The sequence below is a fragment of the Gopherus flavomarginatus genome, chromosome 1, assembly GCF_025201925.1.
Source record: "Gopherus flavomarginatus isolate rGopFla2 chromosome 1, rGopFla2.mat.asm, whole genome shotgun sequence".
Taxonomy (NCBI): domain Eukaryota; kingdom Metazoa; phylum Chordata; order Testudines; family Testudinidae; genus Gopherus; species Gopherus flavomarginatus.
The window spans coordinates 293,022,091-293,598,806 of record NC_066617.1 but is presented as its reverse complement, the minus strand read 5'-3'; the positions used below and the strand labels follow the sequence as shown (position 1 = coordinate 293,598,806).

At 42.0% G+C, this 576,716-nt stretch overlaps 5 protein-coding genes across 12 annotated transcripts in view; 3 read left to right on the top strand and 2 right to left on the bottom strand.

Annotated features, from left to right (window-relative positions):
* Positions 1-241,927: 241,927 nt before the first annotated feature.
* Positions 241,928-256,055, bottom strand: MZT1 (mitotic spindle organizing protein 1). Its single transcript, XM_050952261.1, has 3 exons — positions 255,938-256,055; positions 244,840-244,985; positions 241,928-243,653 (listed from the first exon to the last, which is right to left on the bottom strand). The coding sequence occupies exons 1-3, from the start codon at positions 255,984-255,986 to the stop codon at positions 243,630-243,632; spliced, it is 219 nt and encodes a 72-aa protein (XP_050808218.1). The 5' UTR covers positions 255,987-256,055; the 3' UTR covers positions 241,928-243,629.
* A 281-nt stretch (positions 256,056-256,336) lies between these two features.
* Positions 256,337-305,106, top strand: BORA (BORA aurora kinase A activator). Of its 5 annotated transcripts, none has more exons than XM_050948811.1 (13): positions 256,338-256,476; positions 261,507-261,677; positions 263,441-263,547; positions 273,401-273,446; positions 278,356-278,440; positions 279,411-279,476; positions 280,206-280,262; positions 283,996-284,219; positions 290,069-290,222; positions 291,304-291,911; positions 292,718-292,849; positions 298,918-299,095; positions 303,242-305,106. In XM_050948811.1, the coding sequence occupies exons 2-13, from the start codon at positions 261,522-261,524 to the stop codon at positions 303,298-303,300; spliced, it is 1,872 nt and encodes a 623-aa protein (XP_050804768.1). In that variant the 5' UTR covers positions 256,338-256,476; positions 261,507-261,521; the 3' UTR covers positions 303,301-305,106. The 5 variants fall into 5 exon arrangements, with proteins under 5 accessions (XP_050804795.1, XP_050804768.1, XP_050804777.1 ...); XM_050948820.1 differs by having other exon boundaries at positions 256,338-256,649; XM_050948838.1 differs by lacking the exon at positions 298,918-299,095 and having other exon boundaries at positions 256,337-256,476.
* Positions 305,107-315,465: 10,359 nt separating this feature from the next.
* On the bottom strand, positions 315,466-345,597 carry DIS3 (DIS3 homolog, exosome endoribonuclease and 3'-5' exoribonuclease). 3 transcript variants are annotated; one of them, XM_050947985.1, is made up of 21 exons: positions 345,257-345,597; positions 344,331-344,488; positions 341,237-341,430; positions 341,054-341,127; positions 339,811-339,978; positions 334,682-334,846; positions 331,912-332,025; positions 331,679-331,816; positions 330,688-330,834; positions 329,158-329,274; positions 326,861-326,962; positions 325,844-325,908; positions 325,663-325,747; positions 324,864-324,991; positions 323,817-323,903; positions 322,435-322,591; positions 320,134-320,348; positions 318,541-318,709; positions 317,790-317,948; positions 317,118-317,240; positions 315,466-315,800 (listed from the first exon to the last, which is right to left on the bottom strand). In XM_050947985.1, the coding sequence occupies exons 1-21, from the start codon at positions 345,482-345,484 to the stop codon at positions 315,714-315,716; spliced, it is 2,880 nt and encodes a 959-aa protein (XP_050803942.1). In that variant the 5' UTR covers positions 345,485-345,597; the 3' UTR covers positions 315,466-315,713. The 3 variants fall into 3 exon arrangements, with proteins under 3 accessions (XP_050803942.1, XP_050803952.1, XP_050803961.1); XM_050947995.1 differs by lacking the exon at positions 345,257-345,597 and having other exon boundaries at positions 341,237-341,449; positions 344,331-344,442; XM_050948004.1 differs by lacking the exons at positions 341,237-341,430; positions 345,257-345,597 and having other exon boundaries at positions 344,331-344,442.
* Positions 345,598-345,726: 129 nt separating this feature from the next.
* PIBF1 (progesterone immunomodulatory binding factor 1) lies at positions 345,727-539,934 on the top strand. Of its 2 annotated transcripts, XM_050948385.1 has the most exons (18): positions 345,727-345,849; positions 347,920-348,222; positions 350,042-350,142; positions 353,986-354,184; positions 359,479-359,598; positions 363,207-363,340; positions 365,964-366,072; positions 374,867-375,048; positions 386,994-387,119; positions 396,576-396,674; positions 443,085-443,250; positions 456,011-456,161; positions 471,970-472,060; positions 483,207-483,309; positions 494,478-494,608; positions 512,943-513,027; positions 533,889-534,068; positions 539,579-539,934. In XM_050948385.1, the coding sequence occupies exons 2-18, from the start codon at positions 347,971-347,973 to the stop codon at positions 539,633-539,635; spliced, it is 2,286 nt and encodes a 761-aa protein (XP_050804342.1). In that variant the 5' UTR covers positions 345,727-345,849; positions 347,920-347,970; the 3' UTR covers positions 539,636-539,934. The 2 variants fall into 2 exon arrangements, with proteins under 2 accessions (XP_050804342.1, XP_050804343.1); XM_050948386.1 differs by lacking the exon at positions 345,727-345,849 and having other exon boundaries at positions 347,983-348,094.
* Positions 539,935-565,946: 26,012 nt separating this feature from the next.
* KLF5 (KLF transcription factor 5) overlaps positions 565,947-576,716 on the top strand; it is a 22,893-nt gene continuing 12,123 nt past the window's right edge. The window contains exons 1-3 of the mRNA XM_050949846.1: positions 565,947-566,358; positions 568,535-569,405; positions 570,573-570,632. Coding sequence (XP_050805803.1) covers positions 566,173-566,358; positions 568,535-569,405; positions 570,573-570,632 — 1,117 coding nt within the window. The 5' untranslated portion in view covers positions 565,947-566,172. The remainder of the gene's footprint in view (positions 566,359-568,534; positions 569,406-570,572; positions 570,633-576,716) is intronic.

The window sequence follows — 576,716 nt, the reverse complement described above, 5'->3', positions numbered from 1 at the left end:
TGTACTCCCAAAGGCTTTGCAAAAGGTTTCTGGGGAGGGCAGCCTTATTCTGTCCTCCATGGTAGGACACTTTACCATGCCGGCCAATAGCACATAGTCTGGAATCTGTTAGACCCCCAAGTTGGGCCCCAGGGCCAGACAACAGGTGCTCCGGCCTCCACCCCCCAACGGAATTTTCCCCCAGCCCCCAGAACTGCCACTGATCACATAGCTGCTCAGAAAGCAGAACTTGTAACAGGAAACAGCACCTTGCGGTCGGCCGACCTGAGGAGGGGAAGTTCCCCCACGACAGTCGCTTCCTGGGTAGAGATGCTGGGGCCCGATTGCCTCCCTTGTATGGGCATGAGCCACTCACGACCCCGCAATTGGCTTATCATAAATTATGACGAAAAATTCGTTATATATTGTCGGCCCCCTCCCGGGGACGGGCGGAGAGAACACGAATCCCCGTCGAACCGTATCCAGGCCTGATCACCCTGCAGTCTCTCCCAGGCTCACGCGTTTCCTGAAGCCTGACTGCTTGCCGGCCGTAATGAAACTTTCGTGGTTTGTATGTGTAAGTAGAATTAGCTGTTAAGTATAACTGTGCTGTTAGATAAGAGGCAAAGACTGGTTCCAGCCGCCCCAAGGCTCCTGCTAGGGGAAACCCGTTGACCAGGAAGCCTTAAAAGCAAGGGGGGCCAGTCAAGCCTCACGACCTGTGTTTAGTGAGATTAGCTGCTGCATTTATGGTTACTAATAGTACCAATATCACTTTTACTAACCCCTGGGACGACCTGCATAATTATTGGGACTTAGAAAAATACCAGGGCCAGCTTCTATTTGTAATTGTAGTGTTTGTGTTATTTGTTCTAGTATTATATTGTAAGCCCAAGCTGTAACTAATTGTGTTATCCCTTATCCTTATCTGTGTCTCACTTAATAAATCCTCAATCTTTAACACTACGACTGATTGCTTGCGTTATCCCCGTCACTACCCTTGGGCACTTGTCACCCCCCCCAGGGCATCCAGTGATCGAACCTCCTCCCTACCCCAACGCTCATTACCCGGTAGATAACGGGCACCTGGTGGCCATATCGGTGGAGCGAGGGGTGAGAGCAATCTGTAATCAACAGAATCATTGCATAATACAGTGTACGGTCCCGGTGTTTGCTAGCATTCAAACAACATCCGTTCTTTATCTGTGTTATCTTCAGTAAACTGATATCATTCATGCTCACCTGGTTGAAATAGGGTGATTTTATTAAGGGGACATTCAGAGGTGCCCATTCCTGCTGGGCTGTTTGCCTGTGGCTGAACAGAAATGTTCCCCACTGTTAGCCACGCAGTGAGGGGAGGGTGAAGCGATCATCCCAGAGAATTGGGTGGGGGAGGTTACTTGGGTTTGTGCTGCACATTAACCTGAAAACCGACGAAGTGGGTGTTCACCCGCGAAAGCTCATGCTCCAAAACCTCTGTTAGTCTATAAGGTGCCACAGGATTCTTTGCTGCTTTATCTGTAAACTGCAGCCCCTTCTTTTAAATTGCCAACCCATTTTAAATAAAGAGTCTACCCATTGTTCTCTAAAACGTGTCTTTTTAATTATCACTCTCTCTTTTTTTTCCCTAGACCAGCTGCAAATGTTTCAACACTCACACTATCTTCTCCTTCCCAAAGGCAAATTAGAAGGTGAAAAAAACACTTGCGATGAAATGTTCTCTGAGTGCATGCAGTCCTCCCACACTGAAAGAGCCCAGCAGAATGCTTGGAGGCAGACAATGTCAGAGTCCAGGAAAGCACAATGTGAATGCGAGGACTGGTGGCGGGCTGAAGATAATAAGTGGTGGGCTGAAGATGGTAGGTGGCGTCAGCTTGATGACAGAAGGCAAGAGGCAATGCTGAGGCTACTGGAGGAACAAACTGATATACTCCAGCATATGGCTGAGGTTCAGGAAAGGCAGCAAGAGCACAGACTGCCGCTACAGCCCCTGTGTAACCAACCGCCCTCCTTCCCAAATTCCATAGCCTCCTCGCTCAGATGCCCAAGAACGCGGTGGGGGGCCTCCAGGCACCCAACCACTCCACCCCAGAAGACTGCCCAAATCTGGAATTCAATAAGTTTTAAAGTGGAGTGTGGCCTTGTCCTTCCCTCCTCCCCTGCCCCACCCAGTACTTCCCTCCTCCCTCACCCCTCCTAGGCTATCTTGGCAGTTATCCCCCTATTTATGTGATGAATTAGTAAAGAATGCATGAATGTGAAGGAACAATGACTTTATTGCCTCTGCAAGCAGTGATCAAAGGGGGCAGGGGAAGGTGGTTAGCTTACAGGGAAGTAGAGTGAACCAAGGGGCAGAGGGGCTCATCAAGGAGAAACAAACAGAACTCTCACACCGTAGCCTGGCCAGTCATGGAACTGGTTTTCAGAGCTTCTGTGATGCACACTGTGCCCTCCTGTACTCTGCTAACTGCCCTGGTGTCTGGCTGTGCGTAATCAGAGGCCAGGCAATTTGCATCACCATCCCACCCTGCCATAAGTGTCTCTCCCTTACTCTCACAGATATTGTGGCGTGCACAGCGAGCAGTAATAACAATGGGAATATTGGTTTCGGTGAGGTCTATCCAAGTTAGTAAATTGCACCAGCGTGCTTTTAAACATCCAAATGCACATTCTACTACCATTCTGCACTTGCTCAGCCTATAGTTGAACAGCTCCTGACTACTGTCCAGGCTGCCTGTGTACGGCTTCATGAGTCATGGCATTAAGGGGTAGGCTGGGTCCCCAAGGATAACCATAGGTATTTCACCATCGTCAGCGGTTATTTTCTGGTCTGGGAAGAAAGTCCCTTGCTGCAGCTTTTGAAACAGACCAGAGTCCCTGAAGATGTGAGCATCATGTACCTTTCCCAGCCATCTCATGTTGATGTTGGTAAAATGTCCCTTGTGATCCACCAGTGCTTGCAACACCATTGAAAAGTATCCCTTGTGGTTTATGTACTCACTGCCCTGGTGCTCCGGTGCCAAGATAGGAATATGGGTTCCGACTAGCACCCCACAACAGTTAGGGAATCCCATTGCAGCAAAGCCATCCACTATGACACCCACATTTCCCAGAGACACTACCCTTGGTATCAGCAGCTCTTTGATTGTGTTGGCTACTTGGATCACAGCAGCCCCCATGTAGATTTGCCCACTCCAAATTGATGCCCGACTGACCAGTAGCTGTCTGGCGTTGCAAGCTTCCACAGTGCTATCGCCACTGGCTTGTGAACTGTGAGGGCTGCTCTCATCTTGGTATTCTTTTGCTTCAGGGCAGGGGAAAGCAAGTCACAAAGCTCCATGAAAGTGCCCTTATGCATGCAAAAGTTTCACAGCCACTGGGAATTGTCCCAGACATACACCACTATGTGGTCCCGCCAGTCTGCACTTGTTTCCCGGGCCCAGAATCGGCATTCCACATTATGAACCTGCCCCATTAACACCATGATGTCCTCATTGCTAGGACCCGTACTTAGAGAGAAGTCTGTGTCCATGTCCTCATCACTCTCATCACCGCACTGCCGCCACCTCCTCAGGTGGTTTTGCTTTTGCAGATTCTGGTTCTGCATATACTGCAGGATAATGTATGTGGTGGTTACAGTGCTCATAATTGCAGCGGTGATCTGAGCGGCTTCATGCTTGCCGTGCTATGGTGTCTGCACTGGAAAAAGGAGTAAAATGATTGTCTGCCATTGCTCTGGCAGAGGGAGGGGTGACTTGGCTTACAGGGAATTAAAATCAACAGGGGTGGGTTTGCATCAAGGAGAAATACATGCAATTATCACAGAAAATGGCCCCCTTAAGGACTGAACTCCAAACCCAGGGTTTAGCAAGCCAGTGGTCAAACCACTGAACTATCCCTGCAGGCTGGGCTGAAACACCATGAGATGAAACTTAAAAAGAGAATGACCTGGAGTCATTCCCATTTATGTCCAGGTGCCCCTGACAGACCTCACCGAGGTCTGCCAGGAGCACCCATGTCTGCCCACAGGCCCCTCACCGAGGTCAGCTAAAAGAGCACCCAGGAGACGACGACGATGGCTACCAGCCATAATGCACCCTCTGCTGCCAAAAGGCAATGAGCTGCTGCTGTGTGGCCACGTCTGACAGCACCCAGGAGACATACGGTGACAGTGAACTAAGCGGGCTCCAGGCTTGCTGTGGTATGGCATCTGCATGGGTAACCCGGGAAATAAGGCTCGAAACGATTGTCTGCCATTGCTTTCATGGAGGGAGGGCTGGAGGGGGAGGCCTGATGATATGTACCCAGAACCACTCGCGATACTGTTTTTGCCCCATCAGGCATTGGGAGCTCAACCCAGAATTCCAATGGGCGGCGGAAACTGTGGGAACTGTGAGATAGCTACCACAGTGCAATGCTCCAAAAGATGATGCTAGCCTCGGAACTGTGAACACACTCTGCTGAGTTAATGGTCTTAATGGTCTAGAAGTGGGGACACACACAATCGACTGTATAGAATAGATTTCTAAAAAATCAACTTCTATAAATTCGACCTAATTTCATAGTGTAGACATACCCTCAGAATCCAGCAATATCTCAGTTCATTGCTGAACACATCTGTTCAGGTTTTTCTCAGTTCTTCCAGTCTCTGCATTCACACTACCACCATGAATTTATCTGTTAATGCAGAACACTTGCAGGGAGAAATTTTAATACATTGCCGTAGTAAAAAAAAAAGACTTCCCAAGCCAGCATCCTAATTTTCTCAAGAGTTACTGTTACTGCAACCTTTAATTTAGAACAGAAAATTGTCACAATGGTAAATTACAGTGCTACTCAAAAACTTCACCTTACACCCCTGGCACTGTGATCATGTCAAAATTTGAAAGAAGAACTAGAGCTTGTTTCTCAGTTCGTGTGATGTCATGTTGAGCAAGAAGTAACACATGAAGTGAAGAGATTTTCAGTGCCAGTGAGCTGGCGCAGAGCTTGTCAGTCACATCTCAATTTCATCTCTTGGCAATGCTTTTTTGGCCTGTCTCTTCTCCACTTCTTGAAACAGCTAGGGCAAGGTGGTGTATTAAGTTGACACACTACTGAATATGCCATCCAGGATTGGAGTCTTTTTACATTAAATGTTTTAAAACTGCATTAGCTTCTTCTAGAAAGGCTGTTAATGTTTGTGACCCTTGAAGTTTTCTCTGAAGTTTAAAAATATTATAGTGATGTAGAAAGGAAAAGGCAATGAGGAGGGAATTTCTTCTCATTTAATTATGCTTGGGGTCCCTTCTGATCTTATGTTACTTCAGTTCTGTTTAGCTACATGTGGCTTTTCATGCTTCAGCTAAAGGTATGGAAGGGGTAGGATTACAACTAGGCAAATTTATGTAAAAAATGCAAATAATTTCCTCAATGATTGACACAAAAATTGTCATTTTCCTGTACTAGCTATGGACTGGCTGCAGAGCTTGCTTATGCACACCAGATGTGTTTATTGTAAGCTCTTTGAATGCTCTGCCAGACATAGCTAAGGTTTGTTTAAATAAGGTCTTTTATACACAGTGCCACCTAGTGGTTGAACAGTATAATACAGATTAGCGTTCCATTACATTGCCCCCTTTGAGTTCTACATTCCTACCATTGAGAGTATTTATCCTATCACACTGTCTTTGAGGTTCATTACGGATCAGTCTATTAAGTATGTCTGAATTGTACTGTTTTTCTAATTACATGACCCCAATGCATAACAACTGGGTCATCTGGTTGTCCATTAGTTGCAATGACTGGCTTTGGTCAATTTGGAATCCTTGAGTCTTCTTGTTTGTGTTCTGCATCCTCCATGTGTGCAGTTTGCTCTGTAGATTGTTCTTTTTGAGGAACAAACTGTAGATGTTGACCATTTTTGCTGAACTCTCCACTGTCGGTCTCGATCACATACGATCAGAGTGCTGAATTTTTTCTTTACAACAGCTGGAATTGTCCGTCCTTTTTCTCCATCCAATTTGACATGAACACAGTCACCAGGTTCTAGACCTGGCAGTTGTCTGAGTGACATCTGTTGTAAAAGTGTTCATAAGCTCTTTTAGCCTTTGTATCCAATTTGGCTACTCTCTTCATGTCTGGCCACTTTGGAAATACATTCTTTTCCAAAGTCAGAACAGTAGTTCTGAGCTGTCTTTCCAGCATGAGTAGTTCTGGGCAGTATCCAATAGCTGCTATTGGTGTTGATCTGCAACTAAGAAAAGCAAGGAATGGATATTTCTGCTGTAGTATTTTTTTGGCTGTCTGTACAGCTCTCTCAGCCTCTCCATTTGCTCAAGGGTAATGTGAGCTGCTAGTAATATGATCAAAATCATATTTCATTCAGAATGACTTAAATTCTGCTGTAGTGAATTGTGGTCCACTATCCATCATTAGTTGTTCTGGAATACCAAAATGACCTAAAGTCACTTCAGTTCCTTGATAATACTGAAATATGCCTTTTAAGTACATTATTTCTATATACCTGGAAAAATAGTCCACAACAACCAGATTATGATGTTCTCAATTTGTATATAAATGCATCTAGTCTCTCTGAGGCCTCAGTGGTAAAGGTGTTTGTACATTGTATGGCTCAGTATTGTCTCTTCAGTTCATTTGTATAGAATCTTCTTTCAAAAGTCAAGAATCATCAAATCCTCTGTTGAGTTTTTCCACCTTTCACTCTTCAGGCAGGCTCTATGTCATCACAAGAGATAGGTCACAGAAACAATGACTCTTGATTGTCTATAATGAGCCAACTCCATGACTGCTTTGGTTTGGCAAACAGCTGCAGAATGTCCATATTTCATGAATGTATTAAACCGTATGCCTCTGGCTATCATCAGAAGATCCTTTAATGCTCTGCCAGGTACGGCTAAGGTTCATTTAAATAAGGTATTTTATACACCATGTCCCTTAGTAGCTGAACTGTATAATATAGTTTAGCATTTCATTGCAAAAATTGTCAAATTATCTGATTAATATTGTTCAACTTATAGAACCAGTTGACTAATGTGAAAAATTGGTCATTACATAATTTAAAATAAAAAAAATCAGAATCAATTAAACTGTTTAGGGCTAGACTGTGCCTAGTCTTGGTACCTTGGAGGAAGTGAGGGGAAAGCACAAAGACAGTTACTTTCCAGGACCAGTTATCAGGGGTTGGCTGGGTACCTTGGGCTAGCAATATTGTCTAAAGGTGATACTCTGGGACTTAATTCCTACTGGTGAAGATTGAAAGGGGTCACCTTGCCTAACAGCAATATCAGGGGAAGCATCACCTAGGAATGAGAGAGGGAAAGGGAGGGGAACCCAGGCCCATCCTACTCTCCTGGGTTCCAACTCGGAGCCCTTCAAAACAAGATACCCTGACACAGGTTCAGGTCCCAATTCCCCAAATGCATTCCTTGGGTAGCTTCCTACTCTCATCCAGTCCCTCCAGTTCCTCTTCTGGCAACAGCAAGTCATTCCTTTCAGTTCCTGCAGTCAGCTGGTTTCCTGCAGTGCAGCTGTAAGGCTTGACCCTGACAGCTTGGAGTCCTGACTGCTTCCTGACAGAAGGCTGTTGCATACAACCACTCTTCTCCTCAGTCAGCCCAGAGTGAGCTGAGCTGCTCCCTTTTGAATGCTCCCTCTACTGGGAGCATGCCCAGAGGTGTGAGGGGGCATGGCCTCATGAGCAAAAAACTGCTCTTTAACCCTTGCTTTGCAAGTGCAGGGTTGATATACCTTGTCTCACCAAAGGACATGCAAGCACCCTAAAGAGAACAGGCAGACACAGGCTAGATCAGACAGGTAGTCACAGAGAGAGGCATATACAGCACCATCCAAAAGAGATGGCATATAACGTATGTGCTCTCCATGAACCAGAGAGTTCTGTGAGGACCTGTGCTTCCCATTGTCTAAACTTTCTCTCATTGCCCCTGTCAAGGTTCCTTCCCCACTCCGAACTTTAGGGTACAGATGTGGGGGACCTGCATGAGAAGCTGCAAGCTCAATTACCAGCTTAGGTCTGGTCTGGCTGCCATCATTCACAAGCACTCCCTTCTTTGGGTAGCCTTGAGAAACTTCACCAGTTTCCTGGTGAACACAGATCCAAACCCCTTGGATCTTAAAACAAGAAGAAATCAACCATCCCCCTTCCTTTCTCCCACCAACTCCTGCTGGATCCAGATCCAACCCACTTGGATCTAAAAATAAGGAAAAATCAATCAGGTATTAAGAAAAAAGGCTTTTAATTAAAGAAAAGAAAGGTAAAAGAAAACCCTCTGGGAGAGATTAGCATACCAGCTACTCTCACAGACAACAGATTCAAAACACAGAGGATGTTCCCCTGGGCAAAAACTTAGTGCACCAATGAAAATACCCAAATACCCAATTTGATTCTATCTCTAATTGCACAAGACAAGTTACAAAGAAATAAACATAAACTTATTTATTCCTTTCTAAAACTTACTACTCTGACAAGAGGCTGTTTCCTTGACCTTTTTCACTCCGGCTGAAACTGAAAACTAACAAAGGAAAAGACCCTCCTTCCTTTTCAAACATCTTGTTCCCCCATTGGTTCCTCTGGTCAGGTGTTAGCTAGGCTAGGTGAACTTCTTAACCCTTTACAGGTAAAAGAGGTATTAACTCTTAACTATCTGTTTATGACAGCCCCTTACTCAGGGTTGTGTCTCCGTGGTGTAAATGAACCTTTAATACTATTCAAGTATTTCTGCTGGGAATTTTGACAGTATCAGAAGTAGGCAAAAGTGGAGCAATGGTAGCACATATTTCTAAGTGCAGAGAACCTTCTCTGTTATCTTTTCCATCCAAATGGTGGAAGAAATTCTTTATGAACAAATTCATGCTTTGAAAGGCTAATCAGATTCCCAAGCTGAAAATCTTGAGAAAATTTTCTCCAAGATGATAGGAGATACAGGAAGGAAGCTGAATCATTGAAGTTAAATGTTGATGCACCCATACAAAACAAATAATTGCAGAGAAAAATGGAAAACTTGATACGTTTTTATAAAATACAATAATCTGGAAATCCCACAGTGCCCAAAACATGAAAGGAAGTAGCTTTCATTCCATGCAAGATACATTGAAGGTATGTTGGTAGGCTCCATTAGCAGCCTGGGAAGAACTCACTTCCATGCCAAAAATCTCTTTTGGGCCCTTCCCTCTGGACACAGTTTTAATCAAACACAAAGCTATTCCCCAGGGAAAAACAGGCTGCAGGAGTCCATGGGCCTTTCCCTTTGCACTTCCTTCTCTTACCCTCAGACAAGGGACACACTTCTTCCTTTAAAGCCCTGCTGAACCATGTGACCAGCAGCCAGCCAACCCTTCACCTTTTCCGCCTGTCCCACACAGTCACACTAATCTGAATTTCAAGGGGAATTTTTCTGCTTTTTCTAGCAATATTTTATTTATTTTTTTGCCTGGTAAACACGCTTGCAGAATTGGATGAAAGCAGCTCACTGATACGTGAGAAAACTCTCTCTGTCGGTGGTGCTGTTGAATTCCACAGATTAGTGCCAAGCCGCATGTCATGAGGTACAATACAGTTTCTTTTGTTTTCACTCTGAGAAACAGAAGGATTTTTTGATAGTATATTTAGTTTTTAGGGGCTGAGAACATATTTATGTTCCTAATGTTTCCAGGTCAGTGCAATTCATGCTTTATAAACAAAATATGGTAGAGCTTATTTCTCTATTGCTTATCTGCAAATGCCAGGTAAAAACCCAAGGGATTTCCTGCAGTACATCTCTTGTGACATGTGGCAATTGACTGTTTTATTAGAAGGAAATCAAATCAGATGTAACTTTATTCCTCATTACCTTCTACTAGGGTTGAAATGGCTCAATTTTTGGAGTCCAGTATGTACGGTAAGTTGGAGAAATTGCATTTTAAACTTCAGAGAACATAAGACAGAGAGAATCCTGAGTTAAGTATTTTAGTATTTTTGAGGCTTGTGGAAAGGTACTATACCATAATTCACTTAATTTAAAATTTGGGTCCAAACTTTCGAGCTATTCTCTTATACTTGTAAATTGAACATTGTATTTGGGTGCTGGCTGGACTTTATATAGGGGTGGAGGAATATTGTCTGGTCAAGTAAATTCCACATACAGTAGAACCTCAGAGTTAGGAACACTAGAGTTACGAACTGACGGATCAATCACACACTTAATTTGGAACTGGAACGACCAGGGATGAAAGTGAGCCAGTACAGGCCGGTACTCCGTACTGGTAAGAACCTGCTCTAGCCCATACCCAGCCCACATTAAAGCGCTGCTGCGGCACTGCTTTAATGTCCCTGCCCCTTTTACCTCCCCTGTCAGGGGCCCTGCCGGTAGAGTCCGTACCGACAGGACTGCCGACGGGCAGAGGGAGGTGAAGGGGGGATGGGCAGCGACAGCAGCTTTTTAAAGTTCCTGTGTGCCCCCCTCCAGTCAGCGGGGGTGCAGCAACATTAAAGCGCTGCAGCAGCAAAGGGCCCTGCAGTGCTTTAATGTCCCTGCCCCATTGCCCTCCCCTCCCCCACAGCCTCCGATGGGCGCAGGGGCAAAAGGAGCAGTTGCCCTGGGGCCGGTGATTTAAAAGGGCTCAGAACCCCTGGCCCTTTAAATCAGGGGTTGGCAACTTCTGGCATGCAACTCGTCAGGATAAGCACCCTGGCGGGCAGAGCCAGTTTGTTTACCTACTGCGTCGGCAGGTTCAGCCGATCGTGGATTCCACTGACTGCGGGTTCGCTGTCCCAGGCCAATGGGGGCTGCATGAAGCAGTGCAGGCCAAGGGATGTCTTTGCCGCCGTGAACTGCCAAACCCATTGGCCTGGAGCGGGGAACTGCGGCCAGTGGGAGCAGCGATCGGCCGAACCTGCTGACGCGGAAGGTAAATAAACTGGCCCAGCCCTCTAGGGTGCTTACCCTGGTGAGCTGCATGCCAGAGGTTGCCAATCCCTGGTTTAAATCAACACGGGAGCCTCAGGTGGCATGGGCCAGGCAGCCTGAAAGGGTTGTTTGGGGGATGCTGACCCCAGCCCTGCCCCTTCTGCCCGAGGTCCCGCCTAACTTACGTTCACCCCAGGAAGGACGCAATCAGGGAGCAGCACAGACACACACACATACACAAAAAGCAAATACAGTACAGTACTGTGTTAAACTTAAACTACTTTAAAAAAAGGAAAATTAAAAAAAAATTGACAAGGTAAGGAAACTATTTCTGTGCTTGTTTCATTTAAATTAGACGGTTAACAGCAACATTTTTCTTCCTCATTGTAAAGTTTCAAAGCTGTATTAAGTCAATGTTCAGTTGTAAGCTTTTGAAAGAACAACCATAACGTTTTGTTCAGAGTTACGGACAATTCACAGTTACGAACAGCCTCCATTCCCAAGGTGTTTGTAACTCTGAGGTTCTACTATATCACTTTTCCTTCCCTTTCGATAGGTCTGCAGAAGTAAAATCTGTTTTTCTTACCTTGTCTTCTCTGCTTTATTTTTAATTGAGGGCCTATATCAAGAAAGTATATGTGAAAGATCAAGTGATGTTTAACAAGTACTGGTTGATTTACTAGGCACTGGCTGATAACACTTTGGATGATGTGAAAAGAAAACACAACACACTTGAAATTAGATTAAAGGACAAAGTTCTAATTTTTATTAAAATACAAATGTCAGTTATCTGGCAGGCAATGTTCCCTGCAGTAATAAGTTATCATAGAGCCTATGTGCCCTGGACCCCAAAGATATGTAACCCCCAAACTGCAACTCCAAGTCATCCTAATACTGGGGAGGAACAGGTTCTCTCATGGTGGACATTTTACCTGTGCATGATAGAAAAGCCTCCCATAACAAACCCTGGGGGGCACATCCTGGCCCCACTGAAATCCATGAGAGTTTTGCCATTGACTTCAACAAGGCCAGAATTTCACCTGTTTTTCTCCTTCCACCCATCTGCCCTCTTTCCAAAGCAGTGTAGAGTTATGCAAAGGGAGGCCATGATGGCTAATTTCCAGTGCAAGGCACATGACAATAATTGATCAAGTAAATACTTTAACAACAAATATCCAGGCTTTGTAACCCAAGCATGCCCTTAAAAGGTACTTAACTTGAAATAGGCAAATGTCCATGCCATTTTTCACTTACTGTTACAATCAGCCCATCTGCAACCATTGTGACCCACCTCATGTGATTTGCTTTTTATGCTAGCAACAGGCAACACAAGACAATAGAAGAAATGACCACTGAACTCACAGAGTACTGTAAATTCCTTGTGATGTAGCAGTAAAAATTGAAATTAATGAATGCATGACAGACTAATGAGTACATGCAAGGCTAATTTTAACTGAAAGGAGTAACAACTTCAGCCTAGCAAATGGGTTTCCAGTGTCCATCAGACCTGGGTAATGGCAATGATTAGAACTTCAGAAAACTCCTGAAGTACTCAACCTTTATAGCTGAGGCAGATTAAGGTCTAACTATAAAATATTCTTCCTGCTTCTATAGCTAAAAGACATCCGAGAATTATGTCTGTCCACATCTGAAGTTTTCTTACCTTGGGCTGTCAAAACTAACAAACGCTACACAGATTGTCCCTTAATGTCTCTTCATTTCAAATTCACTTCACAGCAGCTACTTACTTTTGGAAAAACCTGCCTAAGTCACAGATGGGGGGGTAGAGGGAAGGGAGGAGCTGGCACTTTTGTATTTAGAATACTATTTGGTCCTTGACAACAACATTGGCTTTGGGATTTCTATGGGTTAATGGTTAATAGACTCAAATTTGGAAGCAAACTTCTTAATAGGTGAGTCCTTTAGTAATTAAAATGCTGGGTAGGTGGTTGCAACAAAAATAGCAGGCAAACATGATTTCTGCAGATTTGAAATGAGCACTCATCTGATAGTTTGCTTATAAAAAAGTCATATACTTTTAACTGTCATATAAATTAGATGGGCAGTCTGCTAGATGGTTCAAAGCCCAGGCATGACTTTGGTATCTCTCTGGGTTGCTGTGGTGGGTTTTTGCTTGTTTTTTTTTTGACCAAGGTATTCTCTCTGTCAGCATGAAAATCCTTGATTTAATATTGAATTCAGAAATGTATTTTGACAGCCATCTTTATGTGACATTCAAAACTTCTTTTACACCATCACAGGTATAGTACCACATCGACATCTTTGCTTGCTGTCTACGGAGACCATGGAGAAGTTGATTCATGCTTTTGTCATCTCTAGGTTGGACTACTGCATTTTACTGTTTATAAGCATAGCTAAAACGCCAGCTTCAGCATCTCCAATTTTATCAAAACATCAGTTGCTCCAAATCTACCCCAACTCAATACTGTTTATCAACCCATTAATTAAAGGTTCCCATTTGCTTCCAGTAAAATATCACATTTATTTTAAAGGAATGCTTTCAACTCGTAGAGCTGCTAACTATATCAGTACTGTTTATGCACATGTTTATTTAATAGACCCAATTTTCAAAGGGGCTTTCGCCTGAGTATGCATAAGCAACTGCATATGTAAGAGATAGAGCTTACATTTGCAAAACCCATTTTGACAAAAGAGGTTTGCATAAGAAAATGCCATCACCTCTCCTTGCTAGTGCTAGATATAGCACATGGATGGGCAGATGATAGTACTTTGAAAATGCATGCACAGTTTTTTGCTTGAGGGAAAACTATATATACACATACATACATGCTCAGACAGGCTGTTCAGAATTTAGCCTCAAATCTAACTCAATATTTTTAATGCATCGATCTCTGAGAGTGGCAATATAATGACAATATTCTCAGTCTTGTTTCCCTATGGGTGGTTTTGAAGGGAACAGGACTGGTGTTTTGTAAACTTTCTCATTCCTTTTCTTCTTGCCTTCTTATAGGTTCATAAACTAAGGACATAAGGGATCATTGTGATAATCTAGTCTCATCTCCTGCATAATAGGCTGTAGATTTCACCCATTGATTCCTGCATGTAGCCTAACAACTTATGGTTGAAGGAGATCATATCTTTAAGGAAGACATCCACTTTTGATATAAAGACACCAAGAGATGGAGAATTTAGTGCTCTGTTCCAAAGGTTAATTACCTTCAGTGTTTAAATTGTGTATATTTCAGCTCCCTCCTCTGCTGAAATTATCTGCAATTGTAGGTTAATCCAAATAAGATGCAATGACCTAGGGAAACACTTAGTACGTCCCTAACTGCTCTGAAATTTAACAATACAAAATTGGCAAATTTTCTGCAAGCAACAGATCAGATAAAATCATCTTGTTATTTATGCTTAAATTTATAAAGCATTGCACAGGATTTTAGCCATGCAGTTTCTGTAACTGCATGACTGCATGCCTCACAGACTGCATTGAAAGTGTATGTGTTAGGCACTAATAAATTAGTGGTGCAATTTGTACAAATGACTCAATCTTCTTTGCTTTTTAAAAATTAATGTAAAGTGTGGTTACATTATACAGCTTCCAATTCTACTTTTGAGAAGATTTATTAAAGTAAAAGATCAATTGTGGTGAACTTCTTAGTTTTGTTTTATTGCTAACCTTGTAAAATTAGAGGTGAGCCAAAACCTCAAATCTGAACCCCTCAAAATGCCAGATTTTAATCTCAGGATCTCAACCAATCATTATACCTGTGTTATCCAGCACTTTACCAGCCAGAAAGCTTTAGAAACCAGCATTTCTGATATCTATTAAAAGTACAGTTGGTGCGGGGCCGACAAGCTCCCTACCTGGCTTCATGTGGCTCCCCAGAAGCGGTGACATATCCTTACTGCTCCGTGTGCTTCCCCCGCCCCACCCTGCCCCAAGCACTGGGCTCCACAGCTCCCATTCGGGGTGGTGCCTGTGGGCGGAGGCAGTGCACAGAGTCTCCTGGCAGCGCCTCTGTCTCAGAGCAGCAGGGACATGTCACTGCTTGCAGGGAGCAGCCCAAGGTGAGCGCCACCTGGCCCCAGCACCCCAAAATCCCTCCCGCTCCCCAACCCTCTGCCCTGAGCCCCTTGCACACCAAAACTCCCTCCCAGAGCCCACGCCTCGCACTCCCTCCTGTGTCCTAACCCCCAAACCTGTGCCCCCTCCCACACCCAAACTGCCTCCCTCCATTGGTAAATATAACTCATAGCTAACTGGAATTCTTGATTTACCAGCGCCCACCATTCCTCCAACATGCTGGATAACAAAGCTTTCACTGTAGTTTTGGCCGTAGTCAGATCCAAACATGCAGTTGACATATCCTTGTTGTGGTTCAGTTATGGCCAAAATCTCTCTTCCTCTAATCCACTGTTATCTGAAATCTTGTGAAGTCAGTTTGAAAGATTTTAACATGACCAGAATGAACATAATGCAGATCTGAACACCACCTCCTCAGGCCATGCTCAATCCAAATCAAACTCCACCCAGATTTCCACTCCTAGCGCTTTCCCTGATGCTGACTAGATCAGTAAATGTACTTGCTTGCAACGTTCTACACTTCTAGTCTCCAAGTTAGTGCCTTGTCTAGCATAACATTAATCCCCCGGTGGGATTACAATTTAAAAAGCAAGTTCTAGTGCATGGGGCACCAGATGAGGAGTCAGGAGATCTATGTCCTGTTCCAAGTTCTGCCCTTTATTTGTTGAGCAAATTTAGACAAATCCCATAACTTGTTTGTGCTTCAGATTCCTGATCTGTAAAATGGAGGATAATAATTCTAAATGGCTGTACAAATATCCAGTTTTGTAAAGCACTTTGTATCCTCAAATGCAAAGTATTGTACAAATAATAATAATTAATAATTTATGGGGTTTTTATTTATTTAAGAGTTCTAAAAGCAAATAGAATGCACAACTAGAAAATAGGCAAATACATAAAAAATTGCTCCAGGTTGTTAATGCTGTAGGCCAGGAGTGCCCAACTACGGCCCCTCGGCCATACGCAGCATTTCATACACAGCCCACCAGAGCATTTCATAAGGCCTGCAGTCTGCTTCTACACAATATACTAATGGCCAGTACATTAGCATTTTGTCATCATGTTTACATTATTTTAGTTTTCACAAGCGTGTAAATAGACAATATTGTAGATAGAAACAACCTGTCTAAATACATACTAAGCAAGATGAACTGAAAATATAAACCAATACAGGTGACTTTAAATCTTATTATAATATGTAGAATCTGTTTGGCCCACACACAAGGTTGTGCTTAGGTTGATGTGGCCCTCCTGTGTAACAAGGTTGGGCACCATTGCTGTAGACCCAAGATATACTTTATAATTGTATGTAAAGGATTAAGCCTATTGACAGAAAAGTTGTTCTATAGTAATTAAATAAGTACACATATTTTTTGCATAAATAACAATGCAAACCATGTTCTACTTATGCATTTTACACCTTGTGTGAATCCACTGAGTAACCTCAATGTACTAAGTTTGTCCAACAAAGCAGCACTTGTAGAGCATTATGATATATGTGCAGGGCCAGCTTTAGGAAGTGCGGGACCCAATTCGAACACTTTCGGCAGGGCCCTGGCAGGGATGACTTAAAAAAAAATTGTAAAAAAAAGCCTTTCATTTCTTCCATGTATTATTTACTTTCCATAACTATATAAATAATAAAATTAAATATTATGTACATTGTATCATATATGCTGTTGATTGGTTATTAATGATTGTCGTTTCACATGTGTGAGTCCCCGCCACTCCCTGGGGATGTACACGTATGGGTCCCAGCTGCTTCCTGCCCCCCTCATAGAAGCAGGTGTGCAGGTTACTGCCCTGGGAACTGCAGGGCAGCAGTGGACATGGGGCTGGTTTGAGGCAGAGCAGATGCTTACTGGAGGTAGGATCTGACTGCAGGCAGGGCAAGGGGTGCGGGGCTGGCTGGAGACAGGGGTGTGTGGGGCGGGCTGGCTTCAGGCAGGACCGCAGAGGGGTGCAGCAGGGGTTGGCAGGGCTGGAGACAGAGGAGTGTAGGACTGGCTGGCTTCAGGCAGAGGGGTGCAGCAGGGGTTGGCTGGAGACAGGGCAGGGCGGGCAGTGCAGGGCTGGTGCGGGCAGGGGTGTGGGGGGGGGCTGGCTGGCTTTGGGCAGGGCTGCAGGGGGGTGTGGCAGGGGTTGGCTGGAGACAGGGCAGGGGGGTTGGCAGGGGCTGGCTGTGGGCAGGGGGTGGAGAGGTGGCTGCAGGCGGGATGGGCGGGGCTGGTGCGGGCAGGGCAGAGAGTGCAGCAGAGGCAGCTGGAGCCCCAGCCTTTTAAATAGTCCCCAAGCCCCCCACTACCCCAGGTCTCTGGGGGCTATTTAAAGGGCCTGGAGCTCCAGCCAGGGGCACAGGACTTACCGCGCTCCAGCCGGAGTTCCAGCCAGGAGAGCGGGGCTGTGGGGCTTACCGCGCTCCTGGCCAGAGCTCTAGCCGGGAGAGCGGGGCCGCGGGGCTTGCCACGCTCCGGTCAGAGCTCCAGCTGGGAGAGCGGGGCTGTGGAGCAGCCGCGCTTTCGCCGGCGCTTTGGTCAGGAGATCAGGGCCATGGAAGACCCCAGAGCAGACTGCAGCCCAAGTGAGTAAAGAAAATTTAAAAGGCGCCTAAGGCGCGGGGCCTGATTCCCGGGAATCGGGTGAATAGGCCTAAAGCCAGCCCTGTGTATGTGGTTGTGGGGTGTGTCCTGCTGGGCTGAACTGATTAGTGTGTGTCTACACATACTAATGATCTTTTCTGAAATATAATAGATGTACTGCCCATGTAATGTGGGCTTTTGAGCTGCTGTTAGTTTCTTGAGCAGAGGCCTGTGTGTGTTTGTATGAAGTTCTCAGATTCAAATCTCATTGCCTCCTCTCAGTACTGTTTTTGTACACAGGAACTTATACTATCACTTCTGTTATGCCACTGAGAAAGAAGGCTGGACCACATTAATTGATGTTAGATATGAAGTGTGGTGATCAGAGAGCTTGTAAACCATTAGGAAGATAAAATACTGAGTTAATGTTCACTTCTTTACACAACTTTCTAAAATCTCCTACTTTAAATAAAGGTTAATACTGGAAAAATCTTTCTGTGGTTAGTTCAAGGTCTTTATATATAGCGTTGGCAGAGAGGAACCTCCTGAGGAATACGGACTTTAGAACCACTGCATTCCACTTTACAGTCTTGACGTTCTAAAAAGTCCTCATGGGACATGGCTCAGACAGTATTAATGATTCCTGAAGTAACTATGTAAAAATATATATACAAGAAACTAAATAAATTATGCATACTTTACAAGGGAGGAACAATCTCTGTAATATTCCTGGGAAAGAAACCTCAAATAGCACCTTCAAAAATTTTCACTAGAGTCAGCTTTTCATTATTACATTACATTACATGCTAGCTGAGGGGCCTCTCTTTCTCTCTTTTAATAATCTAACAAAGCATTTTTCTGGCTCTCAGCATTTAATATTCAATTTGTTAAATGTCACTGAAGAAAAATAAAACGAAAAAGACATCAGTTAATAATGTAGCCTTTTTTGTTTCATCATCCCATGACTCTGTTTCGCCATGTTGACCTAATTTGCCATGACAGTAACATGGTCCTTGTTTCAGAATATTCCAAGTGTAGAAATGACTAAATCTTAGTGGGAGTCTTATACTACTGTAGCAAACAGAATCAGGTTAATAATATCTGCACTACTTGAAACAGTTAATAAGAAAAATAAGTCTTTTATATTTTAAACATTTTGAAATATAATAAGCAGGGGATGCTTTACTGAGCTACCTAATCTTTTAATTGCCAAACCTGGGGCCTAATCCTTCTACCTACTGAGTACCCTGAAATCCTCTTCACTTCAGTGAGGATTAAGGGTATTTAGCATCTTGCAGCATTAGACCTTTAATCTGTATACACATGTTTTGGTAGAGCTGTCTGACACTTATCTTATCTCAAACATTATGACTATATTGAACAGTTAACCCAGCTGACTGTCCACTCATATCTGAACACCCTAGTTAACCTAGCTTGTGTGTGAGTATTCCCACAATATACTCAATCCTGCGTTACTGTGTTCTCACTGTATTTTTTTACTCACCCATGTGAATCCCCGGTCACAGTCTGTGTTTTTTTTCTGATGAGATGATGTAGAATTCTTTCACTTGTGTGAATTGCAGGACAACTTGTCTGTCTTTCAGGAGGAATTGCAGAAAGGACATCAGCACTAGGGTGAAATTGTAATCTGACAGGGTGGGAGAGATCTGATGGGTTAGGAGATTAAAATTGGTATGGCACCTTTCACTTCTTGATCCCTTCTATGAATTCATTCAAAGTTCTTTGGCAAATTTTTGATGGCTTTTCACGAGTGAATTAATAATCTCATGGGTATCACAAAACTACCATCACAAATGGTGCATTATGGCAACCATTAGGAGGCACAGGGTAGAAGGACTGAGAAGTTGTTATGATTATACTTCCGTTGTATGTTGAAAGATAGTTTTCCCAGAACAGGATTGAGGTATATTACCAGTGCATTATGGGAAAGCTCCCATTGCTACTGTTCCGTCAATTGCAAGAGGCCTGCAGTGTCCAGTGCTATTAGGAAGTAACTCTCGCAAACACTAGAATTCAGAAAATTAAAAAGAAAAGAGTGTTTAGGCTAAATGTTTGGCTAGAACATTCAGCTGGAAGTATTCCAAAATATTTTCTGGCAGACAGAATGATAAATCCTGAAATCTTCAAAAATATTCCAAATAATATTTTCCCCATAGATTTTTTTCATTAAAGATGCCTGCCTTCCAGCTATTTAAAAACTGCAGATGTTCTGTTTTTATTCTAGAAACTTAATTATTTGAACTCCCACAATGTGATCCATTTTCTCTTCCTTTTGCTCTACAACCTACTGTAATTTGTATAATCAAATAAATACATAATGAGTTCTTTACACTTAAACGGAAGAATTGTACACATGATGTGAGTGTTCACAGTGTCATCTGATGGCAAATATGTTTACTATATACATCTAGCCATAAAAAAGTACATTTTATAAGAATATATGTTGTTTATTCCTAGAACAGATAGGCTTCATATTTCGAACTACTTTCTGGAGCAACCACTGCTATCAGCTTCTGTTGAAGATGACTAGTTGTGAGAACATCACAACAAGTTATGGTAAATTCAGATATTTAAGGCAATCTTGAACCAGAAACCTTGTGCCTAACCCCATTCTTTTTTCCATTTTTCTGACCGAGAACTAATTCTGAGACACTATTGCATCGTCCCCCTGCCTTTCAAAACCTGGTGGGACTGAGGCAGGCTGGTGGCCAATTTCCTGGGGTTTGGAATATCAAAAGCTTGAAAATACTTTCAAATCCTCCTCACTAGAGCTTCCCTGTTATTAGACTTAGCCTAGGGTTAAACATGATGAAAAGCAAACATTTATGCCCTGTCCATGCTAAAATTTACAATTATTTTAATTAAAACATGACTAAAAGTTTAAGTGCAGACATACCCAGAGAGTTACTTTGTTTGGAACTTGCTTCCTCCCTTGGTATATCAGAGCCTGGATTTGATTACCTTTTGGAAGTTAGAAAACTGAAATATTTTTCCATGCCTTTTAAAGCAGAGTGTTCATAGGGTTGGTGAGGAGCATAGCAGACAAATGGAAGACGATTAATGGAGTTTGTCTGAGGTTGAAAGTTTTTTAAAAGGTTCACCTTTTTAATGTTTATTTTTATCTGATCTTGTTTAAGTTATGATACTGTGCCTAAAATATTGGATAGTTTTTACTGAAAAATCCCAAATAAATAAATATCTCATAAAAGCTAAATATCCCCTGAACCTTAATATATGATAGTTTTAAATCCTAGATGTGGTCCAACTTGTGATTCTGTAATATTACAATTATTATAATTCATCATTATGGTTTTTACACTTTAGATTTTAAATCTCTGTAAAACCAAACATCAAACATTAATATTTACCATAAAGCCTATTCATATTACATTACATCCCCTGTTGTCCTGTCAATCAATGCCTAATGCAGTGTTAGTCTAATGATATAGCATACGGTAATGTAATCATTTTGTAAATAGAATTCTTCATGTAAGATATCACAAGGTTTCAGAGATAAGTAGACTAGAGAAATAATGCTCTACAGAGTTATATACAATGATTCTCTTCTAGACAAACAGAGTTGAAATTACATATGAAGATAAAGTCCAATAGGAGACTGAAAAGTCAGTCCTTTTGTACTAGTTAGTGTATCGTATGTCACCATTGTCAACTTTATGGCAGAAGATTAATGCTAAATATATTTTTGTTGATGATGTAACTGGTTTAAATGTTACTTTTTTATGAGTAAACTTGTCTGGACCTTACAATGCTTCTGCAGGGGTCAGCAACCTCTGGCACACGGCTCGTCAGGGTAAGCACATAAATTACTAAAGGTCAAAAAGAAAAGACCTTGTCCCACACCTTAGAATAGGGGTCGGCAACCTCTGGTAAGCACCCAGGTGGGCCGAGCCACTTTGTTTACCTGCCACTGGCCGTGGTTCACCATCCCAGGCAAATAGGGGTGGTGGGAAGCCACAGCCAGCACATCCCTCGGCCTGCGCCTCTTCCCACTGCCCCCATTGGCCTGGGACGGCAAGCCACAGCTGAACCTGCCAACGCGTGCCAGAGGTTGCCGACCCCTATTCTAAGTGTGGGACCAGTTCTTTTCTTTTTGACTTTTAGTAATTTATGAAAGTAAAGATAAAATACAGATAAAATCAGGTGTAATGAAAGCAGGTGATGCAGAAGCTTCCTTACTTAGTGCTACTGCATGTCAGAAAGGGACAAACGCGCATCAATTGTCCTTTACAGCTAACAACAGGAACATCTTTTTTAAGGGGGAATATCTTCATTAAGAAGTACCACTCACAGAAATGATGACTTCCTACCTATCCCATGGCTGTCCAGAAGGTACTGCAGAACTAGACAAAGGTCAAAGAAAGGTCACAGAGAGGTCAGCTATAAAAGAGTTAGACACCTCAGATAATATACCCAATTCACTACAGTGACACCTCTGCTTTTCTAACCTCATTTGAGAGTGGAATAAAGTAACTTGTAATACCAATTTCTATAAAAAAGAGTGTGCTATTTGCAGTATTGTCAACCCTAAAAGTTCAGAAATTGTAAATGTGGGTTTTTTTTAATGATTAAATCCTATTTTTCCATCTGTCTTCAGTGTTTTTAACTCTCTTCTGTTCATCCCCAAGGTGCTTCTCAATTACAACAGTGCCAACTCTCACAAATTTACTCCAAATAATGCAATTCCCATTGCTGCTGCGGAAGATCTTACTAGAGGACTCAGCCGAGACTGGGATCCCATTGTGCTACACTATTTATAAACATAGCACATGTGGAATCCACGGCCATCTTCCTACATTTACATTTGTTGATTGGGCATGTCATCCTGACTACCCCACATGCACTTTTTCCTGTACTCCCTAGTTTCCCCAATTGTTCTGCTCTATTTGGCACTGGTGAGGCATCAGCTGTAGTATTGTATCTAATTCCAAGCACCACACTTTAGGATAGATATGGACAAATTTGAGAGAGTCCAGAGGAGAGCAACAAAAATGATAAAAGGTTTAGAAATCCTGACCTATGAGGAAAAGTTAAAAAACTGGGCAGGTTTAGTCCTGAGAACAAAAGACAGAAAGGGGACCTGAGAATAGTCTCCAAATACGTTAAGGGCTGTTATAAATAGGACTGTGATCAACTGTTCTACACGTCCACTGAAAATAGGACAAAAAGTAATGGGCTTAATCTGCAGCAAGGAAGATTGAGGTTAGATATTAGGAAAAACTTGCTAACTATAAGTGTAATTAAGATCTGAAATAGGCTTCCAAGGGAGGTTGTGGAATCCCTATCACTGGAGGTTTTTAAGAACAGATTGGACAGACACCTGTCAGGGATGGTCTAGGTTTACATAGTGCTGCCTGAGCACAAGGGGCTGGACTTGATGACTTTTCCCTACATTTCTGTAATTCTATTAAGCTGTTTATGCCTTCCTGCTTAGCTATCCCTCCTTGATGGACGTTGATCTTGCATACCACTTCTGGTACCAAACGTAATGGGGCCTTGTTCTCAAGCATGCCCACTTGTGGCCTCTCATGGTCCTATAGATGCATTGCCCTGCTCACTTCTTTGGTCACTCAAGTGCACACCATTCTGGGTCCATTTAAGAGTCCTGGCAGTCCCTGTTCAGGAAGCCCCCAGTCCCCTTCTTGGAACTGGGGTTGTATCTTTAACAGTCACTTCAGGACAGCAGTTCCCTGCTCTGCTCCTTGGACCTGGCTTGTAACTAAGGCCAGCTGTAGGGCTTTAGAAAGCTTTTCCTTCATCTGGCCCCCTTTCCCCAATTAGGCCGCAGCCTCAGAGGCTTCAGCAGAAAGCCTTCTGCTGGGCTCTGTCCCTTCATGAGGAAGGAGGTAAAACAGGGATTGACAACCTTTGGCACACAGCTCACCAGGGCAACCCCCCTCTCCCCGGCAGGCTGGGCCAGTTTGTTTACCTGTCGCCTCTGCAGGTTCGGCCAATCGCGACTCCCACTGGCCGCGGTTCGCCGTCCCAGGCCAATGGGAACTGCGGGAAGCGGCGTGGGCTGAGGGATGTGCTGGCCACCGCTTCCGGCCAGTGGGAGCAGCTAGAGGGCTAACCTGCGGATGTGGCAGGTAAACAAACCAGCCCGGCCTGCCGGGGACTTACCTTGGCAAGCCGCATGCCAAAGGTTGCCGATCCTTGAGGTAGAGTATATACTGTTCTCTCTCTTCAATGCTTAGCCAGAGTCGGCTGTAGCAATTGTTCACCATTTGGCCTGTTCCTGCACAATTGCAAAGGCTTGATGGCCTGAGAGTCCAACATCGGAACAGACATGATGAACCCATATAATGTACTGTTCCCCTTCCTTAAAACTGTTCCAGATTTGTTGAGTGAGAAGGGAGACATGCTCTACCCACTCTGCTAAGCCCCTCGTGCCAGACCCTCAAAGAAACAATGATGGGATTTTCTTCCAAACACTGTTTATTCCCTCTTCCTCTCTACCAATATCTCTTAGGTCCTTTATATATATATATATATATATATATATATATATATATATATATATATATATATATATCAGACCTTTCAAAATCTTAAATGGGCCAAGCCACATAATAGGATTTAACCCACTCTAAGAAGCTGAATCCTCACATAGCTATTGTGTCTGCCAGCTGGTAGGCGGCAACTAGAATAGATGTAACCAATTAGAGAAGTTCACTCCCATCCATTGGCTAAGCTCACTTTACTGATAGTTGAGGCTCTAATTAGAACCTCTGTGATCCATCAGAGCCTGATCCTACATAGTTCTGAGCACCACCTAGGAAGTCTTCAACTCTCATTCATAACCTCAGCTCTCTATATCCTCAGAGAACAGAGGGTATTCAGCACCTTGCAGGATGGAGTGCTAAGGGAACAGTTCTAACCAGTTGAGCCAGAAGGAATTCTCTTTCTTGACTGGGCTATGCGTCTCTCAGATGGAAGTCACTCACTGAATATATTCACATATTGCTTTGAAAATTTACCCCTACATTTTCCAAGGGAGTGGAATTTCTACGTACAACTGAAACAAGATTTAGAAGTGAATATCAATGAAGCTGGTTCTCTTCAGATATAAAAAGAGGTTGTTTAGACTTTAGAATAATCAAAGTGTTATTCTAGTTTCATTCTTACATGACTAAAACTCATTGGCAGGCTTTTATTATGTTAATTTCTAACTTACAAAGCCATAAACTCAGTAAACTAAAGGTAACCGAAGAGACTGTTTGGTAGAGACAGAAATGAACTGTCTCTTTTGAAGTGTTCCAAAAGAAATGTGTTTGGAATATTTGAGTCTCAAGTGAGTTACAAAGGTTATTCATTCACAAGTGAGATAAATTCATACCTGTCACATCACCTGGATCCTCTGTGTGATCGCTAGGGCTTTGAATCATTTATATATTTTCCCCCACTGAAAGTTCAACATTTTCACAAATGCAAATTTAGTAACACTTTCTATGCCTGGAAGTAAATTAATTTATTTTACCCTCCTCTCTCACTTTTTCCTTCTTTACCATACTAGTATGGAAAAAAAAAGGATTTAAAAATTCAACATTACTGACAAATATTTTATCTGTAGCAAAGCAATTCAAATTACAACCCCACAGTCTAAACAGCCTATATCCTTCGCACAATGGATATTATATTAGTAAATAGAGTCTGTTTAATAATGATTATCATTTTATCATGCCACTGAAGATGCCATCACTTGGATAGACGACTATCCACATACTAAATAAATAATTTTTACTCTGCATGGTTGGATAAAAAATTCAACAAAGCAGCTTCAACTCAGCGATTTTTTAACCTTTCTCAAACGATTCAATTATTGGCACATATAGAAGTAACAGTTCTGCAGCTCCCTTTACAAACCATTGGCTCTTGACTCTAAATTTGGTGAGAAAATATTTTAGGGGTTCCTCTTGTGTCTGATCTCTAAACAGGGTTGGCTCCAGGCACCAGTGGAGGAAGCATGTCCATTCTTGGGATGACACAGTCTGAGCGGCTTTTTTTTTTTTTTTTGGCTGGGGCGGCAAAAATGGTAGAGCTGGCCCTGTCTCTAAACTGCAGTGTCATAGCTTCTTCAGGGCTTCTGCAGTGCGTATTTCTTCATACTGAATTCCTCTTCAGCATGACTCAGCGTTGAAAGCTGTATCTCTCCCACTGACCACTATGGGATTACTACTGTACAAACACTAATCATTGTTTCCATAGTGAAAAACCTGGGCTGAGACAGGCAATAACCTTGTGTATAGCTGAGATTGCACAGATCAGTGCAAAGCAATAGGAGCTAAGGAGCCAGGAAGCTTGCGGAGCTCCTGAGCTTTGAAGGGCAAAGAGAGATAAGGGCAGTCAAGGACCACGTGTAGTTCTTGAGTGCTAGAGAGCGGTGCAAGGCAGGGAGAGTCAGACACCTGTACAACTCATAAGTGTCACACTGTGGGGAGAGGCAAGGAGAGCCCAGGACTGATTCGGAGGAGTTCTACTTGCCTATCATTTCTTATCTATTCTTTTAATAGTTAAAAATATTATTTTAAAAAGCCTAACATTCCTTAGTAATCACACATAGATGATTTGTGGGTGAGTGTCAAAATACAGTCACTGCAAAGCACGGCTACTGTAAAGCAGTCCCTATTTTTCATTATTTTTTCATATTCTTCACTTACGTTTTTATGTAGGAAGAAAAGGAAGAAAAACAAATTCCATATATCATATACATCCCACTAACTAAATAGTGTAGCTGGATCCTACACTTAAGGTTCTCCATGCATTTCCATTCTAAAAGTCATTCCTCAGTTGATTATCAAACTTTCACCTTTCATGCAGAAATGTTCTGAAATAACTATATTTTGTGCTTGTTTGTTTTTAGTAATGATGCCCCAACAGTCTAATGACATTGAACATACAAGTGTAATAAAATTGGGTGGAATTTTGAAAGATAAGACAAAATTTGTGAAACCTTTTTATACTCTCTCTCTTTTTCTCTGCCTAAATAAACAATGAGGAATACATGTATGCCCAGAAGATATCATATCCTGAAGCTTGTAAGATATCTCTTTGGAGTCTAGAGAAAGCTGTAAATCCAGTCAGATAATTTCATTAATAGAACTGAATACTTTTCTCAAAATTAGGCCATGTCTACAATATGAGTACTATAGTGGCATATCTACAGCCTGCAGTTCAATAGCCAGGCCACTATACTACGGCAATAGAAGAGGAGTTTCCAGCACTATAGGAACTCCACCTCCCCAAACAAGGATATCTAAGTGGACAAAATAATTCTTTTACTGACCTAACTGCAGCCTGGGGGAGGGATAACTCAGTGGTTTGAACATTAGCCTACTAAACCTAGGATTATGAGTTCAATCCTTGAGAAGGCCATTTAGGGATCTCAGGCAAAAATCTCTCTGGGGATTGGTCCCCCTTTAAGCAGGGGGTTGGATTAGATGACCTCCTGAGGTCCCTTCTAACCCCAATATTCTACAATGCATACAAGACTCCCGTCAGCGTAGCTCTGGGCTGTGGATTTTTTATACCCCTAATCACATAGCTATTTCAACCTACATTTTAAGTGTAGGCTAGGCCTAAATATATGATTCACAGCTCCAAAACATGTGTATTACACTTGCAATTTAAATTAGAATCTCTCATTTCCAAACAATGTGGTTAAAGTTGTGTCCAGTACATCCCGTGGAGACTGGTCAGTGATATGGATGCATTCTTCAATATAAGGAAAAAAGTAAAATGTCAAAGTCCTCCAAGACAGAGAATGAAAAATTCTATATGTGTATCTGAAGTAGGACAATGCAGTTTCTTTGAATATCACTTATTTATGTGTTTACATGTATAGACTGTGATATATTAATAAATGGTATATAGAAATAGTTTTTACTATTTGTTTACAGCTGCTTCCTATCTGGTATTATAAAGATCTTTTGTCTCAGGTTTTGGTGATAACCTCAGAAAACCAGATGAGCTGTAACATTTAGTCACCATGGGTCTGATTGTACTTTCATTTACACCATTGTAAATAGGATCATTTGTAAATAGGATCATTCATCAACTTCAGTGGAATTACTCCTTATTTAGTCTGGTACAGCTCAGAGAAAAATCTAGCCCAAGGAGTTTACATAAGGATGTAATAGCATATATATATTATATAAATACAAATAAAATAGATCACAAACTAGTCAGAAAATGACAACTACTTTAATTCTTAGGGGCTTAGGATTCCAACCCTCTGGAAATTATAAAAAGAACAAAAAACAACCCCCCATTATTATCCAAGTACAAGAGGTATAAGATCATTTATCTTGATGGATGTCACCTTAGAGCACATATTATCCCTATCTCTCAAAGTGTTTTTTCCCTCTTATTTCATCTCTGACATTCATTGTAAATTTAATGATCCACATACGATTTGCTGGTGTCTCAGTCTGGTGTTTTGAATCATGAAACTAGTGCTAAATTTATGGCACTGCAGTACCACTTAGTGAATCATTAAGCAGTACAGTAATTTTAATGATTTGGATCATACTGGACCTCATCACTATATAATGAGGTTCCATTTAGTGTAAATTTTATGTAAAAATTCAATTTGCTAACCAACAACATGAAACTACAACATTTTTTCTAACTTGACATTGTATTTATTTATCATGATTTCTACAGCAACTCAGTTTTTCACACAGAAAAGAAGATAGTTCATTACAAATATGGTTTTTATGGTCTTTAAACCAAAATGCACTCGTTCTGATTGGTATTTTTGTAAAAGGTTGTATTCCTAAATTTAAACCCCAAAAGGTCTCAGGTGCAATTATTACCATATGTTGAATTAGTTTGTAATATTACTGATATATCTATCCATTCAAAGACATAATCATTCACATGACTCACATCTTCAGCCATCCAGCGAATCCATGAACACAAAAGGAAACATTGATTACTGCCCAACTCTCTAGCTCTGGGTCAGACAGTTGCCATTTCCATTACAAATCCAGTTTTTCAAATTGAAGCCTTTCCATACTGAACGTTCAGAACTTGTTTCTTTAAATTAAGTCATCAGATATGTGTTGTCAGCCCAAATACAAATTCTCCCCATCAGAATGGGGTTCATCATAAATACTGCAATGAAAATAATGGAGCTGATGTGCTTTTTGACTGAAGAATGTTATTTTACAAAGTGGATCTTTGTCAAATGTGAATTATTTAAAATAATCACAAATTGTACTTGAGTCATTTTTTATTTTTCTTCATGAAATTTTAACTAATTTAGAATAAAGAGGTAGGGACAGAATTCTACAAATGAAAGAAAACCTGTTAACAAAAAGGAAATACAGCACTTGGAAAGTCTGATATTATTCAAGTAACCTCGTCCAAATGACATGCGTCTTAGGGTATTAAAGGAATTAGTGAAAATTTGCTGAACACCTGGATTATTTCAGTCATTATGGGAAAAAACTGGGGAAATACTTATCAATCTTTTTTTGTGTGTGTTTTTGTTTGTTTGTTTGTTTTTTGTAATAGCAATTGCTCTCTTAGGACCTCAGAGTGCTCTATAAATATTAATGGAATGCACTTTCCACTATTCCATTGCCTTCAAAAAATGCAAGAAGAGTGATCCTGGCAATTACCATGCAGGAAATCAAACTTGAATCCCTAGTAAATAAACAGAATAATTAAGATCCCAGGTGGGGGCATTGCAGAGCATCCCTGCATGAGAAGAACTTCAAGAAGTAATCATGCTTCTCCAACCCCTTAGGATAATGCCGCTTGCTCTTGTTCCATGCCTGCCCTACTTGGCTGGCAGACAGAATGTGTGTGGGAGATATGCCTTTTCCCCACCAGCTTTTCAGTGGCTAACATAGAAGTGGGACTAGGAGAGTGTATTCAATGGCTCTTAGACAAGGGGAGAGAGACTAAAGTAAACAAACTCCTTATATCCTCTCCTTCCTTTTGCACCTGTGCAGTTAGAGGCATGATATAGCCTATAGAAAATAGAACCATGAGCACTCAGCAATATTTCTTTGATAGAGAAAAAATCTGGCTAGATAAATCTATTTTGAATACAAAATTACACAAGATAATAGAAGGGTGTAAGGGAACAAACGTAATATATTTGGATTTTAAGTGAAGCATTTGACATTCAGCATCCTACAACATTTTGCTCTCAAAGTTAATCCAAATTTGCTTGGAACCTGTCACAATGTTGGACTGTTAATTCTGCAGTGTAAGAACTATGTCTTTATCTGTATGTGAAGTGTCAAGCACATTTTCAATACCACATAAACAATGAATAATAAGGTGATAATAATGGATTGAAACCTGGCAGAAGGAATCCACACCTGCATACTTCCACGTCAGATTTAGTGGTAATGTAAAAATGGAAATGTACTGACATGTTCAAGCCCTGGCTAGAGGGTCTCTCACAATCCTTTATCTAGCTTCAAAATATTGCTTACTTCTGTATTTACATCTGAATTAATAAAAGGAGGGAAAGGATTTTAAAGATTCCACATGTGGGTTCCTTCAGCTTTTGAGTAACAAAGAACTTTTCACACTTTTCTCTTGGCAGCATTCTCTCATGTCCTTCCTCATATATGCACAGTCCTGAAGAAGCAGAGTATTTCTGCTAAAATTCCACTGGTCATAGATTTCACAGTCAACATTCCATTGAGATGAATGAGATGAGTACCTCCCTTACAGCTATTTTTTCTCTCAGTCTCATTAGGATAGCATTACCAGAGGTGGATTAACACTTATTCAGGCCCTGGGCACAAAGAACTTTTGGGTTCACCACACCCTTCTCACACTGGGGCTCCACCTCCTAGTCCTCCTCTCTCCTGAGACACTGCCCCCTGGTAAGAGCCACAGCAGTCACCGAGGGAGCCAGGATCATTGTGGGGAGCCCAAAGGTGCTGGAAGCTTTGAAGAAGTGAAGGGGACCAAGGCCAAAGTGGCAGAGAAATCCTCTCCCTCACCCCTGGAGACCGCTGCCTCTCACTCATTGCCTTGAACTCCCTTCCATGGCCTCGCATGCCAGGCCCACCCAGCTCCTTACATCTTGACCACAGCACTCCCCGACCACAGTGCCCACCCTGCGTTCATATTATTTCCAAACTCCACTGTCTTCACGGATTGGTGTCAGGATACTGCAATGAAAATAATGGAGCTGATGTGCTTTTTGACTGAAGAATGTTATTTTACAAAGTGGATCTTTGTCAAATGTAAATTATTTAAAATAATCACAAATTGTAATTGAGTCATTTTACATGCCAAAATTAAAACTCTCAGGCTCAGAGTGGAGTAAGAATTAAACAGCATTAAGATTTACACTCCTCCTCTGGTGCCCAAAATTCATGATGTTAGGATGCACCCAACATGGTCATAATGACAGGATTCACATTAGAGAGACAAGATGGGTGATGTAATATCTTTTATTGGATCAGCTTCTGTTGGTGAAAGAGGCAAGCTTTCAAGCTTACAGATCTGAAGAAGAGCTTTGTGTAAGCTCAAAAGTTTGTCTCTCTCACCAACAGAAGTTGCTCCAATAAAAGATATTATCTCACCCAGCTTATCTCTCTAATATCCAGGGACCAATAGGCTTACAACAATTGTATACAAAATAGGAGGGTTCATATTAACAGCCCAGCGTGACCATCACACCAGGGCACTATTTTCAGGATTCAGATTTCTAGCATAATATCATCATTACACCAGGGCACTAGCACTACCAGCACAATGAGCTACATATAGTAAGGTGTGAGTGTCAAAAATTCACAGTACAAGCACACTGGGATCCACACAGCAGGATAACAGTGTCAGAATGCATACTGACAATATAGTGGGGAATGCATTCTATCCCTGAGCGTAAGGATTCAGCTAAACACGAGGGCACCTGCAAAGAGCTGTAGTAACTGCAGGATCTATACTATTGGCCCAAAAGGAGTTGCATGTCAGGACACTAATTCACAATCCTAGTGCAATGGAATCCAGGCACCCAGCCTCTAGTACCAGAATTTGTACTCCCAGAATAGTGGGCTGGAATTACAGAAGTTAGAGGAGAAAAAGCCCTCTGTGATCATCCTGTCTCGGTCTATTTCCCTCTCAATGCACGGTTGCTTCTTACAGCATGTTTTCTCCAGTCTCCTTTTGAAAATCCCAAGCTCTGGGGTTTCCAGCCCTTCCCTTGGGAGACCGTTCCACAGCCTAAGACAGAACTTGCACTGCCAGGAAGATTTTTCTTGATAGTGTTGAGTTTCCCCCTCTTAATTTTGTCCTGTTACTCGGAGTACTGGTTTGTGCAGAGCAGAGTAACAGACCCAGGAGTCACCTTCCCAGCATTGTGAGAGCTGCAGGCCAGCCCCAGGCAAGGGGGATCCCCACCTCCAAGGTCTTGGGGGAAGGTGTCTGTTTCACCAGAAGGTGGAGGGAGAAGGATGTCATGCCCTGGGCCAGGGGCGGCTCCAGGCCCCAGCAAGCCAAGAGCTTGCTTGGGGCAGCATGCCACAGGGGGCTCTCTGCCGGTCGCCGGAAGGGCGGCAGGTGGCTCTGGTGGACCTCACATAGGCGTGCCTGCGGAGGTTCCGCTGGTCCCGCAGCTTCAGTGGAGCCGCGGGACCAGTGGACCCTCTGCAGGCACGCCTGTGGGAGGTCCACTGAAGCCGCAGGACCAGCGCACCGCGGGACCAGTGGACCCTCTGCAGGCACGCCTGCAGTAGGTCCACTGAAGTTGTGGGACCGGCAACCGGCAGAGCACCCCCCGCGGCATGCTGCCATGCTTGGGGTGGAGAAATGTCTAGAGCTGCCCCTGCCCTAGGCTCTGAAAGGAAGATGTACATGGGGCGGCTGCAGACATGCTTGGATTCTTGTAGTCAGTTAAAACTGCAACAAGGAGGTGTGCCAGGAAGGGAGAAGACCCAGGCATGTGGGGAGCGCCGGGTGTGTCCCAGAGGATTGGGGTGGGGGTTCCTGGATTGGGGACTGGATATGTCCAGGATATCCTGGTCTGTAGAGGATGTATCCTTTGGGGCAGCGAGATTTCAAGCAGTAGAGAAGGTATTCACCTAGGGTTAGGCGTTCCCAGGCTCTGTCCTTGGGGATGCCAAGCTCTGTGCAGCAGCGCTCTGTGTTGGGCAGGCACAGGATGAGATGGGGCAGAGACTGCCAGACTCCCTGGGGTCAGCTCGCTACACTCCAGCCCCTGCACTCAGCTGCTGCAATCTGCAGCCAAAAGTTGCAAAGTCCTGTCCCAGCTGCCGAGCTGCAGGCCCAGCACCTCCTGGAGCAGAGCGAGAAAGCAGGAGCCCTGGAGCAGAGCGAGCCGCCAGGCAGCCTAGGCACTGGAGGTGCCAGAGTCTGCTGAGATAGGGCTCGGGTGAGCTGTGGATTTAAATGCTGCTGAAAGGGCAGCGAGAGCCATGGTGAGGCCTCTGGAGGCAGGTGTATCCCCTCCATAAGTGTAGTTTGACTGCTGTATTTGGGGGACAGCCTATGTGTGCTGAAGCCAGTTCCCTTGGCTCACTGGCTCTCTCCTCCTGCCTGGATCAGTACCTGGGGTGCCAGTGCTGTGAGGGACAGCTTAATGGAGAAGGGAAACCGATGCTGCAGTGACCTGACCATGGGAGCTGTGGCCACTCAGGCAATTCAGATGCACAGTGCCTCTACCAATTCCGTCCCCCTTCCTCTCCCCACTGTCCTCCGCCCTTCCCCCACAACCACAGCCTTTTCCCCTTCCTGTCCTCACCCCATTCCCCTTGTTCTCTTCCCCATGCCCTGTCCCATCCCCCTTCACCACTGCCTCTTCCCCATCCCATCTTCCTTCTCCTCTCCCTCACACAGCAGGGCACAGATTATTCAACAAGTTCTAGAAACGTATTGGAGACAATTTTTTATTTCAGAAGGTGGAGAAAGCTACTAGAGGGGAGGCTGTTCTAGATTTGATTTTGACAAATATGGAAGAACTGGTTGAGAATTTGAAAGTGGAAGGCAGCTTGGGTGACAGTGATCATGAAATGGTAGAGTTCACGATTCTAATGAACGGTAGAAGGGAGAACAGGACAATAAAGACAATGGATTTCAAGAAGGCAGACTTTAGCAAACTCAGGGAGTTGGTAGGAAAAATTGTATAGACAACAAGTCTAAAGGGAAAAACAGTGGAAGACAGTTGGCAGTCTTTCAAAAAGACATATTAAGGGCAGAAGAGCAAACTATCCAAATGTGTAGGAAAGATAAGAAATATGGCAAAAGACCACTCTGGCTTAAGAGTTTTACAAAAAGTGGAAACTCGGTCAAACTACAAAGGATGAATATAAACAAATAACACAAGTAAGTAGGGACAAAATTAGAAAAGCCAAAGCATAAAATGAGATCAAACTAGCTAGGGACATAAAAGGAAACAAGAAAACATTCTACAAATACACTAGAAGCAAGAGGAAGACCAAGGACACAGTAAGCCCATTACTCAATGAGGGAAGAAAGACAATAACAGAAAATGTGGAAATGGCAGAAGTGCTTAATGACTTCTTTGTTTCGGTTTTCACCAAGAAGGTTGGTGGCAATGGGACAACTAAAATAGTGAATGCCAGTGAAAATGAGGTAGGATTAGAGTCTAAAATAGCGAAAGAACAAGTCAAAAATTACTTGGACAAGTTAGATATCTTCAAATCACCAGGGCCTGATGAAATGCATCCTAGAATACTCAAGGAGCTGACTGAGGAGATATCTGAACCACTAGTGATTACCTTTGAAAAGTAATGGAAGACAGGAGACATTCCAGAAGACTGGAAAAGGGCAAATACAATGCCAATCTATAAAAAGAGAAATAAGGACAACTAGGGGAATTATAGACCAGTCAGCTTAACTTCTGTACCTGGAAAGATAATGGAGCAAATAATTAAGCAATCAGTTTCCAAACACTTAGAAGATAATAAGGTGATAAATAACAGTCAGCATGGATTTGTCAAGAACAAATCATGACAAACCAACCTGATAGCTTTCTTTGAGAGGGTAACAAGCCTTATGGATAGGGTAGATGCAGTAGATGTGGTATATCTTGACTTTAGTAACATTTTTAATACTGTCTCGCATGACTTCTCATAAACAAACTAGGGAAATACAACCTAGATCAGGGGTCTCAAAGTCCCAGTCTGCAGGCCATCTGTGGCCCAAGAACCTCCCCAAGAACGTCCCCACTGCAGCCTGTGGAGGAGAGATGCATGCAGACACGCTTCCCGATGTCTGCTGCAGGTGCCGCCCCCCACAGCTCCCATTGGCTGGGGGAAAGGGACAGAGATACCAACACTAGTCGCTGGGCAGAGTCAGGCATGGAGGCAGCATCTATTTTTTTCACAATGAATATAAACAAATCAAAATACTGAACACAACTATCTGATGCACACCTTGCTGCAATTCTGAAGGTTTCAACTGCTCAGTGACTGAGGCCAAATATCAACAAACTGGCAGAACTGAAGTGTTGCCAGGTGTCTGGCAAACCCTAAAAACTCTCTGGCAAGCAAAGAATTGTATGAAGTTCTATGACAGTTTTATGATTTCTAGGAAATTTGAAATAAAAAATACAATACAAATGTTTTCTTTTCTGAACTCCGTCTTCAATGACATTATTGGCCCACTGGGAGGATTTGAGAATTGGCACTGGCCCTAAGGTAAATTGAATTTGAAAACCCTGACCTAGATGGAGCTACTATAAAGAGGGTGCATAACTGGTTGGAAAATCATTCCCAGAGAGTAGTTATCAGTGATTCACAGTCATGCTGTGTCATAAACACATGGTTAAGGCTTAATGCCTCTTTTACCTGTAAAGGATTAAAAAGTTCACCTAGCCTAGCTAACACCTGACCAGAGGAACCAATGAGGGAACAAGATGTTTCAAAAGGAAGGAGGGAAGTTTTTCCTTTGTTTAGAGTTTCAGTTTCAGCCAGAGTGAAAAAGATTGTTAAGTTTTAGAAAGGAATAAATAGGTTTATGTTTATTTCTTTGTAACCTGTCTTATGCAATTAGAGGTAGAATCAAATTGGGTATTTGGGTATTTTCATTGATGTACTAAGTTTTTGCCCAGGGGAACATCCTCTGTGTTTTGAATCTGTTGTCTGTGAGAGTAGCTGGTATGTTAATCTCTTCTAGAGGGTTTTCTTTTACCTTTCTTTTCTTTAATTAAAAGCCTTTTTCTTAATACCTGATTGATTTTTCCTTGTTTTTAGATCCAAGGGGATTGGATCTGGATTCAGAAGGGATCGGTGGGGGAAAGGAGGGGGGATGGTTAATTTCTTCTTGTTTTAAGATCCAAGGGGTTTGGATCTATGTTCACCAGGGAATTGGTGAAGTCTCTCAAAACTACCCAGGGAAAAAAGTAGTGCTTGGGGGATGGTGGCAGTGATACCAGATCTAAGCTGGTAATTAAGCTTAGAAGTGTCCATGCAGGTCCCCACATCTGTACCCTAAAGTTCAGAGTGGGGAAGGAACCTTGACATGCTGGAATGGCATAATGAGTGGGGTCCTGAAGGGATAGGTTCTAGGTCCGTTTCTGTTCAATATTTTCATCACTGATTTAGATAATGACATAAAGGTTACACTTTTAAAAGTTTGTGGATGATACCAAGCTGGGAGGGGTTGCAAGTGCTTTGGAAGATAGGATTAAAATTCAAAATGATCTGGACAAACAGGAGAAATGGTCTGAAGTAAATAGGATGAAATTCATTAAAGACAAATGCAAAGTACTCCACTTAGGAAGGAACAATCAGTTGCACACATACAAAATGGGAAATGACTGCCTAGGAAGGAGTACTGTGGAAAGGGATTGGGGGGTCATAGTGAACCACAAGCTAAATATGAGTCAACAGTGTAACGCTTTGCAAAAAAAGCAAACACCATTCTGGGATGTATTAGCAGGAGTAGTGAAAGCAAGACATGAGAAGTAATTCTTCCGCTCTACTCTACACTAATTAGGCCTCAACTGGAGTCTTGTGTTCAGTTCTGGGAGCCACATTTCACAAAGAATGTGGACACATTGGAGAAAGTCCAGAGAAGAGCAACAAAAATGATTAAAGGTCTAGAAAACATGACCTATGAGGGAAGATTGAAAAAATTGGGTTTGTTTACTCTAGAGAAGAGAAAACTGAGAGGAGACATATAACAGTTTTCAAGTACATAAAATGTTGGTACAAGGAGGAGAGAGAAAAATTGTTCTTCTTAACCTCTGAGGCTAGGACAAGAAGCAATGGGCTTAAATTGCAGCAAGAGAGGTTTAGGTTGGACATCAGGAAAAATTTCCTAACTGGTTAAGCAGTGGAATAAAATGCCTAGGGAGGTGGTGGAATCTCCATCATTGGGGATTTTTAAGAGGAGGTTGGACAAACACCTGTCAGGGATGGTCTAGATAATACTTAGTCCTGCCTTGAGTGTGGGGACTGGACTAGATGACCTCTCAAGGTCCCTTCCAGTTCTATGATTCTATGATTTCCCTCCTTCCACACATATCCCATTCCCCTTTTCTTATCCCTCTTTATCCTATCCCCATCCAGGTGTGTTTTCGTGCACCCCTAACTGATAAAAGTTTTACTGACAAAAGTGCTAGTGTACATGTAGCCTTAGTCTGTTCAGAAAACATGAGTAAAGCCGCTGTACTATTCTGTCAATCAGCTAGCTTTTGCTGAAGAATTGTTAAAAATCATACTACTACTTGCTGTGAACACTGATCTGGAAGATCTGAATTACCTGAAAGGATCTTTCTAATAGTACACAACTGTAGCTTTTGTTGCTGCCACTCTGATAAACAGGACAGACACTTATGAAATCAACCGAGCCCCTAAATATGAAGAAAGAATTTTGTTCATACAATGATTTGCACCTGAAAACAGCAACAAGTGAAAACGCAGTTACATCCCGTTGGTACAGTTGAATGGGAGGATGAATTGTATTTGACTACTTGGAAGCCTGTGTACTCTCTGATTTCAGACAGCTCTGTTTTGCCAACTGAATTTCCAAACAGCCAAGGACAAAAATAATAAACAGAGAAAATTGGAGCACTTGCTTTCAGTAGCTTACCCATACTATAACTAGATAAAGTTGTACTTTACTAACTTTTTAGCACAGGCTTCTCATTTGCTGTATTGAGAATGAATTCCTTTCCTTTAATTTTAACAATTCTTAAGCCTGTACAGTTTTCTAAATTATTACATAATGTAATGTGCTACATTCTAGTTATCTGAGAACTTATGCTATCTGTATATCCATCTGGTGTCATCTCCAATTAATCTCTGTTTGCTAGTCTTATGCAAGATTGTTATATACAATGGCATGACCTGAACATTTTTATTCAAAGTTTAATTGATGTGTAATAAAAATCAATACCATAAAAATAAAGGATTTTCTCTTGGGAAGAATTCCCATCACTGTGGCCTTTTACATTTGTCATAGTACTACTCCATCCAGCTGATAACAGCAGATCACACTCTACTTCCTATGCTACCTCTTTTTAAATGGTCTTGATTTTATAGGTTGGTAGCAACAAAGCCCATAAAAGCCAAGTAATGAATAGAGACATATCTGACAAGAGCTGCAAGGTAATACATGGATAGCAAAGTACATTAGGATGACTAATATCTGGAGAAAGCCTGAATTAACAAGTAGGACAATGACAACCAGGATGCTGCTTGAGAAACTGACCAAATTACAAAATAGTTGAATTGAGATTGCAGTCTCAGGAGGATGTGAATAAAGCAAAGTAATTAAAGATGTTGTTAGAAGGACATTCATTTTTGAAAGGTTTTATTAAAATTTGTTATAAGCTTGAATATAAATTGCCTGTACTTACAGATTTTGTTCTTTCCCATTAGGCAAACATTTGCATTTTATTATGTGTTCAGTCCTGTGTAGGCAAACATGGCTACTTTTGCTTGCTTTTTTCCTGTATATATCATCACCATCTGTGAGCTTAATAAGAGAGAACATTACACAGATTTATGAGACTGGGGGTGGCCTGTGCACACAAGATATGCTATGTCAAAACAATGGCGATGATAAGGAAGCTTTAGGTGCAGAGAGAACCCAACTCTTATGCAAGTCTGAAAATGGGACTTTGGGAGTTTTAGTGTTTCAAGGATAAGTTTATATACATAAATAAGTTGTTTTCAATAATGTTGCTATTTATTTACTTTAATACTGAGCCTCAGAGTATTATTTAAAGTTCAGAAATCTGAGACACAAAATGTTTTGTTCCAAACCTCTGAAATTGCGTTTGTAGTCTATTGTTGATCTTATCATTCAGATTTTAAAATATCTGATCAGGGATTTTTTCTGCTCCAATAGTTTTAATTTTGCAGGCCACTGGACCCTAATGTGAACTAATCACTTTGCCTATTTGAACAAAAAAAATTGTAAGGATGCTTTTTGTTTAAAATAATGAGTTTATGTGCATGCACAGCAATTACTGACATTTCATGAAGTTCATATTGTTGTTCAGTATTTTGTAAGGGTCTGTATCAGGTCACCAAGGGAAAAAACACTTAGAAAGCAAAAACCTAATCGGACATTAGGGTTAACAGAAGTCTGAGTTCATTTTAATAGCAGATTATTTAGTTCATTGCATTGAACTTTAAGGAGACATGAATAGATTCAGATTGCATTTGCATCAGATTCTACCAATATAAAACCTGATGTTGGGATAGTCTGCCATGGAAAGCAGTCACAACCTCTCCCTCACCAGGGACAGAATCTGTAGGAAACAATGCAGCCCAAAACGTGAGTAATATTTGACCAAGAAATGGGAACGTACAGACCCATAAATAAACAAAAACAAGGGAATTCCCACATCAACAGTTGTATGAAAAGAGAAAAAAAGATAACTAGTATGATACCTTCGCAAATAGCTAATGTTAAAAAAATTATATAATACACAGTTTGGGAAAAGAGTGTCTGTACATCTGAGTATAGTGCTTAGATTATCCACAAATACAAAGTTTGTTTTTAAAGTCATATGATATATAGAGTATATAATCAGCAATAATGCAAATTTAGGTGAATAGATTCAACAATACAGTTTAAATATTAGAATCAGAATACTCCAGTACATCACTCATGAAAAGTTATACAGAGATTTGGTTGAGGAAAGCAAAATATATCAATGAGTGGAGATTGTCCCTCAGTAATTGAGAATTAGGAAGGTTGTCCATTTAGAAAATACAATCCACCCCTCCTGGTATTGCTGATGTCGGGCAATATGTTCTATGTAGCTGTCCCTCGACCACCTGATGGCATCTGACACCATGAGTTGCTACATCAGCTGAGGATAGCGATGTCCATTTCCACATTGTCTCAGCACTCGTTCGCTATTGTGGTCCCATGCACCTAAGGCTCTGATGATCAGTGCGTGTGTCTGGACCCAGTAACCATTAGCTCTCAAGGTTTCGGCCAGAGGGGCAAATTTCTCTATCTTTTGAACTCAGGCATCATGGAAGGCCAGGGTCTTGTTCTCAAGTGGCACTGTGACGTCCACCATGATAATTTTTTTCCAGTCCTCATTGGTAATGACGATGTCTAGTCGCAGTTGACTGTCGGTTCCAGGGATAATGGAGTTTACAGCAACCTTCCCCACAGGTGGTGAGATGGCTTTGGCCAGGTGATCTTAGACGGTGTTGTGTCACTGCTGCCAAGCTCTCGAATGTGGGATGTTGGGTAGTGTCTCTTTGGCATAGCTGCACTTCCTGCATCATTTGTCCTGATTTCTGTGGCAGATGGCTCCATTCAGTGGGCACAGTTGAGCCAGGCCCTGTAGATGAACCTCCTGTCTTCAAACTGGATGAAGCTGATCCCGGGGAAGAAGTGTTTGCTGGCATCCCACTTGCATGTCACCTCGAACACCTTGCCCTGGTCCAGCTTCAGTTTCGGGTTTTCCACATATTGGCAGTGGATGTCATCCTTCAAGGTCCTCTCCAGCATGGTTTTAGCTCTCAGAGTGAGGATAGCGTAGTCTGTATTCTTCACCTGTGGCACCAGGACTCCCAGTTCTTGGCATATCTTGCACCACGTCCAGTGGCAGCCGATACATTTCTCCAGTCATCGCATAGCATTGCTGGCACAAGTCCAGATTGAAGCAAAGTCTCCCCTGCCTCTTCCAAATTCACCTTCCAGCACGATCTGCTTCTTGATGGCATCCTGCAGAGCACTCTCCGTGATGTTCCTCACTATGGCATCAGGGCAGGTCAGAAGGCATAAGGCATGCGTGACCACAACAACGTCACACAGATCACCCATTTGAAGGACTTTGGCACCACCCTGCCTGTGAAAGATGTACAGCAGTTCATTGCTGGCTCTCTAAGGAAGAAACATCCATTTCTTCACCAGCTGTCAGGTGGTGTTATCTGCCTTGTCCAGAGGTACCTTCGCCATGGCAGATCCCCTTAGGCGAATGAGATACTGGGGATCAGGAAGGTGTTCAAGGCATTGATCTTCTTCCATGGTGCCAGTAGAGAGGAGTCAATTCTGGCCACCTCTCGTAGGATCTCTGTAATGGTATCCTCTGGTGTCTTATGGATGCGAAAAACTCGTTGACGTGCCGAGATGTTAATATGCCTGCCCATCCTTGAGGAATATCATGGGTTCACCCTGGATCTGAAACAACCATTGATATGCAGGGATGCACACTTCCTGGCACTGAAGCGGAGTCCCATCCAGTTGGCAACTTGGCTTGTGACATCGAGCGTTTGTTGGAGACTCTCGGGGTTGTCTGCAATCAGGACCAGATCATCTTCGTAGGCCAGGATATTCACTCTGTTGTCACATAGATTGAAACTGCCTAGATGGCTGGAAATCACTCTAATGAGCAGCTCCATGGCTAAGTTGAAAACGATGGGGCTTCATGTTGCTACGGATAGAAATTTCAGGCGTCTCTCCTTCCACGGAGTGGATGGTGGTGGTGCAGTCTTCATACAGTTCCTGGACCAGTTGGAGAAAGTTTTCAGGGATCCTGAACTCTCACAACATGTCAAAAATGCACTACTACAGTGGCTTTTAGACTTAATTTACTAGGCCATACCCGGATTCTTTCATACATTCAAAACTCTCAGTGAAGCCAGTGGTATTTTTGTCTGAACAAAGACTTCAAGATTTGACCAAATGTTGATTAATGTATAATTTAGACTGAAAGCTCCTTGGGGCAGGAGCTGTATCTGCCCTCATGTATTGCTCAGCACTTAGCAAAGAAGGACCTGAATCTGGCTACTTGAAGTCAATGGGGGTTTTGCCATTGATTTAAATCAGAGACGGATCAGGACCTAAATGAATAATGATGGAAAAAAACTTCCAAAAGTTTGTTGTTTGGATTCAGATCATATAAGCCCCCTAAAATCTTAATGTTTGGCTAACCTATTGGAGCTTCCTGGGTCTGCAAAAATAGGCTGGAAGTTTCACATGATAATGCTGTCCTGAAGTATTACTAGTACTTTCTGTCTTCACTATCGGGGTAAGTCGACCTAAGTTACGCTACTCCAGCTACATGAATAATGTAGCTGGAGTCAACATAGCATAGATAGACTTACCCTGGTGTGTTCATCGTGCAGCATCGATGGATCTTCTTACTCTTCTCAGGGAGCTGGAATACTGGAGTCAACTGGAGAGCGCTCTGTCATTGATTTAGCAGGTCTTCACTAGACCCGCTAAATCGACACCTGCTGCATCAACTGCAGCAGTGTTGAGCTCCCTGGTAGCGAAAACAAGCCCTAACCCTGTCTAGAAATAAGTAGTTAAAAGTGTGTACAAACAAAATATACCAAAAAAAACCCCATAAAAATAACCACACTTTGTAGAACTTCAAAAGAAATCTGTTGTAGGTTCAGTGCAAGTGTTTAGTGAAGGTTCAAGGAGATTTGGTTTTATCTGATCCAGCTTACCCTTCCTTAACAAAAAGATCCATTTTCTAGTATTATTAGTTTTCTTAGAGAACCAATATAGCTGCAAACATTTCCCACTTCCCACTTCCCACTTCCCATTTCCCACTTCCCACTTCTGACAGAAAACCAGAAATGCAAGGAAATTCATACTTTTGTTTGAAAAGCACCATATGTCTCCGAATACCTACGCACAATAGAATATATGTTTAATGGCTTTCTTATTGTGGACCTGTTGTAATTAGGTATTAAAAGACCTTCAGCATTGTAGGGGAGATACCTCAGTATCGATGCAAAAATGTTTTAGGTTGTTGCACATTTCTTTGCACATTTGCTGAATATTAAGATATGCCTGTGATGGGTTGGACCCCTTGGGAAGCCAGCTGATGTGCTGACATATCACTGAGTCTACCTGTTCTGCCAGCATGGGCCCCTTTTAATATGTCTTGCTGAGCCAAGCTCTTAAAACCTCCTCTAACACACACACACACAGGCATTGCCACACAAGCTGCAGATCAGCTCTGGGAAGACTCAGCTTAAGGGACTTGCTCCAGCACTCAGATGTCCACCTTCCTTGGAGCGCAGACTCAAAAATATATTATGAAATTCACCCTCTCCTTCAATGTGGAGAGAGGTGTGCACCCTTCTTACCCCCAGCCCCAGTTAGAAATTACAGAAACTGGGTTTAATAATAAACAAAACAAATGTTAAAGCAGCAAAGAATCCTGTGGCACCTTATAGACTAACAGACCTTTTGGAGCATGAGCTTTCGTGGGAGAATACCCACTTCGTCAGATACATGTAGTGGAAATTTCCAGGAGCACGTATATATATGCAGGCAAGCTAGAGATAATGAGGTAGTTCAATCAGGGAGGATGAGGCCCTGTTCTAGCAGTTGAGATGTGAAAACCAAGGGAGGAGAAACTAGTTTTGTAATTGGCAAGCCATTCACAGTCTTTGTTTAATCCTGAGCTGATGGTGTCAAATTTGCAGATGAACTGAAGCTCAGCAGTTTCTCTTTGAAGTCTGGTCCTGAAGTTTTTTTGCTGCAGGATGGCCAACTTAAGGTCTGCTATAGTGTGGCCAGGGAGGTTGAAGTGTTCTCCTACAGGGTTTTGTATATTGCCATTCCTAATATCTGATTTGTGTCCGTTTATCCTTTTCCGTAGTGACTGTCCAGTTTGGCCAATGTACATAGCAGAGGGGCATTGCTGGCATATGATGGCATATATTACATTGGTGGACGTGCAGGTGAATGAACTGGTGATGGTGTGGCTGATCTGGTTAGGTCCTGTGATGGTGTCGCTGGTGTAGATATGTGGGCAGGGTTGGCATCGAGGTTTGTTGCATGGATTGGTTCCTGAGCTAGAGTTCCTATGGTACCGTGTGCATTTACTGGTGAGAATATGTTTCAGGTTGGCAGGTTGCCTGTGGGCGAGGACTGGCCTGCCACCCAATGCCTGTGAAAGTGTGGGATCATTGTCCAGGATGGGTTGTAGATCCCTGATGATGCATTGGAGAGGTTTTAGCTGGGGACTGTGTGTGATGGCCTGTGGAGTCCTGTTGGTTTCTTTCTTGGGTTTGTCTTGCAGTAGGAGGCTTCTGGGTACACGTCTGGCTCTGTTGATCTGTTTCCTTATTTCCTCGTGCGGGTATTGTAGTTTTGAGAATGCTTGGTGGAGATTTTGTAGGTGTTGGTCTCTGTCTGAGGGGTTAGAGCAGATGCGGTTGTACCTCAGTGCTTGACTGTAGACAATGGATCGTGTGATGTGCCCGGGATGGAAGCTGGAGGCATGAATGTAGGCATAGCGGTCGGTAGGTTTTCGGTATAGGGTGGTGGTAATGTGACCATCACTTATTTGCACCGTGGTGTCTAGGAAGTGGACCTCCCATGTAGATTGGTCCAGGCTGAGGTTGATGGTGGGGTGGAAGCTGTTGAAATCGTGGTGGAATTTTTCCAGTGTCTCCTTCCCATGGGTCCAGATGATGAAGATATCATCAATGTAGCATAGGTAGAGAAGGGGCGTGAGTGGACGAGAGCTGAGGAAGCGTTGTTCCAAGTCAGCCATAAAAATATTGGCATATTGTGGGGCCATGCGGGTGCCCATAGCGGTGCCACTGATCTGGAGGTATATATTGTCATCAAATTTGAAATAATTGTGTGTGAGGATAAAGGCACAGAGCTCAGCAGCCAGTTGTGCTCTGGCATCGTCAGGGATACTGTTCCTGACAGCTTGTATTCCATCTGTGTGTGGGATGTTCGTGTAGAGAGCCTCTACATCCATGGTGGCTAGGATGGTGTTTTCTAAATGTTATTAACTATAAAAGTCAGATTTTCAGTGGTAAAAGGGGTAACAAATAGAACAAAGCAGATTACTAAGCAAATGAAATCAAACACGCAAACTAAGATAGTTTCATTAAAGAAATTGGTTGAAAATAGTATTTCTCACCCTAGATATTATTGCAGGCAGTTTGCAAAGTTTCCGTGGTTCAGAGTTGCAATTATATTCCTTTGCAGACTGGACCCCTGTCTCAGTCTTGACTTCCCCCTTGCCTTCCCTTTTGCAGTCTTTCTTCTTGCCCAGACAGGCCATGGAGAGGAGGAGCCCTGTTTGCCTTCCTCTGCATCCTTAAATAGGATTTACATAAGCCAGGAATCCTTTGTTTCCCAAACTTGACCCCCGCCCCTTCCCTTACAGTGGAAATTTACCAGAAGTCCCAGGTAATATTTTAGTATCAGGTGACAAGACCACTTGACTCTGTAGTATCACAGCGTCCATAAGTCTGTGGCATTATGGAGGGTCCACAGGAAGGCCAAGCTTGTCATAGATCATTGTCCTCGCTGATGGGCCATCCATCTTGTCTGTCTTTTCCATTGTTGTACATGAAGTGTTAGCAGTGGGCATCACCCAAAGTAGCATAGTTGAAATACAGACACATAGTCAATATTCCTAACTTCAGATACAGAAATGATACAGGAACACAAATTGGATAATCACATTCAGTAAATCATAACCCTTCCAATGATATCTCAAATGAGCCATCTTGCATAAAGTATATCTCAGTTATGTCACATTCATATCATAAGCATATTTTCATAAGAATATAGAATGTAATGTCACAATACCTACAACTATGTTATAGCCAGGATGTTGGAAATATGACAATATCTATGTTTAGCTAGTTATGTTAGAAAACGTTAAAGCTAATCAAAGAAATACCAGAAGGTTTCTGCTCCTATCTCTCAATAACAAGCAAATATCAAGAAGGCGAACCATGTAAAACATTAGTGTTTTAGGTAGAGGCCTAATTCTACAAAGGAATGTAGGGTGTGTTATCAATGCCATAAATCTAGGTTGTTAAGTAGCCATACCAACCCCTTTTCTTTTCAAAGGAAAATCACTGCTTGTACTTTTGGAATTCAAGGAAAAATCTGTGTAGCGGGAAATGTTTTAAACTTTTGTTTATTTCTTAAATGTTGAAATGACAAACACCTTTGTGAAATGCAGACTTCCAAGTATGTTAGTTAAATGCAGTGCTCCTAATATAGCTCCTAATATCATTTCTATATCAATGGTAAAATGCTTATGTACTACCATGGAACCTAATGTACTTGCTAAACTAATTACTAATGTAAGAAGCCATTTAAGTAAAGAATATTTATATTAATGAGGAATTAAGTATTAGCAGGGCACAAGCAAACCCTCACCCAACTCAGTAAGGCAAAAAAGATAATCATTCTGAAAACTGTCATATAGAGTCAACAACTTAAAAAATATTGCATATTCATTATGAAACTACATATTCATAAGATGAAGAGGCTTCTAAAGACTACCCATGAAGGCATGGAGCGAATGACAGAGCGACAGCAACTACCTTGAATCTAAAAAAGCCAGAAACAGGTGTGTTTTCCTATAATTTTCATGAAAAAGAAAGGTTAAAGCAGACTGACGTGAGCACCCATCCACTCCCACTCACACCTTGCTAATCTGGATGGACTGCCAGCACTCCACAACTCATTCTGTCCATCTCTACCAGGAAACTACCAGATTGATAAGAAAAACAGAGAAGACTCAAGAAGAAACCAACTCAAGGAAAACCTCCCCAAAACTTCAATGTGGAACAGTGAGAGAAGTATAGGGTGATCAGACAGCAAATGTGAAAAATCGGGGATGGAGGTGGGGTAATAGGAGTCTATATAAGAAAAAGACTCAAAAATCAGGACTGTTCCCTAAAAAACTGGGACATCTTGTCACCCTAGAGAAGTAAAACAGTGCTAAGGGATTAGATTTAAATTCTTGTAATGATTTTACTGGAATCTGAAACTGTTATTACTTAACATAATTTAGTTAAATTACTCACTGTTTCTCCGTTAATCACCAGATGGTTACACCATGTATTCCTGGAGAGGAGACAGGAGCTAAGCATTGGTAAACAGAGAAATAATGGGATTTAATTGGATTTCAGATTCTTAATATTTGTAATTGGACTGTTTTGAAACAGCTCCTTAAATGGCTTCTTTTAAGTAACTAATTTACATATATTCATAGGATTTAGTTGAGATTGCTTACTTTGGCCAATTATAAACTGTTTAGGCTATTATTAATAACTAGACAGGCTTCATTTGCCCTTAAATTATTTTACTGTACATAAACAGTGTTGAAGGTCTAATAGATACTCTAAAAGAACAGGAATACTTGTGGCATCTTAGAGACTAATAAATTTATTTAAGCATAAGCTTTCGTGGGCTACAGTTCACTTCATCAGGTGCATAGAATGGAACATACAGCAAGAAGATATTTATACATACAGAGAACATGAAAAGGTGGAAGTAGCCATGCCAACTGTGAGAGGCCAATCAATTGAGATGAACTGTCATCAGCAGAAGAAAAAAAACTTTTGAAATGATAATCGATATGACCCATAGAAGGTGTGAAGATACTTAACATGGTGAAATAGATTCAATTAGTGTAATGGCCCAACCATTCCCAGTCTCTGTTCAAACCTAAGTTAATTGTATCTAATTCAAGTTCAGCAGTCTCTCTTTGGAGTCTGTTTTTGAAGTTTCTTGGTTGAAAGGCATACAAAACAGATTATAATGGAAACAACCAGTTTATCACTTACCCTCTGCCATTTGTGGTGTTTTGTTTAATGCTTCTTTTTCTTTTTTTAATAATAAAATATTCATAGTTAATAATTGTGTTTATGTTGGGTGGTCTCCCCTAAAATAGATGTCCCCTCAGATAGGCAAAAGAACTCATGGGTCGAGCATCCTGTGGGCACAAAATGAGCTGCTCAGTATCAGGGACAAAGGTCAAAGATCAATCTGGCCCCAGCCAGCTCAAAACTGCAAAGTCAGAGTCTGAAATTGAAAGCACCAGGCAAGAATCAGGGTCAGGCCAGGGTCAGCAATGGTCTTGAGCTGAAGACGATAAACCAAGGATCAAGGTCAGGAGCTCCCATCTTGCTCTTCTAAAAGCATTCAAGCTGTCTAGGAGATATGTGACAATTTCTGAATCACCACTTTCTTCATATTATTTGAGGACTTCTGCAGGCTCCTCATCCAGGCAGGGAATGTAAATCTTATAATTACAAATCTCATAGAATCAACTTGGTGGCAGCTTTGTGAATTGCTTTTGTGAACCATATGTACACTTCTTTGATAGAGATATTGTGCAGGATACAAGTGATGTAGCAGTTGGTGAATTGTGTAAAACTGGGCCAGTTTGCTTTCTGATAGTTCCAGTGAAGGGTTGTATTCATGTTCATGCTTTGAGCAGGGGGTTGGACTAGATGACTTCCTAAGGTCTCTACCAACCTTAATCTTCTATTCTTCTATGCTTAGTCCAGCTTTGGTGAGGACTGGATAATGTTGACTATGTGGGAAGTTTTTTCAATATACTGCTTATATCTTGAAGTGGATGATTGCCTGTACTGGTGTTCTACATAAGATCAGGGGAGTAATCTTATTTGCATTTGACAGAATTAAAGGTACCATGTTGTTCTGGTCATCAATGAGGTGAAGGTCATGAGCAAGGCCCAGTCCAAAAGGTCAACTCCAGTTTGATCTGACTCTCTGTATCCCCATTTGGTGTGGTGGCTATTAAAATCTGCAACATAGATAGGAAGGTGTGGGATCTTAAGAAGAATATTTAGGGTAGGCTGGAGTGGTCAGGGGGCTGCAAATCAATAAAACTCTAAAATTAAAAGGAAAGTATTAAATGGCAGCATGTTCTCCTAAGCTACAAAACAAACAAACAAGGTGGAGTGTGGGAGAGAAAAGTCATGAAACAAAGCAAAAACCAATTCTCTAAAACATATAGTACTGCCCTTTCTTGTGGCTGATGATACGGTTTAAAAGAGTGATATTAATATTTGCACCACATCCCTGACATACTACGTATGATTGAATTCTGCAAATACATAATTCAAGGGGTACAGAAATGCTACAGAATTTAGGTTGAACATTGCATATGTTTCCTATCCTTGTCTTAGAAATTGTCAATTGTATGTTGCAGAATTCCTGGGGCCATGCTTATATTCTTGACAAAGAGCAGATTATTTGGTCATGTAGAACTTCTGGAAGTCTCCATTCTTAAAAGCATGTGCGGCTATTCACTCTATCCCAGCAAGCACTGGGTGTAGAGCACAGCACAGTGAGCCTCCCAAATGAGCCACGAAGATTGATAAAACACAATCTCAAGTAACTGCTGGCACCTTTCTGTCAAGCTTACTAATGAGCGCTGTGTTACAGCTAGAGTCAACTGTCACATTATCTCTAGGCTAATAAATGGATTCTATGACAAACAATATACAAATAAAAAGCAGCTGATAGAGGATCTTTTCTTTTAACTCAGACTCTGCATATCCCTAGGATATTATCAAATTGTCAGCAAAGAAGGTCTTTAAGTTCTAGTGGGTTTTTTGTTGTTGTTTGTTTATTTTTTAGGAACGAGCAAACCTATCGGGATAAAGTAAAAAATTATACAACTCTTCTCATAAAACTCAAATCAAACTGAACTTTTGAGGTCTGAGAAAGTTGAAGTTTTTTCATAATTAATAGTCATGTCTCTGTACTTCTTGGTTCCAGCAAAGATTGTTGATGGAAATGTTAAATCTCATAAGAAAGAAGTTATTCGAGGCATTTCTCGCACAATGAGAAACAACAACATACAAAAACTTGGTTAAAGGAACATTTAGGTTGCAAAGTCAAGCACTCAGAACTTAGGAAATGGCAGAATGCTCATGCAACCATAACTTGCCCCCTTGTGGATATGCATTATGATAGTCTCTATATGATAGCATATTACTGTTTTCTAGTATGTGATCATGTAATTAAAGAACCTAATCAATCTTTTAACATAGTTTTTTGTATGTAATTTCCTATGCCTTTGTATAATTCAATATGTTGTACAAGTGACACAAAGGCAATGGCATTACCAAGCAGAGATGCTGTAATATATTCAAATGGGTTATTGAACACTTAACTGCACTTGCTAGTGACAACATCTCAAACAGCATTATCTATATGTTATGCACTAAAAACAAAATGAAATAGCCCAATATTTGAATCATAGATATATATAGCCATTGTGCACACTTCATCACTTTTACTTAATGCATAAATGGAAAGCACAGAAAAGAACACAAACTTTTGTATGAAGTACACCACATGTGGTGATGTGGACCTGGATCTTGAAAGGTATTTTGTGGGGGGTACTAATCATTGTAGCAATGGAAATATGTCTACAGGTCTTGCATCTGTTGTTGTGCCACTTTGTGTTGGTGTGTCCTGGTCTGTGGGGATCTTGCCTCTGATGATGAGCTTGGTGAGATTGGGGGGTTGTTTGAAGGCCAGGAGAAGGGTTTGGGGAAAGATTTCTTTCAGGATGTTGTCCCATTCCAGTATGAATTGTAATTATTTAATGGTATATTATGGGTTCCAGTGTAGTGGAAGATGACAAAAAGGGCTGTGTGGTCAGAGGTTTTTCCTTTCCCCTGCTTTCCCCCACTCCCACCCTATTGAAGCAGGTTCTCTTGAGGTATTTGGATTACCTATTCCATGATGCAATCTACTTCTCTGTTGGAGTGTCTTTGTTTGGTGAAGGCAGTTTTAAGCATGTTAAGGTGCATATCCCAGATTTTCTCCTCAGAGTATATTGTGTGGTGAGTGCCTGGCTATAGATAACAGATTTCTTGGTATGTTTGGAGTGGTTACTGGATCTATGAAGGTAAGTTTGGTGATCTGTAGGTTTCTTATATACAGTTGTCTGAAGGGTTCTGTTGTTGAAGCTGATCATGGTGTCCAGGAAGTTGATGCTGGTGTGAGAATATTCTAGTACAAGTTGATGGATGAGTGGTGGTTGTTGAAGTTCTTTTGGAAATCCATAAGGGAATTTAGGTAGTCTGTCCAGAGGATGAACATATCATTGATGTATCTCAGGTATATAATTGGTTTTGTAGTGAATTTGTTCAGAAATTCTTCTTTGATGCAGCCCATGAAGAGGATGGCATGTTGGGCTCTTCCCATGGTTTGGAGAAAGCATTTGTTGTTGAATATAAAATTGTTATGGGGAGGATGAAAAGGATGAGTCTGGTGATGTGTTTGGAATGGATATCTGAGTGTTGTCCAATGTCTTGTAGATATTTCAGGTATTCGTTAGCTCTTAGATCTCTGACTGAACTCATGGATCTCAGTCCAGTCCCTACTGTCCATATACGAAAAAAAAATAATCACAGTGGTTCCCTACTTAGAATCTTTGTTGGAAACCTCAGCATAGTAAATCTACTATCCTTTCAACCAAAGCAGGGGTTGGCAACCTCTGGCATGTGGCTCGCCAAGGTAAGCACTCTGGCAGGCTGGTCCAGTTTGTTTACCTGCCGCTTCAGCAGGTTTGGCCGATTAAGGCTCCCACTGGCCGTGGTTCGCCGTCCCAGGCCAATGGGGGTGGCAGGAAGACACAGCCAGAACATTCCCTTGCCCATGCCACTTCTCACAGCCCCCATTGGCCTGGGACAGTGAACCATGGCCAGTGGGAACCACAGTTGGCCGAACCTGCTGACGCAGCAGGTAAACAAACTGGCCTGTCTGCTAGGGTGCTTACCCTGGCGAGTCACATGCCAGGGGTTGCCGACCCCTGAACTAAAGGGAAGATCAGTTCAAAATAGCATAGAAGCACATTTGTGAAGCAGTGCAGAAGCAAACAAGAGACAGACTTCCACTTCTAGCTCTCGCCTGTCTGTCACAAGTAATACATTTTCTAAAACAAACAAACAAACATACAAATAAATGTGAACAACAAATTATGACCTTGTGTTTTTCAATATGAAGAGTTTGCTTTTATTACATAAACAACAACTTGAAAGCCAGAGAACTTCTGTAACTATGATACAGCAACAAATTATACAGCTAGCTATCTCTAGTTTGTTGTATGTCCTGCAGAGAGTAACATCTGTGCTAAAATTAACAACAGACTCATCTGAACTAATTGTGTAAGCAATGTTTGAAAAATTTGGGAATTTACCTACAGAACAGTACAGACAATAATGAAGTAATTCAATTCAGTCTTAAATCATTATTACTTTATTTGTCTATATATGAATGTTAATTATTACAGAATCAATTACATCATTAAATGGGAGAAACCAACAAGTTCAGTATCAAAGTTTTAGTGGCATCAAACCACTTAGTATAAAGTCTATTTACATTCCCAGAGAAAAACTTCATTAAGAAACAAGGCTGAGAATATATTGTCCTTTAAAATAACATTAATATAATTTTGTCTTTGTGGTAAACACGCTAGAAATTCAGGGAATGTACCATAAAGGCTCCATTATCAATGCTAACTCTACCTCCACGATCCTGCCCATTTTCCACCCACAGAATGTGGCGATCCTCATCAGATACTACCAAAAATGTAAGACTGCCATAATGTGCAACTGAACTGAAATTGTATGGGCTTTAGCTATAGAATGATATAACTCACATCCATACATGGGTGCTACCAGGGTTTGTGTGAGGGAGTGGGATGTCTCTACTTTGTACTGGGAAAGAGTAATGGCAGTTCTTTGTATTTGTAGGATATAAGTCCCATGGTGGAAAGGACCCCGAAAGTAGTCATTATGCAGAGCACAGCTGATTTCTGCTATTTAGCTGCACTACCTGTGTGATGTGCAAAATGCAGACGTATGGACAAAGGAACATTAGGTGCAATAGATGTATTGCAGAGGTCTCAGGTTATATCACAGAACTTGGCATTGACCTCAGAGAATAGGGGCTAGGAAGGGTGAAAGCTGGCAGTCACATGTTGCCTGAGGTGCAAGGAAACTTAAACCATCACATTATGGAGTATCCCTAAATTTAGGTTGCTTAACACTTTCCTACTTTTGAAAGGCTCCATTGTCTGCAGAAAGCCTTTGAAATTTGGAAAGGAAAAATCCCTGAGCCTTCCACTTGTCCAGTGAAATTTTATTTAGGTTTGGCTGAGTTATAAATTCTTACACATTCCCATTTCCCTTCTCTTACTTGTGTTCCCCAGGAACCTGTTGGCAGCCTGCCAAAACTAAGCACATGAGCATTCTAAAGAGTTGGGTCCATGTCACTGACAAAGCAGCAGTGGCATACTGTGCTGGGAACTGTTAGAGCAGCTGTAGTGACAGGGTGCTCCCCTTTCATCACATGCTCCAAAACCTGGGCACATAACCCCAGCATCCCATCCCCCTTCTGGGGGCACCAGATGAGCCCCAACTCTCTGAGTGGGTGGAGAGTGGTAGGGTTTATATGTATAGATTTAGCTTTGAAATTTGTTAGGGGATTCCAGCAAAGAGCCCTGAGTGTCCCAGCCTGAAACAAGGGCTGAGGGAGAGAAAGCCACAATAGAGCCCAGGGAAGCAACAGCAAGAAGTTGGACTGAAGAGAACTTGGTTGATGGTTATGATACTTCAAAAAAGAACTAGATAAATTCATGGAGGATAGGTCCACCAATGGCTATTATCCAGAATGGGCAGGGATGTTTCCCTAGCCTCTGTTTGCCAGAAGCTGGGAATAGGCAACGGGGGATGGATCATTTGATGATTACCTGTTCCGTTCATTCCCTCTGTGGCAACTGGCATTGGCCACTGTCAGAAGACAGCTTTGGTCTAATCCAGTATGGCCATTCTTATGTTCTTATATGCTGGAACCCTCTGTATGAAGTGGGTAAAGTTCCCGTACTATCCACTGGTATGGTGGCAGGAGGCCAAAAAAGGGGTGCAAGGAGCTGGGGCCAGAGACCAAATATAAGGACAATGAACTCTTATTTTGTTGGACTTTCTGTTATAGTGGAAGGGATGGGCTAAATCATGACCTGGCCAGAGAGCCAAGTTACAGGAACAGAGACCTCCACAGCACCAGAGTGACTGCCAGACAGGAGAGAAAGGCTACGCCACATCTAGCCACAATGTGGTGATCTAACCGTGAGTGAACTCCTTCATATATAAGAATAACCAAGGACAGTTCAGTCCAAAGGACAGGATTATGCTACGCATAAATAGGGTGACCAGATGTCCCGATTTTATAGGGACAGTCCCGATTTTTGAGTCTTTTTCTTATATAGGCTCCTATTACCCTCCACTCCCATCCGGATTTTTCACACTTGCTGTCTCGTCACTCTAGGCATAAATGATGCAGAATTTTATGTCAAAAGCCTATTCTTAAGGAAACATTTTATTCTAGTGTATTGGTTTCATACAGTGTTTTCCTTAAGTGTATTAATTTACATCTCCTATTATGTTTCTTAAATATTTTCTCTTATTTTCCCCCTAATAATTAACCGTGAAATAATGATGTAAAGTGGAGTTCCTTTTGAAAGTGTACTTGCCATTTAATAATGCTGAGCCTTTGATAATCATTAATGTGCATACTCAAGCATAGGGATGCTTTATTCACTATACCATGATACAGCTATTAATGATACTCAAAGGACTGGAAATTAACATTTCAGATATGTCCAGAGCAGTAAACTGGTAAACAAGCCTGCAGTTAGTGCTATGGATGATTTGAATCAACAAGGGTGAAAAGATTTGGTTACTCTGTGTATTAGTGTTAATAGGAATAGATTATAGAGGAATATTTGTGCTGTGACCTTCTGTGCACTAATTGAAATAGTATTCAGAATCAGCAGTGGAGTAATCAAGTTAAACACTGAATCATAAATCATCATGAAAAGTGCTGTCACAACTTAGCCATTAATGCCCTGTATTGCTGGGCAGCCTCACGAAAATATCTGCTATGCCGATCTTTAGGTTAATAGGAACAGAAATGGCATTTAAAGACTGTTTGGATCAAATCTGCTCTGAGGTTGAAAGTGTTACTCTGTTAATTTACTGGTAATTTGAAGTGATGTAGTTAGGGTTAGAAGCAGCACAGCTGAGCCCCTTATAGGGAGACAAAGGGCTGTGGGAGTTTCTTCTAATATTGGGTGCAGTAATGATTCACTTTTAATGTACATATGTAGTTTCCTTTGTTTCAACACTGTATAAAATATGGCATGGTAGTCAAAATTAAAATACATAAGGTTTAGCAGTGTGACATAATTATATTCCAAACAGAATTCAAGTGTTCATACATGGACAGAAACTTCAAGTTTTAATGTTATTGTGAAAACTGAGGGCACCTCAACAAAGAACTTAAATACAACAGAATACCCTTGTGTTTTTTTAATGTAAAGTTATCTTTTTTAACTGGTATTTGAGAAGAAAAAATTAAAGCTTTATGTTTGAAGGAGACAGAGACTAGTTGGAATTCCAAAGGAAATATTTTCTTATGGGTAATTTTCTGATTCAGTTTTGATCAAAATAACAAGCAGGAATGATGTATACTCTTTCTAATAAAGACCTATGTACCAACACTGGGAAAGCTTGTGCTAATTTGATCCGTTACTCATCAGATTACTCAGACAACAAGATGCATAATGTTTAGGGGAGTATCTATTTATCATGATTTGCTTCAAATATTGTTAATTAACATTAACAAATTACAGTAGGCATCTGGTAAAAAGGAACTTTATTTAAATAACCAGTGAAAACAGTCTTAAGAAATATCCTGATTCTCAGATGCTTATTTTCAAGGGGATTCCATAAGAAGTACATTGGCATTTGTCTAATTTGCATACATTCAAAGTATAATGCATTACGCTGAAACAATGTTACTTCATACATTATTTATTCATATAAAAAGTCAACAATTTTAGTTTTCATAATTTGCTCATTCAAGGAAAAGAAAGTGTGAAAAATTTGCTAGTGATTTCAAGAATACTTCCATTTAATTACTTACTTATTTTCCAGTGAATCCAACTGTACAATTAATGCCTTTAGCCTTGTTCACTTTTGCTTTAAATTTGATTTTGCATTTTCAAATGCCTATACTTTGCTCACAATTTTTAAGGATCAAATTCTATTCTCAGGTACATTGGTGTAATCTGGAATAACTACACTGAAGCTGCTAAAGTTCCCCGAGAATTGTCAGCAGCATTTAGAACCTAAAGAAATAGCTTTAGTCTTTGTACATAATTCATAACAAAAGTGAAAAAAATAGAGAAAATAATTGAAAAAAGGTTAAAGGTGATTACAAACATAGAACATACATAAACTGATTGATTAACTTCCTCAGTTTGAACTGTTTGGCCCTAGGGTTTGTAAGGACATGATTAGCTATGCAGGGCTCAGGGAGGCTTCCATGACCAGCACACTATAAGGTAGAGGAAGGTTTTCCAGATGGCCATATTTCAGAGTCATTACATGAGTTTTCATTTTCTTTGGGGAGATCCGGCGACCTCAGGCCCAGAATCCTTTCCCACATAGTTGGCAGTACCCGCCACAGATACAACATAGTACAACAAAAATGTATTTATATAAAGTTTGATTTGGCTCTTATGCACTGAAGTCAGAATTACACTAATGTAAAACTGGTATGAGGTGAAAATCAAGCCTAGTGTCTAGAGTTTCTGCCAGAAAAGCTGCAGAGGCCAGTGGAGATACGGGATCCATTGACTGAAGGAGCACATGTCATCTAAGCTGTGTTATGTGTTCTGAAAGCACGTTTCACACATGTCTAAAACCAATCTTTTACTTCAAAAGGGGTCAAAATTAAAAAGTTATCAGAAATTAGTTTATATTCTCTGTCTACTGTTTGGGCCCCAAAGGATTACCTTGAAAGTGGTTGGTTTGCCTACCACGTTAACATTTTAACTACCTTCCCCTGTGATAAGGAAAAGGCATTGTTTGTGTTTCACTATATTTTATTTAATATGGAATTTCCAAATCTTGCCTTGCTTTAAGAGTATTTAAATGAGACCTTCCAGCCAATCAACTACTGTTAACTCATAGTCACCATAAACTTCATACACTTATTCAGCACCAGAACTAACTTTTACCCCTTTGTGGACAGTAAATGCCAAAATGAAAGCTGCATGCTATTTCAAAGATAGATACTATATTTCAAACACTAAAAGAAGCTTCATTTAAAATATCCTTTTGTAAAAAGTTGTAGTGAAGTACTGTACTTGCTGTATAAAAAGAATAGCATAACTGTTGTTAGGTTCAGTATGTACAGTAGTACCATGAGAATATACAGTCAGTATATAGCTCAGAATTACCCTTCATCCTGCAGTTTGGCTCTACTGGTAGTTGATATAAAAGACCACAAGGTAAACCTCTATTTAATTTTTTTCTCCCACGCTTGGCTGCTCCTGGGATTTTCCCTAAAGGGATATTTCTGTCCCAGATCACAGTTCCTTCTGCCCAGAAAGTCATTTCCAATTCTCTTAAGTCCTGGTGGCATTAACAAACCACATTTGACACAAACAATCTTCATAGCTTACTCAGAACCTTAAGCATAGGAAAGTCCAGCCACCTTTACAAGGAATTACAATTTACTGATGTTTCTTGACTATGTTCATTTTAAGCTGTTATTGCCAAATTCAGCCCCACCATAATAAGGTATAATTTTATTGAAGGCAATGGTATGATCTCAGTGCTGTATATTTCCTAGCTGGCCAATGAAGCTGTAAATAACCAAATACATCAAAAGTAAAAATTGATGACTCTAGTTTTCTAGAGTGAATAAGTTTTATGATTTTGAACTGTCATCATAAAACCATGTTAGGAGGAAGTCATTCATAGGAACAATACACATAATGGGCCAAATCCAAGAATAATTCCATTAGCTTCCATGGAATTGTGCCCACTTAAGTGGTTGCTTAAATTTAGCAACACGGTGAAAACATGAAATTGGTTTGCCTTCCTGTCTCCCAGCAAACTGTGACTTCAACTGATGATTAAAGTTAAGCATATTGCTTCTGTGCCCAATCAAAATTAATGTATTATAAAGAATATGTAGTAGTAAAATAAACAATGCAAATGCCAAATACTTGCAACAAACCACACAAAGTTTAAGAATTATCCATTAAACATATTCAATGAATATTTTCAAGCAACAAGTAGATCTGAGAAAAATCACATGCTGGTCACAGACAATTCATGTAGAGGAGGGGAAAAAGCTAAATTTCTAGACTAAGGGGTAGATTTTCAAAGGCACAACGAGCAGTTAGATATCCAACTTCCATTGAAAGCCACTGGAAACTGGGTACCTAACTGCCCTTTGTAACTTTTAATTGTTTGTTTATAGTTATTTATATTAAAATAGTGCCCAAGATGGACGCAATTTTGGGGTGCTGTACAAACATGAGAAAAGAAGCAATCCCTGCCCTCAAAGACTTTGAAATCTACCCCTAAATTGCTATAAATCATTCACCTATCTCTAACTAGAAATCATTGTTGTATATTGATATGCACATTATATTAACATATATACACACACAAATAAAATCTATATGGAAAATAGAAAATAAACATGGATAGTTTTCTTTAACTCTGTAAACATATTAAATTGTTTTTATTTTGCCTGTGTCTTGGGGGAATAAAGGTAAATTATTAATACAAAAACATCATAATATCATCTTCCATAAGCTTCTACGCATTATTGATTACCATGTATAGCTCATATCTGCAATAGTACAATATTACATAAACCCATCTGAAACTATATAAATTCATGCTTGGCAATGATAGAGAAAAGGAAAGAGAGGACATAAACAATTTATTAGCTTCTTAAAACTCTTTTTTAAGAGTCTGCATTAAAAATCTTAGTGACCCTGTCTTGCACAGTACAATTCTCTAAAACTTCTAAGTCACTCAATGATAAGAGGCTGATCTAAATGCTTCCACTGCATTAATCAAATACCACGTCTAATTAAAAGAGCCATGCACAAAGCTTTTTCAAAATGTTGCTCAGGTATTGCAATAATTTCTGATCACCCAAGCCTGGAAGACAAATAATTAGAGCTGCCAGAGCATTCTGATGAGTGATGTCAGCATCTCCAAGTGACCTTCCCTCCACTAATTAATTTTCATCTTAAGAAAAGAGACCCTGTTGTTGCACATTATTAATTGAGTTCACTAAAAGATGCGCCTGATTAATTTTTGTTGATAATACTTGTCATTCTAGGCAGTGGCTGTAATCATTCTATTGGGTTTTATTTTTTTAAGTTGATCTAGGTCTTTTGCAATGTGACTGATACAGTATCTCTGATACAAAAAAATGTGCATAAGGTCATATTCTACAATGTAACAATTCTCATTGTCGTTGATTGTTTAGGTCAAGTGGAACGTTGATGTCTAGTTTGCTAACTTATTTTCAATTTAGTTAACTGAGTTTCATCCTCTCTGCCCCCACAGACTTCCTCCAAGTTCCTATTAAAGCCCAAAGGATACTCATATTTTTCTTCACTTCTCATCTCCTGCAAAAGCACTGTTTCTATCACCAACCTGCCAGCTAAAGAGGACTGGATGGGGCTTGCTCAAAGGCAATACTTTCTAGTCTCAGGATGCAAGAGCAATAGGAGGCAGACCCAGCCCCGAAGGCAATGTGTTGATGAGTATTTAAAGGTGTGTGGTTAGAACATATTAACTAACATGTTCTAAGGTTAGTGCAGAAAAGACAGCGTATACCTTAACATACTTGAAGCAGGTTGAATTGATGCATAGGCTCCCCTCATGGCTTTATCTTAACCAGCTAACGTGTTAAAGTCTACATTACCTTGCCTATGCTAGACTCTTAGGACACATTAGCCATACATTCTAACAACACATTTTTACATCCTACTGTAGACTTAGGGTTGACTTTAACAGCCTTTAAAAGAGAACTGGGTAAATTCATGGAGGTTAAGTCCATTAATGGCTATTAGCTACAATGGGTAAGGAATGGTGTCCCTAGACTCTGTTTGTCAGAGGGTGGAGATGGATGGCAGGAGATACATCACCTGATCATTACCTGTTAGTTCACTCCTTCTGGGGCACCTGGCATTGGCCACTGTCAGTAGACAGAATACTGGGTTAGATGGACCTTTGGTCTGACCCAGTAAGGCCGTTCTTATTTTCTTATGTTCATTCCTCTCTGCAGTGTCTTCAGCCCTCATTGCTCCCCTAGTCCAGAGAGTGAGCAATCTAGATTTACCACAAAACTCTAATTGACTGTAATAACATAAATGTTAATATTTAAATAAATTGCTAACATAGGTAAGAGGAGCAAAGAATCCTGTGGCACCTTATAGACTAACAGACATTTTGGAGCATGAGCTTTCGTGGGTGAATACCCACTTTGTCAGATGCATGTAGTGGAAATTTCCAGGAGCACGTATATATATGCAGGCAAGCTAGAGATAATGAGGTAGGTTCAATCAGGGAGGATGAGGCCCTGTTCTAGCAATTGAGGTGTGAAAACCAAGGGAGGAGAAACTGGTTTTGTAATTGGCAAGCCATTCACAGTCTTTGTTTAATCCTGAGCTGATGGTGTCAAATTTGCAGATGAACTGAAGCTCAGCAGTTTCTCTTTGAAGTCTGGTCCTGAAGTTTTTTTGCTGCAGGATGGCCACCTTAAGGTCTGCTATAGTGTGGCCAGGGAGGTTGAAGTGTTCTCCTACAGGTTTTTGTATATTGCCATTCCTAATATCTGATTTGTGTCCGTTTATCCTTTTCCATAGCGACTGTCCAGTTTGGCCGATGTACATAGCAGGGGGGCATTGCTGGTATATGATGGCATATATAGGTCCAGACTGTCATTTCGACCCTCAGGAGGAGTCCATGTGGAGTTCTTCTTCTTGTGCTGTTGGTGGGAGGGTACCCGTGTATTAGTGTGTTGTTCAGTGCTGTCCTGAAAGTATTCTTTGAGTCGGAGACTCTCATTAATAACCAAACTTCCATACAAACGGACTTCACTAAAATAAGACAGGAGATCTACATTACTCACTTCACCTTTCTACAAAGGAAAAAGGACTGTAAGCTGTCTAAACTCCTACCTGCCTCATGGGGCCACAACCGTGGTACCCCCAACCCACTCAGCAATATCGTCAATCTATCCAACTACACACTCAGCCCAGAAGAAAAGTCTGTCCCATCTCGTGGACTCTCTTTCTGCCCTGCCACCCCCACCAACATGATACAGTTCTGCGGCGATCTGGAAGCCTACTTTCATCGTCTCTGACTCAAAGAATACTTTCAGGACAACACTGAACAGCGCACTGATACACAGGTACCCTCCCACCAACAGCACAAGAAGAAGAACTCCGCATGGACTCCTCCTGAGGGTCGAAATGACAGTCTGGACCTATACATTGAATGCTTCCGCTGACGTGCACAGGCAGAAATTGGCTGATAAAGGAGGTGCTGTTGTCATCATGAAGGACTCTCACTGAAGGACTGTCTGGATATGTGGACTCTCTACTCAGACCCTATGCCATCAGCACTCCCAGCTATCTCTGTGACACCACTGATTTCCTGAGGAAACTACAATGCATTGGTCACCTTCCAGAAAACACCATCCTAGCCACCATGGCCGTAGAGGCTCTCTACACGAACATCCCACACACAGATGGATTACAAGCTGTCAGGAACAGTATCCCTGATGATGCCAGAGCACAACTGGCTGCTGAGCTCTGTGCCTTTATCCTTACACACAACTATTTCAAATTTGATGACAATATATATCTTCAGATCAGTGGCACCGCTATGGGCACCCGCATGGCCCCACAATATGCCAATATATTTATGGTCGACCTGGAACAACGCTTCCTCGGCTCTTGTCCACTCAAGCCCCTTCTCTACCTACGCTACATTGATGATATCTTCATCATCTGAACCCATGCGACTGAGACTCTGGAAAAATTCCACCACGATTTCAACAGCTTCCACCTCACCATCAACCTCAGCCTGGACCAATCTACATGGGAGGTCCACTTCCTGGACACCATGGTGCAAATAAGTGATGGTCACATCAACACCACCACATACCGAAAACCCACAGACCGCTATGCCTACCTTCATGTGTAATAACCTTAGTCCCAGATTTGGACCTTAGCGTCCAAAATATGGGGGTTAGCATGAAAACCTCCAAGCTTAGCTACCAGCTTGGACCTGGTACCTGCTGCCACCACCCAAAAAATTAGAGTGTTTTGGGGCACTCTGGTCCCCCTGAAAAACCTTCCCTGGGGACCCCAAGACCCAAATCCCTTGAGTCTCACAACAAAGGGAAATAATCCTTTTTCCCTTCCCCCCTCCAGGTGCTCCTGGAGAGATACACAGACACAAGCTCTGTGAACCCAAACAGAGTGAATCTCCCTCTCTGTTCCCAATCCTGGAAACAAAAAGTACTTTCCTATTCCCCCAGAGGGAATGCAAAGTCAGGCTAGCAATCCAACACACAGATCTCCCCTTGACTTCTTTCTCCCACCAATTCCCTGGTGAGTACAGACTCAATTTCCCTGAAGTAAAGAAAAACTCCAACAGGTCTTAAAAGAAAGCTTTATATAAAAAGAAAGAAAAATACATACAAATGTTCTCTCTGTATTAGATGATACAACACAGGGTCGATTGCTTAAAAGAATATTGAATAAACAGCCTTATTCAAAAGAAGAATACAAATCAAAGCACTCCAGCACTTATATTCATGCAAATACCAAAGAAAAGAAACCATATAACTTACTAGCTGATCTCTTTGTCCTTACACTTAGAAACAGAAGACTAGAAAAAAGAAACTACTTCTCCAAAGCTCAGAGAAAGCAGGCAGCCAGAAAACAAAGACCCAGACACTCAAATCCCTCCACCCAAAGTTGAAAAAATCCGGTTTCCTGATTGGTCCTCTGGTCAGGTGCTTCAGGTGAAAGAGACATTAACCCTTAGCTATCTGTTTATGACATCATGCCTCCAGCTTCCTTCCCGTCACATCACACGATCCATTGTCTACAGCCAAGCACTGAAGTACAATCGTATCTGCTCTAACCCCTCAGACAGAGACCAACACCTACAAAATCTCCACCAAGCATTCTCAAAACTACAATACCCGCACGAGGAAATAAGGAAACAGATCAACAGAGCCAGACGTGTACCCAGAAGCCTCCTACTGCAAGACAAACCCAAGAAAGAAACCAACAGGACTCCACTGGCCATCACATACAGTCCCCAGTTAAAACCCCTCCAACGCATCATCAGGGATCTACAATCCATCCTGGACAATGATCCCACACTTTCACAGGCCTTGGGTGGCAGGCCAGTCCTCGCCCACAGGCAACCTGCCAACCTGAAACATATTCTCACCAGTAACTGTACACCGCACCATAGGAACTCTAGCTCAGGAACCAATCCATGCAACAAACCTCGATGCCAACTCTGCCCACATATCTACACCAGCGACACCATCACAGGACCTAACCAGATCAGCCACACCATCACTGGTTCATTCACCTGAACGTCCACCAATGTAATATATGCCATCATATGCCAGCAATGCCCCTCTGCTATGTACATTGGCCAAACTGGACAGTCACTACGGAAAAGGATAAACGGACACAAATCAGATATTAGGAATGGCAATATACAAAACCCTGTAGGAGAACACTTCAACCTCCCTGGCCACACTATATCTCTAGCTTGCCTGCATATGTATACCTGCTCCTGGAAATTTCCACTACATGCATCTGACGAAGTGAGTATTCACCCACGAAAGCTCATGCTCCAAAACGTCTGTTAGTCTATAAGGTGCCACAGGATTCTTTGCTGCTTTTACAGATCCAGACTAACATGGTTACCCCTCTGATAGGTAAGAGGGATATCCAATTATTGATAGATTTGTAACATTTTCTTGGATCATAATTCTGGGATTCAGATCAGTCAGATGCAAGGCAATTCTTTACAAAAAGTACAGCATTGTGCACTTGAACACATTGCGGATCTTCACAAGTGCTTGTGAATTCCATGCCTGGAATGAAATTAGCTGAATACAACAACTAGAGTATACAATAGCTATAATTACATGTTTTTCATAAAGTCAAACTGGTCCCCATGTAACAAAAGCCCTGATCTTAAAGCGTATAGGCAACATGTCATTAAAATGTAGCAGGGTTTTTTCCCTGCTTTGGAAAGTATTTTAATCAAGTTTTAATCAACATAACAGTGATTATCAATTTATGAAATATCAATTTAGCAACAAAGATTATGGAAATTTTCCCAAGCCAGTGAACAAAGTATGATTAAAAAAGAATTCTTCACATACCGTGATGAACACATACATACATCTCTTCAGTTATGTTCCACCACTTGAAGGGACAAACATACTGAAAAAATAAGGGTACGGATATCAAGTTTAGTAGAAATGTTTTTTTATAAACTGTAATAGTTACTTTACAATAGCTTTGAAAATCTTTTTCCTTTCCCCATCCATTTAAACATGGATAGTATTTCCTCTGCCTCAGACTATGTGATTAGGGCCCACTTTGCTTGGAAACTTACTTTATCCTGTAGTCCAAGCACAAAGTTTGGCTGACAGGAACTATATATATATTAAAATTGATCAAATCTGGTGAGAAGTGTTTGGTCCACTGGTAATTGCTAGTTTCTTTTTAAAATTCACAAATACATACTTGAAAACTAACAAATATTTAGTTCACAGCGGGAATCATTATCTTTATAGGATCTTCCCCAATACAAAGTTTGCTTGGGTTTGTATTGCTCTACTCTCAACACACACAAAAATCAAGAGTCAGAAAATTATTGCTAATCAATACTCACTTCTTTTATTTAGCTTTCCCTCAATTTATTCTTTGAGTCACAAGACTCATCCAACCAAACAAAACCATAAATTAATCAAGATATTTGTCCTATCAGCTGGGAAGGAGAAAAAAGAAAGAAAGAAAGAAAGAAAGAAAGAAAGAAAGAAAGAAAGAAAGAAAGAAAGAAAGAAAGAAATTTATTTCTATTTTTAAAAACTTCAGAGGTGTTGGAAACTACCATCACTCAGGGAAGGGAAAGTACATAATAGAGAAGGACAAAACTGACAAGAAATGAATTGTTAATAGTGAAGCATCTTTAAACTATTAAAGAAAAACCTGACAGTATCCATTTTACTTTTGCAGGAGAACATAATGTACCAATATTTAAAGGTGATATATAGCATGATGAAAAAAATTAAAGAAATTTTAAATCTGTTTCAAAATTATGCTTGAAACAGATTTCCATTTCTCTCTCTCTCTCTCTCTCTCTCTCTCTCTCCCTCTGTTTTTTGGTTTGTTTTCCTTTTAAGTTTAGTGATGGACATACAGCCTTAGAGATTGAAGTCCCACAAAACAGGCACACCATGATTATAAGGGAGTGCAACCTTCCAGTCCCGGTGCTCTGCCCATGTGCCTCAAATTTGACCAGACTGACTAATTTTGGGAGTGAAAGGGTAGTTTCTCACTATTTCCATTCAATCCCTGGTTTCTTTTGCTGCGACTGCTGACAAAACTGTTAATTTTGAACAAGTTCCTATTTGCCTTCCTTGCAAAATTCCTTGATTTAAATGGGATTACTCACATACTCAGCTGAATAAGGCAAGTAGAATTTGGCTTTCTAGTGATGTTTGCTGTTATGAATGAAAACCTGCCCATTAGGAACTGACTGGAGAACATTAGCTCATTTTACATTGACTACCACAGTTAGACATCAGATGGTGACTTCTGTCTGCAACTGACCTGGACTGGATTGAATCAATGAATTATGGATGGGAGGTTTTGCAGTCTATTGAAAATCCCCTGAGCTCTCTAGTCCTTCATATTTTCCCCAAATTCTGTACAGAGCTATTTTTGCCAATGACTCTCAGTGATAAAGTTTTATTATTATTGTAGACTTCTTTCCAATTTAGGATGCTCTTGGAGTCATCTTTGTGTTTAACTTTATGTCAACTGTGTGTGCTCACACTATATATATATGTAATTGTTTTGAGGTGATATAGGTTTCCATCAGAAGGAAGATAAGACCAAATTACCAAATGCATTTTCATCAATGACTCCCTATTAGGCTCAAGAGTCACTAGGTTAAATGTCAATGATCCAATATCTATCCAGCCTCAAAGCAATCTCTTCATTCAAACAATATCTACCATTACATACTGAACAAATCAGAGCAACTGTTTTCCCATTTATGAGATTTATACAGCCATTTAGAAAAAAATTTCTTGTGGTTCTACTGATATCATCACTAGTACTACCAAAGTGTGTAGTTCAAATCAGATTTCAGCCATGCTAGGTATTGGTTTTGTGTGTCAGCATGAACTTTCAAAATACATTGATTTATATAAACAAAGACAGATATAGGTATTAAAGCCCCCTGCCTCCACAAAAAAACCCTCCTCCACAAAATTCAAGCCCCACAGAGCTTTATATTACCTTGGACATAAAACAGCTTAAAGAGTGCACAGCTATAGTAAGAAAGTCTTCTGTAATCTATTTGTTTAATTTGTTGTTTGCAAGCTACAGTAGAATCTCAGAGTTATGAACACCTTGGGAAAGGAGGTTGTCCGTAATTCTGAAATGATCGTAACTCTGAACAAAACTTTATGGTTGTTCTTTCAAAAGTTCACAACTGAACATTTACTTCATACAGCTTTGAAACTTTACTATGTAGAAGAAAAATTCTGCTTTTAACCATCTTAATTTTAATGAAACAAACACAGAAATAGTTTCCTTACCTCGTGAAACCATTTTTTTAAAACTTTCCCTTTATTTTGTATTTTAGTTCTGTATTTGCCTTTGTTTTTTGGGAGGGGTTGGGGGTTTTTTTGGAGGGGGGGGAGGTCTGTGCTGCTGACTGATTGTGTACTCCTGTTCCAAATAAGGTATGTGGTTGACTGGTCAGTTCCTAACTCTGGTGTTCATAACTTTGAGATTCTACTGTATTCTTACTGGGGTCCCAAAAGGCCAACAGAAAATTCCCACTATCCAGTAGCCAAGTGTCAAGGAGCCATCTGCTCTCATCACCTCTGCTGTTGGTGGCACGGACAAGGAAAAGGGAGTTTGCTGAGAGCGCCGACAGCCCCAACTATTGTAACAGTCACTTGAGACCCATTATAGTTGGTGCAACACAAAGCAGCTCAGGAGCAAACTACTATCCAATGAACTCAGAATCGGAAAGCCACAAAGCTGCACCAGCCATCAAATGGCCCTAAGGAGCTAGTCTTATTTTTTTTTTTTTTTTTTGCCTTCACAAAATCAGCTAGTTTCCACAGCAAATTTAATAAGAATGGAATATGATTTTCAGTGAACAAGCAACCAGAAAAATTATGGATTTTATACTTTATTCCTAATTTAGAAAATGCACCTGTATACCAGTTATAAAAATGCACCAATGTACACCAATTATAAAATAATTAAAATAATAATTCAAAAATATCTGCCATGTTTTCACTCAAAAGGACCCCAAAAAGAAAACTCTTCAGACCACAACAGAAACTGAAATCCCCATTCCCCCTCAGGAAATAAGCTGTACAGATAGGTCTTGCAGTGTACCCTGAAAGACAAACAACTCAGGAGCAATAGGGTAATAAAATTCAAATTAATGAAGTATAAGAAGATCCAGCAGCAGTACAGCTTTATTCACTGCTCCCCTGTCCCCACCAGTCAGGTTCTCTCAACATTGATCAATCTCCCTTCATCTCTCTTCACCCACCCTATAGCTTTCCTCACAATCATTCCCCTCCTGAGGTTTAGAAACACTGATTGGTCACTTTCATCCTTCCCAAACCATCCTTACCATCTTTTTAAGTCCATCGTTTTCCATCACCAGTCAGTTCCCTTCCTTCTGTTGTTCATCAGCCAGTTGCTGTGAGGCTCCTTGTACTCATCCAGTGCATCTTCCTAATAAAAAATAGAATAATATGTCCTCTTACTGCCTTCTAGCACTTGAGCTGCTTCTTTCTGCCTATCACCTGTGGTGTGGGCTGTAGTCTGGGGGAATTCTAGTCTTCTTGTGTCTTTCTTAATTTCCTCCTCAGAGATGTTTTGAGTAACCAGGAAATATGACATATTTCAAATGTCCCTAGGTCCTTACCTTTCAGGATCACATTGTGCAGTCCAAAAAAGCTCTGTTGGCCTCTATTTTGGTCCCTGGGATGTAGCTGTATTTGAATTCCCTACATTCATGAAATTCTACATTATTTCTCTCCTGAATTCATCATACACAAAATTCCTTTTGTTTTCCCTGCAAGAGAAGTTAATTTTGCTTCTCCAAACAATCAAATTCACCCATTGCTATTTAAAGCCATCTCTTTCAGAAGCACAGGAATGATATATTCCCAAACAAAATATTTTTAACCATTAAAATGTGTTTTAGCAAAGTCCAGGTAACAATATTATAAGAGTGCTACATGCTTAGGGGTGGAGTTCAAATGTTAGAAGAAAATGTCTGAAAGTGAACACTTAAGGGATTCAGCCATGTTCCTTGTTCTCTCTAATCCTTCATCTCTCACTGTAATTCAGTTGTACTGGTAGGAGAGACACAGCTAGTCTACCCAAACAGGGAACATGGCCATGTGAACACTGTGAGAGCTTTATTCAGCTTGAGCTTTAGTTTATCACTGTGACCCCCATAACAATGGAAGGTCACATAATCCCTTCCCACTCCATCCTATTACTCAGCACATTGCTTAAAAATAAACAGGAAGAAAATAAACATGAAAGACAATTTCCATGTCATTTTCATTTTCCCCTGACGTATCAAGAAGACTCAATCACATAATTAAGAAAGAACTGCAAAATAATGAGAAATTCAGAGCCAGGGAGAGGAGAAAAATATACAAGAATTAAAGTTCCCCTGCAGAGGGGTGACTGTCCTTTCAACAAAAAGCGGCTTAACTGGCTAAGCCAGATCTGCTGAGTTTTGAACCAATGTTTAGCGAGTAAGTGTTCACTATATCCACAACCGTTAAAGTTTCAGAGGACCCGCTCAGAAGACAGGAAATGGATGGTCGCCTGCACAAATGTAACTGCCCCTTTGTGTGTATTTATTATGATACAGACTTTAATTACATAATCACAAAAAATTTTCCACAGGATTCTGCCACATTTAGTGTGTAAGATGGACAGTGCTCTGTGAACAAAGCAGCTGTTCATTACCCTCATTATTCAGTATGTGGTCTCATTCCTCATTTACTGTAACAAACCCTGCACTGAATCAGGATTTTTTTTCTTTATAGGCATTTCTATGACACTCATCAATGTACTGAGTACCTCATAAGCATTAATGAATTTATCCTTACAGCACCTCTGAGGCTGCAAAGTATTATTCTCATTTTCAACCATTTGGTAGAAAGCAGCAGAGCTCTTGCCTCATTTCAGGCACCTCTTCTATGTCGAATGGAATGAGGTAGAAATCATCCAGAATCTTGCTGCCTGCCCTGTACATTTTCACTAATCAGAGAAAGACATATCATGACCTAAGTAACACAATCATTTGAAGTACCAGTAGAATATTAGAAGATGATAAGAGACCCCATTGCAAAATTCAGTATGCAAGCACAAAGTACATTTTCAAAAATCCTTATAGCCATCAGTAGGCCATCAAAAGTTAGATCTGTGACCTTGGGACTATTTCCCTGCCAAACTTCAAGTTTCTTCAACCACTGACAGGATAGGGACATTGAAATTTTATCATGGGAAAGTATTTTCTCCACTCCCTTTGTTCACGAAGATTACTGAACTATTTTGGCTTAGCCATCCCAAACAAATTTGCTCCTGACCTAAGAATAAACCTACTAAATTTCAGCCATAAAACTAAAAGACTGAAGTGATGACCAACTGAAAATTACACCTTGGAGTTGATATATTCTCGGATTCCAATAGCTGCAAAGTTTAGAGATGTGTCCAAAACAGGGAAAGTAATGGGACCTAATGTATAGGGTGCTAATAATACCAATGAATAATCACTTAGTTTATGGGAAAATGATGGACTCTGACAGGCATGTATGCTCTGCAGAAAAATATGAAACTTGTCTCTGCAACAGGCCTACTTTGTAAAGTTTGACCAGATGCACAAGCCAAGCAAGGTAACATAAAAGCTTTAGAACTGAAGCAAGTCATAGAAAGTTGCAAAGCCACGATACAATGATCTCTCCTCATCCCACACCCCACAATGCTTCAGTCATTAGCATTTCAACCCACCATTCATGCCTATATTATAAATTTTACAGGCTTTGGAGTAAATCCCCTGCATCCTGCATCAATGGTGGATAATCTGACTCACTAACCTATCTTCTGAAAAGACCCCATTTTAAAAAATCCTTTCCTAAGCCAGCCTGAGGAAGATGACCCAATGCTCACAGCTCAGAAAAGGACTTGTACTTTTGTTTCCTTTCTAGAAAGACTGCACCGAATGCAAAAACTGCAAGATTAGTACATATGCAACTTTAGCAAATTAGATGCCTTGTGCTATTCCATAATACAATGTTGACATTGACAAGTAAACTGTTAAGATTTAAACTTTTTTTCACTTCACATGATAACCCAGTGCAAGACAAGTTAGAAAATGCAGTTAAAAACTCACTTCCACAGCTACTTCAGTATTCTGAACATAACCACATCACATTGTATACAAACCAGTACCAACGAGCATCTTCTAGCTCATATAATTTTAATACTATCAATACTACCTTAATAGCAACATTTCTCATTTAAAAATAAAGAAAAAAAAACCCACTACCTTCTATATTTATTTTCTTGGTGTGAAATTCTCTATTGTTGATTGTCCTTCATGGTAGTTTTATCAGAGTGGAAATTGCCAGTTTGAAAGCATCATTTTATATATTCTTCATTCTCTCCTCGAGATGATCTTGTTAAGCTTCAAGGGTTTAACATGTTGGATCCATCTTATATTCGGATTCTAGCTACAGTACAAATGCCATTTTTCTAGCTCCCCTATTTTCAAATAGAAAATGCCTATATTTCTTTCTTATTTAAATATTGCACAAAAAATACTTCAAACTAGAGAAGTTTTTAAAAGCACAGTATATTTGTTTTCCTGCAGCTGTACTATGGACATGAATAATAGAAGACACCCATATATCATTAAAAGTTGTTGTTTCAAGTTTCATTATGTTTCAATCTAATGTTTATATTCCCATGGAAATCTTTTAAGGAAATACTGGAAATCAGATAGTAGGTATCCAATTTGAATTTTTATAAGGTAATATCCCTAAAACAGTATGAATTTTAATGTCTTCCATACATTTCTAATTGAAACCTAAATGAATGATTGCATAATTAAAATTTCTTGATGTAATGACTGTAATGCTTTCATTTATTTGCATTCTCAGCAATATTATGGGCTACTGTATTAATCTACTAATTTGATATCTGTTTTTTGAGTATCCGTGGATTGAATTAAAATCAGCATCTAGGTACCAGATTCTGATCAGAATCACACCAGCATAAATCCAGCATAACCACACTGAAGACAGTGATGTCACCCTGATTTTCACAATCCTAAACGAGGACAGAATCTGGCCATAAGTAAGCAGCCCAGTATAAGGAATTTAATACAAGACAGACATAGCAAAAATCAGGACAAGTGCGTTTCTCCTCTCCTCAATACAAGTGGACCATTAGAAAACCACTGCATGGCAGAAAGAGTCAGCTCCATGATTTTCTCTCTCTTGCAGCAATCTGATTTTAAAAAACCAGTATTGGCATCTCACTCAGATAAAGCTACTCATAGATTTAGCAAAGGCATGATACAGGCAAACAATAAGAGTAAAAGGGATATTAAATGATCCACCACACAGGGGAACAAGGAAGCCCTAAAATGAAAGGGTCACTGTGGGTTCAGCGATCCCATGTGGACCACTATCTGGATCAGATTAAATGATGGAATTTTCTTGTCCTATTGAATAAGGTATCTTTTTAAAGTATCTACTCCATGATACTATTTGTTATTCAGTAGGGTTGAGTCCCCATTTGTCCTCCCTTTATACAAAATCCTAAATCTACCCTACAGAGTCTTTTACAGTAAAACAATAATAAAGTCTCTTATCAACAGCTTGTTGTAACAGATACAATACATGGGGTACTGAGATCAAAAAAGGCATGAAAAGCATTTCTGCCAGCATTGTACAAAATATTGAACATCTGCTATATCTGGAATCCTGGGAGCTGTAATTATAATTTTTGAAATCTGAACACAAGAGTTATAAATATTAGAACTGTAGCCTATGAAAGCCATGAAATATTTAAGTTGTTTGGCAGGCTTAAGAAAAACTCATAAACTTAATTTAAGCAGCCAAACACTGTATTTTTACAGATTTTACATCTTTCATGTCACTAGTCATATAAATTAAAGCTAACCGTGGAGCAGCCAGGAGTTACAGATGGTAACTCCCGTGGGCAAAAGAAGGTCAATTTGAGATTTAAGAGTTTCAGCAACAGTTCAGCTTCCTGCTTTCTCCATATTTTAATTGTTGCATTAAACTTGTCTTGGGTATTTCCAAGGCACCCATTACTTAGTCATCTATGAAGTGCCAAAAGTGTGCTTGATGCTATAGCAATATATATGAAGATATTGGGCCAGATTCACCTGTATATATCAGTTTGTTTGTGTTGGTCCAGCAATGCAAACCCATCTTATCTGGCCTTTTAAGTTGGGTCTATGGCTCCTGGAGGAAGCTCAGAGAACTTACCCACTGTCCCTGCACCCGGGATCTCACAATCTAATATAGACACAGAACATATATTTCATCTGGATAATTATTTAAACTTGAAGCAGGACAGTTTGCAGAGATGAACGATGAAAAGCTTTGCAAAAAACTATTTTTAGGGAGGAAACCGAGTCAGAGAGAGAGTTTGGCACATGAGAAGAGGAAGGTAATTTCATGCCTAAAGGGCAGCATGAAAGACATCACTGTGATGAGAGAGGGAGAAGGGTATAATGGGGATTTTGAGGAGCGAGAGTTTTTTTGTGCAGGGTTTTGTTTTCAGGTTCTAAAACCACTCACAATGATAGAAAATGCTCTGGATCAAAGATGAGTAAAATAATTTAGGACAGCAAATACCACAGCCAAATTCACAGAAGCTACAATATGAAAGACACCCAAAGGCAGATTCTCATTTGTACAAGTGTCAATTCAACCTCTTAGGTATCCATATGCCACTATCAAAAAATTCAGCTCCACATGTGGGTCAGGGGATGGCCAAATATGCCTACTATATGCATGTAAGAAGAGTAAACTTGAATGGATAAGGGAGAGAGAGGAGAAAATATGAGAGGATGTAAAGTGATTTTAAATAGAGAGATCCAAATTCTACTCTCAATGATTCTGGTATTAATTTGGAAAATGCCACTGTCTTGATAAGAAATTCATTTGCAAATCAATGGAGTAACAACAGATAATCACCAGTGTAACAGGGTAGAATTTGGCTCAAGGGGCTCAGATATGTGCTCCTTATTCAGGAAAAACTCCCTTTGATCTACTGAACTGCTATAAACAGTTAAACGTATCCCAACACTGAACTGTCTAGTGAAACTAAATGCTATCTGTCATGAGAGTATTAGAGTAGTCATTAGTTAATTCAGTGGACCTAATTATGAACTCACTTATACGTGTTTAACACCAGTATAATTCTATCACATTCAGTGGAGCCACTCCTGAACTACATCTTTGTCTGTACTGCCAGCAGATCCTGGTTGTAGACCTGGAATATCTGGATCAAAATGGATATTGGATTCTTTTGAGACACAAAGGTTCCCATGCCAACCTCTCTCCCTGATGCCAGTATAGGACTGGAGGAAAGTTTTGGATGCTCCTCGTTCTGCTGTGATCTCTGGCTGGTTTTTTTAGCTCACTTGCACCAAGAGCCGCCCCCACCACCAATTTACACTATGCACTCTTCAGCCAAAGCTGAAAATCTGGGCCTTGGTTATATACCACAGGAGTCCAGGCACTAAATGGCAGCCAATTCATTTAAGACAGTCTGGTTATGACCAGTCTACATTTAAACAATATTTACATCAGGTTTATTAAATTAGCACCAATTAGTCTAAAACGATCTTTTCAGCTAATTTAGTCAGTCCTGCCTCCCACCACATGCACAAATAGTTAATTAATAGATACAAATAGTAATCACTGTGTTACAGAAATACAGAAAAAGCAGTTTTTACTGTTCTCTTTTTCACGACTTTCAAAGCTTGCCTTATTATCAGTCTTAGCACAACCGATGTTATTTTCCATCATAACTGTATTCCAAGATATACAACTGAGTTTCAGAGGGACCTGTCTGCTCCCCCACCTATACACACACCCCATGTGATGAAAAGCAGACATGGCATGGCAAGTGCCACCTCTACTCTACTCTTCTCCTTGCCCACATTGCTTCCTTTCCCCAAACCCTATAAAGACCATGCCTAGGTGTTTCATCAGAGTTGGGTTGGAGAAAGCAGGTCTGAGGAGACTGTCATCTGTATTGTCGTCCTTCCAAACCTGTGAAGATTGCCTGCTAAGTCAATGTATCCTCTCCATTCTGTTCAGTTTGGGGTGAAAGGGTAGCCAGGGCCAACAAGGGTCTTCTTGGCAGCATAGCTTCTACAGAGAAACCTACAGGAATTGGGAATGAGTGCAGAAGCATAGGGCCTCCATATACATTGTCCTGTGCCTCTGTGAATCTCTTCAAGATCCATACAAATCGTACATATATTTTTTTTAAATCAAACAACCTAGACATTTTGTAGAGTGTCAGGAATCAAAGCCAATATTCCATGAGGGAATGATCCAAAAGGAAAACATAAAGGGAGATCGTTTCACATGCCTGGCAGATAGCACTCATAGGAGACGATCTTACACTAAGTTACTAATGTAGATTCTTACTTAATACAGAATTCAACCTAACAACAGTTCTAGGTAACATAGTACTTTGGTGTGTATGAACTTTATGAGCCACTGCTCAGTTATGTAACAAAGCTAACTTCTTTTAAGGATGGAGCCTTTTGTTAGACAGAAACAAAAGAAAGGCTTAGTGATCTTTTATTTCATTATTTGTAAATAACTGGAGCTTGCACATCATTCAAGTTTCCTCAGTTTTAAAGCTGTAATTATATGCCATTTGTTAACTAATTTTTGCCTTTGTTTTTACACTGACAGATTTCTTCAGCCACATTTCAGGTAAAAGTACAGGTAAAAGAAAAAGTTATCTCTCCTTTGATGATTAATCACATTTTAGGTATATTTCTAATATATTTGTGAGAACAGGTGGAAAAGAACACCAAACAGAACAAAGACTCTCCCTGTTTGGCTTCAGAAAATTTTTGTCTCCAAAGTGCACGAGAAATTGGAATCCTTATTACAAAGTTTTTCAGACAACATTAGAACATATTTTATTTTAGGTGGTACAGAACTGTGCTTTTGGAAAAGAAAGTCCTCAAGTTTTGCCTCAGACAGGTTGGCTGGTAGCTATGTAGAGTGGTCACCATTAAAATATTGACATATTTTTCTTTTGCCTCATCAGTATTACTGCAATATTTCAGAAATACTATGTCAATTGTAGGTACTTGGAAGCAGTAATTGTAAAAATTAACTGCCAAAGATGCAGGGTGAAATCTCAGTCATAGTGAAATAAATGGCTAAGTGAATTGATTTCAGTAGGGCCAAGACTTCCTCCCTCTCTAAAATCTAGTAATACTACCATCTTAGTGAATCATAAAATATAAAAAAGCACCTAAGAATCCAAATACTAACTTAAATGAGTCAGAGTACATTGCTACACAGTCTCAAAATTCACTGAGCAGAACTGTCTGTCCATAACACAAGATCTACTTGGATTCAGAATTCAACATTTGATTTATTTGCTCTAAGTTTTCATTGGTGATATCCTTGCATTATTTTGAAGCACTTGAAATTGTCATAATAGTTAAAATCATATTAATTACAATTCCACAAGAAAATACAATCAAACAATCTTCTGGTTGCTACTGTCACTGAAGAAAATGTCACTAGTGGAGCTATCTTTTCAATAAACTCAATTTAAGTGACATTTTATCTAGTCTTTTATAAAATGAAAAAAGACTTTTAACAAAGTAAAATAAAAAAGCATGTTACTTTGCCTCAGTATTACCTGAACACAGATAATTAATATCCTGTGATGCCAAAGTCATAGGTCAAATCCGAGAACTTATTGCAAATGTCTAGAAAATTACCTTTCCAATGACATATGTCAAACATAATCTACTGATAATTTAGGAGTTCAACTCTAGTTATTTATGAAGAACCCCCAAGTTATCTATATTGATTTATGTAGAAAATATATTAAATGCTTTATGTTTTGGAGAAAGAAAACACTATCAACTTCTGTCTCTCCCAATTCCTCCAACTAATTCATCAGCATACAGTAGGTAAGAAATAAGAGCTCAGATTTTAGTGAAAATCACAGTACATCTCTTTCTTCAAAAAAACAGAGATATCCTTTTCATAAATGTTAAAGAACAACAATGGATACTGAATATGCACTGAAATATTTAAATTCTAGGGTGCAAATGTCATGGCCCAAACAGTTCTTGAGTCGATAAACCTGGGAGTAGGTGCAAATAGCAGTAGGTTTTCACAGTCATCCAATTTTCAGTGAGTGCAGAAGAGCGTGTTATCAGCTATCTAGTATCAGAATTCAATAAATTATCAGTCTAGCCATTCAGATTCGCAAACTAATGTTACCTTAGAGATCTGCACTGCACAGCTATGTATCTGAACAAGACTATTCCAGCAGTACCCTGTTTTGATAGCAAAATATTTTGTGGTAATCACTAGCATTTGTCGAAACATTTTTTAATTAGACCCTGTTTTATCACATGCAAAAAAAAAAAAAATTCAGTGCTAGTTCAGTCTCCTGTTTCATTCTGTCATGAATCAATTTGTAGAGACATTTAGAAGTCAATAATCCACTGCAGCTTTGATGACAGGTGATTAATTTCTACATTTTAGAGACATAATAAGATTTAGCAATAAAAAGGCCTTGAAGTAACCTACCAAAGAGCTTTAATCTCAGCCTTGGGACTGTTGCTACATATGAATACTTGTACACAAATATGGATAATTTAAGTTAGTAGGTTTTATCGCAGACTTCTTGTCTTTTTGTATTAATTTTGCTTTACAATCAGACTCTCTATAAAATCAGTTTATTCTGAATAATTTTTCTAACATGATATTAGGAGGATGAGGGGTATATTATTTTCCCACAAGGGCTCTATTCTTGTAAAAAATATTTTTACATGCTTTTCATTGCATGGCTTGAGTGGGTCTTGGTGGGCATGGGAGTGGAAAAAAGGGACGATGGCTCTTATAATTAAAACAGACTCAGACTTACACCAGTAGTCTATTCTATGCTGAATAAGGCTATTCTATGCTGGGCTGCAGTCAGGGCTCAATGCATCTCACACTGAACTCAATGAAAGTCTTTCTGTTGACTTTGGTGGAAGTAAGATCAGACCCCAACTCAGTACAGTGGGCAGATCTGAATTAAGGAAGAAATTCAAAGTGTTTTCATCCAATTTCTCAGGATTCCCAGGGTAAAAGTTTCCAGTTCCTAAGCAGGCCCTTTTGAGGTCTCCAATTCGCTGCTTCCATCGTTTTACTTCAAATGTTATTTCATGTTGACCGTGCCACATGCAGCTCCTGACCATGGTATCCAGGGGGAAGGAAAAATAATCAGAAATCCTAACCGTCTGCATTTTTCTGGTAAATTATAGTGTAACTTTTTTCCCTTCTAGAAATACTCAAGTCTGAAACTTTTTACATCCACAAGGCAAGACTGCAGCATTGAACTGTTAAGACTAACTAAATGGTACTACGGGCTGTTGCATCCAACTAAGGAAAAGAAAGGACAAAGTTTACACACAGGGCTTGTAAAATCCACTTGCTAGATAAACTAGGATGTAAGTTACCCATTACTGCGGAATTTCAGCTTTCAGTGTAAAAATAATAGTAAGATCCTACCCTTATAGTTGTGAATAAAACCTAGCAAATGTAAATTGAGGCAGTCCCTTCTTCCTGAGTTTCTAGACTAGTCTTTTGATAGAGCCCCACTGTTTCTGCAGCTGCGTGTAACTTTGCATAGAATAGTGCATGGGGGAGATGGGCAGTATAAACTGAAATTAAGAGTGAGTTTCAGTTCTCTTATTTCAAATATGCAGACAACAGTGAAACTCTCAAGAATACTACCACTATCATGGTGCTGCTGCTGGTGCTTGGGAAAGCTATGAGGGACATTGAAGCACACAAAAGAGGACAACAAACAACCCAAAAAACAAAGGCTGGGGGAGGGGAAATGTTGCAGAGATGTCTTCTTCCTCCAAAAGTCAAGAGGTTACAGCAGTAAAATGGTGAGACTCCCTTCCCTCGCAGCAACTATGAGGTTTATGGGGAAGATGAACACTTTAGTCTCATATCATTCAGATAGGCCCTGAAGGGCAAAAATGATACAGAAAATACGTGACAGGAGTTAAATGTACAAGACTTTGGAAGGAAGGAGAGGGGGCTTGATGGTGACTAGTAATGGTGGTGTAGGAACAAACAAGGACAAATGCTGGTATGTCGCCAGCCCCATGCATTCAACAGTCATGCATTAGACCCCCAAGAAATAAAGAGGTTGTCTTAAAAATTATGTGATTTTTAACATAATAAATTTTGGGTTCTTTTTATTTGCCTTCAGGTTTTTGCGCCTTTATCATTCATGTTTTCAAGTTTCTCTTTGCACCCATGAGGACTAGAAACTTAGTTTGTTTGTTTTTTTAAATAAAAACTGAAATTCTCCCATAATCACACTACTCCGGGAACTGGGCGCATAAGAAAAATCACCAAATAGCGCAAGACTTGTGATAAAAATCATGAGAGTTGACAACACTAGATAAAGGAGGTGACAATCAGGAGGATGAGTGAAGTGACATGGTGAGAAAAGGGAGGCTGTGTAAAATTGATTGGTAACAGTGAGTTACTCAAAAGGCGATGAAATGCTAACAAGCTGTTGAAAGTGAATTGCAGACCAAATGTTAATCCATGGTGTAAAGGTGAAGGAGTGAGTAAAGGTCTTGGGGCCTTTTTTAGACAGGGTCTATGAGACAGAGGCATACAGAGATATTTGCGCTACACCCATAGTTCTAATGAACTAGTCAACATGTGTATGCTCACCAATTTCACTATTTTAGAAAATATTTTTTTAAAACTCAAGTGGTGCTGTATTTAGATCAAACTAGGAGGAACAGCAGTGTATCTATGTAAAATAGTAAACTTGGATATGAGGATAAAGCCATTTTAAGAAAATTAATCACAGCGAGAGACTGGATAGTTGAGGAGTAGACTTATCCGATAGCAAATGACGGGGTGAGGTACAGCACTGGATCTGCCTGGACTATATTCATTTTCATTTCTGCAGGTGGGGGACCTCATCATTCCAGAGGTTAGGCTCTGAGTATCTAATATAATTCTGCCTAGACACAGTTGATATAATTCTAAGTTTTTCAAGAAGAGCTCAAGACGTGCTTAAATCTATTCATGGTCCTAACAAAATACACTTTAAGTTTGAACCACTTATGAATCCAATAGTTATTCCAACATATCCCATGTTCCAAGCACCACATTTTATTTTCAGTTTTCAAAATTACTTTATCTATATAAACAATGCTCTGTAGTTGTTCTGCACACCTGTCATGTAGCGCTCCAGTACCAAAGAGATTCTTTGAATTGATGTGTAAGTGCCTGTTTTATTAATTATGCCACTCAGTCAGGTGACTCATTATGACACAAACTGCCCCAACAGTCTTTTTTCTTTTAAGATCAAAGGGATGAATTCTGCCCTCACTCTGAGGTACGATTTCCATTGTGGGAGTTGTACATGTAAGTGATCATGGAATTGATCCTTAAGTATTTAATTGCCCTTTTATACTATAGATAAACAACATAGTTCAAGATCAACAGCATTTAAGCAATAGCTGATGATGTCATGTGCTGTCCAGAACTGAACAAAATATTTTAGGTGTGGTCCCTGTTACTATAGCCATTTACAGAGTGGCTATCATGTTCCTGCATATGTAGCTCCATATTACACTTACGTTTTCCCTCTACCAGGTCAAACTGTAAATACTATGTCTAGTTTGTTGTCTCATGTCACCAGGTCTCTTTGAGCATTACTTTCCAGGAGTGAAATTCTGGTTCTACTGAAGACAATGGCAAAGCTCCGATTGACTTCAACCGGATTAGAGTTTCACCCTAGATGTCTTCTTTGCAATGAGTTTTGGATTATTTCATTCTCCCAAGTAGGTCTATTGAAGATATTTTTCCAGGTTGATTCTCACTTTATTTCCTGCCCATGTTATTAAACTTTGTAAGTTCCTTTGCACTATTTCTCTGTATATACTGTTTTTTTCACCATCTCCCAATTTAATATTGTCAATGAAATTAGTGAATGTTCATACTTTCAGGAGCATCAACACTCCTAAGGAAAAATAAATGAAAGAAAAACAAGAGAGACCAGACCATGCCATACATGCATCTCATTAATCAATGAGGAACAAACTTCTAAAATATTCTACAAGCTGGGTCTCCATAAAGAGGCAACAAAATAATTTTAATTTTCTATTCAACATATTAGCAGACTGCATATTTTCTGGTTACTATAGCAGAACAATTTAGATTTAGAAGGAACTACTGTATGCTGAGAAATTGCTATATGAAGAAACTTTATATGTACATCTACTGCTGCAGACAGCCAATGACACTAAATTCTCTACAGGTCTAGTATGGAAAATCTAAAGCTAGCAAGATGTGCAAGACTAAATAAAATGCATCAGGGTCATGTATCCTATTAAAATCAGTATTTTAAAAACTGCTTGCTTAAAACATTTGCCTTGACGTCGTAGATTATCTTTAATACCAAGCCAGCTCTTATATAGTCGACCTCTATCTGATGCAACTAAACCTCAAATATATGATTGATTTTCAGGCTTCTTTATCTATGGAAAAATATGAAGCAAAATCAAATTTCAATATGTTTAAAATTTATGCTTGCAGAGACAGTCTATGGTGAGAGGCAACATCTTGTGTGGAATAGCATTATGTAAAATTGGGCAGCACTGTTACAAAGGGCTCTACATCACTAGCTAACTATAAACAGTGCTTTGTCCCCCACTTCTAGTCATAAATGTAGGGCTTGTGTTGAGTCGATAGCTATTTTAAAGAAGTTGATGTTTTCTGTACTGTGCGTAGGTGAGCTCAGTTTTATTTCTTGGCAATGTTAAAATACATGGGCAGTTCAAACAATCTTTTTGCAGCCATTCATTTTTTTGACATTAATATAATAATCGAATTTCAGTTTTTAATAATAATTTGTCAAGACTAATGATAGAACTCACTCTATTGAAGATAAAATATGTTGTTTCTCTCCCAACGAGCTTGCAGTCTATAAGACACAGAGTGAAATCCTATCTCCACTGAAATCAGTGGGAGTTCTGACATTGTCTTCAATGGAGTCAGGTTTCCACCCAGAAATAGAACACACTGGGAAGCCCAAAAGACAGAAGTAAACAGTATTTATTTATTTAGAATTATAGACACACACACACACATACACACACCAAAAAAGAACATCTCTGCCCATATGTTCTAGCCACTCTGGACATAACTTGAAATTAATACCCAAATATAACTAAAGTGAAGCTGTGCAATTCACTATAAAATGCTACTGGCAACTCAAAAAGCTCAAGTTACTTTCTCCTTCCAGCAACTCCTCACCTGCACAGGTAAAAAAAATTTTACCACCAAAGGAAGTGAATGGCAACCAATTTGAGAGTCTTAGCATAATATTTTGTTAAGTTTGCTTTTTCTCTTCTTTGATTACGTCGATACAGAGTTCTTGATGTTCACCAAAAAAATTTCAGCAATATTAGCACTAAAGTTCTGTTTTACCTGTCAGCAGATAAGAAAGAGTTTAGTAATGCCTCAGGGTGATTGATGGCAAAGTAGCAAAAAAACCCAAGTACTATAAACCCTATTTACACCATCTGAGAAGAACCTTGAAAAGAAAATACTATGGATTAGCTTTGTGTTATTTTCTATACTTGTTATAAAATTTGTCATGGGGTCTTTAATTGTCTCATTTTCCATTTTTTACTATCTTTGTCTTAACAATAAGTTTTCATATAATTCAGTGCCTCTTTGCTTCAAACTTTGTTAAAGAAGTCTGAGAATACTTTAGAGATGCTACAGTGTGATCGTCAGCCTCTTCAACCTTTCTTTATATAGTGATAAAACTTGTGAAAGAGCAGTTATAGACCTGTTTTTTTCTTATTCTTCAAATCAGCCACCGTTTCCTACCCATCACTTTTCACACCCTCTTGTGACATACCCAGGATACAATCTAGACCAGTGAGTAACTGTGTCACCCCTGCCTTCTCACCTGGGGTGTCCTTTACACTGCTTTCCTGTTTTTGCCTCCACTCCTGGACTGCTCACAAACAGCCTATAGAATGTAAATCACTCCCAGCTATGTCTGTGTGCACTTGCAAACTGCCAGTCATGCTCAGGCTTTCTCTAGGCTGAATTACAATGCTGGGTGACCCCAGCACAGTCCCAATCCCAGACTTTCTCCAGAAATAAATACCTTGTACTGCCCAGCCCTCTCCTCATATAAAGTCTGTTGTTTTACTAATAGAAAATGGTATGCACAAATCCTGTTCTCCCAAGTGGAGTTTCCCAAACACGTCAATTCAAACACACAGGTTTAGATAAAACAATAAAGCAAGCTTATTAACTACAAAGAGAGAGATTTTAAGTGAATACAAGGAATGAGGCATAAAAGTCAGATATGGTTACAAGAGAAATAAAGATAAAACTCAACTAATGCCTAACTTAACAAACAATGCTAAATTCAGAACTAAGTTTCTCTCACCACATGCACTCACTAGTCTTACTGGCCAAACTTCTAGGCCAGGACTCCTTCTTCTGTGTAATGGCTGTTTATGATGTTCCTTCTAGTGCAATCAGTTGATGGACAGAAAGTGAGAGAGGGGAAGGAGTGTGTGGCTTCGTGTGTTTGTCCTTCATTTTTATAGCGTTAATCCCCCTTCCCCCCCATAGAAAATATTTCCAGCTAAGATTCAGGAGGCAAAAAGTCTAGAGGGGAAGATATCTCCTGCTAGTTTTCCCACCTGTTGGCACTCCCTATGTGCTTGATGACTCTGTTTATTGCTTCAATGCAAATTAAGCAGATCACACTTTCCTTTGTTTGAGACAGACCAGTTTGCCATCTTCTGTTTGGGCAGGGCTGTGGTTCGGAACATGCATTAAGAACAGCATACAATGGAATCTTATAACTTTACATACAATGTTGCCACACTTTTTATCAGGACAATATTGACCAGCAAATTATGTCTTTTCAGATGCTACCTCACAAGGCATACTTTGCACAAAGAATATTACAATAGTGTGCAAGTGTTGAATACAAGGACACAGACTGTCATATCCCTTTCACAGGGCTGGCCACTCAAAGGCTAACCAATTGCATCACAGTGAAGCAGTGAAGACTGATCTTTGAGGCTCCTTTAATGGTGTCAGTGTGCTTCATATTTGTTGCTGATGCAGTGTTGCCAACTCGTGCAATTTTATCATGAGTCTCACAATTCTTGGTGGTTTTTCTTGAAGCCCCAGCTCCTAGATACATATAATTATGCGAGAATCTCGGTTTTAATTTAAAAATAAAGGTCTAGCCCTCACAGATGCAGGGAAAAACTAGAAAACATGAAGCAAGTGTGCCACAAAGATTCAGATACCAGAAGAAAAATAAAAAGAACACAAAATGTATTTTTTATAAACTCTCATGATTTTGAAATCAATATCATGATGTTTTAGGTCTTGTCTAATAATGTATATATATTTTAGTGCTCAGGGGTGGCAATGCTGCAGATAACTGAAGTGGGTGGACATAAGAATGCAAAAATTGACTTCCAGCTAAGACATGCATGATTCCTCATGCATCATAAGGGAAGCTTCCTTTCAGCTCCCTTAAGACATGCTTTCTATCGTTTGTGGTTGACTAGGACAGTGGCTCTCAACCTTTCCAGACTACTGTACCCCTTTCAGGAGTCTAATTTTTCTTGAGTACTCCACGTTTCACCTCACTCAAAAACTAGTTGCTTACAAAGTCAAGCATAAAAATACAAAAGTGTCACAGCACACCATTGCTGAAAAATTGCCAACTTTTTCATTTTTACCATATAATTATAAAACAAATCAGTTGGAATATAAATATTGTACTTACGTCTGAGCATACAGTATATAGAGAAGTGTAAACAAGTCATTGTCTGTACAAAATTTTAGTTTGTACTGACTTTGCTAGTGCTTTTTATGTAACCTATTGTAAAACTAGGCAAATATCTAGATGAGTTGATGTACCCCCTGGAAGGCCTTTGAGTACCCCCAGGGGAGCGCATACCCCTGTTTGAGAACCACTGGGCTAGGAGACGCCAGCCCAGTCTGTTGATGATGACCTGTCCATGGCTATTCACTCCTTTGTCAGCTCTCAGTTGGACTACAGTAATGCAATAGAATACCTGAGAATGAAGCCTTCAACACCTAGAAAACTTCAACTGGTACAGAACACGATAGTACATCTCCTCAGCAAGACAGGCCAAAGGAAACACATTGCACTGTCCTTTGCTCTTGGCATCAGTTTCCCATAAACTATCAAATCAAGTTCAAGATCTTGGTCCCTAAGTTCTAGGTGCTCAATGGATTGGGCCCAGGTTATCTACAAGACCATCTAAAGCTCTGCAGTGAAGTCCAGGATCAACAACTTGGCCCTTCTGACACAATGAAGCTTTCTACAATAAACCCACCTGTGTGGATACAGAGCTTTCTCGGGGGCCACTCCAAGACTAGGGAGTGAACTATCCCAGGAAACTAAGGACGAGCACAAATCTCACCATCTTCCTCTCCAAGTGTAAGGCACATTTCTTTGATCTTGCCTTCTCTAACATAAACATATAGCTATATGCGTGTATGTGCACTCCCACACACACACACCCATCCAAAACTAAACTCTCCACTGAACATACTTCTCCCTCTCCCTCCCCTCTTCACCCCCCAGGGTGAGGATGATAGAATAAACTCTTGACAGAAGTTAGCTACATTGCTTAATGCTCTACTGGAAGATGCTCTGGTACTATGGTGATGAGCCTGGTCTAAGCACCTATATAGAATAGACTAATTACTGCCAATTCAACAACAGAAGCTCAGTTCAAACCTTGGCTGGGGAAATATTGAGGATGATTATTTAGTAAATCCAGCCATTGTATAGAGATCTTCATTAACTGGTCAAAGCTAACCTCTAGCAGGCACAACAGTAGGAACTATGAGGTGAGGTGATCAACACCAGAAGTGTCCATTCTTCACTATTATTTCCTTTGACGAGCAATGCACCTTGTCCTAAATATTTGGATTTCAGATTAGAGGATCAAATTTAACTTTGACTTTATTAATATATACCCTTAAGTTACTAGTGGTTCCACACCACATTCAGAGGACACCTAAAGTAGAAAGTCCACTAAAGCAAAGATTGCAATATCACAAAGCAACCACAACTTCCACTCCACCAATGAGCTGCAGAAGGCAGTGCCAAAAATGTGGGTTGCGCTAGCAGGAAAGAGAGATGTGCTGACTCATTCACTCCTTTGCCAGGCTTCTTTCCTTTTGACATACCCCACTTTTTGGGGTTCTGATTCAGCAACTTGAGATCTCAGTGAGAATCACAGTTGTCCCTCGCGCTCCTGAGCAAGAGCACTAAAGCTAAGGTGAAGACAGGAAGGAGAGTTGCTGGCACCAGGGGTACACTTACAGCTCTACCAGCGAAATTTATTCTAGATAGAAATCTATTTTAGAACAATGATTCTAGAAAGCACCTGATTAAAACTGTGTTTACAAATGAATGACAAAGACCAATAGAGGAAGACACATGGACCAAATCACTACTCTTGCAGCATACATATGCAGGAGACTAAGGGGTCTAAAGTCCTCCTTCATTCCCATGTGCTTACTGTCTGTATAATAGGTATATGGGGGAGGGCAGCTATTGCTAAGCTGCTACTCCACCTCCTACAAAGGTGGCAATAACAAATATATATGACAATCAGACGGGGGAGGCACAAGGGAATAGTGAGACAGATGGAAACAGTGTAATAAGCAACAGTCTTGGTGGTCACAGCTCAACGACTGTCATTTTCAAGATTTTTATAAGCATCATAATTGCTTCCTGGCTAATTGCAGCTAACTGGAGAGAAAAGTCTTTGAATATGTCTATGTTATATTCATTTTGATGGAATAAATGGGCCCGAAGAGTGAAAAGTGTTAACATGACCCTGTCCAACACTAAATAGTGTTAAACAAGTTTTAGTGTTTCAGATACAGAGCCCTCAGCATGCTTCATGGTAAACACCATTAAAAAGCCTTTTCAACTTTTTATTAAAGATACAGAATAGGAAGGCAAAACAGTGAAAGTATTTGAAATGTAAAAGTCTTATGTAAGGCTTTCATTCTAACAATATCCCTTGTTCCCTTTCCCTCCCTGGAGAGAGTCTTGAGAAGGAAAAAAAGGCCATTTGACAGTCTTTTAGATAATATTAAAGACTGTAATAAACTGTTCTTTTATGGGGAAATGAGAAAAAGTTAGCTGAGATGGGCTGCAGCTGTCACTATTGCTGTTGTTGTTAAGGTCTGATCCTGTTCCTAGAAGACAAAACACGCTCAAGAAGAGAGAGAAAAGAACAGCAAAGAGAGAAATGAAGCTTCTGTCTCTGGTGTTGACTCTCACTTACAACATCACTGCTGAAGAAACCCAGGCACATCACACAGTCTTATTGGTCACTCCAAGACCAGGCACCTTGTAGCAGTATTGGGCAATTTAGGGCAGAAGTCCTCAAACTGTGGTCTGTGGACCACCAGTGGTCCGCAAGTTCCATTCAGGTGGTCTGCAGATAGTTCCCTCTAAGGTGCACTCCTGGGCAGCCTCACAAGAGAGAATGAAGGGCCATCCACCTAAGTAGTAGAGCCACACAGGCATGGCTCCACTAATTAAGTGCCTGGATCCTGGAGAAGACGCACATATAAGGTGAGGTGGTGGCCTTGGGGGAAATAGAGTGTAGGTGGGAGTGGGCAGTGGGGTGAGAAGAGGGGCTGGGGAAATTGGGATGGGCAGGGCTGTGGCAGCCAGAGAAAGTGGCGACTTTTCTCAGCCCCAGGGCTGCAGCTGCCGGGGAGAGACAGTCCTTCTTCCCAGCCTCAACTCTGTGGCTGCTGTAGCAGGGGAGAGACCTTTCTCCTTCCCAGCCCCAGCTTGGGGGCTGCCGCAGTGGGGAAGAGAGGGCACATCTGTCACATTAGAAAGATAAGACTACTGATATTAAAATATGAGTTGTGTGCTTTTATTTGTAGAACAAAAAAATGTTAATTATTATTATTTGTTTTGTATATAGTGCTTTTATCCAAAGTGCTTTACAATAGCTAGTTAATGGTACAAACAACATTTGGAAAGATCATTAAGTGGTCTGCTGAGACCCTCAGCAATTTTCAAGTGGTCCACTGGTTTAGGGCAATTCTTTTAGTTACCTCCTTCTGGTCACAGCACTTACAGCAGTGTTACAAAATATACAGTCTTGGTCAGCTAAGCCGTACTCTTATTACATAGAAGGCAAAAGGAGATGGACAGGAAAGAGAAGAAAATAGATAGGGAAGAAAAAGGACACATGTGGATGGATGGGGATGACAGCAAGAACCAAAGTCTCATATCCCAGATGGTGTTCAGCATTCAGCCAGAGCGAATGGAGGTGACGATGGTCCAGTCAGGACATATTTCAGGATCAGGACAATGAAGACCCAAAGGTATCCTGATGGATCTCAGGGTCCTAAGAGATGTGTTGGGGGGTGACAACCATGATGGTAAAGCTCATTCCTTTGTCTCCCAGCCAGTAGTTGTCAGACAGCTTCTTGCAGTTTTCCTCAAAAACTTCTTAGGACCTAAAAGGAAGTGATGGGTGGAATAGCCCATCCCTTCATTATTTTGTTCATTAGGCCTCATTTCTGACACACCAGCTGTGGTCCAGTAATATCCAGTCCCACTCTTTTTCTGTTTATCAGGCTTGATCTTGACATAGTTCATGAGTTATATCAGTAGGTCTTTTTGTTTGGACTAATTTAGTCTGTTTCCTTTTTACACCTTTTCTCATCAACATTTATTGTTTTTAGATTAGATTATTGTGACATCTTGTGAACTTTCACCCACTTTTCACAACTGAGCTCACAATTAGGATAAATGTGTAGACCCAATAATTACAACAGAAGGGAGGGGCAGCTGTCAGCCAATCATCTGGCCCCATCTCCCCCACTCACCATCTCAGTGAAGGGGGAGCAGCACATGCACTTTGGGCTTCTCTCATTCCCTGACATCTGGTCAAAGGTCCTCTTCTGATTATATCCATATGAGAATATTTGTTCTTCCTGTAACAGAAACACAGGAACCAGTGGAAGAATGCAAAGCAGTGTATGATGTATTCAAACCAATTTGCTACCTCACTATGTATTTTATGAGATGCATTGCCCCAGAGAAGTGCAGCTGTCCTTGAAGGCCTTGGATGAAGCTTCAGCCCCTGATGTAGCTGGCTTCTAGCCTATCTATGTCTTTGAAAATCAGGACTAAGGTCATAGAATATCAGGGCTGGAAGGGACCTCAGGAGGCCATCCAGTCCAACCCCCTGCTCAAAGCAGGACCAATCCCCAGACAGATTTTTGCCTCAGATCCCTAAATTGCACCCTCAAGGATTGAGCTCATTAACCCTGGGTTTAGCAGATCAACGCTCAAACCACTGAGCTATCCCTCCTCCCTCAATGAAAGAAGACGGGGAATCAGCAGACAGACTGAAGCACAGGTCTTGCGTGCTTATCAGGGCCTATCTCTGTCATAAACAGATAGCTAAGGGTTAATGTGTCTTTCACCTGAAAAAAAGTAACCTGAAGCACCTGACCAGAGGACCAATCAGGAAACCAGGCTTTTTCAGGTCTGGGTGGAGGGAAGTTTGTGTCTGAGTTCTTTGTCTTCTGTCTGTCTCTCTCTCGGCTATGGGAAGGATTTCTCTATTTCCTGCTTTCTAATCTTCTGTTTCCAAGTTGTGAGTACAAAGATAGGTTTGGTTTTTTTGTATTTACATGTATGTAGTTGCTGGAGTGTTTTGAATTGTATTCTTTTTGAATAAGGCTGTTTATTCATATTCCTTTTAAGCAATTGACCCTGTATTTGTCACCTTAATACAGAGAGACCATTTTTATGTATTTTTCTTTCTTTTTACATAAAGCTTTCTTTTTAAGACCTGTTGGAGTTTTTCTTTAGGGGGGAACTCCAGGGAATTGAGTCTGTGCTCACCAGGGAATTGGTGGGAGGAAGAAGTCAGGGGGAAATCTGTGTGTGTTAGATTTACTAGCCTGACTTTGCATTCCCTCTGGGTGAGGGGGGAAGAGAGATTAGCTCTCGGTACTTCTGTTTTCCAAGGCTGGAAACGGGGAGGGTGGAATCCCTCTGTTTAGATTCACGGAGTTTGCTTCTGTTTATCTCTCCAGGAACCCAGGGAGGGAATACCTGGAAGGGAGAAGGGAAGGGAAATGGTTTATTCCCCTTTGTTGTGAGACTCAAGGAATTTGGGTCTTGGGGTCCCCAGGGAAGGTTTTTGGGGGGACCAGAGTGCCCCAAAACACTCTAATTTTTTGGGTGGTGGCAGCTTTACCAGGTCCAAGCTGGTAACTAAGTTTGGAGGTTTTCATGCTAACCCCCATATTTTGGACGCTAAGGTCCAAATCTGGGACTAGGTTTATGACATGAGTGGCAGTGGTGGGATAGATAGAATCCAGAAGCCAGTAGGAATATTATATTTTTCTTTTCTCTGCTAGGGGCTTTTAAGCAGAGAGGAACGGTTTGGTTTTAAAAGGAACCAGAGAGAATTTTTTTTTCTCTGCTCTCTCTTGCAGTTTCTGGCTGGCATATTAAGCAAGGAACCACTAAGCTGTGACAAACAGGTCTTTTGTCAGACAATAGCACTCCCATTAGGAGGCAAATACCAGCACTATGCACATGCAAATAAAGTGTTTTTTCTGGTTTACTTTACATTGAAAAGATTAGCTAGAGGAAGAAAGGGAAAAAGGCACTGTTGCTAGGCAGACCCCAGGAGGCAACAGAGTCTGCAGTTCAGACAATAAACACCAGAGGGCACCCCAACACAAGAAAACAGGAACCATGCCTACCAAGACAAAAATGGAGGCCGAAGAACAAATCAAAGATGCTGAGCACAGGCGAGAGATGGAAAAAAACAAACAGGAACTAGAAATAAAACAAAAAGAGATGGAGATGAAAGAAAAGGAAGAAAGCATCAAACTGGCAGCCTACAAAAGAGAACAAGCAGCCAAAGAGGCAGCCCACAAAAGAAAACTAGAAGAAGAGGAGGTGGCCCACAGAAGGAAACAAGAAGAAGAAGACATGGCCCACCGCCGAGAAATGGAAAAACAACAAAAAGAAAGTGAAGAGAAGGAAAAACAGAGAAAACATGAACTGGACTTAGCGCAAGCTGGGCTGCATGCGCCAGCCAATCCTAACAACCCTTCGCCAATTATGGTTCCACATCACAGGAAATTTCCCACCTACAGGGCAGGTGATGACACTGAGGCCTTCTTGGAAAATTTTGAAAGAGCCTGTCTTGGGTACCGCATCTCTGAAGACCAGTACATGGTTGAATTGAGGCCACAGCTCAGTGGACCTTTAGCAGAGGTGGCGGCTGAAATGCCTAAGGAGAACATGAACGACTATAAACTTTTTCAAACCAAGGCCAGATACAGAATGGGGATCACCACAGATCATGCCCGTTGGCGTTTCAGAACCCAAAAGTGGAAACCAGATGTGTCATTTCCCAAACACGCCTACTACGTTGGGAAAAATTATGAGGCCTGGATATCAGGACACAATGTTAAATCCTTGGAAGAACTGCACCTCCTCGTACAAATGGAGCAGTTCTTGGATGGTGTTCCTGAGGACATAACACGGTACATACAAGATGGAAAACCCAAAAATCTCACCGAGGCGGGGGAGATTGGAGCCAGATGGATGGAAGTGGCAGAAAGCAAGAAAGCTACTGTCAAGGGGAACGAATACCCCAGGGGGCACACCGACCATAAATCCTACAACGGAGGGCAGCCAAAAACCCCACCTACAACCCAAGTAAAGCCCCAGACACACTATTCTTCCACCTCACCAGTATCCAGTAACTCACCTCGACCCAGTGACCCGTCAGATGGAAGATGCTTCAAGTGTAATGAACTGGGACATATCAAGGCCAACTGCCCAAAGACCGCCAACCGAGTGCACTTCATTACACCACCATCACACCAAAGATCCCCAGGCCCAGATGCCTCTCAAATACCCTCGGACTGAAGGGAAAATTTGAGAGTGGGCGGAAAGAAGGTTACTGCGTGGAGAGACACGGGGGCACAAGTGTCAGCTATCCACCAATCCTTCGTAGACCCCAAATTCATCAACCCAAAGGCCCAAGTGACAATTTACCCCTTCATGTCACAAGCTGTAGACTTGCCTACAGCTGAACTGCCTATCCAGTACAAAGGCTGGTCAGGGATGTGGACTTTTGCAGTCTATGACAATTATCCTATCCCCATGCTACTGGGGGAAGACTTGGCCAACCAGGTGAAGCGGGACAAGAGAGTGGGAATGGTTACACGTAGCCAAACCAGGCAAGCTTCCAGACCCATTCCTGTTCCTGAGCCGTCCACAGACACCCCATCTGTGTTACCAGAGACCCAGACAGAGGTAGTGGACCCGGATTCCATGCCAACCACTGAAACAGCCGCAGCTCCTCCAGTCCCAGGCCTGGAACTGGAACAGCAACCAGCACCAGCAAGTGCAACCACATCTTCAAACTCAATGCCAGAGGGCGCCAGCGAGCCAAAACTGGCAGAAGCAACAGACAGCCATACCCAAAAGGCTCAGCCAGAGCCTGAAATACCCTCAGGTGCACCAGCGGAGAGCGGTTCACCAGCAACGGAAACAACCCCATCACCTACATCGCTTCCAGAGGGACCAAGCCCAAGTCCCCAGTCTGGGGAAGAACTGGTGACCCCAGCCTCAAGGGAACAGTTCCAGACTGAGCAGGAAGCAGATGACAGCCTTCAGAAAGCTTGGGCAGCGGCACGGAGCACCCCACCGCCTCTCAGCTCTTCTAATCGATCCCGGTTTGTTATAGACCAAGGACTTTTATACAAGGAGATTCTTTCTGGTGGACACCGGGAAGAATGGCAGCCGCAAAAACAGTTGGTGGTTCCAACTAAGTACCAGGGGAAGCTCTTAAGCTTAGCCCATGATCATCCCAGTGGCCATGCTGGGGTGAACAGAACCAAGGACCGGTTGGGGAAGTCCTTCCACTGGGAGAGGATGGGCAAGGACGTTGCCAAGTATGTCCGGTCTTGTGAGGTATGCCAAAGAGTGGGAAAACCCCAAGACCAGGTCAAGGCCCCACTCCAGCCACTCCCCATAATTGAGGTCCCATTTCAGCGAGTAGCTGTAGATATTCTGGGTCCTTTCCCAAAAAAGACGCCCAGAGGAAAGCAGTACGTACTGACTTTCGTGGACTTTGCTACCCGATGGCCGGAAGCAGTAGCTCTAGGCAACACCAGGGCTAACACTGTGTGCCTGGCCCTAACAGACATTTTTGCCAGGGTAGGTTGGCCCTCCGACATTCTTACAGATTCAGGATCTAATTTCCTGGCAGGGACCATGCAAAAACTGTGGGAAACTCATGGGGTGAACCACTTGGTTGTCACCCCGTACCACCATCAAGCCAATGGCCTGGTGGAAAGGTTTAATGGAACTTTGGGGGCCATGATACGTAAATTCATCAACGAATACTCCAATAATTGGGACCTAGTGTTGCAGCAGTTGCTGTTTGCCTACAGGGCTGTACCACATCCCAGTTTAGGGTTTTCACCGTTTGAACTTGTGTATGGTCACGAGGTTAAGGGGCCATTACAGTTGGTGAAGCAGCAATGGGAGGGGTTTACGCCTTCTCCAGGAACTAACATTCTGGACTTTGTAAGCAACCTACAAAGCACCCGCCGACACTCCTTAGCCCTTGCTAAAGAGAACCTAAAGGATGCTCAGGAAGAGCAAAAGGCCTGGTATGACAGACATGCCAGAGAACGTTCCTTCAAGGTAGGAGACCAGGTTATGGTCTCGAAGGCGCAACAGGCCCATAAGATGGAAGCATCATGGGAAGGGCCATTCACAGTCCAAGAGTGCCTGGGAACTGTGAACTACCTCATAGCATTTCCCAATTCCTCACTAAAGCCCAGAGTGTACCATGTTAATTCTCTCAAGCCTTTCTATTCCAGAGACTTACAGGTTTGTCAGTTTACAGTCCAGGGAGATGATGCTGAGTGGCCTGACGGTGTCTACTATGAAGGGAAAAAAGATGGTGGCGTGGAAGAGGTGAACCTCTCAACCACCCTGGAATGTCTGCAGCGGCGACAAATCAAGGAGCTGTGCACTAGCTTCGCCCCATTGTTCTCAGCCACCCCAGGATGGACTGAACGGGCATACCACTCCATTGACACAGGTAATGCTCACCCAATTAGAACCCCTCCCTACCGGGTGTCTCCTCATGCCCAAGCTGCTATAGAACGGGAAATCCAACACATGCTACAGATGGGTATAATCCACTCATCTACCAGTGCATGGGCATCTCCAGTGGTTCTGGTACCCAAACCAGATGGGGAAATACGCTTTTGTGTGGACTACCGTAAGCTAAATGCGGTAACTCGTCCGGACAACTATCCAATGCCACGTACCGATGAGCTATTGGAGAAGTTGGGACGTGCCCAGTTCATCTCTACAATAGACTTAACCAAGGGGTACTGGCAAGTACCGCTAGATGAACCTGCCAAGGAGAGGTCAGCATTCGTCACCCATGCGGGGGTGTATGAATTTAATGTCCTTCCTTTCGGCCTTCGAAATGCACCCGCCACCTTCCAGAGGCTAGTAGATGGTCTACTAGCAGGACTGGGAGAATATGCAGTTGCCTACCTCGATGATGTGGCCATTTTTTCAGACTCCTGGCCCGAACACCTACTACACCTGGAAAAGGTCTTTGAGCGCATCAGGCAGGCCGGACTAACTGTTAAGGCCAAAAAGTGTCAAATAGGCCAAAACAGAGTGACTTACCTGGGGCACCAGGTGGGTCGAGGAACCATAAACCCCCTACAGGCCAAGGTGAATGCTATCCAAAAGTGGCCTGTCCCAAGGTCAAAGAAACAGGTCCAATCCTTCTTAGGCTTGGCTGGGTACTACAGGCGATTTGTACCACAGTACAGCCAAATAGCTGCCCCACTGACCGACCTGACCAAAAAGACCCAGCCAAATGCCGTTAACTGGACTGATGAGTGTCAAAAGGCCTTTACCCAACTTAAGGCAACGCTCATGTCTGACCCTGTGCTCAGGGCCCTGGACTTTGACAAGCCATTCCTAGTAACCACGGATGCATCTGAGCGTGGTATCGGAGCAGTTCTCATGCAGGAAGCAACGAATCACAACTTTCATCCTGTCGTGTTTCTCAGCAAGAAACTGTCTGAGAGGGAAAGTCACTGGTCAGTCAGTGAAAAGGAATGCTATGCCATTGTGTACGCTCTGGGAAAGCTACATCCATATGTTTGGAGACTGCGGTTCAGGCTACAAACTGACCATGCTGCGCTAAAGTGGCTTCATACTGCCCAGGGGAACAACAAAAAACTTCTTTGTTGGAGTTTAGCTCTCCAAGATTTTGATTTTGAAATTCAGCACATCTCAGGAGCTTCTAACAAAGTAGCGGATGCACTCTCCCGTGAGAGTTTCCCAGAATCCAGTAGTTAAAAAGTGTTCTTAAACTGTAGAAGTCTGTTAGTTATATACTTAGTGGTATATGTAACGGTGCATGTGTTGTATTAATCTGTTTAGTTTAAAGTTCTAGGAGGAAATCGCCGCCAGTGAGCTTCCCCACTGTCTGCAATTTGGGGGGCGTGTCATAAACAGATAGCTAAGGGTTAATGTGTCTTTCACCTGAAAAAAAGTAACCTGAAGCACCTGACCAGAGGACCAATCAGGAAACCAGGCTTTTTCAGGTCTGGGTGGAGGGAAGTTTGTGTCTGAGTTCTTTGTCTTCTGTCTGTCTCTCTCTCGGCTATGGGAAGGATTTCTCTATTTCCTGCTTTCTAATCTTCTGTTTCCAAGTTGTGAGTACAAAGATAGGTTTGGTTTTTTTGTATTTACATGTATGTAGTTGCTGGAGTGTTTTGAATTGTATTCTTTTTGAATAAGGCTGTTTATTCATATTCCTTTTAAGCAATTGACCCTGTATTTGTCACCTTAATACAGAGAGACCATTTTTATGTATTTTTCTTTCTTTTTACATAAAGCTTTCTTTTTAAGACCTGTTGGAGTTTTTCTTTAGGGGGGAACTCCAGGGAATTGAGTCTGTGCTCACCAGGGAATTGGTGGGAGGAAGAAGTCAGGGGGAAATCTGTGTGTGTTAGATTTACTAGCCTGACTTTGCATTCCCTCTGGGTGAGGGGGGAAGAGAGATTAGCTCTCGGTACTTCTGTTTTCCAAGGCTGGAAACGGGGAGGGTGGAATCCCTCTGTTTAGATTCACGGAGTTTGCTTCTGTTTATCTCTCCAGGAACCCAGGGAGGGAATACCTGGAAGGGAGAAGGGAAGGGAAATGGTTTATTCCCCTTTGTTGTGAGACTCAAGGAATTTGGGTCTTGGGGTCCCCAGGGAAGGTTTTTGGGGGGACCAGAGTGCCCCAAAACACTCTAATTTTTTGGGTGGTGGCAGCTTTACCAGGTCCAAGCTGGTAACTAAGTTTGGAGGTTTTCATGCTAACCCCCATATTTTGGACGCTAAGGTCCAAATCTGGGACTAGGTTTATGACAGTCTCACTGGAGATACAACCTCTGGTTCACTTCCGCCTTTACCTGAGATACACCTGGATACAGTACTCCAGTCTAGAGGTGATGAATACACCAGGTTGGCCAGATTTCTCTCTGAGAGGCAGGGCTGAAAGTCTTCTAGCAACATGAAAGTGAAAGAAGCCATTTCTCAACCCTCTGACTTCTTTATCATTAACTTCAATAGATATTACATGTTCAGCATCTGATCCTTCCAGTGCTGAGTGTCATTGAAGTCAATGGGAAACAAGGGTGCTCAGCACCTTGAAGGATCAGGATCTTGACAAATAATTTTACCTATATTTTAATCCACTGTTTTTCATGCATTGTTCCTGTCAAATGATTATTCACATTTTCTTTCACTGTAATAATTTGCAGCCTGAGATAGCAAAGGAACTTTGCTGTGTCATCCAAACTGGAAATAGGCAGTACTAATTCTATTACACAAGAAGGGTGATGAAAAAGTATGCTAGGAATTTTGCAGGCATTAGGCGACTTACTGTATTTTGAAAAGTTTGTGCTGCAGTACAAGCACACCTGACTGGAAGACTACAGGAAAGGCAGCTCGGTTGCAAGGGTAGGTTAGTACTGAAGAGATAATAACATAAGAACTGCCGTACCTGGTCAGACCAAAGGTCCATCTAGCCCAGTATCTGTCTACTGACAGTGGTCAATGCCAGGTGCCCCAGGGGGAGTAAACCTAACAGGCAATGATCAAGTGATCTCTATCCTGCCATCCATCTCCATCCTCTGACAAACAGAGGCTAGGGACATCATTCCTTACCCATCCTGGCTAATAGCTATTTATGGACTTAACCACCATGAATTTATCCAGTTCTCTTTTAAACGCTGTTATAGTCCTAGCCTTCACAACCTCCTCAGGTAAGGAGTTTCACAAGCTGACTGTGCGCTGCGTGAAGAAGAACTTCCTTTTATTTGTTTTAAACCTGCTGCCTATTAATTTCATTTGGTGACCCCTAGTTCTTGTATTATGGGAATAAGTAAATAACTTTTCTTTATCCACTTTCTCCACATCACTCGTGATTTTATATACTCTATCACATCCCCCCTTAGTCTCCTCTTTTCCAAGCTGAAGAGTCCTAGCCTCTTTAATCTTTCCTCAGATGGGACCCTCTCCAAACCCCTAATCATTTTAGTTGCGCTTTTCTGAACATTTTCTAGTGCCAGTATATCTTTTTTGAGGTGAGGAAACCACATCTGTACACAGTATTCGAAATGTGGGCATATCATGGATTTATATAAGGGCAATAATATATTCTCAGTCTTATTCTCTATCCCCTTTTCAATGATTCCTAACATCCTGTTTGCTTTTTTGACCACCTCTGCACACTGTGTGAACATCTTCAGAGAACTGTCCATGATGATGCCAAGATCTTTTTCCTGATTAGTTGTAGCTAAATTAGCCCCCATCATATTGTATGCATAGTTGGGGTTATTTTTTCCAATGTGCATTACTTTACATGTATCCACATTAAATTTCATTTGCCATTTTGTTGCCCAATCACTTAGTTTTGTGAAATCTTTTTGAAGTTCTTCACAGTCTGCTTTTGTCTTAACTATCTTGAGCAGTTTAGTATCATCTGCAAACTTTGTCCCCTCACTGTTTATCCCTTTCTCCAGATCATTTATGAATAAATTGAATAGGATTGGTCCTAGGACTGACCCTTGGGGAACACCACTAGTTACCCTTCTCCATTCTGAGAATTTATCATTAATTCCTACCCTTTGTTCCCTGTCTTTTAACCAGTTCTCAGTCCATGAAAGGACCTTCCCTTTTATCCCATGACAGCTTACTATTCACTTACTATTCACAATATGATACAGAGTAAAAAGATGCTAGAAGTTGGTAAATCTAACTGAGTATGGTATGGGCACAAGAATCAGTACACATGGCTCTCTTCCCACTTACACTGGTGTAAATCAGCAGTAAGTCAATGGAGTTATACTGATATAAAATCAGTATGTATGTAAAATGAGAATCAGGATAATTCTGGTCAGTGGGATTAGAAAGATATTCAGAAGACATTGCTAAGGAGTCATCTGACAACCTAAAAGTTGTAAAATAGTTTGCTAAGTGAAAATCCAAATTTGTATTTCATTGCCTGCTGGACACAGAGAAGATGCAGCATAATTATCTTGAATCAAGAAACTGTATTGAAGGAGCCTTTGAAAAGACAATTAATGGGGACAATGAGTTATTCAGGGTGCCAAGAAAAGCATGGAAGACTCTTCCGAAAGGGAAAAATAAAAGACATTGCTCTAGGGATTTTAATATTTGCACAGTGAATCTTGATGTTACAAAGAGAACTGATTTCCTTAGCACCACCTGCAGCAAAGAATATAAACTTTTCCTCCTAAATACTGACTTTCAGAAAACGTTATGCTAACTCTTGACCACTGTGCCAAGAAGAATAGTGAATTGTACTCAGCGTGTTACCAGATTAAAAGTAGTAATCCAGCAATAGTATCAAAACAATAAAGACAAGAGAAAATGTAGATAATGAAGTACACGTTTGTACCATTTATATTGTATTCTCAAGAATCAAGAGACAAGTCTTTTTTTTTCTTTTTTTTCTTTTTTCTTTTTTGTAAATAGCACTGTCAGTTTCATTAGTGATGTTCATTCAGGATTAGTTTATTAAGTCAATCATTCAGACAAACAAACCCTTCATCTTGATACCATCTCAGCTGCTAGTTTGTGATTTTGTTTCTAAAAAAATTAAGGGAAAAAATTTTTATGTGGTGTACATTTCATGTTAGTGCTGTCACACTATACAGAAAAGGGTCTGTTTGTTGTTATTTTAAAATATTTAACACTGAAGAAAATGTCTTTAAAGTGATACAATGAAGCATTGTTCCTTCAGTGCAGTTGAATATGGGCCACCTATGCCAGTTAGAAGTAAACACACAGCACTGACATTTAACTCTGATATTATAAAATGTTTCCAAAGAGTCACAGGTACATAATTACATCACATTTACAATTGTGTTTGAAGTTTTAATCTTAGTTCATGCTACTAAATCACCATGAGGGTTTATTTTTAACTTGTTATATAAAAGCTTGAAAAAAATGCTAGGAACCATCTTTGAGTATGAAACATGTCAAACTGAAAGCTGTTAATTGTATAACTTCAGTATACTGATTTTTTTTTTAAATTAGCCCTTTTGAAGTTTTATGGAATTTCAACTGACTGTAAAAAAAAAAGCAAAAAGTATCTTGTTTTAATAGTTTTATTTTTAAATCGTGTTTCGGAAGAATGACTTTGGGGTATATTTATTGTGAAAGATGGATTGCACTAGAAATAAATTTACTAGCTATGTCTAACTTACCCTATAAAGCTCTAGAAATATATAATTGCCTTTTGTGATTGCTGTGGCGGTCAGAATCTAAATAGCACTATAACCTGTTAGTGCTTCTACCTCGGGTGGCTAGACCCGCTGTGTGCAGAACCTGAACATTATCAAAGTCAAGATTTGAACTGGACACTTTGTGACCATAGGCAGTAGCTCTATCAAATGAAATAAAAGGGAGTCTTTGTTCCAAACCAAGCCACTGAAAGCCATGTTATATGTTTCAGTCATGTGATTCTTTGTGTATATTACAGTGAACATTTTCCCTTCTCTTACACAGTCATTTTTCTCCTGGAAAGATGTGTTTGTCATCTCATTTGATTAATAATGGATAGTAACAACGGTTAAACTGCATTGCAATTTTTCACAGAGTAGATATCAAGTTTTAGCACTGGTTGTTAATTGTAACTCCTTTCATTTGGATTGGCTTTCTATACCAATTTGTGTCTTTTGCTCCTACCCAAGAGAGTGAGTTTCAATTTTAATTCACACTTTGTCTTTGACACTTTGAACATTATATTCTTGGATTACAAAAAAGAAATGATACCATCTCTGGGGGTGGAAAGCAGATTGAAACATCAGTCTCTTGATTTAACTTTGTATCTTGGTGAGCCATCCTACTTGTTAAATTTGCAGGATTGCTAATAAAAGTCATAACATACCACATGGTGGTGATTTAGATTAAACAAGCATATCAATCACTGAGGAACAGGATCAGAGCTCTTTGTCCGAGCAGAATCGTTAAGTAGAATTATGGTATATAACAGATATTGTTAAGCAGCTGCCATTGAACTTGGTGGCAAAACTTATTCTACAGAGGAAGATTTCTCTGAAACAAGTTGTGTGCAAGAGCACCACCTATAGTGGAATTTCCAGATTTATTTCACAATTGGTCAGAGTATAATTTTTCACTGAAAATGAAGATCTGAGGTTCATAATAATAAAAGTAAAATCTTTGGACACAAAAAGATAATTGAAATATCCCTTATGAATCAGCAGGTACAATTTTATTTATGATAAAAGCACTTTGATGCCTTTATGCTAAGAAATGCATTTATATTTTTATATAAGGTTAAAATTGCCTGTAGCTTCCAAAATGTTTTAGCTAAAATTTCAGTTTCTCTTATGTTCATTTTTCATTTTTGTCTAATAAATAATAGTGATTCAATATTGATTTTGTTAATTGTCAGGTTCTTTTAATTATATATCCAATCTTATTAACATTCAACATGCACTGAAATTCGTCTCAGCATTTGATGTCTAGAGCATGATGTATGTGTGTGCTTTATATCTATACCAATATAATCAAATAAATCAGTTACATTTTTATATCATTTTTGAATAAATTTGTGTGCCATGTTATTGTAGCCATATTGGTCCCAGGATATCAGAGAACTAAGGCGGGTGAGGCAAGAAGTTGGTCCAATAAAAGATATTACCTCACCCATATTGTCTCTTTGAATGAACTTGTCAGTTAAGAAAGGCATTTTCAACTTAACTTGGTATAAAAAACAATGTGTAAGCAAGTCCATGATGCCAGGGAAATGGTTAATCAAAGTACCATTAATATAAGGAGTTGATATCCCGCAGAAACATAGACCTAAATAGTTGTAAATCTGATGCAGAAGTTAATTATGAGGGATAAGGGCGAAAACAGTGAGACGGAGAAGAAGAAATATCAGTGTTATAACAACGATGGCTGCCAGAAACAACTTGCAAATCATGAAACTATTCACGGACAAAAAGTTGATTCTAAATTATGGTGAAACTAGGTCTCTTAATCAATGGGAAGCAAAAGTGATTTATGTGAACCTTTAATTTTGAGTTATTGAAAGTCAACATGGCGGCAAGTAGCGGCAATGTTTTACTACAGACCATCAAGAAAGTATTTTATTTTTTCATTTTCAAAAAAGTATGAAGATTTTAAACATAAGCCAAGATCAATCATTTTACCAATCACACAAAAAGCAGCTCCTTTCCCAAGTGAAGTATGAATTAGCAGGGTAATGGATTGGCATAGTATTCTGAGTTGATGTCTTGGTAATGAATTAGCAGAGGCACCAAGATATCAACTCAGAATACCATGCACTTCTATTGTATCCTCCAGCCAAGCATTCTCAATGGTGTACCAGCCATTAATTTAGCTTCCTGTTGCAGGGCCAGGAATGGAATGACAGAATAAGAAAATTCACCAAAGGCTCTGGTTCTGAACACAAAATCACCCTCCAGGTAGGGTTTGTTGTGGGTTAATACAAACTGACATTAATTGGCTAAAGTCTCTAGCTAGAGTCTCTCTCTGAAGTTTACCATGCAGTAAAATGCGAAAATATAAACCAAAGAGTGAAAACACCACAGGACAATTTAAGTTTTCTCAATGTTCCCTTAGTTTGTGGTCAAGGCAAGCCTTTACTCTCTCTCCTCTCTGCCAATATCTCTACATTTAACTCCTAAATGTGTCTGGCAGTCATTAATTAATTTCCAGGTGGCAATGGCCAAATTTCAGGCCAACAGCTGGTTCAACAAGGCCTCCTCATAGGGACTCCTCTAAGACAGAGTGCAGCAGGGCTTTTGGCTTCCATAGCAGGGGTGCCAAAAACCTATATGCTTTGGATATGTCTACACTGCAAAGAAAAACCCACAGCACTCAGTCTCAGAGCCAGTTCAATTCACTGAGACTTGAGGGGTTTGAGCTTCAGGGCTAAAAAGAGCAGGGTAGATGGTTGGAGTCTCAGACTGGAGCCCAGGTTCCAAGACATTGCTATTTTTAGCCCAGCAGCACAAGCCCCACGAGCCCAAGTCAGTTGACATGGGCTGAGACTCAGAGTCACAGGTTTTCCTGTGCGGTATAGACATCCCTTACTCAATGTACACGTCTACCCTGATATAACACAACCAGATACAACACAAATTTGGATATAACGCAGTAAAGCAGTGCTACAGGGGGGCAGGGCTGCACACTCCGACAAATCAAAGCAAGTTCGATATAACGTGGTTTCACCTATAAGACGGTAAGATTTTTTGGCTCCCGGGGACAGCGTTATATCAGGGTAGAGGTGTACTACCAGTGTAGTGTAGTAGGTATTCCTATCATCAATTTACAGATGAGGGAACTGAGGAACAAAAGTATTAAGTGGCTTCCTAAAGGTCACACAGAAAAACTCTGGCAGAATCCAGGGTTCCTCCTTCAACCACAAGTTCTCCCTCCCTCCCTGTAATTTCCATTGGCACACTTCCTCTTCCTCTCCCAGCACATCACTCCTTCTGGCAAGTCTATTTTCTTTTTCTTTAAGTCACCTTAGCACTCATGAAGGTTGTAAAATGGAAAGCACTGCAGAATGACATCCTATATTTGCAGAACAGGCATAGTATGGGTCATGAGAGTACAGCTTTCTTCACACTGCGCTGTCAAAATGCCTTCGGCTTGTTCTGGAAGGATCTCTTAAGGATGAGTTCAGTCTTCCCATTCATTCACTCCTGCTGAAACCAGGTTTGGATTAGTACCAATGCTCACCGTGGTTTGGGATTGTGAATACCTGCTTATCTGGACTGATACTGGCCCTCAGTCAACTGTCACATGAAAACAGCTTGTAATCATTGCCAGCTTGGGCCTTATCCATTACTGTATTCTTGACAGTATCCATTACCCATCCCCAAAGATGTGAACATCCCTATTTCTTAATTATATTCTCATATTTGAATAGGGCATTAGCTACATTACTTGACAGCGACAACTGCCAAAAACATTGAAAGCAGAAGTCCTGTTGATAATTGTCATTTAGCTTCAATGCTAAGTTCTATTCTAAGGCTTGAGTTCTGTATGTTAATATTTTCATCACATAGTCTTTACATGAGGAATCAGCAACCTCTGGCACACGGCTTGCCAGGGTAAGCACCCTTCCCACCACCTTCATTGGCCTGGGACGTTGAACCACGGCCAGTGGGAGCCGCAGTCTGCTGAACCTGCCGACCTGCCGACAATGGCAGGTAAACAAACTGGCCCGGCTCGCCAGGGTACTTACCCTGGCAAGCCACGTGTCAGAGGTTGCCAACCCCTGCTTTACATCTTCATTACATCTCAGGAAGACACATATTATAATCACTTTGCAGATGTGAAAATGGAGATGGAAAAAATTAATGGCATGACTTTCAATAAAGCAGGCCTGTACATACATGAATGTAAAAACACGTGAGCAGTTGTCACAGTTATGCACCAAAACTTGGTATTTGAGCATGGAAATGACCAGTTATGCTTCTAAATAGTCATTTGAACTATAATCATGGTAACTGTGTGCACATATTGGAAACTTCCTGGCATATTAACTGCTTCCTGGCTCTATTTCCTGACTATTATGCCATGCCATCTCTAACCATGAACATAGCCATGAACACTTCTCAGGAACATAGACTTCTCTTTCACAGAAAACAGACAATCCTATATGACTAGAATGTTATCATTTGCCTTCTTTATCCATGTGTACTTTCCTTGAATGAATGCAGTACTTTTAAGGAGAAAAGAAAGACAAATAACACCCACAATGAAAGGAAACAAGCAATAAAATTAATAATAGTTAGCACCTCTTCAGAGGACTGTCATAACATTTTTCCCAGATCTGGACCTTAGCGTCCAAAATATGGGTGTTAGCATGAAAACCTCCAAGCTTAGTTACCAGCTTGGACCTGATAACGCTGCCACCAGCCAGGGATTTATACAGTGTCTAGCTCACTGTGATCTCCCCAAAACCTTCCCTGGGGGACCCCAAGACTCAGATTCCTTGAGTCTCACAACAAAGGGGAATGAACCATTTCCCTTCCCCCTCCTCCCCTCCAGGTGTTCCCTCCCTGGGTTCCTGGAGAGATATACAGAAGCAAGCTCCGTGAATCTAAACAGAGGGACTCCACCCTCCCTGTTTCCAGTCCTGGAAAACACAAGTACCAAGAGAGCTAATCTCTCTTCCCCCCCTCACCCAGAGGGTATGCAAAGTCAGGCTAGTAAATCTAACACAAAGAGATTTTCCCCCTGACTCCTTCCTCCCACCAATTCCCTGGTGAGCTGCAGACTCAATTCCATGGAGTCCCCACTAAAGAAAAACTCCAACAGGTCTTAAAAAGAAAGCTTTATATAAAAAGAAAGAAAAGGACATAAAAATGGTCTCTCTGTATTAAGGTGACAAATACAGGGTCATTTGCTTAAAAGAAAAAAATGAATAAACAGCCTTATCCAAAAAGAATACAATTTAACACATTCCAGCAACTACACACATGTAAATACAAAAGAAAACAATATAAACCTATGGTCTTACTATCTTTGTACTTACAACTTGGAAACAGAAGATTAGAAAGCCAGGAGATAGAAAAATCACTCTCATAGCTGAGAGAGCACAGACACAAGACAAAGAACAAAGAACTCACACCCAAACTTCCCTCTACCTAGATTTGAAAAAGTCTTGTTTCCTGATTGGTCCTCTGGTCAGGTGTTTCAGGTTACTCCTTTCCGAGTGAAAGAGACATTAACCCTTAGCTATCTGTTTATGACAAGGACTTCAAAAGAAACAAATCAGTCAGTTCACAACAACTCACTTTATGAAGTGGTGTTAGCCCTGCATCATGGATGGGAAACGGAGGCAGAAATGTTATGTGTAAACAAAGGCCAGAGAGAATCATAACCAGATCCAAATTTACTGATTTCTAAGCCTCTGCAGACCACACTGCCTTGAGGCATGATGTAGTAGTGAGCTTTCATGTAAGAGACGTATGACAATATTAGCAACGTTTGAGACAAGTTCCAGTTGTTCTGTGCGCTTACACTGTTAAGGACAATCTGCTACTGGGATTAGGATATTTTATTTAACAGAAAGCTGCATGCATCCAAATATGGATTACATTGTTAAAAGTTCTAAATGGAACATTATCAGGAGAAAATATCAGAAAACCTCAAGATAACCTTTTAAACTCAAACTACAGAGCTCTTTTAGATTTCCAAAAGAGTTAATAAAACTGCAACCAGGGCATTTTGTAAACATGCTGAAGACAACTCAAAATGACAAAATGAAACATCCCTAAGAAAAAACAGCAACATGGCAATGATAACAAGGAAAACTCAGCAACCTATTAATCCCCCTTAATTAATTAAAACTTTGTAAGGGACCAATCCACTGCCTAATTTATATAAAATGTATTAAACAGGACTGGCTTTTTCAAGAAAACATTCTTTAATATGAAAAATCCCTCCCTCCTTAATGCTAGGATTCTTCAACGGGGGGAGGGGTAGTCTTAATGCAAAATGAGGGTATTCTGGATCCAATTCTAGAAAGTGAGTTAAGCATGATTAACACAATAAAGGAGGGGGCATGGATCAGCGTTCAGGTCATACTTCCCCCAGCCTGAGCCAGGGAAGCTAATGATCAACTGAGGGACCAAATTTGGTGAAGAATCCTGGTCACATGCCGCCTGAGCCACATTGCGCATAGGCAAAGAAAAAGAACACAGTAAGGTGTCAGCTAAAGAATATCTTGTGTGAAGAGCATTAGAGGATTTTAAATGAAGTCAGAAAGATACAATGTGTACTAGAAAAAACAATGCAAACGTGATTTTAGGAAAGTTGGCATTGATGAGAACACAGTATGACATAGGGAATATCGATTTGAATTCGACAATATAGGTTAAATCTCCTACTCAAATTTCAGAATCATTCAGAGAAAGCTGCTGTAGCAAAAATACAACAGAAGCAATTGCAGATAATATGAAAGTTATCCTTATCCACTACCACATAGTAAATTATTCTTCTTGATTAATTAATTGCTGGTATTTGGTGCCTCTATGCTAAAAGGATGGGCATGCTAGAAATGATGATTGATTAAGAAAAGTTGCTTGTAATAAGTGATATATGTTCTAATAAAATATCCCTAGATTGGCTCTTAACATGGTAGGATTTGGCATATATATATATATATATATATATATATATATATATATATATATATATATATATATATATATATATATATATATATATATATATAAAATATATATAAAATCTTATTACAATGACAATTTATATATATTTATATATATATATATTATTTATATATATATAAATTGTCATTGCAATAAGATATCATTGTAAGTTTACTACACATTCTAGCATCTCACAGAGGTTCACTATTTCAAATATATAAACAAAAATATTTCTAAGTAAGAATCAAATGCACCTGTAGGAAACTAATATCATAGCCAATGAATTGTTTATTTATAATACTTGAAAAGTTTTAAAATAAATCCTCATAAAAAGGTAAACACTTGGCAATACATGTCCAATGAATATCTAAAGTCACAGAGATACTTACAAAGTAAGAGAACTGAAAGAAAGGCCAAAGAAAAAAGTATCTTGCTGTAAGAAGAGTGACCTATGCAAATAAAGTAATCTAATCCTTAATGCCCAATCCTATTCCCATGTGTGAATGACAAAACTTCCTTTGCATTAAGTTGGAGCAAGGCTGGGCTCAAAGTGCAAGGAACAATTCTGACTTAGCAAGAGTATGGCCTAGCCCAGGGTTTCTCAAATAGGGGTCGCTGCTTGTGCAGGGAAAGCCCCTGGCGGGCCGGGCCGGTTTGTTTACCTGCTCCATCCGCAGGTCCGGCTGATTGTGGCTCCCACTGGCTGCAGTTCGCTGCTCCAGGCCAATGGGAGCTGCTGAAAGTGGCGGCCATTAAGTCCCTCTACCTGTGCCACTTCCAACAGCTCCCATTGGCCAGGAACAGTGATCTGTGGCCAGTGGGAGCCGCGATCGACTGGACCTGTGGATGGGGAAGGTAAACACACCGGCCTGGCCCGCCAGGGGCTTTACATACACAAGCGGCGACCCCTGTTTGAGAAACCCTGGCCTAGCCTAATATACCTTTACCATCTGTAACTTATGATACCTGTGCCTGTTCCTCTATGCCTTCCTCCTGTTCCCAATGTGATCTAGGTAAAGCACACAGGATGAGATCCTTGAGGATGAACTCACTGAAATTCCTTAGAATCAAGTTTCTGGACTCTATTATTAACTTGTGTATTATGTGCATACTGCTGTCTCTGAATGGAGGCTGCCATCAACTGAACTTTCACGTAATCTTGTTGCATCTTTTACAAAATGATACTATGTCTATATATATTTTCATTAAGCAAAGGTATTAACATCCTGTTTTACATATTCAATGGAAATATTTCCGACACTAATTGTTTAATTTAAATAGCCAGCAATATTAAACTCAACATTTATGCTAAAAGTTTTTCAAGCCAAAGACAAATAATCATAATAAAAAATGTTTTTGTTTAATCTACAAAATAAGTACATTTGATTTTAATTATTTGGATAATGACCAAGCAAGTATATCAGGCACATCTCTTCCTGGAGATAATGAAAGGCACACAGGAGTGAACAATATCCCTGAAAATAGACCAACACATTCTGACTCTGAAGATGACTCCAGTAATGAAAATCAGTCTCTCGCAAATGACTCATCTTCTGAAGACTTCACTGGAGATGTTGAAAATCAGGATGATGCATGTGAAAATAAAATTATCAATATGAAGATGAGGAACAGAAGTCTATTACTGAAGAGCTGTTTGCTAATAATGAAATTGAGACACCAGCTAGTGGTACAGAAACAAATGGAAGCAGAAGAAATGTCAAAGATAACAGTGAATCAGTAACTATTTCTTTAAATGTAAAATGAAGAGATAGCCGACAAAGAGGAAATATACTAGAAAATGGAGTGCCTGACTCCTTAATGAAGTGAAAGGATAACAGGTAAATTCGCAAAAACTGAAGTAAACTTTGCTGATGAATGGAGATCACTAACACAGTATGTTAATATCAAATAGCAATTTAGTGACATTAGTGCCATAGGGCCAAATCCTAAGAAGTGTTGAGAATCTAAAGACTAAGTGGGAGTTGTGGGTGCTCAGCATCTCTCTGAATTTGGCTTTTAATCTTTAGCAAAATGAAGACTCGAATTAGCTGTATAAGGGGAAAAATAGCCTGTTCATTTTAATCTTCACATTACAGTTGATGATGCTAGCAGCAGTACTGATGAAAATGTACCTGATATAACACCTCCATGGGAAACTAATGATCATAATGAATCTACTTGTCGCTGAAGTGCAAAGATGCAGGCCTATAAATCTGAAGGAAAAAAAAACAGCTAAAGGCAAACAAATTATCAGCACAAACAAATGATTGTTTTATCATTGTTTTCATTCCTGCTACATTTATTTATGGTCTTTCCCCTCTAAATGAATAAAATTTCCACAAATTAGTTTTAAAATTTTGTTCTATTTTTATCCTTCACTATTTCCCTTCCACAGAGCTTTCCAAGTTTAGCTCTCTTTAATTGTCATTGTGTGATGGCTGATTAATCTCTGCCTTTTCTTTTCATCTAAAGATAATCAGTGGTTAACCGGTATATAATATTTGTTCCTGCTGTAGTTAATGCTCTGTCAAACCTAGTTTTAGAAATTTTAAGTTGGCTATAAATTATCACCCTGGGATGGAATTTAAAACTAGATCCATTATGCCCAATATTCAATTTAAATTAAAAATATATGAAATTTTCCCTTTTTTAGAGTTTATGAAGTTTCTGTGAAAATGCAGCATTTCCTGTAAAATGTTTGCATTAACAAAAATATTATCAAAATTATGCACAATATTTTTTCCCCACATCTTATGCTGAAAAAAATAGAATGCAGATTTCCACTGTGTGTGTTCATGTATTGAGCTAGGTGGGTTGGGACTAACCACAAGGTTGAAGTCTTGTGGTATTTCTTCATGTTCTCTGTTTGTTTGAGCCTGTTCCACAAGCTCAGGACCATAAGCAGAGGCCATTTTGACTTGTTATTTACTAGGTGTTTCCAGTAGCACCCACAATGTGCTTAGCCATTTTCCAAGCATAAAAGAAGGCAAGGTCCTTACCTAAAAGAACTCAGAAGCTAAAAGACAAACAGAGTATGGGCTAGTTCCAAAAAGACACTTAGGCTTTTAACTGCCTCTCTAGGTGCCTAAATCCATCATTTAGACACCATTGACAACCTTGAAACCACTGGTCAGCTGCCAATGAACTCTGTAGGCTTCTAAGTTTCTGCTAGAGACATGCACAAAGCCTCTGAAGTCCTGAGGCCACCCCACAGCTAAGGAGCTATTTGGAACCTTACTCAGAGCTGACCCCTGCCAGCATTCTTAAACTAGGCTTTCCTTTGCTTCTCTCCCACAGCAGGGTACAGTCTGGTATGTGTGCTCAGAGCATACCTATTAGCCCAAGCTTTACAGGTTGGGACAAAGGAAAGACAAAGAGTGCATATACATATCTGGGGTTAACTGAGGTGTGTGAGACCCAAGTTCAGACTTCTCATCTGCCCTGTGCAGAGCAGGGACTTGAACCCACTTAAGTACCCTAACAACCAGGCTATAGAGTTTTCTGAACTGTGTCTCTCAATCTCTCCTGTTGAAGCTGTTCCACTTTGTATAAATAACTAAATATTAACTAGAGTAGGAGTTAGAAAAAGCGAAGTTGACTTGGCATCCTAGCGGTTAGGGCACTCACCTCTGAAGTAGGAGAGTCAAGTTCAAGTCCCTTCTTGAATAAATATTCAATTATTTATACAAAGTGGAACAGCTCCAACAGGAGATACTGAGATATGCCTACTCCAGGTTACCCAACAGTCCAGTGGTTAGGGCACTCACATGAGAGATCAGCATTCAACTCTCTACTCCAAATCAGGCAAAGCAGCAATTTAAATTTGGGTGTCCCATATCCCAGATAGGTGGTCTAACCATGGGTATAATTGGGCTGGGGTGAAAAAACAGGTGATCTGGCTTGCACTCCAAACTCCAGGAGAAGCTTCACATATGAGAATCCTGAACAAAGATGGACCAGAAGAAGGTGCCTAACAGTCAGATGCCTAAGCCCCAGATCAATGAGAGTTAGGCACCTAAGGCCTTAAACTTCATCCCTTTTCTTTGCATTTCACTCCTGGTGCAAATAGCTCCCCTGTCAGCTTGCCAGCTTCTGAGGATGTCTTTCTTAGGTGCCTGTATAGGAAGCCCGGGCACTTGACTCTCAATTCCCCTTGTGGCAGGGTACCTAGGAGTTAGGTGTTAGGCATTGCAGTGCTTAGCATTGTAAGTCTCTTTGTGGATCTGGCTGTCAATGCAGAAGGAATGAGTGCAACACAAGAAGCAGCCAAGATCTTTATTGGCCATATGTTAATAATACAATGTTTTGCTAACACAATTATTTTTATTGCTGGTGGTTTGGTTTTGTGTGTGTGAAATATATTTTAGTTACTCTTCCACCTAAGTACACACAATTTTACCAAAATCATCTGGTTAACTGTTTCTTGGCCGTTCATCAGGAGTTGGTCATCCAGCAGCAGATCAGCTCAAGAAATGTATTACACTTCTAGAAGACTGCCTACAAGTAGGCAGAAAACAACTCAGAAAAGGAGAAAATAAAGGCATCAAGGCTAGTATCACTAAAGCAGCAGAGTCGTCATGAGGAAATGCAAAAAAGAGGACAGCTAATTAGTGAGGGACAGATTTATACTGGGCATTGAAGGCAAGGAACCAAAACTTCAACCTGATGCTGCAAAGGATGATGAACCAATGGAGAAATTCAAAGGGGGAGGTGATATGGGCAAGGAATATGATCTGGTGGGCAGCAGCCTGTCAGGACTGGATGAGCCAATGTCGGTGTGACCTTGCACTCAATATGTTTTATGGAAATATGCTCGTGAGTGTGAATATGATGTAACTGGAATATGCTTTATGCAAAAAGGTCTCTTATAAGGTATCCTAACAAAGGTTATGTATAATTCTTGTATCTGAAGCTAGAAATATGAAGTATAACTCTGAAGTCCTATTGTAATTATGCAAAGTGTGGGCCATTAATGGTGGTTTAGAATCTTGATGGCTCCCATTGACTAGGACAATTGATTGTAAATGGTTTACTTACCTGCAAGCCTTCCTGTGTATGCTTGGGCCAGCCCGTGGGTCATGAAGAATGAGGTCTCACAGGGACATGTGACCATGTCACCTGATACTGAAATCCATCTTAAATCTTGTACTTTTCCATTTAGAAGGAGGGGTGGAGACCTAGAGAGACAAAACATTCCGGCCTTGTGCCAAAGCTATAAAAAGGGGGTGGAATAGGACAAAGGGAGCCAGTCATGAGAAAGCCCCTGCTTACCACCTGAGATGTCTGCTGAAACTAACAAAGACTGTACCAGGGCACAGGATTCGGGCCAGACTAGGAAGGAGTCTAGTCTGTGAAAGAAGCTTATTGGAACATCTCTGAGGGTGAGATATTACCTGTAATCAGTTTCTTTATGTATTAGAGTTTGATTGTGTGCTTTTGCTTTATTTTGCTTGGTGACTTACTTTGTTCTGTTGCTATTACTTAAATCCTATTTTTTATATTTAATAAAATCACTTTTGTTTATTAATGAACCCAAAGTAAGTGATTAATACCTGGGGGAGCAAATTGCTGTGCATATCTCTCTATCAGTGTTATAGAGGGCAGACAATTTATGAATTTACCTTGCATAAGCTTTATACAGAGTAAAATGGATTTATTTGGGGTTTGGATCCCATTGGGAGCTGGATGCTGGAGGCAGGTAACTTGCTGAGCCATTTTCAGTTAAATCTGCAGCTTTGGGGGCATAGACCAGACCCTGGTTCTGTGTTGCAGCAGGCTAGCATGTCTGGCTCAACAAGACAGGATTCTGCAAATCCAAAACTGGCAGGGAAAACAGGCTCAGAGGTAATTTCAGAACATCAGGTGACAGCCCCAAGGGGGTCTCTGTGACTGAACCCAGCACAGTCGGCACCAAGGGGGTCAGAGAGCAGCAAGTCAAAACAATTAAGATGAAGGCTTAAGTGAGAGTTTTAGCTATAGGGAAAAAAGGACAAAGGGATCAGGAAATGTTTGGGGGTGGGGAGTGGCAGGATTGGATATGGCTTGGATGTGTGGGGCAAGGCAGAGGACTTTAAGTCACAGATCATCCCAAGACTGTGCGGTTGAGGAGAACAAAGAAAGAACAATGCGACAGGGAGTCCTGTGGCACCTTATAGACTAACAGACATTTTGGAGCATGAGCTTTCGTGGGTGAATACTCACTTCGTCAGATGCATGTAGTGGAAATTTCCAGAGGCAGGTATAAATATGCAGGCAAGAATCAATCTAGAGGTTAGTTCAATCAGGGAGGATGAGGCCCTCTTCTAGCAGTTGAGGTGTGAACACCAAGGGAGGAGAAATTGCTTTTTTAGTTGGCTAGCCATAATCCTGAGCTGATGGTGTCAAATTAGCAAATGAACCGAAGCTCAGCAGTTTCTCTTTGAAGTCTGGTCCTGAAGTATTTTTGCTGAAGGATGGCTACCTTTAAATCTGCTACTGTGTGTCCAGGGAGACTGAAGTGTTCTCCTACAGGTTTTTGTATATAGCCATTCCTAATATCTGACTTGTGTCCATTTATCCTTTTACATAGAGACTGTCTAGTTTGGCCAATGTATATAGCAGAGGGGTTTTGCTGGCACATGATGGCATATATTACATTGGTGGACACGCAGGTGAATGAACCGGTGACGTTGTGGCTGTTCTGGTTAGGTCCTGTGACGGTGTCGCTGGTGTAGACATGTGGGCAGAGTTGGCATCGAGGTTTGTTGCATGGATTAGTTCCTGAGTTAGAGTTACTATGGTGTGTCGTATGGTTGCTGGTGAGAATATGCTTAAGGTTGGTGGGTTGTCTGTGGGAAAGGACTTGCCTGCCGCCCAAGGTCTGTGAAAGCGAGGGATTGTTGTCCAAGATGGGTTGTAGATCACTGATGATGCATTGGAGAGGTTTTAGATGAGGACTGTAGGTGATGGCCAGTGGAGTTCTGTAGGTTTCTTTCTTGGGTTTCTCTTGCAGCAGGAGGCTTATGGGTACACTTCTGGCTCTGTTGATTTGTTTCCTTATTTCCTTGTGCAGGTGTCGTAGTTTTGATAATGCTTGGTGAAGATGTTGTAGGTGTTGGTCTCTGTCTGAGGGGTTGGAGCAAATGCGGTTGTACAGCAGAGCTTGGCTGTAGACAATGGTCATGTGGTGTGTCCAGGATGGAAGCTGGAGGCATGAAGGTAGGCATAGCAGTCTGTGGGTTTCTGGTATAGGGTGGTGTTAACATGATAGTCACTTATTTGTACCGTGGTGTCTAGGAAGTGGACCTCCAATGTAGATTGGTCCAGGCTAAGGTTGATGGTGGGGTGGAAGCTGTTGAAATCATTGTGGAATTCTTCCAGAGTCTCTTTCCCATGGGTCCAGATGATGAAGATGTCATCAATGTAGCATAGGTAGAGAAGGGGCATGAGTGGATGGGAGATGAGGAAGCATTGTTCCAGGTCAGATATAAAAATGTTGGCATATTGTGAGGCCATGCATGTGCCCATGGTGGTTCCACTGGTCTAGAGTTATATATTGTTACCAAATTTGAAATAATTGTGCATAAGGATAATTGTGTCACAGAGATCAGCAACCAGTTGTGCTGTGGCATCATCAGGGATACTGTTCCTGATAGCTTGTATTCCATATGTGTGTGGGATTTTTGTGTAGAGAGCCTCCACATCCATGGTGGCTAGGATGGTGTTTTCTGGAAAATCACCGACGCCTTGTAGTTTTCTCAGGAAATCAGTGGTTTCAGGGAGATAGTTGGGCATGTTGGTGGTGTAGGGTCTGAGTAGAGAGTCCACATATCCAGACAGTCCTTCCATGAGAGTGCCAATTCCAGAGACGATGGAGCCTCCAGGATTTCCAGGTTTGTGGATCTTGCGTAGTAGGTAGAATAACCCCAGTCGGGGATCTAGATGGCATTGCATTCTGCACGACTTAGGTTATGAGGCAAGCAATGTTGTTTTCTCCACAATTTCTGCCTGTGCACGTTGGCGGAAGCATTCTGTGTATAGGGTCAGGCTGTCATTTCAACCCTCAAGAGGAGTCCATGTGGAGTTCTTCTTCTTGTGCTGTTGGTGGAAGGGTATCTGTGTATCAGTGCACTCTTCAGTGTTATCTTGAAAGTATTCTTTGAGTCGGAGATGGTGAAAGTAGGCTTCCATATCACCCGCAGAACTGTATGATGTTCGTGTGGGTGGTAGGGAAAAAAGAGAGTCCCTGAGATAGGACAAACTCTTCTGATGGGTTGAGTGTGTAGCTGGAGAAATTGACGATATTGCTGGGTGAATTAGGGGAACCACTGTTATGGCCCCATGTGGCAGGTAGGATTTTAGACAGCTTACAGTCCCTTTTCCTTTGTAGAGAGGTGAAGTGTGTAATGTAGATCTCCAGTCTTATTTTAGTAAAGTCCATTTGTGTGAAGGGTTGGTTATTCATGAAAGCCTCCAGGCTGGAGAGCTCTTTTTTGATGTTTTCCTGTTTGCTGTATAGGATGCTGATCAGGTGGTTCCTCAGTTTCTTTGATAGTGTATGGCATAATCTTTCACTGTGGTCTGTGCAGTATGTAGATAGCAATGGATTTTTCACCTTCAGTCCATTTGGTATGATGTCCATCCGTTTGCATTTGAAAAGGAAAATGATATCTGTCTGTACTTGTGCAGGTTTCTTCATGAGGTTGATGGATTTCCACTGCATACGGAACAGTGTTAAGAGAGCCCCGGGGGGAAAAGTGTATGAGAAGGGTATGATCAACAATGTCAAAAGCAGCAGGGATGTCCAGAGAAATGAGCGCGGGGTAGATACTAATGCTATGAAGAGAATAAGGTGGTAGCTGGTGAGACCTGGGGATTGGTAGAGTTTTATTTCATTTATTTTAATTTAGGATGGGGATAGCAGAGCATATTTACACTGTGAGAAGAAGGAGCTAGATGAAGACATTAAAGCTGAAGTGGATGAAAGGAGGTGAGGCAGAGGCCTGAGGTATTTAGCAGTGGGAGAGAATGCAGTCATTAGATCAGCAGAAGAACAGGTGAGAAACATTAGTATTGGTTAAAAGGAAGAAGGAGAACAAGGTAGATGGGGAGGGAGATCACAGTGGATCTTGTCAGCTTACATTCTTAGACATCTGTTCGAAAGGAGGGAGGGAAAGAAGGATGAGATATGTTACCAAAGGTCTCAGTGGGACAGAGTAGACCTGTGATCCACCAAAGATATCAAGCCATTGGTGCTTTCTCCAGCCTCCAACAAGAGCACAACTACAGGTTGTTTTGGAAGTTAGTTACTGTACCATGTTATCTTGGCACTTTAATAGAACGGAAAACTGGGCAGAAGTTTAGTTTCCTGCCATCTTCTTTCTTCAAAGATAGCAGCTATCTCCTTTCTTCTGTCTGAAATTCTGAGAAAACAACATTTCATATGAAAATGGACTTAGGCATTTTTGCCCCAAAATGTCACAGAAAGCTAATGGAGACTTCTTTTCATGCAAAAATTCTATGTCCAAAATTTAAAAACCTTCTGAGTCACATATGAGCATAAAAATGAGGAAATGAGTATGTCCAGACAGCAAGAGAATTAGAGGCACATGGCACTTTTAAAACATACAAACATATAAATAAACTCATGTTTGCACAACTATTTCTGCAGGTCACAAAAAACAAGGTGATGAAGAAGAGATGTTGTCACAATTATTGGATAATCGTTGTTGAAAAAAAATTGTGAGAGCATTTTCTATAATTCCTGGGCAGAGTTAGATGAATGAAAGCACAAACTGAGTAGTTTTTGACAATACATATGTGTATAAATCAAAGCAGAAAAGCCTCCATTCACTGCTTTGAGCTGCTAAAATGCCTCTAGGTCTTTGCATTAGAAGACTAAGGTCCTTTAGAAGGATCAGAAGGCAATATCCCACAGGGAGGCAAGCTGATACCTAGTAATATGAATTTCTTTTTTAAGCTAGATTAATATAAAAACACATAACATAAATAGACCATTTTAGATCAATCAGAAGATTTGCAAAGTCAAATACACAAGATGTGTTTTACCTGAAATTATACAAACTACATTACATTATCTAAGAAACAGACTTATTTTACAAAAAGCAATTTTAAAAACTCCTCATCTAAACCCTCCAAACAATCCCAGTGTTACAACCAAGATTTTTATAAAACAAAATTTGAACTCATCTGATGATAGGTGTACCCTACCAGTAGCCATGTATAATTAATTAACACATGTTAAAGGACATGTTAGTGGACATATCCATATACTTCAAAGGACTTTATGGCTATTTCCTTATTCTTGTGAGCTTAAATAACAACAAAATGGAAACAAGTCTTAATTATATAAAATATATAATGTTATGAAGTTCTTGAAGACTTTCAAGGGGTTTTATTTTAACATATCTTTTCCAGTGTTTAAAGCAATGGGGGAATTTTTGTACAAGATTCTACAATATAGGTGCAACACTAGCATAAAATGAGAACCAGTGTGATGACAGTCATGGTTAAGGGAGCGAATATGAGTTTAGATTCTGCAACATACAGGACAGAGTGTCAAAAGTGATGCAATACTGACAGACCAGGTTTACAGGTCATTCTGAAACACAGCATAGAGCAGAAGTTACTAACTAGGTTGGCTACTCATAAGAACCTACAAATAGTTCAATAACTTCCATTTCCTACCTTAGTATCTAATGTGCCCTAATGAAATTTTTCAAAACTGGACAAAAGGGGTAATGTTGCAGAAAAAAATGGTGGTACTCTCCCCAAATCCTCCCACAACAAAAGCTCCAAACACTCATGACAATAAAATGAGGTGCTAATCACAGCATGCTGTACAGCTTTGCATGATATGATCATCTTCCTTCTTGCCTGTTTTGATCAGTATTGAAATAGTTAATTTTAACTTTGATGCCTGATAAGCTAAATGTTAACACTCTATTTAAATAGAAAGGGGCAGTTCACACCTCTTGAAGCTATTGTTTTAGGATGTCTGCAAACTCAAGTAGACATCACTACATCATTTTATTTTTGTCAGTGTGTCACACCACATGATTGTATTGCAGTTCTCAGATATTGGCATGTTTTTGGAGCAGGCTGAAGATGCTGCCTATATGCTGGTGGCATGTACCTTTGCATTCAAAAGAAGAGCTCACCTGCTAAGTGACAACAGGTGAGAAGATATGTTCATCGTCCACTTAGAGATTCTCTGTGATAAAATGGCTTGGCCTTCAACGAGTCGGATAGAGCCACAAAGGATAAAGGGTTCTCAACTCTATGGATGTGAAAAAGTTTGCTTCGGAGAGAAAGCAGATCTCCTCTAAGGGTAGCACTGAGATATATAGTGTTTTCAGTATCAGTGGGTATGTCTACACTACAGGATTATTCCGATTTTATATAAACCGGTTTTGTGAAACAGATTGTATAAAGTCGACTGCATGCGGCCAAACTAAGCACATTAATTCGGCGGTGTGCGTCCATGATCTGAGGCTAGCGTCGATTTCCGGAGCGTTGCACTGTGGGTAGCTATTCTGTAGCTATCCCATAGTTCCCGCAGTCTCCCCCACCCCTTGGAATTCTGGGTTGAGATCCCAGTGCCTGATGGGGCAAAAATCATTGTAGCGGGTGGTTCTGGGTAAATGTCGTCACTCATTCCTTCCTCCGGGAAAACAACGGCAGACAATCATTTCGCTCCCTTTTTCCCTGGATTGCCCTGGCAGACACAATAGCACAGCAACCATGGAGCCCATTCAGCCTTTTTTTTACTGTCACCGTATGTGTACTGGATACCGCTAACAGAGGCGATACTCCAGTGCTACACAGCAGCATTTGTTTGCTTTTGCATGATAGCAGAGACGGTTATCAGTTGTTCTGTACCGTCTGCTGCCATTGTAAATTGGCAGTAAGATGATGGTTGTCTGTCATTCTGTACTGTCTGCTGCTATCATGGGTGCCCCTGGCTGAGGTTGGCTGGGGGCGCAAAGGCAAAACTGAGAATGACTCCCCGAGTCAATCCCTCCTTTATGGTTTCTAAAAATAGAGTCAGTCCTGCCTAGAATTTGGGGCAAGTGTACTAGAGAACCAGTGTATCAGAGAGCACAGCTGCTCCATGTCAGATCCCGCAGAAATGATGAGCTTGTCATAACCTAGTCCCAGATTTGGACCTTAGCATCCAAAATATGGGGGTTAGCATGAAAACCTCCAAGCTTAGTTACCAGCTTGGACCTGGTAAAGCTGCCACCAACCAAAAAATTAGAGTGTTTTGGGGCACTCTGGTCCCCCAAAAAACCTTCCCTGGGGACCCCAAGACCCAAACCCCTTGAGTCTCACAACAAAGGGAAATAAACCTTTTCCCTTCCCCCCTCCAGGTGTTCCTGGGGAGATACACAGAAGCAAGCTTCCTGAATCTAAACAGAGGGATTCCACCCTCTCTATTTCCAGTCCTGGAAACAGAAGTACTTCTCTCTTCACCCAGAGGGTATACAAAGTCAGGCTAGTAAATCTAACACACACAGATTTCCCCCTGACTTCTTCCTCCCACCAATTCCCTGGTGAGTACAGACTCAATTCCCTGGAGTTCCCCCCTAAAGAAAAACTCCAACAGGTCTTAAAAAGAAAGCTTTATATAAAAAGAAAGAAAAAATACATAAAAATGGTCTCTCTGTATTAAGGTGACAAATACAGGGTCAATTGCTTAAAAGAAATATGAATAAACAGCCTTATTCAAAAAGAATACAATTCAAAGCACTCCAGCAACTACACACATGTAACTACAAAAAAACCAAATCTATCTTTTTATACTTACAACTGGGAAACAGAAGATTAGAAAGCAGGAAATAGAAAAATCCTTCCCATAGCCGAGAGGGACAGATACAAGACAAAGGACTCAGACACAAACTTCCCTCCACCCAGATTTGAAAAAGTCTTGTTTCCTGATTGGTCCTCTGGTCAGGTGTTTCAGGTTACTTCTTTCCAGGTGAAAGAGACATTAACCCTTAGCTATCTGTTTATGACAGAGCTACATGCCATTCACGGGGGTTGTGCCCCAGAAACAACCCCACCCATTGTTTCCCTCCTCCCCCAACCTTCCTGGGCTACCGTGGCAGTGTCCCCCTCATTTGTGTCCTGAAGTTATAAAGAATGCAGGAATAAGAAACAGTGACTTGTTAGTGGGATAAAATGAGGGAGAGGCAGCTTCCCAGTGCTATGACAGTCATTAAGTGGTGCAGTGGAGAGGAGCCCAGCATCCCACTGCTATGCTAGTCCAGGCAGTACAGAATATTTTCTTTACACATGAAAGGGAGGGGGCTGATGGAGCTCAGCCCCCAGTTACTATGATGAGGACGGTTACCAGCCATTCTGTACCATCTACTGGGAATGACTGGGAATCATTCCTATTTTTATCCAGGCGCCACCAGCCAGCCTCACCTGAGGCCAGCCAGGAGCACTCATGGGCTCATGACAAGGATGGCTGGCAGTCCTACTGCACCATCTGCCACTGGGGAGGGGAGAGGAGCGGATACTGCTCTTCACTGCCGCAGCATCGCGTCCACCAGCAGCATTCAGTACACATAGGGTGACATTCAAAGAAGTCAAGAAATGATTTCTTTCCCTTTTCTTTCACGTGAGGGCGGAGGGAGTAAATTGTCGAGCTATACCCTGAACCACGCCGGACAATGTGTTTGAACCTACAGGCATTGGGAGCTCAGCCAAGAAAGTAAATATTTTTTGGAGACTGCTGTGGACAGTGGTATAGCTGGAGTCCTCAGTACCCCCTTCCTCCCTCCATGAGTGTCCATTTGGTTCTTTGGCTTTCCGTTACGCTTGTCACGCAGCACTGTGTAGCCTGGAGATTTTTTTCAAACGCTTTGGCATTTCGTTTTCTGTAATGGAGCTCTGATAGAACAGATTTGTCTCCCCATACAGCGATCAGATCCAGTATCTCCCATACAGTCCATGCTGGAGCTCTTTTTGGATTTGGGACTGCATCGCCACCCGTGCTGATCAGAGCTCCACGCTGGGCAAACAGGAAATGAAATTCAAAAGTTCGTGGGGCTTTTCCTGTTTACCTGGCCACTGCATCCAAGTTCAGATTGCTGTCCAGAGCGGTCACAGTGATGCACTGTGGGATACCGCCCGGAGGCCAATACCATCGATTTGCGGCCACATTAACCCTAATCCGATATGGTAATACCGATTTTAGCACTACTCCTCTCGTCGGGGAGGAGTACAGAAACCGATTTAAAGAGCCCTTTATATCGATATAAAGGGCCTCGTAGTATGGATGGGTACAGCTTTAAATCGGTTTAATGCTGCTAAAATCGGTTTAAACGAGTAGTGTAGACCAGGCCAGGGACTGCATCAGTCTCAGTAGGTGTCTTGGTACTGAGGATATTCCTAGCTCTTTCAGGATACATTAAGCTGTCTTGGTTCAGCTGTAGACATCAATACCAAAGGTTGCATCTCTGGTACTAGGATTGGTGCCAGAGAACTTTTTCTCTGTGCCAAAGTTTGGTTGTTTTTTTGTTTGCTTGCTTGCTTGCTTGTTTTTTGTTTTGTTTGTTTTTACCACTAGCCCTCAATGCCTTATGGGGCATAGTGGTTTTGTCCCTGGAGGACTTACATAGTCTGTCATTCTGGGGATACACTGAGCTCTATCTAGTGTCTCTGCCTCTGTATTCACGGCAGTTTCAGAGCCAGTCTTCAGTACTGGTGAGGTTAGCATTGGCTTCAGTGCTGATGATTTTGTTGCCAGTGGTGTCAGTGTTGGGTCTTTTCTTCCCTGAGCTGGTTTTAGGCATCAAAAGCCTAGTAGATAGGACACTCAAAGCAGTTGGTTTGTCTGGTACCTGAGCTCTGCTACTTGTCTCCTCAAGGTCTGAAGATACCTTAATGGATTGCTTTAGCAGATGGAGCTTCAGTCATGCATTCCACAACTTGCACATGCTCACAGAGACTGACTGGCATACTGAGCAGCTCTCTGGTGTATGGGTCTCTCCTAAACACAAGAGGTATCTGCTGCATTCAGTTTTCAAGAGAATTAATGCATTACAGGAAGGGCAAGGTTTGGCATAGGCAGGTTTAAAACCCACCACATTACAGTGGTCTGACCATGGGGGTCTGACCACCAAATTTCAGTACAGACAAGTTAATTTTGTTTGCAGTCATTCCTTATAGATGAAGAGGAAGAGTTTTGAAGGTTTTAGAAGAATCAAAACATTTATTCAAAGATAAAGACGCTCACCATGATCTCTCTTGCTGCAATAAGATCACACTAAGAAAAAAACATGAAAGACTCTGGGTTTTGTACTGGTATACCTATTTTAGTTAAGAGAATGGGGTTTTTTACCTAAATAGGAAATACCTAAATATCCTTATTCCTAAAAACCCTTACTCTGGATGCATTTATATGGCTATAAAGATGCTTAATACCAGTATAGCTTCCCATAAATTTACAGAATAAGCTATACTGATGTTTATAACAGTTCTACTTTGTCCGCACTCTGAGGTTTGTAGCATTTTAACTATTCTAGCATCATTAGAGGAGTACAACTATTTTATTTAGACATGGCCTATATGCAACAGCGCAACCTGTTACAACATAATACAATAACAACTGTCATATAGTTATTAGGTTTCATGTCGATTTTCTTTTTAAAGTGAAGTTAGCATTCTTGAAGGGTAGAAGCTGGACATAAAAAAATATTATTGCCCCTTTCATCCCCTAGAATTCCACAATCTTTTCCAAATTATACACTGTACATTCTAGTGTACGCTACTGATACACAGCTGCCATCCAGTGCATTGTATGCTGGACAACAGTGGGACAAGGGGACATTTTAACCAAGGACACTGAATCAAAACTGCTACAGGGATTTGGTATTTGAGGTCTCTTCTGAGACCATCCATTGAAAGTGTACAGTACATTGCCTTTCAATGGGCGTTTTGCTCCTACATGCCTAAGTCACTTTTGAAAATAGCACTTTTGGCTAAGTCACTTAAGGGCTTTTGAAAATGTTACTCCCATCTTCACAATTATGACTATATTTATGGTGAAATGATTCCTTGGACTTTGAGGACACCCCACCCCCTACTTCTTCTTTCCTTTTCAAACAGAAATTTTCTGCTTTCCTTGTTTCAACTTATGGCCCAAAAGACCAATGGCCACCTTCAGATCCCATTTTCTATTAAAGCAAACCTGGGAATATGAAAAATAAACAACAAACATTGCTAGTTCAGTTTTATCATGGAAAGTGGATGCTGAAAGAGGATAAAAAGGGCAACTGTCCTTAGGGGATTGGGTGTAGGAAGAAGCAGTTTAAAACTGCCCACTCCTCCTTCCAGTTATTCTCTTCCTTACCCTCAGGCCCCACTTAAATGTGGCATCTTAGGCTGAGAAGCTAAAAAAGAAGCCTTAATGTAGCTCCCAGTTTAGCTTCTGTAGTCAGGGCCACTGAGCTGGGTTGAAAAGGGAAGCCGCAGTTTCCTTTTGAAGCGCTGCCTTTAGTGATCTGCCACAGCAGCATTTCAAAGAAAAGCTGTTCTTTTCCCTTCCAGTCCAGATGTAGTGTTAAGCAGATGGGCTGCTTCAAGGTGACCATAGGACTATAGCAGGGGTCGGCGACCTTTCAGAAGTGGTGTGCCGAGTCTTCATTTATTCACTCTAATTTAAGGTTTTGTGTGCCAGAAATACATTTTAATGTTTTTAGAAGGTCTCTTTCTATAAATTTATAATATATAACTAAACTATTGTTGTATGTAAAATAAATAAGGTTTTTAAAATGTTTAAGAAGCTTCATTTAAAATTAAATTAAAATGCGGAGCCCCCCCCCGGGACCAGTGGCCAGGACCTGGGCAGTGTCAGTACCACTGAAAATCAGCTCACATACCGCCTTTGGCACCTCTGGACTATAGGAACCTGAACTAGGAGCTAAATTACATTAAGTTCTTAGGGTTTTTATTTTGATTTATAAATTAAATAGAGAGCAGCTATCTCAGCATCTAGGTGCTCTTAACAATTTTTATAAACACCAGTCGTACAACACCATAATAAAACTAGCAGCTAATCCTCACCTTATCAAAAAATAAACCAGCAAACAACTACTGAGGAAAACTAGAAGTTCTCACACATTACAGCCCAGCACAAAAGCCAAAGAATAAAAAACGGACTTTGCATCAGCGACATACACAACAGACTCAGGCTAATTTGAACCAACGTGGCATTAGTAAGTCAAAATTTGCTTATGGATAATGCCATACAACCAACTCTCTTCCTTTTAAAACAAAGAGCTTTCAATGTTAGCCAACAGAAAAAAAAAAGAATTGTGTTGCTTTAAATAGGAGTTTTACTCTTCCCATTTCTAATTATTCATGTAAATTAAATTCTACAAGTGAAGAAAAATTCATAAAACTCATACTTACTCATCTTATAGGAAGATGTGGCATATGAAAAGTGCCCATAATCTAGGAAGGTGAAATGTAGAAAATATCAGGCAACTCCCACTTCAAGTTAACTGAACCAAAAAAGGGAGATTCCTGATGTGAAGGGGAATTCAAGGAGATCCTCCCTAATCACCTCTTAATAGACTCACATTTCAGACACAGGAAACAAATCAAGAATTCTGAAGACATGGCATTTTTAATCACTTACACTTACTATCAAATACAATAAAAACTTTAAAGTACAGATAATGAACATTATATGTAAATAATAAAACATTACTAAAAATAATCAAAGAGAATTCTGCAAAATATTGATGTACATACTACAGCCATCAAAAATTCATTGCACATCCCCAGTTCTTTACCTGTATCCAATGCAGAGAAAAAATATTCTCAACAATGAATATCATTAGTACATAATTATTATTTTTTATGTTTCTGTCTGGTAAGAGTTGATGATAATTAGATTTGTACTTTTGAACAGTTCTAAAAAAAGAGTTGAGATTTCCAAAAGAGAGCAGGACAGGAAGACTGGGGAAAAAAAATAGATCAAGAGAAGGAAGTTTCAATGAATGACCCTACTATTAACATATTATACCAGATGTGCACTGAGTAGGAATGAGACTGCATCTCTGGAAGCCAAAGTCCAAGATTCCTTCAGAGATTTTCTCCCACATTGAACAGAAGGAGCTGAGAAAAGGAGTAATAGAAAGCAGCCTGGAGGGCTATGGCATCATTCAAAGGCACTTGAGGAAACAGTGACACAACAAGAGGTACAAGAGAATGAGAGAAACAAAGTTAAAGCTAACTGCATAGATTTTTATCCCATTCCAGACTGAAAGAATAGGTCCTATTTGTGCACACTTCTGTCACAACCACCAGCACCAGCACCACCCAGCAACAGCAGTAACAAGGGAACAAAACACTAAGGCCTTGTCTACACACAAAAGTTCTACGGATATAATTCAAATGGCACAATACACACACCCCAGGCCTTGTTTATACTAGAAAAGGGCTTGCCACTATAGCTAAGTGTAGTATAGCTGCTGCTTATACCAGCAAAAGGCTACTTTTGATAGGCCAATCACTAGGTAAACGGATAAACAAAAGTGGCATACTGCTGTGTCGGTTTTTCTTCCACTTGGAATCCAGGAGGTGTCTTTTGGAGGGTGTTTAAATTACATGTCACAACTTTCACAGTTTCCTAAATGGTTGGTGGGTTAAAAAGCACCTCACTGAGGTCTCATATTACTTGGGCCTTGGACCTAGACACTCACAGGGCATGATGAGGGGACATGCCTCTATAGCTGACATGGTTTGCAGTTCTCCTCATCTCATTTCTCCTATATTCAGCATGGAGGGGGTCAGGACTCTGTCACCACTCAGAGTCGTGTGGGTGGTTTGAGGGTTTAGCAGGAGCAGGGATTTCACACTCACTCTGAAGTGTACAGTACATCAGGGGCCATTGGTATGAGTTGATATCCTCACTGGAACAACCTTGCCAGAGAGTGTTTTACCCCAGTTTGGCATTCACTGTTAAATAAATCTGTGGCCTCAGCATTTACTGTATTATACAATCTGTGTCTCACTTTTACCGTGTCCACATCAAAAACTGGTTGTAATTACAATCATGACTACACCATAATGAAAATTGTGTCTAGGAATTTCCTTAGATTTTTGAGATTTTTTTTTCTGACACTGAGATGCATTACTGGTTTCAAAAAATGGTAGGTATTTATTTATATTTGTGAAGTATTAATGTGGTGTAACCCCACACCAAAGTCCATATGAGGCCAGTAACCCTTACTGAAGTTTATGCAGTAGCAACATTTCTACAGAGTTCGTACAGTTACCCTACAAACCCAACAAACTTTCAACTACTACACAGAATTTTAACAAAGGTTATTACAGTTCTGCCACAGAAATGACTAAATTTCACACATTATGATTTATGGATTTTACAAATTCTCCTGAATTCTCTCAAGACCACGTTAAACATATCAAGTAACACCAAACACTTTATCCACAAATATCAAGTAACCCTGCACTTTCCCAAAACAGTGCCAGACAGTACTCTTGAGGAGGTTAACAAAATAAACCAAATTTGAAGTTTCATTTGTTTTAATTACATAAGATTTTTTTCCCAAATGTGAAAAAATACGATGTTTACATTAGTCAAAAATGAGTTTTTAATATGCAGCTACCCCCAAATCTTAAGAAGAAATCTCCTTTAATATACCACACACCATTGTTTTTCTGGTGCATTAGTTTAATTTTGGTGTAGTTACAGGAGAGATCAAAATTGGCCTTATAAGAGGAAGCTAGTTACAACCTAAACTGTGAAAAGACTAGCTTTTCTCCTTAATTAGCCCATCAAACAGGGAATGTGCTTGTCAGCCACTGAATACATATACAATTATTTAGCAATGTTTAAAGGAGCAAAAGAATAAACATGATCAAAGAGCATCCAAGAATTAGGAGAATATCATTTTAATCTCTGAAAATTGCACCACGTATCAAATGCATGACATATAGAATAAATAATACACAATTTTGATTTATAAAGTTTGGATACCATCTAGGGGTTACACTATAATGTAACCAGAATTCTAATACAAAATTATAGCCTCAAAATTTTCCATATTTTATGTTATGGAATATTAAACAGTACATGAAAATGAGTCCCCAAATCCATACCAGTCATAGGCTGATAGTCCACTTCTGTCTTTTTAAATACAAGTTAATTTGAGGCAGATTGAGAGGTTTTTTTAAAAAACTTTTTCCTCTATCATTACACTCAATAACATGAGGACTTATCTGATGCCAACACAATTTGACCCCATGACCAGTTCAGTTATTGTGATACTGGCAGCTTCTATTTTAGCATACTCCAGGGGTGACTACTGTAAAGTACATAACACATAAAATAATATCCTATATTTGCTATATTCTTTGTACTTATATTAAAGACTTGCTATTCTTTGCCACAGTCAGACAAACTGTGGAACAACTGTATTTGAGTATTAGAATATTTGGTTTCACTGGTACATTCTGGCTGCTTTGCACCAATCCACTGATGTAGAGCAACATTAAACCTGGTTTAACTGCCCTGTTAATCAGGTTTATGGTGGTTTTGTACCACTGAAGAGGCAATAATCTGGCCCTTTAATTACATGCACTTGGTCATTTCCATACTTCTTAATGCATTTGTTTTGTAAGTTGTAATATTATGAGTATATTACTTACTGTAGAAATAATAGCTTTAATTAACCAAGTTTTATCTGGGAATTTCCTTATTTTAAAGAAATGTAAGGTATACTAAGAATATAAAGTAGGCTCCTACAGGATGTACAAAATCTGCATTGACTCCTGAACATGCTACACTTCATCACATAAAATAGACTCGTTTTAGGGTCCTCAGTCCATATCTCACTCCAAGCTCTTCTCCATAGATGAAAATAAGTCTGGGATCTTGCAACATAGTGTCAGGGTCTAAAACTCTGCACAGAGATGCAGAGCTCGCATGCGGATTCACCCTGATATCAGGTTCTGGGATACGGCATACAGACACAAAGCTATTTTATTGGCTTATACTGAAAGGAAGACCACAGGGGTCCTACTAACTCCAAGCTAGGACATTAAGGGTTTGAGTATTTCTTTGTGGCACAGACAGAGAAAGAGACACATGGGATCTGCAGGGGGCCAGAGGTGACATGTAATTCATAGTGTAGGGGAGGAGGGGGATACAATTAAAGTTTCTGGAGGGGCATGTGATCACCCCGCAGACTTTTCAAACTGCAGAGTGCGCCCCCCCAGGGGGAATGCAGGAACATTTGGGAGGGCGAGCAATGATGCCAGGTAGCTCGGGGCTCAGGCAGGGAAGCCCTGCACAGCTGGACTCAAGAAGGTAGTTCCACTTCCCCCTGACTCATTGCATTGGGCCACCCACCCTCTCTGGGTTGGGGGGCACAACCAAAACATTGGGAGAGGGACACATGACCCATGTGCCCCCCCAAGCATCGCCTCTGCAGGGGGCAATCCTAGAAACAACCAAGCTTAGAAGCACACTTTGATATACAATTTTTGTTTGTTGTTATTTATGATTTAAAAAAAAAAGAAATACAGGTGTAGGGCAAGTTTGGACCCTCTCTAGTGTTCACATTCAGTATTAGGCTCAGGGTGGGTTACGGGTTTCTTTTTCACACGCTGTTTTGACAGACCCAGTTTATGTGGTACTCCTAGGTTGAACTTGCCTAAGGAACAAGCTTTGAAATGCATCTGCCCTTGTAGAAATTACAAATCCAGCCAGACTTGATTACAATTGGGGAACTCAGGGTAGCAGAGAGGAGCTGGGAAAGGACTTGGCACAATGCAATTCATAAAGTATTTTCTTTAAAATATTCTGCACAAGTCTTTATGAGCTGAAGTATTTTCATTCTATATTCCGGGGGTTGGCAACCTCTGGCACACAGCTCGCAAGGGTAAGCACCCTGGCAGGCCAGGCCAATTTGTTTACCTGCCACATCGGCAGGTTTGGCCAACTGCAGCTCCCACTGGCCGCAGTTCACTGTCCCAGGCCAATGAGAGCTGCGGGAAGCGGCGCAGGCCAAAGGATATGCTGGCCACGGCTTCCCGCCACCCCAACTGGCCTCAGATGGCTAACCATGTGCCAGAGGTTGCCGACTTCTGCACTATCTTATGCTGAATTAGTCGCAGTTCAGAAAGACTTATGCACAATCATGCATACAATTGAAAAAGTCAGTATATTAACAATTTATGCAGTCACATTGTGACTTAAAAGTTGCTTAATCCTTTGAGCTGACACAGGTCTCACTGTCTAAAAGTAAGCCTGACTTCTTGGCCCCATTCTCCCCGAATGGGCATTGATCTGAGAAGCAGTATATTGACTGAGTCTTCTGAACTTGTAAGTTCCACCACTGTCCCCAAGGATCTGAAAAATCACACAGGCTGGGTCAGCTCAAATGGATCCTCGACATTGGTTTGAGAGGGTAGGCAAGTGGCAGTGTGAGACACACATTTGTCTGTTCAAAAAAGTCAGTTGAGAAGAGTCTATAGAGTCAGAAACCTTTTTCTACCACAAACCCACTGGCACACAAAATTTGCCCTCTGAAAAAACTGTTCAGAGGAGGAGTTTTTACTGTGAAGCCACCCTAGCTATTTAAGCTGTTACACTGCATTCATCGTCCCAGTAACTGCAACTTCAATAACATTGACTCATATTTTTAAAAAAAATTAGCAATATGTTTGCTGAAAAATTACCCTATCCTGAGGGTTCTGATGCCAACTGCTTATGAAGTAAATCTTGATTTCTAATAAAAAAAATACTAATTTGTATTACAGTAGCACCCAAATACCACAGTCAGGTTTCCACTGTGCTTGGAGCTGTACAAAAAATCTGCGCAAAGCTTCCCACAAAAGCCTTCCCCGTTTGTCCTCCTGTGAGTTCTTTTTAAACACTTTCTTTGTCCCTGCTATCCTGTTTGGCAATTTTGCATTTTTCACTTCCCCATCACTGCAGACAAGTTGGAGGAATTAGCTTCCCTCAGGGTCCTTAGCACACCCATTGTTTGACCAAAGCACAGACATTAAGATTAACAACTTCCCATTGTCCCTGGTCTGGGAGAGATGTATTATAGCCCTGTTAGCAAATGGTTGATTCTACATCCACAAAGAGCATTCATAAAACAGTTTCATAATATCAACCAGAAATTATAAGCTATACGATTCCCCATAGATTCCCCAAATCTTCACAGCCCCTGCCTCAAAGAGTTCTATACATCTAAAAAGGCAAGGGAGGAGAGAAAGAAAAGCAAAGTGCTCTGGGGCACAAAAGGCACACATCTTTGTTAGTTCAGACTTCCTTGCTCCTCCTTAAGACAAGCAATATATGAAGGATGGGAGAAAGGAGAAACAATACAAAATGTATATTGTTTTTATATATTATGGTTACCTAAGTATGCATGACCTTAAAGTCTATGAGTCTATGAGTCTATATTACATACTGTAGATGCTTAGTGTTAAATAAATGCATAGCAAGTAGAACTAACAGGCCTTAGTTTTGATTCAGCTTTCAATATACAGGGCTCAGACAGACATGTCACAAATATTTCTCAAAGTTATGTTAAAAGCTTGCCAATCGGAAAAGTATTTGTGCCATTTTCTTCAAATTCTCAAGAAATACTCCAATTTAGCCTGAAAGTCAGCTTTCAAATGCTAAACATAAACAGATGTCTCTCTCTCGCTTCCCCCTCTTCCTATTTTAAAAGGGGTAAAGCAGGGCTAGAAGCTAGGATTATCATAATGCTAGCAATTCTGGTGTATTTTTTGTACCTGTCTCATGAAAATATGATGGAAGGCTGCCATGTTGAGTATGTTCCCTTGTTCAAAATGGCCATCATCTCCTATTACTGTCTATGGGGCTGATGACTGCCGTTTTCCTGCTGCCTATCTGCATAAGGAAGTGAGGTTGCCCTTAAAACCAAAAGTTGGCTGCCACCTGCCACTATGTTCAATGAGACTGAAGCCATGCATACAGGCAAAATGTTTGCCACTCCAAAGTTTGGGATGCTGGACAGGACACAGGGACTATGAGGAGCAGCAAAGACTGTGAAAAGTGGATGGAGAACGTGAGAGGCAGCAGGAGGCAGATTTAAGGGATGCAGAGGGATATGGGGGCAGAAGGGAGGCTGAGGACACAAAGGATATTGATGGGGTGGGAGTTAGAGGGATTGATGGCAGCTTCCCCCACCTGGGGGGGGTGTCGGGAGGAAGTAGAATCCCTCTGAACAGTCTGGGTAAGGCAGTATTGCCAGCCCTCACAAACTGATCACAAGTCATGGGATTTTGGAGTCTGATGGAAGCGGTGCAAGGATGGAAGTTGCTCCTCCAATCCCACTATTTTCAGGACTGGGCCTGTGGACAGAGGACACAGAAATGCCTTCACGTATGGTCCTGTAGCAGAGAGAAAGTCCTGGAGCAGTAGGAGGCAGGGGAGGGATTCATGAGGAAGGGGTGCTGCTATTATAATAGCTTCAAGAAAGCTGTTATCTTGAGTTTAAAATGTCATAACTATTTTACACTACAGAACTGTAAAGGCCAGTCACTCAATATGAATGTGATTCTGTCCCATGGGAGATGGAACAATAACCATTAGTGGCGTCCTGAGAATGCTGGTGTCTATACAATTACAAAGCACTCTAGCTCATCTATGTACCTCTCAAACACACTCATCAGACCCCCAAGTCAAAGTGCCAAAGGCCCATTATGGGATTGGGTGCCAGACTGAACTCCAAATATTTTATTTTAATACTGCAATTAAAGCCTTAGATCATCCATTACCACATACACTGAAAAAGGATTCTTTGGCAGTTGAAGTTGCAATTCATTTAATCTCTGCTGATTCTCAGTCATTTCAGAATCCAGTTCAAAACTGTATTTATTATTTTAAACCTGTGCACAAACTTCCTCCAGCCTCTTTCTGAGAATTTTTCTCTTTTTAGTCCCCTCCTTGTTCATCTAGCCTCTCTTTTTTCTTCCCCTTTCCACCACTCATCACTCTTACTGTGAACGTCTTCTTCTCTGTAGCACCTAACCTCTGGAACAGTTTTCTTGTGTTTCTCCACCTCACAATCCTTCAGTTCAATAAGCTATTTTCTATCCTCACACCTGAACAAAATTGCTGAAGGAATTAATCTCTTTTCAAATTTTGCCCATCTGCACATATTTTCAAAAAAAGGCAGATGCTTAAAATTATCCTGAAAAATACTTATGGAAATTAGTGAGCACACACTTATTTGCATACCTACTATATTAGACACAGAGACAGAGAACTTTGAAAATTCTGGTGTAGATTTCAGTGCTTCTGAAATGATCTCAGGATAAAATGCATTGTGTATGTGTTTCAAACTCCACTTGAAACACTGTGCCAGATAAAGCCTGCCATTCTAAATCTAAGCAAACAGTTGGTCACCTGCTGAGTCCAATGTGAGTCTAAAGTTTTTGTCATTTAAAAGCAGTGTCTTGACTTACATGTAAAATCACTGGCTTACACAGTGAATCGTTATAAATCTCTTGCAAGCTTTTAAATCAGTCACTCAAGCTTAGAATGCAGTGATTTGGAGAATCATCTCTCTGAGGCTTTGGGGGCCTCACTCTGCAAGGGTAATAAATGTAAACTATTTTGTTGCTTGTAGGAACATTGTTTAGTTTGCTTTTTACCTCCCACAGAGCAACCAGGTTTGACTAAGGAGGTTTACCCCAATCCGTGGGGGTAGAGAGGGTATCCATTGTGCCATATATTTTCTGAATCGTACGAGAAAGAATAACTCATGAAAGTATAGTTAATTTGTGAACTATAAAACCAGATCCAGAATAAACTGTGATTCAAAAGACTGATTTTTATTTTTATTTATTTTTTGGCTCATGCTAAGACTAAAAATTAAAAGTTTATTTCAGTGCATGGATGGATAGAAAATTACTATATTTTATTATTATGGGTCGCATAATGAACCTATAATTAAGATTGCCAAAAACTTTCCATTATAAGACCCTATTTACAGTTGTTTATAATGAGGGCTGCTGATTAATCACAGTTAACTCATGCTATTAACTCAAAAAAATTAATCGTGATTAAAAAAATTAATCACGATTAATCGCAGTTTTAATTGCAGTTGAAATTTATTAAATATTTTGGATGTTCTTCTACATTTTCAAATATATTGATTTAAATTACAACACAGAATACAAAATGTACAGTACTCACTTTATATTATTTTTATTACAAATATTTACACTGTAAAAATGATGCACAAAAGAAATTGTATTTTTCAATTCACCTCATAAAAGTACTGTAATGCGATCTCTTTATCATGAAAGTGCAACTTTAAAATGTTGATTTTTTTTTGTTACATAACTGCACTCAGAAACAAAACAATATAAAACTTTAGAGCAGTGGTTCCCAAACTTGTTCCGCTGCTTGTGCAGGGAAAGCCACTGGCAGGCCGGTGCATTTTGTGTACCTGTCATATCCACTGGTTCGGCCAATCACAGCTCCCAGTGGCCGCAGTTCGCTGCTACAGGCCAATGGGAGCTGCTGGAAGCGGCGCGGGCTGAGGAACATACTGACTGCCACTTCCAGAAGCTCCCACTGGCCTGGTGCATGGCAGTATACAAACTAGCCTGGCCTTCCAGGGGCTTTCCCTGCACAAGCGGGAACCACTGCTTTAGAACCTACAAGTCCACTCAGTCCTACTTCTTATTCAGCCAATCTCTAAAACAAACAAGTATCAGAGGGGTAGCCATGTTAGTCTGGATCTGTAAAAGCAGCTAAGAGTCCTGTGGCACCTTATAGACTAACAGACGTTTTGGAGCATGAGCTTTCGTGGGTGAATGCATCCGATGAAGTGGGTATGCACTCACAAAAGCTCATGCTCCAATACGTCTGTTAGTCTATAAGGTGCCACAGGACTCTTTGCTACTAAAACAAAGAAGTTTGTTTACATTTACGGGAGATAATGCTGCCTGCTTCTTATTTACAATGTCACCAGAAAGTGAGAATAAGTATTTGCATAGCACTTTTCTATCTGCCATGGCAAAATATTTACATGCCAGATATGCTAAACATTCGTATGCGCCTTCATGCTTCAGCCACCATGCAAGAGGACATTCTTCCATGCTGATAACGCTCATTAAAAAAATAATGTAATTAAAAATTGACTGAGCTCCTTGAGAGAGAATAGTATGTCTTCTGCTCTGGTTTACCCACATTCTGCCATGTATTTCATATTACATCAGTCTCAGATGATGACCCAAAACATGTTGTTTGTTTTAAGAACACTTTCACTGCAGATCTGAGAAAAATGCAGAGAAGGTACCAATGTGAGATTTCCAGAAAGACAGCTACAGCACTCAACCCAAGATTTAAGAATCTAAAGTGCCTTCCAAAATCTGAGAGGGATGAGGTGTGGAGCATTCTTTCAAAAGTCTTAAAAGAGCAACATTCTGATGTGGAAACTACAAAACCTGAACCACCAAAAAAGAAAATCAACCTTCTGCTGGTGGCATCTGACTCAGATGATGAATGTGAACATGTGTCAGTCTGCACTGATTTAGATCATTATCAAACAGAACCCCTCATCAGCATGGATGCATGTCCTCTGGAATGGTGATTGAAGATGAAGGAATATATGAATCTTTAGTGCATCTGGCACATAAATATCTCGCAACACTGGCTACATCAGTGCCATGAGAATGTCTGTTCTCACTTTCAGGAGACATTGTAAACAAGAAGCAGGCAGCATTATCTCCTGCAAATGTAAACAAACTTGTTTGTTTGTCTGAGCGATTGGCTGAACAAGAAGTAGCACTAAGTGGACTTGTAGGCTCTAAAATTTTACACAGTTTTATTTTTGAATGCAGCTATCTTTTGTACATAATTCTACATTTGTAAGTTCAACTTTCATGATAGATTGCACTACAATACTTGTATTAGGTGAATTGAAAAATACTATTTCTTTGGTTTTTACAGCATAAATATTTGTAATATAAAATAAATATAAAGTGAGCACTGTACATTTTGCATTCTGAGTAGTAATTGAAAGGAATATATTTGAAAATGTAGAAAACATCCAAAAATATTTAAATAAATGGCATTCTATTATTAACAGTGTGATTAATCATGATTCATTTTTTTTAATTGCTTGACAGCCCTGCTTATAACTTTGCTAAACTTAAACTGTTGTGTCTGAAATTTTCCATGTCTGTTATTTGTCTCAGGCTGAATTTTTTGCAAAGTTTCAGCTAAAGAGTTCAGCCATTTCTCAGAATAAAGTTAGGAGAACATGTTGGTTTTCCCATGCTGAAAAAATGCTTCCCACTGTTTCACTGAGAAATTCTAGTGCCTCCATGCTGTTTGAATCAGGGATTTGAACAATGGTTAGGGGAGGGCAGTGATTAAACCTTAGTGTCAGGAATATGTCTTTTGCCATACCCATGAAAAAACTGTCCAAATTTGGCCAGGTTATCTGGGAAATCTATTTGTACATGCTCAGTAAAGACTCAGAATTTGGCAGATAAATTCTCTGAAGATTCTGTCTGCACTGAGCATCCTCCAAGGCTCCTATGGGCTGACCAGGCTGTGCATGGGCTGACCTCACAGAGTGAAGGAGCATTCTTCAGACCTGGGCTGCAATTGCTACTTCCAGTGCTGTGGCACCGGAAGTTAAATTGAGGAGACTGGCTATCATGTGCTCTCAATGTTCCCCTTGCTGGTGCCAAGACAGAGTGGAGGAGAAGGAAGGAGGAAGCCACCTGAATCAGATGCAGAAGGGTGGGAGGAAAGAGATGCAGGGCAGGTGGTCGGGGCAGGAGCTCACTGCGGAGTGGGGAATAGAAGCCTAAGGGTGTTGCAGGAGTTGCAGAGAAGGACAGCAGCAGGAGCCATGGGAAGCAGAAGATTGGGGGAAGTAAGAACAAGGTCGGTGAAATGGGCAGGAGCCAGGAATGGGAAGGATAGGATTAGAGGGTATGAACACGGACTGGAGCAAAGAGAAGATAAGAGATGGGGAGGGTGGAGAAGGATAGGACCAAGGAGGAGACGTAGGCATGAGTTGGGGAGATGGATAGGAACCAGAGAGACAACAGCCAGAGAGGGAATGGGGTATGAGCTGAGGAGCGGGAGCAGAAGCAGAGCAGAAGGGACACAGGAAGTCTGAGAGGCTGGGGGAGGGGCAGAGGAAGATGGGACTCTAACCACAAGAGGACACTCCTCTAAGGAACACAGAATTGGACTGAGTCTCAACCTTCTCTTGCTGTCTAGCAAATAGCTGTGAAACCTGCTGGTAAAGTATTGTCTCCATCCCTTCTGGTGGCAGGTCCACATAGAGAATAACAGCCTTCTTGTGTTACCAGTTACTCCATTAGCTCAAGTAGAAGTGAGGAGTGTACTGTGGATCTAAAATTCCAACCCTGATGTTGACCCATGTCAAGAATCAACATAGTTCCAAGGGATAATATTTTTTAATATATTAAAAAAAGTTTAGGAAATAACATTAAAAAACAACATTAAAAGAACATTAAAGTTATAAAGCCAAGCACTCAACAGGTAGGAAATGCTCATGTAATCTTAATTCAGCCCCCTTGTGCGTATGATTATGATACAGTCTTGAATTAAATGATCAGATATTATTTTTCCATAGACCCCTGCCTCATTCAGTGCATAGGATGGACAGAGCTGTGGGAACGAGGTGTAGTGAAGGAGGTTGTTGTCTGCCTCAATTGCTGAAGAAGCTGGAAGGTGTGTGGTGACATATATATGTCCAATATATTTTTAAAATAATACTAAACTTTTGACCTTGTGAATGTCTTATAGAAATGAGTTTCACGTGTTAATTATTCATTGTGTAAAAGAGTATTTTCTTTTATCTGTTTTAAACTGTTGCCATTTGACTTCATTGAATCTGCCCTTGTTCTTGCATTATGAGGGAGTGTCAGCAGCAGTGCACAATTTATGTGCAACCCATTGACTTCAATGGGATAAGTGGGTCCTCCGTGCTTTAAAAATCAAGCTAATTATATTTAGGTGCCTACCTGTGTCTTAGTCAGAGTCTGCAGGTCAACATTTAGCCAGCTAGATATATATCCAAGCACATTCTTTTGTGCCATGAGGAATCCTGCCTGCTTGCACACTCAAGAGTAAGAGGTTCCCTATGTTTTCTCCCTCTATCCAAAGCCCCTTGCAAAATACCAGACTGTATTTAGCCTGTGGTCTTTAATACATTAATCTTAGCATATCAATAGTACAAAGTATGCCATGTGCACAAGGCACCTGACCCCAAAGCCCACTGAAGTCAGTTGAAAGAGGTCCACTTTGGATCAGGCCTAAGGTAGGCAAGATATATTTGCCCTGGGAACTCCTACATAGAATTGCCTGAGTTTTGTGCCCTAAATTTCTCAACTCTAGCACTGCATGAACTTTTTTTTATTATTATTGAGTTTTATTTTTCATTCATGTTAAACTGAAAAATTAAGAGCTCACGCAAACTAAATTCAGGTAGCTATAACATCATAGAAGCACTGTTTCAGTGGAAACATGAATCAGGTAATAAATAGCTCACTTTGATCATTGGTGTTAAAATCTCTTGAACCATACTTTGATTAGTTCTATTTAATATTTAACAACTGGTTAGTCAATTTCAATCTGTAATGAATAATGCTGGAAAAATTCTGTGCCGACTAAATACATTTATAATACCACAAAGCTGACATGTAATTGATTTTAGTTCCCATAAAAGGATTATGTTAACTTTTCGTAATCCATATATTAGTGTTTCGTGAAGTCCAGTGAATTTGTACCAGGGATGCTAAGTGTTTATTCTTTATCCATATTTTATGTAAAACTGATAGGATTATATTGTAGCCTAAATGTTGCTTTCTAGTTCTACCACTGGAAAATAGCTGAAGTAAAGAAAAACATTATAGTGCTGCAGTAGCACTGATACATTGACAGTCAACTTGGTGTTTCCTGTTTTTAACTGAGCCATATAAAACCATATTGGACTAAAACTTGGTGTACATGCCATCAGTCCACAGAGATGTTCTTTTCTGTTACTAAAAATGTGTAATAGACTTACCTCCTTTATATTTCTGTAACTTAAAATTTTAAAATCAGATTTTAACCTAGTTAACCTAGTTAAGGTCTCAATTTAATAAACAGAATTTTCCAGACTAGATACAGGTTTATGAAGTTCTGAAAACTTCAAATAGCCTTTGAACATGGCAATGCTCTCTTACCCATGGTTACATCAGATATTTTGGTTTCCTATTCCCAACATAACAACATGACTATTTGTATTAATTATATATCTAGTGTCCTATGTAATAAAGCATTTGCGGAACTCATAAAAGGCAAAATTTCATATCTCTTGGTATCTCAGGACAAAATCCTACTGTCCTTATGCATGAGAGCAGATCTGTTAATGATTGAGATCACAGGGAGCAGGAAGTCAAACAGATTTTGGTCCAAATATGGGACATGGGACTACAGTTCAGGGGTCAGAAGAACAGTCATTTGTTGAGAAGATAATTGTAACAACATGTAGTGGAAAGAAATGGGTTTCAAGATGGAATTTGACAATGTGGAAGACCATTTGGCACCTGGGAAGTAATAAGCTAATAAGTGGCATGGAAGAAGATAACAGTGCAAGGAGACAAAGGGTAAAATCCTGGTCCCATTAAAGTCAATGGCAAAATTCGCATTGACTTCAACGAGGCCAGGATGTCACCCAAAAGGTGGAGTTAGGAGAGAGGATGTAGAGAGCATCTATTAAGTGCTCACTCTTACCACAACCAAAAATAGTACATCTGAAAGTGGCATCATGGTGCTGGAATGAAGATTAGCTCATCACTTTCAATGCCCTTCATGACTTACCCGTACCCTACCTATTATCTCTCATTCAGTATTAAGAGATCGACTCCCACCTCCAATTGGCCCATAATGCCAGCCTCCCTCACCCACTTGTTAAATTTCAAACAAGCACCTTTGTACTTTCTTTCATGCTGATCCTCAAGCTTTGGAGGAGCTCCCGCATTCACAAAATTAACTCATAATCCTTCTTCAAAACGCTCCTTAAAACTCTCCTTTGGCATGATGCCTACAACTACCTGACAATGGATAGGCTCCTGGGATGCTAAGATCACAGCCTGTCATAACATTTTTTCCCAGATCTGGACCTTAGCGCCCAAAATATGGGTGTTAGCATGAAAACCTCCAAGCTTAGTTACCAGCTTGGACCTGATAACGCTGCCACCAGCCAGGGATTTATACAGTGCCTAGCTCACTGTGGTCTCCCCAAAACCTTCCCTGGGGGACCCCCAGACTCAGATGCCTTGAGTCTTACAACAAAGGGAAATAACCCCCTCCCCTTGTTTCCTGGTTACTTCCTCCCAGGCTCCCCTCCCTGGACGACCCTAGGAGATTCCCTGCTTCCAGTCCTGGAAACACAAGTACCGAGAGAGCTAATCTCTCTTCCCCCTTACCCAGAGGGTATGCAAAGTCAGGCTTAGTAAATTTAACACAAAGAGATTTTCCCCCTGACTTCTTCTTCCCACCAATTCCCTGGTGAGCTGCAGACTCAATTCCCTGGAGTCCCCACTAAAGAAAAACTCCTACAGGTCTTAAAAAGAAAGCTTTATATAAAAAGAGTGAAAAGGACATAATATATAGTCTCTGTATCAAGGTGGCAATATACAGGGTCAATTGCTTAAAGGGAAAAAATGAATAAACAGCCTTATCCAAAAAGAATACAATTCAAAACACTCCAGCAACTACGCACATGTAAGTACAAAAAAAACAATATAAACCTATTGTCTTACTATCTTTGTACTTACAACTTGGAAACAGAAGATTAGAAAGCCAGGAGACAGAAAAATCACTCTCAGAGCCAAGAGGGCACAGACACAAGACAAAGAACAAAGAACTCACACCCAAAACTTCCCTCCATCCAGATTTGAAAAAGTCTTGTTTCCTGATTGGTCCTCTGGTCAGGTGTTTCAGGTTACTCCTTTCCAGGTGAAAGAGACATTAACCCTTAGCTATCTATTTATGACACAGCCTATCATGCTGACCACCGTTGTTTCATTGTTTGCTTGTACCCCCCCACACTGGTTTCTCCATATTCATCTGTTGTCTCATCTTATATGTGGATTGTAAACTCTTTGGGGCAGGGACCATTTTGTTTTTCTGTGTTTGTACAGTGCCTACCACAATGGGCACAATGACTGGGGCTCCTTACACTACGATAATGCAAGTAATAAATAATCATTAATAATAATCACTCCTAGAAATGCTACTCCCAAAGGAGCAAATAGTCATGCTGTGAACAGACCCTTCCTGTCATTTCCTTGTGGTTATTATCAAAGTGAACAAACCAGGTTGACCAGTATTTTTTGAAAATATCTTTGCTGTCTATATTATAATTGTAACTTTATTATTTATTTGTGGCAGTGTTAAGTTGCTTTCTGAGCATATAAGAAGAACGGTCCTCCAAGGAGCTCACAGTCTAAGAAATCAATACAATATATAATCTATATCCCATTCATTACTCAAACATGCACAAAATCAGGTTCTAAATATGTACATCACTTTACAGTTTAAAGCTTAGGACCGATGTGAAAATTCTGCATCCTGTTTTATGAATTTCAGATTAATTTTACTGCCATAATAGTGTTAAACACCTCCCACCAGAGTGAAAAAATTCAGTGAAAATTACAAACTTTTTGGCAAGTCAGTCCTATGAATAAATGGAATCAAATTCTCTTTTCTTTTACAGCAGAGCACCTACAGTAAAGTCACTGGAATTCTACTGCTGTTAATAGGCTGACCAGACAGCAAGTGTCAAAAATCGGGACAGGGGGTGGAGAGTAATAGGTGCCTACATGAGAAAAAGACCCCAAAATCGGGATTGTCCCTATAAAATCAGGACATCAGGTCACCCTAGCTGTTAATGAGAGGAGAATTTAACCCATGATGTTTTTGCTCTTTATGTTACTGGGCTGTTTCCACACAGTTCTCTTCCTGATGAAGTTTAAGACAACGAGTTCCCAAGGAAGAATGCTAAAAGGTACTTACAATAATCTAAAAACTTGGCCACAAGTCAGCATATTTAGCTTATTTTGTGTTTCTTAATATTCTTCTACTCTTTCCTTTTACATTCACTAGCATATGTATCTAAGACATAGGGATAATGTACATGATCCATGAAAGAATTGCCGTCTAATACACTTATCAATGAAAGCTGGAGTCATCACTGCCAGTAAAGGAAAGAAGATCCTTTTGGGTTAAAATTGGCTAGAAAACAAAGAAGAGTGGCTCTGCCTCCTACCCATAATGAGTGAGTAGCCCTTTACTCATTTGGGCCACACACAGTTTGTGTTAGAGAGAAATGACACAATTGTCATTGTCATGATGCAAACACTGTGACATGCAAAATGTATGTTCTCCACCTCTTTTCTGGACATTCATTTGCCCTTGGATTTTGTCAAGGCATTAGAAACAGTTGATAAACAATGACATTCATTTTGGAACCAAGACCCAGTAGCAACTGTTAATACAGCTAACAATAGTCGAGCTGATAACTATTAGACTGAAGGTTATATTTTCAAAATTAACATGCAGTGTGTCAGTTACATACAAATTCAGTGTGTATACAACATACAAATTCCCATGTAAAAGCTATTCCAGTTTCTGCTGTGAGCATAAGAGACATTGCACTATATCTTTCTTTATACATATGCAATTACATGTCACTTAATCCCATATATCTACTAATATTATCAACCCATCAAGTACAGACTATATTGTATGAACAACTCTTTGTGCTATACTGATGACTGAGCAGGAACCATCCAAATGCTATGATTAAACTACCAGTCTGAGCAGACTACATTTTGTTACTGTGCAAGATGGTAGTCAGAAGTGCTAGCTGGTTAAATAGCTAAGTCTTTCTCCAGCGAGTTTGAACAAATGACCTGAACTGACAGTAAAACCCTAGGTGGGATATTTAAATCATAAGTGAGTGGTCAGTAAAGTGCCTGCAGAGGTAAAAGGACAGATATCATATTTGGTATGCTAATGGAACCTATTTACTGGAGGAAGTGGTAAAAACATCAATCAAATCAGAAGAGGCTATTAAAGATTGTTAACGCCCTTTCAGATGAGCAATGATTTCCATTGGGATGTGAATAAATATTCATGACAAGGACCAGTGACAGAAATTTCACCAAAATTACACTATGGCAAGGATTCCAGACAAGACAAATCCTGACAAGATGTGGCTGGCTTTCAGATTGAACTGAGGGGGTTGAATCTTTGCAGAACTCTACAAAAGTTCAGAAAGACTTTTTCTCTCTCTCCCTCTGAAATTCACCATAAATGTTCTATTTCAATGACTACAAGTAAAATAATTGATGTTTTAAAAAAGCTTTCCATCTCATTTAAATGTAATTAAAGGCCTTTACCCACCAATACTTGTATCATTGTTTTCTTCACAAAAACATTTTCTCCAAATCACATTGGAAGAAATCTTGCAAGAACTAAGAACCTGTATCCAGATATTATAGCTTCATAGACGTTAAGGTCAGAAAGGACCATCATGATCATCTAGTTTGACCTCCTGCACATTGCAGGCCACAGAACCTCACTCACGCCAATAATAGACCCATAAACTCTGGCTGAGTTACTGAAGTCCTCAAATCATGATTTAAAGACTGCAAGTTACAGAGAATCTATCATTTAGTCTAGTTTAAAGCTGCAAGTGACCTGTGCCCCATGCTGCAGAGGAAGGTGAAAACCTTCCAGGGTCTCTTCCAGAGGCAATGTGTAGGAGGAGCATGCTGGGTCAAATGCCTCCCCCGCCTCCACCCTGATTGGCCTGTCAGGGGGAAGGGAGAGGGGCTTTGTCCTTCCAGTGTGCCTGTCCCAGGCATATTCAGCCCCTGTTTCTGGCAGCTGGGCCTGGGTGGGGACAAGAAGGGGTGAGACCAGCCACTTCTCATGCCAGCCACTCTAGGTCACTGCTCCATGCAGTGCAGCAGCTGCCTGAGAGAGCCTGAATGGGGAGGCGGTTAAAGTGTCCTCTCCAGTCCTATCCCAGGAGTGATTAAGTCACATGAGAATTTGGCTCGAGATTTTTTTGAGCCAGAGTTGCTGCCTATTGGGATCTAAATAATGGATTTATAACAACTAGCATGGAGTATGGGGCAGTGCGCAGTTGCATTTCCCCAGAGCTGGTCAGCAACTAAATTGTAACTGATTTCTCTCTTACTATGGTGGGAAAGTAATCTGCATCACTCCTTTACCTGGTGCAGACTGCTTCCCCCCCTGGGCTGTTGCTTTGGGGGCAGAGTCAAAGCCCTATCTATCCCTGCCCATCTGTGTGGGAGGGGGAATGCTGCAGCATATCTTTCCCTTTTTTTTTTTAGGAAAAAAAACCCAAAGCAGATTAATAAATATAACAGCTCACAATATATTAGCATGTTAGTTATGTAACCTAAAATTAAGTAACCTACTTATAAATATAACACCCTTCCATGCCAAGTTGTAGCCTGGAGCCAATTATTATGGCTATGTTATAAACCTCTAAAATATTGACACAGTCTTAATATACTTTCTTAAATATTGCCATCTTAATCATTTTTTGTTTATGTCTGTATAATATGGGATGGTTTTCACTGTGTGCAACACTTGCCTTGTGTGGGCAGATGCCCATCCCCCATCCAAAGCCGCCAAAGGCAGCCTGATTTCCGTGTTTGGGGCTGCAAAAACACTAGATCTGCCCCTATTTGATTGAAGAGGCAGGGGATAGATAACTCCTAGCATCCTGAGAGAAAAGGTGAAAAGATAGGCAGGTTCATGCCTGCGCAGGGAGGAGGGTAAAGAGGAAGAGAGAGCAGCAAAGAGTTCTGTGGCACCTTATAGACTAACAGACGTATTGGAGCATGAGCTTTCGTGGGTGAATAGTATAGTCTAGTCTAGCATAGTATAGTCTATAAGGTGCCACAGGACTCTTTGCTGCTTTTACAGATCCAGACTAACATGGCTACCCCTCTGATACTTGAGGGGAAGAGAGATTGATTCTGCCATCTTTTCTTGCTGCCCATTGGCTAGGCTGTGCAAGGGGAAGGGAGAGCTGATTGTCTCTTGCCTCCCATACACACACACCCCTTTCTGAATATGAAGCCTTTAGGACACACAGCAGCTATTTTGCTGCAGATGCTGCCCCATAGTGGAGGTATAGTCTGAACTGCATTTCCAAGATGCTGTGGGTCTGACCACATCACTAGTTTTGGGAGTCAGGAAAAGACTTTTCCCTTGGGATGTGATTGACATGATGTGAAGTTACTGATATAATCTGGGACCATATAGAACATGGTTGCAACCAAGGTCCTGTAGTGGCACCAAATCTTATGTAAAGGGGGTCATATAAGGTGTCTAAGTCCAGGTTATGGGTTGCTGGTTATGATTATGTTGTCTACATGTATGTATCATTTTTCAGTTGAAGTTATGAATATTGGCTCTATCCTGCCTGTATTTCAAACTCGTGCTATGCTTCTGGGAAACCTCCTAGACAAGTTGGTGTTAGCTCTGCCTAGCCTGCTTGATGGCCCACTAAGGACCATCAGCTACACAATTGACCCATTGAGAGAAGGCAGATACACCTTGTAGCTCAGCAAAGTATGCAGGGACTTGCCCATGTGACTCCAGACTCCATTTTGCTGTAATTTTCCACAGTAAGAAGAAAGAAGTGTTCTTACACCTGGAAAAGCCTGGAAAAGGCTGATGCCTCATCTCCATCAGGTCTTCAATCCTGCTTCTTACCTCTGGAGGGACTTTGCTACAAACTGAAGCTCTGCACAAAGGCCTGATGACCCACCCAGCTGTGGATGCACTCCAGAGACTTGATTTGAACCTGCAGTTTACTCCATCACTGCTACAAGCCTGAACCAAGGACTTTGCCATTACTGTATGTAATTGATTCCATTTAACCAATTCTAGCTCTCATCTCTATCTTTTTCCCTTTATGAATAAACCTTTAGATTTTAGATTCTAAAGGATTGGCAACAGCATGATTTGTGGGTAAGATCTGATTTGTATATTGACCTGGGTCTGGGGCTTGATTCTTTGGGATCGAGGGAACCATTTTCTCTTATTGGGGTGTTGGTTTTCATAACCATTCATCCCCAGGACGAGTGGCACTGGTGATGATACTGGGAAACTGAAGTGTCTAAGGAAGTTGCTTGTGTCACTTGTGGCTAGCCAGGGAAGTGAAATCAAAGTCTTTTTTGTCTGGCTGGTTTAGTTTGCCTTAGAGGTGGAAAAGCCCCACCCTTGGGCTGTAACTGCCCTGTTTTAAGCAACTGGTCCTGAATTGGCACTCTCAGTTGGGTCCCGCCAGAACCGCATCATCACACATGGTGAACCTGGAAAAAGAAGGAGAGGACCCTTAGTCTGCAGACTTTGTACCCTCTTTCCCCTCTGCAGAGTGAGGAGAAGATATGCAGATGTGGGCTGAATCCTAAATCCTAGTATGGAGAGTGCCAGCCCTGAATACTGGTGATCTGGCATAGAAACATCCAACATGGCACTGAACCCAAGCAATTCCTGGTATTTAGGTGGGCTGGAAGTGTTACCCCTCCAGTTCCCAGTGAAGTTAAAAGTTAACAAAGTTGCCACCTCCCACTTTAAAAAACATCACTATGTGAGTTTCATTCTCTTGCCTGTTCTGATCAATGTGCCTAACTAACCACTTGCACATGCACATAGATCTATATACTCAATTATGGCAACTGTGTGCACAACTGTATGCCTAATTTATGTGCAGATCTAGCCCTATGCTTGCAAATAAAACACCTCATAACCTAGCAGTGAAAATACATGCTGTGTGTATATTTTTCAAAGGTGTGAAAAGAAGCATTTGCACAGACTGACGTAATGAACTCTGCCCCTACAAATCCCACCGTTCTTTCCAAATCAGCCCTCGATACATTGTTCACTGGAAACATTATATTCTGAGGCACATTTTGAAGCAGGAAATGGCAAATTACTGCATATATCATGTTCTATGTTATTACATTACTATAGTTCATTTTATCATAATGGATAGACAGATGGCCACATCAGTCAAGCAAAATCATATTTTCCCTTTTGTGTCCACTTCTTGGTTCTCAGAGTAAGTTGTGTTAGACATGTGCAATGGCTAAATCATTACTTAAAGGAAGGCACCTAGTATTCTTATAGCTGTACATTGTCATTATTGATGTTCACTCTCAGACAAGCGGATGTAGTTATTTGACATTAGCCAAATATCAATACCATGTTACTTAACAGAGTGTCTAACTATGGTGCTGAATCTGACCAATATAGAATGTTTCATTCATTTCATTGAGCAATGTATTAGGAACTCCCTACAAAATAAAGTAGTATTTTATGAGATTACCAGCTATCCTCATTTTCTAAGCACTAGGTTTTCTTCATCTTATGACTATTAATATATGGGCTTGCAGGAATTAGAACTGGTGCCCCTTCACATACATAAATGTCATGTCTACTCATTATGGTTGCTAATTATCTCTGTTCCTTCCACCATAACAACCTACATTAAGGGTCGGCAACCACTGGCACACAGCTCACCAGGGTAAGCACCCTGGCAGGCCGGGCCAGTTTGTTTATCTGCCGCGTTGGCAGGTTCAGCTGATCGCGGCTCCCACGGGCCTCAGTTCGCCATCACAGGCCAATGGGTGTGGCAGGAAGCAGTGCGGATAAGGGATGTGCTGGCCGCTGCTTCCCACCACCCCCATTGGCCTGGGATGGCGAACTGCGGCCAGTGGGAGCTGCGATCGGCCGAACCTGCTGATGCAGAGATAAACAAACTGGCCCGGTCTGCTAGGGTAACTGCATGCCAGAGGTTGCTGACCCCTGCCCTACATCAAGACTACAGCTGACTCACTGGTCAAAGTCACTCACATTTACCCTTTGAAAACCACTCAGAAGTTCTTAGGTTAGTTTCTCGTATTGTGTCCCTTAATGTGCAGACAGTCTTTGGCGATCTCAAAGCCTGTGCCTGCAGGCCATTTCTCTTCCTTTAGGGGACCAGGAAATATCAGAGTTAGTCTCAGCTTACAATTTTGAATAGATTTTTCAGATTTTTTCCTCGCAAATATATATCCTTAAAAAGGTAAAGCTATATAAACCAATTGCTAGGGTTGAAGGTTTGTCCCTATTTTTGCTTAAAATCATGGATTATTCATGAACTCCATTGAAGCCAACCAGGGCTAGCCTCTGAGGTCCAGGAAAACCACAGACATATCTCTCAATGTTTTTTGGGAGGCCTTCATATAAAAATCACAGCTATGGGAGATAGTGGCACCTAGGCTGATGATGACAGCAAGGCCCTTGCAAGCTAACTGTATCTTACTGGATTCTTCTGCTTACCAGCCAATGAGACCTCGGGCCTCACAGGCTTATAGCTCAATAGCATGAGAAGCGGTACAGTCTAGTGGTTTAAACATGGAATTGAAAGCAAGAGACTTCTGTATTCTAACTCTGGTGCAGAGACTGAATCCTTCTATGGTCTCTCTAAAATCATTTAAATTCTCTGCCTTTATCTTACCATCTGTAAAATGAGACTAATTCTTACAGAGATGTTTAAAAGATTTAATGAGGGCAAGGTGTGACTAGGCATGGGCAGGATGTCTCTGCTCTTTGGTAAAGATTCTGTGCTTCATTTCAAAAGATTAATAAGACGAGAGAAGAAATCCTACTTTCCTACTACTTACAATTATGACATTATGCTTATATATTGCACCTGCTTTTAAATATTTCTATTTCCAGGAACCCAGGGAAAATAAAGAATCAGTTTTTTTGAAAGAAAAATGTAATAAGGCTGATGTCAGCATTATATAAAGCATTATGAGATATTTCTTAAATTAAAAATTAAATGCCTCATCTATTGGCAAAGATATCTGCCAGAGAAACCCAGCCAGAGAAAAGTAGAACAAAAAATTTGGCAATACACAACAAAATGTTCATATGCAAAATTGGAGAGACATAGATTAAAATAATATGTGGGGGCAGGCTCACTCTCACTGGCACAGTGCATGTCAGGGAGGAATGCCCATATACTAATATTAACTCTCAGTGAGAAATTATTAGATAACATATACTTTAGTAGGGTTGCATTCTCATCGCTGAGAGCAAAACTTGTCATATATAAAATAGATTGGATTAGATAGATATTTACAAAACATTTCTTGTGGGATTGTTTCAATATATGAGAATGATTTCAGAGATTTGTCCTTTTTTTAATATCTTTATTGGAAAAAATGTAATAGCAAAGTTTTGGAAGAGAAATATTCCTCGAAAGAAAGAAGAATGGATTAATAAAGCCTGGCAAATTACAGACATTGACAAATTAACGTTCTTCTAAGAGATCGACATCAAGATTATGTTGCAACTTGAACTCCAGTCCATGTTCCCCATAAAAGAGTAAAAACTGCTAAACCAATATTGTTTTTGATCATTTAAAATAAATGAATGAACATTATTCAGAGTACCAGGGAGTCGTTAGCATGTTTGTCTTTTAGTGTGTGTATGTGTGTTATATATATATATGTGTGTGTGTATAAAAATTGAAAACATTCACTACTTCAATAACAATAAACACGCTGATACACAAGTGTTATGATAATGATAGTGCAGCGGACAAGTACTGGCTTGTTTAGTGAGTCTTGCAGCCTTGTCCATGCTAGATAATTGTAGAAAAAGATCTCACAGCACGCAAGTTCACCTTCATTAATGTTAGTATCAGTGTAAGCCCTAATGTAGTTACAAATGCTTCTGATGTTTCTATCACTGCATCAGTTACGTTTAAGTAACATAATTGTAAGAACATCAGAAGCTTTCAGATCCTCATCTGCACTGTTTCACACTGGTACTAACTCCTTTGTCGCTGAACTAGTGGCATCAGTAATGGGAGATTTTGTCTAAAATTCCCTAGTGTAGACACAGTGACAGTTAACTGTGCAGTTTTTTGTTCTTTCATTATTTCACTTTGTCTAAACAGTCCACCCTGTTTACAGACATTGACCATGACAAAATCACTTCAACCAATGGAACACTTCAACCAATGTCAACTCAACATCCACATTCATCTCTAGAAATGAATATAAAATAAATCCAACAATTGCTCCAGGGTCCTTATACTAACTTTTATATATATACATAAACAGACCTCTCAGAGTAGAGTTATTGTGTTATCATTTGAAATACACCTGAGGGTCGCCCCATCTCAAAACTGCCAACCAAGATTTAGTATTGGTCTGTCACAGTGGAGGTATAATTTACCCAGCAGATGAGAGCTGGGGGATGTTCTACTGTGATAAAAAGTTATTTAATGGTTGCCAAGATAATACAACTGGTTGTCAAGAAAATAGCATAACGGGAATTTTATTTAAACTGGAAGAAACGGAACTGTATTCCACCTACCTACAATAACACAAAATAGATTAAGAATATATATAATAAAAAGTATAACGGTTTGAATATATATACACACACACAAATATACATACACTACAACTTACTACTAAGTGTACATAACTAAGTATAAGCCTCTAAATAAAGAAATATATCTATATCTACCTTCATATTCACGGGGTATTATCTTATATGTTATTATTATGATTTTTTTTAGTTCAAGGTCCCTGTGAGGGGAGCAAAGTCCCTGTGGACTCCTTAATGCCCCTCCTCTGGTCCCATAGTCCATCATTTAGAATCTCTTCTACCCCAGTTGGCAATCCTTAGGGGTGGCTGGAATGAGGGCCAGTCTCTCAGGCAGCCCTGGATGTTCGGTTTATTGGCTGAGTCTCTCAAAGTCTATTGCACCTTCATGGCAGTTTACCTCCCACCTTTCTTCCTGGGGCATATGGCTTTGCTGAGAGCCAGGACAACTCTGGGAGTGGTGTGTCCTGTAGTTGTCTCCTCCTCAGCTGGACTATCTCCGTTACCCTCAGTCTGTGGGTGGAGCAGCATTCTTTCTGTTCTCCGTTCCTTCCTATGGTAAGTTTCCCCTTTTGAGCTCCTCTTCTTCCTCCATGCTGAACAAGCATTGCAAGTGTGTGTCATAAACAGATAGCTAAGGGTTAATGTCTCTTTCACCTGAAGCACCTGACCAGAGGACCAGTCAGAAAACCGGATTTTTTCAACTCTGGGTGGAGGGAAGTTTGTGTCTGAGTCTTTTTGTCTTCTGCCTGCTTTCTCTGAGCTTTGGAGAAGTAGTTTCTGTTTTCTAATCTTCTGTTTCTAAGTGTAAGGACAAAGAGATCAGATAGTAAGTTATATGGTTTCTTTTCTTTGGTATTTGCATGAATATAAGTGCTGGAGTGCTTTGATTTGTATTCTTTTTGAATAAGGCTGTTTATTCAATATTCTTTTAAGCAATCGACCCTGTATTGTCACCTTAATACAGAGAGACCATTTGTATGTATTTTTCCTTTCTTTTTTATATAAAGCTTTCTTTTAAGACCTGTTGAAGTTTTCTTTACTGGGAAATTTCAGGGAAATTGAGTCTGTACTCACCAGGGAATTGGTGGGAGGAAGAATTCAGGGGGAGATCTGTGTGTTGGATTTGCTAGCCTGATTTTGCATTCCCTCTGGGGGAATAGGAAAGTGCTTTTGGTTTCCAGGACTGGGAACAGAGAGGGGGAGTCACTCTGTGTAGTTTCACAGAGCTAGTGTCTGTGTATCTCTCCAGGAGCACCTGGAGGGGGGAAGGGAAAAAGGATTATTTCCCTTTGTTGTGAGACTCAAGGGATTTGGGTCTTGGGGTCCCCAGGGAAGGCTTTCAGGGGGACCAGAGTGCCCCAAAACACTCTAATTTTTTGGGTGGTGGCAGCAAGTACCAGGTCCAAGCTGGTAGCTAAGCTTGGAGGTTTTCATGCTAACCCCCATATTTTGGACACTAAGGTCCAAATCTGGGACTAAGGTTATGACAGTGTGCCTTGTTAGCACAGCTCAGGCCCAGAAGATCTCATTAGCCTCCTCCTACCTAGTGTGAGGGCGTGTCCCTTTACAGTCCTCCTTCCCCCAAATATCTCATTGGGTACTGTCTAACGCCCACATCAGTCTTTGAGCCACAAGCACCTCTCATGACTCCCTGAAGAGATGGACTCTACTCCAGTGATGCTTGTTTGCCGAGGTGCACATTAGACCTGATCCACTAGATCCAAAGGACCTCTGGTACTCCTGTTCTGGATCTCTGAGATAACACGAATCAATGAGAGGAAACAGCCAGAACCAATGATCAGGAACATATCATAAAAGCTATATCCCAGCCTTGTGTGAAGAAGAGAGAAATGTAGCCTTTGGGGGGTGCCAGAATGATAGCAGCTGGTGATAAGGAAAGTGATGGTGATGAGGAAGATAAGGGCTAACATTTCAGGTTGTTCTGCAAGGGATGGTGTGAATATATTGATGTTCATGTATAGGTTCTGTATTATCTCTATCTACCTTACTGAGTTTGAGTGTTTGTGACTTTGCTAATTTTATTAATAAATTATTGTAAATATAGAAAAGCTCTTCTAGTGTGAGTGTTGCAACTGTGCACCTCGGGGCTCCCAACTATACAGCAATTTTAATAACACTTGACCTGATCTTGGGACAAGAACCTGTCAATCCTCAAAGTGAAAACTGGGAATTCCTAAGCAATCAATATAATTATTAATACATAGTCTATAGATCAGGATACAAAAGAAATAAAAAGGGGGGGAAAGGAAAGAAGCAGGATGATATGATAATGAAATACTTTCTATTCCATCAGTAACTAGAGATCATGTTAACCAACAACTATTAGAGTTAAACATTTTTTAAATCTGAAGGATCAGATAACTTTTATCCAAGAGTATTATAAGAATTGGCTAAGAAGCTGTCTGAACCATTAATGTTGATTTTGAATAAATTAAGAAATTCATAGATTCCAAGTCTAGAAGGGACAATCATGATCATCTAGTCTAGTATGTATAACACTGGCCGTAGAAAGCCCCCAAAATAATTCCAAGAGCATATTTTTTAGAAAAAAAAATTCCAATCTTGATTTAAAAAATGTCAGTGGTGCAGAATCCACCACAACCCTTGGTAAGTTGTTTCGATGGCTAATTACCCACACGGCAAAAAATGTATGTCTCAGTTCCTGTCTGAATTTACCTAGCTTCAACTTCCAGCCATTGGATCATGTTATTCCTTTCTCTGTTAGACTGAAGAGCCAGTTATTAAATATTTGTTCCCCGTGTAGATACTTATAGGCTGTAATCAAGTCACCCTTTAACATTTTCTTTGTTAAGATAAATAGATGGAGCTCTTTGAGTCTATAACTATAAGGCGTGTTTTCTAATCCTTTAACCATTCTCGTGGCTCTTCCCTGAAGCCTCTCCAATTTATCACTATCCTTCTTGAACTGTGGGCACCAGAACTGCACACTGGATTCCCACAGAAGTCTCATCAGTGCCAAATACAGAGGCAAAATAACCTCTCTGTTCCTACTTGAAATTCTCTTGTTTATCATCCCAGGATCACAATGGCTTTTTGACCACGCTGTTACACTGGGAACTCATATTCAGCTGAGTTTTTTTCAAAGTCACTGCTTCCCGAGATAGAGTCCCCCTTCCTTTAAGTATGGTGTACATTGTCTATTCCTAGATGTATACATTACAGTTTCCCATTTACAATTACATTTTGAGACCTATCCATTAGCTAGTTTTTAATCCAGTTAAACTGCATTATGTTAATTTTATATTGTTCTCGTTTTTTAATCAAAATGTTGTCCAATACCAAGTCAAATGCTTTAGATAAGTCTATGTATATGACATCAATACTATTATCTTTATCAATCAAATTGTGATTTCATCAAAAAAATATATCTAATTAGTTTGGCAGGATCTCTTTTCCCATAAACCCATGTTCATTCACATTAATTACATTACCTTCCTTTAATACTTTGTTAATTGAGTCTTCTATCAACTGTTCCATTATTTTGCCAGGGATTGAAGTCATGCAATCACTACGAAGAAACTGGAGAACACCCAATGTTGTGCCAATATTTAAAAAAAGTAAAAGGGATAACCTGGGAAGCTATAAGCCAGCTAACATGACTTCAGTCCAAGGTAAAATTACAGACAGGCTAACATAAGACATAATCAGTAAAGAATTAAAGGAAGGATGGTAGCAGGATTGATGCCAATCAACATAAGTGTATACAAAAATACATCTTGTCAAACAAAACTTGATTATATTTTTGATAAGATCACAAGTTTGGCTGATAAAGGTAATTGTGTTGACATAATATGCTTAGACTTCTATAAGATTTTTGACTTAATCCTACATGACATTCTGATAAAATAATGAGCACTATACACATCAGTGTAGCCCATATTAAATGGATTAAAAACTGGTTAACTGATAGATCTCAAAAATTAATTGTAAATGGGGGATTGTCACCTAATGGGAATGTTTCTAGTGGAGTCCAACAGCGTTCTGTGCTCTGCCCAATGCTATCCAATATCATTATCAATGGTCTGGAAGAAAATATAAAATCATTGCTGGCAAAATTTGTAGGTGACACAAAAATTGATGGAGTAGTAAATAATGATGGGGTCAGATCTATTATACAAACCAATCTGGATAACTTCATAAAATGGGCTCCTTTGAATATGTATTTTAATCCAACCCAATAAGGTCATACTTCTAGGAACAAAGAAAGTAGGTCACACTTATAAGATGGGGAACTTTATCCTGGAAAGCAGTGACCCTGAAAAGATTTAAGGGTCATGGCAGATTCCAGTTAGATTACGAGTTCTCAATGTGCTGGTATAGTTCAGAGGGTGAAAGTGATCCTAAGACGTATTTGCTGGGGAATATAAAGTAGGAGTAGAGAGGCCTTACTACCTCTGCATACACTACTGGAATACTAAGTCCATCTCGGGTGATCACACTTCAAAAAGGATATTGACTAATTGGAAAGGGTTCAGAAAAGAGTAGCAAGAATGATTCAAGGTCTGGAAAAAATGCCTTATAGTGAGAGACTAAAAAAAACTCAGTCTATTTAGTTCATCCAAGGGAAGGTTAAAAGATGACTTGACCATGGTCGACAAATACCTATGAGGAAGAAATTTCTGATATGAGGTGATTTTTTATCAATATTTAATGTTTGGAAGCTGATGCCTGTCAAATTCAGACTAGAAATTTTTCACAGGGAGAGTAATTAACCACTGAGACAACATGCTTAGAGACATGGCAAATTCTTTCTCACTTGAACTCTACAAATCAAGACTGGAAATCTTTCTAAAAGATATATTATAGTTCAAACAGAAGTTATGAGCTTGATACAGAGAAATTATTGATGGCCTGTATTATGCAAGAGGTCAAACTAGATTATTACAATGGTTCTTCTGAGTTTAGCCCTAAAAACTATCAATATCTCACTTCCAATGAGCCTCTGACTACTTACCTACCAGAGGACTTATCTTAATTAGGAATTTGCCTCCGATTCCAGCAATTAATGGTTAGCCCAAACATAGACTAACAAATCTGCAATTTCCACTGATGATGTTTATACCTGCTTGAAACTAGGTAAACTCCACCAGTGAAAGTCACAGCTTTCCTTTACTTCCCTTAGGGTTTAGAGTGGTACAGCTACATTGGTAGCCAACACCAATTACTGGAATTGGGGCAAATTCCCAATAAACCATTAGTATTTTTGCTGTGGTTAGTAGTGAATTATAAATATATATAATATAGGCTCCTTGTACTGAGGCAGAGTGGTCTCCCTTTGAGCCTGAGAGGGAGGGACCACTACACTCTCCCTAGTGGGTGGAGCAAAGCCAGCCCACCCCTCATGCTGGAATCAGAGAGGAGGGACAGGAAGTATAAGAGGTGGACCCTTCAGCTCAGTTGGGTTGGAGCCAGTGCAGGAGGCAGACATCTCTAGCCCATTGCTGGACTCCAGACCAGACCCTGAGTCATGCAGTGTCCTGCCCTTGGAGGAGACCAAGAGTGGGGAAGAGTTGCTAAGACTGCCATCCTCCACTTATCCTGAGGAGACTGAGGACTTACAGACTATGGAGCAGGGATCGGCAACCTTTGGCACATGGCCCGCCAGGGTAAGCACTCTGATGGGTCGGGCTAGTTTGTTTACTTGCTGCATCCTCAGCTTCGGCCGATCACAGCTCGCACTGGCTGCGGTTCTCTGCTGCAGGCCATTGGGTGCTGCGGGAAGCTGTAGCCAGCACATCCCTTGGCATGTGCCGCTTCCCACCTCCCCCATTGGCCTGGAGCGGCAAACCGCGGTCAGTGGGAGCCGCAATCGGCCGAACCTGCAGATGCGGCAGGTAAACAAACCGGCCTTGCCTGCCAGGGTGCTTACCCTGGTGGGCCACGTGCCAAAGGTTGCCGATCCCTGCTATGGAGCAACACCAATTGACTGTGGTAGGAAGTAGTCCAGGGAAACCAGACAATAGTAAGGTTGTGCTGTCACAGCACGAACCCGTCTGTTTGAGCAGGATCCCCACTCACCCAGTGGCGGGATCCCCTGCTCCCGTTAGGCCCTGGGCTGGGACCTAGTAGAGAACGGTGGGCTGGGTCCCACTAGTCCTCTGCTGCCAACCCCAACTCTGAGATGGTGGTTTAGTTCCCTAGGCTGGAAGGCCTATGCCTTGTTTATGGCTTGCCTCAACCAGAAGGCTGCAGGCCTGTTGATGGTATTTGCTGTCTGCCCTAGCCAGGAGACTAGACTAAAGACTGTTAATTGCCTACTGCTCTGGACCACTTAGAGGGCTGGAGCCCAGACTGGGTTTACTATCTGCCTTAGCAAGGAGGCTAGGCCAAAGACTGCTTGATTGCTCCCTGCTCCGCCTTGCCCAAGGATCAGAGCTCCAGACTGTGTTTCTTGTGTGCTCCAGCACAAAGGCTGAAGCTACAGATGGCTTGTGGCTCTGTCCCACCTGAGGGTTAGAGCCCTCAGATTGTGTTAATTGCTGTCTCCCCTGCCAGGAGGTTTGTTGCTGTGTCCTGATCAGAAGGCCAGAACCTTAGCCTGGTAAAAGCAGCAAAGAATCCTGTGGCACCTTATAGACTAACAGACGTTTTGGAGCATGAGCTTTCGTGGGTGATGCATCTGAGGAAGTGGGTATTCACCCACGAAAGCTCATGCTCCAAAACATCTGTTAGTCTATAAGGTGCCACAGGATTCTTTGCTGCTTTTACAGATCCAGACTAACACGGCTACCCCTCTGATACTTAGCCTGGTAAGTGAATGTTTACTGTGTGACATAGTGATAGGGTGACCAGATGTCCCAATTTTATAGGGACAGGCCCAATATTTGGGGCTTTGTCTTATACAGGCACCTATTACCCCCCACCCTATCCCAATTTTTCACACTTGCTCTCTGATCACCCTACATAGTGATGCAGAGTGGCCTCCCTCTGAGCCTGAAGGGGAGAGATGACCACAGAACCACTGCCCACCTTTATAAATATAAACTCCACTCTAAGGTCTTGTCTACATTGTGAATTTGCCCTAATTCCAGAAACTGATGTTAGCTACCAGTGTAGTTGCATCAGTAGTACACTTTACTTTTAGTGTGCAGTAAGAGAGTCCAAATGGGGAATTAGTGCAGAGTAGCCACTGGACAGTAAATTCACACACTTGCTGTGTACTAACATTCCCATGTAGACAAGCCCTAAAATTCACTTCCCAGACAGGCCAGCAAAACAAAACAAACATGCAGTTTGTTGGTCAAGCCTACAAGAAATGATAAGCCAAAAATCGGTTACGACAATTTTCAAAAAGTCAGCAAAAGGAATATTTGTATGTCGTATAGGTCAGATCCTCCACTTCAAATCAGCTGAGTGTCTGGCTTTACAACTAAAATTCTTCCTGATTTTTTAAAATCTTTTCCCAGAGAAGTTCTACTGTGAGATGAGATATAGCATGTGAACTTTCAGAGAGAATAGCTTCCCCAAAGGGAAGCTAATGGGTGGATGAAGAAAATTGATCTAAGAGTGGGAAGCTAACTTGAATTTTAGTTATTGAGTAACTACTGCAGCTTTGTAATATATAGTTGAGAGTGGAGGCAAATGCAACCAAAATTTTAAAAGAATTCCATGAATTCATGCAATTTAAACATTAATTTGCTTTTGCCATGTTCACATCCTTTTTCTATGTTCATGGAAAGCAAATGAGTAATCTGGTTTCACTCATGTAAGTACTGTACTTGAGGAAAGTGAATTTTCAGGTTGCATGCTTGAGGATTCACACCAGAAGTGATACATAATTGATGGTATGGAACATTACTTGACCCAGCAGGGGCGCAGTGTTTCCAAAACTCCCTAAGAACACTGGTACAGAGGTAAGTAAATAAGCCATACAAGGATTTAAACATATCCTTCATAAGTAGGACCAAGCACACATATGCACAGTGAAGCTGCATCAATAACTGGTCAGAAAACTATGAGGAGTCCTTGTGGAACCTTGGAGATGCCAACTCTGCCCACATATCTATACCAGTGACACCATCACAGGACCTAACCAGATCAGCCACACCATCACCAGTTCATTCATCTGCACGTCCACCAATGTAATATACGCCATCATATGCCAGCAATGCCCCTCTGCTATGTACATCGGCCAAACTGGACAGTCGCTACGGAAAAGGATAAACGGACACAAATCAGACATTAGGAATGGCAATATACAAAAACCTGTAGGAGAACACTTCAACTTCCCTGGCCACACTATAGCAGACCTTAAAGTGGCCATCCTGCAGCAAAAAAACTTCAGGACCAAACTTCAAAGAGAAACTGCTGAGCTTCAGTTCATCTGCAAATTTGACACTATCAGCTCAGGATTAAACAAAGACTATGAATGGCTTGCCAAATACAAAACCAGTTTCTCCTCCCTTGGTTTTCACACCTCAATTGCTAGAACAGGGCTTCATCCTCCCTGATTGAACTACCTCATTATCTCTAGCTTGCCTGCATATATATACCTGCCCCTGGAAATTTCCACTACATGCATCTGACGAAGTGGGTATTCACCCACGAAAACTCATGCTCCAAAATGTCTGTTAGTCTATAAGGTGCTACAGGATTCTTTGCTGCTTTTACAGATCCAGACTAACACGGCTACCCCTCTGATACTTGTTTTTGCTGATATGGACTAACACGACTATCACTCTGAAACTGGTCAGAAAACTGTAGACCAATAAATGCAATTCATTTGGTTTATTTTATACAGGATGAAATGCTGCTTAAAACAGCAAGGGATGCATGTTCCCCAAAACTTTCACCACAGCCTTGCCACAAGGGCAATTAAAACACCTAACAGCACCCTTAGCAGCTACGATCATGCATGCACAGACAATGACTTTGCACAAATGCGATGAGAGAACATAATATTTAAATTTCTGCACCCAGCCAATACATTTTATAGTGGTCTATTTTTTCTAAGAATGGTACCTTTAGCAAGATTTATGTGGCCCAGAAAGGAAAAGGCTTAACATTTTCTAAAAGTCTTTAATGCTGCTTATCTCCTGAGAGATTCAAAGCCACAGTGGCTTCCTAAAACCCTTTGCCTGATTCTAGGATTTATCCGTTTAAGAAAGGCAAACACAATGCCATAAGATTTATGTGGCCAATCAATGTAAACGAGTATCAACTGAATTCAGATTATCAAGTAGCAAATTCTCACAGAAAACTTTTTGCAATCAATCCATAGAGTTAAATAAAAATCAGCATATTCAAATTAGAACATTTGAAGAAATCACAATCTAATTCTCAATGTCCTGCTAACAGAAAAGGAGATTAAATTCATAAAGCAGATTATTTGCTGCAAATTGTTTGCTTAATCCTAGTTGAGATTTTCTCTAATTAATTTACATGAGACTAGCTAGATAGGGAATTAAATTTATGCAAACACTATTCCTAACTCCTGTTTGTTTTTATAAGGAATAAAATAGGTCTTCTCTTGTCCAGCTCTGGTCATTTCTTTAGCAAAGTGTAGCTGGATTGAGGGAAGTTCTTGCCACCATAGCTCTGAGGCAGAAAGGAAAGGGGAAAATGTAAGGTACTGCTCTTTGATCTTCATGTACATCAGTTGCATGCAATAAATTCCTTACTATTTGAGCCCAGACAGAATCTCAAATGCACATATACTCTGGCTATTAGAAAGCATAAACCAAACAGTGATAAACAGTGACTATTTGTTGTTTAGATTTATTTTGTGAGTAATATAACTATGAAAAAAACAGCACTGAAGGATGTATCACTTTTAATCTCGGCGCTTTAGCTACTGCCAACATCAGTGTCAGATTGCAATAATTCAAAGATCTCTCTATTAGTTTCTCTAAACCTTTAAAGTAAATGAAGCTGTTACAATGGCAGATGTTAGACACATTCTCTAATTCTCCTCTGGTCTAGAACCTAAAAGCATTTCAAGGAGGAATTGAAAATACACTGAATTTTAATTAATTTATTTTAGTCTTTTTATCAACTAGTGTTTGATACAATATTCAGCTATTTTTTTCGGTGAATGCAATAAAGAAATGTTCCATTCCCTTTCACAGTTCAAAAGTATTAGAAGCAGCATATTAAGGATCTGTAAGGTACTACTTAACATTACCAACTTTGGAAACTAATATTCTGATTACTTGAGTCTAACATTTTTTAAAATACATCATATGCTTAGAAAGGGTTAACAAGCTGAATGCCTTAGTAATAGTGTTTCCTAAACTAAGAACAATAGAAAAATCATTAGCGTATTAACTGAAACAATACCACAGTTTTCTCTCTATTATTTAACCTTTTGTCCCCATTACACATATCTCAGTGTAGTTCTTATCTTTGACCTTGAGGGACTGCAGCTTTATCAGTGCTTCCTTTTAGATCACAGATGACCTTCAGCTGATATCATTGAGCCCTGACCTGCCTCAGTGATCTGCTCACTCAGAATACATATGCTGAACAGTGCTCGTGTGTGCAGTAGGGGTAAGTGAATTATTTACAAAAATTTGAGTTGACACCTTTTATCAAATGTGGAAAGATGAAGACAAAACAGCTGCTATTGCTGTCCTAAGCAATCTGCTGGTGATTGAATAAAAGTGTCAAGAAAATGGCTGCTTGATGGCCTTTTGTTCTCTCTCATCCAGCTTGATGTTAGTTTGAGCTGTCAGTTAGGAATCACGGCAGTGTGATTTATCAATAGGCTGAGTGACCTTCTATTTCAACTTGTGATAGAATGAGAAGACAGCACCCTCTATTGAAGGCATGCTGCATTTCCACATACAAAGCCATTATTCCTCAGAACTGGTTATCACTTTCTCAGGAACATGAATCTAAACTAACAATCACCTATTTTGCCTTTATTTTTATCAAGTCTAAAATGCCTGGCTGTGAAAGTTTGAAAAAGCTACAAACTGCAATACAGATTTGCAGACCTTCTAGCAAATGTGAAAATAAATACATTAATCACTAGTATTCAGTCAAAATAAACTTGCTGTAATTAGGCAATAGAATGTGGAAATGGACAGGGTGCTACACAAAACCAATGTATGGCTTCAGTTTGAAATGCTGTGGTTTTATCAAACTAGATAATCGAGGCATTATTGCATTTTATTTTATAGTTTCCATCTAAATAACAGTATGTTTTCTTCAAATACTCTCACATAGTAATGTACTATCTTCCATGCAGTCACATGTACACTCTTTTATTGAACATCAGGGTCCAAATAATGATATACTGTATATACTCATTCATAAGCCAAATATTTTTGGTAAAAAAGTGACACATCAAAGAGTGGGGGTCAGCATATAAATGGGTTTACACCAAAAATTTGATGATTTTAAACTCTTTGGAATCATTGAATTGAATATCTAATACATTGTCGTTTTGTTTACCTGGAGCATCTGCAGGCATGAAGCCCCTCAGCTCCCTGTGGCCACAGTTCACTGTTCCCATCCAATGAGAGCTGCAGGAAACAGCTCCCAGGTAAACAAAATGTCCCGACCCGCCAGCAGCTTACCCTCATAGGCTGGGAGCCAAAGTTTTCCAACCCCTGAAATATAGGGTCAGCTTATGAAAGGGTCATACAGTTTTTGCTATTTTTACTTATCCATCTTGGGGGGTCAGCTTATAAACAAACTGGCTAATAAACGAGTATATACGGTAAGTATTTCGGAATGGTAAGGTAGTGATAGAGGATAGAGTGATGTTCTTATTTTCTTGATCACATGGGATTCTTCCCCACCAAATATCAAGTAGGTGTTTAAGTCAAGAAGGTTCTAATTTCCTGGGGGACAGAGATATTACATGGACAGTTGATCCAAGCCAAAATTATGGACTTTACCCGCCATATCAGACTATGATGCTTATTTTTCCACATACAATCCCTGTTCCTTCCTCCCCTCAGTCAGCAACTGAGGATGGCTTCCTCTGAAGCAGCACTGCTTCATCCCAGGGCAGCCCATATGGGCACCTGAGAGTAGTCAGACTGAATTCCCTTTTCTCCTGTCATATTTGCCATGCTCCCAGCCTCCGCTAACCCAAGCACGAAAAGAACCAAGGCTCCCAACAGCCGTATGCAGTAAATCTCATTATTAGTAGCCCTCACAAATATTTCCATTATGAGCAGCTTTCTGGATCATTACCTATTTCATGAGCTTGCCTTCCTGGATTTGTGTTAAATTTTGATTTTGCTCAGTTTTCCTTTCATTTGTTATAAGATTTGTTTTTCTCTCTTGCAACTTGGGAGATGGAACTTTCTGTGAGGGAATTAGAGGGCTGTGAATCCTTCTTCTCATAATAAGAGTGAATGGGATCTCTCTTGCCATTCTCAGCCTGGGATGGTGATAGCTGATGCAATTAACTCTCAACTTTTGCTATGACTAAAGTAATGAATGACTTCTCTCTTCTGTCTCTTTTTGTTTTTCTTTTACAGGCTAGTTAGCCACTTTTCTCTAAGGTTAGGCTACATCTTGCACACTAAGTCCAGGCTCTGTCATAACCTTAGTCCCATATTTGGACCTTAGCGTCCAAAATATGGGGGTTAGCATGAAAACCTCCAAGCTTAGTTACCTGCTTGGACCTGGTACCTGCTGCCACCACCCAAAAAATTAGAGTGTTTTGGGGCACTCTGGTCCCCCTGAAAAACCTTCCCTGGGGACCCCAAGACCCAAATCCCTTGAGTCTCACAACAAAGGGAAATAATCCTTTTTCCCTTCCCCCCTCCAGGTGCTCCTGGAGAGATACACAGACACAAGCTCTGTGAATCCAAACAGAGTGAATCTCCCTCTCTGTTCCCAATCCTGGAAACAAAAAGTACTTTCCTATTCCCCCAGAGGGAATGCAAAATCAGGCTAGCAATCCAACACACAGATCTCCCCGATTCCTTCCTCCCACCAATTCCCTGGTGAGTACAGACTCAATTTCCCTGAAGTAAAGAAAAACTTCAACAGGTCTTAAAAGAAAGCTTTATATAAAAAGAAAGAAAAATACATACAAATGTTCTCTCTGTATTTAGATGATACAACACAGGGTCAATTGCTTAAAAGAATATTGAATAAACAGCCTTATTCAAAAAGAATACAAATCAAAGCACTCCAGCACTTATATTCATGCAAATACCAAAGAAAAGAAACCATATAACTTACTATCTGATCTCTTTGTCCTTACACTTAGAAACAGAAGATTAGAAAGTAGAACTACTTCTCCAAAACTCAGAGAAAGCAGGCAGACTCACAAAAGACTTAGACACTCAATTCCCTCCACCCAAAGTTGAAAAAATCCGGTTTCCTGATTGGTCCTCTGGTCAGGTGCTTCAGGTGAAAGAGACATTAACCCTTAGCTATCTGTTTATGACACGCCCCCCAAATTGCAGACAGTGGGGAAGCTCACTGGCGGCGATTTCCTTCTAGAACTTTAAAATAAACAGATTACTACAACACATGCACCTTTACATATACTACTAAGTATATAACTAACAGACTTCTACATTTTAAGAACACTTTTTAACTACTGAATTCTGGGAAACTCTCACGGGAGAGTGCATCAGCTACTTTGTTAGAAGCTCCTGTGATGTGTTGAATTTCAAAATCAAAATCTTGGAGAGCTAAACTCCAACGAAGAAGTTTCTTGTTGTTCCCCTTGGCAGTATGAAGCCACTTTAGTGCAGCATGGTCAGTTTATAGTTGGAACCGCCGTCCCCAAACATATGGGCGTAGCTTTTCCAGGGCGTACACAATGGCATAGCATTCCTTTTCACTGACTGACCAGTGACTTTCCCTCTCAGACAGTTTCTTGCTGAGAAACACGACAGGATGGAAGTTGTGATCTGTTGCTTCCTGCATGAGCACTGCTCCTATACCACGCTCAGATGCATCTGTGGTTACTAGGAATGGCTTGTCAAAGTCCGGGGCCCTGAGCACAGGGTCAGACATGAGCATCGCCTTAAGCTGGGTAAAGGCCTTTTGACACTCATCAGTCCACTTAACGGCATTTGGCTGGGTCTTTTTGGTCAGGTCAGTCAATGGGGCAGCGATTTGGCTGTAGTGTGGTACAAATCGCCTGTAGTATCCGGCAAGCCTAAGAAGGATTGGACCTGCTTCTTTGACTTTGGGACAGGCCACTTTTGGATAGCATCCACCTTGGCCTGTAGGGGGTTTATGGTTCCTCGACCCACCTGGTGCCCCAGGTAAGTCACTCTGTTTTGGCCTATTTGACACTTTTTGGCCTTAACAGTTAGTCCTGCCTGCCTGATGCGCTCAAAGACCTTTTCCAGGTGTAGTAGGTGTTCGGGCCAGGAGTCTGAAAAAATGGCCACATCATCGAGGTAGGCAACTGCAAATTCTCCCAGTCCAGCTAATAGACCATCTACCAGCCTCTGGAAGGTGGCGGGTGCATTTCGAAGGCCGAAAGGAAGGACATTGAATTCATACACCCCCGCATGGGTGACGAATGCTGACCTCTCCTTGGCAGGTTCATCTAGTGGTACTTGCCAGTACCCTTTGGTTAAGTCTATTGTAGAGATGAACTGGGCACGTCCCAACTTTTCCAATAGCTCATCGGTACGTGGCATTGGATAGTTGTCCGGACGAGTTACCGCATTTAGCTTACGGTAGTCCACGCAAAAGCGTATTTCCCCATCTGGTTTGGGTACCAGAACCACTGGAGATGCCCATGCACTGGTAGATGGGCGGATTATACCCATTTGTAGCATGTTCTGGATCTCCCGTTCTATAGCAGCTTGGGCATGAGGAGACACTCGGTAGGGTGGGGTTCTGATTGGGTGAGCATTACCTGTATCAATGGAGTGGTATGCCCGTTCAGTTCGTCCTGGGGTGGCTGAGAACAATGGGGCGAAGCTAGTGCACAGCTCCTTGATTTGTTGCCGCTGCAGACGTTCCAGGGTGGTTGAGAGGTTGACCTTTTCCACGCCACCGTCTTTTTTCCCCTCGTAGTAGACACCGTCAGGCCACTCAGCATCATCTCCCTGGACTGTAAACTGACAAACCTGTAAGTCTCTGGAATAGAAAGGCTTGAGAGAATTAACATGGTACACTTTAGGCTTTAGTGAGGAATTGGGAAATGCTATGAGGTAGTTTACAGCTCCCAGGCGCTCTTGGACCGTGAATGGCCCTTCCCATGATGCTTCCATCTTATGGGCCTGTTGCGCCTTCAAGACCATAACCTGGTCTCCTACTTTGAAGGAACGTTCTCTGGCATGTCTGTCATACCAGGCCTTTTGCTCTTCTTGAGCATCCTTTAGGTTCTCTCTAGCAAGGGCTAAAGAGTGTTGGAGGGTGCTTTGTAGGTTGCTTACAAAGTCCAGAATGTTAGTTCCTGGAGAAGGCGTAAACCCCTCCCATTGCTGCTTCACCAACTGTAATGGCCCCTTAACCTCGTGACCATACACAAGTTCAAATGGTGAAAACCCTAAACTGGGATGTGGTACAGCCCTGTAGGCAAACAGCAACTGCTGCAACACTAGGTCCCAATTATTGGAGAATTCGTTGATGAATTTTCGTATCATGGCCCCCAAAGTTCCATTGAACCTTTCCACCAGGCCATTGGTTTGATGGTGATACGGGGTGGCAACCAAGTGATTCACCCCATGAGTTTCCCACAGTTTTTCCATGGTCCCTGCCAGGAAATTAGACCCTGAATCTGTAAGGATGTCAGAGGGCCAACCTACCCTGGCAAAGATGTCTGTTAGGGCCAGGCACACAGTGTTAGCCCTGGTGTTGCCTAGAGCTACTGCTTCTGGCCATCGGGTAGCAAAGTCCACTAAAGTCAGTACGTACTGCTTTCCTCTGGGCGTCTTTTTTGAGAAAGGGCCCAGAATATCCACAGCTACTCGCTGAAATGGGACCTCAATTATGGGGAGTGGCTGGAGAGGGGCCTTGACCTGGTCTTGAGGCTTTCCCACTCTTTGGCATACCTCACAAGACCAGACATACTTGGCAACGTCCTTGCCCATCCCCTCCCAGTGGAAGGACTTCCCCAACCGGTCCTTGGTTCTGTTCACCCCAGCATGGCCACTGGGATGATCATGGGCTAAGCTTAAGAGCTTCCCCCGGTACTTAGTTGGAACCACCAACTGTTTTTGCGGCTGCCATTCTTCCCGGTGTCCACCAGAAAGAATTTCCTTGTATAAAAGTCCTTGGTCTATAACAAACCGGGATCGATTAGAAGAGCTGAGAGGCGGTGGGGTGCTCCGTGCCGCCGCCTAAGCTTTCTGAAGGCTGTCATCCGCTTCCTGCTCAGTCTGGAACTGTTCCCTTGAGGCTGGGGTCACCAGTTCTTCCTCAGACTGTGGACTTGGGCTTGGTCCCTCTGGAAGCGATGTAGGTGATGGGGTTGTTTCCGTTGCTGGTGAACCGCTCTCCGCTGGTGCACCTGAGGGTATTTCAGGCTCTGGCTGAGCCTTTTGGGTATGGCTGTCTGTTGCTTCTGCCAGTTGTGGCTCGCTGGCGCCCTCTGGCTTTGAGTTTGAAGATGTGGTTGCACTTGCTGGTGCTGGTTGCTGTTCCAGTTCCGGGCCTGGGACTGGAGATGCTGTGGCTGTTTCAGTGGTAGGCATAGAATCCGGGTCCACTACCTCTGTCTGGGTCTCTGGTAACACAGACGGGGCGTCTGTGGACGGCTCAGGAACAGGAATGGGTCTGGAAGCTTGCCTGGTTTGGCTACGTGTAACCATTCCCACTCTCTTGGCCCGCCTCACCTGGTTGGCCAAGTCTTCCCCCAGTAGCATGGGGATAGGATAATTGTCATAGACTGCAAAAGTCCACATTCCTGACCAGCCTTTGTACTGGACAGGCAGTTGAGCTGTAGGCAAGTCTACAGCTTGTGACATGAAGGGGTAAATTGTAACTTTGGCCTTCGGGTTGATGAATTTGGGGTCAACGAAGGATTGGTGGATAGCTGACACTTGTGCCCCCGTGTCTCTCCACGCAGTAACCTTCTTTCCGCCCACTCTCAAATTTTCCCTTCGCTCCAAGGGTATTTGAGAGGCATCCGGGCCTGGGGATCTTTGGTGTGATGGTGGTGTAATGAATTGCACTCGCATGGTGTTCTTGGGACAGTTGGCCTTGATATGTCCCAGTTCATTACACTTAAAGCATCTTCCATCTGATGGGTCACTGGGCCGAGGTGAGTTACTGGAGACTGGTGAGGTTGAAGGGTAGGGTATCTGTGGCTTTACTTGGGTGGTATGTGGAGTCTTTGGCTGTCCTCGGTTGTAGGGTTTATGGTCTGTGTGCCCCCTGGGGTAATCGTTCCCCTTGACAGTAGCTTTCTTGCTTTCTGCCACTTCCATCCGTTTGGCTCCAATCTCCCCCGCCTCAGCGATATCTTTGGGATTTCCATCTTGTATGTACCGTGTGATGTCTTCAGGAACACCATCCAAGAACTGCTCCATTTGTATGAGGAGGTTTAGTTCTTCCAAGGTTTGAATGTTGTTTCCTGTTATCCAGGCCTCATAGTTTTTTGCAATGTAGTAGGCGTGTTTGGGAAATGACACCTCGGGTTTCCACTTTTGGGTTCTGAAGCGCCGACGGGCATGATCTGGGGTTATCCCCATTCGGTATCTGGCCTTGGTTTGAAAAAGTTTATAGTCATTCATTTGCAGCTTAGGCATTTCAGCTGCCACCTCTGCTAAAGGTCCACTGAGCTGTGACCTCAATTCTACCATGTACTGGTCTTCGGGGATGTTGTACCCAAGACAGGCTCTTTCAAAATTTTCCAAGAAGGCCTCGGTGTCATCACCTGCCTTGTAGGTGGGAAATTTCCTGTGCTGTGGAGCAATAATTGGCGCCGGGTTGTTAGGGTTGGCTGGCACATGCAGCCCAGCTTTTGCCAACTCCAGTTCATGTTTTCTCTGTTTTTCCTTCTCTTCATTCTCTTTTTGTTGTTTTTCCATTTCTCGGCGGTGGGCCAACTCTTCTTCTGCTTGTTTCCTTCGGTAGGCCACCTCTTCTTCTTCTAGTTTTCTTTTGTGTGCTGCCTCTTGGGCTGCCAGTTCTCTTTGGAAGGCTGCCAGTTTGATGCTTTCTTCCTTTTCTTTCATCTCCATCTCTTTTTGTTTTATTTCCAGTTCCTGTTTGTGTTTTTCCATCTCTCGCCTGTGTTCAGCTTCTTTGATTTGTTCTTCGGCCTCAATTTTTGCCTTAGAAGTCATGGTTCCTGTTTTCTTGTGTTGGGGTGCCCTCCGGTGTTTATCTTCTGAACTGCAGGTTCTCTGTTGCCTCCTGGAGTCTGCCTAGCAACAGTGCCTTTTTTCCCTTTCTCTCTCTAGCTAATGTTCAATGAAGGGAAACCAGAAAAACCACTTTATTTGCATGCATATAAGTGCTGGTACTTGCCTCCTAATGGGAGGGCTATTGCATGACAAAAGACCCTCAACAGTCTCTTAATGGCTTCTCGCTTAACATGCAAGCCACAAACTGCCAGAGAGAGCAGAAAAAAAAATTCTCTCTGGTTCCCTTTTAAAACCAACTGTTTCTCTCTGCTAAAAAGCCCTTAGCAGAGAAAAGAAAAATATAATATTTCTACTGGCTTCTGAATTCTGTCTATATCCCACCACTGCTACACCATGTCATAACCTTAGTCCCAGATTTGGACCTTAGCGTCCAAAATATGGGGGTTAGCATGAAAACCTCCAAGCTTAGTTACCTGCTTGGACCTGGTACCTGCTGCCACCACCCAAAAAATTAGAGTGTTTTGGGGCACTCTGGTCCCCCTGAAAAACCTTCCCTGGGGACCCCAAGACCCAAATCCCTTGAGTCTCACAACAAAGGGAAATAATCCTTTTTCCCTTCCCCCCTCCTTGTGCTCCTGGAGAGATACACAGACACAAGCTCTGTGAATCCAAACAGAGTGAATCTCCCTCTCTGTTCCCAATCCTGGAAACAAAAAGTACTTTCCTATTCCCCCAGAGGGAATGCAAAATCAGGCTAGCAATCCAACACACAGATCTCCCCGATTCCTTCCTCCCACCAATTCCCTGGTGAGTACAGACTCAATTTCCCTGAAGTAAAGAAAAACTTCAACAGGTCTTAAAAGAAAGCTTTATATAAAAAGAAAGAAAAATACATACAAATGTTCTCTCTGTATTTAGATGATACAACACAGGGTCAATTGCTTAAAAGAATATTGAATAAACAGCCTTATTCAAAAAGAATACAAATCAAAGCACTCCAGCACTTATATTCATGCAAATACCAAAGAAAAGAAACCATATAACTTACTATCTGATCTCTTTGTCCTTACACTTAGAAACAGAAGATTAGAAAGTAGAACTACTTCTCCAAAGCTCAGAGAAAGCAGGCAGACTCACAAAAGACTTAGACACTCAATTCCCTCCACCCAAAGTTGAAAAAATCCGGTTTCCTGATTGGTCCTCTGGTCAGGTGCTTCAGGTGAAAGAGACATTAACCCTTAGCTATCTGTTTATGACAGGCTCTGACTCAGGTTTGAGTCCAAGGCCCCCTTCTGTCCACACACAAATCAGTCTGATTCGGGTCAGCAAGCACTCAGGACCTGAGTCCTAGGACCCTGCCAGAAGGGACATTCAGCACCCTAGTCCCACTGTGACTCAGGTCTAAGCCCTGTCATTTTGCAGTGTGGATGCAGGTCAAGCCGCAGTGCAGAAAGTCTGCATAGTGTAATATGGCTATATTAGCACATCTGTGAAACTCGAGTGCAGCAGTTGTAAATCCAGGTTTACGCTGCGGCGTGGATGCTCAGGCAAGGCCTTGGAAACACCAAGTCCACAAGCCTGGGTCCCACAGACCTGGGTTTACAATGCAGTGTATACATACCTTAAGAGTTAGATTTTTTTTAAAATCTTGGACAAGGAGTCTAGGGACTGGAATAATTTCTTCTGTAAAAATGCAATTTAAAAAGTGCACTTCTATCATTAGTTATTTTCTGATACAAACTTTTGCTATAAGTAACAAAGTCCCAGCAACTGTAAGAAATTAGAGAGAACAATTATTTTCATTCTTTTTTCAGTGCGTTTACTTTGTGTAATAACAGCGCCTATTGTACAGTCATCTCATTGTTTTCTCCATTAGGGTCAGCGAGTTAGTCCGTTTCATAGCTGCTGACTTTGGCCCAGTTCCATGTGTGACATCTCTCACCAGTGAAAATAAGACACACAGAGAACAGCTGTGGGCAGAGGTATCCATCAGAAGCATAAGCGAGTGCATGGGTAAGTATAGGCAGTATAATAATAGGAAATAATTTCTTCACAAAGGTTCACAGGTTTTTAGGACTCTCTGTCCTAATCTGACTGCTAGACGCAGCAGTTTGTGATGTAATTGGGAGTAGAATGAGGAGATGTTGTACTCTGTCATTATTTCATTGCTTGGTTTTTCTAGTTTTCAAGATCTGACACTTTATCCTTTTTTTCTTTCATAATAAAAAAAATGACATAAGGCCTCGTTTCTCCTTTCTCACTGAGGTAAATCAGTAGCTCCACTGAAGTCAGTCATGCTGGTATCAAATTGACATAAGTGAAATCAGAATCAGGCCCTACATTTACACAAAAAGTAAAAAAATCGTGGCTGAAGTAATCTTTTGCACATAACCTTGCTACTGGAGCAGCACTTCGATAGCTCGTGCGAAGATTATAGAATTGCAAGCTGTGCATAGGACCTCAAGCAAACATCTTTGCGTCAGAAGAGCCTTTAATAGGAGGACAAATATAGGCATTTAATTTACTAAATGTTTGCACGTACTTTGTCCTGATGCAATGATTAATGCATCAAAATCTGAAGTGCGTTCTCTTTGACAATTTATTTTCCTGTTCACCAAAAGTCTGCTATATTATCAATTGATTTTCCGTAGCATTTACACGTTCCACCAAAATGTCTTACAGACTTGTATTGTGAGAGTTATTATTTGGTATGTTCTTCCAAGAAAAACATGATATGATAATATATATTTTTCCTGAGTCTTAGTGATCGTTTCTTTAATTTTCTAGTTGTTTCAAATGCTCTTTTTATTTCCTTAGCTCTTAACAAAATGCTGCAGCTGAAAGTATGCATGGTGAGAGTTCTATTTGCAAAGGTTGGCTAGGTTTATACATGTCTGTTTCTTGCTTGGGGTTATTTTGCTGAAGGAGGAAGTTCTCATTTTAAGAATAGTAATAGTAATAGTCAAGCATAAGTATATAAATAGTAAAATAATAATTAACATTTTGCACATGCACAGAGTCTTTCATTCAAGGATCTGAAATCATTTTACAGATATTAATTAATGAAGCACAATACCTCTATAAGGCAAGTATTATTATATGTGGGACTGGTAGCACCATGTACTATTAAAGTTGCCAAACACTTCCCATTATAAGATCCTGTTTTTAGTTTATTATAACTTTGCCAAACTTTAACCATTTGAAGTGAAAATTTTCCATATCCGGTATCTGCCTTGGGCTGAATTCTTTGGGGAAATTTCAGCCAAAACAGTTCAGCTGTTTCCAAGAATGAGGCTAGGAAAAATACACTGTTTTGCCTATGTTAAAAAAAAAAAGTGTTGCTCTGTTCTCAGAAAAGATCTAGTGGCCCCATACTTTAGAGCAAGGATTTGAAATTTGGCAGGTGGAGAGGGGCTGTTTGCATCAATGTTGTGCCTTTTGCCATCCCCAGGAAAATCTACCCAAATTTGGCCACATTATAAGTCTTTAAAAAATTGCAGTTTGTACATTCTCAGTAGAGACCTCGATTTTAGCAGCTAAATTCACCTAAAATTCTGTCCAAACTGGGCATGCTCCAGCCAAGAGATGAGCAAGACTATCCTGAAACTACAGTCCTGGCAATCTGGGCTGTGTTGGGTCTGGCCAGTCTCTAGGTCAGACTGACCTTTGGTGTATTTGCATAATTTTTTTTGGCATCCTATCATCTTTCGTCTTCTGCAGTGTCCCCATCAACATAATCTTTTTGATTGAAGCCCATCCTGTATTATGATTTCACATTCTACTCTTCTTTTAACTTCATTTGTCTTTTAATCATTCCTTTTTACCCATACCATCTTTCAAATGTAACCCTTCTGCCAGGGGGAATCGGCAGAACAAGGCTGGGTTCAATATTTAGGGGTTCCTTTTTACAATATAACACAGAACCGACTTGAGCCAACCCCCCCCCCCCCCCAGTAATCTGGGAAAACAACACATCACACCTGGGTGCCTCTAAGAGGCAATATTTCCCCTCTTGCAAGCACTGAGTTTGTGTTAAAAACACAAGCATGATTCAAAAACATGACCATGAGCAAAACACCCACCCCAGAGTACACTAGGCAATGTCCTTTTTCTCAGTCTCTCCCCTTGTGGTGTGAAAGTCTGAAAAACAAATGTCCCTTTAACACACCACTCCCTTCTTCCTCCACTGCACCCCACTCACACTTCTTGTCCTTGGTTAGCGATAACCCAACGTTCAGATGTTCCCTCTATGGGCATCAAGAAATTCCTCAGCTGCTGCTTCTGCGCTGCTCACTGCCGCTTTGGCCTCTCCACCATCGCCAGTCTCCCAGCAGTTGCCAGCTGCTCTGCTGTCACCAGCTGCTCTGCCATTGGCCACTCTGCTGCTGCCACTCTGCCATTGGCCACTCTGCCATCACTCACTCAATTGCCAGCTGCTCCACTGCTAGCTGCTCTGCTCTCAGTCACTCCACCACTGGCCTCTCAACTGCAAACTCTAGGATGTCTTGAGGTCCCACCACTTAACACAGCTCTCAGTGATTTCAGCTGTTAGTGGGGGAGCCTCACTGCTAGTGCAGGCTGGGCAATCTCTCACTAGAGGCACTGTCCCGTAAGCAGGTCTAACACTTAGCACTTATCAGTGATTTAAGCTCCCCTGACCCACAGCAAAATAGTCCTGATTGAGTCTATTTCAGCTCTGTCCTTTAACAGGGGAGAAGAGGAGAGTCCAATGGTGTCTAAGACCTTTAGGCAGAGCCCACACTGCCAAGTACAAACACCTGTTCCCACTCTTTCCCCTCCACTGACCTTTGGCACCCCTACCTCCTGCTTAGTGAGTGCAGTTCAGTTGAGGGTGACTATCCTCAATCAGGGCATTCCAAGCACAGTTCTGCTTCCCTTTACTCACACGATAAGGATAACAACATTTTATTACCCCTGCACCTAATAACAAAGTGACTGGCAATCTGACACCAGCCAAAAGCGATCATTTGGACAAAGCAGCCCCATCATGCTGAAGTGGGCATATCTATGCAAACAAGTTTAGCTCCTGGAGTCTTGTCCCCCAGATCAATGCTAGATGTCAGGGGAGAGTTCACTGAGACCCTGCTTACACAAAGAATTCTCCCCTCTACTGCCTCCTGCCTTCTCATGTCAGTTCCATTTAATGCAGCTGAATCCAGACCATCGAGTAATACTGTTAATACAGTCATTTGATACATTTTCTCTTTGGCCTCAAACATAACATCTTACATAAAGTTCACAGGCAACCTTAATGCTGGCATTTCCTAACCTTTGAGTGCTTGACTTAATGTTCTTTTAACATAGATTTTTATGTGTGTTTTAGCAATGGGTAAACTGAGAGACTGAGATGTTAAGACAGCAAGGCCAAGACAGGGTTGAAACAGAATGCAAGAGCTCTGTTCTTACCCAGACCATATTGCCCCTGCTGCATTCTATCTAATTATACTAATACTCTGAACAAAAACATGCTGCCAGCATTCCTTTGAGTTAAAGGGTTAAAAAGTGAGTCCTTCCCAAACTACTATATTTTTTATTTCATACGGTTTTCAGTCTCTTCATGTGCCAGTATACTTGTCCATCTTAAATCTCATATACGTATGCTCCATGACTTCTTCATAAAAGGTCTGCTGGAATGTTGAATAATATGTAAATTTTATGTTGTAATGAATTGAGTCCTAAGATCTTTAAAGGTCAGACACCTGCTATAATACATCATCTTCTTTAATATCAACTACAAAATAACTGTAATAAATTTTGCCACCACTGGATCCTCACACACTGTTACCCACAAGGAAGCACCAAAGGAAATGTGTCATTTGTCAAAACATACAGGAAAATTGGCATGTATACAAGTAATTTTAAAAGTATTGCAAAGATTAGGCAGAATTGTGTCACTGAATATTACAAAGTTAAGTTCTGAAAGAAGCAAAGCCTTAACAATACACATTTTCAGAGAGAAAAAACCCATCTAGGCCCCATTGCCCTATACGTTGCACATACTTCCCAAAAATTCCATAATGTCCTATCCTCCTTCAAATCCTTCCTTAATGTTCACATCTACTGTGATGCCTGTGAAACAATACTAGCTAATAATAGCTAGACATGTGGCAAACTGACACTACTGTTACTGATGAAGATTAAACAAAACAAAAAACCATGCCCAAAAACTTGTTCATTTAGGTCCCGATTCTGCAAAGCACTTAAGCATATTTTTAAATCCCAAAAGTTGAATTTCTGTGCTGAAATGGGACCTAAGATTGTAAGTAGGTAAGTCTACACTGCATACTCCTTTCAGAGGCATGTAGAGTACATACACTACACACACATGGATATAAGTAGCATTGTAGATAGCCAGGCATTGCTTAGGCAAGTAAAGACACGCCTGAATCCTGGGGGTATGCACTTATGTATATATACTAAAGAGTTCCCTACTTGCCCAAGCAGTGTCTCCCCCAGCTACACTGCTATTTTTAGCAGTGTATTGTCCCACTGCTGGAGTTTTTCCTCACTGAAGAGAAAAACTCCAACAGCAGGGAAAGGCTCCAACAATGGGGAGCTGCTGGAGCCTTTCCCTGCTGCATCTTCCCTGACAGGGCCTTTCACTGCCGCATGTAACTACACACCGCAGTGTGGATACAGCCTGCTTTTCACTGTGGCATGTCACTACAAAGACCTTGCAATGTGGACATAGCCTGTATGTTTTTAAACTGCCAATTATAATAGGATCCAAGCTAGCTGAGGTCTCAAGGTAGTCCCCTAATGCAAATTATAACTGATAGTAATATTAGTGTGCCTGGGACAAAAAAATGAGCAAAGATTAACGACATATATCAAAATTAGTGAGCTACTATGATTGCCACTCCTATGCGATCCCAAGGGCACACTGCTATACTGTTCCGCTTCTGCCCTTTGTCACACAGCATGCCACAAGGAGGTATGACCTTGATAAAAGAAGGTGTGGCCAGCTGGCAAAGTTTTAAGTTCCTATGGTTTGTCCTTTCCCCGCAAATTGTATACATATAGAAGAAGGTCAGGTACAAGTAATGCATTCATTAAAGCAGCCTCTGACTACTTTACCCTCTACACAGATTTGTGCCTGTCAATGTGGCCATAACAATACAGGGGCAGTGAGCAGACAACATGATATGTGAGTGGCAGACTCAAAGGGACATACCTTGTATGAATGATGAAAGATATGAAGATCCACTGAACTCCAGGGAGAAGGCAAAAGGGGACCCAGGAAAGGGGGATGTAATGTCACTATGATACAGGATGTGTTTTAGAATGGTCAGTGTCACCAGGTAAGTTGCTGACAAACCACTAAATGGAGCTGCATAGTTCAGAGGATAAAGGGATTGCTACATACTATGTTTTACTGTCCTCTGTGGCCAGTTGCAATAATTTTTTGCAGCCTACAGACAGGCCTGCTGGTCCATCATAGCTAATCTCCTCCACTGCAGCCTTCTCTCTCTTTGGGGGATGGCAATTTTATGTGTTTGTTTATTCAAGACCAGTAACCACTGAGGCTCTTACACATCCTACAATACCTGATTCTCCCCGTACCACTCATTTGTTCATACTTTTCAGCAGTTGGATAAATATTTATGAGCATGCTGCACATAATTTCTCTTGATGCTTGCACTAGGCATTGTGTTTGCTCCTTCAGGGGAACAATGAGTTTACTTTGCACTTCTCTTTCTCATATGACTTGGAGTGTACACATAAGAGCCGACTCCATGGGTGCTTCCGAGCTGAAGCATCCGTGGGGAAAAAATGGTTGATGCTAAGCACCCACTAGTAGCCCCACTATCAGCTTCCCTCCTTTCCACAAACGACTCCCACCCGCCAGTGGGCCTTGCCAATCAGTGTCTCCCCTTCCCTCCCCACACCTCCCACCCACTGCGATCAGCTGTTTTGAGGCATGCAGAAGGCTCTGGGGAGAGAGCGGATGAGCGAGGGTGTGGCATGCTTGGGGGAGGTGGCAGACCGGGGTGGGAAGAGGCAGGGCAGGGGTGCAGCAGTGGGGAGAAGACGTGGGGTGAGGGTTTGGGAGAAGGGGGGGTGGGAAGAGGTGGGGCAGGGGTGGAAGGTGTGGATTTGTGGCAGGGCCTTTGGCGAGCCTGGCACCGAGCACCCTCCGGAACAGTGGAATGTCGGCATCTGTGAGTGTATGTATTCTCTCTGTGCTGTTTGGGAGGATAAGACCCTACTTTTTGAAGGATGGGTGATGTAGGGTTTTAATCAGGTAGGGCTAGATTGTGTTTTAAGGAGTAGCCCTGACAGACACCATGCCTCAAGTGCAATCCTCTGAGACACAATTCCCTCCCCATTTTCCCCTAACATTGGTGGGAATAGTGAATTGTTATTGGCCTATATCACAATCAAATTACACCACCTTCTGTGCCAGTTCATCTCCACCCACTCCCTATGCTGAGTATGCTAATTAACTTTTTATGCATAGAAAGGGTCACAAACCCAGGAAGGGATAGTCAAACATTTTGCATGAACACAGAGCAACATTGAGCCAGGACAGAGAGCAGTGATCAGCAACACAGCCACCACTAACGGTTGTTATAAAAACATAAGAACGGCCATACTGGGTCAGACCAATGGTCCTTCTAGCCCAGTATTCTTTCTGCCAATAGTAGCCAATGCCAGATGATTCAGAGGGAATGAACAGAACAGGTAATCATCAACTGATACACGCCCTATCACCCATTCCCAGCTTCTGGCAAACAGAGAGTAGGGACATCATCCCTATCCATCCTGGTTAATAGCCATTGATGGCCCTATCCTCCATGAACTTGCCTAGTTCTTTTTGAAGTCTGTTATAGTCTTGGCCTTTACAACATCCTGTGACAAAGACTTCCCCAGGTTGTATGTTTTAAACCTGCTGCCTATTCATTTCATTTGGTGACTCCTTGTTCTTGTGTTAGGAGAAGGAGTAAATAATCCTTCCTTATTTACTTTTTCCACAACAGCCATGGTTATATAGACTTCTATCATATCCCCCCTTAATCATCTCTGTTCCATTCTGAAGAGTCCCAGTCTTAATAGTCTCGCCTCTTATGGAAGCTGTTCCATACCCCTAATCATTTTTGTTTCCCTTTTCTGAACCATTTCCAATTCCAATATATCTTTCTCAGATGGGGTGAACACATCTGCACACAGTATTCAAGATGTGGGCATACCATGGATTTATATAGAGACAATATGATATTTCTGTCTTATTATCTGTCCCATTCCTAATGATTCCCAACATTCTGTTCTCTTATTAGACTGCAGCTGCACTTTGAGTGGATGTTTTCAGAGAACTATCCACATTGACTCCAAGATCTCTTTTTTGAGTGGAAACAGCTAATTGAGACCCCATCATTTTATAGGTATAGTTGGGATTTTGTTTTCCAATGTGCACTACTTTGCATTTATCAACATTAAATTTCATCTGCCATTTTGTTGCCCAGTCACCCAGTTTTGTGAGACCCATATGTAACTCTTTGTAGTCTGCTTTGGACTCAACTGTCTTGAACAGTTTTGTATCATCTGCAAATTTTGCCATCTTGCTGTTTACCCCTTTTTCCAGATCATTTATTAATCTATCTTGCCTATGATTTACTACTTCCCACAAAGACTGTTGTGACAGACCCAGGCCAGTGGAGTACAGGAGTCTGGTAGAGGGCAAATGTACTAGTCACTGGCTGAGTAGTTTTCTGTTCCCTGAGTGACTAGAGCAGGGGCTGCACTGGAGTAATCAGGAACCTGCTAGAAGCAATTAAGGCAGACAGGCTGATTAGAACACCTGCAGCCAATCAAGGCAGGCTAATCAGGGCACCTGGGTTTAAAAAGGAACTCACTCCAGTCAGGGAGGGAGGAGCTAGAGGAGAGGAAGTGCAAGTGAGGAGCTGGGAGCAAGAGGCACAAGGAGCTGAGAGTGAGAGGGTGTGCTGCTGGAGGACTAAGGAGTACAAGTGTTATTAGACACCAGGAGGAAGGTCCTGTGGTGAGGATAAAGAAGGTGTTTGGAGGAGGCCATGGGGAAGTAGCCCAGGGAGTTGTAGCTGTCATGCAGCTGTTACAAGAGGCACTATAGACAGCTGCAAACCACAGGGCCCTGGGCTGGAACCCAGAGTAGAGGGTGGGCCTGGGTTCCCCCCAAACCTCCCAACTCCTGATCAGACACAGGAGGAGCTGATCCAGACTGTGGGGAAGATCACAGAGGTGAGCAAATCTGCCAATAAGTGCAGGACCCACCAAGGTAGAGGAGGAACTTTGTCACACTATGTATTCAGTTTTTCTGCTGGAAGAACATAGTCTATAGGTTCAGGAATATAAAGAACAGATAGGAGAATGGGTTATTGAAAAATTCAGACTTGTTCCAGTTTTGTGCAGTTAAATGATCTTAATTCAAGAACTTGACTTATTTTTATAGAAGTGTTAGCTAGTGCTCACATTATGCTTACATTGGTGCAATGTTGGGATATTACTGGTACAATACTAAGAAAATGCAATTTTAGTTAATGTCAGATAAATATGGTAGTTGCCCTTGTCCACTCAGCAGTAAAAACAGAGAGGCCTGCATAGAATCAGCCTGAGAATCAGGGAGCTGCAACCAGATTTTTCATAGTCTATATAATGGGGAAATTATACTTATCTCACAAAAATCTTGTGAAAATTAATCATTCTAACATTTTCACAGCATTTTTCAGTAGATGAAATGTGCACAGTATTATTTTTCTACGTCTTTGCTGTGGCATTGATTCTCCCCTTTGCACAGGCACATGACTAAAATGTGTTAAAATAAGACAACTCTTCCCATTAGTGTAAAACAGATGTATAATATAGGGCTAGCACCTGAAGAATATCATTGTAATTATGCCATTTCATAAAGAAGCATAATTCATAAATATTAATGACACAGGGGAATAATAGGCTTTCCTCCTGAGAAAGATTAGACCTTATACCAAATTATATATTTGTCAGACACAGTCACATGCTATGTTTATTATCATGCCTGTTTAATGATTTTTAAAGTTGATTTAACTCTTCTTACAGCAAATATGGAAACTTGGGATTTTAAGATACATGTTACAAGGATAATATTTTAACCATTATAGTTCTTGCTCTCTATTTCCTCGAATGTACTGTATTTTACCATCATTGAATGTGTATGTAAGGCATCCTACAATAGTGATATTTACCATAATGTGTGACACATATTCTCCTAAAATATTTTTCAACATTTTAAATTAATTTTAATGTAGGTTTATCAGTTCCTTGTTATGGTGCAGAACTTGTATTAAATTCTGTGATCCATAAACCCTTTTTTTGAATGACACATAGTTTAGTTTTTCATTTAGGGGCCATAAAAGTGTTCACAAAAGTTATGTAGAAAAAAATGATTGAAAGTGCTAAAACACTGTACAGAATATAAAATCCTTTCATAGACTTTTTATGACACATGAAACATGAGTCTTAAAGGTTTAATGTTACTGACTTTTATACAAGGCTTTTTAATTTTTGATTCCAGTTATGGGTCTGCAAATGAACTGTGACATTAAAAAGAATCAGGCTGGAACTGCCTTAGCTCTTTTTCTAGATGAGTTTCTAGTGACTATGAAGGGTTCACATAATCTGCCCCACCCTGCCCACGTCTGGGTAATGCTAACTTGCTTTAGCAGCACTGACGTGTAATTCCTGCACTGCATTAAAACTGCTTCGCACATCACATCTTACTCATACTCATCATTAGGGTTAGGTGGGTATATACATTATTAAAAAGGATTTTCTTTTAATGTTCAGTAGTGTTCTGCAACAATTGGGCACATGGTTTAAATGACTGAATACAGAACCACTACTGATATGTGTTCCCGCTAAAGACTTGCTCAGAGAAGAGACAAATTAGTGGCTCTGCTATTTGGACTGGAATTAAGATGTTGATCTGTCCTTGGTACCAAATTGAAAATGAGGGTAGCTACACTAAGCACAGCTGAGGATTCCCCTGGAGATCCCTAGGTTGGAGTGAAGCCAGGGGATGTGTTGGGCTGTCTGAATGCAGTTTTACACCAGTCTTGCCACCCCACCCCCGCTGGTGGAACAGGCCCTAGGGGACTTTACTGAACAGGTTTGGGTACATGTGAAAACATGGCATTTTGCTATAAATCATGGTTACACACTACTTTCTAAAGGGTTATATTGAAAAGTTGTTTGTTTAGTTTCATACAGTACAAAAATAATCACTAACAGAGATAATAAAATACTGCGCACTTTTCATTTTCAAAGCACTTTGCACACATTAACTAATTATTCCTCACAACTCCTCTGAAGGATGAACAATATTATTCCCATTGGCAGGCAAATGAGACACAAAGGGTTTGATTCTGATCTCAGTTACCATTATATCTCGCCTCACTTCAGTGGAGTTACTACAGATTTACACAAGTGTAAGTGAGATCAGAATCAAGCCTGAGAGGTTTATAAAACCAGACTGCTACTCGGTAGTGAACCTGGGATTAGAATGTCAGGCTTCCAGTCCAATCCTCAGACTAGCCTGTGCTCTCTCTCTCATTTTTGGGAAAACAAATCAGAAAAAGGGAGCTGGGGGGGTGAAGGGAGCTTCACCAAAAAAAAATCATTAAAATTGTTCCCCCCATTTTCTAGTCAAAATTTCAAATTTTAAATTTATTTTTTTTTACCATTCTACTGTTCAGAACTGGACAGAAAATCACTATTCTAATGAGCTATCTAAAAATGCATCAGAAAACAAGTTTTTACGGTATCATTATTGAAAAGCAAGTGGTTTCTATTGAGAAAATACTGTGCTGTACACTATTTTAATGCTAACTATACTGCGTCAGCAATAGACAGCATTACAACATGACAGTTCGATATTCAGTTCCCTTGCAATCCACGTTATCAGCATCATACCTTGCTTTTGCTATTCAGTGGCTCCTATATAACACTTAGTCCATGTAATTTGTAAAATGACCAACAGATGGTATGATGCATTGTGATTAGGCACCAATCGGTTTCTTTGCATGATGGGATCACAAAGTGTTCTTCTCCATTCTGTAAATTCTGATCATCAGTCTTGTCACTTTGTATTTCTATCATAATTCTATTATCTCTGAATCTATGAGTTCTTCACCAATTTCAGTGCATCCCAGAGATCCAATCCCCTCTGAGTCAATGGTGTTGATGGGGAATTTTTTCATTCTCAATATTATTATAGTTATTTTAATCAACTGACTGATTCACAAAAACACGTTTACAGAAAACATTGAGAGTCAAAACTATGGAACAACAATCAGGTCCTGAGGATCATGTCCAGCAAATCCAGTGGATCATGTGGATTGAGTTGCCGATGAAAGAAAAATCTTTTGTGTCTGTACATTATATTGGTCCATCCCTTGACAACTTTGTGTTTTGAAAGTTTTTGTGTTGTCCTGGCCTAGGAGATGTGCTGGGCTTACTACTGTGTTTCACAGGAGAAATACAATTTGTATGTCATGTAGCAGCAACAGTATATCATCTGATTCTGTCCCCTTAATAATTTTGCTTTTTGAAGTTTTCCATCTTGCCTTTGGCTAGAGGATGTGTTTGTGAGAAGAAACATAATTTTTATATTGTGAAGGAAAAAAATCTTCCAATGTCATGAAAAGTTGTTTTCTAGAAGGGCAATTTTTCTCTGAGCATCTCTGTGTTCCCTTGTCAAAAACCGATGACTAAACTCAAATGCATTGATCGAGGTATCTCTGTTGCTTCTTTGCTCCATAGGTTGATTACAAATGCCATGAAAACACTGAGGTGTTGTAAATTTTCCAACAAGCAAAAGGCATATTGCTTATCCATGCCTAATATTTACCAGAAGCGCATTTTGATTTGTCCTTTATTCCCAGCCACCTGTCATTTCCATTCTCAGTGACAGGACCCAACGTTCCTTAAAAGCAGCATCTCATTTCTGAGGACCTGCCAAAAAAAACCCCATTCTCATTATAATTAGCAAAGTTCTCTTTATCAAAGTGCCATAAAAAGTGACAAAAACAGAGTTGACAATGCCTTGGATTCACCAAGGTCAGAATCTCCCTTTTTACCATCAATTCTTTTAAAAAACACCGGGCTGGATTCATTCTTGATGTGACTCCTGCAGTTCACCTCTCTCAGTATTTCATTTAGGCTACACTGAGGTTGTTGTTGGGAAGTCAGAATATACTACATGCCACTCCACTCATGTTGTTGGGCAGTTCAGTTTCCCCATTTAAGCCTCCCCCATCCCCTCTGCCCTCTATTTTGCCCCTCCCTCAATTTATTCTGTGTGACGGAATGCACCGCTGTATTCACACCCCACACACCATTGTAATAATATTTGTATTACATATGCCTTGTGAGGTATCATTTGAAAACTAATAATTCATTGGTCAATAATATCTTGATGAAATATGTGTAGCAACATTATATGTAAAGTTATGAATTCTCCCTGAGTAATGTAGGTAGCACATGTTCAAACCCATGTAGCCCCAGTTAGACAGGACTGATCAATCAGATCTTAAATAAAGGAATGTGTGTTTACCTCAGTTTACATGTAAGTTGTAAACAGGGTCCTCAGACAGCAAGAGGGGGCAGACAGGAAACAAGAAAAACTGCATTTCAACAAACAGGTGAGAAGAAACAATGTGTAACCTCTTTCACAACCAGATACCCTGTCGCCTTTTTTGCTGTTTGAATGAACTTTAACTAGGCATAACCCTCAGGAAAATGCATTTCAAAGGTTGACTTATCCATAAAAGTGAGGAGCAAAAACACCCCCAAGTTATCCCTTCCTACCTATCTCTCTCCTTTTCATCTAAGAAGAAAAAATAAACCGCTGTTGGACTTTGGGAGCAGATCCTGGCCTGAGAGTTTAGTCAGCACATCTAATTTGTTAAGTCTTAGTACTAGTGTTATATCTTTATTTCTCTTGTAACCATATCTGGCTTTAATGTTTTATACTTGTACTCACTTATAACTTATTTCCTTGGAGTTAAATAACCTTTATTTATTCTTTAATCAAAACTAATCCAGTGCTGTGCTTCAACTGAATTGTTTGGTTAACTCCATTTAGGGTAGCAAACTATTGTATAATGATCCCCTTAAAGGGGCAATGGACCTAATATATCTAGACCAGGGGTCAGCAACCTCTGGCACGCGGCTCGCCAGGGCAAGCACGCTGGCGGACTGGGCCAGTTTGTTTACCTGCCGCTTTGGCAGGTTCGGCCTATCACGGCTCCCACTTTCACTACTCTGCCCTGCCCACTTCCCCATACCTTCTGGGTTGCAAAGATGTAACCCTCTGTTTAGGTCACTTACAGTTCTCCATCTTCCACAGCACTCAAAAGTTCAAAACATGTCTGAAGTAACATAAACATAATCTCTTCTCTTTCCTCGGGGAGATCTGCTGGGCTCCAGTTTTCCTCAGCCCCTGGCAGTAGCCAGCCTTATCTCACACAACGAGAACTCTACATCTGCTCTCTTTGCCTCATCCACAACTAAGCAAGGCTCTTCTCTTTAAGCCCCTCCCTAGAATCCTGCCTCCTGCTCCAAGTGTCTTAATTTGGACTAATTGGGCCTTCAGTAGCCTATTAACCCCTTCCTGCTTTGCATGGAGACTTGTGTATTCCATTACAGGCTCAAATGGTGGTTCCAGGAGCTGTAGCAGGACAAGCTACAGAGGAGCTGTGTCTCTAATTGGGGAAGGAGGGCCATGAGTGTCACAGTCCTTTGAAGAACCTTGTCACCGTGAGGTGTGAGAAGATTTACTGTGACTGAACTGGAGGGTGATATGCAGAGATTGCAGTCGGATGGACTTCTAGGGAGCTAAACATGAACGCTTTTTGCTTCAAGGATTATATGTAGTCTATAACCCTTCATAATGGAGCTTCAACCAGGTCCATGTTGTCCTAGGCTGCCCATATGGAAGTTCTTTTCTATTTTGCTACAAAAGTTTTCCTGATGGAGGCCTTTCTACTTTGAGTGAGGATTTGCTGCATCTATCTAGAGCACTGGTTATCAGTACTGCTCATCCAACTAGCATCCAAGTTATCAAGAGTAATGCCTGGTGTCCGGATGCCTTGATCCTGAGCCACTATGTCAAGAAAGACCGGGAGATGGAAGAGAGGATGAGTGGCAAATTGCAGGAGATCCAAAAGCCAAAACCATCTCAACCAGTATAGGACTCTCAAAATCACTGTGCTTCTGTCTCATCTGATATTTGCTATTGCCCTGGGAATCAGCAGAACTGAGGGAAACACACAGGGCATCCAGTAGGGATCCAGCACTCATGCATCCCCAGGAATAGCACTCCATACATCTGGTGCAAATAGGTCTATAGTTAGGTATCCCCATGTCTGGAAGATGGGATAAAATATGGTGTCTCTCAATGACCATTTATGTTCAGATACCATGTTCCTGCTTAGAAAATCTGCAGCACTGTTGTTGATCCCTGGGAGGTAAAGGACCACTGCAGTCATCACATGTTGGCACCATTCCCAGTGTTTGATAGCCTCCTGGCATAACTGAGACAAGTGTGTGCCACTCTTTTGTAAATGTAATGCATTGCTGATGTGTTGTCTGTCATGATCTGCAGTACTGGGTTATTGAGACTGGGATAGAAAGCTGTACAGCCTTATGACTTTCAGCTAAAAGGCATTCATATGGAGTTTTAAGTCACGTGAGGACCCTGTTTCTTCTGAGGGTGTTCCAGGTGAGCACCCCAGCTACTTCCTGGTGTATCCATCACCAATGTTCAGGATGAGGACAAGACCACAAGGGACACTCTTGTTTGCACATCTACAGGATTCATCCACTAGGTGACTTCCGATAGAATCTAGGAAGATAATACTACCCACTTAGTCATCTGGTGCTTGAGTGGGGGGTAAACTGATCTCAGCCGTTGTTGTTAACAGTCAGAGGTGAAATCTGGCAAGATGAATCATGTAAATGCACACTGGCATGTGTCCCAGGTGGGTTAAACATGTGCAAAACATGGCTGACAGTTTTGTCTGCAATTTGATTATGTTGGGACAAATGGATTCCAGCTTGTTGTCTGATAATTAGGCTCAAAATGGTGGGCTCAGAGATGCTTTTGTGTAGTTCACCAGGGGTATGTTTACACTGCAATAAAAGACCCGTGGCCTGGTCAAGGCTGGCCAATGTCAGCTGAGTTGGGCTTGCAGCCCTCAAGCTGCAGGGCCCTAAAATTGCAGTGCAAATGTTCAGGCTCAGCTGAAGCCAGGGCTCTGAGACCACACAAGTGGAGAGGGTCTCAGAGACTAGACTCCAGCCCAAGCCTGAATGTCTACACTACAATTTTTAGCCCTACAATCCAAGCCCCATGAGTCTAAGTCAGCTTACCCAGGCTCTAAGACTCACTGCTGTGGGGTTTTTATCACAGTGTAGACATACCCCAAAAGTCCCAGCTGGGAAAAAAGAAATAACACCTGTTGTAATGCTGATTCAGTTTCACATGAAGACGCACCTCTGATCAGCAAATCATCCAGCTATGGGAGATATGTATCCTGTTTCCTGGGATGCATTGCTACCACCTTATAACACTTGGTAAATATTCTTAGTGCCATAATGAGTCCAAATGGTAGAACCTCATATTGGTACTTACTGGGCCAACTTTGAATCAGAGGTACTTCCTGTGGGCTGGATGAATGGCCATGTGAAAGTGTGCCTCTTGTAGGTTGAGAGCTGCGAACCATTCCTGGGCCTGGAGTGCCAAAATGATGCAAGCAAGCACTATCATCCTGAATGTGAGTTGATGTAAGAACATAAGAACATAAGAACAGGCATACTGGGTCAAACCAATGATCCATCTATCCCAATCTTCTGACAGGGAATGAAAAGAACAGGTAATCATCAAATAATCCATCCCCTGTCACCCATTCCCAGCTTCTGGCAAACAGAGACTAGGGACTCTCCAGAGCATGGTTTTGCATCTCTCTCATCCTGGCTAATAGCCATTGATGGGCCTATCTTCCATGAACTTATCTAGTTCTTTTTCAAACTGTTATAGTCTTGATCTCCACAACGTCCTCTGGCAAAAAGTTCCACAGGTTGACTGTGCGATGCTTAAAAAAAAATACTTCCTTTTGTTTGTTTTAAACCTGCTGCCTATTCATTTCATTTGGTGACTCCTAGTTCTTGTGTTAGGAGAAGGAGTAAATAATCCTTCCTTATTTATTTTCTCCACAACAGTCATGATTTTATAGACTTCTATCATATCCCCCCTTAATCATCTCTTTTCCATTCTGAAGAGTCCCAGTCTTATTAATCTCTCCCCTTATGGAAGCTGTTCCATACCCCTTATCATTTTTGTTGCCCTTTTCTGAACCATTTCCATTTCCAACATATCTTTTTGAGATGGGGAAAACACATCTGCACACAGTATTCAAGATGTGGGCATACCATGGCTTTATATAGAGACAATATGATATTTCTGTCTTATCTCTTCCTTTCCTGATGATTCCCAACATTCTGCCAGCTTTTTTGACTGCACATTGAGTGGTTGTTCTCAGAGAACTATCCCCAATGACTCCAAGATCTCTTTCTTGAGTGGTAATAGCTCATTAAGACCCCATCATTTTATATATATAGTTGGGATTATATTTTCCAGTGTGCATTAATTTGCATTTATCAACACTGAATTTCATCTGCCATTTTATTGCCCAGTCACCCAGTTTTGTGAGATTCATTTGTAACTCTTCACAATCTGCTTTGGACTTAAATATCTTGAGTAGTTTTCTATCATCTGCAAATTTTCCCACCTCACTGTTTACCCTTTTCAAGATCATTTATCAATATATGTACATACTTGTTGCATATCCTCAAATCTAGGAGAGGACAAAAGACCGCCATTCTTCTTCAGAAAGAGAATGTACAAAGAGTAAATCCCCCTTCCCCTGTTTTTCTGTGAAACTCCTTCTACCATTATTGTTTGGAGCAATGAGGCCAGTTCTGCTTGTAAAAGTCTCTCATGAGAAGAGTCCATGAGTAGGGATGAGGAAGAGGCATGAGTAGGGGAAAGGGAAAGAAATTTGATCATGTATCCATAGGTAATGGTGTCTAATCCACATATCTCTGTATTAATATCTAATCCTGCACACTAGAATGGGACAAGGTGAACTGGAATGACTGGTTCTGGTGCAACTCTTAACAAATGAATCAAACCTGCTGCCATGAGAACAGAGCAGGGTGCAAGGTTGAGGGGTTAGAGGGTTGATGCCCCCCTATTTTAGCAAGGTCACTTTTTAGGTTGGTAGTTCAGACGCCTGTTGTCAGAGGGCGTCTCCTGCCTTTGTTGGTGCTGTTGCTGCTGCAGGCAAGATGTTTGCTGATATGTTGGACCCATGTATATATCTAAGGCTCTCAGGTTTGCCTTAGAGTTTTTAAATGAGTGTAAAACAATGCCTGTTTTCAAGAGGGGACACTGAGACAAGGGGAGCTGGAGAGGAGGATTTGAAGAGGTAGTTGGAGGATACAAAGCTGTAAGAGGAGTGTGGAAGAGTTAAGGAAGACAAAGATGTTTATTGTGGTTTTCAGTGGAGAATAAATATTCTTGCCCAGCAGAGCAGTCTGTGGGTCAAATAAATCTATAGCCCATAGGATCTGAGGTACTGGAGGAAAGCAATAGTATAGGGAACTTACTGAAGGAAGAAGGGAAAGAAATGCAGAAAATGGTATAAATGCAAAGACTAGATCACAAGTTTATTAGACAAGGACGCAGGAATGTGAACATTTCCATGGAACTCTTCTGTCATGGGGTGAGAAAAAGCTTGACCCTCATAGAGGAGGCTATACCTGCAGATCACTGAAATCTGTATGGATCTTGTGGGATCCAGCTAATGGAGGCAAAGAGCTTCGTCCCCTTGACTTTATACTGCTGCCCACCTCCCTCCCAACATGGTTATACAGTTTTGACATACTGATGGTATTATTAAATAAAATTGAAGAAATAGGGATTTCCAGATAACATAGGGCTTGATGGTAAGACTTCAATGGGCTTTGGATCAGCCCAGGGTGCTGATCTACATTGCTTGCACCACTGAACTAAGTAAATGTTAAAGATATTTTATTGTTTCCTGATCCTGATATATATGTACATCTGTAACATGTAAAATAACAGGGTTATTGTGATATCTGCACTGCACTGACTGAAAAAAAAATATCCTTGGCACTGCTATTATACTAACCAATATAATTGGGGAATTGCCAGAGTCCCTATATTTAATTTTAGTGCCTCGGCAAATGATCCTAACAGTCTAATGGCTAGATGCTGCTGTTGCTAATGCTATTCAATTGTCTACGTTTCAAAGTACATCAATGAGTCTTTTAAGTATCCACTAGAGCTGTGAGGTGTCAGATTACAGCTCTTAAACTATATGTGATCTCTAATGCAAAAAGGTGGGGGGAAAGAATTGATAAAGCTAGCTAAGACAATGGAGTCAGCAAAATGTATGCAGGCTATCCAACTTCACACTAAAAAGGGTGAGCAAATAAATTAAATTTGGTCAATAAATAACACACCTGGGAAGCTAAGCAACAATGCAAATAATAATCCATTGTTTTAATAATTAAATCTTAGCTAGACCATCATTTGGTCACAGTGATGATTTGTTTATAGAACTATAAATATGATCATGGGATTTCTAAAGAAAATTGCCTTGTAGCATTTTTATGAAAATTAATGCACAGCCAATATTGATCCTGATTTGTGCATGTTAAACTGAACCTCCTTGGGTAAAATACTCTTGAAGAAGTCAATAATATGCCATAATCTCATGTGACACTAATAAAATAACACAAATGACAATTCATTTTTGTTTACTTGTCTCCTCCTTAATGGATTGATAAATTTTGTTTAAAAAAAAGAAAACAGGAATTTGGTGCATAGTAGGCATATTTATAAAACAATTCTGATTGATTTTTTTGGTCTTTTTTGAAGAAACAATCAATCTCTGGAATTCTTTCTTGAAGTGTGTTTTAATAGCTGTTGATATATGTTGCGCATATCATAGTGGGCTGAGATGCAGTGTTTGCATTGCCAATAAAATCTGAAGGCCCCAATCCTGCAAACACCTATGCTTAGCACTAAGCATGAGAGAAGGCCCCTTGATTTCAGTGAGGCTTAGCTGATTTCTATGAAGCTATTCTCACACAAAGTTAAGCACACATGTAAGTGTTTGCAGGATCTGGCCCCAAAGAAACTATAAAAGTACACAGAGCAATTCTGAGAGCTTAAGTGTGTGCAATACAAACTCTGTTTACTTTAAATTGCCCAAAAGTAGAAGGACTAAGGCTGTTTTCATTTATTCAGGTGACTACACTTTATAAATGCATGCAAGTAGGAAAGACAACAAAATAGTGAAAGAGATGTCACAGTAATATCAGGAGAACCTTACACATGCAGAGAAATGAACAACCTTGAGGCTATTTTTCTGCCAAGCCAGTTTTGTATCTAATCAGTTATGAGAGTGAGATGTGAACATAATTTAGTTTGCCCATCCCTCTGCATGCAGCTTGCAGGGACTAGTTTGAAGCAAGAAGACTGCAAGATACACAAGACAGTGAAATGTTTCTGTAGTTTGCTGTTTAACATGTTTTTGGACAAAAGTAATTGGTGGTTTCAGTCCATTTCTTGGTGTCCGCATCATAAATATCACCAGCTCAGTTAGTATCTTGATTGGTAACCAGGCTAAAGACTGACTCAGCAAGGAGCCCAAACTATCCTCTGAGCACTGGAGGTGGATCCCTCACATTGTTCAAGCAGCAAAGAATCCTGTGGCACCTTATAGACTAACAGACGTTTTGGAGCATGAGCTTTCGTGGGTGAATACCCACTTCTTCAGATGCATGTGGTGGAAATTTCCAGGGGCAGGTATATATATGCTAGCAGGCAAGCTAGAGATAACGAGGTCAGTTCAATCAGGGAGGATGAGGCCCTGTTCTAGCAGTTGAGGTGTGAAAACCAAGAGAGGAGAAACTGGTTCTGTAGTTGGCAAGCCATTCACAGTCTTTGTTCAATCCTGAGCTGATGGTGTCAAATTTGCAGATGAACTGAAGCTCAGCAGTTTCTCTTTGAAGTCTGGTCCTGAAGTTTTTTTGCTGCAGGATGGCCACCTTAAGGTCTGCAATAGTGTGACCAGGGAGGTTGAAGTGCTCTCCTACAGGTTTTTGTATATTGCCATTCCTAATGTCTGATTTGTGTCCATTTATCCTTTTCCGTAGAGACTGTCCAGTTTGGCCGACGTACATAGCAGAGGGGCATTGCTGGCATATGATGGCATATATTACATTGGTGGATGTGCAGGTAAATGAACCAGTGATGGTGTGGCTGATCTGGTTAGGTCCTGTGATGGTGTCGCTGGTGTAGATATGTGGGCAGAGTTGGCATCGAGGTTTGTTTCATGGATTGGTTCCTGAGCTAGAGTTATTATGGTGCGGTGTATGTGATGGCCAGTGGAGTCCTGTTGGTTTCTTTCTTGGGTTTGTCTTGCAGTAGGAGGCTTATGGGTGCACGTGTACATACAGCCCCCAGCTAAAACCCCTCCAACGCATCATCAAGGATCTACAACCCATCCTGGACAATGATCCCACACTTTCACAGGCCTTGGGTGGCAGGCCAGTCCTTGCCCACAGACAACCTGCCAACCTGAAACATATTCTCACCAGTAACTGCACACCGCACCATAATAACTCTAGCTCAGGAACCAATCCATGCAACAAACCTCGATGCCAACTCTGCCCACATATCTACACCAGCAGCACCATCACAGGACCTAACCAGATCAGCCACACCATCACTGGTTCATTTACCTGCACATCCACCAATGTAATATATGCCATCATATGCCAGCAATGCCCCTCTGCTTTGTACGTCGGCCAAACTGGACAGTCTCTACGGGAAAGGATAAATGGACACAAATCAGACATTAGGAATGGCAATATACAAAAACCTGTAGGAGAACACTTCAACCTCCCTGGCCACACTATTGCAGACCTTAAGGTGGCCATCCTGCAGCAAAAAAACTTCAGGACCAGACTTCAAAGAGAAACTGCTGAGCTTCAGTTTATCTGCAAATTTGACACCATCACCTCAGGATTGAACAAAGACTGTGAATGGCTTGCCAACTACAGAACCAGTTTCTCCTCTCTTGGTTTTCACACCTCAACTGCTAGAACAGGGCCTCATCCTCCCTGATTGAACTGACCTCGTTATCTCTAGCTTGCTTGCTAGCATATATATACCTGCCCCTGGAAATTTCCACCACATGCATCTGAAGAAGTGGGTATTCACCCACGAAAGCTCATGCTCCAAAACGTCTGTTAGTCCATAAGGTGCCACAGGATTCTTTGCTGCTTTTACAGATCCAGACTAACACGGCTACCCCTCTGATACTTGTCACATTGTTCAGACACACTGTGGGTCAGCATGGAAAAGGGTTGCTAATGATATAAGGTACTTTCTGGGCTTGATCCCACCACCTTTCATGTACACTGAAAATGTAGTTTTAAAATTTGACAAAAATAAGGGAAATCATCTCTCATGAATTTGACAACTTCTGGCAGCACAACAATACACCATCCAGGTATGTCCTTTATTAGTTTTAAAACAAGTGAAATTCTTAACCACTGAGGGCCAAGTCCATCACTGGTGTTGCTCCTATGAAACCAATAGTTATCCCAGGGATGGATTTGGCTATATAGCTTTTGGATAATTGTAGGTATGCATTAATTGAAATAATTTCCTATCTTTTAGTCTGGCGCAATTTAAGAAATCTGATCATTTGAATTAACATTTAACCTAATGAATTCTTTACATTTCTTTGTTGCCTTAAACATCTGAGCTCCTAATCTCAAGTTTCTACAAATTCCAGTCTGGATCAGCAGTGTTCATTAAAATACTGTCTATTTTATTATTTGTACTTCTGACATCCCTTCACTGAAACAAAGGCATAGATTGTCTGCTACAAGGGACACCTGGAAGGTGCATGAAGTACAAAGGCCAGGATTCAAAAGAGTCCTCAGTGTAGTCAACAAGCAATTACTTTTGCATGTGATAGGAGACTGTTAGCTTCAAACACAAGACATTCTTTGGGAAGATTAGGCCAAATTACATTTTATTACATTGGCCTGCCTGGATGGCCTGAACTTCATCTAGTTCTTATTCTAATGGAATTCAATCAAGGGTATTAATATATTGTTTATGACATGTTTGGAGTTCTTGTGTTATCAGCATGCATTCATGAGAAGACCTTCAAACAGTATCAGATAACAGTGAGCGGGATGTTGGATGTTGTACAGCACAGGGGATTTTATCATCTTGTTGAACCAGTGGCAGTGATTAAATTAAACTGTCTGAACAAAGCTTTTGCATGTCAGGTTGTTGAATGGTAAAATGAAAGAGTGACACACTTCAAAGATCAGAGAAAGCAAGAGCTGGGAAACCATAGTTATGTAACTCTTTTATTTACTATATTGAATAACCAAACCATTGGTTGCATGGACTGCTACCAACAAATAATCAGAACACAATGTTTTAATACATTACAGTTTTAATGAATTACTTCTGAATACCAAATGTTATGCTATGTACTCAAGTTTTGTTTCTCTCATGCTTACATTAATTTTTCTCTTAGTGGGTATTTCTCTGAACCTTATTTGTTTTTCTGAATTTATCCTAAGACAGATTTTGGAGAAATTTCCAGAAAACATGACCTGTGTCAATTTTCCTCACACATTAGTCTTCACATATGCAAGATTTAAGGGCCTGATCCTTCAACTAACACTAAAGTAAGAAATACTCACCCAAGTCTTCCTATGGATGTCAACAAGATTATATGCTGAGTGAGATCATTCCTATGAATAAGGATCACATAGTATCCAGAAATTCAGGATATAAATATAATATATTTACACTATACTTTAAATGCCAAATCGGAAAGTTTTAATAGAGAAGTCTGATTCAATAATATAGAAAGAAAGCCTTTATGAGTGCCAACTCCTGATGTGTCTGCTTGCTGAAAAGTTAGCAGCAGTCCATTAATAACAATTTTGGCAAATTTTCTTTGAATAGGTAAGAGCTTCTACGCTATAAAACTAGTTTGATAGTATAATGTACAGCTTGCTAATACTTCCGGTAGGAATCTAAATATTTTACTAATAGTTTTGGTAGGAATCCAGATATTTTCTTACCACTGTATCTTATATAAACAAAATATTTCTGCCATTTCACTTACTACACTACAATTACCATTAAAATGGTTTTCCTCTTAAAATCAAAACAAACAGCCTGTGCTGGAGTGCAATTTATTTAACAAGGCTTAGATGGATCTCAACTGAGGTTGGATTAGTGGCTAGACGGACAATTTTCTTTTATTCATGACTACAGTAAGTCAAATTTTAAGAAATATTGCTGTTCCAGAAGAGCTTTCCTCTTCATCTCTGTTTGCATAGGACTCAGCAGAATAGGTCCTGATCCTTCCTGGGACCTTTGGCTGTTAGCATAACATAAATTACTATAATTATTATTTATAAAAATCCCTTATTTATGTGCATGCTTTAAAAAAAATATTAGCATACTGTCCTTTATAAATTAATTTCCTTTATTTATATTGCAAGTTTGATTTGTTTTTCATGTTAAAAAATGAAAGCATCCTTATTTTTGGTCAGCAGTTTGATTTATCCTATCTTCTTCATAATTTGTAGTTCTTTTATTTGATAGTAATATTCTTTTTTGTAGAGCCATTGTGCAATTACATCCATTAACATTCAAAACTACAGAATGCTTTCTAATTCAAATCAATCTGAGATGACACTAGTAGAAACGGAGCCTTAGGAGTGGAAATTGAGAATAAACAGTAAACCAATCCATCAGAATACTCCACTGTGCATGTTGCTTTATATAATTGGTGATATGTATATCTACATGCTTGTGTTTCACTGTAACCCTATAAATAAATCAGAATTTGCTTTATATGGCACACAGCATAAAGCTAAGTTTTTTCAGTGTAATATACTCTTTATACATACAGGCTCAAAATGCCTAATTCTGTGATGCATACATGTACATATGTACATGTGTGTTTATATACAAAATATACAATAGGTTTTTAACTATAAATGTTTGTATTAGTTGTCCCAGGAATTCTGTGATATGTTAGTGATGCCGGCACGTCACATTTTTCAGGCTTTTTTTGCATTCATCACCAAAGAGCATCATATATGGGACTTCTTTACAAATGAACACCCTGGAATGCTGTACTTTGTTTAGAAAATGGTATTTTTACATATTCTGTTGAATTCTCTTCTATTCTACATGGGTTTGCTACATAAGAAGCAGATACAAATTTACCAAAATAAGATGACCATTTTACCAAAAAGTATATTTTATTATTTTTCAAAATTATTTTCTTCTTTCACTTTTCAACTAAATTTAAATTCACTTATTTAAAATAAATACAAAAATAACATCTATGGGAAACTAAAACAAACCCCCTGAAAAACAAACAAACAAAAAACCTGCAAGAGTAAAAATAATGCAGGCAAAAATCCAGCAGCAGAGTGGGGGCTATCCAGTTTGTTGCACTGAATGAAGCATGTATGATTACCTGCCTTGTCGACAGATGGCATATGTGTGCATTTGGTGCAACAGCTCATGCCTTCAAGAGGCTGAGTATGGACTCTTAATACCATAGCGGATGAACTGGAGGAGCTAAGGGAGACCGAGTGGTACACAGATGAGCCTTTCCTGGATACAGTGGAAGAGTCCCACTCCCAATCTGACAGCCTCCATGCTGATGGGGAGTGTATCTATTGGGTTTCTGGGAAGCCCGCCCACTGCTAACGGATCCCCCCTCCCCCAGCCTAAGGGGAGGATCTACAGGACCTCAAAAACCCAACTGATTTCGGGGAACAACTAATAAAAAATCAAGGACAGGACTGCGGTCAGAGGGTCATAAGAAGGGAGCCTGACGGGCAAGGGCGGCTCTATGTATTTTGCCGCCCCAAGCATGGCAATCAGGTGGCTTTCAGCGGCGTGCCTGTGGGAGGTCCTCTGGTAACATGGATTCTGCAGCATGCTCATGGCGACTGGCAGGCCACCCCCCATGGCTTGCCACCCCAGCTGTGCACTTGGTGCGCTGGTGCCTGGAGCCGCCCCTGCTGATGGGGACACCGAGCAGAGAACCCCAGACAGCGCCCACTGCTCCTCGAAAGCGTCAAGGGAGCCAGTGGACGCCGCCCAGAGGAATTCTGCCTGGATGCGTGAACGGACTAAGGACCGGAAACAAGCCCCACAGTCACAAGAGTCCCCATCGACCAACCTTCTCTCCCTGGTTGCGTAGATGGCCATTTTAGCCAGGGCATGGAGGAGGTTGACCAGGAGGTCCTGTGACTTTGTGGGGCCACGGATAGGGAGTGCATAGAGAAGGAGGTGAGGGGAAAAGTGCAGCCAGAAACGTAACAGGATGTTGATGAGGAGCCGGTATAGGGGCTGCAACCTGGCACAGTCTAAGTAAATGTGCACCAGGGTCTCCCTCATGCCGCAGAAGGGGCAGGTGTCTGGGACAGGGGTAAACCGCGCCAATTACAAGCCCATGCTCATGGCCCCATGAAGGAGCTGCCAACTGATTACCCTGGTCCCGAGGCCCACCGGGGATGAGTATAGGCTAGCCCACCGGGGCTCCTCACCCTCGAGAGGTGGCAGGAGGTCCCGCCACTTTGTATCGGGGTGGGACACGAGGGTGAGGAAGTGAAGGGTGTGGAGCACGAGCGTGTAGAGATGTTTCCTTGACGCAGTTTGGAAGTGGACCGGCTGCAGGTCGTGCAGCCGGCTTGCGGAGAAGGGGCGGGGGGGGCCGGTCGAGTCCACGGGGCAGGGGCCTGATGAAAAGGTCCGGAGGGCCCAGGGTGGAGGGTGGGCGGGGCGTGCCCTCTCGCAGGACCCGGTCGAGGTAGGCCTGAGCAGCGGGCAGCAAAGCGGCCTTAACCTCCTGTAGTGTGCGCCGGGGAGTACAAGGTCTGGAGAGCCCCATACACCGAGCGAGCATCAGGGGATCCAGCCAGTCTCCCTGGTCATAATCCAGGAGGTGTCTGACCCTGGTAGCTTCTACCAGGACCAACCTCTGGCTTAACGAGGGGGACTCCGCCACCTGCACACGGAGCTGGAGATTGTGTAGCAGGGGCTTCACGAGGAGATCTGCCCCCTCGGTGGCCGCCACAGACCTGGTCGCAGAGAACAGCTTCCAGGTCCGGAGGAGGTCCTGGTAGAAGACCGGCATCCCGGAGAGGTCTCGCGGAAGACCCCTCGGATTGAGATAAAGGAGCTGCCGGTCATATCGGAGCCCTCGGAAGCGGCGCAGGAAGGCGTGCGCCAGTGCTCTCCACACCGGACTACACGCACCATAAAAAAGCCTCTGCAGGACCTGGAGGCGGAAGACGTGGACCTGAGTGCGTAGGCACTTCAGGCCCTGCCCTTCCTCCTCGAGGGGCAGGTGGAGGACCCCTGCAGAGACCTAATGCGGTCCTGACCAAAAGAACTCCAGAACCACCTTCCAGAGGTCAGCCAGCAAAACCGGGGCCAGGACCAGAGTGTTGAGCCGGTACCAGAGCATGGACAGGACTAGTTGATTGAGCACCAGCACCCTCCCTTGAAGGGAAAGCTGATGGGGAGTGTATCTATTGGGTATCCGGGAGGTGGGCGGGCGGAAGCCCGCCCACTGCTAAAGGATCCCCCCACAGCCTAAGGGGAGGATCCACAGGACCACAGAAACCCACTGAATCCAGGGGACAACTAATAAAAGAACAGGGACAGGAGTGAGGTCAGAGGGTCATAAGAAGGGAGCCTGATGGAGACACCGAGCAGAGAACCCGGACAGTGCCCACTGCTCCTCGAAGGCGTCAAGGGAGCCTCTGGATGCCGCCCAGGGGAACTCCACCTGCCCCTGGAGTATCCACCTTCCCTTGGCAGTATGAAGCAATTTCAGCGCAGCATGCTCGGTTTGTAGCTGGAACCGCCATCCCCAAACGTATGGGCGTAGCTTTTCCAGGGTGTACACAATGGCATAGCATTCCTTTTCACTGATTGACCAGTGACTTTCCCTCTTTGACAGTTTCTTGCTGAGAAACACGACAGAGTGGAAGTTGTGATCCGGTCCTTCCTGCATGAGAACTGCTCCCACACCACGCTCAGATGCATCGGTGGTTACCAGGAATGGTTTGTCAAAGTCCGGGGCTCTTAGCACAGGGTCAGACATGAGCGTCGCCTTAAGCTGGGTAAAGGCCTTCTGACACTCATCAGTCCACTTAACTGCATTCGGCTGGATCTTTTTGGTCAGGTCAGTCAGTGGGGCAGCGATTTGGCTGTAGTGTGATACAAATCGCCTGTAATACCCGGCCAAGCCTAAGAAGGATTGGACCTGTTTCTTTGACCTTGGGACAGGCCACTTTTGGATAGCATCCACCTTGGCCTTTACGGGGTTTACGGTTCCTCGACCCACCTGGTGTCCCAGGTAAGTCACTCTGTTTTGGCCTATTTGACACTTTTTGGCCTTAACAGTTAGTCCTGCCTGCCTGATGCGCTCAAAGACTTTTTCCAGGTGTTCTAGGTGTTCGGGCCATGAATCAGAAAAAATGGCCACATTATCGAGGTAGGCAACTGCATATTCTCCCAATCCTGCTAGTAGACATCTACCAGCCTTTGGAAGGTGGTGGGTGCATTTCGCAGCCCAAAAGGAAGCACATTAAACTCATATACCCCTGCATGGGTGATGAATGCTGACCTCTCTTTGGCAGGTTTATCTAGCGGTACTTGCCAGTACCTCTTGGTTAAGTCTATTGTAGAGATGAACTGGGCACGCCCCAACTTCTCCAATAGCTCATCGGTGCATGGCATTGGATAGTTGTCTGGACGAGTTACCGCATTTAGCTTACGGTAGTGTCATAAACAGATAGCTAAGGGTTAATGTCTCTTACACCTGGAAAGAAGTAATCTGAAACACCTGACCAGAGGACCAATCAGGAAACAAGACTTTTTCAAATCTGGGTGGAGGGTTTTTTTGTGTGTGAGTCCTTTGTTCTGGTCTTCTGTCTGACTCTCTCTCGGCTATGAGAGGATCTCTATTTCCTGCTTTCTAATCTTGTTTCCAAGCTCTGAGTACAAAGATAGAGGTTTTTTTTTTGTATTTACTTGTATGTAGTTACTGGAGTGCTTTGAATTGTATTCTTTTTGAATAAGGCTGTTTATTCATATCTCTTTTAAGCAATTGACCCTGTATTTGTCACCTTAATACAGAGAGACCATTTTTATGTATTTTTCTTTCTTTTTATATAAAGCTTTCTTTTAAGACCTGTTGGAGTTTTTCTTTAGTGGGGAACTCCAGGGAATTGAGTCTGCAGCTCACCAGGGAATTGGTGGGAGGAAGAAGTCAGGGGGAAATCTGTGTGTGTTAGATTTACTAGCCTGACTTTGCATTCCCTCTGGGTGAGGGGGAAAGAGAGATTAACTCTCGGTACTTCTGTTTTCCAAGGCTGGGAACGGGGAGGGTGGAATCCCTCTGTTTAGATTCACGGAGCTTGCTTCTGTGTGTCTCTCCAGGAACACCTGGAGGGGGGAAGGGAAAAGGTTTATTTCCCTTTGTTGTGAGACTCAAGGGATTTGGGTCTTGGGGTCCCCCAGGGAAGGTTTTTGGGGGGACCAGAGTGCCCCAAAACACTCTAATTTTTTGGGTGGTGGCAGCTTTACCAGGTCCAAGCTGGTAACTAAGCTTGGAGGTTTTCATGCTAACCCCCATATTTTGGACGCTAAGGTCCAAATCTGGGACTAGGTTTATGATAGGTAGTCCACGCAAAAGCGTATTTCCCCATCTGGTTTGGGTACCAGAACCACTGGAGATGCCCATGCACTGGTAGATGAGCGGATTATACCCATCTGTAGTATGTTTTGGATCTCCCGTTTTATAGCAGCTTGGGCATGAGGAGGCACCTGGTAGGGTGGGGTTTTAATTGGGTGAGCATTACCTGTGTCAATGGAGTGGTATGCTCGTTCAGTCCGTCCTGGGGTGGCTGAGAACAGTGGGGCGAAGCTAGTGCACAGCTCCTTGATCTGTTGCCACTGCAGACATTCCAGGGTTGTGGAGAGATTTACCTCTTCCACGCCACCGTCACTTTTCCTTCGTAGTAGACACCTTCAGGCCACTCAGCGTCATCTCCTCCCTGGTCTGTAAACTGACAAACCTGTAAGTCTCTGGAATAAAAGGGCTTGAGAGAATTAACATGGTACACTCTGGGCTTTAGGGAGGAATTGGGAAATGCTATGAGGTAGTTAACAGCTCCCAACCGCTCTTGGACTGTGAATGGCCCTTCCCATGATGCTTCCATCTTATGGGCCTGTTGCGCCTTCAAGACCATAACCTGGTCTCCTACCTTGAAGGAACGCTCTCTGGTATTTCTATCATACCAGGCCTTTTGCTCTAAGTATCCTTTAGGTTTTCTTTAGCAAGGGCTAAAGAGTGTCGGAGGGTGCTTTGTAGGTTGCTTACAAAGTCCAGAATGTTAGTTCCTGGAGAAGGCGTAAACCCCTCCCATTACTGCTTCACCAACTGTAATGGCCCCTTAACCTCGTGACCATACACAAGTTCAAACGGTGAAAACCCTAACCTGGGATGTGGTACAGCCCTGTAGGCAAAGAGCAACTGCTGCAACATTAGGTCCCAACTATTGGAGTGTTCATTGACGAATTTAAGTATCATGGCCCCCAAAGTCCCATTAAACCTCTCCACCAGGCCATTGGTTTGATGGTGATAAGGGGTGGCAACCAAGTGGTTCACTCCATGAGTTTCCCACAGTTTTTGCATGGTCCCTGCCAGGAAATTAGATCCTGAATCTGTAAGGATGTCGGAGGGCCAACCTACCCTGGCAAAAATGTCTGTTAAGGCCTGGCACACAGTTTTAGCCCTGGTGTTGCCTAGAGCTAGTGCCATCAGGTAGCAAAGTCCACGAAAGTCAGTATGTACTGCTTTCCTCTGGGGGTCTTTTTTGGGAAAGAACCCAGAATATCCACAGCTACTAGCTGAAATGGGACCTCAATTATGGGGAGTGGCTGGAGAGGGATTTTGACCTGGTCTTGAGGCTTTCCCACTCTTTGGCACACCTCACAAGACCGGACATAATTAGCAACGTCCTTGCCCATCCCCTCCCAGTGGAGGACTTCCCCAACCTGTCTTTGGTTCTGTTCACCCCAGCATGGCCACTGGGATGATCATGGGCTAAGCTTAGTTGGAACTACCAACTGTTTCTGAGGATGCCAGTCTTCCTGGTGTCCACCAGAAAGAGTCTCCTTGTATAAAAGTCCTTGTTCTATAACAAACCGGGATTGGTTATAAGAGCTGAGAGGTGGTGAGGTGCTCTGTGCCGCCACCCAAGCTTTCTGAAGGCTGTCATCTGCTTCCTGCTCAGTCTGGAACTGTTCCCTTGAGGCTGGAGACACCAGTTCTTCCTTAGACTGTGGACTTGGGTTTGGTCCCTCTGGAAGTGATGTAGGTGATGGGGTTGTTTTTGTTGCTGGTGAACCACTCTCCGCTGGTGCACCAAGTGGTATTTCAGGCTCTGGCTGAGCCTCTTGGGTATGGTTGTCTGTTGCTTCTGCCAGTTCAGGCCCGCTGGCACCCTCTGGCATTGGGGTTGAAGATGGGTTTGCAAGCACTGGCGTCAGTGCTGGCAACGGTTCTGTTGCTGGTTGCTTTTCCCGTTGCGAGTCTTGGACTGTATGCACTGTGGCTGTTGCTGTTGTTGGCAGGGGATCCGGGTCCACTACCTCTGTCTGGGTCTTTGGTAACACAGATGGCCCCTTGTGGACGGCTCAGGAACAGGGATGGGTCTGGAAGCTTGCCTGGCTTGGCTGCATGTAACCATTCCCACCCTCTTGGCCTGCTTCACCTGGTTGGCCAAGTCTTCCCCCGGTAGCATGGAGATGGAATAATTGTCATAGACTGCAAAAGTCCATATTCCTGACCAGCCTTTGTACTGGACAGGCAGTTCAGCTGTGGGCAAGTCTACAGCTTTTGACATGAAGGGGTAAATTGTCACTTGGACCTTTGAGTTGATGAATTTGAGGTCCACTAAGGATTGGTGGATAGCTGACACTTGTGCCCCCTTATCTCTCCACGCGATAACCTTCTTTCCTCCCACTCTCAAAATTTCCCTTCGCTCCGAGGGTATTTGAGAGGCATCTGGGCCTGGGGATCTTTGGTGTGATGGTGGTGTAATGAACTGCCCTTGGTTGGGGTTCTTGGGGCAGTTGGCCTTTATATGTCCCAGTTCATTACACCTAAAGGATCGCCCAGCTGCCTGGTCACTGGGCCGAGGTGGGTTACTGGAGACTGGTGAGGTGGGATAATAGGCTTTCCTTGGGTTGTAGGTGGGGTCTTGGTTTTTCCTCAGTTATAGGGTTTATTGTTCGTGTGCCCCCTGTGGTATTCGCTCCCCTTGACAGTAGCTTTTTTCTTTTCTGTCACTTCTACCCATTTGGCTCCAATCTCCCCCACCTCGGTTACAGTTTTGGGTTTCCCATCTAGGATGTACCTTTCTAGTTCCTCAGGAACACCTTCTAAGAACTGCTCCATTTGTATTAGGAGGTGCAGCTCGTCCAGAGTTTTAACTTTTGTTCCTGATATCCAGGCATCATAGTTCTTTCCAATGTGGTGGGTGTGTCGGGGAAATGACACATCTGGTTTCCACCTTAGGGCTCTGAACCGCCGACGGGCACGCTCAGGTGTTATTCCCATTCTGATTCTGGCCTTGGTTTGAAAAAGTTTATAATCGTTCATGGTTTCCCTAGGCATTTCAGCTGCCACCTCTGTCAAACCTTTAGTCCCAGATTTGGACCTTAGCGTCCAAAATATGGGGGTTAGCATGAAAACCTCCAAGCTTAGTTACCAGCTTGGACCTGGTACTTGCTGCCACCACCCAAAAAATTAGAGTGTTTTGGGGCACTCTGGTCCCCCTGAAAAACCTTCCCTGGGGACCCCAAGACCCAAATCCCTTGAGTCTCACAACAAAGGGAAATAATTCTTTTTCCCTTCCCCCCTCCAGGTGCTCCTGGAGGGATACACAGACACAAGCTCTGTGAATCCAAACAGAGTGACTCCCCCTCTCCGTTCCCAGTCCTGGAAACAAAAGCACTTTCCTCTTCACCCAGAGGGAATGCAAAATCAGGCTAGCAAATCCAACACACACAGATCTCCCCCTAATTTCTTCCTCCCACCAATTCCCTGGTGAGTACAGACTCAATTTCCCTGAAATTTCCCAAAAAAGAAAACTCCAACAGGTCTTAAAAGAAAGCTTTATATAAAAAAGAAAGAAAAAATACATACAAATGGTCTCTCTGTATTAAGGTGACAAAATACAGGGTCAATTGCTTAAAAGAATATTGAATAAACAGCCTTATTCAAAAAGAATACAAATCAAAGCACTCCAGCACTTATATTCATGCAAATACCAAAGAAAAAAAAACCATATAACTTACTATCTGATCTCTTTGTCCTTACACTTAGAAACAGAAGATTAGAAAACAGAAAAAGACGGTTACTCACCTTTGTAACTGTTGTTCTTCGAGATGTGTTGCTCACATCCATTCCAGTTAGGTGTGCGCGCCGCGCGTGCACGTTCGTCGGAAACTTTTTACCCTAGCAACTCCAGTGGGCCGGCAGGTCGCCCCCTGGAGTGGCGCCGCCATGGCGCCCAATATATATCCCTGCCGGCCCACCCGCTCCTCGGTTCCTTCTTGCCGGCTACTCCGACAGTGGGGAAGGAGGGCGGGTGTGGAATGGATGTGAGCAACACATCTCGAAGAACAACAGTTACAAAGGTGAGTAACCGTCTTTTCTTCTTCGAGTGATTGCTCACATCCATTCCAGTTAGGTGAATCCCAAGCCATACCTAGGCGGTGGGGTCGGAGTGAGAAGTCGCGGCATGGAGCACTGCAGTTCCGAAGGCCGCGTCGTCTCTTGACTGCTGGACCAGGGCGTAGTGGGAAGCAAAGGTGTGGACCGATGACCAGGTCGCTGCCCGACAGATTTCCTGGATGGGCACACGGGCGAGGAAAGCCAGCGACGACGCCTGCGCCCTGGTAGAATGCGCAGTCACACGGCCCGTAGGGACATGGGCCAAGTCATAGCAGGTCCTGATGCAGGACGTTACCCAAGAGGATAACCTCTGGGAGGAGATAGGAAGCCCTTTCATGCGGTCCGCTACTGCCACGAAAAGCTGGGGGGATTTGCGGAAGGGCTTGGTCCTCTCCACGTAGAACGCGAGAGCCCTACGGACATCAAGCGAGTGGAGCTGCTGCTCCCTGCCTGAGGAGTGAGGTTTCGGGAAAAAAACCGGGAGGAATATCTCTTGGTTGACGTGGAAGGCTGAGACCACCTTGGGGAGAAAAGCAGGGTGTGGTCTCAGCTGCACCTTGTCTTTGTGGAAGACCGTATATGGGGAGTCTACCACAAGAGCCCGGAGTTCCGACACCCTTCTAGCTGAGGTGATAGCTACTAGAAAGGCCGTCTTCCAAGAGAGGTAAAGCAGGGAGCAAGTAGCTAACGGCTCAAAGGGGGGCCCCATGAGCCGGGACAACACCAGGTTAAGATCCCAGGTTGGAGCAGGGGGACGGACGTTAGGGTATAAACGTTCCAGCCCCTTAAGGAATCTAGACACCGTCGGGTGAGAAAAAACAGAGCGACCATCCGCACCCGGGTGAAAGGTGGAGATAGCTGCCAGGTGGACTCGCAACGATGATATGGCCAGACCTTGCCCTTTGAGGGACCAAATGTAGTCTAAGATGTCGGCTACCGAAACTTCCAAAGGGCGGAGATTTCTCTCCACGCACCAACAGGAGAAGCGTTTCCATTTGGCCAAATATGTCGCTCTTGTGGACGGCTTCCTGCTGCCCAAGAGCACCTCCCTCACCGGCGTGGAACAGCGCAGCTCAGAGCCAGTCAGCCACGCAGGAGCCACGCCGCTAGGTGCAGCGACTGCAGGTCCGGGTGACAGAGGGTCCCGTGCTCCTGGGTAATCAGGTCCGGATGAAGCGGCAGGGGAACTGGGTCGGCTATGGTCAGGTCCAGCAGCATGGGGTACCAGTGCTGTCTGGGCCATGCCGGGGCTACCATGATCACGTGAGCCCTGTCCCTGCGCACCTTCAGGAGGACCCTGTGAACCAGAGGGAATGGGGGAAACGCATAGTACAGGTGGGTCGACCACTGGATGAGGAAGGCATCCGCTATCGACCCGGGCTCCCTGCCCTGAAAGGAGCAGAACGCTTGGCACTTCCTGTTCCCCTTGGACGCGAAGAGGTCCACCCGGGGATAACCCCACCTCCGGAAGATGGAGAGGGCGACGTCTGGGCGAAGGGACCACTCGTGTGACAGGAAGGATCTGCTCAATCGATCCGCCAGCGTGTTCCGTACTCCGGGGAGGAAGGAAGCCATGAGGTGAATGGAGTGGGCTACACAAAAGTCCCAGAGTCGTATCGCCTCGTGGCACAGGGAGGAGGATCTGGTGCCGCCCTGCTTGTTGATATAATACATGGTCGTCGTGTTGTCGGTGAACACCGCGACACAGCGACCCTGAAGCTGATGACAGAACGTTTGACAAGCAAGACGGACCGCTCTCAACTCCCGCATGTTGATGTGTAGCCCCACCTCCTCCTGGGACCACAGGCCCTGTGTCCTCAGGGTCCCTAGGTGGGCCCCCCAGCCGAGATCCGAGGCATCCGTTGTTAGGGACACCGAGGGCTGAGGTGGGTGGAAGGGGAGACCCGCACATAACACTGACTGGTCTAGCCACCAGCCGAGGGAATCTAATACCCTCTGGGGGATTGTGATTAACATATCTAGCGGCTGTCTTGTCGGCCTGTAATGACTGATGAGCCACAACTGGAGGGGCCTCATGCGGAGCCGAGCGTAATCGGTCACAAAGGTACAAGCCGCCATGTGGCCTAACAGGGTTAGACATGTCCGTACTGACGTTAAGGGGGCTGTCCGCAGCCGTTGCACGATCGCCGACAAGGCCTGGAACCGCTGCAATGGCAGCAAGGCCCTGCCCACAGTGGCGTCCAGGACGGCCCCGATGAATTCCACCCTTTGTGTGGGAATCAGGGTGGACTTGTCCGTGTTTACCAAGAGGCCCAGAGTGGCGAACATGTCGGTGATCACGCGGACATGGCTGCAGACTTGTTGTTCCGACGTGCCCCGAATCAACCAATCGTCCAGATACGGAAACACGTGGATACGACTGCGCCGAAGCTGCGCCACAACAACTGCCATGCATTTCGTAAACACCCTCGGGGCCGTGGACAGGCCAAATGGGAGGACTGCAAATTGATAATGAAGAGGCCCCACAACGAAGCGAAGGAAACGTCTGTGACGTGGCCAGATGGCAATGTGAAAATACGCGTCCTGCATGTCGAGGGCGGCGTACCAGTCTCCCGGATCCAGGGATGGGATAATGGTCCCCAGGGATACCATGCGGAACTTCAACTTCACCAGGTACTTGCTGAGCTCTCGCAGGTCGAGGATAGGCCTGAGGCCCCCCTTGGCCTTGGGGATCAGAAAGTAGCGGGAATAAAACCCCTTGCCTTTCTCGTTCTCCGGCACCGCCTCTATAGCTCCTTTGCCGAGGAGCGTCTGCACCTCCTGTCGAAGGAATTGCTCGTGAGAGGGGTCCCTGAAGAGGGACGAGGAAGGGGGGCAGGAAGGAGGAAATGAAACAAACTGCAGGCGGTATCCCGACTGCACCGTGCTTAAGACCCAGCGGTCTGATGTTATTAGGGACCACGCTGGGAGGAAAAACGAAAGGCGGTTGGAAAACGGGGGGGAAGGATCCATTGGGGAAACTGTTACTGCGCCCTCGGGCGCACCTTCAAAATGAAGGCTTAGGTCCAGGCGGGGCTTTAGAGGAGCCTTGGTTCTGCCCCCCCTGGTTCCCCGAGTGCCTGCGCCTTCCGTTCCTGCCGCGGCGCCTGTTAAGGTCCTGCCGCTGGCGGAACTGGGAATACGGCCTGCGCTGTTGTTGCTGCTGCGGCCGGAAGGGTCTGCGTTGCGTCACGGGTGTGTGCATCCCGAGTGACCGCATGATGACTCGGTTGTCTTTCAGACTCTTGAGTCTGGGGTCTGTCTTTTCCGAGAACAAGCCCTGGCCTTCGAAAGGAAGGTCCTGTATAGTGTGCTGGAGCTCCGGCGGAAGGCCAGAAACCTGCAGCCAGGAGATGCGACGCATTGTTACGCCCGACGCGAGGGTACGGGCAGCCGAGTCTGCAGCGTCCAAAGAGGCTTGCAAGGACGTGCATGCGACCTTCTTGCCTTCCTCCAAGATGGCCGTAAACTCCTGGCGAGCATCTTGTGGCAGCAGCTCCTTGAATTTGTCTGCTGCCACCCAGGAGTTGAAGGCGTATCTGCTCAGTAGGGCTTGCTGGTTGGAGACCCTGAGCTGCAGCGCCCCAGCCGAGTACACCTTACGGCCGAGGAGGTCCATCCGCCTGGCCTCCCTGGATTTGGGGGCTGGAGCCTCCTGGCCGTGACGCTCCTTATCGTTCACTGATTGAACCACCAGGGAACACGGAGTCGGGTGCACATGGAGGTACTCGTAGCCCTTAGAAGGAGCCATGTACTTCCTCTCGACGCCCTTCGCAGTAGGAGGAATGGAGGCCGGAGACTGCCAGATGGTGTTGGCGTTGGCCTGGATGGTTCGTACGAATGGTAGGGCGACTCTGGTGGGAGCGTCTGCCGAGAGGATGGTAACAATTGGATCCTCTATCTCCGAGACCTCCTCGGCTTGCAGACTCAGATTTTGGGCTACTCGCTTGAGGAGGTCTTGGTGCGCCCTGAGGTCCAGCGGGGGGGGGCTGTTGGAGGAGGTACCAGCCACCGCTTCATCCGGGGAGGAGGATGAGGAGACCCCCGGCAAGAGAGTGTCTAACGGCAGGTCTCCTTCGGCCCTCGCCTCTGCCTCAGGAGCCAAAGCGGAGTCTTGATGCTTGGACCCTTCCTCCCCATCCGGGGAGGGAGGGGGGTGAGACAACGAGGCTTCAGGTGCCCTGCGCTCCGCAGTCGCCGGCCTAGCAGGGAGCTGTTGGGGGCCCTGGGCCTGATGGTATGCCCAGGGTGTCCAGAATCCCCATTGATGCGGGCCTTGGTCCTGCTGTGGCGGATCGCTGAACAGCGCCGCCTGCCGGTCGGTGCCCAGCGCATACCCGCTGTCCGTTTGCTAAGATACGGACGGCTGCCTAGAGGGCCATGGCGGGGCGGACCCTGGATGGTAAGGGTCTGCGCGGGCCGGCACGGACGATCTTCTCGGTGCCGGGGACCGGTGCCGGGTTCTGTCACGGTGCCGGGATCTGGACCGGTACCGGGCGCCGCTTCGGTGCCGGGATCGGGACCTGCCACCAGCTCGGTGCCGGGAGGTCGACCGGGACCGGGACCTGCCACCAGCTCGGTGCCGGGAGGTCGACCGGTGCGGCGAGTAATGTCTGGATCGGCTCCTGGAATCGCGATGCCGGTATCGGCGGCTGGAGTCCGACCGCGATCGTCTTGATGTCGACCGGCGCCGCGAGTGCGACCGGTACCGCTGAGGGGAGCGGTGCCGGGACTGCGAGCGGCGGCGGGATCTGGAGCGACCGTGACGTCGGGACCTGGATCGAGAACGTGAGTCCCGAGACGGTGCCGACATCATAGGCTTGCCTCTGGACACGACCCGCACCGGAGGTACCGGGGGTGGCAGCTGAGTGGGCTCAGTCATGGCTATGAGGTCCCGTGCCGAGGCGAAGGTCTCCGGTGTGGATGGCACCACTATCTCAACCCCAGATGTCATGGGGGAGCTTGGCGGCACCGGACTCGACGGACCCGCCGGGCCCGGAGTCGACGGTACCGGCGGCGCCGCGGCCGATGTTGAGGCCGGGCGCTCCAGTCGGGTCTGCCTGGCCGGAGTAATAGACTTCGACGGCCTAGGCTCTGTCCCCGGTGCCGGAGAAGGTCGGTGCCGGGGAGTCTTCTCGGTGCCGGTGCGATCCGGTGCCGGCGCCGAGATCACGGCCTGCGAAGCCGCCGGGTCAAGTGCCGCCTCCATAAGGAGAGTCCGGAGCCTTTGATCCCTCTCCTTCTTTGTCCTTGGCTTAAAAGCCTTGCAGATGCGGCACTTGTCGGATCTGTGCGATTCCCCCAGGCACTTCAGGCACGCGTCGTGGGGATCGCTGGTAGGCATGGGCTTCTTGCAGGCCGCACACTGCTTGAAGCCCGGCGAACCAGGCATGAGCCTGGTGCCGGGTGCCGGGAAGGGCTAAGCCCCCGGCGAAGAACTATTTACAAACTACTGAACTTAACTACTACTATCTACACTTAACAATCTAATTAACAACTACAATAGTGCTAGAGATAAACGATAGATAACAAGGAGAGCTAGGGACGTGGAGGACAGCTATGCCGCGCTCCACAGTTCCAACGACCGACACGGCGGTAAGAAGGAACTGAGGAGCGGGTGGGCCGGCAGGGATATATATTGGGCGCCATGGCGGCGCCACTCCAGGGGGCGACCTGCCGGCCCACTGGAGTTGCTAGGGTAAAAAGTTTCCGACGAACGTGCACGCGCGGCGCGCACACCTAACTGGAATGGATGTGAGCAATCACTCGAAGAAGAACTACTTCTCCAAAGCTCAGAGAAAGCAGGCAGACAGACAAAAGACTCAGACACAAACTTCCCTCCACCCAGAGTTGAAAAAAATCCGGTTTCCTGATTGGTCCTCTGGTCAGGTGCTTCAGGTGAAAGAGACATTAACTCTTAGCTATCTGTTTATGACAACCTCTGCTAAGGGTCCACTGAGCTGTGGTCGCAGCTCTACCATGTACTGATCTTCAGAGATGCTGTACCCAAGGCAGGCCCTTTCAAAATTTTGTAAGAAGGCCTCAGTGTTATCACCTGCCTTGTAGGTGGGAAATTTCTTGGGATGTGGAACCATAACTGGAGAAGGGTTGTTAGGGTTGGCTGGAGCATGCTGGCTAGCCTGTGCTAATTCCAATTCATGCTTTCTCTCTTTTTCCCTCTCTTCCTTCTCTTTTTGTTGTTTTTCCATCTCTTGTTGGTGTTTCTCCATCTCTCGTTGGTGGGCTGCATCTTTGTTTTTTTCTTCTCTTTCTCTCAGCTCCACCTCTTTTTCTCTTATTTCTATTTCTTTCTGTTTTCTTTCCATGTCTCACTTGTGGTCTGCATCTTTGATTTGTTTCTGTTTCAGGGCTTCCTTGAAACTCATGGTTCCTGGTTTTCTTGGGTTGGTGTGCCCTCTGCTGTTTACTGCTTGAAATGCTGCTTCTCGGCTGCCTCCTTAGGGTTGCTTAGCAACAGAGTTCCTTTACCACCTTCTAACTAGCCTTTGCTGACAGAGTTAGAAAAAAAACTCTTTCATTTGCAAATGTGTTTTGCTGGTTTCGCTGACTCACAGCTGGAGTCCCTTTGTTTAACAAAAGACCCTCGTTAAACCTTAATGCCTCTGCCTTCAGGCAGTCTCTTTGCACAACCAGAAAGGAGAAAAGAGGGGAAAAAATTTTCTGGCTGTAGTTTTAAAAACCCCCTCTCTCTCCTGCTTACAAACAGCTAGCAGAGAGAAAAGAGAAAAAAAATAATCCTACTGGCTTATGGATTCTATTTTTCCCACACGCTGCACACCATGTCATGGTATGAGCCCCCACTCTGAACCTTAGAGTCCAAAAGATGGGGTACTAGCATGAACCCCCCTAAGCTTAATTACCAGCTTAGATCTTGTAGTGCGGCCACCAACCAGGACCTGCAGTGCCTGGTACACTCTGGTCCCCCAAAAACCTTCCCAGGGGACCCCAAGACCCAGACCCCCTGGATCTTAACACAAGGAAAATAAACCCTTTCCCCCACCGTTGCCTCTCCCAGGCTTCCCCTCCCTGGGTTACCCTGGAAGATCACTGTGATTCAAACTCCTTGAATCTTAAGACAGAGATAAATCAGGCTTTTCCTCCCCCCTTCTCACCTTCCTCCCACCAATTCCCTGGTGAGTGCAGACTCCCTCCCCTTGGGTCTACACAAGATAGCCAAAAATCAATCAAGTTCTTAAAAAGAAAAGCTTTTAATAAAGAAAGAAAAAAGTAAAAGTTATCTCTGTAAAATCAAGATGACAAATGTTACAGGGTCTTTCAGCTTATAGACACTAGAGAAAATCCTGCCCCCCCAGCACAAATACAAGTTTCAGCAACAGAGATACAATCCTTCCAGCAAATACACATTTGCAAATAAAGAAAACAAACAAAAAGACTAAACTGCCTTCCTAATTGGTACTTACTAAATTGAACAGAAGAGGCTGTTTCAGAAATTTGGAGATACCTGCTTACATGTCTGGTCCCTCTCAGAACCCAGAGAGAACAAAAACCCCGCGAAACAGCCCAAAACAAAGGCTTCCCTCCACCGAGATTTGCAAGTATCTTGTCTCCTGATTGGTCCTCTTGTCAGGTGTTCCAGGTTCACTGGTTTTTTTTGGCTGTAACATAAGGGACCTACAGGCCACATCTTGTATGTTGAGCTAAGGCAAAGTTAGCTTACATATGTTTGGGACCTTTCACCTAGATAGGTGGTGAGCTAAAGCATAAGATCCATATATGGTTGCAACCTTTAACAAAGATGTGTTGAAGCAGGTTGGCACAGGGGACTACTTAAGTTCATACTCCCTCTTAAAGTTAACAGATATAGAATCATAGAATATCAGGGTTGGAAGGGACCTCAGGAGGTCATCTAGTCCAACTGGCACCTGGCGAGTAAGCATCCTGGCGGGCTGGACCAGTTTGTTTACCTGCCGTGTTGGCAGGTTCACCGTCCCAGGCCAATGGGGGCTGCGGGAAGTGGGATGGGCGAAGGATGTACTGGCCGCGGCTTCCTGTCACCCTCATTGGCCTGGGATGGCGAACCGCAGCCAATGGGAGCCGCGATCAGCCGAACCTGCCGACGTGGCAGGTAAACAAACTGGCCCCTAGCGAGCCGCATGCCAGATGTTGCCAACCCCTGACCTAGTCCAACCCCCTGCTCAAAGCAGGACCAATCCCAACTAAATCATCTCAGCCAGGGCTTTGTCAAGCCTGACCTTAAAACCTCTAAGGAAGGAGATTCCACCACCTCCCTAGGTAACCCATTCCAGTGTTCACCACCCTCCTAGTGAAAGTTTTTCCTAATATCCAACCTAAACCTCCCCCACTGCAATTTGAGACCATTACTCCTTGTTCTGTCATCTGGTACCACTGAGAACAGTCAAGATCCATCCTCTTTGGAACTCCCTTTCAGGTAGTTGAAAGCAGCTATCAAATCCCCCCTCATTCTTCTCTTCTACAGACTAAATAATCCCAGTTCCCTCAGCCTCTCCTCACAAATCATGTGTTCCAGACCTCTAATCATTTTTTGTTGTCCTCCGCTGGACTCTTTCCAATTTTTCCATATCCACAAAGAACTTGGAAATAACCCAAATAACCTGTTAGGACAGAAATAACAAATGTGAGAATGAGCTAATGTCATTAATATGTATGTATATGTCATCAAGATGTACAAACATACCAGGGAATGGATTACATGTACCCTGACATTTTGTGGGTGAGGAAACTAAGTTTCAACATAGAAGGAGGGCTCAAGTGTTCAAGTTCTATAAGAGAGGTGACCCACCATGCCAAGGAAGCTTCTTCGTTCTTAGTCCTTCGTTTATTAACTTTTTGTTTATTAGTCTATTAGTCTGTTAGTTCTTAATTGTAAGTTTTAAATCAGTTAGTTAAGGAAAACTCTAAGTTAGCTGCATTAGTCTTCTATAGCTCTCAGCTCTTTAGCTTCTCCTAAGCTCTGCACCTCCCACTCAAGAACTGAGGAACCTGGACCTGAATTCTCCTGGCATGCCAGAGGTGAGGCTGGTCCTTTGTCTTTTACCACCAAGTTATCAAGGTAGGGTGTGAGTATATTAATCAAAAGCTTTATAGTATATAATGCTAAATGTATCTCTAGAACAATATTATTGCCTTTGTTACTCTGATTATTCTACCATTTGATTACTATTACTTTTATCTCAATAAAAGTCTTTAAGGCTACATTTGTCTCAGGGTAAGCATCCTTGTCATACATCCCAAGGGGCCTTGCAAACTGTGCATAGCCTGATTCTGGGACAAGAGCCTTATTATCTTCTGATCAGATTAATTGATATATCTTGACCTAAGCAAAGCTTTTGATATAGTCTCCCATAGTATTCTTGCCAGCAAGTTAAAAATGTATGGATGAATGGACTATAAGGTGGATAGAAAGCTGGCTAGACTGTTGGACTCAAAGGGTAGTGATCAACAAGTTCAATGTCTAGTTGGCAGCCAGTATCAAGTGGAGTTCCCCAGGGGTCTGTCCTGGGGCCAGTTTTGTTCAACATCTTCATTTAATGATCTGGATGATGGGATGGATTGCACCATCAGCAAGTTCGTGGATGACACTAAGCTGGGAGGAGAGGTAGATATGCTGAGGGTAGGGATAGGGTCCAGTGTGACCTAAATAAATTGGAGGATTGGGCCAAAAGAAATCTGATGAGGTTCAACAAGGAAAAGTGCAGAGTCCTGCACTTAGGATGGAAGAATCCCATGCACTGCTACAGGCTGGGGACCAACTGGCTAAGTGGCAGTTCTGCAGAAAAGGACTTGGGGATTACAGTGGACGAGAAGCTGGATATGGGTCAAGTGTGCCCTTGTTGCCAAGAAGGCTAACGGCATATTAGGCTGTATTAGTAGGAGCATTGCCAGCAGATTGAGGGAAGTGATTATTCCCCTCTATTTGGCACTGATGAGGCCACACCTGGAGTATTGTGTCCAGTTTTGAGCCCCCCACCACAGAAAGGATGTGGATAAATTGGATAAAGTCCAGTGGAGGGCAACAAAAATGATTGGGGGCTGGGGCACATGACTTATGAGGAGACCTTATTTATGGGGCTGGCACATGATTTATGGGCTTATTTAGTCTGCAGAAGAGAAGAGTGAGGGGAGATTTGATAGCAGCCTTCAACCACCTGAAAGGGGGTTCCAAAGAGGATGGAGATAGGCTGTTCAAAGTGATGGCAGATGACAGAACAAGGAACAATGGTCTCAAGTTGCAGTGGAGAAGGTGTAGGTTGGATATTAGGAAACACTATTTCATTAGGAAGGTGGTGAAGCACTGGAATGAGTTACCTAGGGAGGTGGTGGAATCTCCATCCTTAGAGATTTTTAAGGCCCAGCTGGATAAAGCTCTGGCTGGGATGATTTAGTTGGGGTTGGTCCTGCTTTGAGCAGGGGGTTGGACTAGATGACCTCCTGAGGTCTCTCCCAACCCTAATCTTCTATGATTCTATGAATTGGCGAGCCTAAAACCAATATTGTCTAAAATAATATTAACCTCCTAAAATCAGGCAACAGGGGACAGACTAAGAGATCATGGGCTGGGTGACTGCATCTTAATATTATTACCTAGTGTGGCAAGGTACTTTCTCGGTCTCACTAGCCTCAGCTGTTTTTAGCCTTGGTGAGATGGGCTTGGGTAAAACAGCAAAGAATCCTGTGGCACCTTATAGACTAACAGACGTTTTGGAGCATGAGCATCCGACGAAGTGGGTATTCACCCACGAAAGCTCATGCTCCAAAACATCTGTTAGTCTATAAGGTGCCACAGGATTCTTTGCTGCTTTTACAGATGCAGACTAACACAGCTACCCCTCTGATACTTGGGTAAAACAGTTCTTCTAGGATGCACAGGGGCTGTCCATTCCTTCTCTCAGCCAGTCTCTTGGGCTTGTTTTTCTTCCCTTATGAGAAGGGATGCAGCCTCCCCTCCTGGCGAGGCTCAATGTCTTGCTGCCCCTAGCCTACGGGCAGCTTGGCTCCTTCTCTCTCTCTTCCCCCCAACAGGAGAGAGTTTAAAAAGGTCTCAGGCAGCCTTTAGTTGGAATCAGCTGATCCTAATTGACCTCAGGTAACTCCCTCATCTTATCCTGATTCTCTGATACCCCTTCTCAGCTGAACCTGATTGACCTGTAGTTACCCCTCCTCAGTTGATAGGGAGGAGGGCCTTTTAACCTTCTGGGACTGTTTTCTATTTCCCCACCTCCCTTGCAGCTGTCTATCCTGAGTTTATCACACCAGTTATGAATCAAAACAAATGGCCAACTGTCAGGGTCCATATGAGATAATCAGCTGAATCAGACCAGCGAATTATTAAATCCATCAGCTGGATCAGAAAAAAGAAAACCAGATCTATCACATCTACTTGTTAAAACTGTGGACAACTAGGGAAGAGCTCCTAATAGCACATTGCCTCTACGAGAGGACTACAGATAGGATTTTCAGTTGCCAACCTGAAAGTACAGCTGGGGGAACAGTTGGCCAGTGGACAAAAGAGATAGGGCAAACTACCACCAAATTGAGACCGAGCCAAGGAAGGTGGTGAGAGAGATTATATGACCCATACCAAAAAAGATGCAAGCAACAGTCATGGAGTAGTTTAGCTACTGGTTTAGCAACAAACCCCGCCAAGTGTGCAGTCAGGAAAAAGGAGACACAATACCTGGAATACCTTTGGGGGGGAGGGGGGAAATGATCAAACCACTAGTTGACAAAGTGCAAGCTTTTGAGGGACTGTCCCAAGTCCTGGGACCAAAGCCAAGTTTGGTGCTTTTTGGGCCTTACATTCTATTACAGAAAATTTGTGCCTATGTTCACAACACTGGCAGAATCCCTGACTGAATTAACTAGAGCCTTGGACCCCTGAAAGGTGCAGTGGACTACCAAACCAGAGGTCTTCCAAAAGATTAAAGAAGTTCTGGGCAGCCAGCCAGTATGGCAAACTACAGACTTTGAATATCAGAGGGGTAGCCGTGTTAGTCTGAATCTGTAAAAGCAGCAAAGAGTCCTGTGGCACCTTATAGATTAACAGACGTATTGGAGCATGAGCTTTCGTGGGTGATACGTGTATTCACCCATGAAAGCTCATGCTCCAATACGTCTGTTAGTCTATAAGGTGCCACAGGACTCTTTGCTGCTTTTACAGACTTTGAGAGGCTCTTCATACTCCAGATATACACCTCTGAAGTTGCCATAGGCGCAGTACTATCCCAAGAATATGATGGTGATGAACACCCAGTATTATACTTATGTTAGTACATAAGTTATTCCCCTGCAGGAAAACATGTGCAATAATTGAAAAGGACTGCCTTGTGGTGAAATGGTCTATCAAGACACAAAAATATTATCTGCTAGGCAACCACTTTACTTTGGTGACTGAACATACCCCACTGAAATGTCTCAACCACATGAAAGAGATAAATCTATGAGTAATTAGGTGGTACCTCAGCCTACAACCATACTCCTTCTCAGAAAAACACTGCCTTGGCCATCAAAATAAAAATGCAGATTTCTTCCCCAGAGAATGGAGGAGTGTATATATGGTCTGGGGCCCTACAAAATTCACAGCCATGAAACATGCATCATGGATCATGAAATCTGTCCTCCTGTGAAATCTGGTGGGGAAGGGCCAGGGTGGGGGTGCCACACTGGAAACGGACCATCATCCCCCGTGAACCTTGTAATGGCGGGATACTCAGGGCTTTAGCATGGCATGAACTCCAACTTCTGGAATTCAGAAAATGGAGTGGAGAGTAAGCTAGGGTCAACCTTTGTCATGAGATCTTATCTGTTGAGGGTGAGGCTGGCCTCCATCCTGTGGTCTCAGAAAGGCCATCCCCTTTTGTTCAGCCCTGGTTGACTTAGTTTTCTGCTAGTCTCATCACTTCTTCCAGAGCCTCTGGTAGGTGTTTCTGTACCTGTTTACACATGGCAGCAGGGAAGGCCCAAAGGAATTACTTGAGGACAACCAAGCAGTTATTTTCCTGCTTGTCCCAGCCTCAGGCCCCATTTACATTCAGCCAACATCGTTGAGTCTCTGTTCCAGAGCCAGTGCCTGGGACTGCATAGATGGGCTAAATCATTGCTCCCTGAAACAGTGATGGTAACTCTCTTCACTTAATTGTAGCCAGTCAAACATGGTTGTCTTCATCTTTCAATAGTCAAGGGCAGACTGTCAGATGAGGACCTTATAAGCAGCCTATGTTTCTCCAGTCAAAACAGGCAGTAGACAGATGGCCCATAACTCAGGATGCCAAAGGGCACAGGTGGCAAGATATTCAGAGGTCTCCAAAAAGGCCACTGGGTCATCATCTAGTCTAATTTTGGACAACCCAAGGGCTACCGGGCCAACTCTCACCCAGTCTACCCTAGCTTCAGCCATGGGGGTGGGGCTGTCCCAGTGAGGTGCTCTCAACAGAGTGGCCAGCTGCTGTTGCTGAGTGGTTATCATGTCCCATATTTGCTGGCTCAGTTGCTGAGCCTGGGTTTCCCACTGTTGCCACTGGGTGGCTGCTTGCAGCTCATTCTGTCATTGCTGGACCTGTAACAACTATACTGTCAAGGCCTGCAACTGTCATTGCTGTTCCTGTGCTATTGCTTGATGATCTAAGACACTAGCCTGCTATTGGGCAAGCAGTTGAAGCAGTTCCTCCATCTTAAGCCTTCGGGGGGCTTGCGTAACAGTGCTCCAGTTCCCTGGGGGGCGGGGGACCAGCAAGACCCCACTTCTGGTACCGCATGTGGATAGTGTGTCAATGCAACAACCCCCCTCTAGCCACGCAGAGCACTGCATCAGAGTTCACTTGGTCTGGTGTAACCCACACACCTCCTGGGTGTGGTGCTCTGTACCTTCTGATTTGATCCCACCTGCTGATTACTGGGGTCTGTCAGTGTTACAATGGCAGAGCCGTCGGTCAGTTCTTCTTACCCAATTCCTGCTGGGCTGTGTGGGTCTTCCTCTTATTCCTGCCAGGGCCAGCTAGTCCTGGTGCCCAGGGGGTCTGGAAACTCCCTCAGTTCTTCAGTTTCTCAGGGGGCTGGTAGGGGAACTGTAGGGTTTTCAGCCTGCTGGTCTGGTCATCCCTTCTCAGAATGCTGACTCTGAGGAGCTTCTCAACAGCTTGCTAGCAGTTCTCATCTCCAGCCTGCTTGCTCTTCTGTCAGCCTCCTTGTTCCTCTGCTTCCCAGTTCTTTTATTCTCCCACCTGCTGTGAGGCTGCCAATCAGCACTGGTCAACAGTACCTACATTAACCCATGGTTGCTGGGCCAGCATGGGGTATATACACTCCATAACAGGAACCTTCTGGGAAAGGAGATGCCTATGCAGGAAGGATGGGCTCTACCTAAACCAAAACAGAACCAGATTGCTGGGATGTAAAATTAAAAAGGTTGTGGAAGAGTTTTTATACTAAGGGCTCAGGGAAAGCCAAGAGGTGCAGAGAAGCGCACAGTTTGGACTGACTCACCCCTTAGGAGAAGATTTATCCTAGTAAAGAGGAGAGCATAGAAGTTGATAAAGTAGGTAGGAATTGAGGAGAAACAAACAAACAAGCCCCATTCAGTTACGTCACTTGAAGGGAGACAACTAAATATTGCCAAATTTATAAGTGCTTGTATACAAATGCAAGAAGGATGAACTTGAGTGCCCGGTATTAAACAAGGATATTGATAAGAGACATCACAGAATCTTGGTGAAACAATGATAATCAATGGGACACAGTAATACCAGGGTACAAAATATATAGGAATGACAATGTAGGTTGCATTGGTGGGGGAGTGGCACTGTCAGTAAACTGAAGCATAGAGTGAAATATAGTAAAAATCTTAAATAATTCAAACAGTCTCTATGGATAGAAATTTCATGCTTGAATACTAAGAACACAGCAGTAGGAATATATTACCGGCCACCTGATCAGGAATATGAAGGTGATTGTGAAATGCTCAGGGGGATTAGAGAGGCTACAAACACAGAAAAACCAATAATAATGGGGGATTTCAGCTATCCCCATATTGACTGAGAACATGTCACCTCAGGACTGGATGCAGAAATAAAATTTCTAGATACCATGAATGACTGCTTCTTGGAGTAGTTAGTCCTGGAACCCACAAGGAGAGAGGCTATTCCTGATTTAATCTCAAGTCACACACAGGATCTGGTCCAAGAGGTGAATATAGCTGAACCATAATGTAATTAAATTTAATATCCTTATATGGGTGAAAATACCAAAAAAATGCATCACAGTAGCATTTAACTTCAAAAAGGGAAACTACAGAAAAATGAGGAGGCTAGTTAAATTGAAATGAAAAGGAACAGTCACAAGAACGAACTGCCTGCAAGCTGTGTGGAAACTTTTTTAAAATACCAAAATAGACACTCAAACTATCTGTATACCCAGGGCCGTAGCAACAAAGAACGTGGCCCCCTCCGAACATATGTCCGGGACCCCTTACAATGCAGAAACTGGAATGCAGTATTTATTTTATACAATATACAGGGTTCATATTATGTATACATAGGCCTCCAGTGTACATGTATTCCATATTTACGCAAAGCGCTTCTTTCAAGCCTTGTTCTCCGCAAATTGGTTAATCAATGCGTCATATCCAGAGATCTGGCAATCTTGTTTTCGATTGAGATAACTCCAAGCGCAGAAAGCCTGTCATCTGTCATGGTTGAGCGCAGGATATTCTTGATCAGTTTCATTCTGCTGAAGCTCCTTTCAGCACCAGCTACAGTAACTGGTGTGGTCAGAAGAATTCTGATGCAAATGCAAAGATTCAGATATATCTCCTGAAGGCTGTTCTTGTATATGTACGTTAAATTGTTTGCCGTGACAAGTCCTCTCTCTTTCTCGATGACATAAATAAAACGATTCAATTCCATTATGAGTTCGTTGGCATCAATGTCTCCCATTTTTCTTCCAAAATTTTTGCTGTGATTCTTCAGTTCATTTTCTCTGTGACACTGCTTCAGGCTGTTAGCGTTGTACAGAAATCCAAACAACTTATACCACTCCACGAGTTGGTCAAATCGCAACGAAACAGAAGATATGGCCTGATCGGTGAGAACAAGAAAGAACTGCGATTTGAATTTTTCTTCGGCAGAAAGACAACTCAAATCATCAGCACATTTGTAATCAAACATTCTCTTCTTACATCGCACCCTGGTTTCTGGAAACACCTGCTCAATACCCATATGCTCTGCTATTTCACGTGCATTTGTGACCACAGAGTTATATCCTGTATTTCGATAGTCTTCCAAAAACTTCATTGTAGCACCGACTTCTGCCTGCAGTATGTCAATTGATACATCTGGTGACTGAATTAATTTGCTGGTTTTATTGACGTGAAATAGTATATCGTACCACGTGTACACAGTCAGAACAAAAGGCCACGTAGTAACATGGTCTAAAAGCGCACCGGACTCTGTTGCTGTATTGCCATCTTTCTTTTCGAGCGCATATTCTTGCAAAGATGACAAAGCATTGCACAATTCTTCAAGGTGATAATGCAATGGCTTCACAGCATCAATTCTCGACTCCCAACGAGTGTCCGATAACCCTTTAACAGATATTGGCATATGTTCTTGAAGTATATCCCAACGTGAAGGTGAAGAAGAAAAGATAACGTATATTCTGTTAATCAGACCGAAAAAGTCAACGGCATATTTCAATGACATTTGCTGCGTCTGAGATCACAAGATTCCAAGTGTGAGCTCCACATGGTACATACAAGGCACGGTCACTTATTTCTAGCATGCGGGCTTGAACTCCTTTATTCTTTCCTCTCATATTTGCGCCGGTATCATAAGCTTGGCCTCCCATGTCAGCAATGTCTATTCCTAAGTTGTTTGCCTTTTCAAGAAACTCTTCCAATAAGCCCTCGCCAGTTGTATCATGAACATTAAGAAAACCAACAAATGCTTCACGAATATTGACACCATCTTCACCGTTGCATTCAACAAAGCGTAACACCACAGACATCTGTTCTTCATGTGACACGTCGGGAGTACAGTCCAAAATAACTGAATAATATTTTGCTTTTTTAAGCTGCGCTATGTTGGCCTCTTGAATGTTACTGGCAACAAGTTGAATCAGCTCATTTTGGATCTGTGGACTGAGGTACAGAACATGTGTCTCTGCCTTCTTAATCCTCTGTAAAAGTTCGCTGAGAACAGTATCATACTTTGCAAGCAATTCAAACAGTCCCAAAAAGTTGCCATTCGAAGGATCGCTGAGCTTTTCATTACTTCCTCAAAATGCCAAGTTTCTTTTGGACAAGAAAATAATGACATCAACCACGCTTTTGACAACATTTCTCCAGAAATCTCTTTCTTTCAGAAAAGCCTGCAATTCGAGTTGGTCAATAGATGTACGGTTTACTATGCCTGACCGAAGGTCAAACCATTTCACCATACAGTCTTGATGACCTTTGCCTGTTTCATGCTGCTGAAGTCTTTTTGACAGTGCTTTCCAAGCAGATGTTCCACAACGTAGTGGTATGTCGCCAGTGCCAAATAATTTACAACAAAAACAAAAAATGGCATCTTTCTGAACTGAGTACATTAATCATGAACGTCTTATTTTCTCGCCATTTGCCACGGTTCGATAGAAATGAGTACTTGTGAACCTCCGTCTTTCCTCATTAAATGGACATTCGTAACTTTCATTCTGCTGCGGTGGGCCACGTGCAACAATGTCACACACTTGCCTGTCCGATATTATAGATGGCCAATCTCCTGGATCATCAGTCAGTGGTTCAGATTCAGATACTTCTTTCCCGGCAGGAGCTGGAATATCTGTCACAGTTTGTTTGGTAGAACAACTGGCTTCACCTTCGACCTCACTTGAAGCATTTCTGGATACTTCTGGATACGATTCGTCGCTGCTAGCACTGTCCGTTTCATGTGCCTGTACCTGTACGTTGGATTGCAGCACAAAATACGTTGACAACTTTGGAATTTTCTCAAGTTCCTTCTCGGCATCTTTTGCTGCCTTTCGTTTACTAGCTCCGCTCTTATACATTCTCTTAGACATCACAAAGCACGCTTCTGCATTGGAAAAGATAAAAAACTAAACAACTAAATTAATAACATTTATCCGCCGACCGCCATTATGAACGCAAATACACTTTTAATGGGTCCAACTAAAATTCGAAACTGACCGACAGACAACTGATGTAGCCAATAGCATTATGATGTATCATAATGACTTCACGGTTTTGTCAGTAAAACCGACATGGATTGTGCAATAGCATCAATAAATGTCACTTACCTAGTTATACCTTACATTTTTTTTGCCACTCTTAGGGGCCCCCTTCCTTGCGGGGCCCCCTCCGGTCGGAGGGTACGGAGGTTACTCGCTACGCCTCTGTGTATACCCCAATTAAAAAAAAGTAAGAGGTTCATAAAAATGCCACCATGGTTAAACAACAGAGTAAAAGAGGTGGTTAGAGACAAAATTATGTATTTTAAAAATTGGAAATCAAATTCTACTGAGGAAAATAGAAAGGAACATAAACTCTGGCAAGTCAAGTGTAAAAGTATAATTAGGCAAGCCAAAAAAGAATTTGAAGAACAAATAGCAAATGACAAAAAAAAATTGCTGTCAGAAGCAAGAAGCCTCCCAAACAATCACTGGGGCCAATAGACTATCCAGGTGCTAAACGAGCACTCAAGGAAGACAAGGCAATTTAGGGGGAAAGCTAAATGAATTTTTTGCATCAGTTTTCACTGCAGAGGATGAGGATGTGAGGGAGATTCCCACACCCGAGCCATTCTTTGTAGGTAACAAATCTGAGGAACTATCCCAGACTGAGGTGTCAGTAGAAGAAGTTTTTGAACAAACTGATAAATTAAACAGTAATAAGTCACCAGACCAGATGGTATTCACTCAGGAGTTCTGAAGGAACCCGAATATGAAATTGCAAAACTAACTGTGATATGTAACCTATCATTTAAATCAGCCTCTGTACAAGATGACTGGTGGATAGCTAGTGGAACACTGATTTTTTTCAAAAAGGCTCCAGAGGTAATCGTGGCAATTATAGGCTGGTAAGCCTAACTTCAGTACCAGACAAATTGCTTGTAACTATGGTAAAGATCAGAATTATCACACAGAGAGATCAACATGACATGTCTGGAAAGAGTCAGCAGGCTTTTGTAAAGGGAAATCATGGTTCACCAATCTATTAGACTTCTTTGAGGGAGTCAACAAACATGAGGACAAGGATGATAGAGTGGATATAGTGTACTTAGACTTTCAGAAAGCCTTTGACAAAATACTTCACCAAAGGCTCTTAAGCAAAGTGAGCAGTTATGGGATAAGAGGGAAGGTCTTCTCATAGATGAATAACTGGTTAAATGAAAAAAAAACAAAGGTTAGGCATAAATGGTCAATTTTCACAGTGGAGAGAGGTAAATAGTGGGAGTCCCCCAAGGATCTGTACTGGGATCAGTGCTGTTCAACATATTCATAAATTATCTGGAAAAAGGGGTAAGCAGTGGGGAGGCAAAGTCTTCAGATGATACAAAATTACTCAAGATAATTAAATTCAAAGCTGACTGCAAAGAGTTACGAAGGGAGCTCACAAAACTGAGTGACTGGGCAATAATATGGCAAATGAAAAAATGTTGATAAGTGCAAAGTAATGCACACTGGAAAACATCATCCCAATTATATAAACACAGTGACGAGGTCTAAATTAGCAGTTACCACTCAAGAAAGAAATCTTGGCATTGTGGTTTGTTCTCTGAAATCATCTGCTCAATGTACAGTGGCCGTCAAAAAAGTTAATAGAATGTTGGGAATCATTAGGAAAGGGACAGATAATAAGACAAAAAATATAATAATGCCATTATATAAATCCATAGTGCCCCACACCTTGAATACTGCATGCAGTTCTGGTTACCCCGCCTCCAAAAAAATATTAGAATTGGAAAAAGCACAGAGGAGGACAAGGATATTGATTAGTGATGTGGAACTGCTTCCATATGAGGAGAGATTTAAAAATGGGCCTGTTCAGCTTAGAAAAAAGACAACTACAAGGGGTTATGATTGAGGTCTATAAAATCATGAATGGTGTGAAGAAAGTGAAATAAGGAAATGTTATTTAACCCTTCATATAACACAAGAACCAGGGGTTGCCCAATGAAATTAATAGGCAGCAGTTTTAAAACAAACATAAGGAAGTATTTCTTCACACAGCTCACAGTCAACCTGTGAAACTTGTTGCCAGGAAATGTTGTGAAGGCCAAAAGTATAGTTGGGTTCAAAGAAGAATTAGATAAGTTCAAGGAAGATAGGCTATTAGCCAAGATGGTCAGGGATGCAACACCATGCTCTGGGTGTCCCTAAACCTTTGACAGCCAAAAGCTAAGACTTGACAACAGGGGGTGGATACCTGGATAAATTGCCCTGTTCTGAAGCATCTGGCAGTGACCACTGTCAGAAGATAGGATACTGGGTTAGATGGACCATTGGTCTAAAACAATAGGGCCATTCTTATGTTCTTATGTTAAACTGAAATGCATGGTTTTCTAGTAAAAGGAGCACAAGGCTTAGAGCAAGACATCCTTAGCTCAAAGCCTAGCTCTGCTGCTAAGTAGGGTGCAAATCCAGTTCTCCTTATGCATACAGGTATTCATGTAAGACAAGAAGGATTTGGCCCTCACTGGATATTTAAATTACTTAATCCCTCTGTGTTGCAGTTTCTCTTATCTATAACAAAAAGAGAAGAATACATGCATGCCCATTGCACTGTGCTGTGAATTTTTTTTAATATGGGCATTTCTCCACTGGCAGCAAGACTGAAATCACCAGTCATCAGATGGTAACAACTGTTGGTCAGAATTTCAGCTGGTGCCCTTTTATTATTACAGATTTCCGAGTAGCAGCCGTGTTAGTCTGTATCCCCAAAAAGAACAGGAGTACTTGTGGCACCTTAGAGACTAACAAATCTGTTAGTCTCTAAGGTGCCACAAGTACTCCTGTTCTTTTTATTATTACATCACCTGTAGAGCACCACAGATAGGCACAGCACTTCATACATCAGATAAAGATGGGGGCTCCGCACTCAAGCACTTACAATCTAAAGTCCTGAGCCTGTGAACACTCATGCCTCTGAGTAAGTCTCACTGCAATCTGTGGGGTTACACACATGAATCTGTACATGTTTGCAGGATCAAGTGCTAACGTGAGATCAGTGGGGCTCCATCCTGCACCATGCAAGTCAATGAGAGTTTTTCCATTTACTTGAATGGGAACAGGAATGTGCCTGTTAGGAGAAGATGGCTATACAGGGAAGGGAGAGACTACATACATTCCTGTTTTCATGAATGCGTGAAATAATCCTTTACCACTCGTCTGAGCCATCCAGGCCTGCTCATCATATCATTTTTAATAAGGTGCCTTCAAATAACAGTAATTTGTAATAGATTTTTGCAAGAAAAACTACTCACCATATTTTTCCCTTTAAACATACAATTACAATAAGGGAGCATCTCATTTGCCACTCTCACTCGTAGCCTAAACCCAGAAATGAAACCAGAGAGCATAATATCAGATACTCCAATCCGCAGAATGGGGGAATCAAACTGGGAAGAGTTGCTTGATAGTGTTCTTTCCCCTTTACTTTATTAAAGTAAAATCACATGGGTGGGATCACAGCACAAACTGTTACTAACGATCTATCTATACTCTATCTAATATTTCAATATATTTAAACAAGCAGCTGCATGAAGGGACTTCAAAGTAAAATAAAAACTGAAGGTCCTGTTCATCCAATAAAAATCTCTTTAAAAAGAATGCTATTTAATATGACATTCTGCATTGAGTAGACACAATACTAGATATCTCATTAATAAATGTAAGATCACTTTAACTAGAATGACCTAATAGAGCATTTCCAACCCTAATATTTATGACTGTATTAATTAATTTTAATAACCACTATTAAAGTGTTAACATACCAGCTTGAGACTAAGATAAAGGTGACTTAGAGTGAAGAAGCACCAAGGTAATATTTTATAGTCTAAACCTTAAGCTTGTGCTAATACTTGTGGTTGGAATCCATCATAATGCATCAATTCATGCCAGGTCTTATAGGAAGGAAGCACTACTCTAACTGGCAGCCATAGCATGGATCAAAAGACCAGAGTGATATGCTAATTTGGTTTAAGATGAATAAGCATGTCAGCTGCAGCATTTTATGTAAAACAGAACTTGTGAAGTTTTACAGTCAGGTAGACAACAGAAAGGAATTACAATAATCTACCTTGGAGGTGACAGAAGTACTACATGGATTAGCATTTCAGCTATGGCCTGAGAAAACATTATCCTCAGCCCAGCAACAGCTCATGAATGACTAAAACTGTGGTGATGATGGCATGTAAATGACTGTTAAAGTACTCCAAGTATATGATTACTACAACTGTCCTTGGCAAAAGGTGCAGAGAAAAAAATTGCCACAGATAAAACACACCAAGAATATAGTCAGGCACATATATGGCCACCCGCACCACAGTATCAGAAACACCTTTGTATCTTCTTTGGAGGCCTTCGTTCAGCAAACCATGGGCTTTGGGATATATCCAGAAGAGTTGGCGAAGTTTATATCAGTGCCCTGAATGAGGAAGTGTGACTGCTATTTGTAAGACATGTGCAGCTTGGGTGTGACATTAGTTCCTGATGTTTGGGTAACAGCTGTGGCCAAAAGTCTTTTTTTTTTCCCACATGTACCTTGCAAGACCATTGTGACTTTTTCAGCGTGATGTGGACTTTGCCACAGCTGTGTTGGCCTTTGTCATCTCAGGATTGGATTGCTGTAATGTGTTCTGCATGAGGTAACCCTTAAGACCACTAGGAAGTTAAAGCAAGTGCAGATTGTGGCTCCCTGCTTATACTCCTGGGGGAATTCTGCACTTCCTTGCAGAAAAATGACTTTCTGTCAGGTAAGCAAAAGGAAGCTGCAAGAGTAGTCATGCTCCACTCCCTAGCAGTGCAGGTACATCATTTCAGGCACCAAGAGCAGCTGGTAGAGAGGTAAATAACCATGTGGTTAAAGACATGCCAGCCAGTGGCTCCTACCCTGAGCTGGGATCAGCTGCTAGTCCCATCTGAGCTGGAGGCAGGAAAGGACAGGACTTCCCCTTCCCTTGAAAGAAGTGGCTGGGGTTGTGTCAGACCCACCCCTAGAAACCTTCCCCAGCTGCAGGAATCTCAGCATCCTCCCCTGCTTCCTGCCCCCATTGCTCCTCAGCTGTGGGGGGAGGGATTACTATATGGGGAGCTGCTCCCCCATCCACCCAACTCCCGTGCATTGAGACCTCCCATACCCAGACACCCTGCCAAGCCTTACCTGGCACATCCAGAACTCCCCTAGCCTTTCACACCCGAACGTCACCCCATTCAACCTCAACCCCTGCATCTGGAACCCCCTGCACCCATACCCCCTTCTTCCAGACCCCAACCGTGCACCCAGACCACCCCCCACTGAGCTCCCTGTACTCAAACCCCCACCTTGATGCTCCACCCCCTGCACCACCCTGAGCCCCCACATCCAGACCCCATGACACTGACCCCCAACTAGCTACACCCAGACCCCCACTCCACCAAGCCCTCTCCCCTAGCACCCAGACCCCCTCACTGGGACCCCCACACTCAGATCCCTCCTCTGAACCCCAACCACCTTCACCTGGAAGCCCCTGCAGAGTCCCATTGCCCCTGCACCTGGAACCCCCCAACAAGCCTCTGTACATCCAGATCCCCCCACACCTAGATCCCCACTGAGCTGCCTGCACCCAGATTGTTCCACTCAGAATCCTCTCATCCCACACTTGAATCCACCCCACACTTGGATCCTGTTTGCTTGTGCCTACCTGTCCCAGACCTGGTGTGCCTGGCACAGAGGGGCAGGGCTCCAGGGTGTTTCTGGGGCAAGCCCAGGCCTTGTGCTGTGTCAGGGTGGGGTGCAGCCTCAATGCTGAGTCCGTGTCCCAGGGCTGGGGGAGCTCCAGGGTGATCTCCCACCTTCATGCAGCCAGTGGCCTGTGCTCCCCACTGCCATGCTGCAGCCTCTGCATTTATTTATTGACAAATAAAACTTGAAGAATTTTGAAATATTATGCACAAGATTTTTAATTTTTTGGTGCAGAATGCCCTCAGAAATACTGCTTATTAAGTGGAAAGTCACAGACTTTGAAGGCACTGGTTCAAATGTAGGCAGGGTTGGACTATGGTCTGACCTCCATCTTCAAGTTAGATAAATAGAGTTCCATGCAGTTTACTGCACAGATTTTTCAAACCTGGATTCACATATTTGGGATAGAGTCTCAGTTGCACCAATACATTAAATAATTGTACAGTTTGGGAACTGTGCACCGCAAAATATACCTAAAGCATACTAAAGAGGAAGTATACTTACCAAGGTAAATAATATATGTCCATATATAAGGGTTTGCCATTAATTTCCAACATTGAGCCTTTCAATAATTATATCACTATGTAACCATGTATTCTTATTGATATTGTCTCAGTCTTTCCTCTACTAATTGCTCTCTTGATATTCCCCTCATAATTTCATATTTAATATTAGCATGTAAACGCCTCAGAATCTGGGAGGCAAACAACAGGCATTAAAGTAACAATCAAACCTTGACTCTTTTTTCTCTTCAGCTGACATATATATCCAACTATTATAAACATCTCTACTTTTCTGTCCAGCCCAAATAATCAGATAACAGCAGCATTATGCCTCCTCATATATGGATTTCAGAGATCCTGGACAAGGCACTCTGTGCTGATTGAACTTCTTCCAGTCTTAAGGAAGACTCATGTTTTCCCAATTAACTGTGAACTCCAGCGAACTCTAGAATCCTAGCCAGTTCTTTTCTTTTAGGCTGCTTCCACACTTAGAATTTCTGACACCATGCAATGTTTTGTTTGTTTGCCGGGTATAAACTGTGGGCAGCAGCTGCACCTAAGAACAGTTATTCAGTTTGAGAGAGATTTAGGTATGGGGCAGACTCTACTGGTGATGGGGAAATAAACATTGCTGGATGGACAATTAGCATTCCTTTGAAGACCTACCAGATGTACAGGCTATGCAATAGAACTAGCAAGATATTTGCAATAGCGCCATCTAGTGACACTCATTTATGTAACACCTGCCAGAAAAGTTTTTAAATTCCTGGAAGAGAAAAGCTCACTCCCGAAGTATTTATAAACTTTAGAGAAAAAGGATTACGGAACTTTCTGCTGTGCAATTTGTAAGACTTCCTTCTGCTACATTTAAAATCTGCATTCAATGATAAAAATTTTAATACAGAGTTGGTTTCCACACTGAAAACTTTCTTTGAATATTTTGCAATTGTTGTGCCACAGTTAGGGCTTGTCTACATCAGAAAGTTGCAGCGCTGGTGAGGGAGTTACAGCGCTGCAACTTAGGAGGTGTACACATCTGCAGGGCACCACCAGCGCTGCAACTCCCTGTTTGCAGCGCTGGCCGTACTCCCGTTTTGTCTCGGGTGTAGAGGATCCAGTGCTGGTGATCCAGCGCTGGTAATCAAGTATAGTCACTTACCAGCGCTTTTCTTGACCTCCGTGGAATAAGCAGGTATCCCAACATACCTGAGGAAGCCTCTGGTAATCAAGCTGGTCTCCTTCCCCGGCTTGCTCTCGCGTTCCCCGAACCCCGAGCAAGCAGGTCTCCTTCCCTGAGGTTTGCTGGGTGGTTCCGGGAAGGCGAGAGCAAACCGGGAAAGGAGACCAGCTTCGCCGCGGTTTGCTCTCGCGTTCCGCGAACCCCGAGCAAGCAGGTCTCCTTCCCTGAGGTTTGCTGGGTGGTTCCGGGAAGGCGAGAGCAAACCGGGAAAGGAGACCAGCTTCGCCGCGGTTTGCTCTCACGTTCCGCGAACCACCCTGCAAACCGCAGGGAAGGAGACCTGCTTGTTCGGGGTTCGGGGAACGCGAGAGCAAACCGCGGCGAAGCTGGTCTCCTTTCCCGGTTTGCTCTCGCCTTCCCGGAACCACCCAGCAAACCTCAGGGAAGGAGACCTGCTTGCTCGGGGTTCGCGGAACGCGAGAGCAAACCGCGGCGAAGCTGGTCTCCTTCTCCGGTTTGCTCTCGCGTTCGCCGAACCCCCGAGCAAGCAGGTCTCCTTCCCTGCGGTTTGCAGGGTGGTTCGCGGAACGCGAGAGCAAACCGCGGCGAAGCTGGTCTCCTTCCCCGGTTTGCTCTCGCGTTCACCGAACCCCCGAGCAAGCAGGTCTCCTTCCCTGCGGTTTGCAGGGTGGTTCGCGGAACGCGAGAGCAAACCGCGGCGAAGCTGGTCTCCTTCCCCGGTTTGCTCTCGCCTTCCCCAAAACCCCTTGAAGCCGCCCAACAGCGCTGCAGTGTGGCCACATCTAACACCACTTGCAGCGCTGGTTGCTGTAAGTGTGGCCACTCTGCAGCGCTGGCCCTATACAGCTGTACTAATACAGCTGTAACAACCAGCGCTACAAAATTTTAGATGTAGACATGGCCTCAGTCTAGTAACGCCCAAGGTTATCCAAAGTCACATACAAGAAGCTAAGGTTTTAAATGGCTAACTCGGCTCTCTGTTTTGAACATCCCAATTCTGCAATCGCAAACGTGCCTTTTCAGCACACAGAAAGCTAATGTTGATTTTTTTCAATTTAAACTGTTTTTAAAAATTAATCAAAAGAATAAATTGCACAGGTCCTCTACCAAAATTACAATAGATTCTATAATGCCATTTATTAAAATCCATGCAAAAGAAATAGAAGTGTATTTGCTTAAGCCAACGTTTGTAAATGTTTGTCTGCCATCTAGTGGAGTATTCAACGGAGTTTCCAATTATATTTATGATTTCCTAATCTTTTTCATTCTCCTTTTTAATTTATCAAAAGGCCTCGTCAAAAAAATAAAACTGAAATCCCTCCCCCTCGACACACACATTGTTTAAAATGTAATGAAGGATAAATATCAAGTTTTGGTTGGTGTAAATGCCCAGTGCCATTGAATGAAAAGGTGGGGCTACACAGCCCTTCAACTTAGGTCATGTTACATCAGTTACTTTTGTGGAGATAAGGGATAGGAAAGGATGCACATGTTGAAAAGTGGGGGTAGGGATAACCACATAAAACACTATTTCTTCTGTGTCTGAAATTCTCCAGAAATTAGATCTGTATTTTGACCAATTTAAACTTATACATTAAGGCTAATTCTGACTCATATATCTAGTGTTTGTCAAGCCCAGGGCTGCCCAAGGGGGTGGCAAGTGGGGCAATTTGCCCCAGGCCCCGCAGGGGCCCCCACGAGAATATAGTATTCTATAATATTGCAACTTTTTTATGGAAGGGGCCCCCGAAATTGCTTTGCCCCAGGCCCCCCGAATCGTCTGGGTGGCCCTGGTCAAGCCTGACCTTAAAACCTCTAAGAAAGGAGATTCCACCACCTCCCTAGGTAACCCATTCCAGTGCTTCACCACCCTCCTAGTGAAAAAGTTTTTCCTAATATCCAACCTAAACCTCCCCCACAGCAATTTGAGACCATTACTCCTTGTTCTGTCATCTGGTACCACTAAGAACAGTCTGGATCCATACTCTTTGGAACCCACTTTCAAATAGTTGAAAGCAGCTATCAAATCTGCCCCTCATTCTTCTCTTTTGAAGACTAAACAATCACAGTTCCCTCAGCCTCTCCTCATAAGTCATGTGCTCCAGCCCGCTAATCATTTTTGTTGTTCTCCGCTAGACTCCCTCCAACCTTTCCACATCCATCTTGTAGTGTGAGGCCCAAAACTGGACAGACACAGTTCTCCAGATGAGGCCTCACCAATGTCGAATAGAGGGGAATGATCACGTCCCTCGATCTGCTGGCAATGCCCCTTCTTATACAGCCAAAATGCCGTTAGCCTTCTTGGCAACAAGGGCACGCTGTTGACTCATATCCAGCTTCTCGTCCACTGTACCCCTACGTACTTTTCTGCAGAACTGCTGCCTAGTCATTCGGTCCCTAGTCTGTAACAGTGAATGAGATTCTTCCATCCTAAACGCAGGACTCTGCATTTGTCCTTGTTGAACCTCTTCAGATTTCTTTTGGCCCAATCATCTAGTTTGTCTAGGTCCCTCTGTATTCTATCCCTACCCTCCAGTGTATCCTACCACTCCTCCCAGTTTAGTGTCATCTGCAAACTTGCTGAGGATGCAGTCCACACCATCCTCTAGATCAGGGATTGGCAACCTTTGGCACGCGGCTTGCCAGAGTAAGCACCCTGGCGGGCCAGGCCGGTTTGTTTACCTGCCGCATCCATAGATTTGGCCGATCACAGCTCCCACTGGCCGCAGTTCGCTGTCCCAGGCCAATGTGGATTGTGGGAAGTGGCGGCAGCCGGCACATCCATCCACCCGCGCCACTTCCCTCAGTCCCCATTGGCCTGGGACAGTGAACCACAGCCAGAGGGAGACGCGATCTGCCAAACCCTGCAGATGCAGCAGATAAACAAACTGGTCCATCCCACCAGGATGATTACTCTGGCGAGCTGCGTGCCAAAGGTTGCCGATCCCTGCTCTAGATCATTAACGAAGATATTGAACAAAACCAGCCCCAGGGCTGACCCTTGGGGCACTCCGCTTGATACCAACTGCCAACTAGACATGGATTGTTAAATGCAAAACTAACATTCACTTTTATCTCCACATTTTGAAGCCAAGGTTTTAGCACAGACACCCTGCTGTCTGTGAATGTCAGCTGGGTGGGGAGATAAGAAGTCATATACACCAGCTAAAGTTCTTGGTCCATTTTACCTCAGGGTAATTCAGATCCTCTGTTGCCCTCTATTTAAATTCTCTGCTATACCTTAACCATGCTACCCTACCAAATATAGCATAAGCCTTTGCTATTAAATCTTTGTACGTGAACAAGGAAATACACCTCTTGGGGCTCCTCACACAAATTATATTTGCATAAATGCAATAGGTTGTGGACTGGTCCTCAAGAGCTTGTGGCACCTTTGGTCAGCAGATTTTGTCCTTGTCTTTTCTGTTCTTTTCCACCCCCTTCCTCTGTCTGCTCTTCCCTAAACAGAGAGGTAAGTAAATCCATGAACTCCCCCTTCCAAATCATTTCCTTAACCCCTATAGACAGATCATTCGCCAAGGGCTGATTGGATCCCCCATATGATCCCTGGGAACTTAGCTGCCATATTTCTCACCTGTGTCTCCTTAAGAATGCTGCTGCCTGACAACAGAGGGTTCCTCTCTGATAGCTGTGTATCCCTTTGTGAGATATCAGTCCTGCCCCAAACCTGTGACAGTGCTACCCCTTGTCTGAAACACTTGCTTTCTCAGGCAGGCTCCAGTCTATGTGTCAGGTGCAATACTGCTCAATACTTGATACCCTAAAGCTCCAGAGCCACATACGGCTCTTCAGAAGTTAATATGTGGCTCTGTATAGGCACTGACTCCAGGGCTGGACCTTGTTCATGAGCACCAGTGCTTGCAATCTCCTCCTTCATTATCTCGGGCCACTGGCAAACACCACTGAATATCCCAAGGAGACTCAATGGACTCTGGGTGGATTATGGGAATGAGGCCTAGGCCCAGGGACTGTCATTCACTCCTCATTATCCTTGTCCACCTCAATAAGACTCTGTCCCTTGCTATCGTCTGGGCTTAGGGTGACCAGATGTCCTGATTTTATAGAGACAGTCCCAATATTCAGGGCTTTGTCTTATATAGGCACCAATTACCCCCAACCCCATGTCCCGATTTTTCATACTTGCTACCTGGTCACCTTATTAGGGCTTCTGTACTTTTATAGCACTGTGGTGGTGACACAGCCCTCTCGTCAATATAGTGCTATCTACACTGGGAATTAGATAGGTATAACTGCGTTGCTCGGTGGTGTGGATTTTCCATGCCCCTGAGCAATGGAGTTATACCAACATAAGTTTGTTGTAGGGCTGTAGATTAATCGCAATTAACTCATGTGATTAACTAAAAAAAATTAATTGCAATTTAAAAGAATTATCTTGATCAATCGCACTGTTAAACAGTACAATACCAATTGAAATTTATTAAATATGTTGTATGTTTTCCTACATTTTCAAATATATCGATTTCAATTACAACACGAAAATAGTGTTCGCTGCTCACTTTATATTATTTTTGATTATCATTTTAACAGTGCAAATATTTGTAAACAAAAGAAATATCATTTTTCAATTTACCTCATACAAGTACTGTAGTGCAATCTCTCTATCATGAAAGTGCAACTTACAAATGTATCAGAGGGGTAGCCATGTTAGTCTGGATCTGTAAAAGCAGCAAAGAATCCTGTGGCACCTTATAGGCTAACAGACGTTTTGGAGCATGAGCTTTCGTGAGTGAATACCCTCTTCGTCAGATGCATGTCTGACGAAGTGGGTATTCACCCACGAAAGCTCATGCTCCAAAACATCTGTTAGTCTATAAGGTGCCACAGGATTCTTTGCTGCTCTTACAAATGTAGGTTTTTTTGTTACATAACTGCACTCAAAAACAAAACAATGTAAAACTTTAGAGTCTACAAGTCCATTCAGTCCTTCTTGTTGAGCCAATCACTAAGAGAAACAAGTTCGTTTACATTTACAGGATATAATGCTGCCCACTTCTTATTTATGTCACCTGAAAGTGAGAACAGGCATTCACATGGCACTGTTGTAGCTGGCATCACAAGATATTTACATGCCAGATACGCTAATGATTCATATGCCTCTTCATGCTTTGGCTATCATTCCAGAGGACATGCTTCCATGCTAATGATGCATGTTAAAAAAATAATGCATTAATTAAATTTGTGACTGTACTCCTTGGGGGAGAACTGTATGTCTCCTGCTCTGTTTTACCTGCATTCTGCCATATATTTCATGTTATAGCAGTCTTGGATGAGGACCCAGCACATGTTGTTCGTTTTAAGAACACTTTCACTACAGATTTAACAAAGTGTGAAGATACCAATGTGAAATTTCTAAAGATAGCTACAGTACTCAACCCAAGATTTAAGAATCTGAAGTGCCTTCCAAAATCTGAGAGGGATGAGGCGTGGAGCATGCTTTCAGAAGTCTTAAAAGAGCAACACTCTGATGTGGAAAATACAGAACCCAAACCACCAAAAAAGAAAAATCAACTTGCTGCTGGTGGCATTTGACTCTGAAGCATGTTCATTTTCATCATCTGTCTGCACTGTTTTGGATCATTATTAAGCAGAACCCATCATCAGCATGTCCTCTGGAATGGTGGTTGAAGCATCGAGGGACACATGAATCTTTAGCACATCTGGCATATAAATATCTTGCAATTTCAGCTACAACAGTGCCATGCAAGTGCCTTTTCTCACTTTCAGGTGACATTGTAAACAAGAAGCAGGCAGCATTATCTTCTGCAAATGTAAACTAACTTGTTTGTCTGAGTGATTGGCTGAAGAAGAAGTAGGACTGATTGGACTTTTAGGTTCTAAAGTTTTACATTGTTTTATTTTTGAATGCAGGCATTTTTTGTACCTAATTCTACATTTGAGATTCCAATACAATACTTGCATGAGGTGAAGTGAAAAATATTCTCTTTTGTTTCTTACAGTGCAGATATTTGTAATAAAAAATAAATATAAAGTGAGTATTGTACACTTTGTATTCTGTGTTGTAACTGAAATCAATATATTTTAAAATGTAGAAAACATCCAAAAATATTTAAATAAATGGTATTTTATTATTGTTTAACAGCACGATTAGTCATATGATTCATTTTTGTAATTGCTTGACAGTCCTAGTTTGTAGTATAGACCAGGACTCAGACTCACCCTTTTTGTGCCTCTCAGAGACCTCCTGTACAAGGTTCAAGATCCCATCAGGGAGGAATGGACTTCTCTCACACCACCAACCACAAAGTGAAATGTCCTAGCAAAGGTCCTGGATCTGACCCATCTGCTCCCTTTGTCCTGTGACTCTTCTTTCACATCAGTTTCAGACCATTGATACTCCCTGATCTCTACTCCTGAGAAGACTGAGGACATCCTTCCTCAAGGGGCAACAATCCCACACTCATAATTCTTGAGCAAAGCTGCGAGAATGAACCATCACCACTTCTAAGGCAACCTCTCTCAGTACCTCCAGTAGGGCAGGGCTAGGTCCCTCCAATGCCTGCCAGAGAACAACTTACCACCTGTACCCTAACCCTCACTGTCTAACCCCAGGGGAGGGAAGGGACTAGGTGCTCTGTCTCACTTCCTCAGAGTAACTCCTGGTGCAGGTGCCTATAGACCTGCTGGTTGTTCTCTTAGCTGAAGCCCAACAAGCCCTTCCCCTTCCCTCTCCTGAAGTGGGACAAGGAGGGAGGCATAAGAGGACATAAGGAGCCATGTGCTCCTGTGGCAGCTGCAGCACTTCCATGGCATCCCCTTTCCCAAGCAGGAGGGGCGGGGGTGGGGCAGTGGTGACAGATGCAACCCTCAAAATCCTGCCCTGACTCATCACAGTTACCACAGCAGTACCATGTGTCCTCTACCTCCCTCACCTTGAGCAGGGAGAGAGTCAACATGAAATCCCTCCCTAAGGGGGTTCATCCTCTGGTAGAGGGCAGAGCCCGCATACTGTGGGGCTGGGATCTGACTCCTGCAGTGGGGCAGAGACACCTCCTTCCCTTCCCCCTGCTGAGGCAGACCCGATACCCCTAGGGAGAATGGCCCCAGAATCCTTAACTTTAACTCCTCTGCATCCTGACCACAACTGCTGCTGCTGTGGGGTTGGTGAGTAAGCTGCTGGAATGGAGCCAAAAGAGGCTCCACGTGGCCAATATTCCAGGTTAAATCCCTGGAGCTGGGGGATGCAAACAATTGGCACTCCTTTCCCCTCAACTGGCTGATTTGTGCCAGAGTCTTTAAGGGGGTGGGGAAGAACTACCTGGTGTACCTGAGCTAGAGTCTCTCATTGTTAACTGCAAAAAAAAATGTAAGGCATCCCACCTATACCCTACCAAGGGCTCAAGGCATGACCTGGTCAATTTAGGTACCTGCCCTTTCCCACAGGGCTCAGTGCTCTACAGGTCTGCAGAACCTTTTCCCACTGAGCCTTACACAGTTGTGCTCTAAACATCTATTTATTAACAACACACAGAATACATATACCAAGCAAATCTCTTATGCTCACCACTCCCAATATACAGACAAAATTCACCTGATGGCCAGTCAAGATCCTCGTCTGGGGGTGTCTGGCAATGCCTCTGCATGTCATGGTCGTTCAGAGGGGTCAGAGTTTGTTTGTGCAGATGATCAGCATATATTCACTAGTCAGAGCTTATCTTATCTATTTTACCAATTCTTGGGGTCTTCCTGTTTCCTCCCTAAACTTCCCAGTGCCTAGGTGTTTCTACTTTACCACTCTTGTGTTAGAACTCTTGTTAGGGGCATTCCTGAGGTGGTGGCATATTAGCAGCAGTGGAGCATTTGCCCCCTTAATTTTAGTGGTGAAATGCCTGAGTTTCACCCAAGGCTGGTTTAGTATGGAGTGAGTTAAATCTCCAGCATACAGCATGTTCTCTAATTCTCTAATCATTCTGGTGGCTCTTCTCTGAACCTTCTCCAATTTTTCAACATCTTTCATGAACTGCAGACTTCAGAACTGGACACAATATTCCATCAGAGCCAAATACAGAGATAAAATAACCTCTCCACTTCCACTCAAGATTCCCTTATTTATGCATGCAAGGATCACATTAGCCCTTTTCACCACAGCATCGTATTGGGAGCTCATGTTCAGCTGACTATCATCATGAACCCCTAATTTTTTTTTAGTCACTGCTTTCCAGGATAGAGTCCTACATCGTGTAAGTATGTCCTACATTCTTTGTTCCTAGATGCATGCATTTATATTGAACTATATTAAATTGTGTATTATTTGCTTGTGCCTGGTTTACCAAGAAATCTCAATCCCTCTGTATTAGTGACCTGTCCTCTTCATTGTTTACCATGCCCCAAGTTTTGTGTCATCAGCAAACTTTATCAGTGTTTTTTTTCCCCCTAGGACATTGATAAAAATGTTAAATAGCATAGGGCCAAGAACAGATCGCTGTGGGACCCCAATAGAAACACATCCATTCAGTGATTCCCTATCAGTTAGCCAACTTGTAATTCATTTAATGTGTGCCATGTTAATTTTATATAGTTCTAGTTTTTCAATCAAAATGTTGTCCAATACCAAATCAAACATCCTAGAGAAGTCTAAGTATATTATGTCAATACTAACTTTATCAACCAAACTTGTAATATATATATAGTCAAATTAACTTGATTTTTTATGAGATTACAAGATCCATATTCCATAAACTGATGTTGATTGACATTATATTACCCTCCTTTAAATCTTTATTAATAGAGTCCTGTATCAAGCACTCCATTACCTTGCCTGGGATCCATGTGAGACTGGCAGGCCTATATTTACCCAAGTTATCCCCTTACCCTTTTTAAATATTGGCAAACATTAGCTTTCTTCCAGTCTTCTGGAACTTTCCCAGTGTTCCAAGACTTATTGAAAATCAACTTAACGGTCCAGCGAGCTCCTCAACCAGCTCTTTAAAAACTCATGGATGTAAGCTATCCAGACCTGCTGATTTGCTGAATCCGGAACTGAACCTAGGTCTCTCCCACGCTAACTCCTCTTTTAATGTTCCTCAGAAAGTTTGTATCACTTACAGAATCCTTATTTAGTGCAAAAGAGACATAAAAAATGTAATAGTTGAGAACTTTATGCAGCAATAGCTTTCCTTGTGGCAGGGAATGGATTTAATGCCTCTTGACCAGAAAAGCCTATAACTATCCTTCAGTTGTCCCATAAGCAAATACCTTTATCCCAGTACCTGAGCAAGCATTTATTTCACCATGGATTATTTTCTCTTGTAACAAAATGAAAGTTCTCTATCAGTTCGAATTAGAATCACTAAAATGGTGAAACACTTTGGACAGATAAGACATGTTATACTAAACAAGATACTCAATGTATGTATTTGAAACTGTAACATCACAATGTAGCACTGTATTTAGCCATACTTAAGCAGCATCCAGTCTTTGTTGATAATCTTTACAAAAGTCACATGCAGACAAAAGTCACTTGCAAATTTAAAAAAAGACTACAATGAAAATAAAAATAGAGAGTAAGGGCTTGAAAATCTTTATATCATTCTTTGCTCTGCTGTGTTTTGTAATTATGTGAAATATGAGATGATATAAAATGTTTTCTTAAAACTGGAATTCATTGTGCATTCTGTCTTTTAAATAAGATCACAGTATATAATTTTGGGTGTGTTTGCTGGGATTCCATCATTTGTGTTCCTTTTTTATATTTAGAATAAAATCCTTGGTAAAGGGACAGGGCATGGAAGCCACCAATCCTGCAGAGGCTTAACACTGAAGTCAACAGACTACACATTCTGTACAAACTTAAACACACACGTAAGACTTTGTAGGCCTAAAACTCCATAACTTACACTAACATTTAAAACAAAAACAAATAGGAAATAATAATTTATTACACTGGGATGTGGTAGAACTTAGCTAAGGAGTAAATGCAGCCCCTCATCTATGAGGACTGAAGCCTGCAAGCTGCTGAGCATGCTTAAATCCCACTGGTTTCAATGGGTGTTAAGGATGCACAGAACCTAGTATGATTAAACCCTGGCTGCACAGGGTCATAGAATCATAAGGTTAGAAGGGACCACGAGGGTCCTCTGTTTAACCCCCTGGCAAGATGCAGGATTTGTTGTATCTAACCATTCGAGACAGATGGCTCTCCAGCCTCCTTTTGAAAACCTCCAGTGAAGGAACTTCTACAACCTCCCAAGGGAGTCTGTTCCATTGTCCTACTGTTCTTCAGTTTTCCTGAGATTTTATCTAAATCTGCTATGCTGTAGTTGCCTCTTGTACTATCCTCTGTGGCAAGAGAGAACTTTTCTCCATCTTTTTTACGGCAGCCTTTCAACTATTTGACTCTTAAACTCCTTTTTTTCCTTCCCTAAGTGTAGCACCTTACATTTGACTTCGTTGAATTTGCTGTCTATATCCTCGTTCTCCAATTTATCAAGCTCCCTCTGAATTTAGCTCTCTCCTCCAAAGCGTTGCCCCCCATCGCAGTTTTGTGTCATCCACACATTTGATCATCATGCTCTCTATTCCTACATCCAGGTCATTAATAAAGATGTTAAACAACACTGGACCCAGAACAGATCCCTGTGGAACCCAACTTGAGACCTCCCTCCAATCTGACATAATTCCATTAATGGTTACATTGCAGTTGTTTAACCAATTATGTATCCACTTAATGGTGGTTCTGCTGAGACTGCATTTGTCCTGCTTACTTATAAAAATATTATATGGGACTGTGTTAAAAGTCTTGCTGAAGTCCAAGTATATTATGTCCACCATGCTCCCCCTGTCCACCAAAACCAATCACCCTGTCAGAGGAGGAAATCAAGCTGGTTTGGCATCATTTATTCTTGATAAATCCATGCTGGTTGCTAGTGATTGTACATTGCCCTGGTAGCTTCCCAGCTGTTGAAGGCTGACTGGTCTGTAGGTCCCTAGCCCCTCCTTTTTAAAGATGGGCACTATGTTAGCCCTTCTCCAGTCTTTCGGGGCCTCTCCTGTCATCCATGAGTTTGCAAATATTATTGCCAGTGGCACCAAGATTTCTTCAGCTAATTCCTTCTAAACCCTGGGGTGAATTGCATCAGATCCTGCTGTCTTGAATTCATTCAGATTGATCAGATCTCTGACGTGTCCTTTACTTATGCCAGTCTGCATCCTTTTCCCTTTATTGTCTATGATAACTTCGCTAGTTGCCCAGTCATATGTTATTTTTTGTGAGAAGACTGAAGCAAAGTAGGCATTGAACAGCTCTGCCTTCCTATCATCCTCCATTACCAGCTCACCTTCCCCACTGAGCAGTGGACCCACAGTAGCCCTAAGCTTTCTTTTTTTTCCTGATATTTTTGAACCCCTTCGTGTTGTCTCTAACATTCCTTGCCAGCTGTAACTCATTCTTTGCCTTGGCTTTCCTGATTATGTCCTTACATGCTCACACCATTCGCAGGTATAATTCTTTGGTGACATGCCCTTCCTTCCATTCCCAAAGTCGATCAATTTAAAGCAAAGTCTAGTCTTCTGCGGGATTTAAAGCAAGGTAATACAACTCTTTAATTTAAACCTTTTGATTTAAAAAAAACATTTTAATTAGGTTGAGGTATTGTAAAACTATTTTGAAAATTTGTGCTCCTACAATTGTAAATCAGAAATTATAATTTAGTTAATTATAAATTTTAATTTTTGAATGCTGCTCCTGGTAGGCATTTTAATAGAATTTTACAAAATTGCTGTGGGCAAAAAAGAAAATATTGAAAAGTAAGGCCCTGATCCTCCAAACACTTACACACCTTCTTAACTCCACTCTCATTAACAGTCCCATTAACTTCAGTGGTACTATTTGTTTAAAGTTCAGTATGTGCACAACTGTTTGCGGCATCAGAGGCTAAAATTGTATTTTTATTACAAGTTTTTCTCTAGTGGCATAAAATTGTATTCACTAGAAACAAAATTGATTTGGTGCTAACAATAAAAGTTGTTTAAACTTTTAAAACATTAACCAAGTTATTCTGAATTTTATTACACACATTGACCAACATTTCAAAAACAAGAGTCTAAACTCTTGAACATATATTGGGGAGTTAACGTTTGAATTTTCAAAAGCACCAAGGTGGTTTAGAATCACAGATAGAGAAGCCTCTTTGAAATGCTTTTTCTGGACTTGTGAGAGTTCAATATATTGGATTTATGCTGGGATGCTAGTGAGGCCATGGACTTTCCCCCCCATCCCCCCCAACATAGATGAGGACCTCAACTGTGAAATTGCTCCACAGAAAAAAATCTTTATCTAAAATCTGAAATTCTACTAATAATTAGGAAACTAAAGAAACAAATACAAAACATTGACTTTAGCAAACTAAGACTAAAGTGAGAAATACTAAACTAACAATGTATAAATTAAAAATGATTTTTTAAATTAAAATTGTGATATTTTGGCTTTTAAAAAAAAATCATGATTTTTATCTACCCTGGTTTCCTGACAGTGAAGTTGGTATAGGTCCATCAAACAGAGAGCACTGAAGAGAATGAATGTATATGGGGGCTACATGGTGTATTCTGCAATGGTTGATTGCATTTCAGCAAGGGGAGAGTCAGGGACCTACAGGGAACAATGTTATGAATAGGGCCCTACCAAATAGTCAGTCCATTATGGCCAATTTCAAAGCCATAGGATTTGAGAATGCATCACTGAAATTCCAGATTTAAACAACCATGGGGTCCTGACCCAAAAAGGGATGGGGGGGGGGAAAGGGTGGCAAACCTGTGGGGGGGAGGGTGTCAGGGGATTGTCACCCTCACTTCTGTGCTCCCTTCAGAGCTGTACTGTCCCTCCCCTGCCCAGTGAGAGCTAGGAGCCCCATTTGCTGGGGCGCTCCCAGCAGCACAGGAAAGATTTGACACAATTCCACAAGAACTCCTCCAGCTGCAGGAACTTCTGGGGCTGCTTCCCAGTCCCAGAGTGTCCTGCAGCAGAGGGAGGTACTCAGAGGTGGGGCTGGTGTCTCTCCAACCCAGAGCAGCTGTGCAGGGGAGGGACAAGTCCTCTCCCTCCCCTGCTCAGCCAGAGCTAGGAGTCCCCTTGCTGGGGCACTCCCAGCAGCATAGGGAAGATCCTAGTCTGAATAACTGGAGTGAGTGCTGCCTCATAAATATGGTCCTTAATGCCTACAAAGTGCTTTGGAAATGTAAAACACTAAGTATAATTAATATTATTGTTCAACTCTGCTTAAACAGAGAAAAGCATTTGTAGATGTAAAATTAAAAATGCACTGCAGACATGCATCTGAAGAAGTGGGTATTCACCCACGAAAGCTCATGCTCCAAAACGTCTGTTAGTCTATAAGGTGCCACAGGATTCTTTGCTGCTTTTACAGATCCAGACTAACACGGCTACCCCTCTGATACTGCTCATATTGAAATTTTGAACATCTATTATATAATAGTATCTTCAAACAAACATTTTGAAAACTGCTTAGGGTCTCTCAGGGACAATAATGCCAAACTCACAAAAAGCAGAAAATATAGAGTAAAGTTCTGTTCACAACCACGGACCAAAAAACACATGGCCCACCGCCCTACAAATCTGCTTTACTCAACTATAGTCACCAAGGGCATACCCAGACAGCCCTAAATGTGGCCTTTGATGCAAGTATCCAAAGAGAATGAAGCCACAGATGGACCTCAGCAATAGTTGGCACTTCCCTAGAGCTTTTGCTAGAGGAAGTGAGGCTGCCCCTAGGTAGTGCCACTATATCCCATTCTTTGCAAATGGAACAATAATCAGCATGTCCTCAGGGAAGATGGTCCGTCCCCAGGATCTATGGTTAGGAAACTAGACAAGAAAACGTGAAGAGATGGGCAAATCAACATTATCAGCATGCTCTTCAATCTTTTGTCATTTTTGCTATACTGTTGCAAACTGATCTGACACCACTTAATTATGCAAACTAGTTAACTGTTAATTTTCTGTGCCCCTCCCCCTCATATTCAACTGAGCATTGTATTTTATTTTTAAACTTTCTTCTTGCCACTCATCAAAAACATTACAAAAAACCCAAGACACTGTAAAAATATGAACAATTGTGTTTTGAAAGTACAGTTTTACCTTGGGAACTGAAAATACTTTAAACAATTCAAACATGTTCACATTTAAAATTTTCAATATTCTCCCGCATAAATATTCAAGTCAAAAGAGCACTAATTAATTAAAATGAACTTTGTGTCAACTTTCACTATGGTGCCACTAATGTACCATGATAATTAGCATACATCACTAGAGTTAAATCCAGGTTTGATACTAAAGTGTTTTATTTCATATATGTAAAGCAACAAACCAAAAAGATCACGTTACCAGGTAACAAAATAAACATAAAACGATGCAAATCACTATTAAAATGAATTCATATTTTACATATTGTCTATAATAGGGGTGTCAACCATTAGGCCTGCTTGATGAATTTCTGTGGTCCTCATGTCCTACTCAGATTACAACAGAATCTAAGATTCCATTTTAAAGAAACAAAAGGTTTTTCTGTCTCCAGGCTGCAAAGATAGTTTTCCAAATGTAAGTCAATATAGTGTTATCTTCTTGAGTCTGCAGACAACCTGAAACAATAAATCAGAGTGTGATCTCTGCTTCCTATTAATCTGTGTTGGAGTGACTTTAAACCAGTGGTGGGCAACCTGCGACCCACATGAGGCCCATCACTACTTTAAACCCAGTAATGACAACTATTCATCAGCACTAATTATTTCAATAGATAAAATGGGGAAGGGGCAGGAATTATTGAAGCGGAGACAGAGAGAAACAGGAAGAAGGAAGGAAATGAAGAAAGGAGGATAGAGACAGAAACAAAAGGGGAGAAATAGCAAGTCTCCTAACTGTGAGTATATTTTCCCTTTCAGTGATAATGGACACTAAAATGAAAATAAAAAATGTAGTTACTGAATGTTCTACCATTGATTTCTATGCAAACATTTTAGACATCAGTGGATATTCCACTGTCAATTGAGGGGAATAAATACGCTTATACCCAAACTCACTAACAATAATTAAAAATGGAATTTGGCTCTTTCCAAATCATTTGACATCTCTGGTCTATACTTTGACTAGGACAAAGATAGCAAATATTCCATTAGAATTTTTGTGATCTGTAACGGACAGGATATAAACCTAATTAAAGCACTACTGAAGTCAATAGGATATTCCATATAATGCATAAAAGATGTACTATGGAATTCAAGTATATATAAATCTGCATGTACGGTAACTGCTTGCAGACTTAGGTTAGCTTGTTAGAAAAGTCTTTTTTTTTTTAATAAGCATTATTTAGTTCTGAAAAAAACAAACTATCAAAATGATAACAAGTTTAAGATTTCAGAACTAAGGTTTTTTAAGAAGCAAGCAAACTCCCACTATTTTCCCCTGCTCTCTGATTAAAAACAAAACCTAGAACAGATTTAAATGAGAGCTTGTTCATAAAAGATTGCATCTGAAGTTGAATACTAAGTTTCATACCAGGAGAAAATAAACTAATCAATTCATTATGCATAAACTGCCCAAAATTAAGAGTTTTATTATAAACTCTCAACAAGTTATATCTACAATATCAGAGGGATTAAGTTTCACTAAACTTTTAGGTAGATTCACTGAACGTGCAATATTTGACAGACTGTTTATAAAACTAAAGCTCAGATTTATAAGGAATACATATAATCATCATGCTATTTCCAAAGTACTACAGTCTATTAAAAAACAGGAAAAAAGTAAGCAATGAATAATTATTAGATAATTCCATCAATATGCCTTTTTTCACTTTTCTATAAAGCTTTACATTTTTACATTTCATCCTTTTCTTATTAAAGAAGATTACATAAATGTTTGGAAACTTGAACATACAGTAACTTCATTCTATATTTCTGAACAGCAGCCAGTTTTCAAACCCTTTGCTAGCTCGACATTTATCTCATCAAGATATCTTCTCCCATGAAGTCAACTTGTCATATTTTCAGCAGCCTAGAAAGAGAAGTACAATTCATTATAATGAACCCACTCAAAATAAACACTGTGGAGATATAGATCAGCTATAACACTTATGGTCATTTCTTGCAACTACTTTTATTTGGTCAACAATGTTTAAATAGTTTACAGATCATAAATCATGTGATATGTAATCTTAATATGCTGCTTAAATGGCTCTTTCATGGATTATTTTCATTTTCACAATATTTTTGACTCCCACTATTCCTCCTTTATTAATTTAGCCATCACTTGACAAAATTTGACACAGGAAAGCCAAGTGTATAATTCTAACAAGGAGCTGTACCTGGTCTTTTCACACTGACTCATGGAGGTGGTGTTCAGATTAGGGCATGTTTTACTACAGACCCACACATAGTCATGCGGTGGCACCTACTTGTTAAACTGTAAACCAAAACAAACAAACAAAAAATGTGTGAAATGTATATGAATCCTTATTCTTGTCCTTTCCATATTATGAAATACATAATGGTGTAGCATAAACATTTTATCTGCATGAATTTGGGACACTGGCATAATTCATAAGTAACACTACAGTGAGTTATAAAGATCATTTTAATAGTAGTAGTAATAGTAACAGCAGCAGTAGTAGTAAATATTTATATAATGGTACCACTGGATGCTGGATAAACACAGAAGAGCTATCCTTGCCATGAAAGGCTCTACAGACAAACGGCAGGGAATGTGGTTATGACATACAAGAAAGTTAATGTGGGGAAGAACTGATACTGCCTTCTACATAAATGTGGATGAATACATGTAACTGAGATAATTATTTTTTAAATTGGGATTCGAAGAAGAGAGAAAGATTACTAAAGCAGTCAGCGTGTGTAGGGCTCAATTATGAAGAGACTTAAAAGGTAAAAAACAAGGAGCCTATATTTGATATAGAGGTGAATGGGAATTGAAGCCTAAGTGTGGATCTGTTGATAAAATTTCAAAATCTGACGAGCAAATTGTTAGAGAATCCAGTCCCTGGCTCTACATTATTTATAGCTTTGCAAAATTTGTTTCCTAAGATTATTATTTTTATTTTATTTAAAATGCAAGGCAAAGGTACAATTGCCTATAAAAGGCTAAAAGTGCAGTAATTTGAACTCTGATTTGCTTTAATTAAAAAAAGAAAACCACCTCTCCGCATGTTTTTCATAAATTGCCTTACCTTTAGCGCTTCTGTAGCCTTGCGTAGCTCTTTAATTACTGAGGATAAGGCCTCTGGATTTATACCTTGCTCACACAACCGCACACAAATAGACAGAGTTTCCATATCCAAACCAGTGTTTAATATTCTTGAAATCTCAAGCAGAACTGCAACAATTTTTAAAAATTAAAATTAGGTTTTTTTAAAGTTTAAATGAGATTACTGACATTTCTCTTTAAAATAAATTTATTTCTTAAGGGTGGGATTTTCAAAAGTTGAACCTCTGTGGATGGGGACAATGGAAACACTACCTATCCACCCCCACAGTTTGAACCCCACCTATAACATTCATAATCACCTTCCCCATGTGAAGTCAGAAGTCCCAAACTCCAAACTCAGATCCACATTTACATTCTCTACCCTAGTGTTTCCCATTCACTGAACCAGGATATTACTTGTTTACTGTTGTAATAGGAAGAATAGTCAATATGCATATAGAATGTAGTAAGCTCTCATTTGTAGACAGTGATTTAAAAAAATTCTAAAATTGTAATAATTCAAATCTTTGCCCATTAAATGGAGGGTAGGAAAGAAAACAGGAGCAGTTTTAATTAACTATTACAATATTATAATATTGTTTTGTATTACTGCATATTTAATTATCAATTTTACGCAATATTAAAGTTTTGTCTGACAATACAGACATAAATATTAACTTTTATTTGCTCTCAAAAGCAAATATTAGCCTAAGCTTTTAAAAAGTGTTCAAAGCTAGTGGCTCTCAACCTTTCCAGACCACTGCACCCCTTTCAGGAGTCTGATCTGTCAATGAGCAAGACAAGTTTCACCTCACTTAGAAACTACTTGCTTACAAAATCAGACACAAAAATATGAAAGTGTCACAGCACACTATTACTGGAAAATTGCTTACTTTCTCCTTTTCACCATATAATGATAAAATAAATCAATTGGAATATGAATATTGTACTTACATTTTGGTGTATAGTATATAGCAGTGTTTCCCAAACTTGGGACACTGCTTGTGTAGGAAAATCCCCTGGCGGGCCGGGCCGATTTGTTTATCTTCCCCGTCCACAGGTTTGGCCTATCGCGGCACCCACTGACCGCTCCAGGCAAATGGGGACTGCGGAAAGCAGCGCAGGCCGATGGATGTGCTGGCCGCCGCTTCCAGCAGCTCCCATTGGCTTGGAGCAGTGAACCGCAGCCAGTGGGTGCCGCAATCGGCCAAACCTGCGGATGGGGAAGGTAAACAAACCGGCCCGGCCTGCCAGGGGCTTTCCCTACACAAGTGGCGCTCCAAGTTTGGGAAATACTGGTATACAGAACAGTATAAACAAGTCATTGTCTGTAAGAAATTTTAGTCTGTACTGACTTCGCTAGTCTTTTTATGTAGCCTGTTGTAAAACTAGGCAAATATCTAGATAATTGACTGGAAACATCTCTATGCATTCCCTAGGGTACATGTACCCTGGGTTGAGAACCACTGTCCTAGGCCCTCACTCCTACATCTATACTTGGTTCTCCCTTTGACAATGCCAATGCCATGTGTTACAAGAATGGCCATCACTCGATTCAGTGACTCAAGATACTTCTTCTAGATTTTTACTGGCTAGTTTTTCCCAGCATCATTACCCTTTTGCCTTACAGTCTTCCCATCTACTAATAATCACTGAACTGCTCATTCCACTACAAGCGTCTTCATCCAAGTATGTCTGTGATGAAATGGCATCCTCTGACTAGCTACTACTCCCTTTTGAATCTTATGAAAAGCTTTCACTATTCTAGAGCAGTACAAGGTTCAGTCTTCAGCAAGATTCCCTGACAACAGTGATTTATATTAAGAAATATTACTTATAACGTTTCTATAATCGCAAAGAAACAAAGCTTTCCAAAATTTGAAATAGAAATGCTACTTCATTCCTTCCACCATTACACTAGGACAACAGATGGCTGTTTGGGTACCTAACGTGCGAATACTGACAAGATATATAGTTCACAAATACTACAAATGTTTTACTGCAATATCAATTTATGGTATACTGAATTATAGCTTTAAAAAAAAATGAGATCACCCACTATCATAGCATTCCTTCTCAGATCTGAAGCTTAGAGTTCAGAAAATGAGATACTAGCACCTGAATCCTCTAAGCTTAATTACCAGCTTAGTTCTGATAGCACTGCCACCACCCAAAAATATAGTGTTTTGGGGCACTCTGACCTCCCCAACCTTCCCTGGGGACCCCAAGAACCCAGATCCCTTGGGTTCTTAAAACAAGGAGAAATAAACCATTCCCCCCACCTTTCCCCCTCTCAGAATTTCCCTCCCTGGGCTATCCTAAGAGATACTGATCTAACCTCTAAATCACCATACAGAGAAGCATCTCCCTTCCCTTCCACCAAGAGGCAAACAGATTCAAGGAAAACAAAGACAGATTCTATCTCTCCCTCTCCCGTCTCCCCCCCCCACCCGTCCCAGTGAGTATCCCAATCCCCTGGAATAATACAAGGGAAACATGGAAGAAAAAAATCAATCAGGTTCTCAAAAAAAAAAAAAAAAAGAAATCTTTTAATAAAAAGGAAAGAAAAAGTAAAGAATTCTCTCTGTAACTTCAAGATGTAAATCTTACAGGGTCCTATAGCTTACAGACACCAGAAAGAGACTTTCCCCCCAGTACCAATACAAATCAGAATATTCCCAGCAACTGCACATATAAAAGTTAACCAGCCAGATCCACAATTGCAAATAGAGTAAAAACAATCAAAAACCTAAACCACCTGTTTTTACTTACTATATGAAAAGAAACTTAGAGAGCCTGTAGTAATGTCTGGTCTCTCTCAGACCCTCCGAGAGAAGAACACACAACACAATACACACAAAAGCTTTCCTCCGCCCAAATTTAAAAGTATCTTGTCTTCTGGTCAGGTGTCCAGTTCCCTGCTTGTAACCCTTTACAGGTACAAGAGACGTTAACCCTTAACAATCTGCTTATGACACCCACACATATAGGCCAGGCCAAGATGTTCAAAAATGAGTGCCTAACGTTAGGAATCTATGTCCATAACTAGGCACGTAGGTAAGTGGCCTAAATTTCAGAAGTGCTAAGAACCCAGAAGAGCCCAACGAAGTCAGTGGGAGCTGCCAAGTGTCCAGTACTTTTGAAATGTGAGTTCTATTGATATGTTCTCCCTGTTTTAACTAAAGGCGGCTGTAATTCTCTCATAATGACCTTGAAAATACTGCAATTTTATAAACACAGTATATTTTGAAGTCAGAACACTACATTTAACTTTTTAAATGAGCTTTTAGTATATATTTCCTGGGCATACAAATTTCTGATTACTTTGTTCTGATTTCCTCCCCCCCCCCCAATGGAAAAGTAGTGTTTGATAACTTGAGACAGAATTGCACAGCTTTTCAGTGACTAATTTCAGCTCCTATTCTCTGCAGAATTTCTCTTTTATTAGTACTTGGTAATGGTGTTTTATGGAAAGATATCTTACGTTCCAGCCTAAGGTTAGCTCAGGGGTCGGCAACCTCTGGCATGCGGCTCGCCAGGGTAAGTACCCTGGTGGGCCGGACCAGTTTGTTTACCTGCCGTGTCGGGAGATTCAGCCGACCATGGCTCCCAGTAAAACATTTGTAGTATTTGTGAACTATATATCTTGTCAGTATTCGCACGTTAGGTACCCAAACAGCCATCTGTTGTCCTAGTGTAATGGTGGAAGGAATGAAGTAGCAGTTCGCCGTCCCAGACCAATGGGGGCGGCGGGAAGCCACGGCCAGTACATCCCTTGGTGCTTCCTGCTGCCCCCATTGGCCTGGGACAGCGAACCACGGCCAGTGGGAGCTGCGAACAGCCAAACCTGCCGTTATGGCAGGTAAACAAACTGGCCCGGCCCACCAGGGTGCTTACCCTGGTGAGCCGGGTGCAAGAGGCTGTTGACCCCTGGGTTATTCATTTACACACACAACTTTTACTTTTGATGAAATGAGTTAAACGAGATACAGTATAATTTAGAATTTCAAATCTCAGTTAGTCTCTTATAAAGTCTAATGTTGATTTGTTTTCCTTGTTTCTTTAGCTATTATAATGTGCCACAGAGTAGACTCTCTCTACGATACTCATATGGCCCCTATTACTAGTACCGATGCATCTCACAATCTTAATGTATTTATCCTCAACAGCCCTATGAGATAAGAAAGTACTATTCACCTTATCATAACCTTAGTCCCAGATTTGGACCTTAGCGTCCAAAATATGGGGGTTAGCATGAAAACCTCCAAGCTTAGTTACCAGCTTGGACCTGGTACTTGCTGCCACCACACAAAAAATTAGAGTGTTTTGGGGCACTCTGGTCCCCCTGAAAAACCTTCCCTGGGGACCCCAAGACCCAAATCCCTTGAGTCTCACAACAAAGGGAAATAATCCTTTTTCCCTTCCCCCCTCCAGGTGCTCCTGGAGAGATACACAGACACAAGCTCTGTGAATCCAAACAGAGTGACTCCCCCTCTCCGTTCCCAGTCCTGGAAACAAAAGCACTTTCCTATTCACCTAGAGGGAATGCAAAATCAGGCTAGTAAATCCAACACACAGATCTCCCCCCTGATTTCTTCCTCCCACCAATTCCCTGGTGAGTACAGACTCAATTTCCCTGAAATTTCCCAGTAAAGAAAAACTCCAACAGGTCTTAAAAGAAAGCTTTATATAAAAGAAAGAAAAATACATACAAATGGTCTCTCTGTATTAAGGTGATAAAATACAGGGTCGATTGCTTAAAAGAATATTGAATAAACAGCCTTATTCAAAAAGAATACAAATCAAAGCACTCCAGCACTTATATTCATGCAAATACCAAAGAAAAGAAACCATATAACTTACTATCTGATCTCTTTGTCCTTACACTTAGAAACAGAAGATTAGAAAGCAGAACTACTTCTCCAAAGCTCAGAGAAAGCAGGCAGACAGAAAACAAAGACTCAGACACAAACTTCCCTCCACCCAGAGTTGAAAATATCCGGTTTCCTGATTGGTCCTCTGGTCAGGTGCTTCAGGTGAAAGAGACATTAACCCTTAGCTATCTGTTTATGACACACCTCATTTTCAAACACGGGAACTGAGGCAGAAAGAGACTAAGGGTAGATTTTTCAAAGGTAGTTAAGTGATTCAGGAACCTCAAAAGTTGACTCTAGTGTTCATGATTGAAATCACTTGGAGATTAGATGCTTTGTGGCATTTTAAAAAATGCCACTATTTAGATACCAAACACCTCCCATTGGAAGACAAATGGATGTAGGCTCCTGAGTGCTTAAGTCACTTTCGAAAATGGGACTTACGGACTTTCAATATTTTACCCTAAAAGACTTTTACAAGGCTAGCACAAGAAGTCTGGTTTCCAAAATCCTACTCTAGCACCCTAACCATAAGGCCATCCTTGGTCTCTGTGAACTGAAGAAGTCACACACAAATCTCTCTACTCCTGGGGGAATTCTGCGCAAAAAATTAAAAATTCTGCATAAAATATTTCAACATTCTGCAAAATTCTGCATGTTATTTGTCAAAATAACAATATAACCACTCTGATTTCAGTAATTTCTATAATTTATTTAAACTACAATACAAAGGATGAAGAATGGGAGTGGGGAGCACTGGAGGAAATCCCCAAACCCTCTTGCCTAATAGTAACGTAGATAGGTTTGACCCTTTATTTCTAGTTATTAATCAACAAATATATGGAGCTATACGCTTGGTGTTACTTGCTTTTCAGTTGCCTATGATGCGAGGGCTGGGGAAAAATCAATTTATATTTGCTACTGACCATCTCCAGAAAGGTCAGTAGCAAATAGTTCATGGAGCAGATTTTGATAGGAAATTTTGTCAGTCCAAAAATTTAGATCAGTTCTAATCACTAAAGCAGCATAAGCATTTATAAGGCCATACTGTCCTTTACACCACTCTGGCAACATAAAGGAGCCTTAAAACTTTTACACTTGTTTTACACCCCTGGGGGAATTCACAAAGACAATGGGAACAATTCACTAAGGAGGCAGGCTGCTACATTCTGCTCTGCCTAAGGGGACCGAGCCTGCCCCATGCCTACTCCTCAGAAACAACCTAAAGCCTTGCCCCTCCACACCAAGCACGCTGCAATAATGAGCGAGAGGGACAGAGTGTCTCTCTCTCTCTCTCACGCACGACTGTCCTCCCTCCCCCTGGCCAGTGGTGATTTATATTCCAACCAGCTGCTCCGGGTGCCCAAACCAACCTGCCTGTGCTACAGAGAGGGGCATATGACCGCTCTTGCAACTTCCCCATCAGAAGTCATTTTTCTGCAGGGAAGCAAAGAAATCTGTGGGGGCATGAATTCTGCGCAAGCATAGTGACACAAAATTCCCCCAGGAGTATCCCTTGTACATTTATCTGATTACAAATAATTGATCAAATATCTCAGTATTACAAACACCTTGGGAACCAAGGCTGTTTGCAACTCTGAAGCGTTTGTAACTCAGAAAAACCATAATGTTTTGTTCAATCAAAAGTTTACATCTGAACATTGACTTCATAGAGCTTTAAAACTTTACTATGCAGAAGAAAAATGCTGCTTTTAGCCATCTTAATTTAAATGAAACAAGCATAGAAACAGTTTCCTTACCTTGTCAATCTTTTTAGGCCCACCCCCTTTTCTTTTATTAATTTACATTTAACACAGACCTGTATTTGTTTTTGTTTTTTTTCCGTCATCTCTGATCCTGCCAGATCGCTCACTTTCAGTTCCAAATGAGGTGTGTAGTTGACCGGTCAGTTTGTAACTCTGGTGTTTGTAACTCTGAGGTTCTACCGTAATTTTTTCACATATTTGCAACTTTTATAACTATTTTTTCCCCTAATCTGTCATTAATAGTTGCTCTAATTTTACTTTATTCTGACTATGGAATGATTGTTCTTGCCCAAAATCCTCTCTCTGTCTCCAGAGAACTGCATGGCTCTCCCGGGAATGATAGCGGCAAAAGCAGAACATTGGGCCGCCACTCCCAGGAGCTAGTGCCCCACACCGGCAGCTCCACCAGTGCAGCTGTATCACCCCCAGCCTTGCCCCCGTCCCTTCCACACAGTTGTTAGCATCTCCTGTCTGGGGGTGTGCACGCCAGTTAACCACAAGAGCACAATGAGAGACAGCTGCCGGTGAGCCTGGTGCCCGCCCCAGTGGGCGGGGCTGGAGGCAGTACAGCCATGTCGGAAGAGCTGCTGGTGCAGGGCACTGGCTCCTGGGAACAGCGCTCCCACATTCTGCTCTTTTTGTTGCTGTGGTTCCCAGGAGAGCCCTGCGGTTCTGTGGATACTGATATATATCTGCATCTGCGGGTATAAATGTGTATCCACGCAGGGCTATACATATAGTAGCAGAGTTAAGGATGTTTGTAGAGCCTTAATTATGCATTTCGTCACTTTCAATTTTTCTTTTAATAAATTAAGAATAGTTTACTAATTTTAAAAGTCATGTGCATTCAACACAAAACTAGTTAAATTTAACCACACTTAATTCTTTATAACGTGAAGACTAAAGAGGACAAAATAATGCCAACTGTGACCATTAAAGTTTGATAGTCTGTTGTCCATTCATAAATGGGAATGCAAAAAGAATTATATGTCCTCTGAGATGAAGTGGGAATGTTCTTAATGTTTTGTCTGAATACTGTGCGCGTGCCTCAATTTCCCCTATGTGTTACTCAAGTATCTAGGTGATGGTACAAGGGTGTGTGATCGTTGCAGAGACCCCTAGAGGGCAGGTGTGACTGCCGTCTGGCTGCCTAGTCCAGACAATAACTGACACTGTATCATGGCAACTGATAGCCAGGGCTCATCCTCCGCAAGAGCCAGCCAGAGGTGTAAGAGAACAAAGCGAGAGGTGGAGACCTGCGAAAGAGACAAAGGATGGAGGAAAGGCAACTCGTGGTGACTGAGGGTTGGCTACTGAACTGAGTCAGTCTCACATGGGATTCACATGGGAGAGCCTAAGGCTCTGGATTCCCCAAGATGGACATCACTGGGTTCTGTATTAACAAGATCTGTTCAACACTGTGTTCCAGTCAACTAATAAACCCTTCCGTTTTACCTCACTGGCTGAGTAACATAACTGCAAAGATGGGATGCCTGGCCCCATTGGGAGCGGGGATGGAAGGTTTCCCCAGGTGTCCTATCCCATGGACTCACTGTGAGGAACTCATGCTGTGAGCAGAGGCTGAATGCTCAAGAGATCAGACCCAAGGAAGCGCTGAAGCAAAGGAGGCTTGCCCTACCTAGAGTGTGCTGTTAGGGGGCTTATTCTTTTATCCTCTTACTTCCCTGATTCTTTTTGCATGAACAGAGAACAACAATACCCAAAGTCCGAACGTGCAAACAATCTGATGTTTATTGGGGTGAACTTTCAGCAAGCATGATTTCAGTTTCCTTCCTCAGTGTCCCCCTTCCCAGCTGTGATACCACAGAGTCTTACCTGTGTCCCCGTTCCCATTCCCCCCCTTAGCAAAACATGATTCCATTTCCCCCACCCCCATTCCCTGTTCCCGTCCTCAGGGCCGGCACTTCCATTTAGGCGACCACACTAGGATTTGGGAGGGCGGCATTTTGCGGCCCTTGGCGGCGGGGGTCCTTCCGTGCTCTGGGTCTTCCTCAGCAATTCTGCGGCAGGTCCTTCATTCGCTCCGAGACCCGCTGCTGAAGTGCCCCGAAGACCGGGAGCGTGGAAGGACCCCTGCCTAGGGCACCAAAAACCCTGGCGCCGCTCCTGCCCATCCTCAATTACTTCCTGATTGACTGCAGACTATATAGTAGAACTTGAGTTCTGCTTAGCTATACCTTAACCAATCATTTTACTAAAATTTAACTGACCAATCCTAACACATTGTAACAATTATTTAACCAATTATATTCCACTACCTTAATTGGTTTACACCCAACAAAATAAATTATATAGCAGACAAACAGTTACAGAACCAGACAGATTATACAGACAAACAACAGGGAAGTGGAGACTACAGTGATAGAACAATACAGAAACGAGGATTTCACATCCCAGCTATTGATAAGTGAGTTCTTTCCAGACAGGATGCTATTAAACTAAGTTTCCTTTTACATCTTCTAGGCTCTTCTCTTTATCTGGAGGTGATAAATCGGATCACCCTTTTAACAGTCCCAGATTGCCTTATTTCACTGTAACTAGTTTGAATTGTAAGGATGTAAACCTTTGCTTCCCACCTTATGGCTGCCTCTGCTGCTTAGCCAAAGGCTAAGAACAGGGCCTCCAACTGTTACAGTAAAAAAAGGCCCTTACACCAGCAAACAGTAACTTTAATTCTCTCTTTTATACCTCTATAACTAGCTAAGTAATAAAAATACAACTAAATTCTTAAAGTATAGGCCTTTGCAAACAGGTCTGAATATCTATATCCTAACATGTGCCCTAAGGGGTGTGTCATCATCAGAGGGTATTGTCTGAACTTCATGTTTAGTGGTTCCAGAGCATCGAGCCTGTGCACGCTGTGACATCACCAAACAAATATTCTTATTGTAATAGTAATGAAAAAGCTTGAATTAAAGGATATATAACAGTTTTCCATTTTCATGTCAACATTTGTTCACCCCCCTCCCCACAAAAAAAAATAAATTATAGATCTGTGGTTAAGGAAAAGAATTTTGGTGTTTCATTTGCACTCACTGCAAACGGGAATACTGTACATGAAGGAAATCATCTTCAGTTATTTTCCTGTATCTTACTACTGACAGGGAAAAAATAAATAATTTTATTAGAAGCATTAGCATCAGTGCAACATTAAGTTCTAGTTCTACTTTGAAAAGTGACTGCAAAAAAAAAAAAAGGAGAGGGCATCTTCAGAGCCCACATTTTTTGTACCTCAATTATCTGATTACTTAACTAGATCTAGAAGAATAAGCTTTCTGTCATCCCTAAAACTACAGCCTGGGAATAGAAAGTTGAATCACGTTCTGTTCCCCTTGTGAATTATCACCAAAATACACAAAGCTAGTAATTGCATTTGTATAGACTTAAACGTGTATAATTTGGGCCTGATTGAAAATAAGGATGTTGCACATAAAATCCTGCAAAACTGAGTTTGAAAATAATCCTGCTGGGTAAAAAAGGAACAGAATCCAATTCACTCTCTCTCGTGCTGGCTCTGCAGGGTAGCGTAGAAAAATGTATTATTGTCAACAGCAAGCAGACATAACTGAACACACAAAATGGAAATAGTGGAGCTAGAAAATGTCATTTTTCTTGCCAATTCTCACAACCAAACTGCTCCTGAAGGTGAGCAATCAGCAGCCACCAATAACTGACAACTACTTCCAGTTTAAAGAACAGGAGTACTTGTGGCACCTTAGAGACTAACGCATTTATTTGAGCATAAGCTTTCGTGGGCTACAGCTCACTTCACTGAACGCATAGAATGCAACACACAGACAGGAGATATTTATACATACAGAGAACATGAAAAGGTGGAAGTACGCATACCAACAGGAAGGGTCTAATCAATGGAGATGAGCTATCATCAGCAGGAGAAAAAAAAACTTTTGAAGTGGTAATAGAGACGACCCATAGAAGATGTGAGGACACTTAACATGGGGAAATAGATTCAATTAGTGTAATGGGAATGTGGTTTCGTTCTTCTCTCAGCAGCGGGACACAGAGAGCAGAGACCGCAGGGGCCGCGCTTGGCTCCTGGGCCGGCTCAGTTCACCCTCCCGCCGGCTCGTAGCTGTCCTTAAGGGCCGCACCGCGCCTGCGCAGCGGGGCCTCAATCGCGGGCTCATACAACGCCCCCTCACGCTTCGGGCACCGCCGCGGCAATAGGTCGCGCAAACAGATGCCCGGCGCTGCAGGGGAGGCAGCCGAACGGTCACGCTACGAGGCCCGGGCACAACACACGGCACTGTGGAGGGAGGCGGGGGGCCGCGCAGGGATGACCTGGGGCCCGGGAGCGCCGCCACCACCCATCGAGGTCCCCTCCCCCCGGGCAGCTACACCTGTCGGACACCCGAGCCAACCGCAACGAAGCCCATAAGCGGCGCCTGCTGGGACTCACCGTCCATCGTCTCTCTCACCGCGTTTAAATTGGCTGCGCCGCTCGCCATGGCGACCGAGGAACTCAGCGCGAGACCTCTAACCCGGAAACAGACACCCGCGCCCTGGGTTTAAACATTCCCGCCCCAACATAAAAGTCTCACCACGCACGCGCGGCTGCCCGTCCTTGCCTGACCTCCCTCTGTCACCCTCAAGCCCCGCCCCATCTGCCGTGTTAGTTTGAATAGAGCCTGCCGCTTAACAACAGGAGAGGCGGGAGGAGGAGTCCGTTCGAATTTGTGAAGCGAGACAGTGTTGATTGGGCCATTCGAGAGCAAAGGCGAACCGCGATTGGCCGGGGATGAGAATCAACGCACGGCGATTGGGCAGCCACGGGGAAAGAGGGCGTGGCAGTTAAAGAGCCTCCCGGGCTGGCGCGGACGCGTGAGGAAGCAGTAGCCAAGCAAGCGATGCAGCCGCCGGAGTGAAAGTGGCGAGGGGCCCCCAGTGCTGCTCGCCCCAGCTCAACAACGGTGGCTGAACAGATTCCCGGCGGCGGAGGTAGCTGCCTTCTCCCGTGAGGCTGTGACCGACCGAGTCCCGCTTATCGTTAACTTGGGCCCCGAGTCTGCGGGGAGCGCGGTGCCGCTGCTGGCGTTCGCGGCTCGCCGGGCGGGCTCCGCCAGGCGGCTGCTTTCACAGGGCACCGGCGACGGATCTGAGCCGACACGACTGTGAGTTTCCCGCTGCGGCTGCTACAATAACCCGGCCTCTCCGCGGCGGGAGGGGGTTGTTAGGAGAAAGAGTAGAGAGACCTTCCTTAGGCTAATGGCTGGTGGTAGGCGGGAGTTTGGACTTGATGGTCGAATGGTCCCTTCTGGCCTTAGACTCTAGGAAACGTTTTTTGCCCCAGTTCTACCCCCCAAATAACAATAAATAAGCGTGAGGAACCAGGGAGTGTGGACACCCGCGGGGTTTCGAATCCCTGTCCAGACAAGGTCCTTCCAGGAGATCACATCCCTGGTAGGGGTATTGAGTAAATTTCCCTCTCCGCCCCCCCGGCATGTAGATATTTAGTAAATTATTCAAGCGCTTAATTAATCTTCTGTAACAGTTGGCTGTCTGAAACCTCCCCTACCCAAGTCCTGCTATATGTCTTGCTCTAATTTCCTGCTATTCTCTCCTTTTTGCATTGTTCTGATTGTTTTCCTTTTTCTGAAACTCCACGCACCAAACAGGCATCTGTCTCTTTCAGATGGCTTGTGTGTTAAGAGCTGTCTTTTTGAAATTTGGTCTCTCCTTTATATATCTGTCCTTTCTCTTGACTTTGTTCTCATTAACTCTCATTTTGATAGGTATTAAGTTTTTGCTCTTCATCTTATCTTCCCCACACTCCCCTATACCTCTGTGTGTCTGCCTCTCATAGTTGAGCCTGGTAACTCAAATCTGAAACTACTTTTCACACCTTTTTCAACTGGACTAGACTTTAAGATGTTAGTGCTTCTTCAGAAATGATCAGGGCAATTGATCAAGCTCAGTTAACTCATGCGATTAACTCAAAAAAATTAATTGCGATTAAAAAAATTTATTGCAGTTTTAATCATACTGTTAAATAGACTACCCACTGAAATGTATTAAATATTTTTGATTGTTTTTCTACATTTTGGAAATATATTGATTTCAATTATGACACAGAACACAAAGTGTACAGTGCCCACTTTATTTGATTTTATTACAAATATTTGCACCGTAAAAATGATGAACAAAAGAAATAATAATTTTCGATTCATCTGGTGCAAGTACTGTAGTGCAATCCCTTTGTCCTGAAAGTGCAACTTACAAATGTAGATTTTTTGTTGCTGTGACGTAACTGCACTCAAACACAAAACAGTGTAAAACTGTAGAGCCTACAAATCCACTCTGTCCTACGTCTTGTTCAGCCAATCGCTAAGACAAAAACAATTTTGTTTGCATTTACAGGAGATAACACTGCCTGCTTCTTATTTACAATGTCACCAAAAAGTGAGAACAGGTGTTCACATGGCACTTTTGTAGCTGGCATTTCAAGGTGTTTACGTGTCAGATTTACAAAACATTCGTTTGCCCCTTCATGCTTTGACCACCATTCCAGAGGAAATGCTTCCAGGCTGATGATGCTTGTTAAAAAAATAATGCATTAATTAAATTTGTGGCTTAACTCTTTTTGGAGGAGAATAGTATGTCTTCTCTGTTTTACCCGCATTCTGCCATATATTTCAGGGGATTTGTCCTGCTTTGAGCAGGGGTTGGACTAGATGACCTCCTGAGGTCCCTTCCAGCCTTGATATTCTATGATTCTATGATTATAGGCATCTCAGATAAGGACCCAGCACGTTAGCTTTTAGAACATTTTCACTGAAGATTTGACAGAACACAAAGAATGTCCCAATGTGAGATTTCTAAAGATAGCTACAGCACTTGACCCAAGGTTTTAAGAATCTGAAGTGGCTTCCAAAACCTAAGAGGGATGAGGTGTGAAGAATACTTTCAGAAGTCTTAAAAGAGAAAACTACAGAACCCGAACCACCAAAACAGAAAATCAACCTTCTACTGGTGGCATCTGAGTCAGATGATGAAAATGAACATGTGTTGTGTTGCACTGTTTTGGATTGTTATTGAGCAGAGCTCGTCATCAGCTTGGACGCAGTTTCAGGTGACATTGTAAACAGGAAGCAGGCAGCATTATCTCGTGCAAATGTAAACAAACTTGTTTGTTTTAGTAATTGGCTGAGCAAGAAGTATGACTGAGTGGACTATGGGCTCTAAAGTTTTACATTGTTTTGTTTTTGAATTCACTTATTTTTTGTACATAGTTCTACATTTGTAAGTTCAACTTTCATGATTAAGGGTATGTCTACGCTACGGGATTATTCTGATTGTACAGAAACCAATTTTTGGAAACAGATTGTATAAAGTCGAGGGCATGCGGCCACACTAAGCACATTAATTCGACAGCGTGCATCCATGTACCGAGGCTAGCGTCTTCCGGAGCGTTGCACTGTGGGTAGCTATCCCATAGTTCCTGCAGTCTCCCCTGCCCATTGGAATTCTGAGTTGAGATCCCAATGTCTAATGGGGCCAAAAATTTGTTGCGGGTGGTTATGGGTAAATGTCGTCAGTCAATCCTTCCTCCGTGAAAGCAGTGGAAGACAATCATTTTCCCTGAATTGCCCAGGCAGAGGCCATAGCACGGCAACCATGGAGCATGTTCAGCCTTTTTTCACTGTTACCGTATGTCTACTGGATGCTCCTAACAGACGCGGTACTGCAGTGCTACACAGCAGCATCTCCTTGCATTTGCAGATTAGCAAAGATGGTTACCAGCTCTACTGTACCATCTGCTGCTTTGCAAGTTGACAAAGACGGTTACCAGTTATACTGTACTGTCTGCTGCTGTCATGGGTGCTCCTGGTCAGCCTTGGTGAGGTCGGTCGGGGGCGCCTGGACAAAAATGGGAATGACTCCCCAGGTCATTCTCTTCTTCAAGTTTTGTCTAATGGAGAGTCAGTCCTGCCTAGAATATCAGGCAAGCCTACTAAAGAACCAGAGAGGCAAACGGCCGCTCTAGGTCAGAGCCCCAGACATCCCGCAGATATGATGAGCTGCATGCCATTCTAGGGGATGCCCCTGCAACAATGCCACTGGTTGCTTCCCTCCTCCCCCACCCCTCCTGGGGTGCCGTCGCCTTTATCCCCCCATTTGTATGATGAAGTAATAAAGAATACATGAATAAGAAACAACACTGACTTTATTGCCTCTGCAAGCAGGGGAAGGGAGGGCGGTTGGCTTACAGCAAAGTAGAGTGAACCACCATTCTGCTCTTACTCAGCCTATAGCTGAAAATGGGAATCTGACAAGCACTAGGATAGAAGCACAGGCAGGACTGAATCTCCATTTGTGTGTGGGCCTTTGGTTGACACTGGTAAAATACAAAATGTCCCAGGATGTGTATGTTGGGGGACAGTTCTAAACGGCAGCTTAATTTTTTTATTTGCAGCAAAATGTAGAGGTCAAAGCATCTGATTGTGTGCCCTGGTAGGCTGGGGTAGGCGCGACCATATGGTGCTGCTGACTGAGGAGAGCAGCCTGAGGCAGAAGCCTCCAGCTGGCATGATATTCCAGGCAGGACTGAATCTCCATTAGACAAAACTTAAAGAAGAGAATGACCTGCAGTCATTCCCATTTTTGCCCAGGCGCCCCCGGCCGACCTCACCCTGGCCAGCCAGGAGCACCCATGGGACGATGATGACAGATACCAGTCCTACTGTATTGTTTGCCTTGCACAAGGCAAGGGAAGGGGATGCTGCTGTGTAGCGCTGCAGCACCATGTCTGCCAGCAGCATCCAGTAGACATACGGTGACACTGAAAAAAGGCGAGAAACGTTTTTTTCCCCTTTGCTTTCACGGGGGGGGTGGGGTGGGAGCTGACGACATATACCCTGAATCACCTGCGACGATGTTTTTGACCCTTCAGGCTTTAGGATTTCAGCCAAGAATTCAAATGGTTTTCGGAGAGTGTGGGAACTGTGGGATAGCTACAGTCGTCAATTGCCCCTCCCTCCGTGAGCATCTGTTTCATTCTTTGGCTTTCTGGTATGCTTGTCTCAGCTCCTTAAGTGTCACACAGCACTGTGTTGAGTCCCTGTTGTGGCCTCTGTCCATCATAGCCTTGGAGATTTTTTCGTATGTTTTGGCATTTCGTCTATCGGAACGGAGTTCTGATAGAACAGATTTATCTTCCCATACAGAGATCAGGTTCAGTATCTCCGGTATGGTCCATGGTGGAGCTCTTTTTTGATTCTGGAACTGCGTGATCACCTGTGCTGATCAGCTCTCTACACTGGGCAAACAGGAAATGAAATTCAAAAGTTTGCAGGGCTTTTCCTGTCTATCTGGCCAGTGCATCCGAGTTCAGAGTGCTGTCCAGAGTGGTCACAATGGTGCACTGTGGGATAGCTCCCGTAAGCCAATACTGTCGAATTGCAGCCACACTAATCCTAATTCGAAATGGCAATACCGATTTCAGCGCTACTCCCTTCTTCGGGGAAGAGTACAGATATCGATATTAAGAGCCCTTTATATCGAAGTAAAGGGCTTCGTTGTGTGGACGGGTGCAGGGTTAATTCAGTTTAACGCTGCTAAATTTGACAAACTTGTAGTGTAGACCAGGCCAAAAAAGAGATTGCACTACAGTACTTAGGTGAATTGAAAAATAGTTTTTTGTTTTTTACAGTGTAAATATTTAATACAAAATTCATATAAGGTAAGCACTGTACGCTTTGTATTTTGTAATTCAAATCAATATATTTGATTTATATAAAAAACATCCAAAATATTTAAATAATCGGTATTCAATTATTGTTTAACAGCGCAATTAATTTCATGATTGATCATGATTAATTTTTTAATCGAGAGATTAATCACGATTATTTTTTAATCGCTTGACAGACCGAAAAATGATATGATTTCTTGTCTTTTCCTAAAACTAAGGGTGACTCAAAATGAAAAATGTAGCTTCCTAAATTGTAACTAAAAAAATTGTTCTCTTCTAGGTGCAGCTCTGTGCTATGGGAGATGCAAAAGAAACTAAAATGCAAATAACACCAAAGACTCCAGGACGGGCCACAGTCCTAAACCCCTTTGAAAGTCCAAGTGATTACTATAGTCTGCAGGAGCAGATTGTTTCCAGTCCTTCTGTTTTTAAATCAACAAAATCCTCATCAGTAAGATTTAATACCTAGTACAATGTCACAGAGGCAGTATTAATACTGCCAAATACTAAGTTATCATTTCTTAAATGTGCAGATAGTTTTTACTAGAGTTTAAGCAAGACTAAGTAGCATAGTTCCTTACAACCTTCTTAATACTAAAGGAAACCTAGTGCTAAAACTCTGTCACTTAGCTCTATGACTTTGTTTGTAAAATATTAATGATAACATTGCATTAACATATATACTAAATGCAAAAAACTATTTGTATGGTGCTAAACAAATTCTTGAGAAAGGGAGGAATGAAGACCACTTGTTAGAGTTAGTTGTCATCTAAATAAGTGCTCTGTCTGCAGCAATCCTTGTTCTAGGCTTGTGACACAAGCAGGTTGGATACAAAATCTTCAGAATGATGCTATTTTACATTTCTTTTTTTATTATAGCACTTCTATCATGTGAAGGTTTTGAAATCCTGTTTAAATTGTTTATATCTATATACAGTAGAGACCTGTTCATCCGACCCTCCATTATTTGGGTCTACTTGACAAACAGTGCACACATGTCCAGAAAGGGAGCTAGCTCTCTTGTGGCTGCTAGATGGTGCTGTAGCATTGCATTTTCCCATTTTCTGGTTTATCTGGATCATTTGTCCATAAATTCCGGGACACTGGAATAAAGTCAGTACTTTGCAGAAGCAGTATTAGTTTGACATGCAGTGAAGAAAACTTTACTCCATTGAAACAATAAAAAAAGTTTAGGTAGATGGAATGTGATTTCCCATACTGGAATTTGACCAGGTCCTTGGGGATATTACCCACAATTGTATAGATGTGGGTATATCATGAATTTTTTACCACAAGGGATCTGGATCTTCATTTTACATGTATCTTAAAATGGCACTGCTAGCAGTATAGAACCTTTAAACATCATACTGAAGTTCTGGAAGGAACATGCCTTCTGAATCCCTAATTTCATTTCTATAGCAATTTGAGGTCTTCCATCTGAATACCGGACAAGCTTTATTCTACTTTTTAAATCTCCTTATAAACAGAGGTGATATGACTACAGGTAGTAGGCTTGAGCATTGGGAGGTAATTTGATGTAGTGGACTGAGCATACGAATAGGCACTCAGTTTTAATCCTGGCTCTGACACTAACTCTGATCTTAGACAATTTTGAATTTTTATATGGAGATATACCTATTTCATAGAACTGGAAGGGACCCCGAAAGGTCATCGAATCCAGCCCCCTGCCTTGACTAGCAGGACCAAGTACTGATTTTGCCCCAGATCGCCAAGTGGCCCCCTTAAGGATTGAACTCACAACATTGGGTTTAGCAGGCCAGTGCTCAAACCACTATCACATAAATTCTCTTCCTCAATTTTCTCATCAGTAAAAGTGGGATAATATTTATCTTACAGAGGTTTTGTGAAGTTTTAATGTTTGTAAAGTGCTTTGAAGATGCAAATTACTATATAAATGCGAAATATGCTATGCTTTGTTTCACGTTACATACAATTGCAATTAATGACCATTAAACAAAAGTAGATTACAAGATCAATTGGTCTGATTCTGTTACTCATTTTTTTTGTAGTTTTAAAATTTAAGTAGCTTACTTAGCTGTCTGAAACAATTACTATTGTTTTAGCTCATGTATATAAGAAGGTTATGGCTCCAATGTGGCTTATTTTTAAAGATTTGTGCTCTGTGTTTTTGATTCTGTCTGTTTAAAATAGTAAGCACTGCATACTTCACTATGATGTTTATTCCTTTCTCAGACTCCAGGAAAATTTAGGTGGTCTATTGATCAACTTGCCCTAATAAATCCTGTGGAAATTGACTCTGAAGATATTCGGCGTCAGGCAATGTATTTAAGTCATGCCAGGTAAGTTGCTTTCTATTTTATGCAATGAACTGAACTGATATTTGAATGTCAGAAAGCTATTCTTCTATGCATGGCTGTTTTTATTCATGTTCATGTAAATAGTCAACATTCTTTATCTAATATAACATAATCTTGTATTAAGCTATTGTCCGTATAAGGTTGCTTTTATCTAGAATTTTGTTTTTAAGTTGCTTTTCATGTCTGTGTGCTGTGGTATAATACTTAAGTGAGGCTGTTTCTCCATTCTTCCTTGTGTCAAGGTCCACAGATCTGTTACAATGATACTTTAGCCAGCTGGCCCCTTAGGGACTAAACCAGGCCTGTCAGTCACTAACAGGAGGGAAAGGGCTTCCCCTCTACCCTTCCCACGCCCCCATTCTACCTCTGCCTCTTTCTCAAAGTTCCTTCCATTTTTTTCTGCCTCCTGAGCGGCGGGAGGCTCAGCCACACCCTCTTGGCAGAGCTTTTGTGAGGCAAAAAGTCAAAATTTTATTTCAGATTTTCATACTAACAGTTTAGCTTAATAATTTCAATTCCTAGCTCTGGCCCAGATCTGTGTTTGCCTTTTGAGCAGATTGTCCCCTCACTTCACTTCCCCTTCTGAGGCTTTTGCAATGTCTGATGCCCCTATGGCAAAGAGAGAGACACTTCCAAAGCCTTTCTCTGCAGAGGGGAAATGCTGCAGCAGCGGGGAAGTGGTGGATCCTTTCCCTACTGCAATCCCCTGCCAGAGCCTTTCCTCTTTGGGAGATTTTTTTTTCCTGTAGGAAGAGAGACTCCAGTAGTGGGAAGGCACCAAGATGCGATACTGTTGAAAATAGCAGAGTAGAAGGGGAGGCATGGCATGGGCAAATAGAGAGCATGTAGAGTATGCACTCAAATACATACCCACACCCTTCAGATGTGTTTTTATTCTACTTGCCTAAGCTGTGCCTCACTAGCTACACTGCTATTTGTACCTGTTCTAGGGGGGCTATGCAGATATGTACTCTACATACTGTCAAAAGAAGCATGCGGTGTAGATAGACCCTTATTGCAGTCAGAGGCTTATCCTGGCCTCCATTTTATAAGGCTAGTAGATTCCTCAGCATCTAGATTTAACACCATCTAGATTTAACCTGGTGTTACTCCTAAGGTAAAGGTGGTGATTTTTCCTGGTGATCAGGAATTTGGCCTTTCTAATACCTGGTGGAGATTTTTACCTCAGCATGGTCTCACTATACAAATACTCTACAAGCAGCCAAGTCCAGGCAAGCATTGTCTCAACACTGTCCTGTGGACCTGAAAACTCAGGTGGCATCAGGCTTACAAAAATAAATAAAAGTAATATTAACTGCTGTCTGGCACCTGGAGTACCCCATCCTTTCAGAAGTGGTGCTAATAATGTATGGAGAGTATTGCAAGTATGGTCCCTCTCAACCTAAAAATCATGCAGCCTAGACGAAGGCTTCTCCTTGAAAAAGAGGTGGGATTCAAATCTGTTTCATACTTGGAATCAGATATCCGGAGAAATCGGTTCCCTGCTATCTTAGTGATACAGTGGGGAGCTATTAAAAGCTGAGACTATTTCAGAATCGTCACAAAAGTCTGTTCAGAATCTGGCTCATGCTAGACTCTACAGAAAGGAATACAGGTCATATGGCAAGCTGAATCAGTGCAGAAAGTACAACAGTGCACGGACAGTAGCTGCCCTTTGTTGCCTCAGAGCTGCTTTCAGACCTCTCAGCCAGCCTTATCAGGATTTAGACCTTTTGATTGGTGTCAGACTCTTGCCATTTGCAAAAAAGCTACTTATAGCTTTAGTCAAAGGAGGGCACTGGACATGTGGAGCTGTGCAAGAATCACAAGAACAACTTTCTTTTCTCAATCTCAGTAACTCATGGAAAGGCCCAAACATGAATGAAATCATTAATCATCTACTTTGGATCTGAAAATTGCAACCTGCTCCCCATCCTATTTCTAACTTCAAAAAATCAGGGACCAGCAAAGTAAGACTGTGTCTGAAACATCTAAATAAGTTCCTAAAGAAGGCTTGTATTCAAAGCATTCCCATTTTACAACCCCCAGACAGTTCTTATGGTTTGCAGATGAATGGCAGCCCTTTGCTGTTCCCAGCTTCAGCCATTACCATTATCTTAACAGGATAATGTTAAGAATAGTATTGGCTTTAGGGAAGACGGAAATTCACTAATCTTTTTCTAGACAGTTTTCTGATCAGGGTTCTGTACAGAGAAAGGTAAAACAAATAGAGTGATATGGTTTCTGGAATATCTTGGGTTTAGGACAAAGACCATGGTGCCAGGAAAGTCAGTTGTAGGCCTGGGTTGAGAGTGAGTACTATCACAGGTACAAGTTCTTGCTTTGAAACAATTTTAACAGAAGATGATGGTCATAATGGAAAGGAAGTCGTGTCAAAAAACAAATATGCAGTACTTATTGGAACTTGTTGAGAATTCTGATTTCATACACAGACATGTCTCTGATTCAGAGTTCATATATCTATCCAGTAATTCCAGGTATCCCCTTCACATCTGACCTTGTCTCATCCATTGATAGACTTAGCTTCAGTTGTATACTTTCCACTTCCCACACTGGTAAATGCAAAAAATCTTTTTTTTTTTTTTTTTTTTTCCCCCCCTTTTAGGGAACTTCCTGATTCAGTTCGGGGAATGGGTATCAGAAAGGGAGGACATCATCCTGGAACACAATAATTGATTAAGGTCTGCTGTAGACCTTAATCAATGGATAACAGGCCTCTTCTGCTTGTGTCTTATCTGCTTGTCCGCTTATGTGTCTGACAGGGTTTTCACATTGGGAAAACACATTTAGGCCAACTCCATAGTCGGATTATCAGAATAGCTACTATACATAGAAATATCTCACAACTATAAGTCAATTTGATGGGCAGGTCCAGATCAGCCTCTTTGCATCTGAAAACAGTAAAGGTGCCCTGTGGTGCTTCTGAGTATAAGGAACTGGGATGTAAAGTGGTGAAAGACATCTCAAAGCTGAGCAAGGTTCCTCCTATACATCTTTCCACCTTTTCCAGAGCTGCCTGAGACAATACAAAATCAGAGTGAAGGAGCAGTAGTGTTATTGCTTATGCCTTTCTGGGCGAAGAGGCTATGGCTGAGGCTTGATTAACCTAGTAGAGACATCAGAAGATCCAGTATCTCACTGGAGCTACTGCAAAACCAGTTCTCCATCTGGGACCAGACAGGTTTAAAATGAATACATGGATAAAGTGATTATTGCTTTCCTGGACCCCAAAAAAGAAGAAAGGAGGAAAAAAAGTAATGATTGGGTATACGTTTCTGACTTAAGCAAAATTTGAGTTGTGCAAGGCTTTCTGGAACGGAACGCTTGCGTAAGTCGGGGAGCATCTGTACATCACATCTAGATCAACTGCATCAGGGGTCGGCAACCTCTGGCATGTGGCTTGCCAGGGTAAGCACCCTGGCAGGCCGGGCCAGTTTGTTTACCTGCCACATCCGCAGGTTTGGCTGATTGTGGCTCCCACTGACTGCAATTCGCTGCTCCAGGCCAATGGGGATGGCGGGAAGCTGCGGCCAGCACATCCCTCAGCCCACGTGCCAGAGTTTTGCCAACCCCTGAACTACATCATGGTGCAAGGCTGATGTCGTTCTGGGATTAACAGAGCTAAAACAAGGAGCTTCCCCGGTGCTGATAGTGGAAGTGATCACGACCTTGTGATGCTAAATTTTTGGCTGAGGCTAAGAAAAATCATCAGGCCAAAGTTCACCAGAAACAAGTTTGACTTAGAAAGACTTAGAGACCAAAACATTTCAGTCATTCCAAGCAATGATCAGCAGAAAATTTGCCCTGCTGCTTGCTCTAGAGGAAGACAAAAAGAAACAATGATCAACAATTTCAGCGCTGTAATGAATGAGGCAGCAAAGGTCTTCCTTGGGAAACATCGTAAGAAGACAAAACCATGGGTCAAAAATGAAATACTACAAATGTGTGACATTAGAAGAAAACTTGAGAGACAAAAAGAGCACTGAGGGAGCTTGGCAGAAAGATCAAGAAAGGAATGAAGGTGGCCAAGGAGATATGGATTGAAAAACAATGCTCTGAAATTGAAGTGTATCAGTATTAAAAATAGCAAATGCGTCTTCCAGGTTGTAAAAGATCTGAGGAAGGAAAGATGGACCAAAGATAACGGAATTCAAGGCGAAGAAAGGGACATCATCAATAGGTGGACAAATTACTGCTCTGATCTATACAACCACCAGACAAATGGAGATCCTAGAGTCTTAGACAGCCCAGATTCAACAGAGGAAGATGACTTTCCAATACTATGTGAAGAAGTGGAAACAGCTGTGAAATTACTCAAGAACAGAGAGGCTACAGGTATTGACAACATCCCAGCTGAACTGATGAAATTCAGAGGAGAAATAATAATAGATGTACTCACCAAGATCTGCAACAAGATCTGGCAGACCAGACATCGGCCTTCCATGTGGACACGGTCACTAATCACTCTGTCAAAGAGAGGCAACCTGCAATTGTGTAAAAATGCTGGCCCATAAACTTAATTAGCCATCCCAGCAAAGTGATGTTGAAAGTCATATTGAACAGATTGAAGCCACAAGCAGACAATATCATCGTTGAAGAACAGGCTGGCATTTGTGCTGGAAGAAGTACCACAGAACAGATTCTCAACCTTCGTGCACTATGTGAGAGGTGCTTGCAACACCAGCAGGAGATCTACCGCGTCTTTGTTGACTTCAAGAAGGCACGAAGCTCTCTGGGCAACCATGAAGAAGTACAATGTTGGTCGTAAGCTTATTCTTACCATTAAACAACTGTGTGCCAAGGCCAGCAGTGCAGTTCTTGTCAGTGGACAAGAGCTGGAGACAGTGAAACGGTTCAATTATTTGAGGGTAGTTACCACTGATGAAGGATCCAAGGCAGAAATTCGGGCACAACTATGCAAACAGCAGCAGCAGGGACAAAGCTAAAGCCAATTTGGAGGAATAAGAACATCTACCGGGAATCCAAACTGAAAATGCTGAATGCATTGGCACGCTTGAGGGGGCCATTTTAGGGATATGGGGCAAAAATCTATTGGATGATTTAACTGGGAATTGGTCCTGCTTTGAGCAGGGGCTTGGACTAGATGATCTCCTGAGGTCCCTTCCAACCCTGATAGTCTATGATCTCATTTTTCTGTATGTGTGCGTGACATGGACCTTCTGGGCAGAACTTGAATGGAAAATGTAGGTAGTAGAGATGAGATGCTTCCGTAAAATCCTGGGCATCTCCTACTTCTACCACATCACTAATGAAGAGTTCCGCAACATCATCATCCAATGCATTGGGTCATATGAAGACCTCCTGACGACTGTGAAGAAGTGCAAGCTGAAGTGGTACGGCCATGTAACAAGATCATCTGGCCTATCCAAGATCATCCTCCAAGGGATAGTATAGGGCGAAGAGGAGAAGAGGTAGACAGAAGAAAAGATGAATTGACAACATAAGAGTGGACAGGAATGGACTTCGCAGAGACTCAAGCACCGACACACAATCGTAAGGGGTCGTTGGGGCTCATCAATGATGGTGCCCCAACGACCACTGTGCTTATGGGAGTGGTGACAATGATGAGTCCTCACAACTGTCACTGTCAGTTTTTGTTCCCTTGAGTAAATTCAATAAATATTCCATCTTAACTGTCAAAGTCCAGTTCTTAGGAGCACTGACAGAGTAGCATATTGTACTCATGGGGGAATTCAGTGCCAAAAATTTAAAAATTCTGTACACAGTATTTTAAAATTCTGCATATTTTATTTATCAAAATAAAAATACAATCACGCCAGTTTCAATTAATTTGGTAATGTATTTAAATATACCTGTCAGCAAGCATGTCTATTACAATACATACAACAAAAAAATTCAGGAAATGTTTTTTGACAAATAGATTCCGTACTAGGTGTCAAGGTTTTTTCCCCACTTTGAACTTTAGAGTTCAAGAAGTGGGGACTTGCATGATTACTTTTAAGCTTAATTATTAGCTTAAATTTGGTACGCTGCCACCAGCCAGAAGTTAGCGTCTGGCACACTTTCTGTTCCCCCAAAACCTTTCCCAGGGAACCCAAGACCCAAACCCCTATGGCCTTAAAACAAGGAGAAATTAACCATTCCCCTCCTTTTCCCCCTAGACTCTCCCCTCCCTGGGTTGCCTTGAGAGGCTTACTCAAATCCAAACTCCTTGGATCTTAAAACAAGGTGGAATTAATCATCCCCCCCTCTCTTCCCCCCACCAATCCCTGGTGCATTCAGACTCAATCCCTTGGATTTTAAAACAAGGAAATATCAATCAGGTTCTTTTCTTAAAAAAAAACCAAAAACAAAAAAAAAACTTTTAATTAAAGAAAGAAAAGGTAAAAATTATTTCTGTAAAATCAGGATGGAAAATGCTTTACAGGGTACTCAGATTCATATAGACTAGAGGGACCTCCCCCCCTGCCTCCTCCAAGCCTGAGATTCAAAGTTACAGCAAACGGAGGTAAAAATTCTTCCTGCAAAAACACCATTCACAAGTTGAGGAAACAAACATAAGACTAATCCGCCTTGCCTGGGTATTACTTACTATTTCGAAACATGAAAGACTGATTCAGAAAGATTGGGAAAGCCTGGATGTATGTCTGGTCCCTCTTAGCCTCAAGAGTCAACAACAAAACACACAAACAAAGACTTCCCTCCACCAAGATTTGAAAGTATCTTGTCCCCCTATTGGTCCTCTGTCAGGTGTCAGCCAGGTTTACTGAGCTTCTTAACCCTTTACAGGTAAAAGAGACATTAACCCTTACCATCTGTTTATGACACTAGGCATATTAATACAGAACTTTGAGTAATAGTTCTTTTAAACTACACTACAGAAATGTATTTCTTGCATCCCTCAGAAGTAGTGGAAAGGCTTAGGGGAGTCAAGGGTAATGGAGGAGCTGAGGTACAGGGAAGTAATTGCTGGGAAGGAGCCTAGGAAATGAACCTGGAGGGTTGTTGGGTGTGGGTGGGAGAAGTATGGAACAGTTTTGGTTTTTTTGGGTGAGGAGAGTGTTAAGGAATTGGGGAACCTCTCCCTTGCAGACTCTGGCTGACCCGTAACCTCTCCATTCAGTCAGGCACATCTGCCCTTGTCCCCATGTGGCCCTGCGCTTCCAATCAGCCACCCCCTCTCCCTGTCCCATGTGGCCGTTCACCCCTTTCCCATTCCTGGCTCAGTGCTTTCACCACACTAGCTCCTGTGCCTCTGTTCCCCCCACTCACCCTTCTGAGCCCCTGATCCTTTGTGCCCTGCTCTGTCCGCTCCCCCCACCCCCCATCCTGTGGCTTCTCATCTGGCCTTGCAGGCTTGTTGCTGTGAGAAACACAGCCTCAGGCCTTCCCTATCCACAGCTGGCTGCTCTGGACCATGAGCCAGCTGCCCACTCTTCTCGTGCTACAGCAGCCGCTGGTGGATGAAAAATGTAACTGCAGTGTGTTTCCAGCAGAATGTATTTTCCCCCAGGAATAATAGTGGTCGTCCTATATTAGCCAGTGTAACTTCCTTTCTTTTGGCATTTCTCCATGGCTTTGAGCCCAGGGGAAGATGGAGAAGATCATGTAAATTTAGCTTGGTTTAGATCCCCATATATAAAGACTGATCCTGCCTCTTACCCTGGAGGCTCATTGCTATGAAAATCCTTCTGTACCAGATCTTTGAATCTTAGCATGATGAATAATAGGGAACCTTATCCGTGCTTCTTGAAATTTCCTTTCTTTGAGTAATAAGTCCACCAATCTGGAGACAAATGGAGCATCCAGAAGAAAGATGAAATTTGACATCCAAAGATTTGTTTTTTGTTAGGTTGAATATGCTGTATCAAGAGAAATTGTGCTTTTTCCCCACAGCATAGTTAACATAATCCTCTGCTGCCAGTGACTGACTAGTGTGGTTTTGCCTCCAAGCTGCTGGAAGGTTCAAGTACCATTGTAAAAAATATGTAGACCTTATTACTCAAAGAAAGGAAACTTTCAAGTGAGCATGGACACATTTGCCTATTCCATGCATAAATGGCAACTTATTACAGGTTTCTGAGATCAGTATTAGTGACTTAAATTATTTCCAAATTCCACTGCAGTATTCAGTCAGCTGAGGAGTTCAAGCTGAAAGACCCAGACCACACTTTTTTGTCTCTTGTAATTCTTACTGTACATTTGGTACAAAATGTTCTTTTGCTTGGGCTGTCCTGGGCCAGTCTCCTGGCTTTTATCCTCTTTGTTTTCCTCTAGTAGAAGCAGGATGTTTTCGTTTAGATGATATGGTATGAAGTATCTGCTGTTCAAAAAGCCACATAGCAACTTGAATACTGTGCCATGGTTACATTTTGACCCTGGCTTAAAGATGCATACAAGATTGATATTTTCGTTGCCAACTACATTTGTTGTTTTTACTTTTGCACTTTCCAAACTTCACTGCCCAAAGAACAAGCACATACTCTTGCACTGTATGTTATCAATCTCACTCTCCTTTTAACTGGATGCTGCCTTTTCAGTCCCCATGTTTCAGTTTTGCAGTCTGACCTGCAGGGATACTTGTTTTTGTGATCGTTTGTACTTACAAATAAATGACAAGTGAAGGTGCCTGGCCTGTTCTTTTGTTATGTTATCTTAATGCTGGACTTGTACACTATAGCAACCTTAGTGGTATCATAAGCTCTTAGTTGTAGATGGTACCTTTTATATATTGCAAGTCTAGTCAGAGCCACGACTGACCTTTTTGGGGGGAGAAAAGAGGTGTCATCAGAACATGTATGAATAGTTCTATCAGTTATCCAAATGCTGTACCCAGTCCTTTCTAAATATATAATTTATATGGTCTGAAGAGATTATTCACATTAACGTCCATATAAATACTTTCATGCCTCTGCTGTTCTTCAAAAGTTATATTTAGTATGAATTTCTTTGGTTGTCATTTATAAGCCTCCTAATGACTGGTATAGTGAAGCTTTATCAGTTATGGTGACACAAAAAGGAAACTATATCACTTGTGAAAAGCTGTACAGATCATTTGAATATGGCTGAGAAATATTTGAACTAGGGGAAATACCATTTAATACAAGCTTACTTTTGGAATTGCCTATTTTGTGGTAGAGGTTGTATAAAATCTTAACTCAGATACATGATGTGATTATTTGTGTTGGGCTGGGATAATATGTGTTTACAAGCCACATGAAGAGGGAACCTTTCGTTGGGGAAGAAGTAGATAATGTCAAATAAATCTATACAAGTTCCTTTATTTGTTTTCCATTGTGGTTTTATTTTTTTTCTGTTTAAAGAGTTTTCTTCCTTAGGGTCCAATTCCTTGTCCTGCTAGATCCTAGAGTGAGTTTCTCTTTAAGTCTATTTTATAGTAATTTTAAAAGTTGCTTATAGAAGCATTCAAAATCAGACTCTTTGCAGAGATTTAGGTGGAAAGAGAAGCTGTATAAGAGCAAAACATTTCATTCAAATAGAAATATCTTTCATAATAGTAAAAGGGATTATACAGAAGATTACAAAGTAAATCACTTACTATGTAAAATGTTATTACAAAATTGCCCGAGGTGGGAACTCCTTTAAAGTAGCTAATTGTCTGAGTACAGGAAATACTTATCAATTTTGAATACAAAGGAATTGCACACAGTATATTAAGAATATTATACATAGAGTAAATTGTGATTTATTTTAAAAGGCAGCTAATCTTAATCTTTGATAAAAATGGTACTTTTCATTTACTTGAACCATCAAATGCAGTAATGGCATTGGTAATTTATTGTGGGTTTTTTTTTTTATTTGCATTGTTTAGAATAGATAAAGAGATGGAAGACAAAAGACAGAAAGCCATTGAAGAGGTAATTAAAATTGTTATTGATATTAAAGCAGATATTAATATTGTGTGTATATGGGTAAAATGAACAATGGTAAAAAGTAAATTTTCAGCGTTATCTAGCAACTTTGCAAAGCAACTTTACGAAGTATGAGGTAGCTCTTCACCAAGAGCATGTGGTATTTTAACGGGTAGTAGAAGACAATGCAGTTTACTGCTTATCTCTTGTAGTTTTAGAATGGGAATCCTTATTTGTGGTTTTTATTTGATTTCCTCCTCTATAGCTTTAGGCCAAAGAAGCAGACTTTGGGACTTTGTGCATTTTTGCTAGATGTGAAATGTGGCATAAGTCTTTTAAAGCACTTCACAAAAATATCACATGTGATATAAACTCTACAAAGAGGTCCTGAACAGATTACTGTCTTCAAAATACCCAGGAGTTGAATCTCCATGTTTCTAAGTCCTGCTTGCAGTTACCATGGTGTCTGGCAATCTTTGCTTTTTCACTGAGGAAAAAATCTTATTGTAGAGTTGGCTGCCCCCGTCACTTCTGATGTGAATTGCTTTTTTTAAAAGAAAATTTAAAACAGCCATCTGTTCAGTAACTGTCACTAGCAGGTGAGCAACTCTATGTCACAAATGCCCTGGGTCCAACAATGTAGTTAAGGAGTTTCTACCAGAATCTCACCTTAGAGCAGGGGTCGGCAACCTTTCAGAAGTGGTGTGCCGAGTCTTCATTTATTCACTCTGATTTGAAGTTTCGCATGCCAGTAATTCATTTTAACGTTTTTAGAAGGACTCTTTCTATAAGTCTTGTCAAAGTTAGACTCAAGACTCACAGTTTGTCAGACCACTCTGTTTTATTAGCACAGCGCTCTGCTAATAACACCCAGATAATGTGACCACCATTCAAGACACAAACTATCTTATTTATACAGATAAAAGGGCGAGAACTTAACAAGATAACAAAGGAAGCAGAATCTGATAAGTTTACCTGGGCTAGACATGCATATCTTATTTCCTTACTAACTATTACTGATCTTCTATTTAATGTTTCGGCATTAGCACCATTGTTTATGCCTAATGCTTTTTTTCCTGGCACCTGTGTTTCAGCATTTCTTATTTCTGCTTAAAGGTACATACAACATTTCTTTAATCCATTCTTATTTTTACAATATAATTCATTCTACTTTCACAGTCTATAATATATAACTAAACTATTGTTGTGTGTAAAGTAAATAAGGTATTTAAAATGTTTAAGAAGCTTCATTTAAAATTAAAATGCAGAGCTCCCTGGACCAGTGGCCAGGACCTGGGCAGTGTGAGTACCACTGAAAATCAGCTTGTGTGCCGCCTTTGGCACATATGCTATAGGTTGCCTATCCCTGCTCTACGCCTACTTTCATCAACAATTTGAGTTCCTTCAGGCACATGTAGCCTTCTGTAATTTGAGAACAATGGGTACTAGAGACAGTTACACTGGGATATCAAATTTCACACTGTGCATACCTCTGGCCTTCTTCGGGGACACATCTCGCAAGGGACTGTTATAGCAGGAAGCTCTCCCACTTCTATGTCTTGGATCAGTAGAAAGAGTTCCATTTCAGTACCAAGAAAAGGTACTCTATTTCAAATACAAATATTTCATTCCAGAAAAGAGGAGAGGATGGCATCCCATCCTAGATTTATGAAAATTAAACATCTTAATTCGCAAAATAAAGTTCAGGATGATCATGCTAGCGTCCATAATTTCCTCTTGCTTTTTATCCCTTGACTCCCAGGACATGAATGTCCATATTTCAATAATTGTGTTTCCACCCTTTGGATGCTCTGCGATGCTGAGAGTTTTTAATAAAGTGTTGGCAGTGGTTCCAGTGCACTTAAGAAATATAATAGTCAACACATACCTAGACAAGTGGTTAGTTTGAAAAAAGCTTTTCAAGTGAGAGATGCGATTCATTGCGTTCTTGAGCTGTTAACCACTCTTGGCCCAAAATTCAGCATGGACTAATGCAAGTTAATACCAATTCCAAGAGTGGAGCTCATATGACCAATCCTAGATTCCATAAGTCTAGGCCACAGTGTCTACCTCAAGATAGGTTTGAGAACATGTCCACCTTAATATTTCTGGATAAAATTGAATCCAAACACCACAGTAAGGGCATGTTCTGTGCTGCTTGGACATATTGTACAAAGGCTTGTGTGCCTTTGTAATAGTCAAGAAGAACGATCAGTCCAAATTATTATTGGTAATACAACAACCATGTTTACATAACCAGAGGGGGTAGGGGAGATCTTCCCCATTATGCTAAGAGGCAATCAGGTTATGGAATTGGTGAATCAGAGATGGAATCTCCCTCTTGGCAGGCAACTCTCCCATCAGCATGGGAGATCAATGACTTAGTCCTTTGCAACATCATCTTCAGATAGGGTTATCCTCTGGTAGACATATTTCCAACAGATAGAAGCAACAAGTATTCCCTCTTGAACTGAAGTCCTGACATCACCTCAGGCTCACTTTCAGATATCTTTCTGATTTTTTTGTAGTTATGAACTATCATTTATGCATACTCACCAGTTCTGTTGATCCCAACAGTCTGACGCAAGATCCAGCAGGACTCAGCCAAAATTATCTTAATTGCATCAGTGTGGCTGAGAATCTTTCAGTCTACCAACCAAAGACATTATCTCTAATTCCATACCTGCTGATACAACATGAAGGAACTGGGCCTAGAGTACCTCCACTTCTGTCTGCTGCTCTGTCTGCTGGAGGGAGGTTAGACTTAAAAGTCCTGTTGTACATCTGCTTTAAACAAACAAACACTCACACACACCAAAAAAATCCCAACAACATATTAAATAGTGGAAGAGATTCTACTGGTCCAACCTACTCATCAAAAGTAAAGATTTTTCCTCTTGGTAGCAGCAGAGATCTTGAATTCCACAGGATGCTGATTCCTGATACTTTTTTAATATATACTTGACTTGAACCATCTTTCAATAAGCTTTTTCAGTGTTCACCGCTGTGCATCCCTCTCCTGTAGAGGGGGAGACAATTTTTTCTCACGTGAGTATTATAAGATTTGTGATAGTTCTTATCAAGGTATTTTCCAACAAAGAATCCTTCTATAGGGGACCTTAATTAAGTCTTATCTAGCCTAATGCACCCACCTTTTAATCCAAGGCAAAGTTTGTTATTACATTTGTCCATGGAAATGGCAATTTTAAAATGTGATTACATCTTTGAGAAGAGTTGGTAAAATCCACGCCTTGATGGTGGACTCACCTTATACAGTTTTCTGTCTCTCAGGATGCATCCCAAGCTTCTTCCTAAAATTACTATGAATTTTCATCTGAACCAAGAGATTCATTTGCCCATATTTTTCCCAAGCTATGCTCTTCTAAGAGAGAGTCTTTGCATCAAAACAGGTCTTTCATCATTTCTGCTACTGCCATAAATTGTTTTTGAGTAGATCTCTGAAAGGTTTAATCTTTTGCTAATAGAATGCTAGTGCCCTCTGACATCCACATATGAAACACAGCCTATCTAGATAGATATCCAACTTTTATGGGGTGGTTAAAGTAGATCCTCCTATTTCTTTCATTCAGCCTCCCACAGCATCTTTGAAAAATGTTTGTTTTAGACATATGTAAAGTAACTACCTGGGTATCTGTTCACACATTTGTGAAGCACTATTCTGTCACTGAAGCCTTGAGATCCGATAACTACAGTTGGGAAAGCTACATTCCAATCTTTGTTTCTAGATTCTGAGCTCCCACCCTCATTGCTTGTGAGTCAATATAAGTTGAATATGTACTTACCTGTGCTGTAACTGGAATTCTTTGAGATGTCAGCCACATGTTTCACAACCTACCTTTCTTCTCTTCTGGTTTGGAGTCTTATATCCATCAAGTTCCATGGTGGTAAAGGAACAAAGTGGCAGTTGTCCCACTTTGCTCTTTATGTCCATGGCTTGGGAAATAAGGACACTTGTGACATATACCCTAATGGACACTGCTGGCCAAAAGACTCCAATCTCGAGTGCATGTGCACTGTCAATGGGCAGCACATCTCAAAGAAGTCCAGTTACCCCAGTTTTTCCTTTTTGGCTGTGTTTTGGGTCTTGCTTGTATTGGTTGGGGTGTGGGGATTTCTCCCTTGTTTATCCAGGTTTTTATAATGACCTCCATCGCCTTTTATATCTGAGCATTTCCAAAATCCAAACCTAACAGTGATGATTTAAGTGTCAAGTACTGTTAACTTTTAGCAGAAACCTACCATAAATGTGCTTGTTTCTATAATCCTAAATGTCTTTTAAGGTGCCAAAAGCCCCAACAGTCACCACTTATTCAACTTTAATAACAACTTCAATTTTCTCTTGATTGCTTCTACAAAGCATTTAAATTGTCAGTAAAAATTGTGGTGTACCGAAAATGTGATTTTCATTCTGCTGCACTATATTGCCTCAGAACTTAGCTTCAGGTTGCTGCAGAGTATATGGGACCTCATAAAATCTATTCACTCTTCTTCAGTCTCTGCTGGATTAATGAGACATGTTTTAGACACCAGCTTTGAGTGTGTCAATACAGATGTGCGAAGAAAGCTTTGTCAAAGCTAACATGGGATACGTATCAGTATACTTGTAGAATTAAAAAAAGATGGAGCTCTTCAAATTGTTACAGAAAGCTTAACATTTTGAACTTAAATTGTGGTGGTTTGGGCTATATATCAGAGAGAGAATTTGAAAATAAGAAGAAATCTGAAGCTATCAGCTGTTCCAAAGTGAATTTTGATTAATTTTGGCTATGTTGAACATGCCTATAAGAATCAAAACTCAAGATTTACAACTAGTTTCTTGCAAATACGTACCTATAAAATTAAGTAGATACTCCCAAACATTAAGACTATCTAATTGTTACATTTTTTCCTCTAGTTTTTCACCAAAAGTCTTATCGTTCCTTCTCCTTGGACTGATCATGAAGGGAAGCAAGTTTCCCAGTTTCATTCATCAACTAAATGTAAGTTGTGTATGTCTCTAAAAGTGTCTTTTAGTAGCTTAAATTTAGAAATCAGCTGTTTTGCATGATTGATATGTATATGCTTAACTTTTTATAAAGTTATAGACAGCGTAATTAGATGGGAATACTTACTTAAGTGGGGCCAGGATTTTGCCTAATAAGTTAGGCTTCATGGTTTTTCAGTTCCTGTGAACTTGATCCTATCTCTGATCTCTTGGTAATACTTTGTATTACAATTATATTCTCATTACCTAAATTCCACTGTAATAATTGGAATGACCTTTTTGCTTCTTTCTCCCTTTCACAAAACAAGCATAATTATATTGACTAGAAAAATTGAACGGACTTATATTTATTGAATCCACCAAATTTTTCTAGAATTGAGTCTTTTAAAAAAAAGATCAAAGTGTTCAGTTTTGATTTTTTTTAATATAACATAATCCAAAATAAATTTCAAAACAGTCAATTTGAAAAGAAAAATTGAAGCTTTTCATTCCTAAAATGTCATGAATGACCTTTTGACATAACTTTCTCACCTGTGTTCCCTTCATCTCTCCCTCCTCTCCCCCCCACACCCACCCATCACAGCTCTCTGGGAAAATCAACATAATCTGAGACGCTTTAAGATTTCAATTGAATTGCATTTTCTGATGGAAAACTGTTACAGCTTAAGCTGGTCAGAAAAACTGATGTAACCTCTATCTGGCTTCTCTGACACTTATCTCTCTCTAGGTTTTTTTAATCTGTCCCAAACTCAATTGCAAACATCATGTCCTAGTTTTATGCTCTGAAAATATTTTGGTTTGATGTAAACTAAAGTATTAGAATATTTTTATTGTAGCTAACTATTTTTGAGATGTACCTTAATGCAATTGGACTAAATATTTTCACTTTACTGTTGTTGTGTTTCAGAATGATAAAAAGCTTGAATTTAAGTTTTAACTGAATTTATCTAAATGATGCTTTGCAGGTATAGATTTAAATAACATTTCACCAATTGGAAGGCAGCTAACTGTGCAACCTGGAAAAAGCAATGGTTGGTATAAAACAGTATCAAGTGACAAAATGAATGTACACTCAAAGAAAAATAAGAAGTTTTTATTTAAGCTAACTGAACCCCTTTTTAAAAACAAGTTTGTTTGACTTCAATACTGCCAGGGTGCTTGAGCACTTACCTAACTTTACGCACATGTGTAGTCTCATTCAGTGGGACAACTTAGTGCTTAAAGTTAGGCATGTATTTAGGCCCCAATTCAGCAAGATACTTACGTTACTATTTGTCTAGGAATAACTGTGTTATTACACGTAATGTTTAGTTTATGCTTTGAAGCCCAAATTGCATACTAACTTAATTACATTATATCTCCCCTCAATTCTCTCCCCTCACTTCTGTACAAGGTCACAGAACCTATATTCTGAAACCTGTATACAAACACACAATTTTCAGGGTGTTCCATAGATTTTTTTTTTTTCTGTTAAGGCCTTTCCCCCAGCTAAGGTACAGCTGGACATGGTGCCATCTAGAGAGTTTGTGTGTAATGACCCTTTTCACTTATCCCTGAGCCTGATTTGCTCCTTACACTGTAGCCAATTCAGGACCACAGGCCTAATAAGTTTTGTTTTTTTTCCCTTTTCCTCATGGCAACACATTGTGTTTCACTAATTGAACTAGCAATGTGTTAAATACAATTTAGAGTTAAACTTTTTACTTGCACTAATTGACTAAGTTACTGTAGGCTAATTCCATTGTTTTTATTCATTACAGCTGCTTGTCAGACAGTATTGTCTTTGCCTGTGGATTTTAACTTAGAAAAAATATTAGGTATGTCAAGTGTTGTACTTTATGTCTGAATGTCTAAATTGAAAATCAGTTTTGCATCCTGATTAGAAATGGTGGTACAATGCTCTGGAAACCTAGTGTGAATCAAAATTGAGTATTCTTAGAATTGTCCAAAGTACAAATGTTGTTTTAGACAGATAACAGTTCCTTGTCCTGTGGAGCTCCTGCTCAAATTTGGACATGGCTCAGCAAGGGAGGACAAAAACAAAAGGTGGAGGGATGGGGAATGGTAGGACAGTAATAAAAATGTACATAAACATTGTATTGTTATATTTAAAAAGACAATATGTTAAAGTATGGGCCAGCTTTCATAATGTAGGCTGGCTTGGAAGTTAGTGATGGAAGACTAATAGTCTCAATTGCTAGATTGGGTTTGCATGACAATTTCGCAGGAATTTAAAAACTGCATACAGTAGAATCATGGTTATCCTCAGTATAATGGAAGACCAGAGGTCTTGAGTCAAAAGAAAATATCCATGGTTTTCTAGACTACACAGACTAGGAAGACTGTGCATACTATCTGCACTGCACACTGACCTATCTAAAGGAAATGTTTGCTTTCTGTGAAATACTTAAAAATACTATAACACAACTTGAGTAGGAAGAGTTCAATAAGCTATTCTAGACCCGTCTATCTTATTCCCTTTACTTCTAGTTGGGGCCACATAGTTTACATGAGTTACTACTTCCTAGTCACATCCACTGTGTGACTGATGCAAACAGCTTATAGGGAAAAAGGTAAGTGAGAAACAGCACAACAAAAAATTCAACTCAACCTCATTCCAGCATCCTGATTTTTACAGATGAGGTGCTTTTACCAAAAATAGTTCTTTGTCGAGTGCTTGTTCACGTTGATTCCAATCAGGTGTGCACGTGCAGACACCTCAGGCAAGAGTTGTGGAGGTCATTATTTGGCATGGGCTTGTGGCATGCGCTGCAAGACTTAAAGCCTTGGGCTCGTGGCATATCCCAGAGCCCAAGAGAGGGTGAGGGGACAGGGAAAGAGCCTGCACACAAACACCTATACTAACTATAACTATAGTAACAACTGCAAAACAAGACAAGAAGAAGAAGAATTAGACTAGGTCACTGTGCTAAGGGAGCACTTGCAAAGCAAGTGAGCCACAGTTCCAACGGTTGCCACGGACAATAAGAAGGAACTGAAGATGGGTTGGGTCGGGTCGGCAGGGTCATGTATTGAGTGCCGTGAAGGTGCCACTCCAGGGGGCTCCCCAGCTGACCCGATGGGAGCTGCGAAGGGAAAAAGTTTCTGACGACCGTGCATGTGGCGTGTGCACTGACTGAAATGGACGTGAACAACACATCTCAAACAACAACAGTTACGAGAAGGCGAGTAACCGTTTTTTCTTTGGTGTTGCTACAAAGCATGAGCCAGCCACTGAAAGGAGAGATGTTGCAGGACCTAAGGAGCAGGGGGAGGAGCCAGATTTTAGGTGCAGAATGTTTTTCAACCTGTCTTATGGTGGTAGGGCTTTCAACCCATAGCAACAGAATGGATGGAATACGTAGAATTTTCAACTTACTGCAAATAAGATTACCAGTCTCTATTCCTACTATGGTTTTGTGACTCCTTCCTATCTCTGAACTACATTGGTGGATGGGGTAGGACTTACCCTTCTCTTTTGAGAACAGGAGTCTGTCTGATAAACCATTTCCTTGCCCTGACAGAACTCCACACAGTGACTCTTAAATTTTATCTGTCTCCACCTCTGCTTTGCACTAGAACAGTGGTTCTCAAACTTTTGTACTGGTGACTCCTTTCACATAGCAAGCCTCTGAGTGTGACACCTCCCACCCTTGAATACACCTCTACTCTGATATAACACAGTCCTCGGGAGACAAGAAATCTCACCACGTTATAGGTGAGACCGTGTTATATCAAACTTGCTTTGCCCCCTGGGTTCCTTGTTCCCTGACCGCCCCCTCCAGAGAGCCCTGTCCCTAATCACCCTCAGAACCTCAACTCCCCTGTGCCCTAACTGCTGTGACCCCTATCCACACACCCGCCCCCGACAGGCACTCATTGTCAGCGGTGGGAAGCACAGCAGCGCAGCCCCAGCCCGCTCCACTCCGCCACCTCCCAGCCGCGGCGCTCCACTTCCCACTGCCGGTGAGTGCAGGGAGGTTGGGGAATGGATGCCCCCCTGCACTCACCTGCGGCAGGAAGCGGAGCGACGTAGCCCCAAGCGTTCTGCTTTCCTTGCCCTGGCCCCAGCCATGTTGCTGGGGGGCGGCTGGGGAAAGATCCTGCACTCACCTGTGGCGGGAAGTGGAGCACCACAGCTGGGAGCTGGCAGAGTGGAGCTAGCTGGGGCTGGGTTGCTCCACTTCCTGCCACTGGGGAGTGCAGGGAGGTTGGGGAAAGGACACCTTCTGCACTCACCGGCGGCGGGAACTGGAGCGACGCAGCCCCAGCCCACTCCATCTGCCAGCTCCCAGCTGTGGTGCTCCACTTCCTGCCACAGGTGAGTGCCGCGAGGTTGGAGAAAGGACACCCCCGTACTCAGCTGCAGCTGGGAGCAGGTGGAGTGGAGCGGGCTGGGGCCGGGCTGCTCTGCTTCTGCTGCTCCTGGTGAGTGCGGAGGGGATCCCTTCCCCCAAACCCCCTCCCCCGAGCGACAAGGCTGGGGCTGGGGCAAGGGAAGCAGAGCGGGCTGCTCCTGGCCCCCCACTAATCCCCTGGGCCACTCTCAACTGTGGGGCCCCCAAAAGTGCCCTCCCAGAGCTCCTGCCACCCAGACCCTGGATGGGGAGCCCTTGACTGCCCCCGAGACCCTCTACCCCTTATCGAACCCCTCAGCCCCGGCCTGGCCCGGCACCCTTAACACGCTGCTCATAGCGGCGTGTCAGAGCTTTACCGTGTTGTATGCGAACCCACGTTATGTCGGGGTAGAAGTGTATGTAAAAAGTGTTTTTAATGTATAACACCTTTATAATCACACGCACACACTCCGGAATAACCTCACAATGCCCTCAGGGGTCCCAACCCCCAGTTTGCGAACCCCTGCACTAGAATGTGGTAATAGGGAGGAAATTACTGATTGCATCCATAATTATACTTCCGTTAGACTTGACTCAGTCTTCTGTTTAGAAGAGTTTCTGGCTGGATACTTCCTGCCTGTCCATCTTTTCTTGGGTAAGGTGGCCAGAATGAGCATTCCACTACATACAGGTTGGTCAATCAGGGGTGGTCTAGATAATACTAAGTCTCGCCATAAGTGCAGGGGACTGGACTAGAAGACCTCTCGAGGTTCCTTCCAGTCCTGTGATTCTATGGGAGTTCTGTAAGCTTGGTCACTTGGAATGGCAGCTGTCCGAAAAGCTTTGTCTACACAACCAGAACAGTTCAACAGAAACTATTCAACATTGTCATGTCTAAACTGGGGTTGGTACATTTGGAGCAACCTCCATGTGTGGGAAAAATCACATTACAGCAAATTTTAATAAACCCAGCCTTTATGGAGGGAAAGCACTGATTTTTTATATTAACCTTATTATAGTGCTACTTAGTCTAATGCCCACAGCATGGCTAAAATATTATTAACCATTTCAGCAGTTACAGAATTCAATGGCTGTTTATGGCTGTGCAGACAGGGTCCTTGTCCCCTTTGTTCCCCCATACTTTTTCTGTAGACAGGAGAGATAAGACAAGACTGGCTAAACTTACCAACAAACTTTTTTTTCTTTTTTTTAGGTGAATATTTTAGAACAGGAGAATTTGCAGACCAATCTCAGGAAAGCCTAAGCTCCTCATCACTGAGAAGAAAGCTTTTTTTAGATGAGAATGGAAGTGTATCTGAGTGTTTGTCTCTTTCTCCACAAAGCCCTTGTAATAATCCACCAGCATCACTTGGAGTACTGTGTTCAATAGATATTTCTCCAGCCCGGTGCAGAAGCCCTGTGGAAACATCTAGTTCAGTAAGAAGGCTTTTCAATTTCTTTGTGTATGTACTATTTAGCTGGTACACGTGAAATTCTCTAAAGCACCAGAAACAACGAGGAGTCCGGTGGCACCTTAAAGACTAACAGATTTATTTGGGCATAAGTTTCTGGTTAGTCTTTAAGGTGCCACCAGACTCCTCACTGTTTTTGTGGATATAGACTAACACGACTACCCCTCTGATTCTAAAGCAGCAGAACCACTTCTGAGTGTCTGATCAGATTTCACCAGCTGAAGTGCCACTTTTGAATAGTTTATACAACTGAAGTAATTAAAGAGTGATGTTAATACCAAGGATCCTGGTCAAATTCCAATTTTGGAACTAAATTGTGCCTAAGTAAAACTTCATGTTTTTTTAACTTCAGTTTTATGCTTTTCTTTCACTATCAAATTGTTATGTAGTCCTGATATTCACTGTTGCAGAGCTGCCATTTTCTCTGCCCAATGGTATTTGTGTCAGAATGATATTGACATGAGAGGTAATGATTTGAAAATGAGTAGCTTGTGAAGTTTCTTTGATCTTTTGATATAGGATGCATTTTACAGAAAGACTATATTGGCTGAGATCATATTGCAGCCGTGCCTTCATAAACTCATGAAGTTTGCATATCAAAAATATCATGTTAGTCCTTGGCTTGATTAGTACCTAAAACACCATTTGGCGTATATAATTTCTCTAGTTGTCCCTTAAAGTTGATCCGCAAAGGAGAAAGATTTGTGTCGTTTTCCCCACCCACCCTCCTGGCCAGGTATAGTATAAATGACCCAATGTACCTAAAATGGGGTTATTCTATGCTTGTTTAAAAAAAACCAAACACTTTGGAAATACTGGGAATGTAAAATCTGGTCTTCCCTGAGTTTTCAGAGAACTCCTTGGTCTGAGTGAAGTTGTGAGATTTCTTTAACCCTTAATTGAAAGGGAAGTGTTGAATGTTAAAGATTCATTCTCCAAACAATTGTTAACAAAAAGTTAGGATGTGATTTTTATTCAGATTGTTTTCTCAACCAGGGTTTTCTTGCTTGCTTGGTGTATATCCTAAACCTACTAATTCTCTAGTAATCCATGGTATTTCTGGGGACAGTAGTCAAAACATTTTTTAATTTAAAAAAGAAAAGAAAAGTAGAATGAGGAAAACTTTACAGATATTTATATGTAGTTAGGGCTTTTGGTTTTTTTGGGGCTGTATTTGTAGCAATTTTCAAGTTTTATGTAGATATATAAAATATAGGAGGGATTTGGAGCTTTCTGCTTATGTATACTGGAATAAGTAATCTCACTGAAACATTATGACATTAAATCATACATTACAAACAATATGACTTCAAAGCACCCTAGGGAACCTTAATTACACACCAGCAGAATCTACATGGACCAGTTAATATGCAGCATGTTTAGTGTGCTTTAGAAATTTCTCCCCTATAGTCTGCATTACTTTTCTGTGTAGACAAGCCTTAGATACAAGTAACCATTTGTGGTGTTTTTCTGATATTCAGTGGATGAACACCAATTTCTCTTTCCTCCTCCTCTCATTTGTATCAAGAACAAAACCAAAAATCAGAAGCCCTAAACATAATAAAGTAAAAAAGGCACAAACCCTTTTTTTTACACTTCAAAGTAAAATAAGTATTACAGAACTGCAACATTTACAGTGCTGTTTACTCATTTGTGATCTTTGTTCAGAACTCTCAGATGTGGGAATGTAAAATACAGATGCACCTCTGGCATGCTATAATACACAGGTGAATTAGAAGTCCCTTAAAGTGAACTATCATCACCTTGAGCCATCAGTTTCCAACACAAACTTACTTTAAATGAGACATTCAGCCAGCCAGGAGCATATTATACTTGATGAAGACAAGTATCAGAGGGGTAGCCATGTTAGTCTGGATCTGTAAAAGCAGCAAAGAATCCTGTGGCACCTTATAGACTAACAGACGTGGGTGAATACCCACTTGGTCAGATGCATGTAGTGGAAATTTCCAGGGGCAGGTATATATATGCAGGCAAGCTAGAGATAATGAGGAAGTTCAATCAGGGAGGATGAGGCCCTGTTCTAGCAGTTGAGGTGTGAAAACCAAGGGAGGAGAAACTGGTTCTGTAACTGACAAGCCATTCACAGTCTTTGTTTAATCCTGAGCTGATGGTGTCAAATTTGCAGATGAACTGAAGCTCAGCAGTTTCTCTTTGAAGTCTGCTCCTGAAGTTTTTTTGTTGCAGGATGGCCACCTTAAGGTCTGCTATAGTGTGGCCAGGGAGGTTGAAGTGTTCTCCTACAGGTTTCTGTATATTGCCATTCCTAATACCTGATTTGTGTCCGTTTATCCTTTTCCGTAGCAACTGTCCAGTTTGGCCGATGTACATAGCAGAGGGGCATTGCTGGCATATGATGACCTCTATTACATTGGTGAACGTGCAGGTGAATGAACCGGTGATGGTGTGGCTGATCTGGTTAGGTCCTGTGATGGTGTCGCTGGTGTAGATATGTGGGCAGAGTTGGCATCGAGGTTTGTTGCATGGATTGGTTCCTGAGCTAGAGTTACTTTGGTGCGGTGTGCAGTTACTGGTGAGAATATGCTTCAGGTTGGCAGGTTGCCTGTGGGCGAGGACTGGCCTGCCACCCAAGGCCTGTGAAAGTGTGGGATCATTGTCCAGGATGGGTTGTAGGTCCCTGATGATGTGTTGGAGAGGTTTTAGCTGGGGACTGTATGTGATGGCCAGTGGAGTCCTGTTGGTTTCTTTCTTGGAACCACTCCACATGGACTCCTCCTGAGGGTCGAAATGACAGTCTGGACCTCTGCATTGAATTGTTCCGCCAACGTGCACAGGCAGAAAATGTGGAAAAACAACATCGCTTGCCTCATAACCTAAGTCGTGCAGAACGCAATGCCATCCACAGCCTCAGAAACCACCCAGACATTATCATCAAAGAGGCTGATAAAGGAGGTGCTGTTGTCATCGTGAACAGGTCTGACTACCAAAAGGAGACTGCCAGACAACTCTCCAACACCAAATTCTACAGGCCACTTCCCTCAGATCCCACTGAGGAATACACTAAAACTTCAACATCTACTCAGGACACTCCTTACACTAACACCGGAACAAATCAACATACCCTTAGATCCCTGACCAGGGTTATTCTATCTACTACCCAAGATCCACAAACCCAGAAATCCTGGACGCCCCATCATCTCGGGCATTGGCACGCTCGCTGAAGGACTGTCTGGATATGTGGACTCTCTACTCAGACTCTATGCCACCAGCACTCCCAGCTATCTCCGTGACACCACTGATTTCCTGAGGAAACTACAATGCATTGGTGACCTTCCAGAAAACACCATCCTAGCCACCATGGATGTAGAGGCTCTCTACACGAACATCTCACACACAGATGGAATACAAGCTGTCAGGAACAGTATCCCTGATGATGCTACAGTACAGCTGGCTGCTGAGCTCTCTGCCGTTATCCTCACACACAACTATTTCAAATTTAATGACAATATATATCTCTAGATCAGTGGCACAGCTATGGGCACCCGCATGGCCCCACAATATGCCAATATTTTTATGGCCGAGCTGGAACAACGCTTCCTCAGCTCTCGTCCACTCACGCCCCTTCTCTACCTACGCTACATTGATGACATCTTCATCATCTGGACCCATGGGAAGGAGTCTCTGGAAAAATTCCACCACGATTTCAACAGCTTCCACCCCACCATCAACCTCAGCCTGGACCAATCTACACGGGAGGTCCACTTCCTAGACACCACGGTGCAAATAAGTGATGGTCACATTACCACCACCCTATACCAAAAACCTACCGACCACTATGCCTACCTTCATGCCTCCAGCTTCCATCCCAGGCACATCACACGATCCATTGTCTACAGCCAAGCACTGAAGTACAATCGTATCTGTTCTAACCCCTCAGACAGAGACCAACACCTACAAAATCTCCACCAAGCATTCTCAAAACTACAATACCCACATGAGGAAATAAGGAAACAGATCAAGAGAGTCAGACGTGTACCCAGAAGCCTCCTACTGCAAGACAAACCCAAGAAAGAAACCAACAGGACTCCACTGGCCATCACATACAGTCCCCAGCTAAAACTTCTCCAATGCATCATCAGGGACCTACAACCCATCCTGGACAATGATCTCACACTTTCACAGGCCTTGGGTGGCAGGCCAGTCCTCGCCCACAGGCAACCTGCCAACCTGAAACATATTCTCACCAGTAACTGCACACCGCACCAAAGTAACTCTAGCTCAAGAACCAATCCATGCAACAAACCTCGATGCCAACTCTGCCCACATATCTACACCAACGACACCATCACAGGACCTAACCAGATCAGCCACACCATCACCGGTTCATTCACCTGCACGTCCACCAATGTAATAGAGGCCATCATATGCCAGCAATGCCCCTCTGCTATGTACATCGGCCAAACTGGACAGTTGCTACGGAAAAGGATAAACGGACACAAATCAGATATTAGGAATGGCAATATACAGAAACCTGTAGGAGAACACTTCAACCTCCCTGGCCACACTATAGCAGACCTTAAGGTGGCCATCCTGCAACAAAAAAACTTCAGGAGCAGACTTCAAAGAGAAACTGCTGAGCTTCAGTTCATCTGCAAATTTGACACCATCAGCTCAGGATTAAACAAAGACTGTGAATGGCTTGTCAGTTACAGAACCAGTTTCTCCTCCCTTGGTTTTCACACCTCAGCTGCTAGAACAGGGCCTCATCCTCCCTGATTGAACTTCCTCATTATCTCTAGCTTGCCTGCATATATATACCTGCCCCTGGAAATTTCCACTACATGCATCTGACCAAGTGGGTATTCACCCACAAAAGCTCATGCTCCAAAACGTCTGTTAGTCTATAAGGTGCCACAGGACTCTTTGCTGCTTTTGATGAAGACAAGATCACAGCTAAGGCACAAATGTCTGAACGATGTTTTTCTTAGCTCCAACTCACAGTTTCTGGTAATGTTGTGCAAATTTCTACTTCCTGCTGAGGATAGGTCTACACAAAAGACATTTGCTGGCATAGTTATGTTAGTCAGAGGTGCTCTGTGTGTGACTTCTGACCATTATAGCCGTATTGGCAAAAACGCTGAGTGTACATGCAGTTATACTTCCAAAAGTCTGCTTTTGCCAGTAGAATTTATTTTGTTAGCGGGGCTAGAATAAGCTATTTTGGCAAAACCGCAGTTTCACCAGTACACTGTGTCCACACAATTACTACTTTACCAATATAATATACTGGTTATACCTATGGCAGCAAACTGTTCCTACTGTAGACGTGGCCTGAGATAAGAGCACAGCTTCTTTTGACTCTCTTAAAGTTATATGCTTCAGATACTTTGGATTCCGTTAAAATATCCAACAGTGGCAGTGTGCAGGCTACTCAGTCACTGCATTGGGGGCAACATTCCATTCTGCTTTGGAGTATCTGCCATTTGGGAGATGAAACATTTGTAGGTGTTACAATAATACAAATACTAAACAGTAATTCAGGTGTTGATTAGGAAAATCCTTATTCAGTAGTCTGGCTTCTGGTACTCCTAATAGGATTGATAACATAGTCTTAATTAGTACTCTTTGGAAGTACTGGATTTCCTATGAGTCATCATGAAATCCAGTTGGAGAATTTCAAGTGGACTATTCAAGCAGTGAAATGCTTGACAGAGTGTCGGTGAAGCAGAAATAGAATTATTTTCCCAGTAGCACTGTATTTTCAAGTCTACAAATTTGTATCAGTCTATAAATTTATATTATGTAAAAGCTAACTCTTACTCCTTGTTGTTGAAGGGTCAGTTTTCCTCCAGTCCTATTCAGGGAGGTACAAGGGCGTACAGTCTGGGAAGCATTACCAGTCCCACATTTCCAGAGAGATCCCCTGCAAATATCGCTTCCCCTACTTTTTCTCCAATTGCTTTTCAGATAAGAAAGACACCATTGTCAGGTATGGTTTGACTGTATATACAGTCTCCTTTCATGCGGCTTGTATTTCTTGTGAAGAAAAACTGATCAATCTAGAGGCAGGTACTTGGCTTGATAGTCCAGTGGTCTCATCTAATATGGCAGATGGCATGCTTAGCAGTAAAGTATCATTAATGTAAATGTATAAAATGTTTACCTGAACAGAATTACTTAAAGTGCAAAAAATAAATTAGTGGGAAAAGGAATCATGAAAACTCACAGTATGAAATAAAGGGGAGCCATATGATTGGAGGAGGAGGGTTTTGTTTGAAGTTATGTATCAAAAATAAGATAAGCAATCAGAATTGTGATTTTTAACTGAAGAAGTTCAGGTGGAAGTAGTAGGAAAAACTATTTTGGTAGAGTTAGTGTCTTACATTTGAGCTCTGATCCGCATAACTAGATTAATCTGAGATTAAATGAATTCAGTAGTTTAGAAATCTAGTGGATGCTTATCCATATCAGACTCCATAATCTGTTGCAGTTTGGCAGTATTGGTAGTCTGTGTTCTGTAAAAATTTAGTCTATTTGCATAGCTGATTCAGTCAGAACCTGCTGTCAGATACTTCGGCAAAGTTATGTATAAAGACTGAATAGCTACTTTCCACTCTGTGCCTGATTGTAATAACTTCTGATAATTTTCACCCTCAAAAAGCTTCTGTAGAACTAATGTGTTCTAAGAAATCTACAGTAGTTGCCTAGTATGAATATTAGATTATTGGACTGGAAGCATTTTGGAGTAAGGACTGTTCATTTTGACACATTTTGGTACTGCCATTTGAAAACCCAGTCTCTGCTGTAGCAGACCCGTTAGAGAAAGGAAATCTTTAGCTAAGCAGGATTAAAATTTGAAAGTATGATGACTAAATGTGTGTGTAACAAGTAGAACCTTTAAAAATAGTTGTATCAAATGCCTTTACTGCCAGGAGATGATACTCAAGGGCATCACCACCTAGTATGTCTGCAACTGTTCTAGTGACTTCTGGTCCTAGGATTCAGACTGTTAGCTTTTCCTCCAATCTGAAATCTAATTAATTGAATTATTCTGTTTTTATGATGGACAGAACAAAGGAAGTTGACTTTTCGTTCTCCCGATGTTTCTTCTGCACCAGTCTCAAACAGAATGACACCCCCAAGTACTAGAAGTCCTTATATAGATGGCTGTTCTCCAATTAAAAATTACTCTCCTATGAGACTTGGAGCGTGCAGAGGGACTGCACAGTATCAAACTTCCCTCATTAGGATACCATTTACCCTTGAAAATCACAACGAAGAGGCAGAAGACAAAGAGAATGCCCTACCTGCAGAAGTTCTGTTATCACAGATGGACACTGGAGTAAATTTACAGCAGCAGGATGGTGATACTTTTGCACATGGTACACATTTAGTTGTGGCGACTGTATCTATTTCACCAGATCACTCTGAAGCTTGTGAACAAGGACTGGCATCGTTGCAGGATATAGAAGGTTTAAAAGAAAACAATACTGTTGATATGGTTGATTCAGTTGAGGTGTCAGATGAGAACACTTGGGTTAAGGAATGTGTTGGTAATAGCAGTATGCCAATGACCAGCTTCATGACAGGAATTACTTTCAGTATTGAAAGCTCTCACATGTGCATATCACCTCTTGCAGAAAGCAGTGTAATTCCTTGTGACAGCAGTAGTATTCAGGTAAGAGTTTTTGTTTTATTTAAACAATTTAGTAAATTATACTCCAAGTTTAATCTCTCTGTTTTCACATTTGTCCATCTACCATTCTGAATATACTCTGTCATCTCAGTAGTAAATTTGGATTAATCCAAAACTACTTTGATTCTGGTTGACCAATTTACCATCTTCTCTTGTTTCTAATGAATCTGCTGCAGTTAACTAAGTTATTGCATAATGCAGCCTTCTTTTGCTTTTAAGTCGCAAATAGATTTTCAATTTTATTTAAGCCTGCAGTTGTATTATCTTGTAAAATATATGCAAGTCGCACACATCCAGCCATATCACCTTGGATAGGAGGTCTCCAAAGAAGTCCTGGTTTCTGAAGGTAGTGAAGAAGCTATGATGATAGTAGTAGGAACTGTCCTGTTGGAAATGCTGATGCCTTAATATTTGAAAAAGTTCTGAGTTGTGAACATTAATTGTCCAATGGGCATGTACTTTAACACACAAGTATTTCCAATTTGCCTATTGGACTTTCCCTGAAGTTTCAATCAGATAATGAATAATTTAGGACAGAGGTGACTCTAAGCATGCATTGTTAAATAATTGCCAGATATCACCTTTAGATGTGGCTGTATTTCAATGGTTCATATTTTCATCACTGATATGTATAGCTTGTATGATAGATTAACTTTATAAATACAATGTGAAAGGATTATGAAGTATGTGCCATAGAAATGTAAATTAAATTAAGTAGTGCATAAGAAATAGGGGAGCTTACCTGGAACGTAAAACATAGGATATTAATTCCTGGCTTTTGTTCCTAGGTGGACAGTGGCTATAATACACAGACATGTGGAAGCAGCATTATGGATACAGTTGGGGCTGAGAACAATTGCAGAGACAATAATGTACATTCTTATGAGGCTCAGAACAAATCTCAGCTTTCCAAAACTAAGGTAGGAAATGCATAGAATGATATGTTTTTCCATTTCCAATATCCATTCCTTGTTTCCTCCCAGCCTTCCTTCACACCACTCCCTGCTAGGTCAGGGGTTTGACAAATTGTTTCTAAGAACTTGTGGGAACTTGTAGACAGCAAATTTATTTGGCCTTAGTGTCAAGTATTAGATTAAAGAGATGATCTGTAAAATAAGGAAAAATTATACTGAAAATCCTAATTTTAAAATTCACACGTTCTGATGATGACAAAGGCTACTTCTGGGGGAATTCTGTGCCAAAAAAAATTTAAAATTCTGCACACAACATTTTCAAATTCTCATATTTTATTGGTCAAAATAATGGGGGGGGGGCTAATGCAAAATGATTCACAATTACAGTCAGTTATGATTGAAAACAACATTGCAGGATGTGCAAAATAATTTGTCCCTGTCCACATACAGTTTTGTAGGGAATTCTCGAGCATGAGAACCTGGTGCAGCTGCATGATGTAAAGGCCATTCATGTCATGGAAAAGAACAAATATCCCTTTTGCCCTTTAGTAACTTCATCTGGACCTGGCTGGGTACTCTGGAAAGTGCTTGGTTCTGTTTGTCCTGACATTTTAGTGATCACTTGATACATGTTTTATTTGCCCAGTCTTTTTAATTTATTATTATTTTAATGGGTAAGTAAAATAAATCCTGAGCTGTAATCTAACCCCATAAAGTGAGAAAGCACATAGACCTCCTAGCTGAGGATTCCCTTACAGTCATTTATAACAAGGCTCGTTTACATCACTCTGGCAATGTAAAGGAGTCTTTACACTTCTACGTTTTATGCTCCTGGGGGAATTGGCTGAGAATGGGAACAGTAAGTTAACAATAGGAACATTAACCATGTTACTATGCAGGCAGGCTGCTACACTTTTGCCTCAGAGGGCTGGTCCACACTACGGGGGGGAAATCGATCTTAGATACGCAACTTCAGCTACGTGAATAACGTAGCTGAAATCGAATATCTAAGATCGGATTACTCACCCGTCCACACCGCACGGGATCGATGTTCGCGGCTCTCCCTGTCGATTCCGGAACTCCGTTGGGGTTGATGGAGTTCCGGAATCGATATAAGCGCGCTCGGGGATCGATATATCGATCCCTGAGCAATCGATTTTAACCCGCCGATATGGCGGGTAGTCTGGACGTGGCCAGAGAATGAAACGAATTAACTGTCTATAGCAACATTGTTCTAAATAAAAGAACAGAAATACTTGTGTTACCTTAGAGACTAACAAATTTATTTGAGCATAAGCTTTCATGGGCTACAGCCCACTTCTTCGGATGCATAGAATGGAACATATATTGAGGATGGATATATATTGGGCAATTTTGCAACAGAAAAGCTTCAAAAACAGACTCAAACGAGAAACTGCTGAGCTGGAATTGATATGCAAACTAGACACAATCAAGTTAGGCTTGAATAGGGACTGGGAATGGCTGAGTCATTACAAACATTGAATCTATCTCCGCTTGTAAGTATTCTCACACTTCTTATCAAACTATCTGTACTGGGCTATCTTGATTATCACGTCATAAGTTTTTTTTCTCTTACTTAATTGGCCTCTCAGAGTTGGTAAGACAACTCCCACCTTTTCATGCTCTCTGTATGTGTATATATATCTCCTCAATATATGTTCCATTCCATGCATCCAAAGAAGTGGGCTGTAGCCCACAAAAGCTTATGGTCAAATAAATTTGTTAGTCTCTAAGGTGCCACAAGTACTCTTGTATCCGCAAAAAGAACAGACTAACATGGCTGCTACTCTGAAACCTGTCATTGTTCTAAATGTGAAAAAAAAAACCAAATTGTTTCAGTGTTTGAAATAAAAGATAAACAGTTTTGAAGGAATGCACAGAACAGACTCTTGTTCTTCCACACCTTATCCCATCTCAGGCAAAAACTGACTGAATTTTGTTTCAATCCAATCCCTGTTATAAAATGAACCTCCATGCAATAAAAGGATAGCACTGGCTGATTGCATTTCTAACCCTGACAAAACAGCTGCTTGCTTGCAGCAAAGGAACATAGGTAGGCAGGCTACTACATTTCTGCCTCAGGGGACAGAGCCTGCCTTATGCCTAACAACCTTAAGCCCTACTTCTCCATGCCCGGCAAGCTACACTGTAGTAAGTCTCTCTCGCTTGTTCTCACACAGCTGCATGCCCCACCCCCGATGGTGATTAATGTCTCCTAGGGAGGCACGCATGCCCTGCCCCACCCCTGAAGTGATTTGCGTCTCTGATGGCTGCTCCAGATGTGCTGGAACAGGTGCGCAGCCTGAGATGCCCAGGAAGAGGCACATGTCCCCTGCAGTTTTCTGCGTGGGGGGACAGATATCTAATGACCATAAGAATTCTCTGCCCGTGCAGGTGCGCAGAATTCCATCAGGAGTAAAAGGCACTGGGGGCTTGGGGAGAACTTGGCTCAGTGTTCTTTGGCTAAAGCATTGGTGAGACTACAAATGGACAACATGCCATTCCTGGATATTTTAAAAGTTCCATGGTATTGACTTTGATTCAGTACGCTGAGGAATGTCTTTAAGATAATTTTTCAACTTGAGATCTCTATTTCCACTTGTGGATCTCATTGTACAGAGGCAAGGGAAAGCAACAAACACATAATACGGTTTCTGAGAATAGTGAAAGGGGATATATTAGACTAAAACAAAGGGGAATTATTCAGTTCTTCAAATGTTTGTGTGTATTCCACGCTTGGTACGCCTATGCCTTGTGTGCATGAAATCAGATTATTTAGCACAGCAGTGTCTGTTGGGGCTGTGTCTACATCTCGAGTGCCCTTACACATCCCCACCCAAAGTCAGAGTGGGTCCAATTGCCCTTCAGTTCGTTCTTACCATCCATGGCTGTGAGACAGAACCCTGTGGTGTCTGCATCACTATGTGCTTTATGAAGCAAATAAACACATCTTGTATTGTTAGTTAGGTGTTAAATTAGTTACTATTAGTGTGTATAGGGTTGGTACATCAGTTGCCAAAAACACCCCCAAACTTCTGTTAGTGTTAGGAATTTTTTCCTCTATGCCTGAACCAAAGGGTATAGCTACACTTGGAGCTGGGGATGTGATTCCCAGCTTGTGTAGCTAACATGCTAAGGAGAGTAGTGAAGCATGAACAGCAGCAAGTGGCAGCATAGGTTAACTGTGTTGAATATGTATGCACAGGGTTCAGGTGGGTTAATATTTGACATGTCTAGCCTGTACCGCTGCTACCCTGGCTACATTATTATGTTTTGTGTAGAAGGTCTAGCGCAAGTATGTCTATGCGAGCTGGGAATCATACAACCAGCTCAAGATGTAGACATACGTAAAGTTGCATAGCTTCAAGAACTGCCTTTCATGTGAGACAGCTGTGTTCTTTAACCATGTTAACCCATGTTAAACCATGTTCTTTAACCATCTTTAACCATGTTAAAGAACACAGCTCAAGGTCACGCAAGATACCTTCTTAGCCCCTGGGAAGGGCATATCTCAGAGAAATGCTCTATCATTCTTTTTTAAAAAGGACATGGAAGGCTACAGGGGCTTGCCTCAAACTTCTGCTTTTACACTATTTTATGAAGCCTGCTTTAGATCAGTGCAGAAGGGACCTCCCTGGACCTGAACTGGCTTGTGCAGGAGCGATCAAGTTAGCTATGGCTCAAGATTGAGTTCCTAGGCTCTTTCTCTAAGATGACCCCAGCTGCAGAGACAGGCAAGGTTGCCAAGTCCTCCTCAAAATCTTCTAATGGGTAGGGAAGAACACTATTCCTCCAGGGAGCAGAAGTGCAGATTGCCTTCCTCAGGCCCTAACTGGAAGAAGCAAAAATCTCCTCACTTCACTCCCACAAAGGGGTGGTTCAGCCCGGAATGAGTCCTGATGATACCCTGGAGAACACGGTACATGACCAGTGGTACCAGCCTATGAAAAGAGTCATGCCATGCCCCATACCAAATCTATGGTACTGATGTTTACTCTTTCTGGACTGATGAACTTGGCACTTCTGTTGGACATTGTTGGAGTTGTCCCCAGGGAACTGCAGTATGCCACCTAATAAGGCTATTCGTAGAAGACCACAAATGGACACTGAAGATCCTTTATCTGTAACATTTCACAAGTGGGGTGACCAGCATATTTCCTCTAGATACCCAGATTCCAGCTATTCTGGACTATCTACTAGGATTTAAAAAAAAAAAAAAAAAACAGGATTGTCCAGCTCTATTAGAGTACGCTTGGCAGTGAATCAGCTGACCATCTCCTCCATGCAGGGTGACGCCATTTTCTCCCATCTTGTGGTAGCTAGGTTTACGAGTCTCATTCATGTTTTCCCCCAGTCAGTCACTTCCTCCCTAGGATTTCTGTGCAGTCCTAGCAGGGTTGATGGCTACTCCCTTTGAGCCCCTCACATCATTTGTCCATGAAAAATCGCCTTTTTAGTGACAACTATATCAGTGTGGCAAATAGGAAAAATACAAGGGCTTAATTCTGGCCCATCAGACGCTGTAGTCCATAAGGAGAAGGTCACCCTTAGGCCCCACCCTAAATTTTTACCTGAGGTAGTCTCAGACTTACATTTGAATCAAATGAGTCATGTACCTGAGCTCTTCCCTAAACTCCACTCCCACCAAGAGGAAGCCAGATTGCATACCCTAGATATGATCAAGGCTCTAATATTTCATCTGGATAGGACCAAAATGTTTAGTTTTCTTGAGACTAATTGTAGCATTTGCAGGTTGGATGAAAGGTCAGGCAGTATCTTCCCAGAGGCCATCTAAGTGGGTATCTACTTACTTGAGGGTTTTTTGAGCTAGGCAAATTAGATCATCAGTGCAGGTTAGGACTCACTCCACCAGAGCTGAGGTAAGTTCTGTGGCTTTCTTGAGAAGTGTACCCACCTCTGAAATCTGAAAGTCATCAGGGACCTGGGGATCTGGTCAGATATGTACATGACATTTTTCCCTAGTTGAGGCATCACACTCTTAACACTCGTTTTGGCAGAGCGGTCCTGCAGTTGATATTTGAGTAGATACTGAGCAAGTGCATCCTATACATCAGGTCAAAGCTTGAGAATCATCAGCAGTGACATCTGTATGGACGATCACATAAAAGAGCAAATGGTAACTTTGAGATGTTGTCCGTGTGTATTCCTTGACCTGTCTTCCTTCCCCATTACTACAGAATCCCCTTATGCCCCAAATCTGTATTTGTGCAGGGACTGAGGAGCAGCTGGCTTGCTCTGTCCTGCCCTTTATGCCCTTGGGGGGAGGGGGAAATGACGACACACAAGAGCAATCACATCATGCCTCTTCCCCAATGAACACTGCTGGCCAAAAGCATCTGATCTCACTCATACAGGGCACATGTGCACCAGAAGTGGACGGCATCTATAAGAACCATAGTTACTATAGGGGGAATAGCGGTTTTTTATTTCTGTTTTTTAATTTTCAGAAAGGATGAAGATAAAACTGTGTTATACTGGTGATCTGAAACTTCCAGTAACTTAACCCCCAAAATGATCCTTTATAACATGGAGACAAGATGGTTGAGATAATCTTTTATTGGACCAACATCTGATGGTGAAAGAGACAAGCTTTCTAGCTTGCACAGAGTTCTTCTACAGCATCTGTGTAAGCTCTCTTTCACCATCAGAAGTTGGTCCAATAAAAGATATTACTTCAACAACCTTGTTTCTATCCTATCAGAGGGGTAGCCGTGTTAGTCTGGATCTTTAAAAAGCAGCAAAGACTCCTGTGGCACCTTATAGACTAACAGACGTATTGGAGCATAAGCTTTTGTGGGTGAATACCCACTTCATCTGACAAAGTGAGTATTCACCCACGAAAGCTTATTCTTCAATACCTCTGTTAGTCTATAAGGTGCCAAAGGACTCTGTCGCTTGTTTCTATTATATCCTGAGATCAGCACCCTTTATATCATGGACTGATTCAAATGAAGTGAGGTCTGAATTGTTAACTTATTGAAATGAGGATTTTTGAAAGAATTATATTAAAATAAATTTGTTTGCAAACCTAGGAGTTTCCTGTTTTAAACTATAAAGACAATCAGCTGTTGAGAGCAAAGTCGCCAGAGAGTCAACCATGTTTCCATAAAGTAAAAACATACAATACATTATTCAGTCAAAATGCAACTTGCAACTTTTCTACTTGGAAACATACCAACGAACATCAGATTCAGGGATTTCACAAAAATGGTATGTGGATTTTTATGGAGAACTTAAAATGCTATTGGCTAGTACTTGTTAATAGTTTATCTTGTATGACCTGAAGAATGATGAGCACAGTAATACTACAACTGAGCTCAGGTAGCAGACCAAACTGCTGCCTTGCTGCTTTTTTGATATGTATCATAGGGAGCTGGGAAGCAGCAATCTATACAGGTTCTCCTAACCACATCCACTGGACATGGAAAATTAAGAGGTGTGTGAGCTGGACTTGAAACAAAAATGATAGCATTTATCTTTTGAGCTGTTTGTGTGAACAATAGTGGCAGGTTTCTAGAAATGGTAAATTGTTCCAAAATCTTAGCTGTACTAGCTTCGATAGAAATACACTGTGCATATTAGCAACCTTAGAATGGGTGAATTTTTAGCAGTTTCTTAAACTGTTTGCGTGTCTGGACACTGGACAACATTCACATTAGGGCTGTTGATTGATCACAGTTAAGTCACGCAATTAGTTAAAAAAAATTAATCGCCATTAATCGTACTGTTAAACAATAGACTACCAATTGAAATGTATTAAATATTTTGGATGTTTTTCTGCATTTTTATATATATATATATATATATATATATATATATATATATATATATATTGCATTCTGTGTTGTAATTGAAATCAAAGTGTATATTATTCTTGATTACAAATATTTGCACTGTGAAAGATAAAAGAAATACTATTTTTCAATTCACCTCATACAAGTACTGTAGTGCAATCTCTGTTGTGAAAGTGCAACTTACAAGTGTAGACTTTTATTGTTACATAACTGCACTCAAAAACAAAACAATGTCAAACTTCAGAGCCTACAAGTCCACTCAGTCCTACTGCTTGTTCAGACAATCACTAAGACAAACAGGTTTGTTTACATTTACAGGAGATAGTGCTGCCCTCTTCTTATTTACAATGTCAACAGAAAGAGAGAACAGGTATTTGCATGGCACTTTTGTAGATGGCATTGCAAGGTATTTACGTGCCGGATATGCTAAACATTCGTATACCCCTTCATGCTTCGGCCACTGTTCCAGATGACATGCTTCCATGCTGATGACACTCATTTAAAAAAAAAATGCATTAATTAAATTTGTGACTGAACTCTTTGGGGGAGAATTGTATATCCCCTGTTCTGTTTTACCTGCATCCTGCTATATATTTCATGTTATAGCAGTCTCGGATGATGACCCAGCACATGTTCATTTTAAGAACACTTTCACTACAGATTTGATAAAACACAAAGAAGGGAGCAATGTGAGATTTCGAAAGATAGCTACAGCACTTGACCCAAGGTTTAAGAATCTGAAGTGGCTTCCAAAATCTGAGAGGGAGGAGGTGTGGAGCATGCTTTCAAAAGCCTTAAAAGAGCAACATTCTGATGAGGAAATTACAGAACCCGAACCACCAAAGCAGAAAATCAACCTTCTGCTGGTGGCATCTGACTCAGATAATGAAAATGAACATGCATCGGTCCGCACTGCTTTGGATTGTTATAGATCAGAACCTGTCATCAGCATGAACCGCTGGAATGGTGGTTGAAGCATGAAGGGACATATGAATCTTTAGTGCATCTGGCACGTAAATTTCTTGCCACACTGGCTACAACAGTGCCATGAGAATGCTTGCTGTCATTTTCAGGTGACGTAAACAAGAAGCTGGCAGCATTATCTTCTTCAAATGTAAATAAACGTTTTATTTTTAAATGCAGTTATTTTCTGTACATAATTCTACATTTGTAGGTTCAACTTTCATGATAAAGAGATTGCACTACAGTACTTGTATTAGGTGAGTTGAAAAATACTATTTCTTTTGTTTTTTATAGAGCAAATACTTGTAATAAAAAATAGTGAGCACTGTACACTTTTGTATTGTACACTGTACACTTTTGTATTGTACAACACTTCTGTGTTGTAATTGAAATCAATATATTTGAAAATGTAGAAAACATCCACAAATATTTAAGTAAATGTTATTCTACTGTTTAACAGTGTGATTAATCACGTTTAACTTTTTAAATCTCTTGACAGCTCTAATTCACGGGAAACCAGTTTGAGCTATTAGAAGATATTCAGCGGATGATACTGTAATTCTACAGTCTTTGTATATTCACTGTTCTCTAAATAAAGCAAAAAGTAGATTACAGATTTTGCAACATAGCCATTTAGTATACATGTAACCTAGACGTTGCCTATGAACAAATTTGCCCTGATCAGCACCTTTCGTTTTCATCCACCAATATTTCTTCCAGATGAGGACCCTCAAATGTTTAGTTAACATCTCAAGGGGGAAAAAGGTGCATGTTACATCAAAATATCTGCTGTGAAATTGCCAGATGGGGGTGTAAAGCACACAATATAGTTCTACTTCCATAACTACAGTACTGGTAATCCTTATTTATTCATTGTGCACTCCATAACTAGCTCACTCTTCTGACATAATCTTTCCCTGAATGTGCAAAAGAAAAACTTCTCTTTTGAGTGTGGTCCAGTGGATTTAAGCACAGAAGTAGCAGTGAGGGACTCCTCTGGGACTGTTTTGATACCTAGTTCTTTACCAAAAACTTTACCTCCTTATCCCCTGGCCTTCTCTGTCATCTGCCCATTCTAGTGGACAATTGTCAACCAGTCCTTTTACTTTTACCAGTTCTTGAGAGTACACAGTGACCAATTTTTATCTTCAGTTTCTAACCTCATTGCTTAAACACTTTTCAGTAGAATGGTATGTTGGAGTTTCAGTATGAAAATATTAGTTTTACTTTTGGCCACTCTACAGAAGCCACTCTTTTCTTCCTAGTTAACTATGTCTTTTCTGTTGCTGCTGGTACTCGCTCCTTCCTTCCTTCTCCTTGAAATCTGCGGAGTATTTGAAACTGAACTACTCCATTCTCCTGCCCAACTTCAGTAGCTGTGCAGATGTCTAGTTGCATTCTTGCTTGTATCTGATAGTTTTCTGTCCCTGTTGATACTTCCTGTACCACAAAGGCCTTCCCTTTATGGAGTTCCACAAGGATCTTTTCCCATATTCATTCTTTTTACCAACTTCTTCATCTATTCCATTTTCCTTCACTGTCCTCAGAATATAATTTATGATCTTAATTTTCTTGCTCCTCTTCTTGCATTTTCTTAGGTTCATAGATTGGCTTGTCAGCCCCTTTGCAACATTGTTCATATTCTCACTTTCATATACACTGACATTCTTAGCTAGGAATTCACTTTTTCAGCTTCCTTTTTAGTGGTAATTCCCAAATCCCACCTCTGTGGACTATCGCATTTGCAGAATAACTTCCTGTCAGTTCTAAGAAATAAATCTTCTCCATCTCAATCAACTCAACTAGCTCCTCATCAATTTCAATACAAAGAGAAGTTTTGTTTTTAAAAACTTCCCATGGACTTGGCCTAACCACTCAGATATTTTCTTACACCATCTGCTTACAACCACTGACCTGTGGCCCTTCCTCTAATATCTACATTGCTGGTCTCTACTTTACAGTTTCTGATATTTGGAACGGTCTTCCCATATCTGCCTCAATTCTCTTCTCTTTTGCTTCTACTTTGTGCTTTTTAATTTAACTCTGAAAAACAGTTGGGGATACAGTTTGCATGAAAGATGCTACACAAAAAGTTGCTATAGTCATACTGTATCAGGGGAAAAAATCAAGACTGATGAAGGAAACTCTGATTCAGGAAAATAAACAATGGCCATCACTGTGTAGGTCAAACCCTAAATGAGAAAATGTGGAGGGACTCGATGAGAGAATATTTCTCAAAATATATTTTTTCTACAAAGCTGGAATGATTTTTCAACACTGAAAATAGATATTTAACAGAAAAGCACTAAATTATATATCCTTAATTTTGCTATTGTTGGATTTGTTTAAATTAGTGGAGCAAAACTGGCAAAGATAACATGTCAGATTTGACTCGCCAAGTTTACAAAAACCACAGGACTTAAAAACCTGAAAAAACAATACACTGAATTACTCACCAGCCTGGCAGCTGGAGACAAAGATATTGGAACTTCGCACTCTACCTTTGTGGATAACCTAATCTTAGAAGCTGTGTAATGAATGTTTTTGTCCCAGGGTCAAATTCTTCCAGTTAAGTTTTTTTTCTTTTTTTCTTTTATAGTAAGGACAAACAGTCCCAGGATCTTGGATGGAGAGTCTGCCTGTCATTCTGTGCAATAACCTGCAGAAATGCCTCTATCAAAGTGATTAGACCAAGGTTGACAAGTAGCCTTTGGCACATATGACTTTTGCAAATGGAATCAGTTGTGTTATAGTTTGGAGGGAACTGTCTCAATTACATTTTGAACTACATTTTGAACACTTTTGAAGATAAAATGTGAGAAGGATTTGTATGGCACTTAAAAAAACAAGTCATCTGAATTGTTACTTGAAACAGAAAATAGCTTGTGAAATTTTGTCAAATCACAAACCTCTGTATGTTTGTTATCCTTACCTCAGCAATGACCACTCTGGAAAAAATGTACATTGAAACTGACAGGAAGATTTCTATATCACTAATAAAATTATTAATTTTCTGTTTCTTCAAACTTTTAAGTATTGCAAAAATAATCGAAGTTTGTGATTAGTTTAAATTGTGTAATCAACTAATTAACATACTTTTCTGAGGTGCGCTTTTTTTTTTGTTCTTTTACATTTTTTAAACTTTGTCCTTTTTTTAACCTGTCAGTTTATGGTTCTTGGCATAAATAAAGGTTGGTCCCTGCCATAGTCTCTATGCCAAGGAGGATAAATCACACTTCACTATTTAATTGTGATGATAAACCCTTGAAATAGGAGATATAACTATCAACTGCAACTAGGTTTGGCACAGTGTTTCTGTGTTATGTGTTTTATGTCCACTTGAATAATCCAGGGATTAAAAATTTACAGTGCATGTATGTCCTGACCTGTATACTTAGGTCTGATTTCACAAACCATCAGGGCTATAAAGATAACTTTATACCATTAGAAACTGAACATGCTGCTTTCTAATTCTGTTCTCTGGAATGTCATGAGATCAGAAATGGAGAAAAACAACATTTTGTCATCCTGCTTCCCCTCTTCTGCTTCCTGCTTGTATTGGCATGATTTTAGTAGCCACTATCTCATAAAACATATACTTTATGCTATTTGAAAGCAAGGATTTCAGACTTCCAGAGGGTATAAAGAATGTGTAGGGTTTTATTTTTTTATGATTACCAACATATAATGGATGCTAATATTATGCTAATATAAGGTGGGGGAAAGAAGAGGGAAAGCAATATGGTAATCAGAATTTTATGTGAATGTAAGGTTGGATCTTGTGACCTAATTAAGCTAGAAGCACATTGGTAGACCAGTACAAGTATTTCTGAGACAATATATTTTTTCAAAGCATTTGCCCTGTATCAGTAATGAAAATGATCCCTGCAGTATCAGTGGAAGCTCTGGACTCTTCTGGTTGAAATGTGAAATTAAATGTGGTTTATCATTTTAAAATTAAATGTAGTTGGATTCTTCAGAGCTGCATGTTCAATGATCAGAGTTTTCAAATTAGTCACAAATAATAAAGTAATTACTAAAATTGTTTAATTGCTCCCCTGTATAAAATAAGCTTTTTCATAGGTAAGGCAAAAAATGAATAGCACAACTGGATGAATGTGAAAATAGTGAATTGTATAAAAGTTTTTGTATGTTTTGTCTATCCTCTTTCTTTCTTCAAACAGACTGTGCCAAGAAGCAACCAACTATTTATTTTGACTTAAGAAAAACAAATATTTTTAATTATGTTTAGAAAACCTACTGTACTAATGAACTACAGTGCCCTTTTGACCATCACATTTCTCTAGTTTTACTTAATTCATCAGTTGGCACATATTGCACAAAATGGTCACTGTTTACATTAAGGAAAACAATTTACATTGTTTTAACAAGGGTTTTTTATATTGAAAATTATTGTATATTTTTAAGTGATTTAATGTAATAAAGACTGATTGATTGTTTCTCCCTCACACCCTAGATTGTTTTGGATAGTTTTGTTTTTAGTATCATGCTAGACTAAGAACATTAAGATATTTCTTTCAAGTGGGGCAGGGAACCAGTTGGACTAAAGCTGATTTTATTGTGATGTAAGTCTGATGTTGAACGTACTGCTTTTGATTTTGATTAGGGCTGTGAAGCGATTAAAAAAAAATCATGATTAATTGTGCAATTGAAAAGATTAATTGCATGATTAAACAATAGAATACCATTTATTTAAATATTTGTGGATGTTTTCTACATTTTCAAATATATTGATTTCAGTCACAACAGAGAATACAAAGTGTTCAGTGCTAACTTTATATTTATTTTTATTGCAAATATTTACACAGTAAAAAATGGTCTTTCAATTTACCTCATACAAGTACTGTAGTGCAATCTCTCTGCCATGAAAGATGAACTTACAACTGTAGAGTTATGTACAAAAAAAACCTGTATTCGAAAATGAAACAATATAAAACTTTAGAGCCTTCAAGTCCACTCAGTCCTACTTCTTGTTCATCCAATTGCTCAGACAAACAAGTTTGTTTATATTTGCAGGAGATAATGCTGCCCACTTGTTTACAATGTCACCTAAAAGTCAGAACAGCCATTCGCATGGCACTGTTGTAGCCAGTGGTGGAAGATAGTTACATTCCAGATGCGCTAAAGATTCATATGTCCCTTCATGTTTCAACCACCATTCCAGAGGCTATGCCTCCATATTGATGACGGGTTCTGCTCGATAATGATCCAGAGCCGTGCGGCCCAACGCATGTTCATTTTCATCATCTGAGTCAGATGCCACCAGCAGAAGGTTGATTTTTTTGTTTTGGTGGTTTGGGTTCTGTAGTTTCTGCATCAGAGTGTTGCTCTTTTAAGACTTCTGAAAGCATGCTCCACGCTTTGTTGCTCTCAGATTTTGGAAGGCACTTTAGATTCTTAAACCTTTGGGTCAGGTACTGTAGCTATCTTTCGAAATCTCACATTGGTACCTTCTTTGCGTTTTGTCAAATCTGCAGTAAAAATGTTCTTAAAATGAACAACATGTGCTGGGTCCTCATCTGAGACTGCGCTAACATGAAATATATGGCAGAATGGGGGTGAAACAGAGGAGGAGACATACAATTCTCCTCCAAGGAGTTCAGTCACAAATTTAATTAATACATTTTTTTTTTTAATGAGTGTCACCAGCATGGAAGCATGTCCGCTGTAGCAGTGGCTGAAACATTCAGGGACAGACGAATGTTTAGCATATCTGGCATTGCAAAGTGTTTACATGCCGGATACAAAAGTGTCATGCAAACTACCTGGTCTCATTTTCTGGTGACACTGACTCGTTTCATCTTTTCCTTGCCTGTTGCTTATCCCTTTTTGTTAGCACTTGTGTTCACAAGTTTGCTTCCCTACTGTAGAAGTGTATGCCACTTGCTATCACCCCTCCAAATTCTTTTCCTTCGATCTCCAAGACTGTGTGCAAATATGCAGCATTATCCTTCATGAAACTCTTGGATACTACTAGGTATTCCGCTGCCTTTACTTGTTCCTGTCTTCAATAGGTATGGAATGACAAATTTCTTACCTGGATAACTTCCTTTCTGCTGCCAGCATCTCCCACAATTCTGTGATTGTATAAGATATTCCCCTCCTTTCTGAAGTTCTGGAGGTGGTTCACTGTTACACCATAGACTTCTGCTGGCCATGCTCACATCTTTGGCTTGCTGCCCAAAGACTCATTCCAAAGCTGTGTAGACATTTAAATATGATTAGTGATAACCTTAATGCCAACCAGTGAACTATGTTCAGTAGTCTAACTAGCCCACAAACTGTAGACAAATGTCATACAAAGGAGGGTAGTATTGTGGGAGATGCTAGAAGAAATGAAGCTACTGGATAAGAAATTTCTCATTCAATGAGTAATATCCCTGTGGCTGCTCCACTTGAGGTGCACGTGTGCCCTATATGTCTTTTGCAGCCTAGGGTCCTGCATAACTTTGTGTTCTCTGGGAAGTAGTGAGCAGAAAACATTAAGCAGGGAAGGATAAATAGACTGAAACTGAGAAATCTTTCCTTGAAAATAAGTGTCCAAATAGAAAGTATTTTTGGATCATTGCAAGCAGCATGTTCCTTCTGAAAGAGGCCTCTGCAGAGGACAGAAAATCCACCTTACAACGTGTAAAAAAGGTGTTAGAAGACCATATTGCCCTATAGATTTCAGTTGAAGCAAAGCTCTTATTGCCTATGATGTCACTAGAGATCTTGGAGAGTTCCATAATTGGTTCACCTGCTACCTTGTTGCTACCCGCAAAAACAATCTAGGGCACCCCACCTATATTCTACCAAGGGCTCAGGGTGTGACTTGGTCAATATAGGTACCTGCCCTTTCCCTCAGGGCTCTACAGGTCTGCAGAACCTTTTCCCAGTGCGAGAGCCTTATACAGCTGTGCTCTAAACATCTACTTATTAGCAACACACACAGAATACATATACCAGGCAAATCTCTTATGCTCACCACTCCCAATATACAGACAAAATTCACCTGATGGCCAGTCAGGATTCTCTCATCTGGGGGTTTCCAGCAATGCCTCTGCATGTCACGGTCGTGCAGAGGGGTCAGAATTCCAGCAGTTTCATGCTAAATTCCAGTCTAGAGATTCTTCCCAAAGAGCATTGGCTTTTTTGTTACATTATATAGGTAAAACGAGCTACCTCCTTTAACTTCACTAAACCTATCACATTATTCAGTACCCCTAGGTAACAAAATTTAACCAATCACGTACTGCCACCTACGTTTTCTCCTCCCTTCTCAACTCTTTTAACATTTTCTCTCTCATAACCAAATTGTAACTTATTTATGACCTTTGTTTGTGCAGATGGTCAGCATATATTCACTGGTCAGAGTTTGTTTATTTTACCAGTTCTTGGCGTCTTCCTGTTTTCTCCCTAAACTTCCCAGTGCTTGGGTGTGTCTACTTTTCAACCCGTGGTGTTATAACTCTTGTTAGGGGCATTCCTGAGCTGGGGGCACTTTAGCCACAATGGAGCATTTTTCTCCTTAATGTTAGTGGTGAAATGCCTTAGTTTCACCCAAGGCTGGTGTAGTATGGGGTGAGTTAAATCTCAGGCCTACATTGTATGCACCTCTACAATGCATAACTTTATCTATCTGGCCACTGTTAGTTTGGATGTCCAAAGACCGTGACACTTTGGGTGAAAGGACACAAACACGGAGGAACCTGATCTTGTTGAGGCAGATCCTTGCTCGGGGCAGATCTTTATTGCTCTACATAATCCAGATTATGCTACAGTTTTTCAGTAGGATGCTGGACAGAATGTTGAGAAGATCACTTTCTGCAAAGCACAGAAAGAGGATTAAACTGATGGTAGAAGAGTCTGGACTCCTTAGAACCATGGTGTTGTGGAATACACAATATGGTTCCTGCATGGATAGGGCTGCAAATTTACTCATCGAGTAGATATGTTAATGATAAAGAAGCAGGTTTTGATAGAATGGCATGACAGCTGTTGAAAGGGTTGGTTGGGCCATTAGGACCAGCAGTAGGAAAGATTGGTGACTGCAGCTCTAGCCAATCTGAAATAAGCGTTCTGGATCTAAAAACCAGGGTCTCCTTGGCCAGTATAGAACTAGACCTATTACCTTTGCTGCTTCTTGCCTTATCTCCTTAGAAGTGGAAGTCGTGGAAAAGCAGCCCCTTCTTCACCTATGTACAAGAGCATCCATATCTACTGACCTTGGATCTGCTTCCTGATGAAGTATTTTGGCACCATTCTGTCTTTGTGATGCAGACCGACAGCTGAAATACCAAATTTCTGAGAGATCATGTTGAGGACTACCTGACTCAGACACCATTCTGAATTTTTCAGCTGCATGTCTGCCAAGCTAATCTGCCTTCTGATGTGGTTCTCCCTTTGCTTATTGCTCTTACAGAAACTGGATTCTCCTCCACCCATTTTGTTATTGCTATTGCTTCCCAGTGTAGGGTCTAGTTTCAAGTTCCTTCTTGGTTTTGAGATACACCACTGTTGTGATGGTGTCCAATTTGAGTAGGAAGTGGTTGCCTTTGAGGTGGCTCTGGAACCTGCGGAGGGATAAGTTTGTTGCTCTGAGCGCCAAGAGACTGATGGTTTCATTCCTGTCTACAAAGCAATACATTTCCTATGCTGTTCGGTATTCCAGATATACTCCCCCATACCACAAGGATCAGTTCACCCTCTGGCTAAGTTCCCTGTAAGCTGGGCAGCTGCCCAGCAGGCTACCAAGTGCCGCACAGTTCAAGTGTCCCTCCCCCCACTGCCATGTGCTGCTCCTCCCCTCTACCTTGGAGCTGCTCCTGGGAGCCTCCTGCTTGCTACTCAGAGCAGAGCGGAGAGGGGTGCTGATGTCAGGGTCTCCCCCTCCCCCTTGTTTAATATCTTGGTCCTTATCTTCAGTGAGCTCAGTGATCTGCGCCTATGGTCCAGATTGCCTAAAGATCTGCAGTGAACCCCAGGATCATCAACGTTCCTCCTCTGGCAAAATGGTACTCTACAATAAGGGTAAAGCTCGTTTGTTCAGGAGATGGAGTTTTCATGGGGCCCAGAACAAGATTGGAATGAACTCCTCCAGGAAGTAAGGACAGTCACAAACCTCACCGCCTTCTGCTCCAGTGTAAGGTTCACTTCTTTGACCCTGCTTTCTCTAACAAACATATAGTGGTGTGTTCATGCCTGTAAAACAGGTCAGAAGACACTCCACTGCATACACTTCTCCCTAGAGAAGATGATGAGAGAACAAACACATGACAGGTATTAGGCTGATTAATGCACTTCTGGAAGGCACTCATACTACAGTGAATGTGGTATTATAAGCTTATTTAGAATAGAACATTTGGTGGGCATCTGTTGCAAGTACCTCAACGTCCATGGACCAGGAAGATGCCTGCGGATGTTCACTGGGACTATCCATCAGTTGAGGGATTTGGTCCCTGGTTTGGAACCAGTGCCCAGTGTTGCATGTATTCTGATGAGTGGTTCCATACCTTCAACAGAAACTTCTGGAAACACCTAATGTGGAATCTTGCCCATGGTTTAATTCCTAAGCATGAAACCTGAAGTCTTAGCTGCAGATGCTGGGCTATAGATTGTCTTTGGTTCCTCGAGCATGGAGATCTGGTTCCGGATTTTTTTAAATCTGTTCAGCGAGGGATAGATTTTGGCCGCAGTTGCATCTATATCCACTATCAGGAGAGCTATCTTTGTGGAAGGGATCAGTGAGCTTTCCCTGCTGTTTATCACAAACTCATCTGCTTGAAGCAACCTCACTGTAAGAGCTGTGGCACTGAAAGAGCATCTTAGTAAACACTGGAGGCTGACGGAAGGCCAAATGGCAGTGTTTTGTACCTATGGTGAGCTGTGCCATACACAACTCAAATGACTGTGAATGGACATATGGGGATATGTAGATAAGCATCTGCTAGGTCTGCTGAGGTGAGGAAATCCTCTTGGTACTGGGATACTACTGTCAAGACTAGGGTCTCCATAGGGCATCTCATCTTTTTCATCCATTTGTTCATCAATATGAGGTCCTCCGCCACAATGTGCTTCTGGATATGAAGGACATTATAGTCCTAAGAACCTTTCTTTTGAGGGTACTGATTTTATTAGTCCTATGTCTGGAAAGTAGATCTCATTCAGCAGGGGCTAGTGTTCGATAGGGTTCTTGATATCAATGATTGGATGAAGCAGGGATGGGGTCAGGCCCTTAGTTTAAGGGAGTAACCAAAACTGCTTCCTATTTTTACCCACTTGTACATGCTCAAGAGATCCCATTCTTCTGAGAAATGGAAAATTGTGCCTCCTAGATTAAAATTGGGCAGTCTTTTATTGTCAGAGTGAGCTCTTAACCTGATTTGGCAGCAATACCTTTATCCTCTGATATACATGCTGTCTTTCCTTAAGTACTTCTGTGATGACAATAGACAACCTCTTGTTGGGCTTGTAGTCCTTTCCCTGGGCACTGTGTAGAGATGGGTGGGATTGCCTCAGTTTGGATATGCTGTCTACCCCTATCTCATCCAGTTGTTCTCCAAACAGGAGACTGGGAATCATCCAGGATTTGTTTTGGCGTGGGCATTCCCAGTACAGGTGTGTAACTAGGTGTGGTACCTGGCTACTGCACTCATGGTGCTGGCTGAGAATTTCTTTGCATCCTTTGAAGCATATGCGATGAAAGGTGTTGTTAGTGTTATTTCTTAAAGGTAGACTTGCACTCAGACTGACTTTTATCATCCAGGGCCTTTAGATGGTCCAGCCATCACAGTTGTACCTCTTGCAAATTAGCTAGTGCCCAGGGCTGCTCTGCTTTTCTGGCAGTTGGATTTTCCTTCACAAAAATACCCTTTCCAATGGGACTATTGTATCCTTTTCCTAATGATACTACCATAGCATCAAACTTTTTGTATTTCTGTGATGGCATTTTTGGGCTCTTGCACCCCAGAGCAGCAGTTCTCAAACTTCAGCAACCCAAGGACCCACATTTTGACCCCCCAAGATCCCCTGTTCAGCCCTTACCCTGCCCCTTCCCCGAGGCCATGACCATCCCACCCCTTCTCTCAGGCCCAGCCCGTGCTCACTCCATCCCCCCTCCGTCGCTCACGCTCCCCCACCCTCACTCACTTTCACAGGCTGGGGCAGAGGGTTGGGGTGCAGGAGCAGGATGTAGGCTCCAGGAGGGAGTTTGGGTGCGGGCTCTGGACTGGGCAGGGGGTTGGAGTTTGGGATGGAGTGAGGGAGGGTAAGGGTGCAGGCTCCAGCCAGGTGGCGCTTACCTTGGGTGGCTCCCGAGAGTGACAGACACATGCCTCTGGCAGCAGCTCCTAGATGGGGGGCCCAATGGGAGCTATGGAGTTGGTGGTTGGGGTGGGGGCAGCATTCAGAGACCCTCTGCCCTCCCTGCCAGGGTCCGCAGGGATGTGCTGATCACTTCTGGAAGCGGTGTGGAGCCAGGGCAAATAGGAAGCCTGTCTTAGCCCTACTGCACTGCCGGACCTTTAGTGCCTAAAATCTCCCGGTTTAGCATGCAGGAGGCACTGGGACAGAAGGGGTTGATCAATGTGGCCCACAGTCCCCAGTTTGAGCAATACTGTCCTGCTTCTATGTTTTCCCTTGTCAGGATATTCCTTCCTGATTGCATCATCACTGGAGGAGTGCAGTAGAATTGCTGTCTCATGTAAGGATTTGTCCTTAGGCTTCTTATCTAATCCTCTGAGGGAATCTGTAAGATAAATGCTATTTTGGGGCACCTAGTATCAAGTGTGCTGGGGGAGGAAGTGTGTTTGGTTTTCCACCTTGCCTGCTCCGAGCCTGAATCAGTTGGCTTTTTGCTGGTTTTGCAGAAGTCCTTATGCAGATGTGGTTTCTTGGCCCTTTTTGTTGAACCTTGCACCTTCGAGTTTTGTCCCTCTCTGGGTTCTTCTGGTTGTGGGAAGAAAGGGGACAGTACAAATCCTGCTTCTTTCCCTCAAGGCGTTGAGGGCTCACTTTAGTAGCTGAGAGGTACTGTGGGTACCTTAATGAGTTTTTCCTTCTACCATGGGTCTTTTTTGGGATTTACCACTGAGCTAGCTGGATGGCTCTTATCCTTAGATGCTCCCTGAACTGCTCCGATGTTCCCGATTGGGCTTTTCTACATAGGAGTTGCAGCTTCTTGGTGCAAGAGTTGTCCTAAGATGCCCCTCTGACACTCAAACCCATGGGTTAGCACAGTGGTTGCCTGTGCACAGGTTGAGCATAATTTTACCCTCTGAAGACTAACTGTTGCCTTATATACAGACTACTGCTTTGAAGTAGCCTGTTTGTGAAAGCGCTCTGATGTTATGTAAGCGAGAGCATGAATGTCCTAGAGCGTGAAGTACTGCAAGTGTGTAGCTGGATGGCTAAGATAACCACATTTCCACTTACCTAGGGGAGGAGGGAGAGGAAGAAAGACTATAAGTTGCTTGCTGCATTATGAAAAACAAAATTAAAGGTAAAGCTGCTACAGGAAATAGTTGGGAATAAAGCAACTCCATCACTACTACTTGCTACTGTGGCAGCAGTTTGGGCACTAAGCTGGAGAAGAGAGTGGGTAGCACCAGCTGTGCTGCAACACTGAACTGAGGATGAGGGGAGTGGCCCATATATCATAGACTTGTGTGATTAGTAGGCAGCAAAAAGACTAATTTGTGGTGGTATTAAAAGTTAATCTAAAAGATTTAGTTTGAAAAAGTTGTATATCCCTTTACAGAGGTGCTAGGGTAGGAAAAATATTACTCACACAAAAAGGGGGAGGAATGAGGGACAAAAAAGTACTTATGGTAGCATACTCCACTCCCACTGTTGAAAACAATGGGGAATCTTGACTTATCCCAGGGGTCGGCAATCTCTGGCACGCAGCTTCCCGCCGCACCCATTGGCCTGGGACAGTGAACCAGTGGGATCTGTGATCGGCTGAGCCTGCCAACACGGTGGGTAAACAAACTAGCCCGGCCTGCCAGGGTATTTACCCTGGTGAGCTGCGTGCCAGAGGTTGCCGACCCCTGACTTATCCATTCAACAGTCTTCAACACCATTTACTGCGGAAACTATTTTAAAAAAAAAAAGTTAGTTCCTTTCAGCACTCTTGCCATCACAGGTATGTCCAATTGATATTGGAGGTGGTGGGGAGACCTTCTATAATTTATTACATAGTGGAACAAATATTCTTCAACTGTGAACTATAAGGTGGGCTGGCTATGTTGCTGCTATGAATCAAGGGTTATGACAATAAACAGCCATACTCTATAGTGCCACAAACAAGAAAGTCCTTGATTCCAACCATTCTGCAAGGAGTCCGTGGCTCTAGGGAAGATGTACCCGACTCTATCCCATGGCTCTCTGTTAGTAGAGGATCCAAGTTGGGGTCAATCCATCAGCATGTGCTTCTTTCAACAAGCAACAGTGCAAAGTACCTAGTGCTTAGTTCAGGTGTAGAAATGACCAAACAATTACAGATGCCTCCCTGTTGAACTACACACACACACACGTACTGGGGTTGTTGTGACTTTATGGACTCCTGGTTAGGGTACTGCCTGGGATATGGAAGAGTCAAGTCTTTGCTCTAACCCAGGCAGAGGACAGACACGCTAGATGGGCTATTAGCTATAAAGGGGTGGGGATTCAGGATACACTGCTGCTGTGACTTAAGTGCCTAACTCCAGGAGAGGATTCACCACTGTGAATCCTGATGCAAAATAGGCACCTAGTTATCTTTAAGGGCTGGGGCATAGGCCAACGCCTCTCTTCAGCATTTCTTATTGGCTAGCTTAGGTCCAGCAGTCCAAAGAAGGTTCATGGCTGAGAATTCTAGAGACAGGTAGGTACCTTGCTACAGCCCAGAGTAAAGTATGTAACTGCCTTTGAAGAATGGGTCTGAAACCCCAACCTTTGCCTCAGCACTTCTTACTGCCTACCTTAGGTGGCTCTCTGCTCAGCTTGATGGCTTCTGTGAACCTTCTTCTTAGGCACCTAAATCTCTCCATAAAATGCATGGGGAGCCTGAGTGTCTAACTTGGGATTGAGGATTCCACTCAGTGACAGGCTAGGATAGGGGTCGGCAACCTCTGGCACGCAGCTCACCAGGGTAAGCACCATGGCGGGCTGGGCCAGTTTGTTTACTTGCCGCGTCGGCAGGTTCTGCCGATCGCGGCTCCCACTGGCCGCGGTTCGCCATCCCAGGTCAACGGGGCTGGCAGGAAGCCGCGGACAGAATATCCCTCACCCGCACTGCTTACCCTGGTGAGCCGCGTGCCAGAGGCTGCCAACCCCTGGGCTAGGAGTTCGGTGTTGCAACATCTAACTGCTCTTTTAGCCCTTAATGCTCGGAAGCAGGGGAGGAAGTGTTAGTACATGGCAGGGGAGGAGGCAGAAGAGAACGTTTCCTCCTCCATTGTGCCTGGGCTACTGCTGGGTCCTAGCACCTCACCAATTTCACACTTATTTTTCTCAATCTTTTCGGCCACACTAATCGGGGAATCTTTCAATCCTCTCCTGTTATTGAACAGTAAAAACATTTCAATTTGAAGTGCAATATTGGTGTAACTTTAACAGCATAATTTAGACCTTATACTTCTGCAGACTCCTCCTGAGTGGAACTGTACCAATACTCTACTAATGCGATCAGAAATATTAGAAGTAATATTCAGAGGACCAGGTGATTAAGAAAACAACTAAGATTTGTGTAATGGACAATAATTTACTTTATCAAATCGCTACAAGTCACTGTCCTTTGATTTCCCACTTCTGGTACAATAATGAACTCTGCTGGGAATGTTCCTTCATTGTACATGAGTATTTATTTTCACCTGCAAGATGAACACATTGAAATATTTGTTTTAAAAACTATTACAAACACTTGGGTGCACAAGAGATGAAATAAAAATGCAAATATTTTTTAATAATTTTAAAACTATCTTTTAAAAAGTAAATTTAAAAAAGTTGTATGAAATCTTGAAATTTACAAATTTCCTCTTCGAACACAAAATACGTAACACTTGAATTTATTAGATGCTTGAATGCAGCTATTTTTTCAGCTTCTTCTTCTTTTTCTCTGGTTCACTGTTAGTGCTCAGCTCTGCAGTCTGATTTGGAATATCACTTTCCAGTATCTATCACAAAGGGAGAAAAAAATAGAAAAAGGTTAAAGCAAACATTTAATTTTTGCTTTCTTGTCAAAAATATAAATGAGAGAGGAGATGGCTCTAAAACAATTAACCAAAGTTACATGTAGGTATGTATGCAGACAACATCTGACATTTCAGTGAAATGAGTATCTCTGACAGTAGGTATGAAGATAAAGTCTAAGTCACCATATAAATGTCATGATGTCGCTACAGCAAATCACAATGCAAAGTGAGGTAGAAATTATTAAGAGCAAGGACAAAGACTAGGACCAAAAGTAATTATAAATAAAGTCTTGTATTGGCAGAGTTCAAAGATCAGGATAATCTAAAATTTTAGAAACAGATTAATCATTTTCCTAAAATAATCCAAAACATAAATGATTATATACTCAGGAATGGAAAAAGACTCCAATTAACACTTACTTATATTGTTTTTAATTCACATTTGTCTACTATTTATCACTTCAATCTCTAAAAATTGGAAATAGCTGAATGCAAATATACAATCCCTTATTGATGGTTTCAGAGCTCCTGTCATCATGTAAAATTTGTCAGCTAGCCTGAGGTACAAAGAGATGGAATACAGATGTCTTACATGCACGGGGGAAGAGGCCAAGATCTATAGACTTGATGCTAACTGCTAGTACTAGACTAGCTTATAGTTTACAACATGGTATTTCTGTATGAAATACTTATGAAATTTATTCTAGGCAAGATAGCTGGGCATATACAGAAGTTGCTGTGAAAAGGAACAGCCATTTCTGTACCAAGTTTATGATTCTTAGTAAACCAATAGTTGCACGAGCTAAAACTTGTCATTCTGCCCATAGAATTTTAAATTAACATTATATTTACGTAGTAATATATTTCTCAATCTGGAAAAGGACCCTCAAACTAATGTCAACAGGCATGTTAACTGCATCTCTTTTAGAGAGTCAATTACAAGTTTATGGTCTGTGGGCTGGGGCTTTGAAGTTCAAGTCAGATATTACTTCTGATCGACCAGTGGAATTCTCACTGGTGGGACAAGGTGCTTTGTGGAAGTGAAGTTTACTTTAGAACCCCTTCTTAAATATCTTAATTTTAAAAATATATGTCTCCTGCAGCATGTAGAAGCGACTTTTTAAAAAGGCACTGAAGTCAGATTTGTTTTTGTTAAAAGTAGATGTGACTTGTGTTACTGCAATCTCCTAATAAATAGAAATAATGTTTTTTTAAGAAGTTAAATATTAAGTTACCTATGCAATAGTTTTAAGATACCTGAATTATATGTTGCTTTGCATTGTAAAGCCTGTGCCTTACCTTGGGTTCTACCAGCGCCATACGAATTTTCTGGTGTTGGATGTTGGAAGCATCTAACATGATGTTCACTTTAACCTTGTCAAATGGATAAAACGTTGTGTTTTCCACTGTAAGCGAAGGTACCTGGAATGTATCAAAATTTTTACAACATGGAACTTTATATCTGAATACTTGAGGCTTACAATTCATCCCCAACATCTTAGCTCTCTTATTTTTGCTACCAACTATATATTTTCCCAGTTTATAACAGGCACCATTCACAACTCCTAATGCTCACACAAACTACATGCATCAAAGAAGTTTCCCTGTAGTTTTAATAATTCTTAAAGATAAGCCTAAAAATATGCTAATTAAGAGAGAACACTGACCGTCCAAAGTATCAACTAAATTAAAAAAAATAAAATCAAAAGTGAGCTCAAAATAATAATTCTATAGCTGGATTTCATTAAGAATTAATGAATGCTGTTCTCTCTCAGAACCTTCTGTATTTAAAAACTTGCACACAAGGAGTATGAAGATGAATTGCTGTTACTACAGATTAGTTTATAACTTTAAGTATACAATCTCTTATGCCAATTCTCTGCATGTAACTACTGGAATACTGATTTTAGATTGTGCCCCGTTATCAAATGAAAAACCAAAATAAAAATAAAATCCCCTTAAATATTGTACCTCATCATTGTAACTGAGGTTTGGCTTTGGTTTGTCTTTTTCTTCAAAGAAGACAGTTCCTTCTAAACCATATTTGGGAATTAGAACCACAATTGCATTCTTTCTTACAAATAAAATATACGCCTCTTCATTCACTACTCCTGTGTTTTTGAAGAACAACTGTAAGAGAGATGAATAATGAGGATAAAAACAAAATGTTTAGGCGGTGAAAAGATTTACTAAAAACTGATATTATAGTGGCTTGTTATGAAGACAATTATCAAATGATCACAAGTAAAGCATGTTCATACTATTCATTCAGATGGTGTAATTAATGTATTAAAGTATCTGGCTATAGTTCACAACTTTTTGCTATTTAGCTGCTGTAGTGGGGTTCAGATAATCCTGGGCTCAATGTCAAGGTCTTTTAAATTTAAAATGTATTTATAAACTTCTTAAAAACACATTACAGTAGTATATACGGTATTTTTAAAAACAGAAGTAGTACCAGGGAGTCCTTGAGGTACCTTATCTATTATTCTAGATAAAATTAAGATGTTCTTTAGAAGCAGCACTCTAATGCTGAGTACAGTCTCTTTAGAAAAGAAGTTTTCAAGGCTCGTCACCATTCCTTACATGCTTCAGACTTGACTTGTATGTTATTGCCCTGCACAGTACACCAAAATATTACCTACAGAGATGTAGCTCTTATTACAAATGTTCACTCTTTCCAACAGTTTGAAAAGCATGACCCCATCTCAAAACTACTTACCTGGGTATGGAATGCAACTGACGCTCTCTGTGCATACTGAGCCATTTTATGTCGGTAGTTGAGATTTTTACACAGGTCTGCTAGTTTATGTTTATCTGTAAGTTCTGGGTAAGTACTGTCTGCGTTTATAGCCACTGCCAACAGTCGATGTACTATTATATCAGCATACCTGCACGGATGAGATAAAAATCACTAACAGAAGTCTGAGCCAACATATCAGAATGTACTCATTTTCTGGAAGTTTCTGAATCTCATGTTATTTGTATGAATGAAATTACTCAAGTTTTTTAAAAAAAAGTTTATCCCAGACAAGGGACTTTATTGAACTGGTGTTACGGTTGTGTGCAGTCAATAAGCAATTCTATAAAAAGGACATCGCTTTACTGAACAGAACTGTTCCCTATGTGAATTCAAGATTATATTTGCTTATTTTAGTGACAAAAAATCTGCTGCAGAGCCAGCACGGCGACGCAAGATTACTTTCCGATTTCTACATCATCAACAGAATTCTTTACTATGTTCCACCTGCAGACTTTTTATTATTAGTGATGTGTAAACCAGAAACACAGACTTTCAAATTCAAGGGGGAGTCTGCACACTGGCAGTTGAGCCATAGTTTTTTTTCCTTTGTCAGTTGAGCAAATTTAAATGTAGAATGATTGATTCAGCATAGAATGCCAATGCAATTTTTAACAATTTTCAGAACATAACTGAACTCGATTATGTATGAAATTATGGCAGGGCAATAACTTTTGCTTAACACAAAAAGATACCCAGTTTGGCTACTGACATATTATTCTTGGATTTTTAACAGCTTTACAATTTACCAACAGTTATACATATGTATTCCACAGGAATTTCAATTATCTACATACAACACATTTGCCTTAAATATACATCTAGGGAGTAAAGATAAGCACAGGTAGTTTCCATAAAACTTAGATCCACCTGTATGTCAGGGAAATCATAAAAATAAGCCCTTTTTAAAAACACATACATTGGAATTACCCTTTACATGCACACTTGGTTTTCACATCACATTTTCACTTAAGCCAATAGTAAGTTACTTGCTTCCCTGTGTAACGTACAGATGCAATGTCATTTACTAAGTTAATGTTAAATTAAGGTTACGTTTTATATACGTAAATCAATCCCTCCCAAAATATTATTTTACACCCAAATTCTGCAACAGAGCTCCTACATGGCAATGATTAACCAGATTCTGCTGCAGGTTCTTTTTGGCATGTCTCATCTTAAATAGACATAAAAAATGTGCTTTTATACACCAGAATCATGTATTAAGGATATATTGCTTTCCACTTAGAATACAGAAACAGTCTTATTTTATGGAATGTATGACTGAAATCAGAATACTGCGCCTGATGTCATGGGAAAGAGTTACGGCAAACCTAGGAACCCAGGAGTCAGACCAAGATTACAGGAGCACTGCAAAAGTCATCCTTTTCAAATATAAAATCAAAAGAACTACAATGAAATGTTGTTAATTATGAGGCATGATACAGTATGTAAAGTAGTTTTAATGCATTCATCACTCTCGCTTTTTTCCTTTGAAAGTTCCATAAAGTAAATTACCTTCTGATGGGTGAAGTAAAATGTGTATAAATAGGTGATGCTAAGCCATAGTGATGAAAATCATTATCCATTCCAGAGCAAAAGTACACAGCTTGCATCATGCAGCGAGTAGCCAAGATTCGCAATAGCGTATTTAGATATGGGAATTCAGGAGATTCAGCTTTGTCTAAAGTGTCAGCTAGAGCCTTTGCTGAATCAGTCTTAATTTCCAAATTCTGTAAGAAAAAAAGGCCAGTTATATTATTGTCAAATCCTTAAAAATTTTCAAAGCCATATGCAGGAATTTAACGGCATCATCTTAGCACTTCCAAACTTATCAGGTACGTGCTGCCCCACATACTGCATCTCAGTGGCTTTCAAAGTTATTTGATCGTGCCCCCCTTCTTTGTGTCTGTAGTAGTTTACGACACCCCCCGGTCCTCAGCCAGCAGCCGCTGCTCTCTGGCGACTCCGCTCTGAAGGCAGAGCAGAGAGCAGTGGCTGCTGGCCAGGCATCCAGCTCTGAAGGCAGAGGCGTCATCAGCATCAGTAGAGAAGGGTGACATAGTATGGTATTGCCATCCCTACTTCTCCCCTGCTGCAGGTGGCAGCGCTGCCTTCAGAGCTGGGTGCCCAACCAGCAGCTGCCGCTCTCCAGCTGGCCAGCTCTGAATCTGTGCAATAAGTTTTCTTTTTTCCGAAAACTTGTCTCACACACCCAGAACACATTCCACGCCTCCCTACCCCCCAGTTTAAGAACTTCTGTCACATCTGATAAATCACCTAAGAAGTGCTGACAATCTGATAAGATGTCAATACCTTAAAGAACAGCACAGTTCTGCACAGCAGCAAAGAGCTAAAAGCCAACATTCTAAAAAATCAGCAAAATGTCAGATCTAATTAGCAGGGTAGCAGAGGGAGGGTGGAGGAAATGACTGTTAAAATTAATAATTTTATGATTTCTTTTTCATTTCTTCATTCAACAATGGATTGAAGATGAGATGCAGGGGAAAAAAAGAAAAAAACAGGAGAAAGATAAGTTTGCTCAGTTTTAAAGAGAGAGTTTCTTCAAGTGCCAACCCTACAAATCCAAGCAGCTCTCCAAATCAAAGGGGGGCTCTTTCCTTCTAGAACATCACCACCACTAGTAAAGATTCTCCAGGTCAAATTATGTCCTCAGTGGTGATGCTGTAAATGGATCTTTGTAAACATGAGTGTTGATGATACAAGGCAAACAAATTCCAACTTATTGTTCCACTGCATTATTGGTTTTAGCAGGCAAACAGTAGTTTAAAATTTTAGCTACTATACTAGATAAACAGGACTCTCAATACACACACAGATCAAATCCACTGGGAAAAAATGGTATTTTGACAGTCACTTTTCAGATGAGAAACACAAAAATCATCCCAATTTTACAGCTAAGGAGTGACTTATCCAAGACCATGCCAAGTCAGGGGCAGAACTTTCATCACAAAAGAAATTGTGCACGGCCTCTAGAAAATAGTAACTTTTTTAAGAAGTTCAATCCGAAAGGGGCACAAAGGTGTACCTAAGATAGACAGACAGAAAAAGATTGAAGTTCAACTTCTCTTTAATGAAAGGCAACAACTTTTTAGTTAATTCCAATCTTAACTCATCCCGCTGATCTAAGTGTTACACAAGAACATGTAACTTTAAGATTAGTTGTTTTGGCATTCATAGAATATCAGGATTGGAAGAGACCTCAGGAGGTCATCTAGCGCAACCCCCGCTCAAAGCAGGACGAATTCCCAGACAGATGATTTTTGCCCCAGATCCCTCAAGGATTGAACTCACAATCCTGGGATTAGCAGGCCAATGCTCAAACCACTAAGCTATCCCTCCCACATGACCAGTCAGTGGTTTAAATACTATGCTTATTTCTAGACTCCAAAGGCCATATTTGTTTTCAGACCCCATTAACTACAGGTCACTGACACTCCCTTTAAGTAAATACAAAATACATTAACCAGCATAAATGATATAAAATACAACACAACACAATTATCTTAAAAAGAGAGCTCTTAGACTAAAGAGGGAAAAACAGCCTTCCACAAGATATAAAAGATTTAAGGTTGTATTGTTTCCTTCATTAAAAAAAAGGTATTTGACAAATGGGTTGGTGGAACAAAGCACAGACTAAATGCTGCAGAGCCAAGTTGGATTTAAAAACACAACAGAATACACAAAATAATGGAATTTTGGAATTTAAGTGGCCCACTAGAGAAAGGTCTACACAGCAGAAAAGCAAAGAATAGGCCTTTATTTAGAATTACTTTATTCTAAAATGTTAAAACTTACCTTGGACTTCGCTGCCTTCACAAGGATGTCATAATTTGATGGAGGAGGAGCCGGGTGTTTCCGGAGCAAGGCATATTCTGAGAATTCCTTATGAATTTTTTTTGCTACGGAGATATTGGCAAGCAACATAAACTCTTCAACCATGGAATTGGTTTCTCTGTCAACAGGAAACATTTTGCACTGTTAGAAGAATATTTAAATTTTTGATTTGCTTAAGCACTCAATAAAGAAGTCTTTTTACTACCTCTGACAAGATTCCAAAACTGAGGCTAGTAAACTAGCAATTTGGAACATTTATACAAACGTAAGTAGACAAAAATCGTAAAATATGTAAAGACAAACCTATATATTTACACAGGTCCAAAAAGGAAGTAGAGACAGAAGCAAAAAGTTATACTAAATCAATCCTACAATTTATCTGAGGGGAAGAATGGGGAGAAAAATCACAACAAAAAGTCTGTAAATCAGATCACCATGGCATTGGTTTATTCAGCACTTACTCAGAAGGGAAATTGCTGGATGAGCCACTTTACATTTTCTTAATATAATTGTTCCAATATTAAAGCACACTATACATAAAAAAAACCTCATTTGCACATATGTGCACCTATGCAAAATAAAGTTGAGAGGATCTAATGGAGTTAAAATTTTTTTTTAAATTTGACTCAAAAGTTGGGCTGGGCTTAAAGGGAAAACAAGGAGCTGGCTACACAGATAAGCTTGGTTCCCCTCTTCCCAAAAGTCTCTTGGTAGCACTATGTCCTACATTAACATAAAGTGTCTCGGGATCATTGTGCATGTATATAAATGCTGTGTGTCTGCCCAGATCTGTCTCCCAGTGTGCCCCACCCCATGCTCTGTCCTCCCTTGGCCCCCAAACTTCAGGCCCACTGTTTGCAACAGGCAGCATTTGTCCTCATTACCAGGAGGGAGCTGGTAGGGATCCCTCTGCTTCATCCCCACATGCTCCAGGATTCTGGGGAAGGGATTCTCCATTTGCTTCCTGTATGTGCAGCATGGAAGCTGGACTCTACCCTCTCATTCCCCTGCTCATTGCCTTTCAGCAGGCAAACTGAGCTCTTATCTTTGTTCATCAACTGTTAGGTAGCCCCACAAGAGATTGACGGGGAGTGCTGAGCCTGCCATTAACACTAATGTTAGACACTCAGGATTTGAAATATTTGTTCTAAGTTCGTAAAAAGTAAGATATCAATTTGAAATATTACTAGGGACCCACTCTGATTTACATATTCCATAGACTTAGGAAATTCATAGAAATCATACAATCATCTAGGATTAACTGACTAAACTTAAGTGGACTCTACAAATGCACTATTCAATAAACAAAACAACTCCTCCTACCAGAAACCCGTAACACATACTTCAGCTCTTTGGTCTGCAAATCAATAGGATCATGAGTTTCACTATCCATATGGAAACGAACTTCGGGTGAGGAAAGTGTTAAAGCCCTGAAAGACAATAAACAGAACAAAATAATCACGTATTACAGCAAAAAGTACTGGAAGGTTCAGTTTAAGTAGTCTGAACAATTACACTGCTTGACTGTGATATAAGTCAAGCAAGTGCAAATCATTTCTATTAACAGGAGTTAGAGGTGCTTGGCATCTCTGAGGATCAGCCCCAAACCAAAATGTTACTGCACTTCTATGGGTATGTCTACACTTCAATCTAGGCGTGTGATTTCCAACTCAAGGAGACATACTCGCACTAGTGTGCTAAAGACAGAGTGTAGTTACAGCAGTGGAAGGAGTTAGCAGCCCCAAGTGTATGCCCATCAGAGATGCTAGTACATACTCGGGGCAAGCTAGCACATGTCTCTTCAAACTGGGAATTACACCCTCAGCTTGAAGTATGCACACATTCTTCTTGCAGGGATAAAGAAAAGTTAACATTCCTAAATATGCACCTACTTGAGATGACTGAATATTGTAAGATGAAAGCTGGAAACAAAACCCCTCCTTTATAAGTTTCTTGTACACTAAAGTATTGCAAATGATACCTAGCAGTCTGCTACAGCTCAGGTTGTTTCAGTTTTAGTTAGAACCTCAATTCTCTAAGTGGTTTCCCCCCACACTATAGAAACTTTCTGGCATTCCTTTAACTCAAAAACAAGTCTAAACAGTAAGTGGCTATGCTTTAAAATATAATTGGCTTGCTATACAAATCTTATGACAAATATCTATTGCAAACTTACAAAAGAAAATTAAAAGGTTAAATATAGTTGGAGAACTTAAAATAACTACCTTATATATAGTCTATATTACTTTAAAATGGCAATCTAGCACTGATCTTTGAAATGTTATATTGGCTGGTGCAAACTAACGCCAAGCAGCATGATATAGTTGGACAGATTTAAAACAATTAAACAGATGAGACCATGAAATTAAAGCCAATTTGAACAAATTTACCCATTATCAATTCTTCTCTTCTTCAGAATTTTTGCTAATTTATTTAGTTCACGCAAACTAGTAGTAATATCATCTTTCATGTTTGCAGAATCAATTCTCATCTGTGCTTCAGCGTATGTAAGGGATGCCTTGAAAAGAAAAACAATGTGACAATACCACATACAACTGAGTATTGAACAGCAAAATGTTCTTCCCTCTGTTAAAAATACAAGCCACAGTTCATTGTCAAAGTATGCTGAAAACTGGCACAAACAAGGAAATCATAATCCCAAAGACCACCACTCAACACTGAATTTACCTCATCATCCTCAAGTGTTCTGAGACTAACACAACAGAAAACACATCTACAGATGCACAAAAGTTTGGCTTTTGCACTATATTTTTTAATGTCTCAGAGACATGTTAGCTCTGATTTTCAGATGTGCTGGCCACTTGCAACTCCCATTGATTGTACAAGGAGTTATGGGTGCTTGACACATCTGAAAATCAGGCCCATTATTGACATACATTTGTGAACGTATATCAGGCCAAAACGTATAGGAAGAGAAATGCAACCCCTTGTTTATTTGCCTTAACATGTTGATTCAGGCAAGACATTTATTTTGACTTTTTAAATAAAGTCATTTTCTAATTATAAAATGAAATAAAAACTTGGAAAAAAGAAAAGGAGTAATGAAAAGAAGGAAAAAAACCTCCTATATATTGAGTCTCTGGATCCTTAGGACATTCAGTTTCCAGTACAGTTTATCCAGGTTGTTTTTATAAGCATTAAAATAATATTTTAATACACATAACTAACCTTGGAATTAATAACACTCTTGGTAAATCTGGTTTTTAAAATTTCAGCATTGTGGTTCATTTCCCATATACATGAAAATGCAAACCTAAAAAAAAAAAAAAAAGAATCAACCAAAGTTAAAAACATGGAAAACATCTGGAGCTACTTGGACAAGATCTAAATATGGATTAGGTACAAATACCTGTCCACGTTGGATCTCAAGGAGCATAAATTGGAGCTAAGCAACTCTGGAACCATATCAATCCTCTGTAAGACAAGGGATAAACAAACTATTTAGTAATATATACAGTTTTACCTAAATAAGTTAGAGACTTCTTTCCATCTCAAATCATATGACAATAAAATATTTAACAGCAAGAAAATATTGGTTCTAAGCTTTTATTAAATTGCTCTTCCAGCTGGCATTAATCTCATCATGAAAAATATAAAATAGTTTTTTTCAGATATATAAGAAAAAGGAACACACAACTTCAGAAGAAACTTATTGCTTCTGAGTGGAATCTAACAGGTGTCAGTTTTTGTAACAGCTCTTTCTACAGTAGCTATTATTGAAAAGAAATGGTGGTTCACAAGAAATATACTGCTGCAAGCAGGGAAAAACAGATGGCGCTGAATTGGGCACAGACATCTGTAAGATGGAGCCTCTGTAGGCTAAAAGAGATTCTGCAACGAGAAAACTGAGCAGACACCACAGCTTTGACTCTCTTGTTGCCTATGAATGCCACATCACTGTATTTACTTTAGGATTCCCTACTTGTGCCAATTGTTCTGCTATAACTACCAATTACTGTGTCAGCTCTACCCTGGCTGACTGATGACCAGTAAGTGAAGGGACTATAACTCTGATGTTTAACAGTGATCTGCAAATTACAATGAGATTAATACCCCAGAGTCAGAAGTATGTAGGATACCTCTCTTAATCCTGCTATTTGGGACACACAGTATATGCAACATACTTCTAAACTGATGTATTTCTTATTGTGATTTAGAGAGAACCCTTAGAATGATCTACAGTCCTGCTCTATTGGCCGACTCTCGATACAATGTGTGTTTAATTCAACACTTTATCCAAATTAAGTGCAGTCTAAAGGCCTCCCGTTTGTTCAGTTTGGAGATAATGATATGTCTCCATCTCCTCCAAATAAAATGTTAGCAACATTCCGCCAAAACAAGAAAGCTCTGCGAAAAGAACATTTACTTTTTCACATAGATATACGGTTGTCCCTCTTTTTGCTGACTCTTGGTCCAAAGCGTTTCCTGGTCGAATAAAATGGCTGACATCTGCAATATGTACACCAACCTTTGAAAGAAACAGAACATGACTTTCAGCATATCACATTGTATGCATTTTATGGACTGAAGCGGTGATTTTTGAATTTTAAGCAGACATTCACAATATGAAAGACCCTCTGTATTTTTCATCTCTCTTCACAATCCCATTTCCCTGCAGCAACTAGTGCAATTGATTACATCAGGGATCTGCAACCTTTGGCACATGGTCCACCAGCGTAAGCATGGTTTGTTTACCTGCAGTGTCCACAGGTTCGGCCGATTGCGGCTCCCATTGGCCATGGTTTGCCGCTCCAAGCCAATGGGGGCGGCCGGAAGTGGCAGCCAGCACATCCCTTGGCCATCCCTTCCCACAGTCCCCATTGGCCTGGGATGGCGAATTGCGGCCACTGGGAGCCGCGATCGGCCAAACCTGCAGACAACTGGTGCTTACACTGGCGGGCTGTGTGCCAAAGGTTGCCGATCCCTGGATTACATGAACAAGTAACATTCATTTAATTTCACTTTAAAGTGATGTTTACAGTAGATACAACATTGGGGTGCACATCGATTGTCTAGGTGAGAGACTTTACATTTATTGGGATGGTCATTGTCCTAGTTGCTTGCAGCCCCCACTGCTCTATTCCCTCTCCAAGCCAAATTGCAATTTGGTTTTGTCATCCTCCATGTTTGCTAGCCCTACAATTTTGGTCTTATCTGCTATTATCGTCACAAGCTAATATATACCAAACACACAATAAACTAGTTGTGAGGTTTTATGAGCAACTCAAAAAAAACCCCAAACAACCCCCACCTTCCCAACCTTTGTAAAAATCCCTCAGAATCCTAGACTGGGCTACTGGTTTGAATATAACACATGGAAAATGGGAATAGCAAATACTATATATGCACAAGATTGTGGTAAAAATTAACTTTTCAAATTTCCTGAAATACAGGCTTGGTTTCTCAACATTAATGTTAACTAGTATTAATATTTCACTTTTTTTTTTTTTTTAAAGAGACACCAGAGTTCACTAGTGAACCTGTGCTACCTGGATATAAGCACACAGTTTCAGATAACATGGAAAGCTATACACATATGTATGTGCATCTGTATTATGGCCCTCACTCTACAAAGCGATCAGCACTGGAGACCAAAAAGGCTAAACAGAGCACAAAATGACCTCATAGGAGTCCATCTATGGGATTCTGAATGCAGGATCAGGGCCTACTACTACACATTGGAAGAATTAAAATACTTTATATTGTGCATGTGCAAAACAACTAAATTTCAAATGGTCATATCTTTACTAACTGAAAACCAATGTTTTTCACACCTAACCCTAGATCTCAGTGAGACTTAATTCTATGCTAAGTGTGTCAAATTTCCACTAACTATTTATTTAATCGGTGCATAACTTAAAGAATAGCCAAACATAAATGGGTCAAAAAAAAGTAAAAAAAGATGTAAGATCTGTGGGCAGACAGCACACTTGGAAGATTTCAAGCCAAGAGCAGGATTATTAGGAAAATGATGAGTGAACACTGGGGATTGTAGCTAAATATGTTTTACAGCCTACTGGCAACCACTTTAAGGACTTGCCGCCACTTAAAATGCCACAGATGCATTGTTGTAGCTTCAATGTCATAGCGTTTTAGTTGTAGACACTACAGAGTAAGTAAGTAATCCACCTCCCTGATAGCTAGGTTGACGCAAGAATTCTTCTGTCAACCTAGCGCTGTCTGCATGAGGACTTAGATCAGCTTAAATAATGCCGGTCAGTGATATGGATTTTTCATGCTCAATTGCCAATTAAACCTACTTAATTTTCTAGTGCAGACCAGGCCTAAGAGTCTCGTTGAAATAAACACAGCATTTACTCTAAATGCTGACCATAACACTGCAAATCGCACACACATTTCAAATTAAAAAAACAAACAAAACAAACAAAAATCTTTTTTGTGACTTTATGGGAAAAGTGACACTTCATCTCAAGAAATATTTTTAAAAATCCTTCTTGTCTACTCAGTCAAATTTCATTTAACATGCTGACATCAGTGGCTCCATTATTGCAACTGATGAAGACAAAAACGTTTTCTAGTGCCACACATTAAAGAGATCCCATTTCAGTTCCTCCTGCCATTACACTGTTTGAGAAAAAGGGGGGGGGGGGTAAATGACAAATAAAAATGACCCATAGATAGAAAAATAAGGGAACAAAATACCTCTAGATTTCCTTTTTCCAGTTCTCTGCAATGTAATGCATCATCAATATCAGTACAGCCTGGAGGATCCACGCTACATACACATAGATACCTTAAGTCTTCTCTAAATTTCATGTCCTGAAATTTTAAACAAGGTTTTTCAAACATGTTGCAGAAACCAAACTACAAAATGTCATTAGAGGAATGTACTTTGGGGTAAAATTTTCAAAAGTGGGACCACAGGTCACACTGACTTTCTGTTTTAGAAGAGCTTTTCTCTTGTATACAGTTATGTCAAGGTGTACAGGTACTACGGTGATGGACAGAAGCACTATGAGAGAAATTTTTAAAGCATTTGCTATTTACTGGCAAACAGAAGTAAAAAAGACAAAAGCTTTTCATGAACTGAGTCAGCATGGAGTTAGCAAAGGATCAGGAGCCAAGAAATACTGGTTCTGACACTCAGTCCCTCTGAGTGTCAGAGCCAGTATTTTATTTTTGGCTCCTGATCCTTTGCACAGTCCATGCTAACTTGGAGTTCATGGAAAATTTTATGGTTTAGTAGAAATCATATAACCTCTCTGTCTCAGTTTCCCAGTTTTTAAAAAAAGTTGCAAATGAAGATGTGTAATGAATGTAAAATGAGGATACTATCCCACGTACCTCACAGAGGTTATACAAGGGTCAGTCAATGTTTGTAAAGTGCCTTGATTATTTTATGAATCCTAAAATAGTCATTTCCCACATTTAAGTTACATCATTGGAGGAAAATTTACTTGGAACTCATTAAACAAGTTAACTAATTGGTTTTGTATTGAATATGCTTTGAAGATTTAGGAGAGTGGCTGAAGCAATCTCATACAGCATAACTCTTGCTAGTGGAATGAAGGGAGGAGTGAGGTAGAAATAACATTTTAAAAATTCTCATTCCAAGAGATGGTGGTTTGGAAAAGTTCTTTCCATCTCATCTTTATGCTCTGAGATCCCTTTGCAACGAGATAGAGAAATTGTGTGTCTGGTTTTGAAGGAGATGTGTTAGTCACAGAGCACAGTTAAAACTGGTGTTATCATAGAGTGACTGGCCCCTTTAAGACGGAGTGTGGTCCAGCGTGCTCTATGACTGGATACCTGGTCTGAACTGGTCTTAAGGGGAAACACCAGGCCCTAATAAAGGAAGATGCAGTACAGAGACTGCAGAGAGTGAGAAAAAGGTCCTACAGCAAAGACCCTGAGATCAAGGGTCAACCCCAGGAGGGGCTGAGAATGGCTTACTAAAGCAGGGAAGAGCCTATAACACTAGGGGTGCTTTGAGACAGTACTTCAGAGAGAAGAAGCTGTGCCCAGTTTCAGGCAGGGGGTAGATCTTTGTGTGTGCACGTGTTTATTTTGAACCATATGCCAATAAAACCAGTCTCTGAGGAGGGGTATTACTGAACAGAGAGAAAGACTGTGTGGAGCTCAAAAGCAGCCCTGAAAAGGGAAAACAGAGGTAGAGTGCTACAAGGGGGTGCTCAGGTGGCAGCCACTCTTTTACATGTGTTTTTAATTTACCTCTTCTGTAATGCTCCATGGCATTTTTGGCAGAAAGCTAAGAACAGCCTGGGAGAAAGGCTGATGGGGAACATCATGTTCAAGAAGTAGAACTTCTGTCTCAGTTTCTTTATCTCCAGCAGATCCTAAATTCTTTACAAAGTGACCCTAAGAAATGAGAAAGCGAGAGAGATTTAAGCAACATCTTGACACAGGGCTGTTTGACAATCAAATTCTTAACCCTACAATATGTTAGGCTGTTATGGAGCTAAACTGTACAGTGCACTCTTCCCTTAGCTACTCTGTCATCTTGGAGATCCATTGGTTTTTTGTGGTGCACACATTCCCTAAGAACTGTTCTGGCCAAAGGTATTTAAATTCCAAGATTTTACTCACTGCGTATTTCCCACTTTGAAGCCCCGATGGCCTCCTTATGAGAGGGATGGTACTCTCTCCTGTTATACTCTCTCCATATTTCAGATTATAATACTCTTGATACTGATCTGGTTTCCAAGATTGTTAGAAATATGAAGTTCTTCTTTCACTTTGAAGTCTCAAAGTGCTTCACACAGGTTAACTTCAAAAACCCCTGTTTACTATTTATGAGTACTGTCAGTGTATGCAACACTGTACAGGAAAAGGAAAACACAGCATTCCCTAGTTTAAATACGTAAAACACTGGAATCCGTTCAGAAATATTTCATTTCAGAACTTTAGGACCAGACTTTCAAAGCCTAAATACAAGAGCTGAAAGTCAGTAGCAGCTATGGATGCTCAGCACCTCTGAAAAAAAGTGGGGCCACTTTAGACACTCAAGTTTGAGAGCTGTGGCCTCAAATATTATTCACTCAAATAATGTTGGGAACTTCCTCAGCATCGCTAAAGTTACTCAAAACATGTAACACAAAAAGATTTTAAATCACCTAGCTTAATACTACTAATAGTTCTGATCATTAGATTAAAAATTACTATCCTCAGATGTATAATAATGAAATTTTTATTTTAAACTTACATTAGGATATCTGGAATTTCTGGGCCAACCATCAATAGCAACAATAATTCTTTGTCCCTCTAATGTGGAAGCTTGTCTGGTTTCTATTCGAATTCGAGGGATTCTGCGATCAGCTGGTGTAAACAAATGCCGTCTGGCCTGTTGAAAGAGAAAGGAGGAGAAATAACTTTTCCCCTTCTCCCCCCCCCCCTTTTTTTTTTTTTTTAAACATTTACAACAGAGTATTTGCTTACCTCTTTTATCTGTGATTTGGAAAGCATGCCACAAAATGGTCTCCAATTTCTTTTTATAATACCTACTACTCTTCCTGATGGTCTCAACATGTTCTTGCTTACGGAAGACTTTAGCTAGGATTTAAACACAAACTGTGTTTGAATTCATGATTTTAATATAGCAAATATAGTAAATAATCTAACTCATGCTTTAAGGACACAATTTTATCAGTCACTGTAATGCTCATAAACTAGATTATGACATCATAAATAGAACCATGCCTCTCCCCTCCTCCCATATCCTTTACATCACTTTTAATGTCTCCGAGGTGTGACATCAGCTGCTTTGATCTAGATTAAACTGGTATTAACCCTAAATTTACAGATATATTATACATAAGAACACAGTGGAGGGGAAAAAAGCTGCAAAAAGAGTCCATAGATTCCAAGGCCAGAAGGGATGACATGATCACCTACTCTGACTTCCTGCATAACACCAGTGACAAAACTGCCCCCAAAATAATCCTAGGGATCTTTTTGAAAAAACATGCAATCATGACTCCACCATGACCCTTGGTAAATTGTTCCAATGCTTAATTACTCTCACTTAAAAATGTACACCTTATTTCCAGTCTGAATTTTTCTAGCTTAATCTTTCAGCATTTGGATCAGGTACACCTTTCTCTGTTAGATAAAGAGCCCATTATTGAATATTTGTTCCCAATGTATGTACTTATAACTGATCAAGTCACCCTTTAATCGTCTCTTTGTCAAGATAGACTTAAAGAGATCAGTGTATTTATCGTCATAAGGCAGGTTTTCCAATCCTTTAATCATTCTCATAGCTCTTCTCTGAACTCTAATTTATTAACATCCTCCTTGAATTGTGGGCACCAGAACCAGATACAGTATTCCAGCAGTAGTCGCACCAGTGATAAATATAGATGTAAAATAACCTATCTGCCCCTACTTGAGATTACCCGGTTTATTCATCCCAGCATCACATTAGCTCTTTTGGCACAAGGTCAAACTGGGAGCTCGTGTTCAGATGATTACCTCCAATGACCTCAAATCTGTCTGTGTGAGAGGAATGCTCTCTTGTTCTGCTGCCCATGCAATCCCCCTACTTTCCTCCACCCTTGCTGTTCTGTAAACCTCTTAACAGAAAGACTCTCATTACTTGGGGATGCGAATGAGGTGGGAGGGGGAAGCTATGTGCTTATTTTAAGATAATTTAAAAAGTCAGGAAATTCAAAGTTAAGGTAATAAGTATTTGACTATATGGAAATTAAGGTGCCCACACTATCTTAACTCTACTCCCACAGAAACACTATCTTCCTGTCTCTTTCTGTGAATGGAGTATCACAAATATGTACCACAGAATGTTTTATAACTGGTTACTTACATACATGACCCCACTGAAGGCTAATGGTTTGTCATCACACTTAACCTTTGCTCTTTTCATTCTAGTGCTGTAATCTGGACCTAGCTCCATCTAATAACTGGCTCGTGCATGGAATTAGAAGATAATCACATGAGAACTTCCATACATTCCAGGAGTGGGACCATTTATGAGCAGGGACTGATCACCCCAGTGTGCTATTTTTCTAATTAGAAACTTGTACAGTGTATCTTTTTTACATATCTATCCATATTTAGTACATCTGTATGACTATAATAAAAGCAGGAGTTGGCAGGACAATTGTGTAATTAAGATTAAGGCATCCCAGTTTTTGTGATCCACTGATTAGAAGAAATCTGTTACAAATTATTTGTAATCAAAAATAAAAGGTTGGTGGAGTTTCTGATTTCTCTCAAATTACTAAAGGCGGTGTTTAAACAGCACAGGCATCTTTTCTCTGTCTTTAAAAGAAAGAAATATTTGAAAACGTGAAATTTAACCTTACATTTGAATTTCCTGGTTGTTGGGGGTTTTTTGTTTTAAATAACCAATGTTTTTGTAAGGTATTTTATTGCTACCTGCTTAAGCTGCTGCTAAGTACTAGTATCATTAATGCAGAGATCGGCAACTTTTGGCCCGTAGCCTGTCAGCGTAAGCACCCTCGCGGACTGGGCTGGGCCGGTTTGTTTACCTGTCACATCTGCAGGTTAGGCTGATTGTGGCTCCCACTGGCCGCGGTTCGCCGCTCCAGGCCAACGGGGGTGGCGAGAAGTGGCAGCCAGCACATCCCTCGGCCTGTGCTGCTTCCCGTAGCTCCCATTGGCCTGGGACGGCGAACGGCGGCTAGTGGGAACCAAACCTATGGACGCAGCAGGTAAACAAACCAGCCCGGCCCGACAGGATGCTTACCCTGGCAGGCCGCGGGCCAAAGGTTGCCGATCCCTGCATTAATATTTACTTTCTTGGTATAGGAATAAAAAGTTAACTTATCTTAAGTTATCAATAAATAACCATCCCCTTAAAAAAAAAAAAAAGAAAGCAGGTAAACTGGAGGATACATCTAGTTTTGAAGGAAACTTTTATACAAATCACATGGAAAAGAGAGTGAGAGACACGGAAGTATGTATCCAGCCACAACCTGGCTACACTGGCATTCCTGATTTCACATCTCTCACCACTAGAACTGGATGAAAAAAATGGGAATCATTGTTTCAAAATTTTATCCTTTTTGTCAAACTAGGAATTTTGGAAATTTTTGACTAGACCTATTGAATTCATCTTTCAAGAGCTGAAATAGATCTTGCTCCAGGGTGCTAGGCAACAAGAAGAAAGGAGACAACACAGGAGCACAAGTAGGACTGAATCAGAAACCTGTAAGTTATATCATACAGTATTTTCTTTCTCCTCTTCGTTTTCATCGTCGTCTTCATTTTGACCCTCATCTTGCAAAACTACAGAGGATGGTGCAACCCACTGGTCTTTTGCCAACAGTTCCACAGCTACTAGATCTTCATGAACTGCTCGGTTTAAATGTTTAAGTCCTTGTATAATTATCTGTTTAAGAAAACAATGTTTTAGATATTAAAATTACAAAATTTTACAGTAGCCCCCAGAGGCCCTATTGTGTTAGGCACAGTACACACATACAATAGAAGCAGCAGTCCCTGTCCCAAAGAGCTTACACGGACTAATATAAGAGCTATCAAAAATTATTTTTTCCACCCCAGATCTCTTTCAGTACTAAATATACTTTTCTAGTATTCTCACTCCCAGTAACCACACATTTTTCAGATTTTAACCCAGATAATGCTTGGATTTTCCAAGTTTAATCTCCTTTTATTTTTAATTTTTGTTTCAACGGATTTAAAAATTTAGCTTAAATGTACAAGAAACTTTATTAAAGACACACATGCAACTTTCATATGTTTCCCTTGTGACACTGGTAAATCAAGTGCCAGTTCTGACCAAGTCTGTAGGCATTAGCTAGAATTGACAGACTCATAGCTGCAAACCAAACCAGCATGTTTGTAATAATAGGTATTATTATTGTAAGAATGTATTTAGTGTTTAGACTATGAAACATTTGTAAGTTGCTACATATGTTAATCTCACTTTAAGGTCTGTATCCCATTCTATAAGGAAATATGTACATTTTGCTATATGACCTTGAAAACGATTGCTCTGAACTTGTGAGCACAGGCAGGGGAATCTTCCTTCTCACCCATTAAGAAGGTCTATCAAAATTAAATGGATCATTAAAGGACATCACAATACAAAGGACTGGTGAATGGCCTTATCACACCTTGGAAATGCTACATGCAAGGGAGCTCCTCTCATGGACTGGAAGGTCAAAAGTTAAAAATAAAACAAGGTCAAAAGAAAACTATTCATCTCGCTTTGCTGTTTGAACTCTCACAGGGTCAGAGACGCTAAACCAGGGGTCAGCAACCTTTCAGAAGTGGTGTGCCGAGTCTTCATTTATTCACTTTAATTTAAAGGTTTCATGTGCCGGTAACACATTTTAATGTTTTCTAGAAGGTCTCTCTCTATAAGTCTATATATTATATAACTAAATCAGTGTTGTATTGTAAAATAAACAAAGTTTTCAAAATGTTTAAGCTTCATTTAAAATTAAATTAAAATGTTGATCTTACGCCACTGGCCCGCTCAGCCCGCTGCTGGTCTGGGGTTCTGTTCACCTAGGCTGGCAGCAGGCTGCGTGAGGCCTGCAGCCAGATTTCTGGCTGGTAAGGGGCCGGCAGCCAGAACTCCAGAACGGCAGCGGACTGTGCGGAGCCGGTGGCCGGGACCCCAGACCGGAAGCAAACTGAGCAGCTCAGCCCACTGTCGCTCAAGGGTTCCATCCGCCGGCTCCTGCCAGCCGGGATCCCAGCTGCCGGACCCGTTCAGCCTGCTGCCAGTCTGGGGTCTGGCCTTGCCCACATCCAGGGAGAGAAGGTAGGTACCCACTGTTTCTGGCCCACTCTCTTCCCCTTTCTCTGCACTGAGCTGAGGATGGGAGTGCACTGAGCACAGGGCTGGGGGTGAAGAGTCTGGCCAGGAGCTAGCAATGAGGGAGGGGGGCTCAGGGTTGGGGCAGGAGGTTTGGCTGCGGAGTGCTTACCTGGGCAGCTCCCATTTGGTGCGAGGGGTGCAGATGGGAATCTGTGTGTGGGGGGAGAGGATGCAGGAGCTCCTGTTTGGTGCTCAGGGTGAGGGTGTGCAAGAGTCAGGATGTAGGGGGTGAGTGAGGATGCCAGAGTCAGGGCTGGAGTTGTGTAGGGGGATGGTGAAGGAGTCAAGCAGAGGGCTGGGTGTGTGTGAGGAGAGTACAGGGCTCAGGGCAGAGGGCTGGGTGTGTGTGTGGAGGCGGGGTCAGGGCAGAGGGCTGGGGGTTTGGGCTGGGATCGTGGGGTGCTCACGGCAGGGGGCTGAAGGGGATATGCCCCAATTCCTGCCCTCCTTCCCCAAGGCCCTGCCCCCACTTCTTCTCGGTCTCCACCAGGAGCAGCAAGCACTCCGCTCCTCCCTCGCAAGGGCCATCAGCTGATTGACAAGCAGGGAGGAGGAGGAACCTAGCATACTGGGGAAGAGGCAGGGGAGCTGGCAGGACCAAGCTTCTTCCCTCTGCCCCTGTGGGGGAAGGCAAGGGGGCAGAGAGTGGAGAAGAGCAGGCCAGGCCGAATTTTTAATGGCACGCTGTTGCCTGCCAGGGCAGCAGCGTGTCATTAAAAATCAGCTCGCGTGCCGTCTTTGGCAAGTGTGCCATAGGTTGCCGACACCTGCACTAAACTAAAACAGAGCTCCCCAGGATTGACCTGGATCTGCCCAGAAAGACATTTTGAATGGACAGATTATTACCACATCTTCGTCATCTTTAGGAATCACAAATGGTAACTCAGTGTGAGTATGTTTGCTTGCTTTACCCTGTAAAATAACTTTCATTTCTTTTTCCTAATAAAGGTTAATAAACCTATAGATATTTTATTACAGGATTGGTCCTTGGTATAAGATCTAGGGTACCAACTGATCTGGGGTAAGTGAGTGGGACTGGGAAGCAACCTGAATATTTTGTGATTTTTGGTGGAAGTGACCTTTTATCACTAAATCCAGCTTGCTTGAGTGGCAAGATAGACATTCCCCTTAGACTCTCCAGTCTGACTCAATGATAAAACTATAACAGTGATACTGGAGTTCACATCTGTTACTGGATTGGTGAAATCTAATTATAGATCTAGAACACACCACCTCATGTTTCACGTGTATGCAGAGGAATCAATTAAATTGTTCAAAGAACTGTTGTTGTCACATGGTGTAACGAAGCTGCTGCCTCACCCAGTTCAGAGGAATTTCTTGGTAGCTCCCATAAGGTAGCTGACACTAAAGTTATCTTGTGTGCCAGGGATTGGCAACCTTCGGCATGTGGCTTACCAGGGTAATCACCTTGGTGGGCCAAGCCGGTTTGTTTACCTGCTGTGTCGGCAGGTTTGGCCAATCACAGCTCCCACTGGCCACAGTTCACCGCTCCAGGCCAATGGGGTCTGCGGGAAGCGGCGTGAGCCAAGGGATGTGCTGGCCGCCACTTCCTGCCACTCCCATTGGCCTGGGATGGCGAACCATGTCAGTAGTGGCCGCGATCGGCCGAACCTGCAGATGCGGCAAGTAAACAAAGTGGCCTGGCCCACCAGGGTGCTTACCCTGGTGAGCTAGTTGCCGATCCCTGTTGTATGCCCTCAATGCCAGAGAGAGGGGTGCTACTAAACTCTGGATTTTTGCACGAGACAGATGTTCTAGTGCTCTCTGTAAGACATTACACGGAAGACTTCTGCAAGAGCAAATCATCAAGCAATGGAATGGTTCCGAGGACAATCAAGCACATCCAAAAACTACCCTCCCCTACTGGGCATGGATGGGTCTTGGAGGAAGAATTTATCACACACCAGTGATATGTAAAATAGCATGCACTTCCAAATCAATCCTTCAGGTAATCAAATGCTTGTGTGCACAGACTAGATACTCAATACCCTGCAAATGTTTGGCTAACAGCGTGCCTTGTACAAGTTGAGTAGAAAGTATACAGTTGAGAGAATTGAGTGCCAATTTGTCTAGCAATGGTGCCCTAGATGGAGATGACTCAATGAATTAGTGTTTTCAGTCGTACAAGCCAGGGCTAACTCCCCCAGGATTACCAAAGATCAATGTCTTTTTTATGGAAACAATGCATCCCTGTGTTGAAGTATAAACTAAAAAATGTTGATTTATAAAAATTCACTCAACTTTACATTTACACAATTATTCTAGGTCTGTTGTGTTTGGTATCACTGTGTTTGTGATAGACAGGACTTTTAAATGATACCTAACTTGACCCATTTCCAAAGACACTGTATTATCAAAGTTTCCATCAATTGTAGGACCTAGACCTGGGAGAAAGCAGCAAGTCCTCCCTATGACGCAGAAATTATGATTTTGTAGATTTTTTTTTAAACAAATCAAATGACACCTTTCCTACCTTTCTGTCACTAATTTGCCCACAGAATGAGATTTTACTACATTACATTCCCAGATTACTAACTTCAATAAATGCTCAAGAAGATGAGAAAAAAATATATATTTGAATGCACTCCAGACCATATTTCCTTGGTCTTAATAAGTGGACTTGTATATCGGTTATTAGAGAATCTTCTCACTTCCCATTAACAAAAAAGAGTCAGACTAGTGGCAAAGAAAACTGGAGGGGAAAAAAAATGGCCAAAATAAAACGCACACTGCTCACAAAAAAGAAGCGGACAGTGCTATAAAAACCAAGATCTTGGGGGAAAACCTGAGTTAAAGACAACTGGGATGACATCACATATAGATAATTAATGTAGGCCACAAAAAATTAAGAGAAAGGGCCTTCATTAAGTGAATGGACGTAACAGCAACATTTCAGATCAAGAGGTCATATGGCTCACCTACCTAAATCCTTAGAAGCCCATAAGTTATTCATAGATTCATAGACTATAGGACTGGAAGGGACCTCGAGAGGTCATCGAGTCCAGTCCCCTGCCCTCATGGCAGGACCAAATACTGTCTAGACTACCCAGAGAGACATTTACCTAACCTACTCTTAAATATCTCCAGAGATGGAGATTCCACAACCTCCCTAGGCAATTTATTCCAGTGTTTAACCACCCTGACAGTTAGGAACTTTTTCCTAATGTCCAACCTAAATCTCCCTTGCTGCAGTTTAAGCCCATTGCTTCTTGTTTTATCCTTAGAGGCTAAGGTGAACAAGTTTTCTCCCTCCTCCTGACGACTCCCTTTTACATACCTGAAAACTGCTATCATGTCCCCTCTCAGTCTTCTCTTTTCCAAACTAAACAAACCTAATTGTTTCAGCCTTCCTTCATAGGTCATGTTCTCAAGACCTTTAATCATTGTTGTTGCTCTTCTCTGGACCCTCTCCAATATCTCCACATCTTTCATTAAAACACACTGGATGTTTCTCAAAATATGAAATCGAATGCAAAACTCACTTCTTTGTTCTCTTCAGCATCTCCATGAACCCATACTGTAGCTTCAAGATAATTATCTCTGTTGGCTCTGAAGGTTCCTTGAAAGTAGATTCCAGATTTTATGCCTTGTTGTAATTTGCTAAGGGGGAGATGCTCTGAAAAAATTATTCTTCCACTTTCTATTTCTTTCTGTTAAAAAAGTTAAAATTGGTAGTCGGTTCATTGCATTCATAACTATCCTAAAACTAAGTTCATTGACATCAAATTCAGCCTACCAAACTCCATTGCAAAAATCAGAGGTATAGCCATTTGTTTATGTAGCAATAAGAGTATATAAAATGTGTTAGGCTACTGCTAACAGGAAGTGGATTACTGTCTCAAAAGGTTTCACAACAGTACAAGGACCCTGGAAGCATCACATACTGGGAGTTCTTTCCTTCTGCCTGCAGCTGCACACCACAGCCATATACTGTGGGGATGTCAAGTGCTTTTATATTTGTTCAGAGTTTAATCAGGACAGCATCAAGTCTGTATGAGGGAAAACTGGTTTCCAAGTCAATATTTATTAATGTTCCATGTAACCCCTCACCGCCCGCCAAATCCTAAGCCTTTAAAATCCCAACCAAATTAGATGATTTAAAGGATTTATTAAACCACAACTTTAAGAGAAATATTGAGCAAAGTGAGAGCCTTGGAAACCACATCAACTCTAATATATTTAATAAATCAGAAAATATCTATCTTTTGTCCCATATTAAAATTATTGTTAATTATATGAGTATGTAGGTATTTGGAATACCTAAACTGTTTATACAAGTAAATCATATTAACTAAAAATTTTACAGAAAATGCTTATGAAAAATATTAAATTAATGTGAGCTCTAAAACAGGAACAATCAAAGAGTTAACTGGTCCACAATCCAGTTTTAGGCAATTTTTGTTTGCACCAATTATTCTGGATATGGATCTACATTTTTTTGTTCAATTGATATTGTTTTCATCCGACACTGAATGAGGAGCTCTCTACCGTAACTGTGACTTCTGCATGTAACTTGTAGCTATTTTCTAATAACTGCATAAACAGTGCATTCAGAGCAGCATTTCCCATTTTATTTCTCTAGAGCAGCAGCAGCAGCAGCAAAACAATACTGTCATTAAACATTGATAAGTTAAGACACATAAAGACTAATATTACTATACTGCAAAACATTTATATTTCTTTTGAAGAGCTGGAACAAAAAAAAATAAATAAAAGAAAACATACCCCTTCATCAGATACACAAGCAAGCCGATCTACAAGATCAGGATTAGCTATCAAGCTCTTTATATATTCTTCACCTATAAAAACAAAGGCACAAAATTATTTATTTACAAGATAAATATGAAGACACTAGGGGGATTTTTACATGTCAGCAATAAGTCAAATACTTCATATCAATAAACTTACATGTATAAGCAATTAACCCCTCTTGCACAGCCTTCTCTTTATTATTTCTGTCATTTGTTAGTAAAATAACTTGTATGGTCTCCTCACTGTTTATTTTCTTCAAGTGTTCATCATACCATTTTGTTGCTACCCGGATGGCTTTATCATTGCGGTCATTAGAAGTTTCTCCTTGCTCTTGTTCTATGTAAGTTTCTCTGAAATCAACAGAAAATCCTAAAGCAAGGTTAAGTGTGATGCTACTGATGTTTAAATACATCAAACAACAATCTAAAAGTTAGGGGGATAAGGAAAAATAGTGAGAAAATTCTATTTTCAACATAGAACTTATTCTTGAAGATTAGGGAGGACTGAGACACACTCCAGAGGGACTTAATTAATTTAATTAACTGAGCAACACAAGGACAAACATAATGCACTCCAGAAACAATAGAAGTTACTTGCATGCATCAACAAATTAAAATTAGTTATCTTCTGTGATGGAGTTTACAGACCCCACATCCAGTCTGAGGAAAAAAAAGAAGGGCTGGATCAGTACTGGGCCAGGAAAACTTTGCCCTCAGACACTGCCTAACATGCTCCTGGAGAAAGGACCAGTATAAAGAGAGCTCCCGTAGGGGTAGGGAAAGAGAGCAGTAGAAAGAGCAGCCCCTACTCCTTTACCTTCAACAATAACAAAGGAGGAAGAACTGTGTGCAGGAACACCAGAGGGTCACCTGCATTGGCCCCTAGATTGGGGTTTTGAAGCCAAGGAGATTTACTTAACAGCAGACATGCCCCAAATGGAGATATCAGGTGTGGCAGGCAGTGGCTCAGGAGAAGGTGACTGGGAGGTGGGCCAAACTTAGGCTACCCAGGGTGTTACATTTTCAGGGCCCTGGGCTGCGAATCTGTACAACAGGAAGGCCAAGGTCTGCCTCCCTCCCAAATTTCCCTCCCCCAGCTGTAGGTTGGGCCAAACTAGGTTTTACCAGCAAGGAAGTCAACCTAGCTGAGACCCACCCAGGCGGTACAGAACCCACGCAACTGAAAGGGAGACTAGAGTTGGAGGACTATACTTCTAGGCCTGTTGACAAAACAACAGTACACCTTCCTTGAGACTTCTGTCCAACCCCAAGCCGGGCTGACAGCTGAGAGTGTGTCATCTCCTCCATGCCCCCCAGCATTGAGAGCCTAGACCCCACTGCTGCCTCCTGGTGAGGGATCTGGGGCTGTGGAGGAAAGGAAAGCAGGGTTTCTGGCTGTCAGCCTTGGTAGCTAGACTCCCCCGCTCTCTCCCCGCTGGCAACAGCCCCAGCTGTGAGCCCAAAAGGCTCAATTTCACATCAGGGAGCCTACCAGCAATGAAACTGACGTTCTTATCAGGTTCACAGCTGCTATTATTTCACATTTTGGCTCCAGTTGTCAGCCCTGTAGCCTGGGGATTCTAGAAATGAGCCCCACATGGCGCTGACAGTTTGGGCTGCCAGACCTGGTATGGGGGCTCACAGAGCCCCCCACCAGTTGACAGTCAAAGCTGAAAAGTGAAACAGCAGTCATGAACCAGACAAGAATGTCAATTTGATTTCTGGTAGCTCCCTGGTGTGAAACTGAGCCCTGTGTGGGTTCACAGTTTTGTCAGCCCCTGGGCCGGGGTTACACAGTGTGGGTTCACAGTTATGAGCCCATTACCTGGCTGACAGCACTCCAGCTGTCAGCACAGGGGCTGGGGGGACACAGCTGTGAGCCCAGTGCCTAGCTGACAGTTGGGGGTGTGGGGTGCTGTGAACCCCATGCTTTTAGCTGAGGGTGTCAGCCCAGGGCTGCTGGACTCCAGTGTCAGTGTCCCACAATGCCCCACTTCAGTCGGTGGAAGAGCTCCTTGTGAGGATGCACACCACAGACAGGAGGGGCAAGAGTGAACATGAACCACCACTTCAGTTGACTTAAAGCCACCGCAGTAATTGAAGTCAAGTTAAGCCCTCAGAAAAGTTAGAGGCCTGATTGATCCAAAGCCTACTGAAGTCAAAGTGAGTGTCTTTCCATTGATTTCAATGAGCTTTGGATCAAGCCCTAGATGACTGTGGCTAATGACAATTTATGTTTATATATTGTCTTTTATCCAGACTGATATCAAGACGTTCACTTGTGTGGTTCACTTTGCACATTGGTGAAATGCAATCACCATAAGAGTGAAATGTGGTAACCGTTTAACAGAACACACCAACAATAACACAAGAGTTACAAATCTTGCATACTTCCTGGTATTAGCAAACCACCAAGGTAGGCCTTCACAAGTTTTCCAATGATTTAACAATGCACAATTGTCCAGATGCATTAGTGTGCGTAGCAGAGTGAAGGTATGCCTTCTTTTGAGAAATCTACTAAAAGCCACTGCTGCAGATAGGATGCTACTAGACAGACTAGAGATCTGTTCCAGTAGCAATTTCCACACCAACAAACCAATACGTGCTTGCGATTAAGAAAAAATAGCAAAGAAATTAAATTTTGGTTCAAGTTGCTATTACATTACTTAATAAACGCAAACATTTAAAATCATGTGTTTTTTGCAACAATGCTGGAAAATTTAGGTTTGGGACAAGGATGTAGAAGTGAGTCAGAGCAGCAGGTGAAAGTGGTTTCGGGTAGATAGCTACACCCTCCCTCCAGTAAAACAAGAACAACTATAACACAGGAGAATCATTCATTAAGCTTTTCACACAATGTTCCAGACTAAGGGACCTATCTAATTACCCAGAGACCAATTCATGTAATTATTGGCAACAAATGCATGAAAACCCTTAGTTTCATTGGTTCCTAAATTAAAAAGCTATTTTTGTATGCAAAATAATTTTCCAGTGCGTGTAGATATTTTGAGGTAAGTGTATTTTGAAGCGCTGACTTTCAGGCATATCTCTCTTCAAGCACCTGCAATTGTCTCACAACTGGCCACCCTAAAAGTGCATCATTTCATGTCTGTTGATGAAACTTCAAAGTATTTGAATTTTACTACTATAGTTATCACACTGTCATCATCATTACCCCAAACATGTCAATTGTATCCCAGTTACCTATGCAGTACACTCTAAAGTTTGCTGTACCCCAAGCTATACCTTACCGATGATGTTCATTAGTGAAGGAATAGAAATGTTTTTCAGGATTGGCAATCACATCTCTAATTCGCTTGTACACTGGTGCACTCCGTTTCCTCACTTCTTGTAAAACTGTCTGAAGCACAATTACATTTGTAATAACAGGATCTTCAAGTATATCAATCTGTGAAACAAAAAAGAATCCAAGTTATTGTTTATTTATAACTGATAACAGAGATTGAAATGTTTATCTGACCCTAACACATGATCACCAGAAGATAAAATGAATGATGAGATGCCCAGACCCTGGCAGCTGGGGAGCAGAAAGGGGCTAGAATTTCCACTAAGGAGCTGTCCCTAGACCCTGTCTGGAAACCTTGGGTGGGATTTTCAAAAGCTGTCAGTCATGAATTTGAGAAGGTAGAGAGAGGAGATTCACTTCAGCTCCCAGCACCGGCAGCCCTGCCCCACAATCAGTATAATCAAGGAAGACAAATTCAGCATTAGCCCAAAGGACAGGGAATCCCGAGGGCAATGGAGATGGTACTGCCACTCTGTTGATTTGATTGCATGTCTCATAATATTTGGTAAACCCCAGCTCCTGAAGGCACGTGATTACAAGGGAAATTCAGCTCAGATTTCAGAAAAAGGTGGTTTATATCCCTGGGGCTGTGGGGAAATGCTTGAAATCGTGGGGAGAGTGCACTGCAAAGCAGACACTGTCAGGCCAACAAACAGAAAACAACATTTATTAATTTTAAGTCTCACGATGTTTGACCGGATCGCGAAATGTTGGCGGCCTGACCAGTGAATCCTGAGAGAAGGTGGGTGAGGAATCCTGTCCCCAGTATCCTGGACCCCACACGGCTGCCCATAACCATGGCGACTCCTGAGTGAGCCCTACGCCCCACGCGCACAGCTCCACCACCCGGGGGGAGGGGGGGGTCGGTACCTGGTGCAGCAGGACGTTGGTGTCCGGCAGCAAGTAGTGGGGGGCGGGGCAGAGGCTGCTGGCGGCGCCGCTGGGCTGGGCCTCGAGGCGGGGTTCCCCGGGCTGCTGCCCGCATTGCTCACAGGCGGCCGCCCCGCACGCGATGTCCTCGCGCAGGTAGTGCTCGCGCACCACTTTCATCACCGCACCCGCCCGCGTGCGCTTCAGGAACGTGCGCGAGGTCAACATCCTGCCCGTACGAACGGCGGCCACTACACTGGGGAAGAGCCAGCACCAGGCGAGAGGATCCACACGAGCAACTCGACCCTGCCGGAACCGGAATGGCCGGCGGAACCGGAGACTACGGCTCCCAGCGTGCACTGCGGCACGCGCCGGAAGCACTTCGAATGCCAGTTGCGCAGTGTGAGCGCTGCCTGGGTGGGATTGCGGGTCCCAGCATGCATTGCGACTAGAGCGGGACGATTGACGCGGCCCCTTTAGGTCTTTTGTGTTAGCGCGAGTGCCGTTGTCTTGGTGACGGCATCTAACAGCTCCGCCCTTTCCGGTGGGAAGGCTGAGCCGCAGCGGCGGCTGTTGGTCGGTAACTGTAGGAGGTGAGTCTGGGGTATTGTCGGCTGCAGGCCCCGCCCCCCCCAAGTACTTGCCTGCGCTGCGCTGCGCTGCGGGGATCTGCCCCGGCGGCTCTCCTCGATTTGCCGCTTGGCCCGGTAATGGTTTGTGCAGATACGTTATAACACACGCAAATGCACCAGCCCGCGCTGCGCGCAGGAGTTTGGGCGAGTCAGGACCGGTAGGCGATGTGCCCGAGGTCATTCAGGAGGGAAGCCCGAGTGGGGTCCGGCATGGCGCAGCCCAGGCTAGGCTCCCCGGTGTTCATTGGGACCAGGAGCCACTACTGTCCTGGGGTGACTTCTAGTTCCACTGCTGTGACCCTGCCCCTCTGCTCAGGCCTCTCCACTGTCCCTCAGTCTGAGGGATGGTGGCCTGGTACCCCCACTTCTGTGTTTAAACAGGCTGTTCATTGGGGATGAAGGGGCGTGGCACGGGCTGTGGTGGAGAGTGAGCTCGGCTTTGTGGATGCAAGGAAGACTGTAAAGTAAGGGTCCGACTGGAGCTTCCCCACTGCAGGTGTAAGGCACTGTTTTTCGACCTTCCTTTCCTAACATAAACACAGGGTCAAGTGTATGTCATTCCCCCTTCCCTCCCAACACTACTGAATTCACAGTTATCTCCTGCAGAGAGGCTGAGAGAGAGAACAAAACACAGTTGACAGATGTGTGGTCAGTTTGCTTAAGGCCCTACTGGGAGGCGTTCAGATACTATGGTAGAGAGGATGGTATAAGAACCTATATGGAATAGAAAATTATTTATGCCTAAGAAATTTTTTCCATATCATTTAAGTTTGCTGCGTGAATAATAAGTATGTCCCTCATTTGGATCTCTGCCATATAGTGTATTATGTTCCATGCCTCTGGTAAAGAGGAAGATTGAATGAGAGAAACATGAGAGAGACTGAACCAGAGACCAGAGTGTCTTTCTGCAATGCTGTGTAGGCAGTGGAAGGCACGTGATTAATGAAGGGGTCAGGCATCATGTTGAGACAGCAGTGTGAAATCTCACTATGATAACCACATATGTAGTTCACACTAGCACTGATGACAGTACAAATAGCACAGTGACACCACCCATTGGTAATGATGAGCTTTCAACGGGAGTGGACAAACATTTTGGCCCGAGGGCCACATTGGGGTTGCAAAATTGTATGGAGGGCTGGGTAGGGAAGGCTATGCCTCCCCAAACAGCCTGGACCTCACCCCCTATCTGTCCCTCCCACTTCCTGCCCCCTGACTGCTCCCTTCAGAACCGCCTACTGCCTAACCAACTCCCCGCCCCTAACCGCCCCCTCCAGACCCCCCTATCCAACCCCCCTGCTCCCAGGCCCCTAACTGCCCTGACTCCTATCCACACTCCTGCCCCCTGACAGGCTCCCCGGGGCCCCATGCCTATCCAACCCCCTGTTCCCCATCTCCTGACCCCTATCCACACCCCTGCCCCCTGACAAGTCCCTGGGACCCCCACGCTTATGCAACCCCCCCGTTCCCCATCCCCTGACTGCCCCTCCCTGCGAACCTCTGCCCCATCCAGCTGCCCCCAGCTCCCTGTCCCCTCACTGCCCTCCGGGACCCCCTGCCTTTTATCCAACCCCCGGGCCCCCTTACCATGCCACTCAGAGCAGCATATTTGGCATCTGTGCCGCCTGGCCAGAGCTAGACATGCTGCCACTCCACAGGAGCTCGCAGCCCCGCCGCCCAGAGTGCTGCCCGCGTGGCTGCAGGGGAGGGGGGTCAGCCGGGGAGGGGTCAGGGTCTAGCCTCCCTGGCCGGAAGCTCAAGGGCCTGGCAGGACGGTCCCGCGGGCCATAGTTTGTTCGCCTCTGGCTTAGAATGTCCTTCTGCAGAGAAGGCCATTGGTAGTGTGTAAGGTAGGAAGCCCCAGAAACTTCTGGGGGAAAAATTTATTTTACAGCATCCTACAAACATCTTTTACAGATGAAAGGACAGGCCAAACATTGAGCAAGAAATCTGTAGTGTTGGTTAATAGTTTTCATAATGTTTTAATATCTTTCCTCTTGACTGTTCTGACTTTTGCATTTCACTCTACAGGGTGCTCAGATCAAATCATAACCATAAAAACCTCTTCAAATAGAAAGAAAAATGTCACGGAAGGGCTCCAAGGAAACCAAGAAAGCAAATATCTCCAGCTCCCTGGAGTCTGAAGATATTAGTTTAGAGACTACAGTACCAACAGATGACATTTCCTCTTCTGAAGAGAGAGAAGGTACCGCTAAAATCACTAGGCAACTGATTGAACGGAAGGAATTGCTTCATAATCTACAATTGCTGAAAATAGAGTTATCTCAGAGAAACTTAATGATTGACAACTTGAAAGTGGAATATCTGACCAAAGTAAGAAAGTATCTGATTGTGTATATGTGCGCCCTATTCCAGAACAACTGCTTAAGTATAGAAAAGTACTTTATATACTTCCTCATTCATGGTTCTTGAATTCAACTTCAATTTACAAATCAACTTCAGTTGCTGTAACTGAGATCAGGTTGGATACAGTACAGAAGTGAAAATGTGAGCTTTCTCTTGCTATTTGCATCAGCCCTGCGGAAATCTCTAGGGGTATGAGTTCACTTTCATTGTTGACTTAATACTTCTTAGCACTTTCAGAATACTGTACAAACTTCAGTTTTCCGTAATATTCCTGTAGGGTAGGTACCAAACTATCTTCCCTGTTTTTTATAGAAGGTAAAAGATAGGGAAATTGAGACATGAAGGAATTATTTGACTTCCCAAGGATACATCTTTAGTAAAAACAGAGCTGGGGTTAGAACTTGGGAATTCTTGTGACAATACTTTAGTCTTGTGCTTGTTACAGTCGAAACCAAAGAAAATACTAGTCCCCAGGCACTCTTACCATTCAAAGTCAATAATTCTTTGTCAGCCTCTCCAAACACACAGACACACACACACACTAGAAAGGGTTATCACTGATTTTTTTATTTTTCTGTAGTAAAAGCAAGGGAGTTAAGGAATCCCCAGCCTGAAAAGGTTGAGAAACACTGAATTGTAGACCTTTGAGTCATCTTCAAATGAGAACAGCTTGTCTGTGTAAATGTGGACTGACTTAGAATCGGCAACTTATAAGTGAGAGATTCTATATCTTGTTCCATCTCATTTACAAGAAGTGTGTGGGGGGGAAGCTGAGATAGGGGGAATGCCTTACTACAGTAGTGTATAGTTTTATTATTGTTACCTTTATCCTAGAATTTGTCTACACTTACAGCAGTACAGCTGAACTTGTACAAGTGCCCCCATAGCACTTATTGAATATGCTACCTTTGCTGACGGGAGAGCTTCTCCTGTCGGCGTAGGTACTCCACCTTCTTGCAAGGCAGTAGGTGTCTCGACGGGAGAAGCCCTGTCTATGTAGGGAGTTTGGTCAGTATAGCTGCATACTTCAGGGCTGATTTTCCACATCCCTGAGCAACTGTAGTTATACTGACGTAAGTTCATAGCGTAAACCAGGGCTCACTCTCTTCTGTTGATATCTGTTTATAACTTGCACTTGTCTGTAAATTGAATTTAGGCCAAATCCTGCAATCAAATCTAAGCAAGCACATGCCTCGGCCTTTGTGAATCCAATTATAGAATTGGAGCTTTACTTTGTAGGTACTTTGGAACAGGTATAATTTCTTTTTCTTTTGGCAGGTGTCTTTAGAATATTTTGGGGTTTTCTTAAAACTATCAGAGTAGCAGTCTCCTTACTAATTCAGACCCCTGCCATTTTTATTAATTCTTTTAGTGAAAGATAGAATAGGGCAGGGGTCGGCAACCTCTGGCACGCGGCTCTCCAGGGTAAGCACCTTGGTGGGACGGGCCAGCTTGTTTATCTGCTGCGTTGGCGCCCACTGGCCGCAGTTCACCGTCCCAGGCCAATGGGGGAGGCAGGAAGCAGCGCGGGATGTGCTGGCTGCGGCTTCCCACCACCCCCATTGGCCTGGGATGGTGAACCGTGGCCAGTGGGAGCCACGGTCGGCTGAACCTGCCGACGCGGCAGGTAAACAAACTGGCCCGGCCCGCCAGGGGTGCTTACCCTGGTGAGCTGCGTGCCAGAGGTTGCCGACCCCTGGAATAGAGTATAGTTTTGATCAGAAAATGTTTCAGGAGAAGTTAGCAAGGTAAGCCATCTTTCTCTTTTATCTTTAATTGCTTTTAGATTGAAGAGCTAGAAGAGAAGCTTAATGATACAATCCACCAGAAGCAGCTGTTATCTTTACGACTAGACAACCAGTTGGCATTACAGCAAGAAGATGCCAGGTACGAGAATAAACAAACCAACTTCAGCATAAATATGTATTATTGATCTAAATGCAATGGTAAGGAATAAAACATGACAGGATGTAGGTTACTGGAAGAGCAACTTTACTACAGGTTGTATAAGCCTTTCCAGTCTAAACCTTCACTTAAAACTCCTAACTGTAACTTGCTGAAACTTTCACTACTAGCCCTGACTTGAACCTAAATTGTACTTGAAACTTTAAGTAAAAATCTCTGCTGTTTTGAGAACAAAGGGCTCAAGTAAGAGGAATACTTTCCCCACTTAAAAAATTATACATTTGCAACGCTCTTTTAACAATTCTATATCCTGAATGCCTTGGGGTGATGGGAGGGAATGTTTAGAAAACTGTCGTTTGGCCCTGAAAGAGCCCTCATTGAGCAGAAGTGCTTCTAGTGTTTGGGTAAATATTGATTTTGACTTGAGTCTTCTGAAACATTACAAATTGTCTAGAACCTAAAGCTAGATTTAGTAACGTGCTATTGACAAAATACCTCATTAAGGAGTTCTATTCTCACTTCTTCTACTGACTGGTTTTAAGAAGGATTGTGAAATGTGATACCTTATTTAGTGAAGTCTCGCAGCACAACAGAAGAAGTCTCGCAACACAAAATCAAGCACAGAGAAGTTGTGACTTTCTGCAAGTCTCTTTCTGTAGAAGATTTGTTAATTCTGGTGGAATTCTGCACCAAAAAATTAAAAATTTTGTGCACAATGTTTTATAATTCTGCATATTTTATTTGTCAAAATAACACAATATAATCCCACCATTTTCAATTATTTTTGGTCATTTATTTCAAAATATCTGTCCGCAAGTATGTCTGTAACAGTACAGACAACAGAAAAGATTCAGGAAATGCTTTTTGACAAATAGATTCCTTACTAGGCAAATTAATACAGAACTCTTGAGTAATAATTCATTTACACTAGAATGCAGAACTGTATTTCCTCACCCCTCAGAAGCAGTGCAGAGGCTTGGGGGAGTCAGGTAATGGAGCAGCTGAGGGAGAGGGAAGTAAATTGCTGAGAAGGAACCTGGGTGTGAACTTGGAGTACTGTTGGGTATTGGTGGGAAAAGTATAGAACAGGTTTTTTGGGGTGCTTGGGTGAGAAGGGATTGTTAGAATGCTTCCCCCATGTAGACCATGGCTGACCCCTAGCCTCTCCCATTCAGTCAGGCACATCTGCCCCTGTCCCCATGTGTCTCTGTGCCTTCACTCAGCCGCTCCCCTGTCCTTATGTCTCTGTGCCCAGGGGTGCTGGAACAGTTTTTGCAATGAGTCAATGGCTCTCAGCACCCCCAAACTAAATCCTGTATATAACAGAAACTACTTCAAGGCAGGGGGTGCGGTAGCACACCTACTTCCCAGCACCTATGTCTGTACCCTCACCCAGCCACTCCTCTGTTCCTATGTAGCTCTTCACCCCCTCCACCTGTGTTTCTGTACCTCCCCCCGTGGCCTTATGCCTCCACTCCCATTCAGCCTCTGCCTGTCCTTCGCCATTAGCCCTTATGTGCCCCTGTCTGTCTCCTCCCCCCCACCCCAGCACCCTACACTGTCTCCCCATAACCCCTGTGTCCTGACCTGGCCACAGGTGCTGTGAAGAAGGCAGGCTTTCTCTTCCTTGTCTGGCTGTGAGTTGCTGCTTTGTTCTATTGCCATAGCGCCCTCTGGTGGGCAAAAGGCGGAACTGCAGCAACGTTTTGGCAGAAACTGTTTTCGGGGCAAAAAAAATTGAAATCAGCGAAGCTCATTAATTATGCACATGTGCAGTAGCACAGAATTCCCCCAGGAGTAATTTGTGGCAGAACTGGTCTCAGATATAAGAACACAGTGGCTCTTGGAAAAATGTCTTCTAATTGTGTGCTTAGTTGTGCCATCTTATCTAAGTTTTGTCAAGTGCTCTGTCATCTATACAGATGAAAAAGTAGTATGTACTGTACAGATTATTAGGCCCAGAGACCTAAAACAGTTTAGTGATTTAGATGCTTATCCAAAGTGGAAAAACATTCTTCCTTCTATCCTCCTCTGTCTACTACCCTAATATCCTGTCCATCGATAACTTATGCTTATCTTTCTTCAGAACATGTCCCTTTTGTGGACTAGCCTTTCTTTAGTGAACCTCAGAAAATGTGCTGGATCAAGATTTATCCTGAAACCTTGTACACGAACCACATTAAAACTTTTTGGGTGCTTGTTTAAAAAAAACAAAAGAGTAGTCTCCTCCTTCCTCTGCCCCCCAAAAAAAACCTTCCTGAAAGAACAGTTTAGATTGAAAGTGTTTTTCAGTGAAGTTCAACCAAAATACAAAAGAAGTAGGCTTTCTTTACAACAATTGTGGACCTACAAAAAACATATACAAACAAAAACTCTTTTCAATGTTCAAATGTTTAGAAATGAACAGTTAAGGGATTCAGCAAGTTTTCCAATGCCATATAATCCTTCATCACTCATGGTCAGCCTACCTAATTTTGGAAAGTAACATTTTAAAAAGTCTACTGATAGCATATTAACATTTGTGGAGATTGGAGTTAAGGTTCCTTGTTTGAATGTGGTTTCTAAGAATCTCAATGAGTGCATTATGATGGCTGTATGTTGAAAGTGACACGCAGTCTGTTGTGGAGGTTGTCTCTGTGAGTGTAATTATGTTTAGATGCAGGGCCGGCGCTTCCATTTAGGCTGCCTAGGCAATCGCCTAGGGTGCCAGGATTATTGGGGGGCAGCATTTTGCCGGGGCGGGCGGCAGGTGGCTCCGGTTGACCTGCCGCAGTCGTGCCTGCGGAGGGTCCGCTGGTCCCGCGGCTCCAGTGGAGCTGCTGCAGGCATTTCTGTGGACGGTCTGCTGCTCCCGTGGCTCCAGTGGACCTCCCGCAGGCACGACTGGCAGCTCCACCGGAGCCCACGGGACCAGCGTGCGGGGCTGTGCGCCTAGGGCGCTAAAAATACTAGCGCCGGTTCTGTTTGGATGATAAGGTGTGAGTTTAAGTTATTTGGATGTTAATGTTGCTTTAACTAGAGATGTCTTAGGCTTTGTCTACACTGGAACTTTGTCGGCAAAACTTTTGTCATTTGAGGTGTTTAAATGACAAAAGTTTTACTGATGAAAAGCGTCAGTGTGAACAGTGCTTTGCTGGCAGGAGCACTCTCCTGCTCGCAAATCCACTGACATCTGTGGGGGTGTGGAAGTCTTTTTATCATCTGAAGAGCTTTCTCCTGCTGAGACCTTGGCTACACTGGCGCTTTACAGAGCTGCAACTTTCTCGCTCAAGGGTGTGAAGAAACACCCCCCTGAGTGCAGCAAGTTACAGCGCTGTAACGCGCCAGTGTAAACAGTGCCTCAGCGCTGTAAGCTAATCCCCTCGGGGAGGTGGAGTACCTGCAGCGCTGGGAGAGCTTTCTCCCAGCGCTGGCCCCACAACCACACTCTCACTTCAAAGCGCTGCTGTGGGAGCGCTCCCGCGGCAACGCTTTGGAGTTTCGAGTGTAGCCAAGCCCTGACAAACAGCAGCTACAATGCTTGCCTTTTAGCAGCATGGCTGTGGCAGCACAGCCAGGTCGCTAAAAGCAAGGTAATGTAGACAGAGCTTGCCTTACTTACGGTTTGTGTTTGAAAGGCAATATGCTTGTGCAATCTTAATTCTAGTTAACAAAATATTTTTTTGTTTGTTTTTTGTAGGATTAAATTAATTGTGAACTCTTGTTCTTATCTGTAAAATTAGGATAATAATTATTTGCCTACCTCAAGTATTGTGAGGATTGATTAGTTAGGAAACAGAAATACTTTACACATGTTTATCATAATTTTCTGATATATTTACATAGAAAACATCAAGAGCTAATGAAACAGGAAATGGAAACCATTTTAATGAGGCAAAAACAACTAGAAGAAACAAATCATCAGTTAAGGGAGCGGGCTGGAGATATCCGTCGCAGCTTGCGTGACTTGGAATTGACAGAAGATTATTATGAGAAATTGAAATCTCTTCCTGAAGATGAGCTTTCTATCCCTGAATATGTTTCTGTGAGTACTTTGTGTTCTGTATTGCTATTCAGAATATAAATTATCATGGTTTAGTAACCTGTTTGTAAAGGTTTTAATGAGTACCTTGATCTTTCTGACTCAGTGTACCTGTGAAGAAAGGAGAAGCCTTTAAAACTCAGGTTGTTCCACCCCCATTCCCACCTCTTCCTAATATAATTCAGTCATTGAAAGTGGCATCCAAGTGGAAAGAAGAAGCCTTTTAAACCCAATCTTTAATGCCTAGTAGGTTGAAATGACAAAAACAAGAAGTGGATCAGATTTGTTTTACTTGTATGATAGGCAGCAGGGAGGTTAAGTGGCAAAGGAAGGAACAGGGTGAGCATATGAGTTTGAAACACACAAACTTCCGGGAACAACAATCCATCTTCTTGTTCAGTTATTCTGCCCTGTTAGAATCTAAACGGTGTAGAGATGAAGGATTTTCCTTGGATCCGTAAGAACATAAGAACTGTGGAACTCTCTGCCAGAGGATGTTGTGAAGGCCAAAACTATAACAGAGTTAAAAAAAGAACTAGATAAGTTCCTGGAGGATAGGTCCATCAATGAGTATTAGCCAAGATGGGCAGGGATGGAACACCATGCTCAGTGTCCCTAGCCTTTGTTTGCCAGAGGCTCAGAACGGATGACAGGGGATGTATCATTGATGATTGCCCATTCTGTTCATTCCCTCTGAAGCACCTGGCATTGGCCACAGTCAGAAGGCAGGATACTGGGCTAAATGGACCATTGGTCTGACCCAGTATGGCCGTTCTTATGATATAGTCCTTGATATAGTCCTTAGTCAGTAAATTTTCTATACCAGGCTTACAGCAGAAAGTATCTTTTAGTTAAGTTTATTCTATCTAGATTTTGAACGAAAGGATATCACAAGTTTAAATTCTAGTATTTTATAGGTTAATATAGATAGCAGACATTAGCTCGGGTTCTCAAACTGGTGGTCAGGGTCACATGGTGGTTACATGGAGGGTCATGAGCTATCAGCTCTGTGGGGCTGACAGCTCCCATTAAATTACTCCCCACCCCCATTTTTAATGTATAAGGGGGAATCATGCTTAGGGGCTTGCTATGTGAAAGCGGTCACCAATACAAATAGTCTGAAAACTACTGCTTTAGCTAGTAAGTTGAATGTTTTGTTTTGGTTAGTGTTAACCAACCACAAGGTGGTGCTACAGTGATATTTTGCTGTCGAACAGAGCATGTAACCAACATTTTAAATTTTCAAATACACCTCTACTTGGATATAACGCTGTCCTTGGGAGCCAAAAAATCTTACCGTGTTATAGGTGAAACCGTGTTATATCGAACTTGCTTTGCTCCACCAGAGTGCGCAGTCCTGCCTCCCTGGAGCACTGCTTTACCGTGTTATATCCGAATTCGTGTTATATCGGGTCACGTTATATCAAGGTAGAGGTGTAGTTCTAAAAGAATTCAGGAATTTTACAATTATGTACTCTCCTTACTATAGGTTCTATAGTTCAAGTATGTCCTATTTATTCATGACATTGCATGGAAGTTTCTAATGTTTTCTAAAGGTAATAGACACCTGTTGTGGATCAAGTACAGACAGGACAGAAGTACCAGCAGAACTGTATTTCCAGACACACAGTGTCAACAAGGAGAAAAAAAACCCATAAACCTTAAATTACATTTTTCTTCTGAAAAGTGTCTATGTATAAATTACATTGGTGTGCTCAAAAATTTGTGTGCACTGAGTATTATGTGCTTGCTTTAGTGACTAAAATATACATTTTGCTATTCTTGTCATCTCTGTATATTTCTGTTACTCATGCACAGTCAACAAAATTATTTCCTCACTTTCACCTGTGAAATCTCATTGTCTTCATTGTGTTTGCATAGAACTTAAATAAACTAAGGGTAGAACTTGTCATGTAGAATTTTTATTATACGAACAGGAAAAATGCAGTCTTAACTGGCATCCCACAGCTTATGGCAGCTTGAGTTTCTAGCAAAACCATCTTTTTACTTGTAAAATGAGCAAATTAAATGTAGAAGGAACTGAAACACAGTAAATGTGGAACCCCACAATACTGTTTTGGTTTGTTCAGAGACTAACTGAAGTTTGAAAGAATCTTGTAGCTTTTCTAACACAGAGACTAGCCTGGACATTGAAAATTTTATGTTGGCTTTCCCCTGCCCTAACCCTGCAAAATAAATTTTGGAAAGTAGTATATAAATGCCGGGAACGACGAGAAACATAGACGTTCAGCCCAATGGTTATTGTACTCACACAGGGTGTGGGAGACAGCTGGTTCAAGTCCCCCTCTGCCTGATGAGGAGAAGGGATTTGAACAGTGTTCTGCCTCCTGTTCCATGAGTTCCCTAATGACTGGGCTATGGAATATTCTGAGGTGAGGCTCCCTCAGTCTCTCCTGTTGAGCTATTCCATTTTGGATAGATAAATAAATAAATCCACGTTGGAGCTGGGGGACTAATCCTGAGTTTCCCACCTCCCAGATGAGTGCCCTTTCTACCAGGCTAAAGTCATTTTCTCACACTCTGCCTCAATGATTAAGTAGTTATTCACAGTGAAACAGTTTCAAGAATAGTGATTAAGGGAGCCTCACATGAGAATATCTCATAACCCAGTGGTTAGGGCACTCACCTGAGAAGTGGCAGATTCTTGTTCAAATCCGTTTTCCTCATCAGCAGGGGGCTGGCCTGAACCACATCCTGGGTGAGTACCCTAACCACTAGGCTAAAAGTTATGAGGAAGTGCCTCCTCCTTTTCCTCTTGTTACATGTGGGGCGAGACCGCCTCTGAGCATGCCTACTGGATTGAGTCCTACATGCAAGTTAGGCGTTCTTCAGCTTATCTTCCCCCAGTTTGTGACTTGCTCTGGGGCTTAGGCAGCCGGTCACCTGAAGCGAGGCTGCAATGTGCATGCCTAAAGGCAGAAACATTGATACCTATGGAACTTTTTTTGCAAAATTTTAGGCACCAAACAAGTTTAGGCCCCTGTGGGGTTTGGAGGCATTTGAGCAGGAATTTTGTGAATATCAGTAGATGCCTCGTGCTTTGTCTACACTACGCAGCTTTTAGCGACATGGCTGAGTCTCAGATTTAGGTGCCAAAGTGGCAGTTAAGTGCCTGAGTTCCTTTTTGGTTTTAGCCTTGTTTACCTTCACGAGGTAAAAGGAATATAATAAGTAAATGTGACTTACTTGACCCAAGAAGGCTAGTTCTAGTCTGCTGCAGGTCTCTAGAATGGCTCTAATGACACTATATGTACCATCACATGGAGGATTTAAATAAAAATACAGGCATGTTTTAATCCCCATTTGTTTGTTGATAATTAGAGATAATTCTGAAGTTGGACCTGTTTTTGAAAAAACAACTATTCACAGATTTTATATATATTCACATATTTAAAAAAAAGTGTGTGTATGTATAATATATAAAGAATTTCAGGACTTCGAAGGTGATAGATGAAATGATCTGTTTCAAAGCATTCAAAATGTAGGGGGGGAATAAAGTTTAACTGAAGATGGATAGTTAAATAATCTTAATGCCAACCTGTGTGTGCCACTGCATAAGCAAATAGTGCATTCCACCATTCTCTGTATTTAATTTGTAGATTTTTCAAACCACATAGTTACGATCCCAGGAGTATTGATATAAAAAAACAGATATATCTATATCTAGGTATAGATATATACACATACACACAGATTTATGCATTTTTTACAATATATTTTGTATGATTTTTAAAAAGGCCTAGTTGACTTAGGCTAAAGCCTTTTCAATAAGGGCTTTTAAAACCTGCTATAAGAAATCTTCAAAAATAAATTTTATAACGGGATCACTGATAAGGCCGTTCACCATAGAAGCAGGTTTTTGTCAGAATAAAAACTACAGAGTGTAATTAATCTTGTACCTGTTATAAATGAGAAGCTGGAAAAAAGATCTCGTCACGATGGTTGGAAAAATTACTTATAAATGCTTGACAATGCTCATTCTAAAGTAGAGACCATTGGAATTCTTATTTCTTTGGAAGCTGAATTTCCCTTTTTCTTTCTTTTCTCAAATTTAAATAGGTAAACATCAACATTTTGGGAGTCAATATTTTACTTTGGAGTTTCTTTCAATAAACATTCCAGTGACTGGTCGCCCTCCTCTTTCTTTCTCTCACACTTGCAGCAGAAGGAAATGGAGGATAATTCATATCCCATCTGTGCATCTACAAAGTAGTGCTTTTAGCAGTGTTGGTGATTATGTGTGACGGACAGGGATTATGATTTTGATCCTTATTGGCTTCACCTGGCATGATGAATAAAAATATTTCTGTTCAGAAGTGGTGGGGGAGAAAGGGTAATGTTGATTTTAAACTTGGTGAGATAATTTTTAGAAGTATAAAGGGAATATGTGAGGATCATGAGCCACATCAACTGCTTTATGTTAGTTGCGTGTTTAATGGTTGAATGAACATAAAATGGAGTAAGAGAAGCTAGTGTTGTGGTACTTTACTCTGTTGCATCTACACCTCTATCGCAATATAACGCTGTCCTTGGGAGCAAAAAAATCTTACCACGTAATAGGTGAAACCGCATTATATCAAACTTGCTTTGATCCACCAGAGTGCGCAGCCTCGCCCCTCTGGAGCACTGCTTTACTGCTTTGTATTCGAATTCGTGTTATATCTGGTCACGTTATATTGGGGTAGAGGTGTAATTAGTGTGAATGCTTAATGTGGAAAGAATAAAAACAAGTAACAAAAAAATGGAGTCTGAAAGACTATTGAATACAAACTGTGACCATGTTTACAGTACGATCAATGCAGCAGTGTTGATTTAGTGGGCCTGGTGAACATATGCTAAGTTGGTGGGAGAGTACTCTCCCATTGAAGTCTGTAGTCCATGTCCCCGAGAGGCGAAAGCTATGTCAACAGGAGAGCATCTCCCATCGATATAGGTTGACTTAAAGTGGTGTCTACACTGTGCTAAGTTACAGCGACTTCAGTTACGTAACTTATATAACTGAAATAGCGTAACTTAGATTGACTTACAGCATTAGTGTAGATCAGCCCAGTGTAATAGAGTAGTACATGTAAAAAGTTGTGTAGTAAGTAATGTATGCGTTAATAGAAAGAAAGTGTTAACTTTTCTGCAAAACAAATGTGAGATTTTTAGGTTAGTGGCATAAAGTGTTTTAATTGTTCTCTTACTAGAATTTATTTGCTTTTTTTGCTAATTTCGAGGGCTTTCTAATATCTGCATTTTTGAGGAGTGACAGTGTTGTTTGCTTTCTTTTCTAGATTCGATTCTATGAAGTAGTCCATCCATTAAGAAAAGAAGTAAATGAACTACAGATGAAAAAAGACAGCCTATCTGAAGACCTAAATTATTACAAGTCGCAGTTGAAGTGTGTGATGGAGGTTTGTATGCTTCAGTAACCCAGCTATGAAAATGAGTAGTAAAATAACCCTGTTCTGTCAAGTGAGTATATTTCCATTCCAGATATCTTTCAGATCAGGTAAGAGACTAGAGGTTTAATAGTGAGGCATTAATTTCTTTAATACTTGCAAAGCAGTTGTTTTCTGACAAAATTAATTTGCTTAATATTTGTACTAATAATGAAAATCTGTATCTCTGTCATCGGGTGCATATTTAATAAAAATTTAGAAAACTTTGACAGATATTGTTTGGAAACACATCTGCTGTACTTTCACATTTACCTCTTTTTTTTTTTTAATTTCCTTGGTTTTATTCTTTCCCTATTTTTATTTATTGCTGAAGACTTGAAAACAGGATTGCGGTGCTTTGATGTTCACCTGCTCTTGCTATTTATTCCTCTACTGAAATAATAATCTTTATAATCTCAAATTGGACCCCATAGCAATTAATTGTGATGCCACAAATAAAAGACTGACTACAATTAAGAAATAAGTTATTCAAATTTACTTTAAATCATGTTGTCTTCCTTCTAGTAAAGAAGGGGAAAAGACACAAAAAAAGCAGAAATATCTTTTTTTTTCCAAAGTATATTGAAACATTGGCTGCACTCGATATCATAAAATTTCTTTTTAAAGAATACATCTAAGATTTACACTGTTGTGCACAAAGTTGGAATTAAGATAATTGCATCGCTGTGGTTAAGGTTGCGAGAATACATTTTCTTTTCCAAATCCTTGATAATAGTTGCTTAGACTGACTCATTTTACCTTTTCCCCCTGAAACTTTTCATGGCTGACTCAGCCTATAAGTGTGCGTTTTGGGAAAATTAAAGCACTGTATGTTCTTGAGTTATCACAATGTCTTATTTTATTAATGGACATTAAAAATGGCTTTTGTACTTGGCTAACTTGTAAATTATTGATTTTAAAATTTCAGCGATATAGACATGTGAACTAGTGTTTTTTCTATCTTGTTTGAAGAAATTTGTGTTTTAAATTACTCTAAAGATGTTTGAAAATAACAACGTATTGTGCATGCACAGCATTTCTCTACCCCCTCTTACTTCACCTTCCCTCCCCTTCAAAAAATGCAACTGCCTACTTTTCTCCTTAAAGAACATCCATCACTGTGTACTTAATATATTCCCATTCAAATAATTATAAGTGTAGGTACTTAAATGTAGTAGTGTTTAAAACACCCTTGAGACACGGGAGAGACTAAAACTTTTATAACGATATCCAAATAAGGGCCTTATCCAGTGAAATGCTGAACACCCTTATCTCACTCCTTTGACTTAATTCTATTTCATTAGTGAATGTTTAACTTAAAACGAAGTGAAATAATGCTTTTCTTGATCATTTAGTAGTGCTTCCATAGTTCAACTTTCTCTTGTCTTTAGATACTATACCTATGCAAATGAAAAATGTCTCTTAAGGTTCTGCTGTCTGTAAAATATTTTCTCTCCTAGTTTAACTAGGCACATTATAAACCAGCAGTACAATCTTCGTTTAAATTATGGAGGAAATTTAGCAGTTACAGAATTGGAGTTAATGTCATACATTTAACTTCAGTCATGATCTGTATGAATCATACTGTTTCAGTCCAAGGCCTGACTTGAACAGACACTGCCACTTATGGGGGCAAATTCAACTGTGAATTAAATGTTACCATAAAGGGATAAGAATGATAAAGTTAAAAGTTTAAGTTGTATCGCCCTGTTACTTGATTTTTTCTTTCCTACATCCTTATACTCATTTTATGTGCAGTAAATGCCATATTGGTACAGATTTCACAATCACTTGTTTTCGGACCACCTTAAATCTGATCTGAATATACCTCACCCATTTAATTTGGAATTTGCATCCCTTCTCAGGTCTAAGAGTGATGGTTTTATGATAGAAACAAATGTTAGCTGGATAAGAGGTGGTGACAACCAAACATATTTTGTTTGTGCTGGAATCGTAATTTGAAAGCTCTTCACCAATATGTTAACCCATTCTGCTACTTAGCAATAAATCAGGGGTCAGCAACCTCTGGCATGCAACTTGCCAGGGTAAGTACCCTGGTGGGCTGGGCCAGTTTGTTTACCTGCCGCGTTGGCAGGTTCGTCCGATCACGGCTCCCACTGGCCACGGTTCGCTGTCCCAGGCCAATAAGGGCGGCGGAAAGCGGCGTGGAGGAGGGATGTGCTGACCACAGCTTCCCGCCGTCCCCATTAGTTTGAGGCAGTGAACCAAGGCCAGTGGGAGCCGCAATCGGCTGAACCTGCCAACGCGGCAGGTAAACAAACTGGCCCAGCCCACCAGGGTGCTTACCTTGGTGAGCCGCATGCCAGAGGTTGCCAACCCCTGCAATAAATTATCCCTTTTTTTTACTACAGTTAAAATTCTGAAAGGTAATCCAATTTCAGATGAATGTTGCTAAAAATGGGATATGCAATAACTGCAGTAATATTAAAACAGGTGTAATCAGTATAAGCTTTATCATCTTAGATTTGTTTTCCCCTCACCATGTAGTGGCAGCATCTATCTATCTATCTATTGACTGACCATGCCAGGGATTTGAAATCTATTGTTTTTTCCTTTTATGCCAGTAATTAGAAAGCAGCATCCTCTCTGTTTTGGATCAGGAATGTTGTATTTTACTGCCTGTACCCACATCACCATATTTAAATTGTAAGGCAGCTTGCTGGTGAGGTTGAATGCTAAATAAGTTAAATATTGACAGGACAAAAGATCAAACAGTGGAATGTCACAAGAAAAAGGATTTCTCCCTGAGCAACTCTGATATGGCCAGCTATAAGTATTGAATGTTCTTAGGTTTGGTAGCTGTCTGTGATTAAGGTTAGATAATCTGAAGCATATATTCTGTATGCATGCTTTTCTATAAATGAAGCAAGTTCCACAAAAAGATGTTATGAATCATGATATAATGCAATAGGTGGCTTAATGAAGCTAGGGCTGACATGCACTATTTGATTCGTGGAAACATTTAGGATCTACTTATTGAACTTCAGGCGAGAAGTTTAAGATTAATTTAGTGATCTGCTGACTACCAGTGTGATACCATATATCGTATTCTAAAGGGCTAAGAAGAAATAAGATCAGGAAAAATGTAGAATGAATATTGACAAAAGGATTAAGAGGAATAAAGGCTCTTAGAAATGCCATTCAGGAAGTTATGCTTTAGGCAGACCAAGTTATTGGAGTGAAATGTAATGACCTGTGATACACAGGAGGTCAGACTAGATGATCTAAAGGTCCCTCTGACTTTAAACAGTATGAATCTACAAAAAAAACCTACCAGGGAAGAATGTGAGTGAGAAAGTAGCCACATTAATCAACTAATTAAAATAAGAAGAGGAAAAAAGTAGGCCAAATATCTATAGGTCAGTATTTCTTGACAGTGAAAGATCTATTAGGTTGTGATGTAATCTGCCAAGAGAAGAGGTGGAAGCCTCATCATTCAGACACACAAAGCTGGACTACACATAATGCAATAAGTCTTTGTTTTTTATTCTCACAGTTACCACATCACTAAGTCAAGAAAATAACGGAGCTTTGGTTATTTTACTTATTTTTACTTATAGAGCTATGAAGATGAGCGAAGAAGTCGTTCAGAGCTAGAAGTTAGATGTCAACGTTTGACACTAGAACTAGCAGATACCAAACAGATGATTCAGCAAGGTGACTACAGGCAGGAGAACTATGATAAAGTAAAACGGTCAGTGCATCTCCAGAGTACTATGCTCAGTGATATTAATAGAAAATTATGTCAATATTTTTGTTTATCAAGGTGATAGCCCTTAATGTGAGCTCCATTTTGTTTTTTGACTCATGCCTGCCCACAAATATTTGTGGATAAATTATTTCTCAACTTGATAAGTAAATTGTTCAGCTTATGGTGATGTCTGATTCCACAAGAAACACTAAACAACATTTTCAAACCTGGTTGCCTGAAGCTAGGTGCTTGAAGTTGAAGTGGCCTGATTTTTTCAGAAGTGCTAAGCAACTAGTTCCCAGTGACGAAAAGAGCTGCAGATGCTGAATGTTTTGGAAAATTAGACTGCTTAAACAGAAATGGTCTGTTTATTCAAGTGTTCTGACTTTTCCAAAATATTCAGCATGTGCAGCTCTTGTCATCTTCATTGGGATCTGGGGTTGCCTGGCCCTCCTGTAAAAATCAGTCTGCTTCTACTTAGGTACCTAAATATGATTTTTTTTAGAAGCCTAGCTGTAGGCATCTGGGTTAGAAAATTTTGGCCCATGCTTCTTACCTATTTATTGAAGAACATGATAGAACCCTTCCTAATTTCCTTTAATCCATATAGTTAGTGTTGCATAGCATACTGGGTTCGTTTTATTTGCATTTCAGCTAAACAAACATTAATATTAGTTTAATAAAATATAGCTGTGTCCCAAAATGCTTCACAGAGTTAAGTAATAAAGGGCTTTGTACTCCCCTTCATGCTGCGAGAGGGAGAGATGCCCTCGGAGCAATGCAAAGGGCCAGGCCTGGGGATCCACAGATTTGGAAACAGAGTTCCCCTGTGGGTTCTGGTGCGAGCAGAGATTTAAAAGCTTCATTGTGAAGGGATTCCTTACCTCAGGAAGCTATTTTTTCCCTTATTTCTAAAATGTAACTACTGATGTTTTGTTTATTTTATGCTGTGAGTGCCTATCCTGTAAATTACAATAGCAAAATAATGCAAAAATATATGTATTGCAGCCCAGCCCACAGATGAGCTTTGCTGTGTCCAGAAGGTTAATAAATCTGGCCTCTGGCAGATCACTGGGGGCTTAAGTTCCAACACTCAGGACTCCATACAGAAAAAACAACTTGCCATCAACCTCCTGCTCTTGTCTTGTTTACATTGAGCAAGATCAGGCACCTCTGCTAATCTTAAGTGTGGCAATATGTCATTGAGAGAGTTGATCTCTCCGATAGCCAGGTCTTGAACCATTTGTGGCTTAAAAGTTAAAAATAAGCAGTTTGCATTATACCTGAAAGTTCATTGGAAACCAATATATATCATGGATCACTGATCTAATGTGCTTCCAATATGCAACTCCATTTAATAAGCAACTCACATCATTTTTCACTAGCTTCAGCTTCTGAAAAATTTTAAGTGTTGTTATGCAGAATGCATTATAGCAATCTAATCTCAAGGTGACAAAGGTGTAAATAATTGTAGCAAAGTTTCAATTATCTTGCTAAGTGCAGATGGGAAAAAAAGCATTCTTGGGCCTGGGTACTGCCCGGGAATACAGGAGTAGCACGTGATCTATCTGTGTGTCCGCACTGAAGATCAGTTTTACAAAGTGGTCACACTCCCTCAGAGTTTTGCCAAGTTTTCTAGCTCCTTACCCTATTTGCCAACATTATGTCAGTCTTGTTTGGGTTACATTACAGTTGGCTAGTTTTCATCCCAGCCCCAAGCTGGCACTGAATAACTTGTTCCACTGCTCTGATTGGGTCAGATAGTATAGAGATGTAGAGCTGGAGAATCATAGGCATGCTGAATGTATTATAACCCACTAACTTTCCCAGGAATATCATACATAAGTTGAACAAGAGAATGATCTAGCTCAGGGATCGGCAACATTTGGCACGCAGCAAATCCCTTGGCCTGTGCCACCTCCTGCAGCTCCCATTGGCCTGGAGTGGCGAACTGTGGCCAGTAGGAGCCGTGATTGGCCAAACCTTTGGATGCGGCAGGTAAACAAACCGACTAGGCCTGCCAGGGTGTGCCAGAGGTTGCTGATCCCTGATATAGCTCCATGTACCACTTTAGAAGAGAGAACCTTCGGAACAGAGGAAATATTATGCATAGCAATCCTTTGGGTTCTCTCATAAAGATGGGGATGAAGTCACTCAAGCATTTTCATTCACTCCTGCAACTGTGTGCAAAAGAGTCAACCAAATGTCGTGGTCAGTGTTATCAAAGTCTTTTGACAGATTTAAAGAATAGGCATAGACACTTTATCATTGTCCATTGTTAAAAGGAGACAATAATATGGCCCAAAGTTAAATTTGAGAAATACAAAAGCAGAGCAAGAAGAGAAATCTAGTGTAGACTGACTAGATATGTTTTCAGATGAGAAATATGAAAATAGTTGAAAGTTGAATAGTAATAAGGTGAAATGGCACAAGAAAGCAGTTCCAGATAACAGGAAATGAGGAAGTGAAGGACTTGCACTAAGAGTGGCTACATGAATGAAGGGAAAGAGACACCAATGTTAGATGAACACAGAGGATGAATGAAATTAAAGAGATACATGAGGTTTGAGGACTTATTTTCATTTCACTGAATGAATTTCATAATATTCTGGTTTTGTTTTAATAGTGAAAGAGATGCATTTGAACATGAATTGTCAGAGCTCAGAAGAAAATATGAAATATTAGAAGTGTCGCACAAAGCACAAGCCAGAGAAAGAAATGACTTATCAAAAGAGGTAAACTTGTATTTCTTTGAGTGATTGTCTGCATGGATTCTATTTCTGGTGTGTGAGTAGGATTATTTTTAAAAGCAGTGTCCATTGGGCCCACACCTGCACACTATGTACCTTTATGCTCTTCCACGTGAGGATATAAAGGGTGGAGTGGGCCCAAACGCTCCTCAGTTCCTACCTGTTACAGCCAATGACAGTGAAAGGGAACCCTGTGCAGTGTCCATTTAATCAGTGAAATTTTCCTTAGCCTTGTGTATATTATTTAGTATAGCTATCATTGCTAGTATTGTTAATATAGTTTTTTTCTTTTTTATTCTCCTGGCAAATAGATAAAGATATAATTAAGTTTCAGTTAGCCTAGAAATCCCACCCACCCCTTTGTATAGGGGATGCTATCATTATAATAGAAGCCATGTCACTGGGGTTTAAGACATGTTCTTCATATGATTCTGTGATGTCTGTTAATGACAGACACTCACAGTGCTCGCTGTATCTTGGAGAAGGACATGTCCTTGAGCAAAGTTCTATCTCGTTCATTCTCCAAATATGCTCAGAGTGAGGAAAATGTGTCTGGAAATATTTCTACTGTGGCAATCAGTGCAAGCATCCTCTTATACTGAGCAGAGCCATGATTCCACTACTAGCTCCCAAGCCATGTTCACTCAGAGGCCTTGTTTGGACCACTACATTGGCATCAATGTCTGGTAGGGGCAGAAAGGAGCACTGTTCCAAAGATGAGCCCAGATTCAGGACACCATGCCTGGCACATGACAGATTGAGACTGAAGGATCACCATCTTCCAAGTCAGCACATACAATACCCTCTGAATAAGTGGAGCATGCTAACCTGGGTACCTTGAAACTTGTCACAGAATCAATCTGTGAAAATAGCCACAGCACTTCCCATTCGGTACTGACTACCTTTGTGATACCCGCTACTTTGGCACTGTCTGTCTTTTCACCTAAGCCATTCACTGTGACTTGGTAGAGATCCCAATAACATAGTCACCTTTCTTGGAAAGAGTAAGGCTGGTGATTGCCAAACCACCAACTTAAGAATCAACTCAGAGGAGATGGACTTTTCCTCCATTGCTATATCCTTTCACTCCAAAGAGGCTTGCCCTGCATATTAATGATGGTCTACTGGAGCCTACAAAAGACTGTCTTGCAGAACCCTCCATTCATCTTGGCCGCATCAAAAAAAGAACTAAGGAGATACCAGGTCTCTGCTAAGGGATTTGACTGTTAATTTTTATTTGCTTCTGACACGGGGTTCTTTTGTAGTGGCAGCAGTTCAGGAAAGATCAAAACATGGAGGACCTCATAAATTCACACTGAGAGAAAAACACCCAAAGAAACTGGATCTCTTTAGCTAGTGAATACACTATCAGGCCTTCCTTTCTTAATATCGTTTCGTAAACCGAATCATGTTGTCTCAATTTAAGAACACCAGAAGGTGATTCCTTCTGCCATGACAGATTTATAGTTTTTCTGCAAATCTCTACAAGCGATGCTGGATGCATTTAAAACTACAGTGTATGCAGTGGCTACTGCAGTAGTCAAGAGGTTAAATAAAATAAATATATGGAGATATACCTTCTCATAGAACTGGAAGGGACCCTGAAAGGTCATTGAGTCCAGCCCCCCCGCCTTCACTAGCAGGACCAAGTACTGATTTTGCCCCAGATCCCTAAGTGGCCCCCTCAAGGATTGAACTCACAACCCTGTGTTTAGCAGGTCAATGAACTATCCCTCCCCCCCTTAAAGTAAGGTTAACTCTTACGCATATTTTGTATTTTCAAACAAGCACTTTTTTGCTTTCTCCCAGGTTTCACCTGAGTGCTTGAAAGCATTTCTCTGCAAACACTCACAAGGCCTTTTGGTTGTTCTCCTTCAAAGCCCTCTTCAAACGTTGTCCTTTGCTGGTATGTCTGCAAAAAACTAGACAACAATTAGGCTGCTTGTTACTTAAACCTCTGTCAATCATGCTGACCAATATTGTCTCTTTATTTCCTTGTACTCCTCCATCTGTCTGTATCCATCTGTTGTTTCTTGGCCCCACCTGTGCCATAATTAACTAGCTGGGATTTGGAGTCACGGGAAACAAACAAGCTCTTTTGGAAGGCTCTGAACTAGGGTCTGCAGGAGGCCACGTACTCCAGGGGAATCAGCCTGGGGTCGAATGGACTATACCAGAGCAGGAAAAAGACTCAAAGATATCCCAGAAAGTGACTGAGAAACAGGGTCCAGAGGGAGGGCTGAAGAGAAGCCTATGAAGGATGGAAGAATCTTTGTTTACTGGGACTTTTAATTGTTCTCTTGTTACTCCCAGAAAGAATTAGGTTGTTTCTGACTTGGCTAGAGGACCAACTATATGTACAGAACTAGTCTATACGTGGAAAACCAAGATGATTCACCTCAGGGAAGAAAACTGAAGCAAGGAGCATCAGTGGGGCCACTCTTGAACAGAAAGGGGCACTAAGAGACAGCCACATCCTATGACAAACATGTTCAAATTGAGGGACTGTGCTCCCCTCAGGAAGTTTGTCTCCATATAAAGGTTCAAGAGCTCAGAGCCATCTCTCTGGCATACAGAGTGAGTCTGCCTCTTATTCAGGGATCCACAATACAAGTACTGACACACGACAATACTCCTGTGCATTATGTCAATGTGCAAGGAGAAGGAAGGCCATCCACACTTAGTCAAGAAGCCATACCACTGTGGAATTGGTACATTCTGAACTAAATGGTACTGGTGGCTCTGTACCTTCCTTGCCTTTAGAACACCTTGGCAGATCAGTTCAGTAGGCAATTCTCCAACAACCACAAGTGGTCTGTCAAAGACTTAATCCTACAGACATCTTTTGCAAGTGGGGATGTCTTGGAATAGATATGCTTGTCAAAGACCAGAACAAGCATCAGACTTTATGTTCCAGAGGGGGTTCAAGCCCATGTTCCCTATCAGATGACAGAGTGGATTGATTTAAATCAGTACGATTTTAATCTTGTTTTCGAGCAGTAAGCCTGGAACCTTTGTTTTAAATATTAATTTCAGTCTTGTGCATTTGTACTTTTTCATTATTTTCCCAAAGAAAGGTTGATTCTCACTGCTTGGTAACTGTGCAAATCAACATATGTTAAACTAAATATAGCCTTTAGATAAAATTTGAGTGATTCCTTTTGCTAACCAGGAGAATACACTATATCTTTATATATTTATTTGAGCAATTATATAGCATAACTTTTCGGTAGATGTTTAATTTTTTGCTTACAGTTGGTGTCAAGCTGTATTTGAGTGAAATTTGATTAAAAATGCACAAAAACATTATTTTAAACTTTGTTAGTAAATAAAACTACCTTATATGCTGGTTACGTAGGAAAAAAGTTCATCTACAGATGTTTTGCATTTAAAACTAATTTATTAAATGAAGTATTATCTATAGAAGTGGTCTCCATCCTTTTTAAGCACAAGATCACTTTTTGAATCTACCCTGCCCCATTCACTCCATCCCTCCTCCCTCCGTCGCTCACTCTCGCTCAGCCTCACACACTTTCACTGGGCTGGGGCAGGGAGTTGGGGTGTGGGCTCTGGGCTGGGGTTGAGGGATACGGAGTGTGGAACGGGGCTGAGCCTGGGCAAGGGTTTGGGATGCAGGAATGTGTGCAAGCTCTGGGAGGGAGTTTAGGTGCAGGAGGAGGCTCAGGGCAGGGGATTGGGATGCTGGTGGAGGTTTGCAGTGCTGGCTCCGGGAGGGAGCTAAGGGCTGGGGCAGGGGGTTGGGGTGCAGCAGGGGTACAGGCTCCCACTGGGCGGTGTTTACCTTGAGTGGAGGTGTAGCAGGGTAAAGGCAGGTTCCCTGCCTGCCCCGGTCCCGCACTGCTCCCGGAAGCTGCGGGCATGTCCCTGTGGCCTCTTGGGGGGGTGGGGGATATGTGGCTCTCTGTGCTGCCCCTGCACCTTTCATTGGCCGCAGTTCCCCATTCCCGGCCAATGGGAGCTGCGGGGGCAGTGCCTACTAGCAGGAGCAGCGCATGGAGACCTTCATCACCCTCCCTCCCCCCATTCAGGGATGTGCCGGCTGCTTCCGGGAGCGAGGCCAGGGCAGGCAGGGAGCCTGCCTTAGCCCTGCTGCGCCGTCGGACTTTTAGCAGCCAGAGACTGTGATCGACTGGCAGAGGCAGGGCTGGCGCTTCCATTTAGGCGGCCTAAGCAATCGCCTAGGGCGCCAGGATTATTGGTGGGCGGCGTTTTGCCGGAGAGGGCGGCAGGTGGCTCCGGTGGAGCTGCCGCAGTCGTGGCTGCAGACGGTCGGCTGCTCCCACGGCTACGGTGGACTTCCCGCAGGCACGACTGTGGCAGCTCCACCAGAGCCGCGGGAGCAGCCGACCGTCCGCAGCCACGACTGCGGCAGCTCCACGGGAGCAGCCGACCGTCCGCAGCCACGACTGCGGCAGCTCCACCGGAGCTGCGGGACCAGCGCGCGGGGTGGTGAAATTGCCATGCGCCTAGGGCGCTAAAACCCCTAGCGCCGGTCCTGGGCAGAGGCTCTGTGATTGACTGATAAATCGCGATCTTCCGGTTGGTGACCACTTGTCTATAGTCAGTGAACTGAACTCATTGTTTTTAATCACCATGTCCTTCAAGATTTTAGAACTAGAAGATCTTGCACCTAGTTTTTGTTTAGCGATTTGGTAGACGATATAAGCTTCACTGCTTTTTCAATTCCTGGTTTCTTAACGTAGAGCAGATCTCGTTGAATAAACTGTAAAGAAGAAAATATCGTTTCTGCAGCTACAAAAGAGGCTTCTGTTGTCCAAAGCTGGTTTAGCACTTCAGTAATCTCAGGTTCCAGTTACTTAGCCAGTAACTTCCACCAGTTCAGTGACTTTGACTTTTTTTAAAATTTGGCAGCAAACATGTACTGCTTAATATTTTTTATGTTTTAATTTAAATTATTTTAATAGGTTATTATAAGTGTAGACCTCAATGTCAAATGTAATTTATTAGATTTATTTAAAAATAGAAACTCTAATACATTTAAATTTAAGAAGTCAATAAATCTAATTTTTTAAATCATCATTTGTTGACAGATGAGCCAACTCTATGGAGGTTATGAGGCAAGCTTAATTTATTTGCTGCTGGCTAAATTGCTTTATTAAAAGTGAGATTAATATAGTTGAAATGCAAGTAGGGAAGCATATGAAATGAGGAATATTATTCAGGTAGGCTTAGCAAGAGGCAACATAAAATTTAGGATGAGGACTTGACCCAAGGTCGGGAGATTTAGAAAGATGCAGCTTGTGACAGACAACTAAATCTCAAAGAAGTAAAAAGTTAGAGTAGCAGTTTTGGTGGGAAACTTGGGGGTACATGTATCCATGGAGCTAAGTGCATTGATGTATCTAAAATATTGGGAAAGGGGTGAATGTTAATGACTTATGCCAACCTTGGAAGTTTAATAATGGTTAGCTGGAATACCAAACAAGGTTCTCTGGAATACCACACACAGACAGGAGAGCTGAAATCTCATTAAATATGATCCTGGACATATGTGGGTAGAATGGGAAAAGGGCATATAAAGAAGTTGTGTACCCAACCTTAGTGGGCATGTTAGGCTTGACAGGACATGTAAGCTGGTGTGTCACATCCCACTTTTTGTGTACCCCACTGGCTACCTTTATCTGTGTTTTCAGTGGTCTCTGGAAGTTTGTGAGTATAACAACTTTAGGGACTTTGATGTATGTGTGTATCTTTTGTGGAACTACATTAGTTTTTTCAATAATTTGGGTTTTTAATAGTCTTTTTGTCCTTATGGATATGATTTACCAATTTCATCTATTAAAGATATGCTGAGCAAAGGATCTGTTTGTGGTAAGTGCAATTTGTACCTCAAATTAATCCAGGCTGCATATTTTTATCCTCCCTGTCAGATGCCATTTTCATCCTATGGACAATTGGAACTGATGTATGCCTTTCCAACAATTCCCATGATATTAAGGGTACTGAAGAAAGTGAGGCAAGACGCAGAACTGAACATTCTGATAGCCAGGCAGTTTTGGTATTTGGTCCTCACAGCCACTTCCCCCAATTACCTTACTTGTTCTGCCTGATGTATTCTCACAGAACAATGGTAGGATCCTATACTTGGATCCTGCATCCTTACTTCTGACAGCTGGGATACTGGCTACATGATGTCCACTGAAAGAAGGTGAAAAAAGCAAGAAACCTTCAGACAGACTTATTTTCAGCATTACATAGAAGAGGCTTTCTCTCTGGTTATTTTGGCATCAGCTTTCTCCCTTTATGTCACCCATTTCAGCAATGTTGAACGTTTGCTAGCTCTGAAACAATCTGGGTTTTCCATCGACTCCATAAGGGTTCGAGTAGCAGCAATATCTGAATATCACCATCTTACCCAGGTCTGTACTGTAGTTTTGAACCCTAAAGTGGCAAGATTCCTGAAGAGCCTTTTTCTTCAAGTGTGGGAGCCCACTTGTAGGACCTCAGTATTAGTATTAGCAGGATTGATGGCTTCCCCCTTTGAGCTCTTAGCAGCCTTATCTATCTTATCCCTTTCCTTCTTATCTATGAAAACTGCTATTACATCAGCTTGAAGTGTAGAACAGATTCTGGCACTTATATCGTGTTTAAGGAGAATAGAGTCACACTCGGACCTTATCTCAAGTTCCTGCCTAAAGTTTTTCCAATGTTTCATACAAACCAATCCAGTCACCTCCCTGTTTTCTTTCTCAAGCCTCATTCTAGCCAGGGAAGCTACACTTCACACACCTTATTATATGGGCACAGTCTCTTTACTTAAAACAGAATCATTCAGGAACACATCCAGACTTTTTGTGACCTTTACTGATAGAGTTAAAGTGCAACCTGTATCGTCTCAGAGGTTACCAAATCAGACCTCCTCCTATATGAGAACATGTTATGAGTTTGGCAGGTTAGAGCCACCTCATCACATCAGAGTTTATTCCACTAGAGCGCAGGCTGCCTCTGCTGCCTGTTTGAAGAATGTCCCTATACCAGAAAATTTGTAGACCCACTATGTGAAGCTTGATCCACATGTTTACATGACGCTGTTCTTTAATAGAGGTTTCCAGGATGCCTATTTTATTTGTGCTGTCTTGCAGTCATTGTTTAAGTAGGATTCCTGTTACTGACCTTCAAGCAAAAACAAACAACTCTGTGTTTAGTCACCCAGGGTAGAATCTGGGTGGACAATTACTTGAAGGAATAATGTTTATTCAGGGCTGGCACCAGCTCAGCAAGCAGGTGCTTGGGGCAGCCAAGGGGAAGGGGCAGCACGTCGGGCTCTTTGTCGGCAATTCGGCGGTGTGTCCTTCGGTCCCTCTCAGAGGGAAGGACCCGCCGTCGAAGAAGAAAACAGCATGGTGGAGCTGCCGCCAATCACACTAGCAGCTTGTTTTTGTTTTTTTTTTCCCCCTCCTTCCGCCGCTTGGAGCAGCAAAAACCCTGGAGCTGGCCCTGTGTTTATGTACCCTACAGGAACTGTGATTCTTAAAGATGTGTTTTCCATACATTCCACAACCGGCTCTCCTTCCTGTCTACTATGGAGTTGTTCTCCTCTGGGATTCTGTATTGACTGAGGAACGATTTGGTCCAGCTTTGCACTGTATGGCCTAAGGTGGGGAAGGTAGCATATGAGGACACTTAGGGAGCAGGTATGGTCCCCAACAGACTCTGCTGACTAAAAGAATCTGATCTTGCATGTGTAGGGTGCATGTACATCAAAAGTGGAATCCATGGGGAAAGCACATTTTGAAGAATCAGTTACTGTAGGATGAGTAATCACTCTTATCTTCATGTTTTCTATCCCAAATATTAATTTGTGAAATAACAAAGGCCAAAAACTTGTTCTTGTTTTGCTCATCAAATTGAGCACGTGGTTTTCATTGCTGTGTTTTCACTTAGGTGCATCAACGTGGATCAAGGCCCCATTGTGCTAGGTCTTTTACCGATACATAGTAGAAGATGCTTCCTGATCAGAAGAACTTAGTCTAAAGTGTTTACACATACTTTTGTGTTAAGATGGCAAAGCTTTGAAATGAGAGCTTAAAAAAAATAGGCACCTGATAAAGAACAAGAATAAAGTGCGTAGGGTCAGTGGGAAGGGTTCACCTATTTAAGATGCAGTTCGACTCTGAAAAATTACTATATAAAAATTGTATCTTGCTGAGAAGAACCTATTCTTTGTGGTGTTCAGAAATGTATCTGCTTAGTGATTACAATAACTTTTTTCTACTTTTTATTCCCGTTTGTACTGCAGAAAGACCTGAATTCCTTCTTGTGCATCATCCAAATAAAATTGTTTTACTGAATTTCACTTAAATCTATACAATCTCATTACAGGCATTGTGGTTGCATAGATGGAATGAGGGCACAATTTGGCCTGAGGAATCTAACTGTTTATGATGCAATGAAATAAAAGAATTCAGGTTGATTTTTCAGATCTCAGGTTGAGCTTCCAGGGTTGGTAGTTAGGTTACAAATGAAAGCAAATCTGAGCAGGAAATTGAGCCATCATAAATGTGAAACACCAGTTCCATTTTTAGAGTCCCTTCTTAAAGTAGAATTGCATTTCAAGTTTGAAAGTTCATATTAAGCTTAAATGTGAAATTAGTGTTTTAAATTTGGGCAAGTTTAAAAGGGAAAAAGTAATATTTACTTTTTATAATGGAAGTATGTGTATATGTGATTAAATCTAAAATATAACTTGAAATTCAAGACAAAATGTCTATTATATCAGTCTTATTTTTCTTTATAGCTGGCAACTTTACAGCAGTCTGTTAATTTACTGCAAAAGGATAAAGATTATCTCAATCGTCAGAACATGGAGCTCAGTGTTCGCTGTGCCCATGAAGAAGATCGCCTTGAAAGACTTCAGATTCAGTTGGAGGATGCCAAAAAAGCTAGAGAGGAAATGTATGAAAAATATGTCACATCCAGGTAAGTTCTTATATTCTTCTATCTTTGTGAAGCAGACAAACGAAATGAATTTTCCTCTGAAATAATTTATTAAATGAATTCCAATATAATAAATGTGTATGGTCAGTTTCAGAGGAATTTGTCCAGATCTGCATGCTGAAATCAGAATTTAATTTAGTATCTTCATTTTCCATTGTAATACATTAGGAAAAATGTTTTAAAAATTAAGATTAAGACAAACCTGTAGACATAACCCTTCCCTGTGGATTTCTTTATGGCAACTGTTCTCTTACCTGCGTACAGAGGATTTACTCTGAAAATGCCAGTTAATGCAAAAATAAATTGAGCATGTAAATTGGTACCACCCTGCCCAGATGACTTCAGTATGAAAGACATAGTTTTATTTGAAGCTTTTTTTATTAACTATTTGTTTAGAAAGTACTAACAGATTTGCAAATTGATGCCAAGTAAATATCAAAACCAAACAATAAACATTATAACAGTGAGCTTTTGTTTAGAGGTACCACACATTAATAGTCATCAGATCTCTCTATTTAACATGGTGTTACTAAATGACAGAGCAAGCATCATGACAATATTCATGACACACAATTTCTAGCGATTTATGGGAAATTGTGAGAAATCTTAGATCAGACATTTAATAGATCAGGCATTTCTAGCAAATGTTAATAGTCAAGAAGATTAGACAGGTATGTTGGTTTTTGCTGGTGAATGTACTTCGAGTATTGAGTACATGGTAACCAAATTTGTGAGTATGTATTTGTCCTCTGTTTCTGGGTCTGTAACTGGTACCTTTAATTTTAGTATGAAAAGTGTAACTTGTCCTACTGCTTCCAAAATTTGGATTTAAAAACTAACGTTTTTTGAGTTTTAAGAGCACAAAACCAACAAGAGTAAGAAAAATTGCCTAACTCTTAATATAAGTTGCTTAAAATGACCAAATTTTAGAGCTCAGATGAGGTGAACTGGTAGACTTTGTGCAGCTGCATAGTCGGTTCTTTCATTCTCTATGCTTGCTTGTAAGCAGTAATGCCTATTTGCTTTTATAGGCACAAAACTCAAAGAATGTAAATAAAGGAACAGACCATTCTTTCATAGTAGAAATGTGACTTAAATAAGTGGCTGTGAAACAGAAACAGTTTTGAAAATGTACATAAAATTAATTTAGGGTCAAATTATACCCTTTGACACCTCAGAAAGAAGTTGGAAGAGGGAAGTGGGCACTCCAGAAAGGTTGCAGTTACCTTAAAACCTTACAGCTCCCTGTAGGTGGGACAGCTTTGAGGGTGAATGTGGCCCTCCTAAATCTGCAGATCCAGGGGATGGCAATCTATGCTCCTCTTCCCTCTTTTGAACTGACAGCGTGGCTCCTGTAAAATCCATACAACTGGTAAGCTATGAGCATCTCTACAAAATCCCCATCACAGAAATGGAGACAGGCATGGATCTTGAGCTGCTGCTGGTTTAGGCAGTAGCAATTTATGTGCAGATATCCACTACCTAGGGAAAGGAGAATGACTCTTCTCCTTCCTTACATCAAAACTTAAGACTTTCAACCCTGCAGAACTTCAGACAATGCCACAGAGCTGGCATTATGCCCTCTTCTATGCATCATCTATCTTCCTCCTCCTTTTCAGAATCCAGAGTTCTGCTGCCTTCAGCTTTGAAAAATAGAGTACAGACCTTTAATATTCAGAGTATTTTGGCAGATTACTCTTTGTTCAGTAACAGTAACCCTATTTTTGTATACTAATGGAACTGTGCATTATAAATATGCATACAAAACAATCAGCCAAAATAATCCCTCCTATTTTTTTTTAGTTTTTAATTAGGTCTTAAACGTTCTGCAACCTAAGATTTTCCCACTGAAATGTACTCCTTTGAGATCTATGAATGAGAAGTGTTATGTAAATGACATGTTTTGTTGTTTATATCCTAAATATTTCTGAAAGTCCTGAAGACTGTTTTAAAAACTGAAAAAAACATATCAGGCACCACTTATGCAGAGTGAAACATGTTAGCTTAATATCTCATCTAAATTTCAGAAGTAAGCAAAAAAGGACATAGTATAGAGCTGTAATTTGTGAATTAACTAATATTTATGTTTCATATATGATGTTTGAGTAACCTAGCTCTTGAGGGTAGCCACTAGAAATAAGCTGCTCTTACAGTCATACCCACAGTGCTAGGTTGTTTTGAATGATTATCACTTTTAAGTCTGCACAGGTATATTAAAAGTTCAAATGAAAAATCCTCCTTAGATTGACTGGATAATCTCCATACATATCATGCTGTACTATGGAACATCACCTGCCCAAACATGTTGTTTTCTTAATCAGGGTTGCAACCATACATATATTGGATAACCCAGCACCTAGATTCTAAAGACAATAATTTTCAAAAGCACTCAGCATCTACAGTTCTTCAGGTGTTTACCCATATGTATTCCACTCTTGGTGCACTCAAGCTCAGAATCTTTTTGCTAGCAGTGTTTGTTGGGGCTGCACTCGTGCACAGAGCACCCATGTGCCCCATCTTCTGAGATATAAAGGGCTGACTGGGGCCAGCCATCTTTCTGTTCCTTTCTAATATCTGTATCTGTGATATGAAACTGCAAGTAGCATCTCTATCTCTTGCACACTTGCGTCCCTACAACAAAGGTTATTGTATATAGTTATTCTTTAGTGTAGTTTTAGTTGTTAGTGTAGGTTTATTGTGTTTCCGCTAGGGTATTTTTTTTCTAGGTGTTTTTTTGTTTGTTTGATTGTTTTTTGGTTACTTGGTACCAGGCTTCAGCACCTTATGGCTGAGCAAAAATCTCCAGGATTTAAATATTGAGGCTACTGTGCTCCTTGGTGGTGATCATTCTGGTTGTTTATTTTGCTTTGGTGAGACGTGTATCCTGGAGAAATGTTTTGTTTTTCATTTATTTTCTCAATGGACACAATGCAAGAGAGGTTACCTGGAACTTTTTTTCTTTTGAACAAAGTTCTGAGACTTGGTTCTAATTAGGATAAACAAGACACATCCAGATCTGTGCAGTCTTCCTCCAGAAGTGCCCCAGTGAGCACTAGCTTTATGGCTGGTTCCCAGTCTCCTGCTTTCCCAAGGCACTCCTCAGCTGTTCATGCTCTCAAGTCCTCATCATCAGCTGATGGGACATCGCTCTTCTAATGAGCACAAGCAGAGGTCACAGTCCGAGGAACCTAGTAAGAAGAATGGGCAGAGGTTGCTTCACTTTACCTCAGCTTATGCTAGCACAAAGCCTGGCACCCTAAAAGATTCATGTCTCCATACTTTGGTACCTACTAAAAAGTAGCATCATGCTGTCTCCAGTGCTTATTCTTCTGTACTACCTTCAGGACTCTACCTTCAAGCTTCAGCCCAGCGTTTGGACTCTCTGTACCAGTACCTACTCTATCGATACAAACATCATCAGCGCCAACTATTCCAGTGCCGACTGTTGCTCATGGTTTTGAGACTTACTGTACTGGGAGACCTAATGGTATCCACCCTCCCAGAGTCACTGATTTTATGTTCTGTAGATACATCCAGTGGCACCAACCACCACCATATCCTCTGTATCGGTTACATATTTGGTGCCAGCAAGGGATCTATTCAGATCATGCCCTGAGACTCCTGCCAAGTCTGCTCCTCCATTGGAAGAGGAATATTCCTTTTCCTCATCGGCTTTAGACTGTAGCAGGAAAGGGTCACCTCCTTATTGTATTAATTTAGGTGGAATATGTGGACCTAATGAGTTAAACATGACCCTGAACCTGTCCAACATTAAATGGTTTTTAAAAAGGTTGGGGATTTGTATAAAGAGACTTCAGCTTTCTTTGTATTTTGTCAAACACCCATTAAAAATCGTTTTACTAAAAGCGTTATGGATACAGAGGGAAAAAGGAAAAATTTAAAGCATTTGAAATGTCAAGTATTAAGTAATGCTTTCATGCTGGCCATATTTCAATGTTCCCCTTCCTTTTGGTGGAAAAGAGTTTTAGAAGGAAAAATTCCTTGTTTGATAGTCTTTTAGATGGTATTAAAGCTGGTAATTGTCCTTTTGGGGAAAAGAGAAGTAAGATGAGATGGGCTGGAGCTGTCACTGCTGTGTTTAAAGTCTGATCCCGTTTCCTAGAAGCCAAGAAAGGCAAATACACGCAAAGGCGGAGAGAAAAGAACAGCAAAGACGGGGGGGAAATGCAGCTTCTGTCTCAGATGTTGACTCTCACTTGCAGTTTCACTTCTGGAACAACACACACACAGCACATCATTTTATCAGCCCCTCTGAGACCTGGCAAACTTGTACCAGCATTGGGCTGTTTAAGGCATTTCATTTAGCAGCCTTTCTAGTCAGAGGCTTACAGCGTTGTTGTGAAACATACAGTCTTGGCAGGATAAGCTAGACTCTTATTGAACGGAAGGAAAAGGGAGAGGGATAGGAAAGAGGAAAAAAATAAGGTGAAAAAGGAAAAGGACACATGAGGGATGGGACAGGGACAAAAATCTTACCAGTTTCGTCTAAATCCCAACCACCACCTGAAATGTATTAGGGTCAGCTGGTCCCTCTCTCAGTTCCGATCTGGTCAGGACATCATTCAAGATCAGGAAAACAAAGGCACAGTAGTGTTAGCTTGGGTGCCAGGAGACAATGGAGGTGGCAACCATGATGGTGAAACTGGCTCCTTTCCCTTCTTTCAGTCAGCAGTTGTTGCTCTCAATTCCATCCTTCCATATTTCCCTTTTCCCCAAGTCCCTTTTTATTAAAGGACCACAAAAGGGAATGATGGGTGACATAGCCCATCCTGTCCTTATTTTTTCACCAATTAGGCCTAATTTCCAGTATGCCAATTCTGGTTAATTTGATTTCTGGTCCCACACTTCTCTTGTTTACCAGCATGATCTTAATGCAGACTTTGAGATATATCAATAGATCTTTTTGTTTGGACTAGTTCAGTCTTTGTCTCCCTTTTACACCTTTTCTCATCAGCATTTATTGTTGTAGGTTATTCTTCAAGCGATTGCACATGTCCGTTCCACTTCAAGTGTGTGTGGACTCTTGTGTACTGTCATCAGAGATTTTTCCCTCAGCAGTACTCATCTGGGCAGTACATGCGCCATCTTCTGCCTCACACTGCTATCTGGTAGTATAAAGGGCAGACCCCCTGCCAGTTCCTTCTTTATAGCCTGTGATGGTTTTTGGATCTGTCATCTTGCTATTGCAAGTTTTCCCTAGTTATATTCTGCATATAGTTGGTACTCTTTTTAACAACTTTGGTAGTTTTAAAAGTTAGAGACATAAGTTTTCTTTTATAAGTGTTTTGAACACTTTGGTTTCCCATTGCTGTGTACTGGTACTGGTGCCAGGACATGCTTGGTCACTGGGTTTTCAACCCAATCACTCCTGCAAAAAACCGATACCAGTGAGTGACCCATAGTTCGTTTGTCTGAAGTGCCTCAAAGAGATTCACATTCAGGATTGGCACCAAATTTGCCAGGACTTTAAGCCCACAATCAAGAATACAGGGCAACCAGGCTTATGTTTCTGCTGATGGAGGCAGCTCTGTGTCCATCTGCGGAACCTGCCTGCTCAGAGCGGGTACTGAGTGCATCTGCATCAGAGAGAAGTGCTTCACCAGGTCCGGCTGAGCCTCAGGGCCGATTGCCCTCCCGTGTACTGAGGAAGAGGCATTCAAAAGTGAGGTCTAAGGACTCAGGATCTGGGAGGTTGAGAACCTCGGGCACCAAAGTCCAGCAAGCCTGCAGATGAAGATAGTCTCAAACTCTAGTGCCCTCTTTCTCCAAGGCACTCCTCCTCTCATGTGGGGCCATTAATGCTGGTGCCAACATCAACACTGTTGCGATCAGACTGAAGTAGCTACATCTAGTTGATTGCATCAGGATGCTATCCTGGTACCGCCAACCCTGGAGACTTATGTGACAGCATGTGATCTGTTGAGCAAGTCTGTGTTTTTCTCCAGGAGTCTTTTTGCCCAGTACTGATAGTTGCTGCTGTTACCTTACCATCAGCTTTATCCCAGAATGCAGTACCATGAGTGCTTCTGGATACTGACGTGCTCCCGATGCAGCATTATCCAGAGGGAAGCCTGCCCTGATTTCAGTGATACCGATTTGGCTGAGCTCCACATCTCAGTCCTCCTTACTGACAGGAACAGCCCCACTTTGTCACAGGAGGTTGATTCGTGTTTGGACTCAGAGGTTTGCACACATGGGTTGCAGCTAAGACACTTTCCTCACCTTCCCCTTCCACCTCCTGCCACCATTGGTACTCTCCATAGGCTCCATCTTGTCCATCAAGCAGGGACCTGTGACTGAGTAAGAGTTGGGCTCTGGACTCGTACCAGTGTCCATTCTGGAACTTGTAGTCGTTCCCACCAGCCCACAGGTCATCTCCATGCCCAACCCGTTCTATCTCATCCAGTAGGTGCTGAGATCTGTAATGGCAAGGATCGTAGGAATCCACTTGTGGTACCAGGCTTAGTGTGGAGAATGAGGAAATGGATCCAGTGGACCCCCCGGGAAGGAATTGTGGGGAGCTCCACTGCAGCTTGTTTTAGTTTGATCTTTGTTATCGCCTGATGAGACAATAGTACTAAAGGGTTCCTCTCCTTCCCCTGATGATTACAGAGCATATCAAGACCTTTTAAAGAAGGTCGCTTCCACCCTGGGTATCCAGGTAGTGGATGTTCAAGAGAGGTCTTGCAGACTGGTTGACATCTTAGCATCTGTAGGACCAGTTTGAGTGGTGTTTAATGAAGTGATCCTGGAGGTCAGTAAAGTGCTGTGGCAAAACCTATTTTCCTTTTTCCCATAGGAAAAAGGTCTGTATGAAGATATGTCCCCTCACAAGGTTTGAACATTTCTACAGTCACCCCTCTCCAGGGTCTCTTGGTAGTTTCAGTTGAAAATGAGGGAGTGTCAGGGTGAGCAGGCATCTACACTGAAAGGAAAAGATGAAAAGAAGTTTTATTTCTTTGACAGAAAGCTTTGTTTGACTACAGGTCTGCAGTTTAAGATTGCTAATGAGCAGGCATTGTTGGGGCATTATGACTTTGGTCTCTGGGACTGTATATTAAATTTTAAAGACAGACTGCCAGATAACTCAAGGAAGGAATTTCTTGCACTGGTAAACAAGGATGAATTACTAGCCAGGACCTCCCCTCAGGTGTGCTTGAATGCTGCCAGCTCTGCAGCTAGAGCCATGATGGCAGTCATTACCATGCACATGTGTTCGTGACTCCAGGCATTGGGTGTCCCTCAAGAGGTCTAACAGACCATACAGGATCTCCCTTTTGAGGGGCCATCACTCTTTTTGAAAAGGTAGATGACAAGTTGCATAGTCTAAAAGACTTTAGGGTAACACTCAGCTCTTTGGACATTTATACACCTGCCCTAAAGAAAAAGCAGTTTTGACTGCAACAGCCTCACCACTATCCATGTCTTGCCACCAGGATCTAGCTAGGGAGAAAAGGCAGCAGAGGTTCTAGAAGATGTCCCCTCCTTTTTTCTTCTGCAATAGCTCCTAGTTTGTCCAAGCAGCCTGAGAGTTCTAAGCAAACATCTTGATGCGTTTGTCTCAGACCCATCCTGGACCTGTAAGATCTCAACAGAAACCTAAAGAAAATAGTTTCATATGGTCACTCTGGCTTCCATGATTCCATCCCTGCATTCTGGCAACTGCTACGTGTTGATTACGGATTGCTCTCGCCCCTCGCTCCACCGATATGGCCACCAGGTGCCCGTTATCTACTGGGTAATGAGCGTTGGGGTAGGGCGGAGGTTCGATCACTGGATGCCCTCGGGGGGGGGGGGGGTGACAAGTGCCCAAGGGTAGCAACGGGGATGACGCAAGCAATCAGTCGTAGTGTTAAAAATTGAGGGTTTATTAAAAGAGTCACAGATAAGGATAAGGGACAACACGATTAGTTACAACTTGGGCTTACAATATAATACCAGAACAAATAATACAAATACTGCAACTACAAATAGAAGCTGGCCCTGGTACTTTTCTAAGTCCCAGTAATTATGCAGGTTGTTCCAGGGGTTAGTAACAGTGATATTGGTGCTATTAGTAACCATAAATGCAGCAACTAGTCTCACTAAACACAAATTGTGAGGCTCGACTGGTCCCCCTTGCTTTCAAGGTTTCCTGGTCAACGGGTTTCCCCTAGCAGGAGCCTTGGGGCGGCTGGAATCAGTCTTTGCCTCTTATCTATTAGCACAGTTATACTTAACAGCTAATTCTACTTACACATACAAACCACAAAAGTTTCATTACGGCCGGCAAGCGGTTAGGCTTCAGGAAACTCGTGAGCCGAGAGAGATCTTCAGGTTGATCAGGCCTGGGTACGGTTCGACGGGAATTCGAGTTCTCTCCGCCCGTCCCCGGGAGGGGGCCGGCAATATATAGCGAATTTTTCGTCATACTTTATGATAAGCCAATTGCGGGGTCGCGAGCGGCTCATGCCCATACAAGGGAGGCAATCGGGCCCCAGCATCCCTACCCAGGAAGCAACCGTCGTGGGGGAACTTCGTCCCTCCTGGCCGGCCGACCACAAGGTTGCTTTTTCCTGTTACAAGTTCTGCTTTCTGAGCAGCTACGTGACCAGTGGCAGTTCTGGGGGCTGGGGGAAAAATCCGTTGGGGGGGTGGAGGCCGGAGCACCCGTTGTCTGGCCCTGGGGCCCCAACTTGGGGGTCTAACACTACGCTGCCCTCAATTTAAAGAATGGGTATTTTCATATGGCAATACATCACAAACCTGAGGAATTTCTTGGGCTTGGAACAGTCAATGTCCCTACAGTCTGGAGTCTTATCATTTGGCCTGTCAGCAGCCCCATGTGTATTCACAACACATATGGCAATGGTGGCAGCCATCCTCAGAAAATCAGAGGTTTCCCTACCTTGTTGACTGGCTGGTCTGAGGCTCAGGTGCTGTCCAGCATGACTGTCATGCAGTCCACCTTTGATGCCCTAGGGTTACTCATTGATGCAGAAAAGTCAATCCTGTCTCATGTACAAAAGATAGAGTTTATAGGAACAGTCTGGACTCTGTGGAAGCCAGGGTCTTCAATTCCCACTTTCAATGCCAGTATCATCTGGGAAAAGCTTTTTAAACCTGAAGGCCCATCCTACCATGACAATACAAAATTGCTTCAAGCGTCTGAGGCATATGGTCTCTTGCACTTACATAATTGAACATGCCAAGCTCTGTTGCAGGAAGCTGCATGCTTGGACAGCTTCAATGTACTTGCTAATTCATCATCCTATACGCATGGTGGTTTGCATGCACTAGTCTCTCTGCACTGATGGACAGGATCTTTAAACATATGTGTGTGGCGGTTCCATTTGCTCCTCCTCAGCCAACTTTTACCCTAGTTATGGACACTTCTACCCTTGATTGGAGAGCTCTCCTGGAGTCCTGCAAAACACAAGTCTTATGGTCCGCCCAGGATATAATTTTGCATACAATCATGAAAGAATTGTGGACCATCAAATGAGCTTGTCAGGTCTTCCAGCCTCAGATCCAGTGATGAAATCTACTCATAGTTTCAGATAATATAGCAACCAGTTCTATTTGAACTGACAAGGAGAGGCTTGATCGCCTGCTCTGCCAAAAGGCGATGAGGCTCTGGGATTTTTGCATTGCCAACTCAATCTGTTTCAAAGCCTCTCACCTTCCAAGTGTTCAGAACAAACTGGCAGACCCATCAAGTTGATCTTTCTCCAGTCACCACAAGTGTTGTCTCTACCCAGATGTGGCCAGATTTATTTTCTAACAGTGGGAGATTCCCCAAATACAACAAAAGTCAACAGGAAGTGTCATCAGTTTTGCTCTCGGGCAGGTCATAGCTCAGGGTTTCTCCTGTTGCCATGGGAAGACAAGTGCCTGTATGCATTTCCTCCAGTTCCACTTCTTCCATTAGCATTAGTGAAAATCAAGGAAGACCATGATTGAGTCATACTCATAGCTCCAGTCTGGCCTTGACAGCATTCGTTTTACATTCTGCTGAACCTTTTGAACTGAGCTCTGTAGACACTATCGTTGGAACCAGACCTGATCTCTAAGAATCATGGTCGTCTCCTCCACCCCAAATGGCGGGTCCTCCCTCTGACAGCCTGAATATTCTGTGTCTAACTTCTCAGGAGGAAATTTGTTCAAATGAGGTTCAAGAGATGCTTTTAATTAGTAGAAAACCTTTTATTGGGTATACTTCCCTGGTGAAATGTCAGAGGTTCTACATCTGGTCCCAGCAGAAAACCATTTATCTGGGCTAGGGTGCAATCCACCCTGTGTTAGACTATTTGATCTATCTAAAGCAACAGGACCTTGCTATTAGTTCTGTCAAGATCCACCTGACAACTAACTCAGCTTTCCACCTGCCAGTTGAAAACTGTTCCCTTTTTTCCAACCCTGTGATGATCAGATTTCTAAAGGTTTAAATCAGTTACATCTGCAAGTAGCAGTTCCAATTCCCCATTGGGATTTAAACCTGGTGTTAGCAAAGCTAACGAGTCATCCATTTGAGCTGCTGGCTGCCTCTTTGTTACTCCATCTTTCCATGAAGGTAGTCTGTTAGTTGCAGTCACCTCGGCCAGAAGAGTGAATGAGGTATGAGCTCTAGTTTCAAGACCACTATATATGGTATTCTACAAAGACAAGGCTTACCTAAGCCCACCCGAAGTACCTTACCAAGATGGTGTCTTATTTTCACATTGATCAGGCTTTATTTATCAACTTTCTTTTCTAAGACTCATAATCATAGGGATGAGGAAAAACTACACACATTGAATGTTAAAATGGCTTGAGCTTTTTACCTGGACACAACTAACTGTTTAGGTCTTTGTCACAGCTTTTCCTGGCAATTGCAGACAGAATAAAGAGTCTTTGAGTCTTTTCTCATAAGATCTTATTGCTGGATCTCATCTTGTATTTATTTATGCTATGATATAGTGGCTGTGATGCTGCCAAATAGAGTGCTTGCACATTCAGCCACATCTCAGGCAGCCTCTGCAGCCTTTCTGTCTCAAGTGCCTATTCTGGAGATTTGCAAAGTGGCAACTTGGTCTTCAGTCCATAGCTTTGTGTCTCATGCCATTTCTCAACAATCTAGAAATAACACTGTATTTGGATGTGTGGTCCTTCAGTCTTTATCCACCTCCAAATCAAATTGCTTGTGTGGAATGAACATGTGCAGCCACTTGAAGAAGAGGAAATGGTTACTAATCTGTTCAGTAACTGTTGTTCTTTGAGATGTGTTACACGTGTCCATTCTATAAAACCCCCATCTCCTTCCTCTGTCTCTGTCAAAGTGTATCTGGTAAGAAGAAACTGAGGAAGGCTAGGGGTGGCTCTGCCCTTTGTACCACCATGCAGCTGTGTGAGGCAGCAGAGGGCAGATGCACTGCCCCAATGGGTACCACTGAGGAAAAAACCTCCAACAACAGTGCACTTAGCACACCTGAAATGGAATGGATACGTGCAACACATCTCAAAGAACAACAGTTACAGGACAAGTTAGTAACTGTTTCTTGTTGCACTTTATAAACTTTTATCCACTTTTCCACAGTTAGGCTCCAAAGTGGGATAAATCTGTAGGCTCAGTTATTGCAGCAGACCCCACCTATGTGATACCTGACTTTTTAAACCAATGAGCTACTGAAGAACACACATTACTAACAATTCGTTTTAAGTGAGTCACTAATAACTGAGGCCAGTACTTCTGTCAAGAAAGGAGCAGATGCTACTCTTAAGTAAGTTGCATAGATCACACATTTTAAAGAAAGAAACCCACAGTTGTACTGATACAGAGTAAGAGCTCCTTGGAGATTTATGGCAAAGCAAATAATAATGTGATCCAGAAGGTGCAACTATTTGTCTATTAAATTCCTGTAAATTATGATGATTTGTTTAATTTTCAGAGACCATTATAAAACAGAATATGAAAACAAATTGCGTGATGAATTGGAGCAAATTAGATTGAAAACAAATCAAGAAATTGAACAGCTTCGAAGCACCTCAAAGGAGATGTATGAGCGTGAAAACAGGTAGGAAAACATTATTTAAAAAAACAAACAAACACTTCAGGCATAACGTAATTAAGGTATACATTATCATGTCATATTTGTGTTTGCGTTCTTGTTATTTGTGAGTCATGTTGTCACTTTTATGGGGGGAATGGTCACAGTGCAGAAAATTGGACTTAATGTTAAGCCATTATTGAATAAACTTAGACATTACAAGAAAGTTTTTCATATGAAATTACATCCTTACAATAAAAGTGCAGTTTTATTTTTTACTTTCTCTTAAAATAACTGCTGACAATTGTTAGTATGAAAAAGAGTCAATTGTTAGCAAAAGCAAAAGTTTGCTTCTACTTTAGCATTAGTGGTTTGTGTTTTGTGCTGCTGTCATTTATATTATAGTTAAATTAATATATATAAAGTACATATGTGTCAGGTAGTCTTTTTATATATGATGCTTTGTAGCTGTTGTGGAAGCAAGCCTGGGTATCTGAGAGTAGGAGGGACTGAACTGAGAGGAATGAGGAAGGTGGGAAATGAGTCATGGACTTTTTTTTTTTTTTTTTTTTTTTAAAGAAAGCAAGTTTGATATGGTTTAAAACTTATGATCTAAGAGAAGTGTAGATCTCCAATTCATTATACTATTATGTTTTCACCAGAACATACTGTGACCCCAATCTTGCAAAGGCTGATATTCCTGCTTGACATAGCTTGCATGTTGGTAGTCCCATTTGAATTCAGTGGAACTCCTTATGTGCATAATGTCAAGCACCTATCTAAGTCTTTAGGCATTTAAAGGTTGGGACCTATGACACTAGGTTTTTTGGCACTGTTTCTCTCTGCCAAAGTGATCAGCCAATAGTAAGAGGTCATAGTAATAGTAATTATTGCACAAACCTATCCAGTCTTATGTGACTATAATCTGTGATCAGGAGGACTGGTAAGTGTATTTGCAGGTACAAGCTAAGAATCTGCCCATTACTAGTACAAATTATTTGTAATCAGTTTCTGACACTGACACAGTTACAACAAAGCGACCACCGTATTTTTACATATATCACACTGTTGTTGTTTTTATCAGTGCAAACAAATGTATAATAAAAAATGTTTATGTATGTTATATTTTTATTTTAAATAAACATCAACAGCTATTACTGGTCCACTACCTAGCCATTATTAATTGGTAGTCTCTTATAGGTCTCCCCCTGTGATTGGTTCTTTAGGAGGGTACCATTTACACTTCAGAAATAATGTACTAAATCAGTTGCTAGAAGACAGCCCTGTGCCAGCCTAGGCAGTGGTTTGGGCAAAATAGTTTTAACCGTGTGTACACACAGCCTGTGTTTGGATCCAACCATCTCACTTTCTAACTGGATACAAACTCAGAAGAAGTTGTTCTAGGCAGTGCAGGTGGTGACACTTGCAGTTAAAATAGACACTTGCCATTATGAGGACCATTTTCAGGTATTTATCACGTTGCCATGCTTGAACCATTTGGTGTGGTCTTCAGATTGAATTTTTGTTTTTGTTTCCAAAAACAAGATTAGAAAAAAAATATTGTTTTGCCCACATTATAAAAATCCTTTGATGGTTACTGTGCATTCTCACTTATGGGAATTCTACAGCCTTTAGCATTGAACTGTGGAACTATATTAAAAAAGCCCAATGTTTGCTGCTGGGGGAGCAGGAAGATGCAGGAGTACTCTCATGCTAGGATGACAACATAAGTCCAGTTTACACAAAAAAGTACTCTCTCACTGCCACCTCTATTCCTTCATCATTATCACAGAGAGCTAACTGGAACTTTTTTCTTGTGTCCACTAGCTAGTTAGCCTGTCCTCTTCTTAATGTTACTGTAGTTCTAGTACGGTTAAAGTAGCTGGGGGCACTTGCCTTGGGTTATTGCCAAGGCTGTGTTGGGTCCCGAACACCACAGAGGGTTCAAAAGGTTTGTGACCTGTTTAGCTATCTTTACTGAGACCTGCACACCGGCAGAGGCTTGTGTAGTGTGCCTGGGAGAAGCTCACCTAACTCAGTGCACAATTTGTCATATCTTCACTCCTTGAACGACAAAGGACAAACAGTTAAGACTGCAGGGGCACTTGACTTCTCTAAGCCTTCAACCAGATTGTCCTAATGCACTGTAGTGAGTCGGTGTGGCTCCGCTCCTGCCCAGGAGAGGGCGTGCCCCACCAGATGCCTGAGTGGGCGGGGCTAAGGAGCGGTGAGCCCACCCGTCAGAGGGTCAGGTGGTGACCCAGAAGCACAAAAGCCGGCTGTCAGAGCTCAGTTGGAGCCCAGCCACCGCCGGGAGCAGACCTGCCGCAGAGAGCTTGTGATTGGGGAGCTGCTGGGACCCAGGGCAGTCACCCTGACTGGCCGGATTTTCCCCGCGCCCATTACTGGGAGGAGCCACCGGAGCTTCCCCGTGCCCACTACTCGGAAGAGCTGCCGGAACCTTCCCGTCCCTGCTGTTACCCCGAGGAACCCCCGGAGCAAGCCTGGCCGGATTTCCCGGAGGAGTGCCGGACCTACCACTCAGCCCTGGCCGCAAGGAGCCCATGCTGTTGGACTTCCCGGGGGCTGACGCCACGGACCAGGTAGGCCCGGAGGGGAAAATTAGAAGTAGCCCGGGGGCAGCCGACCCCAGTCAGGCTGCAGACGTACCTGAGCCTATGTCAGTGTTTCGGTCAGGATCTCCACTGACCGTCAGCGGTGATAGCTGCTACTAGGTGCCCGGGTTGGAACGCAGTGGAGTGAGAGGGCCTGCGTTCCCCCTGCCACCCTCCCAAGGGTGGCAGACTCCCCCTCTCCCTGGCCTGAGGAGACCATTAAGACTATTTGTTTGCTCGGCCCCTGCTGAAGGGCCTGAGCCCTAAACTGCTTGTTGCCCCGCCCTGAGCCCAGGCCTGGGCTTTATACACCTGAACTGCTGGTTGCCCCGCCCTGCCCAAGGGCCTGGGCTTCTAGATTGTTTGTTTGCTCCGCCCTGAATCAAAAGGGTCTGAGCCTAGTGACTCTGCATTGGTGCCCCGCCCGGCCTTAGGGCGGGGCCCCCATTGACTCTGTATTGGTGCTCAGCCCTGAAGCAAAGGGCCTGAGCTCCCAGTTGACTCTGTATTGTCGCTCAGCCCTGAGGCAAAGGGCCTGAGCCCCCAATTGACTCTGTATTGTTGCTCAGCCCTGAGGCAAAGGGCCTGAGCTCCCCATTGACTTTGCATTGTTGCTTGGCCCAGAAGCAAGGGGCCTGAGCTCCCCCCTTGACTCAGTATTGTAGCTTGACCCCGAACCCAGGGCCAAGACTTTGGACCTTTGTGTTTGTTGCTCCAGGACCTGCCTGGCCCGACCGCGTGTAGTGAGCTGGTGTGGCGCCCTTCCGCCCCTCCGGGAGGGTCGAGCCCTGGTCCCACTCCTTTACATGCACCTTCAGGAATTTTGAGATCTGCCTCTGTGCTGACAACTTTTTTAAAGAGACCTGAGGAATGAACACTGCCACCTCAGCCTTGAAACCAGCCTGAAATCAATTAGCCTGAGACAGACATCTACTGGGATTGTTCTGCCATTCAGCACCACAGGCTTCATCAAAATAGAGGGCTCTGGCACCACAGTCTAGATGGCATTGTTGTCAGCACTGAAAATTACCCTTGTGCTATTACAATTGACACTGTTTCCAGATCTCCTTGTAAACTTGTTCCAGGGAAGAGGAAGGAGAAAAGAAAGCATTCTGCTTTACAAGAGGAGCCCAGGGAGAAAAAAGAGGAGCCTTTATTCTCCTACTCCACTGACATATCGCCTCTTGAACTCCTTACCCATGTCAGTGAAGTCCTTGGCATCCACCTCTTGTCAATATAACATTCTGGTGACAAATGATTTTGACACCTCACTGGTGTGCATATCTCAGACTGTGTAATTCCCCTTATGATTGGAGGACTGCCATCTGTGGTTTTGGCTATGACTGCAGCTTGACTCTGTGTAGCAGTATTTGTCACTGATACCAATCCAGAACATGTCTGAGGTGCATGGGATCCCCTCAGAACCAACAACATAACTCTTGTGGTTTACTGCAGAGAACCTAGCGGGCTTCCTTTGCCAAAGTCTCCACCTGCCTGGAAACCCCTTATGTAGGAACACCTTCAACTCTTATGTCCTATGTTCAGGAGTCAGTGAAGACGTTGCTGCCAAAACAAACATGTCAGTAGTTTTGGATCCATTAAATACACTAAAACTGTTGCACCTCATGGTACAAGAGACACCTCCACCAGAGCACTGAGAGCTTTCCCAGGACTGGCCTCATGTCAGGCACTGCTGCCCTCCAGAGCCACTCGTGCAGAGATGACTGGCACTGCTGACACCATTGCCTCCTCAAGAATAGTGGCACATGCGTGACAACTAAGAGGTGATTCCTTCAGAAAAAATGGAGCAATCACTTTGAAGGAAAATACTAATGGAATGTCCTTTGAGGATCAGATTGATACTTTGTTCATCTCTCCTGATAAACAGAAACATGCTTCTTTGAGTGCTTGCTCATGTTGATTCCAAGTAGGTGTGTGTGTGCTGCATGCAAAGTTACTGGAAGGTTTTTCCCCTGGTGGTACCTGTGGGGTCAGCTCAGGTGCCCCCTGGAGTCGCGCCTTCATGGCGCTGCTTATAGGGCCCTGCTGACCTGCTGCCTCTCCAGTTCCTCTTTACCCCCAGTGATGGTCGTTGGAGTATTCTCCTCTTTCTCTTGTTCTTGAACAATCCCCTAGTGGACTCTTAATTTTTACCTGTGAATAGTTTAAATAGTTAATAGTTCTTAGTGTAGTGTAGTTTTTGAATCCCCTTGTTTGCCTGGGTTCTCTTCCCTGTTTCCTTTCCTTTCCCGGGGCAGGGCATACCTCAGTCCCAGGGGTTTTGAGCAGTGTGGGATCTGCCAAAAGCTGATGCCAAAGTTGACCCACACACATCCTGCTTGAAGTGCCTAGGGGAATCTCGCCAGACTGACAAGTGCAAAATTTGCAGAGGATTCCACCCAGGACCGAGAAGGAAAGGGATCACAGGCTGAAACTTCTACTCATCAAAGCAGGCCTGCAGCTACAGTCGGAGTCGATTCCCACGGATCCAGCACTGGGTACTTCAGCATCAGTGTATAGCGCACTGACTTCAATCAGGGAGGTCCTGGCACAGGGGAAGGACTCAGAGATCCTCGGCATCATCACTCCCCAGCACTGAAGGCTTCCTCATGTGCAGAGACCCGGCACCTCTCGCAGTTGCTGGTGCCTCACAAAAAGCACAGGAAGAAGTACAGAGGGCCATTGCCTGCTCATATGACTGAGCATGAACCTGCTAGTGGAGCGCAACATGAGGGACCACTCCACCTCTTCCATGCCTTAGGTGGTGCCGTTGACTCTGGGCCCGCAGAGGTCGGGTTTCAGTTTCGAGGGGGGTCTATTTTGGGGGTGGGAGGATATAGGTATTAGAGTATTGTTAATTTGTACTTTCACAGCTTCTTCTTAGACTTTGTCCTGCTATATTATTGTTCCCTGCATTCTTTGACTCTTGTTGTTCTGTTGTAGACAGGTATGAGGTATAAACTCATTAATTTTGTTTCATATCAGTACCAGGGTGGATTTGATTTAAATCAGATTGATTTAATCATGGATTTCTACATAAAAGTGCATTCTTGTTGGTAGTTATAACATTAATACATATTCTTCACAAATCAGAGATAGATGTAAGTTTCATTTTTAGAAGGTACACACTATACATTTTTTAAGTGACTTACTTACTTACTATCTCCAGTTCAACAGGTTAATCATTAATATTTGGAGGATTTTCTTGCCATGCTGTATTAGTTGGAGCACATCACCGAACAGATATTTTAAATTGTTTTATGTAATTAAAACAACGATGTTATGTATTCTAGTTTTTTTTCTTCAACAGCAAACATATAATAGTTTAGCAAAACAAGCATATGAATTTAGTTAAATGTTCACGTTTTTAAAAATCAGATTTGTTTTTGTTAAAATTGTTTTTAACTAAAATAGTTAAAAGAAATATTTTTAAAAAAATTAAATCAACTATGTCAGCCAGGTCAACATGAGAAACTTAAAATATTGGCTTCTGCAGCTAACTCTGTCACCTTTATTTTCCTGTTTGTTCCTAAACTGGAAAAGAAAAATAAGCTTTCCTGCTTTTTCGAGTCCCAAACGATTTCTCACTTTTGAATGAATTAGTCCAAAGGAAGAAAATAATCTTTCTGCACTGGCAGAAGAAGCTACTGCGGTTAAAAGTGAGATTACTTCAACAATCGCTGAATCCAAGTGATTAAGTGACTTCCACCCGTTCACTGGTGTGACTTCCTTTAAAACGTCATCAGAAAACCTATATTTCTTGAATAGTTCTTATTCCCAAACTGGCTCTCTTTTACAGCCTGCTGCCATTATAGGTTTGCCCTTCTAGTGAGAGAATGATATGGTAGATCTCAAATCAATGAAGGCTACACTCAGAAAGACCTCAAGACTTCTGGAATATGCTGCTCAAACAGTTTCACTTTTGTTTCCACTGCCTGTCCCTCCGTTCTCATATTTATCGCCAGACTTCTTTTCCTTATCCAGATCTATTCCACCCCCAACAATCTTCTATTCACTGAACTTTTTGAAACTTTGCACTTTTAGAGGGATTGACTCTGTGTACACAAATTTGCAGAGGGACAATAGGGTTGAGATCTGTTTTTTCTCACCTCTATATATTATTTATTTATTTAAAAATGTTGTTGTTGTTGTTAACAAGCTTGTTATCTCTGGAAACACAAATCCACAGTTTGAGAACTGCAAAACTAAGCATCTCTGATGGTATCTTCTAGACTGAGCACAGAAAGATTAACCTAAATAATCCATACAGGAGTCCCTGGAATCCCATAAAATTAGGTCCTTAATCCATGAACTATTGGAACTCATTTGCAAAACTTTTCTTAACCATTACATGAATAATGTTGTCCCATACTATAGAATTAGAATGTATAATTCCTATACCATAATGAGATCTCTTTGAGCTATAATATATCTTAATTAAAACTATCTTTGGATAGCTTTTTTCCTCAAAAAGCTTTTTATCAAAAAAAATCCAATTTAAAAGAAAAACATTTTATTTTTATTTTTTTAAATCATTGATTTTTATTCACCCTGATCAGTACCATGACTGTTGCCAGCAAAACCAACTTTAAGATGTATGGATAATGTGACACTACATAGTCAGATGCTGATGACCATGTGCTATGCCTCAGGCGATTAGGTATGGGGGGAACAGTCCTTGCTGATAGTAAGTCTACATTACTTTGAAAGGGAGGAAGGGCTTCTTAAAACTCTATGTGTGGGAGGAGTACTTAAGGAACTTCTGGCCTAGTCCAAAGCAAAAGTTCCATCAAGATTAGTACTGAGTTAGTCTTTAACTGCCCCAACATCAAAATCACATAGTAGGAAGGTCTTTTTTTTCCCACATCTTTTTTTTTTTTTTTTTTTTTTTTTTTAGCATGTTATGCTAAGAAGGGTTGAAGTTCCAATTCCACTTGGCTTCAAAGATCCAAGAAGCACAGCTCAGGAACTGTGTTGGTGCAGAGCAGATTCTCTATGTAGAAGGAAGCTGGTGACAGTGAGTTCATTGGTCCTAAGCTCTACCAGAGCTGGCAGCCAATTCAAATCTAGATGCTTATCTCAATGTCTAGGGAAGCCTGTGGTGTCACTGCTGTTTCAAGTACTACTTAGGTTTTTTCTGTCTTCCTTCTCTATCTTTCTCAGCAGTAAACCTTTCCCTATTTATAGTGTCTCAGGCTTCGGTGTTACATCTCTTGTCTGAGTTAGTCAGCCCTCAGAACCAAGGGTTCATAGAATTGGCCCCAATGCATCTGAGGGCCACTAAAGTCTTTGTGTGTCATTTTGTCCTTCTGAGTCTAAGGAATTTGGACCTTAACAATGTCCTCTTTTTTAGACATAGGATTGGTGTTTGAGCTCCTCTTCGAGGTTTATTCTATCCTTTTGGGTATCTTTTGGTCTGCCTTAACATAATGCAATACTAGCTCCTTGTTCTCATTCTTCCATTTTGGTCTCTTATCTTTCAGAACAGAAGTGTAAGGGGTCTAAGAGGTAACTTGGAATGGGAAGGGGGAAAGAAGGATGATTCCTGGCTGGTGGACAAGTAAGGCTCAGCGCATTCCTGAGGCTATTCTAAACTACTGCAGGGACAGAAACAAACTCTGAGCTAGATTGAATGAGAATCCCAGGGGTGGATGGAACTGGCTGGGCAAGGAGTCTGAGAGTGGGGAGAAGAGTCCAGGTTAGGGTGGGGATGCTAGTCAAGTCACATAAACCAAACTTTTCACCGATGGTCACTAATTGTGTTCCTTATTTTATGGCTACCCAGTCTAAGATACCTGCTTCTGATTGCCAGAACACCTATAGTTGCAACTGAAGTCAATGGGGAGTTGTTCTTTGAACATACAAAGTACTGTATAATGCTACGTGCTCTGAAAATCAGGTCCTAGGCTACTCAAATTGGGCACCCAAAATTAATGTAGACTTTTTATCTTAATCTCTCTGTGCTTCTGTTCCCTAGATATAAAATTGGGATAATATCACCCAACCTCAGAGACTCAGGCAACCTTAATTCTTTTCCAAACTTTGAATTCTTGACTTTGCAATCTTAACATTCTTTAACATAATTGTTGTGTGTCATTTCTATACATGAATGAAAATCTAATCCTGCAGTTGGAATTCAGATAATCATCTCCTTATAGGATTAGGTTCTAAATGTGAATTATATAAAGTACATTGGCATTACAATATGTACAAAGTAATATTCCTAGGTCTTAAAAGTCCACAGGAGTCCACAGGAGATGTGCTGTGTTCAATTCAGTTTTTAGGGCTGGATTTTCTTAAATAAAATCTGTCTGTTTCCTGTACAAAACTTGGAGCATGTCAGACAAATTTTGTGTTCTGTTGGCCCCAAAGCGAGGTATGTTGGGTTGTCTTAATTATTAAAATTTGTAACTCAGAAAATTAGTTTTGTAAAATTTCTAAAGCAGCTGAAGGGGTTATTTTTAATTGACCAGCATAAAAGTAAAAAAGATTAGATGGAATAATATAATTGCAGGAAAGAGTTTGTTTTTCAAAGAAGTATTAAATGCATTTTGAGAAAAGGAGATATATAATCAGTGGCCATGATGTAGACTATTTGAGACCAGTAAGTCACAATTGGTAAAATGTATATGAAATTGGGGATGGTAAAATTATTGCAATTATTAAGACTTGTGTAACAAACAAAAGAGTCGACTATTCAGTGTCAGAAGCTACTCACAAAATAAGTTAGCACTGCCATATGGCTCTTGTGAGCCAGTCCATCATGACTAAAAAAGAGATGTAGATATAAATCAATGTTGTTTAATTATGAAAATTCTTGTTCATATATATCATATTGCTGACAGAATAATTGTATTTTTTACTTCAGAAATTTGAGAGAAGCAAGAGATAATGCTGTGGCTGAAAAAGAAAGAGCAGTTGTGGCTGAAAAGGATGCTTTAGGAAAATATGAGCATCTCTTAGAACAGTAAGTATATTTTAAAATGCATACACACAAATGGAACTAAAGAGATACTAGTGTATGTGTATCATTAAATTTGAGAATCTTTTTGTCTGGACATAAAGGGAATATACTGTGTATAATTCTGGTCAACCACGTTCAAGAAGGATGAATTCAAATTGGACTCTGTGCGGAGAAGGGCTACTAAGATGGGCAGAGGCATGGAGAGCCTATCTTACAAGACAATAAAAGAACTTGGCTTGTGTTGCCTAGAAAATGAAGGCTGAGAGGGGATATGATTGCTCTCTATAAATACCGCAGGGTGGTAAAACAACAGGGAAGGAGAAAAGCTGTTTAAGCTAAAGGATAATGTTGGCAACAAGAACAAAGGGTATACACTGGCCATGAATAAATTTTAGGCTGGAAATTAGAATGATGTTTCTAACTATCCAAGGACTAAGTCTTGCAAACTGCCTTCCAATAGGAGTAGTGGGGGCAAACAACCTACTAGTTTTAAAATGGATCTTGATAAATATATGAATGTGATTATATGCCATTATTTCCTGTAATAGCAGGGAATTGGACTCACTGACTGAAGAGGTTCCTTATATTTCTGTTCTGTGTTTTCATCATTTCTCTAAGTGGACAAGATTAGTTTTTAACAAAATGCATTTTCACCCATGAGCAACCAGTGGAATTCCAGAATGTTTGAGCACCAACCCAGATTGTCTCAAGATTCTTCTGTTCTTTGAGTGATGGTCCCTATGGGTGCTCCACTTTAGGTGTTGGTGTGCTCCTGCACCTGTAGCCGGAGATTTAAGAAATCAGTGGCCAGTTGGATCACACGTGCGCGGTCCCCATCTTGCACCGCTTCAGGTGGTTAACAGTGCTATGCAACCAACACTCCCTCCCCAGCCCCGTTCCTTTTCTACTGCCTTTGGCTCTAGTCAGAACATTTAGCAGCACCTTGCAGCTTAGCAAGACCGTATCTTTTCTCTAGTTTTTAGTTTTCAGTTAGAATAGTTAGCCTTCCTATTTTATCCTCATCTTTTGCTTCTTCCAAAAAAAATAAAAATAAAAAGTTATTTACATTTTTCTCATAGGGCATGTAGGTTTCCGTTTCTATGTGGTTATTGTACCTCCCCCGCCCTTTGTTTTTTTACGGGGAGAGTACACTCTTTGAGAGGCATGCCTGGTTCCCCAGGGTTCAAACACTATCTGCAGGATTTCTGTTTCTCTTGCTGAGTGACACATATACCACAGACATGTTTGCACTGTCACAATCTGAAAGCTCTCACCAGAAAGGCAAGAGATCTCCAGCTGAAACTACTTCTCATGGAAGAATCTCTCCACATGACATCTAACATTAGATACGCACTCAGCCAGAGATTGCCATTGGCAACCTCTAGTAAGGGCCCTTTGTCCATGGCACGGGCTCCTGATCAACCCACCAAAAAGGCAGCAAAAAATATGGGGTACCATGTCCCCAAGTTTGGAGTTGGCCAAGAAGAGGAGCTCTGCTCACAAGCAAACACTACCAGTACCAACCGCACCGGCCACGTCAATGGCCGAAACAGCGGGTCCCTCTGGCACCATCGGTACCAAGAAACTGAAAGTTCCCAAGCAGCTGAGCTCGGTCGTAAGCACCAAGGGGAAAATGAAACCCCATGTCGTGGTACCGTTGGACATGAACAATCAATTGGTACTGAGCATCTCAATAACTCCAGTGCTAATGCTGCCACATAGTGTGGCCATCACGCACACCAGTCACACACAGGTGCCGACAAGCAGTTTCCCACATGCGGACCCGTTTCCTACGACACCAACGGTACTGATACCGGGCACGTTGCAGCAATTCCTCCACCACAAAGACATCTCTGTTTCATCAGTACTGGAGTCTCCCATCCTTGGCACTGATGGTACTTCGATACCCACAGCACTTAGCCAACCCAGTTCTCTGCTTCTGTCCACTCTGCAGTTCTCCAGTGAGGATGGGGATGCTGGGCGTGCTCCACCACATTTCTTCCCTGTGGCTGCTCCTACCATGCATGCCCCTCCATACATGGGCTACCCGGCAAACCTTCTGAACCAACCTTGGTACAGGCAACCCTGGATGCCCACTATGCCCTTCCAACCATAGTGTCCTTTTTGGAATCCGTGGGCTAGATACCAACAGCAACAACAGGGCATACCTGTCGGCCTTCCCACAGCTGACATGCTTCAAGCATCTTTATTGATCCGACCAGGCACCTCTGAACAGGGGGCTCAGGAGAAGGAGGAGGAATTCTCTGATCAAGACAATCCACTGGAAGTCTACTTCTCCTCATCCTCACCAGACGACACTATTATGCCCCCACCTACCATTGCACGTGATTTGTAGAGGTCTTGAAATTGTTTAGGGAGAGTTGCCACTTCACTGGACATCTCCCTGGAAGAGATCCAGGAATCCTGACACAAGCTAGTTGACCTACTGCACCCATCAACCTCATCTAAAATCACCCTTCTCATGAATGATGCGATTATAGATCCTGTGAAGTTGCTCTGGCAAACCCCTGCAGTGATTCCACCTACCTGTAAGAGGTCTGATTAAAAAATACCATGTTCCTGCAAAAGGCTCTGAATTCCTCTTTTTGCATCCAACATCGAACTCATTGGTGATTGATGCTGGCAATGAACCAGGTAGGCAACAATACTACAGAAACACTCCTGACAAAGACTGGAAATGCCTTGACCTTTTCGGTTGCAAAGCATATTCTGCGACTTTACGACTGAGAATTGCCAATTACGATGCCTTGTTAGCAAAGTACGACCACAATAACTGTGCAAGTCTCTCTGAATTTACTGCCTTTATTCCAGTGACAAACAAGAACAATACAAATCATTCATCACAGAAGGTCAACTCATAACCAGAACAGCATTACAAGCTGCCCTTTATTTAGCAGATTCAGCTGCGAGATCCATAGCAACCACAATTGTTATGAGACGAGCCTCCTGGCTTCACCTATCTGGATTCCCAAAGCCAGTACTGTTGACTGTGGAGGACTTACCATTCGAAGGATCCGAACTTTTCGTGGGACAAAACAGACAAATCATTGCACACTCTTATGGACTCAAGGGTGACATTACGATCTCTGGGCATCCACACACCTAAGATCAAAAGGCGACAGGGCAGTGATCAAACCCCTAAACGATTCCAACCCCCTCCGTATGCACAACATAGTAGATACTGTGAATATCAGGGCTGGAAGTGGAAAACCTTGAGGAGACAGCAATCTGGTCCCTCGAATACTATTTCTCAATCATCAACTTCCAGACAACAAATTTGAAGCCTTGGTCGAGGGTCTGAGAACCCCATCTCTTTCGATGCTGGAACCATCTACAACTATAAAGACATTTGGAGATCATCTGACCCCATTTTACCTGATCTGGCTCAGTATTACAACAGACAGATGGGTATTGGAAATTATCAGAACTGGTTACTCCATCCCCCTTACCTCCAAACCTCCTATCTATCCCCCTTCCCTATCTCTCTTCAGGGGCTCCTCTCACGAGTATCTACTGCAGTGGTGGCCAGCCTGTGCTGCTTCCCGCAGCTCCCATTGGCTGCGAAAGATGAACCGCAGCCATTGGGAGCTGCAGGCCGTGCCTGTGGATGGTCAATGTAAACAAACTGTCTCGTGGCCCACCAGCGGATTACCGTGATGGGCCGCATGCAGCCTGCAGGTTGCTCATCACTGGTCTACTGCGAGAAGAGGTAACCCACCTCCAGTCTGTAGAAGCAGTAGAACCCGTACCATCTGAGTACAATAGGAAGGGGTTCTATTCTCACTAATTTCTCTCTCAGAAAAAAACAGGAGGTTGGAGGCCTATCCTCTGCCTATGACGACTCAACAAATTTGTGAAAACACAGCAGTTCAAAATGGTCACACTAAGCACCATAATCCCAGCATTAGAAAGAGGGGACTGATTCTCAGCCCTTGACCTCCAGGATGCATATTTTTCATATATCCATCCATCCCTCACATTGAAAATTCCTACGATTTGCAATAGGACGTGATCGTTTCCAATACAAAGTGCTATCCTTTGGCCTTTCTACTGTGCCTTGGGTATTCTCAAGGGTACTAGCCATAGTAGCTGCCTATCTGCGCAGAGAGAGAATCATGATTTTTCCCTACCTGGACAACTGTCTGTTGAAAGCACCATTAAGACAGGCAGTCATAAAGGCCACTGAACACACAACAACTCTGTTTACCAGGTTAGGCCTTCAGATAAACATGCAAAAATCCACTCTAACATCAGTTCAACACCTGGAATTTATTGGAGCAGACCTCAACTCCCTCGAGGCAACAGCTTCCCGACCGACAAAACAATTTCTGACTCTAACCAATTTGATCTCCACAGCAGAAAATAGCCTGCAAGTGTCTGCCAGAACTTGCCTACAAATTCTACGCCACATGGCTGCCGTGACCTTTATTGTCTGACACACCAAATTACATATACGGTGCCTCCAAGCCTATCTCCGAACAAATTATGTCCCACACAAGCACAGTATAAACAAGCGCCTCACCATGCCAGAGGCAATTAAAGATTCTCTTTTTGTGGTGGACCAACCTGGACAACATCTGTGGGGGGGTGCCCTTCCTAGAGAACCCACTGTTGGTCACCATCACCACAGATGCTTCCCTTCTAGGATGGGAGCACATCTGCAACCACATTTAGGTCGATGCTCCGTGACGGAGTACCATCGTCACATAAACCTACTAGAGCTGCGAGTGGTTCAGAACACTTGTTCCCATTCCTACTGCTAATCAGAGACAAGATGGTACAGATTCTCACGAACAGTCTAATTTGTATGTTCTACATAAACAGACAAGGGGGAGCGCAATCACACTCCCTATGTGTGGAAGCCATGCACGTTTGGCAATGGTGCATGAAGCACAATGGTATGGCAGATATCCTAAGCAGGAAGTTTTATCAGGACCACAAGTGGGAGCTGAACACACCAGTAATCCTACATGTTTTTCGGATGTGGGAGTTTCCAATGATAGATCTTTTTGCAACTGCACAAAATACCAAATGCCTCCAATTCTGCTCCAGAGCCTTCCTCATCAAGTGGAACACTTCCCTACTATACACCTTTCCTTCCACCCCCCTTTTTACCCCACGTGCTTCACAAGATCAGACAAGACAGATCTAGTGTGATCCTATTAGCCCCGAACCACAACAAACATGGTACCCTTACCTTCTCCACATGGCGGTCTACACACCACACACACTGCCACTTTTACCTCGGTTGCTATCGCAGGATGCAGGTTGCGTCATCCATCTGGATCCTCAATGACTCCATCTCAAAGCTTGGTTACTGCATGGTTCTCAGACTCTCAAATGACATGTTCTGCAGATGTACAAAACATCTTATTAAACAGTCATAGGACAACTACCTGACTTACATACATACATACATACATAAGTGGAGGCGATTCTACTCATGGTGCCTACACAAACAGACTGCACCTCTCTCAGCCCCTTTACCTCTCATTCTAGACTACTTGTTGGAACACAGACGGGCATCTCCATGAGTTCCATATGTTTGCATCTATCGGCCATCATGGCATTCCATCATAAAGTAGACGGATTCTCTACCTTTACTCATCCACTCACTAAACATTTTCTTAAGGGCCTCTCCAATTCCTACTCAGAAGTTCAGAATCCCACCCCACCATGGGACCTCAACTTAATCCTCCACCCCTCACTGGCCCTCTCTTTGAGCCCAGGGATGCAATCCCCTTGTTCCATCTTTCCATGAAGGTTTCATTCCTAGTGGACATTACATCAGCCAGAAGGGTGGGATAACTTACACAGAACCCACCTTACACAGTGTTTTTCAAAGATAAAGTATCCCTCAGACCACATCACAAGTTCCTACCTAAAGTTGTATCATCCTTTCATCTCAACCAATACATTTGCTGACATTTTTTCCTAAACTGCATGTGGACAAAGAAGAGTCCAGATTACATTCCCTGGATGTCTACAGGGCTATAGCCTTCTATGTTAAGAAAACAAAATCTTTTCTCAAGTCTTCAAAATTGTTCATTTCAGTCACTGAACAATCAAAAGGTAATGCCATTTCCAAAGAAAGTGTATCCAATGGATATCAAACTGCATAAAACTGTTACCTTCAGCATGAAAGACAATCCTCTACAGGGATCTGCACGCATTCTACCATAGTGCCTATTAGTATCCATAGCATTTCTTAATAATGTTCCTATCATGGAAAGCTGTAAGGCCACAAGCTGGGCCTCTCCGGCCACAACCTGGGCCTCTCCAGCCACACATGCCCAGCGTTACGCTTTGCAACAGCGTCCATCTTCCAATACTCTGTTCAAACATACTGTACTTTCATCTGCTATGACTTCACCTCTGAACCTCCCCCATTCCACTGGAGGGCACTGCTCTGATGTCACCTAAAGTGGAGCACCCACAGGGACATCACTTGAAGAAGAAGAGAACATCACTTACTTTGTGCAGTAAAGGAGGTTCAACATGTGTGTCCCTGTGGGTTCTCCACTACCCTCCCTCCTCCCCTCTGCATGGGAATTTTATTACTTTACTCTGCCCTCGTCCAGACTAACCCGCGGCATCGGCGGGTTAAAATCGATTGCTCGGGGATCGATATATCGCGTCTAGTCTGGACGCGGTGTATCGATCCCCGAGCGCGCTTACATCGATTCCGGAACTCCATCAATCCGAACGGAGTTCCGGAATCGACACGGAGAGCCGCGGACATCGATGCCGCGCCGTCCAGACTGGTGAGTACCTCGATTTTAGAAATTCGACTTCAGCTACGTTATTCACGTAGCTGAAGTTGCGTATCTAAAATCGATTTTAATTCCTAGTCTGGACGTGGCCTCTGTGGAAGAGAAGTAACAGGAGGTTGGTCACACAGAGCCAGTTAACTGCTTGAAACAGCATGAGACAGGGACCGTGCATGTGCATCCCAACCGGGCACTACTACCTTAAATCTTCAGCTAGGAGCGCAGGCGCGCACCGACACCTAAAGTGGAGCCCCCACAGGGACGCATATCTTGAGGAACCTTGATTACTGTGCGAGGTGAGTAATGTTCTCATCTTCCCTTGTTTTGTCTTGTCTCACAAAGAGTAGACCGTGCGAATATTTTTTTCACTGTTGTTTCAAAAATGTCATAGATAAAAAAAACTAAATTAGGCCTCTCACCTATGAGGGCATTAAAATAACCAGCGAACAAAACAAGTGCTTCTCTAGTGGTGAGGTTGTGCAACTCACACTGACAGGATAGCTTCATATCATGTGAAGAATCTCTTTCATCAGACTCTGAGCTCTCTGATTCTCTGTTACTCCTGGGGGGATTCTGTGCGACTGTGCTCCTGCAGAAAATGCCCCTCCTCCTCCTCGCCGCAGAATTCCTGTGCTTCCCTGCAGAAAATGGCAGAGAAGCCTCACTGGGGTGTGTGTGGGAAGAGAGGACACGGCCACAGGTGCAGTTTTTGGGGGGGATTGCTCCCCTCCAAACAGAAGTGAGGCATGGGGGTGCACACAGGGTTGTGTGTCTCTGCCTTCCCTCATTTCTGCAAGTGCAGAGCTGCCCAGCTGAAGGAGGCTGTTTTGGCTCCGCTGACTCTGCAGCTGAATGCCATCTCTTGCGTCCTAGTGTTAATCATGCTCCCCTTCTGCTTGCGGGAGTCTTCCTGTTTTCTGTAGAACAGTGAATGCCTGCAGTGAGGCTGGGTAAGGAGGGGTGGGGGAAATGAGGGAAGGGAGTGTGATGGGGTGGGGGTAAGAGGCAGTGGGGAAAGAAGGGGGTGGAATAGTGCAGGGGGAGGGAAAGGTGGGATTGATGGGACAGGGGTAGAGAAGAAAAAGGGATAGGAGAATCACAAGCCTGGCATTCGGCGTCCCCTCAACAGCAGCTGGGACTCCTCTGTTAAGCAGGCTCATTGAACTCTCACCCTGAAAAGCCCTACCCTCCTACACCTGGACTCGTCCAATTATTCCCCCATACCTAGACCCTCACCCCACTGATCCCCAGCCAGCTGCACCTGGACCCCCACCCCATCAAGCTCAACTTCCCCGGCACTCCCCCCCCAGAGTCCCCATCCCAGAACCCCTGTCGAGTCCCATCTCCCCACACCCAGACCCCTCCCAGCTGAATCCCAACCATCTTCACCTGGATCGCCTGCAGAGTCCCATAGCCCCTGCACCTGGAACCTCCAACAAGCCCTTGTGCATCCAGATCTCCCACAATGACCCACACAGAAACCTATTTCCACCCCCCCCCCCCCCCAGTAAGCCACTCCACGCTTGGATCCTGCTGGGCGGAACCTGCCCTCCTACACCTGGTGCAGAGAGGCAGGGCCCCAGGGTGTTTCTGGGGCAGGTCCAGCCCTTGCATTGTGTCAGGGTCAGGTGCAGCCTCACTGCCGAGTCCCTGTACTGATGGAGATGGGGTCTTCAGGGTGACCTCCCATCTCAGTGCAGCCACTGGCCTGTGCTCCCCACTGCTATGCTGGAGCCACATTTGTTTACTGACAAATAAAAGTTGCAGAATTTTAAATTTTTTTGTCACATAATTTACTCAGGAGTAGTCTGTGGACCGGTGCTGTGTTTCATTAGTTCAAAATAGGAAACATTTTTATAATGTTTTCAACTAACGGTCTAGCTATAATTTGTATGGTGCATAATAGTAATTGAATATTATACTTACCTTTGTGGTAGCCCTTTTGTTCCTTTCCTGCTGCCTCCACCAGTTTTCTCACTTCCATATGTCCCAAATGATGGTGTAGAATGGCTGTAATACTTCCTATGCCAATTTATTAATATATTTTAGTATGGGGAGGAGTTGTGAATAATTCTCTGTACTGCTTCACAATATCTCCAGTCTCCTGCTCTGCAGCACCTTGGTTATTTAAATACTTAGTTCTTCCTAAATGATAACTAGTAGCCATGCTAATTATATGGTGATTTTGAGCTATAGATAATATCCAAATAAGGATTTGAATGAGGCCACTACATTCATTTCATTTGTGACTTAATCCATGTTTAACCTCAGGTATTTAGGAGCTGAAAGGCTAATGCGTTAACCAACTGTGCCACTTGGCTGTCTACTTGGAATGAACGTTTAAATGACATTTTGCTTGAACTAGGTTTTAAAAGTGAGCTGTAAATAAGAATTGTTAAGATTTTGTTAACTTACGCAATATGTGCTTCACACTCCAGTAACCAAGATACTGCTATTGGGGCATTTAGCACATTGCCCAAACCTGTAAACACTCTTTATTATTCAGTATTTTGTCCCCTGTGGGATTCTCAGCCCTCACTGCAATATAACATTCCAGCATACACTATGCTGTAAGCGAATTCATATCAATTGTGGAACCCTGCTGGAAAATAAGTTCAGCCTGTAAAGAATGAGATAAGTGCCATTTTTTTCTCTTTTTAGTGTATAGTGTTTTGTTAAAACAAAAATTCTGTCTTATATTTTGGGCATATAATTTTTTTTTTTTTTTAATTTCAAAACCATGCAACAGACTTCTTAAAAAAAAGTGGTTTCTTGACCTCTTTAATGCTGGCTTCCTGGTTCACTGAGGTGATCTGATTGTTGTTATTTCAGTAGCATTATTTATTAGAGCTGTCGATTAATCTCAGTTAACTCATGCGATTAACTCAAAAAAATTAATCGCAGTTAAAAAAACTCATTGCAGTTAATCACAGTTTTAATCACACTGTTAAACAGTAGAATACCAATTGAAATTTATTAAATATTTTTGGATGCTTTTCCACTTTATATATATTCATTTCAATTACAACACCGAATACGAAATGTAAGTGCTCACTTTCTCTTATTACAAATATTTGCGCTGCAAAAACGATAAACAAAGGAAATAGTATTTTTCAATTCACCTCCTACAAGTACTGTAGTGCAGTCTCTTTCTTGTGAAAGTGCAACTTACAAATGTGGAATTTTTTGGTTACATAACTGCACTCAAAAATAAAACGACAAACTTTACAGCCTAAAAGTCCATTCAGTCCTACTTCTTATTCAGAAAGAAACAAAGTTTGTTCACATTCACGGGATGTAATGCTGCCAGCTTCTTATTTACAATGTCACCTGAAAGTGAGAACAGGTATTTGCATGGCACTTTTGTTGCTGGCATTGCAAGGTATTTACCTGCCAGATATGCTAATCATTCGTATACCTCTTCTTGTGTCGGCCACCATTCCAGAGGACATTCTTCCATGCTGATGATGCTCATTAAAAAAATAACGTGTTAATTAAATTTGTGACTGAACTCCTTGGGGGAGATTTGTATGTCTCCTGCTGTTTTACCTGCATTCTGCCATATATTTCATGTTATAGCAGTCTCGGATGATGACCCAGCACATGTTGTTCGTTTTAAGAACACTTTCACTACAGATTTGACAAAACACAAAGAAGGTACCAATGTGAGATTTCTAAGATAGCTACAGTACTCGAACCAAGGTTTAAGAATCTGAAGTGCATTCTGATATCTGAGGGATGAGGTGTGGAGCATGCTTTCAGAAGTCTTAAAAGAGCAACACTTGGATGCAGAAACTACAGAACCCAAACCACCAAAAAAGAAAATCAACCTTCTGTAGATGTGTAACAGGGTTGGCACCCACCTCTCACTAGTGCCCCCTTCTGGCTGGGTGTGTTTGCATTATTTAGTTCTAGTGACTCCTTTTGCTGGTTCTCAGGTCGACTTGTCAGTGACACAGCACTCCAGCTAAGTCAAACTGTCTGCATGTTAACCAGCACAAACCCCTTCCTGGTATACGGTCCCCCGGGGCCCATCTTAGTACTCCTCAGGTGGTGTCTTTCTCTAGCCTGCCCTCGGCTGTGGTATTTAAGTAGTTCAGCCCTGGTATGGCTTCCTCCCTGGATACACTGTCTTCAGGTTGCCCTACCCGGGCTCAGTCCCTACTCAGCCCTAGTAACCAGCCAGGAGCTCCCTCAGTCCTCCCCCCATCCCTCCTAGCAAACCATCCGTGGCCCTGCTGCTCTTCAGGCAGGCAGGCCTGCTGTTCTTTCTTCTTATGCTCCAAGCAGCAACTAACTACTGCTCTGCATCTCCTTTTATATGGCCCTCCTGGGCCCTGATTGGCTGCTTCCTCTGCAGCCACTGTAGCCTGCTTGGAGGACCGCTCCACTGCTCCTTCCCTGGGATGAGTGTGGCACAACTCTAAGGCCACCAGCCAGGGGCCTTTGGGCACAGTCCATCCCATCACAAGGTGGCATCTGACTCAGATGATGAAAATGAACATGTGTCAATCTGCACTGCTTTGGATCATTACCAAGTAGAACCCATCATCAGCATGGATGCATGTCCTCTGGAATGGTGGCTGAAACATGAAGGAACGTATAAATCTTTGTACTGCATCTGACACGTAAATATCTCCCAACATTAGCTACAACAATGCCATGCAAATGCCTGTTCTGACTTTCAGGTGACATTGTAAACAAGAAGTGGGCAGCCTTGTCTTCCGCAAACTTCTTTGTCTGAGTGATTGGCTGAACAAGAAGTAGGACTAAGTGGGCTTGTAGGCTCTAAAGTTTTACATTGTTTTGTTTTTGAATGTAGTTATTTTTTGTACATAATTCTACATTTGTAAGTTCAACTTTCATGATAAAGAGATTGCACTACAGTACTTGTATTAGGTGAATTGAAAAATACAATTTCTTCTGTTTTTTACAGTGCAAATATTTGTAATAAAAATTAATATAAAGTGAGCAATGTACACTTTGTTTTCAATGTTGTAATTGAAATCAATATATTTGAAAATGTAGAAAACAAAAAATTAAATAAATGTTCTATTATTGTTTTAACAGTGCATTTAATTTTTTTAATCATACAAGACTGCCCTATTATTTATGCTTTGGTGGTGGTGGATCACAACAAGAGACAACAGTCTAAATAAAACTGAAATATGCAGCAACTAAAAAGGAGAGAAAAAGTGAAGTTTTAGATAACTGTACTGAAGGCTGGTTACTGATGACAGTCATATGTTGCTTAAGTTAACAGAATTTTGGCAAAAAGAACAGGAGTACCTGTGGCACCTTAGACACTAACAAATTTATCTGAGCATAAGCTTTCATGGTCTACAGCCCACTTCATCGGATACATGCAGTGGAAAATACAGTAGGAAGATATATATATATAAACACACAGCGAACATGAAACAATGGGTGTTACCATACATACTCTTAATGAGAGTGATCAGTTAAGGTGAGCTGTTACCAGCAGGAGAGAGAGAAACTTTTTTTAGTGGTAATCAAAATAGTCCATTTGCAGCAGTTGAAAGAAGGTGTGAGGAACGCTGGGGAGGGGAATAAACATGGGGAAATCGTTTTACTTTGTGTATTGACCCATCTACTCCCAGTCTTTATTCTAGCCTAATTTAATGGTGTCCATTATGTAAATTAATTCCAATTCAGCAGTCTCTAGTTGGAGTCTGGTTTTGAAGTTTTGTTGTTGTAATATTGTGACTTTTAGGCAGGGGGCGGTCCACGGGGCTTCATGCGCAGTCCCTGCCTCGAACACCGGCTCCTCACTCCCATTGACTGGGAACTATGGCCAGTGGGAGCTGAGGGGAGCAGTGCCTGCAGGCAAGAGCAGCGCGCACAGTCTCTTGGCCCCTCTGCCTAGGAGCCAGACCTGCTGGCCACTTCTGGGGTGCAGCATGGAGTCAGGACAGGCAGGGAGTCTGCCTTAGCCCCACTGCACCTCTCACTGGGAGCTGCCAAGGTAAGCCTGTGCCCCAAGCCCCTGGCTCAGCCCTGAGCCCCCCCAAGCCTGGAGCCCCCTCCTGCACCCCAAACCCCTCATCCCTGGCCCCACCCCAGACGCCATAACCTCCCACACACCCCAACTACCTGCCTCAACCCGCAGATCCGTCCTGCACTCCGAATCCCTTGGCCCCACCCCCTCGCCTGGAGCCCCCTCCTGCATCCCAGAGCCCACATCTACAGCTAGAGCCCGCACCGCCTTCTTCACCCCAATTCCCTGCCCCAACCCAGAGCCCCTTCCTGCACCATGAACCCCTCATTTCTGGCCCCACCCCAGAGCCTGCACCCCCAGTTAGAGCCCTCAACCCCTCCCACACCCCAACCCCCTGTGCCAGCCCAATGAAAGTGAGTGAGGGTGGGGGGGGAGTGAGCCACCAAGGGAGGAGGAATGTAGTGAGCAGGGGGCTTGGCCTTGGGGATGGAATGGGGCCTCAGGGAAGGGGCAGGGCTAAGGTGTTCGATTTTGTGCAATTAGAAAGTTGGCAACCTGAAGTATTAATGTATTTTAGTTTTAAGTCTGAATCATTTAGATGTGGATTTAAAAGTCAACAGAATTTTTTTTCTTGGCTACTGTCCTGCTTGTTAATTTAGAAGGTGTCTGCTGCCTTAGGGGAAACAAATACAGATCTGCACTAACTAGTCCTTTTGAAAATGTTGCTGTGTTTACTGTAACTTATATCTGATCTCTGAAAAACTTCTTTTAATTAAACCAGGGAAAAAATAAATAAAAATTCCAGTTGTGGCAAAGCAGGCGCTTTTCTGTTTTTTCTTGCTATTCTTTTTCCAGTGCCTAGAGATTCACAAATTTATCAGAATAGTATATAGGAGAGAATGAATATTTTTAAAAGCTTATTTTGATTTTTGTTGTCCCGGACACCACAGGAAAAATGACAAGACACAAGGCATATGATTTAACTATGCTGCAACTTTATTAAGTAACACTACTGGGAACTATCCAGCAGTCACTTGTCCAGCACAGATCATCCTTCCTTTGTAATCCATACTACTTGGCGGAGGGCAACAAAAATGATTAGGGGGCTGCAGCACATGACTTATGAGGAGAGACTGAGGGAACTGGGATATTTAGTCTGCAGAAGAGAAGAACAAGGGGGGATTTGATAGGTGCTTTCAACTACCTGAAAGGAGGTTCAAAAGAGGATGGATCTAGACTGTTCTTAGTGGTACTGAATGACAGAACAAGGAGTAATGGTCTCAAGTTGCAGTGGGGGAGGTTTAGGTTGGATATTAGGACAAACTTTTTCACTAGGAGGATGGTGAAGCAGTGGACTGGGTTACCTAGGGAGGTGGTGGAATCTCCTTCCTTGGAGGTTTTTAAGGTCAGGTTCGACAAAGCCCTGGCTGGGATGATTTAGTTGGGGATTGGTCCTGCTTGTGCAAGGGGTTGGACTAGATTACCTCCTGAGGTCCCTTCCAACCCTGATATTTTATGATTCTATGAAAGTAAACATTTTTGTTGTCCTTCATAATGACATTCTATGCCCCCAAGCTTGTGATCTCAAGTTCTAATTTCTAACTTTTGCAAAAATCCTGCAACAATTTCCTTTTTTTTTTTCATTTCATGCTGAATCAGTCATTCATTTTTCCCTTCAGTGGCTGAAACAAAAAAACTGAAAAACAAAATCAAAAAGTTTTATTTTGAACCGAAACTATATTTCTTTCTCCCATTTTTCTTGACAAAAGAACAGAGAGTATTTTTCCAGCTGAACAAAATGTTTTGAATGTTGGTTCAGAACAACATTTCTGAAATTGTTTTGTTTCAACAATTTTTTTTTAGGTTTTTTCCAGCCGAAACTATTCACCAAATTCTACTAGAATTCATGAATAGTTTTGGTGCCTCAAAAATACATTTTGCTATTCTCTACAAGGATTTCTCCAAGTTCTAGTTGTATCTAATATAGATACAATGATTGAAAATACTATAGATACAATAATAGAAGGTCCATACTGGAGGCACTTTTTAATTCTTGCATAGAATTTTTCCAAGCATTATACATATATTGGTAGAATAAACTCCTAAAGCTTTAGCTTCTTGGGACTAGGCATCTACATTCTGAAGAATTTAAGCTTTTTCCTTCAAGCATTTGATTATTTCCTGTTGATCTCAAGAGGGATAATTAACCAAAGCAGGGAAGTCCAAAAACACTGAAGGTTAAGTTAGCAGTCTGGTAACTAAACATGGTCCAGTGACATAGAAGGCACTGAAAAGATGTCTTGCCAAAATATGTACATGTATATTCCCATTTTGTTGTGCTTTATAAACAATGATGCTCCTACGCCATTCAGAAGCTTTTGAAAACTTTACCCTTAGTCTCAAATGGTTATCTGTTATATTCATGTTTATGTGAATTGTATGACAGAGTTCAAGTTTATCCTTCAAATTAAAAAAAATGCCAGTTATAATGGTTTTCTACTCATAAAATGGTAATGTTTAGCAAAGTTTGTTAGTAAAACTTTTTTCTTTGAAGATAGACTTATAAAGATAAATATAAAAAATATTTAGTAATGCCAACTATCTAAATCGACATAAAAACTTCAGGTAAAAGAAACTTAGTTTCCATATTTATTTTAAAATATGACATTTACTGGAAGGGAAGTCCAGTGAACTCCCACCAGTGAAGTGTGAGTGCATTTCTCCCACTTTGTAAATGAGCTCCTGTTTCCTATATTATATATTCCAGTACCACAATGAGCCATTTTCAACATGTTTTACTTTAGCTTCTAAAACAGTTTAAAACTTGGCACACGTAGGTAAATGAATGTTACCTCCAGTTTTAGAAACTGCTTTTTGTTTCAGTATTGTAGTGACTGTGAATAGGACTTTCAGAGTGCAGAAAACAAGATCTTGATTAGAAATTGTTTTGGCAGTAATATTAAAGGTGTTTGCAAATGTCTTTTTGACAATCAGCCTCTGTGTGCTTCAGTTTACTCATCTTGTAATTAGGGGGATAATAATGTTTGCTTACTTTTGTAAAGTGCTCTGAGATCAATGCACAAAAAGTTTTATATAAGTGGCCTATGATGACTAAGTAATTGTTTTTGTTTTTAGTATATGAGCTCAGTTTTGCAGACTTTCACCTTATTTATATGTGTACCAATACTAATATTTGGGGGAAAAAACCCTCTCTCCATATTTTAATGTGATACCACTTATATTATGCCTCCCACTCCACAGGTTGGGACTATACTCCAATGAGATTTCCTGAGAGTTGAGACAGTCCAGCATGGTGTATGCAGGGACATTACAGAAGAACATGAGATAAGATAGTTGGTATGGCTCGAAGGGTTTAAAATGACGAATGGGAAGAAAAAGCTGGCTATATTTAGAACTTTTTATGTTCACAAACCATCCCTGTTGCCTTTGTTGTTAGGGACATTCGTTATATTATCGCAGTTATTCCATTAAAAAAAAAACTTTATGTAAATCTTTAAGTCTCAACACATTCAACGTCTTGGTTGAAGTACATGGCAGGATTTGCGACAGAAACGTACTGCTGGCTGGTTTGGTTTTATAGAATGCGAGCATAAGTGTAGCACAGGGATCAACTTTTTGTTATATATGTACAGTACCTAGCACAATGGAGCCCCGTCTTTAATTAGTGGTGTAGGTGCTACCATAATACACATAATAAATAATTATCTCTTATCCCTGGGTTCTCTCCAAACACACCAGCTATTGCCACTAGTAAATATTTACTGCTAGTAGTGCTGGGAGGGGGTAGCATGGGGAAGTGAGTGTTGAAAAATAGAGGTTGAGAAATGTAATGCTAGAAGACTGGCTTAGGTCGGCAGGCGGAGGTAAAGTTCTGGTGTGTAGTTTGTGGTTTTAGAGTTCTTGTGGTAGTGGTAAGATGTGTGCCCTTTAGTGGAGAAGAAGTTGGTATGTTGTGTTAGTTGGTTTAACTTTTCATTTTCTTGCTTTTGTAGTTTTGTAGTGTACAGTAATCCTACCTGATTCACAACTAAATTTGATTGTCTATTAATATGTAAATAGGCTTAGAAGGATTGGATTTTTATCCATAAATGGCAGTAAATGTTGATTTCACTTAACACAAACCAACCAAGGAAAAAATATTTCTATCTATAATGACTGAAAATTACAGCGAGGCAAAATAAGTGAAATGCTGCTCAATAAGTTAGTTTAATTTAAAGATATTTACTTTATATAGTTTAATGTGATGCTGAGTTTGTGTTTTTAGCAAAGGATTTATAACTTTTTACATCTTTCTACTATCTTTAAATAATTATTGTCTGCCCCCATAACTTAAGTGTGAACATTTAAATTGATAAAAATAAAAAAATGCTTAAAACACAATTTTTGCGGAACTGTGAAAATTTAAATTGATTATTTTAAGCATTTTTTTCAGTTATAAACAAAATTATCTGTTGAATTTATTAAAAAAAAATCCTGCTAAGCTTTTATATAAAGCTTTATGCCTTTCATGGAATATTTCGTAATTGCAGCCCCTCAAGTGGGAAAACCTACTCAAGAGATATCTCACATGATATGCACCATTGTGCAGTTTCCAAAATATTTTGTGTTGAACTGTCACTTTCAAACAAAAGGCAATAATTTTGCTGATTTAGAGGAGGAGAAGAAAAGGAACACTTCACAAAACAAAAATTCTAAACTCTTTTGAATATGTTTGCAGTTTTTTCATAGTTCAAGTAAGTTTGTTACTTCTAGCTTTCTAATGTCATATCATATCACACAGCGTGGAAAGCTTTCTGAGGGTCATTATGTGAAGGGAGCAAAGCTCTTTTGTGCCATTACATTGTTCAAAGCTTTTTTTCTTTTTGAACAAAGAAAATTGGATAGAGCATTGAAGAGCTGTTGCGCAATAAAAATATGATGATAGATAGTCTTACATATGAATGAAGATAACGGTGAACAGCTTAAAATTGACTTCAATCACCAGTATATTTTTTATTTGTTCAGGTGATTACCAATCTTAAGCCATACAAGAAGCTCCATTTGGAAACTAATTTTTTTTCCTGGACAAGAAAACATTTGCTCTGTGCTTTTGTTTTTATTATTTAACATGTTTATTATAGTAATGTTGAAGGGCCACGCAAAATTGGAAACCAATTGTGCTAAGCACGTACAAACAAAGTAGTTGATGGTCCCTGCCCTGAAGAATTTACAATCTAAATCAGTAGTTCTCAACCAGGGGTACATAGTGGTCTTCCAGGGGTTACATCAGGGGTTCTCAAATTGGGGGTCGGGACTCCTCAGGGGGTCGTGAGGTTATTACACGGATGGTCGCGAGCTGTCATCCTCCACCCCAAGCCCTGCTTTGCCTCCAGCATTTATAATGGTTCAATATATTTAAAAGTGTTTTTAATTTGTAAGGGCGGGGGTCGAACTCAGAGGCTTGCTATGTGAAAGGGGTCACCAGTACAAAAGTTTGAGAACCACTGGGTTACATCAGCTCATCTAGATATTTGCCTAGTTGTACAACAGACTACATAAAAAGCACTAGCAAAGTCAGTACAGACTAAAATTTCATCCAGACAACTTGTTTTTACACCTCTACCTCGACAGAACGCTGTCCTCGGGAGCCAAAAAATCTTACTGCGTTATAGGTGAAACCACATTATATCGAACTTGGTTTGGTCTGCCGGAGTGCACAACCCCGCGCCCCTGGAGCGCTGCTTTACTACTTTATATCCGAATTTGTGTTATATCGGGTTGCGTTATATCGGGGTAGAGGTGTACTGATCTATATACTATACACTGAAATGTAACTACAATATTTATATTCCAATTGATTTATTTTATAATTATGTGGTAAAAATCAGAAAGTAAGCAATTTTTCAGTAATAGTATCTTGTGACACTTTTTTGTATTTTTAAGTCTATTTTTTAAGCAAGTAGATTTTAAGTGAGGTGAACGTTGAGGATACGCAAGACAAATCAGACTCCTGAAAGGGGTACATTAGTCTGGAAAGCTTGAGTGTCAGTGATCTAAATAGACAAGATAGACACATGGTGAGTGGGAGGGTATAATACACAAGCAGAGTGGATAATGTGATGGCAGCAAAAGTCATGTTAATTCCATAATATTTTGAGGGCATGGAGGTGTGGTAAGTTAGGAGCATATAAGCTAAATGGAAAGAAAAGGGAGCAGATGGTGGGTGAGGGGGACAGAGCAAGAGAGAAGAGAGGAAGAGAGGCAGGTGTTGAATGAAGTTGAGGAGAATATATTTAGCCAGATTACTAGCTTTGTGATGAGCTGATGTCTGCAAATAATTGAGTGATTTACTTAGCATAATAAAAGAAGGTATAAGTAGCTGTATGGAATGGAATTAATAAAAGGAAAATGTAAGCTGAAAATCAGGGAAATCCTCCTGAGAGAAATGGAATAGTCTCACAAGGGAAGCCATGGAATTCCAATTGCTTGAGCACTTTCAATTTAGGCTGGACAAAACAGTAGTAAATGTACAACAGGGACCAATCTTGCATTAGCAAAGTGGACGACTAGGCAGGCTAATAGGCTTTTCCATCTCTAGATTCTGAAACTTGATGTGCTGTTTATAGTAAGATACTATTATCAACAATTTTTAAAAAAACCAAAACTTTAGCAAATATATAATTTTCCGATTTAAATTTGAAAGCAAAAATAGCAATGTGATTTTCTATCTAGTTGCTCCGATATGATAAAAATGTGCGTGAATATCGAAGAGAGAACTTTATGCGAGAGCTTTCTTGATTGACTTCAGCAAAGAAGATTCAAAATGCTTACATGGCTTTTGGAACACCATTCTATTCTTTCATGTTATCTTGAACACATTCTCTAATCCAATACTTGTTTGAAGCAACATGCATAAAAGTAGCTAAAAGCAGAGTGGAATAAGAATTGTAGGAGCCATTGAAATCTTAGAAACTTGTATATTTGGAACTTTAAATGAGTTTGTAGAAAGCATGTTTAGAGTGGATTGTTAACTGTTAGTTATTTTTCATTTAATTATTTAAAACATAAAATGTACACCAATATATTTGCAATCACAGTAGAATTTACATAGATTATATTAAGTCCATAAAAATAAATGAAAGCCCCAGTTACAGCATTCCTTCTGCTATATCTGTTTTATTTAAATAACAACTTCTTTTATCTCCACATAATTGATACGGCATTATTATGTGTCTTAACAAGACAACCATATGCTGCAAAGTACTGTTTGTTTATTAATCACATTGGATGCCTTATTTGATCATGATATGAGAGATGCATTGAATTACTTTAAATGCATGTTTTGGATTCCTATAGATCCATAGTACAGTTGTTGAACATACTCTGCGATTTTAACCCAGCAAAAGATTACTCACATTCATACAAGAATCTGCTTCCAAGCCAAGATGACAGTTGCTGCTACAGCTGTGAGGTGATAGGGTTTAGGAAATCATTCAAACAAAAGTTAACTTAGGTCAAAGCAGAAAAAGTGCATTTCAGATTCCTTTATCAAGTCGGGAGGTAAAGTTATTTGAGGTGTTAATGATGGTTATATAAGCTGTCAAGAAGAATATTCCACTTCAGTAAATTTGTAAAGCCTAATGAAAGATGCGGTGGATCAGAGTTTCTGCCTCTGTTGTTTTCACGTGCTTCTATTTCCTATATTCCCAAATTTTTAAAATAAATGTAGTTGGAGAGGATTTTTTCTTTGCTTGTATCTTTAAATTCTTCAGTATGTGTAAGTGATAGTATACTAAGGAGTGGAGGAGAGGGGAGTTGGCTGCATTATAATCCAAACTTTGTGGCAATGGTTTGACTATACCGTGCCAAAACAGCATATTTGGCCTATTTTAATGTTGACATGAGCACCAAGAGTCTTCAGATTCATTCCATGTGATGTAGAGGATTACTCAGACATAAGGTATTGACCATCTTTTTTAGCAAGAATGAAAGATATATACTATAAATGGAAACTTTTAAATAAAAAGCCGGAAAATTAAATGTTTTCAAAAGAAAAATCAATGAATGTTTAAAAATATTAAAATGAAGTACTGTATTTCTATGGCACAGTGTGCTGTATACCGTAATAATGGAATGTACAGTACAGTGCACATACCAGGTTTGCGTTATTGAGTCTATACCAGTGTTTCCCAAACTTGGGATGCCACTTGTGTAGGGAATGCCCCTGGCAGGCTGAGCCGGTTTGTTTACATGCTGCATCCGCAAGTCCGACCAATTGCGGCGCCCACTGGCTGTGTTTAGCTGCTCCAGGCCAATGGGGGCTGCTGGAAGTGGCACGGGCCAAGGGATGTACTGGCCGCCGCTTCCAGCAGCTCCCATTGGCCTGAAGCAGCAAACCGTGGCCAGTGGGAGCCGCGATCGGCCGAACCTGCAGACACGGCAGGTAAACAAACTGGCTCAGCCCCCCAGAGGCTTTCCCAACACAAGAGGCATCCCAAGTTTGGGAAACACTGGTGTATACCTGTATAGCCCTTAATATACCATATATACATTTTAAAATCTTATATCCCAGAGCACATTATCACACCTGTGAAGTGACAATTTTGTAGTTCCTAAAACAAGTTAAAGATGACCTGAAAAAATAAATATCCTAAAAATGGTATCTGAAGTTGGAATGAAAATAATTGCAATTTAAAGGAAATAATAAAATCTTTCTCTATGAAATAGTCTGAGCTGTAGACTGTCCTATTTATTCTATCAGAGTTAGTGTCCTCACAAACCTTGTAAATGTAGAGGGAATTCTGGAATATTCAGCAGAAAGAAATTGAGAAAGGCATTTTTATTAATAACTTGTTAAAAAGATTATAGTAGATGGAGAAAAATAATATTTTGAAGAAATCTTGAGTGACAACGCTTTGTTCTTTTAAAAAAAAAGAGAAAATATTGACACTGCTTTTATTTTAAAAAATAATGTTAACAATTTTTAAAAGGAAACCACTGTTATAATTTAGAGGGTTAGGCCTGTTGAAACGTGCTGCCATCAGTGGCTGAGGGGTAGAGGCTCAGAAAGAACATCTTTCTCCTTTTTAAACAGCATTAGATCTGGTAAGAAGACAGCAACATTGGCCCTGGTCTTTCCATAGATATTGTTGCAGCCAGTTTCCATTATAAACTCTGTATTCAGCCTTGCTATAACTCTTGCTTTATTACTGAGTTAGTCTGAAATTTGCCAGGTTTATTGTGAAGGTAGGAATTTTCTTTCAGAAAAAATTGGTCAAACTATTTTTGTGTCCAGGGCCACTAAGAAATTATTCTGATTTGGGATCTGACTTATATCTAATACTATTCTGTGTACTTCTGTGTTGGAATGTCTAATTACTACCACGTCAAGCTTTCCAACTAGTAAAATATTTTTTGAAAAATATAGCAAAGGCTATATTTCAAGAAAACCGGGTGTAGCTAAGCAGCAATAACAAGTCTTGAGTTTAACTATTCTGGAAATAATGAATACAATGAGTAGTTTGCCCTCTGGTGTCTGGTTGTAGTTTAGAGAGAACATATGACCCCTCTACACTTCATCACTGTAACAAAAGTTTCCGCTTAGGTCTTGTGGTTTTTGAAGCTGAAGATCCAAGATTCTAGTCCCCACATATATGTTTGATTTATCTAGAAATTTTGTTCTTACTAATAGTGGAATAATTACAAACTTGCACCCAATTTTGGATTTTTGTTACTATAAATAAAATTAGGCTGGTTTTGAGTTACAGGTAATTAAATGTTACTCTGAATATGGGGCACTGTGATATTAGCTCTGTAATTAAGAATGCAACCACAGTCCTCTTATAAGCTACTTCTTCACTCCCCTTATAATTTTGTAGAAAATCTTAGGGCAGCCTATAAGTAGTTCCAGACTTTTAAGTTTGAAGGCAGTAGAAGAAATATCTTTTTATTTTTAAAGTTACAGAGTTAAAATTCAAACCTTTAAAGTTTTAGTTGGTCTTTGGGTTTTGGGGGTTAATCTAGCAGAATATCGTCTTTAAACTTTGCATACAATTAATAAGGCAGAGGGGGGAGAGGTGTGAAGTCAGAAGGGCCTGACTAAATGCATCCTAGAATACTTAAGGAAGTGGCTGAAGAGATCTCTGAGCCATTATCTTTGAGAACTCTTGGAGGATGAGAGAGATCCCAGAGGACTGGGAAAGGGCAAATATAGTACCTATCTATAAAAAAGAAAAATAAGGGCAACCCAGGGAATTAGAGACCAGTCAGCTTAACTTCGGTACCCAGAAACATAGTGTAGCCAATAATCAATTTATAAGCATCTAGAACAATATTTCTCAACCTGTGGCCCAGTTAGCACAGTGCTGTGGCCCATGTGACATCCTCAGGGCCATATAGGTAGTATTGGATGTGGCCCACATAACACATTGTGGTGGCCCACAATATTAATTAAGTTGAGAACCACTGATTTAAAAGATAATAAGGTGATAAGCACCAGTCAACATGGATTTCTCAAGAACAAATCATGTCAAACCAACCTAATATCCTTCTTGGAGAGGGTAATAAGCCTTGTAGATAGGGTGAAGCAGTAAATGTCATCTATAGTCGGGCCTCGATTTACATGGTATTTTTTTTTGCACAGTTTCAGTTATGCATGGTCAATTAATTGTGACCCTTTATTTTTGTACATGGTATGAATTCACTTTTACATGGTGCAGTGTGGTCACCGAGATGTGCAGATGCATCTAGAATCAGCTGGTCGCTTCCTGCCTCCCCTCCACCACGCTGCTCTGTGTGATCAGATATTGTCTCATAAACATTATGTTGTTCACTTGCCTTTACCTGGTATTTATCGCCCTTAATAAGAGAATTGAGAGAAAGTGGATCAGAAAGTGATACATCATGTGTGAAGAAGCAGAAAAAAGTGTTGACTTTAGTACAGAAGTGGAAATGTTAGATAGGCTCGCTGAGGGTGAAGGTTAATCATCTGTGACTAGGACTTACGGCCTTAATGAGTAAACCATGTGTACAGTGAAGAAAAATGAGCCAAAATTAGAGCAAACGTTGCTTCAAGTACACCTAAAGGTGCTAAAATGTCATTCTATACTCATGATACTACCATACAAAAGATGGAGAAAGCGCTGAACATATGGATTGAGGACTAAACACAGAAACGAGTTCCATTGGTCGGGCCAGTGATTCGAGAAAAAGCTAAGAGATTGTATGATCACTTAAAACAGGATGCTGCCTCAACTTTGGGGGAGAACAGTGTAGCCAAGGAATCTACTTTTATGGCCAGCAAGGGATGGTTTGAAAAGTTCAAAAGGAGATATGAGCTGCGTAATGTTAAATTGGTCAGTGAACCTGCATTTGCAGACCATGAAGCAACAGCAAGGTTTCTGCCCAAGCTATCCAAACTCATTGAGGAGAAAGTTTACAAACCAAAGAAAGTTATTAATGCAGATGAGACTGGCTTATTTTGGAAATGGATGCCAAAGAGAACCTTTCTTTCAAAAGATGAGAAATCAGCTCTGGGTATCCAGGCTGCGAAAGACTGACAGACCCTTCTCATCTGTGGATATGCAATGGGGGATTTTATGGTAAAGCCAATGCTCCTTTACCAAGCCCTGAACCCCCGTGCGCTCAAGGGCAAAGATAAATATCAGCTACCCGTTTTTGGAGGTCTAATCAGCGTGCGTGGGTCACTTCAGTGCTTTTTATGAACTGGTTTCATAATTGTTTAGTGCAGGGGTCGGCAACCTCTGGCACTTGGCTCACCAAGGTAAGCACCCTGGCGGGCCGGGCCAGTTTGTTTACCTGCCACGTTGGCAGATTCAGCGGACCGCGGTTCCCACTGGCCATGGTTCGCCGTCCCAGGCCAATGGGGGCAGCGGGAAGTGGCACGGGTGAGGGATATGCTGTTCGCAGCTTCCCGCCACCCGCATTGGCCTGGGACGGTGAACTGCGGCCAGTGGGAGCCACAATCTGCCGAACCTGCCAACACGGCAGGTAAACAAACTGGCCTGGCTCGCCAGAGTTCTTACCCTGGCGAGCTGTGTGCCAGACGTTGCCGACCCCTGGTTTACTGCATGAAGTGGAATGCTACCTGGCATCAAATAACCTGGCATTTAAGGTCCTACTCATGCTTGATAATGCTCTGGGCCACCCTGCAAGCCTTCAGGCTGCGCAGCCCAAAGAGGAGGTGTTTTTTCTGCTTCCAAACACCACATCACTCACCCAGCCCCTTGACTAAGATGTCATTGCAACTTTTAAAGTTTATTACACTTTTTCACCTTTCACCACATTCTAGATGCTATGGATAGTGATCCAAGTTTAGTAGTGACCCAGTGCTGGAAGGATTAAACCATAGCACAGTGTATTAAAATATAAAAAAGTCTCTAGTTGAAATAAAGCCTTCCACCATCAATGCATGATGGAAAAACTTGTGGTGAAAGGCAATGAATGATTTTTGTGCCTTCCCCCAAATGCAATATGAGGTGGAGGAAATTACAAAGCTGGGTTGTCATGTTGATGGGGATGGATTTGACAATCTCCAGGCAACAGAGATAGAGGAGCTGCTCAAGTCCCACACCACTGAGATCAGTGAGGAAGATCTGATTCAGTCAAGCACTAGTGATGAGGAAAGCGAGTAGGTGGAGGAGGCACTGAAGCTGCATCTGACAATGGAGAGTCTAGATAAGGCTTTTTGATAGGCCAAGAAATTCGGAGACCTTTTTTCTGCTAAGGATCTATTCATGGAACGTAGCTGAAATTCAGGAGAGAGTTTGAGGGTGCACTGGCTCCTTACAGGGAAATTTTCAAAGATATGCAGAAGAAGGCCAAACAGCTGACCATCACCAGTTTTTTTCACACGTCTTCCACCACCAACTCCACTCCGTAGCCACAGGTGGGCCTCAGTGGGATGCGGCCCACCCACTTTGCGTCCCCCTCTCTCCGCAACCCGGGCTCTGCTCCAGCCCTAGCATGTTCCCCACCCTGCCCGCCCACCCTGTGCTCCAGCTGGGCAGTCAAGTGCTTGAACCATACTGCCTGCTCAACTTTCCAGCCAGGGAGGAGGTTAGGGTACGGGGGCTTGCTCCACTCCACCTGCTGAGCATTCCAGCCGGGGAGCGGGCCTGGAGCCTAGCGGGGGGGGTGGGGAGGCTGACCGGCCAGAGTGTCCATCGCCCCCAGCGATGCTGGCTGGAGACAGTGAAGGGAGATGGTAGTGATCCCTCCTGCCCCATCACTCTTGCCTTTCTGCCTCTGCCCACCCACCTGAAATGGGGGCCCACCCAAGTGTCCCGTCCTGGCTACGCCACTGCTCCACACTCCCAGGCCTCCTCAGATTAGCCCTCAGAGTTCTGACTTCACAACATCAGCATTATCATCAATTAAATTTGTTCTCAACATCAGTAGAGATTAGTAGCAAGTTTAAATTTCATTAAATTTTTTTTAATAAAACCTGTATTGGATAAATTAGGAAGGTCATCTTGTGAACCTGGAACCTAAACCCATCTTTCCCATAGACCCTTAGTATATTTTTACGTGATTTCTATTTGCATGGTATGTTTTCAAGAATGTAACAACCGTGTAAATTGAGGCCCAACTATATCTCGACTTTAATAAGGCTTTTGATACTGTCTCCCATGATCTTCTCATAAGCAAACTTGAGAAATATAACCTAGACAAACCCACTATAATAGGTGGGTGCACAACTGGTTAGAAAAGCGTACTCAGATAGTAGTTATCCATAGTTCACAGGCAAGCTCGAAGGGCGTATTGAATGGAGTCCCACAGGATCTGTCCTGGTTCAGTTCTATTCCGTATCTTCATTAATGATTTGGATAATGGCATAGAGAGTACACATATAAAATTTGTGGAAAGTACCAACCTGGGAGAGGTTTCTTGTACTTTGAAGGATAGGATTAGAATTCAAAATGACTTTGACAAACTGAAAAAATGTTCTGAAATAAATAGGGTGAAATTCAATATGGACAAATGCCAAGTACTACACTTAAGATGGAATAATCAATTGCACAAACACAAAATTGGAAATGACTGCCTAGGAAGGAGTATTGCAGAAAAGAATATGGGGGTTATAGTGGATCGCAGACTAAACGAGTCAATATAACACTGTTACCAAAACCAAAAAAGTAAACATCATTTTGGGATTTATTATCAGGAGTGTTGTAAACAAGACACGAGAAGTAATTCTTCTACTCTGCTCAGGACTGACAGACCTCAGCTGGACTTGTATGTCCAGTTCTGGACACCACTCTTTGGGAACGATTTGGACAAGTTGGAGAAAGTTCAGAGGACAGCAACAAAATTGATTAAAAGTCTAGAAAACATGACCTATGAGGGAAGATTGAAAAAATTGGCTTTGTTTAATCTAGAGGAGAGGAGACTGAGGAGGGACATAAGTCTTCAAATATGTAGTAAGTTGTTATAAAGAGGAGGGTGATAAATTGTTCTCCTTAACCACTGAGGACAGGATAAGTAGTAATGGGCTCAAATTGCAGCAAGGGAGATTTAAGTAAGATAGGAAAACCTTCCTAACGATAAGGATTTGTTAAGCACTGTAACAAATTAACTAGGGAGGTTATAGAATCTCTGTCACTGGAGTTTTTTTTAAGAACAGGTTAGGTAAACATCTGTCATGGATGTTCGCAATAATGCTTAATCCTGCCTCAGAGCAGGGGACTGGACTAGATGACTTACTTCCAGTCCTATATTTCCGATTCTTTAAAAAAAAAAAAAAAAAAAAAAAAAAAGGCCTTACTGTTTGGCGTAGTAACAGGTTCTTTATAAAGTTTCACATGGCTCAATTGCACTTTATAAAGTCTGTGCAGGGCAAGGAGAAGTGGAGGAGAAATTGAATGACTGTGTTGATCATTCCACATGAAACTGGGGATCCAGTGGAGCTCATAAGCTCTGTAGAGAGTCAGAGCTAGGAGAAGCTGATGTTCCTGCTCTGCATGCAAAGGATTAAAGAAATGCTCTTGAGCTGCACAAGATGTTGCTATCTTGTGCTGTCTGTCTTCCAGAGGTTTGAGGGCTGGGATAGTCAGGGGCCCTGCTTAGCTCCTAAATTTCATATTATTTTATTTAAGAGATTGTATGAACTGGGAGTGTATTTGAATATTTGTGTTCTGTCCTTTACTATTAATTTTCATATTTTTAAATGTGTAGGTGATTTTAATATAACTTAGTTTACATATTAGAATAATATATTTATAGTTAACATTCCATTACAGATTTCAGTTGTATAGGAGTTTTAAACCTTTATTGTATTTAAAAAAAAAAACAACAAAAACCTCTGGATTAAGTTTAGAAGTGTGAGCAACAAGGGTGATGTCGTGATGGGAGTCTGCTAAAGACAACCAGACCAGGGGGATGAGGTGGACAAGGCTTTCTTCCGGCAACTAGCAGAAGTTACTAGATCGCAGGCCCTGGTTCTCATGGGAGACTTTAATCACCCTGATATCTTCTGGGAGAGCAATACAGTAGTGCACAGACAATCCAGGAAGTTTTTGGAAAGTGTAGGGGACAATTTCCTGGTGCAAGTGCTGGAGGAACCAACTAGGGGAGTGGATGGAAACCTGGGATGCAGTGACCATGAGATTGTCGAGTTCAGGATCTTGACACAAGGAAGAAAGGAGAGCAGCAGAATACGGGCCATGGGCTTCAGAAAAGAAGACTTTGACTCCCACAGGGAACTGATGGGCAGGATCCTCTGGGAGAATAACATGAGGGGGAAAGGAGTCCAGGAGAGCTGGCTGTATTTTGAAGAATCCTTATTGAGGTTGCAAGGAAAAAAATCCTGATGTATAGAAAGAGTAGTAAATATGGCAGGAGACCAGTTTGGCTTAACAGTGAAATCCTTGCTGATCTTAAATGCAAAAAAGAAGCTTACAAGAAGTGGAAGATTGAACAAATGACCAGGGAGGAGTATAAAAATATTGCTCAGGCATGCCGGAGTGAAATCAGGAAGACCAAATCACACTTGGAGTTGCAGCTAGCAAGAGATGTTAAGAGTAACAAGAAGGGTTTCCTCAGATATGTTATCAACAAGAAGAAAGTCAAGGAAAGTGTGGGCCCCTTACTGAATGAAGGAGGCAGCCTAGTGACAGAGGATGTGGAAAAAGCTAATGTACTCAATGCTTTTTTTTACCTCTGTCTTCACGAACAAGGTCAGCTCCCAGACTGCTGCACTGGGCAGCACAGTATGAGGAGGAGGTGACCAGCCCTCTGTGGAGAAAGAAATGGTTCGGGGCTGTTTAGAAAAACTGGATGAGCACAACTCCATGTGGTCGGATGCACTGCATCCGAGGATGCTAAAGGAGTTGGCGGATGTGATTGCAGAGCCATTCGCCGTTATCTTTGAAAACTCATGGTGATTGGATGAGGTCCCAGATGACTGGAAAAAGGTTAACATAGTGCCCATCTTTAAAAAAGGGAAGGAGGAGGAACTGGGGAACTACAGGCCAGTCAGCCTCACCTTAATCCCTGAAAAAATCATGGAGCAGGTCCTCAAGGAATCAATTATGAAGCACTTTTTGAGGAGAGGAAAGCAATCAGAAACAGTCAGCATGGATTCATCAAAAGCAAGTCATGCCTGACTAACCTAGTTGCCTTCTATGAGGAGATAACTGGGTCTGTGGATGAGGTGAAAGCAGTGGATGTGTTATTCCTTGACTTTAGCAAAACTTTTGATACGTCTCCTACAGTATTCTTTCCGGCAAGTTAAAGAAATATGGGCTGGATGAATGGACTATAAGTGGATAGAAATCTGGCTAGATCATCGGGCTCAATGGGTAGTGATCAACGACTCCATCTCTAGTTGGCAGCCGGTTTCAAACAGAGTGCCCCAAGGGTCGGTCCTGGGGCCGGTTTTGTTCAATATCTTCCTGAATGATCTGGAGGATGGCGTGGATTGCACTCTCAGCCAGTTTGTAGGTGACACTAAACTGGGAGGAGTGGTAGATACGCTGGAGGGTAGGGATAGGATACAGAGCGACCTAGACAAATTAGAGGATTGGGCCAAAAGAAATCTGATGAGGTTCAACAAGGACAGGTGCAGAGTCCTGCATTTAGGATGGAAGAATCCCATTCGCTGTTCATTACAGACTAGGGACCGAATGGCTAGGAAGCAGTTCTGCAGAAAAGGGCCTACGGGTTACAGTGGAGGAGAAGCTGGATATGAGTCAACATTTTGCCCTTGTTGCCAATAAGGCTAATGGCATTTTGGGCTGTATAAGTAGGGGCATTGCCAGCAGATCAAGGGACGTGATCATTCCTCTCTATTCGACATTCGTGAGGCCTCATCTGGAGTACTGTGTCCAGTTTTGGGCCCCACACTACAAGAAAGATGTGGAAAAACTGGTAAGAGTTCAGTGGAGGACAAAAAAATGATTAGGGGGCTGGAGCACATGACTTATGAGGAGAGGCTGAAGGAACTGGGATTGTTTAGTCTGCAGAAGAGAAGAATGAGGGGGAATTTGATAGGTGCTTTCAACTACCTGAAAGGGGGTTCCAAAGAGTATGGATCTAGACTGTTCTTAGTGGTACCAGATGACAGAACAAGGAGTAATGGTCTCAAGTTGCAGTGGAGGAGGTTTAGGTTGGATATTAGGACAAACTTTTTCACTAGGAGGATGGTGAAGCTGGACTGGGTTACCTAGGGAGGTGGTGGAATCTCCTTCCTTAGAGGTTTTTAAGATTAGGCTTGACGAAACCCTGGCTGGGATGATTTAGTTGGGAATTGGTCCTGGTTTGAGCAGGGGTTGGATTAGATGACCTCCTGAGGTCCCTTCCAACCCAGATATTCTATGATTCTAATTGAAATAACCAAACAAAATAAATAAATAAAAAATAAATAACCCATAGAATTTAAACTTTGAGTACTATTTCATTTTTTTGATTTTGGTTTGATAAAAAATGACACAGAAGTCACTCTTTTGGCCTTTTTTCACCTGATAGTCTTACTTTTCTTTATACCTTTTTTGCAAGAAACCAGAAAGACTCTGGGATCTCCACTGGCACACTGTGATGGCATGCATGAGCCCCAGGCTGGTGAACTAAGCAGCTCTGGGGACTTCCATGCTGGACATGCTCACAGTGGAAACTGACCTCAAAAGGAAGCAGCTCAGTCTCTAGGCAGACAGAGCAGGGGAGTAGTCGTATATTGCAAGCTCCCTCAGAGAAGATGTTGGGGATCCACATGACTAGGACCAGGCCCTGCTGCCAAACCACTGCAGTGTCTTCAGATGCGGGTGCTGGAAACAATGGTCCTCAACTGATAGAGGAAAGCCCTCTGGAGTGCGATCAGAGAGGACTCCGGGGTAATTCAGATGCAGACCAGTGGTACCAGGGGAAGAACTGAAGCTGGGGTAGGAAGTGGCCCAGGGAGTAGGCATAGGTGTCCACCCCTTGGCTGCATAGTTAAACTTTTACTCACAGGGCCCTGGGTCAGAGCCTGGTGGAGCAAGGAGAGCCTAAGCTCCCCTACCCCTGGTTGCTGACTCGCCACTGGGCGACCTGGCCCAGAGAACCACCGCTAAGTCGTATTACTGAGGTGTGACTCCAACCCTGCCCCGACACGCACTCGCACCCTGATTTTTTTAAATACAGTAACTTCTTCAAGCTTACATTCTAACACACAACCTTAACTGCAAACTCAGCAGTGTTAAGGCAGAATAACTTCCCAAATGTATGGAATGAGTGACAGTCAGGTGTGCTGACATCATTCATTAGGCATATGAGGTCGTAGTAAAGGTTTTGTGCTAGCAGGCATGCAAGTTTGAAATTTGTGTGTGTGTTGCTTTTTGGCATCTGTTGGAGATGACATGTTGGGGTGCATTATTGACAACATTTGCTGTCACGGTGTGAAGATGCAAAGGAATGCAGAAGTCTTTCCCCTTAACTTATTTATATGCTTAAAGATTTCGGCTATATGGGATGTGTCTAGATGCAAGCTTACTTGTCACTGAATATAGTTTTTCTTTGTTAATTCTAGCAAACTTGCCTTAGAATTAACTATCCTGTTTTGTCAGATAGGGAGTTTTCTAGTCTAAGAAAGAATGGCCTGGAGGTTAAACTACAGGCCTGAGAATCAGATCTGGTACTAAAGCTTACCCTGCCGCAGACTTGGGATGTGACTTTGGTAAAGTCCCTAAACCACTTTGAGCCTCAGGCTACGTCTACACTACAGCATAAAATCAAAATTACTAAAACTGGTTTTATAAAACCGATATTATAAAATCGATTTTATGCGTCCACACTAGGGCTCATTAATTCGGTGGTGTGCGTCCATGGTCCTAGGCTACCATCGATTTCCGGAGCGGTGCACTCTGGGTAGCTACATTAAAGGAATGAGACCAATAACTTCGATTTCTGTCCACACTAACCCTAAATCGATATAGTAATATCGATTTTAGAGTTACTCCTCTCGTTGGGAAGGAGTACAGAAATCGATTTTAAGAGCCCTTAAAATCAATTTAAAGTGCCTTGTAGTGTGGACGGGTACAGAGTTAAATCGATTTAACGCTGTCTAAATTGATTTAACTGTGTAGTGTGGACCAGGCCTCAGTCTTACAGTCTCTGTAAAACTGGTACAATTCCTGTATTATGGAACTATTGGGAAGCTTTAATTTGTAATTTTGATTGTGATACTTGTGTGGAAGCCAGGTATAAAAATACAGAACATTAGCAGCTATAGGGATCAGGTTGAAGAAAGCAAGTGAAAATGCCACTTTTCAACTAAGATATCTTCTTTGTCCTGGAGAGGAGGTGATTCCCAGTAGGGGTCAGAAAATGCATAGAGATAAGATCATCAGTCCCTACTGGAGCCTAATGCCTCAGCAACCTAACATCCCATGTCTATTTGAGGTGCAATCACTTTTTGACAGAACTCTTGGAAGCTTCTGTAGATCAGGAAAAACCTAGTCTTTTCAGGAAAGCTGTTATGCCCAAAAGAGAATACCAAAACCTAGCATTAGTCAGAAAATAACAGCTTTATAGGGGAATACTAGCTTTTCTTAGCTGTGGCAAGTTTAACTGTACTCCTGATGAGTGACTTTCAGGTCAAGATAAAGTGTCTGATTTCAACCTGGTTCAGGCTTTAATAATTATAATGGAGTACTGAGAATGGAATAATGGAAAAAGTAGTATGGGGAAATTGTTAAACACCTTCTTCTATTTAAACTGGTTTTAAAGTACCTATGCAACAAAAAAGGTAAAATAATTGCACATACCACAAAACAAAGTTAACTAGAGAACAGTAGTAACTAGAATATGCTTTTAATCAAATCCTAGGTATAAAGTCCAAACTGGCTGGTCTCAACTGAGAAGAAGGCCCCTTAGCAAAGAGTCCACTGCTCTGTGCAAAACAACTTTTATCTCAGGCCCGACAAACTCTTTATACCACACAAGTGTCTTGAAGGGTATTTATTTGTAAAGGGTAAATGTAAGGTATCTACATAAATCTCATAACTTATTAAGACTTATAATCATTGCAAGATATACGTACAGATAATATTTAGGCAATAATATAACAGTATTGGAAATATACTTTATGGTTTTGAAAGAAAAGTATCTTTTCACTTTGGAGACTTCTTGTTGAACAGGGATGTTTTTCATGAAAGACTAGATCCTTGTTCCTGTGAAGCCAACCAGTGCTGCAACAGATTGAACTTCAGGGAGGAGGAGGAACCTACTTTATTAGACAGTAAAGGTAGCTATTAATAAGTTTAGATCCTAGTGTGCATTTTATGACTTAGTTTTGCATTGTAACCATTTGTTTTCCATCATTCTTTTTTTTTCTAGCAGAATCTCCATTTTTTCTTAATTAAACCTTCTATTATTTTATTAAAAGTGCTGTGGATTATACAGGAGCAGGGGCTTAAGGTAAAAATAGTAAACTGAGGTTCACTGCTACTTTGAGGGCAGAGGAGCTGGGATTTCTCTGAGTTGCAAGTGCCAGGGACTACATATCACAGGGTGAACACTTCAAAGAGACTCAGGGACTGGTGTGCACCTATCGTTAATCTGCAAGGCAGAGACAGGATTTGCATAGCCCGGCATAGAGTGCTTGAGTGGCTAGCAGGCTTCTGGTGTTGGTGGCTGGGCGTTAGCCCCCCACAAGCAAATACCTCTCTCTCTAGAGCCAGGGGGCAGCAAGGTGACTCATAATCATGGGTACCCTGAGAACCGTCACATCTCACTCGGCTTACATGCAATAGTTCATTCTTCTAAATTAAATTTAAAGGAAAACAATTTCTTTATATGTACACCTAGATTCTAGTTAAGGAAAAGTCTTCATGATAACCTCAAAATGTAGGAGGGCAAATGCTACGCTGTAACAAATTATACAATGAAGGGATGAATCTGTCTTCATTAAAAATAAATAAATGAATAAAAGCCCACCTAAAAGATCTCAAAGCAGTTCTTAAAGTATATATTTAGAGGGACACTGGCAGATTAATTTTAACAGTGCCATTAAAAGTAGCAGCAGCACCACCATTCTGACTGCTTTCCTCCACACTGGGAAAAAAGACTGCTTCTTCCATTGCTCCACATAGTGACCTGCCCAGTACATGTCACCAAGTGACAGGTGCTATCACAAGGGTAGGCAACCTATGCAACGCATGCCAAAGGCGGCACATGCTGATTTTCAGTGGCACTCAGAGTGCCCGGGTCCTGGCCACCGGTCCGGGGGGCTCTGCATTTTAATTTAATTTTAAATGAAGCTTCTTAAACATTTTTAAAACCTTTTACTTTACACAAAACAATAGTTTAGTTATACATTGTAGACTTATAGAGAGAAAAACATTAAAATGTATTACTGGCATGCGAAACCTTAAATTAGAGTGAACAAATGAAGACTCGGCACACTACTTCTGAAAGGTTGGTGACCCCTGTGCTATCATAAAGAGCAGTTAATGTGTAACACATTAGTGCACATGAGAAATCACACTCCGGAGGGTGCATTATCCCACTGTGTAGACAAGCCCATAGTCGAAGTGTTTGGAGAGAAGAGTTGACTTGTTTGTCTCGTGTACTGAAGTAGAGTAGAGAATACTTGCGGGATAAGGTTTTGCTCTCCAATCCCAACAGGAATGAACAGAGAGGTGTTCAAGTCCTCTTAAAGAAGGAGAAGGGAAGATGAAGTTTTGCAGAGATTGCTGTTGAGGTCCATTTCTTCTGCTCAAAATGACAATGGAAGAATAGCTGAGAGAGACTGGAAGAGATGAGAGAGGTACACAAACTTGAGAGGCCAGGGAAAGAGAGTGTGGAAAAAAATAAAAGTAGTCATAAGTGAAGAAAACTGGTTTGGTTATGCAGTTGGGCCTTGATTTACACAGTGGTTGCCTTCTTGAAAAAACACTGTGCAAATAGAAATTAAGTAAAAAGATACTATGGGTCTATGGGGGAAAAAAGGGTTTAGGTTCCAGGCTCACAAGATGACCTCCCTAATTTATCTAATACCGGTTTTATTAAAAAAAATTAATAAAATTTAAACTTGCTACTAAACTTTACTGATGTTGAGGATGAACTTGATATGATGATAATGCTGATATTGTTGAAGTCAGAACTCCGAGGGTTCATTTCGGGTGGCCGAGGAGTGTGGAGCAATGGCGTGATCAGCATGGGACACTTGAGTTTGCCCAGGCTTCAGGTCGGTGGCCAACGACGGGGATGAGGGAGGGAGGCAGGAGTGATGGGGTACGAAGGATCTGAGCTCCCTCCTCTTACCTTCTGAAGCCGGCCTTGTGAGGGACGATGGACACTCTCGCCAGGGGCTCTCCTGGCCTCAGGTGCACACCCGGGGAGCGGAGTGGAGTTCGTGCCGGAAGACATGGAAAAAAAACTGGTAATGGTCAGTTCAGCTTTCGTCTGCCTATCTTTGTAAATTTCCTGTAAGGAGCCAGTGTACCCTCAAGCTCTCTCTTGAATTTCAAGCTATGTTCCATGAACGGATCCTTAGCGCAAAAAAAAAAAAAAAAAAAGTCTGAGTTTCTTGGCCAATCGAAAACCCTTATCTTCATTGTCAACTGCAGATTCAGTGCCACCTCCACCTCCTCACTGTCCTTCTCACTGGTGCTTGACTGAATCAGCTCTTCATCATTGATCTTGGTGGTGTGGGACTCGAGTGGTTGCCTGGAGATTGTCAAATTGCTCCCTTCCAGCACGACAACCCAGCTCTGTAATTTCCTCCACCTCATGCTGCATTTCAGGGAAGCCATGAAAATCGTTCACTGCCTTTTGCCACAAGTTTTACCATCATGCATTGATGGTGGAAGGCTTTATTTCATCCAGAGACTCTTTTATATTTTTAATACACTGTGCAATGGTTTAATCCTTCCAGCACTGGGTCACTGTTAAACTTGGATCACTATCCATAGCATCTAGGATGCAGCGAAAGGTGCGGTGAATGTAATAAACTTTAAAAGTTGCGATGACATCTTGGTCAAGGGGCTAGAGGAATGATGTGATGTTTGGAGGCAGGAAAAACAGCTCCACTGTGGGCTGCGCAGCCTGAAGGCTTGCAGGGTGGCCCAGAGCTTTGTCAAGGATCAGTAGGACCAGCCACGTTCTTTGATGCCAGGTAGCATTTCACTTCATGCACAAAATATTATGAAACTAGTCCATAAAAAGCACTGAAGTGACCCACGCATGCTGATTTAGACCTTCAAAACACTGTTAGCTGATATTTATCTTTTCCCTTGAGCACACGGGGGTTCTGGACTTGGTAAAGTAGCGTTGGCTTTACCACAAAATCCCCCATTGCATTGCCACAGATGAGAAGGATCATTCAGTCTTTCGCAACCTTGAAACTGGGAGCAGATTTCTCATTTTTTGAAAGACAAATTCTGTTTGGCATCTGTCTCCAAAATTAGCCTGTCTCATCTGTGTTAGGTTACAAACTGAAGCAAGCTTTTTTCTCCTCAGTGAGTTCAGCCAGCTCAGGTGGAAACCCTGCTGCTGCTTCATTGTCTGCAGACCAATTTGTCATTATGCAGCCATATCTCCTTTTGAACTTCTCAAACCATTCTTTGCTGGCTATAAAGTTAGATTCCTTGGTGCAGCATCCTGTTTTAAGTGATCGTACAATCTCTTGAATCACTGGCTCATTCAATTAAATTCTTTTCTGTGCTTGTCCTCAATCCGCATGTTCAGTGCTTTCTCCATCTATTGTATGGTAGTATCACAAGTACAGAATGACACTTTAGCATCCCTCGCCTGCGCTGCTTCCCACAGCCCCCATTGGCCTGGGACGGCGAACTGCGGCCAGTGGGAGCCGCGATCGGCCGAACCTGCCCACGCGGCAGGTAAACAAACTGGCCCGGCCCGCCAGGGTGCTTACCCTGGTGAGCCACTTGCCAGAGGTTGCTGACCTCCGTCATAAGCCCTAGCCATGGATGATGAGCCTTCACCCTTAGCAAGCCTATCCAACATTTCCATTTCTGTACTAAAGTCAGCACTTGTTTCTGCTTCTTCACACATGATGCATAACTTTTTGAGCCACTTTCTCTCAATTTCCTCTTTGAGCTCATGGTAGACACTTATTAAGGGTGATAAATAACGGGTAAAGGCAAAACGGACAACATGATGTTTAAGAGACAATATCCGATCAGATTGAGAGCAGTATGGTGGGGGGGGGGTGAGAAGTGACCAGCTGATTCTAGGTGCATCTGCACATCTTGGCAACCACACTACACTGTGTAAAAGTGAATCCAAACCGTGTACAAAAATAAAGGGTTGCAATTAGTTGACCGTGCATAACAAACCATCCAAAAAAATACTGTCTAAATTGAGGCCCATCTGTAGAGGGAGAGGAAGGAAAGAAAATGAAGAAATAGGAAACTGAGTGAATCTAAAAGCCATAAACAACTAGTAATTCAGGCCTCCTTACTGTGGTTCCCTTGTAGAAATGAGGATCACAAAGGGCGGGAGTGACTGGTTGAGGCCCCAAGAGACAAAGATTTCCATAACTATTTTGTTAGGTGTTCCTACAACTCTTATCCCAAAGCTTATAGGTATTGCCAAGACTTAGATTTTTATTTCTTCTTCTTTACTCCCACCAGTCTTGTTATAAGCTTACTTTTTTAAAAAAAATCCTCCCTATAATGATTTTATTCTCCTCAGAAGAAATTTCTTACAATAAAACATCATCAGCCAAGACTGATAGGTTTGTAGTAATGTGTAAAATTGTTTTAACTTTTTAGATGTCTGATAAAATGTAAATAATAGTATAACAACTTAAAATGTAAAACGCTCAATACATTTCTGGAAAGAACAGAGAAATGACATTTTTAATTTAAATAAATAGCCTGATTTTTCAAAAGTGAGAGCACTGAGCAGCTTCTGTTGACGTTGTTTATATTTAGAGTTTTTACACTTCTGGATGATAATTTTGATAATCATTGAAGATTCTGTTTACCATGATAGCCCATAATCTAGCACTCTGGTATTAATGTTAATTGGCACTAGGTTTTTTGTTTGCAGAGCTTATGAGAAACAAGTTCTGTTCTACTGGTGTCAAGACTGCTCTCACAGACATTTTCATGTAGTCTTCCTACCATGCAGCTTAAAACTGTAAGGAATGGCCCAAGGTTGTATACCTGTGACAGTCTCCATTGCTTCTCTTGGAATGGGATAGTGATTTCCTTGATGTCTGTGTAGTCTCATTTACTAAACTAGTGGTATCAAAACAATTCTCGTTCTCTCCTGGATGATAGACCATCAAAAGATGTTCTGATGCACATCTGAATTAAATACGGGTGATGTGTTTGAAAAAAGTAATATTTACAACCAGTCTGTGCTTCATTATTATACGTAACACACATGTTTATCCACAGTCTACTGTGAGGCTGGAAATAAACCAACTGGTTGTGGTAGTTTTCTCTGAAACTCAAGTATAGTTTAGAAAAGCACTGACTCATCGAAGTCGAGATAGCTGAAGGAGAGCTAGCTACCTTGTCTACACTGTCCCTGCAACTGATATTATGGAAGCACATTACACATATCTTAGTTTCAGTTCAGATGTCACTAATGAACTACATTTGTATTTGTGTGTGTGTGTTTTACAAGAACACAAACATCTGAATGTTCACATGTCTTTTACCTGATAATTTGAGGGAGTATTTTAAGAATCTGAATATTCTTTCTGTTTGTAACTGTGTCCAGAATTTAATTGCTTTTTATGTCTTATTTTTTGGAAGAAGGACAGAGGAAATATGTTGCGTTTGTTGTGCTTTATGTAACAGATATTTTACCATTTTTGGTACTTAAGTTTTAGATTAATTTAAAGTAAGGTGTATTTAGTATTAATTGCTTTAAAAGACAATTTGCTGTATGATTTTTAAAGTTTATATTGTGTATATTTTTCCATCTCATATTACTGAGACATAGAAATAAGTTGCTAATTTGAGGAAGAGAAACAGAAACACACTGAAATTTAAAGACAAAAGATTCTCTCTCAACTTTGGGGTGGTTTTTTTTTTTTTTTTTTTTTTTTCATATTATGGAATTTTTTACTGCCTGGACATTGAGTGTGCAGCAGGAAAAAGCTCAGTAAATTTAAACCCCAGCTTGTCACAAACTTAAATATTCATGTAGACAAACCCTAAGAAACAGCCATTCTTTTTCATCCACATGGCTAAAATTTTCATCCAGGTTCTCAGCATCATGTATCTTGATTACTGCAACATCCCTCTTTCTGGCCTTGACAAATACAATCTTATCCTGCTCATACCCATTCAAAATACTGCTGCAAAGATCATGTTCCTCGCCTGTGACTTTGCCTGTATTACCTGTCTCTTTGCATGAACTTCTACCTCCAGTCAGCTCATGATGTCAGCCTCCATTCCCCACTTGTTACATTTTCAAACAAGCACCTTCTTGCTTTCTCACGTGCTGCCACTCACACTTGAGAGAAGCTCTGTGTAAACATCTATAGAACTAACTCATCATCATCCTTCAAATCCCTCCTTAAAATTATTATCTACTGTAATGCTGACAAAGATCTTGACAATGGGTAGGCTGCTGGCTTGCTGAGTGTGACAGAATGTACCCATATCCACACCCTGCACGTTATTGTAATAATCTTTGTACAAAGTGTGCCTTGTGAGATCATTTGAAAACCCATAATTTGCTGGTCAGTATTATACTGATAAAATGTGTGGGAATATTGTATGTGAAATTGTAAAGTTCCGTTGCATGGTGATCTTAACACATGTTCCTAAACTGAAATTGGCAGACAGGCCTGTCTCAAACAAAGGAATGTGTGCTCTGCTTAATTTTCATTTAGGCAGTAAACCACGTCACCAAGCAGGAAGGAAAACAAAAGAACCTCTAACATGTGGGAGAGAGCATCAGGGGACGTCCTTTACTAGGGGAGAGCAAACTATGGCCGGCAGACCAGATCTGGACCACCAGGCTTTGAATCTCGCCCATGGGATTGCCACTCCTGTGGCACCACGGGCCCCATGCTGCTCCCAGAAGTGGCTGGCACCATGTCCCTGCGGCCCCTGGGGGGCCGGGGGCAGAAGGCTCCGCATGCCGCCCTCGCCTGTGGGCACCTCCCCCAACAGCTCCCATTGGCTGGGAACGGGGAATCGCGGCCAATGGGAACTTCGGGGGAGGTACCCGTAGGCGAGGGCAGCGCGCGGAGCCCTCTGCCTCTTCTTCCCCAGGGGCTGCAGGTATGTGGTGCCGGCTGCTTCTGGGAGCTGCGTGGGGCCAGGGCATGCCACTGCCACCCCGGAGACACTTCGGGTAAGTGGCACCAAGCTGTAGCCTGCACTCCGAATCCCTCCTGTCCCCTGCCCCCAACCCCCTGCTCTGAGCCCTCTGCCTCACTCTGCACCCCAACCCCCTTCCCTGAGCCCCCTCGTACACCCACACCCCTCGTCTGCCCCAACCCTTTGTCCTGAGCCCCTTCCTACACACCGCACTTCCTCCTGCACCCCAATCCCCTTCCCCAGCCCTACATTCATGTCCCTGCATGCGACTTCCCCACCCAGATGTGGCCCTCGGGCCAAAAAGTTTGCCTATTCCTGTCCTTTACTATAGACACTCTCTCTCTCTCTCTCTCTCCTGTATCTCAGATGGAAATCCTTTCCAAGGGGGAGAGGGTCTGACACTATAAAAAGGGGGACAAACACCCCAAGAGACCCCTTCTTTTTCTCTCTGTCCATTGGTTCACTACAGCAGATGGGACAAGGGAGACATTGAACTGGAGAAGGGGTCCCCACCTAAGGTGGTTAGTAAGACAGCTGAGAACATGCGGTGAGAAAAACTTGCTTTGAATTGAACATGGTTTACTAAATTAGGCACTAGTTACATTTTCTTTATTTTTCTTGTAACCATTTCTGACTTTTACACCTCATTACTTGTACTCACTTAAATCTATCTCTTTATAATGAATAAACTTGTTTTATTGTTTTATCTAATCGAGTGTTTAAATCGAAGTGTTTGGGAAACTCCATTTGGGGTAGCAAGATGTGTGCATATCATTTCTATTAATAAAATGATGGACTTTATATAAGCTTGTACTATCCAGGAGAGGGGCTGGGCAGTATAGAACATACATTTCTTGGGGGGAAATCTTAGATTGGGTATGTTGAGGTCACCCTGCAATATAACTAAGGCTGGTGAGAGCCAAGTATGGCTGGCTGGATGGCTGCAGCACACACACACACATAGCGGGGAATGACTTGCATGCTGGAGGCTGTTTATAAGCAGTCCAGGCTGGAGACTACAGCAGCAAACAGCAATGTAAAGGGCATCCCAGGTTAGAGGGTAGGGCTGACATTGCTAATCATTAATCTGGATTGTATCTTGAGTATGTCACACTGAGATCATTGCCTGTTATACTGATCAATATTTTCTCATTGTTTCCTTTGACACTACCCCATCTGTCTGTCTGTCTCTATCCATATATTGTCTCTTGTCTTCTACTTAGGTTGTAAGATGTTTGGAGCACAGGTTGACTTTTTGTTATGTTTGTACAGCACCTAGCACAATGATCCATGACTGGAAATTCTGTGTGCAGCAATAGTATAAATAATTATATGTATGCCCCAATTCTTGGCAACAGCACAGACAATGGTGCAGGGGGAGATAGCATGTCCCCATTTGATATAGGGACCCAGTTTATGATTACTGTGTCAGCCTGGCCTGAAAAGACAAATATGGTTCAGTGTTTACAAGTTTTTGTCTAAGTGGATCTCACTCCGGATGTGAGATTGGAATCTTTGAATAGGAGTTGGTTTTGCTGTGCCATGCATGTCCTTGGGTCCCCCACATTTGAGGACATAATGTGTAGGTCAGCCATAATCTTTTCTTTCCCTCTTACTGCCCATAGCAGTGAGATGGAACAAGCAGTGTGTACCCTTGAGTATAGTTACTGTCTTGATAGGTCAAAGGACCGCTAGTTGCCTATCTGCATCTTTAGTACCTAAACACCTTTAAAAATCTGGGCCAAACTGTTTAAAAAGCAGTCTTTTTTTTTTTTCCATAAGTAGCACTAATAAGAGACAGGCAATTTCTTCTCAAGGAATATCTAAATGCCTATTATATTTCGATCTGCTCTCACATTGCTAGTACACTTCTTCCTCCAGACATCAAATCGCATAGCGCTCAGGCTGCCTCCTTTGCCTGGTATAGAAACATTCTCATATCTGAAATCTGCGAGCCAGCTACTTGGAGTAATTCCTTTGTTTTAAACCATGTCTTCTAACTGGCTCCAAGATCAGATGCCAAATTTGGTAGAGAAGTGTTAGGGGTACTGTTTAGTTAGTGTCAGTCAATCCCATCTTCCAAGTGGGACACTAAATTCCAGTCACCTAGAGTGGAAGCCACATAGGCACATTGTCAAAGAAGCAAAAAAGGTTATTTCTTCGAATAGCCACTGCGTAGTCCCACTTTTAGGTTCAAAGTCCCTGCGCTATTTGTTTATATAATTAGTTCGTCATTCCTGTTTTATTTCTTTTAAAAGAAAAGCGGAGATGCCCATCTGTCATGGGTTTTGTCTGCACACGCAGGATTGGGAGGATGGCTCATGCTCTCCTGCTCATGGGGGAAGCTCTACCGGCCTAGTCAATTAAGCTGGCACTGAGTAAATCCAGCATCAGCTCTGAAGAGGTGTCCTTCAGGAGCCGGTTTGACTGCCTCTTCTCCCATGGAAGAAATATATCCATTTGGTCACTGTCAAGATCAGGTTGGCCTAGGAGACCTAACAGTGTGCCTAAAGTGGCTTTCTGGTCATTAGATGCAGTTTCCAAAGGAGCTGGATCTTAAAACATCTCTGGCAGCCAATTATAGATCAAGATCTGGATCTGCAATGGAGCACAGATCTGGAGCTTCTAAAAAAAAAAAAAAAAAAAAAAGCTGCGTACAGATCTGAGGGCTGACATGTATGAATCCAGATTCAGGGTCAGATCCTGGATCCAAATTTGACAGCCAAACATGCAAGACTGCCAAATAGGGTTGCTGAAAACATCCTATTACCTGGGTTCCAGCCAGCATGAAGAGTTGGCATCTTTGATTGTTGAGAATCACTTGTCTGGTGGTTCTATACCAGGGATCAGCAACCTTTGGCACATGGTTCGCCAGGGTAAGCACCCTGGCAGGCCAGGCCAGTTTGTTTACCTGCCACATCCACAAGTTCAGTAGATCGTGGCTCCCACTGGCCGCGGTTCACCGTCCCAGGCCCATGGGGGCTGCGGGAAGCGGTGAACCGTGGCCATTGGGAGCCATGATCGGCTGAACCTGCCAAAGCGGCAGGTAAACAAACTGGCCCAGCCTGCCAGGGTGCTTATCCTGGTGTGCCGTGTGCCAAAGGTTGCCGATCCCTGTTCTATACCAGTGAGGCCTCAGATCCACACAGGTCAGGGGAGTCCCATTCTGCATTTCCAAAACCATGATTTTTGAGAACTGCTTACAATACTGATTCTGTGCTTAACATGAGCAAGCAGATCTAGTATGGAGTCCTTACAATACTGGAAAGGAGAAATGCATTACAAGCTTTTGATCAGATCAAAGGTTGATGGGTCTCTATAGGACAGTGTTTTCACATCATGCTTCCCATTTGGTCATATTCAGATACACACACTCAATGCTCTGCTTTGTTTGAAAGTGTGTTTGCCCCTTATGATAATTGTATATCAAACCCTCGTCCTGTAGCTGTGAAGAGAGGGACTGAGTCTTACGCTCATTTATTATCATAAATCTTAGATTCCAGTTTGCTTCTTTCCACAGCTGTCAGTTCCAATAGTTCTTCATAGGAACTGTTGAAGTTCTCTTGGGTTCCCAGCCTATCCCTAAAGGCTAATTCACACCCCTTCCCAGGACTAGGTTTAGAAGATTCTAGCTGTTGAACAGCTGGCAGTCTAAGAAGTAATGCCTGGATCAGAAACTCCTTTACAATGTGAGTGTACTATATCTATCTCAGTTCTATTGATTCTGAGATGTCACAATCTGAAGATTTCTCTGCTATGCAGTCTCTGCAGGAGAAACAGGTTACAGTGTCCCTAGATCTGTCCAGAAAGAACTGCCCATTGGCTTCAGAGCTTCTCTATAGCCCTCGAATGGGAAGGCAAAAAAGAGACCTATCTTCTTCAGGAAATTAAAAGGTGCATTGCCAAGGTTCTGTGGAGAAGTTACAGAGTACTGTAGATCCCTGTTTAGATTTAAAGCTGTATATGAGAAGCTAAGAGAACCACTGATTAGACCTTGGATACATCATCATAAATATTGATGATCCATGTATCTGATAGCTCATAGGAGGAAATTTTATTAGATTTATATTGAGCTCTGGGCTACTTATCTTCAGTTATAACTAGCTCCTCATTCTAAGCTAGGAATAGGTCTGGTACTGACTCCACCATGAAGGATGCAGTGTCTAGCTTTGGATCGCCCCCCTGTCAGGATAGTAGAAACATCAAGGCGCATCTATCCTTAACTTAACCAAGTCTTTCTTTGATCTGATAGATGAGGTGTTTTTTCCAATGGAACAGTCAGCTTAGCATTTCAGAATGTTTCAGTAAACCTTGCTTCACTCCCTCTCATCTTGGAATAAACAGACACATATAATGGTCAAGACATCCATCACCTACACATAATGGGGTGTGAGGTTTATTTCCTGGCTACAGTGTTAAGTGCAAATTGTCATATATCATACAAGGTGGATAATAGGACTGTATGGCTTGGGGTAAAATGCTCTCTGATTGTGCTAATCCCCTGACAGAACTCTTCCTGATTTCTAGTGTTCCAACAAGTGTTCCAATTGTACCTTACCTTTTGGTAAGTTTTCCATTACATACCTTGTCCAGATGGAGCCAAAGCTTATCTACAGATTCCTCAAACCCTTGGAGAGATGGAACTGACACAAGAGGAGTCAGTCTGTCACAGTCTAAAGGTTATCCATGTAGTGCACAATGTTTCAGAATTATCATGATCTGACAGAGCTTCAGCCTCCTGGAATTGTCAGCCCTCATCCAGGACAAAGGCAGGGTCTGTGGCATTCCCTAATGCTGTGTCTGTCACACCATATTGTACGGCTGATACTGCAGCTATATATGTGGTTTTTAGCAAAAAAAAATTCTTCTTTTTAGGGTTGGGGGAACAGGGAGTGTGTCTTGGGAGAGCAAAAAGATAGAAGTGACTTACTTACTCTTTTGGCAGTTCTGCTGTCCTGGTTTAGCTAGTACTCCTAGTGTCAGCCCACGTTCCTGGAGGCCAGTTGAAGAAGAAATAAAGGTTACTTTCCTGTAACCATAGTTCTGCAAGATGAGTCTCTGCATATTCACACTCCCTGCCTAATTTCCCCACTTTGGCGTCTCAGGTTAGGAATTAGTGGGAGGAACTGAGAGGTCGTTGGGGCCACTCCCCCTTTTATCTCCTTGGGAACTCTCCAGGAATCAGGAGAGAAAGAGGAGGCGAGTATCCCAAGTGGACACTGCTTTCCAGAAGGTTCTGGAAGCTTGCAACTCAGGTGCCTTCATCCCACAAGTATGAGCATGCAGAGTCTTATCTCAAAGAACTAGGCTGACCAGAGGTCCCGATTTTATAGGGACAGTCCTGATTTTTGGGTCTTTTTCTTATAAAGGTTCCTATTACCCCCCACCCACTGTCCCTGTTTTTCATACTTGCTGTCTGGTCACCTTACAAAGAACTCTGGTTCATTTTTAGGAACTGTGGTTCTTCAAGAGGTTGTCCATGTGGGTCACATGACCAGCCCTCAATCCTTGCTTTTTCAGAGTCATCTTTACCTGGGATTCTAAAATAGCAAGGAAACTAAGGGGTGGTTGCTCTGCTCTTTATTCTCTTATGTGGGTGAGCATGAGGACACACAGGGAACAGGCACGGGCGAACAGACACTTGTATTGAAAGATTCTGATCTCTTATACATGAGGTTCATACATACCTAGAGTGGGATCCACACAAACGACAGCTTGAAGAACTATTACTTCCAAATAGAGATAATGTATAGTTTAATCTTAACAGTGGTTGTTAAACTCCGCATTTTTTTAACAAAGATTCTCCTCTTTGCTGAAATCTGTGCCATATACTGAAAAGACTTACAGGTATCTTTTTGCTGTATCTACATGTTTCCTTTTGGTCAAACCACACAAGTACTTTGATTTTTTTCAGGTACAGACAGCTGCAACTCAGCACAGAAAGCAAGGTGGCTGAACTTCTCCATCAAAGTAAATTAAAGTCCTTTGAGAGTGAACGTGTTCAACTCATGCAAGAAGAGACAGCAAAGAATCTCTCACAGTGTCAATTAGAATGTGAGAAATACCAGAGAAAACTGGAGGTACGTTACAAAAGGAATCTGTGGGTACGTCTACACTACGGGAGTATTCCGATTTTACATAAACCGGTTTTGTAAAACAGATTGTATAAAGTGGAGTGCACGCGGCCCACTAAGCACATTAATTCGATGGTGTGCGTCCATTGTCTGAGGCTAACGTTGATTTCTGGAGCGTTGCACTGTGGATAGCTATTCCGTAGCTATCCCATAGTTCCCGCAGTCTCCCCCGCCCCTTGGAATTCTGGGTTGAGATCCCAGTGGCTGATGGGGCAAAAATCATTGTCGCGGGTGGTTCTGGGTAAATGTCGTCAGTCATTCCTTCCTCCGGGAAAGCAACGGCAGACAATCATTTCGTGCCCTTTTTCCCTGGATTGCCTTGGCAGATGCCATAGCACGGCAACCATGGAGCCCGTTCAGCTTTTTTTTACTGTCACCGTATGTGTACTGGATGCCGCTGACAGAGGCGATACTGCAGCGCTACACAGCTGCATTCATTTACTTTTGCATGATAGCAGAGACGGTTATCAGTCATTCTGTACCGTCTGCTGCCATTGTAAATTGGCAGTGAGATGGCGGCTATCTGTTGTTCTGTACCGTCTGCTGCTATCATGAGTGCCCCTGGCTGAGGTCGGCCGGGGGCGCAAAGGCAAAACTGGGAATGACTCCCCGAGTCAATCCCTCCTTTATGATATCTAAAAATAGTCAGTCCTGCCTAGAATATGGGGCAACTGTACTAGAGAACCAGTGTATCAGAGAACCAGAGAGCACAGCTGCTCCGTGTCAGATCCCACAGAAATGATGAGCTGCATGCCATTCACGGGGGTTGCCCCTGCAACAACCCCATCCGTTGCTTTCCTTCTCCCCAACCTTCCTGGGCTACTGTGGCAGTGTCCCCCCCATTTGTGTCATGAAGTTATAAAGAATGCAGGAATAAGAAACAGTGACTTGTTAGTGAGATAAAATGAGGGGGAGGCAGCCTCCAGCTGCTATGATAGTCCAGGCAGGACATTAAGCAGTGTGGGGGAGAGGAGCCCAGCATCCCACTGCTATGATAGTCCAAGCAGTACAGAATCTTTTCTTTACACATGAAAGGGAGGGGGCTGATTGAAGCTCAGCCCCCAGTTGCTATGATAAAGACAGTTACCAGCCGTTCTGTACCATCTACTGGGAATAACCAGGAATCATTCCTATTTTTACCCAAGCGCCCCCCCCCGGCCGGCCTCATGTGAGGCCAGCCAGGGGTATTCAGCAGTTATCAAGCATATTGTACCGTCTGCCACTGGGGAGGGAAGAGGAGCGGATACTGCTCTTTACTGCCTCAGCATCGCGTCTACCAGCAGCATTCAGTACACATAGGGTGACGTTAAAAAAAAGTCAAGAAACAATTTTTTTCCCTTTTATTTCACGTGGGGGGAGGAGGAGGTACATTGACGAGCTATACCCTGAACCAACTGGACAATGTGTTTGAACCTACAGGCATTGGGAGCTCAGCCAAGAATGTAAATACTTTTCAGAGACTGCTGTGGACTGTGGGATAGCTGGAGTCCTCAGTCCCCGCTCCCTCCCTCCATGACCGTCCATTTGATTCTTTGGCTTTCCGTTACGCTTGTCACGCAGCACTGTGTAGCCTGGAGATTTTTTTCAAACATTTTGGCATTTCATCTTCTGTAACGGAGCTCTGATAGAACAGATTTGTCTCCCCATACAGCGATCAGATCCAGTATCTCCCGTTCGGTCCGTGCTGGAGCTCTTTTTGTATTTGGGACGGCATCGCCACCTGTGCTGATCTATGTGGAGAGGAAATATACAACAGCTTTCTGCTTCGAGTTATGACTTCCACACACACTGGTTTTAGACAAAGCAAAAACAAGTTTATTAATTACAAAAGATAGTTTTTAAGTGTTTATAAGAGATAGCAATCAGATCAAAGCAGATTACTTAGCAAATAAAGCATGCAAACTAAGCTTACTATACTACATAGATAGGATATGAATAGCAAATTCTCACCCTAAATGATGATACAAGCAGGCTGTGGATTCTTAAAGGGCAAGCTGCGCTGGCTTAAAAGCTTAGAAACCCCAGTTGTTCCATTCATAGACTAAAAATCCCTTTAGCCTGGGTTCAGCACTTCCCCCATTTCAGTCTCATAGACTCATAGAACTGGAAGGGACCTCGAGAGGTCATCGAGTCCAGTCCCCTGCCCTCATGGCAGGACCAAATACTGTCTAGACCATCCCAGAGAGACATTTATCTAACCTACTCTTAAATATCTCCAGAGATGGAGATTCCACAACTTCCCTAGGCAATCTATTCCAGTGTTTAACTACCCTGACAGTTAGGAACTTTTTCCTAATGTCCAACCTAAATCTCCCTTGCTGCAGTTTAAGCCCATTGCTTCTTGTTCTATCATTGGAGGCTAAGGTGAACAAGTTTTCTCCCTCCTCCTGATGACACCCTTTTAGATACCTGAAAACTGCTATCATGTCCCCTCTCAGTCTTCTCTTTTCCAAACTAAACTAACCCAATTCCTTCAGCCTTCCTTCATAGGTCATGTTCTCAAGACCTTTAATCATTCTTGTTGCTCTTCTCTGGACCCTCTCCAATTTCTCCACATCTTTCTTGAAATGCGGTGCCCAGAACTGGACACAATACTCCAGCTGAGGCCTGACCAGCGCAGAGTAAAGCGGAAGAATGACTTCTCGTGTCTTGTTTACAACACACCTGTTAATGCATCCCAGAATCACGTTTGCTTTTTTTGCAACAGTATCACACTGTTGACTCATATTAAGCTTGTGGTCTACTATGACCCCTAGATCTCTTTCTGCCATACTCCTTCCTAGACAGTCTCTTCCCATTCTGTATGTGTGAAACTGATTGTTCCTTCCTAAGTGGAGTACTTTGCATTTATCTTTATTGAACTTCATCCTGTTTACCTCAGACCATTTCTCCAATTTGTCCAGATCATTTTGAATTTTGACCCTGTCCTCCAAAGCAGTTGCAATCCCTCCCAGTTTGGTATCGTCCGCAAACTTAATAAGCGTACTTTCTATGCCGACATCTAAATCATTGATGAAGATATTGAACAGAACCGGTCCCAAAACAGACCCCTGCAGAACCCCACTTGTTATACCTTTCCAGCAGGATTGGGAGCCGTTAACAACTACTCTCTGAGTACGGTTATCCAGCCAGTTATGCACCCACCTTATAGTAGCCCCATCTAAATTGTACTTTCCTAGTTTATCTATAAGAATATCATGCTAGACCGTATCAAATGCCTTACTAAAGTCTAGGTATATCACATCCACCGCTTCTCCCTTATCCACAAGGCTCGTTATCCTATCAAAGAACGCTATCAGATTAGTTTGACACGATTTGTTCTTTACAAATCCATACTGGCTATTCCCTATCACCTTACCACCTTCCAAGTGTTTGCAGATGATTTCTTTAATTACCTGCTCCATTATCTTCCCTGGCACAGAAGTTAAACTAACTGGTCTGTAGTTTCCTGGGTTGTTTTTATTTCCCTTTTTATAGATGGGCACTATATTTGCCCCATTCTAGTCTTCTGGAATCTCCCCCGTCTCCCATGATTTCCCAAAGATAATAGCTAGAGGCTCAGATACCTCTTCTATTAACTCCTTGAGTATTCTAGGATGCATTTCATCAGGCCCTGGTGACTTGCAGGCATCTAACTTTTCTAAGTGATTTTTTACTTGCTCTTTTTTTATTTTATCATCTAAACCTACCCTCTTCCCGTAAGCATTCACTATATTAGACATTCCTTCAGACTTCTCAGTGAAGACCGAAACAAAAAAGTCATTAAGCATCTCTGCCATTTCCAAGTCTCCCGTTACTGTTTCCCTCTCCTCACTGAGCAGTGGGCCTATCCTGTCCTTGGTCTTCCTCTTGCTTCTAATGTATTGATAAAAAGTCTTCTTGTTTCCCTTTATTCCTATAGCTAGTTTGAGTTCATTTTGTGCCTTTGCCTTTCTAATCTTGCCTCTGCATTCCTGTGTTATTTGCCTATATTCATCCTTTGTAACCTGACCTAGTTTCCATTTTTTATATGATGCCTTTTTATTTTGTAGGTCACGCAAGATCTCGTGGTTAAGCCAAGGTGGTCTTTTGCCACATTTTCTATCTTTCTTAACCATCGGAATAACTTGCTTTTGGGCCCTTAATAGTGTCCCTTTGAAAAACTGCCAACTCTCCTCAGTTGTTTTTCCCCTCAGTCTTGATTCCCATGGGACCTTACCTATCAGCTCTCTGAGCTTACCAAAATCTGCCTTCCTGAAATCCATTGTCTCTGTTCTGCTGTACTCCCTTCTACCCTTCCTTAGAATTGCAAATTCTATGATTTCATGATCACTTTCACCCAAGCTTCCTTCTACTTTCAAATTCTCAACAAGTTCCTCCCTATTTGTTAAAATCAAGTCTAGAACAGCCTCCCCCCAGTAGCTTTTTCAACTTTCTGAAATAAAAAGTTGTCTGCAATGCAGTCCAGGAACTTATTGGATAATCTGTGCCCCGCGGTGTTATTTGGTCTCCAGATCATATCATATTATGCTTTTGACTTGAGGGCCTTCATGAGTAGCTTCCCTTTTCTTTAATCCCACTTTCTAAAATTTAATGGCATTGTACTAGTTTTTGGTTCCTTTCAGTACCTTTCCTCCCTGAAGATGGTGAACTTAAACTATGTTGTGATCACAAACTATGTTGTGATCACGTAACTTCTTGAACCACTCCTTTTGTTACTTAGGCCTAAGTGGAGAAAAGCTTCTCCTCTTGTGTGCTCTAGAACTTGCTTTTCCAAGAATTCATCTTTAAGGTGTTGAGAAAATTGCTTTTTTTGGCTTGTCCAGTTGTGACATTTGACCATTTTATGTTGTTGTAATTGAAGTCCCCTGTTTGTCATTGTTATATTAGACTTTGTTACCTCTTTGAGTGCTCTCAAGATTGTGCACACAGTATTCCTTTTCTGATCATTATGCTAGTATTATAACCTTACATGTTACTCATGTATTTCTGAAACCTGGGTTTTATATCCATACAGATTCAACTGAATTGTCCTCTCCACTCACAATTTTATCTCTTTAGATTCTGTGGAATCTTCTAGCCCTTCTTTGAGTGCCTTCTGCATATTCCCACTCTTGGGATATGTGCCAGTCAGTGCTGTTGAATGGTGCAGCCTTCTAATAGTAGTGCCTATTAGATCACTTTCATGCCTCCCTCCTTAGCCCCAGTATCTGAGCACATTCTGAGGTTGAGGCTATAAAAAGGGGCATGGCAGTGGTTGTCACTGACCATGGATGGATGTGATCCTTCTTCAGATTAAAGGTCTTTTAGACAGTTAACTAAGTGCCTTGTTCGTTGTTTTAATAATTGGATAGGTAGTAGTTAGTGTGATATTCCCCAGGCTACAACCTGGACTGCTGAACTGCTGTGTCCGTTTAACTCTCCAGCCAAGGTTGCCTTTTACATTGCTTTGCTAGTGTACAGCAAGTCCCTCCAGGCTCTCCTCACTCAGAGCTATCCGCATGTAAAGTCATTCCCAGCTGAATACGTAAATGCTATGCCCAGCCATTCATGAATAGATGCAGGCTGACTCCACCATATCCCTCAGTCCCAGCCTTGTCACCCAAAAATATGCATCTTGTACTGTTCAGTAGCCCACTGGACTGTACAGGTTCATAAATTAGCCTGTCATTCCAACAAAGGATAATGAGTGTGCACCAGTGTTATTGTCTCAAGTGGAGGCCTCCCAAATACTTCAACCAAACACACTGGTTTAGATAAAACAATAAACATGTTTCTCGACTAGAGAAAGATAGATTTTAAATTTATAAATGATAAGGCAGAATTGATTACAAAAAAAATAGAAAGATAAAACCCAATCTAATCCCTAAAATTTACCAAGCTAAATACGATTTGAAACAAACATCATTCTCACCACACCAGATGCTGCAGACAGTTTACAGGCTGAATTTCCTTTCAGACTGGGACCACTCCCGTTCATTCAGTGTTCTTCAGGTATTCCTTGATGTTATGAGCAGAGCAATACAAGGAGGAGAGGTGAGGGGGGAAGCATTTTTCTCCTGTCTTATACTCTGAAAGGAAAAGTCTTTGCTGGGTCATGGGGTGAGGCAGTTACATTGAGTACATGCCAACTATCTTTCAGGTGAATTATAAATTTCTTGTTTAAAACTTCCCTGCTGGTGAATCTCCAATTAAGCAGGTAATGGCCTTTTAGCACCTCGCTGGCATGTGAGTGTGCCTTTGTCTTTGAGAAATTAGTCTAGGTGTTACCCAGAACTACAGCATATTTCAACAACAATCGTATAGCAGAATCTCATAATTTTACACGCAGTGATGTTACACATATTTTAACAGGACAATGATGTTCAGCAGATTATGAGTTTTCAAATGATACCTCACAAAGCATGCTTTGCACAAAATATATCATAAGCATATAAAAGGGGTAAACCTTGGATACAAGGTGCCACAGTTAGTTTTAGTGTTAGTTACTGTTGTTCATTATGTCATTCATGGCTCCTGTATCAACAGATCTGATGACAGGAGAGAAGTCTGTTACTCTGATACAAAATATTCTAGATGATGAACAAGGAAATATGATACCTCCACATCACGAACAAGAACCTGCAGGCAAATTCTTTGCAGATGAAAACTTCAGAGTAATCTCATCTTCTTCACCATCTGAGGATGCTGTCTGATTTCAAGAGTTAATCAGCAAATTGGTTTCTACTTTAAAATTATCTTTGGTTTCAGTGGAGGAATCTTCTCAGCCTGTTTTTGATATCCTGGGAAATACCTTTACAAGCAAATTTTCTCATCTCTTGCTGGAGGGTCTCTGGCAGCCAAAATCAATATGGACTACTCCATCTTTCTGTCAACCATTTGCTAGAAAGGCAGATGAGCTGTATCACATTCCGTATGAAGGATTTTCTTGTTTCCATGTACATGCTCCTCTTAATTCTCTATCGGTGGCTACAACAATGCAAAGGTCAAGATTGGGATATTTGTGTTCTACTCTCAGTGATAGAGAAGGGAAAAGGCCACATTATTTAGGAAGGAAACCTGGTGTCTTCATCTTCCAACATGTGAACAGCTAACTACCTAACCATAATGGCCAGATATCAGTTTTACCTTTGGAACAAAATTTCTCTGTTTATCAAGAATCTCTCCAACAAACCCTGCAGACTGTCTCATTAAGGAACGCCAAAATGTTGCTAAGCATGCACTGAGAGTGTTCTTTGATATCTCAGATGTATCCTCAAGATGAGTAGTAACAGCAATAACACTCCAGAGATATGCATGGCTATGCTCCTCTTCTCCATGAAAGGAAGTCAAAAGTTGAGGAGCTTCTGTTTCAGAGGGATGGACTTTTCAGTTGAAAAACAGGGGAAATTTTAGAAAACATGAAAGAGACAAGATCAACAACTTGATCTTAGGATCTCTTGCCACCTTTCAGGAAGAGAATTCCTGTATCTGTTTTCAGATGTCAGAGACACTATTCTCCATCTTATTTTACTTCTTTCTCCTCTTTCAACATAGGCAGATGACACTACCAGCAGCTACAACAGCAATCATCTTCTATTGAGTGGTATAAAAGATGCCACTTTAAATCCAGGATGAGACAAAGTAATTAGTCTTCAATTATTTCTTTACCTTCTTTACCATGGGTTTGACATACAATAGACGAGCAGCACACCAGCCTTAAAATCTGTTTCCTAGACATTTGGCAACCTTTAAGGCCAATGTTAAATCAACTGGCTAAAGATCACCACAGACTGATGGTATTTGGACACTATAAAGGATGGATATACCATAAAGTTTGACACCTTCCCTCCAAACCAACCTCCCCTCTTCCCCTTTTCAGGGATCCTTCTCATGAATCAGAGTCAATAACGGAAACCAACTCTCTATTAAGGGAAGAAGCAATAAGAGAAGTTTCAGTAAATCTCAGGAATCTGAGGTTCTTCTCCCATTGTTCCCTAATTCCACAGAAAGAATTGAGGTCTTTGTCTGATCTTGGATCTGAGGAAGCTAAACAAGTACATTCGAAGGACTTGCTTCGGAATGATAACTCTAGGATCCATTATCCCTTCCCTGTTGTATCTAGACTGGTTTACTGCTCTGGATCTCAAAGAAGCTTACCTTTATATTTCAATGTAAGACTGTCACATAGGAAGTACCTTAATTATGCCATAGGGCAGACCATTTCCAATACAACGTGCTCCTCTTTGGCTTTTCATTGGCACCCTGAATCTATACAAAATGCCATTGTGTAGTGGTGGCTTTTCTGGGAAGACAAGGGTTGGTTGGGGTTTTTTTTTTCTGTTTTTAAACAATTGGCTCCTAAAGCAGCCCCCAAAGATGAACTAAAAGGCATCAGCTAATTCACGTGCTCTCTGTTCCAAAGTTTGGGGTTTTTCATGAATAGGAAAAAAAATCCCTATTGTCCCCCTCACAAAATTCTGTTCATGGGATAGTTTCTCAACTCCAAAAGGACAAGGGAAATTCCTGAAGATAAAATATGATTCAGTCTCTATTTTAGAGTCTAAAGTTTTTTCTGTCCCTACAGTGTCTTAAGGCATCAATCACCTATGTCGTGCCTTATGCAGAACAAGGGATGAGACCTCTTCAGCATTGTTTAGCAAAGAACTTCAGGCAGGCAGTAAGCAACATGGACTTACCATTTCAGAGAAATCCATAGATGTATGGATCAGGGTCATGTACTAAGAAGAATGATGTTCAGTCCTTCCTCCCTGTCCATAATGGTTACAACAGGCTCCTCAAAAACAGGCCAGAGTGCACACCTGAACACAGTTTTAACAAGGGTCTCTGGAATCAACAGGAATGTCATCTTCATATCAGAATTCTAGAGTTAAGAGCAATTCAGTTGACATTCAGATAATTCCTTCCTCAGATACAAGGATCTGTGGTTCAAGTGACCATGGACAATATGGCAGAGATATACTATGTAAATAAATGGGGTGGAAGAGTCTGGTCCTGGCAGTTTTGCAGGGAGGCAATGAAGCTCTGGGATAGATGTATACTGAACAAGATTTTATCCTGTAGCTCTGCGTCTGACAGGATCCCTCAACTAGTTAGCAGACCGACTAATCAGAGACTCTTCCCAGTTGCATGAATTATCCATGAAAGATTCTGAGTCAATATATATTTGCTCTTTGGGGTACTCCAAAAATAGATTTATTTGCCGCAAGGATCAACACACAAAGGACCATTATTTTTGTTCAAGGGTGGACATGGATACACAGTCTCTAACAGATGCATTTCTCCTCCATTGGAGCACAGAGCTAATGTATGCTTCCCCACTATTTCCTTTAATGTTGAAGGTTGTGAAAAAGATCAGACAGGATTCAGTCAAGATGATGCTTATCACCCTAGCATGGCCAGAGGCAACAGTGGTGTAAACAAGCTTGCTCCTTCTTTCCAAGGAATACTACAGAAGCTTCACTGGACCTTCTGTCACAGCAGCCGGGGAAATACCATTTGGAGCTGCTTTCCTTGCATCTGACAGCATGAGTGTGTTGTTTTATATTGAAGTAATCCACTAGCTTAATAATAATTCATTGCTAGTAACTTAACAACAGTCTTTATTAGATCATAATTAACATATTTAATCTTGCATCTTAACTCAGGTCAGTCAGTCTAGCCTAAAACCAACTGCCTCCTCCAGCTGTCAGCTCCCATACCTGAAGATGCTATTAATTCTCTTAAAGCCACAGTAATACTACAGTGGGCAATAGGGCTCTGACAAAACTAGAGAAATCTTACTCTGTAGATATACATGTTTTACTTAATGCTAGAAGACAATCAACTACAAAATGTTATGATTTTAAATAGAAAAGATTTTTACTGTATATCTGATTAGGGTATTGATTCTGTATCAGCTCCTATTCAATCAATACTGGAGTATTTGCTGTTTCTGGAAGATAAGGATTTATCTGTTGCATCACTATGAGTGCATTTAGCTGCAATCACAGCTTTTCATATGCAAATAGATGGTAATAATATATTCTTGCACGATATTAAGAATTTTTTTCCCCAAAGGTTTACTAAATTTGAATTCCCTGCTGAGAGAACTTATTACTCCATGGGTTTTGAACTTAGTACAATACTACCATAGCTTATGTCTTCACACTTGAAGCCTTTATCTTCTTTTTTTTGTGCTTAATCTGTCAATTAAGCCTGCATTTATTAAACCAAGAACATCAACCAGGAGAGGTAGTGAACTTCATGTCTTAATGTCTGACCCTCCATTTCTGAATTTTTATAAAAACAAAGTACCATATATACTCATTCATAAGCTGAATTTTTTTTAGTAAAAAAGGGAAGCACCAGAGAAGGGGGTCAGCTTATGAATGAGCATAAAGAGGGAGAGGTGGGACACAGCCCCTCCCCTCAGCAGAGGGAGCAAGGAGTGGCAGCACAGCCAGCAGAGACAGAAGGGAAGAGGCAGGGCCAGAGTCTCTCTGCTTCTGGCTACGTTGCTCTCCCCCCTGCCTCCGAAGCAGCTGCAGTTCCAGGGCTGGCAGGCTGAAGCCAGAGCAGGCTGTGGTCGCGCCACTCGGCCACTGGAGCACGCTGCAGTTGTGCCGCCCGGCCCAGCCCACTGGAACATGCTGCGTCCGCGCCGCCCGGTCTGGCCCACCAGAGCAGACTGCAGCTGCGCTGTCCAGCCTGGCGGAGCAGCTCCAACCAGGTTAGAGACATCCTCCCTTGGCCCTCCCCAGATAAGGTGGGAACGGATGGAATGGGGAGAGTGTGGGGGTCCCGGGTTAGGGGTGGGGTCATGTGGGGGGTGGTGACAGGGGTTACTCCTCTGGCTCCCAGCTTCTCCCCCCCCTGCAAAAATATTTCCCCACCAGTTGCTGTACCAGCCTGTCAGGATAAGCAGCTGGAGCGTTGGGACACTTAAGTTTACCTTCGTGCCTGCGGATGCTTGAGCTAAACAAACCATCTCAGCCCATCAGCGACTTATCCTGATGGCCCGGGAGCCAAAGTTTGCCGACTCCTGAATTACAGAGTCGGCTTATGAATGGATTATAAAAATTTTCCATTTTTACTTATCCATCTTGGGGGTGGGGTCGGCTTATAAACAAACCGGCTTATGATTGAGTATATACATCATAGAGTATATAGTTCTTCCCTCACATCCCAGATTCATACCAAAAATAATTTCCAATTTCCATGTCAATTAATCTGTTACTCTTTCAGCGTTTTTTCCCAGATCTCATTCAAATAAGAGCGAATCCAAGTTACACTGTTTGGATGAAAAAAGATTGTTATATTTAGATAGGACCAAGGATTTTAGATTTTCACACAAATTTTGATTCATATGTGGGTAACTGGGAACCCCATTTCCACGCAGATATTATCTAGATGGATGAGGCAGTGCAAGACAGGTCCTGCTAATTGAAATTTGTAACTCAGCCATGGGAAGTTCAATACATATAATTAAACATCCATTAGATAACATGGTTAAATTAGGTGCCCAGTTTGGTAGATTGGTTCTACGTGCTTGGGCATTGAGAGGAGGGATGGGAAGGGGGCATGTAAGCTATCTATTAGGCACTACTAGTAGAAGGTTGCACTGTTCACTGGCACCTGTTAACATGTGCCAAGATATGAATATGCAGAGTCCATCTTGAAGGACTTTGGTTACAAGTAAGTAATCTCCATATCCTGTGTACACCCCCACTTATTCCAACTATTTTCTCCTTACTGTATAGTATATAGCTAGATATTAAAGAGTTACACTGGTTTTTGTCATTCCACTTTGTTTTAGAAACGTTTCTTTTGTCAGGGTCTTTTTCCATTTCCAGGCATTCTAGCTCACCTGTTTTTGCTTTTAAGATTCTCACATTTGCATTTACAGCTTCTACTTTGAATTGAGTATGTGCTTATTTTTATTTAAGTCCTCAGCCTATTGTGTTAATTATTTTTGCTAGTCTTGAATGTTGTTAATGTATTAATATTTAAAAGCAGCAAAGAGTCCTGTGGCACCTTATAGACTAACAGATGTTTTGGAGCATGAGCTTTCGTGGGTGAATACCCACTTCGTCAGATGCATGACGAAGTGGGTATTGAACCACGAAAGCTCATGCTCCAAAACGTCTGTTAGTCTATAAGGTGCCACAGGATTCTTTGCTGCTTTTACAGATCCAGACTAACACGGCTGCCCGTCTGATATTAATATTTAGTTCTCTATATTTATAGGAAATAAGTGCATTATAAATATCAAATTGTGAAAATTATGCATTTATCCTTTTATTAAAGAAGTCCCTTGAACTAATCAAAGTAAACAACAAAACAAATACCTTCCATTATTTAAAATCCTGTGTACAGTATTAAACACTTTCCCCCCCTCCCCTTATCCTTTTTTCTTGATTCTCCTCCCATGAGGATTTTGGTTGTGTCCTCAAGTAGAGGCTCATGAAATCACTAGAGCTTTAAAGAGCTGTCAGATGTCTTGTTGCATGGCACATAACTCAAGAGAGTAGATCTGTCCAAAATAGTATATTTAGAGAATATCTGCTGTTAAAAAGATTTTTTCCCTTTTCTGAATGACACGTTAAATTGGACTTTTCAATAAACACTGAAAATCTGTTATCTTTAAATATTAGACTACCGAATCTTTCACATACGTTTTTTCGCCTCCCTCAAAAATATCTTACAATCCCAATCTTTGCATTTGTTCTGTTGTTCATTCTCTCAGGTTCTCACTAAGGAGTTTTATAGCCTTCAAGCATCTAGTGAGACACGCATTACTGAACTTCAGGCACAGAATTCTGAGCATCAGGCAAAGCTAGACACTTATGAAAAATTGGAAAAAGAACTTGATGAGATAATAATGCAAACTGCAGAAAGTAAGTTTGGACCCAAATTATACTATTTTTTCTGGTGGTACTGGTGTTCTTATAAAAGTTGCATTGTTTGTGATGATATATAATATTTAGCACAAGCCTTTTTAGGTAGAGATTCAAGGTGCAATAAATCCTTTGGGTACAAATTACATAGTGTGTATTGAAAAAATTATTGCATTTTATATTAAAAATATTTATTGCATCTTAAACATCTGTACTAAATATTATAAATTTATATACTTATATACTTGTGCTAAATGTTAAGCACTCCTTATTATACCAAACAATCATCCCACTGTTACCATATTACTCTCTCCACCTTTTGTTTCTTATTGTACTCTTTGATTGTTAGGTGTATGGGACATGCACTGTCTTTTTTTATTACATATGTATATAGCATCTAACACAGATGTGGGCAAACTACGGCCCATGAGCCACATCCAGCCTGTGAGGCTGTCCTGCCCGGTCCCTCCCCCGCAGCCACACTGCCGCTGAGCAGCATGGGGAGCTCAGCTGGCTCTGCCCGGGTGTTGTGACTGCAAGCTCCTGCTGCTGGTAACGGGGCGGGGGGTCCTGGAGAGCAGTCATGGAGGAGGGGGCGGTTGGGTGAGGCAGAGGTTCTGGGGGGCACGGTCAGGGGATGGGGAGCAGGGAGGAGTGGGAGTCCTGGGGAGCCTGTCGGGGGCGGGGATATGGATAGGGGTTGGGAGGTCAGTCAGGGGACAGGGAGCGGGGGGGGGTTTCGATAAGGAGGTGGGGTTTTTTGGGGGGCAGTTAGGGGCAAGGGGTTCCAGCAGGGGGTGGTCAGGGGACGAGGAGCAGAGGGTGGTTGGATAGGGGATGGGAGTCCCAGAGGGGCTGTCAGGGGGCGGGGGTGTGGATAGGGGTTGGGGCAGTCAGGGGACTGGGAGCAGAGGGTTGGATAGAGGGCAAGGGTTCAGGGAAGGGGCGGTCAGGGAAAAAGGAGCAAGGGAGGTGGATGGGTTGGGGGTTCTGAGAGGGCAGTTGGGTGGGGAGAAGTGAGAGGGGGCAAATAGCGGGTAGGGGCTAGACTGTTTGGGGAGGCACAGCCTTCCCTACCCGGCCCTCCATACGGTTGTGTAACCCGGATGTGGCCCTCGGGCCAAAAAGTTTGCCCACCCCGATCTAACATGATAAAGCCCAATCCATGGTTCTCCAATACAATATATAAATATAATTTGGTTTTAATTCAATGAATGATTAATATTAATTAGGTATGGTCCAGGAAAGCTAGAGCCAGATATGTATTAGGCACTGATGAGGATTCAAAATTTTGGTTCAAGATAAAACCATGACTAGAGTTCAAGTTTGACAGTGTAGAAATCTTATAAACTATTTTTGAAAGATGTTTGCCCAAAGTGGCAAAAATAACAAGATCTCCCATTTTACCTGATGAAATCTTTGTGAGGTCATTTCTTTTCATGAGATTTCAACTATCTTGGTTCATATCCAGACTGGATCCAGAAAACAGGCCCCTTTCAGTTGCAGGATCAAGGTCTTAGTTCCTGTTTCCACCTGAAACTCACTGTGTTTTAAGTACATCATGGAGTCCATGTGGCGCCCTGAAATGCACTTGTTGAAGGATCAGGCCCTAAGGTTGAAAGGCATATTCAAGGATTCTGATCCATCTCCCACCTTCTACCTGCCTTCCTTTCACCCAGAAAAATCCAGAACAAGGATTCTATTTGAGGTTCCATTTAGGGACTACATGTCATTAAAATGAGATAGACCGATGGTATATTCACTTAAGTATAACAAAGGAATTTTGCAAAAGGATGTTAAATTTTACGTGTAAATAACAGCTCACAAAAGAGTATGAGGTTATAAAGATGCCTTGGATTGGGCTGAGGTGCTTTCAGCAACTAAGACGTGGATATTGTTTGAAACTTTACAAGTAGCTGTACCTGGAATCTGGCATGGCTGTCTAATTTTGACCCAATATAACTTTTATTAATGTATATTTGATATATGCTACTGACAGTAATATAAACACATGCTATTGGAAATGCATGTGTTGTTCTTCTGGAGGGATATTTATGTGTCAACATCAGATACATTTAGAATTGTTTGGACTTCCATCCTCATTAGGATAATGGAGAATTTTCCCAAAGAGAGAATCATAGTTTAGAAGGGTTTCTTCCTTATGCCTGCAAACTTTCTTATTTCATCTGGTGTTTAGCAGGTAAAAGATCTGTTGCTGGAATTGAAAGTATTAGCTACTTGATAAATATTGTAATGAATTATAATTAAACCTTAAAATTGTATGCTTGCAATACAAGACTTTTTGAAAAAATTGGTTTACTATTGAACTGTTGTTCAGTTTTTAAAAAGGAAAGAATTGTAATACAAATTATTATTTTATCATGCCTATTTTTACTGTTACTTAATATCTACCATTGTTTTCTTATTTTTTTAAAAAAAAGATTTGAGTGAATCTAATGATGATGAAAATGAGGACACTGCATTCTTTTGAAATTAATTATTGGTATTCTTTACTGTTATAGCTTCTGAGGTAGTGGCAGCTATAATTATAGTTATATTCATTTTAAACCAACCTCCTCCAGTTGATTGTAAGTTTTTTAAATAGATCTCTCTATGGCTGAAATCTTCCATGCTTGGTCTCAACAAAATGGTGATCTTTTGGGGAAAATTAAAGGGGACAATATTGAGCCTGCTATTGTTTAAAAACATGTGAGGAGGAGGAAGGACAAACGTTCCCTGTATATTACAACTGAAATCTTGGCATTTTAATTCAAATAACCAAAGAAGCAAAAACAACCCATTTGAAGAAAACATGTTCATTATTTTTAAAGTTCTGAACATTAATATTTGGATCATTCATTTGTGTGCCATAGAAATCTTGTAATCTGCTTCCCAGAGCAATATGAAACAAAAGATTTAGAATTAAATCCTGGCTCCATTGAAATGAGATTTTACCATTAACTTCAGTGGGGCCAAGATTTCATCCTTTGAATTCTGGGGCCACTCTGAATCTCTTTACTTTGAAAAGCTATACTTTTTTGGAGGGGATGAGAAGGGAGGGTTGACTAATAAGGCCTTTACTCTTGTATGCTATCTTTGTCCTTGTAAGAAATGATATATTTACGCAAGTGAAATGGCTTGTATCAAATAATATTGACATTTTTTCTCTGCAGAGCATGTGCATGTGGAAGAGACTATTGAAATGTGATTATTACTATCACTTCATTGACTCCTCATTATGTTTCATTTATTAATACAACAATAGTCTGTAATGGCCTAGTCATGGATCTGTCTGTTTTAGGCATTTGTACTATTTGTCATAATAACTGAGTGCTTTCCACATAAATAGCAGTAGTGAAATCACTTGGAATGTCTGGGTCATCTTTTTTGGGGTTAAGACTATACTGGGATATTTTTGGTTTTAGATTGTTTGGATGATTAGGGGGGAGTGGACGTTTGAGTGGATGAGATATCAGTGTTGTGAATGTCATTCTTATGATGGGGCCATTTTGTGCTAAGCATAGTACAAACATTAACTTAAAAGACTGTCCCTACCCCAGTGAGCTTACTGTGTCCAATGCAATTGATCACAATAGGGGCAAAAACAGTATGGGGGATGGAGGATGGGGATAAGATAACAGTAAAACAAGCATGTTTTAGCTCAATGAGCATTAGTCTTGGCTCATTGCCTGAATCAAGTTCAAACTTTGTGTCTTTGCCTGCCAGGCCCTACATATAGATAGCCTTTGCCTACATATCTGAACAAATAGGGTGAGGTTCTGTGCTGATCCTCTAAGGGTATGTCTACACAATAACTAGACACCCTCGGCTGGCCTGTGCTAGCTGACTCGGGCTTGCAGGGCTCAGGCTGCTGGGCTGTTTTATTGCTGTGTAGACTTTCAGGCTAGAGCTTGGGCTATAGGACCCTGTGGGGTGGGAGGGTCCCAGTGTTTGGGCTCCCCACCGAGTCTGAAGTCTACACAGAAATGAAACAGCCCTGAAAGCCTGAATTGTCTGGCACAGTCCAACCACAGATTTTTCTTTGCTGTGTAGACATAGGCTAAGAGGCCCAGCACAGAACTTGCAGTCCAGTGGGAGGAGAGGGTTTAAGGTGGCTTTAAGCCATCTTTGCATCCTCCTGATCCCGTGGTATCTGGGAGTTGGAGAGGTCCCTAGGACCTGGAGATTTGTCTAAGTTATGATGTTTTCCCCAAGCTACCCCTTTTAATAGCATTGTATCAAATACAAACAATATGGAAGAGCAGGGTGAGACACAAGCTGGCTGGGATAACAACAGTCTTGCTGCTTACACAGTAGGTATATGTTAGCAGCAATGGGATTTCCTAGTACATAACAACTGTGCATATATTTCAGAGTAGCAGCCATGTTAGTCTGTATCTGCAAAATATAGTTACTCCCATATTTAGATGTAAACCCCATCCCATGTTGATTGTATTTGTCACAATGCTATTGAAAGGAGTAACCTGCTCTAGAAAAAATTACATTTGTAGTGTGTCAGGGAGTATGCCCTATGTTAACCCGATTTTAATTTTTGTAGGTGCATACATCTTGTACCCTTCGACTATAAAAAATCCAGCTTTTTAAAGCAATTTTCATTTGGTTTTAAATCCTTAGAAATATGTTTTCAGATTACTGAGTTATCTAACTCTAAATAGATTGCTTTAGCTTTATTTTCTTTGCTTTTAAAAAGTTAAAATTCAATGTAATATTGGACTTGTTTCTGTTATAATTTAGTTTACTAATAAAAGTATTGGTGTAGGTATAATTTATATCATCATATGTTTAAGAGAAAGCTTTATATGTTCTTAGTTTGTCAATAATAGCTGAGCCTTGAGATAATAGATTAGATCTTTTTTTTTCCCTGCATTCAGATCTGAGATGCTGTTGCCAATATTTTGTCCTGTACATTCTGTGCACATAGTTCTACTTAGAGTGTGTAATTATACTATTGCATGTTGCAGCAATGGTATTCTGCCAGAGAAATAAGAAACGCTCACTCTTGGAGCTAAAATTACTTATTTGCTATTTTATATCACAAATGAGATGGTGAAAGAGGAATAATTAACTATTTTTTATGTGAAATCATTTAAATTAATGAACTACACAATATAAAATAACCCAAAAGATAATACTTTGAGACTTCTGAAACTAGATTGGACAATGCATTAGTAAAAATATATTTCAGAGAATAATCATGCATTTATAGGAGGATGGACTGAATAGGTCTTTCTCTCTCTGTGAATTTTATAATTAGTAGGGCATGTTTGTTTTATTTTCGAAGCTGAGAAAGAAAGAAAATGAGTTTTGTAGCTGAAATGTTTCTTACCCCAAAATACCCATTTTCAAAATATGTAATCTGTGACAAACTATATCTTCAAAAGCACTAACATCAAAGTCTTAATTAGTATACTTGTTGGCAGTTTCAGGAGAGAGTCAAAGAATCATATTTGCATGGAGACTGCACCCTTCAGAAAAAGTTAAGGCATGCTGGCCCAGTAGTGGTGTGAAGGAAGTTAGAATTATGAGTGCATTTGTGGCTAAAGTGTTGACTTCACCCCTCAAGGACTTCAATTCTTTTTCATTTCCTCTTTGTTTCATAAGCACTACATTTACTTCAAATGTAAAAAGTGAAGCGTGTGTGAGAGTGAGAGAGAGAGAGAGGGAGATTATAAACATAATTGCTTAAAGGTTTAATCAGTTCTTCTTTGGTTGCAGACTTGTGTGTGACCAATGCACTGAAGTCAGAGAACATTGCCTAGAAATACCTGTAGGAGCACTGCATGCCCTCTGGCCCTTGTAGCCTCTCTTAGGACTATTTAAACGTAGCGCTGCCCTAGCCCCTTCAGTTCCTTCTCAGTGCCCACGGCTTGACTCGGATCGTTCCATGTGGTACCTTAACTTACACTTCTGTTGTTCTCTCAGCTAGTTTTCTCTTGATATTTTGTCTATGTTAGTAGTAGTGCCCTTGGCTCAAGGAGATTCTTCCTCTTCTTCTAAAAGGTGTGCTGGGTGGCACTGAGGTTCCTGGAGTGCTCAGGATAGAGCTGAGCCATCTACATGCTCTCCTGTAGAGAAGCAAGATCATTCAAGCACTGTACCATCAACTCTGGTACTGTATGTTGGGCAGTCATTCAGTCTAGGACCAGCAACATCAGCCTCAGCACTGATCATATCAATCCCCCAGGTTTATCAAACAGCAGCAGATTTACTCTTCCTCTTTGTTGTGGACTCACTTTTTGATATAGGCCACATGCATTTGAGATTGCACCTTCATCCTCTTCAAACTTTGTTGAAGTTGGTCTGTCTCTCATTGGATGGATTGTCCAAGTGCCACTGGTGATTCTGGAGTCCCTAGCATTGTGGGCAGATCAGAACAATATATGTGAAGGTGTCTCCTTTTCCTGTCCTCCACCGACCAGGACTATAGTTTCCCATGGCTCCACACTAGGGCGGTTATGGGGCAGGGAGAGGAACACATCTAAGTACATTGAAAATTCAGATTTGTGAACAGAATGGGAACTCTCCTTTCACATCAACATCGTGGAGCTTTGAGTGATTTGCAATGCGTGCTGAGACTTTTGGGTCAGATCAAGGGCACGGAGATTCACATACTTACTGACAATACTACTGCAATGTATTATATGTACAAGCACGGTAAAGTCTGCCCCAACCAGCTCTGTCAGGAAGCAGTAAAGTTTTAGCTCTTCTGAAGATGCCCTCATTCATATAGCCGCACACTTCCTGGGTGCTCCAAATTAGTTGGCTGATAACCTCAGCAGGAATTTCTCCCAGAATCACGAGTGGTCTATGAAGAACAGCATTCTGAGGTCCATCTCCAGAGAATGGGGCATTCCAACTCTCAAACTGTTCGTAATGAATAACAAAAAAAATGTCAGTTTTGCTCTTCAGCGACTCTCTTTAACTGATATTTGAATTGGGGATCAGTGCTCATGTATGCCTTTCCCCGGATCCCACTCATCCCTGATATTCACAAATTTAAGATGGATCTTCCCACACTGATCATCATTGTGCCAGCTTGGCTAAGACAATGTTGGTTCTCTGATCTTTCTAGTCTATCTGTTCAACCTCTGAGACCCACCTTCCCAAGGTACTTACGTAACACCACAGTCAGAGTTGGCATCCAGAGTGAGCAGTTGTCAAGGTTTTTTCCCCACTTTAAACTTTAGAGTTCAAGAAGTGGGACCTGCATGAACACTTTTAAGCTTAATTACTAGCTTAATTCTGGTACGCTGCCACCAGCCAGAATGTAGTATCTGGCACACTTTCTGTTCCCCCAAAACCTTCCCTGGGGAACCCAAGACCCAAACCCCTTGGGTCTTAAAACAAGGAGAAATTAACCATCCCCCTCCTTCCCCCTCCCCCACAGTCTCTCCCCTCCCTGGGTTGCCTTGAGAGGCTTACACAGATCCAAAGTCCTTGGATCTTAAAACAAAAAGGAATTAACCATCCCCCCTTCTTTCCCCCCACCAATCCCTGGTGAGTTCAGACTCAATCCCTTGGATTTTAAAACACGGAAAAATCAATCAGGTTCTTAAAAAGAAAGCTTTTAATTAAAGAAAGAAAAGGTAAAAATTATCTCTGAAAAATCAGGATGGAAAATGCTTTACAGGGTACTCAGATTCATATAGACTAGAGGGACACCCCCCCCCCCGCAGCCTTAGATTCAAAGTTACAGCAAACAGAGGTAAAAATCCTTCCAGCAAAAAGACACATTTATAAGTTAAGAAAACAAACACAAGACCAATCTGCCTTGCCTGGCTATTACTTACAATTTTGAAACATGAAAGACTGATTCAGAAAGATTGGGAAAGCCTGGATGTACGTCTGGTCCCTCTTAGCCCCAAGAGCGAACAACGAACAAAACAAACAGCACAAACAAAGACTTCCCTCCAGCAAGATTTGAAAGTATCTTGTCCCCCTATTGGTCCTCTGGTCAGGTGTCAGCCAGGTTCACTGAGCTTCTTAACCCTTTACAGGTAAAAGAGACATTAACCGTTAAGCATCTGTTTATGACACGCCCCCCAAATCTCAGACAGTGTGGAACCACACTGGTGGTGATTTCTTCCTAGAACTTTAGAATAAACAGATTAATAAAACACATGCACCTTTATATATACTACTAATTATGTAAACTACAAGACTTTTCACATGTTAAGGACAATTTTTAACCAGTTGTTTCTGGGAAACTTTCACGGGAGAGTGCATCAGCTACGTTGTTAGAAGCTCCTGAAATGTATTGAATTTCAAAATCAAAATCTTGGAGAGCTAAACTCCATCGAAGCAGTTTTTTGTTGTTTCCCTTGGCAGTGTGAAGCCACTTTAGCGCAGCATGGTCGGTTTGTAGCTGGAACTGCCGTCCCCAAACATATGGGCGTAACTTTTCCAGGGCATACACAATGGCGTAGCATTCTTTTTCAATGATTCACCAGTGGCTTTCCCTCTCGGACAGTTTCTTGCTGAGAAACACGACAGGATGGAAGTTTTGATCCGGTCCTTCCTGCATTAAAACTGCTCCCACACCACCTCAGATGCATCTGTGGTTAGTAGGAATGGTTTGTCAAAGTCTGGGGCCCTTAGCACTGGGTCAGACATGAATGTTGCCGTAAGCTGGGTAAAGGCCTTCTGACACTCATCAGTCCACTTAACTGCATTTGGCTGGGTCTTTTTGGTCAGGTCTGTTAGTGGGGCAGCGATTTGGCTGTAGTGTGGTACAAATCGCCTGTAGTACCCGGCCAAGCCTAAGAAGGATTGGACCTGTTTCTTTGACTTTGGGACAGGCCACTTTTGGATAGCATCCACCTTGGCCTGTAGGGGGTTTATTGTTCCTTGGCCCACCTGGTGTCCAAGGTAAGTCACTCTGTTTTGGCCTATCTGACACTTTTTAGCCTTAACAGTTAGTCCTGCCTGCCTGATGCGCTCAAATACTTTTTCCAAGTGTTCTAGGTGTTCTGCCCATGAATCAGAAAAAATGGCCACATCATCGAGGTAGGCAACTGCATATTCTCCCAATCCTGCTAGGAGACCATCTACAAGTCTTTGGAAGGTGGCGAGTGCATTTTGCAGCCCGAAAGGAAGCACATTAAATTCATACACCCCTGCATGTGTGATGAAGGCTGACCTTTCTTTGGCAGGTTCATCTAGCGATACTTGCCAGTACCCCTTGGTTAAGTCTGTTGTAGAGATGAACTGGGCACATCCCAATTTCTCCAATAGCTCATCGGTGCGTGGCATTGGATAGTTGTCGGGACGAGTTACAGCATTTAGCTTACGGTAGTCCACGCAAAAGCCTATTTCCCTATCTGGTTTGGGTACTAGAACCACTGGAGATGCCCATGCACTGGTAGAGGGGCGGATTATACCGATCTGTAGCATGTTTTGGATCTCCCATTCTATAGCAGCTTGGGCATGAGGAGACACTCGGTAGAGTGGGGTTCTAATTGGGTGAGCATTACCTGTGTCAATGGAATGGAATGCCCGTTTAGTTCGTCCTGGAGTGGCTGAGAACAATGGGGCGAAGCTAGTGCACAGCTTCTTGATCTGTTGCTGCTGCAGACGTTCCAAGGTTGTGGAGAGGTTCACATCTTCCACGCCACCGTCACTTTTTCCTTCATAGTAGACACCTTCAGGCCACTCAGCGTCATCTTCTCCCTGGGCTGAAAACTGACAAACCTTGAAGTCTCGGGAATAAAAGGGCTTGAGAGAATTAACATGGTACACTTTAGGCTTTAGGGTTGAGGTGGGAAATGCTATGAGATAGTTAAGAGCTCCCAGGCGCTCTTGGACCGTGAATGGCCCTTCCCATGATGCTTCCATCTTATGGGCCTGTTGCGCCTTCAAGACCATAACCTGGTCTCCTACTTTGAAGGAACGTTCTTTGGTATGTTTATCATACCAGGCCTTTTGCTCTTCCTGAGCATTCTTTAGGTTTTCTTTAGCAAGGGCTAAAGAGTGTCAGAAGGTGCTTTGTAGGTTACTTACAAAGTCTAGAATGTTAGTTCCTGGAGAAGACGTAAACCCCTCCCATTGCTGCTTCACCAACTGTAATGGCCCCTTAACCTCATGGCCATACACAAGTTCGAAGGGTGAAAACCCTAAACTGGGATGTGGTACAGCCCTGTAGGCAAAAAGCAACTGCTGCAACACTAGGTCCCAATCATTGGAGTGTTCATTTACGAATTTACGTATCATGGCCCCCAAAGTTCCATTAAACCTCTTCACCAGGCCATTGGTTTGATGGTGGTAAGGGGTGGCAACCAAGTGATTCACCCCATGAGCTTCCCACAGGTTTTTCATGGTCCCTGCCAGGAAATTGGTTCCTGAATCTGTAAGGATGTCAGAGGGCCAACCTACCCTGGCAAAAATGTCTGTTAAGGCCTGGCACACAGTTTTAGCCCTGGTGTTGCTTAGAGCTACTGCTTCTAGCCATCGGGTAGCAAAGTCCACGAAAGTCAGTATGTACTGCTTTCCTCGGGGGGTCTTTTTTGGGAAAGGACCCAAAATATCCACAGCTACTCGCTGAAATGGGACCTCAATTATGGGGAGTGGCTGGAGAGGGACTTTGACCTGGTCTTGGGGCTTTCCCACTCTTTGGCACACCTCACAAGACCGGACATAATTGACAATGTCCTTGCCCATCCCCTCCCAGTGGAAGGACTTCCCCAACCTGTCTTTGGTTCTGTTCACCCCAGAATGGCCACTGGGATGATCATGGGTTAAGCTTAGTTGGAACTACCAACTGTTTTTGAGGATGCCAGTCTTCCTGGTGTCCACCAGAAAGAGTCTCCTTGTATAAAAGTCCTTGTTCTCCAACAAACCGGGATCGGTTAGAAGAGCTGAGAGGCGGTGGGGTGCTCCGTGCCGCCGCCCAAGCTTTCTGAAGGCTGTCATCTGCTTCCTGCTCAGTCTGGAACTGTTCCCTTGAGGCTGGAGACACCAGTTCCTCTTTAGACTGTGGACTTGGGCTTGGTCCCTCTGGAAGCGATGTAGGTGATGGGGTTGTGTTCATTCATGGTGAACCGCTTTCCGCTGGTGCACTATGTGATATTTCAGGCTCTGGCTGAGCCTCTTGGGTATGGTTGTCTGCTGCTTCTGCCAGTTCAGGCCCGCTGGTGCCCTCTGGCGTTGGGGTTGGAGATGGGTTTGCAAGCACTGGCGTCAGTGCTGGCAGCGGTTCTGGTGCTGGTTGCTTTTCCAGGTCCAGTTCTGAGACTGGATGCACTGTGGCTGTTGCAGTCTTTGACACGGGATCCGGGTCCACCACCTCTGTCTGGGTCTCTGGTAACACAGACGGGGCCCTTGTGGACAGCTCAGGAACAGGCATGGGTCTGGAAGCTTGCCTGGCTTGGCTGCGTGTAACCATTCCCACCCTCTTGGCCCGCTTCACCTGGTTGGCCAAGTCTTCCCCCAGTAGCATGGGGATGGGATAATTGTCATAGACTGCAAAAGTCCACATTCCTGACCAGCCTTTTTACTGGACAGGCAGTTCAGCTGTAGGCAAGTGTACAGATTTTGACATGAATGGGTAAATTGTCACTTGAGCCTCTGGGTTGATGAATTTGGGGTCCACTAAGGATTGGTGGGGATAGCTGACACTTGTGTCTCGGTGTCTCTCCACGCGATAACCTTCTTTCTGCCCACTCTCAAGGTTTCCCTTTGCTCCGAGGGTATTTGAGAGGCATCTGGGCCTGGGGATCTTTGGTGTGATGGTGGTGTAATGAACTGCACTCGGTTGGGGTTCTTTGGGCAGTTGGCCTTTATATGTCCCAGTTCATTAGATTTGAAACATCGCCCAGCTGACTGGTCACTGGGTCGAAGTGGGTTGCTGGAGACTGGTGAGGTGGGACAGTAGGGTGTCTGGGGCTTTCCTTGGGTTGTAGGTGGCGTCTTGGGTTTATTTTCTGTTTGCCCCCTGTGATATTCGCTCCCCTTGCTAGTAGCTTTTTTCTTTTCTGCCACTTCCACCCATCTGGCTCTAATCTCCCCCACCTCGGTTACAGTTTTAGGCTTCCCATCTAGGATGTACCTTTCTATTTCCTCAGGAACACCCTCTAAGAATTATTCCATTTGCATTAGGAGGGACAGCTCTTCCAGAGATTTAACATTTGTTCCTGATATCCAGGCATTCCAATTCTTTCCACTGTGGTAGGCGTGTCGGGTAAATGTCACATCTGGTTTCCACCTTAGGGCTCTGAACCGCCGACGGGCATGCTCAGGTGTTAGCCCCATTCTGATTCTGGCCTTGATTTGAAAAAGTTCATAATCATTCATGTGTTCCTTAGGCATTTCAGCCGCCACCTCTGCTAACGGTCCACTGAGCTGTGGCCTCAGCTCTATCATGTACTGGTCTATAAAGATGCTGTACCCATGGCAGGTCCTTTCAAAATTTTCTAAGAAGGCCTCAGTATCATCACCTGCCTTGTAGGTGGAGAATTTTCTGGGATGGGAAACAGTACCTGAAGAAGGGTTGTTAGGGTTGGTTGGTACATTTGGCTTAACCTTTGCTAATTCCAGGGCCTGCTGGTGGGCCTCCCTCTGGAGCTCCAAAGCCCTCCCGTGGTCAGCCTCTTTCTCTCTTTCTTTCATCTCCATCTCTTTTTCTCTTATCTCTAGCTGTCTGCTGTGGTCAGCCTCTTTGGCTTTTTCTTCTGCATCCAACCTAGCCATTTCTTTGGCACTCATTTTTCTGCTTTCTTGTGCTGGCCACACTACCTCTGCAGCTTACTGACTGGAATGCTTCAGCTCAGGCTGCTTGGTTAACAGAGATTTTCTAACTAGCTCTATCCGAGAGGTAGAAAGAAAAAAAAAGACAATTCAGCTTGTAAATGCCTTTTGCTGGCTGTCTGCTGGCTCAAAGCTTGAAGCCTCCTCTTAACAAAGACCCTTGTTAAAAACTTAACACCTCTGCCCTCAGGCTGCTTTCCAAGCAGCTAGAAGGAGAGAGAAAAAAAAATCCTACTGGATTTTGGTTTCTAGAAATCCCAATAATTGCTCACCATGTCAAGGTTTTTCCCCCACTTTGAACTTTAGAGTTCAAGAAGTGGGGACCTGCATGAACACTTTTAAGCTTAATTACTAGCTTAATTCTGGTACGCTGCCACCAGCCAGAATATAGTGTCTGGCACACTTTCTGTTCCCCCAAAACCTTCCCTGGGGAACCCAAGACCCAAACCCCTTGGGTCTTAAAACAAGGAGAAATTAACCATCCCCCTCCTTTCCCCCCCCCCCACCAGACTCTCCCCTCCCTGGGTTGCCTTGAGAGGCTTACACAGATCCAAAGTCCTTGGATCTTAAAACAAAGAGGAATTAACCATCCCCCCTCCTTTCCCCCCACCAATCCCTGGTGAGTTCAGACTCAATCCCTTGGATTTTAAAACACGGAAAAGTCAATCAGGTTCTTAAAAAGAAAGCTTTTAATTAAAGAAAGAAAAGGTAAAAATTATCTCTATAAAATCAGGATGGAAAATGCTTTACAGGGTACTCAGATTCATATAGACTAGAGGGACACCCCCACCCCCCCGCAGCCTTAGATTCAAAGTTACAGCAAACAGAGGTAAAAATCCTTCCAGCAAAAAGACACATTTACAAGTTAAGAAAACAAACACAAGACTAATCTGCCTTGCCTGGCTATTACTTACAATTTTGAAACACGAAAGACTGATTCAGAAAGATTGGGAAAGCCTGGATGTACGTCTGGTCCCTCTTAGCCCCAAGAGCGAACAATGAACAAAACAAACAGCACAAACAAAGACTTCCCTCCAGCAAGATTTGAAAGTATCTTGTTCCCCTTTTGGTCCTCTGGTCAGGTGTCAGCTAGGTTCACTGAGCTTCTTAACCCTTTACAGGTAAAAGAGACATTAACCCTTAACCATCTGTTTATGACAGCAGTCTTCATCTCACAGTGTAGATACTGCACAATTTGATGAAGAGGAAAGACGATGTTCAGAAGCAGTTCAAGAAGTCCTACTTAATAACAGAAAATCCTCTACTAGGTCTGCCTGTTTGGCCAAGTTGAAACATTTTTTGGTTTGGTCACTGGCTGGAGGAATTCAACTGTGCTGGCCTGCATTCAGGACATTTTGGATACATATTAGTAATCTTCAGGTCTCTCTCTCAGCTCATTGAGAGTCCACTTGGGGACGATCTCATCATTCCATCCTCCAGTCCAAGGAAAGTCAGATTTCTCTAGCTCCATGGTAGTAAGATTTCTTAAAAGCATTATCTGTCCTCTTTACATCTGTAAAACTAGCACTTACGTTGTGGGACCTTAATACTGTGCTGGCTGTCCTTATGGGAGCTTCTTTTGAGCCCCTAGCAACTCATTCTCTGTCCCTCCTTTGCCAAAAACAGCCTTCATGATGGCCACAATATCTACAAGGAGAGTAAGTAAACTGAATGCCCTAATGATGGGGCCTCCATATAGTCAGTTTTTCAAAGACAAGGTGACCTGAAGGCCATACCTTAAATTGTTTTCTAAATCAGTTTCACATTAACCAAACAATATATTTACCTGTATTTTTTTCCTAAGCCTCAGTCAAAATGCAGATGAGCAACCCCTTCATTCATTAAATGTGAGATGTTCCTTGGTATTCTATCTAGAAAGGACTAAACCATTTTGTGCATCACCTTGGCTTTTTGTCTCCTATGTGGATCAAATAAGGACTAGTCAGTTTCTGCACAGATGATGTCCAAATGGATTGCTTCCTACATTGCAATGGCATATAGGGTAGCTCAGGCCACAGTTACCCAGAGACTGGTGCCTCACTCGATGAGGACCCAGGAAGCTTTGGGCACTTTTCTCAGTGAGGTGTCAGTATTGAACATTTGCAGGGCCATTATCTGGTCTTTCATGCATGACTTTTGCCAGACACTACCCTATTAGGTGCCGTGTCTAGCTCAGATGCAAATTTTGGAAAGACAGTTCTGCAGTCGCTGTATAAGTACTCTGAGTCCCACCTCCTTCTGTTATGGCTTGTGAGTTACCTGAGTGGAATACATGTCTAACCACTCAAAGAAGAAAAAATGGTTACTGACCTGTTTTGTAACTGTTGTTCTTTTATCAGAGGGGTAGCCGTGTTAGTCTGGATGTGTAAAAGCAGCAAAGAATCCTGTGGCACCTTATAGACTAACAGACGTTTTGGAGCATGAGCTTTCGTGGGTGAATACCCACTTCTTCAGATGCATGTGGTGGAAATTTCCAGGGGCAGGTATATATATGCTAGTAAGCAGGCTAGAGATAACGAGGTCAGTTCAATCAGGGAGGATGAGGCCCTGTTCTAGCAGTTGAGGTGTGAAAACCAAGAGAGGAGAAACTGGTTCTGTAGTTGGCAAGCCATTCACAGTCTTTGTTCAATCCTGAGCTGATGTTGTCAAATTTGCAGATGAACTGAAGCTCAGCAGTTTCTCTTTGAAGTCTTTTGAGATGTAGGTGCAGACATGGATTCCACCCTCTGTATTAGAGTCTCCACTCAAGATTCTAGTGCAAAGGAACTCGGGGGGCCAGGGCAGTGTCGCTCTTAGATAGCCCTAGGAAGGAATTTGAGGGCCAGAGGGCACATGCGTAACCCACTGGGTACTGCTGCGCAACATTCTCCATCTTTTTCACACTGGGCACATGCACGCCTGAGTGTAATACACATCTGCACCCATATCTAAAGAACAGCAGTTGCAGAATAGGTAAATAACTTTTTTTTCCTCTTTTACTATAATTATGTTCTTTTTAGGATCAGTATTTTTAAAATATTGGATACATCTTTTTGGTTTTTTGCAGTGGAAAATGAAGATGAAGCAGAAAGGATTCTCTTTTCCTATGGATATGGTGCTAATGTTCCTACAACAGCCAAAAGGCGGCTAAAACAAAGGTGAAAATTATGTCTCCCTGGTTTACGTCTAAACTAAATACAAATAGATTCGGTATATCATCAGTTTTGGAAGCCAGCCAATTTGAGTGATGCGGAGTAATTACATAACTATCCAATATGCAGAAATAATCTTTAAAACAGTGGGTTTTTTGCTTTGTGTGCATAAATGGTGCATGGATATTTTTCTGGGTTATTAAAGCTTCATGTTTTTTCCTTTATCTTTCAGAAAGATACGTATCTGGATGCCTTGAGTATGCAAAACTCAAATCACTGTAAAATCTAACTAGTTAAAATCAATTTTAAGCTAATTTAACATACAAATAGTGAACTCAGAAGCACAGCTGGCAGGAAAGGGGAAAGGTCCAAAGTTTCAGAGCATCATTATCTCATCTGAATTGTGTGTATACAAGGCCTGATTCACCTGTATCTCTCTCCAGTTTACTCTGGTTTAACTTCACTGAAATCTGTGAAGTAACATCTGTGTAAAACTGAAAAAAAACAGTGGTGAATTAGGCCCATAGTATTTTCTGAATGTTAGCATGTTAAACATGTACCTAAATATATACAATGTGGGCAAATTGATGTTTCTTCTAGAGTCATAAGTTTTTTATTTCATTTGGGTGTTTAAATAATTAATTTTAATATTGTGTTAGGCAAGGGGGATGAGGTAATATCCTTACTTGAGCCAACTTCTGAGGGTAAAAGCTTGTAGTTTTTCTTTGAGTGATTGCTCAAGTGCAGTGTTTCTCACACTGTGATTGCCACTTGTGTAGGGAAAGCCCCTGGCGGGCCGGGCCAGTTTGTTTACCTCGGGGCTGAGAGACTTACTGGCCGCCACTTCCAGCAGCCCCCATTGGCCTGGAGCAGCGAACCTTGGCCGGTGGGAGCCGTGATGGCCGAACCTGCAGATGAGGCAGATAAACAAACCAGCCCGGCCCACCAGGGGCTTTCCCTACACAAGCGGCGACCCCAGTTTGAGAAACACTGCTCAAGGACATTCCACAGTAGGTATGCGTGCTCACCATGTGCAATGGTGCCGGAAGTTTTTTCCCTTAGCAGTACCTAAGGGGAATGCCCCTAGTGACCCCTAGAGTGGCACCTCCATGGCACAGTATAAGGAGCACTGTGCGTTCCCCCCCACCCTCAGTTCCTTCTTGCCACCAGTGAAGGTGGTTCGGAACTGCTGTGCTCCAGCTCTTTCCTGTAGCTTTCCCTTTTTGGACTGTTGTTTAGTCATAGATAGTTAGTACCTGTGGTTTAAAAAAAAAAATTATATCGATAGAGTAGAAGAACCATGCCCAGGTCGGGGCATGGCCCGCGCCCTGGGCTTTAAGTTGTACAACACTTGTAAAATGCCTATGCCCATAAGTGACCCACACACTAGCTGCTTACGCTGTCTTGGGGAGACCCACATCAGCAACCGCTGCAAAATTTGCAGATCATTTAAGCCTCAGACTAAAGAGGAACGCAATATACAGCTCCGAGTCATATTGATGGAGTCAGCTGTGACCCCCAACACTGCTATGCCACTCCAAGTTGGCACTAAGCACTGTAGCATCGGTGCACGGCGACCCAGCAATGCCTTCCACCAGCCAGCACCACTCCACATCCACGGGATACTCTAAGAAGATGAAGAAGCGATCTTCTCTGTCAAGGCACTTATGCAATGCTGGGGCGAGACTAGACCCGTGCTGGGCAGCTCTTGATCCCCCTCGGCCTTGTGACTTCCGACTAAAGAAGAGCGGAGTAGCCCAGCCCACTCTGAGCCGACCTCCCTGGATGCCAGTGGCCACATATGGGTGCCCTCCATGCCGGAGGCCCTGCAGGCGGCTTGAGACGTAATGTCTCTCCTGGTACTGGCTGCACCGACCCCAGCAGCTCCCCGATCCAGAGGCAAGCCGATGCTTGGACCACCACAGTCGCCACCCAGATGGTACCGTTCATGGTCGGGGGATGGTTCCCGACGCCACTTTCCGCAGAGTGACCACCCCACTCACAGCCCGCACTGGTCCCCGTCGACCCCCATCCGATGGTCTGGCTGGGTGCCGAGCAGCAGGGAATCGAGGCACCACTCCGCATTGAGGGAGCGCAGACCTTGAGGTCAGAGCATGCCCCGCTGGGACAGGGACGAACAGCACTGGAGGTTGCCAACTCCAAGAAGCCACTATAGCCACTCACGATATTGATGTCAAAGCCGCTCATGCTCTTCGCCTAGGTCGAGGTCCCCAGCATGGCACCAGGCATTGATCACTGGCAACCAGCCATTGCGGATCCACCCGACGGAGCCATTCGCAGAGCAGCAGTTATAGACGGTACTCCCGCTCCTTTACACAGGACTCAAGGTCTCGAGCCCGGCACCACTCACAACGATGCTACTTTTCCCCATCCTGGGATAGCAGTTGTTCATATACCAGCCCAGCCTCCCCTCAGAGCCAGCAGTCAGCGGACCAGACAAGTCCGGCAGGGCAGCTCGCCCTGACGGTGCCACGGCATGTGCGGTGGCCTCAGGTTCCCTGGCCAGGGCCCTGGTACCAATGGAACCTATGGGCCCCGACGCAGCCCCCGTGGTGGCCTGCTCTGTAGCTGGGGCCTCGGACAGACCGTTGGCCTCCCTCTCTAAACCCCCCAGGAAGGGGTCAGCAGAGTGCTCTTCCCAGCCCCGCACTCAGAAGGGGACCAAGCGCTGGGAACTGCGGCACTGGTGGGAACACAGAGCACCACACCTCCATCCTCATCCTCCACTGATGAGGCCATCACAGCGCCTCCTTCTCCTGTTCCCCAGGAGGACACAAAAGCCCACCAAGAGCTCCTGAAAACGGTGGCCTCAAGCCTCAATTAACAGGTTTAAGAGGTGGAGGAGCCTTCGGATTCCCTCTTTGATGTCCATTCAGCCACAGTGCCAGCTAGGGTGACCCTCCCTCTCCATGAAGGGATGGTGAAAATTGCCCTGTGGCAGACCCCGTCTTCCTTGCCCCCCATATCAAAGAGGGCAGAGCGGAAGTATTTTGTTCCTGCCAAGGGGCACAAATATCTCTATACCCACCTTGCCCCCAACTCCCTAGTGGTCAAAGCGATCAACCATGAGAAGCATCAAGGCCCACCTGCTCCCACCCCTAAGAATAAGGACTCAAGGAGGCTGGACTTGTTTGGTAGAAAACTTTATTCTTCTTCAAGCTTCCAGATGAGAATGGCAAACCACCAAGTCCTGTGCAGATACGATTTTAACTTGTGGGGCTCAATGCCAGAGTTCACAGACTTCCTCCAGGAGCGTGATAGGAAGGAGTATAAGGCCCTGATGGAGGAGGGCACCGCTGCTGTCAGAGCAGCCCTTCAAGCAGCCTTGGACGCAGCAGACACGGCTGCAAGAACTACGGCCTCTGCGGTGTTCATGTGAAGGGTGTCGTGGCTCCTCTTGTCCGGGTTGTCCAATGAGGCACAGAGCTCCCTGCAGGACCTCCAATTCAATGGCAAGGCCCTGTTCGCGGAGCAAACAGATGTGAAATTACACAGTCTCTAGAACTCTTGCACAGCCTTAAAGACTCTTGGTCTCTCTGTCCTAGCCCCGGCAGGATCAAGTTCAAGCCCTAGCAGACCCCCAGTCAAGCCACTCACTCCCGATACGAACCTTCTTATAAGAAATCCAGAGACTATAAGAAGTGTCCACAGCGGCAGTCTCTGCCTGCCCCTCAGCCTGACCCCTCTAAAGGTAAGCAGGCGGGTAAGTACCAATTTTGATAGGATGCCCAGGGATGACTTACTAGTCTGCACGAGGGATCCACCCTACCAGTTCACCGTCCTCCCGTTTAGCCTCTTGACGGCATCTGGAGTCTTCACAAAATGTATGTCTGTGGTAGCAGCCTACCCCAGGCGTCCGGGGGTCCAGATCTTCCTTTACCTCGACAACTGGCTGGTCAAAGATTCGAAACCTTAAGGGATCTCATCAGGGCGATCACGAGGTTTCCCATGACAACTGCCAGGGTGTGCCTGCAACTCCTGGGTCACATGGCAGCATGCACATACGTGGTACACCATGCCAGATTTAGGATGCGGCCCCTTCAGCTCTGGCTGACCTCGACATTCTCCCAGTCCAGAGACAGGTTGGACAAAGTCCTCACCGTGTCCAAGTCCATACTAGCCTCCCTCCTTTGGTGGTCCACCCCAGAGAACATGCTCCAAGAGGTCTCATTCAGGAGCTGCTCCCCAACTATATAGTGTGTGTATCCGATGCTTCGGAATTGGGCTGGGGAGCCCATGTGGGAGACCTACAGACCCAAGGCCTGTGGTCCGCACAGGAACTAGACCTGCATATAAACGTCAAAGAACTCCAAGTGGTCCGTCTGGCCTGCCTGCCCTTTCGCTCATGTCTTATGGGCAGGGTAGTCAGAGTTCTCACGGCCTCAATGTTTTACATCGACAGGCAAGGTGAGGCCCACTCTTCAGCCCTCTACCAGGAAGCCTTCCAGCTGTGGGACTTCTGCACCGCCCACAATATCAACTTGGACGCCCACCACTTACCAGGCATCTGGAACTCTCGAGCGGATCGCCTGAGCCTGGACCTCTCCTCCCAGCACTAGTGGTCACTGCACCTGGAGGTGGATCACATGATCTTCCGAACGTGGGGCACTCCCCAAGTGGACCTTTCCGCAACAAGGCAGAAGTGCCGGTGCCCCCGGTTCTGTTCCAGGAGGGGCCTGGGCAAGGGTTTGATTTCCGACGCCTTCCTTCTGTCCTGATCAGGTCAGCTGCTATGTGCTTTTCCCCCAGTTCCGGTGATCAGCAAGGTCCTGGAAAAAATTAAGATGGACAAGGCTCGTGTCCTCATGAATGCCCTGTCCATTGCCACCTCTCTCTCCCCATCCCCCCCGTGGCCACTACCAACCCCCCCAGACTTTCTCTCTCAGGACCAAGGTTGCCTCCTCCACCCTAACCTTGCAGCCCTCCACCTCACCGCATGGTTGCGCAGTGGTTAGGCTAAGAGGAAAGGACTTGCTCGGAGGGTGTCCAGCAAGGCCTCCTGGAAAGCAGGAGGCCTGCCACACGTCAGGCCTACCTGGCAAAATGTTCAAGGTTCTCTCATGGGCAGACTGTTAAAACCCCATAGTGTGGTACCTTTGGAGAAAAAAAATTACTTACTTGAACTTTTTGTTCTCTGCAATGTTTTGTTAAATTTTAAAGTCATTCCATTTTATTCTATTCCATTTTAATTAATTCATCTTCCACATGCCTCTAACTAGTCCTTTGTGCTCCTATCTCAAGGCATGTCTCACACTTTTTGGAAAACACTGCTCTAGCTACAGGTACTATTTTTTTCAGTGAATATAGGTATAAATTTTCAGAAAAAGATTTAATTTCTTTTTTATTGCACTGCAGTGTTGTGCAGGACTTGCCTAGTACTTGTATAACTAAAGCACAAAGTAAAAAGCTCTTGACTTAAATTTGATTAAAATAAAAGCATTACTTCATATTTTTAATTTTGTTTTGAAAACAGCAAATAGGACTTTCTTGTTTTACGTTTTTGGTATGGTACATAACTTTCAGTTGAAGAAATGGGTAGAGCACAAACAAATGATGCTCTTATTTTGAAATTAGCTTTTCATACTATTTTGTAGACTCTGGATATGCAGTATGATCATTTTTTTGAAAACACTGTTCTAATAAGCATAAGTATTTTAACATTTGTGACATTTGATGTATTTGCTTTAAAAAGAGACTTGCACATTAGAACAGACTTTTAAAATGCAACACCCGCTCAGATCTTTCTGCTTAATGTGGTATTTCACATCTACTTGTACTGAATAAAAGCTTATTTCCGCAGTCGATCTCTCCACTTGAACCTTCACTGAACTCTTAAGCCTGTGTTTGTGATGACATAGTCTGTTTCATTGGTCATAAATTCAGTATTATGACTTCACAGCAAGGTCAAGAAGGAAGAGAAAAATAGTTGCAAAAGATCCAAAGCCATATGTAGTTAACTAGTAAATGAGGCAAACACATCAAAAACAAGAGGAAAGTAAATATTTAAATCAGGATTTATGTTAAAAATTGTTCTGGAAGGGCTTAAAAATAGTCCTGGAAACCCCCCGGGCTGCGGCCTAGTGGAAGGCCAATTAGGTACTGGGGTTGCAGGAGGCAGCCCACGGGTAGGCAGGGGCAACAAGTCCAAACCCCCCTTGCCTGTAATGAGTGGCTTTTACACTGCAGTCTGCCTCAGTGAGCAGGGGCTAGATGGTGACTGGCAGTAGCCCACGACTGAGGCAAGGTGGGGATAGAGGGTTGGGGGTTCCCCTGGGTGGGGAGACACTGAGACTGGGGGGGTATTGCAAGGGGGCAGCACTGGGTCCTGGGAGGGACACGGGGACCAGTGGCAGCGGGACACCAGCCTGCAGAGGCGCTCCGGATGCTGGAAACGCTAATTCCCTGAGACAACCAGCAGGAGGCACCACTTGGGTGAGAGGCGTATCTCCACTGTTCCCAATATAAATCCAACTGTAAATATTCCTTAAGTGATTGTCCACATGTATATCACTTCTGGTGCTCATGCATCCCATGTGTGCAAGATCAGAATCTTTTGAATAGCCTTGTCCATTGGGACATGCGAGCACCTCGTAGCCAGGGTAGGATGGTCACAACCACTTTCTAGTTTACCACCTGTGACTGCAAGACAGAGTACCTGCAGTATCCATGTCTCTTTACACTGCGTAGTTTAGCTTTTCACTTAATTATAGTTTCAGTTAGTTTTATCCTATTGGCCTGTTAGCATCTTTAAAAAAGATTTTAGGGTTTTTGAGCCCTTATGCCATTTCCAACACCAGGACCACATTGCACATAGCAGAGTCCAAATCCCCAAGTTTCAAGACCTGCTACTCTTGCGAGGGAGCAATACCCATCACTTATGGACCCTTTAAGTGCCTCTTTGGTCTGGGGAAATGCATATACTATAAAAGTGCTTTATATTTTGTTCGTTCTCTAAAATGACGCAGAAGTCCAGGGAGTCTCAAATTAAGCTCATTCTCCTTCAGAGCCCCATGAAATCAAGAAGACTTCCTACAGGTCAGACCACCTCTCAGAGCTCCCTGGTAAGCCACCAGTTCACTCCAGTCTCCAGATTCCATGTGATGCCAATGAAATCCCATTCCACCATGGAGTTAGCCAGAAGTTCCTTCACCTCTTCAGCCCAGTCCTCTGAAGAGCGAGGACAGAAGGAGCAACATTTTCATGGTAAGCAGAGATGTAGAGCTTCTGTCTAGCCCCAAGCAGATCTAGCCTATGACACAGTTTAAGGCCAAGATCAGATTCTGCTAAGTCTTTGGCACCGATTGGCCACTGACCAGCTTCAACATACTCCCCAGCCATCAATGTGCCTGGTACCAGCAGCTGTGGATTAAAGCATCCAGCACCAAAACAGCACACACCAAGGCAGTGAGCACTGGAGTACACAACACTGAAGCCAACAGTGTAAGAACACTCGTTGAACTTTCTGGCATTAATGCTGAAAAATCGAGCACTGAAAGAGCACTGTCTGACTGAGACTCTGCCTTTGTACCAAATACCTTAACACCAGCTGCATCCATACCAGTCATCCTTTCTTCTGTGTCTTCACTTGTGGAGCCTCTCTTCATTGTACCTATGCCGTTCACGGTACCAGTTGACGATACTGGTCAAGCCTGAGTCTCTATTTGCTGTCTTCTGCTAAAAAAAGCTCTTCTGTGGTATTGGTACTGCCTCCACATGAGCTGCCCATCTGTCCTGAATATTCGAGAGATTGGTCCACCCATGGAGGAGGTATGTTCTTTCTCCTCATTGGACTTGAAGGACTGGGGTGATATGTCACCTAGCTATGTGCCTCAGTCCCCGGTCCCTACACCATCTGAAAAGAGAAACTACAGGACAGTTGTGAGCAGTACACTGCATGGTACCTGTCATGGCCCATAGCCCCATTCTAGAATCCCATGAAGTCATGGCCTTCTGGGGCCCACAGGGGATGCACTTTAGTCACAGGGTTTCAACTCTCCTGAGGTCCCTTCCAACCCTAATAATAATAATAATAAACTGCCTCTCAGGTGATTAGAATAAAGTCACTCTCCCCTTGTAGACTTCAAGAGGGTCACTGTGCTCAGCAGGCACCTCCTGCACCCTGGGCAGAGTGATCAGGAGAACTTACAGCAGATAGAAGCCCAAAGTGTCCCAACATTGATCTCATCCTTTTCACCTGCCAAGGCTGTGATCCCAGTTGTTCCAACCCCACCTGATAACTACTGGATCTTCTAGGAACTTCCCAGGAGGATAGACAACACATTGGAATTCCTGGTCAAGAGAGCACATGAAAAGTTGGACAAACTACTCAGTATCCTGCAGTTGTTATTCTCTGGTAGACTGACAGTACCAATAAGTGAGGGCTTATTGGAACCAGCCAGGCATTTCTGGAAGATTTCTGTTCCCATGGCACCTACATCTAAGAAAGCAGACATGTCCCTTCTGAGGGCTTCGAGTATTTCTTCAACCTCCAGACACCAGGATCTCTGGTCATACCCATGGTCCACAAGAGGTACAAGCAAACAGGGATACATTGAAGTGACTCCTAGGGATAAGGCCCTAAAAAGTTGTCCGAAGGTTGAAACTCATTAGCCAGTCTATAAATATGCATGTGGACTAACAAGTGCTTCTGGCCAAATACAACTACCTGAATTGGGTCTGGTATCCCAATTAAGTGATTAATGCTCAGGGCATCCTGGCTGTAGTCTTTGGGAATACTGAATGAAGTTCAAGCAATCATCGAGGACCTCTCCTTCAAAGGCTTTGCCCTCAGTGAGGCTCTTCACATGTTGAAGGACTTACAGTGACCTTTCCCTCCCTGTCCATACACACCCCATCTCCCAGAAGGAGACAGTACAAACTGTAGGCCTGGTTGGAACCCTAGGCATAACTAACAGTGTGATTCAAAGGCTGTAAACCAGAGTACGCCTGGCCTTGGTAAAATAGCGCACTAAGTTATTAGCTAACCAAGTAAGCACATTCCTGACCAGAGAGGATGGTACAAGAACACCCATAATTCTCAAGTAATTACATAAACCCTTTCTTAAGAGATGGTACGGGAACACACTGACCCCTTGTAAGATAAGGATGAGATGACAGGATAATGGATAATGATGTTTTGTTCGCAGTAGCAGGTACAAGGAGAAATGGTAATTAGCAACGTCTGGAATGTAATACATAACTTGTTTGTATCAATGTAAAAAAAGGAAAAGTGATAGGAGGGGCATCTTTGGCCATACGTGGGGGCAGCATCCTGATGCGCTGTCTGAGCTGGTACCATTGTTGCTGGTACTATTGCTCACCAGCTTCTGGTGGAAGACCACACTGTTTTCTCTCATCCAACAATGGCTAGTGTTCTCAAAGGTCTCATTCATGTTTTCCAGCCGTTTAGGGAGACTCCACCTTCTGAAACCTCAACATTGTTTTAGCAGATTTAATGAGACATCAGTATATTCCTTGTATCATCTATTCATGAAGACTGCTTTCCTAGGGGCTATTATATCAACCCAGAAGAGTAGGTGAGATTTCAGGCCCTCAGGTGGTGGTGGAACCACCTTAAGCTCCCTTCCACAATGACAAAGTGACTTTAAGACCTCAGCCCAGGTTTTTACCCAGAGTGGTTTCTGACTTTCATTCTAACCAGATGATCCACCCATCCTGTCTTCTTCCCCAAGCCTCACATTACCCTGGGTGAAGCTAAACTCCACCCTTTGGATGTTGTCAGGTCTCTTTCTTACAATCTGGACAGAATAAAGCCATTTAGGAACTCTTCTAGATTGTTCCTAGTGTTTTTCAGCAGAATGAAGGGTCAGGCTATCTCTACTCAGACTGTCAAAATGGGTCTCAGACTGTATTAAGACATGTTATATGATGGTCCACTTAGACCTGTCTTGGCAGATTAGGGCCCTTTCCACTAGAGTTCATTTACCTCTGCTGCTCTTCTATAAGATGTCCCAGTTTCAGATATTTACAGAGCAGTTACCTGGAGTTCAGTTCACCCCTTCACTCAGCACTAGACCTTGGTGGAATGCTCCAGATCCGGTGCCCACTTTAACAGTACAGTCCTGCAGTCATTATTCCAGTAGACACTGAGCACCCATCTCTAGAACATGAGTTACTGCTTGTGAGTCACCAGAAGTAGAATACATGTAGACAATCACTGAAGAAAGAACAGTCTACCGTAATGGTAGTTCTTTGAGAGGTATTGTTCAGGCGTATTCTACATCTGGCCCTCCTTCCCTGCTACTATAGAGACCGTAGCCATATGAATTCTGTTTTAGCAAAGGAACTGGATAGTGGTTACAGCTACTCTGCCCATTATGCCCCGAGCTATGGACATTGCTTTTCAGAAGATTCCAATATCATGTGCATGAGGGAGGCATACACACCAGAAGTGCAATAAGTGACGACATCACATCTCGAAGAAACACATATGCTGTAGGATAAGTAACCATTATTTAACATCTTAAAGTCTATCCCAATGTTATACATAATTATAATATCACTTAAAATTATTTTGTGTAATATTGTACAGTATATTTTTTCTTTTATGAGCAGGTACGAGCTTTCCAATATAATTACTTACACTGAACTAACATAACACTGTCAAGTGATAGAGGTAAATTACCTTAGTGAACAAGGTATCACAGTTACGTTTTTGTGGAGATGTTACTTTGATGCAATTAAAATTGTAGCATTGACTTATAGATCCATTTGTATCTGCATCTGATCCGAAGCTGTATAAATTGTCTGCAGATTTGGGGGACCGTACATAACAGCTCCACAGGTCACCACACAACAGTGACACAGGGCTTTGCCAAACCCCCAAGTGCCTCCCACTTGTGCCTAGAGACCTCCTGCCGCACACGTATCTGCATCTGAGCTGTGATCTGCAAAAATGGTCTGTGGATAGCCGCAAATTTGCAGGGCTCTGTTGACTTGTTCTTCCAATTTTGACTATTTATAACATTTTACTGTGTATTTTTACCTGTTAATATTTTAGCATGAGTGAAAAATTAAAGCAGGCAAGTTCTCAAGTATGAGTGCTAGAGTGCATTTTGCATGTTTTGGAAAACATTCCACTTGAACTTTATTTATTTATTTTTTGACACAGTGTTCACTTGGCAAGAAGGTTACTGCAGCTAGAAAAGCAAAACTCATTGCTTGTAAAAGATCTGGAACATCAGAAAGAACAAGTCACACAGATTTCACAAGAGGTAAATTACTTCCACAAAAGAAAAAAAATATATAACGAGACTATAAATATTGCAGAGTAGTCCTTTACAGAATAGTTAATTTTCTAAACAAAGTTTATTATGTATTTGCTTGCTGTCTCAAAATGACCTTACAATTAACAAAAATACATTTATGCTAAACCTTTTCAAAGCAATTTATAGTGTATTGTAAAACAGAGATCAAAAGGAGAGAGTACTTTACAGACTAAACAAAATTGTAGGCTAGACAAAGCTCTAATTTCTGAGCAGATGACTAACTAGCAAAACTAGTTTAGTATTTTCTAAGATGGTTAATTTTTTAACTAGTACCTCATTACTTCTGACCCAGGTCTGCTTTTTTAAATCACTTTTTAAGATATTACTAATCTGTAAAATCTCCCTACTTTTGTTATATTTATTCAGGCCCTTTAGTCTTTGAACATACAAATCTAGGTTCTATCTGGGTGATATCTGATAATATCATTATACTAATAACTTTAAGGAAAGTTTTATATTCTGTTTTTTAAAAAATGTTCTCTAAATTAATGTTTAATGATTGATAAGTTCCTATATATTTAAAGTACATTATTTTAATCACTTTACTAGCTAAAGTCATATTACTTGATCTGGAGAGTGAATAATGAAAACAGAGTGAAATCCTGTGGACTCAAATTCAGTAATGGCTAGAAATGTTTACATTCTCCTTCAGACTCTCATTTTAAGAATGAAAGAGCTTCATTAGTCTTCAATTTTCAGAGGTGACATTACCACCTTATTGAAGTCTCAGGAAGATTATGCTTTAGTTGTGTGGTTTAATAATTTGATTTTAAGATTATTGTACCACTTAATTTGAATAACAGAATTATATTATACCCTTACAAATGTCCCTTTAATTTGGAACAACTCTGACTGACATTTCTAGGTGCAAGTTACGAGACCTGTCAATCATGAAACTTCTAACACTTAAAAGCTGTTTTTAATTATTTTGAAAGTAAATTTGTAGTAATTTTACACTGCCAGCCACAGTTTGAACTGGGAGAGCATGCAGAGGAACAGCGTACCCTTACCTCTTTTTTATTGGTCCAAACACCTTAGTGAATGAAAGCAGACAGAGATTCTGATTAAAGCAAAGGATACAACTTTTCATATCTACACCAGAGAGGTAGGGAAAGGACATCTGGCAGTTACTTCCAAGAAGACCACTGGGCTGATTGTGCCAACAGAAGATCCTATACACAGCTGTAAAGACAGAACAGTCCCCATCCTGAAAAATCTCCCCTAGGATCAGGACCAACCACTTTCAGATTATCTCACCCTCTTTGTGCGTGGAACTAGGGTTTAAACAAGGAGTGTCTCAGCACCAGACAATGAAGCAATCATTTGCCATACAATGCACAAGGGACCAGCCCATGCCATGTCTACACCAGCAACTCTTATCGCCCTACTACCTGGGCAGGACACTTGTATACAGTTGCAACAAATGGCATCAATATCACAATACCATCCCCCACCTCCCTAGCCAAGTCCTGTGTGCTGTAAAGAAAAAGAAGAACCCATATCATTAGCTGCCACTCTGCAATTTAGGAAAAGTTCTTCCTAGCCCCCTAATAGAGCCCTGGCAAAAATCCAGAGGTGGGAAATCTAGCTATAATAACAGGAAGGGGGAAAAAATAAACCCAATGGAAGGGTGTTTGAGTTCAGCAGTCCATCCCTGTGAGGAACAATATAAATTGTCCACCCCTCTGTGCCTTTGGACCAGTCAGATGTCCCTGCAGCCCACTAATGGGTCAGTCAGGCTTCAGGGGTGGGAAATAATGGCCTTCAAGTTCTTCTGAAGACCTCCCCACACATGAGGCTGCCAAGGGGGAGTTTGAGGAGCAGCACTTTTTCCTTTGCCTTGCTGGTCGAGATCCCAGGAATGTCTTTTTTTCATGCTGATCTTCCCAAACTAGGCATCACTTGTTAGTAAATCCCTCGTGATTGCAAAAAAAACTGTCAAAATGTGAATGGAGTGTAAAAGTGTAACAGATGTACCCAAGTTTGTAGAGAGCCTGAAATAGTCATAATTCTTGAGAGTCTGAGCTTATCCTGTTCATTTCAGTGAGTTATTAATTCAGATATCTATTGATAATTATTTAAGTGTCAAAATTAGCTATTTCACTTTTGTACAAAGCCTGTAGGAAAAGAGAGGGGGATGATCTTTATAGTAAGGTCCATGCAATCTATTTAGGCTCTACAAGTGTCTATTGCTTCGGAGAGTACAACCCCTTATTGCCCCCACTCCCCCACCATGAGTGAACCAAACCTAGTGTTTCTGTCAGAGCTTCACAGAGCATCTGAGCCCAAAGGAGAGGAACTCAAGCCCCTCAGAGGACCACATGATTATATTTTTAATATATGTCTTATCTACTATGAATGGCATCTCATATTGGTATCTCAGACTGGGAGAGGCTTACTTTTTCACTGTAGCTTCGAAGGTTGCCATTACTTTTTGATTTTCCATTAGATTCCTTTTGTGTCCTTACTAAAAACGGGGGTGATGGGAAGGTGGGGAAGCTGATATTCTCTTAAATGTGAATTTAGAAAATTATTTTGAGATCAAATGAAGAGAATGTGAATTCTAAGAGACCCATTAAGCATTGACCACTATGGTGATAGTTCTGTGTTATCTAGGATTCAGTGATAGCCTTCTTTCACACAAGTATGACTATGGCTCTGGCAGGTGTTCATGGCTTATTCTGGGCATGTTATGGTTTTGAGACATAGGGTAAATGATCATAAACCAAGGAAAAATCTTTTCTGTTACTGGTGAAGACTGTGAAGAAAATAAAAATTGTTTCGAAACTGAAACAATGATAATTTCTTAAAAACAAAAAAATTGGTTTGGTTTGGTATTGATTTTTTTATAATTTCATGCTGAAGAATTTGCCTGAAAGTTTGGGCTTAAAATAGCACTATCATATAAAAAAAATTTTTTTTAAAGTCATCTGATTTGTTAACATAGGAGATTTGCACTTTTGAAATTATTGTTAAATTAGTATTATGTCACAAGCAAATAGGGAAATCTTAGTTCTGTTCTGATTCTGTTCACCTGATATATTAAGCCACCTTCTATCTTTTCATAGGCTCTTAAGCAGATGACTACTTAGGGCTTGATCCACAGCCTACTGACTTCAACTAGTTTAAAACTTTTTTTTTTTTTGAAGTTCCTGTACAAGGCTAAAACATTGTGTTTAAATACTACACAAAAAGCTCCTCTGATTATCAAGTAGCATGGAAGCTAGCTTCTCAAGGACAGAAGGCTCCTACTCTGCTGTTACATATGGTATCTTTCTTCAGAAAGATGGCCACCATTAGCAGGAGGTTTAGAAATATACATTCTATTTAGTAAAATTGTATTCAGTGTTCTTGTTGCTGTTTTGGACCTGAAGAAGAACTCTGTGCAGGCTCAAAAGCTTTTTTCTCTCTTATCTACAGAAGTTGGTCCAGTAAAGATATAACCTCACCCACCTTGCCTCTTTCATTCAGTAAAATTAACAGTTACTATATGATGAGAAATTCTTTTCTTACATTAGAAATTTATTGAAGGCTACAAAGAGGCAGGCAGGGGTTGGCGATTCTAAAAAATCAAATAGGGCAGTGGAAACCATTGAAAAAAGATTATTAGTAGTCTTTTTTTTTAATATACAAGGACTAGCACTGAGAAATTATGGACAGAATATATGTTTTTCATAATACTTTGTAACTTGATACATTCATATTTACCTCTGCAGTGTTTGTTTCCAAGAAACCAGTAGTGAATGAGTGGTAGCATCATAAAGAAATGAGAAACTAGTTAAGCCCTCTATGTCTTAATCTGTAACCAGAAAAAATATTTTGAATTTTTTTTATTGTTAATCTGTTTTTTTCTGATTCACATTCACCCTTTCATATGCTAAAAAGAACACTTAAAATTCGCAGTTTTCAATTTAATGAAGTATAGCCCCAATCTTGCAGAGACTAGTTAATTTTAAGCATATTAGTAGTACTGTTGAACTCATTGAGACTACTTACATGTTTAAAGTTAAACATGTGTAAGATTTTTCTAGATCAGGACTGGTGTGCAGTAATTAAAACATATGGTTGCCATTCTTGCTCAAGTGAAATGGAACCAGTATTGGAGCTCTCAGTCTTGGAGTTGAGGACTGTTATGCACAGGGCCGGCTCTAGGCACCAGCGTTCCAAGCATATGCTTGGGGCGGCACTTTTCAAGGGGTAGCACTCCGGCTTTTTTTTTTTTTTTTCTTCACCGGCAGCACTTCTTTTATTTGTTTTTTTTTTGCTTGTGGCAGCAAAAAATCTGGAGCTATCCCTGGCTATGCACACCTGAGCCTGTAAGTCCCCATGGTTTTTCTTCTGACATGTAGGCAAAAGCAGAGCTCCTACATGAAAAGTTTACTTCTCAACCTTCCTTAGGATCTCCAGTATTCTTTACTTTGACCACATTTAAATTTAATATTTCTGGTCCTTCCTTTTTTTGGTAGTTTATTTTCTGGTGTTCCTCACTGTATGTTCCCTTGCCAGGTAAGTCTTCTGCTTCCACATCTACCACTCATCAAAATACAGTTCTCACACATCCCTCTGTTCTAGTGGACAAACCTCAGTGACAGTTCCTCAGTTGTTGATAATAGTTAGGTCTCCAGATGATTCTGACAAATGGAGCAAAAATAAGCAACTCGGCAACATGAAGGCAGATGAAACTGAATGTTGACAAGGGCAAGGTAATGAATATTGAAAGTAACAATCTGAACTACAATTATAGCATATAATTAAACTTCAGAAATCTTTATTTAAGGCAGGAGTGTAGCTGAATTCAAAGAAGGATTAGACATTTTCATGATCGCTAAGATCATCAGATGCAACGTGAAAATGTGAGGAATATCAACCTTTATTCTTTGGGGCAAAAACTACTGATTGTGTGGAGTTAGAAACTAGCCTATACGTATATTAATGAATAATTCTTCATTATGTTGTTTTACACCTTCTGAAACTTCCTGTGCTAGACTCTGTCAGGGACTGAATACTGAACAAAATGGAGCTGGATTAGATTGGTTTAATTTGATATGGCAGTTCCTGTGTTCTGTATTCCATTTGACAGGCCGCCCTGCAAGTTAAGATTAATATTCCAAGCTTTAAATGGATCTCTATTGCAGCTGTTATATGAAGACTCATTTTGTCATCTTAATAAAAAGACTCTTTGACATTTCTTAGGCTTCGAAAGAGGCTAGTGGATATCAAGCTTTATTTCTGATTACTCATCAATTGATTAAAGGTATTTGATCTCTCTCTTTTTTTTCCCTCTAAAGTGAACTTGGAATTTCTCTACAGAATGGAAATAGCAGCAAAGAATCCTGTGGCACCTTATAGACTAACAGACGTTTTGGAGCATGAGCTTTCGTGGGTGAATACCCACTTCTTCAGAATGGAAATAGCTATTCCCCCGCCTCGTGTTTTTTTTTTCCAAATGAGAATAAGAGAAGATTACTGTGCATTCCCTAGATCGTAGGAAAGTCGTAAAATATTATTTAAGTAGGACTAGTTTCTTAAGGAAATAAGGTTCGAGGGGGGGGAGTTTAAGCAGAAAAAAAATGAGACAGCTGGCCTCTGTCATCTTTGGCAAATGTGGATTGTTTCCTCTATCCAAGAATTTTATAAACTAACTAGAAAAACTTCTCCCTTTTCAGTTAAAGTTCATTCTGTTAGAACTGTCTGTATCTGGCCATTAAAAGGTATTCCTTGGCTCTATTCCTTGGCTCACAAAAAATGGTCAGGCAGCAGTCTATATGTCTACACGCACCAAGATTTGACAGTAGAAGTAGCTGGTGTTTGGTATTCAGTCCACACTTCTTTTGGAGAATGATTTTGTAATCACTTGTAATGCAAGTCATGTCATGTAACATTTAGCACTGTCTTTAGTTCCAATAATCCTTCATTTTTTTCAGGGACTAAAACAGGAATGGTTTGTTTCCTACCTGGTAAAAGGTTCTGAGAGTTCCTTTATACTATTCTGGGAACCATGCTATTGCATTTGTTAGTCTAGTTCATGTACATTAATCTTTTTTTTTTTCTCATTAGTTCTTCCAGAGATTTTCAGAGTTTCAAGTTCCACTAGATAGTTTTAGTATTATACTTTTTAAAAATAAATATACTAAATCAGTTGCTTTCAATGAGATGAACAAACTGAGATTTTTTTGCACTGTAGCTACACCAGTGCAGATGGATGGGTGCCATTTGTTACTGTTGATGTGCTGCACCAGTATAAAAATGTAAAAAGTAACTTGCACTGGAGTGTTGCCAACGATTGCAACTTTATCATGAGTCTTGGGATAAATAGTGTTGTTCTTAAAGCCACAGGTGCAGGAATCTGGTTATTTCCTGTGAAACTTTCATATATTTTTAAAAAGTTAAGTTTTAGCCCTCAGGGTTGTTGAGGAAGGCTTGATAATACGAACCCTAAATGTGTCAATGCCAGAAGGCAAATAAAAACTCAGTGTGTTAATTTTCAGATCTCATTAATTTTAAGCCATTCAAGATTTTTGGGAGCATGACTCATGATTGTGAATACTTAGGTTGGTATTACTGTGTGCTGTTTACCTATGTTTCTTTCCAAAGGTCTGGCTTACTCTGCATGTGTGTGTTGTGCTAGTGGAACAACACTGATATAAACACACCAGTGAAAATAAAAAGGCTAGCATTTTCTCTGGGCTCTGGCCCCTGCCTGTATGCTAGGTAAAGGGGATGGCGTGGTATAAAGGGGTTCTAAAAACCCCTGAACTAGCCAGATTCCTTCAAGGCAGGAACTGAGGGAGACAGCAGCAGGCTACATTCCAGGACTACCTCGCTAGCTCTGGTGTGGGGGATGAGGCTGCAATATACAGTGTTGCAGAAAATGTGGACAACATGACTGGGGACAGGCTTTACCGTAGACAGCCCTGGAGGGCTACTTGTGGTGCATTGGAGATTGCACTGATCTCCAGAACAACTCACAATCAGAAAGGCACAAATGTTGCTTAAAAATACCTTTCTCTTATTGCTTCTTAGTCTGAGTTCTGTGCTGTGCCTCTTAGGGTATGTCTACACTGCAGCAGAGAGTGTGTTTGGAAAGATTCTTGTAATAGATACTTGAAAGAGAACCTATAACAAAAAAAAAAAAAGAAGTATTTGATTGTTAACTGACATGAGACAGTATGAAATTAAAAACTATTTTATTTGTTTAAAACTATATTATGCTTGTTTAAATTTGCTCTGTGTTCGCACTCCTATTAAGTAGTGGTTGTAGAGTAAGAACAAAGACTGATATCATTTTTACTAAATTAGCAAAAATGTAATCATCAGAAGAAAATTTTAATATTCAATGTAATGGATCATATAAAATTGTACTGTTGCACTTAAGTTATATTTGAGTATTATTTTTGTTGCATTTTTCTGTTACATCGCAATCATTATTAAAGTAGGTGCGCTTTTTTAGTGTATGGATACATCTAAAAATAAAACCATAACAGCGCTGTTTGCCTTTCAAAGGTGAAGAATGGCAGGCTAATGTAAATGGGAACATGTTTTTCTTAGCATTGTTACAGTATATATTTTTCATAATACCATATTGCTAAAATAACTTTTATTGCTGACTGACACTTTTTACTTATGTATTTTCATATATATTAGGAAGCACAGCTACAGCATTTAAAGATAACTGAAAGGAAAAGCAATTGGAAACTTGTTTGACTTTGTGGGAGATAAAATGGAAATGTATGTAGCAATAAATGATAACTTTTAACAGATTTGAGGCTTAACAGTGGTAGGTTTAAAATATGCAGCAATTACCTGAAACATTGGCTAAATTAATAAATTACAAAAATATCTAAAATATCATCTGGAGTACATAAAAGCTGTTGCGCAGTCAAACAAAATCAGATGATATTTTGAATGTGTGCTAATTTTAGTAAATGTGAGAAGACAGTAGTATATTATTACAACTTGATTTTAATATTGAGAATTTGATTTAACATTCAAAAACTATGGAGGAATTTTAAAAAAGTTTGAGGGATAATTTGTTTATTACACTTCTGTCAAAAACTATAAAAGTTAATACAGTAAACCAAAGAATAGCAGCAAGGATAAACAGTAAACAGGGAAACCACAAAGGATCTGAAAAGGGAAGGACTAATAGGAATACAACCGAAAGATAAAACCGTAGATTAGGGGCCAAAAATGAGTTAAGATCAAATGATATAGTCTATATCTCAGAAATGAAATATTTTTCACTTGTGTCTGTGGCAGTAAATTAAAACAATTCCCTTAAAATTAATGAGCCAGATCTTGACCCATGATATGGTCCCTTTGCGTTGCTCCTGCAGCATACAAGGGCTACACAGGTGTGTTAAATGAGCATTCCCTCTGTGTGTGAGACTCTATCTTCCATAGAACAACTGTGTTGACTAGGGGATGTGACAGAAGTTAGAGGTGGCAATGGCCGGTGAATACTCTGCTCTAACAATTTCCATTTGGCATAATGCTTCCTACACCAGGGCGGGGACTAGTAGGAGTTGGGTAGTGGATTAACTTTAATGGGAGTGGTGGGTACTTATGATCCCTGACAATCAGGCTTCTAATTCAGCTGACTAGATATGGATTTAGGTTTTTACCTTTAAACTTAAAAATTTAGGCCTTTCATCTTTCTAACAATATCTTATAATGGGGAATTTGAAGGCTGTACTTGACATCGTACATGTGAACAAAATGAAATGAATTTTCTACACTGAAAGCTGATACATAAAGGTTGAAAGAAAGACTAGTCACACAGAAAAAAGTTGGTAAATGCAATATTTTTATATTTGAAAGAAGTATGGGAATGCACTTCAGTTAATGTTTGAATGCCACTTTGAAAATGTAAAACACTGTATAAATAGCTGTGTTATTTTAGCAAATCAATTTCATAAGATAGCAAAAGGAAAACATACTTGTAAGTGATCACCCTGTAATAAATCCATACTTAGTGTCTCTTGCTCCGAGTTATATGTCTTTAGAAATTAATTTAAAATTTATGACCATTTAAAATTAACCTACAAAGGATTTACTTTTTGTGTTTATTCACAAAAGTGTAGTCAGAAATGAAAAGTCTCTTAATGGATTCTTTGCACATTTAAGAGATGTTAAGACTTATAAGCCTCTCTGCTCTGGCAAATTTAGGACCTGCAATTTACCACCAGTACAGCTCAAAACCATTGCCACCTCCTGTCATCTGCTCCATTGGTGAATTATGGGTCCCTCATTTGCCAAAGCAAATTGAGACACAAGGGGCTTGTCTTAATTAAAATATGTATCATGTCTAAACATGATAGTGGAGAGTTATCTGACAGTACTGGCTATGAATGGCCAGTTAGAGTAAACCAGGGCATGATATGTCCTGTGTCATATTAATGTTCAAACATGATTCAATTGTCTAGTGAAGGCAAGGCGGTATTATGGGGTAGGAAACTCTGATAATTACAGTATTATTGGAGACTTTTCTAGTACTGAACTCTGAATTATCATGAATTCATCATTAAAATGTAAAGTGGGTCTGATTTTCAATTGCCTTGCACTTTGTGCAGTTATTCACGCTCATGCAAAGTTGGTGTAAAATGCTACCAAATCAGAGTAGTAATGTTTTGTACTTTGTTTGCATGTTGAATGACTATCCAAGGTGCAAAGGCAATATAGAGTTATGCCCAGTATCTCTACTAGATGCTACCAAGGACTAGCGAAATATTCTAGTATCACTTTTATAAAGGTATCTCACATGATTTTTCCTATAGTATTGATTGTAGTACTTTTCCAAATAGACCATATGAATTAACTTACATTTTACTACTATATTGTGATTATAAATCATGGCTATAGGTGAACTATTGCAGTATAATAATGATCCAGTCGTATAACCAGCTGTTGGACCATATTAATAAAAAAAGACAATTCATGCAGATATATGGTACAAAAGCTTTATTGTAATGATATACCTTCAATAAATTGTATTGAAAGCCTGCAGATGGGCTTTTCTCCTATCATCTTCTGCTTCAGAAGTCTTAAAATGTTTGAATATTGTGGAATTCAGAAATTTAGTGAGTAAATATTTAGAATGAAAGACTGTTCATCAATTATAGTTTCTAATTTAGCATGTTAGTTACAAACAGAAAAATCTGTTTGCTGTAATATACACTGCAATTTATTAAACTAAACTAGAAAAATTAACTTTGTGAAACAGGGATTTTGTTTTTATAAAATGTTTTAACTATAAAGAAGAAAACCACAAGATGTAGGTGTTAGCATTTCATGGATTAACCTGAAATGCAACCATTGGAAAAATATAGATGGACTGATGTGTGATTCTTGAATACTTTCCTATGCTAATTTTCCACTTGAGACACACCTATCACCAACAACTTGCTTGGAATTTTTGACTATTTGTGTGTGACATGATCTATTATATTATTTATTTGTATTGAGGTTGCATCTTGAAGCCCTAATCAATAATTATGTCATTGTGCTAGGTGCTGTACACATGCATTTAATAAAAAGCATTACTCATCCCAAAAAGTTTTGCAGTCTTAGAAGATAAGAAAAGCACAACAGATGAATAAAACAAATGGGAGGGAAGAGAGGAGTCATCAATATAAATATGATAGTTGAAGCCATATTTGCAGATAAGATCACCCAAAGATGGGGCTTAGAGAGAGAAAAGGAAAGGAAAAAAGATAGAGCTCTTGAGGACCCCACCAAATGAAACTGAATACAGACAATGGAGTCATGAAAGCCAGGGCAGACAAGTGCTCAAGAAGAGGAGTGTGTCAGTGGTGTCGAAGACAGCCAAGATATTTAGGAAGATGAAGTGGAGAAAAGACCCTGAGATTTGAACAGTAGGAGGCCATTAAAAATTCTGTCGACAACACTTTCAGTGGAGTATAGCGTTCAGAAGCCAGATTCAAATGGATCTAGAATCGAATTAGAGGAGAGGAGCAGTTGTAGATGAAAGGGAATTGGCACCATGGTTTGAGGGGGTTGCATGTTTTTACTGTCAGATTATCCCTTTTCTATGATCATAATGTGTTGTACTACTTCATCATTTTTAAATAAATACATTTTTTGTCTTTTGTCAGCTTCACAGAGCCAATTCTTTGTTGAGTCAAGTACAACAGCCATACAAGTACCTCATTGAGTCTGTACAACAGAGAGATTCTCAGATACATTTACAGAAAGAACATATTACACAACTTGAGAAAGATATCAGGTAAATACCAAAACATTTTGTGTGTATCATTTTTATATTTATCTGCATCCCAACTTAGAAAATAGTATTAGTGTCATAACGTTTGAGACTTTGCCACTGCATCGCTTTCTAAATCAGTTTTATATGCTGCAGTTCTCACATCCAGGTTTTCCCGCAGTCTCATAGAGCTGGAGAGAGGCAATAGGGAAAGAGTTGGATTTAAAGAGGAGTTTGGAGTTGGGGAGAGATGGTGGGAAGAAGAGGAAGGTCATAGGAGCAGAGAGGAACAAACCAGACTTCATATGGAATAAGGGAAGTAGTTTGTAACCAGAGAGATTATGTTATGGACTGTCCTATGAGCTGGGAGAGGTACAATCTGAGGCATAAATAAAAGACAAGTCCCAGAATTCATTTATGAAGCAAAGTTAAAACATTAACTATTCAGTAGTTAAACAGTAACTACTTAAGAGATGCATACATTCACACCACTGTGAAACAACCACTGTCAATAAAAGTCTTCCCCTTCAGACTATACAGCACTGGGAGTACAGAACTGGTATTTGGCTTTAGTGGCAGCATACCACCTTACATGACAGGGAATGAATATGTATCCAAACATGGATAGTTGTTTGATTTGGAGGAATCTCTGGAAAGAAAGTACAGTTGAGTGGAATGCACGTCTATAACCACTTGAAGAGGAACCGTCTGTTTCAAACTCTAGATGTGCAGATAAACTGGAGAGAAAACCTTCCCAGATATCCCCAGTGAAAGGTGATATCCCACATCTTTCATTGGGGATATCTTTGACTCAATAGAAGTCAATATTTTCCTTCCAGAGGAAAGGGTTTTTTTGACATTTTCCCAACCCCTTCATGAAACAGAAACCTCAAAAATGAATGTGCTTTTTTTCATACTGATGACAAACCTCATGGCCTCTTTCACATATGTGACATTTATGCACAAATGTGGATGAAACCATTAAAATCTGGGTGTGACTGCATGCACAGCATGATTGCATTTTTGACTGTTATCCTGAAAGTCCAAAAGTCTCTCAGGTGGTGGATATAAAAGGGCAATTTACTTAAGGGAGTCTTTTTTCAATCTGCATCTCTTATCACCAGTAGTTATCACAGATACCTCCAATCTTGGTTGAGGAGCTCATTTCTGAGAGCAGACAGTTCGTGGTCATTGGAACATGGGAAAGCCAAATGCCATATAAACATTAGAGTCTACCTAATAGCTTGGGTCCCATGAAAATCTCTTTTGGCTCAGCACGAACCACGTAGAGTAAGTGCTTACAGACAACATAACAGCACTGTTCTACCTCCACAAGCAGGAATGATTCTCACTCCCAGTCAGTCTGACATAGATAGGAAGCCTGGAAAAACTGATTTTTGATCCTGCATGGTTTTATCTGTAAAATGGAGATAATATTTATCTAATTAAATGATTACATTGGCTAAAAGCTTTTCCCATGTCTCAGACATTTGTAGTGGTTACCAGTGAAATAATTAATATCGACATTTTAATTATAATAACTAGACTTCAGGCTTAATAACCCATTGGAATGATTGGGAAAGAAATTATACTCTTCTTAGAGTTTTTGAGTCAGATCATTGACCCTCCCCGCCCTTATGTCTACTTTGCACAACTCTAACTGCAAAGTAGACCTTAAGGATGAAGGCTCATCATTGGCATTTCAACATCACCAATGGTTATTTTGCAGTCTGGAAACAAAGTCTCTGCCCGCATCATGCACCTTTCCCGTGAATCACCAGTGCTTGCAACACCATTGAGAAGTATCCTTTTCAATTTAGGTACTCCTTCACAAGGTGATCTGGTGCCAAGATAGGGATTTGTGTTCCGGCTATTGCCCCACCACAGTTAGGGAACTCCATCACGGCAAAACCATCCGCTATTTCCTGCATGTTCCCCAGAGTCACTACCCTTCGTAGCAGAAGTCTGTTGATGGCCCGGCAAACTTGCATCACAACAGATCCCAGGGTAGATTTACTCACTCCAAATTGATGCTCCACTGACTGGTAGCAGTCTGGCATTACAAGCTTCCACAAACAAATCGCCACTCGCTTCTCCACTGTCAGAGCGGCTCTCACTTTAATATTGCTGCACATCATGGCTGGGGAAAACTCTTCACACAGTTCCTGGAAAGTGGCTGTATACATTCAAAAGTTCTTCAGCCACTGCTTATCATCCCATAGATGCATAACGGTGTGGTCTCACCAGTTAGTGCTTGTTTCCTGGGCCCAGAAACAGTGCTCAGCCATGTCAAGGTGATGTGTGACTGTTGCCAGCAACTGCAAATTGCTCAGCTGTATGTCTTCCAGGAGGGCTGTTTGCATGCCATCACGTTTTTCTGCACGGCACTACGGCTACCATATCCACTGTTTCCTGGGACACCCAAATCTTCTTTGTTCCACTCCTGAGAGATGTTTTGACCAGACTGGGCCAGAGAGGGGGACTCAGATGATACTTCCACTGGCCTTGGCTAAATCCCAGTCACCACTTGGGATGTGAAACTTCGACTCACCCACTCCCCATGTGTCCTTTTTCCTTACCCACCTTATTTCTTTTCTTTCCTGTCTCTCTACTTTTGCCTTTTGTCTAATAAGAGTCTTGTGTAGCCAGCTAAGATTGTATATTTTGCAACGCTTCAGTGAGCCTGTGACCAGAGAGGCAACTAAAGGCAATGTCCTAAACAGCCTAATGCTGGTACAAGTTTGCCAGGTCTCAGAGTGACTGGGCCTGTGTTTTTCCAGCAGTGAGGTTGCAAGTGAAAGTCAACACCAGAGACAGGAGCTGCAATTTCTTTCTTTACTGTTCTTTTCTCTCTCCTTTTGTGTGTGTGTTTCTCGGTTTCCCCTCCTCCCTCCCTCCCCCCTTAGCAAATGGGATTGGATTTAACAACAGCAATAACAACAGCTCCAGCCCATCTCAGCTAACATCTTTTATTTTTCCCAAAAAGGAGCATTATTACCATCTTTAATACCATCTAAGTGACTGTCAAACAATGGTTCTTCTTTGAGTGCTTGTTCGTGTCCATTCCAATCCGGTGTATGCGCGCTGTGTGCACACCAGCCAGAAGATTTTTCAGCCGGAAGATTTTTCCCTTAGCAGCATCCGTAGGGTCTGCCTGAACAGCTCCTTCATGGCGCCCAATATAGGGTCCTGCCAGCCCCTCACTCCCTCAGTTCCTTTTTACCGCCAGTGACGGCTAGCTGGAATAACTGTCGCTGTTACATTGCAAGTGCTTTCGGCAGTGTCCACTTCAGTCTTCATTGTTAAATAGCTGTAAATAGTTTGTTAGTTATTAGTCATGGTCAGTTGTTGTGATTCTTGGGGTTCCCCCCCCCCCAACGTTTTCCCTGGCTCTGGGGTAGGCCCCGATCCCCAGGCTTCAAACTGTGTGAGGACTGTGGCACATTTGTGCCGAAGAGTGACCCGCACTCTGCTTGTCTATAGTGCCTTGGGGAGAACCACCAAAAGGACAAGTGCAGGATCTGCAAGGGATTTTGCCCTAAGACCCTTAAAGATTGGGATCAAAGGTTCAAGATTCTGATAACGAAAACAGCACTCCAACCACAATCCGACATGGGGTCTGCAGAACCCATACCGAGCACTTGTCAGTCTGCAGTGTCCCAGCACTGACAGTGCACAAGCCAGCACCAAGGAAGGACCCTAAGGACTCACGGTACTGCCACGGCTCCGCCCATAAGAAACCCTCTTCTGTCTGGCGCCGTTCTCAGTCCCTGGTACCACAGAAGAAGAAAAGGCCAGATAAGGGTCGCTCTCCCGCTCTAAAGACCAGGGGACCTGCGGCATTGAACACATTTCGAGCCAGGCCAACTCGTCTCTCCAACCTTTCGGAGTCTTGTTGACTCCTGCCCTGTCTGGGGCTCAGTTCACTCCAAACCCTTAATGGTCCCCGGACCTCCAAGGTGATCATCTCCCACTCCCCTCGACGCCAGAGGCATTCGAAGCAGCCAAGGACCTTATACGCCTCATGGCGCCATCCTCCCCATAGAGGAGAGAGAAGTCGCCAGTGACTGCGTGGCCCCAGTTTCAATCAAGGGGCAAACCCAGTGATGATGGTGCGCTGATCCCCATCTCCGGCACACCTCTCCCCAGCGCGGCCCACCCACGCAGGGGAGCCACACCGGTTCCGAATCTCTTGGCACTGCTCTCCGGCAGCCCAGAGTACCACTCCTCCGTGGTACTCCTACTTGGAGTTGGAGGCAGAGTCCTATCACTCCAATAGGATCTGGAGCAGGAGGTCTAGATCCTGCCACGACCACCAACCCTACCCAGCACCATGGGCTCCACAGTGGCAGCCTTCAATACAGTGGCCCTTTTGGACACCCTGGGCATATCATCAGAGCCAGGGACAAATCCAGGGCCTAAGGCCCAGGTCGGCATCAGTGTTCTTGGCATCCTTTGTCCCCCCGCAGATGCCACCAACCGCCGTTGTCCCCTACAGTATCATGGCACCAACCCTCCCATCAACGGCACCTCTGGTGGCTACAGCATCAGTACCTCCAGCATGGACTTGAGGGATACGTACTTTCACATATTGATAATCCCACCTCACAGAAGATATCTCAGGTTTGTTGTGAACAACAGCCACTGTCAGTTTACTGTTTTTCGATTTGGCCTGTCAGCAGCACCTTGGGTGTTCACCAAGTGCATGGCAGTCGTGGCGGCATTCCTGCACAAACGGCAGGTAGAGGTGTTCCCGTATCTCAACGACTGGCTGATCAAAGGCCACTCCAGATCTCAAGTGGAAGCACAGGTCAGCTTCATCAGAAGGACGTTCGACGAACTGGGTCTCCTCCTAAATGAGGTCCCATCAATACTGTCCTCAGGGCAGAGAATAGAGTTCATAGAGGCAGTGCTAGACTCAACTCAAGCCAGGGCATACCTCCCAGAAGCCAGACGGGGTCTCAGGCAGTTCCACACTACTACAGCAAGGAATTGCCTGAAGCTTCTGGGGCACCTGGCTACTTTTACCTATGTAGTACAGCACGCCAGACTCAGGCTTTGCCCACTCCAGTCATGGTTAGTGTCAATATATCGACCAGCTCGGGATGCTTTGAACAGCGTCATAACTCTGCCTTGCTCAATACTAGACTCCCTCCTGTGGTCACTTGACCCACAGGTAGTTTGTGCAAAGGTCCCCTTCACCAGCCCCCAGCTATCCCTCTCATTAGTGACAGATGCATCAGATCTGGGATGTGGTGGACATTTGGGAGACATCAGGACACAAGGCCTCTTGTCTCAGGCAGAGCTCACTCTGCATATCAGTGTCAGAGAACTGAGAGCGGTGCTTCTGGCGTGCCAGGCTTTTGGAGTCCATATATCAGGGAGAAGTATATCAGTCTTCATGGACAACACCTCGGCAATGTTTTATATCGACAAACAGGGATGCATGTTCCTCTCCCCTGTGCTGGGAAGCCCTCATGCCATGGGATTTGTGTAGAGCACTCAATACACCAGCAGGCATCAATACTTCCCTGGGATACAGAACGAGCTGGTGGACAGTCTCAGCAGGTCTTTTCATGGCCATGAGTGGTCTCTGTGGCCAGACATAGGGAGCTCAATCTTCCAACACTGGGGCTTTCCCCAAATAGACATTTGCCACACGCCACAACAGGAAGTGTCACCTATTCTGTTCCTTCCTGAGTCACAACCCAGGATCCATAGCAGATATGTTCCTATTTCCGTGAGGAGGCCACCTCCTATATGTGTTCCTGCTGGTTTCTCTTGTTCACAAGGTGCTCCTCAAGATCCGCAGGGACCTAGTGCAACAATGCGACCTTTGGAGGGACACTACGGAGAGTATCAATTCTGGACAAATTGCTTAGAGCAGGGCAGAAACAGCCGAAGACTGAAGGTCCTTCTCTTCTAAGGAATACTAAACCAGCCAAACAGAGAGGACTTCGATTTTACCCCACTAGCTAACCAGAAGTCATACAAGCAATTCCGTCAGACACTCCAGTTTCCCAGTATCACCACCAGCACCACTCCTTATGGGGATGAATGGTTATTAAAATCAATACCTCAGTAAAAGAAAAAAAATGGTTCTCTCAATCCCAAAGGACCAACCCCAGACCCAGGTCAATATACAAGTCCGATCTTACCCACAAATCACACTGTTGCCAATCCTTTAGAACCTGAAATCTAAAGGCTTATTCATAAAAAGAGAGAAATATAAATGAAAGTTAAAATTGGTTAAATGGACTCAAATACGTACAACAGTTGCAAAGTTCTTAGTTCTTCTTCGAGTGATTGCTCATATCCATTCCAGTTAGGTGTGTGCGCCGCGCGTGCACATTCGTCGGAAAACTTTTACCCTAGCAACTCGGTGGGCCGGCAGGTCGCCCCCTAGAGTGGCGCCATCATGGCGCTTGATATATATCCCTGCCGGCCCACCCGCTCCTCAGTTCCTTCTTACCGCCCGTGTCGGTCGTTGGAACAGTGGAGCGCGGCTTAGCTGACCTCCACTTCCCTAGCTACTCGTAGTTCTCGTATATAGTTATACAGTTATAATTCCTTTATATATATATTTGTATAGTTATACGTTTTTTCTCTGCTAACATAGTTAGATTGATAATTGTTAGCGGGGTTCAGGAAGTAGCCCCTTCCATGAACCCGGTGCCGGAGCCCATGCACGGCTCACCGGGTTTTAAAATGGGCTCGGCCTGCCAGAAGCCGATGCCGAAGGGAGATCCACACGACTCCTGTTTGAAGTGCCTCAGGGAATCACTTGACAGCTAAGTACCCCATTTGCAAGGCTTTTAAGCCGAGAACAAAAAGGAGCGGGACTTTCACTTACCCCTCCACCTTGGGCGCCGAGCGATGATCAAGCGGCTGGCAGAAGCGCCTCCTCGGCACCGGACTCCGCCGGTACTGCCAAGGCCTTTCGGCACCGGCCGTCGCCGGCACCGAAGTCGACTCGGCACCGCTCCCTTCCTCCGAGGTTGAGAGAGCCTACAATTCCTGCTGGTGCCTGACGGCTCCCCGGCACACGCCGTGGTAGAGCCCCCTGCTCCTGCTGCTTCCGTGCCACCTGCATCGCAGCCAGAGAGCTCGCCTAAGTCGGATGGCCCGGCACCGACACCTGCAGAGGCACCGATGACATCGGCACCGTCGATTCCAGTCCCCTAGGGCCATTGAATCCGGTGCCTAACAGCTCCCCGGCACGCGCCGTGGTAGAGCTTACTGCTCCTGCTGCTTCCGTGCCGACTGCACCGCAGCCAGAGAGCTCGTCTAAGTCGGATCGCCCGGCACCGACACCTGCTGAGGCACCAACGACGTCGGCACCGTCGATCCCGGTCCCTCAAGGGCCGTAGAATCCGGTGCCTGACGGCTCCCCGGCACGCGCCGTGGTTGAGCTACTGCTCCTGCTGCTTCCGTGCCGTCGGCACCGCAGCCAGAGAGCTCGTCTAAGTCGGATCGCCTGGCACCAACACCTGCTGCGGCACCGACGACGTCGGCACCGTCGATCCCGGTCCCACAAGGGCCGTAGAATCCGGTCCCTGACGGCTCCCCGGCAAGCGCCGTGGTTGAGCTTCTGCTCCTGCTGCTTCCGTGCCAACGGCACCGCAGCCAGAGAGCTCTTCTAGTCGGATCGCCTGGCACCAGCACCTGCTGCGGCACCGACGACGTCGGCACCGTCGATCCCGGTCCCACAAGGGCCGTAGAATCCGGTGCCTGACGGCTCCCCGGCACGCGCCGTGGTTGAGCTATTGCTCCTGCTGCTTCCGTGCCAACGGCACCGCAGCCAGAGAGCTCGTCTCAGTCGGATCGCCCCGCACCGACACTTGCTGCGACACCGACGACGTCGGCACCGTCGATCCCGGTCCCATAAAGGCCGTAGAATCCGGTGCCTGACGGCTCCCCGGCACGCGCCGTGGTTGAGCTACTGCTCCTGCTGCTTACGTGCCAACGGCGCCGCAGCCAGCTCGTCTAAGTCGGATTGCCCGGCACCGACAACGTCGGCACCGTCGATTCCAGTCCCACAAGGGCCGTGGAATCCGGTGCCTGATGGCTCCCCGGCGCGCGCCGTGGTTGAGCTTATTGCTCCTGCTGCTTCCGTGCCGATGGCACCGCAGCCACACAGCTCATCTAACTCGGATCGCCCGGCACCGACGCCCACCGAAGCTCTGACGACCTCGGTACCGTCGATCCCGGTCCCATGAGGGCCTTCGAATCCGGTGCCTGACAGCTCCCCAGTATGCACTGTGGTTGAGCCTGCTGTTCCCTCCATGCTGGAGGCATTACCAACGGCGAGGGCTCTCATTGCCATGACAGAGTCGATGCTGCCTGACCCCGGCACCGCCGGTGCGGGTAATACAGTCTCTTCATGTGACCATCCTCTGTCAGCACAGCAGAGCGGCACCGTTCATGATCACGGTCCCGCAGACACTCCAGATCCTGTCGGCACGCCCGACACCACTTGCAGTCCCGGTGCTGTTTTCCTCATCGGTACTAGTCGCACTCGCTGCACCGGTCGGTATCCCATTCGCCGACCCGCTATCGGCACCGTTCCGACTCCCGGCACCGCGACAGGTACCTTGACTCCTGTAGCCTCTTCCCGAACCTCGAGATCTCGGTCGACCTCCAGGCACCATTCTGGTTGCGGGTCTGGATCTCGTTCCAGGTACCGGTACGCATCCCGGTGCCGGCTCCCGGTGCCGAGTTGGGCAAGGTCCGATAGAGTCAGAGACTCTGCCTGTGCCTTCTTTTAGTACCTCCATGGCCATCCGGACACGCATGCGTGTCATCCCACATGCGCAGATCTTATGCTCAGGACCACGATTCTCATACGATGGCCAGCGGGCGCCAGCCCCGAAACCGGCCAAGAGTTCGCTGCCGTCTTGGAGGACGGGGGAAAAGAAAAAGGTACCCAGAGCATCCCTCCAGGCCTCGTTCGATGCAGCAGACTCTGCAGCCAGGACTCTGGCCTTTGGTGTCGCCATGAGGTGCATCTCATGGCTCCAGGTTTTAAACCTCCGGCCGGAGCTGCAGTATGCCATTCAGGATTTACCCTTTGTGGTAAAGGCCTTTCGCGGCAAAGACAGCCCCAGGCTGCCAAGCCTAATGGACGATAGGGTCCTAATGCGCTCTCTCAGCATGCATTTGCCAGCGACTAAACGCAGGCCTTTCTGCCCCCACCCGCCATACTCTGTGCCTAGCCAGAGACAGGACTTTGGCAAACGGCGAGGCCAAGGTGGTCGCAGACGAACCTCGCAAGGTGCGCCTGAGGGCGGTGTACCAGTCACAGACCGGGATCCCAATCCCGCTTTCTCCTGGCGTGGCCCTAGTTAATTTCAGATCACTAGATCCTGCGCACGGTGGAGCATAGATACCACCTCTAATTTATTCCAGCCCTGTCCCCGTTCAGGGACCCCTCTCACGAGCAATTCCTCGTACAAGAGGTGCAGACGCCGACGGACGAAAGGGGCAAGGGGTTTTACTCCCGTTATGCCCTAGTTCCCCACTCGAACGCAGGTCTCAGACCTTCCTAGTCCTGCACGGACTCAACCGGTTTAGGATAAGGTTGAAGTTCTGCACGGTATCCCTGGGAACCATTATTCCATCCTTGCCTCCTGGGGGCTACTATGCCGCCCTGGATATGAAGGACGCGTACTTTCGCTACGCCATCTTCCCTCCGCACAGGAGATACCTCCGCCTTCTAGCTGACTGTCAGTACTTCTGGTTTACGGCCATAGTCGCCGCCTACCTTCGCTGATGTCGGATATGCGTTTTTCCGTATCTGGACGATTCGCTTATCCAAGGAGACTCTGAGACACAAACCACTCAGCGCGTGGGCATCGTCACGGTCTTATTCACAGGTCGAGGCCTGATGATCATTATAGAGCAATCCACTCTGGTTCCCACGCAGAGGTTGGACTTCCTAGGAGCTATCTTGGTCTCCTACCTAGCCGGAGCCTGCTTATCACAACTGCGGTTTTAGGCGATGGCAACAATCATCTGAGGTCTGCAGGCTTTCCCAACGACCTCGGCTCGTACTTGTCTCAGTCTCCTGGGTCCATGGTTGCCCGCAAGTTGGTAACCAAACATGCCAAGCTCCGCCTCCGTCCTTTCCAAGTCCGACTCACCTCGGCGTACCACCCGGACAGGGAGCCAATGGTCATGGTAGTCACCGTTCCCTCAAGCACCTTAGGCTCCCTAGAGTGGTGGCTAACTCCCTCCCTGGTGTGGGCAGGGAGGCGGTTTCCTCCGCCCCAGCCCTCACTGCCCCTGACGACGGACGCATCATCTCTCTGCTCAAGTGCTCACGGTCACCTCCGAGCTTAAGGCCTTTGGTCTTCTCGGGAGCTGGCATTCCACTTCAATGCCCCAAAAATGAGAGTAGTCCGCCTGGCGTACCAGGGGTTCCAGCGGCAGCTGCGAGGCCGTTGTATCTCGGTGTTTACAGCCAACACAGCGGCCATGTGCTTCATAAGTATCCAGGGAGGGACATGGTCCCCCCCCCCCACTTTTTTGTCAGGAGGCCATCCATTTCCGGGACTTTTGCATGGCCTACTCGATGGAGCTGGTGACGTCCCTTCTCCCAGGCGTTCGGAACGTCTTGGCGCTTGGACTCAGCAGGCCTTTCCTGTCTTACGAGTGATCACTCTGCCCCATGTGAGGCGTTCTGCTGTCCAGAAGCGGAGATGTTTCCTCACATAGACCTGTTCGCTCACCGAGAGAGCAGAAAATGCCAGATGTTCTGCTCCTTCCAAGGTCTCTCCTCAGGTTCGGTCTTGGGCGCATTCCTGATGCCGTGGAAAGGCCAACTCCATTATGCCTTCCCACTGTTCCCACTGGTTCATTAGGTCCTGCTCAAACTCCGCAGGGGCAGAGCGCGCATCATCATGATCACTCCAGAGTGGTCCAGGCAGCACTGATATACCACGTTGCTCGGCCTGTCAATAACAGACCCAATTACCCTGCCACCCCACCCAGACCTCATCATTCAGAGCAACAACAGGCTTCGTCACTCGGACCTGCAGCCTCTTCGCCTCACGGTGTGGCCGCTGCGTAACTGAGCCGGGGTGACAGGAAGCCTTCCACCTGGTCAACGTACCGGGCCAGGTGGAAGCATTTCTTCTACAGCTGCAATACGCTCGATCTTGCTCCTGCCGAGGTCTCGACCCCCTCTATTTGGCCTACCTCTGGCCTTCAGCGGCAGGTCCTGGCAGTATCATCGCTGAGGATACACTCAGCAACCATCTCTACCTTCCAGCCAGGCTAAGGTGGACGTTCCGCGTTCTCATGCTCTATGGGTTCGAGATCCCTCAAGGGCTTGGAGAGCTTGCACCCTCGGGTGCGCCGCCAGCCCCAACCTGGGACCTCAACCTAGTTTTAATCAGACTTATGTCTCCCCCAGTCGAGCCGTTCACGACTGGCCCTCTGATATACCCGTCTTGGACGACAAACTTTCCTCGTAGCTGTTACATCGGCCAGACGGGTCTCCGAGCTCAGAGCTCTTACGAGGGTTCCGCCGTACACTAGGTTTCACAAAGACAAGGTGCAGTTATGACCGCACCCGGCTTTCCTCCCTAAGGTGGTTTCGGCCTTTCATGTTACCCACAGCTCAACGCAATGGGCACAACCATTGCACTCCTTGGACATCTGTGGAGTGCTCGCATTTATATTGCGCTGCCAGAACCATTTCGTAAGGTGCCCCAGCTCTGTCACGGTAGCGGGCCAAAGGGAGGGCTTGCTTGTTTTCCTCTCAGAGGATCACATCTCGGGTGATGGCAGACTTCCGAACTTGTTATGATTTGGCTCATATTTTCCCCAAGCCACATCATCGTGCAGTTTACCAGGGCTCAGGCTTCATCTGCCGCCTTGCTGGCTCGTGTTCCTACCCACCAGATCTGTCGCGCAGCTCCATTGGTCCTCGGTCCATACCTTTGCTTCGCAGTATGCCCTGGTTCAACAGTCAGGAGATGCTGTAGCCTCTGGCTCAGCAGTTTTCATTCTGCCACATTTCACTCCGACCCCACCGCCTACATAAGGCTTGGGATTCACCTAACTGGAATGGATATGAGCAATCACTCGAAGAAGAAAAGACGGTTACTTACCTTTGTAACTGTTGTTCTTCGAGATGTGTTGCTCATATCCATTCCGCACCCGCCCTCCTTCCCCACTGTCGGAGTAGCCGGCAAGAAGGAACTGAGGAGCGGGTGGGCCGGCAGGGATATATATCAAGCGCCATGATGGCGCCACTCTAGGGGGCGACCTGCCGGCCCACCGAGTTGCTAGGGTAAAAGTTTTCCGACGAATGTGCACGCGCGGCGCACACACCTAACTGGAATGGATATGAGCAACACATCTCGAAGAACAACAGTTACAAAGGTAAGTAACCGTCTTTTCAGGCTTGTTTAAGGCTTGATGAGATTACTGCTGATTTAAATCAATCAAGTCTCTGGAGTACAAACATCCTAGCTTGGATGGGTCATTCAGTCCTTTGTTCGGAGCTTTGTCCACACCAAGCCCTAATGATATTGATAGCTCCAGCCTGGCCACACCAGCACTGATACACATCGCTCCTAGAAATGTCTATGGCAACTCTGGTCACCCCACCACTTATCCGGGACCTAATCACACAGGATCACAGCTGTCTCCAACATACGAATTCGAGTCACTCCATCTCACAGCATGGCAGCTCTATGGCTGAATGCTGTGGAGCTGTCCTGCTCTGATCAAGTCAGACAAGCCCTCCACAAGGGAGACGTACCTGGCCAAGTAGATCTGGTCAGAGCAGCACCATCAGTCTCCGATACTTGCCTTGGTGCAATTTATACTGGACTATCTCCTCCATCTTAAGCAACAGGCACTGTCCATGTCGTCAATAAGAGTTCACTTGGCAGCCATCTGCACCTTCCATCCAGGCGCAGAGGGCTACTCAGTCTTCGCGAATCCAATGGTCAGCCATTTCCTTAAAGGTCTCGACAGACTATACCCACAAGTACGACAGCGTATCCCAGCTTGGGACCTCAATCTAGTCCTTTCCAGACTTACGGGACCACCATTTGAACCACTGGCGACGTGCTCCTTGCTTTCTCTCTCTTACATGGTGATGTTTCTGGTGACAATAACTTCAGCTGGGAGAGTATTGGAGCTCAGGGCCCTTAAAGCAGAGTCTCCTTACACGGTATTCCATAAGGACAATGTTCAGCTCAGATCTCACCTGGCCTTTCTCCCAAAGGTCATCTCCCAGTTTCACATCAACCAGGACATCTTCCTCCCAGTGTTCTATCCTAAGCCGCATTCCAGTGGAAAGGAGCAGAGGCTTCACTCATTGGAAGTCCGCAGAGCGCTAGCCTTCTACATCGAGAGGTCGAAGCTGTTCTGAAAGTCCGTCCAGTTATTTGTGGTGGTGGCTGATAGAATGAAAGGCCTTCCTATGTCATCGCAGCATATCTTATCATGGATCACGTCATACATTCGGGAGTGCTACACTTGGTGAAGGTGCCCACTCCACCGATCACCATGCACTCCACCAGGGCTTAGGCCACCTCAGCAGCATTCCTGGCACAGTTCTCCACACAGGAATTCTGCAGGGCAGCAGTGTGGTTCTCTATACATACTTTCACTATGCACTGTGCGATCACTCAGCAGGCCAAAGACGATGTGGCCTTCGAACGAACTGTACTCCAGTCAGTGGATGACTCTGACTCCACCTCCTGAACTTTGGCTTGTGAGTCACCTGATTGGAATGGACATGAACAAGCACTTGAAGAAGAAAAAACTATTACTCACCTTCTCGTAACTGCTGCTCTTCGAGGTGTGTTGTTTATGTCCATTCCAATACTCACCCTCCTACCCCTCTGTTGGGGCAGCCGGCAAGAAGGAACTGAGGAGGTGGAGGGTTGGCAGGGCTCTATATTGGGCACCATGAAAGTGCAGGTCTAGGGAGTGCCCAGACCGACCCTATGGACGCTGCTAGGGGAAAATCTTCCAGCTGGCATGCATGCGGCGCACACACACCTGATTGGAATGGACATGAATAACACATCTTGAAGAACAGTTACGAGAAGGTGAATAACCGTTCTTTATTTTTCTTCTGAGGACTCTCTCCAGTTAAAGGCAGAGGGACCAAAGGATATTATTAAAATGAAAGCCTGATTTAATACTTTACATTCCAATGCTTTCATTGTTTTTCCTTTTTGTTTTCCGTACTTCTAGTAAAAGGTTAGAAAACTTTTTAACAGTGGGTTTGCCATGGTGCTAAATAGACATTTTTGTATACCAACTCCAACTATTGTTTAAAACTTTAATGTTGGACAGTTTCAGGGTTATGTTAACACCTTTGACTCTTTGGGCCTATTTATTCCATCTAAATTAATAAAGCAGTGTTGCCCAGGAATTCATGGTAATAACCATCAAATAAACGATTGGTTGTTGAGACTGCTAAGGGTTAGTGTGCTCCTTTCTGACATCAGAGTTGATGTCTTTCTCATGGACATGCACTCTTATCTCAGATTGGGATTTTTGGTATTTGCAGTGGGGATGCATTGAAACCTTTTCCTAGTGTCTATTAGTGGCAAATATTCCTTGACAGAAGACTAAATAAATATGTTAAAACTTAATTCATTGGCTGATGAGGGTTTGTGGCCTCCCAGTTCTAGGGGATTTGGGAGCTGAGGTAATTGTCCTCAAGCAGATTAGAAAGAAACCACTAGCACTGATGAAAGTTTGGCCATGTGCAATCTTGATCTCTTAGCCCAAGATTTAGAGCCTTTTCCAGCTGGGATGCAGAGATTATTGGCATGTTGGATGCTGTGATTTGGAGTGCCAAGTCAGGATCTTTGTTAATGGTAATGAAGAAAAATAAGCTGCTTCCCAAAATTGACTTTGGAAGGACTTCCTGCTCTCTGATATTATTTGGTAGTTACCAGTATGCATGTTAATAAAATTGTCTCTGATAGCTCCACTTTTCCACTAATGTGTGTGTATCTTATCTGCTATATTTGCAGTAGCATGCACATTTTTTTTCCTTTACTCCAACAATGGATGAAGACCAAGAACAAAGCAGTTCTAAATCTGGAAACTGGCACTTTCTGATAATTCTGTATTCACAGTAATGACTGAAGACTGAGGCCAGATCTACACTAGAGTTAGGTCATCGTAACCATAAGGCAGTTTACGTCAATGTAACTATGGCCTGGTCTACACTAGGAGGGGTGTCAATGTAAGGTACACAACTTCAGCTATGGGAATACCGTAGCTGAAGTCAGTGTATCTTATTCCGGCTTACCTCCCGTCCTCATGGTGTGGGATCGACGTCCGCGGCTCCCCCATCGACTCCACTACTGCCACTCACTCCAGTGGAGTTCCGGAGTCGACGAGGAGCACGTTTGGGGATTGATATATCACGTCTAGATGAGATGCGATATATTGATTCCCGATAAATTGATCGCTACCTGCCGATACTGCGGGTAGTCTGGACGTACCCTATGTAAGTGTCTACATTAGAATGGTACTCCCACCAATGAAAGTCATAGAATTGTAGAAGATTAGGATTGGAAGAGACTTCAGCAGGTCATCTAGTCCAGCACCCTGCTCAAAGCAGGACCAACCCCAACTAAATCATCCCAGCCAGGGCTTTGTCAAGCTGGGCCTTAAAAACCTCCAAGAATGGAGACTCCATCATCTCTCTAGGTAACCCATTCCAGTGCTTCACCACCCTCCTAGTGAAATAGTTTTTCCTAATATCCAACCTAGACTTTCCCCATTCCAATCAGGTGACTCACAAGCAACTTGAGACCATTGCTCCTTGTTCTGTCATCTGCCACCACTGAGAACAGCCTAGTTCCATAACAGCTAGTTATCTCATCACAGAAGGCAATCAGTTTGGTCAGGCATGACTTGCCCTTTGTGAATCCATGTTGACTGTTCCTGATCACCTCTCTCTCCTCCAAGTGCTTCAAAACAGATTCCTTGAGGACCTGCTCCATGAGTTTTCCAGGGACTGAGGTTAGGCTGACTGGTCTGTAGTTCCCCAGATTCTCCTTCTTCCCTTTTTTAAAGATAGGCACTATATCTACCTTTTTCCAGTCATCTGGGACTACACAAGTTGCCCACTACATCAACCTAATAACTCCATCTCTTCAAAAGGCGTAACGCTTAGATCGATGTAGTTAGGGAAATGCATTAGTTACATCACCTGTTGGCTGTCAGCCTTGCACAGGGCTCACAACCTGGAGCCCCACCACTGGAATTGACAGCCGCTGCCACCTCCCAGTTAGGGACTGAGCAGGGGCGGAGGGACAGCCTGAGCCTGGCTGCCTTCCGGTGAGGAATTGAGGAGCTGGGTAAGAGGAGCCCGAGCCCAGCCGCCTCCTGGTTGCTGTAGATTGACCTAACTTATGTCAACTTAATTTGATAGTGTAGAAAAGCCCTGAGTTAACAAAACTAAACGAAACAGCATAGTTTCATCCTTAAATTTGCTCATAAGCAAAAATTAGAACAATGTTATAGCTTCACTTTATGGAGTAATCATGGTGTGTTGATTCAAAAGGGAAAGAAGCAGTATAACTGGAATTTATTTTATTCAGCAGATGAAACTGAACTTCAGACATGAGCTTCTGACTAATAATTAACAGTGAAATATACTCTTGTGCAATATACTGTATAAAGTATACAAGGAACTTTATGTTGTGGTTTCTTTAAGTTTGTGAGTCATGCATAAGAACTCCAACTTTGAAAGCTTGGTTTCTGCTGTTTATAAAATATGTAAGTCCAAGAAAAACTGAAGTATCACTGAGTAACAAGACATGCATATAGAAAGAACACTGAGTTTGGCAGCTTCAGTATGTGTTAAAAATGACAGAGGATAAAAGTACTGCCTAAATTAAAAATATATAATTAAAATAGTTTAAAATGTAGTGAGGCTTTGAAACTATAGCTCAAGCAGTATGAATCAAATTGCAGGACACTTCCTGGGAAAGTAATGACTGCCTGGAAGGAGCTGGTGGCTCTAAAGCTCAATCAAGGGCTATTTACTTGAACAGGTTGTTAATTCCCAGGAAGTACCCAAATCCAAAATCGATGTTGCTGTTCTAAAATGGAAAAAGCCATAGGTATATGGCCATTTTTAAAAAATGTATGATGCAGTAGATTGATCATTTCTATAAAATTTATACTCTGAACATTAAACATTTGGTGTGCTTGAATCATATCTAAATAATTCCATTCAGTTTATTATGTGTTTCCTTCTTAGACTGCTTCTGAGTTTCATAACCTGTTTTTACTGCTATATGACTAATCATTTTACTGTGGTGTTGATTTCAAGTTTAACCTGTTGTGAAGATTATTTGGTTTGGTCATGTGATGCTGACATCAGTCCCCTTTTTCTGAATTCTTGGGACTATGGAAACAAAATTGGGCAACAGCATATACAAATCTTACGAGTCTGACAATCTGGCATTTATTCTTGGAGTCTGACACAAAAGCTGAATATGGAAATACATTTAATTATACTAGAAGAGTAGCTGCCTAGAATCAGAATTTGGAGAGAAGAATTGTTTTACAAGTTAATACAGTGATGTAAGATAACAAAAGGAAGGACAATTAAAATTAAGCATGACACTGGGTCTTTGATACATCCCATTGTTCCTAAGTTATACATGTGTTCAAGATAAACCTGAGATTGTGGGTGCTACTATAGTAGTAAATAATATGTGGCAAAAATAATTTTTTTACTACTTCTGCAGAGACCATAAAGTTAGGAGAGTGCAAGTTGGACTCTATTCCTTCTTATGCATCATCAGCAGAATTATTTTTAAAAATCCAATTACATAGCCGTCAGTTACACCAGCACAAATCCAGTGGAGGCAAAAAATTACACAGCAGAGTGAGGGTTTAATATGGTTTGCCAAACCTTTCTACTGGTGGTGATGCATAAGAATTAGAGAATACCTCAGGTTCAGGTTTGAGGACTAGGGGTAAACAAATCTATTTTTGCTTGTAAAATGGAGAAAAAATTATCTAGAAGTAACTGACGCAATAAAAATAGAATTCTATGATGCCACTTCTAAAGAGAAGAATCACACTTTAAATCAAATCAGTTTTGTTTTACTGTGGTGTTGTATTTAAATGAATCAGTTCTGTTATTTGATTAAAGCAAGCATTCACATATACCTATCTTTTCAGATGCATTAACAACCTACAATTTTTGAATAAAGGATTATTTTATACAATTGCTTGAGCACATTCATTGTTTCCAGTATTTAGTCTTAAAAATGCATGTTTCAACCAGACAAGATTAGAAGAGATTATCCGTTGCTATTACTGTATTTCCTATCCTCTTTTCTACCAGCCTTTTAAATAAAGAAAAGACAGCTTTGCTGCGTGTCAAGAATCAAATGGCAGCAGATTTGGAAAGACTTCTAAATCATCGTGAGGTAATCTTCCTATTTTAGCATAACTTTACCATAGATGTTTTTCTGCAATTAAAACTTGGGAAAGTTATATTTTATATTTTATAGATTTTAGAACTATATAGGTAGTGTGTCAGCTGGGCACTTAGAAAAGGGAGTTCTGTCATCTTACTCGTGTGATGCTGGGCAATACACTTACCTTTTCTGTCCCTGAGTTTCCTCACCTGTAAAGTAGTTATTTTATTACTTACCTGCCTATTGTTAGTTAAACTGTTGATAAAGTGCTTTGGGTTCTTTGATGAAAGATGGTATACAATGCAAAATATTATTTTATACTGTATTTAAGAGTCCATTGTACATTAGCTCTCAAAAATGCTGTTAGGTCACTCTTAGTAAATTTATTGGAAGCCTTCTTTTAGGATGCATAACTTTTCTTGGTAAAGATTGCAAAGTTGTGATGCATATGCAATAAAAATGTGCAAATAGAAAATATACATATATTTTATGTAGTATCCTTAATATATGGTATTACACAGTGCTTTAATAGAAAGATTATTCATTCTCTCATCTAAAATAGTGTTACTATAATAGGAACTTTTTAAACATGTGTTTATGGAAGCAGTACTAGGCACCTAAAGGTAAAAGTAGTTCAATTGATTATGAAGAAATACTTAGAACCTTTAAACTAGATTTTTACATTAAGATAAGTGCCAGAAATTGTCTCTTATTAAAGATAAAATTTGTGAGGCAGTGATGAATAGACCCATCTCAGTGCTTCAACCGTGCCAATGCGTGGAAGGGGGGGTAATATCTTTTATTCATCCATAGAAAATGGGACAGCATCAACACTGGTCTCATCCGTTGCACTTGCTAAACTTGAAACCATACTTGATATGGAGTAGGGGTCCCCTCTCAGGATTTTTCTGATAGTTCTAAATAGGGAGGTCAATTATCAGCTGGTAGTTTAGTAGCAACATATTGCAGATCACAAGCTCAGTTTTTTGCAGAGGCCCCAATCCTGAAACCCTACACTCATATACTAGTTACTGTACTCAGTGGAGCTCTGTGCAGATATAAGGATCTGCTTGTGTGGAGCTCAGCGCAAGAGTGGGATCAGAAAGCAATTAAAGGCAAAAATAAGCTAATAGCTTAGACTTGGGGTGTGAAAAGTTGGCCTGAAATCTGAATGAAATTAAAATTCTCCCTAAAGAAAGATGAGTTTTTAGTAGCAGTACCAAAAATAATTCTATCTTTTGTGGTAGAAAAGTGTTGTGTGTTCCCACAGCACTGAATCAGCCGTGAGATTTCTAATTGGATTAGAAAAAGGGGAGGGAGATGCCCCGGTCTGCTGTTCTGTTCTCCTGTTTTTAGATTCTTAAACTGTGCATATTACCGTGAAATTTGACACCTTCCAGAGTTATGAATAAGGAGATAGCATCAGTCATTTGAAATTTCCTCTTCATTCCTTCCCTAAAAGGGTGTTTTCTGTTTTTTAGCTGTGTGTGCATAATGGGAAGGCCAGAGTGAAGAAATGAGTGTTAGGGCTTGTCTCCATGACAAATTACTCTGAATCTACAGCGCAGCAGATTGCCACAAAGTAACATTCCATGTGGACACTGCTACAGCACACCAAAAATCCTGGAATGCAACTTGCTTAATTAAATCTTTTCTTTTTGCGTAGTTTGTTTTAGAACTCTGCTGAGTTCTCTGCTTATTAGCGTATTTAATCCAAAAAAAAGGAGAGTTTTTAAATAGACACTTAAGTCTTCACACACCACTCTCACCTCCCATACTGGGAGGTATCTCTCCTGTAATGGCAGATTCTAAGTCACCAGGTTTCTACAACTGTCCCTCATGTGACAACTATGGTGGCCCCAAGGTCTCCCAAGACACGGCATTGCCCCAGCAGACGTTGCTGTTCAAAAGATTCCAATCTCTCATGCATGGTACATGTACACACCTAGAGTGGAATCTGTGTGGACAACACATCTCAATGAGCCACAGTTTCTGTAAGGTAATTAACTGTTCTTTCACTTCAGAATTAAAATTTCTGATAAAACAGTATGAAACTTATTGTTCTTTAATTCTCATTTGAAAAGGTTAAAAATCTTTCCATACTGAACCAGCTTATGTAGTCCTCTGATTTAACTTATTTTCAGAATGGATTTATTTTTATAACTCTGAATTGATTGTATTGCTTTTGAAAGGTGGCAGACCTAAAGAGCCTTGAGATTGAAATCCTCTAACAATAAAGCAGAAAGCAACTGTGTGTGCTTCCCAATACTACCCCAGCAGAAATGTGCCTCTTCTTTGATGTTGTGGGATGCTGTGTAGGTGTGTCAGACATGTATTCACTCTGCCTGTTGCTTCTGATTTTTGCTAACCCAAATTCAGATTTCACAATTATGATTAGACTTGGGGCAAATGCCTAATACCTTTCAACTTGTTTGAGTTGGTATTTATGTTTAGCTTAATTTCATGAAGCAGAAAAAATAATCAACCAGAACATTAAAATGATCAACTTATATCAAACCCAACTCACTCTTCCCTTCCACCGAAATTTAAATTATAACTATTATAAAAATAAGATTGTTTCAATAGACAAAATCAATATTGCATTATTTCATCTAATTTTGTTTGTTGAATGCAGTCTTAATAAAAAAACAAACATTTGAAAAACTAAAACGACCAGGTTTTGGGTTACAGCTGACCTGGACCACAACTGAACCAGATGTTTAGTAGTGGAGTTTATATTTTCATTTTTTTTTAATCTAGTAAGGAATTCTTTTTTTTTAATGTAACTTTCAGGTAAGCATGTTTTGAGGGTAAATTCATATGTATTGTCTCAATTCTAATCTGAAATACAGAGCTGCAGACCTTTGAAAATTCATTACTGTGCACAGAAAATACTGCATTCCCTAAGAAACAAAATGTGAACCAAGGTATAACAAGTTAAATTTGAGACAGGTGTCTGTCATGTTTATATAGTAAATATAAAGGCAAAAATTAATTTTCTTAAATGCTGTTTTTAGTGTTCATATTTCATGATCCATTGAGCAAATGTTGAAATATCAGTTTCTCTAGCAAGGTAATCCTCTGCCCTACCCCCCTTGCTATTGTAGAGCAGCAGGGTTTTTTTAAAACAGTTTGCTTTAAACAAGTTAATTCTAATTATTTTGGTAACTTGATGTGACCACTTTGATATGACTATGAAATTCTATGTTCTGTTGTGAGACAGATGTAGAGTTCCAAACTATAGTTAGTCTTCTCTTTTTTATTTCTGTTTCACTTCCTGGAAAAGTTTTGTCTGTGTTAATTCTGTAGTTATAAATTAATCTATAAACATACAGAGATTTAGTTATTACCAAACTGTAGTTAAGTCACTGTAACTTAAAAGAACAATCACAGAAAGCCCCATTATCTAAGATAATTGTATGGCATAATTTAACAAGGGGAGAAAATTGCTTTCATGGATTTCTATGGATGCTTTTAAGAATTGATTATTGCAGTTTGATATACTGTCATTTCCTTATAATAACTGTGTAAAACAGTTTTGTCTATCTTTTCTACTAAATTATATGAAAAGGGGATTATTTGAGACATTGCTTCTTTTTCTGCCAATGAGAATTGTAATTGTGCATTCTTATGTCTGGATTAGATTTTAGAATGTTTCGCATATTAATTCTTTAGTGTCTAACTTTGTGAGTTGGTTGGGGATAGGAGGCTGGGATTGTTTGTTATAACCTGCATTGTGTCAATTTCACACACAATTTCATTCTCTAATCTGACAATTATTGTTAATTTAAGATCTGGCCCAAATCAAACTCCAGATACAAACTCACCCTGATTTTTGAAAAAATTGCTTCTGAAACTGAATTTTATGGATTGTCCTCTATCCTTTTAGGGACCAAGCCAAAACCCTGAAATTGGGAAAAGTTATTTTCCAAACTTTGTAGTTTAAACCCATCAATACTGGTAATATTAAAAAAAAAAGTTTTTAAATGGATTATCTGAAGAATGACCTGAAGTGGAGTCTAATGAAGTAAGTTTTAGAAATGTGTATTAAATGGTCTGAATTGCCAGTTTGAGAAGTAGTCAGCAGATTATTAATTCAAAATTAATTTCTTCCTTTTGCACTTCTCAGAACTTCCAGCCCCACTCATATTGCCAGCACGCAATTAGACATGCCCCATCATGCAGCATTCTAGTGATACCAAATCAGCCATTGTATCCTGCAGTTGACTAGAGCCAGCCTCCAGGAGTATGTCTCCACAGCCTGCGGGAGTGAGTCTCCCAGCCCAGATTGACAGACTTGGGCTAGTGGAATTTGCCCTAGCACTCTAAAAATAGCTGAAGTTGTGGCTCAGGATGGAGCTTGGGCTCTGAAGCCCACCCTCCTCCCTAGTGTGTTAGGTAAGTGAGAGAAGGGTTTCAGTGTTGTGGAGTTTTGCAAGGAGTCTAGTAATGTTTCCACCATGAGGTGTAAAATAATAGTGTGTTGCCAAAACTATGCAACATTGGTTAATAAAAATAAAAAAAATAAAAAACTGTTGATCCACATAGGCTGTCTCTCATCTGAAGTAGTTTGCTGGTTAATATGATTTCACCACTGTAATGTATACTAAGATGTCACTCACAGTGACAGCCAGCAATGCAAGAAGGGCTGGATAGCATGGAACCTAAACAATAACAACACGGCTTAGGCAAGTTTGAATCTGATTGCATGCTGAATGCCCTTCTCACCATGGGTATTAAGGGAAATCAACAAATATTTCCCAAATTGATGTTGTTTTGTCAAATTCCTTTGCAGATCACTTTTAAAAAACAGATAAAAATAGAATTATTGATGATGTTTTTACAATAGAATCTTTTACCTGGGCCCTCTATAAAGGATAAAGTTTATTCACTGAAAAGAGAGACAGAAATAGGGTGCATATTTGAGGGAAGTGGATAAGGATTAAAAAATGCAGCTACTGTTCAAAGAATAAAAAAGGGAAGGCAGAGAAACCAAGAAATACAATTAAGGCAAAAAGGATCATTGTATGCATAAGAGCTACAAAATGTCTTTATTGTATTCGTTTTCTTTGTTTTTTTTCCTCTACCTTTCATCACCTTGTTTCTATTCCTAAAGCAACCATATTTTTGTACTTTTAAGGCAGATCTCCTCCACTGGTTATATTGTGTTTTGAATTCCACCAAACAGCACTTTAGTATTTGATTTATTGAAATCTTTTTACACGATGGCTCTATTTGGCTGATCTCAGCTAGTTTATAGTTTATCGGTGATCTACCAGAAAACACCATCCTGGCCACTGTGGATGTAGAAGCCCTCTACACCAACTTTCCACACAAAGATGGACTACAAGCCGTCAGGAACAGTATCTCCGATAATGTCACAGCTAACCTGGTGGCTGAATTTTGCAACTTTGTCCTCACCCACAACTATTTCACATTAGGGGACAATATATACCTTCAAGTCAATGGCACTGCTGTGGGTACCTGCATGGCCCCACAGTATGCCAACATTTTTATGGCTGACTTAGAACAATGCTTCCTTAGCTCTCGTCCCCTAATGCCCCTACTCAGTTTGCGCTACATTGATGACATCGTCATCATCTGGACTCATGGAAAAAAAAACCCTTGAGGAATTCCACCATGATTTCAACAATTTCCATCCCACCATCAACCTCAGCCTACACCAGTCCATACAAGTGGTCCATTTCCTTGACACTACTGTGCTAATAAGTGATGGTCACATAAACACCATCCTATACCAGAAACCTACTGACCATTATACTTACCTGCATGGCTCCAGCTTCCATCCAGGACACACCACACGATCCACTGTCTACAGCCAAGCTCTAAGATATAACCATATTTGCTCCAGTCCCTCAGACAGAGACAAACACCTACAAGATCTCGATCAAGCATTCTTATAACTACAATACCCACCTGCTGAAGTGAAAAAACAGATTGACAGGGCCAGAAGAGTGCCCAGAAGTCACGTACTACAAGACAGGCCGAACAAAGAAAATAACAGAACACCACTAGCCGTTACCTTCAGCCCCCAACTAAAACCTCTCCAGCGCATCATCAAAGATCTACAATGATCTACATCAAAGTTCCTGAAAGATGATCCCTCACTCTTACAGATCTGGGGAGACAGACCTGTCCTCGCTTACAGACAGCCCCCCAACCTGAAACAAATACTCACTAGCAACCACACACCACAGAACAAAAACACTAACCCAGGAACCTATCCTTGCAATAAAGCCCGATGCCAGCTCTGTCCACATATCTATTCAAGTGACACCATCATAGGACCTAATCACATCAGCCATTCCATCAAGGGCTCATTCACCTGCACATCTACCAGTGTGATATATGCCATCACGTGCGAGCAATTCCCCTCTGCCATGTACATTGGCCAAACCAGACAGTATCTACGCAAAAAAATAAATGGACACAAATCTGACATCAGGAATCATAACATTCAAAAACCATTAGGAGAACACTTCAGCCTCTCTGGCCATTCAGTAACAGATTTAAAGGTGGCAATTTTGCAAAAGAAAAGCTTCAAAAACAGACTCCCATGAGAAACTGCTGAACCTGAATTGATATGCAAACTAGATACAATCAATCTAGGCTTAAATAGAGACTGGGAATGGCTGAGCCCTTACACACATTGAATCTATTTCCCCATGTTAAGTATCCTCAGAGCTTCTTGTCAAACTGTCTTAAATGGGCTATCTTGATTATCACTACAAAAGTTTTTTTGCTGACAACAGTTCATCTTAATTAATTAGCCTCTTAGAGTTGGTTGGGCAACTCCCACCTTTTCATGTTCTCTGTATGTATATATATATCTCCTCACTATATGTTCCATTCTTGCATCCGATGAAGTGGGCTGTAGCCCACGAAAGCTTATGCTCAAATAAATGTGTTAGTCTCTAAGGTGCCACAAGTACTCTTGTTCTTTTTGCGGATACAGACTAATGCGGCGGCTACTCTGAAACCTAGTTTATAGTGAGGTTCTATTTCCAAGGCAAGGCTGCTTACCATCTTAACACTAACAAAAGGCATTTACATAGAACCAGAAATAGTGTAACATATATTAAGAATAAAAATTACACCTTCAAAAACAGAAAGTAACTATTAAAAATGGTTTAATCTTGCAGCATATTCATCTTATATCTTTTACAGAAAGAAGGATTTTTTAACACAGCCAGCAGATATTCAGTCTATAAATACTTATTAAATTAAGTATTATGGTTTTGAATGGCTAGTTCTGTAATGAAACATTATCACTGTCAGTCCTGCTTTTTATTTGGATTAATTACCCATATTACACTAGTATTTCTTGGTAGGATTTACCTTATGTTGCCTATTTTTTCTATGTAAGCACTGCTACATTATACGGAAGATGTTAAGGTTTCTAGGCTTTCACTCCTGCCTGCTTAGGACCTTATCCTGCAAACCAAGCACACATGGAAATCTTACTGAAGTCACTGAGAGTTCTATGCATGGTAAGTTTCTGGGGTCAGGCCTTAAGGTATGTCAATACTGCAATGTAAATTCAAGTCAGCAGACCCTGGGTTAGAGAACCTAGGGTTTGAACGTCTACACTGATTGTCAACCCTAGGTTAAGAATTTCCTAACCCAGGCCTGAACCCGGGGCTATGGCAACCACACTGCAGAACACAAACCTGAGTCAAACCAACCATATCCCATACTCCCTCGTGCCCTCCTAAGATGTGGCTGCTGTAGCCATTTGACCATGGTGCAGTGTGGGAAAGCCTGACTGTCCACCCTGCACATTATAGGAAGTTTGAACAGCCTGCCAACAAATCCTGTTGAGCAGCCATTTAGGTCTGTGCACTCCTAGCAGCCAGAGACAGCAATATGGAGGAGGCAACATTTGAAGAACTTTTTGCATGTGCTTTCATTCCTGTATCAGGAAAAGGACAGAGCTGTGAGACGCTGGTGGACATTTCAGCAATGTTTTCTGACTCACCAAAGGCACCTGAAGGAGTTTATAATGAAACAGAAGGAAGGGGGAGGAAGAGGAGGGCATGGACACAGCAGACTTGAACTGGCTGATGCTGCTCATGACACTTCGATTAGCCCCTGACTGGTGCTTCTGGAGCAGGACTACAAGCATAGACTGGTGAGATCACATTGTTAAGCAGACCTGGGATGACAGAAATGGGTCCAGAACTTTCACATGAAGAAAGTAGGTTTCAGGAGCTTTGTGATCAGCTTGCCTCAACCCTCCAGCGTAAAGACACACCCATGAGGGTGGCCAAGTCGGTCCAGAAATGGGTTGCTGTAACTATCTGGAAGCTGGCTATCCCAGACTGCTATAGGTTGCCAACCAGTTTCGTGCTGGAAAGTTGACTGTGGGTAAAGTGATGGTGGAAGTTTCTGAGGCAGTCAGGCATGTGATTTACTGTAAACTGGTGGGCATAAAAGATATTCCTGAAGTAATTGCTGGCTTTGAGAGAATGGGGTTTCCAAACTGCACCAGGGCCATTGACCCAGATCGCTATGTGCAGGAGCACAGAAAAACTCCTTGTGGAATTTCAAGGGCATAAAATTGTTACTTTTTTGAACTTCAGTATACTGTGAGAGGGATACTTCAGACCATGGACACTCACAAAGAAAAATTGGTTCATCCACCTTTCCTACACTGAGTTTGAGTATAACAACGCCAATCATGCCTCCATTGGCCGAAGCCCCTCCTTCACCAGTTGTGACTTTTATCCCTGTTTCCACTCTGCACTGCCAACAGCTTCCAAAAATCCTGGGCTTACCAATATGGTTTGGCAGATCCACTGCATCCAGGAAGAGCAAAAGCATCACCTCGAAGACACTAAGGAGACCTATAAATAACATGCAGACCTCCAGAGATGAGAGGGTCTGGTCTTAACGAAGGATCAGAAGGAATGGCTGTCTACCAAGAACCTCCACACAGGCAGGCCATCTCACAAACGGGACCAACAAATTAACCCTCATCACTTTTAAGCTCCACTTACCTAAGTCTCTCAGAATACATCCCATTTTCTATGTCTCACCCTTGAAAGAGTTAACGGAAAACTTGTTCCCTGACCAGATTCAGTCACTGCCTCCACCTGTTCAGGTCCAAGGTATTGAGGAATACTTAGTCCATGCCACCCTGTACGCTGAGTTGAGGTGAGGAAAGTTATGGTACCTTGTGGATGGTGAAGGTTATGTCCCTGAGAAGCAGTCTGGAGAACCTGCCAGTCATGTACATGCCCCTGAACTGGTGGAGAGGCTTTCCACAAGAGCCACCTAGACAAGCCCAGTCTAGTGACACCTCGGTGTCGTCCCTGAGGGGGACCGATGTAAGGATCTGCAGAGCTATAACCTGCGGTCTGCTGGTCACTGACCAGCCGCAGTCCATGGGCTTTGAGCCTGGTGGGGCCCAGCACTACAGGATGTGCCGCTCACAGAAGGCCTGATTGACAGTGCTCCCAGGGCCCCAGTTGGTCTGGGTGCCCTACTTAAGCCTGAAGGGGACACCAAGCAGCGGTCTGTACAACTAGGAGGATCCCCAGCCCAGCCAGCTTCTACCACAGACCCTCCTCCTTTGCCTTGCTTTGGTTCCTGGCTCTGACTTCAGCTCTGCTCCTCTGCTCTGGTTTCTGGCTTCCAACTCTGGCTCTGTTCCTCAGCTCTGGCACCATTTTCTAGGCCTGATCACCCACATCCTGGCCATGAAAGTCTGTGGTAGAAGTGGGAGTTGAACGAGGAGCTCTTGAATCCTCTTCCAGTTCTCAGTCATAACCATTCTTCCTCCCTTAGTTATGTTTTTCTCCAGTTTAAGAATTTGGGAAGAAAATATTGTCAGTTTTTTCTACTTTACTTAAAATAATGATAAAAATTAATATTTGTTAGACACTTTCTTTCCACTGTTTATTAACTTGTTTTACTACTTATGAACTGGGGTTTTTTAAACTTGGAAGTAATGTAATTAATCCACTTGCCTAAATGATTTTGACAGACTAACTAGACTTTTGTTCTGTATTGTCCTGAGAATTTAGGGCCAGGTTCAGTTTTTAAAAATCTGCCCTTGAAAGGGAAGGAGGCCACACAAAGGCTCTGAAAAATCATTTTTCAAAGACATTTCTTTTACAGCATGGAAATCAAACATATCTTTTTTAACTGAACCCTTGAAAGGATACTTTGTCTACATTTCTCATAATTGAACCTGCTACACATGCACACACTACTTTATAAAAGCTGTTCTCAAACTGTGGTCCTTGGGGCACTTTCTGATGGACCTAGAAAGGTGGCAAGTCATATGGTGCTGGCTCCTCATTCACTTCAGCCACTTGTATAGGCATATGGGCTCTTGTAGAAGCAGCTAGAAATAAAGAGGAGTCATCATCCAAGCTCTCTTTCCTAGAAGCCATTACTACTTAGCTAGAAGAGAAGAAAAGGGAGCTTCCCTGAGGGTCTAGAACTGGTAGCAGAGTTAGTAGAAAAAACTGGTAGCTGTGTTTTGGCCAGAGAAGAACAGGACCAGGCAGCTGGGCAACATGTGCCAAGGAGAGGACCAAGTATCAGAGGGGTAGCCATGTTAGTCTGTATCCACAAAAACAACAAGGAGTCCGGTGGCACCTTAAAGACTAACAGATTCATGGAGTTAAAATTACAGATGCAGGCATAAATATACTCACACATGAAGAGAAGGGAGTTACCTTACAAGTGAAGAACCATTGTTGACAGGGCCAATTCAGTCAGAGTGGATGTGGTCCACTCCCAATAACTGATGAGGAGGTGTCAGTACCAAGACAGGGAAAAACTGCTTTTGTAGTGAGCTAGCCACTCCCAGTCCCTATTCAGGCCCAAATTAATGGTGTTAAATTTGCAAATAAATCGTAGCTCTGCAGTTTCTCTTTGAAGTCTGTTTTTGAAGTTTTTTTGTTGAAGTATAGCTACTTTTAAATATGTTATAGAATGTCCAGGGAGATTGAAGTGTTCTCCTACTGGCTTTTGTATGTCGTCATTCCTGGTGTCTGATTTGTCTCCATTTATTCTTTTATCCATAATTCATTTATTCTTCTGGTATGTGGGTCATAATAGCATCCAGAAGTTTCTATGCTTATGGAGCTTATGCACCTATGGAGCCCAGAGAGCCACCCTCCCAAGTAACCACCTTCCTCACTGTGTTTCTCTGCCTGCAGTTGATTAAGTTCCAAAGGCCTGTTAGCCTTCTATATCCCATGCCAGCATCCTAGGGGAGAGCAGCAACCGTGTTTCCTCCTCATTATGCTTCCCCTGTAGTCTGGGCCATAAGGTTTCTCTTCACTGGATAGAAGAAAGTGCTAGGGGCTTTTACCCTTCTTTGTCCCTTTGAGATTTGGGGTCTCCCCAAGTGTCTGTGCCCCCATAATTCAGTCCCATTAACCTGTTACCCACATCTCTACATGTCCTCCTTTTATCTCGATGTATCCCTTTTTCCCCTACTGTGCCTCTTGTTGGATCCCCTGATCCCACACTATCTCATTCCCTCTCATCTTTGACATTGGTGCAACAGAACGGGTGGCGAAATGGGCCACCTGCACAAATATCTCTCTCTCTCTCTCTCTCTCTCCCCCCCCTACACACTAGTCACACAATTGAAGTGCGGCCTGCTCTGGTTTAAACTGTAACTGAATTGTGCTGAGGGAGAGTGGCTGGTGGCAACTTAGTTCAGAGAGCCACTGCATTGGAGGGACGCTATGGAGCCATTGACTGTAGCAGCAGCCAGAGGTGGATTAGGGTTTTGTGGGGCCCTGGGCCAGAGCAGTCGCGCCCTCCCTCCCCCCCACCCCACCCCATACATCCGCCGGGGAAATGGGGTCGGGGCACGGAAGCAGGGAAAGTTCCCACGTCCTGACCCCACTCCGCAGTATAAGCGCCAGGCGGGTGGGAAGAGTAGGGCAAGCCTCCATGCCCCGACTCCGCTGCCGGGCAGAGTGGGCCCGGTTTGCACAGTGGCTAATCTGCCACTGACAGCAGCTTCCATATGCAAAAGAGGACATGGAAAGAAGTTGTAACAGGAGGGCTCATAAAAGCATTAGAGCCAGAAGGAGAAGACACTAAGCACATGAGCAGGGGCAAGAGAATAGTGAATCTCAGGAAGGGGAAGCCGCTTGATGCCGGGGAGAGAGGGAGCTGGAGCGGTATCTGAAGGGGGCTGGAAGGAAAGGATTGGGAACAGGTACCTCAAATAAATTATGTCCATCCCTGCTCCTTTCCTTTTTTTTTTCATTTAAAAGATTGTACGTAGTAATTTCAAAATTATTTGTGTTTCCATAGTGAATTCCTCCTCATCTATGTGCTGTAACTTGTTTAATCTTTAAAAACAAAATCTGAGGTACAATGCTTGGTGCTCTTTTTAAATCTTAAGCTACAGGGTAATTATCATATTTCTTATGCTACATTTATGTTCTGAGATTCTAGTTCCTATTAATGTTCTGCATGTTTTCTCAGTAGAATACAGGGACATTTCTGCATTACAAGTAAGCCCTGGAGCTATTCTCATCTTAAAACTTAGAGAAACAAGTGACATTTACATTACTAAATGATTGTAGAGAAGTTTCCAGTTTATATTTTGCAGGGGAAAATATGCTCTTAAGCAGCAGTATTTGTCATTTTCTTATCTATTTAGTGATGTTAGGCTTTAATTAAACTTGAATACAAAATGCTACTGAATTTCGGCAGATGAAGGATTTAACAGATGGATACATTCATTCATTTCTTGGTGTTGTATATTTCTGAATAGCAGTTTTCTTACAAATTTTTCAAGAATTATCTTTCCATTTGCCGTGTTATATGCTAAATAATTGCATTCTGAATATTGCTTGCTACCTAGCAATTACTGTTTTTAAGATCCTAAAAAGGGCAGCAAGGTTTATAATAATGTCACTGCATATAAATACAATATAAATTATTTTTTTGTATTATTAAAATATCTTTTCACAAAATACAGGCAAAGTTCAACTCACTGATTTGAATTACAAGAGCAAACTGGCATGAACATTTGAAGTAATGTACTTTTTTCAGGGGCAGGTTAAATTAAAAAAAAAAGAGTGGAATTTAGGAATTTAAGCAAGAAATTGTTGGCAGAAAGGCCTTCCAAATATTTAAATATTTAATTATATTCATTTTTTTCAGTGTTGGCTATTAGTTGTTTAGTCACATTGGTAGTTTTCCAAATGTATAGACTTTTTTACTTTCCTTCACTGTGTGATACTATTTGAATATCCTCAAATGTAAACAGAATGTAAATATATTTATGAATTACCAAAAATGGGATGAATCAAATTAAAGGGGGGTGTTATTCAATTGAAGAGATAAGCTCTCATAATCAGTAACTGATTGTGCCTATTATTATGACTATTTTGACACATTAGTAAAATTGAGTCAGTATTGTCTTTATTTTATTTTCATTAAAGTAGATATAACTGTAATTGAGTTATACAGTGGCTCTGAGCTAAAAAGTATCGGTTTCAAATAAGGCTTTTATTTTTGTTATAAGTATATTATTTTTTCTGTGTTTTTTGTTTACATCAAAGTATTAGAATATTCATGTAATAGATTTCACACATCTCTTTTTTATAAATTATAAATTTACCTCAAAAATTTGAAACACTCTTTCCTTTTCCCCCCCAACATATATATATATATATAAAATGATTAGGAACTAAGGTAACATACAGCAGAAGACATGCTGTGGCATTCTGCACATGCCTGAGGGAAATAAAGGGGGGAATGGGCTCAGCTATCACTTACTTGAGTTGTACTGTCTGCAGCAGTGAAATGGAACCCTTCCAGTGTCCACCTGGGTCTCTGCACACTGTCCTTAGTGTTAGTTATTAGTTTTGTTAATTAATTTTGTTAGTAGTGTGTGTTTAGGCTTTTTGCCAGTTGATTGACGAACAAAAAACCCAACACCTTTTTAGTCAGATGCTTAGCTTATAGGCTAGCTACTTCTCCTTTCCCCATACAGGGGCCTTAGCAGTATGGCAGAAATGAAATCTCTGACGTTCAAACTCTGCTCTTCATGTGAAGCTTCAGTGCCACTTAGCAGCTGGCACTCCACTTGCCTTTTTTGTTTAGGAGGGAGAATGCTCATTTGTTATATTCCATGTGTTGCTCCTTCTGTCCATGGACTCAAAAAGCTAGAGAGAGCCATCTAAAATTGTTCCTCGTGGAGCAGTCTGTTCATGCTTCCACAGATGCTGAAAGTAAGTATGTACCTAGATCTCAGTCCTTTGGTCAGACCCTTCCCATGACCACCCCGTGAGCTGAGATTCCACCCCAGGCTCTCTAAGTCATCCGTCTCCATTCTGACAACTTTGACCTCTGGAAGGAGTGGGAAGGGGCACTGTTTCAGAGATAAGCCAAGGCATATGTCATCCTTGGGGCCTACCAAGTCAAGACACGTGTCAGCAGGTGCCTAACTGGTCTTGGGCTCAGCAGTTGAAGGACAGCCAAAGGTCTCACAAAAGTCCCTTTGGTGTCTTGGTACTAACTGTTAAATATGAGCTTGTGTTACCCAGTAAACCTGTAGACTGCCCTTTGGTTTCCTGGGCTTCTACATCCCAGACCCTACGAGGAAGCAGGCTAAATCTCAAAGCTCCTTCACGCAGCATCCTTCTGCTCAATATTACTAGAACACTCAGAGGACTTTAGAGCCACTGAGAAAGAAGCAACGACTGATCACCTCTTCCTCCACTTAAACACAGTCTGTGTCTTCCACCAGATGAGTGAACTGCTTGAGGATCCCTCTCCTTGCGCACTCTTTCTTCCCCCTTTGGCAACTTCTTCTTTTACTTTCAAGATGTCTGGACTCACATTGGGCCAGGTATTCTGGAAATTCTCAGCAAGGGGTATTCTATTGAACTCTAGTCACTTCCTACCCTCTTCACCATCCCTTTTCAGGGACCTTTCTCATGAGATACTATTAAAACAAGAAGCGGACTTCCTTCTACAACTTTGAGCAATTTGGAGTGGAAGAGATGCCCTTAGAGTTCAGGAGCAGGGGGGTTTATTCCCACTATTTCTTATCCCCAAAAAAGAAATGGGAGTTGTTGTCGTAGTCTAAACTTTTGATGTGTAGGTTATAGTTACATGACACAGATGTAAGAACAAAGGTAATTATAGCTGTCTCAGGTCTGTTGAAAACCTGTTCAATTGTCACGTTGAAAATTGTCCATTATGTTTATTGTGAACAAATTTTCACGCTTTCTAGCAGTTATTTATTTGATAGGGCAACATTCCTTTTTACCACCCTAATCATATTTCCACATCTGGAAATTCTTTTTAATTTTGTTTCAGTCATATGAACATCAGATTTTAATATCCTACTAACCTTGAATGTCCATAGCTTCTTAATTTGGGAACTTTAAGAAGCATATTTGATGTATGTATGTGCAAGTTATGTAAAGGACACACAGAGCACATTGATAGTCATCCTTTTATAGTGTCCATAAATACAAAAAAAATTATTAAATGAAGTCATATTTTACATTTTAAAAATGTAATGCCACCATTTCATTTTTGCATCTGTTCTTTTGTCTGCCATAATTGCACTCAAACATCTATAAATGGCCCACCATAATTGAAGATAGTTTATTTAGTTGGGGGGAATCAGATTTTATCCTCTATAATCAATTGTCTGGACTGTACATATCCATTCTCCATACTTCAATGTACTGTGTCAATTATCCATGATAAACATTTTGTGTTTTTTAATAATTAAATATTTTGCATCTTTTTTTCACTTGTCAAGATCAGAATTTATCGTTACTATAATTTCAAATGCTTCTGAAATCTGAGTATACAAATAGCATTATTTTATTTTACCTTTTAAAAATCATGGACCTTTTTTCACTTTTGCCAACTCATAATTGTTTTAGAACTTGATATTTTAGTCACTATGTACACAGAATACCTGCTGAAGATAATGGGAGTTATTCACATACACACAGCAGCTGCAGCATCAGGCCATAATTAAATTCTAGAATAAAATTTTCAGAAACTAGGAATTATTTAAATTATAGGCGTGCATAATGCCAGTAACCTAATGATGTAAAAAGAAAAATATGCTTTTTCCTAATCTAGCTACACACCTAATTATTTAAAAAAACCTACATCTTTGTGTTCCCACACAAAAATACCTTAGTTATTTTTTAACTAAGGCTGCTGGACTGCATATGCATAGACCACCAATATAAAGCATGAAATGCAAGGAAATAAGCAGATAGTCATTCAACCCTTACATGCTTCCTGCAAAATGTAACTCCCTTTGTTTCCCTACCATATTCAGCTCTTAAAAATCCATTCACCTCTCCCACTCAATACAACCTTAGGACAAACCCCAGTTGTCTCTACCGCCGCCTACAACCCTGATCAGTTCTGCTTCCCTATGTCTCCTCCCACCATATACCTACTCCTCCTCCCTCAGTGCTGCTGCCTGGTGCAGTGGGGGAGACAATGGAGGAATTAACAGGGAGTGATGTGTTGGGAGCCAGAAGCAGAGTGGGGATGGGGTTGGTAAGTGGGGGATGATTGTGCATGTCAGAGGATTGGGTGAGGAGAGGGTTGTATGCAGAGTTCTTGGGTGGTGGGATTGGAGCTGTGCAGGCAGCATGAGGTGGGGAGGAATCATAGAAGATTAGGGTTGGAAGAGACCTCAGAAGGTCCTCCAGTCCAACCCCCTGCTCAAAGCAGGACCAACCCTAACTAAATCATCCCAGCCAGGGCTTTGTCAAGCTGGGCCTTAAAAACCTCCAAGGATGGAGACTCCACCACCTGCCTAGGTAACCTATTCCAGTTCTTCACCACCCTCCTAGTGAAATAGTTTTTCCTAGTATCCAACCTCTAGACCTCCCCCACTGCAACTTGAGACCATTGCTTCTTGTTCTCTCATCTGCCACCACTGAGAACAGCCTAGATCCATCCTCTTTGGAACCCCCCTTCAGGTAGATGAAGGCTGCTATCAAATCCCTCCTCACTCTTTTCTCTTCTGGAGACTAAATAAGTCCAGTTCCCTCAGCCTCTCATAAGTCATGTGCCCCAGCCCCCTAATCATTTTCATTGCTCTCCGCTGGACTCTCTCCAGTTTATCCACATCCTTTCTGTAATGAGGGGCCCGAAACTGGATGCAGTACTCCAGATATGGCCTCACCAGTGCTGAATAGAGAGGAATAATCACTTCCCTTGATCTGCTGGTGAAGCTCCTATTAATGCAGCCCAATATGCCAATAGCCTTCTTGGCAACAAGGGCACACTGTTGAATCTGCTTTGAGGCATACACACTCTAAGTTCTCCCCATAGAATTGCTGTCTTGGCTTCCCAGTGTACCAATGCAGAAATATCAGGTGGAGCCCTTCAGGCATCAGTGCTTCAACAGAGAGACGCTCAACTTACCCAGCATTGTCGTCTCAGTGCTGCAATGCTGGAGGAGCCTAGCATCTCCACAGAGGAATCAGTGCTTTTAGAGTTTTACACTGCACTGCTTCCTCAGTGCAGTGCGGACAGCTGAGGCAGCAACAGTGAGGGAGTAATTCGAGCACTGATACCGTCTCGCAGAGGCATTGGACTTCCCACCCCAGGAACAATTTATTTCCCCAACTTGCATTACCCACAACCCTTCCTTTACCCACCAATGTACAAGCCTTTTCTCTCCCAGTCCAATTTGTGTTCCTGCTAATGCCCCCTTCTTTCTCCCCAAGGCTCTACTTTTCACATCCCACACATTCCTGCTCTGTTCCACCATTATTGGCCTGCAGAGCCCTGTCTCTCACCCTCTGCTGCCTTTCCTGGCTTCCTAGGATCTATATGCTGAGCAGGGATCTTGGAAGCAGGCTAACAGAATCAGATAATGGAAATAGGTGATAAATCAGAGCAATTCAGTTGTCTAATCATTACATAATTTGTATCAGTCATTGCTAATTTGGGGAATAACTCTTTAAATTCAAAATTCACAGGTGGCATGTGATATCAGAATGGGTTTATGGATTGTGGCATTTGCTGGAACTGTCGTTAGGTAGAGAAATCCAAAAAAAGTGAGAAGGGAACTGCCACATTTCAGAATCAGGACATTTTCAAATGTATCCTCATCAAAAGTTAGTAAATCTGAAATTTATAAACCATAAATAAATAAATAAATAAACAGTAGTAATTAGGGTGACCAGATGAGAGGAAGAAAATATTGGGACACATGGCAGGGGCCCCGCCGGCGGAACAAAAAAGAAAAGAAATAGCTGAATGCAGCTGGCGGAGCAAAAAAAAAAAAAAGTGCTGCCGATGGAGCGAAATATTGGGACAAGGACCTAAATTTTGGGACGGTCTTGATTTTATCAGAACGTCTGGTTATCCTAGTAGTAATTCCACTGAAGTTAACAGGGTTACTGTGGAATAACTATGGTGTAATGGAGAGAGAAGCTTTGCACATTGTGCTGAATTAGGGCCTTTCAAACTAAAATTAATCATTAAAGTTTAAAAAAGGGATTTTAGTCCTACTTTAAATGCAAATGTTAATGCAACCTTAACAATGCCCCATAACAAACGTAGACACTGTTTTAGGTTAATATATACATTGTGGGGCAAATTCTTATCTCCAATCTCTTCTGATTCCTTTATGTCACTCGGGAGTGTAAAGGAGGCAAGACTCCTGGCATAAGTGTCCAGCTGAGAATTCCTTTTGCAGGGTGGAAGCTGGTAGCTGGTGGAAAGCCAGCGCACACTGCTCCCGAGCCAGCCACTCCATGCCCCAAATCTGGGGGATATGGCAGATCTCTGCGCTGCAAATTCTCAGGTGGATTATAGTGCTTCCCAGTAAGGACCCCCACAAAGACTTTAAGCTGCTCTAATTTACCCGAGCGATTGCACAGACAGGCCCACAGCATTAGGGAGCTGTAATGGGCTCACTAACGAGCCAACCTTCTACCTTCATGATCTGAGAGCATTTGATACCATAACTGCAGGATTGGGCCTGCTTTATGTATCTTAAACTAACCTCTTTTTCAAATCAGTATGAGAATTCTTGGTCTTTGCCTTGTTTTTTTAGTGCAACTTCAAACTCATAATTACAACTTTTTTTGGTCAATATAGTCTGATGCAAGATTTAGCTCCATAAAGATATATTATAGCACCACTTATTAATGTCAAAACATTGCTTACATGTGACTTAATCTCCAGTCATGGAGCATGTATTTGTAATATACTTGTCTGAGTTATTTTCATCAAGAAATTCTGTCTATGTATCTTTGGCAGCATCTTTGTAGAGTTTACAACTTTCGGTAACATGTTGGCATCAACTAAGCAGTCCTTTTAAACAGCTGCTCTGCACTTGAGCTGCTTTAACATGCCACCACACACAGCTGAATTATGCAAATATTAAATGACTGAGACCCAAGAACAATCTGTACACTAGATAAAGTTGTTGGGTGTATTTAGTGTTGAGGTTCCAGTCATAAAACTGTATTATTGTGGTTATTATTATTAACTACATTCTCTACAACAAAGCATGCCTATTTTTAATGTTTTCAAAAATATTTATATCGTGTGTATTGTTATGGAGCTATTAAAAGCAACTATGTATCAGAAGTTAGATGACAAGACTTTTAAGTGTCTGTTTTTACATTATGCTAGTTTTGAATACTGTGATGAAAATACAGTATGAATCACTTTAATTTTCTGGTTAATATTAAGAAATAGATAATAAGTAGTGTACAATAACTATATTGTCCATGTGTGTGTTTGGCATTAAACTATTATAAACATTAGTTATACTGTTGTTTTGGTTAAAGAGCTAAGATAAGATTGCATGAATTAATGCTGAATTATTATTGAAGACAGTCAAAACCGTATGGTTTTGAACTGCTATTTGAATGAAGAGTGCACTCACTTGGCTGTTTTGTCAGCCATAGTAATTCACAAATTGTTACAAGATACAGCTGGAAGCATCAGTGTGAGGGGAAATTATGTAACGTGTTTTGTAATAATTGCATCCATTAAAAATGAAGAAAATAATGACAGCAGCATGGAGATGCAGTGACATTAGAAGACCATAGCAGATTAAAGTCAGAGAGGAATTATGGTTTTGTTTTTGTCACTTGACTAATGATTTTGAACCAATCTGTTGGGGGGGGGAGGGGTTAAAATCTATCAAATTGTTTGTTTAGCAAATTATTAACCTTTCCAAGTCAGCAAGAACCCTTCTGGCCACTAGATCCCTTTCTTTCCTTTTCAGTAGTTGCTTTTTCATTCCATAGTTCAGATCATGATCCTTTTCCTCCTCTTTGCTGTAGTGTCTCCTAGGCCTCTCTTATCAATTGATTGGTTTTTTTAGGGGTAAAGACATATATTTGTTTTTTATATCTGCATTTATAAGGCACATACCCAAACCCTAACCCTCAGAGTACTATTTATCATAGCCTCTCAAATTGAATTCTGTAAGCTATCTTGTTTTACAAAATAGATCTTAAAAATAATTGTTTAAAATAAATGGCCGCTTAAATGGAAGAAAGAGATAGTGGGATCCTTAATGTACTTTAAATGCTTTTTCTGTTACAGCATTTGGACATTATGAGGTTTTATTTGTATAACTCTTCTGTGCTTTTTTATTTTATTACTCCGTTTAGTAAAGTAGTTTCTAACTAGTACTCAGACTAATAAATGCAAGTAAATAATTAGACTTCTTATAGGATTATTGATCTGCCTATATATCTATTTAGATATTTTGATTTGGTGAACAGAAATGCATTATTAACAGATAATCATTTTAGTGGGTTTTACTATTTTTAGTTTTATTGAAAAATTAGCATTGTTCTTATTTATTTTTATTATATTTTTTGTTTTTACAGGAACTGGCAGTAATGAAACAAATTCTTATCAGTCTTCATGGTAAACGCTATGGGGAAAATTTACCTCAGTCTCATAGTGACGTAAGAAGCTTAAATGCAAAACACAAATCAAACCCTTCTGTAAAGCTGTCAGCGGAACACGAAGAAGAAAATGTATTTATACCCAAACCAACATTATTTGTAAGTACAGTAATTAAAATAAGTGACCTAGGGTCTTTGTTTAGGGTACTATTGCTCGCATTTCAAAAACCAAAAAAAGTGTCCATGTGTGGGTGTGTATGTCAAAACAAAAAAATTACTCCTGGAAGTCTGCTTTTTTGAAGAGATGATTTCACAGGATTTGTATTCATCTTGTGGTGTTAATTCAAGACAGTGCAACATGCCTGCTGAAAGCTTTTCTCTCTGTGGTAGTGGAAGGCTACAGGAAGCTATATCCCTATACTGGTCACACACTACCACTGACTCCAGCCTTCTAGACGCTTCTAGATCTTAAAGTGCACAGGAAACAAATCTCCCAAAAAATTCAATTAGTAAAGTTGTATTAAAAATGGATAACAAAACAGAATTCTTACATATCCAATACATTAACATCCCAATGTATATAAGAAAATATATATATAGACATAGATATTTACATAATACTTACACATACACAGACTGGTCACACTGCCTAATACTAAGGTGGCCCGACACTTCCCATTATACGACCTTGTTTTCGGTTGCTTTATAACTTGAAATTTATTCCTTTAGGGTCTGAAATATTCCATGCTGGGGGTCTACATCAGACTAAGTGTTTTGGAAAGTTTCATGCTAAACGGTTCAGAAGTTTCTGAGAGTGAGGCTAGGGAATATATTTTGTCATTTTAAAAATTTCTGGCAACCTTTTCTTTGAGAAGCTTTGGAGCCGGGACTTAAAAGTTGGCAAGGGGGAGATGTGGGCTTTGTATCAGGGTTGTACCTTTTGCTGTCCCTGTGAAAATCCACCCAAATTTGGCCAAGTTGCAAGACTTTGAAAGATCTGTTTGCACAAGCTCAACAGAGATCTCTTAGTTTTTTAGCTAAAATCTCTGAAGATTCCATGCATGCTGAGCATTCTCCCCTAAACTGATCTTGGAGAATGAGCATGGGGGGAGGAGAGACAGATCTGACAAGGAACTGGGGTGCAGAGAGAGAATTGGTACTAGCTTAGCAAAGAGACTGAGACAAGGAGCCAGTTATAGAGGAGATTGGAGGCAAGAAGATGAGGTGGAGTAGGGGGATGAAGGCAAGATGGAACTTGGCGGAGAAGCCCGGGGAAGGAAGACAGACTTGGATGGGGAGAGTAGGATGAGAAGACTGAGGAGTGAAGACAAAGACTGGGTAGGGAAGGAGAGTGGGACTGGGACTAGGAGCCAAGAGTAAGGAACAGACAGGAGTGAGACAGGGACAGGTTGGCTGTGATGGAGAAGAAGGGATGAAGCTTGAGTGTAACTGGCAGAAGTGTCCATGACCAATGGAATACACTCCTCTTTAGAGCCTGGAATGGAACCCCAAATTCCTGAGATTTTTCATTCCTCTGCTATCTGCAAATATCTGTGTAACCTACTGATAAAGCATGGGTCTCATCCCACCTCTAACGCTGGTCCACACAGGAGAACAACCTACTATTGCTATCAGTTACTGTTAGCTCAAATGGCAGAGAGCTTAGTGGTTCCAACCCTGCTGATGAATGATATTGGTGTCAATATGAATCCACATTATGGAATTTCTATTTTTTCAGTTCACTTTCTTAAAAAGCCAGGAAAATATACACTAAAAAATCAGGGAAAGCCAGAATTAAGATTGTCTGTGCAACCTTAATTTTACATGTAGGTGCATGTGTATTAGGATACCGTCTTTAATTAAATAGCAGGTAATTATTTCCATAGGACCCTGGCTCATTCAGTGCTCAGGATGGATTGTGCTCATGTAATAAGCAATATTTTGTGTTATCCTTATTAATCAATGTTTAGCCTTATTTACTGCACACTATTTAATCCCTGTTCTGAATACAGAATTATTAATTACCTTATGGGCTTCTCATGGCACTCATGGCAAAATTTGTTCACCTTAGCCTCTAATGATAGAACAAGAAGCAATGGGCTTAAACTGCAGCAAGGGAGATTTAGGCTAGACATTAGGAAAAAGTTCCTAACTGTCAGGGTAGTTAAACACTGGAATAAATTGCCTAGGGAGGTTGTGGAATCTCCATCTCTGGAGATATTTAAGAGTAGGTTAGATAAATGTCTATCAGGGATGGTCTAGACAGTATTTCGTCCTGCCATGAGGGCAGGGGACGGGACTCGATGACCTCTCGAGGTCCCTTCCAGTCCTAGAGTCTATGAATCTATTACTGAGTACTATACAAATATTAATTATCTTCACAAAACCCCTGTGAGGTGCAGGGTTGGTATTCTCCCCATCTCTGGAATAAGGATGCTAAAGAACAGAGAATAATGTCAGAAGTGTACAGTAATATTGGTTGCCCAATTTGAGAGGCCTAGGACCTGATTTTTCAGAATATATAGCATTGTATCACACTTTGTATGTTCAAAGCACAGTTCCTCATTGACTTCAGTTGCAGTTGCGAGTCCCTAGGGTCTCAGTTTGAGCACTCATAGAATGAGGAACACACAGTTAGTCACCTCCCTTGAAAAGTTTGGCTTAAGTGACCTGCCCGGAATCGTACAGCAACTCTGTGGCAGAGGCAGGGATAGAATCAAGCTCTCCAAAGCAACATTCAGTTGCCTTAACCATGAGACCATTTTTTCTGTACATGCAATGCCCTGCCTCAGTCACTAGACACCTTCCAACTTCCTAACAGAAGAGGCAGGGGTGCTACAGACAGCAGCACCCTTTCATTACACAGTCTTGATTATTTGCCAGAGCAGGTCCGTTCTGTGCACTGAATGAGGCAGGGGTTCTTTGGAAAGTGATCATGTAATTAATTGTAGTGTGATTAAGTCTCAAGGGACTGAATTGGGGTTGCAAAAGGAGCCTTAATTCTGGCATTTCCAAACTTTTGAGTGCTTATCTTTGCAGCCTCAGTGTCCTTTTAATATACATACATACACATGTGTGTGTGTATATAATATATATATACACACATATATATATATATATGTAAAAAGGGTGCTTGCGTGTGTATATAAAATCATATATATCATGTGTATGGATATGTGTGTATATATGTAGAAAGTAGAATACCTCCCTCAAAAACAAGAACCATGGAGGAGCAGGATGGCTGACCCTGTTATGAACATGAGTCTCCAATTTTCTTTTATGTTTCCATGCAGAGATGTTTCTGGAGGCTTTGGTTCATGGCTGATTGGAGTCAATAACTTCAGCAGGGATATATCAATCAGAGGCGGATTAGGGTTTTGTGGGGCTCTGGACCAGAGCAAGTGGGAGCCCGTTCCTACCCCTGCTGCCAGCAGTACACACACGCACCCAGCACTCCTGCTAGGGAATGGGTTAGGGCACAGGGGCTTGCCCCGCTCCACCCGGTGTTCCTGCCAGTCAGAGTGTGGGGACACCCCAATTGGCCAGGGCCCCTTTGGCTGAGTGGCTAATCCACCACTGGTGTCAATGCTGCAGAAAAGAAGCCCACATCAACAAGTCTCAGAGCCTGAGTCAACTGACTCAGGCTTATGCAATGGGTCTTCCAATAGCAGGGTAGATGCTCCTGCTCAGGCTGGAGCCTGGGCCCTGAGACCTGTTGAGGGGGATGAGTCTCAGGGCTCAGGCTCCAGCATGAGCGGCAATGCCAGTGCTGCTATTTTGAGACCTGTGAGGTGACTTGCCACTGTGGTGTAGTTTGTTTTTGGTTTTGCTGCACAGGTGTTTCCAGTATGTTATTGACTTTGTACTTGCCGCTTAAGGTGAAGTTGATACCTCGTCCAGTAAGAAAGAGCTCAGTATCATCCCCACCAAGGGTGTTATATTGTGAGTACACCCTTGCACCAAAGAATTTCGCTTGTAAATGGATTATAGATTATTTTAAGGTGACCAGTGAGGTGGGCCTAGAAGGGTGCTGGGTCTGTCTTAATTAGGGCAGCAGGCAGTGAGTCATAGTACCCGGAGTTACTCAGTGCAAGCTTCTGCTTCAGAGACAGACTTAGGCAGTCTCTTGGTTGTATCTTTGAGAGGGATTCAAGCATCCTTGTTGAAGATAGCCTAGATTCCCAAGTACAAAAGTGACTGCGGCCTTCTTTAACTTACATCTTTTGGTGGCTTTCACAAAGATTTACAATCTCATTTGATAGTAAGAGTCAAAAAGGAAAGCGAAGGAAAATGAACTGTAGCTTCAAGTTTCATTTGTAGTTACTAACAGAACAAATGGAAAAACAATACAACAGCCAACCATAGTAGATGTCATAGTAAATAATAAATACTTGCATTTCTGTAGTGCCTTTCACCCAAGGTACTGAAAGCACTTCACATACATCAGTCCTTAGGCACAGAAGTTAAGTGTTTTGTACAAATGTTGCCCCATTTCCTTGAGGAAGCTGGGAATATAACTCAGGAGTGTTACTTCACAGTGCAATGCTCGAACTACTAAGTACCCTCTGATTTTTCTGACAAGTATGGGACAAATTTAGAAAATATATGTTTGGGGAGGTTTCCTAAATCAAGTGACAGCTGTAATAATTGGGCTTTTTTTCCTCTCAAGTTTCGTGTTTGTTTGCTGTTGAACAATTCGTGTTTGATTAAATTTGTGAGCCAGACTTAATAGTCAAATAATGTAAAGGTTAGAATGAAAATAATACCTTATTCACCATTTCTTTGGATGGAATGATTAATGATTCACTAATGACACACAATTCGTTTGAATATCTGGAATAATAAATGCATTATGTATGAAACAGAGCACATGTATTTATATCTTTTTGAGGCCATTAAACTTGATTTGATTTCAATACAGGATTTTAACAGTAATAATTACACTTATCACTTGTTCAAAAAGTACTGCCATGGAGCATGGGGAATTGGGAGGCAGTGAGCAGGACATTTCCATCCTGTGAAAGGTCTGTACTTCTCATGGCTCTCCTAGAACTTTGTTTTTAGGGGTGAATTCCCTGCCAATTCCATTGAGTCTGAAGATGACTCATCCGCTTCCTTCCCACACTTACTTACTATTACTTTTCCATGTGAAAGGTTGCTGTAATTGCTACAGGAATTTTATGCAGTCATGAATGTGTGACAAGTAGCCTACAAGACTGTGAATGTAAGGAAAGGTGATCCAGAGGCAGTGTCCCACAATTAAGTTATGGAGAACCCATGTTCTTACATGTAGCTTTTTGTAGTATGCTTAAAATGTTGGCATTTGTCCTAGGTTCCCATCTCCTTTTTTAACAGAAATATACCTAACATAATTTACAATGATAGTCCTTTAGCTAAGCAGTTCATGGATCGTTTTAACCTTGGTAAACATTTTGAATCATAATTTGGTTAATAATATGATGATTGGTTTATTTTATTATCTTAGACACAGAGAACTTTAATGTATTTTTGTGTAATGTAAACCTTTCACATTTTAATTGATTTTAGTTTAAGCAGAGCAATCAGTTGCCACTATGAATGGCAGAGAGAGAGGAAGGCAGAGTTGTGTGGATTGCATATTTGTCCTGCCTTTCAACTGTCTCATAACCAAAGCATTCTTTCTTTCACAGACAAATAGAAAGGCACCTGATTGGTACAGGAAGCTGAAGCAGAAAAAAGCACCATGATATTGTTCCAGGGATTTTCAATATAAATTATCTGTTTGGGAGTTTATTCTGTGAAGAAAGAAATTGTATTCATAATCATGTTCTTAGTACCACACAAATAAACAACTGGTTTGTTTGAATTTTATACCTATAATATGTTTATATATTGTAACATTACCATTAAACAGCTAATGAAAAAATGTGTGGCAGTACTTGATGTGATGATTGTACCATCAATATGTTCTAATTCAAAATACTAAATACAAACCTACTCTGTGTGTGTTTATAATTTTAGCTAATAAAGGACATCTTATTCACAATGCTCGTTAATGTGAATTTCAGCTTTTTCATATAGTTTTTCTTGGATCCTGTGTTTCATGCTACATTCTTGTAACTGTTCTGGCTTCTAGAAGCTTAAGAAACATACTAAGAAAACAGCATCAGATGGCAAAAAAAAAAAAAAAGTTTCTTATTAACCCTGATTGCATGGGGCTCTTAAGCTAGTCTCTGCTCATGCCCTTTGTTTCACATAAAAATTCAATAAAAATATCTGGCTGACAAATCTCAAAAAAAAATCATCAATGGGGAATCATCAAGTGGTGGGGAGATGTGTCTAGTGGGGTTCTGGAGGGATCAGTACTAGGCCTCGTGCTGTTCAACATTTTTATCAATGATTTGGAAGTAAATATAAAATTGCTACTGATAAAATTTACAGATAGCATGAAGACTGACAGAATGAGAGAATACTGGGTACTAAAGGACTTTTTAATCTTGTGGAGAAAGGTATGACAAGAAACGATGGCTGGAAGCTGAAACCAGACAAATTAAAATTGGAAATGTCACAAATTTTTAACAGTGACTAACCATTAGAACAAGCTACCAAGAGAAGTGGTGGATTCTTCATTACTTGCGGCCTTCAAATAAGGACTAGATTCCTTTCTGGAAGATATAGTTTAGTCAAACACAAGTTACTGGGTTCAGTACGGAGTAAATGGGTGAAATTTATACAGGAAATGAGACTAGATTATGTTACGGTCCCGCCTTAAACTCCACGAATCTATAAATAAACAAGAACTGAAAATCAGCTTCATTAAGAAATCATCAAATATCTTGATAGCATAGACCCTGTTTACATTAGAGAAACGTGCAAATCCCTGATGTAGATGTTCTGCACCAATATAAAGCAGTGTTTATTCCAATGATTTACAATATTAAATTAGACCCAAATTAAAACCCCAGTTTACATCAACGCAGCACATATGGAGTAGGGGAGCGCACCATGCAGTTACACCATCACAGTTTTCTCTAATGTCAACATGGTCATAAATTGTTATGTAAATCAGGAACTGCTGTGTATATTATAGATTTTTTATAAGACATATTTCACATGAAGCATCATGGCATCCTTTATTTGAGATGACTGTCTATTGAAAATGTGACTCAGATTATATTTTAAGATGAAGCTCCACTATGATTACATATTAAGGTATTGAGCATCAAACAATTACTACTTGCTTTGCCAAAGTTTTGAACTGCAGCAGGCTGCTGACTTTGTTCACCCACCCTTTGCAGCTCTTCCTGCATTTTCCACACACCCATTTGAGGCAAAGCCAGTTCCCCTTATTTCTGCTTCATGTGGGTCTCAATTTCTTCATCAGTTTCTCCTAATTAGTAATAGAATCGTGTTCAAGTTCCTTATTGCTTTGTTACTGTCTCTTTGGGACACAGAATAATAACCCATATACTGCATTTTGCACACCTGAAATTATGCCCTTAGTTAAAATTAATAAAAGTGTTTCCCAGGGAGAGAATAAATTTTAATATACTTCAAAAATATGAGCAGATGTAAAAACATTAGTTTGTCCAAAAATGTAAATATCCAGAAAGTTATATCAGAAAACTATTTCCATGACATTTGATAGGAACTATTTTTCATCCTTGAGTCTGCACAAAGGGTAGAGGAAGCTTGTTTTATTCTACCTCGTCTTTATTACATAGGTCATTGGTAGGGCCCTACCAAATTTATGGCTATGAAAAATGCGTCCCGGACTGTGAACTCTGGTCTCCCCCCATGAAATCTGGTCTTTTGTGTGCTTTTACCCTATACTATACAGATTTCACTGGGGAAACCGGAGTGTCTCAAATTGGGGGTCCTGACCCAAAAGGGAGTTGCAGGGGAGTTGCAAGGTTATTTCAGAGGGGAAAGAGGGGGTCATGGTATTGCCAAGCTTACTTCTGCGCTGTCTTCCGAGCTGGGTGGCCAGAAAGCGGCGGCTTTTGGCCAGGCGCCCAGCTCTGAAGGCAGCGCCACCGCCTGCAGCAGCATAGAAGTAAGAGTAGCAGCACCGCAAACCCCCATTACAATAATCTTGTGACCATCCCCAACTCCTTTTTGGGTCAGGACCCCTACAATTACAACACTGTGAAATTTCAGATTTAAATAGCTGAAATAATGAAATTTACAATTTTTAAAATCCTATGACTGTGAAATCGATGAAAATGGACCATGAATTTGGTAGGGTCCTAGTCACTGGGTACATACAGGAGAACAATACTGCTTGTGTGATACATATTTTGAAGGTCAGACAGTAGGTTTATGAAAAGTTTAAGCACATGCCAGGATTAGAACTTTGCTGTTATGAATGAGATGTAGAATACAAATGGCAGTTTCTCACGCCAATAAGCTTGCATCTTCTTATGTTAATTGTATGCCATTGAACTTTTTTGTGAGAAGGAATAACTTAATGTTCACAGTGACTATAGTACAGGGTTATGTATTTCTAAATTATCACCTGGCAGTCTAAAAATTATATTATCTAAGGGTATGAGTGAGTTTATTGGGAAACTTCTCAGTTGGTTTCTACAATTTCCATAATATTTCTAAGTATACTTTAAGATTGTAGCATATTTTCCCTAGTCACAGCCAGTACACACAAGAAATGCGTTCTTCTACAAAAATTTAGTATAGTTTTACCCAGTCTCTCGTATTACAAAACATAACCAGCTCTATTTTTTTGGACAGTTATAAATTTTAAAAGTTACCTCTGCTCTACTTTTTAATCTCGATAGTTTCATCTTGCTTATTATTAGACCTTGTTAGGGAACAGGCTTCCTGTTCTGAGAAAAGTTATGTTTTTTTAAAAATCCAGAAACAAATAATTATTCATTGAACTGGCTGTCTGAAATATTTTATTTCTGAAACACCAAAATGTTCCTGCTTTGGGAACATTTCAGTGGAGCCTGAATCCAGACACTCTGAGAGGCTCAGCTCCATGGCAGATTGCTAGGTAAGTGAGCAATTTGGCTGGTTTCTGTTGAAATTTCAACAGAATTGACATTCCCATAATACATTTTGATTTAGAAAAATCAGCGTTTTCCAATGGAAAAATGTATCATTGGAAAATTTCCAGCCAGCTCCTTGTCTGTGTCTTGAAGTTTGGAAGCATCAGTATTAATGCTTAGAATATACAGATAATGGACACTTCTGTTTATAGGTTTTCCTGGCTCAGGTGGCTTATTCATACATTTTTCAATTGAAGAGACTTCTAGAAATACACTTTGCATTTCTCATGTCTAATTAAGAGACATGAAGATTTAAGTTAATTATCTAGGATGGTCTCCTCCTAGCTTTTCATGTGAAAGCTAGAATGTCACTTGAATACAACAAATCAAATATGAAATGCCCTACAGCAAAAATTAATGAACCCTTTTGCCCTTTAAATAATGATAAGGTTCAGTTGTATTACCTGTATGCTATTTTCAGTGACATTATTTCTCACAAACATAATTATCAGGTAACTCACCCCACGATTCTTCCTAATGAAATTGTCTCTGCATTTCTCCACTGTAGGTGGTCTTGTCATGGAACTATTCAAACCAGTGAAACCTGTAGGGGTCTGGCATGCATCTGAACATTCCATAACCAAATAACCTCCTACCCATCTTCAGGTCTTCTTTTCCCCCAGGAAAGAGAGAGAAAAAAAGAACCCCATTGTCCCATTTTATGTTTGCTAACTGCTATCTTGAGGAGTTAGTTTAATTTTCAGAATTAGCAGTTTGTAGGTTTAACAGTTCTGTGGGAAATTTGAAGGGAGGAAAGAGGTGAAGTTTGGAGCAGGCTGTGATTTCTCTTTATAGTGCAAGTGCACTCTCAATTTTCCACCTTTTGCCAGAGGCTAATGAGCTAAGATGAAATCAGTCATCAGGAAAGGACAAGACCTGGGCCAAGAACACGTTTGAAAATAGGAATATGCTTCTTATAAGGTGCTGAACTTTAAGATTTATTTATTGAATACAGCAAAGAGTCCTGTGGCACCTTATAGATTAATAGACGTATTGGAGCATGAGCTTTCATGGGTGAATACCCACTTTGTCAGATGCACCCACGAAAGCTCATAGACTGACAGACGGAGCATGAGCTTTCGTGGGTGCATTTGACAAAGTGGGTATTCACATGAAAGCTCATGCTCCAATACGTCTATTAATCTATAAGGTGCCACAGGACTCTTTGCTGCTTTTACAGATGCAAACTAACACGGCTACCCCTCTGATTATTGAATACAGTAGTCATACTTCACAGGCATTCCATGTTGTTCCAAGAAGTGCATTTGAAAGTCCTCAGTTTGAGGGCCCCGATCCATTCAGTAGTAAACACTGATGAAACCTTGGAGAAAATGAATAACACTAACTACTAGGTGACTGAACATTTACCAGTATCTTTCTTTCAAAGTCTTCCAAAGACAACTACTCTGTTGGTACAGTGCCTAGCAGAGTGGGACCCCACTCATGGTTTGGTTAGGCCAGAGGTGGGCAAACCTTTGGCCTGAGAGCTGCATCGGGTTTTGGAAATTGTATGGAGGGCCGGTTAGGGAAGCGGGTCATAGCCCGGCCCCCACCCCCTATGTGCCCCCCCCCCCACCAGAACTCCTGCCCCATCCAACTCCTCCGTTCCCTGATGGGGCCCCCGGGACCCCTGCCCCATCCACACATTCCCCCCCACTCCCTGTCCCCTCACTGCCTCCGGAACTCCTGCCCTTGATTGCCCCCTGCTGCCCCATCCAACTTCTATCATTCCTGATGGCTCCCCCAGGACCCCTGCCCCATCCAATCACCCCTTTTCCCTGTCCCTTGACTGCCCTCTGCCGCTCCATCCCCCCCTACTCCTTTCTGACTGCTCCCCCCAGGACCCCTGCCCCCATTCAACCTCTCTGTTCCCTGCCCTCTGAACTCCCCTGCCTTCTATCCAAGGCCCCTGCTCCCTGTCCCCTTACCACACTGCCTGGAGTAATGGTGGCTGGCGGCCCTACAGCTGCACCGCTCGGCTGGAGCCAGCTGAGCCATTGCCACCGTGCAGCACAGAGCACTCGGTCAGGTCGGGCTCTGCAGCTGCGCTGCCCCAGGAGCTCGCAGCCCTACCACCCAGAACATTGCGCTGGCAGTGCAGTGAGCTGAGGTTGCGGGGGAGGGGCTGGGGACTAGCCTCCTGGGGCAGGAGCTCAGGGGCCGGGCAGGAGGGTCCTGCGGGCTGAATGTGGCCCGTGGGCCGAAGTTTGCCCACCTCTGGGTTAGGCGCTTCTGTAAAAAATACGATTTCAGATAACAGTTGCTATCTTACCATTCTCAGAGGATTTTTCAGTATCTGTAACCTTTTCATATAGTCTCTAATGCAGCAAAAAAAAAAAAAGGTGAGTGAGGTAATATCTTTTATTGGACCAACTTTTAAGCTACATAGAGCTCTGTGTAGCTCGAAAGCTTGTCTCTCACCAACAGAAGTTGGTCCAATAAAATACATTACCTCACCCATCCCGTCTTTCTAACATCCTGGGATCAACGTGGCTACAGCTACACCACATAGAGCAAAAAAGGCCATTTTACTGCTATGCCTTTCCAACCCCAGCAAAACAGACAGCTAGGTAGCCTTCATTTGCTTCCTCAGCTGTTGCACCTTTGTAGGAGTGATGATGATGGTACCAGAGAGAGCTTGGAAACAGTACTATCCCTTTCTGCAAGCTCTTTTCTGTCCTTTGCTGAACTATTTGTTCCATTTCCAGGCCTGAAAATCAATCACCGGTCAGGCGGGTTTTAGAAACTGGGAGAAGCAATACTCTTCAGTTTGAGTACGTGACCCTCTCACACACTTTTTGGGTATTACTCTTATAAGAGGGGGATCTACTGAGGGAAGAAAGTCTCCCTGTTAACGTACGAGTCAATAGCATGGTGGCTAGAACTTTACAGTGTCTTAGGACAGTGGTCTCCAAATTTTTTTGATTGTGCACCCCGATCAGTAAAAGAATTTTGAGCACGCACCCCCTGCCACGCCGGCTCTACTATTTTTGCCGAAGCAAAAAAAAAAAAACTGCTCGGACTCCCACCCGAACTGCCGAAGCAAAAAAAAAAAATAAATAAAAATTAAAAAAGCCGGTCAGACTCCCATCTGACAGAGGAAAAAAAAAGCACTGCTGCCGTGCACCCCCAAGGATCCTTTTGTGAACCCCTTAGGGTGCGTGCACCCCACTTTGGAGACTACTGTTTTAGGAATTTAATCCCAGTATTTGCTTATACCAAAGAATAAAGAGGATGTGTGTCTCATTCTTGATCTTTGAAAATAAAACAAATACCTTAGGAAGAGTTAGTTTTGCTTGGTATTTTTGGGCAATGTTATCCCCTTCTTAAATTGCCAAGATTGATTGGAAACTCTTGCCCTTTAAAATGCATACTTCCACAGCTCAATAAGGCACAGGAGGTTTTTCAGATTGAAGCTGGAAAGCAATCAGTAAAAGTACAAGTAACTCTGAAGGAATAGTGGTGCCAGAGGAGATGGATGATGCCATATGTTCCGACTCCATGGGTGCTCCGGGGCTCAAGCACCCACTGAAAAAAAATCAGGGGTGTTCAGCACATGCAGGGCTTGATTAATCTTTTGTGGGACACAGTGCCTGGACTGTGACCCTGACCACCGCTCCACCGCAAGGCCCTGCCCATCACTCACATAGGGAGGAGAGGGCAGAGAGGAGCACCCACTGACAAAAACAAAAGTCAGCACCTATGGATGGTAGTGGAGATTTATAGCAGGGCAGTAGCAACAGGGAATAATGGAGGCTCTTCATGATGATAATGGGGCAAAGTTCTTAGTGGATCCTTGGACTCAATGAGTCTGCAGACCAATGTCATTTGTCTGCGTCAGAGCCCCCTTAAATCCTCAGCTGGAAGTGTGAGAAGGCAACTCCACAAGATTCACTCTGCAGACTTCCCTGGGTTTGCTTTCTTCTCCCCAAAAGGTTTTTCACAGGAGATTATCATATAGCCTTAAATACCTGCAAGTTCCTTTTTAATTAAGCCATTTTGCTCAAGAAATTCCCACATAAAAAGTTGCAGAAATTGGATCTACATGTTCCTGAAACTGTTAATTTAACCAAGTTGCTTTTTGTAAGGAAGGAGCAAAGTGGAAAGAATCCCAAGTTTCATCACCATACAGTTTAGAATGGCTGAAGTATTAAATACAGGAAATTAGGATTTATTATGGAAATTCCAATTTACTTAGAGCCTTTACATGTTTGCATAGATTGTGTTCTTTTTGAAGATACTACAGAAATAACCACTGCAAAAGAGAATACTGCTTTGACTGAAGCAATAGAATCAACTTTGTTTGACCATGAATAATTGAAGTCTTTGAGTTAATGCTGCTTTTAAGGAGTTTGGGGTCAGTAAATGTAACTTAATTGCAGGAAAAGTCTTTTGGGTGGAATTTGTGACCATATTTCAAAGAAGCTCTTTTCATTTTTCCCTTCTGGGTTAAATAGTAGAAGGGTCGCTTAGATTCTTCAGCACAGCAGTTGTAATTACTAGTCCTAATACTCCATCTTTATCTTGAGCTCAGAGATGTATATTGAGCACACAAGTTACTCTTTATACTTTGTTTCCTTATTCATTTTGCTGGAAGGATTTGTTACTCTGTGAGATGTTATTGGGTGGAATGTGACAATATATTTGACTCCTATGGGATTTTGAACTTTACATTTTATGTATCTAGTTAGAATTACCCCCTAAAGGAGTCTGTCTTGAGAAAGGGTCCTGAGGGAACAAAAGTTTAAAGCACTCCTTACTGAGTTCTCTCTGCCCTGAAAGAAACCGTGGTTCCTGTGTTCAAACTGTATGTATTCCCCAGAAAATCTACCATGGACATAGGGCCATCCATACTGGGGTCCTATGTCTCTGCATTAGCTTCAGCGTCTCCTAACATGCTCCGATGGAGTCGGGCTGCTGGCGAATCTTGCACATGTAGCTATCTCTGGAACTACCTTTTAAAGAGGGTTCTCCAGGGTGCAGGAGCATCACACAAAAAGTCGTACAGCCTTAATCTATAAAACCTCCAGTGTCATATGGGGGTGAACAGTGCTCGGCCCTGATTCACGTGAATCCATGGGTCAAATTTTAGAGAGGCCCTTTTGAGGGTGAGGAGAGCCTTCCTGAGATCAATATCTCATTTCTAATGGCAACAACTCTCACAGAATTAACTTTCAGGAAGTGAACTGGGCCTCAGATGTACATGTAGGCCAATGTACTGCTGTGGTGCCTTGTGAGGATAGCAGAGGACCTTGTGGTACTGTGATCCTTGTAGGCAAAGAAAAATTTAAATAATCTATGGAGCCAACACCTTATATCAGGGGTTCTCAAACTGGGGGTCAGGACCCCTCGGGGGTCGTGAGGTTATTACATGGGGGAGTCTCAAGCTGTCAGCCTTCACCCCAAACCCTGCTTTGCATCCAGCATTTATAATGTTGTTAAATATATTAAAAAGTGTTTTTCCTTGATAAGGCGGGGTGGGAATCACAATCAGAGGCATGCTATGTGAAAAGGTCACCAGTATAAATGTTTGAGAACCACTGCCTTGTATCTCTCACTTCTGATCCAAGTACTGCAGAGACAGCTGATGCCTCTCCTCCCAAGTAAATCTGTGGAACTCTGCAGGTAGTTATTGTCTCTTAAGGCACTGGGAGATCTTCAGGCACTGTTGTCTATACACTGACATTTATTTTATTAATTTAGTCTTTATATGCCAAATCTAATAGAGTGGGACATGACTGTAAGTAAGTAGCAGCAAGTACTAAAGGAAATGATACACAGGTGATTTAATCCTTACTGTTTCTTTCATTATTATAGTAATTAGCTTTGCAGAATAGCATTCATTCCAGTCAGCAGGAGATGGAGAACAATAACAGTTTACCAGCAGCAGGGGGGAGCTTACCTTGCTTTGTTACCTCAGTAAATTCTCTGCAGGCTAATCTAAATGCATGGCCAGGGTGCCCACCCCCACAATGGGGACCGACTGAAACTTCCCTAGGGGAAAAACCTCAATCACCTGATTAGATCTGTTGTCAATGAAAACAAAATATCCAAGGCCCATGAAATATAACAGTTTTAATCCTAACATGCCATTTCAAACCTTCACTGGCTACAACCTTCCTAGTTTTAGTGAATGGTGACAATTGTGAGACAATTAAATGGCTTTATAACAAATAAACAAAAAATGGTTTTAATTCATTAGAATTTCGGGAAATTGTACAGCAGCAAAAATATAAAGTTCTTGTGGTTCCAGGTGTAGTATTTACCAATAAACTGTACAGGAAAATTTTATATAAGCAGCTTTTTTTGTAGTTATGAAATGAAATATTAAATGGCCAAGATATTGAAATTTAAAAACAATAAGATTAACTAGGAAATGTGATGTAATTTTCTAACACAAAACAATAATATCGTTTGACAAGTAGCTTGTATGCAACAATGGTGATAACCAATATTTAAGTGAAGATTTGATGCTGTCATTCACTTGCATAAAACTTCATCAATTTCTTTTTTATGCTAATTGTCTGAAAATATAGGACTTTATCCTGTCTCTGACACTGGTCAACACCAGATGCTTCACAAGACAATGCAAGAAACTTTACAGTAGGCAGTTATGGATTGATTTTTCTCCCATGAAAATTTCCCAACTTCTAATAGTTAGAGATTGGCTTAAGACTTGAAGCTTGGAATTTTATAACCCTTCTAAAACTTTTTTTTAATTTACTGGATATTCTTCATGTCCATATAAATGCCCAATTGTTCTTGGTCTAAAAGACAGAATGTGGAAATGAGTTCCATAGTTTAATTATGTATAATATGAAAAATATTTTCTTTTTTTAATTTGACATCTTTCATTTTCATTGACCAGACCATCCCCTTTTGTTGTATTATGAGATAGAAAATAGAATGGCTTGGTTCATCTTCTTTGAACTATTCACCATTCTGTATTCTTCTATCATGTTCCCTTTTATTCAGCTCTTCGAAAATAAATAATCTGTCTTTTCAGGCTCTTCACATGAGAACTTTTCTATGCCCCTTTATCATTCTTGTCACTCATCTCTGAACTCTGGGAAGAGGGTGGTGTAACACATATACTGCACTACTTGGAGATGATAGGCCAAATTCTGTTCTCAAAGTAGTCTAAATCCAGAGTAATTCAACAGAGGTCAATGGAATTACTCTGGACTTACTGACACACTGGTGTGAGAGCAGAATTTGGTCCACTGTAGTCTCCCATAGCAGGCTTTTGAGATAGTATTTAAACTACATAATGCATGTATGCTTAGCAAAATTTGGACTTTTTTGTGGAGGGGAATTTCACAAATTACACAATCTGCAGTGAAAGGTCAATTCTTGTGGCAAATACAGGTAACATCAGCAACATCACTTCTCTGTTACTACATTTTTTTCAGCAGGAGAGATATAAGCCTTGCTTCATAGTGCCTCTCAATGGCACAGCAATCTTTTGAAGGAAGAACTGACGGTGGGGCAGGTTTAACAGTACCACATTGCCCTTGAGTTGAAGAACACAGAGCTTTTTTTGTTCTTCTTTTACTAGTATCTCATTTAAACTTATTGAGTTTCCACTCAACCACTGCTTCATACTTTAAATAGCTTCACCGGTGCAAAGCAGGGACTGAGTGGTGCAGAGCAGAGACTGAGCAAGAGTGGTTTGTTGCTAAATGCTTCTGCTGCTAAGCATGCAGTGGGCCAAATTCACCCCTGGTGTAACTCCACTCACGATAAAGCAGTTACATCAGGGATTAAATTGTCTTTTATGTTCAAATAATTGTTTCTCAGCTAATATTAGATACAATTTATATAGCTGCATGGTTAAGCACTCAAAATCAGGAAATGATAAGATTCAAAGGCACCCTTTACTCTGCCCCACCAGTATATGAATTATGTTTGTTATTTATGCTATTTCACATATGCAATAGTCTATAAATTTTAGATGTAAATATGTAGTATCTTGTGGCACTAGGCACCACTCTGTGTATGGCAGAGTTCATGAAAGTCATTAAGTCTCATTCCCTGAATTACTTATAGGAAAGGTTTGCTGCTAACTGAAAAGAAAATGTGTTTGGTTCCCTACAAAATTACTAAAATAAATACCTGAGAGAGAAAGAGAGAGAGAGGAAATCTTATTCAATAAAAAGACTGGGATTGAGATATGGGTTGTTATAGTCTTGCCTCAGCCAACTTGAACCTTCAGCAAACTATTCTGTGCACCGCTGTTGTTCGTTATGTGTTCAGGTGTCTACTATTGAGCGGTGCGCTTTCTGAATGTAACAAGTAATCCCCATTCAAAATGTGCTATAGGTGTATGAAGTGCAATTTTCCATAAGCTCGATCAAATCAAACTCAGTTTTCACTGGAACACTCAAACATACTTTCCTTCAAAGCGGATGATTACCTGCCAAATTTGAACTTTCTAAATTTAGCTGTTTTGACTTGAGAGGTTAAAATAAATAGTTGCAAGAATATTTTTGTAATGGTAAAAGTGGTGAGTGTTTGCCATGCTCCGCATTCTCAAAAACAGCTGATTTATTTTTTATTTAAATGCTCAAAAATATTTAAGTTTTGTGCAGAGACTAAAGTTGGAAAAGTGAACATTTCTTAAAGGTATAAGTAAATGAAAACATTTGTGCAACCTTAGGTATATCCATCACAGCACATACATAATAGTGATTTCAGATACTGTATTTCAAGAGCAAATACCTAAACCATATCTAACATAGTTGAGGTGTTTCCTACTAACTATTAATATCACACACTAAGGTTCACAGAGATTCAGCTAGAGCAGATCACACTTTATCAACATTTCTAGTATAAAATTCATTTATCAGTAATTTATATAAATGTCATAAAAATAAGCTCCAGGTGGAATCTAGATATAGTATTTATACTAAAGAGTGATGTTTTACTACATAATTTGTATGCAATATAAAAACAATCTGACTACAGCTTGACTCTGCAAGTGCTAAGAAGTGGAATGCGGAAGCCAGGACACTGCTACACAGAGCCCTAATATCTACGCAACAAAACCCATAAAACCAGATTTTCAAATTCTTGTTTCATTACATTCTTTAATTCTTGTTTGTGTTACATACAATGGTTTGGTTTGATGAATAATTATATAGTCTGTGTGTTAGTGTAGCAAGCATGGCTTTTTTTTACCATTATGGGGAATCAAATCACTGCATCTTTCTGTGTTCATAGCCTTTTGAAATAAACATGTCTATCTAAGATCAAGAGGGAGATGGTGCCACACATCTAGTGCACAAAGCAAATAACAGTAGTAATATATATAAGTATTGCTCTTCTATTTGAGCAAGATCTGTGTTCCAGTGACAGCAAATGCATTGCATAGATGTTAAACCACTCAGGTACTAGAGTGATGGCATATTATAAATGCATAGATAGCTAGATTCAATAAGAAAGCATTCTAAAGATATGACGTTCCCAGTCTCAGTAGAGACAACATGAGAGTAAGCATTTCTTGGCATTTTAAATTTACTTTTTCATGTCACAAAGCTACAGCCATTTTTAATGTTAATGCATAGGCACAATGCTCAATTTTACCACAGTGAAGAAAACCATTTGCACGTGCTGATCAGGTTCTGAAGACTGAAGATTTTGAGACAGGAAGGAAACCAGGAAAAAAAGCAAGAGGGAAATATGTAAGAGATTTGGTTTTATACAGTATTTTGCGTAATACTCCTGACAAACTGAAATGAAAATAAAGGCAGTGTACAGTAAGAAAACTTTCAGTTAAATGCCTATATGCCTGGTAGAAATAATATAGTTGACTAAATTAAGAAGTGTCTGTCTGGGTCCTAAATATACTAGACTTTTTACTTTTTGTAAAGTATGAATTGAGAAATTTTTCATATGGTCTCAGTATTAATGTTGTATGTTTGCAAGGTGTATGTATGTGTGAATGTGCACACGTGTGTGTATAATGGTTCATAAGCCACACCTGTCCTAGGAAACTGAGCAAAGGTTGATGGTACCAGTGAGCTTCCAAGAAGCTTCCAAACTAACTGACCATTCTTTCAGTAATTTGGTAGGACTTTAAAATCTTTTCTATGCCATTGGTCTTCATGAATAGTGAAGCCAGCAGGGAGGTTGTAGGTCCAATCTTGGGGGAGATTTTCCATTTCTCCCTACTGGGGGTCATTTCCACTTATTCTCGAGGCTAATGGTCAAAAACCAACAGTTGATTGTAGCAATCCTGAAATCTATTGACTTGCTCCTAACATCCCTTTTTGGGGAAAGATTATTCATAAGTGTGTAGCGGGGCAACTCGGGTAGCTTCTTGTGTCTTTATTCTTCCTGGGTCCTAGTCAATCAGACAAGGGATGGGTATGTGAAAGAAACTGCACTGATTTAGTTAGTTGATTATCTTCTTCTGGCAGTGGTATCTATACTGATTATTTTAGATCTACCAGCAGCTTTTGATATTTAACAATGAGGTTCTGTTGACTCACCATCAGATCTTAGCATGAGCAGACAGTGTTGCTCATGAATGGCCCTTCTCCTAGCTTTCTGAGAGGCCTAGAGTGTAGTGGTGGGCAAACTGCTCCTCCATCCTGAGGCCTCTCTTGGGCAGACTACCCCAGGAGGTCTATTATGTTTCTCATTTTGTTCAGTGTATATCTGACTTAATGAAAATCAACATTAACAGTCCAGAGAGCTCTCAGTTAGCAATTCTAAAATGTTTGGATGCACATTATCTGGGCATGCTTATTTTAAAACATCTAACTTCAGTATTTCCTGTTTAACATCCTCCTGAGTTACTGCTGGAACAGAAAAGTGTATCATCATGATGATATGCATATACCTGTTTTTTCCCCAAATACAGAACAGAAATATTTATTTACCACTTCTGCCTTTTCTCCATTAACAATTCTACCTGTAAGCAGGATATGAATGAGCTCTCCACACCATAGAGGCGGCATCAAGCAGCTGCAGAGATAGCAACAGTGGTGAGCAGCAGCAAAGACAGCAGTGAGCAACAAGTGGCAGCAGGGCCAGTGGGCAGCAGCAGAGGTATTGCTTAATGCCTGCCCCCCATTTCGGGGTGGGAGGTGAACCACATGGATGCATCCCTCAATTCTGGGACTTCAAGGACTTTGGACACCCAACTGTGAGTGGGGTGCAGTGGATGGAAAGGGAAGTGGTGTGTTAAAGGGACATTCGTTCATCAGATTGTCACACCACAAGGTGGGAAACTGAGACAAAGGACACTGCCCAACGCAACTGTGGTGCAGGTGTCTATTTATGGTTTGCATGATTTTCAATCATTGTTGCAGTGTTTCCCCAAAATTAATGTTGAGCTCCCACTCTCTTTTAATAAAATGTTCTTTTATTATACACAGACTTAGCACTTGTGAGTGGGGAAGTGCTGACTCTCAGAGGAGAGTTAGTGTTTTGTTTTACCAGATTACTGGGTGGGGGCTTGAGCTGGTTTTGTTTTGAAATGTTAAGAGGAACCCCTAGGTATTGAACTTGGTCCTTGTTGCAGGTGATATGACATGGCAGAAGGGTTACAGACTATTTATATCTATTAATGGAACAAAACCATTGTAAGGATTCCTTTAGTTCTTAAATACTTTTAAAAACTCCTTATTGTCCTTAATTCCATGGGCCACTGATTTCTTCTTGTGTCCTTTTGCTTCCCTTATCAATTTTTACAATTCTTATTTTCTAATGTATATTCATTGCTGTCAACTCCCCCTTTTTCCATTTGTTATATGTTGTGGGTTTTTTGCTTTGTTTTATTATTTTTGTTTGTTTGTTTGAATAACTGCCTTCATGTCCCCTATAAACCAGGCTGTTTTCCTAACCAGCTTAGTCCTTATTCTTGATTGTGGATTTTGGGGCATTGAGTAAGATACTCTTAAATAGTTACCAATTATAATTCATATTTTTTCTGTTAAATTTCTTTTTCACAGCTGATTTGGCTGATAATTGTTTTCAGCTTTGTGGAATTGGCTCTTTTTAAAGCAGGAAGTATCTACATTATTGGTTTAGACTTTATTGTGTTTGCACACAATAAAAGTGATCAAGTCATGATCACTTGCATCAAAGAAACCACTACTTTTTAGTTCTGTGATCAATTCATTGTTATCCATCGAGGTGAGGTCTAACATGAAACTCTCTGCTTTTTGAGTTAAGAAATTCTCATCTGTAATTGTCAGAAATTCTGATGTCTTTGTATTGGCAGCATGAGACCTTCAGCATGTTTCACTCAAATTGAAATCTCCCATGATAATGCACCTTTTCCCTCCCTATGCGTTATAGACAGTGTTTAAGGAGCCAGTCATTCTGTTCTCTTTTGTGATTAGGTGATCTGTAACAGACACCAGGCAGTGCGGCGTGCCTCATCTTGTGCTATATCTGTTAGAACATTGCATTTAAGATCATTTTATTCTGAGTTGTCAGTGACTCGGAAATAGGTAATGCCATTTTTTACATGGAGTGCCACTTCCCCTCCCCTTGTGCCCACTCAAGCCTTCCAGGTTATAACCATCGATTTTAACATTCCAATCATGCAAGTCTTTCCACCAGGTTTCAGTAATAACAACTAAGTCAAAATTATGCCCATAAATGAGCAATTCCAATTCCTTTTGTTTATTATCCAGGGTTCTACCCTTGGTGTAGGCAATTAAAGAATTTCTTCTCTTCACGTCACTTGGTTCTTTGATTATTTTTGTTCTCAACATCATGAATTAGTTCTAAATGAGTGCTCATTTGTTTCCCCTTTACCCTCTCCTGTGGTTATTACTTTAATGTTCTCCTGACTAATCTAGCCTGCCTGCCTCCCAAAAGTTTGGTTCCCCTTCAACTGAGATATGGAGGCCAATGTTCTCCCAAATTTAAAACCTTCTACCTTACACAACTTACCTAGCCAATGGTTCACTTCCAATTAAATCATGTAAGTGTTCCTACTGTATAATGTGCGCACTTGTTTATATTTTATAAATATAAATACTTGGGACCAAATCTCTATAACACTTTCTCTAGTAGTGCAGAATACAGATTTGCCTCATCTACACAAGCAGTGAAATACCAGTTCAGGGGGACCCTCTGACAGTGGTTGCCAGCAGAATGAATTTCCTAAAATACATGGGTCTGTACAGTCTTCTATAAGTGAAGCAGAAAAGAGTGGTGGTGGCTTCTCCTTAAATTCCAGGTGTGGGTGAGATAATATCCTTTATTGGACCAACTTCTGTTGGTGAGAGAGACAAGCTTTCCCGCTTACAAAGAGAGCTATACATAAAATATATCACTTCATCCACCTTGTCTTTCTAATATCCTGGGACCAGCACAGTTACAACAACACAGCAGGGGACAGCCGTACTCTTTTCCGATACTAATGATAAACCATACCTGTTATAATTTCTAATTATGTATTATAAATTAATCTTGTAAAATCAGATAGTGCAGAGTATGCCATACGTACCCAAACCACAAATTGTTTCAATGTTCTCTGATAGACAAGAAGAAATACTCCCTTGTAGATACTGATTCTACTATACAACTAAACTATTCAAAGCAGCGATGTTCCATAAGGCTAGGTGAAAATGCAGTATTGTATCTCCTAAATCTGGATCAGTGATCTGTCAATCTCCAAATGGCCTGTTCTGATCAACACTCAAAAAGTTCAGAGGTTTAGCTTACTCATTTGGGTCAGTAAAGTTGGAGTAGAAATGTCAGCTCGACAATGTCTGTTGACATTTCCAGTATTTTCTTTCCCCAGATGGGCAGAAAATACCACAAGAGCAGTCTTTTGCATGTTATGTAAGCACTTCCAGTCCCAACTGAAACCCAGAAGCACAAAGGCTTGTGGGAAAATAACAAATAACTGGAACAAAAAGTTATTCAGACTTCTTCAGACCTGATTAAAGGTTTGGTTTGGGTGTTGAGTGAGATGTCTTATTCTGTCTAAACTGGTTTGATCATCTTTAATCTGAATATTCAAATAGTGAGTGTTTGAATTTTTTATTTACTATTTCACCATGTCAGCACTGCCTTTGAATCACAGAAAACCAGAATGTACACACATATGCTCAGGTTAAACTTATGAAATCAGGCAAAATACATGCACAGAGCTTTGCAGAGACACGTTTATAATTGGATTGTGTACAGTGCAGATCGTACCTTCTGTGTTTTGACTTGACTCAGACTCAGTGTGATCTTTACCTGTTGCTGAAAAGGCGTACTCAGAGCTTATTTCTGGATAAGTTTACACACCCACCTTCAGGTGTTACAAGTCTTCACTGGTGTTCTGACCTCCCCCGCCCCCATGTGACTATGCTTTCCAAAATTAATGCGTTAGCTACAGGGTTAAAAGCAAAACACAAATGTACGATTATATCAGGCTGCTCACACTTAGTGAATTTCAAACACAGTCTAAAGGTTTTCCCCTACTTTTAATCATATGAAGGAGAAGCACTATTCATTCAACACCTGCTTTGTTCTTGTCTTTATTATGCTCACCAACAAAGAGCTGTTCTCCTTTGGTCGATAGAGAGGAACTAGTTATTTTCATCATACAGTGTACAGCTCACCTCCCTTTGCTCATTTTGGTAATTATAATGTAGTCATTTTATAGTCTACAGGCTGTCATCTTCAGTTCTGTGATGTTGGTGTCACTGTACCCATTGGTCTTCATCTATGGGCTTAATCTGTAGCAAGGGAGATTGAGATTTGATACTAGGAAAAGCTTTCTTACTATAAAGACAGTTGAGCTCTGGAATAGGCTTCCAGGGAAGGTTGTGGAATCCCCATCACTGGAGGTTTTTAAGAACAGATTGGACAAAGTACATCCTGTCTGGGTGTACTTGGTCCTGCCTCAGGCAGAGGTCTGGACTCAATCATCTCTTGTGGTCCCTTCCAGCCCTACAGGTCTATGATTCTATGATCTGAGAATTCAATTTTGATGGCAAAAAAAAGATCACAGAGAAGGGGGTAATGCTTACTTGTTGCTGTATGGCACTGGATTCCTGGAGAGAGCATGCTCTTTGGGAACAAGATCCTAGAAGATATGAGGGACACTGGGGAAGTCAAAGACTCATTTTCTGTGTATTCTCCACAATAAATGTTTGTTCAAGGGAAAACAGATTTGGAAGAATGAATACGTTCCTGATTAAAAGACCTTGTTTTAATTTGCATACTACAACAATAGAGTGGGAATTATGGGTCATACACTTGCGAAAAGGAGGACAAATATCAAAAGATTAGGGTATTTCTATAACACTCCATAAAGTAGGTTAGTTAGACTTACCAAAGGTTCAAGTAACAGCCAGTTAGGTTATTAACACTTCTATTGGCCAAGTTTTGTTAGAGAGCGCTAGCTTATACTGAACTCCTTCTTGTACTAAGAACTATCCTGAATAATGTACCTTTCCTATGGACAGGGCTGGTACAAGGATGTTTCGCACCCTAGGCGAAACTTCCCTCTTGTGCCCTCCTCCCCGTCCCCGCCCTGAGGCACCCCCCTTGCGGCAGCTCCCCACCCCCCACCCTCCGCCCTGAGGCACCCCGCTGCCCCAGCTCACCCCTGCCCCACCTCCTCCCCGAGCATGCCATGGCCGCTTCACTTATTCCGCTTCCCAGGCTTGTGGCACCTAAGCTGATTGGCGTTGCAAGCCTGGGAGGCGGGAGAAGTGAAGCAGCCACGGCGTGCTTGGGGAGGAGGTGAGGCAGGGGTGAGCTGGGGTGGAGAGTTCCCCTGTGTGCTGCCCCCCCCTTACTTGCTGCAGGTGGCCCTCCCCGCACTCCCCTGCCCCAGCTCCCTCCGCCTAAATGCTGGCGCCGACCGGGGTGGCCGAAGATCCGGCCGCCGCGGTCACTGCCAAAGAAAATGGCGCCCCCCAAATACCAGCGCCCTAGGCGATCGCCTAGGTCGCCTAAGTGGTTGCACCAGCCCTGCCTCTGGTGACTAACTTTATAGTCTCTTGGCTCTACCCATTGTTTGGTTTCAGCCAAAAATCCCTTTTCACCTTAAATGCTGGATCTTCCCCAGGATTTTTTTTTTTTTTTTTTTTTTAGTATTTTTCTTTTAATACTTTAAAACAATGTGCCCTCCTATCGTCCCTGAGCCAGGAGGAAGGAGTTCACCAGGCATCCATGAACTGCAAAGGATAAGGAACAAAACCATAGACTAATATTTTGTAATTTTCCAGACTGGCCTCACTGGATAGCTGCCTTGCTACATTCCTGTCCCCTGCTAGTGCTGTGGGAAGCTGTACTTAAGCAGCACACCCAAAACCTGCCACATGATCTACGATGGTGACTTCTAGCAAGTACTGCTGCTACCTTTTATTTTCAAAGGAAATTTGGAGTGATAAGAAGTACTCCTCTTAGGTCTGAGTGCTGGCTCTCTTTTGCAGTACAGGGCAGGAGAAATGAAAATAAGATCTCTGCATATTCCATTCTGTATTGGTTTTTATACCATGTTTATCACTGTAGTATCTGAATGCCTTCCAGTAGTGCATTAAGCAATGTGACTACACATCTGTCACATTTGTTTTCTCTTCCTCTCCCCAGAGGGAGAAGCATCTGCAGTGGGAGTGTCTTGTTTTGGTACGGTGTGGTTTTTTTGGAGATTCTAATATAAATATACCTGTTGCTATGTTTTTATGTAAGAGAAGGAAGGTCAAAGAAATGTACCTTGCACTTGAAGTGGAAAGTGGTGAGGTTTGTGATGGTCCTTATTCTTCAGGGAGTTTGTTCCATAGTCTTGGACCACCTCCAGAGACATTTCTGTCTCCTGCATGGACGAGCTTTACTCTGCTGAGAGTGCCATTGTGACAGAGGAGCACAGTTGTCAACCACAGTCTTTGTCCCAGGACTTTAGATGGTCATTTAGATATCCTGGGCCCAGGCCATGGAGCACTTTGACAATAAAGACTGAGACCTTGAACTTGGTTTGAAATTCTATGGGAAGCCAGCAAAGAGAGCAGAGGACAACTTGATATGTGGGCAGTAGCCTGTGTTGCTGAGGAGTTGCACTGCAGTATTCTGAACTAGTTGGAGTTGCCTAAGTGCTGAAAGCTTTGTGCCCAGATATATTGCACTGATGTAATCCAACCCACAGGTGATGAAGGCATGAATAACTGAGACCAGGTCTTCATCCACCAGGATGGGATGGAATCTCCTAGCCAAGTGGAGATGGCAGAAAGCGTTACTTGTGGATGCTGCTATGTCAGAACTCAGATTCAGCGAGGAATCTGCAACTACTCTTAGACCATGGACTGAACTGAGCAATTGTAGGTGTGTATCTTCAACCAACAGACACTGCACTGTGGCTGCAAGCTCCTCAAAAGACTTTCCTCTGGCCACCATCATCACCTCTGTCTTGCTTGGGTTCAGCTTCAGCCAGCTGTTCTTCATCCAAGAGCTGATCTCATGCATGCACTAGCCATCTTGGTGGTGTGGTCTTATGTGGTGAAGGAGAGGTAGTGTTGTGTGTCATCTGCATATTAATGGCACTTGAGTCCCTGTCAACTGACCAGTTCATTTAGTGGCTGCAAGTAAATGTTGAAAAGGACTGGAGAGAGAACTGATCCTCATAGAACTCCACAAGTGAGGGGTCTAGTGGTGGAGGTGCAGTTCCTCATCACTCATTGGGTGTGTCCTTCCAGGAAGGACTCAAATCTTTTTAGCACATTACCCTGGACCCCTGACACCTCTCTCAGGTGAGACAGAAGACTATCATAATCAACAATGTTGAATGGTGCAGAGAGGTCCAGGAGGATCAGGATGAGAGCATGGATGTCTATTACAGGAGGAGATCATCCATCAGTGCTACTAAGGTGGTTTCAGTTGTGTCCTGGTTTGGGTCTAGAATGTTGGCTTCAGTTAGATGAGCTTGTAGTTAGCCGTTTCCTAGCTTCTCTATGAGTTTGCTCAAACGTGGGAGGTGACTAGGACTGAAGTATCCTGAAGTACCCAGGGTGGATTTCTTCATTGTTGATAGGATTATTGCATGTTTGAAGGAGGAAGGGACAATTCCGTCTCTGAATGAGTCATTGGCTGTTTCTGTAAGGAATGGCTCCAGTTGTTCATGACTTTGTTTCACAAGCTAGGAAGGGCATGAATCAGATTCGTAAGTCTTAGGTTGAGACTCCTTTCAGGTGTTCAGAACGTTTTGAGAGCCCTGCCTTTTTTTCTTATCTATCCCATTGGGGTTTCATATAAGGTCTTCAAGGAAATTTTTTTTAAAGAACAGAGGGTTCTTTTGTGTTAACCCTTTCGTAATTCTTCCCCTTCAGCTTCCTTATGGTAGATTGCTCTGCTGCATGACCAACTCATTCTAAAAAGCTGATGAAGGGCAGGTCACCTTTATGTAAAGATTTCCCTTTATGTGTCCCTTTCCAGTTGGTCTGCGAACTCTCTAGGTCAGAGGTAAGCAAACTACAGACCACGGGCCATATCGAGCCCGTGGAACCATCCTGCCCGGCGCCTGAGCTCCTGGCCTGGGACACTGGCCCCTGGCCCTTCCCATGCTGTCCCCCTCCCCTGCAGCCTTGGCTCACCTTACCTCGCCGTGCAGCCAGTATTCTGGGCGGTGTGGCTGGCTCTAGCCAGGCCACATGGCTGCGAGCTCCTGCCACTCTGAGCCGCATGGTAAAGAGGTGGAGAATGGCGGGGGGGGAGGTTGGATATGGGGCACGGGGTCCCGAGGGACAGTCAGGGAACAGGGAGCAGGGGACGGTTGGATGGGGCGGAGGTTCTGAGGGGGCGGTCAGGGGATGGGGAACAGGGGGGATTGTTGGATAAGGGGTGGGGTCCTGGGGGAATGGTTAGGGGCAGGGAGTCCCGGAAGGGGGTGGTCAGGGGACAAGAAGCAGGGGGGTTTGGATGGGTTGGGGTAGTGAGGGGGGCAGTCAGGGGACGGATGGGGCAGGGGCCAGGCAGTTTGGGGAGACACAGCCTTCCCTACCCAGCCCTCCATATAGTTTCACAACCCCAATGTGGCCCTCGGGCCAAAAAGTTTGCCCACCCCTGTTCTAGGTGTTTGTTCCATTAGGGACCTGTGATAAAGGGTCATGTCAGTTTGCACATCTGTGTATTTCAAAAATCATATTTATCTTTATGACTTCATAGACTCTATGGGTCAGGTCCTCTGCTATGTTTCTTCACCTTTTGCAGCTGTACATCACCCTTCCCTAGTGCACCGTGAATATGGATTCAAATGGGTGGCCAAAAATCCAGCAGATCTCTAATTTTGCATAAGGGAGAAATATATTTTCCACTTTTGCAACTACATTACATGAAAGCTTCATTTAACTGGCTATAAATTAATACAGAGTAGCTCCCTGAAAGAGCTAACAGCCCTTGAAATTATCATACATCTGAGTCTGGCTGAAAGTCTGGATCAGTTTAGTTAAAGTCCTCAGATTTCCCTCACCTCATCACTATGGAGCAATTTATCCATGTCTTTTCACTCATTCCCTCATTCTCCCAACAATGCACATGCACTCCCACACATTCTGGCACCTTTCCTCTAGCAAGGATAGCGAAACGTGTGGCCTACTCTCAGATTACATCTGTGGTGCTCTATGAATTAGGAAGGAAGATTAGTCTGCACATTTCTCTTCCCCCATTCCACCCATCCTAAACTCCCTTGCTCCCTAACCATTCTCCAACAGAGCAGTGTTGCTTGGTCCCACAAGTACATTACTGCCAAGGTTCCAACTGCCTGGACCTTGACATTTGCTCTTGTTTTCTCCAGTCTCCTAATGGGCATAGCCGTACTAAGCAAAGAAGAATGCATAGAACAAGAAAATTCAACATAATTGAGTCTACATCCATTCACAATGTCTGGATCGATGCCTGCTCAGAACCTGAAGCATTTGAAAAGCCTCAGAAGTTTTAACCCTTTTTTATTAAATATGGAAATGGTTTTTCAAGTGTAGAGCATTGTGCCTCTCTTATCAGTAACTAAACACGTTGGAAGGTGTTCTTCACATATTCATGTCTGTACAGTTACCATTGTGGTAAACAGTTATTTTCTACTTTTGTTCTGTTGTAGAGTATGTTAAAACTAGTTACATTCAATGAGATACTCAGAGATCTAATTCCTGAATGCTTATGCCAAAATTCTTATTTAAATATCTGAAATTATGTTCAGTTAAAAGGACCTCATTCAGATTTTCCACTGTCAATTTGTTTGTTAAGCATAAACTTATTTCTAACTTCTATATGCATAATGAAAGAGATGGAAATATTCTCAGTAATTATGAAAGGTTTGTTTTCCTGATGTTTAGTTGACTATCAATAAATACTTGATTTCATAAAACTTTTATTAAAGGGACACTACCAATTGTCAATTTATTACTGATATTGTTTGTCTTATACATTAAAACATACATATAGCCATTGTATAAAACCTAACAATAATGGAGGGTTTAATTTATCTTTTTTATATAAATGAAATCAGTTGCTTGTTTGGAATTAAACAACCCCCTGTACTGTCTGCCATCTAAACCTTGCATCTGTGGGCAAGTCAGATTAAAAACAAGAAACTAACTAGAAATAAACATGAAATTGACTAGCCTATTTAATAGCCAGTGGTGAGTGAAGTGCCAAAAAGAAAATGTTAATTTTTAAAAGTATTCACCTGTGCTTGAGTAAGGACTGTAGCACTGGGCCAATTTCTAGTAACACAGATAGAGAGTGGGCTTTTGTTTGTTTGTTTGTTTGAGGGTAGGCCTGATATTGTGCTTTTAAATTTAACATCTTGAGCTCCTTCTCCTGTAAGCATTTAAGTATAGACATATCTTTCCTACTGCAGTGCCAGCACTTAAGTTAGGCACCAGCCTAATAAGTGTTTGTTGGCACGACTTTTTATTAATCATGAGGCAGAAACATATATTAAGTATCTATATTATATTTTAAATTAAGTTACATATATTGAAAAAGGCTCGGAAACATTTCAAGTTGCACAAACATTTGATTTACATAATAAATGTGTGTAAGTTGGTAATATATTATAATGTGTATACTACATCTATAATGCCAGGAGCCTATGTTCCAATTGGTTTTTAACCTAGATCAGATCTCTGGGAGTCTAAGGAGACTGAAATATTAGCCAGTGTGTTGGGAGGTTATCAATTTTGTTTAAAGCTGCTGCTGACTGTAATTTCTATTAAATTTGTAATTTTGAAAAATTGAAAGAGTGTTCAGGGCTCCTTATGGTTCATCTTACGGTTCAAAGTCAAAATAAATTGGATTTAAATGAACAGAATGGTTAATATGGGGTACATGAAGAGCACTACAGTTTAAAACAACCAAGGAGAAATAAACGATATATTCTTATTTATAATACTTGAAAAGCCTTCTATTAAACGAACTATTTTAAAAATAAACTATATAATTACATTGAATTCAAGATACTTTGGAAACGAATGCTAAAATTAGATTGTGTGTGATCCTTGGCTATATGTTTAGGTTTGGGATTGAAATTAGTCTGTATTATTCTGAATGCTACAGATTGACGGGAGTAGCTGACTCTACTTTAGTAACAACAAACATCAAGTGGCTGAACATTCCTAAAGAGACAGTTTGTGTAAAGAAATGTTATGCTAAACTCTTTCCAGGTTCTGTAATTAACTTTCTGCATTCTGACTTAGCAACACCTTGCTTGCTGTGGAGAAACAGTGCCTGAAAGAAAAGGGGAGGAGAGTGCGAGGTTGACCAGAGAAATATTTTTGAAATTTAGCAAACGTCTATCTGTAAATCCAGGAATGGGTGGATGCCATTAACATTTCCCAGGGATTAGTGATTATCACTACATCAACTGTGGAATACAGGATTGGTTTGGGAGAAGAGAAGGCGGAAATAGGATTTATTTCCAGTATCTCACATCTTGTATTTTCATATACAGTATGAGACATTTAACTTCTATTGCAGGTATTAAGCCATTCTTTCCTCCCCTTTCCGTTCATTGTGCGACATCTATAGCAGGGGCTTTAAACCTTTTTTCATTTGCAGACCCCTACACATTTTCCAGCGGAGGGGCGGACCCCTTTGGAAATCTTAGCCCTAGTCGGCAGACCCTTCGGGGTTGATGGACCACAGGTTGAAAACGACTGGTCTATAGTAGAGCATGCTTTGTGTCTCCCACACAAAAACAAAAAACATAGACATGCACTTTCTTCCTAGGAGAGGAAAAGAAGGCATAATTATTTCTATTTCTCATATCTTTTTTCCTGTCTCTTTCCTCCTTCTCTTTTGATCTCTTTTTATAATAGCACTTTCCTGGCATATTGCTGAGATGTGCAGCCTGATGCTGGCTATGCCTGAAACGTATTAGCACAAACTTTGGAGTCTGAACTGCTTTCAGGACCAAAAAACCCCACCAAAGTGATAGATGAGAATGAATGTTTCTAAAGCCCTTTGCAGAGGAGACGGTCCTGAGGATGGTTATTTTAAAATGTCTACTGGAGAAAATGCTCCCCAACGCGACTATAAATAACATGCAAGTCTGCAAAGGGCCTCAGTGAGCGCTTCCTAGCACTTGTTCAGAGCCACTTCCACTTTGCTCCCCAACCTTCCTCTTTCTGGCGGAATATTGGCGGCTGCACAAAGCAGCCCCAGCCCCAGGCGCACTGCGCTTTAGGCTTCCCGCGGATCAACATGTTGCAGTGTGCGGCGGGGTCCTGTTTTGCTGAGGTGCTTAGCTCGGCATGCGGGGCTGTCATTCCACATGACCTGGCTGGCTTCTGTCAGCAGTGGAGCCGCTCCCCGCCAGCTGCCCCCCCAAAGCGGGGGGGGAGGGGCCGTGACCTCAGCTTTGAGCCTGGGCTCCTGGGCACAACACCTAAAACGTGCAGGGCGCCTTGTTTCCACAGGCCCCCGCCCCCTGGCCGGCTCCGGCTGTCAGGAGCGGGGGACGCGCTCCCAGCCCCAGGGAGGCGGGAAGAGGGCGGGCAGCTCGCTTCCCATAGGCAGCCCGGCCCCGCAGGGCCAGCCCCCTTGTGCCTGGCCAGGGTGGGGTCGGCTGAAATAGAGGCGGGCATGTGGCAGTAGTAGAGCTACCCCGGGCCAGGTAGAGCGGCGGGAGGCTGCGCTGAAGCCAGCGGAGTTGTCGCCGGGCGTGTGGGCTGGGTGCGAGCGCCAGGGCAGCGATCCCCTAGCCCCAGGCAGCGGCAGCAGGGGGAGGTTGCGGGCCCGCTCCGGGGGGATCCCACTCGGCCATGGCCACTCAGGTGCTGCCCATGAGCGCCCGCTTGGGTCCCATGCAGCAGCCCGACGAGCCGGTGTTCGCTCAGCTCAAGCCCGTGCTGGGCGCCCGGGAGGCGGCGATGTTCACTGGGGAGGATCTGAAGCAGCAGCAGCAGCCGGGCGGCGGGGCCAGGATCCCGGCGGAGGAGATGGTGCAGGTGAGGCAGGAGAAGGCGCTTGGGCGGACCCCCTCCTGGCCGTGCCCCTAGGCGCTGGGCTGGGGCTGGAGCCAGGGTCCGGCGCAGCCCGCACGGGCAGCGCTCACTGGGTGGGGCAGTGGCGGGGAATCAGGGCGGCGCCCTGCAGCGGGGAGCCAGCGCGAGGCGGGGAGCCCCACCTGGGCAGTGGGGCTGGGGCCCGAAGTCCCCGCTTGCCCCCCTCGCTCCGGCCTGCGTGGGGATGCGCCTGGTCCGCGTGTCCCCGGCTGCGCTGCGCCTCCCAGGGAGCCAGCCGCTCTGCTCCCCTGCTGCGGGCGGGGATCCAGCCGGGCGCTGCCGCCCTCCGGCCAGGGAGCTGCTAGAAATCGAGGGGTGCCCGGATCGGGGCTCCGGGGAGTCGAACTTCCAAACCGCTCAAGGCGGATTCGAGGGGGCAGGGGCAGAGCCGCCCCGCGAGGGTGTTGAAAGCTACAGCTGCTGCCTTTGCACTTGCCCAGCAGCAGAATTAGCGCCGCCGCCTGTCTCTCTCGCCCACGCAGGGTCATGTTAGACTGGGGCGGGGGGGAGACTTGTCGGGACTTTCTGCGTGTCCCAGAAACTGTTTGGCAACAGATCCACAGGCAAACAGCTGGAAGAGCTAAAATCAGCCAGCGCCAACCGCAACCTGATTTTAGCTCAGGAACGGGCTTCTTTTGAGGCTATTTCCAGCCCTTGACTCTTTCATTGAATAGTTTCGTGTGCGGTTTATTATAGTGAGTAGCCTTGTGTGACACAAGTGGCATTGTATAAACGAAGCAGACAAGCCTATGAGATCCTGAGCAATGTGACAAACCTGTGCAGAGGCAACTTCCAAAGTGTATTTATAAGGAGGGCCCTGCCCTGGGATCTCAGTCGGAGTCACTCGGTCCCTATCTCCAATGTAACTAAGATTAAGGAGGAACTCCCCTCCCGAGAATTGATAAGCAAGGCAGTGAATATTAGTGGGACGTATTTCAGTCTCTGTGGCTCAGCGATATCTTTTCAAAGAATACATGTTTCTGCCTTCAAAGCAAGCTGGCCTTGGCTTGTAAACAAGAGCTGGAAAAAGGAGCCTGGCACGTTAAGGACGGGTCTAGATCAAAGACAAGCATTTTGTGTGTGTGTGGTGGCGTTTTGGTTTTGTTTTTTTCTTTGAGACAGGCTTTCGAAATACACTTTTTTAAGTAGACGTTTTGTTTGTCAGCTGCTTGCTGTTTTTCGGGGTGCTAAAGGGATTTGGTATGACTGGACTTTTTACAGGGCAAGGGGGAATGTAACATTTGCCCATTGGAGAGTACATGATAAATGTTTTACTGATGACTATCCCAGTAACGTATCAGGCTTTCGCCACCCACGGATACCCTACGACCACTGCACTAAGGGACTGATTTCATTGTAGGAATTAAAGAGTTTAGAGTGTGACCATGAGTAGAAACATGGTTATCACATTCTTAACAAATTATAGACTCTCTGTATATTTAAAAACATTGTTACTCTAGTCCAAAGAACTCTTTACACCAAATATATAGTAACTTAAAGTCACGATCCTGCCTCCTTGTTATTCTATATTGTTTATAAGTTTACACCTGTTTTGGGTTTTATTTCCAGTAGATAATTCTCATTTATGTTCTAAATCTGTTCTGAAGTATGAATATATATTTGAAATGTTAGCCTTCAAATAGTCAGATGAGGGCATGGTTTTTACAGTTAGCAATTCAAAGAGAAGTGTGAACTTCCTGTAAAAGAATGTCAATACACTTAGTAGAATAATGGTGAAATAGTAGAGTACAGGAATTGTAGAAACGAATTAGATGACTTTTTTTGGTTACATTATCCTATTGCAAATATTATGATACACTTCAAAATATTTGTACTCTTGTTCTGCATAAACATTGTTCAGTCTAATTTGTTCTTGGAGTTGTTGATTAGCATATCAACTATAAAAGGCAGGGTTGTTTTACTATGTCTCATTATTCTGACTATTTAAAACTTCCCCTGTGGAAGAGATGGGATTTGTTTAGCTCTTCTAGTAAAAGAGTACTCGTAAGGAGGGGTGGGGTGGTGGTGGTGGTGGTGGTTGTTATGTATGTTCTTGATGTCCCATCTCACTTGTGGTTTGGTAACAAATCATGTGGATTATGTTTTTGTTTTTGTTTAGACAAGATGTGAAATGGAGAAATATCTGGCACCTCAGCTTCCACCAGTTCCTGTCATCCCTGAACATAAAAAATACAGAAGAGACAGCGCCTCAGTTGTAGACCAGTTCTTCACTGACAGTGAAGGGTTGCCTTATAGTATCAACATGAATGTCTTCTTTCCTGACATTACTCACCTGAGAACTGGCCTATACAAATCCCAGAGACCATGTGTTACCCACATCAAGACAGAACCAGTTACCATCTTCAGTCATCAGAGTGAAACTACTGCCCCTGCCCCCACCCCCACTCAGGCTCTCCCTGAGTTTACCAGCATCTTCAGCTCTCATCAAACTCCCGACGTGAACAACATTTTCATCAAGCAGGAGCTTCCTACTCCAGATATTCATCTTTCTCTCACACCACAGCAGGGCCAGTTATATCAGCTCTTGAGTTCACCGGATTTAGATTTGCCCAATTCTACTGCTCAGGCAGCAGTAATGGACTCTCTTAACAATGTTTCCATGTCATCAGCCATGGCAGGCCTTAACACTCTCTCCTCAGCTATTCCACAGACTACAATAAAACAATTCCAGGGTATCCCCCAATGCACATACACAATGCCAAATCAGTTTCTTCAACCACAGGCCACTTACTTCCCTCCTTCACCCCCAAATTCAGAGCCCGGAAGTCCTGATAGACAAGCAGAAATGCTACAAAATTTAACTCCTCCTCCATCCTATGCTGCGACTATAGCTTCCAAGCTGGCAGTCCAGAATCCAAATTTACCGGTGGCCATGCCAATAAATCCACAGAACATCCAGACAGTCAGATACAATAGAAGGAGTAACCCAGATCTGGAGAAGAGACGTATCCACTACTGTGATTATCCTGGTAAGCAATCTATCCTAATGGAGAATAAATCACCCAAATATTTTCTTTAATCTTGCAAAAAATCAGATACTGATGATAACAATATGGGTGGAAGTGACTGTCTTTGGTGGTCCAGCTACAGTGAGACCCAAATCAACTTTTCTTCTTCTCCAAAGCCTTATTGTTCTGTGCCATCTTTTCTTACAATTTTTAAATAATTGTCGCTAACTTTTCTGGAAGATAATACATCAGTTCTTACTGTTTTTAAATACACGTATGTGGATCCCTGCATCACAAAACTTGTAGCTCTGGGGAAAAAAAGAAGGCTGGGATGGGTAATGTTGAACAACTTTGGTATCTGGCTATGCTTTGTTCTAGCAAACTTCTTCAATGTGCAATGGACCAGATGCTCAACAGGTGTAAATTGGCATATTGAAGTCCATTGACATAAGGCCATATCCTTTGTCCAGCTTACAGTAGCTATCTTGATATGAACAGAAGATTCAGTGTGTAAACTTGTTCCTCGGTTGTCAACTATAATTGTCCATCCATTTTGTATGCTAGACTAAAAGATGAATCTAGCAGCAAATGTTAATCATTCATTAATGAAATATGTGATCCCAAATATAAAATGTCAACACTGTGCTGAATGGAAACTAGTTTCCTCTTAAATATAATACAGGATATAGTATCTTGAATGTAGTAAATGTTATAATACAACAAATTTTGAATTTAAAAAAAAATCAGTGTAGAACTATGGTAAATAACAGTGATATTGAGTAATACCCTGGAAAGATCAGACAGTCCTTTAGGAACATTTTAAAAAATAAAGTTCTTCAGTGACATTCATATATCATTGAGTAACAGGTGTGGCTTCTTCATGTAGCAAATGTAATTTAAATGTGAACTCTCAGTTGTATTTAGCTTGTAGCTGCTATCCTTTTGTATAACATAAGTAATTAAGGGTCCCAGGATCTTAAGTATTGCCTTTTCTCTTGATTATGTAAAGCAACCCATTCATAAGAACTTTCTGTAGTAAATCATGTGAAACTTCAAATGATTATGCTGCCACAAGGTAGTAAGGTTTTTTGTTTTTCAATATTTTCAGAATGAGTGGCTTTATAAACAAACCTAGAGCATTATAATCTCCCTGCTGATATGCTTTCTCTTTTTTCTTTTTTTTTTTAGGCTGCACAAAAGTTTATACAAAGTCTTCCCACTTAAAAGCTCACCTGAGAACTCATACTGGTATGTACTTTCCTTGTTTTATTCCTTGGTTATGAATCTTTTTGAAAAAGCAAACGTTTGATTTGTCATCTTTTCTTTCTTTGATTTTGCAGAATGGGCTAGGTTCAAGATAGTTCAGTTAAATCAACCAACTTTGTCAATAAAAGTTGAAGTTACCCATTTATTTTTAAGACATTTTGTTTAGTTATTTTGAATTCCTTATAGTAAATATTTACTAACTGAAAGCAAGCAAAATATTCCCTTTGAAACCCTCAATTTTTCTCTAAAATGCATTTTTAAAAAAAATTTCCTTTTTTTAAAGGAAAAATTTTGATGTTGGATTTTTTTCTTGAGTTAAGCGCAATAAATATGATTTCTGTTTATTAAACTCATTTCTTCTGGCTTTAAATACTTAAAAAAAATAGTTCTGTCAGCACTAGTACTTAAAGATTTTTCTCCTCAGATTTCAGTATAGCTCCACAATTCTTCTCCATTTGCTCTTTCTCCAGCATTAAACTTCCATGTTTTAAAAACCACTTTTTTTAAAAAAAAAAAAAGTACAAATCTCATTTTTATTTCTTGGTGAAGAGTTACTGAAGTGGTAAGAAAATTAAAAACAGTGTTGAGGTGCGAAACCTATGTAGTCGTACCATAGACCAAATCCTGTCTGAAGCTACGTGCGTGCAGTCTCAGTTAATGGACCTGCACAGGTATAAACTGAAGAGTAAAGTTTAGTTCACTGACTCTAGTGTGAACTAAGGGTTCTCTTCTCTACTCGACATGCATGGGTGTTACAAACAACACGTATTGGAAAGAGGGTGGAACCATTCTATCCAGACCATAGCTCAGTTTAGATACATGACATTTTTTGTTTTTGTTTTTTTTAAATTAGGTGTCTGACATCACAACGAAACTGTATTAACAGTTCAGGATAATTCTTGTGCAGGGGACTTGGATACAGAATTGTTTTTGCAGTTTAGCTGAACCTTTGAAATGAAAATTACAGTGTCTTTCAAAGAAACCTAGGCTAAGAAGCCACTGTCCTCTTTAAATCTAATTGCAGGATCTGTACTCCAATGTGAAATACTTACACATGGGTATGTGATCCTCAAATCAGAGTAATTTATGGTTCTAATTAAAGCAAAATGCTTACTGTAGTAGGCCTGTCAACGTTAAATTTGTACTGTTTGAATAACATGGTTTCATCTTAGTTTAAAAGCAAAAGTCAAAACAAAACTTATTTCCTCTCTGTGGAAAAAGATCTTGTATTCAACAGTTACTATGAGTGGATTGTTGGATGACTGTAAAGAAACTGAATATCTCGAGGCTGTGTTACTATGGAAATCCAGTTTTCATAAATGAAGCAGTTATCTGTATCACAGCCACAGTAAAAATGAAAAGCAATTTTGCAAAGGTCAGTGCTCTCCACTAGCAATAGACTGAACAAGAATATTGTTACAAACATTTTGTGATACATATAATCACTCATTACTAGCTAGCTTAATGACAGGGTAATTTAATTTTTTTTAATGAGGATGTAAACTTGACTAATATAATAGAATGCAACCTTCATCTTACTTTACAGATTATTTAGTAAGGAAAGAGTGGGTGCTAGTGCCCTATTACATTGGATTGAAAATGTGTAACTTTTCATTATACAGTGACTGTAGGAACAGACTGAAGAATAAAGCTGAACTTAAAATGTAATTTTACTAAGTAATTGTAAAAATGAAAATCACTCAATTTTCAGAAATATGTATAATTTTCATATCTTCAAATAGTACTGATGAAGCAATTCTAAAATTAATGTATTCTTGTACATATAAAAAAAATATTTACCAAAGTTGTGATCACTAGTACCTGTTGCTATGGATGAGTAAAAGTTAATGGTGCTTTCTACTTTTTTTTTAACCTGTAGACATTTGACCTGAGCAGTGTGGCTAAGTGTGCAAAGGTCAGGGAAGCTGATCTATTCATAGAAACAAGAATGCCGCTTCAGATAAAATCTAGTGAATTTAAGTAAGCCTTTAATACAAAGGGTCTTTTAGGCAGGGGAATGAAGGGATAAATTGTCCAAAGAGTTAAAATACAAACATTAGTCCATTTCCTGTTACCTACCTTTTATTGTAGAGTATGAATAAACAATAACCATTTGAAAATCCAAGGTTTTTAAATTAAACCATCCTTGTGTGCAAGCTTTCTGAACACAAGCGCACCATTTAATATTCCCAGTGCTGTATAAATTAATGAATTGAAAGATTAAGGGCTAAATTCTGCCTTGGTAAAAGTGGATGTAACCTCCGGGAACTCCATGGAGCTATACTACATGTCCAGTTCTCCCAGAAGTCAATGAGAATTTTCTCTTTGACTTCAAAAGGGAAGTGTCAGCCCCGTTGGGCTAAATTTGGCTATGCGTATGAGTTTGAGTTTGTCTGTATAAATTCCACCCTTACTTTGTGTGCCCCCTTAAACCAATTGGATTTATGCAGCACTATTAAACATTTCTCTTTTTAATCTTAAAAATACCTGTACTTTTTATGGAGTAATTACCTTCAAAGTTTAAATTTAATAGGTGAGTCTCACCTAATCCAGTTTAATAAAGTTTTGTGTGATATTCTTTCAAATCCCTTAGGGGTGTAGCAGGCCTGTTTATCTGGCTAAACCCGTTCTTTAGTAATCATGGACCACTGAAGTTGTTTTCTCTTTATTCTTGACAATACCTTTTAAATTGGCTGCAATCTCTCTCTTCCCAAACAGCCTCCACCCTCTTCAGCAATCTGTCATTTTAAAATCAAAAGTGCCTGCAGCAAAGTTTGTCTGCCATTAAAAGTCAAAACAGACCTTATGCTTTTCCTTTGTATTGGAAAATCTCAGCCTTTCACAGTATTTATTTAGGAGTCTCTCCCTCCTGAATGGCTTTCAATGAGTTTAATAGACATTCTTTGAGAACAAACTTAAGGGAAATGTTATTTCTGAAAGAAGGAATGTGAGCCATAGTCTGTTTCCTCATTCAAATATGAACTAATTGGCAAGTTCATAAGTCACATTTAAATGAGGTCATAAGAAATGGCTGAGTTGAAAGTTTTTCCCCCCTTGCCCTTTTTTAAGAGTAAAAATATAAGTCAGATCCTGCCCTGGCTTAAGAAGGTAAAGCTCCCTTAATTTTAATAGAGTTGTTACAGGGACCTGTTTTCATTTAAAAAAAAAAATCTTTAGGTGAAAATTGTATTCCAAAATAATCAAGTTACTGTGTTGTGTTGTAATTCCTGAAATAGGTATGTCTCTCTACAGTTGTTTTAAAATTTATGGAGGGAATTCTAATTGGTGTTAAGCTGGTAGCTTCAAAATTGAACACAGACAAACAAGCTGCTGTTGCCAAGTTACAAAAGTACAGAATGTATTTTTGTATCCTTCTCTGAACGATTTTGGATCAGGTGTCAAGTTCTCTTAAGTAATGTCTTAAAAGCACTACAGTGCATTATTTTACTAGCATGGATTAGCATTTGATCCTCCATCTTTAGCTAATTAAAATGAGTATGTGCTAGTGTACATGTAGGAGCATCTTTCAGTATAGATGGGTTTCTTCAACCTCTTTATATTATCTTCTAAAATACATTGACCTATTAGTCATAGGACAAGTTTAGTTTCATAACTTTTGTATTGTGCAACCAGCATATAATGTTCCTGTTTTTTTTTTAAAACGCATCTATTGGCTACACTATAGTAAAATTAGTTGTTCATGCTAGTGCCTTAAGGTATGTGCCCAACTTGAAAAACTTGTCAAATGTCAAAGAAAAGCAGATAATTGTGCATTAATAAACCCTGTTAACTTTATTTCATGTTGCTTGAACATACTTAACAGCTCCCCCTTTAACAACTGTCTCCCCCACCCCTGTAGTGATATGCTTGAGGTCTTTTTAAACACTGAAGTCTGAGTTATCTCACCTGTAACAGTGCACTACAGTTGTACACTCCAGTGCTTCATTTCTGTGAGCAGCTGCATGTTTCAGAGATGTATTCTCTTCTGTTTAGAGGAAACACCATCATTGTTTTGTACACGTCAGGGTACACACACTGAGGATGTTTTTTCAGCTGCATATTGGCTTTCGGTACAAAGTCTTCATACAGGCATGTTCTCTGATCACATGGTGGGTTTGCCATTAATAGAGAGATGAAATAGTTTTGCAGTTAATGTTACAAGCTAGATCTATAGATAGTTTCTATGTGGTGATGGGAAGTGAAAGCCTAGATACCTCAAGAGCAATAGCATTCCTTAAATGAGATCAAGTCAAAATACTTCAACATCCCTAGTTACGTCAAATGTTTATATAGGCTTAGGATAACTGTTAATTTTATTCAATGCCTCAAGATGTTAACTTGATTTTAATATATGGCTTCACAGTCCAATTTTGGATCTACTGACATGGTCAGTCATAGTCAGAACCAGTGGTGGACAACAGGCTTTGAGCAGCCTGTAGGAATCTATCTTCCTGGTACTGTATATAAAACACAAATGGTGCTGTTGAACTGTGAGGAAATCAAATCGTGTGATTTTGTAGAGGTGTACTTTTAGTCAAGTGTGTGTATGTGAGAGCCACATAGTCACTCGTTAATATTTTGATATTAATTTCAAATATTACTTTTGAGCCTCTTGCTTTTGTCCTTCACTCTTTGCTTTTCCCCTGCTTTACTAAATTTTCTCCCTTTGCTGTTTTTTTCATCATATTAATCATTTCTTTACTGTTTAGTGATTGACGTTCTCTTCCCTCCACCCCCACTTTCCTATTTCTTTCTCTTCCTTCTTTCCCAAGTATCCTTTTTCTATCTTATCTATATCCCTCCCTCTGCAAAACATGCCCAGCTCTCCTGCCTTTCTCCAGATACATTCACAAAAAGGGTTGCAAGAGGTCTGAAAGGAGGGTGACAAGTGCCAGTGGCTTTACTGCCTTCCTATTAGAGGAGCCAGTTTTGTTTTTCCTCCACTTCAGCATAGGCAGGTCAAGGATTTTGTCACAGAGAAGGCTAGTAAGAGGGAGCAGGGTGGTAGTTGGAATTCTTCTTTCATTCTCCCCACTCAAGGGGAAGAGGCTTATGAGGTTCAACCTTCTAAGACACACTGAGCATTGTAATAGGCCAGGGGTCAGCAACCTATGGCACGCATGCCAAAGACGGCACGCTAGCCTTCTTTTTTTTTTTTTTTTTTTTTTTTTTTTTTTTTTTTTTTCTTGGCACGTTGCTGCCGGCCACTGGCACCGCTCAGCCCGCTGTCGAACCCACAACTCCAGCCCACACATCCAACCCCTTGCCCTGACTCCTGAACTCCCCCCTCTGCCCTGACCCCTACAGCTCCTCTGAACCCCAGCCCTGACATACCCGGCTCCCCCACACTCCATGCCCTGACTCCTGCACCCCCTCACATGCCCCCAACCCTCTTCTGTTGCACCCCCCCACACACCCCCAGCCTCACCCTGAGCACCAAATGAAAGCTCCTGCAAACTGCCCCCCCCCCCCCCCCCACACACACACACATATTCCCACCTGGACCCTTCACATCAAATGGGAGCTGCCCAGGTAAACACTCCACACCCAAACCTCCTGCCCCAACCCTGAGCCTTCCTCCCTCATTCTAGCTCCTGGGCAGACCCTGCACCCCAACCCCCAGCCTTGTTCTCAGTGCACTCCCACCCTCAGCTCAGTGCACAGAGAGGAAGAGAATGGGCTAAAAGCAGGGAGAAGGTAGGTACCCACTCTATGTGAGCAGGGCTGGGACCCCAGACCAGCAGCGGTCTGAGAAGGGGCAGCAGCCAGGACCCTGGCTGGCAGGAGCCAGTGAACAGAACCCCAGTCCAGCAGCAGGCTGAAGTGCTCAGCCCACTGCTGGTTCCACTCAGCCCACTGCTGGTCTGGGGTTTTGGCTTCCGGCCCCTTGCCAGCCAGAGTCCTGGCCACAGGCCTTGCTCAGCCCAGGTGAATGGGAACGCCAGGCGGACAGTGGGCTGGTGGTGTAAGATCAGCATTTTAATTTAAGCATTTTGAAAACCTTGTTTACTTTACATATGACAATACTTTAGTTATATAATATATAGAATTATAGAGAGAGCTTCT

Excerpts from the sequence above, each read along its gene's own strand:
- DIS3 (XM_050947985.1), bottom strand. The coding sequence starts at position 345,484 with ATGTTGACCTCGCGCACGTTCCTGAAGCGCACGCGGGCGGGTGCGGTG. Across the intron at positions 339,979-341,053 it reads CTTGTGTATCTGATGAAGGG|AAAGAAATAGAAAGTGGAAG; the intron begins GTATGTTTTCTT and ends CTTTTTTAACAG. Across the intron at positions 334,847-339,810 it reads ATGCTGAAGAGAACAAAGAA|ATAATTATACAAGGACTTAA; the intron begins GTGAGTTTTGCA and ends TTTCTTAAACAG.
- PIBF1 (XM_050948385.1), top strand. The coding sequence starts at position 347,971 with ATGTCACGGAAGGGCTCCAAGGAAACCAAGAAAGCAAATATCTCCAGC. Across the intron at positions 366,073-374,866 it reads GAAATGACTTATCAAAAGAG|CTGGCAACTTTACAGCAGTC; the intron begins GTAAACTTGTAT and ends TTTTCTTTATAG. Across the intron at positions 387,120-396,575 it reads ATGTATGAGCGTGAAAACAG|AAATTTGAGAGAAGCAAGAG; the intron begins GTAGGAAAACAT and ends TTTTTACTTCAG.
- BORA (XM_050948811.1), top strand. The coding sequence starts at position 261,522 with ATGGGAGATGCAAAAGAAACTAAAATGCAAATAACACCAAAGACTCCA. Across the intron at positions 263,548-273,400 it reads ATGTATTTAAGTCATGCCAG|AATAGATAAAGAGATGGAAG; the intron begins GTAAGTTGCTTT and ends TGCATTGTTTAG. Across the intron at positions 291,912-292,717 it reads GTGACAGCAGTAGTATTCAG|GTGGACAGTGGCTATAATAC; the intron begins GTAAGAGTTTTT and ends TTTTGTTCCTAG.
- MZT1 (XM_050952261.1), bottom strand. The coding sequence starts at position 255,986 with ATGGCGAGCGGCGCAGCCAATTTAAACGCGGTGAGAGAGACGATGGAC. Across the intron at positions 244,986-255,937 it reads GGTGAGAGAGACGATGGACG|TTCTGCTTGAGATTTCAAGA; the intron begins GTGAGTCCCAGC and ends AAATTGTTGCAG. Across the intron at positions 243,654-244,839 it reads AGGCTACAGAAGCGCTAAAG|GCTGCTGAAAATATGACAAG; the intron begins GTAAGGCAATTT and ends TTCTCTTTCTAG.